Below are 557,420 nucleotides of genomic sequence, written 5' to 3' on the forward strand. Positions count from 1 at the left end.
CTACTGTACTACCCTTCGGTCCTACAGTGTAGATTTTGGTGTGATCAAAACATGATCACATGTTTCCTGTGCTTAATTGAATGTTTCTTTATCCCTTCTATTTCAGTAGCATAGTTTTTAATTATATCTGGAACACTTAATATTCAAATTACTTTTGTTATTGTTGGTTTGGGGGCCAGAACTGGAGCTTCTCAGGATACTCTTGGTTCTGTACTCAGGAATCACTGAGTGGGCTCAGGGGACCATATAGGGTGCCAGAGATGGAATTTGGGTTAGCTACTTGCAAGGCAACTGCCCTACCTGTTGTAGACTCTCTCCAGCCCCTCATTTGAAAATGTTATGTGTTATTAACAACCATTGATATGACCCAAAAACAAAAACAAAAAATAATTTTTAGGAATTGTTTTTTGGGGCCAGAGAGATAGCACAGTGGTAAGGCATTTGCCTTGCATGCAGAAGGATGGTGGTTTGAGTCCCGGCATTCCATATGGTACCCCGAGCCTGCTGGGGGCGATTTCTGAGTGTAGAGCCAGGAGTAGCCCCTGAGCACTACCGGGTGTGACCCAAAACCCAAAAAGAAAGGAATTTTTTTTTTTTTGAAAACCGGCTTTATTTAAAACTGTTTAAAATAGTTGTATAACCAAGATGCCCTTCAACAGATAAATGGCTAAAGAAACTATGGTACATATACACAATGGAATATTATGCAGCCGTCAGGAGAGATGAAGTCACGAAATTTTCCTATACATGGATGTACATGGAATCTATTATGCTGAGTGAAATTAGTCAGAGGGAGAGAGATAGACACAGATTAGTCTCACTCATCTATGGGTTTTAAGAAAAATAAAAGACATTTTTGCAATAATCCTCAGAGACAGAGAGGAGAGCTGGAAGGTCCAGCTCACAACATGAAGCTCACCACAAAGTGTGGTGAGTGCAGTTAGAGAAATAACTACACTGAGAACTATCATAACCATGTGAATAATGAGGGAAGTGGAAAGCCTGTCTAGAGTACAGGTGGGGGTGAGGTGGGGAGGAGAGAGATTTGGGACATTGGTGGTGGGAATGTTGCTGTGAAGGGGGGTGTTCTTTACATGACTGAAACCTAACTACAATCATATTTGTAATCAAGGTGTTTAAATAAAGATATTAATATAAAAATAAAGTAAATAAAATACATTGTTTGAGAAGTTAAAAAAAAGAAAAGGAAGAGACTAACTTTACCACACAAAAACAATAAAATAGTTGTATAGTTTTGAGATTTTGCTTGTAAAAAAAATGCGTGCCAAAATAAATACTCTTATATTTTTGATTCTTCTTTTGGGGGCCTCCATCAAGGGCTGTCCCCACTGGTGTTTTGAAGTCCATGAGTGGAAGATGAACCTAGAGCCCTGACATTGCCAATGCCAGGCCTGAGCTCCAGCCCTGAAGCTTTCTTTTTTTTTTTTTTGGATTTTGGGCCACACCCAGCGATGCTCAGGAGTCACTCCTGGCTGTCTGCTCAGAAATAGTTCCTGGCAGGCACGGGGGACCATATGGGACACCGGGATTCGAACCAACCACCTTTGGTCCTGGATCGGCTGCTTGCAAGGCAAACGCCGCTTTGCTATCTCTCCAGGCCCAGCCCTGAAGCTTTCACCCTGACTCTCCTCTACTTACTTTTTTTTGTTAAATTAGTTTTTGTTATTGTGGTATCATGTTTTATAATAGTATTGAAATACTGTTTTATGTTTTTGTGCTACCACACCTCTATTTTCTATCAATTTTCCTTCTTACTCTACCTCTCTCAGAGATAGCCATTTAGTAAAATATTTAGTTCATTTCATCTTTGTATATATGAATATATATTTTTACATATGTATATGGATATGCTTTTTAGCTTTGTCTGCTTCACATGATTGTTAGTGAATTAGATTGAGTGCTGTCACTCAGCATTTTAATACTGACAAGATCTAATTAGGTAATTGCTGAAGACTTAACATCTGAGTACATTTTGAGAATTTTCACTATAATTCTTATGTTAGTAATTGTTATTTCTATTACCTGTGTTCTAGCATTTTCTCTTGAATTTGTATTTTTGTGGTATCATTTCTCATAAAAATTTAGTTGGGAGTGTTTATTTGGTTTGCAATGAATTTAGATTCATTTGTTGTTAAACCAAAATGTCACAGAAAATTTAGTGATAATTTCCCTTCTGATTTAAATGAATTTTAAACAATAAATTTATATTAATATGTTTACATACACTGTTAGTGGCCACAGATAATGGTGGTGTCAGCTTTTGAATTATTCAGAATTAGCTAATCAAAGCATTAAAATTATCCTATAATCTTATGTATTTATCCTGGAATTCTGTTTTTTTTTGGGGGGGGTGTTTGGGCCATACCCAGTGGTGTCGGGTTACTCCTGGCTGTCTGCTCAGAAACAGCTCCTGGCAGGCACGGGGGACCATATGGGACACCGGGATTCGAACCAACCACCTTTGGTCCTGGATCGGCTGCTTGCAAGGCAAACACCGCTGTGCTATCTCTCTGGGCCCTGGAATTCTGTTTTAATGAATTTATTTATCTGACATTCTGGGAATTAATCTCAGATAAGTTATTTGTAAGTGTCTAGTTTTTCTCATTAACTTCTTTAGTTCTTTAAATCAAATCATTGTTTTCTTTGAAAAGCTTTCTCTTTAGACTTAGGAATGTTCTCTGTGTTAGAATGAATGGACAATGAAGTGAGAATTGTTATATGGCTCAGCCCTCTCAGTTTGCAAATAAAGAGATAGGTTCAGAAACCGCTTTCCTTTTTTATGGTGACATTGACATTGTCTCCTTTCACAGTTTAGTTAGCGACATGGAAATAGATGTCTAGAGACACACTTTAATGTATTTCCCCACTGACTGACCCCACCGTGTTTTCACTGAGCCACATAAACCATGCTTGTCATCTATCTAAGGGTAATCTGATTATGAAAGGAAATGATACTTGATTATATCTGGAAGTATAGCATGTAACAAACAGTTTGACTACAGAAGACTGTTAACAAATGTCTGTAATATTTGCCAGACTTCTAATTTTTTGTCTTCAAACTTTGATTTCTTAGAATTTATTGTTATTCACAATGGAATCATCACGAACTACAAAGACTTGAAAAAGTTTTTGGTAAGTAAAAAGACATCAGGGTTATTTTTCATAAAAATTTTTTAAAAAGTTTCTCCTACTTCCCTTTTTTACTGTTGCTGTGCTTCTGAAGACTTGGGGTTTCTCACATCCTTGACTATGTGCTCCCTGGGGATCGCACTTGTGTCATTCTACTTGTAGACTTGACTGTGGTGTGTTCACTGCATCATTAGTTGTAGGGCTTGCACACAAGCCACTGTACTTTGAGAATATTGCCCCCTCTCGCCCTTTTTTTTAAAATTTTTTAATTTTTTTGGTTTTTGGGTCACACCCAGCAGTGCTCAGGGGTTACTCCTGGCTCTATGCTCAGAAATCGCTCCTGGCAGGCTCAGAGGACTATATGGGATCCTGAGATTTGAACCGCCGACCTTCTGCATGCAAGGCAAACGCCCTATGTCCATGCTATCTCTCCACCCCCCCTCCCTTTCTTAGTGCAAAGGAATAAATCCACAGCCAAGATATGTTCCATACCACTGAATCACATCTTCAGCTCCCTGATGATTTGTGGGGAAGATTTGATGAGAAGGAGACTTTGAAGGGCCATACCCAAATGTGCTGAGGGATCACTTTTGGTGGTGCTTGGGGACCAAATAAAGTTTCAGGGTTCAATCTTGGGTCTGCTCTATGCAAGCCACATATTTTAACCACTGTATGATCTCTCTGACCCACCTTTATATTTTTTGTTTGTTTGTTTTTTGATCACATGGGTTATTTTTGGCTCTGCACATAGAAATCAATCCTGGCAGACTCAGGGAACCATATGGGATGCCAGGATCGAACCTGGGCCAGCTAAGTGCAAGGCAAACGCCCTACCTACTCTGCTATCACTCTGGCACTTTATTTATTTATGGAAAATTTTATTTTAGGCACTGGGATTTTCAATACTGATAATGACAGGGCTTTATATATTAAACATCCAAACTACACCCTCCACCAGAGTGTCAACTTTCTTTTATCATTGTCCCAGTGTTTCCACTACTCCAACCCCATCCTCTCCTAACCCCTCTGTGATCCACCCTTACAATGTAAATTTGCCAGAATTTCAAATAGAATTTGGAGGGCTGGGAGGTATATTGGTTAGGGTGCATTTTAGGTCTGGGTTTATGCCCTGTGCATCACTGGATGCAGTCCTAGAGGCTCCGCACTACTATCAGGATGGCCTGGTTATCCCTGTTTAATGGGTTTTGGTGTAAGGGCCTGTGTGCCCAATAATTGTCAGCCCCGGGTCCTCCTTAGCACCACTTGGAACTTCCCCTCCCCTCTTCAAAAAAGAATTAGAATTTTGGGAGAACATCTTTTGCATTGTGAGAAACCTTGTTTGCAAATTTATAAGAGATTTTTGGGTGTTGGAGAAATAGAATACAGGGTTTCAGCTGCTTACCTTGCATGTGGCCAGTCTCACTCGATCCCTCGATTCCCAGTGCCCCTTAAGCTCTGCTAGAGTGATTCCTTCAAGCACTGAGCTGGGAATAGTTATCTCTGAAAACTGCAAAGTGTAGCTTCAAGCCAAAACAAGTAAAAAAGGGGGCCGGAGAGATAGCACAGCGGTGCTTGCCTTGCAAGCAGCCAATCCAGGACCCAAGGTGGTTGGTTAGAATCCCGGCATACCATACGGTCCCCCGTGCCTGCCAGGAGCTATTTCTGAGCAGAGCCAGGAGTAACCTCTGAGCACCACCGGGTGTGGCTCAAAAACCAAAAAACAAGTGAAAAAGGTTCTAGGAGAGCGGAGATGTGTCTTAGTTGTTAGAGCCTTGTGTGTGTGAGTTGCTCTCTTGAGTGTGACCCTCATGTCCCTTCAGTATCACTACCACAAGAAAAACAGGGACCATGTACCAAAAAAAAAAAAAAGGAAAACAGGAAGGTGCTGTGCATAAGTTGCTCTGTGCCTTACAGTAATGCTGGGCACAATGATGTTCGTGAAGCCTGGTTCTCAGGCTTTCCGGGTGCACCTTCTGTAGTGAGGAGCTGAAGCCTCATATAATCACCACTAGTGTGACTCATAGTCTCCATTTGTGTCGCTATAACTGAGGAACCATTTTAAAATGGTCACATATAACTAATGGCTATTGCATAGAACAAAACATTATCCTAAGAATCATGTGTAACAGAATTAGTGTTTTGTGTTACATACTTTAATTATCTTAAAGCTTAGTGAATGTATGGCATGCTGTTTACATAGTTATAAAATATTCTCAGTCATACCTATTTTGGAGTAACTATAATAAGGTGGTGATCTTCTTTTCTCACAGTGGGTAATGGAAAATGCTGATCCAGAATACTAAATATTGGTTAGAGAAAAAATTTCAAAACTGTGGATGATGTAGGTACAGTGGTGCTGCCATTCGTGTTCTTGTTGGACAGTGATCTCACCTCCCATCACCTCACCTGTGCTCCTGTATCACCTCCAGTCCACTTACTCTTTTGAGGAAGAAAATGCTGGAGAAAAATGTGAATGTAACAAATATTTCCTTTTTTCCTTCTGATTACAGGAAAGCAAAGGTTATGACTTTGAATCTGAAACAGACACAGAGACCATCGCCAAACTTGTTAAATACATGTATGACAATCGGGAAAGTCAAGATATCAGTTTCACGACCTTGGTGGAGAGAGTTATCCAACAATTGGTATTAAACTGTTCTTTCAAAGCTAGTTATTGCCAGCAATAACCAACATAAGCTTTTAAGTAATTTCAACGAGCAAAAGCCATGCTAATTTCTTAGTTTGGGCATTCATTTCTTATTTATACAACTCAGCTTGAATATACCTTTGAAATCCTATAATCTGATAATCTGATTTAGTCATTTTTTTTACACACATAAAATTCCTCCTTTATTTTATTGCTGTTTTGTGTTATGAGGATTCAAAACAATCTACTGGGGCTTGGCCTACAACTCAGAGAAATGGAACACATGTCTCGCATATGTGAGACCTCTGAGTTTGATCCCTAGACCTACATTTCCTCATCTCTGTTCAACACCAAGGTGTTGGGCATGGCAGGGGTGGGCCAGTCCCACTGAGCACTTTTGGTATCCAAAAGGCATAAACCCAAAGGTACCACACATAAGCATGTATACCTTGTATCTCACTGGGGACTTATCTCTTTCTGCCTGCTTACCATGTATTCTTTCTACCAACTTAGCATGGGCGTAACTTGAGTGTATTATTATAAGATAATGTCTGTGTGTCTTTGAGCACTATAGTTTGAGCGCCATGGTTTTTCTATGTGGGTGCTTTATGTTGACCTTGTATTGATATAGAAAAGTATTTCCCAGCCTCAGAAAAAGTGGTGATGTCATTAATATTCGGGTCACATTCAGTGGTGCTCAGAGGCTACACCTGGCTCTGTGCTCAAGACTCTCCTTGGCTTTCAGAGGATCACATGGTGACAGGGATCTAATGGGGTAAGCTACTTGCAAGGCAAGCATCTTTATTCCTGTATTCTCTCTCTCTGGCTCCAAAAAAGCGATATGCTTTTAACAGATTGATCCCATCCTAATTGTTCTCAGAAGATACATGACATCAGAGATCCACAGAAGTCCAATGCATAATAATTCCACACCCTTCACCCTACACCCAGAATTCTAGCTTTTCCAATTCAAAGTTCTTTGCTACTTTTCTCTGGCAAGGCCAGAGAAGGTCCTCACCTTCCAGCCACATTATATGCTGCAAAGGAGGAATCAGTGAATTGGAGGAAATAAGGGCTATTCCTTCTCTACACTGAGCAATGTGGAGTCAGAGTAATGTCCACCCTCAACTTCTTGTTTCTGTTCATTTATAATCTGATTTATACTTTATGTGCAGTTTTTTTGTTTGGAGCCCACACTAGCAGTACTCTTTTTGGTGCTACTCTGGTTTGGTGCTTGGAAATTGATCCTAGTGGTCCTGGGGATCACAGGGTGCGTGGCACAAAGCATGTGTTCTTTCTCTTTGAGCTATTTCCCTGGCTCCCCTTTGTTCACTTCTTATTTCTTTAGTTCCCCGTACCGGAGGACGTTGGGTTGGTGGTGTGGCATTGTGTTTATGTCAGTAATTGTAACTGTATCTATATCAAGTTCATAAAAGAATGGAAGTGTGTAAAGCACAATCAGTAGTCATGTAAAACCACAGCAGGTAAGACTTTTGCCTTGCTTGTGGCTGACCTGGGTTGGATCCCGGGCATGTCATAATTCTTCTGAGCCCTATCAGAATTGATCCCTAAGCATAGAGCTAGAAGTGAACCCTGTGCTCCACTAGTGTGACTCAGACCCCGCATCCCCCCAAAAGAAAAAAAAAAACCCACAAAAACAGTCCAGTAAAATGACTGGACCAAGAGAATCGGTTTTAGATACTGCACTTGGTATCTTTTCTATTTCTATCGATTTTACAAACATATAGACTGGAGATAATCTATATCTATTGAGAATCGTTGTTAGCATGTCGGAGTAAATTTTAAAATAGCCAATTTTGGGAGTTATCTAATAAACATATTTTAAAAGTCGGTTAGATTAAAAATCAATATTGAGTTCCATAGTTCTAGTGTGTATATATATAATGTAGATTTTTTTATGAATTAGCATAAGAGAGCAGCAGATGAACAAAATAATTTCTGCTGAGGCCAATAGGTTTTGGTAATTTGATAATTGATTGTAATAAAATACTGCTAATGCATTTTTTTCCCCCTTATGTAGGAAGGTGCTTTTGCGCTTGTATTTAAAAGTGTTCATTTTCCTGGTCAAGCAGTTGGCACAAGGTACATATAAATTTGATTGTGAGTAATAATCGTATGCATTTTGAAACATTTGAATTGCAAGTTTGTTGTCTCTTCACTATTAAGAACTCTTCACTGTAGAGATTCTGTCCTTTCTAGAGATATTTGCATTGAATGCATTTATTTGAACATGCTCCTCCTTGTCTTTTTTTACCACTCTTTCATTTAATAGAATTCTCTAATAAAGCAAATGCATTTTGACATTTGTGTGGTGGAAAACCATGTTTGTGTTGTGAATAGGCTATTAAATATTTTCTAATTCCATGTCCAAAACATATTTTGGCTTCATCTACTTTATTATTATTATTAAAAGTGTTTACTCTAGTAGGATTCTAGATAATTGTACCAGTACTACTTTTGCTAGAATAGTAAGTCTAATCATGAACTGCCTTTTTTTTTTTTTTTTTAATAATGTAGAATTGGAGCAATAATAGCACAGTTGGTAAGGAGTTTGCCTTACATGTGGCCGATCTGAGTTCAAGCCCCGGCATGCCATATGGTTCTCTTGAGCCTGCCAGGAGTAATTTCTGAACACAGACTCAAGAGTAATCCCTGAGCACTGCTGGGTGTGGCCCAAAAAGAAAATAGAAAAAGCAAAAATAAAGAGGTAGCATTTTTTTTTTCAGAGTAGTTAGGACCCCTAGGATTTGATAAGAGAGAACTACTTAATTTTTATAATTATTATTATTTGTGTGTGAATGTCTGCTTTTTGTGCCAGACCTGGCTGTGCTAAGCTTTGTGCTCAGGGCCACTTCTTGAGGTGCTCAGTAGACCATTTGGCATGCCAGGGAGTGACCTGTGATAACCTCATGTAAAGCAAGCCACTTTTCCGCTGCTATACTATCTCTCCAGCCTCCAGGAGAGCTATTTTAATATGTCAGTGTAGCCTAGGTGAAGGGGATCTGTGTTTAATTCAAAGGACTCATTTGGCCTTTAAAAAGGAGAAACATTCTAAATGCCTTGTTGAGAACAAGAGTTAGTTGGTCATTTTTTTTCTGTAACAGGCCTATGTAAATAAGCTTTTTCAGGGTCAGATGGCATCTTACATTCAAGTCCTTAGCACAGCTATAAAAAATAATAGTGTAAAAGGATGGAAATAGCTGTGTTCCAATAAAAAAACAAATAACTGCCCTGCAGCAGATTGTTTTTGTCATTAAAAATCTAGAGCTTGGAGAATTTAAATGCTTGAATTATGTTCTGTCATCAAATTACAAGTATGTATTTATTTCCTATAAAGATGCTTTAATCTTTTTAATTTTGTACTAATAGACGAGGTAGCCCTCTGTTGATTGGTGTACGAAGTGAACATAAACTCTCTACTGATCACATCCCAATTCTCTACAGAACAGGTAAAAGAAAACGATTCCTATGTCATGTCCTGGGGCAATGTGTAACTAGAGTCCATTCAATTTTCTAAAGTATATTTTTCTTAAATTGCAATCAGTTCCCCTTTGGTCACAGCCATTCATCTATGTAGTGTGTCTGGATATGAAAACTATTTGTTTTGTCATTTTTCTGACGATTAGAATTTTCTTCTGTTGTATATCCTTAGCTAGGACACAGATTGGATCAAAATTCACACGGTGGGGATCACAGGGAGAAAGAGGTGGGAAACGCATTGCATGGAGGGGGAGGAATCTGTTCTCTTTTGTTCATTCTTTACTAATTCTGTTCTTGGAGTGATTGAATGTGCTGGGCTTCTCTAAACACGTGCTTTTTTATGGGGAAACATAATTTTGACATTTTTCTAATTTGCAGAGTATTTTTGTCTGTCTGCTTTTGGCATTTAGAAAATGGCATTTAATCATTTGTTTCCTTAAAATAATTCAAATTTGATAAAATAGTTGAAAATTATAACCATTTTTTCTGTTTTAAATGAAAACCATCTAGGTGGGATATATTGTTATAAGTAAGATGCTAGGCTATTAAGGACTATATTCAGTGGTTTTATTTTTTAATAATTTAGCCTAACTTTTAACTGAAATAATTTTGAATGATCGTTATTTTTTTGTATGATATTTTATGTTTAGGTTTATATTTAATATCTTGATTAGCTTTGTTTGCATTTAGAGCTATTGTTTTTTTAAAAGGTTTATTTGTATTTTCTAACTTATCTAAAGTTTACTAGGACTTTTAGCGCTACAAACTTTGGGTCATTTTATTGTTATAATTAGAATAAAACAAAACAATGTGCTATTTTCATTTACTTAAAGCAATCCATGTAATAGGGAGTGATAAATTCAGGAAATTGAAACCTTTATTTTTAATGCATAATTCTTGGTGTCTTGAAAATAAAATCAAATCAGTTGTAATAAGCAGTATTTACCTGTAGGCGGTGGCTGGTGTTAACTGTTTTATCTAGAGCAGAAAGTTATTTCCTTTATTCATTAGTACTGATCTTTTTTTTTTTTAATTTCTTTTTATTTATTTATTTTTTGGGGTTTTGGGTCACACCCGGAAGTGCACTGGGGTTACTCCTGGCTCTATGCTCAGAAATCGCTCCTGGCAGGCTCAGGGGACCATATGGGATGCCGGGATTCGAACCACTGACCTTCTGCATGCAAGGCCTTACCTCCATGTTATCTCTCCGGCCCCTAGTACTGATCTTTTAATTATTTTTTATGCATCTGGTGGCAACATCCTGCACAGTTTAGGGGTTACTTCTAGCTCTGTACTCAAGAGGATCTTGGGAGACTATTTGGGATGCCAGGGATTGAAGAAGGTTGGCTGTGTGAAGACCTTACCCATTGTACTCTCTTCCCAGCCCCTGATTTTTGAATTTCTTATGTTCCTCCTTTCTTCCTCTTTTCAGAAGAAAAAATAGTCTAACAATGAGAGTACAAAATTAGGAACCAAAGTTCCAGATTTCTGTTAATGAGTCTCTTTATAATTTTATGACCTATATGCCATGTGTTTTAGGTTAGGCTACTTTTAGAAACAGTTGGAAAACATCGGTTTAGGTCTTAGGTTATCATGAGCTCTCCAGTTTCTCTTACTGGTAGTAGGTAGTTCCTGCATTCCTAAGTAGTTGAGCTGAAGTGGTGTCGCCTCTTGTGGGACAGGAGACAGAAAGGAAGAGCCCTGACAGACTCTCATGTGTTTGTTCTTTTCTCCAGATGTTCCCACTGACCAAATAGAGTGAGATGAAAATAACTTTGATCTACTTAAATTGGATGAGGTTCATATATATGGATTTTATAGATTATTAGAGCCACATAGGCGTCAAGTATTATTGTTCTTTTTTTTTTGTTTGTTTTTGTTTTTGTTTTGTTTTTGGGCCACACCTGGCAGTGCTCAGGAGTTACTCCTGGCTGTCTGTTCAGAAACAGCTCCTGGCAGGCACAGGGGACCATATGGGACACCGGGATTCGAACCAACCACCTTAGGTCCTGGATCGGCTGCTTGCAAGGCAAACACCGCTGTGCTATCTCTCTGGGCCCAGTATTATTGTTTTTTTTTTTTTTTTTTTTTTTTTTATTTAAAGTAGACCATAGTGGAGGTCAGAGCAATAATACAGCAGGTTGGGAGCTTGCCTTGCTTGTGGCCGACCCCGGTTTTGTTCCCAGCATTGAATATAATCCCAAGCTGCCAGATGTGATTCCTGAGGACAGAACCAGGAGTTAGTCCTGAGTGTGGCTCCCCCCAAAACAAACCAAAACAAAAATAATAGACCTATTGATACCTCAGGTTCTTCTAAATCATGGTAATCATGGTAATTGAATATACTTTGTTACTTGAAGAATGAAATGACTGATATTTAGAGAAAGAATGACCCAAGTGGGTCATTTTCTAAAACAAAGCTGTTTGTTACTAAGGCCCGGAGAGATAGCTCAGTGGCGTTTGCCTTGCAAGCAGCCGATCCAGGACCAAAGGTGGTTGGTTCGAATCCCGGTGTCCCATATGGTCCCCCGTACCTGCCAGGAGCTATTTCTGAGCAGACAGCCAGAAGTAACCCCTGAGCACTGCCGGGTGTGACCCAAAAACCAAAAAAAAAAAAAAAAAAATCTATAGGTGTTGGGCCATTCATTGAATATGGTGTTTCTCAACCTTTTTGTTTTTTGTTTTTTTTTGAGCCACACCCGTTTGATGGTCAGGGGTTACTCCTGGCTAAGCGCTCAGAAATTGCCCCTGGCTTGGGGGGACCATATGGGACGCCGGGGGATCGAACTGTGGTTCTTCCTTGGCTAGCGCTTGCAAGGCAGACACCTTACCTCTAGCTCCACCTCACCGGTCCCAACCTTTTTTTTTTTTTTGAGGCCCCCTTCAGACCCTGTTTTCTTCCTGTAACCCCCATGAACTACTGGTTTTTTTTCCCTAGTCTCAAGCTGTGCCTCCTGTTTTATGTGATCTCACCTGAGACCACCTTGGAATATCATGGGGACCTATAGGGTCCATTTGGGAATCAGATGAGAAATGTTGCTTTAACATACATTTTTAGTTCATTGGTATTTACATAAAATTATGAGTTTTGTCAAATTAAGTTATATAGTCGCAGCTACTATCAATGTATAGATTCCAGCTTCCAACCTTCCCAGCTCCCTCTCTGTCCCTTTGTAGTAAACCCTGGTAAATACTGATTTGCTTTGTCTTTCTATAATATCCCCTTTTATGGACATGTATTTAAGAGAATAGATACAATATTAAGTTCTTACAAGTATATTAATTTTTTTTGGGGGGGGTCACACCTGGCAGCACTCAGGGGTTACTCCTGGCTCCATGCTCAGAAATCGCTCCTGGCAGGCACAGGGGACCATATGGGATGCTGGGATTCGAACCACTGTTCTTTTGCATGAAAGGCAAATGCCTTATCTCCATGCTATCTCTCCAGCCCCTAGTATATTAATTTTTATGTTTTTTGGTTTAGGACCATATTTGGTAGTGTTCAGGACTTACTCCTAGCTTTAGCTCAGGGTGCTCAGGAGACCCTTTGGGGTATTAGGGATAGAACCCAGACCATGTGCATGCAAGGCCCTACTCCTGTACTATTTCTCAGGCTTCTGACCTCCTAAATTTTTCTTTATTGTTGTGGGGCCACTTCTAACAGTGTTGGTGAAGTTTAATTTATGCAATGCGGTGGTTGAACCCAGGGACTCATATATACATGCCGTATCATCTACCACTTGAACCATATCCCCAGCCTTATATTGCAACTTTGACTTTGCCAATGAGCAAAAAAAAAAAAGGAAGGCAGAGGAAGGCAGGAATCTTATCAGTGAAGACCTATTTGAAATGTTGGAATTCTGGTGTTAAATATATAGCATTACAAAAGGACCATACTTTATCCTGACTAAAAAGAAATATGTGAAAAGCTAATTTTAAGGAAGGAGAAGTTCTTGACTTATAATAGTACGTTGTCAACCCAGTGATGTACTGTATCTTGTTTTTGTTTTTGAGGCCATAGTTGGTGGTGCTTAGGGTTAATTCCTGTCTCTGCACTCAGGGCTGTCTCCGATAGACTCACTGGACCATATGGGATGCCAGAGTTTGAACCGGGCTTGGCCACGTGCAAGACAAGGCAACCCACTGTTATATTGCTCCAGCCCCATATCTTAGTTTTTAAATCAGAGTTAGTGTGGGCAAAGTTTGATATGCTAATTTGCTTTAACTTTAAACAAGAGAAGTTACGTTAGGAGATAATAAGTATGCCACTAGTCTTCATTTTTCATGTATAATTTTAATATCTTGAATGTAATTTTTATAAGTTTAGGTACACAAATGTATATGTCTTAATTTCAGGAAGTTTTGTAAAAAGCTAAGACTGTACATACATTTACTGTACATGTAAGTCTGTGTATACATTTGATTAACAAAAATGATTAATCAGCTCAATGAATGAATTACAGACCCTTTATCTGGGGAAGAAATATCTGGAAAATGATGATGTGCACTAGTATCTGCCACGCTCTCTTCAATAGTTGCTGTTTCACTCTTCACTATTTGTCTATTATTTTCATTGGCTTATTGCATGAAATAAGGTGATCTTGGCATTTTTAATTGCTAAACTTATTTTTGTTGCTATTTTTGTGGTTGGTTTTGTGGAAAATCATATTATTTATATGCTGGCCATGAATTCCTCTCTACATTTGCCAATTTGTGTTAATTTTATGCTCTAGGGAAAGACAAGAAAGGAAGCTGCAATCTCTCCCGTGTGGACAGCACAACTTGCCTTTTTCCGGTTGAAGAAAAAGCAGTGGAATATTACTTTGCTTCTGATGCAAGGTGAACATCCTTAAGTGGTTCAAAGGAATTTTGTCTTTTCTTTTTTTTTTTTTTTTTTTTTTTTTTTTTTTTGGTTTTTGGGCCACACCCGGCGGTGCTCAGGGGTGACTCCTGGCTGTCTGCTCAGAAATAGCTCCTGGCAGGCACGGGGGACCATATGGGACACCGGGATTCGAACCAACCACTTTTGGTCCTGGATCAGCTGCTTGCAAGGCAAACGCCATTGTGCTATCTTTCCGGGCCCGAATTTTGTCTTTTCATTCCTGGTGGTGTTTGGGGACCATATGGCATTCTAGGAATCAAAGCTGGGGTTGGCTACATGTAAGGCAAGTGCCCTACTTGCTACACTATCTCGCCAGCCCCAGTTCTGTATCAATCCCATCTTGTATAGAAGAATTTTGTTGAGGAAAGATATTTTGGTGACCTTTTTAGAACTGTAGTTGTAAGAACTCTTTTTTGTCAGGTCACATAGTTCAGTTTACCAAGATGTTGAAGTTCGTTCCTATATATTTACCTCGAATTCTTTCATTAATATTTTTCCTCCTCTTTTATGAGTTTGTTTGTAGAGAGAAGAGATGTTAGATCAGAGAGAAGAATGGTGCAGTCACTCTCCTGTCCCATAGATTGCAGTCTAGTTGCCAAACTAATGTTACTTTACTTTTTTATTTTTTTGGACCTGGTGTGCCCAAGGTTTACTCCTGGCTCTGTACTCAGGGATCAATCCTCGTCTGGCTTGGGGGAATATAAATGGGTTCCTTGGTTGGCCATGTGTAAGGCAAGCACCCGACCTACTCTACTATCTCTTTAGCCCCACATAGCTTTACTCTAAATATAGAAACTTTAATTCAAGATGAATTTGTGATATAATTACCTTTTTTATTATTGTTCTGTTTTTTGTTTTTTTTTTTGGTGTGTGTGTGGGGGTCATACCATTCCATTGAAGTTCTTAGGGAACCACAATTACTTTTTTTTTTATTTGCCTTTTTTGGGCTATACCTGGTGACACTCAGGAGTTACTCCTGGCTGTGTGGTCAGAAATCACTCCCAGCTTGGGGTACCATATGGGATGCTGGGAGATCAAACCAAGGTCTGTCCTAGACTAGCGCAAGCAAGGCAAACACCCTACCGCTTGTGCCACTGCTCTGGCTCTAAGACAATCACTTTTATAAAGAAAATAATACATGACCGAGACACTTGAGATTAAATGCAATGCAATGGTTTAATGCACTTACCAATAAAATACCAATAAGTGAGGGCCGGAGAGATAGCACAGCAGTAGGGTGTTTGCCTTGCACACAGCTGATCCAGGATAGATAGTGGTTCGAATACAGGCATCTTATATGGTCCCCTGTGCCTGCCAGGAGTGATTTCTGAGTGCAGAGCCAGGAGTAAGCCCTGAACACTGACGGGTGTGACCCAACGCAAACAAACAAAAAATACAATAATGAGGATAACATTGAATCCCACGAAGGTAAGAAGATCTAAAAGTAAAGAAATGATATGGTTTGTGACTTAAAAAAACATAATACTTTTTTGTAAAACAAGCTTTGCTGTTTTTAAAGTTTTACAGGCAGGTAGTCAGTGCTAACTTGAGTTTTTGCTACCGTTAAATAAGTTACACTGTTGTGGCTGAGTGTGTCGGGATTAAGGTCCAGGCCTGCACACAGCCTCGCCCCCTTTGATGACCACCACCATTTGGTTCCCTGAGCATATGCTAGTAACGTTCTAGAGACCAAGTAGTTCCCAGCACTGAGAGCCAGGCAGCACTGCATTTTATGGTTCTTGACTGAATCATCAACCAGGAGAAGTCCCCAACACTACTTGGGAGGCTTCCTCAAAACAACTGAAAAAGAAAATTGGTTCGAGTTGGTAGTTGACCTAAATTAACTAGAGCTTGTTAAGATAGCCTCTATCTACTGTACTTTACATTGAACAGTGAACAAAGCCTTGTTGATAAATAATGGGAAGGAAGAAGAAAAATGACATGTCCCTTGGAATGTTTCTTTCTGGAGATTTGAATCAGTCACACAAGGATAGAAATCCACTTGTGACAAGAGCCATAAATGCCAATAACAGGGTAACTTACCTTCTCTGGGTAAATTTTTAAGTATTTAGTTATTTAATTATATGAGACTTGGGGTCATTCCTGGTAGCACTCAGAGCTTCTGTCTCTGGCCACCTGGATTTTTTTTATTTTTGGTAGGCTACAGCTGAAGGTATTGGGAAGACCTCCCAGGTGCTGGGGATTGTACCCTGGAAACTTGACCTCTAAAATATCTTTCTAGGCCTTCCAAAGAACTTGTAATTAGAATTGTAGTATTGTCTTTTTGATACCCATTTTGGCAGTGGAAGGTATTGAATGTAGCTGGGTAAGTTAGAGTCACTGCAATGACTTGAGCTGGTGGACATGCAAGCTTTGGGAAATACTTTGAAGGTTATAAAACTTTTGGAGGATTTGGGGACCAGTGCAATAATACAGCGGATAGGGCACTTATCTTGCGTGCAGCCAAACCAGTTTCAATCCCTGACATCCCATATGGTCTCCTGAGCCTGCAAGAGTGATTTTTGAGCACAGAGCCAGGAATAACACCTGAGCACTACTGGGTATGGCCCCAAAACAAAAACCATTTGCTCCTCCAAGTCCATAAGGAGTAATTCCTGAGTGCAGAGCCAGAAATAATCCTTGAGCATTGCCAGGTGCAGCCCAAAAAGCAAAACAACAACAACAACAACAACAACAACAAATAAAATAACAAAAAGATACTTTGGAGGATTTGGTGAAAGAATGAGGAGGAAATAGCTAAACTTTCTCATTTGTTCTAATCTAAGGCTATTGAGAGTACCGTGCCAAGAGTTTTTGGCTCATTGTCTCCAGTAACCATCCTCCCACCTTCCCCTCGTAGGGATATTATTTATCACTTAGTTATCAGAGATGGTGCAGAATCAGAGTTTGTCTTTGAATTAGGCCCATGTGTCTGATGATGGTTTTATTTATAATACTCATATTAATCATTCACTGTGTTATCTCCTTTACCCCCTTTTAGTGCTGTCATAGAACATACCAATCGGGTCATCTTCCTAGAAGACGACGATGTAGCAGCAGTGGTCGATGGCCGTCTTTCCATCCACAGAATTAAGCGCACTGCGGGAGACCACCCTGGACGAGCTGTGCAGACCCTCCAGATGGAGCTGCAGCAAATCATGAAGGGTGAGAGACTTTGCCCTGCATGGGGCTAGAAGACACTCTGCTTCCTGTCTCAAAGTGGGCATCTGAAAACGTTACTGAAAGGCTCAGTCCAGAAATTGGAAGGATCCACTGGAGATCTGCTGAACTGATATCAGTTCTGCTTTGAACAGATATATAGGGTTTTTTTTGTTGTTGTTGTTTCTAAGAACAAAAAGATGAGAAATGTGAAAAATGGATCACTGAAATCATATTTGATATTTACATTTCTGTTTTGAGGGATTTTTTTATACCTGGTAGTATTCAAGGGGCTGTTGCTTCCTTGGTACTCAGGAGCAACCCCTGGTGGTTCTTGGGAGATCAGATATGGACCTGGGATTTGAACCCAATGTTATGATTGTTGCAGTTGCCTTCCTTACCTCCTGGACTATGTCTCTGGCTCAGTATTTGATATTATTTTATAGGCCTGGTTTATATTTCTCTTGTTAGTCCCTTTTTTCCTATACTAGAGTTTTCTCATATATGATATGGGGATAATAGAACCTTCATTAAGATTGAAGAGAGTCAGAGAGACCACGCAGTAATTATCTGATATAAACACCCATTTTTTTTAAAAAAAAAATTATCAGGAGTCAGAGAGATAGTACAGCAAGTAGAGAACTGCCTTGTGTGCCAGCCCACTCAAGTTAGATCCTTGGCATCATATATGGTTTTCTTAGCCCCACCAGGAGTGATCCCTGATCACAGAACCAGGAATAAGCCTGAGCATAGCCAGGTGTGGCCCAAATCACTCCCTAAAAAAATCTGCTTTGAGGATTAAAATAGTATATGCCAAGCCCTTGAAATAGTGTCTGACATATTTGATGAGCCTTATAGAATATTTGCTGTTTTTATTCTTCCCCCCCTTTTTAGTTTTGTTTTTGGGTTACACCCAGCGGTGCTCAGGGGTTACTCCTGGCTCTGCACTCAGAAATTATTACTGGCAGACATGGGGGACCATATAGGATGCCGGATTCGAACCACTGTCCTTCCTGATTGGCAGCTTGCAAGGCAGATGCCCTATCACTGTGCTATCTCTTCAGCCCTATTCTTTTCCCTTCTTAGCTGCTGGATGTTAATGTTTTTTTTTTTTTTTTTATGTCTTTTAGTTTTTGGGTCACCTTGGTGAGGCTTTGAGCTTACTCCTTGCTCGAATCATAGTGTGTCAGGAATTGAGCCCAGATTGGCTTGTATACAAGGCAAGCATTCAACCCACTGTGATATACCTCCGGTACTTCATGTTCTATCTTTGCTATTTTAATTCTCTGTACAATTGCCTTGAGATGGCTGCCATTCTTACTTTATAGATTAGGAAATTTTTTTTTAGAGCCATTTGGATAGAATGATAATATGAACCTAGGTCTGACTCCAAAATTTAAGCTTTCCCACCACCCTGCATAGCTCTGTGCATTTTAACTTTAAAAGTTAATTTGTTTCTTTTTCTTTTTTAGTTGCTCATTTTTCTTTACAAAGCATAAAATATCGGGGCCAGAGAGATAACACAGTGGTAGGGCATTTGCCTTAGACGCTGAAGGATGGTGGTTCAAATCCCGGCATCCCATATGGTCCCCCGAGCCTGCCAGGAGCGATTGCTGAGCATAGAGCCAGGAGTAACCCCTGAGTGCTGCCGGGTGTGACCCCAAAACTAAAACAAACAAACAAACAAACAAAAAAGGATAAAATATCATAAATATTATTATCTGTTACATAACTTTTTGCCTCATCTCTTATGCAAAGATTCTGTTAAAGGGGATAGAAGTTGATTTATGAATTAATTTCTTGTTCTTTGGCGGATCATCAATTTTTTTAAATGATTTTAATCATTGTCTTCATACTATTGCTTTTATTTAGGCAACTTCAGTTCATTTATGCAAAAGGAAATTTTTGAGCAGCCAGAGTCAGTTGTGAACACAATGAGAGGAAGAGTCAACTTTGACGACTATACTGGTAATTACTTGTCTACTCTGCCATGGTTTCAGTGTCCTGGGTGGGTTTTTGTTGGAGATTGATTGTCCTTTGTGTGCTCGGTGGCCTACCATCAGCACGGCATAGTCATTTTCTAAAAGGCCTTTCCTATTAGGTGTACGGAGTGTATCTACAAAAGTCACATGTGAAGAAACAGAAACTTACTTGTAGTTATCACGGATTAAGGAGACAGATTTTCAGTTTGGGAAAGTGAAAATTCTGGAGGTGAATGGTAGCACAGAGCATGTGCTTACTGCCTCTTAAGATGATGAAGATCATTGCCACTATGTACCTTAAATACTACTGTGAAAGATTTGTTATTAAATCTTTGGTCACAATAAAAATTATTATATTAAAAAAAAGATGATTATGATGGAAACTTCTTTTGCCACTTTTTCATGATTGTGTTAAAAAGGGAATGATAAGTAATGGTTGCCAGGAACTGAGGAGGTAGATCCTTTTGGGATCTGGGGTTTTTTTTTGGCATAACAAAAATGTTCTGGGATTAGACTATACTGAGCGATAGTTGCACAATTTGGAAAATGCTAAAAAGTGCAGAATCATATTCTTTAAAAAGTCATGTTCAGTACAGTACTGACATGTTTTTTTTTTTTTTCAAAAGATGAAAAGGACACTGGGAATTATTGCCAGCCATGGGACTAAAGGTTTCCTTCCTTGAGCACCTGCTGTGAATTCTGAGAAGTCTGAGATCTGGGTGCTTTCCTGTGTCTGCTCTGTCTAGGTTTTCTCTCTCAGGTTACAAATGGATCAAGCTCAAAATGCCCCAGAGCTGTTCTGACTCTTAGCTGGTTACTTTATCTGACAGTGGGTTCTGTTCTGGGTAGTTGGAGTAGAGGTGAAAATTTGGTCTTCATTTTTGGAAGTTCTTCCTAGAGTCTGTTTAAGCTGTGTACCATACTAAGAATAACATTCTGGGGTCCAAAGTCATGATCTGTTGTTGCTAAGTCTAAGTTTCTGGAACATGACTTTCTTCATCATGACCATTGTAATAATAACAGCTCAGTGAACAAGCTTTGGGCTAAAGCTTTGGTCTCAGTGTTCTGAATTAGTTTAGTTTTGTGGTGTTGTTGTTTTGTTTTGGGCTCTCACCTGGATGTACTCAGGGGTTATTCCTGGATTTGCCCTCAGAAATTACTTTTGACAGGCTCAGGGGACCATATGTCAGGGATCAAATTCAGGTTAGCTCCATGCAAGCGAACTTCCCGACACACTGTGCTATCCTTCTGCTCCCTGAATTAGTTTTTGAGAAATAGTAACTAATGTGCTAAAGGCTTTGCCTGGTTATATGTGTCATAAGTAGTGTTAAATGTCTTCTCCTTTATGCCATATGTTGCTAACGGATAGAAGATGATTTCTCCAAAATGATGCCACCTATTATGATGTTAGTAGCAGCAGGCTTTTAGCAGGAAAGATTTGTTGAAGACTGAGTGTTATTATGACTTGAGTGTCATTGTGCAGAGCATGTAAAATATAAATATTGTGCCTTCTAAACATGAAGGTTTTAGGAAAATTATCTCAGTCTCCTTCTTGAGTCCAACATGAGGATGAATGTGTAACCAACTATATAAATAAAATAAAATAAATGACATTAGAAACACTTTAATGTTGATATGTTTAAAGTGAAATGTTGAATTTAGAGAAAGTCAGTGTCAGTTCAGTCATGTCAGAAGGCTTCAGAAAGAGGCAGGTGTGAGCTTTAAGGGCTTGGACTATCTAATAGGTGAAGATGAAATGGGAGTGTTACAGGTAAAACAGCATTAGTGCAGAGGAGATAGACAACTGGTAGTAATGGGAGAATTGGCAGTAAAGGCCTTTCTTTCTTTCTTTTTTTTTTTTTTAGTAAAGGCCTTTCAAGGTACTCATGGAGATAGGTCAGGAAGAAAATTCATTTGAAGAGAATAAGACAAACTTAGAAGCTTAAGCTTTTAAAAAACAGTTTGGGGCTGGAGTGATAGTATTGCCGATAGAATCTTACATGTGCCTGACCCAGATTCGATCCTCAGGATTCCATGTGATCTCCAGATTCCCACTAGGAGTGATGCCTGAACATAGAGCCAGGAGTAAGTCCTGAGAACTACTGGGTCTGACCCAAAGTTAAAGCAAAACAAAACAAAACACAACACATAGTCAAAGAACCCACTTTTGTTTATGTTACATTCCTTTTTTTTTTTTTTTTTTTTTTTTTTTTTTTAGTTTTTGGGTCACACCGGCGGTGCTCAGGAGTTACTCCTGACTGTCTGCTCAGAAATAGCTCCTGGCAGGCACGGGGGACCATATGGGACACCGGGATTCGAACCAACCACCTTTGGTCCTGGATTGGCTGCTTGCAAGGCAAGCGCCGCTGTGCCATCTCTCCGGGCCCTTATGTTACATTCTACAATATAAACAGAATAGTCATTTGATCTTATTGCTGTTGAGAAAAGGATATGAGGGATTTGTTAGAGGTCTTGCTGGAGGTCACATGGCTCTCGTCACAGGCAACCTCTTCTTTTCTCTGGTTCCTCAGTGTGTCCAGTGCTTCCGGGTTCCAGTGTTTTTGGTCCAACCTGGGGGATTCCTTCTGGTACTCCTCCAGACCTCTCAGCTGGCAGGGAATTTGCTAGGGCTCATTTCAGAGAAATAGTCATGATCAGGAAACCTCATCCTCTTCCCTTCTTGCTCTTCTTGGTGGTCATCAGCAACACACATCTCTCTGAGACTTAGTTTCCCTTTATTAGACATATCTATAGACTTATTTGCATTGATGGTTATTGGTTTTTAGGTCACACCTGACAGTGCTCAGAGGTTACTTCTGGCTCTCTGCTCAGCAATTACTTGAGGCAGTGCTTGGAAGACCATATGGGATGCCGGTCAGCCATGTGTGAAGCAAACACCTTACCTGCTATACTATTGCTCCAGTCCTCAACTGAGGGAGCCTTTAATTAATTAATTCACTAATTAATTAATTAGTTTATTTTGGGGGGGGTTGGGTCACACCCAGCAGCACTCAGGGGTATTCAGAAATTGCTCCTGGCAGGCTCGGGGGACCATATGGGATACTGGGATTTGAACCTGGGTCTGTCCAGGTTGGCTGCATGCAAGGCAAAAATCCTACTTCTATGCTATCACTGTGCCCTCAGGGAGCCTTTATAGGGAAGACATAAAAGCAATCAAACAAGAAAGAAAGAAAGCAGTAAATGCTACAGGTGTTGTACATGTTGAGATTGAATGAAATTGGTTACAAATTTGGGGGTCTAGTTGTGTCCTTTCTAATTTACTCTTAAAAACTGTAGAGAACTTTGATTTCTAGAGAAACCTGCACTCTCAAGAAAGGTGGTGGTGTTTCCAGGGCATATTGGATACTCATGAAAAGTGATTTAGTATTTCATGTGTTTTTTGCTAAATGGTTGTATGTTCATGTTTTGCTGTGTTTTGTTTTCAGTGAATTTGGGTGGCTTAAAGGATCACATCAAGGAGATCCAGAGGTGTCGGCGCTTGATACTTATTGCTTGTGGAACAAGTTATCATGCTGGTGTAGCAGTAAGTGTTGGTTTGTTTCTTTATTCTGCTGGAAATAGAACCTGGGATCTGACATGTGCAGCACTGAGCCACATCTGTGCTCCAGTAAATGCTTTTTAAATGTTTCATTGTGCTATGTTGGATGTCAGAAGATAGCTGCAGACAAATAATGTCTCCAGGAACGCAGCATGCGATGCTATCTATCCACTGTTAAGACATCATGCGATCTTTTCATATTATGGTCACAAGAACCAGGCAAGTTGGAGGGAGGAATTTTAATAACTGTGTAGAAATGACCTTAGTACAGATTTCAGGTAGACCTTCTCAAATTGACCTAATCAAAGGTCAAGATGGGGTGTTTGTACTACGAACAGCCTGCTTCTAGAAGAGCATTGTTGAGTTATGCTTAATTAAAAACTTCTGACTTTCAGAGTAAGAGGAATACTGTTAGGGTGGAAGTTCACTGTACTCTGAACAGCAGCATGTACTTTTATCTTTTATTTATTTAATTTTTGGCTTCTGGGTCATGCCAGAAGACTTTTTTTTTTTTTTAGTTTTTGGGTCATACCCGGCAGCGCTCACAGGTTACTTCTGGCTCGGGGGACCATATGGGATGCCGGGATTCGAATTGCTGTCCTTCTGCACACAAGGCAAATGCCTTACCTCCATGCTATCTCTCCGACCCCACCAGAAGGACTTCTGGCTCTGCTCTCACCACCATTTCTGGTGGTGCTAAAGGGACCAAACTGGGGATCAAACTGGGCTCTGCCGTGTGCAAGCACCTTAACCCCTGTCCGATTTCTTTAGTCCCAAAATAAGCTTTTTCTTAAGCAGACTTTTAGAAGTATATTAACCTTTTCTTAGAAGTGGTACTATTTATGATTATATTTTTGAAGTATTAAATTTTATTGGGTGTTTATGCACTATTATTTTATTTGAGAGTTCTGAGTGACTTAAGTATTATATAGATTGCCATTTAAAGATAACAAAAATTGAGAAGTTAAAAAAATAGTGTGCAGGCTTATTCAGAACAGTGCTTTATCCACTTACCAAGGCATGTGTTTGAATATATTTATCATGAAACCATATGCACTGGTCCTTATCTAAATAGATTTGTAAGCAAAATAATAATAATAGCATTTTTCTTGAGTGGTGACTTCTGTGATTTTTTTTGTTTTTTGTTTTTTGTTTTTTTTTTTTTTTGGGGGGTCAGACCCAGCAGCGCTCAGGGGTTACTTCTGGTTCTACGCTCAGAAATCACTCCTGGCAGGCTCGGGGGACCAATATGGGATGCCGGGATTTGAACTATTGTCCTTCTGCATGCAAGGCAAGCGCCCTACTCCATGCTATCTCTCCGGCCCACCTCTGTAATTTTTTTATGCTTTAATCTGTTATTCTTAGTTTTTTTTCTAATAGTACGTGTGGTATTAGTCATTATAGTCAGAAAAATTGGAAACTGCATTAATTTCCAAGAAGCACATGAGAGAGTCTTTAGAGTGGAGTGATTTTTCTTTGCAGACCCGCCAGGTTCTGGAAGAGCTGACAGAACTGCCTGTCATGGTGGAGCTGGCCAGTGACTTCCTGGATAGAAATACCCCTGTTTTTCGAGACGATGTTTGCTTCTTCATTAGTCAGTCAGGTAAGCCGAATTTAGCTTTTTCAGTTTTTACTTTTGGCTCAGGTGACCGTATGGGGTTCTTGGGACTGAGCCCCGGGGTGGCTGTGTGCAAGGTAAGTGCTTTAACTGTTCTACCTGAAATACTGGGTATGTTCATTTGAAAGACTTGAAGGAAAAGAGTTACTCTTTCTCTTAATTCTTCTGTCCCATGACAAAATTGATGTCTGAACATTAGGTGGCTGTAACAGTCAATTTGGCAAGTAGAAGGATGTTTTAATATTGCATAATGGTGAATGAATACAAATACATTTGGCCCGAATATTCAGAGAAGGAAAAGAGATTTTAAACATCCAGATTCTATTATGAAAAGTATTACAAATTGACTTGTTTTTGTATTTTGTTTTGTGGCCACACCCTATGGTGCTCAGCATTTATTCCTGGCTCTGTACTCAGGAGGGTTCAGGTGCCCATATGGGGTATCCGAGATCAAACCTAAGTTGACTACATGCAAGGCAAGCACCTTGCCTACTATACTATCTCTCTGACTCAGTGACAAATTAATTTGAAGTTCATGTTTTATATTTATGTAGAACAAATACTATTGAAAATATCTGTTTGTGTGCATGTGTTTCAATAGTTATATTGAAAAAACCAGGCATGGGGCTGGCGAGGTGGCGCTAGAGGTAAGGTGTCTGCCTTGCAAGCCCTAGCCAAGGAAGGACTGAGGTTTGATTCTCCTGGCATCCCAGATGGTCCCCCAAGCCAGGGGCGATTTCTGAGCACTTAGCCAGGAGTAACCCCTGAGCATCAAATGGGGGTGGCCCAAAACAAAACAAAACAAACAAACAAACAAACAAAAAAACCAGGCATGTTGTCCTTCCTGTGTGCTGCATTTATTTGTCTTCTTTTGTACATAGGTGAGACGGCAGATACCCTGATGGGCCTTCGGTACTGTAAGGAGAGAGGAGCCCTAACAGTTGGAATCACGAACACTGTTGGAAGTTCCATATCACGGGAGACAGATTGTGGGGTTCATATTAATGCCGGCCCTGAGATTGGTGTGGCCAGTACCAAGGTAAATTCTCCTTCTCTAGAATGAGTGAATCATAGTGATGGGGAAAGGCTGATCTGTATCTTATTGTTCTTTTGTTAGTATTTGGAGAACCTGGATAGTATACTAAGCATTATCATTCTAAGACTAAAGGATCAACAACAGATACACACTGGTCACCTCTTCCTGCCTTCATTTTAAATATTTAAAAAGAACATATGGATGTGTATATACATCCATTTTGCAAGGGTTTCTGTTGTCTCCATTCATCACTTACACTCCTGCTGGAAGGAGTGACACATGGTCAATATGCTCCTTTTAGCAAGTATAATAGGGTATGAGGAAATTAACAAATTTGGGGTTGGAGCAATGGTGCAGCGGTAGAGTGTTTGCCTTGCATGCGGCTGACCCAGGACGGACCTCAGTTCTATCCCCCAACACCCCATATGGTCCACTGAGCCGGGAGCGATTTCTGAGTGCAGAGCCAGGAGTAACCCCTGAACATCAGCAGGTGTGGCCCCAAAACAAAAACAAAAAAGGAAATTAACAAATTATAATCATCCAGTTTAATTCCAAAAAATTTTTTTTTGCTCAAACCGCCACTTAGCCACTGCCAGGAGTAAACTCTGAGCACAATCAGGTGTGGCCTTAAATCAACAATAACAAAACAATAAAATTTCAAAATGTTTTAAGTTGGGATGGGCATATAAGTGCTTCTGAAATTGGGAAATTTATACATTTAATACAAATAATAAAATAGGAATCTTAGAAAAATTGAAGTTTGAAAGGTTTTCTGTCTCCACAGATGTATTTACTCTTTTGTTTTATTTTGTTTTGGGCCACACCTGGTGGCGGCTGTGCTCAGGGTTTACTCCTGGCAGGCTCGGGACCATATGAGGATCAAACCTGGGTCTGTCCTGGGTTAGCCGCATGCAAGGCAGATGCCCTACCGCTGTGCTATCACTCTGGCCCCTGTATTTACTTTTTTATGATTTCAAATTTTCAGTTTATTACTGTCTATTTTCCTGTTGATGTCAGATATTTTTTTGATGATTGTTGAGTGTGCTCAGGAGGGACAGATTTGAGATAAAAGGCAAAGTGAAAGGTGATGTTAATATGTATATACCTACCTTCGAATGTTTTTTCTTTTGAGTAACTTCAGAATTTTTTTTTTTTGTTAAAACCTCTGAGGTTTTATTTTTCATTTTGACTAGCTAACAGAAAATGTTAGCCTGAGTTTTCTCCATGTAGTAAGCCATATAAGGTGTTTCGGCCTGGATTTTCATTCTGGGTCCGAGTTAGTAGCTACTTTCAGGGGTAGCTTGTTCTTGGTCTTGAAGAGTGTCCAGACAGACCTTAGTCATGAATTAAAATCCCAAAGCCTTTCATTTCTACCACTTGGAGAAACAAGGGATTCCCTCATATCATGGAAAACATGGTCTGAGGACATGCTTGGGTGCTGCTGACCGTCCTCTTTTTGTTGAACAGTGAGTTAGCCTGGAAAATAGTTATCTTTTGTAGCTGTCCCTTTTTTCCTTTTCATGGCATTAGGGATTTCATAAGAATCCTTTTCACCTTATGAAAAATTTCATAAGCTTTTCATAATAAACATTATGCATTTCAGAAAACATGAGGTATTTTGGTTATTTTTGTTATCTATAAATAAAGGCTATGTTCTTTGTTCAAGACTCAGTTAAAAGGAAGTAGTGGTAGATTTTTCTTAGTTCAGTTTGCTTTCTAACAAAAGATGAATAGCTATATATATACTTAGAAAACCAGAGGGAGTTAGTTATATTATTTTATATTAAATGAAAAATGCCATCTTCTTAAATAGAGTCTACAGTGAATTCTTCTGCCTTTGTGTGATGTTTTAGGCTTATACCAGTCAGTTTGTGTCCCTTGTGATGTTCGCTCTCATGATGTGTGATGACAGGATCTCCATGCAAGAGAGACGCAAAGAGATCATGCTTGGGCTGAAGCGGCTGCCTGGTATAAAGATACTCTGGTTGTATTGTTGGGGGGAGTGGGTCATGGGACACTTCTCTTCTTATCCTTCAAGTATTGTGCATTGCTTTCCAGTAAGGTCTTCAGTTATAGCATCTGTTCTATTTACTGTACTTTTTTTTTCATAGTATTTTTTTTTTGCTTATTTTACTGCCTTTTATTTTCTCTCTACCCACTGCCCTCCCACCCACCCCCCCTTTTTTTTTAAAGGGGTGTGTATATAGAGTTTGGACCATACTGAGTTATGTTCATGTCTTACTCCTGGATCTATACTCAGGGATCACTTCCTGGAAGTGCTGAAGGGACCACATGGAATGCTAGGAATTAAATCTGGATTAGTTGCTTGAAAAGCAAATGGCCTACCTGCTCTACTTGTTCTGGCCTAACTATTACTACTTGTGAATATTAAAAAAAAATTCTCTAGTGGAGAGATATGGTACAGAGGGCTGCATGATGTACATGCTTTGCAGATGAGAGCCCTGATTTTGATTTGTGGCACCATTTATCAACTTTTGAGTACTGAGGTTAGAGTAGTCCCTCAGGGATTACCATGTATGACCTAAACCCACTCCCCACACCAAGATGGTTTATTCTAGTAGCGAAGAGCCCACTTGAGTACTGGTGCTTGGGGAGGCCTGAATTTGATCCCTGACATACTTACCCCCCTGAACACTACCAGTATAATCCTGTGGCCCCAAGAACCAGCAGGCACCAACACTGAACTGTTAGGTTTGCACTGCCAGGCTGTGCATCTTGGGAATGGTTCTGGGCTCACCAGCACTGCTTGGTGAGGCTCCTATAAAAATTAGAATAAATAATGTTTTTAAATATATGGGCTTTTTATGTTTGTTTTGTTTTTGGGCAATACCCAGTTTCTCTCAGGGGTTACTCCTGGCTGTGCACCCATAAACCACTACTGGAGGCTAGAGAGATAGCACTGTGGTAGGGCGTTTGCTTTGCATGCAGCTGACGCATAATGGACCCGGTATGATTTCCAACATCCATATGGTCCTCTGAGCCTGCTAGGAGTGATTTCTCAGTACAGAGCCAGGAGTTACCCCTGAGCATTGCTGGTGTGGTCCAAAAAACAAAAAACAAAAACAAAAAAGAAGTCGCTACTGGCAGGCTTGGGGCACCACAGGCTTGGGGCACCATATGGGATGCTGGGATTAAATCCAGTAGGTCCTGTACAAGGGAAATGCCCTACCCACTGTGCTATTGCTCCCACCCCAAATTATATGTTTTTATATTGTAATTTATTACAAAAGCTTCATGTGTACAGCATTATAATTCTACATCTGTCTATAGCAGTGTTCCACGACCTTTTTCTGACTAGTTCCTGCCTTGTTCTTTACTGTAACACTCCCCCTCTCTCTACGTCAGATTGTCCACTGGCCACCATTTCCATAATTCTTACTTGTGAACCCTTGAATATCCTGTATAGCTCCTGGTTGCAAATACTCATCTGGACTCTATCTGTCATCATATCAGTAGTTTAGTTTCTATTCATCAGCATTCAGGTGACCCCTTTGCCTGTTTCACCCACTCACTCAAATTGTTTCCTAACAGATTTGATTAAGGAAGTACTGAGCATGGATGACGAAATTCAGAAACTAGCAACAGAGCTTTACCATCAGAAGTCAGTCCTGATAATGGGACGGGGCTATCATTATGCCACTTGTCTTGAAGGGGCACTAGTAAGTTTTCTCACCTTTAATCTCAATCTCTTGGCTTTGAAGTTTTGGAAAGAGTTTTTATGTTTTCTGTTTTCTGATATGTTTGCCTTGAGAAAGTCCAACAGTATTCTAATTGAAAGTGAAACTCAGGGGCAGGAAAGATAGCACAGAGGTAGGGCATTTGTATTGCATGCAGAAGGAAGGTGGTTCGAATCCCGGCATCCCATATGGTCCCGCAAGCCTGTCAGGAGCATAGAGCCAGGAGTAACCCCTGAGCGCTACTGGATGTGACCTCCCCAAAAAAGAAAAAGAAAGTGAAAATCAAAGGATACACTTATTTTTTTATTTGTTTCTGTTTTGGGGCCACATATGGCAGTGGGGCCACATATGGCAGTGCCAAGGGCTTACTCCTGGTTCTGTGCTCAGAAACTACTTCTGGTAGGCTCGGGGAATCATACGGTTTGCTAGGGATTGAACCTGGGTTGGCCATGTGTAAGGCAAACATTCTACCTACTATCGCTCTGGTTCCTAAAGAATACCTTTTAATAACTTGAATTTGTCACAAAATGGGTTAATTTGTTATCTGCAATAAGTTCTCAGTGTGAAATTTAATTAAGATCAAACATGAAGCAAGTTGGAAAATAATTACAAAGAAATAATCTTCAAAAAATTTGTGTTTTTGTTTTGTTTTGAAGGTTATTTCTTTGTAATTATTTTCCAACTTGCTTCACCAAGTGGCTCTCGGGGGTTACTCCTGAGAAGCTTTGGGGACCATATGGGATGCTGTGAATCGAACCTGGGTCCAATCTTGGCTCGGCTGTGTGTAAGGCAAGTGCCTTACTGCTATGCTATCTCTCTGGCCATCCTTATGTGGAATATATAAATGGGATATATAACTTCTAGTTACTTGTTTATAAAAAATTTGTGTAGGCTTCTGGCTACATTTACAGACCAGTTGTCCTTTCATACTTCTGAATAATTCGTGACTTCAGATATCAGATGTTTTGTGTTTTGTTTACTTAAAAATGGGTTTTAAAGGAGATCAAAAATTTTTTTTTTCTGTTAGAAAATCAAAGAGATCACTTACATGCATTCTGAAGGCATCCTTGCTGGAGAATTAAAGCATGGTCCTCTTGCTTTGGTGGACAAGTTGATGCCTGTCATCATGATCATCATGAGAGATCACACTTACGCCAAGTGCCAGAATGCCTTCCAGCAGGTGGTTGCTCGGCAGGTAAGTAAGGGACTGCTGTGAGCACACTTTGGGACTTTTAATAGTGTGGAGCCATGGAAGCATATATAAATTTCATGACATTTATTTCATGAAACATACCATAAACATTTCATGTGCCAAGTTGGTGCCTGTACTTACATTATGTTGTGCTTCCAGTATGCTGAGTTTATATGTGAGCAATCTGAGACATGAGTTTGACAAGACCCAGCTTTAAGTATCTTAAATCCAAACAAATTCAAAGATTTTGTTCTGCTAATTTTCTACTCCTCAATTAGTATGTCCTGCTCCTTTATTTTGTGTTTGTTTTTTTGTTGGGGGAGGTCACACCTGGCATCGTTCAGGAGCCACTTCTGGCTCAAAATTCAGAAATCGCTCCTGGCAGGCTCAGGGGACCACATGGAATGCCGGGATTCGAGCCACCATCCTTTTGCATGCAAGACAAATGCCCTACCTCCATGCTATCTCTCCAGCCCTCCCTGCTCATTTTTAATCAAGAAACATTGGGGGGGAGGGGGGCCATGTGCAGCTTTTGGGAGCTACTCTTGGCTCAGCACTCAGGTTGCTGCCAGTATTCCTCAGCAGACCATGTGGTGTGAGTGATTGGATCTGGGGGACCAGTGTGCAAAGCAGGTACTCTAGTCCTTTGAGTTATATCCCTGGCAACCCCCAAAATATGTATTTTGTTTCGGTGGTTTGTTTTGTTTCGGGGTCACATCCATGGTACTCGGGCTTTACTCTTGACGCTGCACTCAGAAATCATTCCTGGTGAGCTTGGGGGACGATATGAGATGTTGGGGATTGAATCAGCATCAGTGGCATGCACTAAGTGACTAACTTCTCCCTGTACTGTCTTTGTGGCCCCTCCAATTTAATAATTTAATGCTTATATTTCAGTTGCTAGCTAATATATGGATTTTCTATGTGGTGTGTGCTTTGTTTAACATTGTCTTCAAATAATTTGACTCTACATATAAATTCTAAAAGATTGCAGGCACATTGTAAAGTCATACATACATGTTCCAGACAGGCAGTCTTAATCTGATGCAAAAGTTAGAGTAATCTACCAACCTCTGTGAGCCTAACAGTAACACAGAATGTTCAACCAGCACCAACCCCAGCCCAGTAAATCCTTAGACACTGACTTTAGTAATACCATGGAGAGACAGAAAATCCTATCAGATTGACTTATTGATCTAAGTGCTTCCATTTGCTTCATGGTGTAACAAGTAATATAAAGTAAATTTGTTTGTGCCTGTACATGGAGGCAGGCTATGGTGGAAGGTGTGGGAGATTGGGGACACTGGTAAGGAGAGGTCGGTCACACTGGTGGTGGGATTGGTGTTTGAACATTTAATGCCTGACATGACTATTAAATGAACCACTTGGTAAATAATAAAAATATTTATAAATAAAAATATTGTAACACTGGGTGTTTCTCAGTTGTGTGATTTTATTTTAGTTTTCACATTTATTTGCTTATTTATTTATTTAGTTAGTTTTTGGCCCACACCTGCTGCTGCTCAGGACTTACTCCTGGCAGGTCTCAGGCAACCATGTGAGATGTAGAGTTGCTGTAGGCAAGACAAATGCCCTGCCTGCTGTACTGTCACTCTGGCCCCAGTTGTGTCATTTTAATTGTGTTTTTGTATGTGTAATTTTCTTTCCCAGGGACGTCCAGTGGTCATTTGTGATAAGGAAGATACTGAGACCATTATGAACACAAAAAGAACAATCAAGGTGCCCCACTCAGTAGACTGCTTGCAGGGTATTCTCAGCGTGATTCCGTTACAGCTGCTGGCTTTTCACCTTGCTGTGCTGAGAGGCTATGATGTAAGTGAGGCACATGGCAGGATCTTGTGCTTACTTCTTACCCCCATGTATCTGACATATTTTTCTTCTAAAAGTTTTGGTTTGGTTTTGTCATGTTTTTGTCTCCTGGGCCCCAACCAGTGCTTGGGTCTAATTCCTTTATTCCTGGCTCTTTACCTAGAAATCCCCTCTGGCAAGGTGGCATGGGGGTTCACTTGAGAGACCATATGTATTTATGTATTGCCCAGGATTGAACCTGGTTCTGCCACATGCAAGGCAAGTCCCTTTCTCATGCTACTATTACTCTGGACCCTCCTAGATTTGTAACAACGTTGGAGGAATCTACAAGAAATCTTTTATATTTACATGGTCCAGTGGATAGGTCAGATAATAACATTTCTTGTCCATAGAACCGGAAAGAATCTTGGAGGTTTCCTTTAGGACTGTGGCTCTCCTTGATGAATCTCCCATCTATTTTTTTAGTGCTTCTTAAAGGGTAGTTGTCAGTAGTTCTGTAATGCTTGGGGCTGCTACATCATTACATTTTTTTTCTTTTTTTGGTCACACCTGGTGACGCTCAGGGGTTATTCCTGGCTATGTGCTCAGAAATCACTTTTGGTTTGGGGGACCACATGGGATGCCAGAGATAGAACCCAGGTTCGTCCTGAGTCAGCCACATGCAAGGCAAATGCCCTTCTGCTGCGCTATCTTGCCAGCCCCATATTGCATAGTTTTTAGCATTGCTACCCATCCACTGATCATTGTGACAACCAAAATCTCCTGCTTTTGAACATTTTTTGCATCCCTTGAGCAAACTATCACCCTGACAGATACCACAGGAACTTTGTGTGCTAGACCTGCCTTTTTTGAGGATTCTTCTGTCTCATTGATTTCAAATTTTTCAAGATAATGTATTGTATTTACTCGTCTAATTCTTTGTGGTCTTTAATATCTTCCTAGTAAGCATAGTGTTTTCTAGTTTGTATAAACAAAAATAATTTGCTAATAGAGACTCCTTTGTCTACTCTAAATCTGTATAATCTCTCTAATTTTGCTCTTTTCTTTCTTTTGCAGGTTGATTTCCCCCGGAATCTTGCCAAATCCGTGACTGTAGAATAAGAAGCACCTGATAATGGAATCATTAAGCAACACAAGACACCTTTTATATTTAAAGCCTTGATTTAAAATGTCACCCCTTTTAAGCCATTTTTTAGCAAATATTTATATATCAGTTTTAGTTATTCCATACGATTTGTGATTTTTTTTTGTTGTGAAATTACCTCATATTTTTTCAGTAATTTGTTGGGCAGATTGAATAATGAAATATATGTTGAAATCCATATCAGAGAGATTTAGCTCTCGTTTTCTTGAAAGAATGCTGGGTGTTGGATGTTTGGGGTCCTTACTTTAAACTGAGAGGATTTTATGTGCTTAAAATAATTAGGACTTGCTTTACCATGTTTATGTCAAACCAGTGAAAGAGGAATGCATTTAATTGGAATGTCCAAAATGAGCTGGAGCTGGTAGTGAATTGTGCCCAATCTGTATGGACATTTAATTAAGGCTTTGCTAAGTTATATATAAAGAGAAGATATTGTGATTTATTTGGAAATTTGTCTTTTGTTTTTCGATCAAGCTACAACCTTAAAATTGGAAAATGTTTGATAGGGTTTATATCTAAGTTGGTAGGCCTGTATCTCAAATTTATCACCTGTTATTTGTAAGTCAAGGTAACATAGGAAGCTAAGTAGTTCTCCAGCCCTTAGCAGAACATAATTGCACAATCTCAGAGCACAAACTTTAAATCTGAGCTGCTTTGAACAACTGACAATATGATTATCAGTTTGAAAATGGGATGCATACATTTAGGATATCCCATTTTTGTTTTTTATCTCCTGGAAATGGTTTCTCTTTCCTTGAATTTGTAGGTTTAGAAAAACAAACCATCTGTTGAATGATATATTTTATCTTGTCTTCTCTAACCACTACATAATTATTATCAGATATTTCAAATTAATACTGATATATTCAGGATTCTTTTAAACCTCTCTCCAAGGAAGACTTTTCTGCATTTAATCTGAACTTTATTTCACTGGCTTGTATAAAATTAGTCCTTTGATGCCAGTTCTAAAGCTCTTGGCATTTTTTTGAAAATTTGCAAGCTTTTTGAATATCTCTATATGTATATGGTGATTAAGGCTTAGAAAAAGCTACATGCTTCACTCTATTTGTGAAGGATTTCATCAGATTTAGTCTCTGTCGCTTTGTAGGTGTTTTTCTCTACATTTTTTGGTGTCCTATCCCTGAAACATAGCTAGAAATTTTAGAGAAGTTACGGGTAAATTCCTTCATTCCATACTGCCATGTCTTCAGTTGAGTATCAGAAGTAAAGAATTAAAGTTCAGATTAAAATGCTTAGAATACTGCTTTGATACCTAATAAATTTTGAGTAATAAGGTTTTCACAAAATTTTTCCCCCCTTTGCCTGATAGTGGACATTTAGGACAGCCTTTTCAGGTTTTCATCAAGTCCTTTTCTTATTTATTTTGATTTTTTTGCGGGGTTTTGTGACACATCCAGCAGCACTCAGGGGGTTACTCCTGGCTTTGTGCTCAGAAATCTCTCCTGGCAGGCTCGGGGTACCATATGGGATGCTGGGAATCAAACCCAGGTCCGTCCCGGGTTGACCGTGTGCAAGGCAAACGTCCAACTCTTCAGCCCCAAGTTCTTCTCTTTTAAAATGTTTTTTTTCTTAAATTATAAAGCTATGATATTAAGCATAATTAAGATCAGCCTTTTTTCTTTTTTTCTATTTTCCACATTTGCACTTCTAGTGCACTGAATATTTTCAAATACCTGTTGTAAGTAAAGTGTATAATTTTGTTCAAGAAAGAATAGGTACATTTTGAGGCAGTTTGGAAGGACTTCAGATGGACACTAGAAGCTCAGTCATTGAAAACAATAGGGACCAGAGTGATAGCACAGAGGTATGACATTTGCCTTAGACACAACCCACCAGGGTTTGATTCCTGGCATTCCATATATGGTCCCTCAAGCCTGCCAGGAGTAATTTCTGGGCACAGCCAGGGAGTAAACCCTGAGCACTGGCGGGTATTCCAAACAAAAAATAATATTATAGGGTACTATTTACATCCTACATGTAGGTACTATAGTATTTATCTGTTTTGTTTCTAAGATTATTTTTGTAGTCTTAGTTATGGTGTGTATAGTGATTTTTTTGTTTATTACTTTATCATCTTATGCAATGATTTTAATGGGTTGTAATATCTTTTAATGTTTAAAGTTTGAATCAGTATTCTAAGTGAAAACTAATATGAAGTCAATCATTACATGTTTTTCTCATGTCTATCTCAAGCAAGGATAAATTCTAAACCAAAAATCCAGATATTATTAAGGACAAAGGAGCGATATTTTCCCAACATGATTTCACTTCCTTTCCCCTCTTTTCTTGCTTCCTTTCCCACTTAATGTGATTTCTTTTACATACTTCTATAAATTATAATAAAGGAAAATATTCAATATTGAGGCAAACCACTACCAAATATGTATGATTAGTTAAAGCCAATGGAATGTAGAACAATTTTTCAAAAAAAAGATACTCTACAAGGGAACTTGATATTAAAAGTTCTTTCTTGTAGTAATACTTAAATTTAAATTTGCTTAGATATACTTTCTGGACCCAGACTGTGAGCTCTTATTTAGATGGGGGTTGGGGTGCCTATTAACATTCAACAAAGAGCTCAGAATGATGGTCACTTTGGATGAAACCAGGCAGCTTCTGTGCCTTTTTAAAAATTTCTGGGCTCTCGTGAGAAGAAGAAAATGGCATTAACAGTGGTCAATCTACGTAAACTCCTGTTATGGCATATTGCTCTGCTAAGAACTGCACCAATACATCTTAATTAAAGCCAGGGCCATTGTCCCCCATAGAAGTCCCTAGGCTAAGAGAGAGCCAGTACAATAGTGGTATTGAACTGGATTTTAGTGAACTCATTTGGTCACTACGATAATAAACTCAAGTTTTGAATCTTATCATGTTCATAAGAAGTGAGAAGTGCATCTTTTTTTTTTTTTTTTTTTGTGGATTTTGGGTCACACCCGGCAGTGCTCAGGGGTTATTCCTGGCTCCAGGCTCAGAAATTGCTCCTGGCAGGCATGGGGGACCATATGGGATGCCGGGATTCGAGCCGATGACCTCCTGCATGAAAGGCAAACGCCTTACCTCCATGCTATCTCTCCGGCCCCGAGAAGTGCATCTTTTAAGGTCAGCTCTTGTCATGGCATGTACATCCATATGTATATCTGTAGTTCTCTTAGGAAGAACAGTTATTAAATGCAATGGTTGAAACCAGTCTAGCATCAGTACTGCTGCTACTCAGAGGGAACAGGCACAGGATGACTGGAGATGGGGCTGCTAGTGAGGGGAGCCCAGACAGGTCTTCTCCCTTATGTTGCTTAGCTGTTCTGACATGATACTGTCTAATCCTTTGGAATATGGTCTCTTGGTCTGAGTTCATTATGAAGATAGTAGAAAGGATCTATTTTTGTTTTAATTTAAATTTTTTCTTTTAGCTCTTAGGTACTGTTTCTTCGATTCTTGTTTCTGTTACTCTTCAAAGTGAAAACAGCTGCTTTAAGAAACATCTTAAGTCGTTTGGGCTTAGTCTTTTATCTCTTAAAAACATTAGAATATATTATAGCAATAAAAAGGCCCAGAGCTATTGTTTGCTACAATATAAGAGATCTTTCTTAATAAAAAAAAAGCACAATGTCATTTAAAAGTGTTTATTGAAAAGAATTCATATTTCTCAATCAACTATGAAGTGCAGAGACAGGGAAGGGAACAGTTCAAGATGGCACTTTGGTCTTCGAGCTACATACCTAGTTGTACATACCTAGTATGTATGAACTTGAACACCAGCAAGACTGTTTTACCCAGGCTTTAGATCACTTTACTTTTTTTTACCGATAGCCTGAAGTTTTACAAAGCAATTTCCCCCACATTTAAAAATCGTAATGAATATTTTCCCTACCGTGATGGATATCTTAAATCTGTGACATAACGTATTAACTGGTAATATTCAAACCAATAATCTCCAGAGTTAAAAATGAAAACCATAGTAACTGTCAAGATTGTAAAGTTATGCAAAAGCAACTTGTAAGTCTACAATAGCTTGACATAAAGATTAGTGGACTACACATAAATAATGGGTAGTGCAAATATTTTAGGAAACTCTCCAATTACATTTCTTGTTGTACTAGCTTTCATATGAATTTAGGAGTTATCCTATTATCTTTATAAATTTTCTGTGCTTGAATTTTTATAAAATTGAACTTTTGTTATTTCAGTTAGACTTTTCTTAAAATGGACATTTTAGAATCACCCTTGCTTTATTTCATTTTTGTGTGTTCTTTAAAGTGAATGTTTAGTTTGCTGAGCCAGTTAATCATTTCTTCTTCATATCGTTAGCCTTGTGACTTTAATCCTGAACTGTGAAATTACCAAAAGCTTGCTAAAAATTGCATTTTAAAGCAATTTGCCAATATTTGAAGTATATACATGTTTGTAGTTGTGATTGTATTGTACCAAGAATGTAGATTATGTTTATTGTCGTTGTTGGTAAGTTTTTTTTGATGCTAAAAGTTGATTCACTACTATGACTTTTATAAACAAGAAATGATTTCATAAATAGAAACAAAAGCCACATGTCTCCTTTCCAACTTCCTGATTCTTTTGAAAGGATGAGAGTTTAAACAAAAAGCTTTGCTTTTTTATGTATGACATCATGTTCCATGGATATTAAGCAGCCTCAAGTTTCTGGTATTTTCACAATGTGTTGCCTTCTAGCAGTCTTCCAGAGCATAAGACGATAAACAATTTTGTTTAATATTGAATCAATAGTTGTAAAAGAAGGCTCTTAAAGGATGGGAACGAGATAAGCATGTACCTCAAATCTGTAGTATCCGGTAGCCTGTTAATTATAAACAAAGATTCCTTTTATAGGCTCCTTTATAAACAGCAAGCTAGTGTGTCTGTGCTCAATGCTTGCAGCCCTTGCTCTGTTTTGCACGATACGGTTATGCCAGGGTAGCTGCAGTGAATAAGTCTGCTGTTTGGCTTATGAATAGAACTGAGTGAATGGGCTCTCTCTTCCTCTCTCCAGCAAAAGCCTGGAACCTCATGCCAGTGTGGGTCGTTTTCCCACTGCCACACTTTGGACATGCAATTTCACTTGACTCTTGATGAATACTTTTCTTTAAACAAGTCCATTGATTAGTTATTTACTGAGTACATATTAAAGGCTAAGAAATATTTTCCTAAAAATTTAAGGGATCACTGTCTTGGAGTGGCATTTAAGAATTGTTTTTTTTTTTTGGGGGGGGGGGAGGTGGGGTGGGGTGGGGTGGAGAGGGCAGAGCAATAGTACAGCAAGTAGGTTTTTGTCTTACAAACCTGGATTTGGTCCCCAGCACCAAATATGGTGGTCTGAGCCTGCCAGGAGTGACACTTGAGTACAGAGCGGGAAGTAAGCCCCGAACATCTCTGGGTGTCTCCCTAAAACAAATAAAAGTTTTTTTTCTTACATGAGGGAAGAAGTAGGATTACATTTTTATCATTAATTGGGAGGTAAATCCATTAATAGAATGAGGGCTGGTAAGATGTCAAAGGGGCAGAGTACATGCTGAGCTTTGAAAGACCTCTTGATTTAATCCCTTGCCACTGCACTGCAGAATTCTTCCCTAACACCACCAAGATTAAATTAAATGGTAAGGGAACTTGGTTTCTTTAAATCAAATTTTACTGAATTTATCATTGGTAAAGAATAGCATAAAATTTAAGGAGTACAGTTTCACGTCACTTCATGTATGAAAGAAAAGGCTTATTTCTATACCTGCCACCAAAGTTCCACTGTCATTTCATCACCCAGAAATATATAGGAACTTGATTCCCTTACTAATTACACATTCTGGAATTTTCCACTTACCCTTCCCAGGAAGCATTAAGATAAAATCATTATTCTTTGTTTTGGGTTATAAGTTTACAAGATTATTTCCAATATAGAAAAGGCACATCTGTGAGTTATTTTTCAGTGTTTCAAATCCCAAGGTTCCCTTAGTATTTTCTCATCGTGATACTAGTAGCCATATTTTCCTTTTTGTGTTTCAAGAGATTTTAGAATATGAAGTATGGATGTATAATAGAAAATGTGAGATTTAAAAAAAATGGAGCCTGTAAGCAGGAAATGCTTTCTGGATAGAATCCATCAGCCATTTGCTTCCCATTCATCTAACACTGTTCTCTTTATATAAAATTAAAGACTTGTTTATTTCCGTTTTTCATAGAGACTGCACTGTAAGATTGAAATGAAATTGACATGCTTGCTTTATTTGCTTTTAATTTATGCTGTACAATGAGTGATTTAGAACACCAAACAATTCAGAACTGCCAAATGAGGCTCTTAAGAAACTCACAGCTGTTGTATAACTTCAGGTCTCTTTAAGGGTTAAGTTTTGCTTCAATCACTCAGCTTTGTTTTGAAAGAGAGACAAATGTGTGAGGAGAAACATTGCCTGAATCTTAAAGTATGTAATTAAAATAGAGAATTCCAGAAATGTTGTAGTTAAAGGGCCAAGTGATCTCTGGGTTCTTACCCAATACGTTCTTAATTTTTGATACCCAAGAGTTAAAACTCATGAATTTTAGATCAACAATATCTAGGCTGCCTCTAAACCAGTGGTTCCCAACTTTATTTTACCTACTGATCTCTTTTCAGAAAAAAAAAAAAAAAAGACAAACTCCCTCTCACCCTTTGAATTCTACCTTTAAACAAACAGAAGTCACCCCACAGGATGGGAAAGCAGGTCTAGAAGGATCAGGATCACTGTAGTTTCGGTGTAGACCCTTTCAGGTGTCACTTAAGAAGAAAAGTCAGTGGCAGTATTTAGGTTTTCACTTTGGCAAGTTTTGGGTGAGGCGAGCTCATTAAAAGGCTTTGTGTTTGAATAATACTCTACATGGAATAGAGAATGTTTGAGACAATAAAGGTTTTAAGTTTTCAGGCAGGTGGAACTTCCTGCCTGAATGTTCCGTTCACATTTTTTTCTCGTAGACGCAAATGTAATCACGCCAGTGTAATTTATGGGGGCTCCTTTGGGTTTCTTTCTATTTTGTAAATAGAATTGATTTGAAATGCCACACTTATTTGTCCTATTACTTTTTGCTTTCTTAATTTTGTATTTATCATTTGAATAAAATGTAAGCCAACATTGATTCATATTCATTTGCCTTCACTGCTGCTTCTCTAGAATCTCAGAAATGGTGGGAAATCATTGTAGCTTTTCTATTTTGTACTCTTGTTCTTGGAACCATGTTCTAAAGTTTAAAGTGTTTCTTTGACAGAAAGTAATTTAAATTTTTTATATATATACTATTTTAATCTTTTGATGTGGGAAAATAAGCTGAAAACAGAAATTACTGACAGCTTTAGTAACCTAAGTGCTTTGAATGGCTAGTTCGAGTGGACAGATTAGTAGAAGTTTGCCAGTTTCTGTTCTTCCCATGATATTACATAGGATAATGATAAGTGACCAGAGTTTCCCACAACAAAAGAGAAGCTTCTGGCTTGCCAGGTACATTGGTCTTTTCAACATCAAAAGGTCTTTTTCAACCTTCCCCAAGCCTGATAATCCCACAAGAGTGGTTCTCCACTTCTTTTTGCTTAATATGTTGAGACTAATTAAGAGCAGTTTCGAGAAAATTGACAATCACCCTATGATTTTATTTTTAATTTTTTTAAAAAATAATATCTTTATTTAAACACTGGTTACAAATATGATTGTAGTTGGATTTCAGTCATAAATAGAACCCCCCCCCCCCCGCTTCACCAGTGCCACATTCCCATCACCAGTGTACCTCATCTCACTCCTCCCCCATCCTGCCTACACCCTCTGATATTAATTGCTGGAGAGATAGTATAGGAATTAAGGCACTTGCCATACATCCTGTGGACCTTGATTGGAATCCCAGCACTGCATATGGTCCACTGAATACCACAAGGAGTCAGTCGCTCCTGAACACACCCAGTTGTGACTCAAATCCCACCCTCAATAGGAAAGTTTAAAGGAGGAGGGAAATGGGGAGCATTGGTTGTGGGAAGGTTGCACTGTTGAAGGGGTGTGTGTGTGTTCATTTGTTTATAACTGAAACCCAACCACAAAAATGTTTGTAATCATGGTCCTTAAAGTTTATTTTTGTTTGTTTTTTGTTTTGTTTTTGGGTCACACCCAGCAATGCTCAGGAGTTACTCCTAGCTCTGTGCTCAGAAATCACTCCTAGCTGGCTCGGAGGACCATATGGAATGCCGGGATTCGAACCAGGGTCCGTCCTGATTTGCCTGCATGCAAGGCAAACACCTTACCACTATGCTATCTATCTGGCCCCTAAATAAAGACATATTAAAAACACACAAAAGTCATTCATGGAATGGAGGAAACTAAAATAAATACTTTTTAAGTTAAGGAAGCCATTCTGGCTTGTTAGTGCCCAAATAGGATACTGTAACACTCAAATTATTATTTAAAGGGACAAACCTTCCACAGACTTCAGCAGCTAGTTCTTTCCCTCTCTTACTGTCTTCCCAGTGATCTATAGGTACATAGATCATATGAGATGGGCCTGCACACAAGTGAACTTCATAAAAGTATCACGTACATACATGTACATAGAGATACATTTCTGTGTTGAAGCACAGTGCCTGTCATAATAATTGCTTAATGAAATACTTGCAGACTAAATTCTACTACAAATAGAAATTTTCTCTCAGCACATTTATTTGATGAGTTAGAGCAGTGTTTATTAAACTTTTTCACTCGCAACATCTTTCATGCTTGAGAAATAAGGCAAGCACTGCCAGAAATACTTGGGATTCGTTATGTCGTTGATTTTGAACATTAGCTTTTACTTGTGCATTCAGAGACTGTTTGCTGTTGCCAAATTTTTCATGACCTTCCACATTCTGTAATGTGACCCCCTATGGGATTGTGACCCACAGTTTTAAGCAAGTAAGAGTTGAGGCCAAAAAAATCATAAATCATGGTTGACATTTCCAGTAGGAAGCGATCTAACATGGGAAGTGGATTTGAATAAGTGATAGATATTCTGGGAGGATTACAGGCCAGGAAAACCACTAAAACTGCCAGTGTACAAACCGCAGGGAACCAGGACTTGCTCATCTGAAATGTCTTTTTTTTTTTTTTTTGGTTTTTCGGGCCACACCCGTTAGATGCTCAGGGGTTACTCCTGGCTACGCGCTCAGAAATTGCCCCTAGCTTAGGGGGACCATATGGGACGCCGGGGGATCGAACCGTGGTCCTTTCCTTGGCTAGCGCTTGCAAGGCAGACACCTTACCTGTAGCGCCACCTCGCCGGCCCCTCATCTGAAATGTCTTAACATCAGGGCAGGTGACTTTCGGAACCCTGCTTGCAAGCTCTAGGCCAGAGGTCATCAAACTTAAATGGGGCCAGTTCACTGTCCCTTGGATCCTTGGAGGGCTGGGCTATAGTTTTAGAAAAAGCTCTGAACAAAATCCTATACACAGTGCACATATTTTGAAGTTTAAAAAAAAATCAAACACCAGTATTTCTTTTTTGTCTTTTTATTTTCTTCTTTTAAACACCAGTATTTCAATGGGAACTATGGACCTGATTTTGGCGGGCCGAGTTTGAAGACTGCTGCCGTAGTTTTGAAAACGGGAGGAGTTGTTGAGAGAGAGAGCAGAGCAAAGGAGGCGTCCCAGTCAGTGTGGCGCACATCCATACGTGCACTGCAGGCCTAAGATAAGTTGACAGCTAAGCAGGACAGGCAGCAGTGGCAAAATATATCTGGCAGGCCAGATAAATGTCCTCAGTAAGTAGCATGTGGCCCGAGAGACATGTAGTTTGAAGATCCCAGTTCTAGGCAAACCTCACAGCTATCTAAGCTAATTAGCCCATTGGTAATGGAGTAGGTTTTTCCTAACCCAATAGGAATACTTAATTTTGCTTTTCTTCTTCCTTAAAAATAGCTTACTAATAGGCTCTTGTTGGTGAATAAATATGGTATCTCTATGGATGGGTATCTAGTAAAATGAAGGACTCAATAATGGGAATGTGTTTTCAGCATTGTCCAACATCATTATGCAGTAGATCTTGGAGATTTATCATTTGCTTTTGCATTCAGAAACATAATTCTTTGTTGTTGTTGTTGGTTTTTTTTTTTTTTTTTTGGTTTTTGGCCACACCCAGCGATGCTCAGGGGTTACTCCTGGCTGTCTGCTCAGAAATAGCTCCTGGCAGGCACGGGGGACCATATGGGACACCGGGATTCGAACCAATCACCTTTGGTCCTGGATCGGCTGCTTGCAAGGCACACGCAGCTGTGCTATCTCTCCGGGCCCAGAAACATAATTCTTTGTTGACCATATTATCTATGCATATACCTTTTATATCCAGATGGTTCCAGCCCATTAAGCCATCTATTGGCCTCTGGAGTCTGTTTAACTAAATATACATAATGGATACAAAAGTTGTGCATATGTTTACATTTCTAAAGCATAAAAAGAATACTGTGTTCCAACTGGTAACTATTTGTTCAACACTGTACCATCACACAGAGTGCCTTTGTCAGTGTCCCAACCCCCTTCCAACCCCCCAAACTCTAAGTAATCTCAGTTTTAATAGTAGTTCCAATGTAAGTTAATAATAAAAGTTCCAATTTCAATTACTTTGGCCAGTTATTATTTCCTTACGTTTCTATTCATCCTGCATATGAGTGTCTTTTTAATTTAATTTATTTTATTAAAAGAGCATGTATTTAATCACATAATGGACAAAGTTGATCATAATACATTTATTTCCAGATAAGTGAGAACAAATTGTTAAAAAAAAAAAGAATAGAAAGATTTAAAAAAGTACAGAGACAAGCAAATTTGTGAAAATTATTGTATCTCCAATGAGGTCATTGTTCATTGTCTTTAAGTCATTATTAGTAAGCTCTTATTGCTAGCTGACTATTCTGTTACTTCATTTGTCTGTACATTAAGTGACTTCAGTTACTCATTGTCAACTGGTGTGTCCCTATGGAGACGACAGTATTAAACCAAGGAAGTTGTTGCACAGCCGTGAATGTGACTGTGCAGTCCAGGAATTCAAACCACTATTGCTGATACTGTGACTTTTGTAGTTATGGTTATAGCTGCCAATTATGGAAATTTGAGACAGCAGTGCGGTGTGTGTGTGTGTGTGTGTGTGTGTGTGTGTGTGTGTGTGTGTGTTGTATACGAAAACATTTCCATAAGATTATTCTTTGCCTGTTGTCCCACCTTGACCTTCCAGATGGGGGCGCTGTTGAGAGCTGAATAAATAGTTTGGGAGTGAGGTGTTCAGGGTCTTTTGGCAGAGTTTACTGGCTGGCCCCAGGTGTTTTTTGGAGCTGGTTGTAGGCTGACAAAGGACTCTCTGCACCCAAACTTTTTACCCCTTTACCCTCCTGTCTGTGTGGATTATTTGCTGCGGATAAATATTACCAAGATCTCCCCCCAAAAGGGGAGAAGGGAATGGAAATCAATTTCTCATTCTGGGAGCTCTTCGAGGATACACAAATAACCAACAAAGGAGTATACAGGACCCAACATGTGTGTATGCCCACACTCACTTAAAAAAAAGTCCTGATGATATCAGCCCAAATACCAGCATACCTGGAATTTGGTCAGATTGGTATCTCTGCAGAAAGTTGTAGAGGAGTGGTGAATCAGGACCATAGACCAAGCAGTAGTCCTGGGTGATGGAGGCAGCCTGCTGCATAGCTTCATCAGGCTGAGGGTTGGCTGCTCTCTCCTCCCAAGTTTGCCAGCTTTTGGCTTCATGGCTGGTGTACCCATGACTTTACATGGCTTGGTTTACATATCTTTCAAGAAAAGGGTGAGTTTGTGGAGATAGCCTGCTACAAACATGGTGGCTTGAGATTATTTTTTCTTTTAGAGGAGGTGGTGACGCCTACACATAGAGATTAAGAAAGCTAAAATTCACAAAATTGTGATGATAAGGTGACAAAATTTTTAAAAAACTTATTTTTGACAGGTATTTAAAAATTTAAAATAATATGAATAATTTTATGCTAACACAAAATTGTTCATGATATATTCTTCCCTCCCACACACCCTCCCCTGCCTGCCTCTGGGTCAGACATTTTACTTCACTCTTTTCTTACTTTGACACTGATTTGCATTATTGTTAATGAAGGGATGCCATGCATGCCACTTTATCCCTTTCCAGCATTTAATAAGGTGCTGGAAGCGAAGAGGGCATCAAGGAGGGTGGGAGGGAAACCAGGGACATTGGTGGGGGGAAATGCACACTGGGGAAGGTTGGACATTGTATGATTGAAACTCAATCATAAACAATTTTATCTGTGGAAAAATATTATGAACAACATTTTTTTTTTTTGGTTTTTGGGCCACACCCGGTGGTGCTCAAGGGGTGACTCCTGGCTGTCTGCTCAGAAATAACTTCTGGCAGGCACAGGGGACCATATGGGACACCGGGATTCGAACCAGCGACCTTTGGTCCTGGATTGGCTGCTTGCTATCTCTCTGGGCCCATATGAACAACATTTTAACCAGTGTTTAAACATACAAAAATGATATAGGATACAAAATTTTAAAATGTAGGGGCCAGAGAGAGAGCATGGAGGTAGGGCATGTGCCTTACATGCAGAAGGACGGTGGTTCGAATCCCGGCATGCCACATTGTCCCCCGAGCCTGCCAGGAGTGACTTCTGATTGTAGAGCCAGGAGTAATCCCTGAGTGCTACTGGGTATGATCCTCCACTCCAAATAGATGTAAATATATAAAATATAGGATATAGGTCCAGTTTGAGAAACACCACCTTTAGATTTCATAGCTTCAATGTACATTGCACAATGCCCGGTAGAGGACATGTAAGCCATACTTCTCTTGCCCTGGAGGGAAAAGATTCTTATCATCAGCTCTGTAACGGTTCACATCTACATGCTTGGATGGCCTAGTTAAGTTTACTGCTTAAACAATGGGGTGGGAAGGGAACACTTTTTACTCTGCCACTCTGAATCCAAGAGAAATGAAAGAGCAAAAGGACCGATCATTCACAGTTGCTCCCATATTTACATTACTTTGAAGAAGTAATAATGTAAAAGACTTAATGCAGGGGTTGTTTGGCCTTTGCGTTCTCTCTCTTTTTTAAACTTTACTTATTGATTGATTGGCTGGTTTTTAGGCCACACCAGGAGCGCTCAGGAGTCACTTCTGGTTTCTGTACTCAGAAATTGCCTCTGGCAGGCTGGGGGACCATATGGGATGCTGGGAATCAAACTGGATCCCTCCCGGGTCGTCCACATGCAAGGCAAATGCCCTACCGCTGTGCTCTCTCTCTGGCTTCACCTTCCCATTCTCTCTTCTTTTTTTGGGAGGGGACACACCCAGTGACGCTCAGGGGTTATTCCTGGCTATGAGCTCAGAAATCGCTCCTGGCTTGGGGGATATCATATGGGATGCCAGGGGATCGAACCCCTTGTGCCACTTCTGACCCCTTGCGTTCTCTTGATGTGATGTTGGAGCACAACACCCCAGGAGAAGCGAATGTGCCTGTATTGCCAAATTATTTTTGGTTCCTGCCTACCCTGTCTTGAGTTGGATTTGTGTGAGCTGAAACCTGAGCTGGGGTTGAAAAAAAATAATGAATTTTAGCCTTGAGGCTCTTCATCAAATATTTCCCAAGAGAATATCTTTAAGGATGTCTAATGCTGTCTGTACCTCATGTAATCTATGAAACATATGGAAAATAATACTTGTCAGAAATGGGAATAGGAAGTAGATAATAGGATATTACTTATTCTCTATAACAAGCCAAGTTGAAAACAAAAGAGAATGAAATTTGACCAAACAATAACTTTAACTTGATTTACTGCTGCTTTGCTATATCTCTACAGTCTTGGTAAGTCATCTAGCTATTTGCCCATTACCTCTTTCTAAAGGACATTTTAGGCAAAAGCCTTTCCTGATGTACAGTCATAACCCATGCTTTATACAGTTGAAAATCAGAAAACTTTTGATTGCCTTTAATTTCCCTTCTTTTCTATTATTAATGTGCCCGTCCTTCAGAGAACTGGAATGTAAGATGCAATGTGGCAGCTATTAAGAAGTGGGAAAAGCTGTCGGAAAACCATCTGAGGTCAATTTACTCCTCTCAGTTCCGCATAAGCCATTTCCCAGTGCTTGGGCCTTGTCACCCACGCAGAGTGTGGCTGCCACAGCGACGTTCTCCAGTGGTTTCTCTCACTGTCGGATCCCCTCTTGGGCATCTATCTCAATGTGTGAGTTGGGCCCCAAGAGGCCTACATAAGTGAGGGCATGAATAGTCTGTTGAAGATCAGATGGGATAGCTTTGACTTTATCTGCACTACAGCAGGAAATCCCTGTAGGAGCCAGGGCCTCTGTTTGGATGAGGACTTGGCTATGAGGCTGGCTCAAGGGCCTACTTCTGCCCAAGCTTCCAGAGAGACAGTGAGCACTGCAGACTGGCTTAGGGCATTTTGTAAGTGAGGGATCTTCTCATTACCATATGCCCTACCTTCTGAGGAACTCCAAACAGGACATGCAGCCCCTCATCCTGTCCATCATTTTGGTGATAAGCTGAATAATGCTCAGCAGGGCACAGTTTAAAATACACTGTTAAATGCATTCCCTAAAATATATGGGAATAGTTCTCAGGAGGCTCTTGGCTGCTGTGAGCAGATAGGAGAAAAAGCCAGAGTGATACGGGTTCTTTCTGGTCCTTGTGGACACTGTTCAGACAAAAAAAATTGGGTTACATAGAAAAGGAAAAGTGCACTGTAGTTGGCAAATGCAATGTGGCTTTGTTAGAGTGTATGTGAAGAACCAACTTTCATTTAGAAGCTTCAACATTCTTTCCAGCTGGTTCTCTAACCCTTTTAAAATGTCATTTTCTGGGCCTGGCAATCAAACAGACAAATCATGGAATTTTGGCAGGAGACTTTTTTTTTCTTTTTAAATATCCATCGAGCAAGTGAAAAAGGAGGTGGGATCTGGCTGGGAGAGCATTGGGTTGTGGGGCAAACCAAGCCGAGTCGCCATGGTGGCCCTCTGCTGTTTATATCAACAAAGGCTTTTCCCGACAAACATGCTTCATAGTTAATAATCCTCAATCCACATGGGCCTCTTCTTTTCCATAGAAGCTAGTTCATGTCCCGGAGTTGGAGAGAAAATGATTTCTGTGTTGGGGTTGTTTTTGGGCACCCGGGACTCTTCACAATGACGTGGGAATTCCTGACACTTTGGTGTGCAGGGTGAGAGGGAACCTCCTATCTGGAAATGGGAAACAGTTTTCATGGAGCTGGAGTCTTCTAGGTCCACAGAAGTATATGGCTGCCATTAAAGCATCATGACTTACAGTTTCTATGATTAATGTTGGAGGCATAGTATTATGGCACCATGCCCACCCCTGGATACCAGTATCCCTCAAACTCTGTCTTGGTTTCTCCTTGCTATTCTAGGCTGCCATTAGATTTGCCTACAAAAGCTGGAGGAAACTTCACTTTCCTGCAACTCCTGCTTCCCTCATAGTCCTGCAGCCCCCCCCCCCCCCCACAGACACCTGCCCCACTACCAGGGCCATTGACATTTCAAAGCTGTTGCAATGTAAGAAAATTCTGGTAATGGGCAAGGAAATTCTCTACTTTCTTCAACATGAAAATGCTTATTGGCTCCTGTGGCTGAAGGGCCCAGTCTCAGGAATTGTTGGGTGCAGTTCATGAGGTCACAGATATTGGTATATGTGGCACTGTCTGTTTCCCTCACTGTTTCTAGTAGACCCAGACCTAGAGATGGCAGTGTGTGAGGTAGGAAAATTTGAAGCATTCTTTCAAGGCACCCTTTTCTGAGGATGAAGATGTGATTCAACACCCCCCCCCCGAACTTGGATAAGGCCCTTTGAGTTTTCTGCCCTGAGAACCCCCACACAGGACAAGAATGGCCTAGGTTGGAGGTCCTCCGATCTCCTCTCCGCTGGCCTTACAGCTCTCTGCTGAAGGTCTCCCATGCCACCAGGGGGCGCTTAGCTTCCATGTCTCACCGCCAGCACTTGCCTTTTCTGTTGATGCCCCAGATAATGATCCCTTGATGAATAAAGGGATTTGAGTTAAGGGGTCCAAGTGTGAAGCATGGATGGAGACATCGCCAAGATCACTGGACCATCAATCTCAGTGTCCATCCATTCACATCATTCCCCCAATTTAGGGCCCCTTTCATGTGTCTGCTGTCCCTGCCTTTTTTTTTTTTTTTTGGTTTTTGGGTCACACCTGGCGGTTCTCAGGAGTTATTCCTGGCTCTGTACTCAGAAGTCGCTCCTGGCAGGCTTGGGGGACCATATGGGATGCTGGGATTCGAACCAGGGTCCGTCCTGTGTTGGCTGCATGCAAGGCAAAAGCCTTACTGCTGTGCTATCCCTCTGGCCCTCCTCTGATTTTTTGATAGTTCTCAAGCCTCTGCTCACTCGTGTCATCTGCCAGGCCTGAAGCATATGACCATCTGTTGTTCATCTTCAGGGACATTCTTGCTTCCATGACCTCTTCCCTGGTTAACCCAAAACACAGCTCTATGGGGGGGGGGGGTGCTAGGCTGAGTTGCTGCAGTCTGTGGGATGGACCACAGCTGCCTCCCCTCTCCGCCTCTACTTCCACTTGCTCCTTCTCTTTCTTTGTCTGGTCTTTGCTGGGACCTGATCAGCGTTGCTCAGAGACACTCTAGTCATTCTTGACCAATTGGGTCTGATAGTTCAGTATTCATGCCCAGTGCTAGGAACTACCAGGGCTCCATGGTGCTGCGTGGGGGCATGGTGTTGGGATTAGACTGAGGGGTGCTATCTGGGCAGAACCTGTGACTGACCTTGCCAGCTGTCTCTGCAACCCCTCTCTGTCTCTCCTGTCCCCCCTTTTCTGTTCCTTCTCCAGGTTTGTCTGCTTCCCCATGAATATCAAAGTCTTCACTATCCCTTGTGCTTCTGTGACAGAAGACTGAAAGGGCACAGAGACCTCCCAGTCCCAAAGCTGGCTAGTGAAACTGGGGGGCTAGGATCTTCGTGACCCTGTTCTCTGCCTTTCTAGTTAAAATGAAAAAAAATTATTAAAGTACTATGATCTATAAAGTTATTCAGAACCGAGTTTTATTTTATTTTTGACTTTTGGCTTTTGGGCCAGACCTGGGCTATGCAGGGATTACCCTTGACTCTGCACTCAGGATCACATCTGGTGGTGCTCATAGGACCCTATGGGATGGTGGGGATTGAACCCCGCTTGGCCGCGTGCAGGGCTTATGCGCTACCTGCTGTACCGTTTCTGACCCTATAGTTGATTTTTAGACATACAATGTTCAGTACCAATCTTATCACCAGTGTCAACTTCCCTCTACTAGTGTTTCCAGGTCCCTTTCCTACCGTCTCACCTCCAGCCTGCCATCCTGACAGGAACCTTCTTAAATTCCAGTTAAATTGAACTTTAGCTTGTTAAAGTTCTGGTCTCATGATTTCAGAGTTGTTGACTCCAGTTTCCATGACACTATTTCCCCTTAACTATCCGATTTCCTTAACTCTCTATCCTTAACACCACCTATGCACAAGAGTCCCTTTAATGCTTCCATTGTTTCTCATCTGTCCTTCTCCTCCCCTCCACTCAGTTTCTTTTCTTCTCCTCCCTATACTTTAGGGCCAAGGGTGATCTAAGCAGTCCCCACACTCTTTAAATAATTCCTGCCTTTCTGTTTATGCAACTAGGACTTTCTCTGTCAATAATAACTGAAAGCACTGCTAATTTCAATACAAAAACAAAGACTAGATAGTATACAGGGTTTACAGCACTTGCCTTCCTGATGTCCTTGGTTTGAATCCCGGCACCCTAACCCTGAGCAAACTCTATCAGAAGACACACCTGAGCTCAGAGCCAGGAGTAGCCCCTGAGCACCACTGAGTGTGGCTCAATGCCTTTCATCTATCCAGTCACTTAATAATAATAATAATAATAATGTTTAAAAGGCATATTTTATTTATTGGGCCACACCCAGTGGTACTCAGGGCTTACTCCTGGCTTTGAGCTCAGGAACCACTTTTAGTGGGCTCAGATTTCAAGAAAAAAGTTTTAGTTTTTTGTTTGTTTGGGGGCCCCTTCTGCCATGGCTCAGGGAAAGAACCAGGGTTGGTCACATGCAAGGCAAGTTCCTAATTACATTCTGTCTCTCTAGTCTCCAGGTCTCCTCTTGAGTCTCATTTGGGAGAATCCCTTGGGAGAGGGCAGTGGAGTAAGACTCCCTACGAAAAGAGAAAGTGCAGATTTTAGCAGCTTGATCTCTAGAGACAAGTGTGCCAGGGTAAGAGCCAGCCTGGGAGTCTAGGGCAGTAGCACACATCTGGGTCCTCGGCTTGGCCACGGTGGAGCTAAGATAAAAAGAGAACTGGATAGATGAAAGGCATTGGATGGACCGTGATTTGATCCCCTAAGCCAGGAGCGATTTCTGAGCGCAGAGCCAGGAGTAACCCCTGAGCGTCATTGGGTGTGGCCCAAAATAATTAAAAAAATAAAAGAGTACTGGGAAGAGCAATAAGCAGAGAAACAGTCACTGTTGCAGGGTGTACTTGCCTCCCAGGGATATTTTGAACTAGTTGGTTGGCATTTGAGGATTCACACTACCCATACTTCTGCAAGAGAGCTTGAACCACTATTTGTGCTATACTCTGATTCTCTTCTACCTCACCCCTACCCCCCCCAGGTTGGGGTGACCTGGAAGAAGCAGAGGGTGTCAGTATCAAGAGAGCAACAAAGCCGTCAGAATTATTTTTTGCAGGTTTTTTTTAATTTTTTTATTCTGTTAATATTTTCATATTTAATTTTTATGTCTTTATTTAAACAGTGATTACAAACATGTTTGTAGTTGGGTTTCATTCACAGAAAGAACACCCCCTTCACCAGTGCAATATTCCCAGCACCAATGCACCCCATCTCCCTCCACTCACATCCCCTGCCTGTATTCGACACAGGCATTCTACTTCTCTCACTCATTAACATTGTCATGATAGTTGTTAGTGTTGTAACTGCACTCACCCCTCCTTGAGGTGAGCTTCATATCGTGAGCCAGTCCTTCTGGACCTCATCTCTGGGCAATATTACAATAATGTCTTTTTATTTTCTTTTAAAACCCATGGACAAGTGAGACTATTCTGTGTCTATCTCTCTCCCTCTGACTTATTTCACTCAACACACTAGATTCCATGTACATCCACGTATAGGAAAATTTCATGATTTCATCTCTCCTGATGGCTGCATAATATTCCATTGTGCATATGTACCACAGTTTCTTTAGCCATTCATCTGTTGAAGAGCATCTTGGTTGTTTCCAGAGTCTTGCTATTGTAAATAGTGCTGTGATGAATATAGGCGTGAGGAAGGGATTTTTGTATTGTATTTTTGTATTCCTAGGATATATCCCTAGGAATGGGATAGCTGGATCATATGGAAACTCAATTTCCAGTGTTTTGAGGAATCCCCATATTGTTTTCCATAAAGGCTGGACTAGATGGCATTCCCACCAGCAGTGAATGAGAGTTCCTTTCTCCCCACATCCCCACCAGCACTTACTGTTGTTCTTTGTGACGTGTGCCATCTAAAGGCAAGAGCGACTGGATAAAAACCGTTGCGGTGTCCGGCAGTGGCCACCAGGGGGCAGTGCCTCCCCGGTCTCGGCGAGAACAGGCGCGTCCCCGCGGAGGCCGAGTAAAAGGAAGGAAGCAGGAGAAAAGCTTTGCATCCCGCTGGGAGGCCCTTTGTCCTAGTTTATTTTGTCTTTCTTTCTCTGCGGGACCTTCTGCGCCTGCAAGGACGGGACACGCGAATTTCCCTGGGGGGGAAGGTTGGGGAGGGGTGTGCATCCCTAGTGCAGCGGGGAGCGGGCAGGGGCACGGGTGGCCGCAAGGGGGCGCCCGCGGACACCAGGAGACGTGGCCCTGGGGACCAATTGTCTCTGGGGCCACCAGGCATCGTGGTGCCCGGGCAAGCTTGGCATTGCTCGGGCCTGTCCTTGTTCCCGCCCGCCACCTGCTCAGAACTCCCCTATGAGTGCTCCAACAGGGAAATAGTCCCTGCAGGCCCCATCCTGCCCTCTGTCCAGGCTGGGCCTGGGCCCAAAAAGGTGTTGCCAGCAAGGGCAGCAGCCTGTTCCTTTTGTCCTGCAGATTCCTGCGGCTTCCTTCTGCCCCATCACTGGATCCTGGAAGTGACTGCGAAGCTTGGGGGTACTGAGTCTGGAGTTCAGTCAGCAAGTAGGGTTCCAGGCTGCTAAGCGATGCACCTCGGAGAGGGTGCTAAATAGGGTGCTGGATTCATTCATATACAAGCATGCCAACAGCCTTTGATTTACCTACTTTTTGGTAACAGCGTGAGTTCACTATTTATTTTTTTATTTTTAATTTGGGGGTGGCTCCTAAGCAATGTTCAGGAGACTTGGAGGCTCCACTGGCAATTCTCTGCTAACTGGACTGTTGGTTCAATGCAGCTCTTCTGGCCCTGCATTGTTAGGGTGTCCCCCCACCCCCTGCCACCCTGACTGTTGGGGGCCTCCAGGGTCAAATCTAGAGATGCTTAAGGAACCATGTGGTGATGGGTCTAAAACCCAGACCTGTCAGGCATATGCCCTAACTACTATACTCTCTCCTAGTGCCCTATGCCCACCATTTAATTTTTCCATAGGAGGTCGAGGGAATAGTGTGAAAAGAAAATTCAGGAAGCTGAACTCCTCCCTGATATATATCTCTCTCTCTAGTTCTCTCTCTATTTCTCTCTCTATTTCTCTCTCTATTTCTCTCTCTATTTCTCTCTCTATTTCTCTCTCTCTCTCTCTCTCTCTCTCACACACACACACACACACACACACACACACACACACACACACACACACACACACACACACACGAGTCCTGCCCTCCAGCTAGGAGCTTACATGATATTTGATCACAAATTGCAACTTTCCAGGACTTTGCAACTCAGGTGTTGAAAGCAAGAAAGTGAATTTATCTGCAAATATCTTCTTAAAATGTATTCTCTCACGCTTCTTTCCTTCTTGGCTTCTACCTTCTTGGCACAAGAAATAGAACTGAGGCCAGGCAGGCTGGAGGGATATTCTGAATTGGCTGCTCAGTGGGGACCAGAAGAAGATTGATGAACCGCCAAAAGAAGGATCCAGGCAGCCCTGGGGTCCAGACTGAGATGCGAGCAGGCAGGCACCCTTGTCTCCAGGTATGGCTAGAATGAGAGTCCAAAGTGGGTTGGATTTCTACCTGGATTCCGAAGTTGAATTCGGTTACTCACAAATAATTCTGAATTCTTTAGTGTCTAGCCAGGCCCCCTTGCTGTTGTTTCTTGCTCCCTATGCATAAAGCCTGATGGAAACTAGGAGGGAAGTGGGGGTCTGCGTACTAGTTTATTGGCCATCTCCAGGGTGGGGTTCAAGGCGCAGCTTGTCAGGAGTCTGGAGAGCCTGGGGGCAGGGGGTGACTGACCAAAAAGAACCTGCTGACGCACCAGCCACCATCACAGGCACAGGTGCAAACATGTAATCTGTGCCTCAGCCTGAAACCCCCACCCCTGTGTCACATGGATAGCTCTGGGGCTCCACCAACTAACTTCCCACCACTTCCCAGCTCCCAGCCTGGCTCGCAGGACCCTCCCTGCCCTGATTCCCCCAGTCTCTCAGTCCCACCTGCCAAGTGTGTTCTCTCCAGCTGGGGAAGGGCTGCTGCCCTCATCTATTCCCACACTGCCCTGGAGGTGAGCATTGAAGAGAAGCCCTAGGGTACAGCAGAGAGCAGAGAGTGTGGTCTGTGTCTTGGGGATCCACCCCATCCCCAGAAGGGGCAATTCCTAGACACAGGCCCATCCTAGAGAGCAGCCCCTTTGCCCCGAGCTCATGTCCCTCAAAAGAGGGCTCCATCCTGCTGCCACTAGGTAGGTGCTCAAACAGGGAGGGCAGGGATCTGAGATCCCCCTGGAGACAAAAGTTTCCTCCCCAAACCCAGAAGAAATGCCCTTTGTAGGGGCTAGGGCCAGGTGCTCTCATTTCCAGAGCTTCTATGTCTTTTCCCAGCTGGGCTGTCATCCAGTCACTTAGGGGAGCCTGCCACAGACCAGAAGGTGGCCTCACTGTGGGTTCCATGCTGGCCTTATATAGGCCCTGAGAAGGACTTGGGGACATCGACCTCCAGCCCCTCAGCATCAGGAGAGCTGGTGGGGCACAGTCTTGCTGCACTCTGAGCAGTTTCTCTAAAGTTCCACTTGACAGTGGGGGCCTGTATCCATCACCCTGTATGTGGCTGGGCACCTTGGTCCATGGCACATCTGTGGTACATCTGAGCTGAAGGAAGTTCCAGGTTTGTCTGCACCTAGAACTCCACACAGAGGCCACGCTCATCACTGTCTCCTGGCCCCGCACTAGTCTCTGAAACTCCTCATCCTTCAACAATCCAGCCCTACAGTGCCCCTCCATTCTCTTTGATGGGGAGAAAGGAGACCTACTGCCTGCCTCAACACCCTCAGTTTCTTTCTTCCCTCACTCCAGGACTCAGGGCCTCTGGGAGGACTCGTGTCTGGCTTGCTCTTCCTCCTTCTCCCTCACTTTTCGCTGCTGAAAGTCAGGCTAGGAGCTAAGCTGCCTGGGGCAGGCTCATGAGGCAGGAACTGAGGGGGCCTACTTCAGCATAGGAGAAACTCCTCCTCATTTACACTCATGAGGTACAGAATCTCCACAGTTACCACGTCAACAAGCATGAGTCTCTCCTTCCCCAAGGGGGGCACAGGCCTGGTGTGAGAGATTTTCATGCTCATCTACATGGAACTCTGCTAATTTGCATCTGTACTGGCTAAGCTAGGCTGCTGTGACAAAGAGGCTGAGAGAGGAGTTTCTACACTTCCACACCTGGTCCAGAGCTAGGTGGGCAGCTGGAGCAGATAGAAAGTTTAGTATTCCAAGCTGATGATTATGCCAACATTTACAGGTGGCCTAGGATGTCTGCAGGAGTTCAGGGTGGCTGCTGCCATTTCCAAGAAAGAGGAACTAGATGGGTTCACAGCATGTGATTTTTATTTTCAAATAATTTTTAATATTTTTTATTTAGAGAAGTGTGATTCTAAGTTATTGATAGTTAAAATTTTAGACATATAATATTTCAATATCAATCCTACCACCAACTGTGTTCCCAAACTCCATCCCCACTCAACTCCCTACATCAACCTCACCTGCCACCTTGACAGGTTGCAGTTTAGATCTCATATTTTCAGAGTTGTTGAGTTTGTGTTTTTTATGTAGAGCTAGCCCAGTCTCCCACATCTCCATTATAGCCGAGGCTCTGGCATGACCCCAATGACCTCTATACTTCCCTTTCTCAGCATCTTTCTCCCATCTCTTGGTTTCTTTTCTTCTCTTTCCTTTCCTTCCCTAAGCACTGGGGTCAAGGGTGATCTAGGCATCCCCCCCTTTACAACATTACATTTCCTCATCTAGTTATTCTATATACCACAGATAAGCGAGATCATCCTGTGTTTGTATTTTTTTCAAACAATTCCAACAAGGTTGCAGCAAATTGCATGGGTTTATCATTCCTTGCAGCTGCATGGCATTCTATTGTGCATACACACACACACACACACACACACACACACACACACACACACACATATTGCATCATCAGACTGCATTCATCTGTAGTTGGACACCTAATTTGGTTCCATATTTAAGCTATCGAACTAAGTGCAACAATGAATAATGGCATGTAACATTAGGTTTTAAGGAAATGACTTCTGAATCTCACACCTAACTTTAATGGGCTCTAACAGCCAGGTTGATTGGAGACATAGATTGCATTGGTGAACACATGTTCAGTGGTAGCTGGAGGGTTCTGCCACTGACCTGAAGGAGACAGCAAAGACAGTGTGACACTTTCCTGGATGAGCAGCTTTCTCCTCTCTGTTGGTTCCAGTTATGAGGACAGTGTTTTTTACCTTCATGAAGATGCCCTTGGATCTTGGCTAAAACTGGGTTCATGTCCCTTTCTTATCAGTCTCTCTCCTTGATTCTAACTCTACGGCCAAAAGATGTGCTTCTTCCTGATTAATTGGGTTCCATAGTCATGTTTGTGTTACATTCATGGTCTCCAGGTGTTTCTTCAGCTTCTACATGTCCATGTTATTGATGTCGTACTCTTTTTTTCTTCGTTCACTTGCATCCTGGCTTCATATTCTCCACAGTTATATAGACATTTCTAGTTAGTCTCTGCCCTGAATGACTCTTCAGTTACATCCTATTGCTTTTCAGAAATTTACACAGTTCTTCTCCCTTTTATTATTTTCTCTTCCTACTTTTTCCACATTAATCTGGGCAAAACTTATCCTGTGATAAATAAGCTCCTGTAGTGTTTGGCTTTATTTAACAGTAATCAAATAAATGTTGAATGACACAGCAAAGTATCCATTTTTCTTAGGTAACCAGAAACTTAGGTTTTCTGTGGAATCTTTTCCCCCCTGGTTCAAGATGGCAGCCACATTTTCTGGAATTCCATTCATACTCCAGAAAAGAGGCAAAGGAAGATAATGAAAACAAAGGGCATGGACCAGAGCAATAACACAGAGGATAGGGCATTTGCCTTGCACAGGGTGACCTATATTTGATCTCTGGCATCCCATGTGATCCCCCTGAGTCTGCTAGGAGTAACCCCTGAGCACCTCTGGGTGTAACTCTCCTCCCCCCCCCCCAAAAAAAAAAAGGCAAAGGAAGGCACTGGTCAAACTTATCACAGGTTTTTATTTTTTAATTTTTGACATTGAGCCTTTGGCAAGTACAGACTTAATAGGTATGAAAATATGATCATATATACCACTATATATGTTTATATAAATGTGTGCATGCCTGCATCAATATTCCTCCCTTTTCCATTTGTTTTCATTATCCCCTCTTTTATTTATTTATTTATTAATTTTTTATTTTTAATTATGAGAACAAAGATGCAAAGAAAGAGGACAAAGTAAAGTTACAGTGGAAGGACAATCACCCATAAACAGAATTCTCAGTAGTCCCATTGCTGATATCTTAACTTTGAACTTTCAGCCAAAGAACATTAAGAAAAATAAAACAGAACCCATGTACAATTACTTTGTCCCTCAAGTCCCCAGATTGTAGTACATAATATTTCTTAGCAGCACACAAAGCAATCTAAAGACACAAAACTTATGTAACTCCTTAAACATTGAAGGCAAAGTACTTTTTTACATTTCCACGCACATGCATATTAGTTTAAGTTAACCTCAAAAGTTTAAGTGGGTTGTTTTTCTTAAGGATTAGAGTCAAAGGAGCACAGTAAAAACGGCGTTAGAGTGGCAATTATTGTTTGCATAGGCCCACCAAAATATGAGGGACATGGAAAGGAAAAACCTTGGCCTAAATACAAGGAGACCCTACCCCTGAAGTTTCCTGGCATAAGACCAATTCTAGGCTCCAGGCAAACTAGGTTGTCCAATCCAGATCATTGTCTGTAGTGCCAATACACTTTTATTTTTCACACAGTTTTTGTTGTTGGTATCATGTTTCTGTATTAAAGATCCTGGAATCTGCATATCTTACATTGCAGTCAGGATGGTGCAGAGCGTCTTCTCGTTTCACCTCACAATTAAAGGGCAATGCAGAGAACCCTGTCCTGTAAGCAGGTCGTTGTTGTTGTCAAGTCTTCTTAGTGTCAAGGGAAGTCTCTTTTGAGCAGGTTGATGTCAGAGCAGTGGTAGGGTCTTCCCTGGTAGAGGATTGCTTCCAGGTGTTGTTATAAAAAACCTTGGATGTTTCGTAGATAGCTTCCCTGGTTCAGGGGTGAATGGAGGATGCCCATTCTTCTGAGGCCTGTGCCAGGTCATTATATCAATATTCAGGGCATAAGGTCTCATTGCACTACAAGATTTGTGTGTTCTGATATCTATTAGATAAAAACTTATTTGTATGTATAGTATTTTCCCATTTTAATGTGCCTATGCAAACAAGGAACAATGCCACGTGGCATTATTGGCACATATGGGGACTATAAGAACAAGTCCAACAATCCCCATGACATGGTTCAATCATAAGCATTAAACTGAGGGACTCTTCCACCAAAATTCCTTATTGAACAGCTCACAAAGAGAAGACAAGATAAAAAGTGGGTAGAATCGTCAAGGTAAAAGAATATTTAGAAAGTGTTATAGCTGTTAAAGAAAATACACATAAATATTCAAAAGACATATGTGTCCATTTTATGTCTTTTGAAATAGTTGGGGGTTGTTAAATCCAATGCACGACTTTGGTCTGTGATTAGGACTGTGTAGTACTGAAGTTAAAAAGGGTAAATGTGGGGTACTGATGGTTGGGGGTGAGAGAGTTAAGGAGTAATAATGAGCTTTGTAGGGGTGTGCAAAAGGGCAGAATCTGTTGGGGCAGGAGGTTGGTCTTGGTGCCTAACAAATTAAAGAACTGAGGGTAAAGAGGGTTAATTAAGGGGAAGATAACGAATACGGATTGGGAGATGAGGGAGTAGAAGGGGCTCTGGTGTGGGGGAGGGGAAATATATCACAGGGGCTATATACATTGTATAGATGAATTGTTTATGGATTAGGCTTGGCAGTCAGAGAGGACCACTGTATAGGAAGTCACGTCTACATATACACTGATTTTAGAGACCTATTTGAATATTATCCTCCAAATCTGGGGAATTCCATATTTTTTCCTAGAAAAAGTCGAGAATTAAGAATATTTTTGGGTGTTGTTAAAAAGAATATGCACCCGCGCGCTTTTGAAAATAAATACTAGTAAGAAAAGAACTCCTGGATGGGGTCCAGTATGCATAGGGGAAGAATTTCTCTCCCCCATGCTCCCCACATAGCCCGATTTACCAGGCATGGCCCTGAAGACCAGTCTGGCATGGGGGGGGATCTCAGTCCCCTGGACTAAGTGGTCAGCCCAGGGGGCCTATGGCTAGCTGTCCTGCCCAGAGCCCCCAACATACCAGCTGAAGAGAAACAGAAGAACTGGCATGTGGAGTCTTCTGGGTGTAGTGCCTGCCGCTGTAGTTTGTGTATGCATAGGAGAGGAATTTCTCTCCCCCACCCTCCCCCCAGGGCCCGATTTACCAGGCGTGGCCCTGAAGCCCTGTCTGGCATGGGGGGGTCTCAGTCCTCTGGACTAAGTGGTCAGCCCAGGGGGCCTAAGGCTAGCTGTCCTTCCCAGAGCCCCCAACATACCAGCTGAAGAGACACAGAAGAACTGGCATGCTTATCTCAGGTTTTATGAGACTAGAGGTTCCCTCATTCCTCCATGTACTCCTATTTTACAACCATCTTCCATGATGTCACTTTGCTGCAAGAAAGGCATGAGGAGTGAATCATTAATTGGATACCATGAAGACCTGGATGAACTGGGTATTTGTAAGAGAAGAAAAAAGTGAATAACAGGAGGTAAAGGGACAGTGGTTGTGTTACGTGTCTATGACTTTAGTGCCTACCCACTGGCAAATCAAAAATTGATATCTTCTAGGTGTATTTTATATCTTCGAGGTTCACCTGCACCCCAGTCAGAGATGATACTCTCTGTTCTCTCCCTTGTGGAGAAGCCTGTGTTCTCTCTTGTAACACATAATTTTCTCTTTCTGTAGTTTAAGAGAGCACTCATTAGACACATGTGCTTGAAATATGTTATGATTCTGTGCTCTTCCTGTATGTCTCTGGGTTCCATATTTTCTTGTCCTCCTCTACAAGAATAGCTAGTTTGCAGAATTGTATATATTATAAAATATTAATTACTCAGAGAATATTTTTTTGATGGGGGTCACATTCAGAAGTGCTCAGGGGCTACTCTTGGCTCTGTGCTCAGAAATCACTCCTATTAGGGCTTGGAGACCATATGGAATGCCAAGGATTGAAGCTATATAAGCTGCATGCAAAACGAATATCTTACCCACTGATGAGAATTTCTGAGAGAGGAGAAAAGTGGACATAGGCCTAATCATCTGGATGACCCTGCAGAGTGTGTTTAGCATACAGTGTGAGTTGGAATGGTTGCCACAAGAAGGGCTTTAAACAGGAGAGAAACAATCAGGCTTGTATTTTGGAATGAAGATGGTGCCTAAGATAGAATGAAAATTCATCCTCTGCAAGGCAGGAGAGAATTTCTAGCTCTAGTGCTTGGAAAAACTTCTCAGTACGACCTTTCTATGGTGGCATTAATGAGCCACTCTGCCCTCTTTGGCTAGGTACCTTTCATTTCCACTTGGCATGTGCCATCTGTAATGCCACAGGCCACAGTGGACCCCAAATGGCATGCAGGCCATTGGGCCATGCATAGTTCCTGGAGGCAAGTGTAATGCTTTCTGATATAGACAAGAGTGTTGCCAGATTGGACAGATACCTTCAAACATTATGGGTGAGAGTTAAAATCCCTAAATGAGGGATAGCTCAAAGGACTGGAGTGCATTTTTTTGGGGGGAAGCATACCCCTCAGCACTCAGGGGTTACTCCAGGCCTGGCACTCAGAAAGTGCTCCTGGCAGGCTCAGGGGACCATATGGGTCAATCACATGCAAGGCAAAGGCCCTACAGCTATTACTCAGGCCCCTGGAGTGCATCTTTGATATTGAGGGTCCAAGTTTGATGCTCAGCACTGCATGATTCTGTACTACCAGAGAGTAGCCCAATGGGAACACTAAGGAGAAACCTCCAGCCCCACCATACTGCCACCTCACTAACAAAATGGCAACAAACCTGAGCAGTCTCCCTTTGGTGAGCCAGCCACAACACTATCCTGTACTGACTTCCTTGTCCTCAGCCATAAATTCCTTTCTTAGCCTTTCTTAGCCTTCTACAAACCCCATCCCAGTAAACTTAAGATAAAGAGTTCTGGCCTCTTGTAAATTTCTATTTTTCAAGAACCCAAAGAACTTGCATATTATAATATGAGCTCAAAGAACTACCTGGGCTAACTATCATCATACTACCCTCTCATGGCCCCACATATGCCATGTCTATATACCCACAATTACATGCACATGTGTTCAGGCAGAGGAAGTCACACACTTACATGTGCACACAATTTCTCTATCACACACACACAAATCCACATGCACCAGAGTTTTTAACCTCTTTTGCCTGCCTCTGAGTTCACCGACTTGTGTGGCTTCAGGACTTGACCACCCATCCACCCACTTTCTTCCATACCAGGCACATTACAGACATGACTGTAGAAAGTCTGACTTGAATTTTGAAAGAGCACAGTAGTTGGGTTTATGGAAAGTTCTGAGTGTTCATAGAGAAATAGAGAATTTCATGATAGAAAAATGCTTGGGTTAAGCAGTCTTTTTCATTTTAAACCTTCAACACTCTGAGCAGAGATATCAAACCTCCACCTTTGATATCCAGGCAGGTTCTTCATAAAAGAGGGTATAGTATCTACACACTTTCTTGGGTATGAAGGTGATGGGATTTCAGTGATAACCTACTCTGCTCCCCTACACTTCCCACCTTCTCAGCCTCCACCTTCTCAGCCCAATACCATCACATGAACCTCTTCACTTTCCAGTGTGTTATTATCATCCAGATTCCTGTGATAGAGAAACCACAGTCCATCTGCCTTGCAAGCACTAGCCAAGAAAGGACTGCAGTTTGATCCCCTGGCGTCCCATATGGTCTCCCCAAGCCAGGGATGATTTCTGAGTGCTTAGCCAGGAGTAACCCCTGAGCATCAAATGGGTGTGGCCCGAAAAAACAAACAAACAAACAAACAAACAAAAAGTAATGTTAGACTTACTCTTCTTACATGCCATTTTCACTCAGAAAAGGTTTCATAGGAATGCTTACTTTTAGTCTGGTGGGAATGTCTGTGCCATAAACTAGCATTTTCATATTTTATTTTGTGTAAATGGTCACTTGGGTATCTTAAAATGCAGGTTCTGATTTAATAGGTCAGTGTAGACTAGAGCCAGACTCTGAGTTTCTGATTCTACCAGGAATCTTCAAAACTGCTGGGTTTAGACCATTTAGAAAGAATGTTAAAAAGTGAAAAAAGTCCAAGTTGCCTGCTTTTGAGGAAGAGAGAGAACACTCAACTCTCTAAGGGAGATGTCAATGAGGTTTTTCTGAATGTGTGATGTTGGAGGTACTCAAATTTTTTTTTGTTTTTGTGTTTTTTTTTTTTCGGACCACACCTGTTTGATGCTCAGGGTTACTCCTGGCTAAGCGCTCAGAAATTGCCCCTGGCTTGAGGCGACCATATGGGACGCTGGGGGATCGAACCAAGGTCCTTCCTTGGCTAGCGCTTGCCAGACAGACACCTTACCTCTAGCGCCACCTTGCCGGCCCTGTAGGTACTCAATTTTATATCAGGGAAACTGTATGGTGAGGACAATGAAATAGTGGGGTTAGAATTCATGAAAGGAGAGGTCAGTGAGAGGTGAAAACTGAAGATGCAGATTGGAGGTTATAATGGATTAATGGAGTATACCATATTATATAATGGATTAGATAATGCACATTAGAGGTGATAATAGATGCCTCACAGAAAAACTAGGGAGATTGGGAGTAGTTAGAGAGAAAGTTGGTGTTGAGGAAGGAGGTTTTAGGTTGTAATCGTGTGGATCACATTACAGCACACAAGAAGTTGTAGTCAAAGAGGGAGTGACTAAAGATGAGGAGGGAGGAGATGAGAGACCAGGTATACCAGAGGTTCTGTTTTTAGGATCAACACAGGACGTGGAAGGCTCTGCTTTGTGAGGGAGGAGACAAAATGAAAAAGATGAAAGAGAAAAAGGGACTGAAACTCGAAATCTGTGAAGAATCAAGAGGGACAATAGACTCTTCTTACGGTTTAAAAAGACTTTTTTTTATGGATAGAGAAGACAAATATGCACGTAAAAGCAAAGGGGTAAGAAGTTCAGAAAAAGCTTCCAGTAATATCACTATAAATGCGAGGTTGTTAAGTATATGGAAGTCTTTATAATATTTCTCTTCAATATTAGTTTCCCTGCCTGCTTTCCCACCTATGACCTTCCAGGTGGAGAGCAATATTCAGATCCTAATAAATAGGTGTCGAACTAGGAGGACTGGGTCTTTTGGGCAGTGAGTTGGCGGAGCTGCTAGCAAGCTGACAAAGGATTCTGAGTCCAATCTTCTTGCCTTTTTACCCTCCTGTCTGTGTGGATTATTTGCCATGGATAAATATTGCCAGGATCGCTTCCCAATTCCAAGGGATAAGAGAATGGGAATCTCTTTCCCGCTCTGGGAGCTCTGAAAATCCATCATCAACCAGTCTAAGAGAAAATTAACTCTACAAGAGGTAATAGCCAAGAAGCGTTTTACACATTCTGTGGCCCTTAGTTTCTCTCAAACTTGTGGCTACCCTCCAAATACTTCTCTTTCTTCACTCACTGCAACAGCATCCAGCACTAGGTGCCTTGTGATTGTGAAGACTTGTTTTGAAGCTTGGAAACACCTCGTTTCTCCTTCTTCCCTTCCAACGTTTTCTCTGGCTATAAGCTGAAGCAGTCCTTATGCAGCTGGTTGGCTCTGGGTGACTGTAAGTGGACAGTGCAACCCTCTTTGTCTATGAGAGTCTGTGTGCATCTCACTTGGGATCACCTCAATACTTCAATGACTAGCTTTTGCTTGGCCTGGCATAATAGAGCCAGCATCTGCTCTCTGGCCTCTCATGTGAATGGAAGAATTTGGCTCATTCCAATCAATTGATTGGTTTCCTCTGTGTTAAGTATCCACTCAGGTTTGAGTCAGGACTTGCCAAGGTGCATAGTTTAGCATTACAAAGACAGGTCCACAAATTCACTTTTTTTTTTTGCAGCAATTGTGAATGGTGCCCAAATAACTTAATTTTTAGGGGCATTTTTTGGACACACATAGTGGTGTTTATAGATTACTCCCGATAGTGCTTACAGAACCATAGGTAGGGACCAAAACAGGTACATTGGTGCAAGACCAAGTGCCTTAATATCTGTAATATCAATTGACAGCCTTAAGTGACTTTCTAGAAGTGGCTATAGTGAAATAAACAGCCTTAAAAGAGTTTACTGTATTTGGGCTGGGATCAGTGTGGATGAAATTGTCTTATGAAAATTCTTGTGGTTATTTTTCTGGGATGCTCTATTGTTCCTAAGGGATAAGAATTAGCTAACGGTCCAAAGATATGTCACCAGGAGGAAGAACTTCTTAATAGGAAATAAGTGAATTTTCTCATTTTTTAAAATTTTCTTATGATTCTAGCAAGTGTGTGTGTATGTGTGTGTGTGTGTGTGTGTGTGTGCGTGTGTGAGCGCGCGCATGCGTTTGCATGTGCCTACATCCAAAGGCAGAAGTGGTAAAATATGAACCTGCTCACCACACAGAGAAGCCTTGCCAAGTCTTTGAGCCCAAAGGAGAGACTCCAGAGCTTTGCTCTAAGGCACAGTTGGTGAGGTTTGGAAAGAACTTGGAATTGGAGCTGAAAGATCTTGTTTGAGGCCACATTAATTTTAGAGAAATCTTTAGCTCACTGAAATTAGAATTGTTAAGTGATAACTTCTCTGGCTGACTAATATCTGCCTAATATTAGTATCTGCCCCTAATTAATAACTGCTATTCAGGTGGACAACATGCGTCACTCAAACTTTTCCTTTGAGCCAGTTGTTGTGAGTAGGATCATGAACCCTGAAGAACAAGATCGAAGGAAACAGCACAAAGGAATGAGGTTAGGAAGCTTAGAGGACCAGAATTTTATGAAGGAGAGTTCTACACATAATATCTGATTACTCTTAAGCCTGTTGTACATAGATGTGGTGCTTTCTACACTATCCCCTCCTCTTTTGTTGGTTTGTTTTTGAATCACAGCCTGAGGCTCTCAACAGCTACTACTGGCTCTGTGCTCAGAAATTACTCCTGGCAAGCATGGGGGACCATATGGGATGCTGGGATTTGAACCACTGTCTGTCCTGAATTGGCTGCATGCAAGGCAAACTTCCTACTGCTGTGTTATCTCTCCGGTCCCTGTCTCCTTTTTAGATATAATAGTTAACAGCATTATAGAATTTTAGAGATACAACACCTGGCCCTGAAACATGGTCTGTGTGGACAAAAGTGTCACTTTGGGATGATGTTTTTAAGGGCTTTGTGTCTCTCAAGACCTTAAAAAGATGGACCCCTTTTCTTATGACTCTGGTTTTCTGAGATGCTCGCTGATTTTCCTCTTGTTTGCTCATGCCTGTCCTGTTGGGGAGAGACCATCTCAAGCACTGTCAAAGTGCCCATTTAGACCTTTCAACCTGCTGACCATGAAGATCTATGTTTCCTTGGCTAATTTATCCGAATCTGAAAACAAACACAAACCCCAAACCTCAATTTAGAAAAACCTACTTTCCAAAGCAACAACAACAATAATAGTAACAACAAAGAGACACCTCCCCACCCACCATGGTCTTTTTCTCAAGGGGACAGGTTCCATTCAGTCTCACATGCATTTCAGTGTAAAAGATTCCTGACTTCATGTCTTCCCCCGGTCCTTGGGAGGATGATCTCAGCCTCTGGAATTGGCAGTGAAGGAACATTCCGATTTTGTTTAAGCATAGAACAGAAAGGTGGTTGTTAAGCAGAAACTGTCCAGTCAGTCACCAGACAAGCCCGATTCTTTGTTCCAAAAAAGGTTCTGACACAATTTTGGAGACTTTACTGTAGACAGGATCTTTCCTCATCCCTTCAGGCATCTGGTTCCTGTGTCTGTCCCTAAGAGGTTTTAGGGTTTTCAAGGGCCTGTATGGAGAAAAGGGCACTTGAAGGGAGTGAACAACTGTGGAACCCCTCCTACAGCAAGCACAGAGACACGTGGGATGAAACAAAAACCAAATTAATCCAGTTGCTGGAACTGAAGAGGGAATGGAAAAACAGCCGGAAGTGGTGAGCGGAGTCGGAGCCAGCCAGGGGTGTGGGGGTGACTTAACAGGCAGGGGGAAGGGCCCTGCAGAGATGAGAGTGAGGGCTTTGGGCCAGGGCCATTCAGACGCCCAAGTCAGAAAACACAAAGGTGGGGCAGTTTCAGGGCTGACTGAAACACAAAAGAAAGACTAGGAAAAAAAAAATCTAACTTTTGACTGAAAAAATGCCCAGGAAGTTCAAAGTTGTCTGCACTTTGGGTGAAAAAAATGAAAGATTTAAAAATTAAAACAACAACAACAACAACAACAACAGCACCTTTTAAGTGATAGGTGAAATGTGAAAAATAATATAAGAAAAAAAGATACCCCAAATTTAGGAAATTTGGAGATTAAGTGTGCACTGCATTGTCCGTAAAATGGGCTCTGTAATGTTAAGAAAAAGACCAGGGCCAGGAGAGATAGCACAGTGGCGTTTGCCTTGCAAGCATCCGATCCAGGACCAAAGGTGGTTGGTTCGAATCCCGGTGTCCCATATGGTCCCCCGTGCCTGCCAGGAGCTATTTCTGAGCAGACAGCCAGGAGTAACCCCTGAGCAACGCCGGTGTGGCCCAAAAACAAAAACAAAAACAAAACAAAACAAAACAAAAAAAGACCAATCCTGACTGTAACAGTGCTGGGACACACTGAAACAGACGGAAAAGTCTCACCAGTCACATGTGAAATGAAACAATCAAATGGTTAAAATTTTAAGATCACCACAAAGAGTGATGAGTGCAGTTAGAGAAATAACTGCATTCAGAACTATTATAACAATGTGAATGAGTCAGGGAGGGACTACAGAGCATGAAAACCAGCTTAGCTTTGCAAAAGCCGGCTCCCTGTGTATGACACCAGGCGGGGAAAATCCGCAAAAGTACACCGGCCCAGTGGGGCCCAACTGTGAAAAACTGTGAGTGTGACCTGTCTATGTCTGTCTACTGTCCTCTTGCATGAAACTCTTGCGAGTGGGGCAAAAAGAGGCTCCAGAAACCTCGCTCGCCCAGACGCCATTTTCAGGGAGGGACTACAGAGCATGAAAACCGGCTTAGCTTTGCAAAAGCCGTCCCTGTGTGTGACACCAGGCGGGGAAAATCCGCGAAAGTACACCGGCCCAGTGGGGCCCAACTGTGAAAAACTGTGAGTGTGACCTGTCTATGTCTGTCTACTGTCCTCTTGCGTGAAACTCTTGCGAGTGGGGCAAAAAGAGGCTCCAGAAACCTCGCTCGACCAGACGCCATTTTCAGGGAGGGACTACAGAGCATGAAAACCGGCTTAGCTTTGCAAAAGCCGGCTCCCTGTGTGTGACACCAGGCGGGGAAAATCCGTGAAAGTACACCAGCCCAGTGGGGCCCAACTGTGAAAAACTGTGAGTGTGACCTGTCTATGTCTGTCTACTGTCCTCTTGCGTGAAACTCTTGCGAGTGGGGCAAAAAGAGGCTCCAGCGGAGCACGGCCGCTCCGCTTCGCTACGCGGCCATGTACTCTTTCTAAGGAAAGAACTCCATTGCAACAAGAAGGAAAAATCACACTAAGAACGGCGCTATACCACAGAAGCAAACATTTCTCTCCGGACTGTCTTCTCTGTTGCATGCTTGGGCCTAAGATTTGACCCAGTGTGAGGCTTCATCCACGGAGGACTCCCCTCCCTTAGAGGCAAGTCAGCCCATCCAGAAAGGGAGGAGCCAGAGGAGTGTGCTGCCTGCATCATATAGACAATGAATACCACCACAACACGTAGAAAAACCCACAATACAAGTGTGACAATGGGGAAACAACGCAGGCCAGCATCAGACATAGAGAATGAAGATGACAATTCTGAGGACCAGATAATGACCAACCAACTAATCAACCTCTCAGATAAGGACTTTAGACTAGCAATATGGAAGATGCTCAACGGACTCCAAGAAACCATGGATCGAGTTGAACAGAACACTAATAAGAACCAAGAAAATATGAAGACAGAAATCACAAAACTCCAAACTGAAATAACATGTCAACTAACAGGACTGAAAAAGTCAGTAAACGAAGTGAATGACAAAATGGATAAGCTCTGGGACAGGGTATCAGAAGCTGAGAATAGACTTGGTGCTGTGGAAGATGAGATACATAACAATTCCATACAGCAGGAGAGATTGGACAAAAAACTTAAAGCAAATGAGCAGACAATGGAAAAATTAGTCAAAGAATGGGAACAGATGAAAATAGAAGTCTATGATAAGATCAACAGAAACAACTTAAGAATCATTGGAGTCCCAGAGACCCAGGAAGAAAATTTCCAGGAAGAATCAACGGTCAAGAACATCATTAAAGAGAAACTTCCAGAGCTAAAGAATATATGTGATCAAATCCTGCATGCCCGAAGAGTACCAACCAAAAGAGACCCCAGAAAAACCACCCCAAGACACATCCTAGTCACAATGACAAATCCCACAGATAGAGACAGAATTCTGAAAACAGCAAGATCAAAAGGGGAAATCACGTTCAAGTAAGCTTCCCTGAGATTTACAGCAAACCTGTCACCAGAAACACTCAATGCCAGAAAGCAGTGGTGGGATATTGTGACAAGACTGAATGAAATGAATGCTTCACCCAGAATACTATACACAGCAAAACTCACTTTCCGGTTTGACGGAAGAATACATGGTTTCACAGACAAAAAACAGCTCAGAAACTTCACAGACACAAAACCAGTCTTAAGAGAAAAACTGAAAGACCTAATCTAAGACAAGACTACCCAAAAGACACACCAAATTTTGAAAAAAAGATGGCGTTAAATCCCAGGACAATTCTTTCTCTCAACGTCAATGGACTAAATGCACCAGTTAAGAGACACAGAGTGGCTAAATGGATAAAAAAACTCAATCCAACCTTCTGCTGCCTACAAGAAACGCACCTGAATAGTCAGAACAAGCATAGACTCAAAATAAAAGGCTGGAGAAAAATTATCCAAGCAAACAACACCCATAAAAAAGCTGGAGTGGCCATACTAATATCAGATAATGCAAACTTTATACTCAGGAAGGTTGTAAGGGACAAAGACGGACATTTTATATTAATCAAGGGGTACGTAGAGCAGGAAGAATTCACTCTCCTAAACATATATGCACCGAATGAGGGGCCAGCAAAATATTTAATACAACTGTTGACAAATTTGAAAAATAATATCAACAACAACACAATAATTGTGGGGGACCTTAACACGGCTTTGTCAACACTGGATAGGTCAACCAGACTGAAACCCAACAAGAATATACTAGACCTGAGGAGAGAAATGGAAGAAAGAGGCCTAGTGGATATATATAGGACACTCCATCCCCAGAAACCTGGATACACATTCTTCTCCAATGTACATGGGACATTCTCCAGGATAGACTACATGCTGGCACATAAAACATACCTCCATAAGATCAAGAGGATAGAAATTTTGCAGACTACCTTCGCTGACCACAAGGCTCTGAAATTATTTGTGAACTCCAAAGGGACTCAGAAGAAACACTTTAACACCTGGAAGTTAAACAGCCTCATGCTCAATAACCAGTGGGTCCGAGATGAAATCAAGGAGGAAATAAAAAGGTTCCTGGAAACAAATGACAATAAAGACACAAACTATCAGAACTTATGGGACACAGCAAAAGCAGTACTGAGAGGAAAATTTATAGCTTTGCAAGCACACATCAGGAAGGAAGAAGGAGCTTACCTGAGTAGCTTAATGACACAGCTAATAGAACTAGAAAATGCTCAACAAAAGGACCCAAGAATAGGAAGACAGAAGGAAATAACAAAGCTGAGAGCAGAAATCAACGAAGTGGAAACTCAAAAAACAATCCGAAAGATCAACGAAAGCAGAAGTTGGTTCTTTGAAAAAATAAACAAGATTGATAGACCACTGGCAAACCTAACAAAGAAAGAGAGAGAGAGAAACTTGATAACTCGTATCAGGAATGAAAAAGGAGAGATCACTACTGATATGACAGAGATTCAAAGGGTAATCAGAAACTACTTTGAAAAACTCTACGCCACTAAAAATGAGAACCTGGAAGAAATGGATAAATTCTTGGACTCTTATAATCTTCCACGGTTGAAGGAAGAGGATGTAGCATATCTAAACACCCCCATCACCATTGATGAAATTAAAACAGTAATCAAATGTCTGCCGAAAAACAAAAGCCCAGGTCCAGATGGATTCACTAATGAATTCTATCAAACTTTCCAAGAGGAACTACTGCTAATCTTGGCAAGACTCTTTCATGAAATTGAACAAACAGAAACACTTCCAAATAGCTTTTATGAAGCCAACATCACCTTGATACCTAAACCAGACAGAGACACTACAAAAAAAGAAAATTACAGACCAATATCACTGATGAATGCAGATGCAAAGATCCTCAACAAAATCCTGGCAAATAGGATTCAATGCCTCGTTAAAAAGATCATCCACTACGATCAAGTAGGTTTCATCCCAGGAATGCAAGGCTGGTTTAACATCCGTAAATCTATCAACATAATACACAACATCAATAACAAGAAAAATAAAAACCACATGATCATATCAATAGATGCAGAGAAAGCATTTGATAAGGTCCAACACCCATTCTTGATCAAAACTCTCAGCAAGATGGGAATGGAGAGTACCTTTCTCAATATAGTGAAGGCCATCTACCACAAGCCAGTGGCAAATATTATCCTCAATGGAGAAAAACTGAAAGCCTTCTCTCTAAATTCTGGCACAAGATAAGGCTGTCCTCTCTCACCATTCCTATTCAACATAGCACTGGAAGTACTTGCTATAGTGATTAGGCAAGAAAAGGATATCAAGGGAATCCAGATAGGAAAGGAAGAAGTCAAGCTCTCACTGTTTGCAGATGACATGATACTCTACTTAGAAAACCCTAAAGACTCTATCAAAAAGCTTCTAGAAACAATAGACTCATATAGCAAGGTGGCAGGCTACAAAATTAACACACAAAACTCAATGGCCTTTCTATACACCAATAGTAATAAGGATGAAATGGACATTAAGAAAACAACCCCATTCACAATAGTGCCACACAAACTCAAATATCTTGGAATCAACTTGACTAAATATGTGAAGGACCTATACAAAGAAAACTATAAAACTCTGCTCCAAGAAATAAGAGAGGACACACGGAAATGGAAATGCATACCCTGCTCATGGATTGGCAGGATTAACATCATCAAAATGGCAATACTCCCCAAGGCATTATACAGATTTAATGCCATCCCTCTAAAGATACCCATGACATTCTTCAAAGAAGTGGATCAGACACTTTTGAAATTCATTTGGAACAATAAACACCCTCGAATAGCTAAAGCAATCATTGGGAAAAAGAATATGGGAGGAATTACTTTCCCCAACTTTAAACTGTACTACAAAGCAACAGTTATCAAAACAGCATGGTATTGGAATAAGGATAGGTCCTCAGATCAGTGGAATAGGCTTCAATACTCAGAAAATGTTCCCCAGACATACAACCACCTAATTTTTGATAAAGGAGCAGGAAATCCTAAATGGAGCAGGGAAAGCCTCTTCAACAAGTGGTGTTGGCACAATTGGATAGCCACTTGCAAAAAATTGAACTTAGACCCCAGCTAACATCATGTACGAATGTAAAATCCAAATGGATTAAAGACCTCGATATCAGCCCCAAAACCATAAGATATATAGAACAGCACATAGGCAAAACACTCCAGGACATTACAGGCATCTTCAAGGAGGAAACTGCACTCTCCAAGCAAGTGAAAGCAGAGATTAACAGATGGGAATATATTAAGCTGAGAAGCTTCTGCACCTCAAAGGAAATAGTGCCCAGGATACAAGAGCCACCCACTGAGTGGGAGAAACTATTCACCCAATACCCATCAGATAAGGGGCTAATCTCCAAAATATACAAGGCACTGACAGAACTTTACAAGAAAAAAACATCTAACCCCATCAAAAAATGGGGAGAAGAAATGAACAGACACTTTGACAAAGAAGAAATACACATGGCCAAAAGACACATGAAAAAATGCTCCACATCACTAATCATCAGGGAAATGCAAATCAAAACAACGATGAGATACCACCTCACACCCCAGAGAATGGCACACATCACAAAGAATGAGAATAAACAGTGTTGGCGGGGATGTGGAGAGAAAGGAACTCTTATCCACTGCTGGTGGGAATGCCGTCTAGTTCAACCTTTATGGAAAGCGATATGGAGATTCCTCCAAAAACTGGAAATCGAGCTCCCATACGATCCAGATATACCACTCCTAGGAATATACCCTAAGAACACAAAAATACAATACAAAAACCTCTTCCTTACACCTATATTCATTGCAGCACTATTTACCATAGCAAGACTCTGGAAACAACCAAGTTGCCCTTCAACAGACGAATGGCTAAATAAACTGTGGTACATATACACAATGGAATATTATGCAGCTGTCAGGAGAGATGAAGTCATGAAATTTTCCTATACATGGATGTACACGGAATCTATTATGCTGAGTGAAATAAGTCAGAGAGAGAGAGAGAAAAACGCAGAATGGTCTCATTCATCTATGGGTTTTAAGAAAAATGAAAGACACCCTTGTAATAATAATTTTCAGACACAAAAGAGAAAAGAGCTGGAAGTTCCAGCTCACCTCAGGAAGCTCACCACAAAGAGTGATGAGTTTAGTTAGGGAAATAACTACATTTTGAACTGTCCTAATAATGAGAATGTATGAGGAAAATGGAGAGCCTGTCTAGAGTACAGGCGGGGGTCGGGTGGGGCGAAGGGAGACTTGGGACATTGGTGATGGGAATGTTGCACTGGTGATGGGTGGTGTTCTTTACATGACTGAAACCCAAACACAATCATGTATGTAATTAAGGTGTTTAAATAAATAAAAAAAAAAGATAAAAAAAAAACAAAAAAACAATGTGAATGAATGAATGAGGGAAGTAGAGTACAGGTGGGGGTGGAGTGGGGAGGAGGGAGATTTGGGACATTGGTGATGGAAATGTTGCACTGGTGATGGGTGGTGTTCTTTACATGACTGAAACCTAATCAATCATTTTTTGAAATCAAGGTGTTTAAATAAAGATATTAATAAGAAAAGAAAAAGAAATTAAACCATAGTAAAACAACTTAATAAACAAAATGCTTTCTATATTTTACTGCATGAATTGTGAATGATGTAAAACACTAATTTAGTTATAAAAATCTGAATTTTTACATTAAAATTTAACCCAAAATTATTATAATAAAAAAGCTCTTCCTTGGTGAAAAAAAAAAGAAAATTTAAGATCAGTTGAAGATATGTTTTCAATACTTACCTGGCAGGGGCGATTCCATGATCACGAAGGTGTTTTCCCCAGGGTGAGGCTCGCCCATTGCACTCTGGGTGTGCTGACCCCTGTAATTTCCCCAAATGTGGGAAACTTGACTGTGTAATTTATGGTAGTGGGGGACTGCGTGCGCGCTATCCCCCAAGGGAAAAAAAAGAAATATGTTTTCAATAAAAAATAAAATATTGTAACTGGTGAAAAAAATCTACCACGAAAAAGTGTGATCAGGGAGATAGTTTAGCTGTTAAGGAGCATGTATTGGGCATGTATTGGGACTGAGTTTGAACCCTGGCACCATATGGTTTCTTTCCATGCAGACCAGGGAACATTATCTTTGAGCCCTAGCCATGAATCTTTGCCCCATTGGCCTATTTTCATAAGTGGATCTTGGGCCTGCTGAGTGATCCTGGGAGGCCTCCCACCACTCCCAGCCCCATCAACCACTCTCTCTCTCTCTCTCTCTCTCTCTCTCTCTCTCTCTCTCTCTCTCTCTCTCTCTCTCTCTCTCTCTCACACACACACACACACACACACACAGTCTGTTCTATTCAGATTTGAGAAATAAACTAACTGAGGAAAACAAATCACTACTAACCAACCTATTAACCCTGTTATCAACAAATGAACAAATCAACAAAAGTAAACCCAGTAACACACTCTCTGTCAACCTCTCCCAAATACCAAAGTCCAAAAAACTCCAGCTATATTGTAAAGCTATTGTAAAGAGAAAACGGGAGCAGATCTATCCCTATTCTGGTCTGGTATATTTTAACCCCCTAAACTATACACATGCTTTCCATATTCATGTTAAATATGCCTATTTGAACTATGTTTATCATATGATGATATAATGCAGATGCAAAACTTTATTGCCTAAGATACAAATAATAATCTCTCCACTATGATAATGGAAGAGACTGGAAATATTGCACCAATAGGTGAGCAATCCTACAGTTTATTCAGTGAGAGGATAGATGGGGAATGGAAATAGAGTCATACATAGGTGGAAGAAAGGGAGAGAAATGTTTTGTATACATGTACAATTCCAGCATATATAGTAGTTAGATACAAGACATGCCTGATGATCAGGCACCACTAATGTCACAAATCTACATTTGTGTTTCCTCTTCCATCAGCTCAAGCACAAGACTTCCTTTTCTACACACCTTCATCTATTTCTCTGTCATTTGATAATTCTAACAGATAGGAAGTGACATGGATACTGATGTAGATAAGGAGTGTGGTTTGATTTACATTTCTTTGGTGACAAGTAGCATTGAATATTTCCCTTTTATTTTCTATTGCTCTTATTGTGATGGGGGGGGGGGGAATCACACATATGCTTGAAGTGTCATATACACTCTTGGCTCTGTGCTCAGGAATCATTCCTGAGCTGAAGGGACTATATATAGTGCTAAGGATTGAACCTAGGTCAACCATATGAAAGCTTACGTCTTAACCCCTGTACTATTTCTCTGGACCACATATACATATCTATTTCAACATCATAGCTTAGCCTAATTTACCTTAAATGTGCTCAGAACAACTTACATTAGACTAAAGTTGGGCATAATCATTGAACATAAAGCCTATTTTAAAAATGAAGCGCTGGAAATATTATATGCTTTATTGAATACTATTCTGGAGATGTAAACTAGTCTACATTGCTTGCTTTCCCTTGTATCCAAGTGACTGACAGAGAATGGTGGCTGGCTGCTGTTCCGCAGCTTTACTAGAATGTTGTATTATATCTCACGAGTCTGTGGAAAAAAAGCTCATAATTTGAAGTAAGCCTTATAGTGAAAATATTGCGTTGGCACAGTGTAAAGTTGAGAATTGTAAGTCAAATAATTTATGATGGTAGCTTGAAATCAGGAAGTATTATGTCTACAGTTTTGTTCTTTTTAAAATTGTTTTGTCTATTTTGGGTCTTTGTGGTTCCATAGGAATTTTAGGATTTTTTTCAATTTATGTAAAAAAAACACCATTGAAATTTTGATAGGAACTGTATTGGCTCTAGAGTTAGTGTTTGGTATCGTGGACATTTTCATAATTTTCCCCAAATCATTAATATATCTTTACATGTATTTTTATGTGTTCTTTGGTTTCCTTATGAAAGTCCTAGCAAATTTTTTCACTGACCTTTGACTTCCCCTAATTTTGACCTTTGACTTCCCCTAATTTTGTTTTGTTTTTGGGCCACACATGGCAATACTCAGGGCTTACTTCTGGCTCTGCACTCAGAAATTACTCATAGTGGTGCTTGAGGGGCATATGGGATGTCGGGGACTGAATCTGGGTCAGCTCTGTGAATGGCAAAGGCTCAACCCACTGTATTATCAATCAGTTCCCTCTGTAAAATTTATGCATCAGGCCTGAGATGTGGCTTAGGGATAGAGCACCTGTGTTGCATGCATGAGGCTGTGAATTTGATCTTGGTGCTGGACCACATTTGTTGAGTTTGACCCCAGCACTGCTGGTGTGTTTCTCCATTCTATGAATGTTTGACTTCCCAGTGTGTGCAAACTTCACAACCAAGAATGAGACCCTTGGAAACTACAACAAAAGGAAAGGGGTAAAAGCCAAATTCATACTTTAATATTTATCTTATGGGAGCAATTATCACTGAGATTGTTTATTTCAGACATTTTTTTGGTGAGGGGATGCACACTCAGTGACGCTCAGGGGTTACTCCTGTCTATGAGCTCAGAAATCTCTCCTGGCTTGGGGACCATATGGGACGCTGGGGATTGAACTGAGGTCCATCCTGGATCACCCGAGTGCAAGGCAAACGTCATATTGCTGTGCTATATCTCTGGCCCCTATTTCAGACATTCTCTATGTTGGTTTTGAATCTTGGCATTTATTGAAGTTGTTGATTGATCTAAAAGTTTTCTGGTAGGACTTTTTTTCTTTAGGTCATTTGTATATGAGATCATATTATCTACAGGGATTATTTTAATGTTTCTTTTTCCTTATTTGGATTTCTTTTATTACTTGTTGTTGACCAGTTACCCTTGCTAGGGTTTCAGATTATGTATTGGATAGGAGTGGTGAGAGCTGGCAGCCTTGCTTTGTTCTTGATCTTAGAGGAAAAGATTTTCTTTGAGTTTTGGGTTTATTCCTGGTGCTCAGGTCTTATTCCTGGCTCTACTCTCAGGGACCACTTTTTATGAGGCTCTAAAGACCATATAGGACTCCTGGAATTGAACCTGGGTCAACTGCATTGCAAGGTAAATGCCTTACCTGTTGTACTCTGGTCTGAGGAAAAGATTAAAACATTTTCTAAAATTTTTAATATATTTTTTATTTAAACACCTTGATTACATACATGATTGTGTTGTTTGGGTTTCAGTCATGTAAAGAACACCACCCATCACCAGTGCAACATTCTCATCACCAATGTCCCAAGTCTCCCTGCTCCCCACCCAACCCCCGCCTGTACTCTAGACAGGCTTTCTATTTCCTTCATACATTCTCATTATTAGGATAGTTCAAAATGTAGTTATTTCTCTAACAAAACTCATCTCTGTTTGTGGTGAGCTTCATGAGGTGAGCTGTAACTTCCAGCACTTCTCTCTTTTGTGTCTGAAAATTATTATTGCAAGAATGTCTTTCATTTTTCTTAAAACCCATAGATGAGTGAGACCATTCTGCGTTTCTCTCTCTCTGACTTATTTCACTCAGCATAATAGATTCCATGTACATCCATGTATAGGAAAATTTCATGACTTTATCTCTCCTGACAGATGCATAATATTCCATTTTGTATATGTACCACAGTTTCTTTAGCCATTCGTCGGTTGGAGGGTATCTTGGCTGTTTCCAGAGTCTTGCTATGGTAAATAGTGCTGCAATGAATATAGGTGTAAGGAAGGGGTTTTTGTGTTGTATTTTTTGTTCCTAGGGTATATTCCTAGGAGTGGTATAGCTGGATCATATGGGAGCTCTATTTCCAGTTTTTGGAGGAATCTCCATATCGCTTTCCATAAAGGTTGAACTAGACGGCATTCCCACCAGCAGTGGATAAGAGTTCCTTTCTCTCCACATCCCCGCCAACACTGTTTATTCTCATTCTTTGTGGTGTGTGCCATTCTCTGTGGTGTGAGGTGGTATCTCATCATTGTTCTGATTTGCATCTCCCTGATGATTAGTGACGAGGAGCATTTTTTCATGTGCCTTTTGGTCATTTGTATTTCTTTTTTATCAAAGCGTCTTTCATTTCTTCTCCCCATTTGTTGATGGGATTAGCTGTTTTTTTCTTGTAAAGTTCTGTCAGTGCCTTGTATGTTTTGGAGATTAGCCCCTTATCTGATGGGTATTGGGTGAATAGTTTCTCCCACTCAGTGGGTGGCTCTTGCATCCTGGGCACTATTTCCTTTGAGGAGCAGAAGCTTCTCAGCTTAATATATGCCCATCTGTTAATCTCTGCTTTCACTTGTTCGGAGAGTGCAGTTTCCTCCTTGAAGATTCTTGTAGTCTCAATGTCCTGGAATGTTTTGCCTATGTGTTGTTCTAAATATCTTATGGTTTTGGGGCTGATATCGAGGTCTTTAATCCATTTGGATTTTACCTTCATACATGAGGTTAACTGGGGGTCTAAGTTCAATTTTTTTTGCAAGTGGCTAGCCAGTTGTGCCAACACCACTTGTTGAAGAGGCTTTCTTTTCTCTATTTAGGATTTTTTGCTCCTTTATCAAAAATTAGGTGATTGTATGTCTGGGGAACATTTTCTGAGTATTCAAGCCTATTCCACTGATCTAAGGGCCTGTATTTATTCCAATACCATGCTGTTTTGATAACTATCACTTTGTAGTAAAGTTTAAAGTTGGGGAAAGTAATTCCTCCCATATTCTTTTTCCCAATGATTGCTTTAGCTATTCGAGGGTGTTTATTGTTCCAAATGAATTTCAAAAGTGCCTGATCCACTTCTTTGAAGAATGTCATGGGTATCTTTAGAGGGATCACATTAAATCTATACAATGCTTTGGGGAGTATTGCCATTTTGATGATGTTAATCCTGCCAATCCATGAGCAGGGTATGTGCTTCCATTTCTGCATGTCCTCTCTTATTTCTTGGAGCAGAGTTTTATAGTTTTTTTTGTATAGGTCCTTCATATTTTTAGTGAAGTTGATTCTAAGATATTTGAGTTTGTGTGGCACTATTGTGAATGGGGTTCTTTTCTTAATGTCCATTTCTTCCTTATTACTATTGGTGTATAGGAAGGCCATTAGTTTTTTTGTGTTAATTTTGTAGCCTGCCACCTTGCTATATGAGTCTATTGTTTCTAGAAGTTTTTTGGTAGAGTCTTTAGGGTTTTCTAAGTAGAGTATCATGTCATCTGCAAACAGCGAGAGCTTGACTGTTTCCTTTCCTATCTGGATTCCCTTGCTATCTTTTTCTTGCCTAATCACTATAGCAAGTACTTCCAGTGCTATGTTGAATAGGAGTGGTGAGAGAGGACAGCCTTGTCTTGTGCCAGAATTTAGAGGGAAAGCTTTTAGTTTTTCTCCATTGAGGATAATATTTGCCACTAGCTTGTCATAGATGGCCTTACATATATTGAAAAAGGTTCCTTTCATTCCCATATTGCTGAGGGTTGTGATCAAGAATGGGTGTTGGACCTTATCAAATGCTTTCTCTGCATATATTGATATGATCATATGATTTTTCTTTTTCTTTTTGTTGATGTTGTGTATTATGTTGATAGATTTATGGATGTTAAACCAGCCTTGCATTCCTGGGATGAAACCTACTTGGTCATAGTGGATGATCTTCTTAATGAGGTATTGAATCCTATTTGCCAGGATTTCATTGAGGATCTTTGCATCTGCATTCATCAGCGATATTGGTCTGTAATTTTCTTATTTGGTAGCATCTCTGCCTGGTTTATGTATCAAGGTGATGTTGACTTCATATAAGCTATTTGGAAGTGTTCCTGTTTTTTCGATTTCATGAAAGAGTCTTGCCAGGATTGGTAGAAGTTCCTCTTGAAAGGTTTGAAAGAATTCATTAGTAAATACATCTGGGCCTGGACTTTTGTTTTTGGGCAGACATTTGATTACTGTCTTAATTTCCTCAGTAGTGATGGGGTTGTTTAGATATGCTACATCCTCTTCATTCAACTGTGGAAGATTATAAGAGTCCAAGAATTTATCCATTTCTTTCAGGTTCTCATTTTTAGTGGCATAGTTTCTCAAAGTAGTTTCTGATTACCCTTTGAATCTCTGCCATATCAGTAGTGATCTCTCCTTTTTCATTTCTAATACGAGATATCAAGTTTCTCTCTCTCTCCTTGTTGTTAGTTTTGTCAGTGGTCTATCAATCTTGTTTATTTTTTTCAAAGAACCAACTTCTGCTTTTGTTGATCTTTCGGATTGTTTTCTGGATTTCCACTTCATTGATTTCTGCTCTCAGCTTTGTTATTTCCTTCTGTCTCCCTATTTTTGGTTCCTTTTGTTGAGTACTTTCTAATTCTATGAGTTGCGTCATTAAGCTCTTCAGGTATGTCCCTTCTTCTTTCTTGATGTGTGCTTGCAAAGCTATAAATTTTCCTCTCAGTACTGCATTTGCTGTGTCCCATAAATTCTGATAGTTTTGTCTCTATTGTCATTTGTTTCCAGGAATATTTTGATTTCCTCTTTAATTTTATCTTGGACCCACTGGTTATTAAGTATTAGGCTTTTTAACTTCCAGGTATTTAAGTTTTTCTTCTGTGTCCTTTTGTAGTTCACAAATAATTTCAGAGCCTTTTGGTCAGTGAAGGTAGCCTGCAAAATTTCTATCCTCTTGATATTGTGGAGGTATGTTTTATGTGCTAGCATGTAGTCTATCCTGGAGAATGTCCCATGTACATTAGAGAAGAGTGTGTATCTATGTTTCTGGGGCTGGACTGTCCTATATATATCTACTAGGCCTCTTTATTCCATTTCTCTTTTTAGGACTAGAACATTCTTGTTGGGTTTCAGTTTGCTTGACCTATAAAGTGTTGACAATGCTGTGTTGAGGTCTCCCACAATTATTGTGTTGTTATTGATAGTATTTTTCATATTTGTCAACAATTGTATTAAATATTTTGTTGGCCCATCATTCGGTGCATATATGTTTAGGAGAGTGATTTCTTCCTGCTGTACAAATCCCTTGATTAATACAAAATGTCCATCTTTGTCCCTTATAACTTTCCTGAGTATAAAGTTTGCATCATCTGATATTAGTATGGGCACTCCAGCTTTTTTATGGGTGTTGTTTGCTTGTATGATTTTCCTCCAGCTTTTTATTTTGAGTCTATGCTTGTTCTGACTATTCAGGTGCGTTTCTTGTGGGCAGAAGGTTGGGTTGAGTTTTTTGATCCATTTAGCCAATCTGTGTCTCTTAACTGGTGCATTTAGTCCATTGACATTGTGAGAAAGAATTGTCCTGGCATTTAGTGCCATTTTTCTATCAACGTTTGGTGTCTCTGTTGGTCAGTCTTGTCATAAATTAGGTCTGTCAGTTTGTTTTTCTTTTAAGACTGGTTTTGATTCTATAAAGTTTTTGAGCTGTTGTTTGTCTGTGAAACCATGTATTCTTCCTTCAAACCTGAAAGTGAGTTTTGCTCGGTGCAGTATTCTAGGCAAAGTATTTATTTCATTGAGTTTTGTCACTATGTCCCACCACTGCCTTCTGGCCTTGAGTGTTTCCTGTGATAGGTCTGCGGTAAATCTCAAGGATGTTCCCTTGAATGTAATTTCTTTTTTTGATCTTGCTACTTTCAGAATTTTGTCTCTATTTATGGGGTTCGTCATTGTGACTAGGATGTGTCTTGGGGTGTTTTTTCTGGGGTCTCTTTTAGTTGGTACTCTTCGGGCATGCAGGATTTGGTCTCCTGTATTCTTTAGCTCTGGTAGTTTCTCTTTAATGATGTTCTTGATCGTTAATTCTTCCTGGAGATTTTCTTCCTGGAGATTTTCTTCCTGGGTCTCTGGGACTCCAATGATTCTTAAGTTGTTTCTGTTGAGCTTATCATAAACTTCTATTTTCATCTGTTCCCATTCTTTGAGTAATTTTTCCATTGTTTGATCATTTGCTTTAAGGCTTTTTTCCAGACTCTTCTGCTGTATGGAGTTGTTATTTTTCTCATCTTCCAATGTACTAATTCTATCCTCAGCCGCTGTTAACCCGTGGGAAAGCTCTCCATGTTTTTCTTCAATTCATCTACTGAGTTTTTCAGACCTGTTATTTGATCTGAAATTTCAGTTTGGTGTTTTCTCATTTTTATCTTCATATTCTCTTGGTTCTTTTTAGTGTTTTCTTCTATACTTTCTTTGAGTTCTTTGAACATCTTCCATATTTCGACTCTAAACTCCTTATCTGAAAGACTGACTAGTAGGTTGGTCATGTTCTGGTCATCTGAGTTGCCGTCTTCATTCTCTATGTCTGGCGCTGGCCTGCATTGTTTCCCCATTGTCATACTTGTATTGTGGGTTTTTCTACGTGTTGTGGTTGTATTCATTGGCTAAATGATGTGCGCGACTGCGTAGTGAATTGGAACAGCCGTGCTCCTCTGGCTCCTCCCTTTCTGGGCGGGTAAACTCACCTCCAGGGAAGGCTTGCTGTCTGCTGATGAGCCACACACAGGATGAAATCAGGCCGAGAATGCAGCACATCACAGAGGACAGGCAGATAGGGGTGCTGGCATCTGAGTTCCAGCAGAGTTTAGCGGCTTCCCCTTTCTGGGCGTGTAAACTCACCTCCAGGGAAGGCTAGCCGTCCACAGATGAGCCACACACAGGATGAAATCAGGCCGAGAATGCAGCACAGCACAGAAGACAGGAAAATAGGGGTGCTGGCCTAAAATATTTTTTTGAGGGAGGCTCATCTGATGGTACTCAGGAATTACTCCTGGCTATGTATTCAGGGATCTCAGGATCGCTCCTCGTGAGACTTGGGGGCATATGTGGGGTACCGAGGTTCAAACTTGGGTCAGCTATATGCAGGTAAGTACCCTACCCTCTTATTATTGTTCTAGCCAAGATTTATTTAGATTTTATTTATTTTATTTCTTTGTTTGTTTGTTTGTTTTGTTTTAGGGTCATACCGGCAGCGCTTAGGGATTACTTCTGGCTCTAGACTCAGAAATTGCTCCTGGCAGGCTCGGCATCCCATTTGGGATGCCGGGACTCGAACCACCATTCTTTTGCATGCAAGGCAAATGCCCTACCTCCATGCTAACTCTCTGGCCCTAGATTTTATTTATTTTGAGTTCTGTGGTTTATAAACAGTTATTAATAGGGTTTTATACATGAACAATTCTGGCATCACCCTTCATGAAAATTTGTAATTTCATTTTTTCTTACAAACAAGTAGTGGTTAATTGTTTACATGCACGGTAGTTTCTTTATTCAGTCATATAATCTTGGACATTTGGATTGTTTCCAGTTTTTGACTATTGTGTATAGTGCTGCAATGGACATAGAAGTGCAAATGTTCTTTTAGAATAGTTCTTTTGACACATGAGATGACCGATGTAAAATTTCTGGGTCATATGAAAGCTCAAGTCCTAGGTTTTTTTTGTTTTTTGTCTTTTTTTTTTTAGAAATGTTCATATTGTTTTTCAAAAAGATTGGATCAGCTGACATTCCAACAAGTAATGAATGCAGGGTCAGAGAAAAATCTTTTAATCTTCTTCCATTGCTGATTATATATAGTTTGAGAGTCTATCATATGATTTTATTATACTGAGATATGTTCCTTCAACTCTCAATTATTTTTATCATGTAAGTATTGTATGTTGCATTTTGATTAATTTTTTTTATTGAAATGATCATATGATCTAGTCTGAAGTTTTCTTTTCTTGTAGCACTCTTATCTGTATTTGGTATTAAGTAAAGTTGACCTCATAAAAGATTTTGTCATTACTCCTTTCTTTAAACTGTTTAGTATAGTTTAATGGAAACCATCTGGCTCTAGGTTTTTCTTTGTGTGGAGGATTTTAGATTAGTGATTCAATCTTAGTCATTGGACTATTCAGATTTTCTATTTCTTTAATTTCATTCAATTTAATCCTAGAAGACTATATTCTTTCTATTAACTTTGAGTTTCATTTGCTATTCTTTTTCTAATTCTTTGAGGCAGAAGATATTTTTTTTAATTTGAAGTCTTTCTTTTTGGTTTTTGTTTTTTGGGCCATACCTACTGATGCTCAGGGGCTATTCCTGCCTCTGTGTTCAGAAATCTCTCCTGGCTTGGGATGATGGGGGATTGAATCATGGTCGATGGTCAGCTGCGTGCAAGGCAAATGTCCTACCGCTGTGCCACCGTTCCGACCTCTTCTTTTTTTTTTTTCCTTAATATGATTTTTTATTAGTAAAATTTTTTCTCTTAGGATTACTTTTGCTACATTCTGTTTTTTTTTTTGTTTTTTTGGTTTTGGGGCCACACCCGGTGATGCTCAGGGGTTACTCCTGGCTGTCTGCTCAGAAATAGCTCCTGGCAGGCACGGGGGACCATATGGGACACCGGGATTCGAATCAACCACCTTTGGTCCTGGATCGGCTGTTTGCAAAGCAAACACCGCTGTGCTATCTCTCCAGGCCCTACTTTTGCTACATTCTATAAGATTTAGTGTATTTCATTTTTGACATTTTTATTAATTTATTAAGCTAAAGTCACTAGAAATCTTTACATGAAATTTCTCCTCGTATCCATGTCAACACTGGTTGTCCTTGTTCTTTGTGATATGTGCCACTCTCTCTGGTGTGCGAAGAACAATACCTCATTGTTGTTTTGATTCATATCTCCATTATTATTAGTGATGTGGAACATTTTTTCATAAGCCTTTGGCCATCTGTATCTCCTCTTTGAGAGAATGTCTGTTCATTTCTTCATCCCATTTTTGTATGGGGCTAGATTTTTTTTCTTGCTGAGTTCTTTTAGTTCCTTGCATATCTTAGATATTAACCCTTTATCATATAGGTCAGGGGTCTTCAAACTACGACCCGCGGGCCACATATTGTATTTATTCCCATTTTTTTTCTTCACTTCTAAATAAGATATATGCAGTGTGCATAGAAATTTGTTCATAATTTTTGTTTTTACTATAATCTGGCCCTCCAACAGTCTGAAAGACAGTGAACATGCCCCCTATTTAAAAAGTTTGAGGACCCCTGATATAGGTATTGGGTGAATAATTTCTTTCATTTTGTAGATAGTCTTTGTATCCTAGTCACCATTTCCTTTGAGATGCAGAAACTTCTTATTCTAATGTAATCTCATTTATTTATCTTTGTTTTCACTTTCTTGGCCAGTGTTGTTTCTTACTTACTTGAAAATGTCTTTGGCTTCAATGTTATGGAGTTTTCTGCCTACATTTCCTTTATGTACCTTATGGTTACTGATATCAAGGTTTTTAATCCATTTTGATCTGACTTTTGTGCATGGTGTTAGAAATCTGAATCTGCCTTTTTTTTTTTTTTTGCATGCAGCTGTCTAGTTTTCTCTTGTTGACAAGGCTTTCCTTGACTCACATGTATTCCTTCCTCTTTTATTAAAGATCTGTGGAGCCATCTCAGAATATTCAAGTTTATTCTATTGATCTGAGTGTCTATCTTTATGGTGCTTAGGGCTTTCCTGGCTCTGCGCTCAGAAATTTCTCCTGGCAGGCTCAGGGCACCATATGGGATGTTGGGGATTGAACGGGGTCCCTCCTAGGTCAGTCAAATGCAAGACAAATGCCCTACCACTGTGCTAACACTCCAGCTCCTACCACGCTGCTTTAATGACTACTACTTTATAGTACAGTTTAATGTTAGGGAAAGTGATTCCTCCCATCTTTTTTCCCAAATGATAACTTTAACTATTCATGAATATTTATTGTTCCATACAAATCTCAAGAGTGTTTAATCAACTTCTTTGAAAAAATGTTGGGCCCGGAGAGATAGCACAGCAGCGTTTGCCTTGCAAGCAGCTGATCCAGGACCAAAGGTGGTTGGTTCGAATCCCGGTGTCTCATTTGGTTCCCCGTGTCTGCCAGGAGCTATTCCTGAGCAGACAGCCAGGAATAATCCCTGAGCAATGCCAGGTGTGGCCCAAAAACCAAAAAAAAAAAAAAAAAAAAAAAAAGAAAAAAAAAGAAAAAGAAAAAAAAAAAAGAAAAATGTCATGGGTATCTTTATTGGGATTGCATTAAATCTGTACAATGCTTTTGGAAATATTGTCACTTTAATAATGTTATTCTTAGTAGTCTATAAGCAGGATATATGTTTTCATTTCCCTGTGTTCTCTTTTATTTCCTGATGTAGTGTTTTGTTGTTTTCTTTGTAGAGGTCTTTCACCTCTTATAGCTCTATGAATTTCTTTAAATGAGCAATCTTGAGCTGAGCTTCACTGAATGTGCCCCCTAAGCCCAAGCACCATTGTTTTTTTGGGGGGGGTGGGGGAGGGAACATGAATGACCACTCCCAGTAAAACTTGGAGCTCTGTGCAGACCAGAGGTTTCAATGCTCAGTTAGCAATGCAGTGCTATTTAGGCCTGGAGTTGTTAGAGGCTTTCTGAGACACATTTGTGGTATGTGGGTGCACTCCAGGACTACAATAAGTAGAAATGGAAGGCATGTGGTGCTGTAGATCAACTCATATCCTAATACATAGAAAAGTATAGAAAGTTTGCACTCCTGCTCTTTTGAGTTATTGCCTCAGCCTACCCACTTACAAAACAAGAAAAAAAAAAGAAAAAGAAAAAGAAAGAATACAGAAAAATTTGACTAAAGGATGAGAATGCGGTAGACCTAAATTTAACTCCCTACTCTGCATCTCCCTACCTTAGCACCTCCAAGAAGTTCCCTGTACTGATAGATTTGATCTCCAAGCTAACAGAGCAACTTTAAAACCTTAATGGATAGATAACAGATTTCCATGTCTTTGGGGTGAGTTACTGGAAGATTATTATGATCTTCAGTGATGTTGCTTTTCCTTGATCTTAATGTTTTTTCGAGTCTTGCATTGTCCTGTTCACATCTATAGCAATATGCTCCTCTCCTCTGATCTGTATTGAGTAAACTCTCCAGGATATGAAACTTGTGCTCTTTACTCCACAAGCATGCTGGAACCTCTTAACTGTAGCCCAGAATTCCACAAAGACATTTTCATTTTTGAAAGATTGTTGAAGACTGTATTTTCCAGTCGTTCTTGGACCATGGCCAGGAGGACTAAAGCCAGTTCAGACTACTGTAGGATTCACAGCTGGGACGAAGGTCTGCTTGTCTATATCCCAACAGATGATGAAACTCTTCTTGAGTTTCTTGGCCGGTGGGGGTAGGATCCAACATTTCCCACATGAATTCAGGTTGCTTAACATAATTTTAAAAGTTCAACTTTAGGGCTATTGTGATAGTACAGCAGATAAGATAACTTGATTTGCTTGTGGCTGATATAGATTCAATCCATGCCACCCTATATGGTTTCTCAAGCATTGGCAGAAAAGATCCCTGAATACACAGCCAGGAGTAAGATTTGAGTATATCTCGGTGTGGACCCAACACTCCCCACCAATTAAACTTTAATCAAATTTACTAATATTTGCTATATTGTTTGTGCCTTTGTCTCTTGTTTAAGAACTTTTATTAGATGTCTACCATAAAGATAGGCAGTGGGGAGGCTGGGAGGGAAACTGGGGGCATTGATGATGGGAAATGTACACTAAAGAAGGAATGGATGTTGGACATTGTATAATTGAAACTCAAACATTAACTTTTTTTTTTTTTTGGATCACATCTGGCAGCGCTCAGGGGTTACTCCTGACTCTACACTCAGAAATTACTCCTGGTAGGCTCAGAGGACCCTATGGGATGCTGGGATTTGAACCACTGCCCTTCTGCATGCAAGGTAAATGCCCTACCTCTGTACTATCTCTTCGGCCCCAAACATGAACAACTTTTTAACTGCATCTCACAGTAATTCAATTAAAATGTTATTTATAAAAGAACTTTCATTAGAATTTCATTATATCCTGTAATGGAAGGATTTATCTCATACTCAATTCTCACCATTTACTTTTAGTGACATATTTGAGTTTTAGTTTATATTACTAGTAATGTTCTTTGGCCATCCCTGGTTCTCTTCAAATACATGTAAACTATTACTTTGGCCTGCAGAGAGTCAGGCAGCTACAGGGCTTGCCAAATCATTTTATTTCAGGGATGAAGCCTTCTTGACCTGGCTCCTCATAATTCTTTGAAAAAAAAAATCACAATATAGAAATTAATCTTGGCTAAGATTTTTCTAAGAAAAGCTTATTGAAATTCTTTTCTTAAATACCATTAAGAGAGATTGTTAATTAGTAAAGAGATATGGCTTAATATGGGATTCAGATTAAAATATAACTATTTTGAAATTCTGATTGTCACAAATTTTGAATTTTGGTTTTTCATCAATTATATCTAAATATCTAAAATATCTAAAGGGAACAATTTGTGATGGGTATTATATATAATTAGAGATGAAACTATAATAATAAAATTTATATAAACAACATGGTATAGGATGCATTCTGGAATCATTATTGGAGGGAGGTCGACACTGGTGGTGGGAATGGCCCTGATTCACTGTATATCTGAAATTCAACTATGAAAGACTTTGTAGATCACAATGGTTTCAATAAAAAAAAAGCAATGATGGCTAAATTTTTTGAGCACTTAATATGTGTTCAACACAGAGTCAAATGTTTTAAATGAATGATCTCATTGGATCCGTAGACCAAGCCTATAGAGTTAAGAACCATATTGTGAGGCTGAGAGCTAGGAAAGGGGTTAAGGCATTTGCCTTGCATACAATGGATCCTGGTTCCTTCCTGGTTCTACATGGCTCCATAAGCACCACCAGGAGTCATTACTGAGCACGGAGCCAGAGCCAGGAATAGCCGCTGAGACAGCATGATGTATTTAAAGAGCCCCTCTCCCCACAGAAGAGAACCACTACTTTGATAATAGAGGGTTAAAATAAAGGCCTTGGTTTAGTTTTAGCAAACAGTGTTTGAGCTCAATTACTAACTAGATGGCCCTAAGCTTATGAAGTTTTGTTTTCTGATCACTACAGTGGAAAGGGTATATATATTATATATATTTATTCTGGTTCCTATTACAAAATATCACAAGTGGAGTGTATAAATAGAAATTGTTCCATAGTTCTATATACTAGAAACCTCCCATCAGGTTGTCAGGATGGTCAAGCTCCCTCTAAAGACACCATGAAAGACTCTGTTTTAGTTTCTCTGGTACCATCTGGCATCCTTGGTTTGTGGTATTGTAACTCTAACTTTCACATGACATTTTCTCTGAGTCCAAACCCTTTTTACAAGAATATCACCCATATTAGACTAGTTTTCATCATACTTCAGTAAGGTCTCACCTCAACTCAGTTTTGTCTATAAAATATATACTATTTCCAAATGAATCATATTCGTTTTTTTTTTTTTTTTTTTTGGTTTTTGGGTCACACCCGGCGTTGCTCAGGGGTTACTCCTGGCTGTCTGCTCAGAAATAGCTCCTGGCAGGCACGGGGGACCATGTGGGACACCGGGATTTGAACCAACCACCTTTGGTCCTGGATGGGCTGCTTGCAAGGCAAACGCCGCTGTGCTATCTCTCCGGGCCCCAAATGAATCATATTCTAAGGCACTGCAGGAAATTATGATGGAATTTATTTATTTTGTTTGTTTTTTTTGGGGGGGGGGCTACACAGGGGTTACTCTTGGCTCTGTGCTCAGGAATTCCTTCTGGCAGTGCTGATGGGACTATCTGGGATGCAACTTGTGTCAGTACGCACAAGGCAAATGCCTTAAACACTCCTGCCCCTCTTCATTTTTAATAGTAAATATTTTTGAATTACAAGTCTTTCACAGTTATAGTTAAGGTACATAGCAACAGTGAATTAGGGCAATTCCCACCACTAGTGTTGAACACCCTCCACCTCTGTTCTTTAATATTTATTATTATTATTATTATTATTATTATTATTATTATTTTGGTTTTTGGGCCACAGCCACGGACTCTCAGGGGTTACTCCTGGTTATGCACTCAGAAATCGCTCCTGGCTTGGGGGAACATATGGGTTGCCTGGGGATCGAACCTCGGTAGATTAGCGTGTGTTAGCCCATCCCCCATTCTTCCTGTTTAACCTTACCTGCTAGTAAGACCTGCCCATTTCTGGGAGGGGTCTTTGGGAGGTATCAAAGGGTTTTACCTCAGGGGGATGAAGAGGATTGATGGGAGAGGATTTGGAGGAAAGACAGAGGAAGAAGAAGCAGGAGGAGAGGTTGATTGCAGGGCTGATTATGAATCTGGCTTGAAAGGTTATGATAGGCCACACGTGTGGTGGATAGGGCCTTGAATAAAGCTGATTGATGTCTCCTGAAATCTGACTGCCTCTGAATTTTTTCCCCTCCGCTATCCTTAACCTGCAGACCTGCCGGCTGAAGGGAGTTGCAGACACATGGCCTAGGTTGGAGGAGAAAGACCTCTCACTCTCTATCACCACCCATCACCATCCAGCCCCATCCAGGGCTGTTATTCAACAGTACGTGCAAGGCAAACACCCTATTGCTTGCTCCACTGCTCTGGTCTCTGATCAGGCTTTTTTTTTTTTTTTTGGTGTTTGGGCCACACCCAGTGATACTCAGGGGGAACGTGGTTCAATCCCCTGCATCCTATATGGTCCCCCAAGCCTGCCGTTTTTGATGAAATGTTGGATTATATTTGCTAGTATTTTGATGAGGATCCTTGCATCTGTGTTCATCAAGAATATCAGCCTATAGAGTTGACTGATACTCGTTGGGTCTTTAGAATTACCATCTTCATTCACTAAGCATGGTGAGGTTTCTATGTTGTTCTCCCATTGTGACATTTGCAGTGTGGTAATGTTTTTCGAAAACTGTGTTGTGGTGGGACTAGAGTAAAGAGTAGCTGTTGGAAGATCCCTCCCCTAGTCCTCCTACTTCTCTTTCTCTCAGGGCATACTGACCTGGGGTGAAAATGACTTCTGTGTCAAAAAAAATGCATGTTGCAGGTCTTTCTGTCGGCTTAATTTCTTGTGGCAGAATAAAACCATTCTATGTCTATCCCTCTCCCTCTGACTCATTTAGCTTAGCATAATATTCTCCATATCTACTCATGTATAAACAGATTTATTGTTCTTGATAGAAGATTGACAGTCAAAATATCTATAATATCTGAGATATATGAGAAATATTAAAAATAGTTAGCAGAAGTGGTTAATTTGGTTTAAGGAAAGAAACTATAGATCTGTAGAGATAGTACGGAAAATAAGTAACTTACCTTGCACATGGCCAAATGGTGTTGGATCCCATCGCCCCATATGGTCCTCAGAATACTTCCCAGAGAGCTGGATAAAAATATTGCACTAACTTAAAGTGATTACCTGAAGAAGTAAGAAAGTCTGCAGTCGAGGGGTCAAGAAAGTTCTTTCTTAAAAGTGTTTCTTAATCTCTTCTTTTGTGAACAGTGTTATTGAGAAATATTTCAGATACACTTTCAGTATATTTATAGAGTTGTGAAACAATAACCTCTACCTAATTTAATCATTTCCTTTGTCCCAAACAGAAATTTCAGAGAGCTGCTTCAATAACAAGAGCTATTGCCTTCATCCAACTGTTATAAAGTATATCAGCTTAATCTACATTTTTAAAGGAAGGGAAACAACAGTGAAATGTGGTTGTTCTGAGGAAGTAGAGTCAGGGAAGGGATCAGAGAAGGGAGGTGTTCATTGCTTGTTCTAATGTCAACCATGTTCCTGTGCTGCTTTCATTCTATCATTTTATTTAAGATTATAGCAATTCCTTAAACCAGGTTGTCTCAAACTCGCAGCCTGCAGGCCGCAAACGGCCCTCTGTACAACATTTTGTGGCCCTGCCCTAGAGGAATCTTTTTGTTTTGTTTTGTTTTGTTTTAGTTGTTTGGGTCACACCCCCAATGTTTAAGGTTTACTACTGACTTTGCACTCAAGGATCACCCCGACTTTGCCTCCTGCGGCCCACAGGTAAATTGAGTTTGAGACCCCTTCTTTAAACACAGTCAGAGACTTAACGTTTGAAGTAATATTTGCAAAGGCCCTTTAGAAGCCTTTTAAAATAAGAATTATTCTCCTTCAGAGACCCAACCCAGTTGAATCAGAAAGGAGTGTCTTGGTGATTGTGGGCAGCATGACACCTGCAGGAGTTAAGTCAAAGCTTGGAAGACAGGGCAGTCCTCACAAAAGAGTTGCTTTATGAAAGTTCCTGGGGCAAGGGGCCTGTGGAAACCAATCTTTGTTGAGAATAAATTACAGATAATTCTCAAAACACTGAAAAGAGACACAGGCCAGGGTTGTTACCATGAAGGTGAGCATGCAGAATCCGGGAAAGAAGGGAAATTATTATCCAACCACCAAAATCTTCTCTCTCAAAATATCAGTATGTTCTCCTGGAAACAAGGTCCTATTTGATTTTTTCATTTATCTTTTTTTTCTAGTGTTGTTTATAATATAGCTATTTAAGATGTTAAATATTCAAACAACAATCCCACCTTTCTTCGCCAGTGTCCTCAATCTCCCACCCACCACTATAACCTGTATTCATGCAAGCAAAAACAAAATTCATATTACAATAATGTCCTTTATTTTTCTTAAAACCCATAAACGAGTGAGAGAATTCTGTGTCTATCTCTCTCCCCCGACTTATCTCAATCAGCATAATAGTTTCCATGTTTATACATATATAGAAAAACTTCATGATTTCATTTCTTTTGATGGCTACATAGTATTCCATTGTATAGTTTACCACAGTTTCTTTTTTTTTCCTTTTTTTTTTTTTTTGATTTTTCGGGCCACACCTGTGTGATGCTCAGGGGTTACTCTTGGCTAAGCGCTCAGAAATTGCCTCTGGCTTGGGGGGACCATATGGGACGCCAGGGGATCAAACCGTGGTCCTTTCTTGGCTAGCGCTTGCAAGGCAGACACCTTACCTCTAGCGCCACCTCGCTGGTCCCATAACACAGTTTCTTTAGCCACTCATCTGTTGTCGGGCATCTGGGTTATTTCCCGATTCTGTCTATTTAAAATAGTGCTGCAATAATATAGGTGTGCAGAAGGCATTTTGTATTGTGTTCTTAGGGTATATCCCTAGGAATGGTATAGCTGGATCAATGGAAGCTCAATGTCCAGTTCTTTTTTAGGAATTTCCATATTATTTTCATAAAGGCTGGTCTAGCTGGCATTCCCATCAGCAATAAATGAGAGTTCTTTTCTCCTCACATCTTCACCAGCACTGAGTGTTCTTATACTTTGTGATGTGTGCCAGTCTCTGTGGCATAGATGGTACCTCATTGTTATTTTGATTTAATCTCCCATATGATAAGTGATGTGAAGCAGTTTTTTTTATGTGTCCATTGTCTATTTTTAGTTCTTCTTTGAGGAATTGTCTGTTTATTTCTTCTCCCCATATTTTTATGGGGTTAGATGTTTTTTCTGGTTAAGTTCTGTCAGTACCTTCTATATCTTAGATATTAGCCCCTTATCTGATGGGTAGTGAGTGAATAGTTTCTCCCATTTTGTGGGTGGGTTTTGTATCCTAGTCACTATTTCATTTGAGGTGCAGAAGCTTCTCAGTTTAATATAGTCCCATTGGTTTATCTCCTCTTCCACTTGTTTGAAGAGTGATGTTTCCTCTTTAAAGATGCCTTTAGTCTCAGTTTCAAAGAGTGTTTTACCTACGTGTTGTTCTATATACCTTATTTATTTGGGTTTGATATTAAGGTCTTTAATCCATTTGTTTTTGACCTTTGTGCATGGTATTAGGTGGAGGTCTGATTTTGCTTTCTTTTTGCATATGGCTGACCAGTTGTCTTGACACCACTTGTTTGTGGGTTTTTTTTTTTTTTTTTGGTTTTTCAGGCCACACCCGTTTGATGCTCAGGGGTTACTCCCGGCTAAGCGCTCAGAAATTGCCCCTGGCTTGGGGGGACCATATGGGATGCTGGGGGGTCGAACTGCGGTCCTTCCTTGGCTAGCACTTGCAAGGCAGACATCTTACCTCTAGTGCCACCTTGCTGGCCCCCAACACCATTGTTGAAGAAGCTTTCTTTGCTCCATTTTGTATTTCTTTATCAAAAATAAAAGACATTATTATAATGCCCAGAGACAATAAAGATGAGGGCTGAAAGGTTTATCTGATGATTTGAAGCTTACCATAAAGGGTGGTGAGAGCAGTTAAAGAGATAACTACAAAAAACTATCGTGACAATGATGATTGAGAGAAGTACAATACCTGTCTCAAATACAGGCAGAGGATGGGGGAGGAGAGAGATATGGGGGAAATTGGTGGTGGGAATGTTGCACAGGTTAAGGGGGCCTGTTCTTTTTATGACTGAAGCCCAACTATAAACATGTTTGCAATTTTGAAGAATAAAGTTTTTTTTTGTTTTGTTTTGTTTTTTTAAAGAATGGTTCTTGGCTCGAGGGCGGGGGGGGAAGACAACAAACAAACTAACAAACTTCATATTGCTTGTTACAAAAAAAAAGGCAAGTAAAACTATCAAAACTTAGATCAACACAAGTTAATTTGAAATGACGGTTATCCTAAGAACACAAGAACACAATACAAAAACCACTTCCTCACACCTATATTTGTTGCAGCACTATTCACAATAGCCAGGCTCTGGAAATAATAAGGATGCCCTTCAACAGACGAATGGCTAAAGAAACTATGGTACATATACACAATGGAACATTATGCAGTCGTCAGGAGAGATGAAGTCATGAAATTTTCCTATACATGGATGTACATGGAATCTATCATGCTGAGTGAAATAAGTCAGAGGGAGAGAGAGAGAGAGAGAGAGAGAGAGAGAGAGAGAGAGAGAGAGAGAGAGAGAGAGAGAGAGAGAGAGAGAGAGAGAGAGAGAGAGGGAGAGACGCAGAATAGTCTCACTCATCTATGGGTTTTAAGAAAAATAAAAGTCATTTTTGTAACAATCCTCAGAGGGCTGGAACTTCCAGCTCACTTCATGAAGCTCACCACAAAGACTGGTGAGTGCAGTTATAGAAATAACTACACAGAGGACTACCATAATCATGTGAATGAATGAGGGAACTGGAAAGCCTGTCTAGAGTACAGGTGGGGGTTTGGGTGGGATGGAGGGAGATTTGGGACATTGGTGGTGGGAATGTTGCACTGGTGAAGGGGGTGTTCTTTACATGACTGAAACCTAATCACAATCATATGTGTAATCAAGATGTTTAAATAAAGAAAAAAAAGTTTCAAAAAAAATGATGGTTATATCTCTCCATGATGTTACTAAAATAAATGTCTAAGGATTTAGTGGGTAATTGAGCCTTTTGTATTACAGTGCTGATTTACTGAGGTTGGTAGATAGTTATGTAAGTTTCCCATCAGATTTCCTGAGATAGTAGGCTGACACTACTATAAGATACTGAAGTGTTGCTGCCACTGCAAAGTCCATGATTTATAGCTCTAAAGCAAATATGGTGACTTGGAAGTTTGATAAGGTTAAGTCATAGAGCTTGGCTGTTTCTTTTGAAGGGTGTAAGGGGTGGCGTTGGGCTGCTGTAATTCATACAGAAAAGGGAATTTGCACACCCCTTTCTGAAAATTCCACAAAGGTATCAATCAGAATTATACTACTTCATCTCTTTTAAAAAATAATAAAAGGCCCTGAATTGGAACCAGGTTTGGGAAATAGAATGAAGTTTGGGAAATGACTTTTTTTTTTTTAATTCTGAGGGAATAAACTTCAGTCAAATCAGTAAAATGTGCTTCTCATCTGTCTGATGAGAGAAGTGGCCATTATTTTACCACTAAAAACGATGGGACATGTGAGGGTTTACCTTCCAAAATCTCCAGGAATCCTTATCTCCACCATTAATAGTTGCACTAAGAACCCCACTGAGAAAAGAAACAATCCTGTTTCCTCATTGCCTAATGACATCTGAATTTACAGTAAAATCTCTCTTCCTGGATTCCTGTAGAAATTATTACATGTGGGAAGAGTTTTCCAGTCAGACTCAGGAAGTGAGTTTCATGAGGGTTTTTGATTGAGAGATGAGCCACACCACCCTGAAATTTAGGAGAAATTTGAAGACATGGACTTGCTGCCAGAGTAGTGACCTATTCTCAATTTGTCTCAAAGCAGGACCAAGATTTCTCATGTGAACCCATGTGTACCTCATGCCCCTGTCACAACACTGACAAAGGGGACAGCTTTTGGTATCTATTATAAAACATATGCACCCCCTAAGTTCATTTCATTGGCTTTTAAAAATATTCACATTAACTAATGTTTCAGTGATATTAGTTAATTTTACAGATAAGAACTGAGACACAGAAGTAGTACATTATTTAGAAAAATGTATACCAAAGTAGGGACAAACCTTATCATCCTTTCTCCAGAGTCCAAGCTTTTTATACTTCCAATATTATCATTAACTTTTTGAATTTTAAAAAACCAGGACAATGGAATGAGAGCCGGTTATGAGAATGTACCAGGGAAAGGGTAAGTTTTGATTTGGAGGGAAAGACAAGAGCCAAAGAGAGATCTCATTAGGAGGTTAACCCTAGAAAGAAGACCTTTTAAGTGGATCAAAGAACAAAAAGGAAAATATGGCATAAATGACATGGTTCATAAATAAGCAATAGGAAAATTAAATGAAAAGTAAAATGATGTAATGATTTCTGGCTTATTTTATTTTTTTATGCTTTGGCTTTGGGTTTTGATTTTGGAGACAGAATCAGTAGTGTTCAGGGAACTGTGTGGTTCCAAGAATTGGACCCAAAGCTTCCACAGGCAAAACATGTGCTTCAGCATTTTAAGAGATCCGCATGGCCCTTATTTTCCTTTAATTTTATTTCAATCATGAATAGTTTCTTTACATTAAATACGTGACCTGAATTTAAAAAAATATACAGGACACAATATAATATGAATAAATAAAATATGAATTTATCCTTCTCTTTATATGATGAAAACACATGGTACAGAGGTTTTGGAATCAGACATATCTGAGTTCAAATCCTAGTTCTGGTGTTTATTGGCTATAGATCATAAGGAAAGTCATCCCATCTCTCTGAATATGTTTCTCCAATTAACTCACAGTAATCTGACTATTTTCTATGTGGCAATATTCTGCATCACTATATATATTTTCTATCTTTATGACAAACTTTTCATGTATATTGTCATAATAGATACACATATTAAGTGTTATGTGCTAAAGATTCAATGAAATAAATGCCTCACTAAGAATACTTCACCCAGCCAGACTCTTATTAGGCTTGAAAAAGGAGACACAGCTTCACAGATAAACTTATAAAGTTCAGGAACTTTATAGACTCAAAACCAACCTTAAAAGAAGAACTGAAAGGGGTATTTTAAGGCAAGACAATCACCACAAAGACACCAACATAGCAGAAAATTCCATATCTCTGAATATTAATGGAAAAGATGCACCATTTAAGAAACACAGAGTGATAAAATGTATAAGAAATTTGAATCTGACAGTCTGCTGTCTTCAAGAAACACATTTGAATAGTCAAATACAGACTCAAATTCAAAGGTTGTAATATAATCCTTTAAGCAACTAACTCTCTCAAAAAGGCTGGGGTGGTCATATTGATATTAGATGACAAAAATCAGGCTCAAAAACTTTTAAGAGACAGAAACGGTCATTTTTAAAAATCTTTTTTTTTAATTTATTTAAACACCTTGATTACATACATGATTGTGTTTGGGTTTCAGTCATGTAAAGAACACCACCCATCACCAGTGCAACATTCCCATCACCAATGTCCCAAGTCTTCCTCCTCCCCACCCGACCCCCGCCTGTACTCTAGACAGGCTCTCCATTTTCCTCACACATTCTCATTATTAGGACAGTTCAAAATGTAGTTATTTCTCTAACTAAACTCATCACTCTTTGTGGTGAGCTTCCTGAGGTAAGCTGGAACTTCAGCTCTTTTCTCTTTTGTGTCTGAAAATTATTATTACAAGGGTGTCTTTCATTTTTCTTAAAACCCATAGATGAGTGAGACCATTCTGCGTTTCTCTCTCTCTCTCTGACTTATTTCACTCAGCATAATAGATTCCGTGTACATCCATGTATAGGAAAATTTCATGACTTCATCTCTCCTGACAGCTGCATAATATTCCATTGTGTATATGTACCACAGTTTCTTTAGCCATTTGTCTGTTGAAGGGCATCTTGGTTGTTTCCATAGTCTTGCTATGGTAAATAGTGCTGCAATGAATATAGGTGTAAGGAAAGGGTTTTTGTATTGTATTTTTGTGTTCCTAGGGTATATTCCTAGGAGTGGTATATCTGGATCGTATGGGAGCTCGATTTCCAGTTTTTGGAGGAATCTCCATATCGCTTTCCATAAAGATTGAACTAGACGGCATTCCCACCAGCAGTGGATAAGAGTTCCTTATTTACTGATTTACTGATAAGGCACATATGCCTGGATTTACTGATAAGGATTTACTGATAAGGCACATATGCCTGAAACTACAAGCTACATAAAGAGGTCCATTTCCCTAATATATTTGCTAGTGATCATCAGGTCAGTAATCTGGGCTATTCAGTAGTCAGCCTCCATCTTATTCTTTCCAGCTCTGTGCATCAGGCACTTGGTATTTCTGGATGGTCCAATAACTGAACATATATATCTAGCTAAAATCTTTATGTAGTTCCTACGTATAAAGCATAAAATTACAATATTTTACTAAAAATAAAGACTAAATATGCCAATGTAGTATGTAAAGGAGGATGCTACAAATTTTGTTGAATTGAGTTCAAAATATGGAAGAAATAGTAAGAGTAACCTTACTTCTATATTTTGTACAATTTAAATGGGAGCTTAAAATTGTTCTATCTTTTAAAAGTTTTTGTTCAATAAAGAAAAAGTTTAACAAAGAAAAAAAAAAGAGTTCCTTTCTCTCCACATCCCCGCCAACACTGTTTATTCTCATTCTTTGTGATGTGTGCCATTCTCTGGGGTGTGAGGTGGTATCTCATCGTTGTTTTGATTTGCATCTCCCTGATGATTAGTGATGTGGAGCATTTTTTCATGTGTCTTTTGGCCATGTGTATTTCTTCTTTGTCAAAGTGTCTGTTCATTTCTTCTCCCCATTTTTTGATGGGGTTAGATGTTTTTTTCTTGTAAAGTTCTGTCAGTGCCTTGTATATTTTGGAGATTAGCCCCTTATCTGATGGGTATTGGGTGAATAGTTTCTCCCACTCAGTGGGTGGCTCTTGTATCCTGGGCACTATTTCCTTTGAGGTGCAGAAGCTTCTCAGCTTAATATATTCCCATCTGTTAATCTCTGCTTTCACTTGCTTGGAGAGTGCAGTTTCCTCCTTGAAGATGCCTGTAATGTCCTGGAGTGTTTTGCCTATGTGCTGTTCTATATATCTTATGGTTTTGGGGCTGATATCGAGGTCTTTAATCCATTTGGATTTTACATTCGTACATGATGTTAGCTGGGGGTCTAAGTTCAATTTTTTGCAAGTGGCTATCCAATTGTGCCAACACCACTTGTTGAAGAGGCTTTCCCTGCTCCATTTAGGATTTCCTGCTCCTTTATCAAAAATTAGGTGGTTGTATGTCTGGGGAACATTTTCTGAGTATTCAAGCCTATTCCACTGATCTGAGGACCTATCCTTATTCCAATACCATGCTGTTTTGATAACTGTTGCTTTGTAGTACAGTTTAAAGTTGGGGAAAGTAATTCCTCCCATATTTTTTTCCCCAATGATTGCTTTAGCTATTCGAGGGTGTTTATTGTTCCAAATGAATTTCAAAAGTGTCTGATCCACTTCTTTGAAGAATGTCATGGGTATTTTTAGAGGGATGGCATTAAATCTGTATAATGCCTTGGGGAGTATTGCCATTTTGATGATGTTAATCCTGCCAATCCATGAGCAGGGTATGCGTTTCCATTTCCGTGTGTCCTCTCTTATTTCTTGGAGCAGAGTTTTATAGTTTTCTTTGTATAGGTCCTTCACATATTTAGTCAAGTTGATTCCAAGATATTTGAGTTTGTTTGGCACTATTGTGAATGGGGTTGTTTTCTTAATGTCCATTTCATCCTTATTACTATTGGTGTATAGAAAGGCCATTGATTTTTGTGTGTTAATTTTGTAGCCTGCCACCTTGCTATATGAGTCTATTGTTTCTAGAAGCTTTTTGATAGAGTCTTTAGGGTTTTCTAAGTAGAGTATCATGTCATCTGCAAACAGTGAGAGCTTGACTTCTTCCTTTCCTATCTGGATTCCCTTGATATCCTTTTCTTGCCTAATCGCTATAGCGAGTACTTCCAGTGCTATGTTGAATAGGAGTGGTGAGAGAGGACAGCCTTGTCTTGTGCCAGAATTTAGAGGGAAGGCTTTCAGTTTTTCTCCATTGAGGATAATATTTGCCACTGGCTTGTGGTAGATGGCCTTCACTATATTGAGAAAGGTTCCCTCCATTCCCATCTTGCTGAGAGTTTTGATCAAGAATGGGTGTTGGATCTTATCAAATGCTTTCTCTGCATCTATTGATATGATCATGTGGTTTTTATTTTTCTTGTTATTGATGTTGTGTATTATATTGATAGATTTACGGATGTTAAACCAGCCTTGCATTCCTGTGATGAAACCTACTTGATCGTAGTGGATGATCTTTTTAACGAGGCATTGAATCCTATTTGCCAGGATTTTGTTGAGGATCTTTGTATCTGCATTCATCAGCGATATTGGTCTGTAATTTTCTTTTTTTGTAGCGTCTCTGTCTGGTTTAGGTATCAAGGTGATGTTGGCTTCATAAAAGCTATTTGGAAGTGTTTCTGTTTGTTCAATTTCATGAAAGAGTCTTGCCAAGATTGGCAGTAGTTCCTCTTGGAAAGTTTGATAGAATTCATTAGTGAATCCATCTGGATCTGGGCTTTTGTTTTTTGGCAGACATTTGATTACTGTTTTAATTTCATCAATGGTGATGGTGGTGTTTAGATATGCTACATCCTCTTGTTTATTAAAAATAAACAAGTGAAATCTAGGGTCTTCACATACATAATTTCCAAGCATTAAAATATTTTACATAGTTACATGTAAATATATATAGCTATATGTAACTACATGTAACTATATGTAGTTCTCAACAAACATGTACATGATCTGTATACAAAAATCTATACAATCATAATAAAAAGAATTCCAGAAAAACATAGCATAATACATTATAAAATATTTTCCTAGTTTTTTTTTTGTGTGTGTGTTTTTTGGGTCACACCTGGCAGTGCTCAGGGGTTATTCCTGGCTCTAGGCTCAGAAATTGCTCCTGGCAGGCACGGGGGACCATATGGGACACCGGAATTCGAACTGATGACCTCCTGCATGAAAGGCAAACGCCTTACCTCCATGCTATCTCTCCGGCCCCTATTTTGCTAATTTTTAATGGGGCTGATTGATTTTTCTCTTGTACAATTTTACAAGTGCTTTATATATCTTTTGTCATGGTTTATTTTGCTGTGTAGGGACTTCTTGATGTAGCATCATATGTAAAATTTATTGGGTTATTGGACGATTTATATTTATGACCTTAACTTTCATTCTTTGCCTATATATTCATTTAAAAGCTAAAAATCCATAACTTTTTTTTTGTTTTGTTTTTTGGTCATACCTGGCAGTGCTCAGGGGCTACTACTGACTCTACTCTCAAAAATTGCTCCTGGCAGGCACCTGGAGGTTCATATATGATGCCAGGTTTCGAACCACTGCCCTTCTGCATGCAAGGCAAACATCTATCTCTATGCTATCTCCCCAAATCCATAACTTTTATCAGAAGTATGTAATAGCTTTCATTACAGATCACTGGAGCATTCTGATTACATTTTATTTCTTTTATTTCTCCCTGGAACTTTAAATTGTTTTTTAAACTCTTCATTTTCACCCTGAATTAAAAGCTGAAATTCTTTCAAACAATTTAATGATACTATCATAAGGATAGAACATTCTTTTCCTTTATTTTTATTCTGCACAAGCACTAGTTTTTCATGTTCCAATCTTGACCAAGTCCCCTTTTCTTTTGGAACAACTATTTTCCTGTAGCTTTAACCTTTGTAGTTGAATCTGCTGTTTTCATGATCTCGTGTCTTCCTTTTCTGTTGGATACTCTTATTTTTCTGGAGTAGATCCTCAAGTCTATTTATAAAAAGGTAGTAAAGTTTTGTTCCTTGAAGTTCTGGAAAGGTCTTGTCTTAATTTTATACTTACTAGATAGCTTGGCAAAATATATAATTCAAAGGAAAAACAATTTTTTCCCCTTCAGAACCTCTTTTCAGTATTTTCTGGACTTCAATTGCTGATGCAGCCTGATATTAGTTATTTTGGTTCTTGTTTGCCTGCAAAAATTTTTTTCTCCCTTCTGGAATCCTTTAAAATTTCCCCTTTTATTCTTGGTGGTTAAAAATATTCCACAGTTGGGGCCGGCGAGGTGGCGCTAGAGGTAAGGTGTCTGCCTTGCAAGTGCTAGCCAAGGATCAGGACAGCGGTTCAATCCCCCGGCGTCCCATATGGTCCCCCCCACCAAGCCAGGGGCAATTTCTGAGTGCTTAGCCAGGAGTAACCCCTGAGCATCAAACGGGTGTGGCCCAAAACAACAACAACAACAAAAAATTCCACAGTAATTTCAGGATTTTATATTTAATCATCTGAGTGTAGGTGCCACCACTTCCACAGTGATAAAAATAAAAGATAACTAATGTATAAATGATAGAAAAGAGCAAAGGAGCATCAACTGACCAACGTCATTGGAATTGGAGGTTTAATCTGTAGATCTGAGTTTAGCATGTGGGATTGGAAGCAGAGAAGGGCCCTTGGAATACTGGCAGAAGGAAGTGAGCACTCTGATCATGGGTGTGGTGTTGGAATGATGTATGCATGAAAATATAATTAAGGATTATTTGTATTTGTTGTATATCCCAGTGCTTCAATAAAATGGTAAAAAAAATAAAAATTGCACAATATATAGCTTTTTTCCTCCTGTGTGTAGGACAAATGATAGGTCCTTTTATGAGAAGACTTAAGTTTTAAGTATGGAATTTGGGATATTGTTTATTCTTCTATTTTTCTCTTCCCTTCCTTTTGTGGCAGTGGTTGTTGCAACAGTGTACCTGGGATGTCTGCACACACTGGATTGCAGCATTCACACACTAGTGACTGAGAGCTGGGAAGTCCTCTAAAAGGACTTGGGAGATCGTATGACAGTGCTGGGGATTGTACTCTGTGAGGTATTGAAGGGAATCAAACTCATGGCCTCATGCATGCAGGTCAGAAACTCAATCACTTGAACCACATTTTCAGCCCTTCTAACTTTAGATTTTTCCATGCTCTTTTTTCACTTCTTCTGGGATGTCTACAAGACAACTATATTGATCCTCTAAGTCTCTCTTTGACTTGTTTTTATTTCATGTTTTCCTTTTCTTTGTTAGATTTTTTTAAACTTTATTTTCCTATCACTCTCATGACTTCAAAATATATTCTTAAACTAAACAATTTATAGTCTTGTTATTATATTTGTGCTATCTCAATCTTTAGGAATACTAATTCAATGTCTTCTAATTAAGATTAAACAAGGTGTTTTAGTGATTTGTATCTTTGAATTATTTATTTTTTAATTTTAACTTATTAATTTTATCAATTAATCTTTTATCTATTTTCATTATACCTTTATTTAAACACTGTGATTACAAACATGACTATAGTTGGGTTTCAGTCCCAAAAAGAACACTCCCCCCTTCACCAGTGCAACATTCTCACCACCAATACCCCCATCTCCCTCCACCCACACCCCCTGCCTGTATTCGAGACAGACATTCTACATTGCCAGGTATGGTTCCCAAATTTTAAAAAAAAGTTGAAGAAATGATATCTATGTTTCTCTGATTGCTTCATCTATTTGGGGAGCTTTATGCTTCCCTAAAAATTCTAGGAATGTTTGTCCTAGTTTCTTGAAGATCTCCATAGGAATTTTGGTGACAATTTCATTAGATTTGTATAATGCTTTGGGTAGGATGGCCTTTTATCATTATTAATTCTTCTAATTAGTGAAATTGGGATATATTTTAATTTCCTGTGGTTTTGTTATTTGTTTTAATAGTGACTTAAAAGTTTTCAATGGTTGAGTTTCTTTGTTTGTTTGTTTGTTTGTTTAGTTTTTGAGTCACATTCATGAGTTACTCCTGCATTACCTGCATTCATGAGTTATTATCTGCATTCATGAGTTTGTGAATTACTCCTGGTTCTCTGTACTTAGAAATTACTCCTGGCAGGCTTGGGAGACCACATGAGATGCTGGGCATCTAATCCTACTTGCCTCATGCAAGGCAAAAGCCATACCCAATGTGCTATCCCTCTCACCAACAATGGTTGAGTCTTCTAATTTCTTTGTTAAAAGTTAACTCCTGGGTACTTAATTTTCTTTTGGGGGAGTGGGATTGGCTACCTGGTGGCACTCAGAGATTGTACCAGATTCTATGCGGAGGGGCCACAGTTATTGGCACTCAGAGGACCACATGCAGTGCAGACATTTGAACCAAGATTGCTGCTGCAGCCATATACTAGATAAATGCCTTAATGTTTGTTTTATCTCTTATCTTTTATTTTGATGCAATTATAAATGAGGTTATTTCTCTGATTCATTTCTATTATAATTTTTATAAAATAGAAACATAACCTAGTTTTGTATGCCATTGCTGCATTAGTGTATTGTTTTGAATGTTATTTTTGTGAGTCTTTAGAGTTCCCTATTATTATTATTATTATTATTATTATTATTATTATTATTATTATTATTATTATTGTATAGTCTACAGATAGTGATTGCTCTATTTCTGTTCCTATTTTGATATCTTTTGAAGTTCCTTTTTAATCTTTTTCTTACCTGATTTATATGACTAAGACTTTCAATATTTTATGAATAATAGTTCAATCCCTCACCTTACCCCTCATCTCTAACACTGGAACACTGGTCTTCCTTAGTTAACAATCTCTCTGGGGCTATTCAAAACAGAGGCATTCCTATTTAGCTATGGCACCCTTCATGAGCCCTAAGTGATATTGTATCCTTAGCTCCTTTCATCTTGACCAATCAATTACTTATTCAGTGCTTTTGGTTTTTAAAAAAATTTCAAAATCCATTGTGTAAGGATGGATATTTGTACTTTATTCTGATGGACCCTCTCATTTTTAATGAGATTGTACAAAGGAATAATGACTAGTATTGTGTTATTTTGAGGTGGGAACTCTCAATAATTTCAGTAGGTTTAATATTTAATAGTTTCAATAGGCAAGACCGAACTTTTAGCTATTAAAGCATTTTACTCACTTCCACCCAATCTAGCTCTAGAACAGCTATAATTTGGAGTATTATAGAAATAATGAGAAAAAGGGCTGATTATTCATCTTTCTGAGATCCAAGTTAATGAGCATCTACCATGTATGTGGTTTTAGATTATGTGTTGGAGGAATAAAGGAGACAAACCACAGTAACTTTTGTGTTGGGGAGCATGATACAGTAGAAAGTAAAGAATAAGTCTTTATAGTAAGTACCTTTTTTGGGGGGGGCATACTCAGTGGTGCTTAGGGGTTATGCCTTGCTCTGTGCTCAGAAATTGCTTCTGGCAGGCACAGGGGGCCATATAGGATGCCCAGATTTGAACCACCTTCGGTCCTGGGTTGGCCGCTTGCAAGGCAAATGCCCTACCACTGCTATCTCTCTGGCCCCCATAGAATGTACTTTTATAACATTATGATATTACAGGTAATAGATGCATTAGGACAGACAGAAAATCATTGAAGATTTCAAAAAGGTGTAATATTAAATTTAAGAGCTTTTCAGAGTGACAAGGGAGAGGGAGAACATTCTAGGTAGGAGGATGAGAACATTCTAGAAGGATGACTCGAGTACATATGGGAGTCATGACATATTTTGGTTCTTTCAGGAAATATGCAATAATTTTATATAAACAAACAAAGCATATATAACCGTGGAGGAGTGATTTGGAAGCAATACCAGAATATTAGCAATGGCACTTAACATGTCTCACATCTATAAATACTGATCCCATTTACATTTAAGTATGTGATCTTAAGTTTCTTAAGTTACAAAAATTAGGGGAATTCAAATTTGATACATGGAAATTTGCTTCTATTTTTGTTTAGGGGTTAGATGATCAAGGGTTTGTTAAGCAGTTTGAGCTTGTCTCTGTAAGCAGAATTTCAGAAGTAAGAGTGCATGGTCAGTACTGCACAACTGTAACTTATATAATAACTGGAACTGGAATTCTGGAGTCAGCATTTGGAAGGATGTTAGACCTGAGTCAGGAAGCCCAAAGAGAAAGTAAAGTAAGTTGCTCTATGTCTAATAATGTAGATGTGAGCCCCTGAATATAGGGCTTCAGTGGAAGAAGTTATTAAACAGGACAGCTATGTCAGAGAGAGAGAATCAATATAACATGGTTATTAAGTATGGAAGGTTAGAAAAGATGTGGTTGGCTTGCTGTAGAAGATAAGAAGGTCTGTGAGATGGGAGAAATAGAGCACGAGTTAGTGTTGAACATGGTGCAACTGAGGTGACGGTACAATACCCAGGAGTCATGTCTAGAAAAGGTTGGGAATATGAATGTGGGGGTAGCAGAAAGGACTTCTGTGTTCGGGATATAAATTTCGGAGTTGTTGACTTCTAAGGTATATTGAATTTATAGGAGTAGATCTGAAGACAAGATATGAAATGAAAGGAGAGTCAAGATCTGTGTCTCAGGATTTATACCTCCCAGCATTGATGTGGGACAGCCAGAAAATTTAGGTGAGTCAGAAATGTTAGGAAGACTTCAGAATTGCTTTTGGATAGGGGGGATTTAAGGGGAGGTTAGGAGCCTGATGGCAAGAAGTGATAGAAAGTCAGTGATGAGGCATTTCCCCCAAAGTGAGACTCCTGGGGAAATAGGACATTGGTAATAGGGAGGATAGCAACAGAAATATTAGAGTGAAGAGAGGATGTGTGGTTGACTGATGAGTTACTGAGGGCAGCACTGAAGATGGATAGGAGACTTTCTTCTCTTAGCTGTTTCTGGTCTCTTGTCTTCACCGGCAGGTTGCCTTTCACTATAGTTGATGCACACCTCACCTACAGCGTTAAATCTGGCTTCCAGAAATGCTGATGAGTAAGAATTAATGTTAATGTTTACATTCACATATTTGGCTTCCCAACCTGAAAAGCCAAAGCAAGCACAGAGGATTACAAAGCCAAACTTTTCTCTCTGTTTTAACTGGACCTTTAGGACTTAACTTCATTCCTTCAATCTGTTTCAGGCCAAAGGAAACTGTACTCTCTTGCCTCTCATTTTAGAGGGGAGCATCGTGCATACAGGCCCTTTGTCCATTGACCTATCTGGACTACCACCTATCTTGATGTCTAACTATTCCTGAGACCGCCTGCTCAGCCCATGCAAGTATACTCATGGGTTTCTGAGAGTCTTCTGAAATGCTCACGGTAACTCATTTAGTATGTGTTTTTAGTCATTTTTGCAATTAGACGAAAGGGAAGATCAAAATCACACAAATGTTAAATGAAAAAAGCAAAATTAATTGCATTAACTTTTTTTTTCACATTTAAGCTCCTGTGTTTATTTATTTATTTTTTCTTTATTTAAACATCTTGCTATAAATACTTAAATGAATAGAAATATGAAAAAATTGAGCATGTTAAATGTTAATGTATTTAAGGGAATTACTGTCAATATATCTTTAAGGGGTGATGATGCCCCCCATAGTGGCGATTGGACTGGGACATGCTCCCCTATAACAGACAATTGCCTTATTATAAAAGGTAAAGTCTGGCAATTGGGGGAGGGGGGAGGCAGAAAAAGTACCGGAAAAATACTGGCTTGGCTGGGTCTGATAGAGCATCAGCACAATGCAACTTGCTCTGCCTTTATCTCTCTCTTTTCCTCTCTCTTAAGCCCCCTGGAGCTACAGGCCTCCTCCTTCCTCCCAGCTCTCTAGTTGGTGATCTCTCTCTCTCTCTCTCTCTCTCTCTCTCTCTCTCTCTCTCTCTCTCTCTCTCTCTCTCTCTCTCTCTCTCTCTCTCTCTCTCTCTCTCTCTCTCTCTCTCTCTCTCTCTCTCTCTCTCTCTCTCTCTCTCTCTCTCTCTCTCTCTAGCTTACACCCCCCCCAGCAACTTCAGAAGATACATAGTAATAAAAGGTAATGTTATTTCTATTCCCCCCCCCACCCCCCACCCCCCACCCCCCCTTTTGTGCCTCCTCAGGCTGCTTATGCTACTGTTTCGGTTGGTTACATTTGAGGTCCTGGGGTGGGCCCTGGCATTATACTGTTCTGTATCTACTGATATTTTATAAGATTCTAATAGTAAGTCATTTTTGCATTCTGTTTAAAAAATCTTAATCGAGGTATGGTGACTTACATGATTGTCAATGACGCATACATCGTTCCAACACCATGACCACCAGAGCACCCACTCCCCTCCACCAAGATCCCAGATGCTCTTCCTATTCATCTCCGACTCCCCAAAAATAAGTTCTGTGAACCAACTCTACAGTTTTGTTGTCTTTGGACATTTGTTGTAAAATAAATTCCACAAGTTGTGAGACTACTCACACACCATATTTCTAACCCGAGGCAGACAGTTCTAAAGTAGGGATGTGGTAAAAGACTAATAAACCAAGCCTGTCAGGAGAGAGTCAAGGAGAATCAGTTCACTTCACTCACCTCATGGTATCTCTGAGCACACAAAGCCAAATATTGACCTTTCTTTATTTAGTCAATACCAATTTGCCAGGAGGGGCAAGATCGAGAGAGAAACAAAAGTACCTATCCAGGCGGGCTTTTGCCTCTCAAAGGGAGAGGTTTATGGAAAAGAGGAAGAAGTGGGATTTACGTTGTTTTGGGTTAATAGCTGTATGTCATCTTACAATTTGTTTTACCTTACTCTGCATCTTTAAATACCACATATGAGAGATAATTCTTTACTTGTCCGTTCCTTCAGAACCATTTCACTTAACATAAAGCCCTCTAGATCCATCTGTGTAGCAGAAAATTGCATGCTTTAGTTTTTTTTTATAATGTGATAGTATTTCATTGTATATATACTGTACTGCATCATCATTTTAATATAAGATATAATATAAATTTATATTATTTATATTTATAGTATATTTATATTAGATCTTATAAAATATAATATAAAATAAACTTGAAACTGTCTCTTTAGAAGTAACCATTGTTTGGAGTTGACTTTATTACCTTGTGAATGTTTATTATATTAAAATACAGTTTGATGTCTTTGAGTGTTTCATAAATGTTATCACATGACACTTGTTTTACTTTTTTCATGATATTTATTTAAAGATTATAGACAATGCGGCTTTCCATATTGCTTTGTGTTGTCAGCCTTTGAGAGCTCTGACATGAAGAGATTATGGCTTCTCAAAAAAAAAAAAGATGGTATCATACCATTTTCTTCCATTTCACTTTATTTTGACTCTTTAGCTCTTACTTTTTGACTTTTAGGTCAATTTTATTATTTCCTTAGATATTATTATAAGGCTTGTTATTGAAAGTTTGTCTGGTGAAGTCTTTCCTATAAATTCTATATAGTAAAAATATGATCTATATTTTCCTTAATGCAGAGGTAGAGTAGAAAATTGGGGAAAATGTGAGTCAACAGAGAAATCAGAGGAGATAGGAACATCTCAACAATGTTTAAAACTGTTTTAGATTTCTTTCTATTCATATTTTTTATTTGCTGTCTCCCACTTGGTACAAATAACTCTCCTGGTATTCCATCCAATAGGGAGTAGAATATTTGGGTTTTATTATAAGCTATTTTTCAGGTTTTGTCTAATATTATCCAGGAACCAAAGGCTATTAAATAAAAAGCTTACATCTATATCAATGATCAAGTTTTCAACTTCTAGAATAGTTAAATCCAATGTTTTCTGGCAAATTACATAATGTTCAGAATTTTCTGAAATAGGGGCTGGCGAGGTGGCGCTAGAGGTAAGGTGTCTGCCTTGCAAGCGCTAGCCAAGGAAGGATCGAGGTTCGATCCCCCGGCATCCCATATGGTCCCCCAAGCCAGGGGCAATTTCTGAGCGCTTAGCCAGGAGTAACCCCTGAGCATCAAATGAGTATGGCCCAAAAAACCAAAAACAAAAAAAATAGAATTTTCTGAAGTAATGAACTTATTTTCTTTCCATGGTAGACAGTAGAGTAACAGTTAGAAACTAACCAAGTGAGGCTATTAATTATTTGAAAGATGGTTAATGTGACTAGGGACTGATTTTTAGAATGTTATTGACTTTTTAAATAATTTAAATCAGGACAGTCTCAGAAAGTCTACAATACAATATTAGACAACACAGTTATACAAAATTTACTTCAATATATATTACAGACTTTTAAAATCTTTAATAAATAGAATTTCACATTAAATTGCAACTGACTTATTTGCTTTTTCTTTTCCAAAATCTATAGTTATTATAAGAACCTAGTTAATATAGGTTACTGTGTATAGTATATGATTTCTCTAAAGGTTTCTGTTAATTGCTCTTTATTGTCAACAGATCCTTGTGGATTGTGAATGGGTGCCTAGTATTAGTGATACATCTGTGGCTACTTCATCATTGACTTAGATGATTCACTTCACAACATCAGCCCCTAGCTCTACTGATTCCTATTTGATCTTTATCATCTACATAACACAGTATAGGTCTCAGTATCGGTGTTGTTTTTTTTATTTATTTCCATGGACTCTACCAGTATCTATTATGTTGCTAACTTTTCCCAGATGTGATGTGAATGTTGGTTATTTTTACATTCTGGCTCTTTTTCATTTAACAGTTTCCAATTGTGTCTTGATCAATTAATTTTTTTGAAGAGAGGATTTGTTCTTTCTCCCAGCTGTGCTTAAGGCTTACTTTGTTTCTGTGCTGAGGGGTCTCTATAGGCTCAGAGGATCAGAGGGCATGTTGGGGGTTAAACTTGGGTTAGTAGTGTGCAAGGCAAGCATCTTAGCCACTGTACTATCTGTCTCTTTGGCACCACATTGAGCAATGTCTTACTCCCTGATTTTACTAAAATAAGTTTTACTATATATAATTTTACTAAATATATAAATATTTACTAAATATATTTATCTCATATATCTTGTGTCTCAACAACCCTCATATCAGCCATTTCTTCAAGGAAAAGTTTTAATTGTGATGATCATATGTTAAAAGAGTAAAAAGGAGACAAAAGTAGGAGCTGAAATCTTGTGTCAGTGCATGAATAAACCAGAAAAATACTCTACCATGCAGATAGGGCTAACAGGGAAGAGGGTTAGGGATAGGTTGCAAAGATGAGGCACATGCCTTGCATGAGTGAGGTGTTGCTAGAAAAAAGAGAAAAGAAACAGAAATATAAATAGAAATGTAGCATGACTTTTTTGCTGGGTTAAGGAAGAAATTTTTCTCTCGAGAATTCTTAACCACAAGTTGGCATGCACTTAAGTTTGTAACCAAAATTTACATTACCTGCATGATTCTAAATACCTTTAAATCATACTTTAGTTTAAAATAGTTCTGAATTGATAATTATTCCAGATATTCAAAAAAAAGCAAACATAAATCCTCCTTTGACAAATGCAATTGCCACACAAACCTCAAAGTTTTCCATGAATAAAGTTCTGAGGAATGTGTGCTTGGGCTCAAAATCAAGAAGCATTTAAAGTGAACAAAAAGCACCAGAAACAAAAAATACTGTATCAGATCATCAAAGTTTTTAGATACAGGAACTATTGAATACAAAATATAAATAAGCATGTTTAGTAAATTTAAAGAAAGAAAATTGATTTAAAACTTAGGTATGTTGATTTATTAAAGATAAATGTGCATACTTAAAACCAAAAATTAAAAATGAAAGATAAATATAAAAAAACTAAAACTTATAGGGACAATTTGAAGAGAAAACTAGATATAATTGATAAATCCATAAGTAGCCCAATAGATCTAAAAGAGGTTATTCAGAATTTATAATAAAGCCAAAGAGATAGAAAATGGGAAATGTAGGGTACGAGATATGAAATATTAAAAAATATGGGTAATCAGGTCTAATAGAAGGAGGTCTAACATGTCAAGTTGTAGTATCTACTCAAAAATGCTCAGGTCACAGGTATTGTGGAGGATTGAACTTGGGTCCTTGGTATGGAAGGCTCCTGAACACCTCATTTAAACAAACCTTGACTGTATAAAGTAATGTCTAATTTGTTGTATAAAATCATAAACAAATACATATAAAATGCTGAACAAAAGAAAGTTTGGAAGGAGATGAGTCAAGTTGACTGTGCCTTCATTGACTTTATTCTTAAAGGCTGATCACCTGTTAAAGACAACTGGATTTGAACAATATACTTTTTTTTGGGGGGGGGCTTTTGGGACACACCCAGTGGCGCTCAAGGGTTACTCCTGGCTATGTGCTCAGAAATCACTCTTGGCAGGCTTGGGGGATCATATGGGATGCTGGGGATATAACCTGGGTCCGTCCCATGTCAGCCACGTGCAAGGCAGACGTCTACCTTGTGCTATCTCTTTGGCCCAGAACAGTATACATTTTTAAATATATATTTTTTCATACAGATTAATCTAGAGTCTCAAATTATGGAGGTGTGCTCTACCACTGAGCCACCTTCCTAGCCTCAATGAATAGACTTTAAATATTTTGAGTTTTGTATTGTTTACAAAAGGAGGTATACAAATGGTTCAACATTAACTATTAAGTCTGTGGAGGGAAGCCAGTAAAATGGCTAAATAATATGCCTCTTACTCAGGTTAAACCCTCAACAATAATTTATCTTCTATTCATGGAAAAATATATGTCTGTGGGGGGTGTGAAATATAGTACCATATGCCAAGGGTGCTGGGAGAAGACATGTTCATCCATATCATCAAGTAATAGTTTTGACTATCATCAAGTAATAGTCATATGGACCTCGGTATCAGCTCTTCCCAGATTGGGATTTCTTTTGTGAGAGCAAGTAAGAGCAGGTGAATAAGAATTCAGTTTCCATTATATTGCTGGTGGATTTGGGGGGGGGGGTGGAGAGAAAAGAAACCAGACTCCCGACAAAAACTAAGAATATATATGCTCACACATATCTAAAGGAAAAAAAGTTTCTTTAAAGAAAAAAAGATTAAATAAAAGATGTAATTAAAGGAATAAAGTGGGGTCAGGAGAGATAGCATGGAGATCAGATGTCTGTCCTTCCTGTAGAAGGGCGGTGGCTCAGAACCTGGCATCCCATATGTGCCCGCCAGGGATGTTCTCCAAGCATAGAGCCAGGAGCACCCTCCGAGCACTGCCAGGAGTGACCCAAAAGAAGCAAAAGCAAATCAAATCAAATAAAAAAACAAAACAAGACAAAACAAACCAACAAAAGAAACTAACAAGAATAAAAAAGAAAAGAAAAAAGAAAAAAACAAAGAAAAAGGGGAGAAAGTGATACAGGAGATAACTGCATTTGGGGAGAAACAGGATAAGAGGTAGTGTTATATAGGTCTATACTTATGATGAAAGAATAGGGTTCCCCCTTGTCTTTTGAGATTTCCTTGTGAGGTGTGGGGTCCAGGCAGGGAGGTCTTGGGTAGAGTTCTTGCAGTGGGGGTCCTTTGGAGCTAGTTCTGGTATCAAGCCACAGTCCACATTAGGGAGAGGCGATTAGGAGGGCCACACTGCATGAGTCTGTCGGGGTATTAGTTATATTTTCTTGCTGGGAACGAGGTGAGAGCTTGAGTGGCTGTCTCTTCACTTGGGTAGTGGGTACTGGTTTGTTGTGGTAGGAGGTCTTTCTTGGTGCCTAGTAAATTAAGAGCTGAGGGTGAAGAGTTAGAGTGTGGTGGGGATATCGGGGGTGAAATTGAGGGGTGAAGGAATAGTCGGATTTCTGGAGGAGGGAGAGTGGATAGTATATGGGAGGGGTTACATAGGGTATAGGTATGAGTTGTTTGTGGTTTAGGTTTGTCCCTTAAGGAGAATTCCTGTCTCTGTGTGCTCCTGCACACATATAAACATATAGAAGTTAGCTTAGGTGTATATTAATATAGAGAAGTGTGGAATGCAAGAGGTGCACTGAGTACTAAGTATAGTACTTGTAAGGAAAGGAAACATTTAATAGATCAGCTTTTGGGTATGTATAGGTTTCGTGTCTTGAATACTGACCATTATGTTAGTGAGGTCTATCTATATAGGTGTTTACCCTTTTCAGTTTTGTCCACAGCACCTTATATGTCCACATTCCTTTCCTATAGAGGAGGTAACCATGTGGTTTTTATTTGACATAGATTGAGTTGATGATAGTGAGGAGGAGAAGGTGGAAGAAGAGGGAGACAAGAAGAAAAAATAGAAAAAACAAAACAAAACAAACCAACAATCAAACACCAAAAACAACAAAAATACGAAGTAATGAGAAGAGAGGCTATAAGAGCAAGGGCATGTTAGTTTGGTTGAAAGCGTTTGATGCTTGGGCCCTGTGGTAAAAATCTGTAGGTCTGGGGCCGGGCGGTGGCGCTAAAGGTAAGGTGCCTGCCTTGCCTGCGCTAACCTTGGACGGACCGCGGTTCGATCCCCCGGTGTCCCATATGGTCCCCCAAGCCAGGAGCAACTTCTGAGCACATAGCCAGGAGTAACCCCTGAGCGTTACTGGGTGTGGCCCAAAAACCAAAAAAAAAAAAAAAAAAAAAAATCTGTAGGTCTCTGTTGTTGCTTTGGTGATCTGGCTGGTCCTGTGCTTCAGGTCCTAAAAGAAGGCATAATCTAGAGATAAAGGGTATGTTAAAGAGTTTTATCTGGCCATTTTCATGCTTCAAGCAGAGTATGGTGCCTCGTGTGACTGAGCACCAAGGTACCACCATAGGATGTTCACACTTTGTATCCAGGAACCCCTATGGACAGAAAAACTGAGAGGTTATTTTAAATGTGGTAAGATTAAGGCATTCAAATATCATGTTTTGAAGTGTTTCCCTTGGACTCAGTAAGTTCCCGTCATAATCTTTACCTGTAATCCTGTATAAGATCCCTAGTAAATTATTATGGGCCTTTGTAGTAAAACGATAATTACATACGTGTTCTCTCTATGCTGCTGTTTCTGTTGTAGCTCGTTTCTTTATGATATAATGTGTAGTCGGGCTTTGTGTTGTTTCTCTCCCCTTTGTTTTGGGCTATACTCCCCAATATATGGTGATTATTACTGTGTTTGAGGTTCCTATCCTGTTACACTCTGTTATTTAATCGTGGGGTATTGGATGTATATCTGGTGTATATTCTAGGTACTTCAGAATAGTGCTATCATTCTGTGTTTATCTTTGGTCTTCTGGCTTGCTTCATTTAACATAATATGTTCTAGGTCCATACACGTTGCTGCAAAGTCTGTGATTGTATCATTTCTGACTGCCATGTACCACCAACAATATAATGTAGCACCACTTCCTCCTGCAAAGACATATTAAACAAAGGGGAAATTGTACGTATAAAAACAAGCTCTTATCTACTAGGGATAAGAACTCATACTTGTTTACAACACAGGGACATCTCCCACCCTGAATGTATGTCATGTGGAAACAACTTAGGCTCCAGGGAACTAGACACTGACCGTTCAACCTTAACTCCTGGATCCCAGACATAGATAGGACAGAGTTCTCCACAACAGCTCCAGGAACCAAATCCCCTCCAGGGCATTTACAATGCTGCTCTGACACCAACATGAGCCAGTTCTAAATTGATAACCTGACAATGAGGAAATGGGAACAACTTGATCTAAGAGCAAGTTGTCCTTCCTCATCAGCTATCGATAAGACAAAATCAGAAAACATGTCACCCTTTGATCTGTGCAAAAGCCAAGATCACTATATATAGACGACTGGTTGTTGCAACCAAGACTGGACAGTACGCATCCAGGGACCACCACCACCACCAACAGCAGCAGCAAAAAGCTCTAGCCTAGCTTTTGGTATACGATCTGTTCAACAAACAAGAGCTCCAATTTCAGAAGTCTGACTGAGACAACCGCAACTGAACAGGTCTTCTGGAAACATAACGAAAGACTTTATCCCAGGCTCTGTTCTAGGAGCAACATAACTACCAAGAACACCAACTACAGAAGATGGATTAAAACAACACTGAAGAAGCATAACTGCTAGAACCACAAAGAAAGACTTCATAAACTCCATTCCCTGAGCTGCACAGCTACCAAGATCTCTAGAAACAGAGGTCTGATTTTACCATCCAAGACAAAGCAGAAGTCTTCCATACACCACGAAAGCAGCAAGGGGAGAATAAATTATCATACAAGGATCTAGAGTTAATCCCATGACAGTATACTTCAGGGGTGGAGAAACCCTGTATCTCCTAGGTCAAGGGAATTCCCTCTACAATATCCCCAATAGTTACTGTGCCTATGCAGGGGGATAAAGAAAAGGAGAAAAAAAAAAAAGCACAAAACAATCATTTTTCCACATGTTTATTTATCGATTGATCGATTTTTTTGACGTCTTTATTTTGGTGTGGAGACTACGGTTGATGTCTCCAATATTATTTTATTTTATTTTGTCTTCTCTTTCTCTTTCCTTTTGCACTCAAGCATGATTTGATTTTAGAACCGAGACTATTGTGTGGTGCTGTCTTTATTGCTGTAGTGCTCACCGGTTATTTAATTCGATATTTTTTTTCTGTATTGTTGTGGTATCTCAATTACCTTTTTCACGTCCTCTCTCAAACTGAGGTTGGAAGCCTCTAGAGGGACTCTGCCCATTTTCAGCATATTTGACTTTTGACTTCTTTATTTTTCCCTCTTATTTTGTACCTCAATCTATAGCTTTTCTTTCCTTCAAACAAAACCACATATCTCGATTTTTCTAGCCCTGCCTCTTAAATAGAGGGGGAAACAAGGGAGGGTTCCAGGACCAAACAGATATGTGATCACTAATAGTAAGCCAGACAAAGAGGAGTCCACCTACTCTAGCAGCCCAGGGGGTGATGGTGGGGTATATGGGTTGTAGAAAGGGAGCTAGAATGGGGGGGAGGACATAGTTGGTGATGGGTATTCCCCTGATTCAATGTTAATATATACCTAAAATACTACAGTGAAATATATGTAAGCCATTATGGAAAAAAATTGTGTTTTTAATCAGAAACTTTTATTGACTTACATGTATTATTATATCAATTATATTATATGTTATGTTATGTCACTATATTATGTTATGTTAGTTTACCTCATTATGTTAATCAATTTTGTCTCTTGAATAAATTCTTACAATAATAAAAAAAAAGAATTCAGTTTCCCAGCTATGCAGGATGTTGCAAAGAGATCTGTCCACTTGAGGAAAGAGTCAGGATTAGGGGTTGTGGAGAAGTTAGGAGAGGTAGACAGGATCTTACAAGGAAGTGGATCATCTCACATGCCTTGTACTGGAGCAGGACTCTATTAGAAGCTACCAATGAACTGTTGGAGATGTCTGACACATAGACCTCCTGATTTAGCACTCTTAGTACTTTGTAAAACTATTCCTACAAACCTCTCCATCCCAGGGCCAGCTCCCAGGGCCAGCTTAATGTATCAAGATTTGTAAGTGACTTCTGAGTACATGCAGAAAGCCTTACCATATCTACAGGCTAGGAAAAGATCACAAAATTCAGCTTTAGTATTCCCTCGGGGAAGCAAAAAAGGGGCTGCTGTCAACACTCAGCCTGGAACTTTGTAGCACTGAGAGAAGGCATACTAGATTTGTAATTCTGCCAGAGAAAGCAATCACCGAGGGGCAAATGTACCCATAGAGGGTCTAAGAAAGCCTTAAAATTTAACAGGCAGGTGGGGCCAGAGTGGTGGTGCTAGAGGTAAGGTGTCTGCCTTTTAAGCGCTAGCCTAGGACGGATAGCAGTTCGATCCCCTGGCGTCCCATATGGTCCCCCCCAAGCCAGGAGCAATTTCTGACCGCATAGCCAGGAGTAACCCCTGAGCGTCAATGGGTGTGGCCCCCCAAAAACAAAACAACAACAACAACAACAAAAATTTAACAGGCAGGTGTAAGGTAATTATCTTCAGTCAAAAAGATCAGGAGGAGGTGACCACAGAAGTAAAGAAAGTGGTGTAAGACCTTAAGGAATAAGAATTCCCAAGAAAATCTGACACCACCAGATATGGTAATCTTTCATTAACTAGCCCTACATAAATGCAAGTACAGTGATACAATGGAAGATTACTTGGCAATGAAAGGAAATGATTTATATACAGTGGAAGCTTCGATTCATACTGCTAAGTGAAAAAGTCTATCTCCAATGGTAAGATTCCAGTTATTTAGTATGCTAGAAAAAGCAAAACTAGTAGACAGTGAAAATACAAGAGATTTCAAGGGAGAGGAGGAGGAATAATGAGGCAAAGCATGAGACGTTTAGGTAAGGCGCAGAATACAGTGTGGTATATGTTGGCTACATGTGTATTTGTCAAAGACCTATAGAACCGAGCTGTTCCAAGGAGTGAACATTAATGTGATTTATGTATTTAATATTTACCAATAGGAACAAATGTACCACAAAGATCTATGCAAGATGCCAAAGAAAAACAGTGTGCAAGAAAGTAGTAAATGGGAACTGCACTATGTGTGAGCAGTACAGGTTTTTCTGTAAACCTAAAACCTTTCTAAAGTACTTAATAGTTTTATAAAAAGGAAGAAAATGGTAATCATTCAATCTGAGTCTAGAGGAAACAGCATCAGCATTAGCATTATTTAAGACTTAAATTAACAGTTAATACAGCTACAGCTGGCAAGATGAGGTGAGAAGACCCTCTTATGGATTCAACAAAGCCTTTTCACGAAGTTGTGAAATATTAAAATACAAACCCACAAATAAATAGCTGCTTTGTTTATGAATGTGCAAAAGTAATGAGCATCACAACAGCTTGATTCCTGATTCTGGATTCGCTTTTCTCTATGAGCCATGACACAATTGTTGAGTCTTGCTGTATGCATTCATGGAATGGCAGAAACTAAATCCTGTGACAGGACATTTGATAAACAAACGAGGCAATTTGGAGCTAATTCTTCTAGTCACTGCCAGGGCTGGCTCTGTTTTCCCTGTCTGGCATCTACCCTAAGTTCCTGGCATCTTTACTTATTTTTCCTCCCAGGCCAATTGCAAAAAAAAAGACAACTACAAAAGAAAAAAACCAAACCCCACAAAACTTGACCTCAGCTGACATAGAATGTGGTATGCATTGAGAAGTAATCCAGTAAACTGATGAAGTTACCGAATTTTCATAGGAATTCATTCAATACCACCCAGTGAGAGTCCACACTTTGAATATTTGCTTAAAGGCAGTGGAGGAAATAGGAGTTTGTTTATTAGCTCTGGTTCATGAAATAAAACATTCTCTGATACAGCTTCCATGTCTGCTGTTGATTTGCTTAAACATTTGGATATATTGGGGCTCTTTATCTGTTTACTCACTTAACTATTGATTAACTACTGTGTTAATGATGCCGGCATCATATGCACAGAATTATTACTGAGACACTGCAACAGTATGTTCTATTATCCTACTAGAATGTGTGGGGAAAGGACCTTTTTTCTCGTTTTATTCTTTTTTTTTTTTTTAAATATCTTTAAGCACCATGGTTATAAACATGTTCTCATTTTATTCTTGATTTAACTATAGAGATAAAACTCCTTTCCCCCTTTGATTCTTCTCTCCATCTTTGTCTTGCATTTCCCTGGGGATTGAGACATATCTGATTGTCAGGATTACAAGAACCTTCTAGTTGAAGGACTGTGTATCCAATAGTATGGGCACAATTACTATTAATTGGAAACCAGCAGACATTTATTTTTGCTTTCTCTTTTCTTTAATCCATCTGGAATCTATTTTTCTATGCTGTGGAGATGGAAATTTTACCTATTTTTTCAATATTTTTCTACTTTTTCCAATTAATCATTTATTCATAGATCTGTCCAGAAATCTTAGATCTGTTTTTGAGAATTGTTACATTAAATTACCACATGCTTTCTCTTCTTTTCTTTTCTAAGTAAAATATAGAACTAGCACTTGAAGTAATTTATCTTCTACTTCTTATTTTTTATTGAAACCATTGTGATTTACAAATTTCTTTATAATTGGGTTTCAGATGTACAATGTTTCAGGGCCAATCTCACCACCAGTGTTGACTTCCCTCCATCAATGTTCCCGGAGTGCATCCCATACAACCACCCCTTGTCCCCCAGCCTGCCAGTATAACAGGCCATTTTAGGTTTTGGTCCTTAAAGTTTGGATCTCATAATCACATTGTTGTTGCCTTTGGCTTGGATATTTAGTTATGTACTTTATTAACACCATCAATTTACCTGGGACCTTTTGGCCCCTGTCCCTCATCTCTTCATATTTGTGTTTCTCCTAATCCACTCAATTTCTTTCCTTCTCCTTTATATACTTTGGGGTCTTGAGTGTTCTTAACAATTCCATTTAAACCATTGCATTACTTCATGCAGTTATTTAGATACCATACATAAGTGATTATTCTGTATTTATTTTTATTCTTCTGGATTACTTTATTTAACATAATATCTTCTAGTTCCACCATGTTGCAGCAAATTGCATGATTGCATCATTCCTTACAGATATATAGTATTCCACTGTATATATGTACCACATCTTCATGATCCATTCATTGTTGTTGAATATCTAGGTTGATTCCAAGTCTTGGCAATTGTTTTGAGTCCTGTAATGAATAGCAGTGTGTTATCTATACTTTTGGAGCAGTAATTTTCTGTTCTGGGGATAGATACCCAACAGTAGGACTGCTGGGTTATATGACAGATTGATTCTCAGCTATAGAGGACCTTCCATACTGTTTTCCATAGGGGTTGAACCAGGTAATATTCCTGAGTGTTCCTTTCTCACCACATCCCTGCCAACACAAATTATTCCCAATATTTTTTGATATGTGATATCGTCACTGGTGTAAGATGATATTTTATTGTCTTGATTTGGGATTTCCTAATGATAAGAGATAATGATCATTTTTTCATGTGCCTTTGGCCATCCGTTGGTCATCCTCAGAGAAATGTCTGTTCATTTCCTCTCCCCAGTTTTTAATGGGGTTTTCAGGTTTTATGAGGTTAACATTTGTGAATACTTTGTATATCATAGATATCAACCCTTTATCTAATGTGTTGAGAGCAAATGTTTTTTCCCACTCAATTAGCTTTTAATTTTTAGCCCATGTTTCTTTTGCCATACAGAAACATTTTAGTTTGATGTAGTCCTATTTATTCAGAATTGATTCTGTAGCTTTTGCCTTTGGCATCCTATAATTGAAGACTTTTGAGGTCTAAATCTTGGAATGTTTTTCTCAATGAACTTTATAGATTTAAGTCTAATTTCAAGCTCTTTAATCCTTTGAAAAGTCTTTGAATTGACTTTTGTGTAAAGTGTGAGATATGAATCAATATTTATTCTCTTACATATGCTCATCCAATAGTCAACAGTTTGTTGAAGATACTGTCTTTATTCCATTTCATGTTCTTGGCTCCTTTGTCAAAGATTATTTGACCATATATTTGGGAATTTGTCACTGGATATTCTATTCTGACCCATTGATCTGAAAGTCTGTCTTTGTTCTAATTCCATGCTGTTTTGATCACTACAGCTTTGTAGTAGAACTTCAAGTTAGGTAATGAGATGCCACTCAGTTTCTTGTTTTTCAATATGAGTTTGGCTATCCTAGGTCTTTTATGTTTTCACACAAACTTTATTGTTTGTGAACAGTAACAAACTGATTGTTCTAAGTTCTTGAATAATGTTACCAGAATTTGGATAGGGATTGCATTGAATCTATATTGTAGTTTAGGTAAAATGGACATTTTGATAACATTGATTCTTCCAACCATGTGGATGAAATGGTTTTTCATTTTCTTAGGTCTTCTTCAATTTATTTCTTAGGTGTTTTGAAGTTTTTGTGGTAAAGGTCTCTCACCTCTTTTGTTAGGTTGAATCCTAGGTACTTGATTGTTTTTGACACTATTTTAAATGGGATAGACTTTTTGATTTCTTTCTCCTTTCAGTTATTATTTGTATAAGGAAATGAAACTGTCTTTTGCATATTAACTTTGTAGCCAGCTGTTTTGCTGTATTGATTTATTATTTCTAGGAGCTTTTTTTGGTGGATTCTTTAAGGTCTTCAATGTATATCATGTCATCTGCAAATTGAAATAGTTTGACATTATTTTTTTCAAATTGAATTTGTTTGATATCCTTCTCTTGCCTGATTGCTATTTCTTGGACTTCTAATACTTTGTTGACTAAGAGTGGAGACAATGGACATCTTTGTTTTGTGCCTGCCCTCATTGGAAATGCTTTCATTTTTTTTGCCATTCAGAATAACGTTGGCTATGTTTTTTTTTTATGGATAGTTGTTACCATCTTGAGGAAGTTTCATTTCACATTTATTTTGCTGAGGGTTTTAATTATAAATGGGCATTGGATCTTGTTAAAAGCTTTCTTTGCATTGATTGATATAATCATAGAATTTTTATTTTTCCTTTTAATGATATGGTATATGATCTTAATTGATTTGCATATATTGAGCCATACGTGTATCACAGGAATGAAATCCACTTGGTCACAATATATAATTTTTTTGATGTGCTGTTGGATTTGTGCTAAGGTTTTTTTTGGGGGGGGGAGGGGAGTCACACCAGGTGGTGCTCAAGAGTTACTCCTGACTCTGGGCTTATAAATCGTTCCTGACAGGCTTGGGGGACAATATGGGATGCCGGAATTTGAACCAATGGCTGCCTGGGTTGACTGTGTGCAAGGCAAATGCCCTACCACTGTGCTATCTCTCTGGCCCCTGGTCTAAGTTTTTGTTGAGGATTTTTGCATCAACATTCATCAGTGATTTTGGTCTATAGTTTTCTTTCTTGAAAGTATATCTGTCCGCTTTGGGAATCAGCATAATGTTAACTTCATAAAGGTATTAGGGAGAGGATTCCTGTTTCTTCAATATTTTGGAAGAGTTTAAAGATCAATAGTAGTAAGTCTTATCTAAATGTTTGATAAAACTCACCCATAAACTTATCTGGTCTTGGACTTTTATTCTTGGTGAGGTTGTTTTATATGTTTGATTTTGGGTCACACCCAGAAGCACTCAGGGGTTACTCCTGATTCTGTGCTCAGAAATTGCTCCTGACAGGTTCAGGGATCATATGGGATGCTATCTGAGCACTTTCTCTTTTTCCCTTGTGGGTCTTGCCAATGGTTTGTCTATCTTGTTTATTCTTTTGAAAAACCAGCTCCTGGTTTCATTAATTCTTTGTATTGTTTTTGCTGTTTCTATTTCATATGCTCTAGTGTTTATTATTATTCCTTTTCTAGTTTTATTATTTCTTTTCTTCTTGTCTTTGGGTTTCTTTATTGTTGGTTTTCCAGATATTTAAGGTGTACTTTTAGACTGTTGATTTTTATTTTTTTCTTCTTTCTTTATATAGGCCTGTATCTTTATGAGTTTTCCCCAGTTGCTGCTTTTGCTGAGTCCCATAGATCTTAGTAATTTGTTTCTTCATTATCACTAGTCTCAAGGAATCTATTTATTTCTTGATTTCCTCTTTGATCATTTATTATTAAGAAACTTGTTCAGTCTCCAGGTGTAAGAGGTTCTCTACATCCTCTTTTTACAATCAGTTTCTATCTCTGTAGCATTGTGGTCTTATATGATGCTTGGTATAACTTACAATTTTGAATTAGTATAAATTAGACTTATGTACTAAAATGTGATCTATCCTAGAGAATGATTATGTTTCAAGTGCACTTGAGAAGAATGTATATTCAGCTTTTTTTTTGGAGGGGGGCACACCCTGTGATGCTCAGGGGTTATTCCTGGCTATTAGCTCAGAAATCACTCATGCCTTGGGTTACCATATGAGACACCAGGGGATCGAACCTCGGTTCGTCTTAGGCAAGACAGAGCTTACCACTAATGCCACTGCTTTGACCCCTATATTCAGCTTTTTGAGGATGAAAGGACCTGTATAAATCTATTAGTCCATTAATCCATTAGCTCTTCTAGTTTCTCATTTAGGGCTCTTGTGTCCCTCCTAATGTCTGCTTAGTGGGTCTATCCAGTAGCAAGAGTAGCATGTTACTACTATTACAATTCCATCTATGTTTCTCTAGGTTTGTGAGCAAAAGCTTTAGTTACTTTTCTGACTTTACATTTGATGTGTATAGTTTGATCAGAGTTAGTACTTCGTCTATTGCTCCCCTGTTCAATAAGTAGTGTCCATCCTTATCTCTAATTACTTTCTTGAGGTTGAATGCAATTTGATTTGAATATGGCCACTTGTTTGTTTGTTTTCCAGTGGCTTGTATAATTATTTTCTATTCTTTTACCCCGAGTCTATGTCTATTTTGAGATTTTAACTGTGTTTCTTGCAAGCAACAAATGGTTGGGTTTTGTTTCCTGATCCAACTCTGCTCTGTGACTATTGATGAGAGAGTTTAGTTCATTGACATTTAAGAAAACTATTGACAGAAAGGCTATTGTGCCATTATAGTGTGTAGGGTATTACTGTTACAATTGGTTGTTTGGCTTATATAAGTGATCTTAGTTTAGTTCACTTAGATTCAGTTTGGTTACCTCAAAAGTTGCAAGTTCTTTTTGGTCTGAGAATTTTTTTAAACTTGATTTTTTTGGGGGGTACAGGGAAACAGGGCTTAGATCACTCAGGAAGTGTGTCCTTTAGTATTCCTGAGGTTGGTTTTGTGACTTTTTTCTTTTTCTTGGCACTGCCACTGCTCTTACTGCTTCAACCAACTTTTTCAGGGCTACTAAGTAGCTCCTCCTTGATGGAGAATTTCTGCTTTTTTTTTTGGAAACCTTGTTTTCATCTTATTCCAGATCACTAGCTAGTAACCTCTTCCTCTTGGGAAAACTTACAGTGACAGTAGACTCTTCAAAATCATCGTTATTAATTTGCTCTTCCTGGGAAATGCCCTTTTTTACTTGGGTTTGGAGGAGATAGAGTGTTCTTCATCCGTCCCTTTCTTTTGGGGCACCTCCTGTTGTTTTTCCTTCTTTTTGGGCCTTTCACTTGTCTCCTCCCCCTACTCAGGGGTGTTGGTTTCGGGGGTGCTGTTTTCTGAAGAGGCAAGGGTAGCAGCAGCCGAGTGTTTCTTTTTTCTTCTTTAAGTGTTTCTTCTCTTCTTTCTCTAGTTTCCTGGCAATCTTGGCAGCCACTTTCTCTGCCTCAACCATTGCCTCCCTCATGACATCCAGATTCTTCTGTGGGATCTCTCCTGTCTTGTCGAATGATAGCCACTCCTCAACTCACCAAACACACTTGTGGGCACCTCAGAGATGCAATTGATTCATGAGGCAATACTGTATTTGCTTCCCAGGTGTCAGGAGATGCGGCCTTTGTTTTTGGCAGCTACTTGACCAATGAAAATAGAGTGGAAAATGAGTTCATATTTTGGGGTGTTGCCTTTGTCTTCAAGGCTCTGAAAATATGCTGGGCCCTTGGAATCTGAGAATCACTCAGATACCAGGACTGGCCCATTGAAAACGCTTTTATCCTCTCTTCTCAGATAAATGAGAGGTTTGTTGGGCAGTGGATTTTAGGATGAAAAGTTCTTTCATTCAGTAAGTTGAATATGTCATTCCATTCTTTTCTTGCCTGGATCATTTCATATGGGAGATCTAATTTGATTCTCATGTTCTTTCTTTTATACTTAAGGTTTTTCTTTTTCCTTACTGCTCTAAGAAGTCCATCTCTCTTCTTGATTTTACAATTCAGGATTTTACAAGATTCAGGATTAACTAAAACTAATTATCTTTTGTAAATATTTTAAAAGCAAATATTAGAAAACCTATAAAATGCTGATTCCTTGATTTCTATTGCCATGGCTTTCATTGCTAGCTTTAGGTCCTCATCTATTGGGCCCATGCATTTTGGTGGGCTTAGGAACTTGCTAGGAGTACTCATTATATCCCCGGTTGCAAGTTTACCCATATTTCTTTGCATTTGGTGTTTTGGCTTGGAGTGTTCTGCCTTTGGATCTCAGCCCTCCTTTGCCACCTGTGGCTTGGGATTGGGTCCCTTCTCTGGAGTGAGGCCCTAGACATGTTTGATGGCTGCAGTCGCTGAGGTTTGGCTCCACCCTCAAGTCTCCTCCCTCACTTTACCAGCCAGAAGGTGTAGGTTCCCTCTGTTACAATTACCTTAGTTTTTTTCAAGTAATTGGTTATTTTGGTGGTTTTGATGAGGCAAACTAATTGATGAGGTAATTAATGCCTGCAAGGGTTTGTAATGAATTTTCTTGGAATTCTGTAGTTCTTACTTTGAGGAATAAGAATAATTTTCCATGATTGGAGAAAATGCCAATGGTAAAGAGTTCCTCCTTATCAAAACACAGGATGTGAAACAATTGCAACTGTCCATGTGTGAAACACAGACACTGACATTGTCCATGGGGTGTTTATTGCAGCCAATTGTTACTGAAATAGAGAAGGCAGGTGTAGTGGCATGTAGCAAGGACTTAAATACCTGTTTAAAGTAGGAAATAAAATCTCCTTTTCTAGGCAGAAATCTGGAATTCACAGCACTCGCTTTAAGTTTGAGAATATTCACAAAAATTTGAGGTCCAGCATATTTGTCATGATTTGGAAGAGAAGAATCAAGCAGGTGGTGTCTAGATTTTCTATCCTCTTAACATCTCCAGCTGTTGCAATGTTCTCAGTGCAGCTGTGTCCAGCAGTATGGGTATTGCTTTCAAAAATTAAATTTGATTCTCTGCTACATCCTATTGCCTCTTTTATCATGCTTGATGTCCTTAGCCAGCAAGACCTCTTAATAGAGTGCAGCTTGCAAACCCTAGTTTATCTTCAAGGTTATTTATTTCAGGATCCTAAATTGCTAGAAAGCTTGACTTGCCAGCTCTTTCTTACTGCTCATGCCAGGATTCACTCCTCTCACCTTCCTGTGCACCACTGTGAATAATAAATTTGAAGCTTGTATTTTACACCAGGCTTTTATGGGGGTGTGATGAGGGCAAAAAAAGTCATCTGCCAATGGTCAAGAGGCCCATGGGCAACACTAATTGGCCCTGCAGCTCAATGCAAGGACTTTGGATATGATTTTTACTGGGACCCTGTGGAGCAGGGATAACCAGGCCATTCTAGTGGTGCTGGGAGCCTTCAGGGCTATATTTGTTGATGCTTGGGAGACCATGTGGTAATGGAAATGAACCTAGATCCCATGCATGTGAGGAATGTACCCAAACCACTGTACTTGGTTCATATTTTCTTAAACTTTTCTTACATGCGATCTCTGCATCTAACAAATTTTTATGTGATCCCAGGTATATAGTGTATAAAATAGGTATACTATTCACACATTTTTGATAATAAACCATAAAGAAATTTATTTTAAACCAAATTTTTCAAATGTTCATGAGTCCATGTTGCATTATGACTTACAGTTTAAGAAGTTTTACAGCCTCTTTAAATGTCCTGTAAATAATTTTATGAGAACCACTAAGTGAAAAACATAAAATCATCCTGCATCATGATTAATGGGGTGGGACTTAAAAGGAGTGGAATGTAAAAGACTCGTGAATTAAAAAACTCACAAAGGTAGAGGATTGTATAGCTTTCATGGTTACATTTTTATTTATTTATTTATTTTTGTTTTTTGGGCCACAACCGGCAGTGCTCAGGGGGTATTTCTGATGATGCTGAATAAGTGCAATCTATTGAAATATTGAAATAAAAATTTGCTGTAGTTTTTATTAGTACATTGAGAAATGATATTTAAAACTAACTAAATATGTCAGTTTCAAAATATCAAAATTAAAATTGTTCTTTTTTAGGGCCAGAGAGATACCGAGGGGGTAAGGTGCTTGCCTTGTATGTGGCTGACCTGAGTTTGACCCCAAGCACTGTACTTGCTACCTCCCAAGCCCTCTCAGGAATGATTCCTTAGCACTGAGCCAGCACTGCAGGGTTTGGCCCAACACCTGAGACAGGACTAAGCACTTTCTGAGAATGCTCCTAAAACAAAACAAACAAAAGCATCACAGAAACCAATTTGTTGAGGTTTTAAGTGTGATAATTTAAACTTAAGAGTGGTGGTTCAAGACAATACAATTGTAACCAGAAAAAAAACCCCATCTATTTTATGCAAATTAACTCTACAGCTTTATTCCCAATGTCGGTAACTGTAAGCACAGCAACATACAAACATATAAATGAGTGGGCTTATCCTGATTACACTGTACTTAAGTGAGATTCCAGAGAAAAACAGATTTACTTGAAGACAGAAAATTGGACTTAGTACTGAATAATCGTGAATCAAATTTATAGTCAGCACCACTATATGACTTTATTTCAGTTACAAATGATTTCTTTTAACTTAATGCATTGAAGAACTACTTAAGGTGTTAAAATGATTTCAAATGTTGACTGGGGGCCAGAGTACAGTGGGCAGGGAGCTTGCCTTGCACACAGCAAAGCTGGATTTGATCCCCGGCACCCCGTATGGTCCCCCAGTCAGGAATGATTCCTGAGCACTGAACCAGGAATAAATCCTGGGGGTGGCCCTCCCCCAGTACAACAGAGAGAAAGTCACTTGGTAATGCAAGCAATACATATTTTTTTTAAATTAGTACACACAGTAAACATATTTTCCACTTGTAGTGCTTTCCTGGCTCTAATACATTTAAATCCAGCTGGAATTAATTTTGGCACAAGGATTGAGGTATAGATCCAACTTTTCCTTTCCAAATGGTTAGCCTGCTATCTCCAAACTATTTAATGATTACAGATTTAATTAAAAAGCATGCATGTGTTCTAAATATTTTTTTCAAAGGATGTTAATGAAGTCCTGAAAAAGACCAATGACATGACTTTCTCTTTGCAGATGGTTTTATTCCAATTAAGAAGAATTCAGGCCTTAAGGAAGACTTGTAAAGAAATTCAGAAACCAGTAAAAAAAAAAATACTATTATCTAGAAAGTGTAGACAGGCCATTTGAAAAGGACTGAAGAAGAGTCAAGTTATTTTAATCAGGATGAAAAAAATATTTTTAAGGTGTATATATAAATACAAGGGTGTTTGTTTCAGTGTTCTTATGATGCTGCCTAGTTTCCAGAGCAGCTGCAATCCTCTGGAGTCCTTGCTCTATGGATCCGTCACAGCCATGTTTCAGACACAGACAGACATGAGCCACATTGACATAGTCCTGAGTTTTCCTTTCCCTGTATTTCTGTGTTTCTTTGTCTTCACATTTAATTTTACTTTTTTCATTTAGCATGGATTACCTTTAACATTTAAAATATGTAACAAAAATATAGAATACATTGTAGCAAAAGAAGCAATACCAGTAATCAAGACAATTAAGAGTGTAGTGGAAGGTATAATATAATTCTGGAAATACAAATTAATTTGCAGAGACACGCTACCACAAACTAATTTTCAGAAACACACTATTAAATAATATAATAATAATAGTTGTTATTGTTAATTTATGGGCCACATGCGGTGGTGCTCTGGGACTATTCCTGGATTTGTGATTATGGTATTTTGGATTCTGGTGTTGCTCAGAGGATCATACAAAGTACTAGGGACAAAACTAGAATGTGCAGTGTCCTGACAAGTGACTTAGCTCCTATATGTCACATTAGGCCTATACTTAATTTTCTTTCTTTCTTTTTTGGTTTTTGAGCCACACCAGCAGTGCTCAGGGGTTACTCCTGGCTGTCTGCTCAGAAATAGCTCCTGGCAGGCACGGGGGACCATATGAGACACCGGGATTCGAACCAACCACCTTAGGTCCTGGATCAGCTGCTTGCAAGGCAAACACTGCTGTGCTATCTCTCTGGGCCCGTCTTTTTTTTTTAAAGCCAGTCAAATTGAGCAGTGGGGGTTTACACACACACACACACACACACACACACACACACACACACACACACACACACACACACACACTTACTTTTCATAAGAAAGAGACAACTAGTAAAAGTAGTGATTTTAGAAATTTATTATTTTTTTTAAAAAAGCAACTTCCAAGGTTTGTCACTGTACAATTTTATCCCATTCTTCTATAATATTGTACAGTGCTAACTGAATTTTTATAACAATGACTCAGGCATTGAAGATCCATAACTGTCTTTTGAATGATCACAGAAAGAAGAATTAGAAGAAAACTTTAATGTTATTAAAAGATCATATTCTAATCCTTTACAATTGATTATCCGAGTATGATAATATAGCAGAGCTCAGGTAACTAGAAAAGGCAACTCTAGGACACCTCATTTTCATCTGTTGTGCATTAACAGGCTTTGTACTACATATACCTTTATATAGTTGCAACCTAGTTCAACCCGTTTTACACAGCATAAACTATTTTTGTTGAGTTAGTACCAGGGTGAAACTGTTGCTCATAATCTTATTATCATTCCCAGCTCTTTAATGGATTGCCCTCATTTGACACAGTGTTTGCACTTCAGTCAGTATAGATGAGACTCAAGATCATCTCTGCCCATCTTAGTGATATTTACATTGAGGCTGCCTATGGCCAAATATTCATGACTATCACTTTACCCATCGGCTTTCTTTTTGACTTTAAAATAAGAGAGACCTTGTTTTTCACTGAAGTATGTGTCAAGTTTTAGGTCAGAAGTTTTTTGTAAGTTAGACCTAACAGAGAAGAGCAGGAAACTCAAGGTTCTCATTAATGCTGTGTATACAAGGGTCTCGTCTTTTCAGTAACTATTTGTACATTTAGAAAAGCAATAGTCATGAGAAAAACCAACAAGCACAGCTTGGGAGGATCACTGCCATGAAATATCATTGGCCTTATAATAATTTACTACAACTGTTCTTTTTATTCACACTCGGTAGAAAATGCTTCCATCTAACACATGGAATAAGAATATATACAACAAGAAAGTGGGCTTTATAAAAACACGTTTTGAGGAATCTAACAGAGAGATTGAAAAATAATTTTGTGCAATTTTCTGATCACAATCATATGTCTGCTGCCTTTTACAGGAAACTATACAAGTACTGATGGCTTTTAAAAAATCAGTTAAAGAATTTTCCAGTCTGTTAACAGCCTACTGTTAGAATATTACCTTGTTCATACAGGAATGTTTCTCTTCAACTGTAATTCTAAATGACTAGGAAAAACCTGATAAATCTGTTTCAAGGTCAAATCCTGCTAATTCTCTTTCCAATATTCATGTATTTTCAGTTCCCTATTTCATCAAAAGGTTCACCAAAACATCTTGGAAACTGTACTTGGTTACAATTGATGTGCTACTGAGATCCAGAATGTTACCTTCGCATCTGTTGCCCACCATCTTGTTGCAGAGCAATGGCAGCATCTTGGCTTGAACTTTCTATGGCTGCAAGAATCATGCAGCAGTGATGTGGGGTGGACCATTTTGTACTGCCAGCAGTCAAAACAGTTGCCATGGGCTCAGCACCTCTACTGTGAGCCTTGGGAATCCATTCTCCTATGGAATGGTTTTCTGGAGTCCAGCAATGTCACTGCAGGTAGCTGAGACATTCTGGTCCTGATTCATGAGAGTCTATATACTAAAAAAAGAAGCCTAGTGTTCTAAAGATAGAACTGGATGGGAGGTTGGGGAAGGAGGTTGCTTTCATAAGTCCTACAACCCATCTCTGATTTTAGCTCTATGAAAAGTCTGAGAGAATCTCTGGAGGTGGCAGGCTAGGAGGAATACTACGTGTCAGACATTCTAGGAGAAGTGTTGGCTTAATGTTGGCACTGCAGGTACATGTGATTCCCTTCTAGGGAACTCTGCTATATCTTTTTTTCCCTTACTATCTATATGCCTGAGGAATTCTGACCTTTTATGCCTGAGGGATTCTTCATTCTCCTATGCAGTCTGTTTGTTTCTACTTTTTTTTTTTTTTTTTAAGGAAAGGATGGCACATTAGGCTCATTTATCTTTTAAATCTAACTTTGGGACTAGGATTTGAGAGTAGAAGGGATTACTTGTCTTTTAAAAGTACTGTAATGGATGACCATGGATGTAAGAATTAGTGTTGATAAAAATGTAAACCAGTTCCTTATGTCTCTGTTCAATGCATTGGAAAGAATAAGGTTGGTTTGATAGATTCCTGAAGGATCTTTGGTGCTTATAGCTCAAAGCTTTAAATGTGGACTAGAAAAGATTCAATAACTCATGGAATTTAGAGAGATTTTAAGACCTAAGAAAAACTAAAGAGAGGTGAAAATTTTGAACAGTTTTGTGTAAAGTCCTTCAACAATGACCTATGTTTTTACCCCTGGGTGATGAAGCCTAATACCTATGAAGTGATTAAAGAGAATGCTGATGAGAACAGATTTAGAAAGACTTAGAGGAAAAGGTAGTGCTCAGTAGGGGTAACCACATGCATATTGAAGTTTCAGGCAGGAAAATTTTGTATATTTTCCTTGCTTGACAGCTGATTATGTGAATATGTTAAAATTCCAAAAAATATTTTTGCATCCACTACACATACATTTTTGGAAAGCTAATCAAAGAGCCTGGGAATAGGTTTTTTTTTTTTCATGTCAGGTACATTATCTTTCAGGTCTCATGTGCACACCTTTACCAAGAAAGAAAAAAACCAAAATAATGGAATTATATGGCAGGAGCATTTGATGAAAGTCACTCATATTTGATTTGAAAATGGGGTCAATCACTTTTTCATTCAAACTAAAGATAAAGCTTGATTTTAACATAAAGCATTAATAGGTTTTCTTCAACAATGCTATTTTCTATTTTGTTAGGGGATTGTATTGGATCAAAGCCAGCCACCTCTAGCCACTGATAGTCTGTGGGGTTTAGAAACTGAATGATGCTTTCATCAGTCCGTCCCACATCAATGCACACACCTGATTTCACTTACACAGCAACATGGCAACATACCTTTTTTCCATTTCTAAATACCCGCTCTCACCTTATTTGGAAAATGGGAGAGTTTAAAAGCAAAACAAGGAATGTTATTACTCTTCTGAAAATCAAAGAAGAGGCTTTTGGGTACCTGTCTTGATGTTGACTTTCTTTCCACATTGGGAATCTTAAGTTCCCCAGAGCTGTAGATAAAGGACTTATATCTCCCTGGGTAGATTCCTTTGTTCTTAGCCCAAGTTGAGGAGAGAAGACATTTTTTAGAAATCTAGCAATGTTATTTCCTAATCATCTCTGCATTTCACCCTCAGAGAAATGATGTTCTCATTGATCTCCACGAGACAATCCCATTTAGAACATCTCAGCAACTTCACACTCTCTTGAAACCTTCTGAAAGTAATGGTTGGTGGGCTGGCTAGAATTGAGGCTGTGGTTGTCTCACTTGTTTTCCATCATTTAAAAAATTCGATTTCCTTCTTCCGATCACATTCGTCAACGTGCTGGCATTACAAAACAAATTTTTAAAGTATGCGAATGTCATTGGGCTTTATCACTACCCATTTCCAAAGGGGAAGCCTCCTCTAACTACAAAGACTTGCTATAACACCACTGCAGAGCTTCCTCCCCAAAGTTTCTGGGAGCTCAGAGCTATGAACTTTGGGTTTTAGACAGAAGGCCTAGGAGGAGGTCTGGAGGGAGGCGGGGCCCTGTTGGGAGGTGGGGCCTGAGGAGGAGGGGGGAGAGTGGAAGGTGGGGATGGAATTGGTGGTGTGGGAGCACTAGGGGGTGGGGGAGGACAATGGGGTGCAGGGGATGGAGGAGTGTAGATTGGGGCAGGGGGAGGCGAGGTGGTGTGGTAGGCATTGTTGAGGGGGTACTTGGCTGGCTGGTTGTTCTTGACTCTGGTGAAGTTAATACAGCGCCCCTGGAAGAGAAACAGAGAGAAGACATGAGCTGAGGCTTGCTCCGTGGCCCTACATCAGGCAGGTGGGAAGCTTGGAGGGTGGTTAGGAAGAAATTGATTGAAGGCAGGCATTTTATTTATGAAAATGCTCTATTGGCATACAACAGAATCGGACAACAAATAAGTTGTGTTTTTCCTCCTATGTTTCCTGTGTTTCAAAGTCATTTGTTATAACTTTTCCCCCCTGTATTTTTACCTCTCTCTCAAGGTGCAGGAAGTGAAGTGACTGACATGAACTGCAAGCAAGGGTTCAAGATCTATATTGAGGTCATTGAAAACATTCTCCTCAACAAACTTGCCAGCTAGTATTATGATCAACAAGTTTTTTTCCATATCCCAGAGTAGAGAATTGAGTCTCAGAAAAGCCAAGACATTTCTCAAGGTTACAAAACTAGCAATAAAAGAATTGGGTCTTCAAAACCAAAATAGACTTCACTAGAGGCCGGAGTGGTGGCGCAGTGGTAGGGCGTTTGCCTTGCATGCCTTTGACTTAGGACTGACTTCGGTTTGATCCCCTGTTGTCTCATATGGTCCCCCAGGAGCGATTTCTGAGCTCATAGCCAGGAGTAACCCCTGAGCATCACTGGTGTGGCCCAAAAAAACCAACAACAGCAATAACAACAACAAATAAACTTCACTGCCTCTATACATTCCACTACAGCATGATGTTTTCTAAGTAGTGATCCCCAAATTTATAAGTGAAGGACACTAATTGCAATAGATTTCAATTACACTTCGGGAGGCAGTGAGCTCATGGCTATTTTGCCCCCATATTGACATTTGCAGGTGTTGAAATATAACTGCTTTGTCTTGAATGTGACAGATTGGAAGGATTCTCAGAGGTTCTCTTGGGTTTTCTTCCTCTGATTTCCTTTTACCCTCAATTATTGATCTGGACAGAGGAAAAATAAAGGAGATCTTCCTCCCAATGTGGCCTCCCCCTCCATACTCTGCCCTCCCTGAAATCTGGGTGTGAGCAATGGTCCTGACTTTGTGCTAGTAAAGGTGCTCTTCTTCCAAATGCTGCTCACTTGCTCAGAAAGTTTTGAGTTTGAAAAAAAAAATACAAGAGACAACACATGTTGAGCATGTGCTTTGCAAATAAACCATGAGAAACTAAGGCTTGGCCCTCAGCACTTGATTCTGGCAGTACCACTAGGAGTGATCCCAAGCACCGAGCAGGGATTAGACCCTCATTACCACTGACTGGATGTAACACAAAAACCAAAAGAGGAAAGAAGGAAAAAAAGAAGGAAAGGAAGGAGGGAGGGAGAAAAGAAAGGAAATAGGGAAAGATGGAAAAGTAAGGGAAGCAGAATGGAAGGCAAAAAGGAAGGAAAGAAAGAAGAAAGAGTAAGGGAGGGAGGGTGGAAGGAAAGGGGAAAGAAGAAATTGTTTTTTGTTTGTTTTGGGGACACAACCAGCATCGCTCAGGGGTTACTCCTGACTCTGTGCTCAGAAATCACTCCTGCATGCTCAGGAGACCATATAGAGTACTGGAAATAGAATCTGGGTCCTTCCCAGGTTGGTGGCTTGCAAGGCAAACGCCCTACCATTGTGCCATCGCTCAGACCCAGAAGAAATAAATTTTGAGAACATTTGGTGGCAAAGTAGGCAACTTCCATGGATTCTTTTTTCATATTTTTTTGGCTTGAACAATACAGAACAAACACTTGTTTTTCAGTCTCCAGAAATTCTAGAATTCAAAGCCTGGTCTAAGTAGCCCAAGGAGTGTCCTCTCTGTTCTCCACAGGACTACCATCCCATTCCCCAACAGAAAGCTCCAACCTCAACAGACACTTTGGAGCCTTTCCCTGGGCCTCCAGTGAAAGGAATACTGGACTTTTCAACTCACAGGGCTTTCCATCTGGACCTTATTCCTTGTTGTCCATTTAAGAAATTCCCATCTAGATTGGTGGTGGGAAATTCACACTGGTGAAGGGTATTGTACATTATATGACTGAAATGCAATCATGAACAAGTTTGTTACAATGAAACTAAACAAGCAACTGTATTATGAATAACCTTGTAAACCAAGGCACTTAATAAAAGTAATAAAAAAACCCACTCTACTTTTCTTGTCTGGGTCAGATAGTGGCCACTTGGTGGTCTCTGGCCTCCTTCCAAACTCTTTATACTTATAGGGTCTTTTATTTTTCTTATCTGAGGCCCACAGACTCTCTTCTCGAGGTGGGGCACCCCTTTCTGAGTCTTCTCTCCTTCGTTTTTTGTTTCTCCTTCTGCTCATTAAACTATATGCAGCATGGGGGCCAGGGTATAGATTTTATTCATTTTTTATTTTATTTTTTGTTTTTTTTGGGTCACACCCGGCTGTGCCAGGGGTTACTCCTGGCTGTCTGCTCAGAAATAGCTCCTGGCAGGCACGGGGGACCATATGGGACACTGGGATTCGAACCAACCACCTTTGATCCTGGATTGGCTGCTTGCAAGGCAAATGCCACTGTGCTATCTCTCCGGGCCCTATAGATTTTATTTTTACTGGCTTCACTTTCTAGAAGGACCATCCTCCCAGGGTGTCAAGTCTCAGTGGAATATGCCCAAAGAGTCCAGCTTTTGCTTTTCTAGACCCTTGGAAGATAGGCATGGGAGGTAATGAAGAGTATAAAGGTGGTGGTGGTCGTTGTTGTTGTTGTGTGTGTGTGTGTGGTTGTATCTGTTTTTCGTAGTTGCTAGTTTTGGTTTTTGTATTTCTGTTGGTATTGCTTTGTTGTTATTGTTTTTTGTTTTGTTTTTTACCTTTTTCTTCTCTTTTCCCCTTTGTTCTAAATTGATATTTATAACACCGAGAGGGACTCCTCATAGTTTTTTATTCTTTTCCTTTTCCTATATCTCCAACAGAACCACATTACTTGAATCATCTTGTTCAGTCTCATAAACTGAGAGGGAAAAATGGATGGTACCAGGTCCAGACAGTCGCATGAATATTTAGTGGAAATAAAAAATTATCAGACCTGAACATCAAACCCAAAGTCAATGACAACAGAAGTGATACCCAATCTACAACAAGCTGTACAAGTGGGGACCAGTTACACTAGTGTTCTTGGGGGTAAAGGAGGGAGATATGGGATGCTTCTGAGAACAGAGTGGTGGGAAGGCCCCTGATTCATTGTCACTATGTAACTTAAATATTACTGTGAAAGATTTGTAATTCACTTTGGCCACAATAAAAATTAATTAAAAAAAGAGTATAAGGGTATAGAATTTAAGACCTATAGACAAGAGAGATTGCTAGTGTGTGATTTGAGACCTGAACTTGTAAGAAGAGCCTCCTTGAGACATATATTTATGAAGGATGCTGGGCCAGAGACATCTTTTCTCATGGGCACAGATCTCACTTCTTTCAAGTCCCTTTCCCCCCACATCTTCCCCTGATGGATTCCTTCTCCTTGATTCCTTCATTAGTTATTTTTTTTTTAAGTTACAGTATATATCACACAGTGAAGCCACACTTTGACTAATACTTTGGTTTTGTCTTAAGTTACTTCCCTGACTAGATGAAAAGTTTCTAGAAGGTAAGAGCCTTGTCTTGTCCTTTGGTTTTTGGATACTTTCATGGTAGGAAGATTACTTATCAAAACTGAATAGTTTGGAAACACTTGAAAAACTATAGGGATTTGCACAACATTGGTAACAAAGGCTAGAAAATTCATTTATATGACAAAGCATTAGAAAGAGAGAGAGAGAGTCCTGGCAAGAAGGGCTTAATTAAAGCTTAATTGCACTGCAATTGATATAGAAAGCTCAATGTCATATTTCATAATAGCATCCCATTTTCTTTGAACTTTAAGCTAATGAGCTTAAATCAGGACTTAAGTTATAGGTTCAGATTGGGGTCCACTAACTGTAGGAAAAACTTACTATCCTCACTTTGCACTGTTTAGAACTTCGGGATCTCATTCAAATTTTATAAAATCAGTTGATTTTTGTAACCCAGTATTATAAGTTTTTCAGTTATCTAAGCAACCCTATTTTTCAGTCTAAGTCTTAGTTACAGTTTATCTGCAATTCTGGTTCAAACTCTTTCTTTTAAGGTGTCAGAATCCTGATAACCATCTGTGATAAATTCCTGTCATGGACAACTTAGAGTTGGGATTTACTGTACACATTATGCACTCTTTCCTAGACATGCTAACTCAGACCAAGAGACACAAGTGAGTCATTTCCTTTAAACATGAAGAAAATTCTAAGGCTGGGCTGTCTGGTGCCAAGTTCCCATGTGTTTGTTTTCTATTTCCCGAATATTGACCACTTACGATTCTCCCTCCTACAGATATCAGCGAGGGTGGGCTGTGTGTGTGTGCTCATCTCTTTACTTATTTCACATAATTATAACATTTTTACTAGAGATTTCTTTTGTGGAGGGGAAATCAGGAGTTCCCAGTCTTCATCTGCCAATACTTTTTTGCTTAGGCTAGATTGGGATCATCATAGATCTTTTTAGAGATATGAAAAGATGCCTAGAATGAAAGACCTCTCTCCAGTCAGCTGTAGATGGAGGAATCTGGGTAGAAGTTGGAGGAAAGGCCTTTCTGAAGCTTCCAGCTGCCTCCAGGGCCTCTCAGCCAAAGCCACTGAAGATTGGGTGGGGTAGAGAAAGACAGAGTGCCCCATTCCTTGGCTGAGGGATTGTACCTTGTGCCTCAAGGCTCCTGTTTCAGAAAACTGAGCTGTGATTTTAGGGATCCCTTGGTCACCAGAGTCATATTCAATGTTCCCCCTTGCCCCCCAGAGAGGAGGAGCCAGAGGGAGGTGATTGCTCACAGCTTCTGTCTTGCTTCTGCTGTGACACTCCACTCGCTGCTGGGTGAAATAGTGTGGAGATACATCACCTGCAGTCATGATGGTGATTCATAGAATTCACCAACGAGGTATTGGTGAAGACCTTGGAATAGTGCTGGCAAATGATGTTTGGTAAGCAAAGTTGGGTCTAGATGAGAAAACAATAATGATCAAGAGGAAAGGAAGGCTGCAGCGAGATCAAGTTTTCTGGCTCCTGGTTTATTTAGTGCCTTGGAAATGAATAGAAAATTAGAGCCTCTCCATGCTAATCTGGCTTCTAATCAAAAAATGGAGCATGGAATAGGTGACCGGAGTTGCCCTAAGAGCCCGCCCACTCTCTTGTGCCATCTTTCTCTCCTTCTACTTCAATGGAACTCTGACAATTTATTCATACAAGACCTCCCACTGTGCTTTGTGCACCAATTCACTGACCATGCATTTGTGCATACTTATAGTCCTGGGAAAAGGTGCAGACTCCGAATAAATACTTCCCTGGGGTCGGGAATAGTAATGCGCAATTAGGACTTCAGGGAGTGGTGTGGCTGCAAATTAAGTTCTTAAACCTGGAGCCAGAGAAGCCAATACAAACACTATAACACTTAGACCATATAATTGGCCTAAAGATCAGTTTACACGACATCACTTTTTGCTTGCAAGAGGATAATATAAAGGCCAGATGTTCTCAATGTCATATGCGCCAGCAAATCTGCACCAGTGTTTGGTTAAAGGTTGCTAGGACGATTGGAGATCTTTGCTGTACCCTTGTCTTTGTTAGGCAGCTTAATTCTTTGCAGTATTGTTTTTTGGGTGGTTTGATTCAGATCCAAGTTGGAGCTTTGACCTCAGTTTACTTCAGCTTGCTCATTTATAAAGCATAATTGTTATCCCCACCACCACCACTAGCAATGAAATGCTCTAGTCCAATTCTATGATAAATATGCAGTAATATCTCCTGTTAGTGATGGCTTAGCAAGAAGTGAGGTGACTTTCCTTCCAAGTTGGAAAATGCCATTTTGATTTGACCTAATCTAATGGTGTTGGGAGGATTATTAGAAATGTCCAAGCATACCATTCCTTTTAATTTATGGTCAAAACTTAATGGGCTAAGCATTATGTCTTCATTGTTCAGAAAGGAGACTGAGGACTCAAATTAACTTAAATAAGAAAGATACCTAAGATAACAGTCAGGGGCTGGAGAGCTACTACAGGGGTAAGGTGCTTGGCTTGCATGACAGCTGATCTGAGTTTGACCCCCAGCACAATGACCCCTGAGCACTGTCAGGAATGTTCCCTGAACATGGGGCAAGGAGTTAGCTCTAAGCACAGCCAGATGTAGCCCTTCCCACCTTCACCAAAAAAGAGAAAGATTACACGATCAAAACAATTTCTTGAAATTGATCAAAACAATTATCTGCTTGTTTGAACAGATAATTTTTTCAAGAGGACATCGAATAGTGAATAGGTATATGAAGAAGGGTCCGTTATCAAATTATCAGGGAATTTCAAGTCAAAATAACAATAAAATATCACTTTACACCAGCCAGAATGATCTAAATCAAAGTGTTTGGAAACATTAAATTCTGGCAGGGATTCTCTGTTGGTGGGATTACTGCTTGGTTTAGCCTTTTTGGAAAACTGTGAAGGCTTCTTGAACATTCAAGGTTATAATTTCTATATGACCCTACAAATTTACTCCTGGGCATAAAGATCACAAAACAATCTATTCAAAAGGACATATGCACATCTGTGATCATTGCTGCATTATTTACAATAGTGAAGATCTGGAAACAACCCAAGTGTCCAACAGCAGATGAGTAAATAAAGATATTGTGGTATAAAAAAAGATGTTGTGGTATATATGCACAATGGAATTATTACTCAACTGTGAGAAAAGATGAAACTTGGATGGAACTGGTTGTAAGTTGTGCTAAGTGACAGAATTAGAAATGACAAAGACAAATACCAGATGAGCTCACTTACTTGTTGAGTATGAAGAAACAAAGCAATTAGACAATCCCTAATATAAACAACCCCAAGATACAATCAATAAACACTGAAGGTCCTGGGGAGTGGTGAGGGAAGAAGGAACTGGGGAAAATGGTGGAAAATACCAGAATATCAGTGATAGACATGGTATAGCAGCACTGTAATTATACAACAATAATAGTGATATTATTGTAAAAAAAAAACAAAAAAAAAAACAAAAAAATGTAACCAAACAAAAAAACCCAAAGACTCAACCTCCCAAATCAGTTCTGTGGCTTTTTTCTATCTAATCCTAAGTATTAGATGAAAAGTACAAACAATTTCTTAGAACTCATGTTGATGGTATCACACAATGTTGTGTTTGGCCATAGCCTATCAATTCTTGGCATAGTTGTCAAGAGATCTTTCTAGACCATGAGTCTGGTCAATTCACAATATCCACTGCTCAAAATCCCTTAGTGGCTCTGCATCATCCTAAAAATAACATTCCAATGCCTTTAGTAGTCTGTGCAGCCTGTGGAAAACTGGTCTTTACTTACATTTCTCATTTTCTCTTGCCTTTTTTCTTCCTATCTATTCTGCAAACCTACATATATTTGTTGGATGGAAGAACATAAAGGTCCACATGACACTCCTTAGTATAAACACATCTCCCTCCAGGGGAGGTTGAGTATCTCTGATGCAGCATTCTATTAAATTTTTTTCTTGTTATAATTTAGGTAAAATAGTTACAACAGTGTATGTTGTGAAGTACAAAGTTACTGCACCTTCACCATTGCCAAAATATTCAACACTCTCCAACCATTGATTTTGTGTCACTTCTCGCATCTCACATTTCTTCCCTCTACTGCCTGGTAATCTCAATTTTGTAATGGGCCAGTGTTCTTAAGATCTTTCTAGCCGCACTAATTTAAGTCTAAGTTCCTGATCAACCTACACTTAATATTCCTAAGGTGGTGCAAACCTTCTTAGAAAGCTCATAGAAATTTGAGTTTCCAGAGAAACAAAAGTCCATGAAAGCCTGTGGGAGAAGATTAGGTCTTAGTCATGCTCTCACGGTTTCTTGGGCATCTTTCAGGCACTTGAAGGAGGGATGACAAGAATCTTCAATGTTCTTCTTTCTACATTTGAAATGCTGACACATTACCTTTAAAAATTTGGTTTCTGGGCCCGGAGAGATAGCACAGCGCCGTTTGTCTTGCAAGCAGCCGATCCAGAACCAAAGGTGGTTGGTTCAAATCCCGGTGTCCCATATGTTCCCCCGTGCCTGCCAGGAGCTGTTTCTGAGCAGACAGCCAAGAGTAACCCCTGAGCACCGTCGGGCATGGCCCAAAAACCAAAAACCAAAACCAAAACCAAAACCAAAACAAAAATTTGGTTTCTGAATGACTTGTCAAAGGAAATTATCCCTTAACAAAAAAATCCCTTATTTATTGCAGGTGCTACATTTTGAAATAATCACATATGCACCATCAGCATGAAAGATCTTGCTGTTCAGGGTGGACTTCTTTCCATTTGAAATGTAGACTTGCATTGATAGGCCATGGAGAAATAAGTCAGGAAACTGAGACAGTAGTCAACTGTGAGGGACAGGGGTGAGGTGGGCACAGAACTCTACCTTAAGTCCTGCCTCTAATATAGATACAGTGAAAACTTGAGTAAGTCACTTTCTCTCTATAGATTTAAGCTACTTCATCTGAAAATAAAGTTATTGTGCTAGGCTATACAATATCCAAGGGTTTTTCAACCCCAATATTCTATGATTCATCAAAATTCTAAGTCAATGCTTTGGAACCAGTCACTTAGATGCTTTCAATTCTTTGGGAGCAGCCAGTTTATATGTCTTTTTAATACTTAATTTGGATCAGTTTTTGTATTGCATATTTTTCCAGTTGGTCATAATATTGATAACTATTAAATCAAAAATTAAAAAAATTTCTCATCTTCTCTCTTGTGACTGTGGTCAGGATTCATGCTTGCCTGTGAATTATGTACTTGGGTTTATGGACTGACAGGGGAGATGCAAGAAGAGCCGAGGGCTGATTGTGTGCAAAAGACTAGCCAGTGGTGAGCTCATATGTGTTGAGTGTTATTAAACATCTGTTTGGGTAGCAGGCACACTGCAAGGAGAGGGATCTGGCTTTCCAAGATGGTTAAAAATGTGCCAGGGCTCCCACAATTAAACTAAATAGTTTCCAATGAATAGAGGTCATTTAAGGAAATTTAATTTCACAGAAAGAATATAAAATAATCAGATGAAGACTGACATTTATGCCAAATTTCTTCTAACAAACACCTTTTTCTCACTGGCCTGGTTCTCCCAATCATTGTCTTGTTTGAAGCTTGCAGGTAATTCTCAAATTACAACTGGATTGTATTAGCGAGCCAAGTTTCCCCCCCCCCCTTTTTTTCTTTCTTTAAGTCAATTGTTTAGAGCTGAGGGAACATAGTTTCTCACTTTAGTCACATTTGTAAAAGGAGTTGGTCTTCAGGGAGGACCACAAAAGTTCATTGGTGTACTAAAAGCAATTGATGTAATCCTGCTTAAGTTGGTACTATTGTGATAAATGTACACATTTGCAGAAAACTGATGAGTGACTGTAATAGAAGGTTATATAGTGCTTTCTTCCCCATCTAATATTTTTGTTGTAATTTATGCTTCTTATTTTTTGACACATACTTTTTGAGTGTGAACTTGTGTGTAGATGGTATAGAACAATCAAAACTAGTTTGTGTCTCATGAAGAATGCAGTTCACAAATGCTCAGAGACTGCAGGTAACGTGATTCTACAAACAAATGGAACTTGTTGGGCTAGAGATGGATACCTAACCTGAGCTAGGTGAGTCAAGTTCTCTCTTCTGGGAGTCTGGAGTTATCACAGAATTACAAGAAATCAGTTAAAAAATCAGTTATTGAGGAAATGAAAGTGGGAAGTGGGAAAGTGTAATTTGCCAGGACAATAAGAAGTAGAGTTGGAAGAAATAGATTCTGTCTCTTAAAGATGCTTCACTCTTCCCCATCCTAACTCTCACTCATCATTTATAACTTAGAATCACTAAGCAAATAAGCCTTCTTGTTTTCAGGCTATATGGCCTGATAATGGGTATGTAAAACATACATATATTATAATTATAATAATAAATATAACATATTATATATACAGACACATTAAAAGTTGTCTTCCTGCTAAAACTTTACAACATAACCCACCTCTTCTAGGAAAACCTCCAAGTTCCTCACTGTGAATTGGCTCCTGCACTATTTGCATCCCTACCATCTCATTTCCTCCTTTCTGTGAATCCTACACTTTACTTTTGTTCTATCATAGGCATTAGAATTATCATATTGAGTTTTTTTTTTTAAACAGCAACCGTACACAGGTCTTATATGGGGATAAGGAGAAAGTGACGCAGAAATATGTCATTGTTTCCTTTCTTATTTCTCAAAGTCAGACCTAGTACAAAGGGAAGGGTGTTGTGAGTGATGATGCCAGAGTCCTCAATTCTCTTTTAACCACCTCAAACCTGCCTTGTCCATAAATCTCCTCTAATAGCTTCCTTCTATGTGCTGGAAAAGGATCCAAGGTCAATCTTTCCAGTTATTTGATTCATTTTGCTGACACACACACTGGCATGCTCTCCATAATAATTTTTTAGATGCCAAAACTGAGGGCAAGATGAAAGTAAGAAGGAAATTTTTGGTAACAAGAGGAAATTAGGAAAATGAAAGGGTAGAAATAAAAATAGTGATGTTTGGTGGGACACGTGCAAACTTGGGGTTTAAGAACTATTCCTGAGATAAGGCTTACTCATTAAGAAACTTCTCTTTTTTAAAGCCTAATAAAAATCAGACATTTTATTTGTAGAAAATAAGAAGGAGGAGAGAAGAATGTTAAATTTTACAATTAATAATAATGTACTTAATTTTATAGATTACTCATACTCCTAAAATAGTGCATACATACATTTAAATAATGGTCTCAACCAACATAAAATATTTATAAATTATGCTGCAGTCAATGCTTCCTTGCTATTTTCAATATTCTTTGCAATGTTTGCATGATCTATCATATCACAAAGAGCCTGATGCAGTTTATTATTAGGGATTAAGAGTCCAATTTACCAGTACTTCTATCTTAACGTTTCTGAAAGTAATAACTAGAAAGTTCTAGAATCAATTCTGTCTTTGAATTGAGAGAATTTTTATCTTTATCTTTTTATATATTCTGTATTTCAAATAACATTTTTTTTTTTTTTTGGTTTTTGGCCACACCCGGCAGTGCTCAGGGGTTACTCCTGGCTGTCTGCTCAGAAATAGCTCCTGGCAGGCACGGGGGACCATATGGGACACCGGGATTCGAACCATCCACCTTAGGTCCTGGATCGGCTGCTTGCAAGGCAAACACCGTTGTGCTATCTCTCCAGGCCCATAACATTTTTTTTGTATGTATTCAATGCATGAGAAAATTTTCTCCCAATCTGGACATTATTTTAGAGTACAGTTTTGGGTGACTAATATACATATGTATATACATGTGTGTATGTATATACTAATATATATATTGGCACAGATATTGACTTAGATGTTGCACCTTTTTAAATCCATTTCCATAATTTATTCTACTTAGAAAATAATTTATTACATGTAAGCTTTTGTTTTAATAGCGGCCACACACATCGTGCTGAAGAAAGGGTGTTGGGTTAACCCTGGAGGTGTCCCTGCCGACAGTGTGATCCTGGTAGTGTGATGCTCAAGTCCAAAGGGGATCAGAGGCCACCAGGCCCACACTTGGCAGTGCTTGGAGCTCATCTGGTGCTGGGGATCGAATTCAGGGTCTTGCAAGTGCTAGGCATAAGCTCTCTTCCTGGTCTCTCACTAAAATTATTTAAGCATCAGCGTAAGTTTGTACTTTGCAGGAAATTTTCATAGTTAAACAAATCTATTTGTAACAGGACATTTTTGTGGTGGTAACTGAAACAAAGATTGTTTTATATGTAAACCTGGGCGAGACAGGCTCAGGATAGTCTGAGCTATCTGCTCTTACTCTGTTCTTACTCCCCCACCTATTGGTGGTCTCTGCACTCAATAAAAACAGTCCTGGCAGGCAGCCCACTCTTGATATGCAGTAGAAGATTGTCAAACTACTCGTGTTTCATTCTTAGGCAGTCTGGATTATTTCATGAGCGACCTTGCTTTAGATTCATTCACCTGGGGTTGGAGATTTAGAGTCTGGAGTGATTTAACACTTTTTTTTTTGTATTTTAGATGTTATTCTTGTTTGCATTTTATAACATTTGTTTTTCAAAACTTTCCCGGGGGGTGGGATGTCACACCTGATGGTGCTCAGGATTATTTCTGGCTCTGCACTCAGGAATTGCTCCTGGAATGCTCAAAGGATCATAGCGATTGAACCTGGATCAGCTGCATGCAAAGCAAAGTGCCCTACCTGCTTTACTATCACTCTCGCTCTGTTATAATAGTTTGAACTTCTAAATGTATAGTAAAATGGGCATCTCCAAATAATATTTTTTAGGGGAGAGAAACCTCCTAAGTAGTAGTGTTCAGGAGGTCCAAGCCTTCACCTGCAATTCCTGTCCAACCAGGTCCTGCTTGAGGTTATAAAACTAAATACTAAAGTCTTGCTTTTGCTTAATTATTATAGTTTATTCCTCTAACCATAGCTTTCTTGGCTTCATACTTATTTCTATATTTTAAAGAAATGCTTATTTCATTTATTTCATATTTTCTGGCTAGATAACAAAGAATTAAGGCTATATATTTTTCTAAGTCTCATAAGCTTTCATCATTCTAAATGTCATTAGTTTTTAGAATCCTAGTAATTAAAATTTTGCTCTTTGGTTTAGGGGCCACACCTCGCAGTTTTCAGCAGACCAATGTAGTGCCAGAATTGAACTGGCCAAGTGTAAAGCAAGTCCTTATCCTTGTATTATCTCTTTGGCCCTTGTTTTCCTTTTATTTATCAATCAATCAAGAATTTATGAATGTTTTTAATTTTTTTCATTATATTTTGTTCAACTTTCCTTCACCAGGGACTCCAGGTATAGGCAGTCAGGGTCACCACCCCTTAGAGCACTGTAGGATGGGACATTGAACTCACAATACCATAACCATCAATCCAATGCTTTTAGCCATCGAGTTGTCTTGCTGTCTCTCCACATCCAAAGTACTTTAGAAAAACCTCTAATGCTTTATTTCTTAGTTCCAATTATTCTGTTTATTATTTTATTATCATGCTGTAGGAAAATGTGATGAGTAAAACGATAGTTTCTAGGCCTAGCGGATGATAACATAATGGGTTTGGGTGAATGCTTTGTAGAGAGAGGTTCAAGGTTTAATCCCTAGCATGACATGGTCTCCTGAGCACTGCTGAATGTGGTCCTGGTGGCTCCCCAAATTTTTTCTGAGATTATGACTCAGTCAGGCTTAAGCACAAAACCTTAAGGCATGCACAGCAGAGTCATGTATCAGCAGGAATGTTTCCTGGGCCACCTAAACAAGAATAGGAATTTCTATTCTTCATGCCATGGGCCTCCATGTAAAAAGGCCTCCACTTCTGTGGAGAAAGGCCAATTTGTTAAGTTCTCCCTTTTGCTCTCCTTCAATCTGACCCTAATTCACTAAGGCTTCCTACTGTATAGATCACTTGAGAAGGAAAGGTGAGAATGTAAGTTATTGTGGCTACTTTTGCTTTCCCCTCCCAAAATTATACATTCTGGATTTGTCTGATTTTTTTTTTTTTTTTTTGGGCCTCACCAGCTGTGCTCAGGGCTTACTCCTGACTCTACATTCCTGGAATCCCATATGGTTTACTGAGCCTCCCAGGAGCAATTTCTGAGTGCAGAGCCAGGAGTAACCCCTGAGTGCTGCTGGGTGTGGTCTCAAAACAAAAACAAAACAAAACAAAAGCCACAGATAACTGGATACATAAACTATGGTAGGGACCAGAGCAATAGTATAGTGGGTAGGATGCTTGCCTTGAATGTGGTCATCTAGGTTTGATTCCTGGCATCCCATATGGTTCCCCAAGCTCAGCATGAGGGATTACTGAGTGCATAACTAAGAGAAACCCCTGAGTATCACCAGGTGTGGTTCAAAAAACCACCAACCAACCAACTCTCCCAAACTATGGTATATGTACACAATAGAATACTACTTGGCTATATGAAAATACAAAAGCATGCAATATTCTGCTGTGTTGATGGAAATGCAGAGCATCATGCTGAGTGAAGCTAACTGAGAAGAGAGGGGCAGACACAGAATGATTTCTCATATGTGGAATATAAAGCAGCACAGCAAGGAAATAAAAAATGCTCAAAGGGAACAGCACTTGCTATCTGGTCGATAGCACTTTGTTTGGGGGCTGGAGTGATAATACTGAAGGTAAGGTGCATGTGGCTAATCAGATTTGATCTCTGCACCCCATCTAGTCCCCTGAATATTTTTAGGAGTGATCCTGAGTACAGAGTGAGGAGGAAGCCCTGAATACTTTCAGGTATGGACTCCACCCCATAAAAAACAAACAGTTTTGTGGGAGGCAGTGATTAGGATGAACAGAGAGAAGTAAATACTTTGGTGGAGAGTGTAGTGTTGGAACATTGTACCCATAAAGCCCTGCCAATAACATTATTGTAAATCAAGGCACTTAAATAAAAAGTACATCTGATAGCAAAGGAATGAATATGGTTGAAACCATTTTGGCATTGCTTCTCCTCACCTTGCATGTTAATCTCCAAACTTCACTACAAAGTGAGAAAGTAGGCTTTATAATTTTGTTTTAAAGGTTATGAAATGTACCCTTCTCTGAGGCTTGAGAAATCTTACATGATAGCACCAGGGTCCATGTGTAAGTTGCCTTGAGTTGGAAACTGGCTTCCTCTTCCCTTAGTGTTGCTTCCTGTAAGCTGTGTCCCTTGGCATTTCTCCAGTCTCATTCAAGACAATGGGTGGGGAACACCTGGGAGGCCCTCCCACAGAGATCAGCTCTGGAAAAATTTCAGGCTGGCAATACAAATAAACTCTGGGAGTCCAGAAATTTGGTGGGAAAAAGAGTGACCTCATACTTAGTTAGAGCAATCTTTGTTCAGTCTTCAAAAGCCATGCAGATGGGTTTGGGGTACTAGCGGTTTGGCCCATTCCCTTCTTTGCTTCCATGGCCACCAAATAGCTTCTAATTTCCTAAGGAAGCAGATTCTTGAGGCTAATCTATGTGGCTGAGATGGAGGCAAAGGTGGAGACCACCACCATTCTGGACAGTTTGCTCTACTTTTCGGGGCTTTTAGCTGTGAAGGAAAAGGTAAAAACAAACAAACAAACAAACAAAAAAACAAACCCAAACCAACAAACCACCACCACCAAAAAAACACAAAGGTTGGCACAAGAGTGATACTAATCCTCTGTGGTCACTGCAACTTCAACCTCACTCTTCCTCTTTCCTATATTTTCTTTCTTGGCTCCACTCCTCTCCTCCCCTGGGTGTTAATGTTTATGTTTCTGAGTGAGCTGAGCAGAAATCCCAAATTTCTTTGTCTTGAGACATCCTCTTCCTACCCATTATGCCCTCAGCAAGCCAGTCTTCCACCTTGTGTGTTCATCACAGCACATGGAATGCACTTTTTTGTAGGAGTTTTTCATTCTTTATTTAAAATCCTTCCTCACCATCTGGTGATCTGAGGTCACTCCTCCTCCTCCTGTATCTGGCCCCTGCTCTGCTATTGTCTTGACTCGAATATTAGAGTTGCTTATTAAATGGCCTCTTTCTTGGGTTGCTTGCTGATTACTGTTGTCACAGAAAATGGTTATAATTTTCAGTGGAGACTGTTGAAACAACACTGATTCTATTAGCTTGGAAATACCACGAGGAAGACATCACTGTCCACTCAAGGCCACTGGAAGAATATTGGATGCTGACTGTTTGGGCTTTCCATGTATTTTTTACTTTTAAGGGTTTAAATCTTAGTTTAGTCTGCCAGAAAACATTACCTCACCATACTCTGTCACTAGGTTAAGAAAAAATTTATGAACTAAATGAAGATTGAATTTCATACTCAGAGTCCAGAAATCTTAGGGGACCACTAGACAGAAAAAAATGAAGATCAGAGGATTGTTAATGATGAATGAGGACTTTGAAAATTGGTGTCCTGAGAGACCTGGGCACAGAAAGGAAGGTGCTGCTGAAGGGAATAGGAGCAAAGTGGTTAGGGCATAGCCACTGTGTTTTGTGATTTAGGCTTACATCTTCTTACTTGGGCTTTGTTGTAACAGGCTGGAACATTTTTCTACCCACCAGGGAGTCTAGCTCACACATCTGAGATGCAATTCTACAATTATCTCTTATAGTTTGCATCTGTTTTCTTCTCTTCAATAACCACCCCTCTCAAAAATATGAAGGAGAAAGTAAAATCGCATTGTCAAAGGTTGACCACTGATAGTATTTTGGAAAGAGATGTTTATTTTCTGATGTACAATACATCCCACCCCTTTCCTTTTTCCTAGAGGTGAAAGCTCAGTCTAGAAAACTAAATGGATTCATTGACAAACTTTCTTTAATAAATTGTGCTATGATGAAAATTGAGACCCTACTGAAAGCCTTTTACTACAATTTTAGGTACCCTTTTTAATTATTTTTTAAAACTTTATTCATTGATTGATTGGTTTTTGGGCCATATCTGGCAGCACTCAGGGGTTACTCTTGGTTCTGCATCCAGAAATTGCCCCTGGCAGGCTGGGGGCCATATGGGATGCTGGGAATCAAACCGGGTTCCTCCCGGGTCAGCTGCATGCAAGGCAAATGCCCTACTACTGTGCTTTTTCTCCAGCCCACTCTTTTTAATTCTTATTCAAATTCAAAATTGAATCGTGATATAAATATCAGATGGGACATATCTAATGAATTTAAAAGAAATAATCTTTCATATTGGTATAAGGGCTAATACATCCCCTGAACTCTGATATCTCCCTTTTATAATTTACTATATGGCACTTTTTGAAATTAGAGATAGAGTTAGAGATACTTTTTGAAAGATACCCTTCAGGGAGTCTTGATGGGAGATATCCATCTATAGGAGCAGTAGCCACTAAGTTCTGGTTTTTAATAATTGGACAGTGTCTATGTAGCTCCTGGTCACTAATTGTAATGTGAATGGTCATTTCAGACTGTGTACTATGACAAAAAATATCCTGTATATATTTTTCTTCTTTTTGTGTATAAAGGAATACTGCTTTATTTTTTTCTATGACATTGCTCCATTCTCTACATGCTATTTTATTTCATAGGACTTTTTATCATGACATGTCTTATGAGCTGCATTCTTTGGACATACCAAATAAAATCACCCTTTGTACTGGCAGCACTCAGGGGTTACTTCTGGCTCTATGCTCAGAAATCGCTCCTGGCAGGCTCAGGGGACCATATGGGATGCTGGGATTTGAACCACCAACCTTCCGCATGCAAGGCAAATGCATTATCTCCATGCTATCTCTCCAACCCCATTGCTGAATTCTTTTAGAGCCACAGAACAAATGAGATCTCAGGTTGTTGGCCTGTGGGGGCCTTTCAGGGTTCATGTGTTCCATACTTTAGTTTTGCAATTAGCTAGGATTAAGCTGTCAAAACATTTTTAACCAGAGGGAAGCAAGTGGATGTTGCCTTTACATGTGACATGAAAAGACAGTGTGTATTCATGCTGAAATGAATGATATAATTCATTTGTCAATTCAATGAGTGACCAAATAATAATTTCATTCTCAAAAGTAGACGAAACTGAATTAAGATATGGAATGCAACTTTGGAAATGCTATTTTAAACTAATTAAGCATAATACACAAGCATATACTGAAAGAAAAAATATTATGATTTCTTTTTTTTTTTTTTTTTGGTTTTTGGGCCACACCCGGTGACGCTCAGGGGTTACTCCTGGCTATGCGCTCAGAAGTCGCTCCTGGCTTGGGGGACCATATGGGACGCCGGGGGATCGAACTGCGGTCCGTCCTAGGCTAGCGCAGGCAAGGCAGGCACCTTACCTCCAGCGCCACCGCCCGGCCCCAATATTATGATTTCTAATTGTTGGGGACGAAGAGAAAGCATGGAGGTAAGGCATTTGCCTTATATTCAGAAGGACGGTGGTTCAAATCCTGGCATCCCATATGGTCTCCCGAGCCTGCCAGGAGCGATTTTGAGCATTGAGCCAGGAGTGCCTCCTGAGCACTGCCGGGTATGACCCAAACCCCTCCCCCCCCCAAAAAAAAAAAAGATTCCTTATTGTTACACAGTATAACAGTATAAGAGATCTTTTAGGTTCTCTGTGCAAAATGCAATTTTCCCAGTGACACAGACCTAGAGATTTCAAGGCAGTGACTTGTTCTGTCAACAAAATATGGGGAAATGCTCTATCTGTATAGAAGCATTTCTTATTCTGGGCATGAGAGGGTCTTTATGTGAATGAGGAACCCTCTTTGAAGAGAACTGAAATGAGTTAATGTTGCCCTGTGGCTTTCTAGGTCCAGTAGAATCTCAGAGACTCTGCAGGAGTTCCAAGTGAGGGGAGGTAGCAGGAATTACTGCTCTCTTATATAATCAGAAAAAGGAAGTCACAAGAAGAAGATAAGGGTACAACACCAAGGTTTCCTGTAGAACCATAAGACTGTCTTGGCTCCCTGTCTGGCTATCTCTGTTAAATATTTTGAACTTTTCAATAGAAAGAACTGTCAACAATATAAATGTCAAGCAAAGCAGACTTCAAGTTAGCTAGCCTTCCATTTCTTTAGGTCTTGTCACTAACTCTTAGAGTTTAATAAAATGCAAAAAATGTAGTGCCTGTAGTTTGAGATAGCTTCCCTCCAGTGTAATTCTTTTACAGTGTACTCCTTGGGGGTTATTGAAGCAAAGTCTGTTTAAATATACAAGAAGGGTCAAAATGCTCTGAAAAGGTTAACAGAAAAAAGGAACTTATTTTTTTGGTTAACAGTATTTATTATTATTATTATTATTTTTTAAATAATTTTTATTGTGACCAATGTGAATTACAAGTCTTTCACAGTAGGAACTTCTTTTTTATAATGAATGATTTCAATGGAGAAATTTTATTTTTTCTACTATTAATATACTATGATATTTTTATTATTAATTAATTTTAATAATTTCTTTTAGCATCATGGTTACAAACATGTTTGTATTTGGGGTTCAGCCATAAAATGCATACCTCTTTTCACCAGTGCAAATTTCCTCACTGATAGAGGAGAGAAATGGGAGACATGGGTGAAGAGGAACTTCTTCTTTTTTTTTTTTTTTGTTTTTGGGCCACACCTGACGGTGCTCAGGGGTTACTCCTGGCTATCTGCTCAGAAATAGCTCCTGGCAGGCACAGGGGACCATATGGGACTCCAGGATTCAAACCATCCACCTTAGGTCCTGGATCGGCTGTTTGCAAGGCAAACACCGCTGTGCTATCTCTCCGGCCCTGAAGAGGAACTTCTTAACAGTGACAATTGAAGTGAGTTAGTTCAGAGGTGCCAGCTTGAGGTGGTTTTTGCCTCCCAGGTAGACAGAGTCGAGGGACACTTTTCACCACATCTATTGGTGACTTTGGCTGACTGAAGGGAGACCAGCATGCTGAAAAGAACTGGACAGGCTAAATTAATAGACAAAATCAAGTGAGAAGGCCTTCAGGAGTAAAAGCTGAGTCTAGCAAGAAATTAAAGATGGTGGAACGCCCAACAGAAAATGAATGGATCAAAATTTGTGATATATACAATACACACACACACACATACATACACACACAGAATGGAATGCTAATCAGTTCCAAGAAATTTGCAATTTGTACCAATATGGATATCCTGCTGAGAAAAGTCAGACAGAAGAAAATATAGATACAGAATGTTCTCTTTCATGTGTGGGTCTTGAAGGTATAAACAAGGTAGCAGCAAACAAAGGTCCAAAAAGAGCAACACAATGGAATAATTAATTCTTACAATAGAGAGGTGGTAGAAACTTGAGAGGGAAGGATATTGGGGTTCTTGGGAGAGGGATGTGGGTACATTGGTGATGGGTGTGGTACTGGAATTATGTTCATGAAAACCCATCCTTAACAGCATTATAAGCTACAGAAAGTCAACTAACAATTTTTTAAGAAAGAAATATTTAAATTTTCCTATACATGGAATCTATTATGCTGAGTGAAATAAGTCAGAGAGAGAGAGGGAGAGAGAGAGAGAGAAACACAGAATGGTCTCACTCATCTATGGGTTTTAAGAAAAAAGAAAAAAAAAGAAAAAAAAGAAAAATGAAAGACATTCTTGCACTAATAATTTTCAGACACAAAAGAGAAAAGAGCTGGAAGTTCCAGCTCACATCATGAAGCTCACCACAAAGAGTGATGAGTTTAGTTAGAGAAATAACTACGTTCTGAACTGTCCTAGTAATGAGAATGTATGAGGGAAATAGAAAGCCTGTCTAGAGTACAGGCGGGGATTGGGTGGGGAAGAGGGAGATTTGGGACATTGATGATGGGAATGTTGCACTGGTGATGGGTGATGTTCTTTACATGACTGAAACCCAAACACAATCATGTATGTAATAAAGTTATTTAAATAAAAAAATTAAAAAATATTTGCCATGCAGGGGGACTAAATAAAATGCCAATTTACATTGACATGAAAATATATACATAATTCACAATAAAATAAAAAGACTTAAAAAAAAAAAGAAACTCGACTTCTAGAGTTTTTGTTGTTGTTGTTGTTGAGGAATATCCATATTGTTTTCCAAAAAGCCAGGACCAGTCAGCATTCCCATCAGCAATGAATGAGACTTCTTTTCTTCCTGCATCAACGTCAGCATTGGTTTTTATGTTCTTTTTGATGTGTGCCAGTCTCTGTGGTATAAGATAATATCTTATTGTTGTTTTGATTTGCATCTACCTGATGATTAATGATGTGGAGCATTTTTTATATGCCTTTTGGCTATCTGTATTTCTTCTTTGAGGAAATGTATGTTCATGTCTTCTTCCCATTTTTGGATGGGGTTAGATGTTTTATTTCTTGTTAAGCTCTACTGGTGCCTTATATATCTTAGATATTAACCCCTTATCAGATGGGTACTGGGTGAGTAGTTTCTCCCATTTTGTTGACAATATTTATATCCTAGTTGCTGTTTCCTTTAAGATACAGAAGTTTCTTGGTTTTATGTAGCCCCTTGCCTAACTCTGCAGCAGATACTTTTCTTCTCTCTCTCTTTCTCTTTCTCTCTTTCCTTTAGTGTCTAGAGTCTAGACACTATGGTCTGTGGTATTGTTACTGAAGGTATATTATGAATACCACTTTATTTCCTTTCAGCACACAGTTCTTGTCCATAGTGATCATTTTCAACTATCATTGTCATAATGGTCCTTTCTCTCCCCAACTGTACTCCCCCTTAATTTAGGGTAAATGTTCTACCATGAAATACACTCCTGGTCCTCATCTCTTTTTATAGATATTATTACCATACTACAGAAAATATTCTGCTTAGTGAAATAAATGTTTTGGTGGTCAACTTAATGCCATATATACAAGTAGATTCTTAATGATGCACACATAAAACTGATACAATGTTAGAATGCCCAGTTGCTTCAATAATGAAAATGGAGATAGATTCTGATATGAGAAACCCTTACCCAGATATAGGCTGGATAAAGAAGCTTTGGGGAGTTCAGACTACCTGTGAACATAGGGCAGCATGTGACCACTAAAGGGAGCAAATAGATTCTCAGGCCACACAAGGAGTCCAGTGCCACCATAGTGACCTGCCTACATTCTTCAGATCGAACCTATTGAGAAACTAGGAGCGTTACTAAGGAGAACTTTGGAGAGACTGGAAAATTCAGGAGAATGACTTGATCTTATAGCATAATACTTGTTGAAAGCGTGGATGCCAGACTTCTACTCCATAAAAACTGAATAAGGATTATCAAGAGAATCTATCACTTCAACATATGCTGAAGGATATATGATCAGAAAGATATGTGTTATGTAAAGAAAATAAATTAGTTAAATATTTACTATAGCACCTGGCAAATGGTAAAAGACCTAATTATTAGCAATGCAAAAAATGAGGGAGATGAATGAATAAAAATCCTAGACCTACTCTTATTTTGTTTAGGTTTGTTTTGGGGTCCCATCTGGCAGTACTCAGGTTTTAATCCTGACTCTGATGGTTCACGGAGACCATATCTGGTCAGGGATTAAGCCCAGGTTAGTTTATACAAGGCAAGGGCCATAACCCCTCTACTCTTTCTTTTTTTTTTTTTTTTTTTTTGTGGTTTTTGGGTCACTCCCGGCAGTGCTCAGGGGTTACTCCTGGCTCCATGCTCAGAAATTGCTCCTGGCAGGCACGGGGGACCATATGGGACGCTGGGATTCGAACCGATGACCTCTTGCATGAAAGGCAAACGCCTTACCTCCATGCTATCTCTCCAGCCCCCCCCCCTCTACTCTTTCTTGAGCCCCCAGGATCTACTCCTAGCCAGTTGGTTAAGGGAAGTTGATGATCTAATTTTCTGTTCCTTAATTGGGGTTTCTTTGACATATAACATGAGAAGAGTTTCTGGTGGCTAACACAAAGACACTGTATTTGTCTACTTAAAATAAGTCTAGTTCACTTTGTCATCACAAAATTTACACAAAGATTTTCTTTTTATGGTGAGAACTTGAACAATTTACTCTTTTAATAACTTTCATTATATGCAATGAAATAGAATTAACTATGTAATCATGTTCTAGATTACATAGCATAATTTATTACTTTTATAACCTGAAATTTGTACATTTTTATATAGGTATAAATTTATATATATGTAACATATATTTGTATATATATTTGATATAGATAGTATTTGCCTTTCTGTTATTTTTTGTTTGTTTTTGGGCCACACCTGGTGATGCTCAGGAGTTACTCCTAGCTCTGTGCTCAGCAAACACTCCTGGTAGTGCTCAGTTGCTCATATGGGAAGCTGGGACATTGAACCTGGGCCGAACATGTGCAGACAAATGCTCTCCACACTGTGCTATCACTCCATCCCCCGGCCTTTTTTTTTTTTTTTACCACTGTTTCTTTTTTTTTTTGTAAATATATTTTTATTTTAATCATAGTGGCTTACATATCGTTCACGGTAATATTTTAGGTACATATCAACATTGAATTAGGGGAATTCCCGTCACCGAATTGTCCTCCCTCTACCTCCGTTCCTGTCCTGCCTCCCATATCCTCCACCCTCACCCCCGGGGCTGCTAAAATGAGTGGTCCCCTCTGTGCCTACATTACTACTTAGTGATCTTAGAACTATTTGGTCATGGTACCTCCGTTATATCCCCCTCTAATTGGGAGGCGAGACTAGATAGTTCAAGTTATGTGGTTTTGTTTGAAGAAGAGAAAAGTAATAAAATGGGGTAAAAATCAAATACACCGAAAATGGGCGGAGTCCTTCTAGAGGCTCTCAATCTCAGTTTGAGAGATGAACCCCCAGCCTTTTTTATTTTACTTACAACAATGCCTCCAAGGTCCACCTAAGTTATTACAAATGGTAAAATTTCATTTTTGCCTGGTGAATCTCTAATATTGATCTATGGTATATTTTTCTTGTGGTAAGCATTGTGATTTTCACTAGATTTGAGGTTCTTAAATCAAAGAGATTTCTGAGTAATAAGATAAGCAAGTAAGTAAGTAGAGAGAAGTTTCCTGATTTCAATAGTCCTTTCTGCTTCTGATGTCCTAAGGCCCAGATATAATAATAGGGCCACTAAATAGCATCCCATCTAAAGATCCTGAGTAAAAAATTAGATGAATAAATTGTTATTTTGGGTTTTATTGGTTTAATTTATTTGTGTTTTAAATGTATTACATGAGAAATTAATAATCTGTACATTATAACCACTGGTAGAACTAAGAATGAGTTTCCTGATGTCAAAAGAGGGCAGCCATAATTGGATTGTTTTAATTGGACCTGAACCTTTCAGACCAAGTCTTTCCATTCCCATTTCTCCAGGTTTAAGGGTCCCCATCCCAATTAAGTGGTGGCCTAAATGGGGCAGTGATATTTAATAGGCTTTGGTTTTCTGTGAACCTTTCATCAATGCTGACAGAAGCCAGATCATTTCAGCTGCCTTTCACCTTCTGGTGCTGGGTTCTTGAGTGTTATAGTTTTTCTGCTGCTGTGATTTCTGATATCTGATGAAAGTTGTTCAAAATTAGGTGTTATATAACTATTATTCTTCCCTAAAGTGTTCGAGGCTTCTCAGACAGGCCCAAACAGGTGCTTTATGGAAAAATGACTTGGCATCCAAGAAGGTGCTTTATGGAAAAGTGACCTAGCAGGTATCCTCTACTTTAGGAGAACCTTCCTAAAAGGTTCTGTTCTAAACCTTCCTGCATCAATTAGAAAGAGGGTTTGAGGGGCTAGAGAGATAGCATTGAGGTAAGGCATTTGCCTTGCATGCAGAAGGACGGTGGTTTGAATCCTGGCATCCCATATGGTCCCCTGAGCCTGAGGAGCAATCTCTGAGCATAGAGCCAGGAGTAACCCCTGAGCACTGCCGAGAGTGACCCCCCCCCCAAAAAAAAAGAGGGCTTGAGTTCTCTGGAGCTTATAAGCACTTTGAATCCATGACTATGTCATATTTGAGTGATTACTTTTAGACAAACACAGCACACTCTCCTTATTGACTTTTTTGTTCTTCATATAAACATATAAAAAAGCATATCCAACTCCCCCTTTTTCAGAAAAGAAAACTTAAAATTGACCAACTGTCATTTATTACTATCTATTGCCTTTATCGGAGGCATTTTACCTACAAAGTAGCTTAAGAAATTGACCCATAATTTTCAAACTTACTGGAGCTAATTTCTTTCAGCTTAATTTTCATTGGCAAAGGCCTACAGAGACTCTTATAATGTTCCCATGAGAACTGGGACCAAGATTAGTAAAATATTAGGCTGCCACATTGGTTCATTGCAGGGGTTGCTCATCCAGCTTCTGAGTACCTTCTAGGTATTCAAGAAAAAGGGATCTCTTGTATTCTTCTCTCTGGAGGTTTGGGAGTCACTGGTAGATCTTGTCCACGAGTTAAGATCTTTTTTTATGCTCTCTAAATAGTAGGGTCTGGGCCTGAGAAGATTCTTTGACATGAGCTCAGAAAACTGAGAAACCATGTGAATAAAAGGGTATTTTTCTTATGATACTATTCTATGAATATCCAAGCTTTACAGGATGAGATGCTTTAAGGGATCAAACCCTCACACAAAGTGAGGCACTCTACAATTGAGCTACACTGGGCTCCACATTTGCTCCCTAGAGAAGGTATTCCTCTTAACACCTATAGCTACCTTTTCAGTTCTGAGAGGTTCACTAACTCAAATAACTCTGTAATTGGTAGGCTTGGTATTCAAGTCCAAGGCTTGATATTTGTAGTCCCCACTTTTATGTGCCCAGTGATCCTGAACCCAGAATTAGTGTATCTTATACAGAAATAATTACATTGAGTTGAATATGGTGTTCCTGGAGTAAGTAAATGGACTTTATCCTCTTTGATAAAGTCCAGAGGGTCAGAGGTGAAGGGGTCATTGCTGTGACCTGGACTCTGGCCAGCCTGAGGGATACATAGCTCTCAGGCACTCAGCACTTTTGGTGGGAACTGCTGACTGGAAGCTGGATGTCAGGTCTTGGCAGGAAGTTAAAACAGATCATTAAACAGATGTTTTATAAGCTCCAAAGACAGGAAACAGTGGTCATCTCTTTGAGCAAAGGTTTGCAGGGAGAAAACTGTGCCAAACCTCATTTAATTTCTGCAAATCTCACTAGATTTGTAAAGGGGGCTGACAGATGGAGTTTATCTGCATTTCAGCAAATCATTTCACACGGTGTCACTGCAGTATATTTAGAGAAAGGTGAACAGAGGTGGATTGGAGGTTTATCTGCTAATTTGCGGGTTCAGAGAAGGTTGGGCACAAAGCACCTGAGGAGTATTGATGTGACCATATTTTTCTGTGTACAAGCTGTCACAGCATGGGAGCCAATTTTGGTGAGAAAATTCAGGGAAAACTTAAGCAGCTTCAAGAAAGGAACTTTCTTGGAGGTAGCAAACACTGCAGGAGAGACAGAAGCTCTGGAGATAGGGGAATGAGATCTGCGCTTCTCTGGAGGAATGGGGGAGATGGGTCTGGTCCATTCTTTTACCCTTTGAAGGGCTGCCTGACCTGGCCAGGAGTGTGGAGAGCAAGGGTCTGCCACTGTTTGAACACAATGTGGGTCATCATCTTTTGAGATTGTGAAAGAGGAGGTTTAGAGACTATGGTGGCAAAATTCTGTGTGTGTGTGTGTGTGTTTGTGTGTGTGTGTGCGCGTGTGCGCATGCTCACACTTGCTCATACATCCAACTTGGTTTCTTGGCCCATGACCATCTGGAACAAAATCATCTCCACTTATCTGTTTCTCATATTGGGGTTCTGGCAAGATTTTCTTTAAAAAAAAGGAATGCTCCTTTTGGCCCCCAAATGTTTGAAAACCACAGACTTTTGATGATATCTTAGATTACTTTTAATTCTTAAAATTAAGGACTTTTAAAAAATTGCGTAGGCAGAGAGAGTGCTAACGGCAAGGTCTAAAACATATTGACTTAATTTTCCATTTCCCTTTTCCCTCTGGTATGTTCAGAGTCCCTGGAAAGTCTAGCAGTAGCCCTGCTATGTCCCTTGATTCTTTCTAGCACTAGAAACTATCCTCTGGTTAGTTTTCTGCAACAAATTCCCTGCTTAAGAATAAATGATGAGTAAAGATCATTTGTTTGGGGCATGTATTTTCTTTGCTATAAAAGACTCAAACTGAGAAAGAAATCTGACTAGTAAAGTTTTGAGCAGTGTGACTAAGGGAATAGTTTTAGGAAGGAGAGAGAGAGAGAGAGAGAGAGAGAGAGAGAGAGAGAGAGAGAGAGAGAGAGAGAGAGAGAGATATGTTTTGGGTCCTTCATGGTCCTGCCTAGATAAACTCTTTTCTTATCCACATTTTTTAGAGCACATATAACCAACACTCTACTAAACATTGGGGGTGGGGCGGGTGGGTATAAATGAATAAAAATAATCTCAGTCTTTAAGTCTAAACCTTACAGACTTGGGAGATTTTTAACTTTACTTAAAAGTAATTAGTAAATTCAGCAATTATTCATCGAGTGTCTATTATAAGTTGAGTTATAGTAGTGAATAAACCAAATGAAACTTTTGACTCTTTGGGCTATACAGTTAAATGTATATATAATAAAAATGAGTTGTTTGTGATAATGGGTAATTTTGACAAGACTTCTCTGATGAGGTGCCTAATCATCTAATACGGATTTTCTAAAGTGATATCATTAAATTAGATCTATGACATTTAAACTATCAGTTAAAAGATAGAAAAAGGGAGTAGCATATGTGTAAAGGCTCTTCGTAGAGAGTACTGAATGCTGAGAATGATATAAGTGCCTTTTGGCCTTTACATCTAGGGAGGAGAAGAAGACAGGAGATGTAGGGAAAGATTCTGTGGGCTTCCTTTCAAGATTAGTGAGTTAAAGTGTGTGTATGTGGGGGGGGGGCATTCCTGAAGAGCATAGAAATGAGTGTATAGAATGATTTTGTCTGAGACAGTAGGATTCTCTGGTGGCAGTTGAGGTCAGGTGCTTTTGATAGGTTGTGCCCAGTCACATGTTAAATCTCCTCTGGAGCAAATGTGGCCTGTGGAAGAAGGTCTAGTGTAGGCCATTTTGGATCCTCTACAAGTCTTCTAGTAGGATAGTAGGACTTCAGCAGCTAGAAGCTAGAGGTGAATGGTAGGCCCAGAGATTGTAGAAACAAATTCAAGCAAAATTGAGTAACAAAGAGATAACTGCTATGTCAGTTTGTGCCCCACAAGGGCAAAGATCCAAAAGTAAGCTCCAATGAGTACCAATCATGGGAAAAGGAAGTTGGATTAATGTAACTATGCTGGGTTCACCAGTACAATGCCAACTTTGATAGTCCCAGTTCAAGAAAGACACACCTTTTCTCTCACCTCTACTTATTCTACCTGGGAAGGTAGTCTACCTATAAGGAACAAGGATGCATTTAAGTTATGATGTCCTGGTTTGATCTCTCATATCATGTAACACAAACTGGGATTAAGACTGAAGAGAAGAGCAAAATGGAGAAACCAGGAAAGCCAACTCTAGAGCTACCAAACTAAGGGAGGAGGGAAGATTTAACTCTGGATCAGGTCAAACTCATCAATTTATTAGACTGGATTTCCTAAGAAATGAATGGATTTTATTTATTGACTGAGTGAGGTAATGTGTGTTGTATATGAAAATATTTCCAGATTATTCTTTGCCTGTTGTCCCATCTTGACCTTCCAGATGGGGGCGCTGTTGAGAGCAGAATAAATAGTTTGAGAGTGAGGTAGGTGTTCAGGATCTTTGCCAGAGTTGGCTGGCTGGCTCTAGGTGTGTTGTGGAGCTAGCAGCAGGCTGACAAAGGACTCTCTTCGCCCAACCTTTTACCCCTTAATGCTCCTGTCTGTGTGGATTATTTGCTGCAGATAAATATTACCAAGATCTCCCCGCAAAAGGGGAGAAGGGGATGGGAATCAATTTCTCATTCTGGGAGCTCTTTGCGGATATTCAAACAATCAACAAAGGAGTAAACGGGACCCAACAAATGGGGCAACAATGTGATTTATTGTGATTTACAAATTGTTAATGATTGTTTCCTATGTACTTAATTCCACCACACTCATCATCAGTGTACCCATCTCCCACCCCCATTTCCCAATGCCTCCCTTTCAAAAGTTCCCCACACTCCCAACTTAGTTGTGTGGATCAGGACTCCTGGGGTGCTATCTTTGGTACTTTGTTGTTATCTTGCTGTGTATCCTTAAGATCCACATAGGACAGAATCATTTTGTATCTGTCCTTTTCTTTTATTTATTTATTTTTTTTGAGAGGGGGGGCACATCCAGAGGAGCTCAGGGGTTACTCCTGGCTCTGTACTCAGAAATCATTCCTGGCCCGGGCACCCTATGGGATGCTGGGGATTGAACCCATATCCATCCTGGGTCAGCCATGTGCAAGGCAAATGCCTTACAGCTGTGCTAGCACTCAGTCCCCTGTCCTTTTCTTTTTGACTGACTTTACTCAGTTTAATATCATCTAGTTCCATCCGTGCCTAAAGACTGAATTTAGAGTATGCTTTGGAATCAGATCTGCCAATCACTTAAAAGTGGGTTGAATAACAGTGGGGCCTGTTTGATTGACCTGTTTGTATTTGGTCATAGTGGAAACATCTCTTAGTGAATAAAGTTAGAAGGGGTTGGGAGTAATAGAAGCCCACGTTTTACTTTGATCATGTCACAAGTCATTTTTTTTTTTTGCACATACCAGGTACTAGTACTTAGAAAGAAGTGCCCCGTTTTGCAGGAGCTGTAATGAAGGAACTAATCTAGCACATGGGGCAGGGTATGGGTGGTGTCCCTGAGTGGGGGTCCCCAATGGTGCTTCTCCTTATAGGCTTTAGAAATGCTCTGCCAGATAAGGCTCCTACACCCACTTTGCACACATATGTGGCTTTTTACTGCCTGTGAAGCTGGATGAAACTTTTGTGGTCACTGTCCTGGCTGAGCCCACCAAACAGAGGGACCTGTGGGAGCAGAGGAGGGACCAGAGGAGTTGGACCTCCTCCTTGTCTCCAGTAACCCTCTTGAGCCCATTATTGTCAGGTTCAGAACCCTAGCCATTCATGTCCTGTGGTAGCTGCCACCCGGTGCACCGCACTTAGCTCACAACTTGTAAAAGTCAGAGGAAGCAGTGACTGGGACCCAGGCCTCTTGGCACTCGGGTTCTTTCCAGGAGTCCAAATTGGAAGTCTATTTGAGGTGTTGCCCTGGCACTGCAATGGAATTTTACCCAAGCAGCAAAGATGTGCATCTGGGCATTTAACAGAGTGCTGGAGATGGGTTTAGAGAGCCAGCCAAACTGCCTCCATAGGATGAGCTTTTCCACAGTGGAACTCTGGCAAGTATATTGACCTTATGGAAACAAACTGAGTCCACAGAAATAGACTGGCATCTTACAGAAAATGGGCTCTTTGGGAAACTTTAACCTTGTATATGACATAAGTCATGCGGACGGGCAAATTTGAAATGTAGGGCAAAAGGTCTGGTCCCATTAAGAAAACAAGTTATTAAAAGATGTGGTGACCATTCCTGTGTGTTAGAGGCAGAAACAGTTCTGGGTATATTTCTTGGGTCTCCATCTCAGGCAGTTGGCCATTTGGTTCAGAGACTACAAGTTGTCTTCCCAAGAGAAGTAGAGATTTAAACCATATAGAGAGTGAGAACACAGAGATACAGTTGGGAAGCTTAAAACCCCACCTAAGCAGAATCTCTGATACCAGCAGTTTTAAGATTTTATAAATAAAATATAATAAAATTTATTTATATTTAGTACTGGCAACATATGTGTCATGCTGTTTAAGAAAGCAATACAGAAATAGGTGTTATGCTATTTTGTTAAGAGTGTAATCATAGGCAAATGATAGTAATAGTGCAAGAAGGTTAAGGGGTTGCTGTGGGTGCCTCTATTTATATATAGTTTGTCTAAATAGACCAAGTGCACTACAAATCAGCTCATGAACTTCACCATGAAGTCCATTTCCCTGGGGGCTACCTTGGCTCTGTGTAAAAGGACAATCTCATAGATTCTTCTTTTTCATCGAGGAGAGTTCTGTGGCCCTTTGCCACCTTTGCACTAGCCTCTACCTTCTCCTTCCCATTCTTTCTCTCTTCACTCTCTCTTGCTTCTCCCCCTCTCTCATCACCTGCTTGTTGCTCTCCTTTGGTACCATCCATGAATGAGAACAAAGAGACTCAAAGGGGCAGAAGCCAGCTGAAAAATGCTCTGTAGGTGTGGCAGGAAGCACTGTGACAATGGCTCTGAAACCAAAGTCTACAGGTGTTAGAGCAAAACTTTCCAGAGATGACATGACTTGTGCGGAGTGACTGTGAGAGGAGGGGAAGGGTCAGGAATCCTTGGGCTAGTACATGGAATGAACAGGTCTAGAAGCTGGAACATGTAAAGCACCCATGGGGGTAATGCCTCAGAGTGGGACAAATGTTGGTTCCACTAAGACTTGATGGTAAAGCTGCTTAATCTAGCTTTTCCCAGAGTGCCTTTCCCTGTTCATCATTCCAAAGGATGCATGACCTTAAAAACAGAACAGTCCTTTGCACCGCGTAAGACATCTATTTGTTTTTAGCCAAACGTATCTCAGATTATTAAAATATCTTTGTAGCCCTGCTCCAAAGAAAAATAACCTGCTAAACAGGAAATAAAAAAAGCCAAACAGAAAAAACCTGTAAAACAGAAAATAACCTATTAAACAAGAAAAAACCTGTTTAATATTAAGTGTATTTTCTAAACATATTAGCTGCTTTGGGGCAGCTGTGGAATAAGTGTTATGCCAAACACACCTTGTGTGGGCAGGGAGGGGGAGCCAGATGTTTTAGAAGGGGCCTAGCCCAATGCTATGAAGGGGTAAAAACAGCCTCCAGCCAGACAGGCGGGTGTGGACTGGGGTGCAGGCAGCCAAAAGCCTATGGCTGGGGTTAATTCCCTCCTTTTTTCCTGGGAAGAGCTGGCTGTGTGGGGACGTGAGAGGGTGTGTTCTCATGCCTCAGTCCTGACAGTGTTGACTGCCCTGGGGTATTGACGGAGGCTCAATGCACAGGCCAAGAAAATGTTTTCGCTGGCTGGAGGAGTTACATATCCATATGCATGCACATCTAAACTTCTGCTGACTGGCAGCTCTTTTTGATCTCATATCCTCCTTGCTTATCTTTGTTTAGCCAAAGTCCGAGCATCCTCTAAGGAAAAGCTGAAGCCACACCTCCTCGGGGCAGTCTTTTTGGATCAAGTGTGGCCTCTGGCTGACTTGACCTCTCAAACCCAGATCTCTCATTTTCTTCCTCTCAGCCACAAGCATGCCATCACTTTATGCCACACTTCTTGGTTCCTTCCCTGTCCTCTTTGCCCCTCCTCAGGAGTGCCTACTCAAGCTGGGCCCCATGGTTGAGGACACTTTTATAGATGACTAGCACCTGGGAAATAGCATGCTGCTGCTTTTGCAGTTTCCAAAGGTAACAGGGCAAGCAGATGTGCAAACAGTTCACTTTTCTGCTAGTCTTGAGAGAATCATTTCATGCTATTTCCATCAGGATGATTCTGGAACATGGCAAGACCTTGCTGTTTGCCATGAATAGGGTTTTAAAGGTCAGCAAGGACAAATAAGAGGCCAGTGGCTAGGCAGGACAGAAGTCATCAGCTTGATCTGGAGTTCCATTCAGCTTTCTGAGCATTAGTGAGAAACCACACTTAGAGGTACAGAGGGATTTCATTGTCCAAAGTAGAGAATGCTGGGAGGATGATAGCAGGAGGTAGAAGAGGTTGAGAAAATGAACATATCAAAGGAAGCTGAGGTTCATCAGATCTGATGCCCTCCTCACTAGACACTACCACTGTGTCTCACCCTGCACTACGGTCACCCCACTCTTACTTTCACCTGTGCCTCCCTTCAGTTTATTTCTCAAGGAAAAGGTTGGAAGGTTGGTAGAAGACTTGAGCCCAAAAATAAGACTTTGGCTTCTAAGTTAGGTCATGTCCCTCTGCTACTGACTCCATTCCACAATTTTCTGGTGTTAATCCAAAATATAATTTCTTACAGCCACTTTTGTTAAATGTAAAAAGAAACAGGTGTGTCTAATTTTAATAGTAACCTTATTTAACACAACATTTACAGACCATTATTTCATATAGTCCATATAAAAATTACTAAAAAGTTGTTACACATTCTTTTTTGTTTATAGTACACCAGACTTTTAAACTTAGAGCACTCGGCCTTTCTGTTTCAAGTGCAGTCAATAGTATGGGAGGGCCAGTTTCTGACTTTTTGGATGGTTTAATTCTAGGCCATATTTTGAGGTATCGGTATAAAAATGTATTTGTTTTTATTTTTGGGTCACATCTGGCAGTGCTCAGGGCTTACTCCTGGTTTTGTACTCAGGAATCATTCCTAAGGCATTCAGGGGACCATACAGGGTACAGGGATCAAACCTAGGTCCGTCATTTGCAAGGTAAATGCCCTACCCTCTGGAACATCCCTCCAGCCCCAGGGCCCTATTGTGATCTAAAATACATGTTACTACTTGTGGGGTGAAATGAAGAGGTCACAAATAATTTTTTAAATGTGATTCCGTTTCTAATATCACCAAGTTTTATGCTGTTATTCTGTTTAAAGAAGTAAGCCCTGGTCAGGCCAATAAACTCTTTTAAGACTAAATTTAAACTCCTGTTGTGATAATATTTTTATCCTCTGGTTTCTACAAGAATTTCAAATACATACAGATCTATATTTGAAAATTTATCTGTTTATCTACTATTTTTTAAAAGTAGTAGGAAGATAACGTTCAAAATAAAATTGTGTCCCTTGTCTTTAAACCTGTTGTTACCACGTTTCTTTAGGTATGTATAGTTTGTTTCATGGCTTAGAAAATTAGACAATCTTAATAATTAAATTGTGTCATAAGTTAGAGGTCTAGTAAACTAAACATGATATCAGTTGAATGGACTCAGAGAGAAGGAAGCAATTCAGAGCAATGTTATCCCAAAGATTATTTTCTTTTGACACAGGAATCTATCATACTTGTGGATTTACTGGACCTGGATTAGGTGTTCTAAACGACAGGCATCAAAGTCTAGATTAGCACTGGAACATTCCTTCTAGCACCAGAGTCACTGATCTAGAAGCACAGTTATGATTCTGGGTGATTGGATGACAGACATTATGCAGGGCAGAGGAAAGCTTTTGTAATTTCCCATCCAGGGAGATTATGTGATCTGATATGGGATGCAAACATGTGTGTTGTTGGCTTGATATTAATTATTTGTAAGGTCCAGTTTTTTTCAAAACTAACCTGTTTTGGTTCATTGGCATACTTTAGAGCACAGAGGATTTAGTGTGAAACAAGATCTTGCCACTGATAGGGTGCAGTGGGGACCATAAGATGCAAAGAGTTTTGTGTTTATTCCTGGCTTGGAGAGATGTTTCATATGCACGGGCACACAATTGGCCTCAGAGTTGCAGGTGCTTGGCCATCTTTGGACAACCCATGTGACAACCTTGAACATCTGTAACATGATGGAGACAGGGAGTCTATGGTTTGGTAAGCTTGTTTCCCCTGCCATTTCTTTCTCTTTGCCTCTAGTCTAAGAAATCCAAACCTGTACAGTCATAAGTGCTTACCATTTGTGAGAAAGAAGGTCTCACCTTCTACCTTGCAGAACAGCAGGGATAACTACTCAATGCACTTCCCTGTGGGTTTACATTGCTTAGTTCTACCACTGAAAGAATTGATTGATAAATTGTTTCCAAGTTTCCTGGATAGAAATAGTTTCCCACAAAAAACCCTCCATAATAAGCAGCAGAATATATGGATAACATTTTTCAAGATGTATTCTCAGTTAAAACTGGTGTCCAAATCAGAGTCACTCTGAAAAGTAGATATGCCAATAATTACTGATGTCTGGTTGTTGGATGCAAGGGCTACACTAATGGGGTAACCCAGTTTGAATGTTGGAGTGTGGAGGCAGAGGAAAGCACAGAGGTGCAGAAGGCTAGAGGATGGGCATTGCCAGAACTTATTAGATCATCATTGTGCATTCTATTATTCCCCACACATTTTTGGGGGGAGATCTTTGGGTCTCACCTCGCTATAAATAGAGCTTTCTATCTCAGTGCTCAAGAATCACTCCTGGCACACTCAGGGGACCATATTTGGTAACAGGAACTGAACTTGGGTCAATTGCATGCATAGCAAGTGTCCTACTTGCTGACTATGACAACAACCTCACATCACTGTGGATTCTAAATTTGACTTTGCTCTCTGACAGTATTAGCAAAGGACAAAAAAACCCCAAGACAGTAAACACATATCAGAAGAATGATATGTAAAGTAAAGCAAATAAAGTCCTAGTTGGTTTTCTTAATTAAACTTTCTATTTCTTAACAACTTTTTTTGTGCATTTTGGGCCACACCCAGAGACGCTCAGGGGTTATTTCTGGCTCTGAGCTCAGAAATCACTCCTGGCAGGCTTGGGGGACTATATGGAATGCCAGGGGTCAAACCTGAATCTGTCCTGGATCAGTACTGTGCAAGGCAAATGCCCTATAACTGTGCAATTGCTCTGGCCCCATAACTTATAAAAGTCAAATTTGACTATGACAGAAATATAAGAACCAATTATACAGCAGAATTTTATTATTTTAATAACACTTAGGCTGAATTTTTATTTGATCGTTGGCCTTATGAGGCTATGAATTCCCTCTATGAGAAAAGGCAGAGAATGAGTCAGTAGGAATGGTACAAAGCTTTAGAGACCTTACAAACCTCTGGTCATGAGTTCAATTCCTAGAGTCCACGTGCACTTCATTTAATCTGGTGATTCTGCTGTTTGAATTTGACAATTCTGCCTTCTACAATACTCAGTGACTTACATGATTTTTTGGCTGCACTGCAGGTAGGCAAGTGGAAGTTATATAAAAAGGATGTGACTTCTAGTGAGCCCCTAGCTAAAGAGATGTGTGTGCTTCATAGCCAAAAAGTGCCACCTGAGTGATATCTTGAGTGGGCATCACAACTAAAGGAGCATAGACTTCAGTGAACATGAGACCAAGTGTGCAAGCTACAACTTGATGGGCAACCTGGCAAGCAACAAATGTTTGGGCACCATAGCCAGCTATGTGCACAACTTCCAATCATCATAACCACCACCAACATCAACAACAACAACACTTAAAGGGAGAGGGGGAGGAGAAGGAATAAGAAATAAAAAACTTAAATAAACAATACTTTAAAAAGACAGAGCAGTTACTGGGATTTCTCTTTGCTACTACTAAAATACAGCTATTTTCCACCACTACTAAAAGTCACCTCAGACTTCTTTCTTCGTCTGAAAAAATATGATGGTTACCAGAGGCAAGGAATGGAAGAAGTGGGCAGAGGTGGTGGTTTTGATAGCATGATGTGTTGATGGATGTGGTATAATACACATCTAGGGATGAAAAGCATGCCCACCAAAATATTTAGTATTGTACACATCAATTACATCATTACACATCAGTAAAATTTGATTAAACAATAAAATGAGAACATTCAAGTAGATGATGGAATCCAATGTGTCAGTTATTCAAGAAACATTTGAAAAGGGCAAAGTATTGCTCTAGTAACTGCTTAGATGCTTCATGACAAAAAAGATTTTCTTTAAAAAGAACAAAGAGGTGGCAGAAAATATGAAACCACTGAATTTAAACCTATTAATTATTGCTTTCTAAATATTTTCAGTTCCACAGACTCAAAACCCAGGATTTAGGCCACAGAGAGTTTTCACTAGAGTGCTGCCAACTTGCAAAATATTAGTTCCTGGTGCATAGAGTTATTATGTTAGAAAGTTTTAAGATATATCTATCTCCAATGGAAAACAATCCACACCCCCAAAACAGAAAATACAGTTGCCTTCTACAAATAGAAGGTCATAGTCATTTATAAACAAAGGTGACCATGACAGAGTTGCAGAAAAAATGACAAGCTGCTGTGATAAAGAAATAAATTGAGCCATAGCCTCAATGGTGAGAAAGAAAACAAAAGAAAATAGGAGCTGAGTTTCCCTCCCCCAAATCTCTACAGGAGATGCAGAGAGTGAGAAGTCACAATAACCTGAAGTTAATATGGCACTAAAGTTTGTGACAATAGCTTTAATACAGGGGTAAGGAGTGACCACAGGGGAATGTGAAGGGGTTAAGAGGAGAGTCTTACAGAGACTTTACTTGAAAGGCTGAGTACCTGAAAGATGCCAGTAGAGGAAAGGGTGGAGAAGGAAGAGCCAGGAGGTGGTGTGTAACTTCTCTCTCTCACCCCCCCACAATATCAGCCTGGGCCTCCTTTGTCATCTCCTTTCTTGTCTGGATCTTCCCATAAGCTGATTCTTCCAATCTGGTCTATTCCTCACTTCTAAAGGAGAGTTTCTCCTTCAATTCTTATTAAATGGGGCCTTTCCTTAGTACCTAGTCTGCTAAGTTATGGTCTAGGACCCCCTGAAAACTTTGACACTCCACATCACAGTGCAATTAAATTGGTAATATTTCCAAATATACCTCTAAGAGAGACTCCACAAGAGACCCTTTCTCATTCATTCTAAATCCCTATTGCCTAGGTTGATGCCTGGTATAGAGCAGGAGCTCAGTATCCATTTGCTGGTTAAATGGGTGTGCTGTATCTTCCACACAGGATAAAGGAAGTCAAGGAGAGGTGAAATCAGGGAAGAAAAGCAAACAATTTAAAAAAAGCTAAGTAATTTGGGAGCATAGCTCTTTGAGCAGGAAGGCAGGCCAATGTGGAAAGCATCAGAGGTTACATCATGTTGGATAGGGTATAAAAATGGAAAGTTGTTGAGAGGTGGGAGAACATAGGAGGACATCAAGGAGATTTTCTGTAGTTGTGCCTGGTCCAAGTTTCACACCCAATTGCAATTCACACCCTCTTTCAGTCTATGGTCAGGACTCAAAGAGATACAGGTATTAACATACTGGTGGGTCTTAGTTTTACCCCCTCACTAGATTTGTGACTTTGAGCAGAACAGAACTTAATTCTACTTTCATCTTTATAATATGCAAGAAAGTGAGGATGAGGAGCAAATGAGAAAGTATAGTGAGGAATGCTTAGAACTTTCTACATTACTGTATTTCCTTACCTACAACTTGAAGAAACTGAAATTATGAAGAATACCTAGTCAATTTCTGTAACCAGGGACCAGGTTGAGGTGGGTTAGTCACAAAGTTTCTGAGAAAATATGGGTTGGCACAGAGATATTTTCTAGTTATTAGATATTCTCTGCACTGTGAATTCTGGAAAGCTTCCTTCTAGCTCAAATTTTGCTAAGATTCATTTTTAGGCCAGAATGAGATTTCAGCCAGCATGAGTTATGGTAATTCTCCAATGAAGTTGCCCACTGAGTGGTAGAAAGTCCCTGAAGACAATATCCTCAGTGGGAGTAACATGTCTATGGGAGTCAAAAGACTAGACATAAACATCACATTTGAGCAAAGTCACAAACTTTCTAAATTTTATATACTTGGGGGTGAAATTTTAATCCTCAAACCTACCCTCCACAATCTCAATTCTGCTTGTAAGGAAAATATGAAGTCAGAGAATTTGAATAGGGTTTTATTTACTATAAGCTATGTCTTGTTCTGCTTGCTTTTTTTTCAACTGGATACCAAGACTTGACCTTCTGTTGTTGCAGCTGTTTGGAAGATGAGGCAATTCTAAGATGAAAGTCCCAAGAGAGTCTATATGTTGATGGTAACAGTATTGAGAATGATGGTAGTGGAGGCTGATGATGTGTGAGTGTGTGGATGAAGTGAGAGTATCAGATTATGGATTTCAGTAAAGAAAAAAGAGAGGAAGAGCCCCTCACTACGTCAATTGTCCCCATATTATTTATTTAGTGAGATGTCCTCCTGTGTTGAAAGTGGATACAAAAAGATCTTGGGATAGTGTATTTTGCAGCATGAACTTGGGTCTGACTTCTCTGATAAAGTTAACTTTGCAAGCTTTGGGTACAGTTTGGTTTCTGCTGGACAGAGGGTGTCTTGAACTTTTTCTTTTTTAAATTCATAAAGTTAGCCAAGAATTCTAAGTACTCATGTCCCTCTCTAATGAGACAGAGAAGGAAAGATTTCCAAGGGTGAGAACTGAATAAATACCACTGAGAATACAAACATCCAAAGAAAGTGCTCTGCCAAAGCAAATCACACCCTCTAGGAACATTTCCTATAATTTTTTTTCCCTACTTTTGAAAAATGACGCACTCCTGCAAAAGTTTATTAAAGGTCAGGAGTCAATGGTCAGCAAATTGGACTTTTTCCTCTTCATCACTGAGTTTTCATCTGAATCTGTTGTCAGTCAATATAAAGGTCCATCTATTTTATATAAACTCTCCCCACCCTTAAAAAAACTGAAACTGTGAAATTGAAGAGCAAAGCAAATAAACAAAGCCAATAGAAAGTGCACTGCAAGAACATATTGATTTCCACATTAGAACTTCTGTTTATAGAAAATATGATCTTTTGATCATTGATAATATAAACCTGAGACTAAATGGAGAAGTTTTTAAAATATGTTGATAGGAATCTAAACTATTAAAATCAACTGTAGTTTTTAGGGCAGATGGACAGGGAGAACATGAACTCTAATTTATTTACACATGTCATTTTCTGTAATCCTCAAAACACTAAGGAGGGACAATTAGATAACTTTTAGGCACGAGGAACAGAAGAGCAGGGTGATTGAATAATTTAATTGAAGCCACAAGGCAGTGCTTAAATTTTAACATAAAGGTTTTTTTTTGGATGCTACAACTATTATTCTCTTTCTCCATCCATGCTGACCAATTTTAGACAGTGCTACCTTCTATCTTTTCATCATTTGTTATCATTTAAGTATAAGCTCATGATCCAAATTTGAACCAAGCAATAGCATATTGACTAATTAATGCCATTTTCAAGCTATTGTAACTGAGCTCTGGTAGAGGGATTTTTAATGTGACTATTTTGTAGGACAATAACTGCTGTGGTCAAACTTTATATGTTAAGAAAGAAAAATTACAATTCCATTATTTTTCTTTTCTTTTCTTTTCTTTTTTTTTTTTGGTTTTCGGGCCACACCCATTAGATGCTCAGGGGTTACTCCTGGCTACGCGCTCAGAAATCGCCCCTAGCTTGGGGGGACCATATGGGTGCCAGGGGATCAAACGTGGTCCTTTCCTTGGCTAGCGCTTGCAAGGCAGACACCTTACCTCTAGCACCACCTCGCCAGCCCTTATTTTTCAATGTTTCTTTTTTTTATTTAAACAAATTCATTACATACATGATTGTGTTTGGGTTTCAGTCATGTAAAGAACTCTACCCATCACCAGTGCAACATTCCCATCACCAATGTCCCAAATCTCCCTCCTCGCAACCCAATCCCCGCCTGTACTCTAGACAGGCTTTCTATTTCCCTCGTACATTCTCATTATTAGGATAGTTTGAAACTTAGTTACTTCTCTAACTAAACTCATCCCTGTTTGTGGTGAGCTTCATGAGGTGAGCTGTAACTTCCAGCTCTTTTCTCTTTTGTGTCTGAAAGTTATTATTGCAAGAATGTCTTTCATTTTTCTTAAAACCCATAGATGAATGAGACCATTCTGCATCTTTCTCTCTCTCTCTGACTTATTTCACTCAGTATAATAGATTCCATGTACATCCATGTATAGGAAAATTTCATGACTTCATCTCTCCTGACAGCTGCATAATATTCCATTGTGTATATGTACCACAGTTTCTTTAGCCATTCATCTGTTGAAGGGTATCTTGGCTGTTTCCAGAGTCTTGCTATGGTAAATAGTGCTGCAATGAATATAGGTGTAAGAAAGGGATTTTTTTGTATTGTATTTTTGTGTTCCTAGGGTATATTCCTAGGAGTGGTATAGCTGGATCATATGGGAGCTCGATTTCCAGTTTTTGGAGGAATCTCCATATTGCTTTCCATAAAGGTTGAACTAGACAGCATTCCCACTAGCAGTGGATAAGAGTTCCTTTCTCTCCACATCCCCACCAACACTGTTTGTTCTCATTCATTGTGATGTGTGCCAATCTCTGTGGTGTGAGGTGGTACCTCATAGTTGTTTTGATTTGCATCTCTCTGATGATCAGTGATGTGGAGCATTTTTTCATGTGTCTTTTGGCCATTTGTATTTCTTCTTTGTCAAAGTGTCTGTCCATTTCTTCTCCCCATTTTTTGATGAAATTAGATGTTTTTTTTTTTTTTTTGTAAATTTCTGTCAGTGCCTTGTATATTTTGGAGATTTGCCCCTTATCTGATGGGTATTGGGTGAATAGTTTCTCCCATTCAGTGGGGGGCTCTTGTATCCTGGGCGCTATTTCTTTTGAGGTGCAGAAGTTTCTCAGTTTAATATATTCCCATCTGTTATCTCTGCTTTCAGTTGCTTGGAGAGTGCATTTTCCTCTTTGAAGATGCCTTTAATCTCAATGTCCTGGAATGTTTTACCTACATGTTGTTCTATATATCTTATGGTTTTGGGTCTGATATCGAGGTCTTTAATCCATTTGGATTTAACCTTTGTACATGATGTTAGCTGGGGGTCTAAGTTCAATTTTTTGCAAGTGGCTAGCCAGTTGTGCTAACATCACTTGTTGAAGAAGCTTTCTTTGCTCCATTTAGGATTTCTTGCTCCTTTATCAAAAATTAGGTTATTGTATGTCTGGGGAACATTCTCTGAGTATTCAAGCCTATTCCACTGATCTGAGGGCCTGTCCTTATTCCAATACCATGCTGTTTTGATAACTATTGCTTTGTAGTAAAGTTTAAACTTGGGGAAAGTAATTCCTCCCATAGTCCTTTTCCCAATAATTGCTTTAGCTATTCTAGGGTGTTTATTGTTCCAAATGAATTTCAAAAGTGCCTGATCCACTTCTTTGAAAAATGTCATGGGTATCTTTAGAGGGATCGCATTAAATCTGTACAATGCTTTAGGGAGTATTGCCATTTTAATGATGTTAATCCTGGCAGTCCATGAGCAGGGTATGTGCTTCCATTTCCGCATGTCCTCTCTTATTTCTTGGAGCAGAATTTTATAGTTTTCTTTGTATAGGTCCTTCACATTTTTAGTCAAGTTGATTCTAAGATATTTGAGTTTGTGTGGCACTATTGTGAATGGGATTGTTTTCTTAATGTCCTTTTCTTCCTTATTACTATTGGTGTATAGAAAGGCCATTGATTTTTGTGTGTTAATTTTGTAGCCTGCCAACTTGCTATGTGAGTCTATTGTTTCTAGAAGCTTTTTCATAGAGACTTTAGGGTTTTCTAGGTAGAGTATCATGTCATCTTCAAACAGCAAGACCTTGACTTCATCCTTTCCTATCTGGATTCCCTTGATATCTTTTTCTTGCCTAATCGCTATAGCGAGTACTTCCAGTGTGATGTTGAATCGGAGTGGTGAGAGAGGACAGCCTTGTCTTGTGCCAGAATTTAGAGGAAAGGCTTTCAGTTTTTCTCCATTGAGGACAATATTTGCCTCTGGCTTGTGGTAGATGGCCTTAACTATATTGAGAATGGTTCCTTCCATTCCCATCTTGCTGAGAGTTTTGATCAAGAATGGGTGTTGGACCTTATCAAATGCTTTCTCTGCATCTATTGATATGATCATGTGATTTCTATTTTTCTTGTTGTTGATGTTGTATATTATGTTGATAGATTTACGGATGTTAAACCAGCCTTGCATTCCTGGGATGAAACCTACTTGATCGTAGTGGATGATTTTCTTAATGAGGCATTGAATCCTATTTGCCAGGATTTTGTTGAGGATCTTTGCATCTGTATTCATTAGTGATATTGTGTGGGTGTACCTATTTGAGACCCTGAGACCCACCCATTTCTGGGAGGGGTCTTGGGAACCGGATAGTAGGTGTAACCTTACCTGCGAGACCCTCCCATTCCTGGGAGGGGTCTTGGAAATGTTAGATAAGGCTTGGACCAAGGGAATTCGGGCTTTTGGCTCTTGGCCCTTTCTGTGCTGCTGTGCGCTCTGGCTTCTGGGTTTCTGTGTTCTGGTCTTTGACCAGCATGGAGCCCAAAGGGAAGATGGCTAACAGGAAATAAGATGCAGGGCTAGCAAAATATTGCTGTGCTTGAAAGGTTATGAATAGGCCACACACACGTGGTGGCTAGGGCTTGAATAAAGTTGTTGCTTCCTGACGCCTGACTGTGAGTGAGTGATTTCACCTGGGCCTGGGACTCGCCGACTGCATGGAGGTTGCAGAGCCACGTGGACTGGGATGGCACGGAGAGAAATCCACCGCCATCCAGCCCCATCGTTAATTATTTAATGCAACAATATTGGTCTGTAATTTTATTTTTTGGTAGCATCTCTGTCTGGTTTAGGTATCAAGGTGATGTTGGCTTCATAAAAGCTATTTGGAAGTGTTCCCGTTTCTTCGATTTCATGAAAGAGTCTTGCCAGGATTGGTAGAAGTTCCTCTTGAAAGGTTTGAAAGAATTCATTAGTAAATCCATCTGGGCCTGGGCTTTTGTTTTTGTTAATTTCCTCAATAGTGATGGGTGTGTTTAGATATGCTACATCCTCTTCCTTCATCCATGGAAGATTATGAGTCCAAAAATTTATCCATCTTTCAGGTTTTAATTTTTAGTGGCATAGAGTTTCTCAAAGTAGTTTCTGATTACCCTTTGGATCTCTAGCATATCAGTAGTGATCTCTCCTTTTTCATTCCTAATACGAGTTATCAAGTTTCTCTCTCTCTCTCTCTCTCTCTCTCTCTCTCTCTCTCTCTCTCTCTCTCTCTCTTTGTTAATTTTGCCCGTGGTCTATCAATCTTGTTTATTTTTTCAAAGAACCAACTTCTCCTTTCGTTGATCTTTTGGTTTGTTTTTCGGGTTTCCACTTCATTGATTTCTGCTCTCAGCTTTGTTATTTCCTTCTGTCTTCTTATTTTTGGTTCCTGTTGTTGAGTACTTTCTAATTCTATGAGCTGCATCATTAAGCTATTCAGGTATGCCCTTTCTTTTTTCCTGATGTGTGCTTGCAAAGTTATAAATTTTCCTCTCAGTGAGAGGATACTGCTTTTGCTGTATCCCATAGGTTCTGATAGTTTGTGTCTCCATTGTCATTTGTTTCTAGGAAGGTTTTGATTTCATCTCTGACCCACTGGTTATTCAATATTAGGCTGTTTAACTTCCAGGTATTAAAGTTTATCTTCTGTGTCCCTTTGTGTTTCACATATAATTTCAGGGCCTTGTGGTCAGCGAAGGTAGCCTGCAAAATTTCTATCCTCTTGATATTATGGAGGTATGTTTTATGTGCTAGCATGTAGTCTATCCTCGAGAATGTCCCATTTACATTAGAGAAGAATGTGTATCCGGGCTTCTGGGGGTGGAGTGTCCTGTATATATCTACTAGGCCTCTTTCTTCCATTTCTCTTTTCAGGTCTAGTATATTGTTGTTGGGTTTCAGTCTGGTTGACCTGTCAAGTGTTGACAATGCCATGTTGAGGTCTCCCACAATTATTGTGTTGTTATTGATATTATTTTTCAGATTTGTCAATAATTTTATTAAATATTTTGCTGGCTCCTTATTTGGTGCATATATGTTTAGGAGTGATTTCTTCCTGCTGTACATATCCCTTGATTAATACAAAATGTCCATCTTTGTTTCTTACAACTTTCCTAAGTATAAAGTTTGCATCATCTGATATTAGTATGGTCACTCCAGCATTTTTATGGGTGTTGTTTGCTTGGATGATTTTCCTCTAGCCTTTTATTTTGAGTCGATGTTTTTTCTGACTATTCAGGTGCATTTCTTGTAGGCAGGAGAAGGTTGGATTGAGTTTTTTGATCCATTTAGTCACTCTGTGTCTCTTAACTGGTGCATTTAGTCCATTGACATTGAGAGAAAGAATTGTCCTGAGAGTTAGTGCCATCCTTATATCGAAGTTTGGCGTGTTTGTTGGTCAGTCTTGTCTTAAAGTAGTCCATTTAGTTTTTTAAGAATGGTTTTAAGTCTGTAAAGTTTCTGAGCTGTTGTTTGTCTGTGAAACCATGTATTGTTCCTTCAAACCTGAAAGTGAGTTTTGCTGGGTGCAGTATTCTAGACAAAGTATTTATTTCATTGAGTTTTGTCACTATGTCCCACCACTGCCTTCTGGCCTTGAGTGTTTCTGGTGACAGGTCTGCAGTATATCTCAAGGATGTTCCCTTGAATGTAATTTCTCTTTTTGATCTTGCTGCTTTCAGAATTCTTTCTCTATCTGTGGGATTTGTCATTGCGAGTGGGATGTGTCTTGGGGTGTTTTTTCTGGGGTCTCTTTTAGTTGGTACTCTTCGGGCATGCAGGATTTGATCGCATGTATTCATTAGCTCTGGTAGTTTCTCTTTAGTGATGTTCTTGACCGTTGATTCTTCCTGGAGATTTTCTTCCTTGGTCTCTGGGACTTCAATGATTCTTAAGTTGTTTCTATTGAGCTTATCATAGACTTCTATTTTCATCTGTTCCCATTCTTTGAGTAATTTTTCCATTGTTTGATTGTTTGCTTTAAGGCTTTTTTTCCAATTTCTTCTGCTGTATGGAATTGTTATTTATCTCATCTTCCAGTGTACTAATTCTATCCTCAGCCGCTGTTAACCCGTGGGAAAACTCATCCATGTTTTTCTTCAATTCATCTACTGAGTTTTTCAGACCTGTCATTTGACCTGACATTTCAGTTTGGAGTTTTCTGATTTCTATCTTCATATTCTCTTGATTATTATTAGTGTTCTCTTCTATACTTTCTTTGAGTTCTTTGAACATCCTCCATATTGTGATTCTAAACTCCTTATCTGAGAGATTGACTAGTTGGTTGGTCATGTTCAAGTCATCAGAGTTGCCATCGTCATTCTCTATGTTTGGCGCTGGCCTGCATTGTTTCCCCATTGTCACACTTGTATTGTGGGTTTTTCTACGTGTTGTGGTTGTATTCATTGGTTAAATGATGTGCACGGCTGGAAAGTAAAGCGGAGCAGCCATGCTCCTCTGGCTCCACCCTTTCTGGGCTTGTAAACTCACCTCCAGGGAAGACTCCAGGGAAGACGAGCCATCCGCAGATGGGCCACACACAGGATAAAATCAGGTCAAAGATGGAGCACAGCACAGAAGACAGGCAGATGGGGTGCTGGCATCTGAGTTCCAGCAGAGTTCAGTGGCTTCTCCTTTCTGGGATTCTTAACTCACCTCCAGGGAAGGCTCCAGGGAAGCCAAGCCATCTGCAGATGAGCCACACAGAGGATGAAATCAGGCCAAAAATGGAGCACAGCACAGAAGACAGGCAGATAAGGGTGCTGGCATCTAAGTTCCAGCAGAGTTCAGCGGCTTGCCCTTTCTTGGCATGTAAGCTCACCTCCAGGGAAGGCTCCAGGGAAGGTGAGCCATCTGCAGATGAGCCACACACAGGATGAAATCAGGCCGAAAATGGTGCACAGCACAGAAGACAGGCAGATAGGGGTGCTGGCATCTGAGTTCCAGCAGAGTTCAGCAGCTTCCCTTTTCTGGGCTTGTAAAGTCAGCCATTTCTTACTCACTCACTTGCTTGCTGGGTAGCTTCAGAATGCAGTTTTATTGGGAGTTCACTTCCCAGGGCTCTGAGGAGAGCTGGAAGGATTCAGGAAAGTCAGAGGAACACAGGACAGGGTTCTCTTTAGGTCCTCAGCTTCCTCAGAAGAAGCACAGGAGGGCAGAGACTCTGCAGGTGAAGCAATCAGCACTTCACCTGGCAGTCCCCACAGTCAGCCATTTCTTACTTACTCACTCGTTTGCTGGGTAGCTTCAGAATGCGGTTTTTATGGGGGTTCACTTCCCAGGGCTCTGAGGAGAGCTTGAAGGATTCAGGAAAGACAGAGGAACACAGGACAGGGTTCTCTTTAGGTCCTCAGCTTCCTCAGAAGAAGCACAGCAGGGCGGAGACTTCGCAGGTGAAGCAATCAGCACTTCACCTGGCAGTCCCCAAAGTCAGCCATTTCTTACTCCCATTATTTTTATTTTTATTATTTTTGTTTTTTTTGGGCCACACCTGGTGACGCTCAGGGGTTACTCCTGGCTATGCACTCAGAAATCGCCCCTGGTTTATATGGGACAGGAGGCATTAAACTCTGGTTTGTTCTAGGTTAGTGTGTGCACAGCAAATGCCCTATCGCCTGCTCCGTCGCTCTGGTCCCTACAATTCTATTATTATGTTGTCATATTCAACTTTGCAGAACTTTGTAGAAAAGAGTATTTATTTTCTTTGCATTTATTATCTGGCACTATTGTGTTTAGTCCTGTTAAAGATTAATTACAAATTAAATGTAGACTTTTTAGTCTGTCCAGCAGGGTAAAAAAAATAATCTCATCTCTGTTCACCTTCTAGCCTTATAGATTATCAGTGATTCCCCTCACTCTAGTCTGACATACCACTTATATCCCTCTTGGCTCTGAGGGTTAACCATGGACATTTAGGGTTTCCCTTCTGTTCAACTAAATACCATTTTTAGAAATAATTGGTTTTTGGTTGCTGTAGTATATTGGGCCACATCTGGCTATGCTCAGATTTTACTCCTTGCCTGTGCCAGTTTTCACTCATGGTAGCACTTAGAGACCATATGCTATGTTGGGGATTGAATCCTGGTCAGTCTTGTTCAAGATAAGTACCCTATTAGATGTACTATTACTCCAGTTCCTCTAGAAATAAATTTTGGCTCCAAGGCCAGAGAGTTCCCTCCTGGGTTATTTCTCCCATGTCATTTGCTTAGTTCATCAAAGAGGATCATTAGAGTGGTGTGGAGACATCTCTTTTGTTCCCAATAAATTCCCTTCAGGGTCTTATTTTTCAACCAGCAGCCAGCACCAGAGCAAAGCTTATCAGAGAAGTGCTCTACATGTTGAATTTTTATCCGTTGAATGCAAAACAAGGTTGAGGAAATTCTTTGTGTACTATTACGTCTGGTGTAAAACTGAATTCAGGTATCATCTGTGCTCTGTACCAGCATGTGTCAGAGGGGAAAGTCAGCCTCTTCTGGATCTTGGTTTCTGCCCTGAGAGAAGGAAATAAGCCGGGTCTCCACACCCAGGTTTCTGTGAATGGTTCTGGGTTCTTGTAAAAATAAAAATTCAGCAAATATAATACTTTCTCTTCTTTTCCCTTTCAAGTTGTACTCTGGACTGCAGGATGCCAAAATCAAATCTTACTCTAAAGAATGTCCCCAGTGCTTAGATTAGAGAGGGGTTCTTCATGAAAGCAATAGATGTTCGATGAAAAATTTAGGAAAGGCAGCGAAGATAAAGAAAGAAGGTAGAGGTAATGCAAGGAATGGGAAGAGAGAAACAGAGATGATAGAAACAGTGCAAATACTTTCTCTGAATCTACTTAGGTCACAGAAAGTTAATCTGCTTTCAAAGAATTGGTGGCTGCCCTCCCACAAATGTCACCTGTCCAGTCACCTGTGCAGAACATTCTCACCTCTTTGACAATAGGGAGATCAGTGACCATGAAACTGGCCTTGATTTCTGACAGGAAGCAGCCAGGCAGGCAGTAGTCCCATGGCTGGAGTTGCTGGGATTTTATAACCAGCAGAGCCAGACTATGCTTTGCTAGATGAATGTCAAATATTATCCATAACATTTACATGAGTTTCCCTGGGTCTCTGATTGCAAGGAGGCCAGGCTTTGGATAGCAAGTTCAGAATGTGCCTTAGAATTTTGTTCTTGCAGAGAGTAATGGCATGTGCCAATCTCTCGATACTTGATCTCAGAGAAAGCAAAGGCACATACTATGAGAAGATCTATGCCCCCGAGGGTTCTTACCATAGCATGAAAAATGGGGAATTAGAATTTCAGTCCTGGTTGCCAGTGACTATCAGAGCAGCCAGGGAAGTTTTAAAATCCCAATACCTAGTCCTTGTTCCCCATCTTATATAGAACTTAATTCTATTGAAGTGGGTTCCTGGCACCAGTGTTTTATAATTACCCAATGAATGCTGGAGAGAGTTCAACAGATTACAGGAGGCCCTGGTTTAATACCCTGTACCTTAGAAGCATCATCAGAAGCAACTTCTTATCATAGTGCTGAGAGTAGTCCCTGAGTAGCCCCTAGGTGTGGTTTGTCCCTCTCTCCCACCCCCAAACCAAAACGAAACCTCTCAAGTTGCAATGACTGGGTTACATGAACTCTGATCTCTGAAGTTCCTTATGTTTATTTGTATTTAAAATTAGTAATCTAGGAGTACTTTGTACTGGTGAAGGATACAACTGGTTGGGATTAAGATTTAAGCTAGAGTAGTTGTTCCCTAACAGGATTGGTAGGTATCTCTAATGAAAAACAGGAAAGCAGTGTTTGAATGGTGAATTTAGTATAGAAATAGTTCTTTTTTATTTTTTTCCTCTTATTTTGTATCCCAATCTATTGCTTTTCTTTCCTTCCAACAAAACCACATACCTTGATTTATCTAGCTCTGCCTCTTAAATAGAGGGGGAAACAAGGGAGGGTTCCAGGACCAAACAGATATGTGATCACTAATAGAAAGCCAGACAAAGAGGGATCCACCTACTCTAGCAGCCCGGGGGGTGATGGTGGGGTATATGGGTTGTAGAAAGGGAACTGGAATGGGGGGAGGACATATTTGGTGATGGGTATTCCCCTGATTCAATGTTAATATGTACCTAAAATACTACTGTGAAAGATAATTAAGCCATTAAGGAAAAAATTTGTTTTTAATTAGAAACTTTCTTTGACTTACATGTATTATTATTATATTAATATATTATATGTTATGTTATGTTACTATATTATGTTATGTTAGTTTACCTCATTATGTTAATCAATTTTGTCTCTTGAATATTCTTACAATAAAAAAAAGAAAAAAAATAAATAGTGAATGGAATCCCAAGCTTTTAGGGGTAGAGCTGTGAGTGCAACTTCTCTCATTGATTCACATGACCAGAGTTATCACGACCGGAGTTATCAGTGGTCACCTGAAATCTTGCTGGAAGTGCTAATTCCCTGGTCCCACCTATGACTTGTTAAATCAAACTCTATAAAGTTAGGTTCAAGAACCTGCATGTTTTTATATTAAATTTCTTTATTTTAAGCATGATGATATACAGAGTTATTCATAATATAGTTATTTCTGTTACTCAATGTTCCAATACCAATGTAATATTCCTTCCACCACTGTTCTCAGCTTCACATTCTTCCTCAAACCTGCCCCTTGGCAGGTACAAATAATTTACATAACTTTGCTTGTTGCAACAATGGTAATAAAATTATCAAAAAAAACTTCATTACTAAAAATTTTAAAATTGTCATATCTTGCAATGGGGACTTTATGTCATTGTCTGAAGGTTCATTAAGTTGTTTCTTGCTAGTTGAGTGTTCATTGATGGTTTTGCTTGTTGGACTTATGTGGCTTCTATTATTTCACATTTAATTTTGTGTATTCCTACTGGGAAATCTATATTAAGATTTTGAAAGTGTCGTGCAGCTACCTGTTTTTTTTTTTTTGTCTTATTTATTTGTTTTTGGTCTATATGAGGCTTCTGTCTGGCTCTGTACTCAGTGATTAATACTGAAGGTGTTTGGGGGCTATATAGGGTTCTGAAGATTGAACCCAGGTAAACTGTATGTAAGGCAGTGCTTCTCAAATAGTGGGGAGCGCCCCCCTGGGGGGGCGCGAGGCTCCATAAAGGGAGGCGCGTTTGACCTTGGCAAACACTGTCATAACAAGCTAAACTCCCTGTTTATGTCTCTGTATGTATTTGGAGCTGAGAGTTGCTGTGTCCTGCTTCAAACCCCAGAAGCAAACAGAAGCCTCCAGTGTTGCACTCAGTTATAGTTAGGGGTGGTGGGGAGAGACTCATTGAACATGGGTCAGGTGCATCCTAGGCAAAGGCCCTTTACTGCTGTACTGTCTTTGGGCCTCAGCAGTGACTATTTTATGAGAACAGGGATGGATTTAAGTAAGGGATATATATATGGGGTGAACTTTAAGAATTTTATGCTCATTTTTGTGCCTAAGTCACATTTTACTATTTGCTTTGCTATTTAAGTTTTTTTTTTCTGGTACTTTCTCTTTTATGTTTAGGAAACCCAGGCATTTTCTGGAGGACTCACAGAAAAAATAGGGATGTGAGTGCACCCCAGGCAGAGAGAGGAAGATGGGAAGAGCAGAGGGAAAACATTCTTGTTTCCTGCTGCTGCCCATTCATGTTTTCCCTGACATGACACGGGACTTGGACAGCCAGGAGAAGGTGGGTGCCAATTCCAGGCAAGGGTGTGGCTCTAAGTTTAGAAATGACTCTAGGGTGGAGGCCGCCAGTTCTCAGCCCTTTCATCAGCTTCCTCGGCTGTTGGTGGGCTGGTGTCTGTGCGTAGAGCCTAGGGGGGGCTCATCAGGGCATGGGCTAGAGGAAAGGCTGGAGGGGAGGGAAAACTGGAACTGAGAAAAAAAAGTTGCCCAGTGTGTGAGGTCCACATGTGCCTGAAACCTTTCACATTGCAACTGCGAAAAGTAATCAGGTGACTTTGTTTTTGTTTCTGTTTTAGAAGAAAAACTTAGAACCTGTGACTGTTGTTCATGAGCACATGCCTGGATGTAGTAACTTCGCATTTATGGAAAATGTGGTCAGCTCCATAAATCACTGCAAAGGAATTCTTACACTCCTCTCTGCGCAAGCAGTGCAGGTCTTCTGTGATGTTTCCAAGGTTATGCAAAACAACACGGAATCCACGTGCCTATAAAAACCTCCCTCCTCTGAGTGCTCCTTGAGTTGCCACACGCAGCTCGACACTTTTGCTTTGAGTATGTTCTTTCTTGTGCATGTTCTTTCTCTCTTCTGCATGTGTATCAGTGTCTATGGTCACCTCCATAGCTTCAAGAATGCAATGCTCTGCTTCTACTTCTCCCATGAATCATAAAGTTATAGCAGGACATCTCTGAAGGAAACTCATTTAAAAGTAGGTAGAAAGATCAAATTTTGTGCTAAAAGGTGGCCGAATTCTAATTCTGAAACCTCCAAAATGCCAAAAACTATTATTTTGTTTTTAGGCAAATGGAGAGGTTCAAGTGGTATTGTGCTTCTCAAGAACATATGGAACATCTTCAAATGTTAATTCAGAATTTCAGTCTGAATTAGTAAATAAGGGATTTCATATAAGTGGGATTGTTTAGAGAAAATTCCGTCAGTTCTCTCTCCAGTATTGTTGGACTACACGATCAAGCTTCTTGGTTTTTACATATTCTTTTCTTCTACCTTTTCTTTTTCCTATACCTCTCTACTTCTGAGGCTGACTCCAGTTTAAGAATTTGTCCCATGCTCTTGCTTTTCTCAATTTACTCTGTCTCTCCTCCCTTCTACCCTCCTCTCTCCTCTCTTTCTTTCTCTCTCCTCTTTCCTCTTTCCTCTCTCCTCTCTCTCTCCTCCCTCATCTCCCCTTTCTCCTCTCTCTCTCATTATTTTTCAGACCACCATTTCCTTCCAGATCCACATCTCTCCAGTGTTTTGGTTTTAGAACCTGAGGATTTAATTAATAAAATAAAAAAAAAGAATTTGTTCCATAAAACTGGACAGTGGCAACTGGAAAATTAATAATTTTATTTATTAATTGATTGATTTTTGGGCCACATATGATGTTACTCAGGGTTTACTCCTGGCTCTGCACTTAGGGATCACTTCTGGTGGGGCTTAGGAGCCAATATGGGATACCTAGGACAAACCCAGATTGGCTGTGTGCAAGGAAAACCTTAACAACTCTGACCCTACAAGTCAATTATTTTGCATATATGTTTAACCACAATTCTTAAGCCTTGTGCTCAAGTCTTGCTTCCGCTTTGTACTCAGAAATCACTCCTAACAAGCTGGGGGGAGGGACCATATGTGGTGCGAGGGATGTTAACAATTTTAATAGACAATGAGTACTTTCAGTTTCTTTGAAAGAAATACTTATTTTGTAATTAAAAAAATAGAACAGCTGAACCCCAATTTAAATATTTTATTGTTTTTCTTCTTATTTTAGACGACTCTCATGTATGCTAAGATAATTTTTCAATTCTCCACAGAAACTAGATCATGAATGTATAAGCCCAAACATCCTCCAAGTACAAAGTATATAGCTGTTAACTGTAGTAGTCTACTTGAGGATTTGCTAAGGCAATGGGCTCTAGTGGAGTTTTTAGGCAGAGTAAATTTCAGATGCTAAGAGGGACAAGTTGATACTGCATTTGTATGGTTTATAGAATTTCTTTCATCACACTTGCCTGCTCTTCCTGTTACAATGTGGAACAGGAAGATTCTTTGGATAGTAACTTAGTCTCTAAAGTGATGTCCCATCCCCACCTTCCGCAGGTAGAGGGGAGAAGGGTCTGCCTTACAGGACTACTCTTACATCTGCCAGCAGTGTTGTAATGAAAAGTGGACAGATTAAATAGGGCCAAGCTGTGCTATATTCTGTACTTGTTAGCTGCATCATGATTCGGATTTTATATCACACTTCCACAGATAGTAGAAAAGCACAAATCAAATAGCCAATAGTATTTACTATTAATTGTTACTGTAAAAATACAAATACTGTACTAAATTCAAACATTACTGCCTCCAGGCAGCCACACTAAGTAGTTATTGTCATTTACTGTAGAAAAGGAACTTTGAAACAGGTTTAGTGTATGGACTTTTTCCAGCCTGGAAGGAAGATTCATACTCAGTTCTGTCTGATTTGAAAGAAACAGTAGTAAAATAGACACTATTCTTTTGGGGTTGTCACACCAGGCAAAGCTGAAGTTTCAATTCTAGCTCTTTGTTCAGGGATTACTCCTGATGGGGTTTGGAGCATCGAACCATATGTGGTTCTGGGAATTGAACCTAGGTGTGCCACATTCAAAGCAAAAACCTTATAAACCGTACTATCTCTTAGGCTCTAACTCTAGGAACATTTCTTCTACTTTTTTGGGCTAATATGCCTGATTTCCGGTGTAGCAGATGGAAGATGTAGGCTGCTGGTGATTGATGAACATCTAGTACCAAGATTAGCTCTAACATAATTTACAGAAGAAAGACCAGATCTAACCAGAAGATAGTAAAGGTGAGAATTCAGCAAACCTGAGTTAGTTTCTGGCTTTGTTACTACCTGAACCAGAACATGTCATTAAGCTTCTCTTGTTTTCTGGTTCCAGTTCTGTGCTCCCATACCCCCATCTCTTGGTTAGAAATACTTCATGTTGGGATCTCTCAGTTTTGAGGCAACTTCTCACCAGGACAGAAGATTATCCACCAACTTGGGCCTTAGTCCAATTATCCTGGGCCCAAGGGCCTCAGTGCCTGATGGAAGATGGTGGAGGTGGGTGGTTTTCTGTAGGTCCCATTATTTTGTCCAAGCTTATGACTCTGCCTCTTGCTGGCCACACTGGCAGCTGAGAAGCAACAGGCCTTTTTCTCAGCACTGCCCAAGATAAGAACCTGTCTCGTTTATTTATTGAGGAGCCCATCAAGTTATAAAATCAAGTCCTAGAAAATTAAACTTAACTTATAACTGTTAAAATTCTTTCTAAAAAGGAAAACAAAGTCTTATGTTCTGTCAGCACTAGAAATTTGAAAATTAGCATCTGACTTGTGATAACATGAAATAATAGCTGGAAGGATATATCTGGAGTTATTTTGCCGCTACAGAGACAGACAGATGAAAAAGAATGTGTGTGTATGTATGTATGTGTGAATGTGTGACAGAGTGAGTGAGTGAGTGAGTGAGAGAGAGAGAAAGAGAGAGAGAGAGAACTCATGAATCCTACCGTGTCTCCTGGCTGTGGACGCATCACGGACACACGATCATATCCTTTTCTTAGTAGGACCCACAAGGCATCAAGTTTACCCTGAAATAAAGCAAATTCACCAAGATTACATATGAAACAAGATCAGAGCTAGTACAGGCAGGTTGAGCATTTCATGCTGCTTCAGTCTTGTGAACAATTCATGTGAACAACAATGCAACAATGTTGTCTGACAATGTGGTTGTGACAGAATAAGGGACTTGAGTTCCTGAATTCAGGGCTCTTGGAGAAGAGACACATCGAAGGGCACTTGATGCTCACATAAGATGCACTGGAGATGAGAACAGTCCCACATTTACAAACACAGTCATGCTCTTGGCTTTCACACATCTGGGCATATGATCATAGTGCAAGTCAATCCTTTAAGTTTTGATTTTTCTTTCAGCTTGGTGTCCAGCATTCATAAATGACAAACACTGGTGAAAAAGATCAAAGCATATTACTAAACAAAGGTATCCTATTAAAGGCTCTTGGGAAGCAGATTTTGAGTTGTTCTCTAACTTCATGTGACAACAACTTGCTCAGGAAGACTGGGTCACAGGAACAATTTAGCAAAAAATCACAATCCCATTAGAGTTGTTGGTAATTGTCTGATTCTGAAACGACTGTCTTTCCTTCTCCAGGATGTAATAAATACCTTCATTCCAGTTTCCCTAAATTCAATGAATAGAGATTGGTTTCTGCCACTATACATTTATTTGACTTTGCTCTTGTTCTTACTGATGGCTGGTGACTCCACCAACAGGTAGAAGCCACTGTTACTTTGCTTTGTTCTTCACTGGCAGTGAAATCACCTTCGTTCTCCTAAATGTTGGCATATTGTTCTCTACAACCAATATATTACTTTCTGTCACCATAAAAGGATTTTGCAAAAGTGATGAAGTTAAGGATTATGAGATGGATCCGAGACTATCCTGGAATATTTGGGTAGGTCTAATATAACCATGTTTAATAAACAAGAGATGTAAAGGTTGCTTGGAGCTAGGGGAGATATGAGGACAATCTAAGTCAGAGAGACTGCGTGAGAATTCAATCCACTGCTTTGGCCTTTGGAGACACAAAGCTGCCATAAGCCAATGAGTGTGGGCACTGGAGTGCAACTTTCATCGAAGTTCCCAAAGGATGCAGCCTTGGCCTTATTGTGATTTAAATTCCATGAGATGGAACCATTTTGGGGGCTCTGAACTCTAAAACAAAGTAATTTGTTTTAAGTCAGGTTTATGATAATTTGTTTGAGCACCAATAAGAAATTACAAAAGCTCTTAATTATTCCTAGACATAGTATGTTTATTTGTTCATTGTTTCTCTGCTAGCTGACTTTATAAAATAGAGCTGTTTATCAAATTTAGGCACCATGACTTACAAAGCTACTGGTATTTGAGTTTCAGACATGAAATGTACCAACTTCAATCCCACTGGCAATGTCAGCATCCCTCCACCAATGTCCTTATGTTCCCTCCCATTCCCCTGTTGACTCTTTAGTAGACACATTTTTAAGGTTAATTAATGTAGTTTGGGTTCCATGCTTACAGTTATGTTGGCTTTAGTGATTTGGAAATATAAAGATTGGCCTTTGAATCACTAGCATATCTAAGATCTTTGACCATTGACCCCTTGCTTTGTTAAATGTTATGTGCCCAGATTTTAGGACTGTAACTAACTGAGAAAAAATGAGGCTAATAAAGACTCACAATTGACAACTGTCTCCAGTTGTGATTAAAGAGATGTGATTAGAATCTATATCTAATTTCAAAGTGTGTTTGAAAGCTTACATACTTCCTGTTACACCAATTGTAGAATCCTTTTGAATATGGTTAATTTAGAATATTTTAGAATAAGGTTATTAAATTGTGGATTGTAATCCTTTTAGTCCTTATGAAATCTTTTTTTGTGTGTCTATTAGGATTCCAGATTATTTTTTGGGGAGGGGTCACACTCAGTGGTATTTAGTGGTTATTCCTGGCTCTGTGTTCAGAAATTACTCCTGAATGCTCAGGGACCATATGGGATATTGGGGATCAAACTCAGGTCAAACTGAGTGCAAGACAAACTTACCCTATCTACTGTACTATCACTCTAGCCCCTGGGGGGGGGGATCTATTTTTATTAAATGAATTAAAGTGTGTGCGTGTAGGTTTGTACTCCTATGCTTTTAAAAACAAATACTGGGCCCATGTCTATTTTCTATTGGTGTCTCAGTCAGCAGGCATGTTTAAGAACACTGGTTTGGAAGATATCTACAAAGGTCATTGCTGGAAAAGCTGTGAAGTTTAGCAAATTGAAATGTCCTGATACAAGACATTTATTTATTTGTCTGTTCTGCCTGATGTGGTCTCCTGACCTCCTCCAGGATTGATCCCTGAGTACAGAGCAGGGGATGGCTTTTATTGAATTTATTATATAAGTATTTCGCTATCTAATTTTAAGTCCATAGGATAGACAGTATAATTATCTCCATTGTGAAGTGAGAAAAACAAGATAAAACAACTTATCCAAGACTGTAGAGTTTTTAAGGTGTGGACCCAGAATATGAATCAGACAGTCTGAACTCAGTCATTTTGTGCTTAATTATTATACTATGATCTGTTGCTACAAGGAGACATAATTTTACTGTGTTTTTTCTGTGACACAACTACGACATTTCTGCTCTTTTGCTTACATGTAGCTTTAAATATCTGCCGAATTAATTAACAGACTTCTTCAATAGATGATTTTTCTTTCAACTGATGTCAATTCTCTCATTTGTCAAAGAGTTGAGTGACTAGCACTGACAACACTGTGGGTGAACTGATTTACAAAAACAAAACAAAAACAAAAACTTGGAAGTACCACCCTGGTCTATGCCAAAAGGAAAAGAATAAGGGAAAAAATTGGAGAGGCAGAGATAAAAAGAGAGGCATTCATCCAGAAAATTCACCTAGTGTATTCCAAAATATAAATGTTTATCCTAAATAATCTGAAACGGAAATATTTAACTGATGATTGAAATGGTTAATGCAGAAAATTAAGCTGAACTCAGCAGCAGTTCTAACCAGAGTTCTCAAGTCACTTCAAAATATTTGTAGAAGCGTTAAGAAATACTTTACCAAAAGATATGAGAAACATTATGCTTAGCAAAGCAGAGCTGAACCCACAGGAGCCCAGACAACAATTGATAAAGGTTCAGAGTATATTGTTTTGTACCTGAATATAACCTACAAACAATTTTAGAACATGAAGTTTTCGAAATCATATTCTTTTGGGGAATAGGGCTAGGAGACAGGTAATGGGTTTGGACCATATCCAGCAGTGTAAAGTAATTAAAATAATTTGGGTTGTTATATAGAAAATGGAAAAAAAAACTATGATGCAGAGTCTAGGAATTCAGTAATATGGGCTTTACAACTAAATATATCTGCTCAACCTCTAGCTTAGTTTGTATGCCTCCATTTACATTCTTTCCTTCAAGCCTTTCATTTCTCTTTAATTTCCTTTAATTTCTCTTTAGTGTGCTTTTTTTCCTTCTACTATGATGTTTATGCTCTAAAGCAAGCTGAGGTTATAATACCTTGAATTCTGAGAAATCTTCCTCGGCCTCAGTGCTCTCAACTTTTATATAGTCCTTCTTATTTCTTCTTTTTGTTTGTTTTGTTTTTTTTGGGGGGGAGGGGCACACCCAGTGATACTCAGGGGTTTCTCCTGGCTATGTGCTCAGTGGCTTGGGGAGTCATATGGGATGCCAGGGATTGAATGAAGGTCTGTCCTGAATCAGCTGCATGCAAGGCAAATGCCTTACCACTGTGCTATTGCTCGGCTCTCCTTTCTTATTTCTGTTTAGTCCTCTCAGACTTGATTGCACTCCTTCATCTTCACTCAACACTGTTGTTAATTTTGGCTATTTTCTATTATCATCCACCATACTGAGTATATTCTTCTGAGAAGAATATATTTTTCATTTGTTTGTTTGTTTTTGGTTTTTTGGGCCACACCTACTCTCATGGGTCCAACTTCCACATATTTTCTTATAGCTCATAAATCCTACCTTCTACTTAACCCTCTTTTGAGCTCTGGGTCTAGGTAACCAAATTACTTACCAATCCTTAGCTGTAATGTTGCTGAGTAGGAAGTACTGAAAACCATTATAAATTGAATTATCTTTCCCCAAATCTTCTCCAGCATATCATAAACCATGCCATGCTTTGGTTCATGGCAACATTAACATCCAGATATAAAATTGGACACCAGAGAATGACTTTTAGCTCCATTCCCTGCACCACTACATCTTGAGGATGTTCTTTTTACAAAAACTCTTCTATTACCTTTTACAGTCTACCTTTTCCCTTTGTCTCCATGGTTACTGGTTTAATCAAGGCCTTCATTTTTTTTAAATTTAGATAATTTATTCTTTTATCAAAAACCACATATTTCAAACATATCATATAATACAAATAGTTTATTGTCACATATTAATATTTTGTGACAAGCGATATTTTATTTATTTAAGTGTTAGTGTCATAAACTATTTGTTTTTTTGTTTTTGTTTTTTGAGCCACACCTGGTGACACTCAGGGGTTATTCCTGACTATGCACTCAGAAATCGCTCCTGGCTTGGAGGACCAAGCCATGGGACACCTGGGGATCTAACCATGGTCTGTCCTAGGCTAGCATGGGCAAGGCAGATGCTTTACCACTTGTGCACTGCTCCGGTCCCATTATTTGTTATCTTTTACTATTTTCACCTCTGCCTTGATATTTATTAATTTGAGTATATGTTTACAATTGTTTCATTATTTTTTAAAATATCTTTATTTAAACACCTTGATTACAAATATGATTGTAGTTGGGTTTCAGTCATATAAAGAACATCCACTTTCACCAGTGCAACATTCCCATCACCAATGTCCCAAATCTCCCTCCTCCCCAACCCCCACCTGTATTTGAGACAGGCTTTCTACTGCCCTCATTCATGCACATTGTCATGATAGTTGTCAGTGTAGTTATTTTTCTAATGGCACTCATCACTCTTTGTGGTGACCTTCATGTCATGAGCTGGACCTTCCAGCCCTCATCTCTTTTGTCTCTGAGAATTATTGCAAATATGTCTTTTATTTTTCTTAAAACCCATAGATGAGTTGGACTATTTTGTGTCTATCTCTCTCCCTCTGACTAATATCACTCAGCATAATAGATTCCTCTTTTGTTACTCAACAATTTCTCTGTTGGCCTTTTATATTCAGGCTCCTTATCTTCTGAGACCCTTATCTAAAAATAGATATGAATGGATTCATTGCAGTGAATAAAATAGTTCAAGTAATATTTTACTACTGGTATCAATTTAGTCATTACTCAATCTTTAACTTTGCCTTGGTTTTTCAATTTGCAGAATGACAGTAATTCTAGTATATTCTTTCTGGAGTTCTGAGAAATGAAAGCATGAATACTTAGAAAACCTCTAGAACTATGCATGGCTTATGGCATGTGCTTTACCCAATGTGATCTTCTAGAAAAAGTGAGGGTCGTTTCATTTGTACCCTAAAAATGATCTGACTAGTCTATATAGCCAACTCCTTTTACTTCTGTGCTAGGTAGCATTTTATGGAAGAGCATAGACACTTGAATTTGTGTTTAAAGTTCTCTACTGTCACAAGAAAGTGTTTAACTAATGCTCTTGGAGGTTTGTTTAAATAAAAAATTGCACACCCTGTGGTACCAGAGCATGTGGTGCTAGAAATGGAACAGAATACTCATATTCCATGTGGGCCTTGATTTTAAAACTGTCAGCAGGAGTTAGTTATGAAGAAACAGTAGCTAATGCATTAACTAAAAACATTTCTTCGAACAGAAGAATCTTAAAGGATTCTTCCAACCAGTCCATGGGCTTTACCTAGACCCCAAGAAGAAAATTTTGAAGTGAATTTATGATTTATCTCAGATTTGAATGCCCATTACTTATAGGTCTTCCTATAGGTTGCATTTCAAGACTCTGTTTTCATTCCCCAGGAAAAATGTGTTCCTGTGAAACCAAGTCAGATATCCCCACCAGCATCACAACTCTGAAAGTGTGTGTTGCTAGTTCTTGTACAACACTGTTATAAACTATGTGAGTACACTTATATACAGATATTTTTTCTTCACACAGGTTCCTTAGTCATGGATTTAACCAACGTTGGATTTAAGTTGGCTGAACCAGTGATATGAACCTGAGGAGGAGGACTGACTCTATTGAACTTGGGCATTCTTGGATTTTGAAATAAGAATTTCCTGAAACCAAAGTCCCCCTGGATAATAAGGGAAGACTTGGAAGGAATCAAAAGTGACCTGTGAATTTTCAACTGCAAAGGGAGTTGGTGCCCCCAAACTTGAGTCACTGGAAGGTCAACATTTAAAAATAGTTTTCATTCACACTAAGTTAACACAATTTTGCCTATAAAATGAGTAATACATAATAAGTTCAGGCTCTCAAACTATACCTCAGTCTCAGACAATAACTTCCAATACACACAGACAACCGGAAGCTGTATATAAACTCTAGCTTTTGTTTCTTCCTGAACATGAGTTGGTGCAGAGATTGTTTATATGTCCCCCATTCAAAAGGCTCTGGTGCATGGGGTTTGTGGCTGGGCTTCCTGTTCTTTTTTACTTTTTTTTTAAAGTCAAAAACAGCTGGGTCTTCTCTTCTTGTTTGCCTGCCCTAATATATTAGAAGTCAGACAGAGGTTGAGAATTTTGAGGATAGCCCAATTTATGGGGCCATTAGAGATTAACACTTAAATTTATACACCTTAAAATAACATGGTAAATATAAGACTCATGCTTCCCCTGAGTGAATGAATGCATACAGCTGGAAATTCCTCCTCACATACACAAATCAAAGATTTAGTTTTGCCTTTTGTTCCTTTCTTCCTTTTAGTCTTTGTTTTAAAAAGTGTTTGGAGTCTTTTGGTAAAAAAAAAAAAATCATTGGAGAGGGAAAAAAAAAAGAGAAAATCTTGTTCTATGGCTGAGATTAGTTCCAGTTTTGGTGTGTTATATGGGGCTACTCATAGTTTAATCCAACATGGTTTAGTGGCCAAATGCTGCTTCATTGCAACGTGAAGTGATTAGGGTCAAGTATGATAGTTTGTCCTAAAGGATATGAACAGAAGATTATCCTCTGACAGGCTCTGCAAGTCACACAAGTAAAGCCCCTTTAGAGAGTAGCTAGACTTCATAGCTAGACTCTGGCTTTTGTTCTTGAGCTGTCATTTCTAGTCATGTGAAGGAGCTACTGGATAAAAAGAAAAATGGATTTTCTGAAGCTTGGAAGCTTCCAGTCAACCTGAAAACAGTTCTGTTTTTAATTTATCTGGTGGCCATACATCTGGGCATTACTTAACTTGTCTGAAATGGTCAGTCCCCAATTTAATGAGAAGCACGGGGTGCTGTAAATCTGAGGAGTGGAGCAGGAGGGGGTGAAAACCAAGCAAAAGGAAAATTGAGGCCAAATATTGAAAACTGTCTTGATCATGATTGTGGAATGAGGAAAGGGTGAAGTGTGACTGATGTGGTCAGTGCCTTTAATTAGCCTGCAGGATGGTAGAGAGAAGCCATTGGTGGACTAGCTGGCCATCAGTTCTCACTGGGTTTGCTGCACTTGCTTTGCCATTTCTCAAATCAAGTTTGTAGAATGCATGAAAAAAGTGAGTTCACCTCCCTATGCATCCACAAACTACAGAGTCAGGGCTGCACCCGGAAGACTCCACATACCAGTTCTTCTGTGTCCCTTCAGCTGGTATGTTGGGGGCTCTGGGCAGGGCAGCTAGCCATAGGCCCCCTGGGCTGATCACTTAGTCCAAGGGACTGAGATCTCCCCCCATGCTAGGCGGGTCTTCAGGGCCACGCCTGGTTAATCAGGTCCTGGGGGGGTGGGGAGGGAGAGAAATTCCTCCCTATGCATCCACAAACGGACCCCATTCAGGATTTCTCTTCTTACTATTATTCATTTTCAAAATAAAAAAAACCATATATACTTTTAACAACACTCAAAAATATTCTTAATTCTCGACTGTTTTAGGAAAAAAAGTGGAATTCCCTAGATTTGGAGGATAATATTCAAATAGGTCTCTAAAATCAGTGTATATGTAGATGTGACTTCCTATACCGTGGTCCTCTCTGACTGCCAAGCCTGACCATAAACAATTCATCTATACTATGTATATAACCCCTCTGATATATTTCCCCTTTTCCACACAGATCCCCTTCTACTCCCTCATATCCCAATCTGGATTGGGATTATTTTATCATTATCTTCCCCTTAATTAACCCTCTTCACCCTCAGTTCTTTAATTTGTTAGGCACCAAGACCGACCTCCTTCTTCAACAGATTCTGCCCTTGTGTATTTTCTTTCTATATAATAGCTATAACACTTTCTAAATATTCTTTTACTGTGACGATTCTATCCACTGTTTATCTTGTATTCTCTTTGTGAGTTTTTCAATAAGGAATTTTGGTGGAAGTGTCCCTCAGTTTAATGCTTATGATTGAACTATGTCATGGGGATTGTTGGACTTGTTCTTATGGCCCCATATGAGCGGACAATGCCACATGGCATTGTTCCTTGTTTGCATAGGCACATTAAAATGGGAAAATAGTATACATACAAATAAGTTCTTATCTATTAGAGATTGGAACACACAAATCTCGTAGTGCAATGGAGCCTTACACCCTGAACATTGATATAATGACCTGGCACAGGCCTCAGAAGAATGGGCATTCTCCAATCACCCCTGGATCAGGGAAGGTATCTACGAAACATCCAAGGTTTTTTATAACAACACCTGGAAGAAATCCTCTACCAGGAAGACACTACCAAGGCTCTGACATCCACCTTCTCAAAAGAGACTTCTCTTAACACTAAGAAGACTTGACAACAACAACGACCTGCTTACAGGACAGGGTTCTCTGCATTGCCCTTCAATTGTGAGGTGAAACGAGAGGACGTTCTGCACCATCCTGACTGCAATGTAGGATATGCAGATTCCAGGATCTTTAATACAGAAATATGATACCAACAACAGAGACTGTGTGAAAAATAAAAGTGTATTTTCACTACAGACAATGACCTGGATTGGACAAACTAGTTTGCCTGGAGCCTAGAGTTGGTCTTATGCCAGGAAACTTCAGGGGTAGGATCTCCTTGTATTTAGGCCAAAGCTTTTCCGTTCCATGTCCCTCATATTTTGGTGGATCTATGCAAACAATAATCACCACTCTAACACCGTTTTTACTGTGCTCCTTTGACTCTAATCCTTAAGAGAAACAAACCACTTAAACTTTTGAGGTTAACTTAAACTAATATGCATGTGCATGGAAATGTAAAAAAGTACTTTGCCCTCAATTTTTAAGGAGTTACATAAGTGTTATGTCGTTAGATTACTTTGTGTGCTGCTAAGATATATTATGTACTACAATCTGGGGACTTGAGGGACAAAGCAATTGTACATAGGTTTTATTTTATTTTTCTTAATGTTCTTTGGCTGAAAATTCAAAGTTAAGATATCAGCAATAGGACTACTGAGAATTCTGTTTCTGGGTGATTGTCCTTCCACTGTAACTTTACCTTGTCCTCTTTCTTTGCATCTTTGTTCTCATAATTAAAAATAAAAAATTAATATAAAAAAAAGAAAAAAAAAGTGAGTCCAGTGCAAAACATTTAGAGAGGCAGATGGTTCGGACTTCTTTCACTAGGGAGCTGGAAGTCCAACCAGTGCTTCCTAAAGTTTTGCAGGAAACAGCAATGTTCTTGTTGAATCTGGGGACAGTCAGTGGATGTATTACTCTCCGTGAGTTGTCTGTCCCTGCAGCTTCCTGAATTTCTCTCCCCCTTCCTCCCCCAGCTCACCATGCTCTCTACCTAGGAAGTTTAATATCTACTGAGGGTCACATTGGATCTCTTAGATCCAGCTGATCAAGGGCACCAGAAAGTGAGCGAAAAAGAGGAGGGAGAGATTTGAGTATTATTCCTTTACTTTCTGCATGCCTCTCAACAATAACTACATTCTCAAATGACAGGGATCTGGAAGCATTTTCTGTCAGAGAATAAATACGTTAAGTTTTCCAAACCAAGAGGCAAAACTCAAAACTACTATTAAGTCCTTTTTTAATCATTTAAGATAGAAAAAAAAAAAAAAACCTTGATGATGACCATGACAGGATATACTTTGCAGAAATGTAAAATTGCACCTTTAGTGCTTTTAAGCTGCTTAAACAAATATTACCTCAATTAAAAAATTAAGAATAAATAGGCTTTGTTTGAGGGACTCAGCGGCAGGGCCAAAATCAATGGCTGACCCCTCTTGATGGCTACAATGCCCCAGAGAAGCTATGATTGGCTTCAGTCCTCATATTGACCTGGCCCTTCAGGTCTAAGGGTGTTTCAGCTCCCAGAGTCTCACTGTATCCTGCATACAACTGTTTGTTCATACCTTTTAAATGTGCTTTTTATTTCCTTCAGGGATATGACAAATCTAGCTAGAAGATTCAGGAAAGGGAAGCAGAGTTCATGGGATTGCATGAGGCTGAATGTTTTGTTGAAATGCCTGGTGACTGTCTATAGGCCCCAAGAGCATAGGGCTCATCCTGGAGCAGATCTCCAGTTAAGAAATGTGAATATTGAAGTTCTGGGGCAAATCTGCCCTTCTTCTGGACAATCACATTATCATCACGACTTTTGATTTCTAATCTCAAACAGTTTTATTCTATTTCTTATTTTTTCACCTACATGATCCAGATACACATAAAATAACTTCTACTCTCATTAAAGAGATGGGAAGAAGAATGTCTCCTTTCTTGGTCAAAGAGTACAAAGTGATCAGTGTAGGCCACAGGAGATCTCAATGTGGTTTCCTAATTGGACATTATGACTCAGCCTGTTAACCAGAGATGGGGAGGTTCCATGTTGTGCTAGGTGCCATGCTGCTTACTGGTGGTTGAAGATGAGTTGGGAATAACTGTGCCCCAGGGGGCCAGTTGTGGTGGAGAGAAGACTCATAAACATGAGAGTAGGTCCTGCCTGTCTCCTGCCTACAGAGCTGGCTGAGTCAGCAGAAGCCAGGATAACTTTCCTAGCCAAGGGAGCAGGAATATGTTTTCATGACCCAGAGAGGGAGTCCTGCCAGCTGCCTCATGAATTCACCAGTGTCCCAGGTCTTTTCCATTTTGTTTTTTTTTTTTTGGGTGAATCTTTAACACTTAGATTCCCAGCTGCTTGTCAATAATTCAGTAGTCATGTTTGTGGTCAAAATGAACCCAGTTGTCACATGTGGGTCTCCTTATTGATCAATCACCAAGGTATGATCATAATCTTTGCCCTACTCCACTGCATCTGCTCTTATAGACCCTCCTATGACAGACTAGCTGGCACTTTTGTCTGGCACAATGTCTTATGTAGGCTTGTAAAACCCACAGAGTTGGTCTTTGACTCCAAAGTTGTAGAGATGATATCAATTGGAGCCCAGTATGTGCAAAAAACACCGAGGAGTTGCTGATTCTGGGGCTGGGACCACATTTTGAGAACCAGCAATTAAACACAATGACTAAGGAGGCAGAGCATCAGGGACTGAGGAGATAATTGGGAGTAATGCATATTGCATAGGGAGTTTGGATGTGAAATTTGGAATGGAAGGATGTGGGGGAAAAGGAGTTTCACTGGAGGGAAAAAGAGAGCACATTATGAGAGCCAGTGTACTCGTGAAAGCTATGTGTGACACTTATATTGCAGTTGAGACGTAAGCTCTTGGAGGTTGCATTTTTAAAGTTTATTCAAGTGATTCTAATATTCAGCTGGGCTGGTTCACTTCTGTGTAATGTTTGGCAGGACATAGTACAAGGATGGGGCACAACTGACTAAACTGATTCCGGTTCTGGTGCAATGCTTGAGAAGGTTTTGCAAATTCTAAATCTCATTGTGCAGATTTGTATTATTTTCATAAAACTTAAACCACCAAACTACCAGTTAATAAAAGAATAAAATACTCTCAAGCAGAATTCTTCCAGCAGAAGTAATGCTGTCAACATCTGAGATTACAGAAATGAAAAACTATCCATAATCAATGATGCCATATTACTCACAAGGTACAGATTCCTAAAAACGACATAATAGAAAAATTCTCTTTCTTCTTCATCTTGGAGCTTTGACTTGGCTCCTTCCTGTCTGCACATGTATGCACGCCACTGCATGTTCAGCATTAGAAAATAATTAGCAGCCAACAGCTGGTAGTCAAGCAAGTTACATTTTGCCCACATCTTTCCAGAGTTCAATTTATTGCCTGGGGAGACTTATCTTAAAAAAGAATCTCATTTTTTTAAAAGAGCAAATGAAAATGAAAATGCATTGCAATGATTTTGAGCATGAGCTAGCTCAGCTGGGAAAAGAGAACTCTCAATGAGGTTTCATGCCACTGTCTAATAATATTTTCCTTTGATTTTAGAGGAGTAGGGCTGCTCTGAAATTAGCAAATAACTCAAGGCAATATAGATATTATGTTTGTTGTCACTGGAAGGAAGGTAAGCTGTGTGTGCATGCGTGTGGTGGCAATGGGGATAAGAGCTGGCTCTGAAATGGAGTTTTTCCCTTAATGCCTTGGAGCCGGCCCAGTTCTGCTTGCAGCATGCACCAGTGTCTGGAGACATGAATTAGGGACTTGTGTTCCAAATCTGGGTAGAAGAGTACTTTGCTTATCTCAGGTTTTCCTGTATGCAGAATTATGTTAGCATCTTTCCTGTTACAATTTTCTAGTGCTCTCTGACAATTGGTAGAGTGAGATCTTATGGACGAGGTCAGAAGGTAAGAGTGGTGAATGGAACTGAGAGCCTGAAAATGCCTGAAGCACATGCTTTGCATTTGGAAGGCCTAAATTCAATCTCAATGCTGCCTGGTCTCCTCACTGAGAGAGACCCCTGAGCACTGCTGAGTATGGCTCTCTGATGGAGGAGGAAGAGAAGAGTACTCTCAGGATGCATTAGCTATCTCTCATGGTTTATATGTCCTAGTAAGCCAAAGAAGCTTATCATTTTTAGTTTTTGTTTTCATTTTCTGGGCAGGGCCTCCCATGTTATGCTGGGAAGGGGTGTTCAGGGTCACTCTTGGTGATACTCAGCCAACTGGGCTGAAGATTGCCAGAGAATTTGGTGCTTGTGACTTTGTTATCCAAAAGGACCACCCCAGTGGTGCTCAGTGGTCACCAGATTCCTCTTTTTAGGACTGGGGGACCTCCAAGAATTATATTCTAAATTTTTTGTGGAAACATGTGGTTCCATGAATAAAACCGATGTCTTTAGACATGCAAAACACATACCCCTGACTCCTTGCTATTTCCCTGACTTGAAAGAAGACTTTAAGCTCTGGTGATGTGTGGGAAGAAGAGATAGTAGAGAAAAGAGAGGTTTTTCACAGTTAGGAAAAAATGAGTTCTAGATCCATGACTAACACAACTGCCAGTGTGTCCTGATACTCTGGTGGGAAGTTTAGAGAAAGCAGAATGGATTTGTGCTATTGTTAGGAGAAGAGAAATAAGGTATCAGAATGAATTCAGCCATTTTAGTTAAATAGTGCTTACCAACAAGATTATGAATTGTTTGGGGGAATTTATAATAGTTCTCTAAAGACACTTTCTAAGCCACTTAACTCATTTTCTATCACTTTACTAGGGATATTGTAAAATGCCTAGTTCTTCACCTTGATAGTATGAACTTGAGGAAGTAACTACTTGTACTATCAAGTCCATGATTTTAGACATTTTATGACTCTTATTGAGTATGTGTTTCTATCAGGAGTGGAATCAATGCTTGAATAACAAAAGACATACCTTGATGGGAGAGTACCACTTCCGGGGTGAAGAGGGCCGACGCATGTTGTTGTTGAGATTTCGAGGCTCTGGGAATTCATACTCCTGTTCGGGCATCTTGACTCTTGCATTCTTTGCCTTTTCCAACTTGGCACCTTCTTCTGTGGAGCCCTTTTCTCCCCAACGGACCTAAAATAAATAACATAAGCCAAAAAGGCAAAATAAATAGAATGCATGAAATGGGATCACAATTACATATGTGATGGTACACTTGAGTGTTCTTCAACTCTCAAAGTTTTTTGGGTTTTGGGGAGAGGTTGGATAAAAGGAAAGGTGAACTGAAGGTATAGAAGCTCTATACTCTATACTGAAGCTCTAGGGGATTGGGTGAGCTATGGGGGGTGTGGTGCAGCTTATATATGTATGCAGGCCCAGATAAGAACATTAGATTCTCTGAGAAAAGAAATTACATGGGGAGACATGTAGCAGAGAGTGAACTATTCTGTTTATAGTGAACATAACATGGGTGTTACAGTTTGAAAGCTGTAATCTGATCATCTCACTTTGATCACTCATAACCCAGTAGATAAGATTTTCTAATTTGCTCCGATTTTTTATCATTGAGTAGACACCAAATAAATATGATAGCTCAATGGGTTAGAGAACATGCTCAACATGTGGGAGGCCTATATTAAATTCTAGTGGTCTCCTGGGAACTTCACTGAGTGACTCCTGAATACTACTAGATGCTTCTCCATAAAAAACATTATTATTTCCACCCAGTACCAGATCTCAAACCCAGAGCTTCATACAGGGAAGACTCTAAAACAGGGCCAATTTCCTGGCCCTTTTGCTGTCATATTACCTCCATCCTTTTAATGCCTCCAACACCTCGTCCACCATAATAAGAGGCATCGACTGTAGGCCACTTTTTCTTAGGGAGACCATCATCATCTTCTTCCTGCAGAGAGATTGTGACCCATGTAAAGAAGCCAAGACCATAGTCACCACGTATGTACCCACATGACCAAGTGCATGAGAGCACTCTGCTAGGTGAAACTGTGGCTCCATGCTTATTGTGGTTTTGATCAAATTGCATCACTGCAGAAGCTTCTTTTCCTTATTAGTAGTGAAGGGTAAGTATACTGCTCCTAGATAAGGGTGGGATGCAATGTAGAATTGTAGCCTATTAAAGCCCAATTACAGTCTGAGAATTTTAAATTTGTGTCTTCTTCCTGATTCCTTTAAACTCCAGAGGCCAACTTAACAATGATTCTCTTGGGGAACTAATAAACATCTCAACAATAGCAAGCCAAAAAGAAATCTAGATTTTTTTTCTGACACCTGATCATTTAGTAACTATCTCCATACGTGGAATTAATCTTGAATTCTTTCCTTCCTCCATTGCTTTTCTCCCACATCTCCAAAATTCCCAGAAATTTTCTTCGTTATTTCTTCTAAAAGATTCCATATTTGTGATTTTTTTCACCACCTCTGTAACTATCACCAAAATAGTAGTACCAAGTTCTTGTGAGTTTTTTTTTCTTCTATTGCTTGCCTTCTTTCTGTCTTGTAGCCTATTCACTTGCTGTTTCCTGGTTTAAGACTACATTTCCTGGGCTTTCTCATGGATTTTTCTTATCACTCCTAGGACAGCCCTTCACTGGACATCCTTCAAAAAATTTTTCAGGGGCCGGAGTGGTGGTGCAGTGGTAGGATGTTTGCTTTGCACACAGCTGACCTGGGACAGACCGTGGTTAGATTCCCCAGGCATCGCATATGGTCTCCCAAGCCAGGAACAATTTCTGAACGCATAGCCAAGAGTACCTTGAGCATTACTAAGTGTGGCCAAAAAACCAAAAGAAAAATGTTTTTTCATTCCACCAGGATATTTTATTTTTCATTAAGGTTGTTATCAGGCTTAATGTTTATTTATTTTCTGTCTCTCCAAGCTGGGATGTGAGTTCCACAGAAGCTTCTGTCACTGGTTGTATTTATACTCTTAGGTTTAAGAGTGGCATTTCAGAGATAGCAAATACTCAAGTATTATCTATTGGATTTACAGGTAAATCATATGAGATGACTTAAACTTATAACTCAGAATATGCAACTAAGCTCAGTGACAGAAAGTTTGTGCTTATGTAACTTACATAGAACTTGTATAGAAAAGAAAAGGATCATTAAAAAATTGCTTTTCGTCTTAAAACTGTAATTCTTCCTGCTGTGAGGAGAAAAAACCTACCATTTACAATTATCTATGGGTTAAGGAAGATGGTATGCCTTCCTTCCTAAGAAGATAAAGGGGTCTGTCTACAAAGTAGTAGTATGAACCAGAGGGGATGAAACTGCTCAGAAGAAGGCAACTTCCCAAGAGTTGTTCTGGTTGTATTTGGTGAGTTATCTGTATAGTTCCAGATATTTTGCCTTATCATCTAATTTTAGAAGGTTTGAGGTCAAACTAAGAATCATTACAGAGAGCATTACCTTTACAATCAAAGGCAGATATATATTATCAGGCCATTAGTAAAATATGGCCTCAGAAAGCCTAAGCATGGCCCAGGGCAATTTTCCCAAATAACTAATTTTAGAGTGTCTAAAACTGCACATAGCAGCACTGAATATGAAAGACAGAAAGAACAGAACTACTTCATTCAAGTGGAAACTGAATAGTTTCACTAATTTCCTAATTTTTTAAATAGCAGAAAAATAAAAATTAGAGATAATCTAATTGTTTTGTTTTGTTTGGGAGCCACAATTGGCAGAACTCAGGAGTTACTCTTGTCTTTGCATTCACAAACCATCCTGGTAGGCTCAGGGGACCATAGGTTCGAAGCTGGATGGGTCACATATAAGATTTACTATCTCTCAGCTGCATCTAATTTTTTTCTTTAATTGCAGAGAAGACAGATGGATCCAAAGAAATGAAGAGAGTACTAAAGTTGAAGTTCTCTGGTCTGGTTTTCTGATGGCTTGATAGATTACCCCCACACTGGCACATTAAATTGCCTTTCCTTTCAACTGCCCTGTCCAGCCCAGGACTTACTGTCAGCTCTAGGGCTCTATTCCAACCCTCCCTACACCCTGGAAAGGCCAGGACAGCTTCCTACATGTGTGTGAGGGTGGAGTCCTGCACGCCAAGTGCTGAGATTCGAGTCTGCCTCACATAATTCTGACCCACTAAATCTGTCATTTAATCTCTTCACCCAACTCATCTGCCAAACTTAAACAACCACAACAGCAAAAGACAACACAATGACCCAGGAATTGACCAACCAAGGCAGTCAAAATTTTCCTGCAGTTGTCAAGGCTCTGTTATGCATTCAAGAGCATAGTTTTGCAATCTTCAAAAGAGAAGAATCTTTGATGTGTCCTTCCATTTGATTAAAAATAGAGTTAAAAAAATCAATTCCCAGCAACTTCATAAAGAAAACCACTGGTGAAGGGGGGTATTTTGTTTATAACTGAAACCCAACTACAAACATGCTTGTAATCATGGTGCTTAAATAAAGATTTATTAAATAAAGAAAACCAGCAGCTATGGAAGTGAATGGCTATGTTTAATCATTAAATAAATTGATTAATTAAGTTAATGATTAATTAACGATTAATTATTCACGGAAGGGGAAGACTTGGGAGGTTCCTACCCTCCCTTTAAGGATGAAACAGAGAGAAGAAACTGCCAGTCTCAAGTGTTAGTAAAGCAGGAAGGAGAGGTGTGCAAGTAGGTAAGGAAGGGAGATGTTTAAGAAAAATTAAAGATATTTTGGCAATAATCCTCAGAGACAAAGAGAGGAGGGCTGAAAGGTCCAGCTCATGACATGAAGCTCACCACAAAGAGTGATGAGTGAAGTTAGAGAAATAACTACATTAAGAACTATCGTAACAATGTGAATGAATGAAGGAAGTAGAAAGCTTATCTAGAGTACAGATGGGGTGGGATGGAGAGAGGGAGATTTGGGACATAGGTGGTGGGAATGTTGCACCAGTGAAGGGGGGTGTTCTTTACATGACTGAAACCCAACTACAATCATATTTGTAATCAAGGTGTTTAAATAAAGATATTAATTTAAAAAAGGAAGGGAGATGCGTGGAACTGAGCTACCAGACAGAGTAGAGGCCAGAAGCTGCTAATAGGAATGACAAGGATAGTAGAAAAGAGGCTGCCTGATGTCCTGTTAGTAGTTGCTGATTAAAGTGTGTTGTACTCCACTTGCACATTTACTGTTTTTCATTTTTATTTATTTATTTTGGGGTTTACACAGTGTTGTAGGGTGGGTGGGGGACCAAGGCTACCCAGCAGTGCTTGGGAGCCCAAGTTCTGTCAGAGATTGAAGGCTCTGTGCATGCCAAACTTGCACTTCAGCCTTTTGGCTTGTCTGCCTGCTTTTACCCCTAATTTTAAATCTTTCAGGAAACATCTTATGCACTTACTATCTAGCTGTGGTACCTTGAGGGAATTTAGGAATTAGGTTCTTGCCACTGAGAAATTCTTAGGATAAATATGGTAATAAACCTGAATGACTCTTTCAAAATCAAGTGCTTCCTGAAATCAGATGCCAGTGTACATCACTGTCAGTGTTTACAGTATTTCCTTCTTCTTCTTCTTCTTCTCAAATATTAAAAAAAATCCATGGAAAGTGACTATTTAGAATCAAATCACCCAGTGAAAATCTTATTACTGGATTATCCCAGGAACTGCCAATTATTTGGAATAACTAGGTAATTACTGAGAAATTCTCACATCAATGAAAATTAAAATCTTAACTCAGGTTGTTAAAAACTGAAATTTCTTGCTTTTGTTGAGATTTTGACAAACAAGTTTTTAGTCATTTTATACAGGGATGCCAATGTGAGTTGCATGATCTATCAAAGTTATACATCTTTACAGTACATATGTTCATACTTTTTATTAGACAAGATGACTAAGAGTTTATTATAAAGTTGTACTCAGTCTTGAAGCCTAATTATTTAAATAATAGATCTTTCCATTAGAATATGATGTTTATAGAAACATCCAGATAAAAGTCTGGATGATTAATATATATATATATATATATATATATATATATATATGGATGATTAATATATATATGTGGGAGCTTTTGTCTTTAGTAGTTATTGACTATCAGTCGCTATTAAATTCTTTGGAAACGAATCAAAGGTGAATTAGTGAGATTCTGAACCTCAAGTAGCTAATGAGCTAATTTTATAAAGAAGAACCACTAAAATACTCATAAGAAGCAGTAAAGAAGGTATCCAAAAATTCTTTCTGATGGAAGGAATGCCAGTGTGTTTTATAGAGACAGTAATACACGAGCTGTGCTTTGAAGGGTTTGTGGGATTTGAACACAGGAAGATGCAGTGGAGAAGGTGGTCTAGATTCAGACTCGGATTTTCAGAGCAATGTATATACCATTTTGTATGGGCTAAGGCATGTTTTCTGTTTCTGGGGGACTTTTTTTGTGTCTTTTCTTTTTCCCTGCCAGACATATTAGAAAGGATATTAGAGTGATCTAACTCACAGGGCCAACACATATGCTAAGGTAATCAGTTCAGCCTGTAGTCTGTCCCCTGCCTGCCTGGAAGTAAATTTAGGTCTAACAAAACCCTTTGTATCTCAATCATCCCCAGGTTGTCATTTTGCTTCAGAAACCAGCTTGGCCTTCTTCAGGTGAAAACAGAGCCTTTTAGTAGATGCCAGATGAAACTGGAAAAATTTAGCTACTCTATTCTCTTGCTTTTAGCTTTCCTTTCTTGGTGGTTTGTTAGTCTGAACATTTTATTTCCCTTCAAAATTGTGCTCAGTTTAAACACTCATTGATCTTGTTGTTTACATAAAACCCTGTACTAGAAGCTGGAATCTGGGGCAAATCAGACCCTGCTTAATCTTCTACCTAGAGTGCCTTCATATAAGTATATATGAGTATATATCTATGTATACATATATATAAATATGTATACCAAGGTGACTTATATATAATACTGATATATACATATACTTCATTTACTTATACTTGGTATCTCTCTCTACATATACCTATATGTATATATCTATATACATACAGACACTATATATACACACATATATAGCTTCCACAGAACCTTTCAAAAGTAAAAGGAAATCCAACTTTAGAGGAAATAGTGAAGCTAATGAAGAAAGGAATATTCATTCAAGGACACAGAGAGTACTTCCTCAAGGGTACTCTTCCTATCCAATCTTTCTTTGGGAGGACAACTGACAGCTACACAAAATGGAAAGGGTCCAACTGAAAGTAGTGGAATTGCCTTCTCTCAGAAGAGACAAGGTTATTGTGGATGTAAAGGCTCTTTTTTCCACCTCTCTGCATAGCAATATAATTTCCCTCTTTGATTTTTGGGCAGGAAGAAAGTTGGCATTTCCAACAAGATGTGCTTTAATTGATTGCAGCTATTAAATCCTTTGACTTACATGCATTTAGTTCAGGCTATAAAAGCCACATGGAACTTTAAATTTAATCATTATTATTTCTGTATGTAGGAAACTTGACAGAGGCATTGGGAAAAGAAATAGTGAGGGGTGGGTCTTGGCTTGCACACAATAAACCGATGGATTTAAAACCCTATCAGAATCTTTTCTGTTCTGCTACATTTGCAGACCTGTATCTTGGCATTTAACTTGATGAATATTGCATCCTGAGAAGCCAAACAATCCCTGGAACTATCAGAGGACTTGGAAAGCCACTAACAATGCCCTGCTGACCTTGGATGATTTTTTTCACCACTGGCCTTTAATGCCTCCGCTGTATTCCATGCCAGACCATGCTCACACAGAACTGCATGCTGGCCAATTTAGTACTAGAGTCCAAAAATTTCCTTTTCAAAGGATGAGGATTTGAGATCAAGGTAAAGGTATTAGCATATTTTCCACTCCCTATCCATTCTTTTCATATTTTCATTATTATTATCTGCCAAATTGGGGGTAACAGTATGTGAAGTGAAAGAAAAATGGATTGCATCAGTATTCAAACAATTCAAATAGTTGGAACAATTGTTTAAATAAACTACCACTGACTGTTTGAAAAAGGTGGCCAATGGAGCTGGAGAGATAGTACAGTTTGTCTTGCACACAGCCAATGAAGCTTGATTCTCTGGATCTCATATGTTCTCCTAACTCCACAAAGACTGATCCTTAAGTTCAGAGCCAGGTGGAAGCCCTAAGCATTGCAGGATATGGGCCCAAACTAAACTGAAACAAAAACTTGTTCTGATTTATACACATAAGTCAGAAAGTTTCTGAAGAAAAAGGAGATTCCCTGAAGTGCCTTTTTCAGAGAAAATAATCAGTCCCCTGGAGCTATAAATAATTGTATTGGTAATAGCAGGAAGGAAAGTCTTTGGGGATATCACCTGGCTGCTAGGAGTGTTCATTTCATGTTCATTTTGAAAAAGGCAAAAGACTTTCTTCTACACAGCTTTTTATGGATTAGGAGACTGGGTATAATTTAGATCTGCTTGGCTGGTCCTGAATCTCAGGCCAGTTCAAACATCTTCCTTCTCCACCCTGCCACCTCATCCACAGAGCTGTCCATGTGCCTGTGACTTACCTCACTCTCTTCTACAGGGGGTGGAGGGACCTCCTTTATAATCTAAAAAGAGAGAGAAAAAAAGAACAAGTCAGTAGAAGTCTTCAGTGACTTACTTTCCAAGAGATGAGTTACTTGTATGGTTACGATTATCATAGTGAAGGGCTCAAGCAAGGTAGGCAAGTCCTGATGTAGTTCTGATGTTCTGATGTAGCTTTGGAAGCAGAAGAGCTCATTAGACCATGCTCCTGGCCCAGGATTCCATCCTTAGACTCAAGGTTCCCACTATATAGCTTTGTAAAAAGAAAACAATGCTGCTCAGATAACAGTCAGAAAACATATTTTCTCTTACCACAAATTTATTCCTTCATGTATTCATTCAGTCATTTCTATAACACATCATTTATCCATATATACTATAAATAAATGGCTTCACTTTTAAGAAAAGATTATATAAAAGAGAGGTCAGGATGGTTGTATAGAGATTAGTTAGGTTGTTGGCAGTTTCATTAAGTGTGGTTGATCCAAAGTGGCACTCATGGAATTAGGGTATAATAATGACCAATCCCAATGGAAGGCATAATAGAAGGAATAACAAAGAATTTCTTTTAGGTTTTTGTTATTGATAGATATAAAGATTTTCATAACAATATTCTAAGAGTATATCCTGTCTTCTCATCAGAATTGAAAGTCCATTACATATCTCTTGAAGTCTTAGGGTCAAGGGGGTATGGATCATTTAGTGCTCAGGTATAATTTAGAGAGAAAGCCATAGGCCAGGCATCAAGCTCTTCTTACAAAGCACAAACCTCTTTGATGCAAATGATGATTATTCTGGGACCTCATTCAGACTCCAATCCCAGTGCTATTCCTTGGGCTACCATTACTTAAGTTGCTCATAGTATCTTCTGGTGAGCCAGGCTACCAACTTGAGGTTTTTAACATCAGCCAGGAGACAGACTCCAATCATGTAAAAGAACTACACTCAATTAATTGAAGAGGCAGAATCTAAGGCCTCTAGGGGTTTCAAACCATTATTTTCATCTGCCTCCACTTCCTGGCCACTGTGGGAAACCTGGTGAGGGCTTCTGGAAAGCATAAGCTGTGATTTGGCTCACCCACTCAAAACTTGGCTTTCAGTTCCATAAGGAAATGTCTGGGGAGAGTCTTTACTGCCCAATGCTGATTTACCATCAACAGCATTGGGATGATTTTAAAACAGGAAATGTCTGAAAGTGGAGAGAGGGCAAGTTACTGAGGACAGCTTTCCAGAACTCTCTCTTTGTGGGCAGGGTTAGGGAGAGAGAGGAGAGAGAAAGAGAAAGACACACACACACACACACACACACACAACACACACACACACACAGATAGCAAGATGTTTGGGAATAGACACAGATGTCTTGACAGGAGTGCAACAGATAGTGTTGTAACTCAGGAAAGTACCCTGAGCTAAGTACAGTGGTTCTGTGCAGAATAGCTCTTGTCTTCAAAGTACCTCTTGTTCAGGACCAAAGAGGTTAATGTGCTTGCTTAACATATAGATGATCCTGGTTTGATTCCCAGTAAATGGTTCCTTGGCCATGTGTGACCCTCAACCTCCCAAACAAAAACAAAAAATGTAAAACAAAGTATCATTTCCTTGCTTGTTAAAAGGAAGTAGAGTCATTATCAAATGTGAACCTCAGACCCTCCTTTATCTGACTGAGGATTTGACAAGACCCACAACCTCTCTGAGCACCACTGCCCCCCCCTCTGTGAAATGAGCAAGAACATTAACTTTGCCACATGTGGATCCAGATGAGCAATCCTGGTCTCAAGACATCTGGTCTGGAGCTGGAGCACATTATCTGTTGTATGCTACTCTTCATCTCTTTCCCTTTCTTGATGTCTCTAGCTTTTTCATTTATGACACCTTCACTTGACCCTTGCACATATTCAGTATGGTGGCTTCAAGATGGAGTACCTAAAAGGCATGATTTTCATAAAATGAAAAGGTCTTCTGTAAAGAGTCTCATATCACTTAGTGTCCTTCCATTGATCTTTTAGCTATAATTAAAATATTGATTGCGGGGCCGGCGAGGTGGCGCTAGAGGTAAGGTGTCTGCCTTGCAAGCACTAGCCAAGGAAGGACCGAGGTTCGATCCCCTGGCGTCCCATATGGTCCCCCAAAGCCAGGGGCAATTTCTGAGCGCTTAGCCAGGAGTAACCCCTGAGCATCAAACGGGTGTGGCCCAAAAAACCAAAAAAATAAAAATATAAATAAAATAAAATAAAAACTTGGAGAAATTAAAAAAATATTGATTGCATAATTATTCACTTCCAGTCAGTATGACTAGGAAATTTTAATTTCCAGGTCAAATATAGGGTAGAATCTGCAATGTACTACCAAGCTTAGGATTGGTTTGGCATGTTTCCGGTCTTACAAAATTTAGGGAGATTTTGTTTGATTGTTGGTTGGATTTCAACTCCTTCTTCATTGCGAAGGACTGCTAGAAGACACAGAAGTTTACAAAATCCTTAATGAAATGTTTAAAATATAATTAATCAACAAACATATTTATAAATAAAACATGGTATACCAACATGGTAGCAGTGGAAATATATGTGATAACATTATTTTTATTTCTCCTCCAGAGATCAGCACTACTCCATTTACACCATCTTAGATTGGATATCAAAATAGGATCAAAAGGGGTTATTTACTTTTTAAATAATGAACTAATATAGTAAAGGGGGTAGAAAAAAAGTAAAAAAGATGGAAAATGAAATTTATAATTCTACTAGGATTTCCTTGTTAAGTCCTCTTCCAGTCCAATTTCAATTTAATTCCTCTCCAATTGATTCCAATATAACTTTTCTTCAATTTTATTAGATACACTGTATTCGTTGTATTAAATCCAAAATATTGATTGTATTAATCTTAGTTTAGAAAGACATAAGGACAGAACTGACAAAGACTCTGTAGGAAGAATAAAGGAAAGAAAACTTGTAAAAAGCCCAAGTAGAATCTTAATAAATCATTTTGGCATCTTATCAATGAATCAAAATAAATTCAAGTTTTTGTCTGCATTCTTATTTGACAGCTGAAAATGAAAATGATGGGAAGCTTGGAGGTAGACTTTGCATGATATGAATATAGTACAAATATGTCACTTTGGAACAATAGTTCACTTGTCTTATATGTGGCCAACCCAGTTTTGATCTCCGGAACTCCATGTGGTTCCCTGAGCCCTGTCAAGAGTGATCCCTGAGTATAGAGTCAGGAGTAAGCCCTATGAACTCCTGGGTGTGGTCCAAAAACAAAAACCAAATAAGCAAAAAAAAAAAAAAGATGTTATAGAGTAGATTCTATCTGATATATCAGAACCTTACTCTGGACTTCAATGAAGGCCAATTTTTGATTAGCCTATGAAGACATCCCTTTAAAATGATCTTTTAAATGTGAAGGCAAAATAAAACTCACATATTTAATTCATTTTGCTAGTTTGTTCCTTTAGCAGTATTCAAGATTTAATGTGTAAGTTTTACTACTTTTGGGGAGGAGCAGTTGTTAATGTTAGTTCTAAAGTTGTGCCAGGGAATTTAGTATGGTGTACAGAGTGCAATGTAGCCAACTTTTAACCCTGGTACCTCTTCTTCCCTGGATCACTAGACATTTAATTTAAGTTGGGAGTCAGGTAAACATGCTCTCTGGGAAGCAGAAGAATGTCTGTTTGGTCCATAATTTCCCACTCTGTCTCTACCTAACTGCACATTGTTCTCTTTTCCTCTCCAGTATCTTCTCTCTGTGACAGTAGTAGGCTATATAATACGTTGCATGAACTCATGTTAGTTTAATGCTTCTCTAATGGCATGAGAAGGGACAAAACAGTTGACTTCATTTTTCAGGTCCCTTTCTTCTTGTTCTTAGTGTCTCAGCATTCACCTTTTTTGCATGTATTGCATGAGGAGCAGCTCTTGAAACCTCTTCTCCCCTGAATGATATGTAGTTTTCTGGATGCAAAGAAGGCACTTCCTTGACACACTACCAATTCTAAAGGCTGAGCAAACTGTTAACAATATATTCTGTTCACAAAATTAGGTAGGTATCTTCTAATTTTGAATTAGATTACTATCAATGTTATCTGTTCTTAAAACACAGACTTTAGTACTGTGAAATTTTTCTTTGTGGTCTGAGATCTTGGCATTTCTAACAAGTTTCCCAATGATGCTTATGCTCTTGGTCCATGAACCACATGTTGAGAAGTACAAGCTAATTGGTTTCTAACAATTATTATTATTTTTTTTGATGAGCTACAGGGGTGGGTTTTGCTTTACATCAGACATTCCTATGAATGTATACTCTGAGAGTTGCAAATGATTAGTTAGAAACACCAATTTTGGAAAAGTTTCAGTGTAAAAATTCTGTATCCAATCCTATTATCATGAACTATGGGGTCTCTACTCCATGTGTCTCTGTATTGGAGAAAGACAGAGCACTGTTTCTGTTGAAAATGCTCATCCCTGTTTGAAGTCACTCTCTTCCAGCTCTGGTGAACTGGTATGGCCTGGATTCCTGAATCCAGTCTTGAAGAAATTCCTGCCAGATGGTCGCCTGAGAGTGAGAACACAGATAATATCTTTCACTGTCTGCACTGTTGGCAGTTAACTCACTAAATGGTGTTTGCTTCTCTTTCTCATTGGACTTTAGTTGCTAGAAATCATAAGCATACTTGGTTAGCTTTAAGTATCCTATGCTTGTTACTCAACTTTTCCTGGAATGAATGAGTATGCAGTCATATAAAGGTAAAGGTAATGAGAACATTTCTGATAATTTTAAACTCAACTTCCTTGGCTTATAACAAACATTTCTGTGACATAATACTCAAGTCTGGTATCTTAAACAGCCTTATAAATCTCTCTTTTATTCTTTGCAAAGAATCCCAACTTCTTCTTTTTGGTTTTTGGGACATACCCAGCAGTGCCCAGGGGTTACTCCTTGCTCTTCGCTCAGAAATTGCTCCTGGCAGGCTCGGGGGACCATATGGGATGCTGGGATTTGAACCGCTGTCCCTCCGCATGCAAGGCAAATGCCTTACTTCCATGCTATCTCTCCTGTCCCAAGAATCCCAACTTCTGAGAATGGCTACTCCAGAGAGATAGAGTCATGGTTATTATGCTGCTTTGCTGTACAAATTTCTGAAAATTTGAAAGGAATATATACAGTGTTTTTTGTGTGACAACATAGGTCTGTGATATGTAAAATTGTTCATATGTGGTAAATAAATTGGATAATAAAAATAACTAAATTATGAAATTGTGTTAGGTCAAAATTATTTTTTTCATGAAGGTCATACTATATTTTGGGATTTTTGTGTGTGGTAAATTTTGTGAACCAAGATATTAATCACTGAACTATGAGCTGATCACATTTAGTGCCACACTAAATGTAACTTCAGGTGCTGCCTGGGTGCCAACATTAATTGGCAAGAGAGATACAAAAGACACTCAGCTGCCTTCTCATTTCCATTTACCATAGTGCTATGCACAATGCTATGCACTCCTGAGCTTGCAAGCTTTTCTTCATGAAAGCATCTGATTTGGCATTCTCAATGCATTTGTGTCTCCTGGTTATAAGAATTCAGCAGCTGAATGAAAAAGGATTAAGCTTGTGGAGGAGAAGTTTGTGAGATCAGAGAACATGGGGTACCATACTCAACTTCTTAAGAGACCACACTAAAGAAGCACAGAAGGGAGCTCATGGGAGTAGCATCTGCTTTATAGGGAATTAGAAGCATGTGCCATGGGTCAGAGAAAAAGCTCTAAATGCTGAGAATGGCAGAAAAACCATTTTATAGCCTTTGGTCTTATTTGAAAGCACACAAATAGCTTTTTTTTTTTTTTTTGTAAATAAGAAAAAAAGAACCTGGCAAAACAACAAAAGCTGGGTTTCTATATTAAGCCAGTACAGAACGGATAGCAAGACAGTGAGTCACAGCTGTTCACCTCTCATGTTGTGACATTTCTTGCATATATTCCTCCTTTTTTCTGACTATAACTGTAAGCCATGGTGTCATACTTTATGCTCACAGCCACCAGGGTACTTTCTGAACTTACTTTATTTTTTTTTTAGAAATCAATGTTAAAGAAAAAAAAAGAATTCACTCCTGGACTTTGCTGAATGTACCATATGTGGTACTGAGTTTTAACCAGGGTCTGCTGCATTCAAGACAAGAAATATTTCTGCCACCTACTTTTATTTTTTAGTATATTTGATTTAAATAATTGTTTTGTTATGTTTTTTATTTGTTATAATTCCTTTTATTTCTCCCTATACTTTGTAATATGATCTGGAAATTTTATGTGTTCATGTAATTTAGAAAACATAATATATTAAAATATAATACAATATAATATAATATATAATATAGAATAAAATATTATAAATTATATTAATATAATATATTAAAAAAGAAATAAAGGTAAAGTGCTATATTTACTAGTCTATTTTAAGAATTGAAAATTCATATAGTGGTGGCACTTTCACTAAGTTTATTCTCAGTTTTAAAATTTATACTTTTTCAAGTATACTGTTAGGTGCCAGCGTGACAGTACAGTTGGCAGGGTGAGTGCCTGACACATGGCTGAGTGTAGCCCAAATTTAAAAGCAAAAACAGAATTAAGTATATTTTCAAAGTTTACTTCAAAGTATTAGGCTGCAAAGTTTTGACAGTTCTGTTCTAAACCTATTTCCTCTGAAAATTGGTTTTTTATTTTTATGGGATCAAAATTCCATATACACATGCTGAAGAAGAAATGATGGGATGTAGAGAGTTTCCAGGTACCTTTTACTTTACAGCTATTGCTAACTTTGGAGAGGGCAGAGGAAAGATGACTCACTTTCTCAACTGATTTCCGGTCTTTTAAGTTTCCCGTGTAAAATCCCAAGGAGTCTAAAAACAATATTTCTTAGGGTTTTAGTAATTTTAAATTTTGTGCTCTCCATTGTTTGCATTTCTTTGTGGGTATCTTATGAGGACTGAGTTGATGGGTTGACTGTCAAAAGGCTTTGAGATTTCTTTTGCAGATTCCTAAGTATTTCTGCACTGGGACTTTTTTCCCCTCAGCTTGCAATTTATAGAAACCAAGAAGCACACATCTGGACCCTGAGAAATTGTGTTTCTGAATTCTTAGGAACACACACACACATACTTCAAATCCATAGCATACCTTTTCACTTGACATCTCAGCTTCAGGCAATAGATTTATTATCCGCCCTCAATCTTTGTGGGTTAATAGGGGCAATAAACTAAATAAACTTGTTTTTTTTTTTGCAATCAAAAAGTTTTCCAAAGGACAGTTCCTTGTTTAGGGTTACCCAATCCTCTGATCTCCAGATCCTTCTTTATTTTGAAACTAGAATTGTCCTATATTTTCCTGTGGTCCTAGATAGGCATTTATAACAAGATTTATTATCTCTTTTTCCCCAAAGTTTTTTTATGTTTTCTTTTTTATTTTTGCCATATAGAATATTAGTTAAGAGTAACTGATTTTCTGCAAATGATTGTCTCTTGCATGCTCAGAGGGAGCAGCTCAAATAATTTTTCTCTTTAGATGACAAAAGTTTTGGAATCTTTGATTTAAAACATTGTATATTCTGGAACTTGTTGATTTCTTATAGCCAAGTTTCTAGCTGTCTCCCTGGCCTCCTAGGTTTGGTATGTCCAATGTCAGTTCTGTGCAATCTATCTATGTTACACACAGCTCTGGAGACCATGACAGAGTTCTGTGTACTGGCAAGAAAGATACTTTCAAAGTGCAGAACGAGAAGTTTCCAGATGGGAATGGGTGGAGGCTGGAAAGGGATCCAGAAATTATAATGAGTTGGGGACCAAGAAGCCTGGTTCAGAAGCTGCTTACATTTCTCAGGTTTTGCTAAATAATAAAGCCCTTTAGTGATATGAGATTTGGTTATCTACTTTTACAAATTTAATACTTAAAGATGTGAAGTTATTTAAAAACTATTTTTTATTTAATCTAAGAGCATCTAAAGTTCTTAATTTTTGTCCTTTGTAATTTCCTTGATTATTATTTGAAAACTATTTTTATTTAAGTTAAGACAAATAAAACCCCTTTTGTTATTTTTAATTGACCTTGGGAAATGTTTATGGGGCTTAATTCAACTATGCTCAAAATTCAGTATGATTCCTCAAGTAATTCTTTAAAAATGATTCATAAGATACCTACAAAGTCACTAAAAAAAAACCCAGAATTTTGTTTATATAGGGAGAAATTCCAAATGCATGTGTGTGATCCTCTGCCAAACATATTTAGAATAAGACTGTCATTACTTGACTAAAAGTATATAGTTTGATTGGAACTATATAAAACTATATATAAAAGTATATAATTTTATTTCTATATATATAAGTATATAGTTTGATTTCTGGAATGTGGTACTTTCTTTTTTATTCTTTTGTATTATGAAAAACCACATTATACTTAAATTTTCTGTTTTAACCAATTTTAAGTATACATACAACTCAGTAGTGTTAAGTATATTCACATTTTTATGCAACCATTATTTCATCTGAAAAAATATAGCAAGATTTTTTTATATTAAGGATTACTGATAACTAAACTCCTGACAAGGAGGGCATATTTCAAGGACTTTATTTAACAAACTATATAATTGTCTTTTGCTATAGAATAGTTATCTACTATACATATATATATATATATATATGTATATATATATATAAAAGAAAGATGTGTGAAGTGTGTTTGGTATGAAATATAAAAATAATAATGCACAGTTGGAGGGAGATTTGGGATATTGGTGGTGGGAATGTTGCACTGGTAAAGGGGGGTATTCTTTACATGACTGAAACCCAACTACAATATATTTGTAATCAAGATGTTTAAATAAAGATATTAATAAAAATAAAAATACACACAGTCATAAAACAAATATGTATCAGAGTTCCATTTGTGCTTGGGTTCCATCTCTGCCCATTTATCTTACTCTAGAAAATCTTCAATTTTCAATTTAGTTTGGAAACATATACATTGCACATGAGACATCATACTCTATTTTTGAGGATTCTTTCCTATGACTAGTTTATTCTTTTTGAGGATATCATAGTATAGTAAGAGACATATAATATGTGAGTAAATATTTGTGTTTCAATAAGAAATTTTTCTTTTCTTTTCTTTTTTTTTTTTTTTTGGGCCACACTGTTTGATGTTCAAGGGTTACTCCTAGCTAAGCGCTCAGAAATTGCTGCTGGCTTGGGGGGATCATATGGGACGCCGGGGGATCGAACCGTGGTCTTTCCTTGGCTAGTGCTTGCAAGGCAGATACCTTACCTCTAGCGCCACCTCACTGGCCCCAAGAAGTTTTTCTAATATATGTATAAATATGTGTTTGGAAGTCAGGTGAGGCCCCAACTAGTTTTGCTTAGGTGAAGAAAAGATAGTCATTGAGATGAAGGTTTGAGAACTATCTTGTATGAAAAATTGTTGGTAGAATAGATAGAAATGATAAAAAATTTTTTACATTTTTAGCAAAAGAAATTGTGTTAAAGAAATACATAGTCTGTTTAAAGAGTCCGAAAGAATAAAGTGCTGGAGATACCTTCTCCATCCATTTAGCTACTCAACAGACTGAAATTTGAGTAACAATATTGAACCAGGCTATATGATGCTGTGGGTTCCAAAATTTTATGTTAATTTTATGTTAATAAAGAAAAACCGACAAGGAAACATAATGTTGACATGGTCAGTACTAAAGGAGTTATGAATAGGGAAGAGAAAGTAAGAGATTGAGGTTAGAGAAATAGATTGTGACCAGATTGTGATTAATCTACATATATAATATCAAGGAATTTTCAGTTTAAGAATCACTGAAGAGTCAAGAGAAATTGAGTCAGGGGAGTAAATACCAAATGACCTGATTATATCAAGAGCAAGAATGATTAAAGGAAGCAGCAGCAATCACTGTGCAGTTTCTAGTTTAGTGCTCAGAGGATGAACAGTTTGGGGAATAATGTATTAGTTTGGTATGTGTTGAGAATAAGATGTCGGAATATAAGCTGTTCACTAGGTTCATGAGCCTATTAAAGGTCACTAATGGATGGACACATAAAATACCCATCAGCATATACATTATAGTGAAGGCAAGGAAATTGGGGAGATTATCCAAAAAACAAGTGTAGAGAAAGTTGCAGTCAATGCTGGACAAAAACAGACAACTAGAGAAATAACGATCATGAAGGAGACAGAGAATACCTGAACAGGGAAGCAGAAGAATCAGTAGAATCCAAGAGCAAAGAGAGATTAAAAGAAAGAGAGGGTGACTGCTCCTACTGTTTAGAGAACTCAAATAAAGAGAAATGAGTGGGGACCATTTTTCAGGAAATTTAAAATTGCAAAGGACAGGCTAGGGAAGAAATGGGGATGGAGGTCAATGGGTAGTGGACTCTGGCTACATGGGAGTTAGTGAGTGGGAAGAATAATGGACAGTAGGCAGAGAGCTTGAGAGGAATGGAGAAATAAAAAGTAGTCTGAAATATCTTAAAAGATCAGTGGAGGTAAATATATTTTTGGATTCAAGAACAAAGGAGGAAAGGAAAGAATGAAGATGCAATGAAAAGGGACAATTCAAGTTTAGGGGAAGGGGTTCAAGGAGAATATACACAAGTGTTGCTGGAGGTGGACAAGTTTCATTGAGCAAGAAGCACAGAAAGCTGTTTGCTGAGAGTGGTGGAGTCAAAGACAGGGCAAGGATATGCAGAGAATGAGTAAAGTTTGGGTTACTGTGGGAGGAAATCTGGACTTCCATAAGGATCAATGACAGGGACTTCAGTAGTGCAGTGCTCCCCATGAACATGCTCTGGCAAGTCTCTTGTGAAGAGACCAACATGTCAAAAGCAGGAGAAAAGAAGATTTATAACTATAAGGTTGGGCAATCATAGAGAGATAGGAGATGGGAGAGCAAGTCGGTTCATGAGAGTGACAAAGGGCTGATTAAGGAGTTAGTTAAATTGGCTAAGAAATTTGGTAAACTAAGAGACCTGGCCAGCATTTAATCTATACCTTATATATATATTTTATTTAGAGGGTCAGTATCTGTTGATAATTAGTATCTCTCAGTCCTTACTACCTGCTGCTATTTAAGAGTGATGTACTGGTCTTTGCTTGTGACATCAAGCTACTGATCATTTTGGGTGAAAGGGTAACATTAAGTTGAGAATAATTGTAAACTTGTGAGTTTTTCTAGAATAGTTCAGTGTCCTTTATTATCAAAATGTTATGGCCTTTGGTTCTTGACATAGTAGAGGTTTTCATAAAAACCAAGCTTTTAAGCCATTTTAATAAATTTTTATACAATCTTCTTTTCATATTTTCTTCACCTCCTCCTTTTAATGTTCAATTTAGAGACACAACAATGGTAGACTAAGTTGAAGAGTAGCAGAATGGCCACAGCACAGTTTTTTTGGTTCTGCTAATATCCCTCATGGAACTGAGGCAAGGCTTTATTTTCTTATAAATTATGAAGCTGCTAAATTACCTTTCTGAAAATACATGTAAGCTCAGGATTATTTTCCCCTTTCAGTGTGGTCTCTTTGTGCCAATAAATAAATGCAAGACTCATAGGAACCAAATGTTTACAGAGGTCTTGGTCTGGGGTTTGGCCCATTTGTTCCTCTCTCTCTTTCTTCTCTCTCTCTCTCTCTCTCTCTCTCTCTCTCTCTCTCTCTCTCTCTCTCTCCCTTTTTCTCCTCCTCCTTCTCTCTCTCTCCTGACACACACACACACACACACACACACACACACACACACCACTCATTGCTGATGCTCTGCTCTACTGGCAATAAGTTAGCCCATATTTCACCTCACTGAAGGACAGATGCCCAGACAGGAGTAGGATTCATTTGGTAAAGTACAAAGCAATGTGTAGTAGAATCACTTCAAATCACTAGATTTCTTTGTCCAGATGATGCCATAGCATGAACCATCAGGGTCACCTCAGTGATGCATAGGAAACACCACTGTACATAGTAGCACTTGGGGATTGAAATCATGCTGCCTGGCAGGATGTGCTCTAGGCCTTTGAACACTCTCATGGTAAATATTTTAATGATAATTACTTAAGAAAAATATTTTAAGTAATGCTATGTGCTAGGTACTAGTCAAAATAATATATAATATATTGCATATATATAAATTTATATACATATTTGCCCCATTAATCTTTGTTATCTACCTAGAAGCTCAGCATACTTATGGGCCTCCATAGGAAAATGAGGAAATCCATGCACAGAGAGATGGGACAATCTGATGGGACTCACACAGCTTGGTGAAGTGCTTCGCAACTTTTATTTTTGTTTGTTTCTAGCTGTCCCTACTCTGAGGTAACTGCTTTTGTTTTAGTTTATTTTTTTATTTTTCCCCCTTCTCTTCCCTTTGCTATTGTTACTACAATGACTGGGAGTCATACACATTTATTGTGCTCATTCACTTGGTGGAGATGGCCAGAGATTCTAAGCAGCAAAGCCCCTGGGATTGCATAGGGGTGTGGCTTCATGCTTTGCAAGGCAGGCGGCAGTCTACCAGGGAGCTAGCATGGGGCTCTGCTGATTTAAACATGAAAGGGATTTGGTGAACCCGGATGCTTACTCCCACTGAAGTCCTGGAGTCCTCTGCTTGTTGCCCTCCTCCCTCTAACACTTCCTTAAAAAGTTCAGTATGAGAAACTTCCTTCCCTTCTGAATCACAAGCACTGTGACTGACTCATGAGATTTTTTTTTTCTTGCCCACAGAAGAAAATGGTGGCACAGCTTGAACTATTTAATATAACATTAAACTCTTGGGGCCATGATGGTAAGAATCTGTTTAGAATCTTGGTGAAATCAGTTTGGTCTGGATTGCACCAGTGGAAAGAGCTTGTGTTTGTCTAGGTTCTTCCCTTTGCACACATGTTCTTGTCTGCTCCAAGCTTCTATTGGTGCATGAGCCTCTTTGTTTCTAGAAGTTCCTGCCATGTGGACTCACTTATTGGCCGAATTTAATATATGCCATTTGACTCCTTTTAAATAGCCACTCAGAGTCATTCCCCTACCCTTCAAGCTTAGTGGTCAATGAATCTTTGTTCTATTCACCCACAGGTGTATTGTATCCTCTAATACTATGTGATGAATATCAGTATTTCAGCAGTACATGACAACAGGCTGTTTCCTGGAGAGGCTCACTGGGTCCTACTGGGTTCTCTGTGGAAGAACTAAGAAACAGGGAATGCAGGAGAGAGGTGCTCAGATGACTCTCATGGTGGCATTCCACTGCACACACTGATCTTGCACAAAAGCAGATACAGGTTAGCACCAGAGACAAGGTGAACTAATGATGAATTTTTTTTTTTACTTTATTAGGCTATCACTTTGTCAGATAGAATTTGATAAATAGGCACCTATTATCTCAGATTCTAAGCAGTTTGAATGGTATTGACCAGAGCTAAGTGGTGGTTTTAACTAAGGATTAGAATTGAAAGGTCCTGACTGATCCTGAAGTTAATGTGCTTTAAACCAGTATTGGCTACACTGTATGGACAGTTCATAGGTTATAACTAAAAATATCTAAATAAGACAATACTAGTCTATGTTATTATTATATAAATTATATGATAGAAATCCTGTTATATAAATATAAATATATAACTTTGTACAGTAGTATTATATATTATTTTATGTAGTAATTATATATGATAGCAATTAAATAAAATCTGTTATATATTCTATAAACAATGCAAGGGTATCTTTTCAGCTTTTCCACAGGTCTTTATCTTACAGTACTATAATGTTTGTGTCTGCCTGGGCTATGAATAGTGGCCAGAAGCCCGAGATCGAGAAGGAGGGAAGCACTTACCACAGTGCAGCAGAGGGGCCAGAACCACCAGAGAAGAGCCAGTGCCAGGAGCAGGAAGAGGATCAGCAGTGCGATTGCCAGGATGGAGCCATCGGACTAAGGGGTAAGACAGAGAATGTGGTCAGCTGGGGTCAGGTCATATGCACAGTGCAGTGTCATTCCAGGTTCACCCCCATCACCAGTAGCCAAATTAAGGCCCCGAGAGCAGTGTCGTTTGCCAAGTACATGGCTGGGACTCTGCCCAGCATTCTGGCACTTTCAAGAAAAGCAGTTTCCTTTTTAGTGATGTTCTTTCCTTGAGTAATATTTTGTTTGTTTATTATTTTTGGTCACACCTGGCAATGCACAGGGTTTACTCTTGGCTCTGCATTCAAATACCTGAATTCAGAGCCAGGAATCTGCCTGGCAGGGCTTGGGGGATTTAACTGAAGGATATTGAACTTGAATTGACTGCATTCAAGGCAAGAACCCATACCCACTAACACTAGAGCAATATTCTTAAGAACCAGTTCTGCAGGAAACAAAGCAGGTGGCTGTCCCTAGAATGGAGAATGGAGGGACTGACCATAGTCATCTGTTTCCAGACACAGTCTCTCTCCCTTCTCTGACTTTCACTGTCCCTGCTCCTCCCCAGGCTGGAAACAGGACAGTTGCAAGGCAGATTCAGTCTTGAAATTGTGCACCTAGGTGCATATAACAGTTCATGAGGAGGCCATGGATGGCAAGGCAAGAATCTACTTTTCAGATGCAATAAAGGGCCAGTGGATTCTGGGTAGCAGAGAACCAAGTTATTGCTGAGCCCAAGTAGGAGGTCTATGGAGACTGAATCAGTTCAAGGGAAGCAAGAACCCAAGATGAATGAGGCCCCTTCCTAGAAAATCATGAAAATGGGCCTGATTGCCATTCAGTTTCAGTGAAAATCTCACTAGGTCACAAAAAACACAGATTTCAATCCTCTTTCCTTTCCGGTGATGGGATAGAAAAAGGTAAACACTTCAATGAAGGGAGGGGTACAGGGAGAGAAGGGGAAATTTGTCATTTGTATCACTGTTCTGTACACCTTTTCAGCCCAAGGAAACAATCAAGTACGTTTGTAAAGTAAATAATGATATGATAATAATAATAATAATAAAGAATATCAACCCAATGTTTAACAATAATACACTAGAGAACTAATAAAAGCACATTACAACACTAACATGCTAATAATTACAACATAGGCATTATGTATTCAAATAATATAAAATAAGCTGATAAATATTTATGTTATGAGTAAGTTCATGGCTATGTATGCATAGTAAGACAGAAGGAAAGAATGAGGGGTGTTTTTACTAATAGGAATAGCAGCTCTGCTAATAATTGATATGTGGTAAGCTTAAAATATTTTGTATTTTCTTTTATTTCTACCATCACATTTTATATTGTGAAAATAAATTGCTGATGTAATTCTTTGAAAAGCAGCCTTGGGAGAGAGGTCAGTGGGCCCAGGAATTCTCTCCCAGTCAGTGTACACAGATGGGCTTTTTAAACATAGACTCATGATTTTCTGGACTGACACCCATGATCTTCAGAGCTTGAGTCTTTTGGGGAGACTGATCACAGCATGATCCGATTTCTCTGTACCCCTCCCCACCCTGCCCCACATACAGAGGAAGGGGGTTGGGTTGCTGATCCAGGATAACACAGCAGTTAAGGGCAGAGCTGAGAGGTGACTCACTCCCACTAGGAGTGCTCAGCAGGGTCTACTGGAAGCTGTTTAAAGGCAACTCTTCCTCCCTGGAATGTCTTTGACCTAGAAGCCAGAGAACTAAACAACCAGGCCTCCACCAAGCCAGGGCTGAGGAATGTCAGATAGTCCCCGAGAGAGCTGTAGTCTTCTAAGTGCAGGTGCAGGGCTGGACAGTACAAGGGCGGTGGGTGGGGAGAGAGCAACGGGCCAGCAATAGCCATTGCCAAAGGTAAAGTGGATGCTTCTGGATGCTCTGTATTGTGTAGGAGCTAAATCTGAGTACAATGAGCTTAGTGAAACAAGAAAATTTCAGGTGCTAAGCACACTTATTAGTCAAGGACAGATCTCATGACCACTTAGCCTCTAGAATCCCTGCCCATAGCAGAGAGATGCTAAACTTGTCTGCCTCATTGTACTGGCATGAGGGTAAAATGAAGTGTATGGCATATATACAGACATAGAGGGGTGATGGGATTCAGAGTATCTCATCAAACTTTTAGCTGCATGATGCACCCCTGCTCTATATCTTCCCATGACAGGAAAAAGGGGGACACCTCAATCAGAAATCTGTTCAAAGTTGAGTGATTTTAGTTATAGAGAAGCAGTTTTAAATAGCTCTTTTACTTTGACCTGTAATTTAGTATTGGCTACCAACTAATTTACTCACACTATATGAAATCTCTCTCTCTCCCTCCTCCTCATTTTTGATGGAGACACTGAAGCTCAAAGACTGATAAATAGGAGGAAATGTTTTTCTTCCTTCTGGAGAGGGCGATTTTCAGTCAAGCAGGGAGGTGAAGCATCCAGCATTCAGAAGACTTCTGGATTGGGTAGATTTGCTAGATTCAGATAAAGCACTGTCTGGCTTTTCTCAAACCAGAGCTAAACATTGACCCTCATCAGATAGTATGTCTCTGAAAGTTGATGTTGAGACACTTGAAAATTCTCCTGGTACTACATATATTTGGAAGAAGGGTGGAAAAATTGCTGGAGATAATTCAACCTAAGAAACAAAGATAGGGAGATTTGAAACAGAAGAAAAAAGGGAAAACTATCCAAGAACTAACACCCCAAAGTGACCCCAGATCCAGAAAGATGTTTGCCAATGCGAGAGTGATCTTACTACCTAGGAAGGAAGAAGGGTAAAAAGAAGGATCAGATTGGAAAAGGGAACCAAGGAAGCCACTGTCGGTGCTTCATCTGAAGTGGATGCCAGTAAAACTCTGAGCAGCCCACCCACTTCACCCAGACCTGGCAATACAGCAGCACTGCCTGTATCTACAAGTAATATCATACCCCCCAGACACCAGTAGCCAGCAGGTGCTCCAGCAATATAAAAGAAGAAAGGTGGAAAAGGTGGTTGGTGATTAGGACACTTCTTGCAGGCTGTTTTGAAACTACTTAGAGACACTAGCAAGGTAATAAAGGAACAGCAGGAAGCAAAGAACTGTTTCTTTCTTTCTCATCTCCACATTTCCATCTGATGATTTTATTGTGCTTCAAAATAGAAAAACATCTTCAAACTGCCTAAGTCAAACGACCTATTTGTACCACCTTGCTTGCACAAATGACAGGAACTCACAATTTCACAATAATTGACATTTATCCACCTTGGTATGTGTTGTGTCTTTTCTCTTTGTATGGCGTTATTTTTTCTTTCCAGTTTTACAAACATCGCATGTTATCTATAGTTTCCTAGAATTCAAACAGAAACTATTTAGACTAGAGTCTGAAGATACTTGTTCTGTCAAGACACACTTGATAAAATTATGTTTTAGGAGACTCAAAGTAAATCTTCTCAGCATTCCAATATCTGCTTAGAAATATGTGACAATAGGTCCCTTTTTAACACAATGGTGTTCTTTATTACATGAATAGTTACAGAAAAACAAAATGTCAGTTAATTTGTCACAAATTCTCTCATGTAACACAAGATGTTAAATTTTTTCAGATAGATAATGTATGTGCTTATATTTATATATACCTACTATGTAAACATATATAGTCACACACATACATATAACTGGACTCATTTATTTCCCCAGCTGTATCTTTTTCAAATTGTGAAAACATACTGAGATTTGGCATCGTTAAGGAATCAAAGGAAAAACTATCGGTGTTACAAGTTCACCCGTAGAACTTGGAGTTCTAAAGGCAGATATGGGAAAGATTTGATGATCCCTCCCTATCAAAAGCAAGAACAAAGTGACTTTCTATATGCAGTGAAAATAAATTTCAGACAATTCAAAAGTAGGGAGTATATAAACTTTAACAGCTGTTTGGCCCTATTAATGGGTACTCAGACTAGTGAGGGGTAAGGTAGGACCATTCCCCTTCTCAAGTGATGAAGTATTTTTCAGTCTGGGGCGTCAGTGCTGCTCTCATCTTCCTGATTACAAGCCACCTTTCCACTAAACAGCATGTGATAGATACACTGTGAGGTGAGGCTCCATTACTAGTCACTGTCTGCTGTCCAAGATTGCATTTAGACTTTAGTATATTCTTGTGATCCTAATACTTCATCCTTGTTAATAAAGTGCTGCTGTTTGTCTTACTATAAAAACAAACAACTGGTGTTCTCAGTGGCAAGAGACTATGGGATTCCAACGAAGAGCAAAGTGTAGGTAGAGTATGTATGGGGGTGAGATCTTGGAGATCTCACCCTATGAAGATAATTCATACCTAGACTGATTTTTGAGATCTTCCAGCTATCATATGCAGCATTGAAGGTTCAGTTATATTTACACTTAGCAAATGTTATTGAAGATGTTTTGGGTCTCTGGTGCAAATCCTACTACTACCTCCTTCAGGCAGGAAACTCAGTGCTCCTTGTTGCAAGAGAGGTGAAATGAACAGGATTATGCACTCAGGGGCTGCATGCTTTTCCACAGCTGTATTCCCAGAACCTTCGATATGCCAGTCACAGAACAATGTAGTTTCAGTTATTTTCTTTTTCTTGGTTTTATGGCCACACTCAGTAGTGCTCAGATCTTATTCCTGGCTCTGTGCTCAGAGATCACTCCTACACAGGGGATCATGCAAAGTATAAAAACATGGTTTACACTCTGGTTTTCCACATGTAAGGCAAGCACCTTATCCCCTGTATGGTAAAGCCCAATAGATTCTATTCTTAAAACACAGTCTGGTGAAATAATAAGATGAAAATGGCAACAATTGTTATTAATATAACAAATTAGGAAATGTCGTTTTTCTGGGTTATCATGATTTCTTTATGCTAGCTAATTTAATTCCCATTAACATTCTAATAAGTTCAGTAATATTGCCAACCCTATCTCACCCCTGTTTCACATATAAGACCATTGTAGCAAGGACACAGGGAAAAAGTAAATCACACCCCTGAAGATTTACATCCTAAACAGAGTCCTGAGTAAGTCCTAAGCACAGCTGGGTGAAACCCCCCCTCAAACAAGACAGAAAACTAAAAGAAAGATAAATACAAAGCTCTGGGGTCAGGAAGATGCTCAGCACCGGAAGAAGAGAGTACAGAAAGAGGGGGGAGTGAGGTTCACTGTAAGAGACCACACAAGTCAAGCTGAGGAACTTGTCTTCTATTTTCAGTCAAGGGGCATCCTTGGAGAAGGTGGGTTCTGTTAATAAAATTTGCTTCCTGGGAAGCAAATACTGTTGACACAGTGTTTTTTTGACACTAGAGTATAAACAGGGGAAGGACTGGGAGCCAAGGCCCCAGGTGGAGGATTGCTGGAGATTCTGCACAATTCTTTTAGGGGCACCCCTCTGAAACTAGTGTTTCCATGAATATCTTCAGTAGTGGTTTTATTGATGATTGTTTACCAGGTACAGTTCACAAGTATTTCTTGTACAGTACTATACCTTCATTATCTCATTTAACTAAATGACCCTTGCTAAAACAGTACTATGTTGAGATGGTTAACCGTTTTTAGGGCTGGAGGTGTGTGTGTGTACATATATATAGAGAGAGAGAGAAAGGGAGAGAGAAGGAGAGAGAAAGAAGGGGGAGAGAGAGGGAAAGAGAGCAAGGAGCAAAGGGAGGACTGTGGCAGTGTGATTAAATGGGAAAGAAAGCACAAGTAGAACAAAAAAACCTATGCAGGTTGGGTGAGAGGAAATAATGTGATTTCTCCAAGAAATTTTTTAATGCTCCTCCCACCCCACATCATTTTGTCAAATGCTTAAATCTAATATGATCACATGAAAGCTGTGGATAACATTTAAATACAGAATATTGCTACAAAGGCAGGAGGCACTCATGTCTCTCCTTCCTTCCCCTTCCTTATTAGATTGATCTTCCTGAAGTTAGAATGACATGTGAGGCCAGATCCCTGCATTGCAGCTTTCTTGATTTCTCTCTTCACTACTCGCAAAATGAGCCTCTTTTAAGACAAGGAGGTATTGTTTTTAAGAGGAGGGCTTAGAAACCTGACTGATCCCAGTGTCTCTTGGTTGGTGATTTCCAACCTGGTTATGTTAGATTTTGGATGTAGGCATGCAGAGTAGGTCAGGGTCATGTCTGGGCCCGCAGGCAGCATAGTTGGAAGGAAGGATCACTGCAAACAGAGCACCAGGCTGGCTGGAATGCTCCTTCTGTTTTGTTTGTGTGTTGCCAAGGTAAAGGGGAACATTGATGAGAATAAGTGGGAGTCTAAGGAGAAGCTCTTCTTAAGGAAACTTTGTGAAAATTCCTCATGTAAAGGTTTGAAACTGGGATTGTTTTATCTGATGCTCACAGCACTGGGTTATGGTGAAACTTCAAAAAAAGATCCAGTTTGGCATGGGTGACTGTCTCAGAAAAGGAGGGGTATGCTCTTTTATTCCCTATACTGCCATGTTGATGCACCCCATGTGTACAGTCAGGGTGTCTCTCTACCCCCTTTACTTATTGAGACCCAAGCAAACAGCTTGAGGTGATTTGCTTTCCCCTTTTTAGGAGCATATTGGCCAAAGGGAATGAGCCTCTTCTCCATGCAAATAGATTTTTGAGGAACCCAGTGGTTAAGAATTGGGAGCAAAGGCTTCTCTCAGGAAAAAAAAAAAAAACTACAAATACAAAAATCTTAAGAACCCAGTGCCAGAATACAAGAGCCACATACTGAGTGGGAGAAACTATTCACCCAATACCCATCAGAAGAGGGGCTAATATCCAAAATATACAAGGCACTGACAAAACTTTACAAGAAAAAAAATCTCATCCAATCAAAAAATGGGGAGAAGAATCATCAGGGAGATGCAAATTAAAACAACTATGAGGTACCATCTCACACCACAGAGATTGGCACACCTCACAAAGAATGAGAATAAGCAGTGCTGGTGGGATGTGAAGAGAAAGGAACTCTTATCCACTGCTGGTGGGAATGCCATCTAATCCAACCTTAATGAAAAGCCGTATGGAGATTCCTCCAAAAACTTGAAATTGAGCTCCCATACAATCCAGCTATACCACTCCTAGGGATATACCCTAGGAACACAAAAATACAATTCAAAAATCCCTTTCTCACACCTATATTAATTGCAGCACTATTTACAATAGCCAGACTCTGGAAACAACCAAGATGCCCTTCAACAGATGAGTGGCTAAAGAAACTGTGGTACATATACACAATGGAATACTATGCAGTCGTCAGGAGAGATGAAGTCATAAAATTTTCCTATACATGGATGTACATGGAATCTATTATGTTGAGTAAAATAAGTCAGAGGGAGAGAGATATATGCAGAATAGTCTCACTCATCTATGGGTTTTAAGAAAAATAAAAGACATTCTTGCAATAATTTTCAGAGACAAAAGAGATGAGGACTGGAAGTTCCAGCTCACTACGTGAAGCTCACCACGAAGAGTGATGAGTGCAGTTAGAGAAATAACTACACTGAGAACTATTATAACAATGTGAATGAATGAGGGAAGTAGAAAGCCTGTCTAGAGTACAGGCGGGGGTGGGGTGGGAGATTTTGGGCATTGGTGATGAGAATGTTGCACTGGTGAAAGGGTGTGTTCTTTACATGACTGAAACCCAACAACAATCATGTTTGTAATCAAGGTGTTTAAATAAAGATATTAATTAAAAACTCTTAAGAACCTTTCCCAGAATCTTAGAAAGGCTAGAAGAGACTCATTCAGAGGATACCTGATGCCAAGGCATCAATTTCCAGGTAACTGCTCATTAAATTGTATAGTTCTAGGCTGATGTTTCTATTCTGCTTGCTGCCATAGTTAGCTTGAGTCCCCAATCCACAACAAAGAAGACCAAGACAAGAAAAGCCATCATTTTTTCGGGGGTAAGGGTGAGGCTCATTTATTTGATCTATGCTTGTTTTGACAGCAGCTCCCAATATGTTATTTTAGCTATTTTTCAGGATGCGTCTTGGTTATTTCAACCATTACTCATGAAGAAGAGAAATTTTTGCAAACTGATTCTTTTTTTTTTTTTTTTTGGTTTTTGGGCCACACCCGGCAGCACTCAGGGGTTACTCCTGGCCATCTTCTCAGAAATAGCTCCTGGCAGGCACGGGGGACCATATGGGACACCGGGATTTGAAACAACCACATTAGGTCCTGGATCAGCTGCTTGCAAGGCAAACACTGCTGTGCTCTCTCTCCTGCCCTGCAAACTGATTCTTAAGACTGAAGAAGAGACTCCATTTCTTTCCCATGGCAAGATATGTGTAATATGGAGGAATGAACTTCACATGAAGTTCAGTCACACTGAAAAGCTATTAACCAAACTTCCAAATATATGACATAAATATTGCCAATAATACTCAAGAACTTCTTGAATACTGGCAATGCTGTTTCCTGGATTTATTGGGTAAATGATGGTACCCAGGGCACTCCAAGACAGAATATAAATTTGCTATGTCATCAGTCTTTCTAGGGGATCCTCCTTTTCTCCTCTTTCTCCATCTCTTTCCTCTCCTAAATTTGTCTTTGAAGCATTGTTGGAAAGTAGTATAGGCAAAAGAGGCTCTTTGTTTGCATGGCATACTGGTAACTGGAGAAAGGTCTGAGAAACCTATTTAGTGAGAGGAAGATACCAGAAGTAAAGGAACTAGGAACTGGCAATGGATCCTGCCTTTTAGAAGATCATGGAACCAGAGTGTCTGTTTTTTTGTGGAGGGAGGCCAGTGGGCACTTCCTGTCTGTAGCTTCCCAGTTTGCTTGGCTTGCTTTGGAAGAAGCAAGTCCTGTGCTTTGCAGTGGAATTTAGATCCACTCCTAGCAGCTGTTTGAGCTCTGCCCAGACACACTGGTAGAGTATGGGCAAGCTTTCCTTTGAGAGATGACATGCAAGAACTGCTGAGAAGTTATGCCTGGGCAAGCCCCGGAGACCAAAAATTACCTCTCCGAATATATCCTGAATCTTATTTTTGGAAACTATCTCAGAGATTATGTACTTCTCTGTACACTCTGCACTGTATTTTTATTGGAATTGTACTTCCTTGGCATTGGAATGGTACTTTTATGACCAACTTTAGTCCAAACTCGGGCCATTTCACCACCTTGTAGGACTCTGTACCCAGTCTCTTAAGTATCAGCACATCCCATGAAGCCATCCTTTCCCCCACTCTCCACCTTTTGTGGAGGGAGACCTCAAGGCTTCTCCTGTGGCTACTCTATCAATTGATGCAGAGGGTTCAATGGGGCAGGATTGATAGCACAACAGGGAGGATGTTTGCTTGCATGTAGCTGGTTTGATCCCCAGCATACTATCTGGTCTTCCCACACCACCAGGAGTGACTTCTGAATGCAGAGACAGAAGTTACCTCTGAGCGTTGTTGGGTGTCCCTTCTCCCCCCAAAATTTCCCCAAACAATGCTCAATTCTGGCAATATGGTGCTGCTGGGACCTGGTAGTGCTGGAGACTGCGAGGCCATCTAGTTGTGATGAGGTCCAAGAGAACTATAGCCTGTGCTCAGGGGAGGAAGGGCCTGCCATGTCAAAGATTGAATTTGGGGCCTTGAGCATGTTCTCCTACCCTACCTGAGCTATCTTACACCCCATTTCCTCTATTCTTCATGGACAACTTACCATTTTAATGTTTTCAATGTAGATTTTAGTGGCATTGAATATTTACAGCTATGGACTCTCTTTTGGTCCATTCTTTACAGAAATCTCAGGACTATGTTATCTCATCTCTTACAAAAATCTTCACTCTGATCCTGGGTCTATCCCCATACTTCAGGTCAATATTAGTGTCTATTCAACTGTCCACTAAGTTCTAAATGATGGTTCAAACTCAACAGTTCAAATTGAGCTTACTGTTTTCCCTATTCAAATTTTCCTGTCTTCTCATTTAAAGGTACTGCTTATCTAAGTTGGAAACCAAGAAGTCCATCTTAGCTTTCTTTTTCTCCTTCCATCCTCAATATTATATACTCTTGTATACCATACACTTTTGACATCCTATCTATTCTGTGAATCTGCCTCTGTCTAGTCCATCCCTTCTGCCATGAAGGGGCATCAGAGTTTTATTCTTTCTTTTCTGGACAGATACATTTCTCCCTTCACTGAAATTCCACCACTATGCTTGCTAGGTTGATTTCCATTTTCCCCAATTGCATCCAGGTTCATCTATCTAAAAGTTTATCTTGATAGTTTTGCCTGACTATGAACTCTTTTTCATCTTTTTCTTGCCTGCAGGAGTTCTTACTTTTTCATTTAAATACCATGGTTACAAGGTTGTTCATAATACAGTTTTTTTCTCCCACAGATAAAGTTGTTCATGATTGAGTTAGTCATACAATGTACAACAACCTTCACCAGTGCACATTTCCCACCACCAATGTCCCTAGTTTCCCTTTCACCTTCCTGTCTCTGGGACTTACATTTTCCTTCTCTCTCTATCTTTCTCTCTCTTATTTTTCTCCCCTTGTTAGACACTTTGTTTTGCAGTAGAGTGCACATTTCCTACCAATGTCCTCAGTTTCCTTTCCCCTCCACTGCCTGCTTCTGGGGCAAGCATTTTACTTCTCTCTCTCTCTTTCCTTTGTTTGATACTGTGGCTTTCACTACTTCTAATTAAGGGGTACTATGTATATCACTTTATCTTCTTTCAGCACCCAGTTCTGGTCTAGAGTGGTCAGTTCCAACCATCACTGTCACCGTATACTGTTCACTACCTTAACTACATTCACCAATCTTTGTGGCAAGCTTCCTACTGGTTTTCCTAATCCTCATCTCTATCATCTCTGGGTATTATTATCATACTATCTATTATTTTTCTAATACACTATAAATGAGCGAGATTATTCTGTCTTTCTTCTCCCTCTTATTTATTTCACTCAGTATAATACTCTCCATATCCACCCATGGATAAGCAAATTTCATGACTTCATTTTTCCTAAAAACTGTGTAGTATTCCATCGTGTAGATGTACCTTAGTTTCTTAAACCACTCATTTGTTCTCAGGTATTTGGGTTGTTTCAAGATTCTGGCTATTGTGAATAATGATATGATAAACATAGGAATGCAGAGAGCTTTTATGCATGGCTTTTTTGGATTCCTATGGTAGTATATTCCTAAGTATTCTGTTAGTGTTCTTAACATTTAATATTTTGATGAAGATACCACACTCCTTTCTTCAGACAAGTATAATTTCACAAATTTACAACTTGTGATAACAATTCAGAGCATATCAACCTTCCCAAAATGATTTAGGGATCATCAGTGCAAGGGCCTGACAGTATGCTTTCCTAGGCTAGGAAGCTCCTATTTCTCCATGCTATTCTCTTCTACTCACTCTTTTCTTTGTACTTTGTCAACACTGAATGGAATATAGTTTTCTGAGCCTGTTTCACTATTCTCTTGTGCTTTTCTCCCCAAACACTCTTTCCTCCTTTTATTGCTTGCTAACAGGTTTGTATATTTCAAGTCTGAGCTTTAGTTATGAATACATCCAGGTACCACTGATGCCTTTCCAACAGAACATTAAATTCTTAGAAAACATATATGACCTTAATCATCTTTAGTGTATTGAATAGCTATTCATTTTATCAGAATGAGGAAAATGAGAGCTTAACAGAGCAGCACCTTCCACATTAGTAGTTACAATAGCTCTAGAAATAGAATTACCAAAAGCTGTTCACCTCTTTCTTCTAGTAGTCCTTTGCTCTCCATGGTTCCATCATTGGGAGAAGTTTGCTAAACTTACTGAAAAGAACTTTAGAGTCAAGTCAACTTTAGATTCAGGAAAAGATAATATAATTCCTGATTCTACTGCTTATCAGTGTTTGAACTTTAGGTCCAAATTCTCTTAGTCTTTTTTCTTTCTACATAAATGAAGTTGAAATAATTCCTACTATTCCAGATTGAATCCATTCTTATATAGTAGAGTAATGCAAAAATTTTGGCACAAGTCTATCTTTCAATGAATATGACTTCTCTTTTTATTCTCTGGTGTTATGCCTGAGTCATACTGTTTGGGATGTATCCAGGTTCATTCCACCTATGTAAAGGAATTTGCTTCATTCCTAAGAACAATAGGAAGATAAGATAAGATAAGATAAGAGCTATTGTGTTCGCTACTGTATACTGGGTGGTCCTGGGCTATATATTTGGGAAACTATAGGCCCTCAGATTATCATCTCAGAGTTAAAAAGGGAGAAACCCAAGTGGGCTTTCCAATGGCAAATTTAACAGATCTCATTAAATTTGATCAAACATTTGTGAAGGTAAAACATACTTCAACATTATAATTTATTTTTGTTCTGTGAGAGTTAACATGGGTCAGAAGTGGCAATAAAATAGATGAATACTAAAGATATTTGACTCTTAAATCCACAAAGTAGGGAGTATAGAAAAATATTACATGAGAATTATCTAAACCTCTGTGGAACTCTTTTTAAAATGAATAGCTATGAAGTAATGAGACTGTTCATGGAATAACACAGCAGAACTCCCCAGATACAACAAATTCTCTCCTAACCAGTGGCTTTGGATGCTGGAGATAGTCAATGATAGCCATTATTCAAACTATTCTAAAACTTCTCTTTTCTTCCTTGGAACTGTTTTGGAAACCAATTTGTAGACCACCAAAAAAAAAAAAAGGTATAAGTTCTTAATTTTTTTTTTTTAAACTCAGGAGACTATTAGATTGTTAACTTGCCATTCACCAGGTCACATTTCCTCAACTTTGGAGGGCTTTTTTTTGTTTGTTTTTGGTATATACCTGGAAGTACTCAGGTCAAGGCTTACTCCTGCACTCAGGAACTATTACTGGTGGGCTCAGGGACCAATTGGGATGCTAGGGACGGAACCTGGGTCAGCCTAGTGAAAGGCAAACACTGATGCCTTGGATGTGTGTACTGGATGATGATAAACCCACACCTCACAATGATGTCATTCAAATTTTGACCTCAAAGTTAAGACAATTTTAGAGCCAAGAGTTCAGAAGGCAGTTCTGGAATTATAATAGTATTCTTGGAAAAATATCTAGCTTTTAAAAATTAGTAAAAATGATGGAGTAGCAATAATCTGGAGGTATATTTTCTAATTTCCTATACATCTTATCACTTTTTGCTTTACATGAATAATATCAGGAGACTTAGGTGAGCTATCACTAATATATATATGAAAGGCTGCATACTTAGGTCTGAGGTTCTTCTCATGAATGGAAAACCATCTCAAGCTTTCTATATCATTTTGGTTCTCCTGGCTCCTGACCCAGGAAATATTATTCACATGTTTCACCATGATAAGCATGATGTAAGTAAATCTTGAGTTGATTCAGCACTTCTCTTTTTCTCCGTAAAATGCACAGTGTATGTGAATCCAAACCAGTTTTGAGGAATAATAAATACATAGTTCATATAATATGTAGATCATTGATTCTTAACCTAGTTCCTGTGAGTGGAATATTTAAATATAATTACAGAGAAAGTTGCTTAGTAATGTTTAAATACTAAGACCCAAGAAGAGAAAGAGCAATTCCTTCTTTATCACTTTTGCACCATTGGGTAGAGGGAATTATTTATGTAATGTGGCTATATATTTAATATATATGGTCAATTTGCTTAGTTGATTATCTATCATATGTTAGTCTGTTTCTGTTGTCCCTACAAGTAACCATGCTACTACAAACTGCTGGCTCTATTTTTAAATTATGAATTTTGAAAGTCATGACAAATACTTGGGTTCTTAATGAGAAAGATCTTTCTTTCCTTTCTTCCTTCCTTCCTCCTTCCTTCCTCCCTCCCTCCCTCCCTTCCTCCCTCCTTCCTTCCTCCCTCTCGCCCTTCCTTCCTCCCTCCCTCCCTCCCTCCCTCCCTTCCTTCCTTCCTTCCTTCCTTCCTTCCTTCCTTCCTTCCCTTCCTTCCTTCCTCCCTTCCTTCCTCCCTCACCTTCCTTCCTTCCTTCCTTCCTTCCTTCCTTCCTTCCTTCCTTCCTTCCTTCCTTCCTTCCTTCCTTCCTTCCTTCCTTCCTTCCTTCCTTCCCTTCCTTCCTTCCTCCCTCCCTCCCTTCCTTCCTCCTTCCTTCCTCCCTTCCTTCCTTCTTCCTTCCTCCCTCCCTCCCTCCTTCCCTCCCTCCCTCCTTCCTTCCTCCCTCCCTCCCTTCCTTCCTCCTTCCTTCCTCCCTTCCTTCCTTCTTCCTTCCTCCCTCCCTCCCTCCTTCCCTCCCTCCCTCCTTCCTTCTTCCTCCCTCCCTCCCTCCCTCCCTCCTTCCCTCCCTTCCTCCCTCCTTCCTCCCTCCTTCCTTCCTCCTTCCCTCCCTCCCTCCTTCCTCCTCCCTTCCTCCCTCCTTCCTTCCTTACTCCTTCCCTCCCTCCCTCCTTCCTCCTCCCTCCTTCTTTCCTTCCTCCTTCCCTCCCTCCCTCCTTCCTCCTCCCTCCCTCCTTCCTCCTTCCTCCCTCCCTCCTTCTTCCTCCCTCCCTCCCTCCCTTCCTTCCTCCTTTCTCCCTCCTTCCTTCTTCCTCCCTCCCTCCCTCCTTCTTCCTCCCTCCCTCCCTCCTTCTTCCTCCCTCCCTCCCTTCCTTCCTCCTTTCTCCCTCCCTCCCTCTTTCCCTTCCTTCCTTCCTTCCTCCCTCCCTCCTTCTTCCTCCCTCCCTCCCTCCCTTCCTTCCTCCTTTCTCCCTCCCTCCCTCTTTCCCTTCCTTCCTTTCTCCCTCCCTCCCTTCCTTCCTCCTTCCTCCCTTCCTCCCTCCTCCATCCTTCCTTCCTTCCTTCCTTCCTTCCTTCCTTCCTTCCTTCCTTCCTTCCTTCCTTCCTTCCTTCCTTCCTTCCTTCCTTCCTCCCTACCTTCCTCCCTCCCTCCCTCCCTCCCTCCCTTCCTTCCTTCCTTCCTTCCTTCCTTCCTTCCTTCCTTCCTTCCTTCCTTCCTTCCTTCCTTCCTTCCTTCCTTCCTTCTTCCTTCCTCCCTTCCTCCCTTCTTTTCTCCCTTCCTTCCTCCTTCCTTCCTTCCTTCCGCCCACCCTCCCTCCCTCCCTTCTCCCCTAGGACATTATGCAAGCATTTGTTCTATCACTTGAAATATACCCCCAGTACCCCCAAACCCCAAATAATTTTATGTTTAGTTTCTAATACATCAGCAGCAATAGTCACAGAAAGATGAATAAATTTAGCTTCAGATCCTAGAAGACAATGTCCTTATTCATCTAAAAAGTCAGAAATGGGGCACAGGTAGTTCTTTATGAGCAGCAGGGGTTACAAGCAGTTAAACTCTAAACCTTGAAATCTTTTATAGTTATAGATATAATATAAATCATAGTGCTTAGGCTCAGAGTAGAGAATTCAGAAAGGCTTGCCAAGGTGAGTGAGGCTTCCTGGAACTGAGCCAGCCAGTACTTGGCAAGTTTTGCAAGCAACAGTGAAATGTAGGTAGGTAGAGAAAAGAAATGGACATTCTAGGAAGAAAGTGAAATGTGAGGAAAGGCACAAAATTACAGACATAACTGTATTTAAAGTGAGAAAGTGTGAAATACAAATAAATGTTTGATTATCTTCAAATATTTTATTTATTAATCATCAGTGCATTCACAAATTAAAGATGGTAGGAAAAGATCGCCAGAGGCTGCTAGTTAACACTTTCTCATGAACAGCATTGTTAAATATTTCTTTTGGTTTTATACACAATCTCAAAAACAATGAATTTTATTAATACTTTTTAAAAATCTATGAGTTTGGGCAATGCAGAACATTGTAGAAGGATACTATTAGCTAAACTTTTGATATGTTCTTGGCCTCGTGAACGAAGCTCCTATGTGGGGCTGTGTGTTAAAAAATCTAGGACTAAAAAAAAAACTAGGACTATTTTAAGTGGTTACTTATTTAAATGGCTTTTTATTAAAAAAAAAAAAGCAAACTGGGCCAGAGAGATAGCATGGAGGTAGGGCATTTGCCTTGCATGCGAAGGATGGTGGTTCGAATCCTGGCATCCCATATGGTCCCCGAGCCTGCCAGGAGCGATTTCTGAGTGTAGAGTCAGGAGTAACTCCTGAGCGCTGCTGGGTGTGACCCAAAAACCAAAACCAAACAAACAAACAAAGCAAACAAAATAACCAGTTCACTGTTTAAGGCACTCACTAAAACAATATTATTTTTGCAGCTACAGTCAGGTATAATTTATGGCACTGCATGGCATTTCTTTTGGTGATAAGGAAATTTCCTTGGTGTCATAATGAGTAGATGAGAAGCTGATTATTTTGTGAAAAGGAAGGTGTGTCATACAGCATGAGAGTTGGACCTTTGGCAGGGAGTAGAGGGCAGAGTTGGCCAGCTTATTGGATGTGAAGACAGTATCTGTCACCTCAAACTGCAATAAATTTCAAATCAGAATATACATATAAAGCCCTGGGATTACTGATGATTTAGTATAATATGGATGTAAACTACCAGCCAGAACAATGTGCTCTGGGTTTGGCTGCAGTTTCCTCCAATTTTGTGATAGCATGGTGTATTGCTTTTGCAAATTGAAAGATCCTTTCAAGCTCCTCTTCTCTCTCTCTCTCTCTCTCTCTCTCTCTCTCTCTCTCTCTCTCTCTCTCTCTCTCTCTCTCTCTCTCTCCCTCTCCCTTCCTCTCTCCCCCTCCTTCTCCCTCTCCCTTCCTCTCTCCCCCTCCCTCTCCCTCTCCCTTCCTCTCTCCCCCACCCTCTCTCCCCCTCCCTCTCCCTCTCCCTTCCTCTCTCCCCCCTCCCATTTTCCAAACTGTTAATCTGTACTCCACACACCTTACCCCACCCCACACCTTCTTTTTTCAATTAAACTGAGAATGAAAGAAACGTACCCAGCTCATTAACCTCATTGAAGGTGCTTCTAATATATCCTGATACTCTGTCTCATCTTCTTTTCTACAATATTTCTTCCTTTTCCCTTCTATCCTGCTTGGCAGACACTTAATATTTTTGCTTTGATTTTTGGGCCACACCCAGTGACGCTCGGGGGTTACTCCTGGCTATACACTCAGAAATTACTCCTGGTTTGCAGGACTATATGGGATACCAGGGGATCAAACCGCGGTCCATCCTGGGTCAGCCATGTGCAAGGCAAACATCCTACCACTGTGTCATTGCTCTGGCCCTATTAGCACACACTTTTAATATGCTTTTCTTTTAATTAAAATTAAATTATTTTAATTAAAAAGCACACATCCTCCTATCAATCTGCCTCTCACAACTGGTTTTGATAATCCCAAATATTGGATCCAAAGACTCAGTCATTGGAGTAGCCCCAATAATCCATTAACAGGAATCAGTGGACACAGATCATATTCTAAAAGCTTGTGTATCTATGACACAAGTCATTATTCAAAGACTGCAAATTCTTATTTATAAACAAGTGAAAATGCATAATCATCTGATATCTAAGCACCCAGAAAGTTACATTGTTAAAACTAGCAAAAGAGGAGAATTCTAAGAGAGGATACACACGTAGAATTCTAAAAATTGAAGGGCATGAAAAGCAGAACGATAACTTTGAGGATAAATATAAGCCAAATCAGGGGCCAGACCAATAGTACAGCAGTAGGGTTTTTGCCTTGCATTCAGCCAACCTGGGTTTGATCCTTGGCATCCGATATGGTCCCCCAATTCTGCCAAGACTAATTTCTAAGTGCAGAGCCACTAGGTGTGGCTCCCAAAACAAAAAAAAAATATGACAAAAAAACTACTCCCTCAAATCATGGTGATTTTTCTAGGAGCAAACAGTCTTGAGAATTTCATTGTAATCTGGCAAAATTTAGTTCATGGTAAGGATGGTAGAGAGTAAAGCAAAGACATCATATATTTAGTTCAGTTGGTAAGTTTTTGCAGCAGCACTGCCTATATGGGCATCTGGACCAACCCCTATGCAGAAAGAACAAATCCTAAGACAGTATGATCATACCAGTCTATTTTCCTCCCACTGAACCCCTCCAACTACTATGTTATTTTTTATATTATTTTCTATCCAACTTTTACTTTTTTTGTTTGTTTGTTTTTTGGGTCACACCTGGCAGTGCTCAGGGGTTACTCCTGGCTCCACACTCAGCAATTGCTCCTGGCTGGCTCGGGGGACCATATGGGATGCCAGGATTCGAATCAATGATCTTCTGCATGAAAGGCAAATGCCTTACCTCCATGCTATCTCTCCGGCCCTAAACTTTTACTTTTCTGCTTTTGTTCTTTTAGTATGATTAGCTTGGCTAATAGACTTACTGTTTCTAAGATCTAAGCTACTAATAACCTATGAGTTTTGCTAACTGGCAGACCTATAATAGAGTTTTAAAATGTTTCCTCATTTCTCTGATATTTGAATTGTACATATACAAGACTTATATATCTTTTTGAAATATCCAAACATGTGAAGCTTTACAAAGTAAATATGCAGTGAGATATTCAGATATGCCATAACTATCAGTATAATGTGGCGGGTTATAAGGTTCTGTCCTCTTCCTGTCCTCTTCTTTTTTCCCAAAGAGAAAGACTATCACTTGAACTTTCTATTGTGCATGAAGATGTGTGGTGGAGAAAAGTGGTCGATGAATTTTATTCAGCATACTTTAATGATCTTTACTTTAGGACAATACATACTGATAGAACACACCTTTCAGAATTTAAGATGCATTCCTTATAGGATAATATTTTTATGAGCCATTAAGAAAGAAACACTGCCAATGAGACTATGATACATTATTGATATACTGAACATTCCAATTGTTGACTTTAAAATGTAAAAAAGTAACATGTTTTTCATTGCTCTATAATTGCATAGTGGTCTTTTTATGCAGCCAAAAAACTTCTTTGACCAAATCTAGAATACTGTGTCCACTAGATCATGTTTAATGATGTCATTCCAGCTGTGTATATTTTATCAATTCTTTTGGCTGCTATATCTAATAACTACTGAGAATTGTATTTAAATCTTGTGTTAAAGGATTTATCATTTTCTTTTCATAATTTTGTCAAGATATCTATGCTAAAGATAAATCAGAAGGAACAGCCTGAAATTTTTTTTTTTTTTTTTTGGTTTTTGGGTCACACCCAGCAGTGCTCAGGGGTCACTTCTGGCTGTCTGCTCAGAAATAGCTCCTGGCAGGCACGGGGGACCATATGGGACACCGGGATTCGAACCAATCACCTTTGGTCCTGGATCGGCTGCTTGCAAGGCAAACGCCGCTGTGCTATCTCTCCGGGCCCCAGCCTGAAATTTTATGTTAACTGTTTCTTTTGATGTTATGAAGCATTAATCTTTATAACATCATTATATTTTTACCATAAAACTTATGGTATTTGCCTGATACATTTTTTCCTCAGACTTTCATTTTCAAGGTTTTTTTGTATTCTTATATTTTATTGAAAACAGCAAAAGTGGGGTACTTTTAAAAATATAATCTGTTATTCTGTGGTTTTTAACTGCTGATTTTGGTTCATTACATTTATTTTGGTTATGGATTTATTATTTGAATTCAACTTTAATTTCTAAAAACAAATTTTACCATCTTACTTTGTGCTTATCTCACAATTTCCTAAAACATAGATTTAGAAAAATCCTTTTTTTACCCTGTCTCTCTTGTTACTCTCAAAACAAGGAAATTTCAAACTTAGGGCAAACATTCTTTAAAATGCTTCAAGATAAAAATATTGAAAGTCAATTGCACAGTTGTCCAAGAAAAGCAAATCAGCATGAATCCTCCAAAACATTTGAAATGATATTTTTATGCATACGAGGGTTATCAAAATAGAAATGTTGGCAAACTATTTTTATTTCATTTCATAAACAACATTTGAGCTCTGAACTCTGCATTCTGCTATTCTGTGGTCTTTTGCCTTTTATAATGACAGTAAAAGAACTCAGAGGGCATACAGTTAACATAATAATAATAATAAAAAGTACTAGGATATTATAAAAATGACCTTGAATTATGTACGACTCTATTGAGACCATGTAATAATAGATGAGAATTTGTGATGGGTATGTCAATTGCTTATAAAATAAAAGGAGTATTTTGAGGTTATTTGAAAACAAATTATTCTTATGAGGAACTTTCAAGAATCTATCTGAAATATAATCTCATATGTATTAGGTGGGAGTGGGCCAATTTGAATCACACTGAGAGAAGCTGTCTTCAGAGCCACCACCAAATGTTTTTCACATTTATTTTCAAATTGTAATAGTCAAGATCATTTTTATACTTATAGGACTGAGTGTTTCTTACTTCTGCCCTGGCATGCTTTTATTTCTACAATTACAGACTTCCAGTGCTTGGAAGAAGCCTTAAAAATTTTCTAATCTAATTGCCTATCCAATGCATAATGGCATTTAAAAAAGTCATGCCTATGCTGGAATGCAACGACAGCAGGGAGCTTTCTTGCACCTAAAGAAACTAATTAGAAAGAGGTTTTTAAAACTAGAGCCCCAAGCTTTTTTTTTTTTTTTTATCAGACTGCTCTATTCCCTGACCTACAGAATAAATGTGGATGCAACAGTAGTAGAACAGTCTTCAAATACTGCAAATGGGCAGTCTATTTCTTCATGTTTCTAAAGCCTAGAGTCCCAATTTTTAGATTATTTTATATTATCACTACATTTTGTAATGTAGTAGATTGCCACCTATTCATTTTTAATTTTATTATTTATTTTATTTATTTTGGATTTTGGGACACACCCAGTGACATTCAGGGGATTACTCCTGGTTCTGCACTCAGAAATTAGTCCTGGGGGCCAGAGTAATAGCACAGATGACAGAGCATTTACCTGGCACACGGTAGTCCCAGGCTTGATCCCCAGCATCATATATGGTCTCCTGAGCCCATCAGTACTATGATTCCTGAGCTCAGAGTCAGGAGTAACTCCCTGAACACCATTGAGGTGGTCCAAAAACCAAGAAGGAAAGAAGAAAAAAGGAAAGAAAGAAAGAAGGACGGAAGAAAGAAACAAAAAGGAAGAAAGGAAAGATGGAAGGAAGATAGGAAGGAAGAAAGAAAAAGAAAGAAGAAAGCAAGGAAGGAAGAAAGGAAGAAAGAAAGAAAAAGAAAAAGAAAGGAAAGATGAAATGAAGAACAGAAGGGAGAAAGAAAGAAGAAAGGAAGGAAGAAAGAAAAAGAAAGAAGAAAGAAAGAAGAAAGAAATTAGTCCTGGCAGACTTAAAGAAAGAAAAAAAGAAGAAAGAAAAAGAAAGAAAGAAAGAAAAAAAAGAAAGAAAGAAAGAAAGAAGAAAGAAAGAAGAAAGAAAGAAAGAAAAGAAAGAAAAAGAAAAAAAGAAAGAAAGAAAGAAAGAAAGAAAGAAAGAAAGAAAGAAGAAAGAAAGAAAGAAAAAGAAAGAAAGAAAGAAAGAAAGAAAGAAGAAAGAAAGAAAGAAAGAAAGAAAGAAAGAAGAAAGAAGTTAGTCTTGCTTAAGGGACTGTATGGGATGCCACGGATTGAAGCTGGGCCTGTGCCACATGCAGAAGCAAATGCTTTACTCATTGTGTTATTGCTCTGGTCCACTATTTGCTTTTTTAGGTTCTCTATTACACTTAATAACAGAATGGAGACTTTCCTTCTTCAAGTTGAAAGGTTTGAAAGGTTCCATCAATTCTTTAGTTTTATTTAAAAAAAATTTCCTCTCGGCCCGGAGAGATGCACAGTGCGTTTGCCTTGCAAGCAGCCGATCCAGGACCAAAGGTGGTTGGTTTCGAATCCCGGTGTCCCATATGGTCCCTCGTGCCTGCCAGGAGCTATTTCTGAGCAGACAGCAGGAGTAACCCCGGAGCACCGCTGGTGTGACCCAAAAAGTAAAAAAAAAAAAAAAATTCCTCTTACTCTTTTCTTTGGTGTGGGTATGATAATAGGGGTTGTACGCACTTGATGTGGTGCTCACGCTTTTTGATTGGGGTGTGCTGGAGACTGTTGTGGCATTGGGAATCACAGGTTGCAGTAGAAAGCAGTAATACCAGGGTCATATTCAACATATGGGATAGTACTACGGATTGAAACTGGCCTGATGCCTGTAGGGCATGTGCTCAACCACTGAGTTATTCCCAGGATCAGTTTCTGTTAAATCAACCAGCAAATTTAAATATTTTATATACGAGCCCAGATTTTGACCACATTGATGTGATCCCAAAGCTCATGCTTTCGCCCACTTTCCTCCCCCAACTCTTTCTACCTCCCTACTGTTTTGTTCAGAATACAAGGTATCTACAATTACAGCAACAAAAAAGAAAGGCCATCTTTTCCAAGAACTGACTTTGAAATGCTAGAATCAGTTATAATCCTAGGGATATGGACTGCTTCATTCTTGGCATGAAGTTTCCTTCAGCACAAAAAATGGAAAACTAAATAAATCCCTTTGCAAGTTACCATATATATAAAGCAGAGGCATCCAAATTAATGCTATTTTGTTAGTTGACAATCAGAAACTGGAATGATTACTGAAATATTACTTTAGACTTCCTTTGAATGGATCTTAGTGCCTCATCTACATTTATGTAATTCAAACCTTGTTAAAGGTTAGAGATTTTTCCTCTGATCCAGTCTTCCCCAGACCTTCCAGGTTATGTGAAAAGAGAGCTAGGAAAGTAAGGAGTGAGCTAGTTGTCAGAGTATGTCAGAGTATGTCATACAGAGTATGTCATACAGGAAGTGGAATGGCATGAAGGTGAAGTCATATGTATAGGAAAGTCAGGATGTGGGCCCATGCCCGCCCTCCTTGATTGACTTGTGGAAGAGACTTGTTTTTTCTATGGTTTGATTGGTTAGATAGTAAGAAATACTTTGAGCAGGGTCCCAGCTGGGGAAAAAAAGACAATAAGGGAATTTTTGGGGGGATGAACAAAACAAGAGTTCTTCCATATTATCATTGAATTTCTGGAATGATTTGTTTGGCTTTTTTTTGTTTGTTTTGTTTTTGGGTCACATCTGGCAGCGCTCAGGGGTTACTCCTGGCTCTATGCTCAGAAATTGCTCCTGGCAGGCTCAGGGGACCATATGGGATGCCGGGATTCGAACCACCAACCTTCTGCATGCAAGGCAAATGCCATATCTCCATACTATTTCTCCAGCCTCTGTTTGGCTCTTTTTGTAGGAAGGACTGAGCACTTTTTTGGATAACTGGATGTGGTTCATTAAGAATATTTTTCAATATTCAATGCTTATATCAATTTGCTTATCCAAAGTCTTGTAAAGGAACCAAAGTGAGAATATGGTGGGGAGGATGCTTGCCTTGCATGCTACCAACCTGTGCTTAATCCTTGACATCCCATATTGTTCCCAGAGCATGCCAAGAGTGGTCCCTGAGTATAGAGCCAGGAATAAGCCCTGAACGTAACTAGGTGTGGTCCAGAAAAAATAAAGTCTTGTGGAAGCTCCTAGTCTTTGTAACAGATAGAGGTATTTCTAGATACTTGTAAGATATTTGCCTCTAAATCCTAAAGTATATAAGAATTTCCTGCTGGGATGCATTTACTACCTCGGTTATTCCATTATTGGCATGTGGAGGGCAAGGAGAAGCTGGTTTTTTTTTTTTTTTTGAGTCTTTAACACTTTACCCCCAGTACTACAATAACACTCGTTGGTCCTCTGCTTTGACTCTATTTGACAAATATCTTTCCTTTCCTTAGTGAAGCAGCTCACAGGCTACTAGCTGCTGATATGAATGATCTAACCCCAAGAATAGTCTTGATATGGACTGTCTTGATGATCTTGGAAACAAAGCAGAAAAAAAATTTTATCCCAGATTTTTACTTTCCCTGAAGAATGCACAATAATCTTTTATTATATTGGAAGGTGAGATTACCACTCAGCACAGGCTGTTGGATTCATTCCTTACCAGGCTGGTAAAATTTAAGAAATGTTGGCAAGACAGCTATACCAGCTGTCTGCTTACCTAGATAACCACATGACTATAAAACCCAGCTGGATTTTTATTTTCCAGTTACTTCCACGCAATTAGTAATAGAATTGCTCTGATTTACAAAACAAATCTGGGGATCCATCTTAGATGTAACTGTACAGACAGACCTGGGGAGTGAGTGTCCCCTGCCTTCTCCTTGCAGTCTCTCTTTATATAGTCACTGGAGTCTTCATCTGCAGGGCCCAGAGCATGCCCTGTGCAGTGATTCCTAATCAAAAGAGAATGTGTGCCCTTGGTGCCAAATAATGGCATCCAGATTAGCTAAGATGCTAGAGCCTGAGTTTCTGGTATTCCAGAATGAGTTAAATTATGTCATAATTTTAAAGTTACACTTCACCATGCTGACCTAGCTTTTTCAGTCACTCAGGGGCCACTTAGTTTCCAGCCATAAGTTTTAGACCCACATGAAGGGAGGAGGTCTGCCTGGAATTTGATCTGGCTGGAGCCAGTGATGTTCTGAGTGGTCTTTGACTACCTCCCTACCTGAGATCACTGGCTATACTTTCTCAGATGACAGATTTGTCCCTCTTAAAAAAGGCTTTCTATGCTCTTTGGATGTAAATGATGGGTGGCTGGACATTCTCACTGGATGTCCCAAACAGTTCAGTGTCTCCTCATTGATTTACAAAAGTGTAAATATTTATATAAGTTAGGGGTACAATGTTATCACATCACACCCTCCAGTAAAGTGCCTATATCCCTCCACCAGTTTTCATTGGACCCTTATTTTCAATCATACACCCTATCTTCAATCTATGGTGTATTGTTTTAAAGGGACATTGTCTATTTTCTTGCATTGTTTTTCTATATAGCACATAAGGTGAGAACATTTGTATTTGTCTTTCTCCTTCTGACTTATTTCATTTAGCACAACCTCTTCAAGTCTATCAATGTTACAGCAAAACCCAAGATCTCAATTTTGTTATAGCAATAGTAACATTATAGTAACATTACATTGTATATTTATTTATTTATTTATTTATTTGGGTTTTGGGTCACACCTGGAGACGCTCAGGGGTTACTACTGGCTTGCATTCAGAAATTGCTCCTGGCTTGGGGGACCATATGGGATGCCGGTGGATTGAACTACAGTTCGTTCAAGGTTAGTGCATGCAAGGCAAGCACCCTACCATTTGCACCTCTGCTCTCTCTGTCTCCTACATTGTATATTTAAGCCAAAACTTTTTTTTTATCATTTCATCTGTTCTATTTTGATCCTGTTTCATTTTGACTCCCTTCTTCTCTTATTAACAAGTACCATTTTGGTTTCATTTTAATTTTAATTCTTTATTTTTTTCATCTACACACTACTAAGTGGTAGATGCAGGCATTGTGCCAGGTGATGAGTAGATTTGGTGAGCCAGACATTGCCTGCTTTTCCTCAAGAAGCTTATAGGCTACACTGAATGAGAGACAATCAATGCCTGTGCTTTCTTTTTCCAACTTTGTAGATTCTTCTAAACTTTCCTTTCTATGGCAGCTGAAGGCCTGCATTCTTCTGAGATACCAAAAGCTATAAAATGTTCAAAACAATATTGATGTCAACTGGGATCTCTCTTTCTGAAATGATGTATAAGATGCTTGTAGCTTACTGATTCTTGGTGTGAGAGAGACAAATTGAAAAATGAAAAGGTAGAGAGAAGGTTTTGGAGTTTTTGCTCAGTACAGCAAAAGGAAAAAAGATCTATACCATAGTTAGGGAGCTGGAGCATGTAGTACAATTGCAAGGCAAACACCAACCCAGGTTTGATCACTTGCCTGCTATATATGATTTCCTGAGTGCAGAACCAGGAATAATAACCCTGAGTATTGTCAGGTGTGGCCCCCTCAAAAAGAGAAAGAAAGAAAGAAAGAAAGAAAAAGAGAGAGAGAAAGAAAGAAAGAAAGAAGAAAGAAAGAAAGAAAGAAAGAAAAGAAAGAAAGAAAGAAAGAAAGAAAGAAAGAAAGAAAGAAAGAAAGAGAAAGAAAGAAAGAAAGAAAGGTAACGGCGATAATGGGTGAAATTTTTTCTTGTAGGAAATTCTTATTTTTATAGTAGACAGTAAGATATAAAGGAAGAAACATTAAACAGTGGGTTCTGATCTTAAAGTTCTGGATTTATTATATGGTTTGGGCATAAATCAAAGAGCAAATGATTTTTCTTAAAATGTATTGATAAAAATAAGCTTTTTGAGGACAAATAATGTCTAGTAAGCTTTAATGGTAAGAGTTCTGTGCCATTAAGATTTACCTGGCAAGTTAGTTAATATGTAAATTCAGGGCTCATCTCAAAGAAATTCAGCTTTAGGTTTTCAACCTTGGCTCTCTCAACATCTTTGGATGGATCAATTTCTGCAGTGGAGATCAGGGTAGGGATCTCCTGTCATTTTAGTTTTTCTCCAATATACTTGTATGTCTGTTGGGCTCAATATTTTATTTTGATTTTAAAAATGTTGATATAACTCTGGATACCCAGCAAGAGTTCAAGAAATAATTTTAAATAATTACCAGAGTCTTATAATTTTGATTGGAAAATTAAAGAATTTGAATTTGAGGTTACATTAATCAAAAGATATATATATATATATATATATATTTTTTTTTTTTTTTGGCCACACTCGGTGATGCCCAGGGGTTACTCCTGGCTATGCACTCAGAAGTTGCTCCTGGCTTGGGGGACCATATGGGATGCTGGAGATTGAAACGAGGTCTGTCCAGGGTCAGCCACGTGCAAGGCAAACTTGCTACTACTGCACTATTGCTTTGGCCCCAGAATATAGTCTTTCAATGAGAGTTAAAGTTCTAAAATGTGGTTGACTTATTTATCATTTTTTTTTCTTTGCCACATATGGCGAAGTTCAAAGTTACTCTTGGCTCTGAGCTCAGAAATTACCCCTAGAAGGCTGGAAGGCCATATGGGATGTCGAGGATTGAACTTGGGTCAGCCATATGTAAGTCAAATGCCCTACCTGCTGTGCAATTAATTGCTCCAGCCCCAATTTGCCTTATTCTTAAGATAACAAACTTTTTCTTAAGTTCCCATAGAGTTGTTACTAGAGGATAGGGAAATAATATTAGGCCAGCCATGAGATGTGTCAAGTCCTGGGGAGAACAAACTTTGGATGTGTTGTTCTTTTCTATAGTCACAGAACTCAACAAAATTTTCCATTTGTATAGGAATCTTTGAGCTCTTGGATGGAAAAATCTCTTTCCTGTTAAAACTTGATGGAATTTCTACTCCTGGCAGGGGCAATAGTTATTCAGTGTGGATCTTGAAAATCTGACAGAATTGTCCAAATGGGCACCAAATAAAGCAAGTAAAGAAAAAGTCTCACTACATATTTTATAATTATTTTTGTTTCCATGAACTGCCAGGCCATGACTGGCACTTAAAAGACTGACCATTCACTCATACTCAGGAATCATTTTGATCTAAAAATCTTGTCCTCCAAATGAAGAAGCAAATTCAAGTCCAAAATTATCTTGTAATCTGAACAATTACACAAGCCACCTGAATCTGTGTTGCCCACAAATGGTTTTGGACCTTAAATTTGAGCTTCTATGTAGGGACTTTCTCAGGACCTGTAGTTTTATGTCTAAATCTAGGTACAATTGCTGGGATAATGTGAATTATTTTGTTTGCTGCCTTCAAGCATGAAGAATTTATGGAATGATGAACATGTACTTCTCTGGATCGATCTTATCTCAAAAAAGTCCTTTTGTTATAAGACCACTCTGAAATGAGGAACCAATCTCTGATGAGAAATTTAATTTGACTCTTCAATAATTTGAGGCAAGGAGATTTTGCAGTTAGGACGTATGCCTACCATATATCTGATTCAAGTTCAATTCCCAGTTCAACTTGACCCCTTGGGCATCACTTGCTATGGCCCTGGAGACCCAGCAGTGGTCTCAGGTGGTGTAAGTATCCCTGGGCCTACAGAGACTGAGAAGCATCACATCCTCAGACCTTGCATTGAACCATTGGCCAAGAATCACTGGTGGATCATTAGGATTCCTCAGCATTGTTTGAGACACTACTATAAAATAATAAAAATAATATAAAATTTAATATGCTCATAAAATATAAATATAAAAATAATTTTAAAAATAATATTGTTATTTATTATTAATAAAATAATCTATAAATATTTTGTTTGATTTTTCTTTTGTACTGTTGTTATGTTTTTCTTCCTTTTTCCCTTTCTTCTCTCAAACTGATATTTATAGCCTCTAGAAGGACTCAGCCCATTTTTTGCTTGTTTGATTTTTGCCTCATTTTATTTTTTTCTTTTTTTCAAACAGACTTGAACCATCTTGTTCCGCCTCACAAATTGAGGGGGAAATAATGGAGGGTACCAAGACCAAACAGTTGTATGATCATTAAGTAGAAATAAAAAAATGATCAGACGTAAACACCAAATCCAAAGCCAACGACAACAGAATCGATACCCAATCTACAACACAGAGAGGACCACTTATTCTAGCAGCCTGGGGGGCAAAGGAGGGGGATATGGGATGCATGCTGGAAACAGGGGTGGAGGGAGGACAACATTGGTGGTGGGAATGCCCTCATTCAATGTCACTATGAACCTAAAATATTACTGTGAAAGATATGTAATCTACTTTGGTCAAAATAAAAATTATTATTATAAAGAAAGAAAAAGAAAAAATCCATAAAAATAATCTTCAATAATTTTGGCTAAGCTTTCATTACACTAGCAACTAAAATTCATTGAGCATTACAACCTATCAGGTCTTCTCCCATTCACTTTACATATTAATATTCACAATACTGCTAAGAGCAATGATAGTTGTAACTCTACAGGAATTGACTATATACATAGTCATGTCCCAAGTCACAGAACTCATTGACAGTCAAATGATTCCTGACTTGCTCCTTCCACCCAAAGTCTGCTCTTCCTTTTGTTTTCCTAAAGAATAGGGAACTTTATGCTGTCAGTTATGAAAGCAAAACCCAGCAGGGCAACTTTTGATTCATCTCCACACAAGTCCTATATCCAAATACCTTGGGAAAGTTGCTCAATTTGTCCTCAAAATATAACTTGGTATGACAACTTCTCTAATCTCCATTGTTCTCTCCTAAGAGGATTTTTTTTCCTGAAAATTTCTGTAAGCCTCTTATATATTTTTTGAGTGTCTTTTTAAATTTTTTTAGTAATATCTTTATTAAAGCACTGTGATTACAAACATGTTTGTAGTCGTGTTTCAGTTATAAAAAAAGAATTTCCCCCTTCAGCAGTGCAACCTTCCCACCACCAATGCCCCCATCTTCCTCCTCCCCAACCCCCTTCCTGTATTCAAGACAGGCATTCTACTTCTCTCATTCACCATCATTGTCATGATAGTTGTTATTGTAGTTATTTCTCTAACTGCACTCACCACACTTTGTAGAGGTTGGTCCTTCCAGCCCTCATCTCTATTGTGTCTGGGTATTATTAAAATAATGTCTTTTATTTTTCTTAAAGCCCATAGATGGGTGAGTCTATTTTGTGTCAATCTCCCTCTTTCTGACTCATTTCAGTTCATCCATGTATAGGAAAATTTCATAACTTCATTTTCCTGATGGCTGCATAGTATTCCATTGTGTATATGTAGCACAGTTTCTTTAGTCACTCATCTGTTGTTGGGCATCTGGGTTGTTTCCAGATTATGGCTATTGTAAATAGCCTACAATGAATATAGGTATACATATTTGTATTGTGTTTTTGTATTTGTTTTGTGTTTTGTATTGTGTTTTTGTGTTCTTAGGGTATGCTATAAGCCTCTTAACTGGTCACAATAGTCCTTCCGTATGTGTCTTTCCATTAGTTGTTTCAGAAACCAGAGTATTCTTCCAAACATCAGTTACATCATATCCCACCCCTGAGCAAAAAAGCACATGTTCTCGAAAGACTCCATCCTGTCCCTTCCTCATTATCTTCTCCCCACACTCACTCTTCTGGGGATGACTATCAGCTTTCTTGCTCTTCCTCATTATCTTCTCCCCACACTCACTCTTCTGGGGATGACTATCAGCTTTCTTGCTCTTCCTTGTGCACAGGAAGTGCTTCTGATCATGTAATCTAAGCACCAGGCCTCTGTTTGGTGCATCACCCCACCCCCAGCCTGTAGTCTCACAATAAATTTCAAAGCCTATACTCATATGCAAACTTCTCAGTGTATTTTTACTTAAAATTTCAACTTGAGCAGTATCAACTCCTCTCAGTCCTATTTTTTTACAATATAGATTACTTTTAAACATAGTGTATGCTTCATTTGTTATTATTAATTGTCAGCCATCTCTCTTCCTACCTCTCTCTCTTCAGTACAGAGAGATTGATGTAGCCTAAGCAAGCAGGACAATGTCTAGTATAATGTCTTGTGCAAGATTAGAAAACATATATTCAAACACACCAACTTTATTACTACATAAGATCTCCAATCTCAGAATGCTTATAATTTAGGGAGTCTTTCTTGAAGAATAGAGATGATATAAGGAGGTGTAAATCAGGGCTTAGTTGAACAAAGCATCTATAACATGCATTTGGAAAAGGGATATCGGTGGAGGCTGAGATAAGGAAAGAAGAGACTTTACCAAGAATATTTCCCCCCATTTTTTTAGTGCATTAGAAAGGATATCCCTTCTTCATTTAGATGCCAAACCCAACTTGTTGTCCCAGGTCTGCCATACTACAGGTATGGCTCCAAAAAGCACCTTTTCCACTCATTGCCTTCCTAATTCACTGTTTCTCTAGGTCTAGCGTATGGGTTCAACATAATGACACATACAGGCTCAATATTGAATCAGTCAAAAGCAGGGAGGAATCTATATTAGAGCTATTAGGATTGGAGTATTTTAATCAATTCTACAAGCTGGCAGGTTTAAAACAGGCCAATTTCAAAAAGAACTAGGCAAGGTTCACTTGAAGATATTTTGCTGCTTCTGTACACAGTTTAATATCTGGTTAACAGACTGAACATCCAACTAAGAGACATCTGAGACATCTTTCCCTGTTACTTGGTCAAGTAACATTTTCCCCATCTGTATCCATTTCCCTGGCTTAGTCTGACTTTAAAAAATCTGGTTTCCTCTTATCAAGATGAAAAGCATGTGGAGGAGAGGGGCTGGAGCAGTAACACAGTAGTAAGGCATTTGCTTTGCATGCAGCAAACACAGGATGGACCCCAGTTTGAATCCCAGCATCCCATATGGTCCCCAGAGCCTGCCAGGAGTGACTTCTGAGCACAGAGCCAGGAATAACTCCTCAGCTCCACCGGATGTGACTCAAAAAACAAACAAAACAATACAAAAAGCATGTGGAGGATGAGTGGCTTGGTGCTTTATGTAAGCACCTGGCATCATAATCACTTAGGAAGCAACTAATTTTCATCTTAGCTGTCCAGTATTAGTCTTAGAATGTTATTGCCTCTTGTTCACATGTGATAATGTTGAGGTCACAAACACCCATACCAAGGACATACTAGTGACTTATCTTTTAAAGATTACAAGGTAGCCATAGTATTTGTTCAAGTTGATCAAAAAATACTATAGTCTCTAGAATGAGCTAATGGAAAACATGCATTTGGTTGTAGAAACTGAATATATAGGTAAATATTATTTTGGAAGTGTTTTGGTCATAGGCTGAGGTCTATTCCCAGGCTAACCATGCTCTGATTTTCCTCTGGTACTGAGTTCTGAGGCTCTTCTAGTTGGCAGTAAATACCTAAGTCTAAGTCTAAGCTGGGGTCTTGGACCCACTGAGCTAGGGTTCACTCTACCATATTTGTTTCAGTAGTTTGGCATAAAACATGGGCATCACTATTTTCCCAAAGCTCTCACTGTGATTTTGTTGTATAGCTAGAAATGAAAACTGCTGATATGAAGAATCCAGATGTGGGGCACATGAAGGTCAGGCAGAGACAATGCAGTCCACTCTGGCCTCAAGATCCATGTGGCGTCAGGCTCCTTCCTCTCTCTCTTGTACTGTACATTTCCCATTTACTCCTCATAACTCCCAAATCACACAAACAAGCTGCAGTTTCTCCTACTCTAAATAAGAGAACCATCTTCTATTCATTTTTCTTCATTTATCAGCCCATTTTCCCAGTACAGAACTTCTGAAAAGTCTTTTTTCATATTCTACTAGTTCCTTTCTGTGCACTTCTCTCACTACAGCACAAACATTGTCTGACCATCTAGTCAGGATAGTGAGCTCAGGATTCACCTTCAGTAAGAGATATAAGGAACCTAGAAAAACCCACCAGAGATGCCAAATAGCACAGGGATAGGGTGTTTGCCTTGTTCACAGCCAATACAAAAAGACTGTGGTTCGAATCCCAGCATCCCATATAGTACTCTGTGCCTGCCAGGAGCAATTTCTGAGTGCAGAGCCAGAAGTAACTCCTGAACGCCACTGGGTGTGACCCAAAAATACAAAACACAAAACAAAAAAACCCACTAAAGGTCTTCCTGTTACATCCTAGGACTTAGCACATCCCTGACCCTGTTCATGGCTGCCCAAGAAGCTTCAGAATCAAGACTCAGTGAATAGAATGCAGAACTAGAAAACTTTCCGGGGAAATGATGACAACGAAGCTTCAGTAGAGGGAAAGGCGATGACTTACACAGTGTGTGGTAGTGATGATGACAGAACTGGAGATGAAAGAGAGGCCGTCATTCATGCTGACCTGGAGTGCAGCCTTCCTGCAATGACAAGATGACCACATATATGTGAGCTGTCTCTTTTGTAAATAATAGATGTTGGCTTGTCTTAGGACAAGCCTCCCCACCCTGACATCTTGGAAAGTTAGCAGGATGTATTTGTCTGGTGTAGCAAGGAAGTGTATTTAACTATTTTTTTCAATGTAGCAAATTGATTGCACTGACTGGGCATGGCCTGCTTCCATTTAATTTAATTGTCACATTTTAGTAGGATGAGTTATATTTTGGGGGACAGGGAAATACCCAATGCTCAGGGCTTACTGCTGGTTGTATGATCAAGGATTTTCCTGGTGGTGCTAGGGGATGGAGGTGAAGGGACCATATATAGCGCTGGGGATTTAATCAGGATTGTCCACATGCAAAGCAAGCTTTAACCTCTGCACTCTCCTATCAGCCATCATTTTATCAAATGATCAAGATAATGGGGATAAACTAGTCAAGCTATAAATGTAATATTCTGTTATCATTATTATTCTCAGCCATCTGTGGGATATCTTTGTTGATATCCAACAAACGCATAAGTATAGCAGTAGAACAACTTTCCTTTCACTTCCTACACCTTAAATGAGACTTGAAACATGAGCTTGTATTTTTTTTTTCACATTATAGCCTGGCAGCAGGGCATGCCTGTGGAACTAGGGGTGCCATATATATCAAACTTGAATGCTTTCTAATCTAAATAAATTATTGAAGTTAGAATTGAAACATTATTTTCTTCAAAACAATTCAACATTCAATATTCAATTTAAACATTTATGTTTGAGCCCTTGGTTTGAGCCTAGACTTCTGCCCTTAATGCTATGTGATCTATTTCAGTCAACATTCAATATTTAAAAATATTGGTTGACTGGTTATGTGGGGGGATGAAGTGAGTTATCTTGGTATCTGGCTCACACCTGATGTAAGCCTGGGGTAAGCCTCAGCACCATCACTGTTTCCTGGAAGAAACTAGAGAAAGGCCCCAACTTTTCCCTTTGTACTTTCTACCATTTCTCTTCTTTGACTGTAAAGTTCAGTTACTGGTGGAAACTTACATGCCAACTTCTTTCAAGATAGGTGCTGGACATAGCAAATAAGTGTCTTCCACAGTGAAGGGTTTCTCATCTGTAAGTATAAAGTTACTGAATTAAGAGCAAGGCAATTTTACAATGACAAATTCACTGACTTAAAGGAAAAAAAATCAATAAAGTTCTGGAAGATACTAGAAAAGATACTAGAAACAGAAAAATGTCTTGAGCTTTAAAATCCACTAGAGTGACCTCAAGGTCTTCTGCCTGAATCCTAGGGCCTCGACACATGTATTTAGTTGAGTTAACCAGTATGCAAACAAGGAGCAACTGAGTGGAAACTAGAAGATACTAAAATCATTCTTGGATTTAGTAAAAGGCCTACATCTAATTTGGGAGAGAAGCCACATTCATGGAAAAATTTCTGAGACAAAGCAGTGCTCATAATGGCTAAAGTAAATTATCTAAGTGTCCATCTTGGAGAAAAGATAAATAAAACGTGTCATAATTAAAATGGGATATTATTTGGCTGTAAAAAAGGAATTATTGCCATTTGTGATGTTAATGAAATAGGAGTCTATTATACCAAGGAAAATAAGTCATATAAAGTCAAACACTAGATAATTTGACTTGGTTTCAAGATATAATTTACATGGTGATAATTATTGGGAATATAATTTGCAGGGTAATCAAAAATTTTTTGTGTGTGTTTTGGGCCACACCCACTCAGGGGTTACTCCTGGCTATGTGCTCAGACATCGCTCCTGGCTTGGGGGACCATATGGGATGCTGGGGGATCGAACTTTGGTCTGTCCTAGGCTAGCTCGGGCAAGGCAGATGCCTTAATGCTTGCGCCACTGCTCTGACCCCTGATCAACGTTTTTGATAGCAAAGTTCACCTTTTCTTATATTGTTTATTCATTCATAAATTATTTTTGATGATTGTGGTTATCATTAATATTTTACTTTATTTTTATTAGCTTTTAGCCACCATAAGTTACAGTATTACAATATAGTTTATGTGATAAGTCACTTTCATATGGTGTGGGTTACTATTTACTACCTATTTCTTTACCTCTAGCTCCACTTAACAATTTTGTATGGAATGTCAAATGACAAAAACCCTCATTATTTGGGGGGAGGGAGAAGATCTTTATATCTCTTATATGATAATTTTTCAAGTATAATACTTGATTTGCATATTTTCTTTCAGTAGTTTGAAAATAACATATTACTTCCTTCCTGCCTCTGAAATTTCTAATTTTAAGTTCACAGACTTGTTGCAAAATGATTTTTTTGTCTTGCTTCTTTCAACATTTTGTCTTTTATTTGACACTTGATAATTCCATTATAATGTGTCTTAGATCTAGCTACTCTGATTGCAATTCATTTTAGAAATGTGAGCCTCAAGCATTTTTGTGTTCATTTCTCCTCCATGTTTAGAAAATTTTCATTCATTATTTCTTTAAATAAAGTTCTGAAATCTTTGCAAGAGACATGATATATAATGCATGCAATGTATTGACTGCATCCTATAAATTCTTTAGCATTTTTCACTTTTCCCATCATTTTTAGAATTAACCATTTCTAGAGAATGCAGTATGGCAGGAATAGTGAAAGTATGTCAGTAGATTTATGAAGCTCATATATAACTGTCATGTGATACAGGGAGTAAACTGGGCATTATTATTTCTAAGATGTTTTCCTGACTATGATCATCATAATAACAGATACATCTGGAAATGCTGCATAGCTGTGCTTTCTAAAATTTTTGCATATATTACATATTTTAATCTTCAACCTTCAGTGTCATTGGGGAAGGATATTATTTTTTCACAATAAAGGTAAAAATCAGATATAAAAAGATAAAAAAAATCGGGGCCCGGAGAGATAGCACAGCGGCGTTGGCGTTTGCCTTGCAAGCAGCCGATCCAGGACCAAAGGTGGTTGGTTCGAATCCCGGTGTCCCATATGGTCCCCCATGCCTGCCAGGAGCTATTTCTGAGCAGAAAGCCAGGAGTAACCCTTGAGCACCGCCGGGTGTGACCCAAAAACCAAAAAAAAAAAAAAAAAAAAAAAAAGATAAAAAAATTTGGCCAGTGTTACACAGGAGAGCAAGGATACATATCTAGCTGCATAGTCCCCAGGCTTACCTGTTGTGTTACTGATCCTACCCTAATCAATAATTGTGCCCCATCCTAGGGTGTGACCTGGTGAGAGTATATTGGATTATTCCTTACTTGGTATTCTGCTCCCACCCTAGGGTGGTACCTAATTCTTGTCTATAAAAGCAAGGGACTGAGGAAGGCTGAGGCTCATTCTAGGGCTGATTCTTCTTCAGCCTTATCCACTGAATAAAGCTGATATCTCCTGAAGCCTGACTACTTGTGAATTTTCTACCCACTGCTCTCCTGAACCCTCAGACCCACTGGCTGAACAGGGTGGCAAACGAGTGGTCCGAGCTGGAGGAGAAAGACCTCATTCTCCATCCCATCACTTTCCAGTCCCATCAAGACTGACTTGCAACACTTATCCACTAATTGATCTGATTCTTACAATACTGTATAAACCAAAGAAAGGCAGAAACCAAGTCTCATTTTCCAGATGCAAAATGGAGGCTTGAAAGGGGCAAGAGTGAGCTATGTTTGTGCTTCAAGTTAGAGGTAAAGATTTGAACTGATTATTTCTCTAACTGAAATAACTGCACCGAGGACTATCGTAACAATGTCAATACGTGAAGGAAGTAGAAATCCTGTCTCGAATACAGGTGTGGGGGAGAGAGGGACATTGGTGATGGGAATGTTGCACTGGTGAAGGGGGGTGTTCTTTTATGACTGAAATCCAACTACAATCATGTTTGTAAACACGGTGTTTAAATAAAGATATTTTAAAAAAAAGATTAGAACTGAATAAATCTAACAGGATTAGAACTGAATTCTATAATATTCTTTCCTTGACAAGAGAATCTCCATTCCAAGAAAGGCTGGTGTTAGAGATTACAGTGGACTCGAGTGGGTGTGGCTGACTAGAATCTGTATTTATTTTCTCTTGGCTGTGATTTATTCTGCTGCACATACACTTAGTGATACTAGTGTTTGAGAAATCAGCCTTGAGAACTATGAAGTACCACAGAGTGGCCACAGGACCCTATGAGTCTAAGCTTCACACTCTGGGAAAAGTAAGTAAGTTGAGGACAACGTTCCCATTTAGCAAGTGTAGGAAGATGCCAGGATACTACTTGGGTGTGGACCTGTTAGAGTTCACCCTCACTTCTGGGGCTCGGACAACATCACATTTCCCCCTCCACTCCAGCTGGGAAGGAGAGAGAATGGCCTTGGTCAATCTCGCTTTCCTCCACTTTCATGTTCTTTTCCTGCCTGGGAGACCAAATAGCTCTGGAACAAAGCAGAGGAAAACCTTACTGGGAGGACTAAGGAGACTGCTGAGGCCTGCTGTAGGCCTGCTCAGCACAACTGGCATTTTCTGCTCTGAGAAGATTGTTTGGTTTGGAGCTTATTTTCATTTTACCACAAAAATGAGTGACTTTTTCCCCCTTCTCTCTCTAAACAAAGGAGGACCATTTGGTTTCCATAACTCAGATCATATGACTCCTTCCTGGAACTTCTGCTTGGGAAGCCAGGCACAAAGGCTTCCTCGTCTGCTCCTTGGCAAGGCCGTGTTTGGCTCAGGAGCCATGCCAGCCTCACTGGCACCTCTGCCAGAGCCTGTGGTGCTGTGACGTTTATGGGGCCACAATCCACTCAGAGAATGACCTCTGCCTCTAGTTTGTCCACCAGGCAGCCATTTCACTGCTTGTTAGCACTGTGTGGGTGGGGAAATGGGGACAAGGAGTTGGACCAGTTGTTTGGCTTGTTTACAATTAGGGAGAAAATTAGAGAGAGGCAGAAGTTTATAACCAGAAGCTAAAAGACTTTTTAGATGAGCTGTACATACAAATTTCCTTCACTATTATCAAAGATATTTTAGAATTCAGTGCATATTCAAAACATGGTTAACCTCAGGGATTTATCAGCAAGAGCTTGATAATCAAGCTGAAGTTTGTTTTGTTTTGTTTTGTTTTTGGGCTACACTTGGTGGTGGTGCTCAGGAGTTACTCCTGGTTCTGCACTCAGCAATCACTCCTGGCAGATTCCAGGAATCATATGGGAGGCCTGGGATTGAACCTGGGTTAGTCGCGTAGAAGGCAAACACCCTGCCTGCTGTGCTATCGCTCCAGTCCCCAAGCTGAAGTTTTATTTAAATCAGAATTTGAGGATTAATGAGTGTTTCTCTGCCAAACTGTCAACCACAGAGGGCTGGGTTTTTCCTGAAACCAAGTACAGAGAATAAAATCAACTTTAAAATTAAATAGATCTTTAGGGCTGGAGCGGTGGCTCAGCCTTGCATGTGAATGACCTAAGACAGAACTCAGTTTGATCCCCTGGCATCCCATATGGTCCCCCAAGCCAGGAGCGATCTCTGAGCACATAGCCAAGAGTAACCCCTGAGCGTCACCCACCAGGTGTGGCCCCTAAAACAAACAAACAACGAAAAACAAAACAAAATTAAATAGATCCAGGCTCAAATTCCAGCTCTTATTAGTGCATGTTTGGGAATAAGCTTTTCTTTTGTAAGTAAAGCAGATGACACTATTGCATAGGGTTGTGTGGGAGTAAATAAAAGTGCTCCAAAGTGCAAAGTGGACTCCCTGGCATTTGATAGGTATTCAGTAAATGTATTCCAAGTGACCACAACCGCATTCATGATTTTAGATTAGCAATGTAATTTAGTGATATAAAATTATAAGATTTAGGGGCTGGGAATAGCCCAAAGGACTGGCATGCATGCTTTGCCTGTGGGAAACCTGCCAGGTTTTCCTGCAACACTGGGAGTGACCCTGAGGGCCAATTCAGAAGTAGATCCCAGTACTGCTGGTGACAGTCCCCAAACCAAAAACAACAACAACAACAACAACAACAAAACCCTACCAACAAAGGAATTAAAGTTTTAACTTTTTCTTAAGTTTAATTGCTTAATTTTTTTTATCAAAGAACATTTTAGACATTTAGTAATTCTTGTGAAAATAAAAAATTTTGGAGTGATTCACATATTTCTATTACTATATATTATAGTTATATTAATATTACATAGTTATATTATTGCTTACAATATATAATTTTACCTGTGGCCCTATATATCTAGAAAACTGAGAATGAGCTAATTGAGGTGGTGGTATACTACTAGCAAATGTCAGAGCTATAATTTCAACCTACTTTTGATTAAAGTGACTTACTCCAAGTCAACACTGATAGTTTTATGATAAAAATGGAAATAGACAAATGGTCAAAACTCTCCAGCAATAAGGCTGGCAAACAGCGAAAAGTATTGCTTCAAGGACAGAAAACTGGTTGAAATCCTTGCGATAAGGTTCAGGCAACTTCTGAGAAAACCTGAGCTACTGTGTTGAACCCATGTTCCAGATTCATAGACTCAAATGTAAATATTTCCAACTTGTAACTTTGGGTCAATATAATTTATTTTTTGGCTAAAATTCTTTAGCCAATTCAAACACCAATCAGTAAAATTTTAAGAGGGCTGATTAAATAAATACTTTCCAAATGTTGTCAACTTTTCTTGATGTAAATATTTATTTCTGACCATAAGAGAAAAAAAAAGCCACTCATAATCTTATCTGGAGAAAATGATTGAAGCTCTCCAAAAGCTCATGTGAGGTCAAATGCAGAGTTTACATTCCTACAGACAAAATAGTGGAGACTAAGGATTAACCGAGCTCATCCTGGTTTTGGTCCTCAGATCTCCTGGGCTCAGGAAGCATTTTCATGGACAGGAAAATATAATTAACTGTTCAATACCAAAGTATCAGTTGGCTTGGGAATTAGTTTTTGCATAAAGGGAGATAAAAATGGGCTAGAGTTAGGTTGGATATTTCTACCTTCTTATGGCCTTCACAAATAAATAAGGGTTTTTTTTAAGTTAAATAAAGGTATTTTTCAGATAAAATTTTTTTAGTTTATTAACTCTAAAATTATAGTTTGGTAATATGTTTATAAAAGTGTTTAAGTTTATAGTATTGATGTACAGAATTACTATCTTCATCCCTACCTTCAAAGTGTCAGGACCCTCCACCACTGTCCTTACCTCACCTCTAGTCCAACCTTCATTTGCTTCATCCCTCCCCCCAACTGTCTGTTAATAAATTTGTAATCCAAGGCCAAGGGCCTGTCATTGTTTGACACATTCTAAACTGTTGTGTCAGATTAGAGCCTGAAATAGTGCACAAAAATCAGAAATAAAATTATTTTCAGAAGATCTCCAAATGGTAAAATCCAAAGCATCTGGATTGAGCTTTCTAGAGTTCCAGCCAGAAATGGTTGGTTGATTAGCCAACTGCTTGCTGTGGTAGTTCATAAATATGTGTGTGTATTAGTGGTTTATGGGAATGCTAACTGGGACCCAATGAATAAAGTAAAAAGAAATAAATTTTTATTAGACATGCCTTATGTATTAGTCTCTAGTCTGGAAAAATTTCATTGAGATAAAGTGAGATAACAAGTCATCTATCTAAACATTCTTTTGATAGCAGACATTAAACTCTGCATCTGGGATTAAGGCAGACATTTTTGGAAGTGACTGAGATATTTCAACTTGGAAAGGCTGAACAGCGATTATGAGATCAAAACGCAGAAACAAGTACATAACAGAATGGAATGAGATGATGGTAAAGCATCAGTAGCTGGGACCACGTGGAAATAATTCTCATAATTTAGCAAGCCCACTACAATGTCACCTTGTATCAAATGCAGCCAGTGGGAATCTTTTAATGTAGAAGAATCACATTACCACTATTTTTTTCTCTTAGACACAACACATATGAATATTTTTCTTGGGATATTAAAGCAAATAGATTCAAGATAAAATGCATGGGTTAATAGATAACTAAGTTGTTCTCATGTTATAGATATATATGATAGATCTCTTATTTCTCTTTTCTCTGTTCTATGGAACAAATTGTAGGAGACCAGAGAACAATGAGCATGTTAAGAACCTGGAATTTCATCACAGCAATAGAGACCCACAGGCTGTGTATCCTGGAATTTTTATTATAAAAATGGCAATAATATTAATTTCATAGGCTGTTACAAACTTTAAGTACATCGTTAAATATTCAGCACTTAAAAATCACAGTACAGTTAGGTTCATTGCTGAGGTACTTGCAAAATGAGTATCTGATTGCATGTACAAACTGAGATCTTACAACTAATCAATAGAGCTGGTAGAGGTGTGCAAGAAGCAAGATTTCTGTCCAAATAGAATCTGTGGACATGTACAGGCAGTAATCCTCAAAGAACAGAAATTTTGCTCTCAGAGAACTACTGGCAAAATCTGAAACAGTTAGAGTTGTCAAATAGGGAAAAGGGTGTTATTGGTAGAGGCTATGGTGGTGCTAAATAACCTACAAAGCACAAGGCTACCTTGCCACCACAAAAAAAAAAAATGATTTAGCCCAGTAATATACTAGTACTGAGGTTTGCAATCTTGGTATTATTTCTACCATGGTTTTATATCTTTCTCTGAACTTAATTAGAGATATCTATAGATATTACTGAATAGATCACAGACCTTAGATTCTGGGAGATGTACAGAAAATGTATAGGTGTGATAAGATAATGGACAGAAAAGAGAGAGGGAGTAACATCTGGAGGGATAGTGGACTTCAAATCCTCTAATCAGGAGGAGAGTGTTTGAAGATAAATGCTTTTCCTCCAGGTAGACTTTGATGGTTCTAGGTTTTCCACGTGGAACATGGCATTTGAGCCACTTTCTGTTTTATATCCTAAGTGAGGCTCTTCAAGAGGGAGAACTTAGATTACTGCCAAGGTTCTTTCTGGGATGATGTGGGTTGGAGAGGTTGAGGGAAAATTGATCATGATGTCATCCATAGGGAGAAGAAGTAAAAAGTAAGGTTCCATAAATCCATTCCCAGAGGAGGGAAGAGCCCAAATCTAGCATCCCTACTGTTCCTTTTATGGAGGCTTACTTATTCACCGATACCCCACAAGGTGAAAGGAACCATTGTAGTTCTGGCACATCAGAACTGGTTCTTTGTATAGCTAGTCTGAATTTTGACTGTAAATTATTTTCTGTCTACATTTGTCCTTATTTTTTTTATTACTTTCAAGAGTAATACATAGTGCATAGTGTTCCAGAAATGTAAAGATGTACACTCAAAATAAATGAAAATCCTTGGTTATCCTAACTTCTAGTGATAAACATTTTTAGCGAATACGTTATTTCATAATTCTTTTCCATGCATATTATTTTTATGTTATTGGAATCATACATACAGATAATGTGACATTTGTTATTCTCTCTATCTGAAGTTGTTGGAATTATTTAGGTATTTCAAGAAAACTAGACGAAGGTATTAGGGCTCAGTGCTCTTGAAAAATATTTTCTCCTTTCAAACTAACACTAAAAAATTCTTGACTATTGACAAGAATAACGCTTTTATTTTTAAGCAAAGCATCAGCCTCTAAAAATTTTGTAAGCCCGAGGTAATAAAGTGCTGTAATCAAAATAGCTGTAATTCGCTATGAATAAAAGTATTATTAAAAGCTTTGTTTCTACTTTACAATTCAAGGTTCATGCACAAGCTATGTGTCTCCCGACACAGACTTTTGCAGCTGTGCACAATTAAGCTTAGAAGAATTTTATCTTTGGAATTGGAATTAAAAATAAATCTATCAAAAGAGCTAAAATATGACACTTATTCATGGGCATGAATTATGATAAACACTGACTTAAAGTATACAATCCCACAGACAGGGTCAGGCAGAGGTGGGAAGGTATGTATGATCCTATACACTTGATGATCAATGAATGTTATAAGCTTGAGTTCTATGAATATTGGGGGCCAGAGCTGAATTATACAGCCATAGAGGAGAGATCAACCAATAACTATTACTCTTACTTTTCCTAGATCTCAACAGCTCTCAGTCTTTCTTCTGAATGTTGAGCAAAAATATGTAGGATGTTAGTTTGAAAGGGATAAGACACTTAGTCTGCCTGGAGCTTCCAGAGGTATGGCCCCTTTCTATGTTAATCACTTTCTCTCTTATCTATCCTATGGAAGTGACAACAGAGCAATACTACATGATATTGTAAATTTATCATGTAATACACAATACAGCATAGAATAAGCAAGTCCAGACATATGGTGCTGAAGCAAGCAGGGGTACCCATTTTCTCTTTCAAGACACAATGGGGAAATAGCCTTTTTAGTGAACTCTCTGTCAACCACACTTCCAAGAAGCATATTTGTGTCAAAGTCCACAGGCAGCTCATAATGTTTGCCCAAAGGCACCACACACTTGATAGAACAAGGGAGAAGGATGAAGAACGACCATCTACTAGGCTCTGCTGCAGTGAAGTTTGGACAGTGTCAGCTTGTTGTGGGAAGCTCTCTTCCACCCAAATGAAAATCTTCACTCAGTTAACTCTAGGATAACTTCACCTTTATTTCTACACTATTCCAGATTATGGGGCTTCTTTTTTTTTTAAGCAAGCAAACCTGTAGTAAATTTCCACTTCCAGTCTTTCTATCTAGACCTACAAGATGAAAATAATGAAAGGCCATCATCTTGGCAAGAGCCACTTCAGAAACCATCAGGGAAAACTCCAAGTGCTCTCTGGAGGCAGAGGGAAAATGAATTGACACACAAAATATTTCTCAAGAAAAAGGAGCCCATTTGGGGAACAAGAAGAGGTGCATTAACTTTGACCATATGGCCTATATACTTTTATTTTTAGGACCCTTCTTTAAACCAGGGTTATTTTTGTGGATTATGGGTTCAAGTCTTTAGTCTAACATGCTCAGTGACTTTGGGCAAGTAACTCAACCTCTCTGAGCTAAAATTTTATGTTTGAAAATTGAGGTAGAGCTGTAGAGATCAGCATCTTTGAATTAGTCTCTGGGGCACATTAGAGACATTTGATCTATAGGGCTGAGGGCTTAAGGACTTGTGTGGATCTAAGCTTGAGAAGCAAAATAGAGAAGTGGTTGCATGCACCTGGAATAGACTACCTGTGGACTTCCATGTCTGCTCTCCTGGGTGGCTTTGATCACTTTATGAATTTCAATTTCCTAGTCAGAAAAGCATGATATAGGGGCCGGAGTGGTGGCACAAGTGGTAGGGCGTTTGCTTTGCATGTGCTAGCCTAGGACGGAACACAGTTCAATCCCCTGGTGTCCCATATGATCCCCCAAGCCAGGAGAGATTTCTGAGTACTTAGCCGGAGTAACCCCTGAGCATCACCGGTTGTGGCCAAAAAAAAAAAAAAAACCCACCAAAAAATGGGGGGTCAGAGCAGTAGCAGAGGAGGTAGTGTGTTTGCCCTGCATGCACTAACCTAGGATGTACCGTGGTTCAATCCCCTGACATTCCATATGGTCCCCCCAAGCCAGGAGCTATTTCTGAGTGCATAGCCAGGAGTAATCCCTGAGTGTCACCGGGTGTGGCTCAAAAACCAAAAAATAAGAAAAAAAAATGAAGAGCAGGATATAGATAACTTTTCACTGTGCTGGTGCTAGGATGAAATGATATAATGCAGACTGGGTGCAGGTATGTACTTAGCATTTGTAGTTGCTCTTAATTGAAATAAGCTGCCTGTGTTGGGCAACTTGATTGGTAATCATGAGACAAGCCACTCTGTAGTGTTCCTTCATTTTGAGTTGCACAAATTGACAATCCATCCTCTTTGAATGCCATCATGTTCTAGGGTGCATTCATATCACATGCTTTGTTGCTGTCTTGGGCCTTACCCAGCTGTGCTCAGTCTTTACTTCTGGCTCTGTGCTCAGGAATCACTCCTGGTAGGAGAGGTGTCATATGTTGTGGAAAGATAATAACCTCAGGTTAGTTGGGCTTGTGCAAATCAAGTGTCCTTTCAATCTGTACTATGACTCTGGTCCCCACACTCTCTTTGAGGCTTAGTTGCAACTGTGCTAAGGGGAAAGACACAACAGACTTTTGTTTGGATGCGTTATGAGTTTCTTGCTTCAGCACCCCTTTATGCAGCAATATTTTAATGATTTCTGTTGGTGTCCACAGTAGCCTTAGAGACCAGATGTTTCTAAGACAAAGTGGAAGTCCTTCTTGGAACTTAGAATTGCTCTCTTAACTAATGTAGAAGGAGAGAAAATATGTGTAAAGGTCTGGAGTCTTATCCTTTGAGTTTGAACAGAAACCAAACCAGACTCAAGTCTATTAAGTAAGACTGAAGATCAAAGGACTAGAGAGACAGTACAGCAGGGAAGGTGCTTGCCTTGCACGTGGCCAATCTGAGTTGGACAAGCATCTCCAGGAGTAATTCCTGGGTAGAAAGGAACACAACAACAACAACAACACAAAGTAAAGTTGGGAAGTATAATTTTGCACCAGAAATCTGTGTATACTGCGTATCATATATGTTGTATCATGAGTCTGATTTCTCATGTGGTCTCTAAGTCAAATGTTAGTGAGTTTGTTAAAAAATCATTAACATCAGGCCAGAACAGTGGCACAAGCAGTAAGGCGTCTACCTTGCTCATGCTAGCCTAGGATGGACCACAGTTCGATCTCCCGGCATCCCATATGGTCCCCCAAGCCAGGAGCGATTTCTGAGAGCATAGCCAGGAGTAACCCCTGAATGTCACTGGGTGTGGCCCAAAAACAAACAAACAAAAATAACTAACATCAGTTAGTAATCAGTTCTATAATCCTAGGATTTATAATATTAAATACTGTCCTTTCCCCTATTTTTTCTTTTATAAACCATATAAGCAATGGCAGGTAGGAAAAGGTAGAACAGAAGTGATACAAGGACAGTAGTGGAGGGTCTTGGGCATTTTGGTGTTTTGCACCACTAAATGCCATAGCTTTGTGTACCAAAAGTAGATAGTCACATCAATGAAACTATATATGTCAACTAAAACATTTAAAAAAATCAATCTTTTATAGTCATACAACATGTGTCTCCAAACAACACAGTAAATCTAGCTTGGTTTTATTACTGCACCAAGAAAACATCCATTTTTAATTTACTAGTCATTAAAAAAGATAATTTTTCAGCTCATACTCTAGTTTCTTCTATTAAATATTCTGATTTCTCTGCAAATGGATTTCCAATTGAAAATGGATCTGTTCTTGGCAGAATGCTCTGAATACTGGAGTTGGAAAAAGTACAGCCAGAATAACTAAAATGTGTGTGAAGATTTCCAATATACTTAGCCTGAAGTGAGTTCAGCCTGGTGATTGAAGAACCAATCAAATGTTAAACTTAAAATGTGTGCTAGATCCCAAAAGCCAGCAAGAGTTTTTAAATTAAAATTTAAATAACCATTGTAGTTGTTCTTAATTGCATAAGAGACTATTGCTTGCAGAAAATTTAGAAAACTGGCTGAAAAAAAAATAAAATAGCGATCTCACTTACAAGTAAATACTGTTAATATTTTTATGTTTCTTTTAAGTTTCTATTTCTCATCAGAAAATTTGTCTATAAAACAAACCATGATTTTATAACTTACTTTAATAAACTATGCCATTAGCATTACTTCAAATTGGTGATTCTTTATATTTTAAAATTTAATTAGCAGTGAAGAATAACATATAATGAATATCTATTGTTAAATATTTGTGTTATTCCCATCTATGCTGTTTAGTCATTTTGATTATCTTTTCTCTTTCCTCTCCTCTAATGCTTGTTTCTTTGTCTTCTTGTGCTATTACAAGTTTTATTATGATGGACACTTTGCAGTCTAATGTACAAATATTTCCTTCAGTGAAGTTGAAGTTAAAATTTTGGGTTAAAATTGAAAGCTTGATTCATTTAAAGAATTGCCTTCTAAAAGATTCAATCATCTACTGATGCAGGGAAGTTGACCCTGGTGATGGGATTAGTGCTGAATATATATAAAACTCAACTATCAATCACTTTAAATCATGCTGTATTTAATGAAGCAAAATCAATCACTTTAAATCATGTTTTATTTAATGAAGCAAAAATCATTATTAATAAGTAAAAAGATTCACTAATAATGCCAAATAATGAAGCACACTATTTTCACACAACTTTGTCTAATTAATAGGTTATTTCAACGTGGTGAAATAGGTGAAATAGTGATATAGCTGGATCATATGGGAGCTCAATTTCCAGTTTTTTGAGGAACCTCCATATTGTTTTCCATAAAGGCTGGAATAGATGCCATTCCCACCAGCAGTGAATGAGAGTTCCTTTCTCTCCAAATCCCCTCCAGCACTGATTGTTCTTGTTCTTTGTGATATGTGCCAGTCTCTGTGGTGTGAGACTTACCTCCAGATAAGAATATATTAAGCTGAGAAGCTTCTGCACCTTAAAGAAAATAGTGCTTAGAATACAAGAGCCACCCACTGAACGGGAGAAATTATTCACCGAATACCCATCAGATAAGGGGCTAATGTCCAAAATATACAAGGCACTGACAGAACTTCACAAGAAAAAAAATCTGATCCCATCAAAAAATGGGGAGAAGAAATGAACAGACACTTTTTCAAAGAAGAAATACAAATGGCCAAAAGACACATAAAAAAATGCTCCATATCATTAATCATCAGGGAGCTACTCATCATTTTAAAATTTTTATTTTATTATTATTTTTAATAATACATTTTTGTAGTTGGGTTTCAAGTCATAAAGTACACTTCCTTACATCATTTATACTGACATTATGTGCAAGATTATTAAGTGTCAAGATTATCTAGATACATTATGTGTCTGATTATTATTAGTTTGCTATCTATCTTTTAAATAGTTTTGTTTTCTTTTAGATTTTTGAGATATTCAGATGAATTAAAAAATAAGAGCTAAAAACTATCAAGTTTCATAAACTTGTATCACATCTCTGTTCAGTATTAGACTTAAAAATCTTTCCCTGCTGGAAAATAATGTAAATATTTGTTTTTGCCTCTTTCTAGAACTTTTATAATTACATGTTCACATTGAATACATATGAACACATATGGAATTTGTTTAGCTGGAAGGTGTGAGATAAAAATAAAACTCCATTGTTTTTCCAAGGGTTAGCTAGCTGGCTCAACACTGTATTTTGGATTATATACTTCAACTCACTGACTTGAAAGGTCACTTTATTTATACCAAATTTACATAAGTGTTTGGCTCGTTTACAGATTATGCTTTTTCTCTTCCAAAGCTCTGTTAACCTTTGTGGCACGAATCATACATTATTTCATTTACTGCAACATTTTCATAACTCTTAAAAATCAGCAAGGGCAAATTTCCACATTTTGCTTGGTTATGCTTAAAAATGTCTATACTTCCATATAAACTTTAGAATCATTTTGCTAATACAATGAGCTCCATAGAGAGTTTCACTGGGATTTAATTGAAATAAATATGAATGTGAAGACTTCAGAAATCTTTAAAATATTTGATTCTTTCTTTAGTAGTAATTGTTGCAAGTCAGCCCCTGAAGAGGTTGACTGATGGAGGGATGGAGGATGAGGTCTTTTCCCTCCAGCTCGGAGCATGGGTCAGCCACCCTGTCCAGCCGACGGTTCTGAGGTGAAACGGCGGGTAAACAGCTCGCAGACAATCAAGCTTGTGGAAATATTAGCTTTATTCGGTGGACAAGACTGAAGTCCCAAGCCTCAGCATCAGTTCCAGCCAAAAGCCCCTCGCCTTCCACAGACCCTTGTTTTTATCCCCCAGAATCAGGTACCACCCAATGATGGGATCAGATACCACCCAATGGTGGAAGCAGAATCAGATACCACCCTAGGGTGGGGGCAGAATGCTAGGTCACACCCTAGAGTAGGGCACAATCACCGAACAGGGTAGGGCCAGTAACATAATAATCCCCTAAAATATTTACATACACAACAGTAATGACCATGCTGAATAATTTAATACTAGCAGTCAATGCTGAGCCATTGCTGTGTACCAGTCTGCACTGAAGTTCTCATTGCTTCCAATTAAACCTATTACATGCCAACAAAGAAGCTAGCAAATTTATTTATTGCACTTAGATAAATGAGAGCAAGCAGTGTTGGAGGGGATGCGGAGAGAAAGGAACTCTTATCCACTGCTGGTGGGAATGCCGTCTAGTTCAACCTTTATGGAAAGCGATATGGAGATTCCTCCAAAAACTGGAAATCGAGCTCCCATACGATCCAGCTATACCACTCCTAGGAATATACCCTAGGAACACAAAAATACAATACAAAAACCCCTTCCTTACACCTATATTCATTGCAGCACTATTTACCATAGCAAGACTCTGGAAACAACCAAGATGCCCTTCAACAGACGAATGGCTAAAGAAACTGTGGTACATATACACAATGGAATATTATGCAGCTGTCAGGAGAGATGAAGTCATGAAATTTTCCTATACATGGATGTACACGGAATCTATTATGCTGAGTGAAATAAGTCAGAGAGAGAGAGAAAAACGCAGAATGGTCTCACTCATCTATGAGTTTTAAGAAAAATGAAAGACACCCTTGTAATAATAATTTTCAGACACAAAAGAGAAAAGAGCTGGAAGTTCCAGCTCACCTCAGGAAGCTCACCACAAAGAGTGATGAGTTTAGTTAGGGAAATAACTACATTTTGAACTGTCCTAATAACGAGAATGTATGAGGAAAATGGAGAGCCTGTCTAGAGTACAGGCGGGGGACGGGTGGGGAGAAGGGAGACTTGGGACATTGGTGATGGGAATGTTGCACTGGTGATGGGTGGTGTTCTTTACATGACTGAAACCCAAACACAATCATGTATGTAATTAAGGTGTTTAAATAAATTAAAAAAAAAGAAGAAGAAGTTAAATATGTTGCCAGATCACAGTTAGGAAAGGCACAGCCAGCTGGTTTGATTTCAGGCCAGTGCTAGAAGTCACTGTGGCCTCTTTAATTATTTGCATTTTCCTAAATTTTCTCTCAGTGTTTTGTAAATTTATACCTGTAGATCTTCACTAGTCTGGCTAAATTGTTCTTATTGGCTTTTACTAGTTGCTGCACTATTTGTCCTGTTTTGTTTGCTAATTATTTTTTTTAGCTGAATTCTGGCAAGTTCTTGATAGTAATAGGGCAGATATTTATTATTGCAATGGGGTTTGATGACTCTCTTATAAGTTTAGTAGTTTGTTGAGTTTTCATAATTTTCCAGAAAGAATCAACATTTAAAAGAAAGTACTGAGGGGGCCGGGAGGATAATATGGTTCTAAGGTCTTACATAGGGCCCCGTAGACACTGTCATGACTGATCCTTGAGCACAGAGCCAGGAGTAAGTACTGAACACTGCCAGGTGTGGCCCCCAACGCAATAAGTAAGTAAATAAGTATGTAAGTAAGTAAATAAATAAATAAGTGAAAGTACCAGGCATATAGTTGAGCGGTAGAACACTAATATTGCATGTGTAAGGCTCTGGTACCATCACAAACAAACAATCATAAATGTTAATTTAGTTGGCTTCCTTTCTGGTATTTCTGGCTCCTACTAGATTTCTTACATTATTTTAACTACATTTCTTGTCCAATACAATCCTAGACCATTTCCTTTTTGTTTGTTATACCTGAGCATTTTCCCTCTTTGCTTTAACAATCTACATGGTATAATTTTTAAAATAATGTCCTGTCAGGCATTTCTAGATCTATGATATTGGTTGCAGGTCAAGAAATGGGTTTCTGTTGAAGGGCATCTTGGTTGTTTCCAGAGTCTGGCTATTATAAATAGCGCTGCAATGAATATAGGTGTAAGGAAGGGATTTTTTGTATTGTATTTTTGTGTTCCTTGGGTATATTCCTAGGAGTGGTATAGCTGGATCGCATGGAAGCTCAATTTCCAGTTTGTGAAGGAATCTCCATATCGCTTTCATTAAAGGTTGTACTAGACGGCATTCCCACCAGCAGTGAAAAAGAGTTCCTTTCTCTCCACATCCCCGCCAGCACTGCTTGTTTTCCTTTTTTGTGATGTGTGCCAATCTCAGTGATGTGTGCCAATCACAGCCACTCACAGATGAGTGGCTAAAGAAACGGTGGTACATATACACAATGGAATACTATGCAGCTGTCAGGAGAGATGAAGTCATGAAATTTTCCTATACATGGATGTACATGGAATCTATTATGCTGAGTGAAGTAAGTCAGAGGAAGAGAGAAAGACGCAGAATGGTTTCACTCATCTATGGGCTTTAAGAAAAATGAAAGACATTTTTAACAGTATCTCAGAGACAAGAGAGATGAGGGCTGGTAGTTGCAGCTCATGACATGAAGCTCATCACATAGAGTGATGAATGCAGTTGGAGAGATGACTACACTGAAAACTATCATAACAATGTGAATGAATGAGGGAAGTAGAAAGCCTGTCTCGAGTACAGGTGTGGGAGGGTGGGGAGGAGGGAGATCTGGGAAATTGATGGTGGGAATGTTGCACTGTGAAGGGGGGTGTTCTTTACATGACTGTAATCATACAACTATAATCATAGTTGTAATCACGGTGTTTAAATAAAGATGATTATTAAAAAAAAGAAATGGACTTCGATTCCTAAGTGAGGGAAAAATGGGAGTTAACCTAAGTTTTTAAATTTCTGATTATTTTTGTCATCTAAGACTATATTTAAAAATTTCTACTTTTTAGTATAAATATGTTGATATTTTTTGTATAATTTCTTTGGGTGAGGGCACACCCAACAATGCTCAGGGCTTATATCTGGTTCTGTAACCAGGGATCATTCCATGTGGTCTTGGGGACCATATAAAATGTAGGGAATTGAACCTGAATCAGCTGCATGCAAGGCAAATACCCTACCTGTTGTTATTTCTCTGGCCCCTTATTCGTGTTTTAGGGCAATAAATTCTTCAGGGTACTTGGAGACATTTACAGCTGTGTATTATATGGACATATCTATAGTATATACACTTTAATTTCTTTATATTGATTAAAATCTTGGAAAGTCATGCTAGTATCTCCTACTAGCATGTTTTTCAATTTGTTCTTTGATTTTTATTCATTTATTTATTTTTTACCTAATCTACAGCATCATGTCTGACTCACTGGAAGTCATGGCACTTTAGTTTTTTTTTATTGCTATTTTAATTAGTCTTTTTTCAATTAATAATAGAATCTAAATGTTTTAATAGCAAGAACACCAAGAAAGTAAATATATACAATAAAAGATAAAATAATTTTAATTGTTTTTGTCACACTTGGTTGTGCTCAGTCTCATGCTTGAGAGGGTTAGGGTGATTCTGTGAGCCTGGGAATCAAATGGTACCAGAAATTGAATCTGGGCTTCCTGAATGCATGAGTGCAAAGCATGCACATATCCATTAAACTATCTCCCTAGTCCAAAAATAGTTCTTATTTATTTATGTGGTTTTTGGGCCATACCTGATGGTGTTCAGGGGGCATTATGTGATGCCAGGGATGGAACCTGCATGAGAAAACAACCATCCTCTAGCATACTATTACTCTGCCCTGCCCCCCCCAATAAGTAATATTTTAAATTGGATGTAGAGGCTAGAAGATAGAAATGAAAAAAATATAGAAAATTAACCTTTTTTTCCAGCTAAGACTCAATAGTGTTGCATTATAATGTTGAAAGAAAAATGGAGATTTGAATGTGCTGCACTTTGATATTTATGAACTTTGTTCTGTCCTCCATGACTTCCAGTTCAAATTACTACTAAACAGATAAATAGATGAGTAAATAAAAGACAAGTGTTTTCCCAAACTCCAATAGTCACTTTTGCCTCCCCTCTACATCAGTTATACTATTTTAAATAATCCTATGTTTGGGTTTAGGAGGGTGGTTTGTAGCATATAATATTCTTGAATCACTGCCTTTATCTTTCCAAAGTGTTGGAAGCAAATGTTGGAAGCACAATGTTGGAAGCAAAGTAAGATTTGTGGTTTAAGCTAAATTCCCACCCCTGGAGTCTATATTTATTGTTTTGAATAAAAATGAGGTGGAGCATCTGTGCAGGTATTTGCAAATATATGTTAGAAAAGGAAGGGAAGAGGGAGAATGGCTTATTTCCCAAGAAATAAAATTTTGTGGAGATGTTGGAAAGAAGACTTTCCAAAGGTAATTCATTACAAGCCCAAAATAAACTTGAAATTTTTATTATCTAAATACAGATGCCTCTGAATCTCTTAGGCAATGGGAACATCAAACCTACCCCCTCCATCTTCCCTCTAGGTTGGATGACTCACTTGTCTGGGATGTCTTTTTGGAAGGTGCTAATATCCTTAGATTCATCTTTGACTTGAGATTTTGGTTAAGAAGAAAGGGAAGGGGCCGGGAAGGTGGCGCTAGAGGTAAGGTGTCTGTCTTGCAAGCGCTAGCGTAGGACGGACTGTGGTTCGATCCCCCGGCGTCCCATATGGTCCCCCCAAGCCAGGGGCGATTTCTGAGCGCATAGCCAGGAGTAATCCCTGAGAGTCAAATGGGTGTGGCCCAAACCCCCCCACCCAAAAAAAAAGAAGAAAAGGAAGATGGACTTAAATGAAACCAAAATTGAAAAGGGTAAGAGGGATGAATTCTGTAAGGGTGGCACATCCTTATTTCACACTGAGACTACTTGGGGTTATTTCAGAATTGAAAAAAAATCTATTTTTTGGATACACCAGTACATTTCATATACTAAGAAAACTGAATATTTCAAATGTTTGGGATTATTCCAAAGATAGGGATTCCAGATGTTTGTCAGGAAGTCGTTGCTTACCTCTATTTAAATACTAAAGTGGATTTTAAGATGTTAAGGTGAAAAATGGCATACTAGCAGGGTGAGGAGTCGCATCTGGGGAACTTCAAGAGCAGGCAAAACATATGCAATAACCCTTTTGTTTCCTCCCTGGCTCTAATTCTTCTACTTTAGAAAACAAAAGTGGGGAGAACGACTCATTAATAAACAAATTCTCCCATCTTCCTTGCCCTTTCTTTCTTCCAGACTGTTGTAGCATTAAGATGCAAAGCCTGTAGAAAGCACAGAGCACCACCAGAAATGCAGTCTAGAATTCAATTATCATTGAAGATAGCGAGTGAATACAACATCTGTGTGATGGGGGCCAGATATTAAAACAAGCCAAGGCTCCCAGTCATCTGTCTTTACATAATCAGCCTCCCCAATCTTTCCTGGACAACTATAGGAATCAAACATGTCTCGAAACTTGTGTACTGCCAATGTCTCATGGAAGACCAATACTGTTATAATTTATTCTTCTCATAAAACACACACCATTTTACTTCTGTCTTTCTGTATTTGCTATTCTCCACGATGACAGTTTCTTGGAATCAGAATTCTCCAGACTGAACAAAATTCTCAAATCTACCTTTGCAAGTCAAACCACTAGGCTATTGATTTTTTTTTTTTCTGAATTAAGAAGTTGAGCCACTGATTTTTTTTCACTCTTACACTTCATAGGCCCTAATACTCTGTTAAGACGTGTCAGATTTGATCATCTCCAACCAAGAAGTGCTGTCACCAAACCTCTCTAGGAAGTGACTGAGTAGCATGCCTGCTACAGGCAGGAAAACAGCCTTACTGGATAGGAACAAGGCACAAGAAAGGGCTGGTTAGGCCCTTGCTGGAGACCTCTGAAGCAGGGAAAATCTTCTCCATAGAGATCTGCTTGAATATTCTGGAAGATGTGGCTGAAAATTTCCTTCCCTGAGTAGGCTTAAGATATCACTCTCCTCCCCCAGGTCCCCCAAGACTGTGGGAACTTACTGAGTGTGACTGAATCGTTGATCTTGAAGCTGCAGAGAACCCTGTCCACATTGCGGGCATGTCTGAAGCCATTTCCTCTCACAACCACTTGAAACGATTCTAAAATGAACAAGAATGGTTAGATTCTTTGATGTTGATCATGAATCTTGTTTCCCATGTATCCTGATTTAAAGCATTTGTTAATGACTCTGTCAAGCTGATACACTCAAACATCTGTGCAAATTAAAAACCAAGATCACCATATAGTTGTACCTTTCAGCATTCATCACCTCATGAGACATCCAAGAAGGCATGCAAGTTCTTGGAGTTCTCACTTTTTTTTCCTTAAAGTAATTACTTTACTTTACTTTTATTTTACTTTTTTTAATTGTGAACAAAGTGAACTACAAGTCTTTCACAGTAATATTTAAGGTACATAGTGACAATAAATCAGGGACATTCCCACCACCAGTGTTTCCTCCCTCCACTCATATTCCCAGCATGCATTCTATATCTCCCTCCCTTGCCTCACCTTTTTATTTTTGCACTTGATTCTCCCAATTACTACATCTAAGAAGTCCCAGAAATTAATTTTTTTTATTAAGGCACTAAGATCCTGCAATTTTTTTTAGAAACCATAATCCCTGTAGGCAGAGGTCATGTTTTTTGTTTTGTTTTTCTCCATAAATTCCAGTGTGTGTGTGTGTGTGTGTGTGTGTGTGTGTGTGTGTGTGTTTCAATGGAGTTCCCTGGAATAATTTCTTTAGCATTTAAGATATTTATATTAGTTTGAATGTCATTGCCTTAAGAAAATCTTAGTTTGTCTTGATCAATGTGGCTAGTGGCTTTGCATTATCTAGGTGGTTTTTTTTTGTTGTTGTTGTTTTCCTCTAGAAAAAATCTTTTTTAGATAAAAAATTGATTAATACTGCTAGAATCTAACTGGCTTCTGGGTACACAGCAGAAGTACCTAGAGTTAGAATAATAGAACTTAACAATGACTCTAAGTCTTGCTTATTGGTTGTTGTTGTTAACAACTAACTGTACTTAACAATGACTCCAAAACTTACTTCTTATTAGTTTCCAAGTGTTACTGGTCTGGATAGACATCGACTTCCTCAGTGTAGTTAGTTCCCCATCAATAGAAGATAACCCCCCAGGGTCTCTAATGCTGCATATTCACTTCACAGTGTTGCTTTCCATTAATATGTGATAATAAAGTTCTTATCAGAAAAAATATAACATTCTTTAACAGTAATCTCACCAAAGACAAAAATGAGTTAATTTGCTAAGTAATTAGGAGCATTTGCTTAACTTCAGTGATAACTTAATACTCCATTGTTGTCTATATTTTTCATTCTTATGAGTATAAACTTTAGATCCTGAGATAATATTGAGTGGCATAAACAAAATAGACTAAAAGAGCAAAAATGCATTATTTGTGAAAGTGGAATTTAAAATGTAAATTGCTATTCAAATGGAGATTATTTACATTCATTATTTATAATGAAATTAGAGAGCTAGCATTTGGGATTCTTCCAAATGCTAATATGTAAGTCATATTCATTTTAAAAAATAATTTAGAGATCATGTTGACTACCATAATGTAACTTGTGTTAATTGTTCTTTCATTCTGTGCAAATGAAACACTTATGTCATTGCCTTGCCCACTTATGTCATTTAAACCTGACCATAGACTCAGAAGGTAGAAATGAGAAAAACAAAGCTTAGTGAGATTAAGCAACCTGTCCCAGATCATACTGCTGTCAGAATCAAGACAGAAATCCAGTTAGTCAGACATTGAATGCTATGTTTTTGAAATTTAGCCACTATGTCATCCACTATTATAGGGATACTCATTGTCTTGTGATATATGACTAATTTTTGAGGTGATTTTTTTAAAAAGATAATTATTTGTATTTAAGATTTCCCCAGCTTTTTCTGGTTTGCAGAGCTTGCCCACAAGGGAAATAAGAAACTTAAGAAAAAGAGCCCAGAGGCACTGCATCAAGAGGGCATGTTAGAACAGAGAGCTTGTTGGAAGTGGAAAGGACTTTAACAATAAGGAATTTGAGATCTTGGCATTTTCAGTACTTGTCTAGGTCATATAAAGAGTAAGTAGCAAAAAAGAACTCATATCCATGGGTCCAGATTCTTAGTTTTGAACTATGTTAATGAAGGTGATGGGCAAATATTTATTCAGGATAAGTCCTAAGATTATTACAGTTTTGTGTATGCAAGTTGGCTGAGTGAGAAAAATAGAATTGTTAGTTTTCATGACGTTTGCCTGGCATACACTGATAATGTAGTTGGTTCAACAAGCATTTTATTGTGCCAAGCTTAGTGGAAGATTCTTATTACATCTTATTTACTTGATTAGATCTATAAAAAAATCTGTGTCTGTTTCTAGCTGGGAATGCCAAACAGCCCAAAATATACCACTGGACACATTTTTAATTGAGTTAAAAATGTTTTCTGCCTTTCTGCTGTGCCTATTTCTCTTGCATTCTCAAAGGGAGAGAAACCTCCAAACATAGATCATGTGCCAATTTCATCTCTAATGTCATGTTCTAGCACTACCACTTCAGAGACTGAGTCTTCTATAAAAGAGGTTCCCATGTGGCTGCTTGGCCTGACCTCAGGGTGTTTAAGTAGATATTCAGCAGGAATCTCTGATGTGAAAACCAAACAATTTAACTCCCAAACAATTTAACTCCCGGTGGCCTGGGGGAGAGGCAGAGAAATAATGCTGTGCAAAGTACATAGAGCAGAAATCAGCTGCAACCCTGCCTCGAAGTTTCCCTATGAGTGAGCACATTTGGTTTCTAGCAGAGTTCAAAAACTACCCCAGCAGTCTGACTGGAATGCCGGGTCTTCACACTTTAGAAGTTATGCAACAAAACTTGGTTAAAGCAATCCACCAGTCAGTGAGAATGAGGACAAAATCTACCTCTATTCGTCAATGAGACACGAAACCTACTTTCTGGGAAATTTGCACATAGGGTTACAGCTCTTACAAAAAGTGTCTTGGTTGCCCAGGTATAATTCAATAACAAAAGCACCTGCCTGGCAAGAGTGAGGTCTTGAGTTTGTTATGATCCACTGCCCACATGTATGGCTCTGGCAGTTCTGTTTGGACCCCCTGGGGTCGCAATGGAATGTCCCATCTCTGTCACACTACAGTTAGGTGCATGTGAGCACCTAAACCAAAGTATGTGAGTCCTGTCTAGCATATATGTGAGCCCCACAATTAGAGTGCAATCCTTGGTAAGTACTGCAACCAATTATGAATCAACCAAGTATGTGTATCTCCTGAGACTACTACAATCAGGTTGACCTCAATATCACAATAAAAGCAGCTGTAGGAGAAGGGAAGGAAAATTAAAAAGAATGTGACAAGGAAGTGAAGGGCTTTAGAGAGGTAATTATTTCAAAATAGTATCTAATCTAATCTTTTAAGATACATATTCTTTAAAATACTTTATTTTATGAAGTCAGAGAGGTAGCATGGAGGTAGGGCATTTGCCTTGCATGCAGAAGGATGGTGGTTCAAATCCCGGCATCTCATATGGTCCCCTGAGCTTGCCAGGAGCAATTTCTGAGCACAAAGCCAGGAGTAAGCCCTCAGCGCTGCTGGGTGTGACCCAAAAACCAAAAAAAAAAAAAATTTTTTTTTTATTTTATTAAATTTGGGTGGCAGAATGTTCTCAAATGTTACTTAGGAGCCCCAGAGGCCTCACTGGCAATTATCAGTCAACTGGGCCAGAGGGAACATATGAGTGTTCAAGGATGTATTGCTGCTCAAGCTATGCAGTGCCATATATGTCCTGGACAACCTGGCATTGAGTAGAGCTCCACCTTAGGGCAACACATTCTGCCAGGAATTGAACCCAAACTAGGCACAGTCTCTTAACTTTTGTATTATCTACCACCCCTTCTTTAAAGTATTTTAAATACGTGTTAGTTATATTCTCTTGTTACTCATTTTCAATTATGATTTATGTTTCTTAATGACAGAAAATTTATCACTTATGCAACACTGGAATTTTTTGTTTGTTTTTGAACCACAACCAGAAATCACTTGTGACTTTCCACTCAGGAATCACTCCTGGCAGACTTGGGGATCATATGGGATGCTGGAGATAGAACCCGGGTCAGTTGTATACAAGGCAAATGCCCTACCTGCTGTGCTATTGCTCTGGTCCAGCATTGAAATTTTTGACTATATCAGTCCAGGGCTGTTTTAGAAGAAGCACACTGATTCAACAAATAAACAACATATTTTGACATGGAAAGGGAATAAAGCAGGAAGACAAGGTGGTTCATTAGCCAGGTACCAGGTCTAATTCTGCTTTATTTTTGAGGCTTAATAAGATTAATGAATAAATGAGGTTCAAAATCATTGGTTATTAAAGAAATGAAAATTAAAAACCACAAGAATGTATTACTCCATACTTACTGAAAAACAACTAGAAGTTATTAACCAGTAAATGAAAATGCTCATACAATAATGTTGAATATGAAGAATGATTTCTTTCTAAAACTCTTTGACAGTTCCTCAGAAAGCTAAATATAAAGTCGTATTATAACCCAAAAATCCCATTCTATTAAACCAAGAGAATAAAAAGCATGAATTTAGAACCAAAATTTGTGTGTTCATAGAAGCTGAAGCATGTGCTACCATGGATGGATCTTGAACATATTCTGTTAAGTGAAAGAAGCTAATAAGAAAGGCTGCATATATGGTACATGATTCTAATGAGATGAAAAGTCCATATTAGCAGATCCATTAAGAGATGAAATAGATTGCCAGGGTTGGAGAAATGAACAGTGACTGCATAACAGGTATAGGATTTCTTTCTAAGGCAGCGAGAATATTGTACAACTAAATAGTAGTTTTCATAATAGTTTTATAAATAAATTAAAAATCTTGGGGCCAGAGAGATAGCATGGAGGTAAGGCGTTTGCCTTCCATGCAGAAGGTCAGTTGTTTAAATCCCGGCATCCCATATGGTTCCCTGAGCCTGCCAGGAGCGATTTCTGAGCATAGAGCAAGCCGTAACCCCTGAATGCTGCTGGGTGTGACCCCAAAACAAACAAACAAAAAACAAAAAATATAAAAAGCATTCTTTAAGGGGCCGGGCGGTGGCGCTAGAGGTAAGGTGCCTGCCTTAAGGTGCCTGCCTTGCCTGCGCTAGCCTTGGTCGGACGGCGGTTCGATCCCCCAGTGTCCCATATGGTCCCCCAAGCCAGGAGCGACTTCTGAGCGCATAGCCAGGAGTAACCCCTGAGCATCACCAGGTGTGGCCCAATAACCAAAAAGAAAGAAAGAAAAAAAAAAAGCATTCTTTAAAACTGTTGAAGATATTTCTTCTTGTAAATCAGTTTGAATTTGGTCTTCTCTTAGTGTGACATAAAATGTTTAAAATATGATATAGATATTGGTGTAATCTAGACTTCTAATGCTAAATTATTCTAGAGCTTTAAAAATTCAAAACTACTTATAACTACTTTAGTGAAGTATAAGTGGCACACTGTGACTTGCATGGAAGGTACAGAATTTGATATATTTTTTCCATGTGTACAATTATAGTTTTATGTTTTATGTAATCAATAATTTGATATGTTTTTACATATATACATTTTATGTAGTCAAAGGACAATATAAACCATCAAGATAGTGACAACATACCCTTTACAATCTCTTGTTCCTCTCTCTCTAAATTGTCAACTGATTTGGTATAATTTTATGTAAAAGTAATCATGCAATATTTTTGTCTGACCTCTTTTATACAATGTAATTATTTCAAAATTCACATACACAATTACATTAAGATTTATGCACAATATGTTGCTTTTCATTGCTGAGTATTATTCGTACTATAAATGATGAACATTTAAATTGTTTACAGTTTTTATTTTTGAAAATAGCATGGCTGTAAACATTTGTGTGCATTTCTTTAGTAAAGATTTTCTTTTTTCTTGGATAAAAGTTTAGAAGTAGAAGGGCCAGGTCATAAGGTAGATATGTGTTTAATTAAAAAAAAAAGAGTCAGGACTGTTTTTCTAAATGTTTGTGCCATTTTTACATTCCCACCAGACCTTTCCAAAAGAACTCTCATTAAATGAAAAGAAATATGCACCGAGACTTGAGCAACCTTGCAAAGTCGCAGAAGGTCCAGGCAAGAAAGATTAGAAAAACAATGTGACATAAAAAACCACTAGTAGGTGCTGCTTAAATGTGTCTCTTTTAAGCATTTAATTTCCAAGTGATAAAAATGAAACCTAAAACTACCTTCTTTGTATGATAACACTTTCAATTTTATTGCTAACATTGAGAAAGAGGGTAGTAAGAACAAAATAATGGCTTCTGAAAAGACAATGTGAAGAGCTAATTATAACCGCCTTCTATTTCTGGAGTAAGAAAACTACAAAAGTAGAGCAGTTGGCAGGTTGCACACTTGTCTTCAATTAGTTCCTTCCTGGAGAACTTGGCTTCAAACTTGAATAGTTCACAGTGTATTCTAAGTGGGACCAAAGGAAAACTGTGCTTAAGCAAGAGGGTGTATTTCCTAGAGAGATATGTAAACTAAGTAGGGACATCTAACAATGGGTCGATTCACTGGATTAAACAGAGGAATCTCAGCAAAATCATTTCATTAGGAAGTTTAAAAAAGTCTTTCTATTGAAAAGGAAACAGATTTACTTAAATACAATTTTATAGAAAACTTCACAGAAATTCTCTATAAAGGCTCTTTATTCAACAGTGACTTCCTATATATTTTTGAAAAAAAAACTGTATATACAGTAAATGCATGAAAATGTCATGTCACTGGCCTGGGCAATTGTATGATCATAGAGACTTGTGAGAAGTCTGATAAATTAGAAAGTTAAAAAAATGGGAAGAAGAAATGAACAGACACTTCGATAAAAAAGAAATACAAATGGCCAAAAGGCACATGAAAAAATGCTCCTCATCACTGATCATCAGGGAGATGCAAATCAAAACAATGATGAGATACCATCTCACACTGCAGAGATTGGCACACATCACAATGAGAACAATCAGTGCTGGTGGGGATGTGGAGAGAAAGGAACTCTTATCCATTGCTGGTGGGAATGCTGTCTAGTCCAACCTCTATGGAAAGCGATATGGAGATTCCTCCAAAAATTGGAAATTGAGGTCCCATTCGACCCAGCTATTCCACTCCTAGGGATATACCCTAAGAACACAAGAATACAATACAAAAACCCCTTACTCACACCTATATTTATTGCAGCACTATTCACAATAGCCAGGCTCTGGAAACAACCAAGATGCCCTTCAACAGTTGAATGTACATATACACAATGGAATATTATGCAGCCATCAGGAGAAATAAAGTCATAAAATTTTCCTATACATTAGGATGTACATGGAGTCTATTATGCTGAGTGAAATAAGTCAGAGGGAGAGAGAGAGAGAGAGACGCAGAATAGTCTCACTCATCTATGGGTTTTAAGAAAAATAAAAGTCATTTTTGCAACAATCCTTAGAGACAATGAGACGAGGGCTGGAACTTCCAGCTTACTTCATGAAGCTCACCACAGAGTGGTGAGTGCAGTTATAGAAATAACTACACTGAAGACTACTATAATCATGTGAATGTATGAGGGAAATGGAAAGCCTGTCTAGAGTACAGGTGGGGGTGGGGTGGGATGGAGGGAGATTTGGGACATTGGTGGTGGGAATGTTGCACTGGTGAAGGGGGGTGTTCTTTACATGACTGAAACCTAATTACAATCATATTTGTAATCAAATGTTTGATTAAAGAAAAAATATGGTCACAAAAAAAAAGAAAGATCACATACTTTGGTACAGGGAATCAAATCTGGTTTCAAACATTACATCATTTGAGGCATGACTAGGTAACTAGCCATATCTCTAATCCCTACATGCCTCTTTTATTCAAGTGGGAGGGAGCACACCCAGCAGTGCTTAGGAGTTACTTTGGCCTTGCACTAAGGAATCACTCATTAGTGGTGTTGGGGAGCATACAAGATGACTGGGATCAAATTCAGATCACACAAAGCCTGCTGTACTATTCCTTTAGTCTCTCTCCTACTTGCCTCTTTCAAAGGGAAGAAATCTAAAACATAACTATTTCACAATAAGCATAGTGTAAATAAGCACAGCGTTGCTAGGTTTGATTTTTACAAGATGAAATAAAAGTCTGAATATTTAGGTGAAATCAGATTTAAAATGTTAGCAGTAAACTTACTTGTAGTATGCTGTGGATTAGTAAGAATATATGTATAAAGCAGACAGGGCTTGTAGGCTGTCAGTTTATAATCTCTACTGTGAAAGAGTTCTGGAAAGGCTCTTTCCAAACAGTTTTACTAAAGATACTGAATGAAATACTTTATGGGGGGGGGGCAGAGTAGCTGTAGAGAGGATAGGGTGCTTGCCTTGTACAATGTAAACTTGGATTTGATCCTGTTGTCACAAATGGCGCCCCAGCCTGCTAGGAGTGAGTGATCCTTGAGAACAGAGACATAAATAAGCCTGAGTACTGCTAGGGCCCAAAATGAAACAAAGCAAAACAAACAAAATAAAATAAATACTTCTTGGTCAGATTAGATATTCTTTATGACCCATATTCATTAACACTTTCTATTAAAATGTAAAATAATTCCAGGAATATGCTTCCTCGACTACTAAAAAGGAATTATTCATTAATAAGTTAACTGACTTAAAATTGTCTTTAGAAATGGAAAGTTGTAAAGGAAACCCCAAGAGTTTTCTAGGATAGCACTTGGTCATTTTGATCCTGTTCACATAATTCTAGGAGTGGAGAGCTCATTCATCCACTTGATTGTTGAAAAGTGCTGGTTTCTAAAAAAGTTTCATGAGTGAAACCAAGTATACTCCCAGAATTGTTTCTAACTTGTGATGGTCTCCTGAAGCTATACCTAATATGTCTAGTAATTCCTTTTGGAGTGGGGGTTTGCCAAAAGTCTACAGATGCTCTTACAAATGTCTGAAATCTCGGTCTAAATCTCTGTGGTTACTTTAATCCTTTGTCATTCCACAAGCATCTCATAAAGGCCCCCACTGCTCTTGGAGCAGGTCTCTGCTATGGTTTTATTATTATTTTTTTGAACATATGATTGTCTCAGAGGGTAGATTATAAATTTCAAGGAAAGGAGAAGAGGTTTAAGAATTTTTTTACTCACCCTTTTAACAATTGATGAAAAAAAGAAAAGATAAAAAGAAAGGAGGTAGAAAGGAAAAAGAAAAGAATGAAAAAATAAAACAATAAAGGAAGAGGAAGAATGAAAGAAAAGAATCAGTGAATTAAGTTATCAACATTTTGTTTGTTTGTTTTGGGGTCATATCCAGAAGGTTTTCAGGGTGTATTTCTGGCTCTGTGCTCAGAAATTACTCTTGGAGAGTGCTCAGGGAACCGTATGTGCATGCAAAGCATGCACTAATCAGTGGTGCTCAATGTCATTCTTAAAATGATGAACTGGAAATGAACTAAACATAACATTAGCTACTTTGGCATGGATGGCTACTGATTGCTTACCTTTAGACTGTGTGTGTGTGTGTGTGTGTGTGTGTGTGTGTGTGTGTGTGTGTGTGTGTGTGTGTGTGAGAGAGAGAGAGAGAGAGAGAGAGAGAGAGAGAGATGGTCATTCTTATTTGTTATCATCCATACCTCCACCTTCAATGAACTGTAAAATTCCTCTAAATTGGCTGTTTAGAATCAAGTTCCACACTGCAATTGTTAAACACTATCCAGTGGATTGAAGCCAAGACATAAAGATCCATGTTGGATCTTGGTGTTTTTGGTCCACCCATGTAGCTCTCACTACCTCTCTCAGAGTTCAATTTGCTGGTGTTGCTGAGTTGGCGAAAGCCAGCTGAGATCATTTTCTTGGGGGATGCATTTGTCATCAGAGTGTCTTTAGTAGCTCACGCCTGGGTGGGGAACTCCAATGGGGCTACTCTGGGAGCCAAGACAAGAAAGTAATTCAGAGACTGGGATGGAGGACTGAGGAAAAGGTTTATGAGGAAATTGCATTCTAGCATCTTTATGGTAAGTTTGGCTCAGGTTCACTTCCCCTGGTACACTTCAGAAGAATGTGAATATGAAGTGATATGCATGATACCTTGTCAGTAAAAGTATTGTAAACTTTTCCTTAAAATGGAAAAAGAAGAAAAAGGGATAAAAGGGCCTGGCAGAGAGGCAGACTGGAGGCTGGGTGGGAAACTGGAGACGTTGGTGGGGGAAAGTGGATACTGGTGAAGGGATCAATGCTCAAACATTGTACCCTTGAAAGTCAGTCATAATAACTTTGTAACTTTGTATTCACAGTGACTCAAAAAATAAGTAAATATTTTATAAAGGAAATGTGAACAGTTATTTCCTTGTTGATGTTCTCCTCAAGCAAAGTCATCCCTAACTTTATTTCAGTAGAAAAACATAATGGCATATTTCTCAGCATCATGATTATCACACTGACTTTCAATCCTTATTAATATAATTGTGATCTTGATATTGCTAGGCCATATTCATTAAGTTTAATATATATAATATTTTTCAGATGAACATCTCAATATTACCCAAAGAAAAATTTGGCTTACTAATCTTTTTTTATATATATAAATCTTTATTTAAGCACCATGATTACAAGCATATTTGAAGTTGGGTTTCAGTCATAAACAGAATACCCCCCTTCACCAGTGCAACATTCCCACCACTAATGCCCTCCCTCCTCCCCCACCCCTACCTGTTTTTGAGACAGGCATTCTACTTCTCTCATTCTTTAACATGGTCATGCTAGTTGTTCGTGTAATTATTTCCCTAACAGTGTTCACCACTCTTTGTGGTGAGCTTCAAATTGTGAGCCGGTCCTTCAGGCCTTTCCAGTCCTTAACTTTATTGTCTCTGGGCCTTATTACAATAATGTCTTCAATTTTTCTTAAAACCCATAGAAGAGTGAGACTGTTCTGTGTCTATGTCTCTCCCTCTGACTAATTTAATAGATCTCTAATTCTGTTGTTCATTTTGTTTTGGCTTTGTTCTACTTAGGCTATTACCTATATACTCGGGTATAAGCCAAGTTTTTTGGCACAAAAACTTATACTCGATTCATATGCACCAAATCAAATGCACCTAGTCTCCAGTGCTTCAGCTCAGTCCATAGTCACGGCTGAGCTGAAGAGGTAGGCGGCTGAACTAAACTGGTTGCCACTGAACTGTTCAACTTACAATATTCTGCACTTTGTATGAGACCGACAGCAGTGATGATGATGTCTGCGAACTCAGTGATGATGACAATGTCTATGCTGATGCCCTCACATCAGATACAGCTGAAGCTCTCTTTGAACAAACAGATGAGGAGGAGGAGGAATCCAGTTTTGAAGGATTTTAACCTTTGTGATTTCGATCGATTACCTGTTAAGCTACGGTTTTCTGCACTTTATTTAAAGTTTTAAAGTTATTGTTACTAGTTTACAGTTTTTCTTTAGCAATAAATATTGAAAAACATTTAACCGACTGATCCCTCAATTATTGTAAATATTTTGGGTATATATTTTTATTTTTGAAATTTACCAGTGGCTGCTGCATTTTCCACCTCAGCTTATATTCAAGTCACTAAGTTTTCCCAGTTTTTAGGGAAAAATTAGGGGGGTCGGCTTATACACGAGTATATAGGTCATTTTACTTCGTTTTAATCCCAAAGTTGCAGGGCACAAAGTTAAAATTTTAAATTATTATTTATTTTGCCTTTAGGGCCACACCTTGTTGTGGTCAGAGCCTTCTCTTGGCTCTATGCTCAGGGATCATTCTTGGTTGGCTGGAGACACACTGTCAAGGCTGAACACTAGTCAGTATGTGCAAGGCAAGAACTCTATCTGAAAAACTACTACCCTAGCCTCGATAAATTATTTTTTTTTTTTTTTTTTTTTTTTTATATCCGAATACATTTTTTTTTAATTTTTTTTTTATTTAAACACCTTGATTACATACATGATTGTGTTTGGGTTTCAGTCATAAAAGGAACACCACCCATCACCAGTGCAACATTCCCATCACCCAAGTCCCAAATCACCCTCCTCCCCACCCAACCCCCGCCTGTACCCTAAACAGGCTCTACATTTCCCTCATACATTCTCAATATTAGGACAGTTCAAAATGTAGTTATTTCTCTAACTAAACTCATCACTCTTTGTGGTGAGCTTCCTGAGGTGAGCTGGAACTTCCAGCTCTTTTCTCTTTTGTGTCTGAAAATTATTATTACAAGGGTGTCTTTCATTTTTCTTAAAACCCATAGATGAGTGAGACCATTCTGCGTTTTTCTCTCTCTCTCTGACTTATTTCACTCAGCATAATAGATTCCATGTACATCCATGTATAGGAAAATTTCATGACTTCATCTCTCCTGACAGCTGCATAATATTCCATTGTGTATATGTACCACAGTTTCTTTAGCCATTCATCTGTTGAAGGGCATCTTGGTTGTTTCCAGAGTCTTGCTATGGTAAATAGAGCTGCAATGAATATAGGTGTAAGGAAGGGGTTTTTGTATTGTATTTTTGTGTTCCTAGGGTATATTCCTAGGAGTGGTATAGCTGGATCGTATGGGAGCTCGATTTCCAGTTTTTGGAGGAATCTCCATATAGCTTTCCATAAAGGTTGAACTAGACAGCATTCCCACCAGCAGTGGATAAGAGTTCCTTTCTCTCCACATCCCCGCCAACACTGTTTATTCTCATTCTTTGTGATGTGTGCCATTCTCTGGGGTGTGAGGTGGTATCTCATCGTTGTTTTGATTTGCATCTCCCTGATGATTAGTGATGTGGAACATTTTTTCATGTGTCTTTTGGCCATGCGTATTTCTTCTTTGTCAAAGTGTCTGTTCATTTCTTCTCCCCATTTTTTGATGGGGTTAGATGTTTTTTTCTTGTAAAGTTCTGTCAGTGCCTTGTATATTTTGGAGATTAGCCCCTTATCTGATGGGTATTGGGTGAATAGTTTCTCCCACTCAGTGGGTGGCTCTTGTATCCTGGGCACTATTTCCTTTGAGGTGCAGAAGCTTCTCAGCTTAATATATTCCCATCTGTTAATCTCTGCTTTCACTTGCTTGGAGAGTGCAGTTTCCTCCTTGAAGATGCCTGTAATGTCCTGGAGTGTTTTGCCTATGTGCTGTTCTATATATCTTATGGTTTTGGGGCTGATATCGAGGTCTTTAATCCATTTGGATTTTACCTTTGTACATGATGTTAGCTGGGGGTCTAAGTTTAATTTTTTGCAAGTGGCTATCCAATTGTGCCAACACCACTTGTTGAAGAGGCTTTCCCTGCTCCATTTAGGATTTCCTGCTCCTTTATCAAAAATTAGATGGTTGTATCTCTGGGGAACATTTTCTGAGTATTCAAGCCTATTCCACTGATCTGAGGACCTATCCTTATTCCAATACCATGCTGTTTTGATAACTGTTGCTTTGTAGTACAGTTTAAAGTTGGGAAAAGTAATTCCTCCCATATTCTTTTTCCCAATGATTGCTTTAGCTATTCGAGGGTGTTTATTGTTCCAAATGAATTTCAAAAGTGTCTGATCCACTTCTTTGAAGAATGTCATGGGTATCTTTAGAGGGATGGCATTAAATCTGTATAATGCCTTGGGGAGTATTGACATTTTGATGATGTTAATCCTGCCAATCCATGAGCAGGGTATGTGTTTCCATTTCCGTGTGTCCTCTCTTATTTCTTGGAGCAGAGTTTTATAGTTTTCTTTGTATAGGTCCTTCACATATTTAGTCAAGTTGATTCCAAGATATTTGAGTTTGTGTGGTACTATTGTGAATGGGGTTGTTTTCTTAATGTCCATTTCTTCTTTATTACTGTTGGTGTATAGAAAGGCCATTGATTTTTGTGTGTTAATTTTGTAGCCTGCCACCTTGCTATATGAGTCTATTGTTTCTAGAAGCTTTTTGATAGAGTCTTTAGGGTTTTCTAAGTAGAGTATCATGTCATCTGCAAACAGTGAGAGCTTGACTTCTTCCTTTCCTATCTGGATTCCCTTGATATCCTTTTCTTGCCTAATCGCTATAGCAAGTACTTCCAGTGCTATGTTGAATAGGAGTGGTGAGAGAGGACAGCCTTGTCTTGTGCCAGAATTTAGAGGGAAGGCTTTCAGTTTTTCTCCATTGAGGATAATATTTGCCACTGGCTTGTGGTAGATGGCCTTCACTATATTGAGAAAGGTTCCCTCCATTCCCATCTTGCTGAGAGTTTTGATCAAGAATGGGTGTTGGACCTTATCAAATGCTTTCTCTGCATCTATTGATATGATCATGTGGTTTTTATTTTTCTTCTTATTGATGTTGTGTATTATGTTGATAGATTTACGGATGTTAAACCAGCCTTGCATTCCTGGGATGAAACCTACTTGATCGTAGTGGATGATCTTCTTAATGAGGCATTGAATCCTATTTGCCAGGATTTTGTTGAGGATCTTTGCATCTGCATTCATCAGTGATATTGGTCTGTAATTTTCTTTTTTGGTAGCGTCTCTGTCTGGTTTAGGTATCAAGGTGATGTTGGCTTCATAAAAGCTATTTGGAAGTGTTTCTGTTTGTTCAATTTCATGAAAGAGTCTTGCCAAGATTGGCAGTAGTTCCTCTTGGAAAGTTTGATAGAATTCATTTGTGAATCCATCTGGACCTGGGCTTTTGTTTTTCGGCAGACATTTGATTACTGTTTTAATTTCATCAATGGTGATGGGGGTGTTTAGATATGCTACATCCTCTTCCTTCAACCGTGGAAGATTATAAGAGTCCAAGAATTTATCCATTTCTTCCAGGTTCTCATTTTTAGTGGCGTAGAGTTTTTCAAAGTAGTTTCTGATTACCCTTTGAATCTCTGTCATATCAGTAGTGATCTCTCCTTTTTCATTCCTGATACGAGTTATCAAGTTTCTCTCTCTCTCTTTCTTTGTTAGGTTTGCCAGTGGTCTATCAATCTTGTTTATTTTTTCAAAGAACCAACTTCTGCTTTCGTTGATCTTTCGGATTGTTTTTTGAGTTTCCACTTCGTTGATTTCTGCTCTCAGCTTTGTTATTTCCTTCTGTCTTCCTGTTCTTGGGTCCTTTTGTTGAGCATTTTCTAGTTCTATTAGCTGTGTCATTAAGCTACTCAGGTAAGCTCCTTCTTCCTTCCTGATGTGTGCTTGCAAAGCTATAAATTTTCCTCTCAGTACTGCTTTTGCTGTGTCCCATAAGTTCTGAGAGTTTGTGTCTTTATTGTCATTTGTTTCCAGGAACCTTTTTATTTCCTCCTTGATTTCATCTCGGACCCACTGGTTATTGAGCATGAGGCTGTTTAACTTCCAGGTGTTAAAGTGTTTCTTCTGAGTCCCTTTGGAGTTCACAAATAATTTCAGAGCCTTGTGGTCAGCGAAGGTAGTCTGCAAAATTTCTATCCTCTTGATCTTATGGAGGTATGTTTTATGTGCCAGCATGTAGTCTATCCTGGAGAATGTCCCATGTACATTGGAGAAGAATGTGTATCCAGGTTTCTGGGGATGGAGTGTCCTATATATATCCACTAGGCCTCTTTCTTCCATTTCTCTCCTCAGGTCTAGTATATTCTTGTTGGGTTTCAGTCTGGTTGACCTGTCCAGTGTTGACAAAGCCGTGTTTAGGTCCCCCACAATTATTGTGTTGTTGTTGATATTATTTTTCAGATTTGTCAGCAGTTGTATTAAATATTTTGCTGGCCCCTCATTCGGTGCATATATGTTTAGGAGAGTGAATTCTTCCTGCTCTACGTACCCCTTGATTAATATAAAATGTCCGTCTTTGTCCCTTACAACCTTCCTGAGTATAAAGTTTGCATTATCTGATATTAGTATGGCCACTCCAGCTTTTTTATGGGTGTTGTTTGCTTGGATAACTTTTCTCCAGCCTTTTATTTTGAGTCTATGTTTGTTCTGACTATTCAGGTGCGTTTCTTGTAGGCAGCAGAAGGTTGGATTGAGTTTTTTGATCCATTTAGCCACTCTGTGTCTCTTAACTGGTGCATTTAGTCCATTGACGTTGAGAGAAAGAATTGTCCTGGGATTTAACGCCATCTTTATTTCAAAATTTGGTGTGTCTTTTGGGTAGTCTTGTCTTAGATTAGGTCTTTCAGTTTTTCTCTTAAGACTGGTTTTGTGTCTGTGAAGTTTCTGAGCTGTTTTTTGTCTGTGAAACCATGTATTCTTCCATCAAACCGGAAAGTGAGTTTTGCTGGGTATAGTATTCTGGGTGAAGCATTCATTTCATTCAGTCTTGTCACAATATCCCACCACTGCTTTCTGGCATTGAGCGTTTCTGGTGACAGGTCTGCTGTAAATCTCAGGGAAGCTTGCTTGAACATGATTTCCCCTTTTGATCTTGCTGTTTTCAGAATTCTGTCTCTATCTGTGGGATTTGTCATTGTGACTAGGATGTGTCTTGGGGTGGTTTTTCTGGGGTCTCTTTTGGTTGGTACTCTTCGGGCATGCAGGATTTGATCACATATATTCTTTAGCTCTGGAAGTTTCTCTTTAATGATGTTCTTGACCATTGATTCTTCCTGGAAATTTTCTTCCTGGGTCTCTGGGACTCCAATGATTCTTAAGTTGTTTCTGTTGATCTTATCATAGACTTCTATTTTCGTCTGTTCCCATTCTTTGACTAATTTTTCCATTGTCTGCTCATTTGCTTTAAGTTTTTTGTCCAATCTCTCCTGCTGTATGGAATTGTTATGTATCTCATCTTCCACAGCACCAAGTCTATTCTCAGCTTCTGATACCCTGTCCCAGAGCTTATCCATTTTGTCATTCACTTCGTTTACTGAGTTTTTCAGGCCTGTTAGTTGACATGTTATTTCAGTTTGGAGTTTTGTCATTTCTGCCTTCATATTTTCTTGGTTCTTATTAGTGTTCTGTTCAACTCGATCCATGGTTTCTTGGAGTCTGTTGAGCACCTTCCATATTGCTAGTCTAAAGTCCTTATCTGAGAGGTTGATTAGTTGTTCAGTCATTATCTGGTCCTCAGAATTGTCATCTTCATTCTCTATGTCTGATGCTGGCCTGCGCTGTTTCCCCATTGTCACATTTGTATTGTGGGTTTTTCTACGTGTTGTAGTGGTATTCATTGTCTATATGATGTAGGCAGCACACTCCTCTGGCTCCTCCCTTTCTGGATGGGCTGACTTGCCTCTAAGGGAGGGGAGTCCTCCGTGGATGAAGCCTCACACTGGGTCAAATCTTAGGCCCGAGCATGTAACAGAGAAGACAGTCCAGAGAGAAATGTTTGCTTCTGTGATATAGCGCCGTTCTTAGTGTGATTTTTCCTTCTTGTTGCAATGGAGTTCTTTCCTTAGAAAGAGTGCACGGCCGCGTAGCGAAGCGGAGCGGCCGTGCTCCTCTGAGCCTCTTTTTGCCCCACTCGCAAGAGTTTCACGCAAGAGGACAGTAGACAGACATAGACAGGTCACACTCACAGTCTTTCACAGCTGAGCCCCACTGGGCCGGTGTACTTTCGCGGATTTTCCCCGCCTGGTGTCACACACAGGGAGCCAGCTTTTGCCGATAAATTATTTTTAATTCAAAGGAGCTGCATTAGGATACAAAGTTCAGGTCTGAAAAGTTTTGTCTTTTGCTACACTTAGGATTAGATGAAAGGTTTTTATAGGAGACAAATAGGTAAAAAAAAAATCAGTAAATTGTTCATGTAAAGAAGATATGAAGCAAGACATCCAGTCAAAATTTATTGATCAGTTATTAAATGGGAATACTTATGCTAGCCAGTTGAAAACAGGGAAAAAAGAGTACTTCTTTGTACTAAAAAAAATTATCACTAAGGGAGTGGAAGTAATATGTTAGAGAGTTAGCAGAAATTGTAATATTCTAGATTTTCTGGTTCACCAAAAGCTTGCAACATAGCTAGTGACATTATTAAGCTGCAATATGGGTTTTCTTTATGACTAAGATAATTGCAAAATTAAGAAATTCCCCTTTTTTTGTTTTTGTTTTTGGGTCATACCTGGCAGCACTCAGAAGTTACGCCTGGATCTACACTCAGAAATTGCTCCTGGCAGGCTGGGGGGACCATATGGGATGCTGGGATTCGAACCACTATCCTTCTGCATGCAAGGCAAACACCTTAACTCCATGCTATCTCTCCTGCCCCAGAAATTCCCCTTTTTACTGATTGTTTTAAAATTAAAATTAAACTTAAAATAAAAGGCCATTTATCTTAAGCTCAAATAACCAATTAGAGGCTCCTTGGAATAGATTGTCTGCCTTGTATGAAGGGTGGCTGGGATCAATCTCCAGTATTACATAAGGGTGTAAGTCCTGCCAGGACTGATTCCCTGAGCACAGAGCCAGGAGCACTGCAAGGTGTGGCTTTAAAAGAAGAGAAGAGGAAAGAAAAGAAAAAAAAAAAGAAAAACCAATGGATCCTCACTGCACAGACCTTGGAATTGGGTTTATGTAGTCATAAATTTGCAGGTAAGAGTTTTCCAGTCTTTTTTTGTAAAGATGTTTTCCTGGATCTGTCCCTGTGACAACCATATTTGTTCCTGCCATTTGAGTTATTAGGTAGCAACTATTTGTGATAATTCAGTACATAAAATTCCTAGAAATCATTTTGCTATTTTAAACTAAAGAAAGAAGTTGGAATAAAATCATCAAATAAGTATCTAGATTTATATAAAAATATGCCACAAAGCATTAAAATGTAGATAAATATTTTTAAAAGTCAGAAAGGTCTTCAATACTCAGTACCCTAGCAATATTGAATGGTATATGTTTTGTTACAAACTAATAACAGAAACTTTGTTTGGAGGAGATTAGAAAGTTTATATTAATAGATACTATCAAAAGTGAATGATTGAAGAGTTTTTGAAGCACAGAAAGCACGAGCATGAAGAGAGACTTTATTTTTGTATCTCCAGAATCTGATACAGTACCTAACATTCACCAGGTTAAATACTTTTTAAATGAATGGATAATTCTGAGTCTATCTTTCTCCCTCTGACTTATTTCACTTAGCATAATAGTTTCCATGTCCATACATGTATAGGAAAATCTCATGATTTCATTTTCCCTGATGGCTCCATAGTATTTCATTGTGCATATGTACCACAGTTTCTTTAGCCACTCATCTGTTGTCAGGCCTTTGTGTTGTTTCTGGATTCTGGCTATTATAATGAATATAGATGTGCAGAACGCACTTTTGTGTTGTGTTTTTGTGTTCCTAGGGTATATCCCTAGGAGTGGCATAGCTGGATCATTGGAAGCTCAATACAAAATAGTATCACTCATGTATAAGATTTAAGAAAAATAGGGCCGGGCGGTGGCGCTAGAGGTAAGGTGCCTGCCTTGCCTGCGCTAGCCTAGGACGGACCACGGTTCGATCCCTCGGTGTCCCATATGGTCCCCCAAGCCAGGAGCGACTTCTGAGCGCATAGCCAGGAGTAACCCCTGAGCGTCACCGGGTGTTGCCCAAAAACCAAAAAAAAAAAAAAAAAACCCCAAAAAAAACAAACACCAAAAAAACAAAAACAAACAAAAAAAGATTTAAGAAAAATAAAAGACATTATTGTAATCATACACAGAAACAATAGAGATGAGGGCTGGAAGGACAGGCTATGATATGAAGCTTACAAAAAAGAGTGGTGAGTGCAGTTAGAGAAATAACTACACTAAAATATTATGACAGTAGTGAGTGAGAGAAATAGAATGCGTGTTTTAAATACAGCCAGGGGGTGGGGAAGGAGGGAGGAGGTGGGAGGGAGATGAGGGGTACTAGTGAAGAGGCGTGTGTGCTTTTTATTTTTATAACTGAAACCCAACTACAAACATGTTTGTAATCATGGTGCTTAAATAAAGATATTTAAAAAATAAATGAATGAATAAAGACCTATGAAAATGGAATTATATGAAGAGTCAATACAGTTTAGGTTTTAGGCTTCCCACTACAATATAAGGACAATATCAATATCCTGATTTTGATTAGAAAGCTATCATGACTAATAGAGAGCTAATTTCTTATTTAGGTAAAGTTAGTATTAATGATAAAATTATAATGTCCCTTATCATTAATACTAAAAATCTTTATGAAGTTGTTCCATCAGTATTTTGGGAAAACTGGTAGATGAAACAATTAATATCTTTATATAACTTGTAGATAAAGGCCAGAAGCATCAGTTAAATAATTGAACCGATCAACATTTCAGAGTGATCTGTAATCATTGTTTTCTTCTGGTGTTTCTAGGACTACCTTGAGGTTGAAGGGTTAGACTCTCACTTCCATCCAGACAGTCTGTTCATGAAGTGTGGGAATCTAGTATTTCTGTAATTCCCTTGGAATTAGTTTCCAATAAAAGGTTGAATTTGGAAAGACTTTCAAACAACTGACATGTTTCTTTTTACCACCAAGAGCAAATGATTTATTAATATCTACTTCTCATTCAACCCTTTCCCTTCCTGTAACCTCTCCTCCCTAACCCACCTGCCTGCCATGACTGAAATATGTGATTTGAATTCATTATATCATTCTTCATGAGAGGGCAATTTCCACTTCATTTTAACTTACCTCCTGCACATATGGTCGATGGTTCTGCTGCTAGAATTTCAATGCATGACTTCTTCAAAATCTAAGGAAAAGAAAAAAAGAAGTCAAGGCTCAGTTTATTTTATTTGAACAGAGAAGGAGAGATTTTTCATTTAGCATCCAAGAAAGGAAGGCTCAGAGATATGATGCTGCAGTGGGTGGAATGGGCAGATGAGTGAAAACAACATTACTGCTTTCATTGATATCAAGCATTTAAAGAGCCAGTATTGTAGCTCATGTCCCAGGTGTCCCAAATATCATTCTTTGCTTTCTTTTTGGCAGATTCTTTCTGAGACTGATGTATCAGTCCTAGTTATGAAGAGATAATAGTTGAGGAAATGGGACTTGCACTTGAAAAGATAAATAGTAATGATAGGTTTTAGGTGGTCAGTTCTAGGCTTTTAGGGAAGATAGTAGAAGCTTTGAAGATTATGGGGACAATTGTTGAGGACTGATGCAGGGAAGGACTTTATAAAGGCAGTAAGTACTAAGGGTAGAACTAAAGGCAGTAAGTACTAAGGGTAGAACTAAATCAAATGTAGGAAGAAATTAGAAGGCTGCTGAAGTACAGGCATAGAAGGACATGAGCAAAGTTAGAGAAAAAAAAGAGACTTCTTTAGCTGGAACAAAAGGAGTTTGAAAATAGAAACAGAAGAGGCAAGAGATGGCCAACTCTTGAGAGGATCATTTTCAAATTTTATTTCAAAATTCAAAAATCATTTCAAAGTTTCAAGATTCTGTTTTTATTTAACAAATGTCTGAAGAGGCATTAAAGGAGAGGAATTTGAGAGTTATTTGTGTCTTACTTTTCAGGAGGATCTCTTAAATCATACTTAAATAGAAATGCATTCTTTTCTCCAAATAAAAGTCTGTAAGGTTAAATAGAGTCTTGTGGAAGCCCATGATTGCACAACAATAATGAAGGTTTCTTCTGGCCAAAACAGGACTTAAGGTTACCATTGGTTATGAATTTTTTTCCCTTGTTGAGTTATTGATTCTAAAGTTTCAATCAACTACTTTTAATATAGAACACTGTGTAAACTTTCCAAGTAAAAACAATACCTTTATTTAGAGTCTTATTGAATTTGAAAATTAAAATAGTTATGAGAACTGAAGGAAACCATGTGTATACTTATGAAAAAGACATTTATTAAAGCAATTAATGCTGAAGTTATAAAATTTAGTCTGTGAAAACAAGAAAGTGCCTTTTAGGGTAGGGAGACTCCCATTTTCTTATGTTTAATGTGTTTATTATATATTCTTCTTTGTTCCAGCTTGAGCAATATTATGTCGCAAGATGCAATAAAAATGTATATAGCAGAAAGGAGGAGAAATGGAACAAATGGGAAGTAAGAAGAAAATAAAATATAAAATGAGAATCACATAGCAAATGTGCTGAGAGAAGGTTATTCCCTTGTCAGGAATGGCTTGCAGATCTAATTCTAGGCTTTTTAGTAACAATGTGAAACATAGAAAATATTTATATAATTCTCAATCTGTCGAGTAAAACAAACTCAGTGTTTCAGAAGAGATCATATTTACCCATTCCAGAGAGAAATCTGAGTGTCCTCATAGAGAAGCATTGTGAAAGGAAATAAATAATACACTTAAACCAAATCAAATTTAATTATACTTTATATTAAAAATATTTACTGTTTTATAAGTATTGTTGCCTAAAGAGACAAAGTAGGAGAATAAAACTAATTTTATCAGATAAAAAAGAGAAACTGATGACAAATAATAAAACAAGCAAATAAAACAGTATCACATTCATTGAAATAGGTTCCCTCCCAAGCACAGAACTTAGTTAACTCTACCTGAAAATCCCAACAAATAGCAGTCTTAGGGAGACAATTTTACCATTGCTCTTTCACTACTTTTCCTCCCACCTTTTTTTTCTTTATTTAAACATCTTGATTACATATATGATTGGTCAACATTTGCCTTGTTTTCCTGGCTTTAGGCTTACATAGCCATCCCCACACCCACCAAATAAATGCTTGATCAGCAGCCTGAGGTCCTGAAAGTCCTCAAGTCCATTTCAGTTGAGATCATTACTCCTTACACACCCAACTCTGGGAACCTGATACAAATATCAAGCTCTGAAGTTCCCTTGGTTTTTGTTTTGCGTTGCTTTGCTTTGTTTATGGGGCACACCCAGTGATGCTCAGGGATTACTTCTGCCTCTGTCCTCAGGAATCCTGAAGGTGCTCTGGGAACCAGAGGTCAGCTGAACCCTGAACCCAGGTCAGCTGCATGTAAGGCAAGTGCTCTACCCACTGTACTATCTCACAGTGACAGAGTTTAGGATCCTAAGGATAGATCCTGGGTATCCATATTTTGCTGCTGCCATCTTTACTCCTTTTTCTTTTTTCCTGTGAGTAATATTTTAGTCTTTTAGTTTTGAATGTACTCAGCAATGTCCTATTCTGGGGCTTGCTTCAGGATGCTGGTGCATAAAGGCTCCTAGCCTAGATACCAACAGCCCTCATAGAACTATAATGATTGTCTATTTTCTCCTATCTAGTTTGTTACCCTGGGGTTCTTCTTGTTTGAAAGCCACCTAAGTTGGGTGCTGCTATGACTGAAGGAAGTAGACACCCCCTTCACCATGTTCTCAAGCCCCATGGAAGAAATAGAATTAATCCATATGGAGAAACATACTAAGAAGTGAAACAATACAAAGGTATTTTTAATGTTTTAAATAAAATTCCTCAGGCATTTGGAAGCTCTTAGTAAAGCATTTTATCATTAGCAATGAAAGATTTTAGAAACAGTCCAAAAATTCAAATTAAACCATTGGCTGTCTGGTTGTCCCAATTCCCCAAACTCCACCAAAAAACGTAATAAAATTTACACCCGTGCATGTTCTTAACTTTGAACTCATGTTTTTGAAGCACCTCTAATACTTAACTAGAGGCTGATAAAGGAAATCCTTGTGAATCCTTGACCACAAAGACACACTAGCCAGGTTTATCATAATAAACACATGCTGTATTATTCTCTCAAAGTGTCTGCAATTAGCTGATAAATCGAAGGATTGTAATGTCAGCCAAACACTGTGAGTCAATCCAATAAAAACACAGCTTTCCCAATCTTAACTTAAAACATCTGGAATGGGGAGCATTTAGGCCAATAGAGTAAAATTTATCAGTCAGGGAGATGGGCAGGGTTTGTTTGAGACTGTGGATTCTATTAAGTTGAATTGTCTGTTCTCAAAAAGTAGGAAGTCAGGACAGAGCTGAGTGGATCTGGGGGCTCTCTAGGTACTAGCTGCTCAGACTGCATGGTGATTAGTCTGTCTGAAGTGCAGCAGCCTGATCAATTTAGGTGCTGGAGAGGTGATGAGGCTGGGGAAGCAGAGGATTCCTCTCCCAACAAGGTAGTGGTAGCTCTTGGAGGTGTAAATAAAGCACAGAGTCCACTAGATGGCGTAAAAGAACATGAGTGTCAAAGGTGAGGGTATAATTGGCCTCTTGGAGACTGTGCTAAGACCTCCATATGTCTCAAAATAAGGAATTGGGTGAGCCAGAGAGATAGCACTGCAGGTAGGGCATTTGCCTTGCATATGGTTTGATCAGGTTCAATTCCTGGCATGCCATATGGTTCCCCAAGCTTGCATGATATGGCACAGAGAGAAACAAATAAAAGATGAGGAATTGGGTTCTGGGCCTAGTGCTATATTTCTTGGCCCTAGGGTCCCGACACTTTATAGGATAGCCTCTGTTCTATCCAAGTTGCAGCAACCTGTAAGATGACATCTTTTTTTTTTTATAGCTGCACAGTATTACAGTATTACAGTATGTACTTATACTAGAATTTCTTTATCCATTTACCTGTTGTTAGGCAATAGAATTGTATCCAGATTTTGGCTATTGTACTTATACTGCTATTTTTCTTTGGCAATGATGGTAGTACATCTTTGCTTTTATCTCATTACTCATTACAAAACTCATTCATAATTGTATTTGTGGGAAAATCTGTAAGACATTCTACTCTGGAATTGCCCATATTCCAACTTGAGTTGTATAGTTTCTTCCACTTTATAGAGAATCCCCATTATTATTATTATTATTATTATTATTATTGTTATTTTTGGTTTTTTTTGGGGGGTCACACCTGGGGGCACTCAGAGGTTACCCCTGGCTCTGCACTCAGAAGTCGCTCCTGGCAGGCATGGGTGACCATAAGAGATGTTGGGATTCAAACCACTGTCTGTCTGGTTTGGCTGTATGCAAGGCAAACACCCTATCACTGTGTTATTTCTCTGGCTTCTCTCTCATACTTCTTAAATAGAATTATTTTACTATAAAAAGTAAAACAGAATAATATATTTCTGCCACCTTTTGGGCAGATTTCAGAAAGAATCTATGTAGAAAAGTGTACTTGAGCATCATGAAGAACTCTACCATGCAATGTGTTGTACTAATGTGTTAACTTTTTGCATACCTCATTTCATTATCGGAGTAATGAAAGATATATAAACAAATTTTGACAAAAATAGTAACTATCTAATATCTTTAAATTGAAAATCCAGTCTAAGCTGCATTTAGTACAATAATAACTCCCCCAATTGCTCTGTCTGCTTCTCTAATAAACAACTAGTCTTTATTTACTTGGTTGTTTCCTGTTGAAAGATTTGTATGTGTATGTTAATGAAAGACCAGTCTGGTCTTTTGCTTCCAGATATTGTTCAGAACATGTTTCTTGGTTATTAGTCATAAGTGTATAATCTGGTTTTAATATACCTGGGACTTGAAAACATCTGGGCCAAGAATGGTTAATTTTATAATTCATCTATTAACCAATTATATGTGTTCAGTTTTCTAAGATGAAAACCTAGCAGTTTTCCTTAACCTCACTCTGTGTCATTTTTCAAATTGAACACAGATTTTGCCACTTAAGTCCTGCTGACTTTTTAAAAAAATATTATTTGACCCATCTGCATTTCAGTGTGACTTATTTTACTTCAGAGGACTTAATCATGGTTTATAATTATGCATGTTTTTATTATCTGGTATTTGTCTAGATTTCTCTTTAAACCATATGCTAATTCTGTGAAGTTGATGGCCAAATTTACATCATCCACTAGTATAATCATAATGTCTAACCTAAAACAAAGTAGGCACTAAATAAATACTAGCCAAACAAGAATAAATGGCACAGTTTCTGCATGACAAAACTGGTAAGAGAGTACATCATATGTTAGTCTTCCATTTGCCCCGTAAATGTAATCTTAGGGTCTTTTGAATACAAATCTGTATTCTGCATTTTGTAAGAACCACTGTTTTTATTAAGCTCTGTTGTATTTGGGAAGTAGCAGCCCAGGCAATTTGTTTCAATACCACATTTAATAATGGCTTATCTTTTAAAATAATAATGCAAAAGGAATATGTTTCATGTCTGCATCCATCTACTTTGTAAAAGGTACTGAGTTCTTGGGAAAAATTTTTGGAGATCTGGGTTTGAGGAAAGGTGCTCAGACTCAGAGAGGCCACATACACCGGTACAAATGATGGCAGAAAAAGGATGAATCTAGGTACTACTGCTTTTAGCAAAGGATTGATAGTTTAGCACATACAACTGGCTTACCCATGCCTTAGGATTGGCCATGATGTCCCCACAAATTTTATTTGGTGTTTAAAATAAATAAGATTTATTTATTTGTTTATTTATTTATTGTTTGTTTGTTTTTTGGGGGTCACACCCGGTGATGCTCTGGGGTTACTTCTAGCTATGAGTTTGGAAATTGCTCCTGGCTTGGGGGACCATATAGGATGCCGAGGGATCGAACTGAAGTCCTTTCTTGGTTAGCCACATGCAAGGCAAATGCCCTACCACTTGCACCACCACTCCAGCCCCTAACTAAGATTTTTAAAAGATAATCACCATTATTAACTAAATTCATTTTCATTTAAAAACCAATAGGTTCACCATGTATTATTAACCAAAGACATAATTTTATCAGTTCTACTGAATATGATTTAAAAATATAAGCTTGCTATCAAGCAGGCATTTATTTCATAGAATTCACATATGCTTTTATGCAACTTTCTAACAAGGAAATACTCTTAACATCCAAGTTTTCAAGTTGCTACCAAACTTTAGATAATATCCCCAGAACAGACAAAAGTTTTTTTTTGGGGGGGGAGCCTCAAATTAAATTAAATGAGTGCTGCTCTTCTTTTTTCTGTTAGATTCACACTTGTAAGAAGAGTGTTGTGCAGGATAGATAGGCAAAACTTTGAAATGAAGGGAATTATTTTTTTTCCTACTCAACTTCTGTGTGTCCTGTTTTCTGAAGGAAAGTTCTGATAGTTGTGAACATGGCTTGTTTGGTAAGATGAGCTGGTAAGTTCCTGCATATTGGCAAAGCCAGCGGCTCTCCTGAAGAGCTGAACCCTGCAGCATTTTATTAGATATTATACTAAATTCTGTTGTTTTTGCAAGAGCCTTAACAGATTCCTAGACATAGGAGAAGCCGTCAGAGAGGAATTAGGGGTGACCCAAGATTAACTGGACATACCGTTGTTCCAGCCTTCATAACCTTTCCAGTTAAGTGTTGGGCATTAAACAAATTATATTTGGATCTTTTAAATAAGCCAAATGAAAATTAATGGTTTAGTTAAAATGCCTGGCCATAATGTCTGTAAAGTCTGGGTCAGATTAATGACTGCTGAGGCAAATGATTTTTTTTAAAAAAGATTTTCTGCTCATTAGAGAAACTATAATTGATTCTATTTATGACTTCTATCCAAGCCTGTGAATGTGAATGGAGTCTCAAATGTCAGCTTTTATAGTCAGAAGCTTGGAAGAGAGGGTGGAGGAAGAAGTGAATGGTTTACAAGAAACAAAGCCACAGAACTGCCCCCTTGTCATGCATGCAGCAGGTCACAGATGCTGTGCAAGCCTCTGGGCTGTTTTAGTACGAATAAATTGGCCTAACATGGCATGAGACAACCTAGGAAATATAATCAGTTGAGTTGGCTCTGTAATTAATAACTGCGTTACTGACCCAGAGGAAGAACCAATAGCACTACCAAGTTCCGAGGGCCAAGCAAGTGGTTCCATCACTTGGTGCATCTAAGGTTCAAGGCAAGGAGTTTGTGGTGGAGGAGGGACCAGAACAGGCTCAGTGAAGACTGACACAGAATGTGAAATTAAACTGGTTTTGAGATAAGTGCCAGCAGTGGCAAAGGAGCAGGGAGTTTCCTTTATGCACAAATACACCAGAAACAAGAGTGAATCATTTCAATAAAGCTAAACATTTCCAGTGATATGGAAAGCAATAGAGATTTTTAACTGAAGAGAAAGCCTTAGTATTTCTCTAGTAGGGTCTTAAAGAGTAAGTGGGAGAAAAGGCCTAGAATCAGGCTTAACTGTTATTGCTTTGCTAAGGCTTGTGCCAGATTTTTTTGGGGGGGCATTTTTCCATCTTCTCAGGAGTGAAAGGGAGAAATCAACAATGAGATCTGGGTTTCTATAAATAAGATACACTTCTATATGCCATAGAATAGATTTGTTCCTTAGTTTGGCTGATCATACAATTTTCTTGACAACCAAGATGTTCATGTCAAAACTTAGAAGAAATCCTTGCAAGATAGTTGTGCTGTTCAATTGATCATAAATATAGAAGGCTCAATGTACTGATTCAGTCTAACATGAATAGGATGTCCAAAGCAGGCTTAAATATTTATTCTAGGGGAATAGCTTCCAGATAGAGATGACTTGATACTAGTAACTGAGTTCTCAAGACAGAGTGCTCAGTTCAGACATTCACCCTCAATTGCCCTGTAAGTGGGGAGAGCTTCAAAAAAAAATGAGCTGGCATCATGGTAACCTGGCCACAGAATAAAAACTACAGACATATCTTAATGTTACCTGAACCCAGCTATCATGCTTGCTCCCATTTTACTATCTGCAGCACTTTTGAAAAGGCAAAGACTCAGAGACTCTCTGAAACTTTGCTTCTTATTTTCACTTGAGGGCTGGCACTACATGCACCACTTGTAGGCAGTGGAAATTCCCCAAAGAAGCCACAGTCAAAGAAGGCAAAGAAGAGAATTTTTTTCCTTTCTAAGTGTTATTGGCTTAAAGAGCTATCTTCCCTTTAGACAACCTTCCCTAAGGCAAATTTTCAACCTTCCCAGTTTTGTCTTCACTTTTATCAACGGTGACCTGCAAAAGTAGGGACTTGTGTCCTCTGTGGTAGATTCCAGAACAAGTTCAGAATTGAAGATCTTCCTTTCAGTCTGTTGATAGCTTTTTATGGTGTTAAGATTTTATCTACTCAGTGGACTTTAAGATTTTCAGAGGACCTCTGAACCTTAGTGTCAAAGGGGAGACTTACCACCTTTCTATGCTTTCACTAGGTCAGGGCTCCAGATTTCTGAAGCTTGCCTCTTCTGGAACAATGTGAACTGAATCAAGTCATTTTACACTGGTTCTCAGTGCCTATTTCTCCAATAAAAGGATTTCTGGTCTACCCCCATCATTGAGTATGGCACTGTAATCATTCTCTTCCTGAGCAGCAATTTCAGATTTTTGTCTGTTCAGGATCAAGGGACTTTGCCTTGTGGACAGGTTAGTTAGCTGCCCTGTATTTATAGTAACCACTTCTGTTGGAACAGAATTAAATGGTGGTCATGAGAATTTGATTAAATGACTATATAGAATATTTGAACCTGTATCTAGCACAATAGAATATATGAAATAGGGGGATTTTAATACTTCTATTTTTCTTAGGAAATAGAGGTGGGTTCTAGAATCCAGAAACTGGTTTTTAATATAAATGTCTAACAACAAGTGAATGAATAAATTTGGTATATACACACATTGGAATACTATGCAACTATTAAAAGGATGAAATCTTGCAGCTTGATGCAACTTAGATACAACTAAATGTTTCATGTTAAGTCAAAGGGAGAAAGATGAATATCAGATGATCTCTTTCATCTGTGGTATATACATAGATAAAACCAAGGAATAGATAGTATTAAATGATGAAAAACCCTTGGCCTAGAGTACAGAACAGAGAATGCAAGTATGGTAAAAATTAGATCAGTGGGAATGATGAAGTGGAATTGATGTAACAAAGGGACTTTGGTTGTGGCTCTCAGACACTTTCATTGTGGTGAGTTAATTTTATATAAAAATATGTGGTCCAAACTATAATGACATTTTAAAAATGAGTCTTCTAGTACTGGAGAGATAGTATAGCAGGTATACTGCTTGTCTGTCACATAGACAACTTGAATTTGATCTCTAGTATGTGGGACCCCTGAGTCCACCAGGAGTAATTTTTGATTCCAGAGCCAGGAGTAACCCCTGAACACTGTCAGGTATGGTAAGTATGGCATTGTAAAAGAGTTTGCCAAAGGAAAGAGAGATGATGATGATGATGATGATGATGATGATGATGATGCTGCCTTGGGACACTGGTGGAAAGTTGTTGATACTGGAGCAGAGTGTGGTGCTGAAACATTATTTGCTTGAGATTCTATTATTAAAATTTATAGGAGCTAGAACAATAGCATAGAAAATAGGGTGTTTGCCTTGCATGATATTAACCCAGGATCGATATCTGGCATTACCATATGGGCCCTCAAGTCTGCTAGGAGTGGTTTTTGAATGCAAAGCCAGAAATTATCCCTGAGAGCTCCCAAGAATGACCCCCAAACCAACACATAAATAAATAAATAAAATATTGTGAATCACAGCGTCCAATTTAAATTTGGAGAAAAAATACTGTTATTAATCCTGTTTTCCCCTTAGTGCTGTGTCATCTGAACTGTATTTCTTCAATTGCAAAATCAAAATAAGAGTATTTCCTTCACAGGGTTGTTATGACCTTTCCATGGGTTAATATTAGATGGGATAAAAGTACAGTGTTTAGTCACTAAGTAAGTTATCTGCAGTTGTTGAGTTCTTTATATTTTCTCCCCATGTCCCACTGATGAGCGAATAAAATGGAAAATGAGGGAGAGCACTTTGAAATATAATACATTACATTAATCTGACACCAAGTGTTTCTTCCTTAGATAGGGTGTGGAACAATGGAAAAACTTATACCCCGGCTCAGATTAAAGGAGTAGTATCTGGCAACACACTGAAATCAAGACCTGGGTAATCAACCTCCGTAATCCGGTAGTGATTTTCCTTTTTTCAGGTACTCTTAGCTCAGGATTGAATATTGTGGAAAGAACTGAATCTCTGGAAACAAACCGGGGTTCAAATTCCCCTCTTTACCAATATGAGAAGCAGAATTCCTGTAACTCAGTTTCTTTATCTTTACAATGGGCATAAGAAAGCCTTCACAGAGAGGTTGTTCACAGAGGTTGTTGAATGCCAGGTACAGAGATGAAGTGTGATAAAGGCGTTTGTTTTTCAATGATCCTGAATGCATCTACTCACCAATTATGAGGAATATGGCTAAAGAATCATGATTCTAGATTCCCTGTAAGTAAATTATGGGTGCCTGGTGATCAGACTTTGTATCTGACTACAATCTCTCACCATCATTAGAGGAGAATATCAGGGCCTTCAAGGTTTCCATTTGATTTTCTCTCTGTTTCTTCAATTCATCTATTTGTTTACCTTAAATACTTACTGCTCTTCTTTCATCTTGCTCTGTTCTGTCATGTCCTGTGTTCTGCCAGGAAGGTTCTGTCCATACTTTCTGGTGAAGTCCCCCAGATTGCCTTTCAAAGAGGAGCTCTGCTGTTTCTTCAAAGGAGTTTGATTTTCTGTCGGCCCCTTACTCTTTTCAGTTATTGTTATTTGGGGGCCATACCTGGCTGAGCTCAGGGCTTACTTCTGGCTCTGGGCTCAGGGATCACAATCTCTCCTGTTAAGCTTGAGGACTCATAAGGGGTACTGGTGATAGAACTCGGATTGGGTGCAAGTGAAGTAAGTGCCTTTCCCAATATACTATTTCTCCTTATCCCACCTTCACTCTTTTATTTTTCTTTTTTGGTTTTTGGGTCACACCCAGCAGCACTCAGGGGTTGCTCCTGGCTCTACACTCAGAAATCGCTCCTGGCAGGCTCAGGGGACCATACGGGATGCCAGGATTCAAACCACCGATCTTTTGCATGCAAGGCAAATGTCTTACCTCCATGCTACCTCTCCAGACCCGTTGCCTTCACTCTTAAATCTCAGTAGCATGTTACTTCTTTTATTCTACTAATCACACTATAAAAACATGCATTTTCTGTGTATTTCCTATTCAGTAGGTTGTAGACTCTGCCAGTACAAGTGGCTCTGTGTGTATTATTTGTATCCGAATGGTCAGAGGCTGCCATCAAATGTTTTCTATGAAACTTAATGATCCAATAAACACTAACCTCTATGTCTTGACTTGGGATTTACATTAAAGGCCACTAAGGGCTGTGAGATTTACGAACCATTTGAGTTTATTGAGAGCTTGTTCTGCACTCTGATTTTGGATAATTAAGTCCAGTCCTATTTTATGAGAAAATCATCAGGATCAAAATAACATCCATGAGAACTAGCTGGAATAGATGCTTAAGATGGAAGGGTGAGCAGGGGGAAACATAAAAAAAAATAAAACCTGAGAATTTTCTTTTCATTAGCTAGAAAGAGAACTGAGTCTACTTTTTAAAAGTTGTTTGCCAATTCTTAGGCCATAATTATTCCTAACTGCCTTGAGAAAGATGAGCTCTGCTGTTCTCATCCTTGTTTCTCTGTTCAAGTAAATGAAATAACAACTGCCTTAAACATGAGTTTCTAGTATTGGAAGGATTAAAACCACTAACATAACTCCCAGATAAAAGCTCACAAAAATGCTATCATTCAGCTAAAAGTCTGGAAACTCAAGTTTCAAATTATTAGTTCCCTTTTTTTGAATTGATTTCACTAAAACTTCTTAATTCAATTCCTTTGAAATTGACTTCCATTTGAGGTTAGGGGAAAGATTTAAAAATATCAGGGTTCTGGGGCCAGTGTGGTGGCGCTAGAGGTAAGGTGTCTGCCTTGCCAGCGCTAGCCTAGGACGGACCACAGTTTGATTTCCCATATGGTCCCCCAAGCCAGCAGCGACTTCTGAGCGCATAGCTAGGAGTAACCCCTGAGCGTTACCGGGTGTGGCCCAAAAACCAAAAACCAAAAAAAAAAATCAGGGTTCTGTTGGTAAGGTTGAAATATTACATGATAGCATCAATTTAGAGAATACAAATATTCTCATTATTTGGATAGGAACCAGCTCTTGCATGATGCTAGACACATGGCTCATAAGAACATCTGAAAGAATTGTTCTTGCTAAGAATCTAGCTATTTGGGCAGTAATCCTGGAGTAGCCTCCTGACAGGACACTTGACTCTGGTTTTTCCCAGCTGGCCTCCGATAGACATTGCCATAGCCATCACTCCCTCCTTATGATGATCAAAATATTTCTGATCATAACCACTGAGTTAGAGTCAAAACTTCTGTAAAGCTATTATCAGTTCTATTATAATCTTATATCTAAATTTACTTTTCATTACTTCTATTTTATTTAAACTCTTCTATCAGACACATAGGTTTTGTTATTATTATTATAATCTTTTGAATATGCTTTGTTTACTTCTGACTTTAGACTGAGGTCATGTTATCTTTTCTCTGTTGCTATCCATCACTTTACATTTTAGGGATTCTTGTCTGCCCAGCTTCTCCAGAAGGCTCCAGTCCAGAATGACCTATCTCTCAGTCCCCAAAAGATTCATGACTAACTGCACTGCTTGCAGTTAATCATATGTTGCATTCTTTGGGTGCTATATATAGTCATTACAGTTATTGTCATCGATACTGTCAAGTATGCAATAATACTGATTCCAGAATTTTATAGATCAGGTGTCCTTTATATAAAAATTCATAATCAGGATGGATCCTCCTCTACTCTTTGAAGAACTTCTACTTTCTGGTTAATATCATTTAAATATCCTTATAAACAACCTCATCTTGAGTAAGTTAACTTTTCCATACATACTTAAAATAAGAATTCCCAGCCTGGGGAATTCACAATTCTGAATACATATATTAAAATTTTAAAAGTACCCCACAGCTAATTATTTTTTAAATGCAGATTTAAAAGGTGCAGGTTCCTGAGCTTCTTCCCTTGCTGACTGTAATAACAATCATAAACAAGATTTCCAGGTGTTTTCATTCACAATTCAAGGAAATGTAGGAAGAATTATATTAGTTCCCTCATATGATAGGAAACTATGGAAGAGAAAAAATCATGTACCTTGAGTACCTGAGAAGATATTAGTACTGCATTATATTCATTCTTATAGTTCTCAGATAAACTATGATGTGAAATGAATCTTATTATCAATTGCCTACCCCAAATAAATGCCATTAGAGACTAAGTTAACAGCCTCATACCTCACAAGTGCTTTACCATTAAGCAACATCCCTAGCCCTACCAATCTCATTTTATAAATTAAAAAGAAAGGAAAGAAGTGAGATAATCATGAGAGGATTTTAAATAATAAGCATGTAAATTCTGGAATTCCCAATTTTGACATTCTTATTCCTGACTGTGCTTTCTGCTTTGCAGAAATTCTTAGCAAACTTTGGGTGGTGAGAGAGGGAATATGGAGGCTCAGCTCTGAGATCTAGACCATTGAGGAAACTGGGCAGATTCTAAACCTCTGGATCAACACATTATTGACACCTAAGAGGACAGTGATCCTCTGAGCATTGAATGTGCATTCTGGGCTCCCTACCTGGAGCTGCTGCTGGAGGAATGATTGGCTGTCTAAAGGCCATCTAAAGATGAATCTCAAGGCAGAGACTGCATTACCTCTGACTTCATTACAGTGCAGTACAAACTGGTCTAAAGGACCAGCATCTTGTTGGATCATGGACTATGGACGGAAGAGCCAAAGAGAAGCCTGGAAGCCAATGTACTCTTCACCAACAGGAAAGAAGCAATGAAATAAGTGTGAACAACTGTTTCCTCCAGCCAATGCTGGGCTGGAAAGGAATGCCAGGGACTGTTCAAACCCTAGAACTATATTTTGCGATCTTTTTACATCTAAAGACTGGAGAAAATAGAAATGACACTTAAGCCAGAAATTAAAACAAAAAAATGTTTTCAACAGCACTTGTTGTTTAAATATAAATGAATGAGTCCTAATGTTGGTATGGTTCTGCCTTTCTCTGCTCAGCCTGGAGCTTGCAGCCCCTACATCCTGGCGGGTCTGAAGGTTGCAGGGTGATGTCAGAGAATCCACAAAGCACTCAGATGAAGTTTCAGGATAAATCCAGCTTTATTACAAGGCCCTAGCGACCATGTCCCACATGGCTTCTAAGCTAAGCAGCCTCTTCCCTACTGCGCATTTTCCATCCTCACTCTCCAGGCTCTCTCTTTACCCTTTCCCCCAACCATATGCTCTTCTATCCCAAACAACAGCCCCTCCCAGATGTGGGTGGGACTGACCATTCCGGTGACATTAGCATATGGCATTGGGGTAGGGGTAACAAGCTTATTATTATTTTAAGATATTCATTTTTTTAATCTAATCTGATAAAATTGAACTTTTATCCAGGCATGCTTTGTGCTAGGCAAATATAACTTTTTTATGTCCTGGCAGAAATTTTCTGTGGACTGGCATTGGCTGTTACAAAATATGTTTTTTTATTAAATATAATTTTTATTTTAATCATAGTGGCTTACATATCATTGACAGTAATATTTTAGGTACATACTAATATAAAATCAGGGGAATTCCCATCACCGAATTGTCCTCCCTCCACATCTGTTCCCGTCCTTCTTCCCATAACCTCTTCCCTTATCCCTGGGGCTGCTAGAATAAGTGGTCCCCTCTGTACCTAGCTTACTACTTAGTGGTCTTACACCTATTTGGTCTTGGTACCTCCCTTATTCCCCCGCCCCAATTGGGAGGCAGGACTAGATAGTTCAAGTTATGCGGTTTTAAAAAATTATGACTATTACTAGCAAATGTTAGGCTTGCATACTGATTTTTTGTTTTGTTTTGTTTTGTTTTTGGGCCACACCCAGTGGTGCTCAGGGGTTACTCCTGGCTGTCTGCTCAGAAATAGCTCCTGGCAGGCACGGGGGACCATATGGGACACCGGGATTCAAACCAACCACCTTTGGTCCTGGATCAGCTGCTTGCAAGGCAAACGCCGCTGTGCTATCTCTCCGGGCCTGCATACTGGTTTTTATGTCCCCAAATCATGTCAAAATGTGACTCCATTCCAGTTCAGAGACCCAGAGACTAAGTATAAAACAAACAAACACATAAACAAACAAAAAACCTGTTGAGATGATTTTCGTGGGTAGCCAACCAGACGAAAGTGATAGCCCAGAGATAAAGGCTGAGCCTGAGCTCAGTGATGATTGGGGAAGTCGAGGGTGTCCATCATTCACCAAAGCCCCCAGTTTGAGAATCTGGAGCACCTGAAATTTGGAGGTGCTTGCAGCCAAAGGAGGGTGTGGGGGTCTCCCAAGAAACCCAGAGGGCTTTTTCCCCCTGATTCTAGGCCTATCTAATAAGAGAGAGATGCAAAGGATGTGGTGTTGCTAGAGACCTGTGAGTCAAGCATTACCTTGGTCACCTGGGTGGTGCTAGGGGCTTCCAGAGTCACAGCCAGTAGTACTCATAGTCCTGTGTGCTCAAAGGACCAAGTGGTTATGGGAACTGAACCATGACCAGTTGCTTGCAAGACAAGAGCCTTTACCCCAATAATTTCTTTCTAGCCCCTCCCTTTCACTCTAATTTTCCAATGTAGGGTAGAATTGGCACAGAATGTAAGAAGAGGCTTGCGTTAGTGGCAGGAGAAAGTGAGAACTGGCAGAAAGAAAGATACAGAGGACCTTCCGTCCTTGCCAGCAGCAAAGCACTAGCTGCAGAAAGACAGACAGCACTGAGGTGTTTCCAGCAGCTGGGTGGAGGGTAGCCCACAGTCAGCCTAAGAGGAAATGTTGTACTCACTGAGTGGATGATGCCTTGCAGAGCCTGAAAGCCATCGTTGACAGGAAACACATGATCCTTACTGTCGGCAATCCGGGCCAGCTGAGAACACAACACAAATGCACACACACAGACACACACACACAGACACACACACACACACACACAAAATACACACAGAGTTTAGAAAAGTTCTGGATCTAGGGACTCCATCTATCTTAAAAATTCAGAAAAACTTGATGCTGTCAGTGAGGCTCAGATCCTCTCCAAGCCCACACTTGCCCTCTGGAATAATGAGTTTAGCAGTGACCTCTGTGAAGCCAGGACCTGGACGGTCAGCTTTGACATTTGTTTGTAATATTTTTTTCCCTTGGAATAGAGAGGATTGCTCTACTAGCTAAACATTTGGCCTGGGCTAATGTATGTCTGAATTTTTGTATTGTGGTGTGTCTGGAGATAGGCCATTGGAAAAAAGGAGCCAATGGCCTGCCCCCAAGCACCTAATTTTTTTTGAAGTCGCATCTTGTCTCTTTATATATATGTATATATACACATATATAATCTTTATTTAAGCACCATGATTACAAACATGATTGTAATTGGGTTTCAATCATAAACAGAACACCCCCCTTCACCAGAAGCACCTAAATTTTTGTTGGCAACTCTGCATTCAGACTCAAGTTTCCTTTTAAAGCAACTTTGTCAATATATTTAGGCTTTGGTTTTGAATGGGGACATCTACTTGCCCCCAAACTCAGAGGACATGACCCAGGTTTGGCTGCTCTTAATTTACAGAGCAGAGAACAAGAGGGAGCCGTTGATCTATGAGCTTCTATATTTCCCACTCCTTGTGGTTGCTGTGACTGCCACACTCCTCAACACTGCCAGAAGTTTTACTGATTGCAAAAGTAACATAGTCATTTCAAAATTATAGAAAACCCAGAGAATAAAATAAAATGTTACTGTCTTCATCTATTTCTCTTCTAACTTCTATCTCCTCTGTCCATTTGTCCTTCTGCCTGCCTATTTATCCATCCATCTATTCAAATGTCTGCCTATCTTTCCATCTACCCTTCTAGCTATACAGCTATTTTTTAAATTTCTATTATAAATTATAGTAAGATAATATAAGTTGTCTATATAAATATATACATCTATTTACTTAAAATGTGGACTCATACTATTTCCACTATTTTGTAACCCTATTTCACTCAACAATATTATAAACATTGTTTCACATTCCTAAACAAAGAAAATATTATGTTATATTGAGAAACAATTATTTGGATTATGAGCAATTTTTTTTTTTTTTTTGGTTTTTGGGCCACACCCGTTTGATGCTCAGGGGTTACTCCTGGCTATGCGCTCAGAAGTCGCTCCTGGCTTGGGGGGACCATATGGGACGCTGGGGGATCGAACCGAGGTCCTTCCTTGGCTAGCGCTTGCAAGGCAGACACCTTACCTCTAGCGCCACCTTCCCGGCCCTAGCAATTTTTAATAATTTGTTTATGAATGTTCCTGTACATACTTTTTGGCCATATGTCAAATTTTCTTTTGAAATGCACTGTATTTTTTTTGGGAGAAAAGTACTATCTGTCACTTATATAATAAAATAAAATTTGTTAACTTTAAAAAAATGCAAATGTATTTGGAAACACTGGCACTTTAACTAATCAAAAGTAAATCAAGAAACATACTGCCTGGGCTGGAGCAGTGGCACTAGCGGTAAGGAGCCTGTCTTGCCTACACCAGCCTAGGACAGACCAAGTTTCAATTCCCTCAGCGTCCCATATGATCCTCCAAGCCAGGAGCTATTTCTGGATATCTGAGCGCATAGCCAGGAGTAACCCCTGAGCATCATTGCTTGTGGCCCAAAAAGCAAAAAACAAACAAACAAACAAAAAAACCAGAATTTGTATTGAGGTAACATTCAGCAATTTTTTTTTTGGTTTTTGATTTTGGGGTCACACCTGGCACCGCTCAGGGGTTACTCGTGGTTCTATGCTCAGAAATTGCCCCTGGCAGGCACAGAGGACTATATGGGATGCCGGGATTCGAACCACCGTCCTTCTCCATGCTATTTCTCTGGCCCCTACATTCAGCAGTTGTTAGGGCTTAATTTCTAACTCTGTGAGCCCTAATTCAGAGATCACTCATGGTGGTACTCCAGAGACCATCTGATGTGCTGAGAATTGTTCGGGGGTTGGCTGAATGCAAGGCACGTGCCTTAACCACTGTATTTTCTTTCTAGCTCTTCTGCTTACTATTTCTGAAAAAATGATCTAAGCAGTACTTGTGATGCTGATCTGGAACTGCCCAAATGCCCATGCTTTTATCATTCACACGTATGAATGCTCCCAAACCTGAGAAATCCATCATACCTGAGTCTCATTGAAATCCTTTACACCAACACAGTAAACAATTGCACCAAGATCTCGGGATCTGTTAGCCTGTGATAGTGAAAAAGAAGACATTAGAATAATGCTACATAGTCATACTATATACATATAGTTATAAACTGATGTCAATTCAATATATAATTTTAAACAGTAAAATAATAATTTGGGGAGGGAAAGAAAGGTAAGACATTAAGGAGAAAAGCAGTAACAAATATATTTCTTTTATATTAGTCTTATTAACTTAAATGATAGCTAAAATATTAGTTTATATACTTATTGAAGATTTACTGTGTGCCAGAAACTTAATAAAAAGGACAAGATGCTCAATGAATAAACACCAGATTTCAATAGGATGCATAGGGAATATGAAAGTTATGCCTAACAGGATATGTAGAGAAATATTTTCAAAAGTAGTTGATGCAGTTGATGGGAGAGAAAAAAAGTATAGGCTAAAAGAACGAATCATATTAAATTCTGATCTCTAGTTTCCAGCTTCTGTGTTGCAGAATAAACATTAAAATAAAAATTCTAGGTAAATAACATAGGTACTTATTAAACCAATTCAAAATAAATACATAATATATAATACATCATTGATTACATAAATACATACATAGTTTAGATTTACTTTCTATTATTTTTCCCAATTAATATTCAAACTCATTTGTGACTTTCAATTTCAGAAAGGACAGAGACATATAGCTTTTCCCCTTCATGTCAGAAATATTTCTTGGTGCTTTGGGGACAAAATAACTCTCAGTCTGGCCACAGTCTTATCTGAACAAATTCTATGATTCTTCTCTAATTGGTTTTATATAGAATTATCAAAAATAAAAAGGCTTATTTTACTTATATATCATAAGCTTTATCTTTGATTTTTAAGAAAGCCTCCTTGGCATTAACATTCCAAATATTTTTCCAAGTTTATCTATGTCATACTTAAGATTCTTTTCTATTAACCTCTATTTTTAAATGTCTGGCACTGGCATTTATCTTATATTCTGTTATTTCCTTATTAGGGTTCTGATTTTACTTGAATGTTATTCACCATCCAAATAAGCCATTTTGCATTCCTATTGCAGTTTACACTTTTAATTATAGAAATAGATTATTTTCTAATACTCAGATGTCATATTTACCATGTATGTCCCCATTATGAACAATTCTTTCTATTAGAGTGGAAGTGATACACTTACCCACTATTTCATCATGTATTTTGTCAGAACAGGTTTCAAAAACCTTATCAGGACATGGTAAAGTCCATGAGAGAAACTACAATTATGTCACATCTGTGCCTCCAAGTACTAGCTAAATGCCCAGCATAGGGAAAACTCTCAAAAAATATTGATAGACTAAACTGGCAGGTCCAGTTATATCTGAAAGTAGAGTGTTTCTATTAAATATTCCATGTGCCAAGAACTGGTATAAGGTAAAGCAGGGATTTAACTTCTTTTTTTTTTTTTGGTTTTTGGGTCACACCTGGCAGTGCTCAGGGGTTATTCCTGGCTCCAGGCTCAGAAATTGCTCCTGGCAGGCACAGGGGACCATATGGGGCGCCGGGATTCGAACCGATGACCTCCTGCATGAAAGGCAAACGCCTTACCTCCATGCTATCTCTCCGGCCCCAGGGGATTTAACTTCTATAGAAAACAATTGAGCATTTTCAGACTCCAGTAAGTAGTTTACCAAATCAAATCGATTGACACTTAACCCCTCAATTTACACTAACATGAAGTAAAAACACGAGTGATAGGATAAATACACAGCCTGTAAAATGCAGTTCTGGGAAGGAGCTAACGAAATCACTTTCACTGTTGGGGTTGCATGTTACCACTAGAATGGCTGCTGCAAAACAAACCCGGATCACTAGTTTTTCTTTTATTCTTCTGTCATATAAACAAATTCTTTTTGATCACTTTCCATCATCAAAAGCAGGTAGTAACAGAAGTCTTTAGTAAAGTCAAGTTGACATCTGAACATCAAGAACATCTGAATGTCTAAAAAGCCAGGGGCACTTGCATACTTCTTGCTTGTAAAAGCTGGATTTAAAATAAGCAATATGGAGATTCCTCCAAAAACTGAAAATCGAGCTCCCATACGACCCAGCTATACCACTCCTAGGAATATACCCTAGGAACACAAAAATACAATACAAAAATCCCTTCCTTACACCTATATTTATTTCAGCACTATTTACCATAGCAAGACTCTGGAAACAGCCAAGATACCCTTCAATAGATGAATGGCTAAAGAAACTGTGGTACATATACACAATGGAATATTATGCAGCTGTCAGGAGAGATGAAGTCATGAAATTTTCCTATACATGGGTGTACATGGAATCTATTATGCTGAGTGAAATAAGTCAGAGAGAGAGAGAGAAAGACACAGAATGGTCTCACTCATCTATGGGTTTTAAGAAAAATGAAAGATATTCTTGCAATAATAACTTTCAGACATGAAAGAGAAAAGAGCTGGAAGTTACAGCTCACCTCATGAAGCTCACCACAAAGAGTGATGAGTTTAGTTAGAGAAATAACTATGTTTTGAACTATCCTAATAATGAGAATGGGTCTATTGATTCTATTGTCATTAGCTTTGAGTTGGGTATTTAAGACTGACTAAATGCTCATGAGACTACTTTGCCTCTGGTACCATCTACCATTTTTTTCTCTCAGTTTGTAGGGAGACAGAAATATGAGGCAGAACAAGATGATTCATGTTCTATGGTTCTGGTTTAAAAAAGAAAGCAGGCTGGAGTCCCCGTCTAGAAGCTATAAATATGAATTTATAAAAAGAAAAGAAAAGAGGAGGGCTGGTATGGCGAGTTTTTTTTTTTTAATGAATCTCTTTATACAACCCACCAAATTTTTTTAGAGAAAATTCTTTCATTTGCTTTTAGAAATAGTTCTTCAAAACATAAAAGGAAAAATGAAGTATTGAAGGAGAGCTTACATTAACACTAATTAATATTAACTTTGGTTCTTAGAATAAGTATCTCAGTGATAAATAAACTGACAAGATTAGTTCTTATATATTTCAAGTATTCTTTTCCCTTCCTCCTGATTTTTAGTAAGATAATAAGAAAGGGGCAATTGAGGCCAATATTTTTGCTTAAAAGTGAAATATAGTATTTCAAAGCTGCTAGATAAATAGAAAGCTTTCAATGAAAGCATGATAGGAATGTTTTATTCTTCAAGATGCAAAATTATATGTAAAATTTTGGAAGAAGTAAAATAAGTAAGGTAATATATGTAAGATTAAAGTTCATGGTAATTTTAACAATAAATGATGATGATTGTGACTTACATTTATTAGTTTACCCAGGCGTTTTGTTCTTTTTACTAAGGACATTGAACTTTTTGTCAGAGTAGAAGGACTACAGCCCATTAGAAAAGAAAGATGCTGTTGGGGCCTGAGCAGTGCCACAGAGCAGTAAGGTGTCTGCCTTTACTGTGCTATGCCTAGGACAGACCGCGGTTCGATTCCCCCAGCGTCCCATATGGTCCCCTAAGCCAGGAGTGATTTATGAGCGCATAACCAGGAGTCACCCCTGAACATTTACTGGGTGTGGCCCAAAATACCAAAAAAAATGCCTTAATGCATTTTGTGTCTAGATAGAGATCAGACCATCACTTACCTCCCTTTCTGAATAGAAAAAGAGATCTTCATGGAGCTCTCCATCAGTCAAAGCAATGATGACACTGGCTGTTCTGTATCCTGCTCAACACAACACAGAACCACTCAGTTCACAGTTCTGGAAGTTTATCTTTCTTATAAACTCAGCCACCCATGATCAACAGCATGAGATTAGCAATTTATGCTTTGATACAACACATAAAACTTATGTTTTGGTACAACTCCATTATGAAGAAGATTGTGCCTGCAAGAAACAGCTACCAGGGGAAGAGGCTGTGTGTCCAGCTTTCTCAGTCTTATCTCACTAGCCAAAGCTAGTGAAATGGGCACTGGACCAAGAGCTGAGAGTAACTCCAGTGAATCAGCTGTGTGTTTTTTCCTGAATCTATCACTGAGGCTACAGAGGCAATGAAACATCCCTGAGAGGTTCAGGGTTCTTCTCATTCCTGTGTGCCCTGCGCAGGGTTGGCAAACTGATTTACAAGCTGACTGGGAGTTATTTAAGCAATTGGAAAAAAAATACCAAAATTCTTTCTGTAATTTTTAGACTTTGAGTAATGTTAGTGAATCTATATTAAGAAGGGTTGATGTTGATATTGGCTCTATTCAATTTGCTGCATTTTAGAATGAAATAGGAAGTGATCATGTCTATAGGCCTGGGGAATATTCTCACTGTAATACTGGATTTCTTTTAAGCGATTTGCCTTATATTAAAAAATGTTGTCAGGGTTAGGGCTCAAATAGTAGAACACCATCAAGATTGACCCTGTGTTCTCAGAACACTGCTGGGAATACTTCCTCAAACAGGAAATGCTATCCATAAAGACCTTTAACATTAGTAACAAAAGCTAAAATTATAGTCATGATACAAACATTTATTTCTATGTATTAGACATTCTTCTCATGATATTTATACATCTTAAGTGAAACAAAATTTAAACCATTGAGTATCCTAATCTTTGAATCCAGTTACAGTAATAAAATAATTTGGAGCTTAGAGGACAAGAAAATGAAAATTCTCATAAAAAACCCTTAAGAATCCATCCAAGTTTTTAGTAATTTTATGAATTCAACATGTACAATTATTCATGGCCATTGCAGAGTATGGTTCAGAATTGGATTTTGATTTCTTTTATATAACTTCTCTTGGCAACAACACGATAGCAGAATTAGACTTGACACAAGTTCTTTCTGTGCATTCTTTCCTTGTGATGAAGTATGTGTCCAAGAATTACAGACAATATCCTCTAAGAATTACAAACAATATACAACATGAAAATCATTGAAGTTCTTTTTTAAAAAGAAATCCCAGAAATAGGTCATTATTTGACAATAGTAAATCATAACATAGTCTTACCTTGACTATTTTCATAATAAATCTGCTCACTGGCCTGAAAACACATGAAAGATCCATTAGATATCAAATTTTTATTGATCATTTCAAAACCATATTGTGCAGTGGGCTACCATATTGGTTCTAAGGCCATGACTCCATCTTGATTCTCTATATATAAAAAATGGGCTTCAGTCAAGTATCAATGGATAAAATTCCTCTATAGCAATAGATAGTATTCCTCTACAGTTACTGAATTTCAAGTATGTTTTTTTTTCAACTAAAGTTTAACATTTTACTTCTTAAAGATTGGAACCAGTGGGGCTGGAGTGATAAGGCGTCTGCCTTGCCTACACTAACCTAGGACTGACTGTTGTTTGATTTGTCAGCGTCCCATATGGTCCCCCAAGCCAGGAGTGATTTCTGAGCTCATAGCCAGGAGTAACCTCTGAGTGTCACTGGGTGTGGCCAAAGAGCCAAAAAATTGTTTGTTTTTTTTTTTTTTTTAAAAAGAGATTGGAACCAGTTTTCTTATGTTTGAAGTCATTAAATTTTGTCTTCATGCTGAAGCACTGGATAGAAAAGGTTTTCCTGGGGAATGGAGAGATCTTCTATGCAATATAGTTCATGATTTATGTACTAGCTAATAAACTTTTCTCAATGTCAGGGAAGAAAAAACAAAATTGATTTGTTCAGTTCTTTTGGGCAGTTGTCAGTGTAAGTGCTTAAAGGAATTGGTTCTTACTTTCTTGGCTATGGAGTGTTATATAATTCCCTTCATACACATGTCCACCTCACCATTTTTAGTTTGCTCTTTCCATAGTAGATATTATCTTGGGAGGTGGAAATCACCCTTTCTCAATCAATGCTCATGGGTTGTGGGGGTAAAAGGTACTGTCATTTACTATTGGGGAAATGTCTGGTCCTGCTTTTACTGAAAACAATATGAAACTTCTAAACAAACTAAAAATTGAGCTTCCATATGACCGAGCAATTCCACTTATTTATATAAACCCAAAGAGTCCCAAAAGTCTTTTTCAAAAAGACTGCAGTGCTATTCACTATAGTGAATATGCCAACATGTAGAAATACCCAAGCATCCAAGAAGAGATGACTAATTAGAGAAATTGTGATATATATACACAATGGAGTAATATTTAGCTCTAAGAAAAGATGAAATCATTCAATTTGCTGCTATATGGTGAGAACTAGAGAGTATCATGCAGAGTGAAGTCATTCAGAAAGAGAGAGAAATACAGAATGATCTCTTTCATATGTGTGTAGACAAAAAATAATAAGGAAATAATACAGAGGCAGTAGCATCAGACCATGAGAGTCAAGCTATCGACCCAATTTTAACAAGAGGGTGGAGAGGGTTAGGAGGGAATGTTGAGGCAATGATAATGTGATGCTGACTCTTTGGTGATGGGTATGGTATTAGAATATTATATGCTTAAAATTTTTATTACTTGTAATATTGAAAAACGAAGTACATACATAAAAATAAAATAAAATGTGAAAAACAAAGACAAGTAAAACACACACACAAACAAATAAAATTACCCTTTCAAATCCTTCATGCATATAAGTGTCTCCACCAGGCAGGACCTTCTGGAGTTCTTCGAGGCCCTGTCGGATCTGTTCCCTAAAATTCAGAAACATCTTGTGAGTCATTATGATCATTTTCTGCTTTACTTTTTAATGTGTTGGTTATTTTCTTCTTTTTTTGTGGAAATGGATATGCTGTCCCACAGTTCCCCAAAAGTATCTTACAGAGTCTTAATAATATAGTATTCATTCAAAGCTATAGGCAGGCTAAGTGGGTACTGAGTGACAGGACAGTTTTGCTGAATTCCTATTTCTGCTCTCTTTTCCATTCCCTTAATAAGACACTTTTCCTTTCACCTTGGACAGGTATCTAAAATGGCAATTGCTCCCTTCTGAGGGAACACTCAGTAATTTAGAAACTTTATATCAAGATATAAACAGCCCATCTTCACACTAATGTCGGAGAAATGCCAAGCTGGTGAAACTCTCAGGTATACACATCTTCAAACTGAAAACTCTGGGGCCCAATCAAAAGGTGGCAGGCAGACTACCCATCCTGCAGAAAGCCTGACAGCCACACTCACACCTCAAAGCTGCCATATAAATGGCCCAACTTCACCAATTCTAACTAATCTCAGAAGAGACACCAACCTGAAGAAACTTCCAGGTGTGCAGGTCTTTAGGCTGAAAATTCTGATGCCTTCTCAGAGTGGGTGTTGGTTACCTTCTCCCATCCCCTGTACTACTGGCAGTCCCAGCAGCTATAGCAACATCCCACAACTACTGTCATGTAATTGCCCCAGTTTCACAGCTTCATCACTAATCTTGGAAGACACTACAAGCCAAGCTGATGAAACTCACAGGTACATCAGGCTGAAAACTCAGGAGGGGGCCAGGTTGAGAATCTTCCCAATTCCACAGATCCTGGAGCATAAGGCCTCATACTTAGCTGTGCAACACCTTCGAAATCCACATTATTGACACCCCAGTATGAACACAACTTATTAGATGGAAAAGTAGCACAAAAATCCAATCCACTAAATTCAAGAAACAAAAAACAACAACACAGGAGACTCATAGTAAAAGCAGCTCAGTAAACCTCAGACAATGAATTTAAAAACACCATTGTAAATAATAACAATTTTCACAAATTTTCTATTACTGAACTGCTTTTTTGATAATTTTTGAAAATTTTTGATAAAATTTTGTTGTAACAAGCAATAATAAAATAATTTTGTGATTGTCAAGGGGCAGACTTGAGCAACAAAGAAACTAGGGACAATGCCGGACAGAAGGTCACACCAATGGTGGGACTGGTGTTGGAATATTGAATGTTCAAATCAGCTATATTATGAACAACTTTGTAAATCATGGTGCTTAAAGTTTAAAAAAAGGGGGGGGGGAGGAAGAAGACTTTATATCAAGATGTAAATGGCTCATGTGAACTTAAAAGAAACAGGAACTGAGAACCTGGGACAAAAATATCCTCAAGAATTTCTTGAAGAAAGGCATCTAGATCTGAATCTAATTCTGCCTTCCACTCTGTTGTGTCAAAGGAAACCATGTAGTCAGCCTTAGACATAAAATGTCCAGGCAAGCCAAGCTTTCCAGGACAACCAAGAGAGTTTTCTGTGGCATGACATCTTGTTTTCTTACACAGGTTGCTAAAGGAAGAGGCCAGAAAAAGGAAGTGGATTATGGCACTGAGAGAGGCTCTGGTGGGTAGAGGGTAACATGGATGGTTTGAGCTTTCTGGGTTTTAAGAGTTTCACATTCATGTCCCTGTTTTAACTTCATATTGGCTGAAAATGGCAAGAAAGTGTAATTTCAGGCCCGGAGAGATAGCACAGCGGCGTTTGCCTTGCAAGCAGCCGATCCAGGACCAAAAAGGTGGTTGGTTCGAATCCCGGTGTCCCATATGGTCCCCCGTGCCTGCCAGGAGCTATTTCTGAGCAGACAGCCAGGAGTAAGCCCTGAGCACTGCCGGGTGTGGCCCAAAAACCAAAAAAAAAAAAAAAAAAAAAAAAAGAAAGTGTAATTTCTAGAAAAAAGAGCAACCCACAAACAACCCTTTTCATAAATTATAAGCCTCTGAAAAAGTTGAAATGACCTTCTTCACACTGAGATCTCTTAAGTAGCAAATGGCAGAGATATAGAAACTGGCAATTTTCTTTTAGAGTAGGGAAAGAACTTAAAATATACACATTGAGCATAATTCACTACATACAGACCCAAATAAAAAAATTTCTGGTTTTCTCCTCACAAATAACAGCTCCAGATTATTTTACAAAATAAGAAACTTAGATTCCTAGCAGTGAAGTAGGACAGCAGAATCTTAAAGACTATCAGATCCAGAAACGGCATTTTCTTTCACTAGCAGCCTCCTACTACAGAACTGCAAGAAGAAAGTGTTTTCACTAACACTGCTACGAAGGAGCAAGGCAATTTCTAGTAATGTCTGAGTATTTACAGTGGGCCAATTTATGCTAATCACCACAGATTACTAATTTACTTACTCCTTATGACAGCTTTATGATTTATAAATTCTTATCTCCATTTCACAGATAACAAAACCGAGTCCTAGGAAGATTAAAGAAATTGTCCCAATTATTAAGCAGTTGAGATGGGATTCAATCCAGAGGCCCTGGTTTTTATTTTTATAATTTACAGTTTCTCAAATGTCTAAGTGAATGAATAACATTATTTATGAGTGTTTTGTGGCAATTACTTGGGTAGGAAGCCTAATACAAAATGAACTTTTCATTAGATCTGATGTATTAAGGTTGCTGAGGGTTAGACCACATCTGGGGCTGAAGAGATAAGTTAGTAAAGTGAATAGAGCACTTGCCTTTAGGAGAGATTCATGAGTGCAGAGCTAAGAGTAAGACCTGTGCACAATCAGTTGTGGCCCCCAAACAAACAAGAGAAAATAAGAGAATGGAATGGAACAGGAGTGGAGGGGAGAGAATAGGGGAGAGGAGAGGAGGAGGGGAAGTGAAGGGTGAGAAGGAGAGAAGAGAGGAGAGAGAAGAGGGGAGAAGGGAGGGAAGGGAAGGAAGGAGAGAAGAGAGGAGAGGGGAGAGAATGGGAGAAGGGAGGAAAGGGGAGTGGAGGGAAGGAAGGGGAAGGGGAGGAAAGGGGATGAGGAAAAGAGAGGGGAAAAGAAAGGAGGGGAGGGGAGGGAAAAAGGAGGGGAGAAGAAAGAAGGGGAGGGGAGGGAAAAAAGGGAGGGAAGGTAAAAGGAAGGGAGAAGAGGGAAAAGGAGGGAAGGAAAGGGGAGGGAGGGAAGGAGATGGGGAGAGAAGGGAAGAAGAAGATGAGGGGAGGGAAGGATAGGGGAACATAGGAGAAGGGAGGGAAGAGAGGAGAAGAAAGGAGAGGGGAGGAGAGGGGAGAGGAGGAGAGGAGACTATCTGACAAGGGCTCTACGAGTCTTCATCTGACCTGGGCTGCTGCAGTTTCTCTAGGGAACTATTTAAGACTAAGTTATTCAGACTTCGAGTATTTCTGGTTATATTCTCAGTGTCCAGATGTCAGGTCACGAAGCTAGGTGCCAGTATTAGAAACTAGAAGTCTTCCTTGACTTTCTACCAGACTCCGCTCTCTCCTTTTCTTCCTACCACATAAGCAATCATTCTATCCCATTGGCTGTGCTCTAAGCATATCATTATGAAACTGACTATTCTGAGATACCATGAGATTCTGCCAATTCCAAGTCTGAGTCACCGTCATCTCCTGCTCTAGCACGAGGACAGTCACGGGCTATTGTTTTACTCTTCCCTCTTCTATTAGTCTCTATATGGCCGCCAGAATCTCAAAATACAATTCAAAACAAGCTAGAAACTCACCTGCTCAATACCTTAGATTTGTGGGGGGAAGTGGAGAAGAGTTTGGCCACACCTGGAGATTCTCAGGGCCTACTCCCAATTCCTTTGCTCATGTTTTATTCCTAATAGTATTATTCGGATCAAGTGATGCTGGGAATTGAATTCAGGTCAATTGTATGCAGAGCTAGTACTTCAACCTCTATGCTGCTTCTCCAGCATACAATTTGAATATCAGTCAATAATTTTACTCGTAATGAAAATCCAGAATTCTGCCATGCCTTCCAGCAATTAAATAGGTTGGCTCATATGCTCCTCTACCAGCCTTATCTTGTACCATTCTGCCCTATTTTTTTTTTGTTTTTTTTTTGTTTTGTTTTTTTTTTTTTTTTGCTTTATCTCCAAGGATCTCCCCAAATTTATTCACCAACAGCTCCTTCACCTCTACAATCACTGTGCCTGGTGACTGGGCCTACTTTCTATCAACTCTTCACTGGGTCAAGTCTGGACCATCCCTCTATTGCCCACTTAAATGTCAATTTTTAAAAATGGCCTCATTTTAACCCCTTCAATTCAAATGAGGCCCCTCATTCTACTAGACTTAATCATGGCAACCCACAATTTCCCCTTCACAATCTTTAGGCATTGTATGGCTAGTAACATTATACTCTAACTAGTCTTTTTCTTTGGAGGGATGAGTGGTTGTCCATTTTCAGACTTTAAACTACACAAGAGAGAATCATGTCTGTTTTGGGTGCTATTAAAATTTCAGTGTTCGCTGCAGGGCCTAGAACATGACAGATATCCCCCAAATATTTGGCACAAAGGTAAAAGGGAATGGACTTCTGCACTGTCAATTACTCTATGGAAAGAAAGTTCTGGCTGTACTTGGCCATGGCAAGGGAAGCCAGGCTGGTGTTTACCTGGTTATTGAGCCTAGATCTGGGACTATGCAAAGATTATAAGTCATTTTTTCTGTATTTCTAGTCTAGTCTCTAGACTAGTCTCTTTATTTTTATTGATTTCTCCTTCCTTCCCTTCTTTGCTGTTATTGTAATGACCAGGAAGGGGTGGAGGGTTCCACTTTATTGTGGATCTTATGCTTTTGTTTTTATTCTTAAGGCTATATTGATTTAACTAGTGGTACTTTTTGTAGGGGCTAGTGGGTTGACATTAGCAGTTCGTTGGAAGAAGATAGTTTGGCCCCGAAGTCCAGCCTTTATTTCTTGAATGAAATAATAGCAATAATGCGACATAGCATTAAGGCTGAGATGTGAAAAAAAAATCAAGTATTGTTCCTGAGCATAGAGCTAGCACCATCAAACACTTTAGAATGCCTGGGAGGAGCTACATAAAAGGAGAAGAATTTAGCATAATTAGGTGGGAAGAGAATGAGTGTGAAAAATACCATCTTTTTCTTTGTTTCTGGACTAGTGAAGTTTGAGACAAACTGTGAACAATTATAATGTTACGCTATTATTAAATCAACCTTCTGTCCTTCCTTTCTCCCTATCTCCCACCCTTCCTTTCTTTCTTCCCTCCTTCCTTTCCTTCTTTCTTTCCTTCTTCCCTCTCTTTCTCCCTCTCTTCCTTCCTTTCTTCCTCACTCCCTTCCTTTTCCTTCCCTTCCTCACTCCTTTCTTCCCTTCCTTCCTCCCTCTCTTCCTTCCTCCCTCCCTCCCTTTCTTCCCCCTTCCTTCTTCCTCTCTTCCTTCCTCCTTCCCTCCTTTCTTTCTTTCCTTCTTCCTTCCCTCCTCCCTCCCTCCCCTTTTCCTTTCTTCCTCCCTTCCTCCCTTCATTCCTCTCTCCCTCTTCCCTTTCTCTCTTCCTACCTTCCTCCCTCCCTCCCTCCCTCTCTTCCTTCCTTCCTTTCTTCCTTCCTTCCTTCCTTCCTTCCTTCCTTCCTTCCTTCCTTCCTTCCTTCCTTCCTTCCTTCCTTCCTTCCTCCCTCCCTCCCTCCCTTCCTTCCTTCCTTCCTTCCTTCCTTCCTTCCTTCCTTCCTTCCTTCCTTCCTTCCTTCCTTCCTTCCTTCCTTCCTTCCTTCCTTCCTTCTTTCCTTCTTCTCTCTCTTCTTTCCTACTTTCCTCCCTCCCTCCCTCCCTCCCTCCCTCCCTCCCTCCCTCCCTCCCTTCCTTCCTTTCTTCCTTCTTTCATTTTTGGGCCACACTTTCCTTCCTACTTTCCTCCCTCCCTCCCTCCCTCCCTCCCTCCCTCCCTCCCTCCCTCCCTCCCTCCCTCCCTCCTTCCTTCCCTTCCTTCCTTCCTTCCTTCTTTCGTTTTTGGGCCACACCCAGCAGTGCTCAGGGGTTACTACTGGCTTGCACTCAGGAATCACTCCTGGTGGGCTCAGGGGACCACACAGGATGCAGGTAATTGGACATAGTTTGATTAAGTTCAAGGCAAGCACCTTACCTCCTGTACTATTTCTCTAGCCCCAGGATTAAGCCTTAAAAATTTACTATTCCAGTATTTCAAATCACAGTGCCTAAACAAAAACACAAATAAATAAAAAGGCATTTGGGTATATGGAAATATTCCTTCATTTCACTGTACTTTTATCTCTGCCAAATAAAGCCCGGGAGGTAGGATGTTTTCTCTAAGCCTGCTTCCTTTTCTTTTTTCTTTTCATTGTTTTGTTTTATTTTCATTTAACTTTTTGTGCCACACCAGCACTTCTCATGGCTTACTCCTAGCTCTACTCTCAGAGATCACTGATTGTAGGCTTGGAGGGACATATGGGGTGCCAGGGCTGAAACCAGGGTCATCTGCATACAAGGCAAACACCCTAACCACTGCTATCACTCCCACTCATTTCCTTTTCTTGAAGTTTTCTCTTATTGGTACCAGAACAAGCAAAGGATGTTTCAGAAAATATCCTTATTTTTGAAGCTTTGTGTCTGATAAAATTAAGTAGTTCCAGGCAGTGATCACACACTATCTCTACACCACTCTTAAATATAAAAAAAAAAAAAAATCGGGGGAGGGGACAAATCAAAGACTTTTGGTCCTATTTTCCTACTCCATATATTTTCTTTATGTGCTTATAGTGCCTAAGCCAATTAATAGAAGTTTTGTGGAAACTGTGGGTCCATTTGAATTCTGGGGCAACAGAACTATTAATCAGGGTCTATTTTTTATTCTCCATAAGAACATAAGACAACACATTGGGAGAAAAATCTTTTAGAGGGGGAAGTATATAATAAGAACCTCTCTAAGGACTTGGTCATTACCAATGAAATTTTATCTTCCTGGGAAATGAGAGAGGCTGGGAATCTGAAGAGAAACTCCTATTAGAGTCTCCTGTTTTCCTTGGTGGTTTCATAAGTCTGCCAGTGTTTCTTCTTAGTAGTTTACAGTGTTCAGGCCACATATATAGTGTTCCTTTTGCAACTCTGACAACACTTAACAATGAGCACAGAATAGGTAACTTGTTAAATAATAAATGATTGCAGTTGGGATATATGTATACATTCATTTACTTATTTACAAATAAATTATTGAACAAGCTCCATGCCCACAACACTAGGTTGGTTTGTAGGGGTAAAGGTAAGGGGAGAATACAAGATCCTGAGACTTACTGTTACCCTGGGAATTTTTTTCTCCACTTCATGAAGACTACTTTTTGGGCCTTCTATTTTCTTGTGATATTTGCTGACGGAAACATTTAAAGATGAATATGCCAAGAAGCACTTCTACAAATTTTCCTTCAAGTACCCTAGAGATGTTAGCACTGCAAAAATCCTTTGGGGTTAGGCAATGTCTACCACATTGCAAACTATAAAAACAACCCCTACTACCACCAAAATAATCCAACATCAGCTTTGGATTGTCAACTTCTTGCCCTCCTAGAAAAGGTCCTGTTGAATTGGACTTTGCTCAAATGTCTTGGCATTATTGGCATTAGAGACTCAACTTATATAGAAAACACACATTACTAATGTTGTTTGCACACTTCCAGATGTTCTTATGGCTCAGGATTGACCACAAAAATACACAAAGTGAATAGAAAGGAAGAACAGAAATTAATTAAAAGCATTTCATTGCTTCTTCTGGAGTCATGAAATTACACAACCAGCTATAATCATTTGTTTAGAATTACGACAAATATAGCCTCTTGAAGACTTTTACCTAAGAATACACCAAACATGACTGTCCTGTCAAATACATCAAATGTATTATAGATAATTTACATATTTATATGTAATTGTAGCAAACATATATAATTTATATAAAGTAACATACTATTTATTAATGTTCTTTATAACCTTTGAACTCACTTCTGTAAAGTTACTTATAATATTTCTTTATTATGATTAATATCTGTGGAATTAATAGTATAGTACCATTTTTCATTTTAATTTAGTAGTTAATTTACAGATCACAATACTCATCCTTTTTTTTGTTTGTTTTTTTCTGGGCCACAATCCTGGCTTGGGGACCATATGGAATGCCAGGGATCAAACCTGGGTTTACCACATGCAAAGCAACACCCTACCTGCTGTACTATTGCTTTGACCTCACAATATTTATCCTTAAAATAGGTTGCCATGAGTTAATATTGGCATATTTTATGAATGAAAAATTAGTATTATACTTTGATTTATTCTTTAATATTTTACTTCCATATAATTCTCATTTTCTCTGTGCTAGTATTGACATTTATATTCTATTTCCATATATATGATAAACTATTTATAGTGTTACTACTTCTGTCAAAAGCAATTTTCTTCTTATAAAATTAAGAAAGTATTTGTCAGGGGGCTGGAGAGATAGCACAGCGGAAAGGCATTAGCCTTTTCATTAGCTGATTCAAACAAATCGTAATTCGAATCCCGGCATCCCATATGGTCCCCCAAGCTTGCCAGGAGCGACTTCTGAGCGCAAACAGGAGTAAACCCTGTTCGCTGCCGCCGGGTGTGACCCAATCCCCCCCCCAAAAGAAAGTATTTGTCATGTTTGTTATTTTCCTTTTTAATTTTTGTACATCGTTTTTACACACAATATGATTTTTTACTGTCTTTGGCTTTATGTTTTGTAGTACAGAATTGATAGTGTTGATTATCAAGGAGTTTTTTCTCTGTTCTAAGGACAGTTTCACTAAATAAAAATTTTAAGTTGAATTATTATCTCTTTAAAGATATTGATATTTAATCTTCTGGATTACATAGTTTTTTTTCTGATTAGAAGTCAATTATATTTATTGTTGTTTCTCTGTAATGAATCTTTTTCCTTTCCCTTCTGGTTTGCTCTTTAGTCTGGTTTTTAGAAATCAAATCTGGGGGCCCAGAGAGATAGCACAGCAGTGTTTGCCTTGCAAGCAGCCGATCCAGGACCAAAGGTGGTTGGTTCGAATCCCGGTGTCCCATATGGTTCCCCGTGCCTGCCAGGAGCTATTTCTGAGCAGACTGCCACAAGTAACCCCTGAGCACCGCCCGGTGTGGCCCAAAAAAAAAAAAAAAAAAAAAAAAAAAAAAAAGAAATTCAAATCTGCTCTAGTTAGATGAGGTCTCTTTGCATTTGTCCTTCTTGAGTTTCCTTAAATTTGGGAGATGGAAAATTTACACTGGATAATATCTGGATAAACACTGGATAATATCCCACAAAAGACAGGATTTGGTTCAACCGAATATATTCCCCTCCCCACTCTTTTTATTTTCTCTCTTTTAATTTTATATTTTTATTGACTTGTTCAAGTGAAAATAGTTTATTGTTTTAGTTCCTCAGTCTTCACTTAGTTATCTGTAAGTTTTCTTTCTTTCAGATATCCCATGTTTTCTTTCACTATGTCTACCCTCTTTTATAAATTTTTTAACATGATTACAGGAGTTGCTTGAAAATTCCGGTGTATTAATTCTAATAACTGAGCCATCTATGATTTGATTCTTTTACCATGTTTGTTCTTGATTATGGGCCACATTTTTCTGCTTCCTCCTTGTCCCACCATTTTTTAATTTTAATTGCAAACATAGTATATAAATACATAGTAGAACTTCTGTATAATATTGATTAGTTTGATTTATTCATCATAGAGCATAAACTTTTCTTTTTTGTGATTTGAGGTTTTGGGGAGTTTATTTAGATTGTCCCGGGAATTACACTAAACTTGGGCTGGCTACCCCTCTAATTAGAGGATGTTCTCTATTATTAGTCCAACTTCCAGTCCTGCTCCTGATCTTGCCTTTGTGGTCTTTTAGGATTTGAGCTATGGGGGAAATAAGAAATAGATACAGAATGTTGGTTTAACCTTTGCATTCAACTTGGAGTCAGGAATATAAGCACCACAAGAACCCATGGTTTATGAGACTTCTATAATTTTTTTTTTGCCACTTGAATTATTTTTTATTTAAAAAAATTTAATATATTTAAGCACCATGGTTACAGACATGTTTGTAGTTGGGTTTCAGTCATAAAAAGTACACACCCTTCACCAGTGCAACTTTCCCACCACCAATACCCCACAATCCCTCTTCCCCCACCCCCTGCCTGAGACTTCTATAATTTTTAACATCTTTTTCTTTACCCCCTTTTCCCCCTAGATAGGGGAGCACATGACTGTGCTCGGGTCATCTCCTGGTGATACTGTTAGTACTTAGAGGACTACCAGCTATTAAATCAGGATCAAACATGCCCAATCCAAGCATCTGAATTCTATAATAATTCTCCAGCTACATCAACATCTATATGAAGAGATGTTGGTGATGGAGATAAAGATTCAGGTCAGAGATTTTTTGTTCTTTTTTGGAAACTCCTTTAGAGAAACCATTCCCTACTCACATTGTTTCTATGGTTCATCTGACTTTCCCTCATCCCTACAGTCTTCAGCCATGGCTGATTAACTTTTCCAATTGCCTGCACCCAGACTACACATTCAGCCCTAAGTGTAGAAGCTTCTGAAGATCTCTGCTCAACTATAAATGCTTGTTTCTCTTAAATGTCATGCTTCCTATGTGTTGACTGTTAGCTAGACTTTGGACTTTCCTCTGGACTTTTCTGGTTGACCATAGAAATGAAGTTTTTTTTTAAATCCTTTCCATCCTAAGTTGAAGTAAATATACTGCAAAGACTTTTTCTAAATGTGTTGAGTCAGGATAACAAATACTAGATGCTGATTATCAATATAATAATATATTCAAGTATCACTCATCCTAAAAAACATTCCTCAGTTACCCCTCATCTTCCTCTAATGTTGAAGATGGGTTTTCCCAGAAGTAATAGGGAGCAAATAGATCTACAGCCAGCAGTGCTTGGGGAGCCAAGAGATAGAAATCAAGACCCTTAGAGCTATCACCCCATTTTCTAATTTTTATCCATTGAGTAGCATTCCTTTTCATGATATCTTCTTGGAAGAATACTTGCTTCCCCATTTTTGTTTTTTCTGGTGTAAAGTTCTTCTCTTTGTGGTGGTTTGACTCTGGCTGTCTACTCCTGTTGACTGACTTGTGTCAATCAATCTGTGTGCACAGTGGGACATGGCAACTGATGGATAATCAAGTCCTTAGGACCTCAAATGCCAGTATGATTTTTCCTGGGAGATATTTATTTATATAGTGAAACCTTTTTCAAACTCTTACCATATGTGTAAAGTCTGAAATTGGATGTGTGTGTGTGTGGGGGGGTGGGGAGTCAAACTAAAAGAAACAGCATTTGATATGCGAATACAGTCACAATCTTTGTGTACCTGCCCTGCCTGGCTAGGAAATTACTCTTATTTAATTTTGCCAGAAAATGTAGTTTTCTTTTCTGGGAGAATCAGAGAAAAATAATTTTCAGAACATAGTTGAAGTATATTGTTCTGAAGGTTAAATAAACTCCTGAAATAACTTTGTTAACAACATTCCAGATTGCATTCTCTCAGTATCTGCTAGTTCCAGATTTTGAGCTTTCCAGTGTTCTTCAAAGCTAGAGGATTTATTCAACTTTAGCATGTCATTTTGAAGGGTAAAGATTTTACTTGTTTATTTGCTTTGGAGTCACACCCAGCAATGCTTGGAGGCTAATCTTGCCTTGATGCTTGGGGACTGTTTCTGGTGGTGCTTGAGGTCATGTGGTGCCCCAAAATGAACTTGGGCCTCCAGTATGCAAAGCACATGTAATAGCCCTCTGTGCTATCTCCTTGGCCCCAAACTTGATTTTTTCCCCTTTTCCCACAATGGATATATCATTATTGACCCCTCCATTATCTTTCTATTCTCATATATAGTGTTGTTTATGGTAAAAATTTTCAGAATTTTTCCAAGAATGGGTTTTGTGGTTTGGTTTGGGGTAGTTTTGGTAAGATGAAAAGGAAAATAAAATTATCTCTCATTTTAAAAAGTAAACCTTCAACTTTTAACCCATTTCCCCTAATCTATGTCCCTATTGTCTCTATTAAAATGGCTTCTGTTGAAGTTGTAAATGATTTAATTGCCAATCCATGGTTATTTGGACTCTACCCTCAGTTCTCTTGATTTCCATTAGACCACACTCTTTCCATTGCCTTTATTTTCTCTTTCTCATTATTCTATAAATGAGAAATTTATTTCTCTTCAATTAAGAATGTAGAGCTCTACGATTCAGGTAGATCAGCCATTTTTCTTTATAGTTACCCTGTTTGGCTCAATAATCTTATCCTCTTCAGGGTTTCAGTGTCATTGAAAAAGTGTGGTTTGGGAGAAAAATAGGCTTGATTCAATCCTTGTCCTGCCACTCACTTCCTCAGTAGGTCAGATAGTTCCTAGAACTTTACATTTCTCAGAAAATGAGTGAAAAGTTGGGACTATAATATCTACCAGATCCCTTTTAGCTCAGAGTGCTGCATTGAACTCTATGGAGACTAGAGTAAGAAGTAAGAAGTGGCAGAACATCTCTGAGAACAGGGAAGTCCACCCTTGGCAAGGAGGAGTAGCCTACAGTGGGAGAGTCAAGTAGAAATGAGTAACTGGAATTTACTGAAGGAGCTCATCTAGAAATGCCTAAATATTTCAGACTAACCTAATAATGAACAGGAGTTTTTGAACGCAGAATCACAGGGCAACATCACAAATTTGTGCAAATAAATACTACACAGCTCTACTTAGGTGAGTCACTCATAATGATACCCTGCCATTTGCTAAACAAGGGAGTTTGGAGAGTCATCATCTCAGAGAGCAAACTGGTAGTGGACAGCATTAGAATAGGTTAATGCTATACTAATAGTATTAGAATAGGCAAGTGTTTTCTGCTCAGGTCAGACCAGGTCTCCTTAGTGTAAGCTGATGGAAGCCATAGCTATTTTCAAAGATAAGCCTTCCCTGTCAGGTTACAGTAGCCTAGAATTAGAAGAAGGTCTATATCAGATAATCAGATCCACAAGTCTTTTGGGTACAGTATGTTTAATAAGAGTTGGATGAATCACGTAAGATGCCAGGAATTTAGGGGTCAGTGAGAATGTTTGTAAATAATAATGGTGTATTAATTACTATAGCTCCTTTGGAGAATAGCTAAATTATACCTAGTGAAGCTACATAATCACAACTCCAAGATCTTGCAATTCAACCCTTATTAACATATCCTAGACCAATTATTGCACCTCATTCTCCAGGAGATAAGTATAAAAACATTCCTTACAATTTGCTTATATTAACAAAACATTACAAGCAAAGTAGTTGGGGTAGTAGTGTAGTAGAACATTATTATAGTAGAATGTAATAGAATAGGCAATATAAGAAAAAATTAAAATGAATCAAACACAGTCACATAGAAAATGTCTAAAAAGCATGATGTAAAGCATAAAAAAGTAAGTTTGAGAAAAATACACAAAATGTGATTGCTTATTATAAAGTTTATACCGGCACCATGAAACCTGGATTCAAATCTAGATTTCAATATACAGTGAGGTGCCTTAGACACCAATATACTCGTTGGTATAAAGAAAGCATACAAAGACCAAATTCAGGGTAGAGATTATTCCAAATTTAGGGTGAGATTATGTCTGGGAGGGTCACCAGGGGGTAGAAAAACCTTGACATTCCATTTTATGAGACTTCATTATTTTTTCCTGAAATTTTATTAGCACTCAAACTACTTAATAATTTTTCAAAGTTTGATGGTAAGGAGAAGCAAAGGCAGAACGTACATTTTCTGGTGAGACATTCAGAGTCCAGCAATGGCAGTGCTATACCTGAGGTTCAGGACTTCATGCAGGATAGAGGCTTTAGGTTCTAAGGATGATGGACAGTCAAGTGCTGAGGCTGCAGGTCACCTAGTATTGAGCAATCATGGTGGTTTTGTTGAGCAATAGAAAACTGGTTGGTTTTGGCTGTCTCACTCTGGACATGGGAACTCTACCACTATTTGGTTCTTTTGACGCCTTCTGAAGTTTGTCCTGGCTGGCTTCATCCAGACTATAATGTTTCTGGATGCTGTTCTGTCAGTTTTTATTTTTTTTTGCCTCAAGAGAAATGGTAGGAAAGGAAGAAAGAAAGAAAGTAACATTTCCTGAATATCTGTGATGTGTGAGGGTCTGCTGGGCACTCTCAGAGTCCAGAGTAGAACTCAGCCTGGTTCCCTGATCAAATTCATATTTTCTCTATTATAGATATAATACTCAGACTTGTAGAATGCTGTACACAAAGACATGATAATTATTTTTGTTTTTTGAGTATCCATTGTACTTCAAATTTTGAGAAAAATTATCAAATATTTTGCCATCAGAACCAGGTGAAACACTGGCTTATTATGAATAGATTATAAATATATGTGAACATTTTTAAATGAAAGGGTGATCAAATGCTTTGCTTTTAACAAGCCAACTTCAAATAACACCATATAATAATAAGGGTATGCCTTAATTTTCTTCTTCTAAAAACAGAGGTACTCAAGAAACATGTGATCACATAATTGGACTAGATTACTCTAAAAAAATTGTATACACTGGGACCTTCTAAATGGGCTTGAGCTGATCTTTTTTTTTCACCATCGCGGTGACTCAGATATGCTCTTGGATAAACTCCTTTCGAGATATATCCTGTGCGTTCTAGAGTGAGAGAATCTTACTATAATCACTAACCAATGGAGGCAAGAACAATATCTGGCCTCATGCTTAAATTGACAGCCTACTTAAGTCCTCTCAGTAAAGAGAGAATGGCTAAATGTGACAAACCTCAGTGAAGATTGTGAGCCAAGGAGAGTTTTGGGACACATTGGGATGATCTGAGTACAGTACAGTGTGTGTATCCAGGAGGATTTGGAAGTATCCTTTAGCTGTTTGTCAACCTCCCCCCCCCCCAATAGCCACAACACTTGCTATGCTCTTATTATTGTTAATCTTCCTAATGATTCTATGAAGTGAAGGCTGCTATTATTATTACAGATGAAGAAACAGATGAGAAAGGAGAAAATTTTCTCATGGATCCAGATCCCAGAATATTCTTTTAACTTATATTCATGTCAATAGGAAAAAGAATAGATAAGTGCTCCCCTCTGTTTCTCCTAATTTCATTGTTAAAATTTGTACCTAAATGAACAAACCATGCCCTGGGACAAATCTGGGCTCTTTCAAGTACAAAAGTATACCGACTCATTTTGTTTCTTTTATTTTTAAATTTAGAAAAGGCTTTTAGAACTACGTCTCCTGGTAATGACAGCCTGTAATTATTCTGCTCCAGGAATCAAGCAATGTATTCAGAATATGTCATTTTCCCCTGTGATACTAATGGCAAAACCACATTCCCAACCCAAATCAAAAGAAGACTGAGAGAGAGCTGTGTGGTCCCAGGTTTCCACTGAGTAGTCTGTGCCAAGGGTTCTTAGCTTTCGCTCCAGTTCCTTAGAGTAGTAAGCAAGGTGCCTAAGCTCTTAACCCCTTCTGTGAAATGTTGATGGTACCCCTTCACCTTGCTGGAAGGAACATTTCCAACCTGAAGTTGAAAGGCCACAAAGATGAAGTGTGTAGTAAGCATCTGCTTTCAGAGGATATTTTCTTGAAGAAGTATATAGTTTGGTTTGCTGACTTCTATATTCATCCATTTTCAGACTAGATTCATTTTTGTTGTTGTTTTTGTTTATTTTGTGTGTTTACTTAAAACTGTATATAAAAGTAAAATTCTAGAAACCCACAGAACTAGTAAGTAAGAATATGGATACTGGCAGCATGAAGCCTGGATTCAAATCCAGATTTGAATATACAGCAGAAATGTTTAGGCTTTCTTTGCCATAATATCCTCAGCTATACATCACATGAATTAATAATACTATTCTAATAGAAACAAAAAAATACAACCAGTTTCTCCTATCATCCAATGTTTAACTGAACTAGCTGTAGGGTACTTACTTTCAGAGATGAGAAAATTATTCTAACTCGCTGATGTATATATAATGAACTATTAATAAAGACCACCTGATGAGTATGAGATGTTTCCAAATGCAGATAAGAAATAAAAGCCAACAGCATAGAACTGCTAACAGGGGTAACTTATGCCATGTACTAGAAAAATCACTAGATTAAAAATAATTTGTGAATTAAAAAAATCTATAAATGTGGGAAAATAATAAAGATCTCAAACTGGGTATGTAGCTTAGTGGGGAGTGGCTGCTTTGCATGTGTGAGACCTTCATTTCAATCCCCCACACTGCCAACAAAACCCAAACAAATAACTTTTCCTTAGTAGTAAAAATGAAGCTGGTTGGTTGGTTAAGACATAGTAGTTCTTGGGCCTGCGGTTGCTGTTATTTGTGCTTTTTAATTTTGAAAAGTTTAGAACTGAAATGTCCAGGCAAATATAGTGATCTGGTACTAGACAATTGAACTTTCCTCTTTCTTTCCAAAGTGCTATAGGAACACTAAATTAGAATAACTGGAGGACATAGTCTTCACAGCCAGAAAATAAGGTGAAGATGCTATACTCAGGCCAGACACTTAAAGGAGTTCTGAGAAGAGCACCAGCTAAGAGGAGGGAAAAGGTAGGAACACCAGGTTGAAAAGAAAAGCCCAAGGCTCCAGTAGCTGGAAGAGTAAATCACATGGTGGTCCTACACTTACATCTGGTCTCTGCTTTGACCTCCAATTTTCTCCGAAGCCTAAAAACAATGACTTTCTATCCATCCAAGTAAGATTCAGACTATACTTACACTTTACATTTTCAACAACCTTTTATACATTACCTGATAGCCTCTGTAATAAATATTTTAGATAGAATTTTTTTCAGAATGAAAGCTAAGAAGTGTTTGTGTGGCATAGTGTGTGTGTGTGGGGGGTGTGGGTGTGTGCGTGTGTGCGTGTGTGTGGTGGGGGAGGTGTGTCAGGAGGGAAATTGGGGACATCAGAGGTAGTGAAGAGATGGGGGTTGGGATATTGATATGAATGAAACTCAATTATAAAAATATTAAAAAGTAAGTAAAATGAAATTTGTTCAGCATTAAAATAGAATTGTCAAATGCCTGTGAGTAAATGTAACAGACACTTTATGAGACCATTCTGAAGAAAGTAACAAAACCTTAGTGAGGGACATAAAAGAGAAGTGATATAACCTGAAATAAAAAAATATTTAAGCAAAAATGGGACATTATGCTGCCCTGCTGCTCAGAATCACCTGGCGATCACTTGGCTTACTTACTCATAGATCACGTAAAGACAGAGATTGAATTTAGATATAGTCTGTAGCCCTTGCTTCTTATACAATTCAAACAAAATTCCTAAGAATGTTTTGTATATAAAGAATGCCCCATGTAGAAACACTCACTTAAAGACAAACTCTCGAACAAAGGTTTTCACTAGAGATCAGAAGTGAGGAAAAATGATCCTCTAGATCTTAAAACTGACTAAAACAATGTGGTCCTTTCATCCTACCTAATCTGTTATATAGATTCAATGGAATCCCTTTCTAAATTCAGACAACACTCTTCAATAATTTAGAACGGTTAGTGATAAAGTTTGTGTGGAATCATAAAAAAAAACCCAAAAAGCTGAAACTATATTGAAAAATAAAAAACTGGGAGACATCACATTACCTAACTCAAAGCTGCATTAAAAAGCCATAGTGCTCAAATCAGAATGGCACTGAAATAAAGACAGACATTGTAACCAATGGGTCAAAATAAAATATCCTATGACAAACCTCTATGTACATAGTCAGGTCATTTTTGACAATAAAGTTGAAAATATAAAATGGAATAAAGACAGCTCCACATTTCTTGTTAAGGAAGAGTGGATTTCCTTTCCATAATCTTGTTTCCAAATAATGAAACATTTTTATTTCAAATGAAACCAAGAAAGATTATCAAGGGAGATTTTAGGGAATCATATGCAGTATCTAACATTAAAAATTTTTATTATGGGCCCAGAGAGATAGCACAACAGCGTTTGCCTTGCAAGCAGCTGATCCAGGACCAAAGGTGGTTGGTTCGAACCCCCATGCCTGCCAGGAGCTATTTCTGAGCAAACAGCCAGGAGTAACCCCTGAGCACCGCCGGGTGTGGCCCAAACCCCCCCCCCAATTATTATAATAGTACTGAAATTAACTTTAGACCCTTATACTATAAAGAAAATGATAAAATTTATAATAATTTGCAAATAATGCTAAGAAAATTTTATGTTCACACAACTGGCTTTACAATATACTATATTATATAACACACAAGTCAAACTGAATCCATAATTCAGAAAAAGAAGACTAGGTTCTTTCACTTTAATCAGTTCTTTGACCTTAGCAAGTCATAACAACTCTCTGAATCATTGTTATCTAGATAATGGAAGAAACCAAAAGTACTATCTCATAGAGAAATAACTTGCCTCCATTTTCCCATAGGCTGCTAATGTTAAAATGTCAGCAAGTCACTATGCTTGCCAAAAAGGACCCATAGATTAGTTCAAGCATAAATTAAGTCCAATAGTCTATATTATACATCACTTCTAACAAAAATCGAACCTATTCTCTCTTTAGTATGGGGAAATAAAAGTAGTAAAGTGAAGATACAAAAGAATAGATTCAAAGTAGGCTCAGAGGATGACTAATTTCAATTCCCATAAACAGAAAACCTAGGTGTTCTAATAGTGTTTATAGTGTCTAATAATGCTTGCATGGTTAACTTATGCTCTCCCCAACTTCCCAGAGGCTATGTGCAAGAGCAAGTACACAAAATATCCATAATTGGAACCCAAGAAATAGCACAACAGGTAAGACATGTACATACATGTACCTGTAAGGTAAGACATGGCATGCATTCCACTGGATTCAACCCCTGGCATTACATACGATGCCCAGAATCCTTTCCAGTCCTCCACAGAAGACTTAGGATCTTTTTTTGGTTGTTCAAACACAAGGCAACTTGGCATTGTAGGAGAATGCGAAGAATAGGTAACAGAGGTATGTTCTCTGAGTAATAGATAATTGCATGAAGAATATTGTCTTACAAACTCCGAGCAAGACCAGAAGTCTTGCAGATAGTACCTATGCTAGAGACACTGTCTCAGAGTATTATTAAATACTTTTCTAATTTTGAAGAATAGACACACATGCTTCTTGGGCTTCATGATTCTCTCATTAAGAGATAGCAGTAAGGTATAGTGGAAAAAAATAGAGCCTACAGTCTGGGTCCTACTTGATTTCCTTAGAAACATGAGATGTCATCTGTTCACAAGGAATAATAAGTTCCTCTATTAAAATGAGGTCTCTGTACATCTCAAGTGGCATGTGTGCAAATAATATACAGATGAAAGCATAATAAGAAAGCACAAGAAGCTTCTTTATGATTCAAAGAAATCTTTTACCACAGACGGGAAACAAAAACAAAAAAAAGTATGTGATCTAACTAAGAAGTGTCAAGTCCAGAAAACCCAATTCTGTTTAGATCTTTTTCTTATTCTTGTACTTGCTTTTCCTAATTTTCTTTGTCTAACAGTCACACATGTTTCTCCATGATACTTCTCTCATATGGACCAATTTATATTCTACAAAATGTCATGAACCCAGGGAAACTGTCACCACCACTTTCAGCACCCACTTCTGTGGATAAATGTCATGTTCCTGGTAGGCTAGAATAAATGACATGTTTCTGTTAGATTTCATCCCTATGTGGTAAAACTCCACATGATATTTTTGTAGAGCTAGCTCTGATCTTATTACCTGATCCTATTACACCAACAACATTTCTCTACACCTGACTCATTTTATTTTATTTTGTGATACCATAAATCCTCTATTTCTATCCCCTTCTTGATAATTATTTATAATAGTATTTCAGATTCTTATTTCTCTCAAAGTGCACTTAAAGTTCTGAAAGTTTAAGCCACAAAGTAAATATTATTCAATAAAATATGCATAGTCTTGTAGTCTCCTGAACCCTGCCTGCCAAGAATGATCCCTGAGCTCAGAGTCAGGAGTAAGCCCTGCACACCACTGGGTATGGTCCAGAAATAAAACAAACAAACAAACAAACAAAAACCACACTCACAAAAAGAGGATTATGAAGAAGTAAAATGAAAAGGAGGAAGAGGAGGAGGAAAACATTAAGAAGGAGGAGAAGAAAGAGGAACAAAACAGGGAGAAGGAAGAAAAAAAGACACAAAGGAGGAGGAGAAAAATATGTAGAACAAGAAGAACAAGAGGAAGAATAAGAAGCATAAGAACAACAAGAAGAGAAAAATATATATTCCCACAACTTTTGCTTGATAAATGTTGTTCCCAGTTAGTCAATCAAATCTAAGATTTACCTTAGAATGATGCATTTAATCTATAAAATTTCACCAACATCAGAAAATTCTATCAAAGTCATCATAGAAAAATAAGCAGAAGGTTCAATATACAAAAATAAAAACTTCAGTGAAGAGATGGTGCCATTAGGTTAAAATATCCCACTGCTCAAGGTTAGATTTAGGTACAAACATCAGAATTACTCAAGTGAGCATCACATTGTTTTACGACATATATAGGAAATATTCTTACCTATCTTCTGTCAGCTTCATTAAAGTTGTTCCTCGGGTAGAGAAGACAATAAAGGACATTCTTAGTTGTGGGCTAGAAAGTAAAAGAAATTCAGTCAGGACAGGTAGTAGATTGAAATGCCATTTCCTTCCAGGCTTCCCATTTATTCTTCATTTTACATCAAGACTTTCAGTGATGAAGACCCACAACTCAGGAGTCTATGCAGACAGTGGCACACAAATTTAACCAGAAACAAATTTAACTAGAAATTTAACCAGGAAGCTAGAACAAAGGAAAGACTTGATTTGATGCTAGGGTGTTACATATAATACTTTACTACCTTTCAGCAACCTCCTCTTCCCATTTGACCGTCCACTTCCCTCCATCATGATTGTAGTATTCTCTTCCCTGTCCTATTCCTCCCTTTCCCTATGCTTCATGCTGGAGACTGCTTCTCATGTTCTTTTCAAAAACTATTTTTTCTCTGAAAGTAGCATCATCAACACTTAATTTATACTTATTTCCCAGAGGGTTATATTATAAAGACAGAATTTGAGGATGGGCCATAAGAAGTATAGCTGATGTGTTATACTCATCAATATCAGTGAACCAATTTGTATACTTTCTGTTAGACAATGGTTGTGAACTCTCGCCATAAAATCTATATTCTAGATGTTAGAGACATTCTCAACTAAAGATCAGACATGTTTCCCCATCTGTAAAATGTAATACTGCATCATAAGATGGCAATTTCCAGGGATTACTCTCTGGGTGACCAACAGGTATATCTTCAGAGCATCATATTCACAGTGCAGTAACTGCCCATACGTACTTTAGTTCCCAATATTATAATTCCTATTTCCTAGAATGTATCTCAAACATTAGAACCTTGCCCTCAATTATCCAACAAAGCAATTATTTCTTATCTGGCCTACTGTTTTTCTTCTCTAAAATTTATTTTTCACACTGAATCCAAAATTATTTTCCTAAAATATAAATCAGATCTTGCCACTTACCTACTATAAAACCTTAATGGCCTCAACTATTGCAAGATAAAATATATATTCATTTTCATGTGCCTGGATCATGGTAATCTTTGGACACCTCTAGTATGGTATTTAATACTCAGTGAATTGAATATTAAATTCTTGAAACAGACCTGGGTTTTTTATAACCACAAGATTTCTGCTAGGAATGTGGAGCCAGTTAGACACTATGTTCTAAATGACAATAATAACAATGACATATCATAGTAATAGAATAGTACCAAGTGCTATGAATCATTATGATTTTTAAGAATTTTCTGATTAAGGTGGTGCAATTTTATAAAAGGAATACTAATATTCATTACTACATTTACTGAGTTCCTGAAAGTTAAAGTCATTTTCCCAAGGTCACATGGTTGCAAAAGGGTGTTTGGGCTTAAAACAAAACATTCTGGTTCTAGGATTCTGAATCACTATATTAAACTGCCTCCCTAATATAGCCTAGCTCTTGAAAGAGTGATTTTGAAATATGGGAAATGTAGGTTTCCAAGAGTTAATTGGTATAAAAATTTGAGCTAGAGATATGATCTGGGAGTTCTTAGAATCCTGATGTAGATTGGATTATTCACAGAAAAAGGTAATAGTAAGAAGGGAAACGAGGAATTGGAGTGATAGTACAGCATGTAGGGCCTTTGTCTTGCACACAGTCAACATGGGTTTCATTCCCAGCACCCCGTTATGGTTGCCCAAGCCCACCAGGAGTAATTCCTAAAAGTCAGGAGTAATCTCAGAACATCGTTGGATGAAACTCCCATCCCCTCAAAAGGAGTGAGCACATCTAAAACCAATATGAACACTGAAGACCCTACTCTGTTCAATGGAATAAAAGGTGAGCCAGAAGCCAATAAGTGAGAATAATTTAAGGGAAAAGATGAAAGCCTGTTATCAGTACTACAAGGCACTCAGTGGATTTTTCCTCCAGATCATTCACTGACTTTGGTGAGAGCAAGCATGTAGAGTGTGGGGATAAAAGTCAGACAGTGGGTACAGAGTGATAAAAAGAAACAATGACATGGAACCAGCAAAATAGTCTCTATAGAAAGATATGGTCATCGATATCAGACCTGAAACCATAAAATATATAGAACAACACATAGGCAAAACACTCCAGGACATTGAGACTACAGGCATCTTCAAGGAGGAAACTGCACTCTCCAAGCAAGTGAAACCAGAGATTAACAGATGGGAATATATTAAGCTGAGAAGCTTCTGCACCTCAAAGGAAATAGGGCCCAAGATACAAGAGCACCCCACTGAGTGGGAGAAACTATTCACCCAATACCCATCAGATAAGGGGCAAATCTCCAAAATATACAAGGCACTGACAGAACTTTACAAGAAAAAAACATCTAATCCCATACAAAAATGGGGAGAAGAAATGGACAGACACTTTGACAAAGAAGAAATACAAATGGCCAAAAGACACATGAAAAAAATGCTCCACATCACTAATCATCAGAGAGATGCAAATCAAAATAACTATGAGGTACCACCTCACACTCCAGAGATTGGCACACATCACAAAGAATGAGAACAAGCAGTGTTGGCGGGGATGTGGAGAGAAAGAAACTCTTATCCACTGCTGGTGGGAATGCCGTCTAGTTAAACCTTTATGGAAAGCAATATGGAGATTTCTCCAAAAACTGGAAATTGAGCTCCCATAGGACCCAGCTATACCACTCCTAGAAATATACCCTAGGAACACAAAAATACAGTATAAAAATCCCTTCCTTACACCTATATTCATTGCAGCATTATTTACCATAGCAAGACTCTGGAAACAGCCAAGATACTCTTTAACAGATGAATGGCTAAAGAAACTGTGGTACATATACACAATGGAATATTATGCAGCTGTCAGGAGAGATGAAGTCATGAAATTTTCCTATACATGGATGTACATGTAATCTATTATGCTGAGTGAAATAAGTCAGAGAGAGAGAGAAAGATGCAGAATGGTCTCACTCATCTATGGGTTTTAAGAAAAATGAAAGATATTCTTGCAATAATAATTTTCAGACACAAAAGAGAGGAGGGCTGGAAGTTACAGCCCACCTCATGAAGCTCACCACAAACAGGTATGAGTTTAGTTAGAGAAATAATTACATTGTGAACTATCCTAACAATGAGAATGTACGAGGGACATAGAAAGCCTGTCTAGAGTACAGGTGGGGTTAGGGTGGGGAGGAGGGAGATTTGGGACATTGGAGATGGGAATGTTGCACTGTTGATGGGTGGTGTTTACATTGCTGAAACCTAAACACAATCATGTATGTAATCAAGTTGTTTAAATAAAATATATATTTTAAAAAAAGAAAGACATGATCAGGAGATTCATCTTGCTGTTATAGTTTTCGGACAAGGAAAACTAGATTAGCTTATTCCATCCTATTGAGATTGGAAGTAGAGTCAAGAGAAAGTTGTAGAAAAATATAAGGATAAAACAAAAACCTGGAAGAAATTGGAGATAATTAAATAAAACAAATTAAAATGGACCATTGGGCATAAAATGCAGAGAAATATCACAGGTAGTAGTTTTAAGGACATCTTTTAGGAGTAACATTGGCGTATGTGGAAATTATTTGTCTGCTATAGTCATTATTGTTTGGGTGAAATAGGGGGTGAGGTTCTTATTTGAGAATAATAAATATGAGGTATAGGTGGAGGCTTGAAGAAAATGGTGAGTTAGTTTACTACGTGGAGAATGAAAGGGAGTCAGAATGAAGAAAAATACAGGTCTTGAATTGCAAAGATTCCACTAAAACTAGAAGAAATAGCACAGCTAACTGGCATCCATTAATAATATAGAAAGAATGCCATCCACCTTGGAGAAGGTTTAAGACTGTCTAGACTGTCTACTGAAGTTAATAAATATAAATCATAAATGCCTTTTCAAAATTCATTCACTTGTCAAAAATGGTTGAGCATGTACTGTGTGTCAGGCATTATTATAGGCAAATGGGTTTCACAGTAACTGACTCCTGAAGTCTGCACTGAAGAAATGTCTTTGTAGATGTTACAGTAATGTGTAGTATTTACACAAGTTATTTATGTCCCCCCTTTAAGGGAGTCAAGTTTGAATTAAGCCATGCTGACTACTCTAGTCCTCATTTTCTTCATTTATAAAATAAGAAAATTGAATTAAATTGCTCCTTGATCTTTTCCCCATCTATAGATTGATTTAATTCTAAGATATTGCAGAGAATTAGTGAAGAAAAAGGGAAATAGAAGTGTTCAGTACCCAGTTTAAGCCAGGTGGTAGGTCATTTGATTTACACATTTTTTTAAAATAATCCTTACTACAAACTAGGCTTCAACAAGTAACTTACATCCTTAGACATGGAGTCAGATCCCCATCTGCTTAACTTCAAAGCCTTTTCCACTAGATTCCTCTTCTTCAGAGGGAAACACACATGAGAGGAGTGAGGAGAGACATGGAAGATATTATCCAATGCCTGGAGGCAAATTTATTTTAAATCACTCCATGGGGCAAAAGATGAGTGTACTTCACACCCAAAAAAGCAGTTGCCTTGTTCTAGCCAAGCCAGTTCCACAGACTCGCTCTTCTCAAATGAGACATAAACGTGAAAAATTATTACTACACCAGTCCATGCAGCAGGAAGCTGGCCATCATGGGAGGAAAGGGAGGGCCAAAGTCTCTCTCTGCTGAAGCCATGCTTGCTGCCTCCATCACTCAGAATCACTATTTTCCAGATGGCCCTGCCTCATCTGTAACCCTCTACAATTCTTTGCAGGGACACTGATCTGACCACACTTCAGGTATGCCATTTTCGGGACTGATATCACCAGAGCTTTTAGGAGAGTGTGTGGGCACTCTCCCCACATATCTTCCTTCTTCCCGGAGGCCTGACAGCTGAGTACAAGCCCCTAAAAGTCGTAGTATCATTAATAGTGCTTTGAATTTCTAGACAACTTCATTTATTTGATGTTGTCATCCCTAAAGGAACACCCCAGTTTAACAGAATGAACAGCTAACCCAACAAGAGCTTACTAACCCTTCTTCCATTGTATTAATGACTTCACTGGAGATACAATAATTTTCACAAATGTGCTTGCTACTGCACTTTTTCTTTTTTCTTTCTTTCTTTTCTTCTCTTCTATTTTCTTTTTTTATTTTTTCAGTAACTTTGCTTTCACTTATCTGGAAACAAATGTATTATGATCAACTATGCCAATTATCTGATACATTTTATTTGAATAAATAAATAAATGTTTAAAAAAGAATGTTTTGCAGGAAAGGGCATTTTGTAGGGTTTACATGTTTTAGTTTGGCCCCACACTCAGTAGTGCTCAGGCCTTACTTCTGGCTCTGGGCAGGTTCTCCTCTGTCAGTAATCAGAGCACCATGTGTGAAACTCAGAATTTCAACCAGGGTTGCCACAGCTATACATATATGCAAGAAACTTACCTTAACCCCTGTACTGTATTCTGTCCTACAAAAGGCGTTTGGATGAACAATAAAAGTAACTTCTTAGAAAACGAAACTTCAATGTCCACATTATTTACTTTAAAAGGTACCAGTTTCAGGGATGAAGGGAGAGTACAGAAGTTAAAATGCTAGACTTGCAGCTGGCTAATCACAGTATGAACTCCAGTATCATATATGGTATATCATATGAGAACTGCCCGGAGAGATCACTGAGCACAGAGCAAGGAGTAATCCTTAAATATGTCTGGGAGTGACCAAAATAAATAAATAAAAGGTATTAGTTTTTCATAAGTGTTATTCAAGTTGAGAAGTAGTAAAAGTTTTTTAGAGCAGACTTGGAAGTTATTCCTTTCAATTCTAAGTATTTTGTTCTAATATTATCCATAAATTTCTTTCCTTCTACTTCTTTCTCATACACTCCTTTCTGTCCTTTTTGTTCCTTTCTTCTAAGCTTAGATGCTTCCTGCTATCACTTCCAGTTTGGCTTTTTTTTTTTTTGCAAGCCATTAAGGATATTTCCTAACTTTCCCCCTTGTGCAGTAAGGTATATCGTATATCTTGTGACTAGTAAGTGAATTTAGAGGGAACATATTTACCTCCTTTGATATAAAATTTGTATTCTGAGATAAAGAATTTATTCAAAGAAAACATTTATGGAAAACTCAATGGAGGTATGTAGCAAGAAAGAAACTAAGTTGGAATTTATATCATCAACCAAATTTAGCAATGACTGATAACTGACTTCAAGCACGCCAATGAAACAATCATAGGTATATTATTCCTTGGAAGCTGTACTCCAGGAGGGCAAAACGAACAATTATTATTTATTTTTACTAGAGGAAACTTATTCTTTTTTTTGGGGGGAGGGGGTCACACCTGGCAGTGCTCAGGGATTACTCCTGCTCTATGCTCAGAAATTGCTCCTGGCAGGCTCGGGGGACCGTGTGGGATGCCGGGATTTGAACCACCATCCTTCTGCATGAAAAGCAAATGCCTTTCCTCCATGCTATCTCTCCGGCCCCCGAAAGCTTATTCTTAATTTAAACTTAGCACACCAATATTTATGAGTGATAATGTTAAAATGACACAGTCCTTATTTTGTAAGTTGAATATGCTCAGAAAATTCTACCTGATAGGGCACAAAAGCTAAGCAGACTAACCAACCATCATGGTTTTCCCAGGCCTGTGAGGCTAGTTCCCAGAATATGAGATTTTTACTGCTAAAATCAAGAAAATTCTAGGAAAACAAAGATGATTTTGATCACCTTACACATGAATTGGCTCAGCTAAAATGAGCCAATTGTCCAAGCATTGTTAAAGCAAATTACAATGACCCTTCTACAGGAATTTATTATTTGACAACAGAGTGAAAGTTAATTGGCTCTTAAATTAGGTTCTCCTGAATATGCAATGCCAAAGTTATTTTAATTTGTACCAAAGATTAAAACAAAGTCAACTTTCTTCTTCTTTTTTTTTTTTTTTTTTGGTTTTTGGTTTTTGGGTCACACCTGGCAGCGCTCAGGGTTTCTCCTGGCTCTATGCTCAGAAATCACTCCTGGCAGGCTCAGGGACCATATGGGAAACCAGGATTTGAACCACTGTCCTTCTGCATGTAAGGCAAACGCACTACCTCCATGCTATTTCTCCAGCCCCAAAAATCAACTTTCTAGTCCAAGATTTGAGAATTCATCTTTTTTCCCCCAAAATCATGCCCCAAGTTATCAGTAATCAGTGTAAGAGCAAACAAGAGTTAGTTTTATTCACAGTTGAGACATATACATCTGTTTCTCACCTGATGAATTTGTGAGCCAACTGTTCCACAAAGTAATATATTTCATTCCAGTGATGCAGTACACTTCCTGATCTGGAAAGACAAAAGCAAATTCTGCTTAATAGGGGATTAGTTTATTTTGTATTATTTTTCATACATATTATTTTCTATTCAACATATATATTAACTGGACTCGTGAAACTTAGAATGTTATTTGAAACCTTATTTAGACTAATTAGAGCTCTTAGAAATGGTGTAAAGAAATTTTTTCCATTCTACCTCTCAAACCTCTCCATCTTTACTCCAAATACACCTAAATTTTACTCCTTCATCTCTAGTCCTAAATCTGAACCCAAATATATTTATAAATAAATTTAAATCTTTAAGAGGTAGTTTAGTGCTATAAAGCATTTTTCCAATTGAGGAACAATTCTAATTCATATAAACACATATCCAATTCATTTAGTATAAATTAATAAAATCTAGATGCCCTAAAACAGACACACACAGACACACACACACACACACACACACAACACAGTCAAATCCTTCTTCTCAATGAAGAGTCTGATGTCATTTATAAACTCAAATGTAAAATCTTTAACTAGGTTAGGCAACCCATACTGGAAACAACCCTTAAAGTGTCAACAGAATAGTGAACTAAAAGTGATGGGGGAAAAAAGGATGTTGGAACAGTGATGGAGAGTGAGTGACAATGGTCATGGGGACAGTGAAGTAGCATTGGTTTTGTTTGTTTTGTTTGGTCTTGGAACCAAATCAGCAATGCTCAGGGCTTATTCCTGGAACTACACTCAGGTATCACTCCTGGTGGTGCTTGGGGGAAACATATGGGATACTGGGGATCAAACCTGGGTTGGCAGAGCTTGTACTGTATCATTGTACAATAGCTCAGATCCCCTGATATTATTGTCTATATAAAATAACAATATGGGAACTATACAAATCATGTTATCTCAAAAATAATTAAAATGCTAACAAAACAATCCAATGGATTATAAAATAACAAGTGAAGCTTATTTTAAGAATGTACTGGTATTTCAACTTTCAAGGATATGTGATATTCAGAATGGGAGAAACTTTTCACCCAATACCCATCAGAGAATAGGATAATATCTAAGATATACAAGGTACTGACAGAACTTAACAAGAAAAAAACCATCAAACCCCATCAAAAAATGGGGAGAAGAAATGAACAATTTCTCAAAGAAGAAATAAAAGTGGTCAAAAGGCACATGAGAAAATGCTCCACATCACTAATCATCAGGGAGATGCAAATCAAAACAACAATGAGGTACCATCTCGTGCCATAGAGACTGACACACATCACATAGAACAAGAACAATCAGTGCTGGTGAATATGTGGGGAGAAAGAAACTCTCATTCATTGCTGGTAGGAATGTCATCTAGTCCAGCCTTTATGGGAAACAATATGGAGATTCCTCAAAAAACTAGAAATTGAGTTTCCATATGATCCAGCTATAACACACATAGGAATATACCCTAGGAAAACAAAAATGTAATACAAAAATCCCTTCCTCACACCTATATTCATTGCAGTGCTATTTACAATAGCCAGACTCTAGAAACAACCAAGATACCCTTCAACAGATGAATGGCCAAAAAAGCTGTGGTACATATACACAATGGAATATTATGCAGCCGTCAGGAGAGATGATGTTATGAAGTTTTCCTATATGTGAATGTACATGGAAAATGTTATATTGAGTGAAATAAGCCATGGGATAAAGACACAGAATAATCTTACTGCTCTATGGGTTTTAAGAAAAAAAAAGACATTATTGTTATAATGCCCAGAGATGAGGGCCGGAAAGACCAGTTCACAATATGAGGCTTGATATAAAACTCACAATATGAAGTTAGAAAAATAACTACACTAACAACTACCATGACAACGTTAATGAATGAGAGAAGTAGAATGCCTGTCTCAAATACAGGTGGGGGGAGGAGAAAAATTGAGGGCATTGGTAGTGGGAATGTTGCACTGGTTAAGGGGGGGTGTTCTTTGTATGACTGAAACCCTACTACAATCATGTTTGTAATCACATTGTTTAAATACAAACATTATTAAAAAATTAAAAAAGGAAATGTGATATTAAATAAAAGTTATATAGCCTTTCATTGTATTTAAAAGGCATCTTCTTCCTGAAAAAGAAAAATAAAAGAAAACTTCTCCAAGAGATAGAAATCCTAGAATTTTAGATATAGAAGGGGACTGCTACAATTCCTCAGATTGGCTTCTTTTCATAGAAATCATTTGCTGCTACTTGAGTTTTGCTTACACGCACTTTCCACACTGCTTGTTCTCATTCTGTTGTGGTGATTTCATACTAGGTTTTTCTGGGTTAGGCCACTCTTTTCTGTAGCTATGTTGCCTGTTTCTTTTCAATTATAGACATGTTTCTGCTGAGCTTTGGATTTCCGCCTGTCATTCTAATACTTGTTGAGGCTATAGTTTACTCCTTCTACTCTGGCATTTTGGACTGCAACTATTTTCTATTGGTTTCAGATAACTTTGACTTTTATGCACTGATTTAACTAATTTTACCCTCCAAAGAGTTACTCACTGCTATTTTCCCTTTATTTCAGACTATTCCATAGAAAGTTAAGATGAATTGGTACAAAGCAGAGTTTACATTTTTCTTTTTATGCCTTAATATCTTTAAATTTTTTCATTCTGGTTAAGTGGAATCCAGCTCCCTGAGTAGAATTTCTTTGCCACTGTCTGTCTGACTTGAACATAAATGATGTGATAGGTTTTATGTGGTGATGTAATAAAAGACGATCCGAAGGATGTATCACTTTCCCTAAGTTAGTCTGTAACTTTGATTCTAGGAAAAGTGCTCAAAGGATGTTGAGAAACTCAGAATTGTCTTTAAAAACAAAATAAAATTAATGGTCTAAAAGTAAGCAAAAATTGTTATGAAAAAGAATAAGCTGGCATTAGCATGTCTTTATACATAAAAACACTTAATATTTATGATGGATGATATAAAAGTGAGTAAGTTTAAAAAAAAAAAAGAAACTCCCGAACCTCAACCTAGATCAGGTCTTGAAATCTACTGAATGAGATACTTTAAATTAGGGAGGGAGTCTAAAAGATATTTGATACTATATTTCTTTCTTTAGGCAGGGGTTCCAAGTCGTGCTCAGAGTGCCAAGGAAATATTTTGCCATCCAAGGTGAGCAGTTAAGTGGTAGTGGTATAGGTCCCCAGGGTCAAATGTGATGTACACTAGGACAGGTGAGAAGCATATGGTGACACATATTTAATTTAGGGTCTTGTTATTCACCCTTAACCTTTTGACTCCCTTCACTGATTTCTAAATGGAAAAAGTCAATTAGATGATTATTACAAACCAAATGTAAACGTAAAGGTATTTTGTTGTTGTTTTTGGGCCACACCTGGTGACACTCAGGGGTAAGTTACTCCTGGCTATGCGCTCCTGGCTTGGGGGACCATATGGGACTCCGAAGATTGAACCCAGGACCATCCTGGGCAGCCTAGTGCAAGGCAAACTTACTCTACCACTTGTGGTATAGCTTAATGATATTTTTAACAGTAACGCGAGGTCAGGGAGATATTATGGTGGTCCAGGCATTTTTCTTGCATGAAGCAGAGCTGTCTGAGTTCCATCTCCAGCACTAGACATAGTCCTTTTGCCCCACCAGGAGTGATTCCTGAGCACAGAATCAGAGGCGTGCCTTGAGCATTGTTTGGTCTGGCCACAAAAAGAGGAAGAGGAGAAGAAAGAAGGAAAGAAAGGGAGGAAAAGAAGAAAGGAAAGGAGGAGGAAAAGAAAGAAGGGAGGAAGAAAAGGATGGGAAGGGAGGAAGGAAGGGATGGAAGGAGAGAAAAAAGGAGGGAGAGAGAGGGAGGGAAGAAGGAAAAAAGGGAGGGAGAGAGGGAGAAGGAGGGAAGAAGGGGAAAAGGGAGGGAGAGGGCGGGAAGGAGGAAAGAAGAAAGGGATGGAGAGGGGTGGAGAAAGAAAGAAAAGAAATAAAGCAAGAGAAAGAAAGTAGGGAGGAGGGATGGAGGAAAGAAAGAAGGAAAGAAGAAAGGCAAAAAAGAAGAAACCCAATGTGAAAAATGGAACTTTGAGTACACTGAACTTATTACAGAAAGAGGCTGTTGTATTACCATGTTAATAAGGGCTTTTTCAACCAGAATCAAAAAGTAAAAAATTTTTTCAAAAAAGGAATAATTCTGGCTACTTAAAAATTTTAAAACTGTAAACAAAAAGATAGTAAAAACAAGTTGAAAGATAAACAAAGAACAATGTGTGCAGTATCTAGAAAGCAAAAGATTAGAATAAAGAATATGTAAATAGTGGATACCTGGTAAATATTTAAAATAAATAAAGTAGGGGTCGGGAAGGTGGCGCTAGAGGTAAGGTGTCTGCCTTGCAAGCGCTAGCGTAGGATGGACTGCGGATTGATCCCCCGGCGTCCCATAGGGCCCCCCCAAGCCAGGGGCGATTTCTGAGCGCATAGCCAGGAGTAACTCCTGAGCATCAAATGGGTGTGGCCCAAAAACCAAAAAAAAAAAGAAAATAAATAAATAAATAAAGTACCCAAATAGGCAATCCCTTAAAGTGTAAGTCTGTTTTTGAAAAAAGAAAATCAATTGTTCTAGTAAATACAAAAATTAAATTCAAAAATTGTGAAATACTAATATATCCTCTTTAGACTGGTGAAACTGAAATATAGCAATAGTTTATGGTTGATGAGAATATGGGCTAAATAGGAAAGTTCACAATGCTGGTAGGTAGCTATGAAAATAGACATCATCACTTTGAACAAACATTTGTATTCCATTTGCTTGAGACACACAATCCATATTAACACTGGCAGAGTGCTGTTCATTCTTTAGGATTCCGATCAGTCTTTGCCTATTGCCTTTAAGTCTTTAATCAACACAGAGAGGGACTATTGCCTGGGTCCTATGTTGTCTGGTCACTATTTCTATGTCAAAATTTGAAGACATTGTTGCAAGAAATCGAAGAAGAAGAAGAAATTAAAAGTTTCTTAACTTTAAATATCTATAGCCAAAAACAAAATAGCAATCTATAAAACTGGAGAAGATATTTGCAAATCATATAAAGAATAAGAAATTAACATCCAAAATATATAAACAACACACAAAACTCAACAACAAAATAAGCAATGAACAGAGAGGACCATGAAATAGCTCAAAGGGCTAGAATTTATGTTTTGCAAACAGAACCCCTAGTTTTGACCCTGGCTTCCTATGGTCTCCTAAGCATTTCTAGAAATAACTCCCAAATGCTGAGTTGGGAGTAACCACAAACACAGTTAGTTGAATGTGACCCATAAACAAAAAACAAATGGGTAGAGAACTAAAATATTTTACCAAAGTATCTATACAAATGGCCAACAGACAATTAAAGAATGTTCATTATCACTTATCATTAGGAAAATGCAAATCAAGTCATAATGTTTCTAAAAAAAAATCAAATGAACAATATAAAACCCAAGCTTTGAGATCAGAGGGATAGGAAAGAGAACAAGATGCTTGTCTTGCATGTGGCCCACCTGGGTTCCATCCCTAAAAACAAAGGCTCCACAAGCACTGCCAGAAGTAATCCCTAACAACTGCAACATGTATCCCAACTTCCTCCCCACTGCACCCAAAGTTTAAAAACATTATCAGTCAGTACCAGGACATAATCTAGAGAATTTTGTACAAAATGAAAATTCAGGACTTCTCATGCAAAATTAATTTAAAACTTCAAGATGGCAACTGCTGAGCTCAAGCTGATTGCTGGCCCTAGTGAAACTACAGGCCCTACATTCTTAAAGGTGACTTTTCTGGCCATTTTCTATTGGGATCCAAATATTTTCATAGTACAAGGGTCAGTAAACACTTTTCTGTGGAGGTCTAGACATGATCTATTTTAGGCTCTGAATCCTATGTATGGTCACTGTGGCAACTACTGTCAACTCTCCTGTAGATTACAAAGACAGCATTGATTATACAAGAACAGAATGGTGTAGTGGTGCTACAATAAAATTTTATTTACCAAACAGGCTGCAGGCTATAGTTCATTAACCTCAAAGACAGTCTTAGACAGACTTTCAGTTGTCCTCACTACAAGATAATATAAAAACCAGTCTTTTTTCTTGTTAGATGAAGTTTTAGTTACACTTCATGATTAATTTCCTGTTATTTATCACTGAGAATGTAGACTGGAAAAATTATGCCTCTGTGTGTGTATGTATGTATGTATGTATGTTTGTTTGTACATCCTTAATAACTTAATATTTTATTTTGATATGAAAGTTATTTTCTATTAGCTTAACATACATGTATTGAATCAACTTCATTCACTATTATTTGTACCTTCTATTTCCTCTGCATAATTAAATATGCCAAGATGCCTTTTCAGATTGTGAGAAAATAATTTTATTTTAACCTTAGAGTTCTGGAATATTGAAGAAGCACTCTTGCTTTCTTAAGATACATTTTTTTTATTTGGCATAGTATTCTTTTGCTAAGCTTAGTTTTATTTTAATATTTCAGGTTTAATAGTTTAATTCAAATTTACTTAGAAATTTGGCATAGGAATATGTTATCTTTTGTAGATATTTTAATTACTTTTATTTAGGACCATGGTTTACAATAGTTATGATAATAGTTTCAGGTAAACAATGTTCCCATTACACACCCACCACCAGTTGTCAGCTTCTCTCAACCAAGTCCCCTTTTTCCTCCCTCTCTATTCTCTTCCTTCATAGACTAGTTTGGCAGATATTTATTTTGATTTTACATTAGTTTTCTAAAATAAACTTGGAAACTAGCCATATTTTTATTTTCCTGTAAGAATTTAAATATTAAAATTTTCTGTTCCCTAAAGATTTGAGGAAAAATGTTATAAAACTAAGTGGTCTGGAAGCAAAGAAGATCCTCCCAAGAGAAAATTATTAGTCCCTTGCAAAAGTCCAGATTTTGACAATGAACTGTTACTACCACTTTAGTTCAAAATGTATGGATTTACATCCCTCATATGACCCTGGAGATGGTAGCCTTGAGGATCTTGAGGAATTTGTATATTAAAAGTAAATAACTTTTTGAGGGGTATATTTAAATATAAAGTGGCCTATTTTTGGTATCTCACATGAAAGATGTATAGTTTTTCTTTTGAGAGTCTACTATTTCAATTTTATTTTGCCATATGACTTAAAACATTAGTCTGATGTGCTAACTTCTGATGTCATTACTTCCATTTCTTTTTGTCATTAGTATGATGTCATTACTTCTGTTTCTTTTATACTATATCTATTTCATTTGGTTTAATTTCCATTTTGATATTACTATTTCAAGTGATATTTCCCCTAAGTATTTATTGATAAAATACACCTTGGGTTTTTATATGTATAATTATGCTGGGTTACGGAATTTATTTTGTCAGAATTTTTTTCTAGTGATGAAAAAATGCACTGTTCAATACCCATTCTACAACAAACTAGACAAAGGAGGCAAAGGAGGGGGGTATGGGATGCATGCTGGGAACAGGGTTGGTGGGAGGACAACACTGGTGATGAGAATGCCCTGAGTTCAATGCCGGTATGTACCTAAAATATTACTGTGAAATATTTGTAATCTACTTTGGTCACAATAAAAATTATTTTTAAAAATGCACTGTTCCTAACACCAAAATGCTAATATTGTCCCATAATTTACAACAGGGCTTCTTAAGCTTTTACACTCAACCCTTTTTGCCTGAGAAATTTTTTTACAATCCTGGGTAGGCAGATGGATAAAAGAGATATACAGATCACACATTTACAGGTGATAAATCACAAAGAAAATTTATTTTAAAACAAAATTGTAATAAGTTACACCCATAAGGGGTCATGACCAACAATTAAGCGTGGCCCGTAAGAAATTTCACTCGACAAACTGGGCATGACAGCCTCTAGATGAAGTAGTAGTTATCCTCACTTGTGATAATCAGTAAAACGAAAAGCTTGCAGTTCTGGAATATAAAGGTTGCTCTGACACTGCTTAGATCGCTTGGCTTCCAGTCTGAGCATCCGGAATCTTTCCCTGATCATCTGCTGCTCCGCCAGCTTCTCTATCTGCTTTCTTCTTAACCATTGCTTAAAGGCCCCTTTCCGGCCCTCAGTTTCTCTCAGAAAGCATAAGCATTCCTGCTGCTTTCGTAGTTCCTCGACCCTTTTCTCCTTCAGCTGCTCTTCGTGCTTTTTCTTAAGCCATAATTGAAAAGCTCGCTCTGGATCCCTACCTTCCTGCTTACTGCTCAGGTCTTCTTCAATTTGCTTGGCTCGTTCAAGAGCAATTCTTCTGGTTTCCAGGACCTGCTCTCTTTTCTTTTGCAGCCACGCTTTAAACACCAAATCGTTCTCTCTCTTCTTATCTTTCATTCCCTCTCCTTCCCTGAGTTGCTCCTGCTGGTCAGGAATCCCTTGCATCTTCCCTTCTCGGCCTAGCTTCCGTTTGGCCCTGCTCTCCTCTTTCTTCAACATATCACTCTTCTGTTCAGGCCGGTTTTGCAGTTCTTTGAGACCAGGGGACTCTCGGGATGCTTTAGTGACTGGTGAGACTTGAGCTGTCAGGGGCCTGGAACTAACTCTTGACAGATTCCTCTGCCTGGGCCTGGGGATGGCCGCAGAGCTGGGGCGAGGCTTGAAATTTCGAGGTGCTGCTGAGGCTTGAGACTGAGGCTCTCCAGAGGGTGAGTTGGCCATGGTGGGCATCTTGGCTGAGTGCTTCTCTTTGAGGGCACAGTTGGCAGGTAAAGGGGAAGGTGTGTTGGACACCTGCTGAGGAACATTTTCTGCAGCATCTAGGCCATCTGTAGTGGAAGGTGCAACCTTCTGACTTTTAATGTCTTGTAAATTCACAAGTTCAAACTTTCCATCTCTCTCCACAAGTACTTTGCCATCCTTGTTTGCTTCACCAGCCCCTTCATCAAGGGATAGGACCACTTCTCCTTCGTGTCCCAACTCATTGGAGAGACGTGACGGGGACAGATTTTTCAATGTATGGCTTTCAGGGTCCGAGTGACATTTTTGAGCTCCGGTGCCTTCTGATGGAAGGTCGTTCAGATCAGTTACTTGGTCCTTGGCCTGAAGTCTTGGTTCCCCGTGGTGATCCAGCGGTTGACTTTGGAGAAGCTTGTTGATCTCCAGGATTTTCTCCATGATGTATCTCCTTAGCTCCTCATCACTGTCCTCCCCCGGGTCTTTGGGGATGGCCAGCTTGGATTCCTGGACAGAGTGGTCACTCTCTGAGTCTGAGATGGGATCCACAGGTTGACTGCTCGGCACAGAAATGAAACTATTTTTTCTCGGGGACACCGAGTCCGACAGCCCAGAAGGCAGCTTGGTTGTGTTCTCCTCTAAGGCCCAGTCCGTTGTCCGTGTATTGCTATTGCTACAAGGCATCTCCCTGGCGCTGGCAAGGATCTTTTCTGTTCTACTAAGCAACAATTCCAGGTCGTTTTCAAAGTCATCTTCATACTCTCTGCTTTCCTTGGAATTGTTTTCTGTGTCTGTGTTCATTTTCAGGACAATGCTGTCTCAGCACCAGCGGGTGGGGTTCCAGAGATGGACCAGGGCCTACTCTCCTCTATCTAAGCTCTGGAAATGGGGCGAGGGAGACCCCATTACCGGCTGCCACCAAGGCCAGGACTGTGCTACCATAGCAACGGCGCAGTCACTAAGTTTCCTGCTTCCGGGCCTCTTGACTTATGGGATGGGAGGGGGGAATGACTAGAAGTATCAGATTTCACTCTGGACTCTAATTATGAAAGAATGTTTGTTGATCTGTTTTAACATTTAATAATAATTTAATAATAAGCAAACAATAATAACCACCTGACTTAATTTTTGCAAAAAGGGAAACACCCATACACACGAGGACATTTGTATTTCACATGGCATTTTATAATTTGACATAAATTGTGTAAATTTTGATGCTTAAAATTAATTAGGTGAAATATTTGGTAAGCCCTCTGAATATGTCAATCTTCAACTCAGGAAATAAAGCAGCTTTTAAAAACTACAACAAAAGAATAAAAACAAAGAACAAAAAATTAAAATGGGTTATTTTATCATTCTTATTCTCTCACAATAATGTTTGTAGGTTTATAGATTTCCCATTCCCAATTTTACACGACTATCTCATGTCTCATCATTTTCTATCTCTTTTTGTTCTCCTTTAGTTTTTGTAAGTTTCTTTATCTGAAAATGAATTTACTTTCCATAGTATTTAATGTAGTATCATTGCCCCAAATATATTTGAATATTAAAAAATAATCTTTTCTCTCTAAATGCTTATTTTTTAGTTTGTATATTTTTCGTAACAGATTGGTCTTGTTTCTTGTTGCAAAATAATTAACAATTTGCTGACAATACTAAATAAATAGATATGTTGGTTTAAGTGTTTGTATGGTCGCTGCTTTGATATAAAAATGATTACATTAAACCTCTTTCTCTGATTTGCTTTTAAGGTAATTCTTATAGAAATCTCCCTCTAACTTTTTCTTTGTTTTATGACTTTATTCTACTTAAAAATGTTCTGTGTTCATATGTTAATTCTTGGCTAGATATGACATTTCACTTTATAAATTTACCCTTTAAAAATCTCTATTATTTAATATTATAGAGTTTTTATAATAAACTGTGCTCCTCCTTTGCCCTTTATATTTAAAATTTTTGTTTATGTGAGTATCTTACATTAAACATTTTTCTAGGAAAATTATCTTAATTGAAGTTTTATAAAAATGTATTCAATGTTTTAGTCTTATTAAATTAGAAAAGTTCTTGCTTATGAAATCTTTGAATTTAATTTTGTATTTTCTTTAGTAAACCATATTATGCATAATACATATCCATTTTGTCATTATTTATTGTCTTCTTTCATCAGTTTTTTCTAATTTTTTATCCAAATTTAGAGTTTATTAAATAAGTCTGCCTTGTGAGTTCTGTTCTTCATTGTCCCTCAGATGACTTAAAACATTTCTATAAGAGAAGCATCAGGACAAGGGGAGGGGTTTTCCAGCCACACAGTCCCCTCAAAAAACTAAGGCAAATTGACAGACTGGCAGTGGGGTCCTCTTTGTGACACAGAAGAGACATTTTTACCCTAGTTCAGTGTACCCTGAAAAGACACAGCCACACATCACTTCCAGTTAATGAGCAATATGGCAGCACGTAAAATATACAACCACATTGCAAAGGTCACAAAGGGAAAGCAACACAAAACACATACTCAGTGAATGAGGATGGTAATTCTGAAGACCTAACAACTATCAGCCACTTATACAACTTCTTTGATAAAAACATTAGAGAAGAGAATTTGAGTATATTTAAGGAACTCAGAGAAATCCTGGAATGGACAACTAATAAGACTAAACATAATATGATAGTAGAAATGAAAAAACTTCAAACTGAAATGACAAAACTGAAAGACTTGGTAACAATTGCTGAGGATAAAATCAGTTAGCTCAAAGATGAGCTACATATTAACTTCATACAAGAGAAGAAATTTGAAAAAAAATGGAAACAATTTTCAATATGAGTGAACAGACAATAATGGACCTTTATAATAAATTCACAAAAAAATCACAATAAATTCACAAAAAAATAACAAAAGAATCATTGGGGTCCCAGAAAGAAAAGAAGAAAACTTATATGAAGAATCAACAGGAGCCGGAGTGGTGGTGCAAGAGATAAGCCTTACCCACAGTAGCCTAGGACAGACCGTGGTTTGATCCCCTGGCATCCCATATGGTCCCCCAAGCCAGGAGAGATTTCTGTGCCCATAGCCAGGAGTAAGTAAATCCTGAGTGTCACCAGGTGTGACCTAGGACACCAAAAAAAAAAAAAAAATCAACAAAGACATCATTGTTAAAAAGTTCTCAGAGCTGAATCACACACATTTACCCAAATCCCAGATACCCAAAGAGTATCAGCAAAAAATAAATAAATAAATAAATAAATAAAATAAAAACACCCAAGGCACATCCTAGTCAAAATGATGAAAACTATAGAGAGAATACTAAAAACAAAGTTATATGCAAAATAGCAATGTTAAGATTTGCGGCAGTTTTATTATGAGAAATCCTTCAAGCCCAAAAGTATAGTAAAAAAAAAAAAATACACCTCGGGGCCGGCGAGGTGGCGCTAGAGGTAAGGTGTCTGCCTTGCAAGCGCTAGCCAAGGAAGGACCACGGTTCGATCCCCAGGTGTCCCATATGGTCCCCCCAAGCAAGGGGCAATTTCTGAGCGCTTAGCCAGGAGTAACCCCTGAGCATCAAATGGGTGTGGCCAAAAAACCAAAAAACCAAAACCAAAAACAAAAAACAAAATACCTCAATGAGGGGCCAGAGATAGCATGGAGGTAAGGTGTTTGCCTTGCATGCAGAAGGATGGTGGTTTCAATCCCGGCATTCATGTGGTCCTCCGAGCCTGCCAGGAGTGATTTCTGAGCATAGAGCCAGAAGTAACCCCTGAGTGCTGCTGGATGTGACCCAAAAACCAAAAACAACAACAACAACAACAACAACAACAACAAAAACTCAATGAAATGAATGCTTCAACAAGAATACTTCATCCAGCCACAATTTCATTCAACTTTGATACACAGCTTCATGGATAAACAATAGCTCAGAAATTTTAGACTTAAAACCAATTTAAAAAAAAGAACTGAAGGGGGTACGTTAAGGCAAGAAAACCCCCACAAAACATACCAAACTTCTAAAAAAAAAAAGATGGCACAAAATTCCATGACAATAATCTCTCTCAATGTCAACAGACTAAAAAGGCACCAATTAAGAGGCAGAGAGGCAAAATGGATCAGAACATAAAATCCAACATTTTGCTACTTGCAAGAAGCACATTTGAATAGTGAAAGCAAACACTGACTCAAAATCAAAGGTTAAAAGACAATCCTTCAAGCAAACCACTTCCCCCAAAATGCTGGTGTGGCCATGCTAATATCAGACAACATAAACTTCAAGCTTAAAAGTTTATAAGAGACAGAAAGGGTCATATGTTAATATTCAAGGGAGATGTACATTAAGAAGAAATTACACTCCTCAATATATATGCACCCAATCAGGGACAAAAGAAATACATAAAACAACTGCTAGTAGGCTTGAGGAATGACTTCAATAGCAACACAATAGTAGTTGCAGACTTTATCACCACTCTGTCATTTCTTATTAAATTATCCATTAAAACTCATAAAGAATATACTAGTTTTGAAGGAAGAAATAGTTTCTCTCATTCTGTTGGTGGCTTTTATATCCTATGTACTATTTCCTTTGAGGCGCAGAAGTTTCCCAGCTTAATATAGTCCCATCTGTTTATCTCTGCTTCCTCTTGTTTGGAAAGTGTTTGGAAAGTGTTGTTTCCTCCTTGAAGATGCCTTTAGTCTCAGTGTCATGGACTGTTTTACCTACATGTTGTTCTATATACCTTATGGTTTGGGGTCTGATATCCAGGTCTTTAATCCATTTAGATTTGACCTTTGTGCATGGTGTTAGATGGAGGTCTGAGTTCACTTTTTTTGCAAGTGACTGACCAGTTGTCCCAAGTGACTAATCACTTTTTGAAGAGAATTTCTTTTCTTCATTTTGCATTTATTGTCCCTTTTTAAAAAATTAATGATTGTATGAATGGAGAACATTCTTTGAATGCTCAAGTTTATTCCACTGATCTTAGAGTCTGTTTTTATTCCAATATCATGCTGTTTTAATTACTATAGCTTTATAAAACAATTTAAAGTTGGGGAAAGTGAAATATTCACCCAATACCCATTCAATAAGGGGTTAATATTGAAAATATACAAGGTACTGAGAAAACTTAACAAGAAAAAAACATCTAACCCCATCAAAAAATGAGGAAAAAGACACATGAAAAAATGCTCCACATTACTAATCATAAGGAAGATGCAAATCAAAACAACAATGAGGTACCATCTCACCCAAGAGACAGGCACACATTACAAAAAACAAGAACAATAAGTGCTGGTGGGATGTGGAGAAAAAGGAACTCTCATTCACTGCTGGTGGGAATGCCATCTAGTTCAAGCTTTATGGACAACAATATGGAGATTCCTCAAAAAATTGGACATTGAGCTTCCATATGATCCAGCTCCTAGGGATATACCCTAGGAACACAAAAATACAATTCAAAAATCCCTTCTTCACACCTATGTAAATTGCAGCACAATTTACAATAACCAGACTCTGGAAAAAAACAAGATGCCCTTCAACAGATGAATGGCTAAAGAAATTGTGGTACATATGCACAATGGAATACTATGCAGCCGTTAGGAGAGATAAAGTCATGAAATTTTTCTATACATGATGTACATGAAATCTATTATGTTGAGTGAAATAAGCCAGAGGGAGATAGATTAACATAGAATAGTCTCACTCATCTATGGGTTTTAAGAAAAATAAAAGACAATGTTGTAATAATGCCCATAAACAATAAAGATGAGGGCTTGAAAGACTGGCTCATAATATAAAACTCACTATAAAGGGTAGTGAGTGCACTTAGAGAAATAACTACACTGACAACTACAGTGACAATGTTAATGAGTGAGAGAAGTAGAATGCCTGGCTTGTATACAGGTGAGGATGGTGGTGGAGGGAGATTGGGGACTTTGGTGATGGGAATGTTGCACTGGTGAAGGGGGATGTTCTTTTTATGACTGAAACCCAACTACAATCATGTTTGTGCTTGAATAAAGATATTTTTTAAAAAAGGAAAAACAAGAAATGGAAGAGAGGAGCTTAGTAGTCATATATGAGACTTTTCATCCCCCAAAGATTCTTCTTCAGTGCACTTGGGACATTCCTAAGTTAAATGGCCACATAATATAGCTCCATAAAAACAAGAGGATATAAATAGCTTCAAATATCACCTAAGACCATGAAAAGTGAGGTGAAATACAAGCAGAAATGGAGAGATAACTTTAACACCTAGACATTAAACAGCTTACCATTAAAAATCTGGTGGAAAAGAAAGGAAATTGAAAGATTTCTAGAAACAAATGAGAATGATCAGAATTTGTGAGACACAGAAGCGGTATTAAGAGGAAAACCTATAGCTTTGCAGGAAGGCGGAAGTGGCCTATAAAATAATGTCACAGCTTTAAAATTTGGAACGTGACCAACAAAATAAGCTGAAATCAGGCAGAAAAAAATGAAATGCATTAACGTAGAGTAGAAATTAATGAACTGGAAACCCAAATATAATCTTCAAATGTCTAAAAGCAAAAGTTAGTTCTTTGAAAAAATAAACTAGATAAACCATTAGCAAAACTCACAGAGAGAGAGTGAACCAAATAAAAAACCAAATCATAAATAAGATGCCAGAGCTCTAGCACAGAGGTACGGCATTTGCCTACCAAGCTACCCACAGAAACCAATCAGATTCAAGGCCTGGCATTCCATTTATATGCATGGAATGATTAAAATGACATGGAGTAATTAAAATGACAAGGAAAGATTACAATGAACAAGGAATGATGAAATTAATGTATGGATTGATGAAACAATGAAACAGCAACTGAAATCCTGGGAACAATGAGGAACTCTCAGGAACAGAGAGGATGAAATGAAAGTCCCCAAAACTTTTTTAAAAAAGAAACAAAAGAGGAGATGTCACAAAAGACACCATAAAAATTAAAAGGAAAATCAAAGAATACTTGGAGAATCTTTATGACAAAAGTGAGAGAACCTAGAAGAAACGGATAAATTCGTGGGTAACTATAACCTCCTAATGTTGAACAAAGATGACCTGGAATATCTGAGCAGATCTATCACTAGAGAAAATTGAAATGATAATCAAAAGGCTCCCCCCACCCAAAAAAAAAAAAAACCCCAGGCCCAGATAGATTCAGTAGTGAGTTCTTTCAAACCTTTAAAGACTATCTACTGCAAAAATTGTTCAGGTTCTTCCAGGAAATTAAAGGAGACATGCTCCCAAATAGTTTCTATAAAGTTAGCATCACCCTGATACAAAGAGCTGAGAGACATACCCCATACTCACAAAAAAAAAAAAAAAAGACAATTACAGGCTGATATCCTTGATAGGCTAGATATAAAGATCTTCAACAAAAATACTAGCAAGTAGAATCCAACAATTCATCAAAGTGGTCACACACTATGACCACATAAAATTCATTATAGGGATGCAAGGATGGTTTAACATACACACATCAAACATTGTATTACACCATTATCAAAAAATAGAAGAGTCATATGGTCATATAGTCAGAGAAAGCATTTGACAAGATACAGCACCCATTCATGGTAAAAACTCTTAATAAGATGAGAATTCAAGGAACTTCCCCCAATATAGTCAGTCATTTACCACAGCCCATGGCAAACATTATATTCAGTGTGAAAAACTAAAAGCCTTTTCTCTGACCAAAACAAAATAAAACAAAACAAAAGAATGTTGCCCATTCTTTTTTTGGGGGGAGGGCACACCCAATGATACTCAGGGGTTATTCCTGGCCATCCACTCAGAAATCGCTCTTGGCTTGGGCAACCATATGGGATGCCAGGGGATTAAACCGCAGTCCATCCTAAGTTAGCCGCTTGCAAGGAAAATGCCCTACCGCTGCGCCACTTTTTTGGCCCCAAGGTTGCTGCCCACTCTTGCCACTTCTATTTAATACAGTATTTGAAGTACTTGCAATAGCAATTAGGCTATATATATATATATATAAGCTCAAGAAAATCCAGATAGGAAAGAAAGAAGTCAAGCTCTCACTATTTGCAGATGACATGATATTTAGAAAATCTTCAAGACTACAAAAGAGCTAGCAAGAACACATTTGTATATTAAAGAGGCAATCTACAAAATAATATGCAAAAATCCATGGCATTTCTGTATACAAATAATGTAAATGAAGAAATAGATATTAGAAAAACAATCCCATTCATAATTGTGTCTCAGGAAATCAATTATCTAGGAATCAACTTAAATAATAAGGTGAACGACAAAGAAAACTACAAAACACTACTTTAAGGAATAAAAGAGAATGCAAGGAAATGGAAATTCATACCCTGCTCATAGATTAGGAGAATTAACATAATTAAAATGGTAATACTTCCCAAAGCACAGATTCAATGCAATCCCACTGACATGATATTTTTCAAAGAAATAAATAAAAACACTTCTGAAATTCAGATAGAATAATAAACTCCCACAAACAATCCTTGATAAAAAAGATTGGATACATCACTTTTCCCAATTTAAAAATGTACTATGAAGCAGCAATCCTTAAAACAGCATGGTATCAGAATAAAGACAGACTCTCAGATCAATGCTTCAGTATCCTGAGACTAACCTTTTGGTATATGATCAATTAATCTTTGATGAAGAGGCAAGAAATATGAAGTGGAGGAAGGAAAGCCTCATCAGTAAGTGATTTTGGGAAAACTGGTCAACGTCATCAGGTGTGGCCCACCCCCTGCCAAAACTCTGTGCAAAAGTCAAATCAAAATGTATTACAGACCTTCCAATCAGACTTGAAAGCATAAGGTTTATAGAACAAATGTAGGTACCTTACTCCATGACATTGAAATTAAAGGCATATTCAAGAATGAAATACTACTGTCCTAGCAAGTGAAAGTAAAGATACACAAATGGGACTACATTAAATCAAAAAAATTCTGCACCTCAAAGGAAAAGGTGACAAGGATACAAAGATTGCCCATGGAATGGGATAAACTATTCACCCAATATCCATCAGGAGGTAAAACTATTATGCTGAATGAAGTGAGTCAAAGGGTGAGAGACACAGAATAGTCTCACTCATCTGTGGTATTTAGGAAAAATAAAAGACAGTAAATTAATAATACCCAGAGACAATAGAGATGAGGGCTGGAAGGATTGAGTCACAATATGAAGCTCACTACAAAGAGTGATGAGTGCCGTTAGAGAAGTAACTACATTGACATCTATCAAAATGGTAGTGAGTACGAGATATAGAATGCCTGCCTTGAATACAGACAGGGTGATTGGAGGAGGGAGATGGGGTGTATTGGTGGTGGGAACATTGCACTGGTAAAGGGGGTGTTTTTTTATGACTGATACCCAACTATAAACATGTATGTAATCATGGTGCTTAAATAATGATATTATTTTAATTAAAAAAGAGTGAAGAGCAACCCTTAAACTGTTGGATATAAAATGCTCGTGATCTTAAAAGAATAAAAAAAGTATAGTAATATTATCCAAAGACAATGAGATGAGGGCCAGAAAGACCAGTCCATGGTAGGATGCTTGACACAAATAGTGCACTTATGGCATAGAAGGGGCCATTATGACAATGATAGGTTTATTTTTTTATCTTTCAAGTTTTTTAATTTTTATTTAAACCACTGTGTTTTACAAAGATATTCATAGTTGGGTTTCAGACATACAGTGTTTCAGAAGCAAATCCCACCACCACTGTCAATCTCCCTCCACCAGTGTTCCCATACCTTCACCTTTACTTCCAGCCTGCCAATATAATAGGCCCATTTTATATTCTGGTTCTTAAAGATTGGGTTTCATGTTTTCATTGTTATTGCCTCTGCCTTGGATATTTAGTTCTGTACTTTCTTAACACCAAAAATGTACGAGAGACTCCTTTCATATTACTGTTTTTTCTCCTTCATTTGTTGTCTTTGGTTTGCATATGTAGTTCGGTCCTTTTCTAACATTACCAATGCATCTGCTCTTGGCCTCTGACCCTATTCTTTCATATTTGTATTTCTCCTCTTCCACTCAGTTTCTTTCCTTCTCCTTACTATACTCTGGTGCTAAGAATGTTTGAAATAACTTCCATTTAGACCATTGTGCTTCTTCATGCAGTTATTCTAAATACCACATATAAGTGATATCATTGAGTATTTATCCATCTTCTTCCAGCTTCAATTAACATAATATCTTCCAGTTCCATCCATGTAGCTGCAAATTGCCTAATTGCGTCATTCCTAATAGCTATGTAGTATTCCATTGTATATATGTATCACATCTTGATCCTGGATGCTTCCTTAAGATTTTCTCTTTTTTTTTCTTTTCTCCTCCTATTTTTTGAGGGGGAAGCAGTTTTATTTATTTATTTTTTTGGGTTTTTGGGCCACACCCAGCGGTGCTCAGGGGTGACTCCTGGCTGTCTGCTCAGAAATAGCTCCTGGCAGGCACGGGGGACCATATGGGACACCGGGATTCGAACCAACCATCTATGGTCCTGGATCGGCTGCTTGCAAGGCAAACACCGCTGTGCTATCTCTTCGGGCCCTGAAGCAGTTTTAGATAATAGAGAAGATGTGAAGAAGCTAACTGTTGATGTTTAGGCTTTTTTTTTTTTTTTTCAAAAATCATGAACTTTTTTTCTTTTTCTAACTTCCTATCAAATACCTTAGCTTAGTACATTTTATGCATTTAAATGCCCTAAATCAGTACTTTGAAAAACATCCATGTCTTTATTCCTGATAAAACATATTTCTGATAAATATTGCCTTTCTCAATTTCACCACTTGCTGATTATATTTATTCATAAATTAGTTCTAATTGATAAAGCAAACTAATTTTTGAATACCTGACTGGCTCTTTTTTAAATCCATAAATGATAGCAATTTTTTTTTTTTTTTGGTTTCTGGGCCACACCTGGTGACGCTAAGGGGCTACTCTTGGTTCTGCGCTCAGAATCACTTTTGGCAAATTAGCCATGAATTGGGTCTGAGGTAATAAAGGCCTAAAATAAAGCATGATGAAGCAGAGTCTGGAGTAGAGCCAGGAGATTTATGGGGTGAGTACTGTCCATCTTGGGAAGAGCAAGATTACTTCCAATTCTTTGGTTTATTTAAGTGACTGGATTTATGGTGATGCTATTTACCAAGACATAACAATGTCTTGGGCCCTTCATCTTTTGCAAGGAAGAAATTTTGATGCATTATTTATGAGAAGACTGAAGTTTAGAGAAGTGAATTAATAATTCTATAGTGACAAAACTTGGTGAAATGTTAAGCTAGTATTTACACACATTAACTTTAAGATGGCTCAAACCCTTGTAGTTGGGCCTTGGTTTATTCCTTAGACACACTGGGAGCACATTTCATGCATTGAGTCTCAACAGAAAAGGTATCATGTAGCAAACATGATATCTTAGTATCAATATCCTAACCAACACCATGGTTTAGCACGTCATGACATATGACACACAGAGTAACACCTAGCAAAGTATGGTTGATCTGACCTTTTCTATTCCTTGTGTCATGCTGAACTTTGCCTACCACTATCTAAAATAAGAACTCTCCTTGGCAACCACTTCCTCACCTACATCCTTGCTATAACGAAGAAAAACCATAATTATGGGGCAACTTTTCTTGTCTTCCTGTTCATGGTATATTGTTGGAGGGAAATATTCACATCAGGGAACTATTCCAAAATACACATGTCTGCCATGTCCTTAATCTAGCCTCTCATTGAGAACCATTGGTTTAATTTTTCATTCCAAGCTCTACAGTTTCCACAGTTTCTATCAATAAAACTTTCTCATTTCTTGCTTTAGAGAAATGTGCCACCTGCTTAGATGGAGTCTATGGTTCTACACATCAGCTCCTTTGACATGACTTTATCTACCCTGAAATCCTTTAGTCAGTGGTTCTAGAAGTAAATGTAGAATTATTTATCTATTTACTGATTATTACAATGACTAGGAAGGCAAATAGTTTTACCAACTAAAGATTAGAAATGCTAAGCCTTATAAGAAAAAAATACATTACTCAATTTGACTCTAAGTAGATGAACTAGAGGGTATCATACTTAGTGAAGCCAGCCAGAATATGTGTTATGTATGTATATATCAAATATATACATCATATATATCATATATAGAATATTAAGAATCATGGCATAGGAATAATAAATGGATAAAGACAACAGAAATAGAGAATTTACATAACTGAGCTTACCAAGGTTGGATGGAGGAGGATGGGTGGGAGGGGACTCTGAGACAGTGGTGGATGAGAAACAGACACTTCAGTTGAGGGTGTGATATTAGAATGCTGTAAACATAAAACCCTATCATTGGGGCCAGAGAGATAGCACAGTGCTAGGGCATTTGCCTTGCAAGTGGCTGACCCAGTTTGATTCCTGGCCAGGAGTGATTCTGAGCTCAGATCCAGGAGTAACCCCTGAGCACCACCACACACGGCCCCCAAACCAAGCCAAACAAAACAAAAAACCACCACACCCTATCACTTATAGCACTATAAATTATAGTACTTCAAAAAATGTTTTAAATGCTGTCTATGACTGAAGAGGAAGTACAGTGGGTAAGGTGCTTAATTTGCATGTAACTGACCTGGGTTCAATCCCTGAGATCCCATATAGTTTCCATGCCTTACTAGAAGTGAGCAAAGAACCAGGAGTAAGCCCTGAGCATATCTGTATGTGAACCAAAAACAAAACAAACAAAATGCTAAGCCACCAGTAGTCGTGAAATGAAAGACAGTTTCCCTAAACTGACAATCTACACTAAGAAACACATTTGTTTGGGGCCCAGAAAACACTTCTTTTGTTGTAGTTGTTTTGTTATTGGGAGGGCACACACAGCAATGTTTTCAGATCATCCTGGCAGTGCTCAGGGGAATCATATGGGATGCCAGAGATATAACCTGGGTTAGGTACATGCTTGGCAAGTATCTTACTCACTGTATTATCGTTGTAGCCCCATAGCCCAGAAACTCTTTATTCAAGCTTACCCTCAGATTCTTTATTATGGACATCCCCAAACCCAAGCCATTGTAGTGTTATAGTGATTTGTCAAATGCTTGCCAAACTTTCAAATTCCCTCCTATCTACAAACGAGATGGAAACGTTAGCTTTTATGTACATTCCTGCAACATTTAAGGGACAGGGTTGTAAGTCTAAACCTCAATTCTACAAGTTTTACTATAGCTTAATTCCTCCCATATTTAATCTAAAGTATGGGAGGAATAGGGAAGGGAAGAAAAGAGTACTAATCATTACAGTCTTATGACAAACGCAAACTACAAAGTCTGGCAATAGCTCTTACCCCTCACTTAAAGCAAATTCTATTTCAGAAGTCTCTTTGACACTTCTCTCCTTTCTTACTTACTCAGCCTGAAGCATTTATGACTATAGATTTGCAACAGAACTTCAAATTGAGATATAACTGGCATCTCATTTTATTTTAGTGTACAACATAATTTAGTATTTATATATATAATATATATTCGAAATGATCGCTACAATAAACCTAGTTACTAGTCATCACCAATTTTAATTTTTTTTCTTCTGAAGATATTTTAAGACCTACTATTTAGCAACTTTCAAATATGAAAATAAAGTACTATTAACTACTAACATCAACCCATGCATCCACTGATGGATGAGCAATGAAGCACCTTTTTTTGTTTGTTTTTGGGCCACACCTGGCAGCGCTCAGGGATTACTCCTGGCTCTGTGCTCAAGGGTTACTCTTGGCTCTGCTTTCAGGGGTTAGTCAGTCTTGGCTCTGCGTTCAGAAATTGCTACTGGTAGGCTCCAAGGACCATATGGGATGCCAGAGATCAAACCCGAGTTAGCCGCATTCAAGCCAAATACCCTACCCAGCCCTTATAAAACACCTTAAGACATCAAACCATGTCCTGAACCCATGAAAAAAAAATACCTTATCTCTATTGTACATTCTTGGCACCTCTATCTAAGATGATTCGACAATATCCATATGGATCTATTTCTGGTTCTATTATCTAAGGATCTATTTTTGTGGCAATATAATACTGTATTACTACAGTTATATCATATAGTTTTATCAGGGAACATGGTGCCTCCAGCCTTTATACTTTCCATTTTAAAGACCTTTGTCTTTGTCTTTTGTTCTCTTCTTTTTTTCTTTTGCCTTTTTGCTTTTTTGTTTTTTTGGGCCACACCCTGTGAGGAGGTAATTTTCATCATCTTTTTTCTCATAGGTAAGGACAAAACCTTAATTCTCATCAATGGTTTGTGAGTAAAAAGATGAATGCTACTTTCAGCTGGAGCATTTCATTGCCAGTAAATTTCAGCATTTTTAGTTCCTTAAAAATTTAGTCCCTTTAGGGCACTGACAGAACTTTACAAGAAAAATACATCTCATCCCATAAAAAAAAATGGGGAGAAGAAATGAACAGACACTTTGATAAAAAAGAAATACAAATGGCCAAAAGGCACATGAAAAAATGCTCCTTGTCACTAATCATCAGGGAGATGCAAATCAAAACAACAATGAGATACCACTTCACACCACAGAGATTGGTACACATTACAAAGAATGAGAACAATCAGTGTTGGCAGCGATATGGAGAGAAAGGAACTCTTATCCACTGCTGGTGGGAATGCCATCTAGACCAACCTCTATGGAAAGCGATATGGAGATTCCTCCAAAATCTGGAAATTGAGCTTCCATTCAACCCAGCTATTCCACTCCTAGGGATATACCCTAAGAACACAAGAATACAATACAAAAACCCCTTCCTCACACCTATATTTATTGCAGCACTATTCACAATAGACAGGCTCTGGAAACAACCAAGATGCCCTTCAACAAATGAATGGCTAAAGAAACTGTGGTACATATACACAATGGAATATTATGCAGCTGTCAGGAGAGATGAAGTCATGAAATTTTCCTATACATGGATGTACATGGAATCTATCATGCTGAGTGAAATGTCAGAGGGAGAGAGAGAGAGAGAGAGAGAGAGAGAGAGAGAGAGAGAGAGAGAGAGAGAGAGAGAGAGAGAGAGAGATGTAGAATAGTCTCACTCTCTATGGGTTTTAAAAAAAATAAAAGTCATTTTTGTAACAATCCTCAGAGACAATGAGAGGAGGGCTGGAACACCAGCTCACTTCATGAAACTCACCACAAAGAGTGGTGAATACTCAATAGAAATAACTACACAGAGAACTACCATAATCATGTGAATGAATGAGGGAACTGGAAAGCCTGTCTGGAGTACAGGTAGGGGTGGGGTGGGATGGAGAGAAATTTGGGACATTGGTGGTGGGAATGTTGCACTGGTGAAGGGGGGGTTCTTTACATGACTGAAACCTAATAACAATCATTTATGTAATCAAGATGTTTAAATAAAGAAAAAAATATAAAAAACACAAACACACAAAAAAAATTTAGTCCCTTTAAAAACTTCAACATTTTTAGTAGTCATGATACTAGTAGGTATTATAAAAGATTCTCCATTAGTTTGGCTTCCAGAACAATATGAGCAGGGATACTACTGACTTCCCTATCCTACATAAATTGTAGGCAAAAAATAGCTTTTTTTTAAAAAAAATCTTTGTCATTTTCTGTCATTGACTTTTTGGGGGGCAGTTTGTCACCATAGCTCAACCTTCATTACCCTATCCAAATTGATTCTATATTGTTTTGTATGTTTAAAATTTTTTTGTGCATAGATAATGTTAGAGAGGCTTGAATTTGAGGTTGAATTTTGCCACTTAGTGATCTTGCCTAAGCTTTCTAAAACTGTTTCCTCCTGTGTCAAATGATAATCATGACTGACCTTAAATGGAAGTAAAATTAGGACAATACAACACTTACCACAGTATCTATGAGTGTATAAAATCAGTGTTGTGATTTCTTCCTATTGATCTGAAATGGATTTTACTTCTCTTTTCTCTAGATCTTACAGGAGTCTTTAGTTTTGGACATTATCTTCTAATGTTCTGTCTAAAAAGCAGATAGTTATGGTTGCTTGCTTATCATTTATATTTCTTATGGCATCCAGAAATTAGAGCTATTTCCTGCAATTCACATTTTGCTGCTTTACTCATATCTTTAATAGAGTATATACTTGTGATTCAAATGACAATCTATTTATGCCAAATCAACAAAAAGAATCAGCTCTACAGAAATGGCCTAGTTCTACAACTAATCTTGAAAAGAACGCCAAGCATCTGAGTCATCCCAGGTATACTAGTGTCTGAGTTCAGAACTCTGGGGCTTTCTTGGAATGGGTCAGATAGACTCCCCCAAGATACTCCCAAACCCAACCTCTAGAAGACCCAGCAGCTTCCCTTCCACCTGCATAATCAATATTCTCCAGCATCTAAGTGGCCCACCTGCACAACTAAATTTCATCAAGCCCTTCACCTACCAAATAGATCCAGCTCCACATTTCCTCAGCAAACCAGCAACACCTCCAAATTTCACAGTCCTTAGTGCCCAGTAAGAACACAGAAAATCTGATGTGAAAGTTACGTAGAAGACCACTAAGCTCAATGAGTAAAAACAATAATAAAGAAGGCTCAACTAGCATCAACCAGCTGAGCTAACCCTCAGACACTAACTTTAATAACAAAATTGTGAAATATAACAATTTGACTTTCACTGATCTACTTTTTGATAATTCCATGTACCATTTTGTCTTAACAAGCAACATAAAGTAAATTTGTTTGTGCCTGCTCCACAGAAGCAGGTTTAGGAGGAGAATGGGAAACTGTGGCATTGATGGGAAGGTCACATTAGTTGTGGGACTGATGTTGGAGCATTGAATTCCTGAGACAAATGTATTATGAAAACTTTTGTAAATTATGGTGTTATAATCAAAAAATAAAAGAATCAGTTCAGTTCTGCTACAATGAAGAAATCTAATGCCTTTTTTTTTTATTAAAAAACCTGCTATATCTGGTAAACAAATATGTTAGGAAATGGTCCAAATACCTACTTCATTTTTGTTGTCTAAAAAACAGTAAGAGAGAAAAGAAATCCAGGTTTTTGGCCACAAATCAAAAATAGACACACATTCTAAATTAGCATTAAGCAGATCCTGTTTGCATCTACATGACAGCCAAGTCTCTCTAAAAGATGCCAAAGTTTGCTCCCAGACCACTAGAGTCCTTCAGCATTTGGAGTTAATTACAGGTTATCTTAAAATGGTTGCCTTTCTCCAGCTCTCCTGGATACTATTCTCATCTTGACAGTGAGTTATACCAAGTCTCCACAGCTAAGGAAACTAGAGGTAATTACTTGGCTCATCCAAACAAAAGCACAAAAACAAAATAAAATACTTATTTTCTTTTTCTTTTCTTTTCTTTTTTTTTTTTTTTGGTGCCTATGTCAAACTTTTCAGTTATAGGCAGTTTTATCAACTATTACCGGGCTTGATAAGTTCACTACAAATCTGGAAACTAATTGAAGGAATGTTTAACGCTATAAAATCCATTGTAAAGGGAAGAAAATTAAAGGAAGAATGCTATATATATATATATATATATATATATATATATATATATATATATATATATACATATATGTATAAAGAGGGGACAAAATGGAAGAGGGGGAAGGGGAAAGGAGATGAAAAGAAGAAAGACATTCCTGATTCCAGAGAAATTAATTTTTCCCTCAGAATTATAGCATTTTTAAATTATCTTCAAATGAAATCTTTGTTTTCCTTACACAAAGCCAGTTTTACGTTTTTATTTCTTGATAATTTTCCAAAGTTTTCCCAAAAACATGCACATTTATGTGTTTTTTTTTTTGGTGTGTGTGTGTGTGTGTGGGTTTTTTTGGGTCACACCCGGCAGTGCTCAGGGGTTACTCCTGGCTCCATGCTCAGAAATTGCTCCTGGCAGGTATGGGGGACCATATGGGACACCGGGATTCGAACCATTGACCTTCTGCATGAAAGGGAAATGCCTTTACCTCCATGCTATCTCTCCGGCCCCACATCTATGTTTTTACAGAAGACCCTGAATTTCCTTTCTCATCAGATTCAATCTGAACAAATTATTTGTCAGACCTTTAAGTGCATCAAAGTCAGATGTCCTGAAACACAGTTTATAGTCTAAGATCAATCAGCCCTTCAAATTCTGAGTATCTCTTTGGGTATCAGGAAGATTTGGGATCCCTTAACCATCCAATCAAGTATATCTGACTTCACAATAGACTTGTTCCTCAGTTACATATGCTCTAATTATCTAGGACATATTTGATTACTGAAATTGATACAGACTTTGTTTTATTTTAATTTTTATTTGGTTTATGTTAGGGGCATACCCAGCAATGCTTATCCTGCCTCTGTATTCAGGGATCACTTAAAAATCACTTATTATGTTCGAGTTTGCATCAGAGTTGACCATGTGCAAAGTAAGTGCCTAATTCATTGAACTATCCCTTTGGCCCATGATGTAATAATTTTAATGTCCCGGGGCATTCCCACTTTCTCAAGTTATAGTTCAATGTTTTTCTTTAGAACCCAATGAACAGGCCGGTAATAAGTGGAGAAAGCTGGGATGGGGAATTAAAGGAGATTTTCCTAGGTCCTTTGGCCACAAAATCAAAAATTTTAACTGCATTCTCATTTGCAAATGAGGCCAGTAGTTTTTGCTCTAACTACCAAGGTTATCTTAAAGGCCTTCATGAAATAACAGAAGAATTGGAAGGCTTTAGTTAAGATTCTAAAGCAGGGGTCCTCAAAATATGGCCCGCTGAGGACATTTATTTGGCCTACTTGGTGCTTTTGCCACTGCTGCTGCCTGTCCTTCTTAGCTGTGACTCATCCTGGGATGTAAAGTGCATGTGTAGGATGGGCACTGCACTCTCTGACTCCCCTCCTTCTCTCTGTCTCTTGAATCCTCCTCTCAGTCTTGAATAGGGGTACTCAAACTATGGCCCATGAACCACCATTGTTCATAGTTCTTTTTTTTTTTTTTCTTACTTTTTCTTTTTTTGGTTTTGGCAGCGCTCAGGGTTTATTCCTGGCATTATGCTCAGAAATCACCCCTGGCAGGCATGGGGGACCATATGGGATGCTGGGATTTGAACCACCGTCCTTCTGCATAAAAGGCAAATGCCTTACCTCCATGCTATCTTTTCGGCCCCTGTTCATAGTTTCTTTTTAAACTATAGTTAGGTCTTCCAGCGAGCTGAGGGACAGTGAACTGGCCCCTTCTTTAAAGTGTTTGAAGACTCCTGGCTCTACAAAGCTGAAACTATTGGCTCATAGGACATTGAACTCTTCATTCTCAGTTTTCCCCCAGCAAATACTTCTCTTCTTTTCCATTAAATCCCAGTTCATTTCAGATTTAAGCAGGATGCATCTTTGGCTTAGAGGGAATCCAGATTATACATTTAATGGAATGTCATGTTTTCTCAACCAGGGGCAAAGACTTCATAATGATAACCTAGACTACCACAGTAACACAAAAAGGCATGATTTGTGGCTTTGGTGACGGAGTTGGTGGACCTAGCTTATAAAGCACTATACTGGTGGAATTTCATGTTCATCTCGTAATACACAGGAAAAGTAGATTTCTGGGAAGTCAATAGGGGACCTAAAAGTCAGATTTGGAAGACCTCTATCCACAGAAAAACAGTCAAGAAGTAATCACCTTGCACTCTTATAGGGCACATAACTCTAAGGTTACCACACCCAATTGACCAACCCACAGGCATCAATGTTTCTTTACTGTGATACAGAGCTCTTTCATTATTACAATATATATTTAGGCATCACATATCAATGTGTTTTTTTAGAGAACTATTTAGCTATTACCAATTATAGGGGGAGGGAGAGAGTAGATTTCCTTTCATGATGCTTGAAAAGTTAACTGCCCTAAAGGCTTCAAAAATAGAATGGTGAAATAGAGAGTAAGAGTTGTGAAGGACAGAATGGGCTGAAAGGTGACAACAGAACCAAATAGCATTATTTATAGGATCTCCCAAAATTGTAACATTTTACCCAGTAAATCCTAATATATGTAATGGACTTCCACAGGCTGACCATATACTTTACCTGCAGAAGAGCTCCAAACTCCCCTCTTTTATTTTTTCAGACACCACCAATATTCTCCTCTTTTCTTCAGTCTAGGGGACCCAATTTACCACTCACTCAGACTTACAATCCCAGAAATGACAGTGGTGGTGAGTTATAGAACCATTACTATGTGTTTACTCAATGGTCAACAGACATTTTTTTATAACATTAGACTGAGAATCTCAGCAACAGGAAAAGTAATTTTTTTTTCTGAGAAAATATATCTGGGTTCCTAGCTATCAACTTATAAAAGAAATTCTTAGAGCAGGGGTCCTCAAACTTTTTAAACAGGGGGTCAGTTCACTGTCCCTCAAACTGTTGGAGTGCCAGACTATAGTTTTAAAATAAAACCTATGAACTATAGTGGCCTGTGAGCCATAGTTTGAGGACCTCTACCCAAGACTGAGAGAACTGAGAGACAGAGAAAAGGAAGGGAGTTGGAGAGTTCAGTGCACTTCCCAACATGTGTACCATAAGCCTGGATGAGTTGGTAGGTAAGCAGGACAAACAGCAATGACAAAAACACCTGGTAGGCTGCATATGGCCTGTGGGCCATAGTTTGAGGACCTCTGTAGACCAAAGAATACTAGAAGTCCCAAAACAATCAAGTTGCATTCATTTACTTTCCAGTTTGCTATAATTGGGCGCTGAACAACACTGCCTTACTAGGACAGAAGATCAATCTTTAGGGACCACCAGAGGCTTTCTCTTATCACTGCTTTTGTCCTACCCCCCAACCTCTGGGCTCAACAATCACAAAAATTAACCTGGATTATGATGGCAAACTGGAGGTCTGCACACCAAATTCTACTACACAAAATTCTAACAAGTTTTTCATTGAGAAAAAATGTCCCTCTCTGTAAGCAATCTTTAAAGAAGTGGATAAAACTCTCCTGAAATTCATTTAAAACAATAAGTACCCACAAATATCTAGAGCAAACCCTAGGAAAAGGAACATGAGAGGCATTGCTTTCCCCAACTTTAAATTATATTACAAAGCAATAGTAATTAAAACAGCATGATACTGGAATAAAGACAGACCCTCAAATCAATAGAATAGACTTGAGTATTCAGAGAATGTTCCCCAGATATGCAGTCAACTAATCTTTGATAAAGGGGCAAAAATTGCAAAATGGAGCAAGAAAAACCTCTTCAGTAAGTGGTATTGGGACAACTGGTCAGTCACAAAAAAGTGAACACAGACCCCTAGCTAACACCATGCAAAAGGTCAAATCCAAAGGGATTAAAGACCTCAATATCAGACCCCAAACCATAAGGTATATATAACACATAGGTAAAACACTCCATGACATTGAGACAAAAGGCATCTGCCAGGAGGAAACACCACTGTATAAACAAGTGGAAGCAGAGATAAACAAATAGGACTACGTTAAGCTGAGAAGCTTCTGCGCCTCAAAGGAAATAGTGACTAAGATACAAAGGCCACCTACAGAATGGGAGAAACTATTCACCCAATACCCATAAGGAACTAGTATCTAAGATATACAAGGTACTGGCAGAACTTAACAAGAAAAAAACATCTAACCCCATCAAAAATGATGAAAAGAAATGAACAGACACTTCCTCAAAGAAGAAATACAAATGGGAAAAAAGCACATGAAGAAATGCTCCACATCACTAATTGTCAGGGAGATGCAAATCAAAACAACTATGAACTACCATCTCATGCCACAGAAACTGGCACACATCACAAAGAATAAGAACAATCAGTGCTGGCAGGGATGTGGGGAGAAAAGAACTCTCATTCACTGCTAGTGGGAATGCCATATAGTCTAGCCCTTATGGAAAACAATATGGAGAGTCCTCAAAAAATTGGAAATTGAGATTCCATATGATGCAGCTATACCACTTCTAGGGATATACCCTAGGAACACAAAAATGTAATACAAAAACACCTTCTGCACACCTATATTCATTGCAGTGCTATTTACAATAGTCAGAATCTGGAAACAACCAAGATGCCACACAACAGATGAATGGCTAAAGAAACTGTGATATGATACATATTACACAATGAAATATTAAACAGCTGTCAAGAGGGATGGAGTCATGAAACTTTCCTATACATAGATGGGCATGGAAACTATTATGCTCAGTGAAATAAGTCAGAGGGAGAGAGATAGACACAGAATAGTCTCACTCACTTATGGGTTTTAATAAAAATAAAACACACTATTATAATAATGCCCTGAGACAATAGAGATGAGAGCCTGAAAGGTCACCTCACAATATGAAGCTTACCACAAAGAGTGGTGAGTGCAGTTAAAGAAATAACCACACTAACAACTATCATGACAGTGTTAATGAGTGAGAGAAGAAGAATGCCTGTCTTGAATACAGGCAGAGGGGTGAAGGGAGGAGGGAGATGGGTAGCACTGGTGGTGGGAATGTTGCACTGGTGAAGGGGCATGTTCTTTTTATGACTGAAAACCAACTACAAACATGTTTGTAATCATGGTGCTTGAATAAAGATATTTAAAAAAAGAAAACTAAAGAAAGTCAGAAGAGAGTTTCCCACATATATTTCTCCCCCTCTGTCAACCCTATAATTTTGGGGTCTTCAAGTACTGCCAGGGTCCTATGTACAATTAGAAATTTACTCCAGACAAGAAGCTGAGTATTCTATATTATTTAGCTTGAAGTGCTTGTGTGCTTGGAGCTCAGCATACTGGAAAGACCCTCCTCTCCTTTCTCTTAAATGAATTTTTTTTTGTTTTTGGGGTCATGTTCGGCAGCACTCAGGGGCTAATCCTGGCTCTATGCTCAGAAATCACCCCTGGCAGGCTCGAGGGACCATATGGGATGCTGGGATTCGAACCACCATTCTTCTCCATGCAAGGCAAATGCCTTACTGCTGTGCTATCTCTCCAGTCCTTAAATGAATTTTTAAACCTTCAAAGGAACTCCTTTATTGTTGAATATCAAAACGTTCATTATAGAAAATCTTGAAAATTCAGAAAGGCTTAATTGTTTAACATGCCTATGTTCAAAGAGAAAAGTTTTATATATTTGGACAAATAAGGACACAAACTTATATATATTGAGTTTTCTTAGAGAGGAAGAATCATAATGCATAATTTGACAATTATATTTATTCTAAGAGTACATTATAATTAAAATTTTGTCCTAAATTATCTTAAGATATGCAAATATTCATATCAATTATGTATCTATCATGTATTAATAAATCCATAACACTCAATACTTAGATAATTTTCATCTTTATTATAATCAATAGAACAGCCACTAATATATATATGTCATTTTGTTTTAAATGTTTAATTTTTCATTCCCTCTAGAATTTTGGTATACTATATAAATATAGATCTAAGTACTTCTTTTCCTGTGTTATCAATGATTTGTCCAAGAATCATTTTTTAAAATAATAAATTATTTCTCCACTGATTGAACTTCTACAGCTTATATGTCCTTGGCTCTATTCTAAAAGTAGATTTTTCTATTCTTTTCACCTATTATTATTTGGCCTTTATAATCCAGTTCTTGTGTGTGTGTGTGTGTGTGTGTGTGTGTGTGTGTGTGTGTGTGTGTGTGTGTGTGGTTTTGGGGTCACACCCTGCAGCACTCAGGGGTTACTCCTGGCTCCATGCTCAGAAATTGCTCCTGGCAGGTAAGGGGACCATATGGGACTTCGGGATTTGAACCGATAACCTTCTGCATGAAAGGCAAACGCCTTACCTCCATGCCATCTCTCCGGCCCCAGTATAATCCAGTTCTTATTAATTGCCTTTTTGCCCCAACCAAAATTACATTATTAAAGTGTGACATATATAGGACAAACTTAGAAATATTATAAATTCCTCTCTACTGCTATTTAAAGAACATTAAACTATTTCTTAGTAAATTATCTAAGAAGAGCTATACGGAGGTACAAATATTGCACTACTTTTTTCTAAATATGGTTTTGGCTCTTTTTACCCATGTCCCCCTTCTGAGAGAAAACTAGAATCATTCATTTAAATCTCCTCTATTACCAAAATAAGTTTGGAGCTTTAAAAAGTTTAATTCAATTTAGATTTATTTGGAGGAAAATGGATGATTTCTGCAATATGGAGGCATACTGTTCAGGAACATGGGGAGGAGGATTGTCCATTTTGCCGAGCCTCCTAAAACATTCTTCCCTACTGAGATAGGGAAGGGGGGTACAGTAAAGAATACTGCTGACTGTCTTCGGACACTGACTTTGAGTCTCCGGGCTGGTGTCTCAAGCCACCAAAAGTAACAAAAGAAATTCCATTTCTTAGCATTGAAATGTTATTTTCAGTACACCTTCTCATAAATCTGCATGAAAGAGATCTCGTTTTTCTTCCAAAGAATCTGGAGTTCAAAACGGATTTTATGGAAAAATCAAAATCCATGGGCAACTGCAAAGCACATTTGGTGTCTAGCTGGCCAGCTTATTTTGCAGGACTCTTTTTTCCAACTCCCAAATACTTTCCAGTCTGTGAAATTCATCTCCCCACCACTGCAACAGCGAGCGCCCCTGGCACTGGGGAGCTGTGAGTTTTAAGGAGTGCGGGTCTTCTTCGGGGAGGGCTGTTTTTATGATCCAAACTGGTTTTTAATAGATTGCATGAAGCCTGCTTGAGTGACGCCGCGTGGCAAGTCTCAGGGGGATCTGGGGAGTGTTTAGTTTGCATTTCAGCTTTCCTCGGAGCCCAGTCTCCAAGCCTAAACTAAGTCTCTCCATTCCAGGAATGGAACCAGTGCTCCTGCATCTCCCTGGTAGCCCACCAACCAGTCAAATCTCCAGAATGTGACTTCACCCAGATGCAGCAGGGAGAGGGGAGGTAGCCACAGGCCAGAGGCAAGAGATACTTAACCCAAAGGGGGGCTTGGAGACAAAAGTCTTTGGGCTGTGACTCTGGGTCTGGCAACGGGAAAGAGGGTTCAGTACTGGCATCTACCAGACCTGGGTGAGGGCCAGGATGCCGCTGGTCCCCCTAACCCTGCACTGGAGAGGCCCACAACAAAGAAACCCAACCCCACACCCATTCAGTCCCGAACCTAAAAACTCAGCAAGTGGTGCCAAGGTTGGGAAATTCGGGTTCTGTTTTCCTAAACTGTCCAGTCAGCGCTCATCGTTTTTGGGAACAAAGGCGATGGGGTTCGGTCTGACCTCGATTTGGTTTTGAAAGGGAGCTGATTACTTAGAAATCAAAGGAAAAATCCAGCCTTTTTAGCAGCTGCTGCAAGTTTTGCACATCGGGCTTTAAAAGCAAATGGGAAGAACTCCGAATCCGAAAGGACCCTGCAGCATCCTGGCCCTCCCAGCTCGCTCCAGGGTCACACAGCAAGCGAGGGAGAGAAAAGTGGGTCACCGGGGTTAGCAGCGATGCCTCCCGGCGCTTGGGCAAGTCCTGGGGAGCCCCGAGACGAGGTCCCTCTACCGAAGCGCAAAGCTGCAGCCTCGGACACCTCCCGCGCTCCCTTTTGGTCCCTAGAGGGACCAAAGCCTGTCCCCAAGCCACCTCGCCCACATCACCCGGCCCGGGAAGAAAGCATCCTCGGTGCATTCGCCCAGCGTGCACTTACTTGTCCAAAATGAAGTACAGGTCGAATCCCCCGTAGCAGGCTGGACCCCCTTCCTCCCTGCGTCCCCCTTGTCCCGCGCAGATGAGCACCAAAGTGGCCAAAGAGAGACACTTGAAGCCAATGCCAAGGACTCTTTTCTGCTCCACGGTGGCCATGACCCCGCAGCCCAGGGAGAGAGAGAGAGGTTCGGTCCCCCTCTTCCCACGCTCCTGGAAAACTCGCCTGGGACCCTTAGGGAAGCGCCATCCGCGAGACCCTCCTCTCGGGCCCTGGGTCCCCCCTGGATCTCCCGAGACTCCCCGGAAGCAATTGTCTGGAGGAGTTCAAGGTTTTCCTGCTGGTTTCCGCTTCGATGAAGTTTCTAGGTTTCGGGTTTCAAGAATCCCAATATTGTGCACCTCTTTTTTTTTTTTTAAAGGGGCTACTGCTGACTCAGGACCGACCGGCCCGCCGCTCTCTGCAGATGGAGCTCAAGTTTTGCAATGGAAGCGGTTCCGTCCCCAGGCTCTTTGTCCCAGATTTTTAAATATTATGGGGTGGGTTTTCGAATTGTTCTTGGTTCGGGGGTGTGTTTTGCCTTTTCTCCCTCCTCTCTCTAAGCCGCTGCTGCTCTGGATGCGGGAAGAAAGCGCAAAGACTGTCACCTAGTGGTCAAAGGCGACGAAGGAACGCACTCTTAGGCACGGTCTTTGGCGGGAGTGTGTCCAGTTCTGGTTCTGTTTGAGCTTTCCTCCCCCCTACTCCCTTCTTTCCTCCTTTTCTCTCTTTTCTTCCTCTTTTGCTTCTTCACCATCCCTTGTTCTCACTCACTCCCAGCACTCGGCCTTTGGAGGCCGTTGTTGCCTGGTCTATTATAGTCTGCTACTAAGTATCACCAGCATTTTTAGTAAGTGATCTTAGGAAGATCTAGGAAGATCCCCGGAACTTCCTCCAGGCATCCTGGCTGAGCCTAGACCGGGAAGTTTTGTAAATGAGAAATTGTGCCAATGAGTGAAGAACAAGATTTTTTATGAATCTGAACTGTACCCAGAAAGCTTTCCATATGGTCCCAGGACGAGCTGACTGTGAACCAAGTGACCAGTCCTGAAGAGTGCCCTTAGCATGGAAAAAGCTAGCCTAGGCATTATAGTTCTCATCTTCACACATAGTTTCTGGGAGAAAGTCTTTCTAGCCTTAGAACTTTGACTTTCTTTTCTCACCGTCTTTAATTTAGCACAGAGACAAAAGTAAACAGTTTTTGACTAATATGGATCTTCCCGAACGTTTTAGATTGATCTCAAGTGAGGGGTCCACTTTTGTATGACTTCATGAAATAAATGGGGCTTTATTTTACTTTGTAAGAGTTAAAGTGAAATTATTTTTTATTTTTAATGAATATCTTTACTTAAGCACCATGATTATAAACGTGTCAGAAGTTGGGTTTCAGATATATAAAAGGACACCCCCTTCACCAGTGCTACATTCCCACCACCAGTGCTCTCCATCTACCTTGTCGTCCTCCATCCTCTGCCTGTATTCAAGACAGACATTCTATTTTTCTTACTCACTACCATTGTCATGATAGTTCTCATTTCTCTAGTAGTTATTTCTCTAACTGAACTTTGTGGTAAGCTTCATACCGTGAGCCAGATCTTCCATCCCTCATCTTTATTGTCTCTGTGTATTATTACGATAATATCTTTTATTTTTCTTAAATCCTATAGGAAACTATTCTGTCTCATTCTCTCCTGATTTATTTCACTTAACATAATAGTTTCCATTTCCATCGATATATATAGGAAAATTTCTTGACTTCATTTTTTCTGATGGCTGCATTGCATTCCACTATGTATATGTACTACAGCTTCTTTAGCCATTCATCTGTTGTTGGCCATCTAGGTTGTTTCCAGATTCTGACTATTGTGAATAGCACTGCAATGAATATAGGTGTGCAGACGGTATTTTTGTATTGTCTTTTTGTGTTCTTTTTGTGTTTCCTAGTAGTGGTATGCTGGATCAAATGGGATCTCAATTTCCAGTTTTTGAGGAATTTCCATATTGTTTTCTTAATGGGTAGACTAGATGGCATTCTCACTAGCAGTAAATGAGAATTTCTTTCTCCCCACATTCCTGTCAACACTGATTGTTCTTATTCTTTGTGATGTGTGCCAGTCTCTGTGGAGTGAGATGGTATCTCATTGCTGTTTTGATATGCACCTCCTTGATGAATAGTGATATGGAGCATTTTTTCATGTGCTTTTAGGCATTTCTATTTCTACTTTGAGGAAGTGTCTGTTCATTTCTTCTCCCCATTTTCTGATGGGGTTAGACCTTTTTTTTTTCTTCTTAAGTTCTGACAGTACCTTGTATATTTTAGATATTAGCCCCTTATCTTATGGGCATTGGGTGAATAGTTTCTCCCATTCTGTGGGTGGTCTTTATATTCTAGTCACTATTTCCTTTGAGTGCAGAAGCTTCTCAGTTTAATGTAGTCTCATCTGTTTATTTCCGCTTCCATAAATTTTATTTTATTTTATTTTTTGAAAATAATTTATTTTATTTAAGCATTTTATTTCATGGTTACAAAAATGTTCCTAGTTGAGTTTCATTTGTTGAAGGTACACCACTCTTCACCTGTGTAACTTTCCTGCCACCAATGTTCCCTATTTTCCTCCTCTTCACCCCCTGCCTATCTTTGGGACATGCATTCTATTTCTCTCTCTCATCAACATTGTCATGGTAGTCTTTCACTTGGGAAATCATTCCATAGTTATGCTTAATTTTTTTACTTTATTTTTAATTAATAGCTTTTATTTAAACACCTTGGTTACCAACATGATTGTGGTTGGCTTTCAGTCTTATAAGATGACACCCTCCATCACCAGTATAACATTCCCATCACCAATGTCCCAAATATCCCTCCTCCCCTCCCCACCCCCACCTGTACTCTAGACAGGCTTTCTATTTCCCTCATATATTCTCATTGTTAGGATAGTTCTCAATGTAGTTATTTCTCTAACTAAACTCATCACTCTTTGTGGTGAGGTCCTTGATGTGGACTGTAACGTCCAGCCCTCCTCTCTTTTTGTCTCTGAAAATTGTTGAGAAATGTCTTTCATTTTTCTTAAAACCCATAGATGAGTGAGACCATTCTCCATCTTTCTCTCTCTCTCTGACTTATTTCACTCTGCATAATAGATTTCATGTACACCCATGTATAGGAAAATTTCATGACTTCATCTCTCCTGACGGCTGCATAATATTCCATTGTGTATATGTTCCACAGTTTCTTTAGCCATTCATCTGTTGAAGGGCATTTTGGTTGTTTCCAGAATCTTGCTATGGTAAATAGTGCTGCAATAAATATAGGTGTAATGAAGGGGTTTTTGTATTGTATTTTTGTGTTCCTAGGGTTATTTCTAGGAGTGGTATAGCTGGATCATATGGGAGCTCAATTTCCAGTTTTTGGAGGAATCTCCATATTGCTCTTCAGAAAGGTTGAATTAGTCGGCATTTCCACCAGCAGTGGATAAGAGTTCCTTTCTCTCTGCATCCCCACCGACACTGCTTGTTCTCATTCTTTGTGATGTGTGCCAATCTCTGTGGTGTGTGGTGGTACCTCATAGTTGTTTTGATTTGCATCTCCCTGTTAATTATTTCTCCAGAAGCCCTCTACCCCTCCATTTATGAGTATCTTACACACCCCAGTGACCATCCATGAAGGCTTCCCTTGCTATATAGATCATAAAATCCAGTGTATTTGGAATGCTTTCTTTTTTTTTTTAGAAGATAGTTCTAGATCTTTTATTTTATTTTTAATATAATTTTATTTTAGTTATAGTGGCTTACATATCATTCACAGTAATATTCCAGGTACATATTAACATTGAATCAGGGGAATTCCCACCACCGAATTGTCCTCCCGCATCCGCTCCCATCCTGCCTCCCATTTTCTCCCCCCTCCCCCCCAGGGTCTGTTAGAATGTGTGGTCCCTTCTGTGTCTAGTTATTACTTAGTGGTCTTATAACTGGACTTGGTGCCTCCATTACTGCCCCCTCTAATTGGGAGGCGGGACTAGAAAGTTCAAGTTATGTGGTTTTGTTTGAGGAAGAGAAAAGTAATATAATGGGGTAAAAATCAACTACACCGACTATGAGCAGAGTCATTCTAGAGGCTCTCATCCTTGGTTTGAGAGACGAAGGGGAAAAAAAAAGAAGGTGAAACACCACAACAGTTCAAAAAGAGGAATCAAATAAGATATCCAGTGAGCACTGCAGCAATAAAAATATGCACCACATAATTACCATGGTCATGAGATAGAAAATATGACAAGGCGCTTAAAGGAGGAAGAGAAAAGATAAAAGAAAAGTAAATATATAAATAAAAAAATGGACAACTACTACAATATCCACCCCAAAACAAAGAAATCAGCAAAAACTAGATTAAAAAAAAAAGGATTATTTAGTGCTTTTTGTCTCTCCCCACCATCCCCACCCCCGCATAGGCACAGTAAATATCGGGGTCATCCGAAACTGGAATCCCCTTGGCCTAAGAGATACAGGGTTTCTCCACCCTTGGAATATATTGTCATGGGATTATCTATAGACTCCTTTCAAGTTCATTTACTCTCCCCTTTGTGATTTTGTGGCGTATTTTGCTCTGATCTGGATGATAAAAACAGACCTCTAAATCTAGAGGTCTCAGTCTGTGCACAGGTCAAGGAGTGGAACTTATGATGAAGTCTTTCTTGTGATTTTAGAAGTTCTGTTTCCTCGGTGTCATTTTAATCTGTCTTCTGTGGTTGGTGGTCTTGGTCCTTGCGCTGAACCTCGGATGGAGCCTGGGATATGATTTTTCGTTATGTTTCCAGAAGACCCATTCAGTTGCAATTGCCTCAGTTAGGTCTCTGGAATTAGAGATCATGATTGTTGTGCAGGACGTAGAACAAACCCTAGACTAGGGCTTTCTTGTTGGTTCTAGAATACATATTGCCCGGTCATGGTTCTATCAGCCAGTCATCTGTAGATCACGTTCTTGGCTTTTGCACAGCCCACAGTGTGATAAGTCTTCTGATTTTGTTTTATCATTAGTTGGTAAGGTAGGATAACCTTTCTTATGTCCATTTGTTCCCAATTTCCTCGTTGTCAGGATATCAAATTAGAACGGGCACATGTTGGAGTTCAAGTAGTATTCAGGATGTCCCAGATGGGATTTGGTTCCTGTAGCTATTGTGAAGAACTGTGTCATTTCTATGTCTGGGATTCAGGGTTTAAGTCTGGACGGTCGGTGTCTAATCTCCTAGAGTCTAAGATGGATCCACATGACATATTTTCAAGGTGGGAGATTCCCCTGTATAGTAAATAAGTATGAGTTCTTATCCCTAGTAGATAAGAGCTTGTTTATATACAGAATGTTTCTTAAACAATAATTTCATTATCAGGTGAGTTTGGGAGATTCATAAATAATTGTGCTCCAACTGATCCCCAAGTGTTCTTTATCTCCTGATATACACCTATTCAAACACATAGATACAGATTAAAACTGGATTTTCTGCAATTAGTAATGATGTTAAGTATGAATCTTAAAATTAGGTCATAAAAGATTGAGTAGTTCCCTCCTATCACTTGGATCTCTAACCCTACACAACCATGGCCACACCAGCAGACCTCACAAGCAGACTTATGAAGATAGCCATATTTTTGTAGCAAGAAACGAAATACCCTACTGAGAGCCAAGATCAATTTTGGCGCCATTACTGTGATATCTCATGAGACACTGACCTAAGCCAAACAACTCAGCTAGGTCAATCCCAGATTCTTGACCCATAGAAAGACAGTGATAATGCATATCTAATTAGTATTTTAGGCTACTAATTTATTGTACAGTAATGTACATTATACAACAATATACAATAACATATAGCTTGCAAGTACCTTTTGCCATGTTAAAACTTTGAAAATTTCTTAGGAAGATATTTTTAAATATATCCCTCCCACAAAATAGATATATATGTTTCCCATACATGTTCATGAAGTTTTTCCTTTCAAGTAATATCTACTGGTATACAAGTTTTAAAGGAACTACTACTCTTAGGAGAAAAAAAATTGGAAGGACAAAAAGAAGGTAAAAGAAGCATACCTTACTTTATTATACTTTTCTTTATTATACTCAAAGAGATTGTTCTTGTTAAAATGAAAGGTTTATGTTAACCATGCATTAAGCAAGCCTATCAACATCAGCCTGATATTAATTTATTTTTGATCATTTAGATGATGAGTATTTTTAGTAAAAAGTATTTCTACATAAAGGTATGTATACTTAGTTTTACATAAGCTATAGCACACTTAACAGACTACAGAAAATAAACAAAAATATCGTGACTAAATTTATTGCAGTGATCTGGAACCAAATCTCTGATAGCTTCAACATATGCCTAGATAACTTCAAATGTTCCTTTTTCATACCTTCTCCCTCTTCAAAGCATTAAAAAGCAATTCTGTTCTCACTGCAGCTCTCTGATTAGAAGGTAGGAATGTCTACAGAAATTAAATGTGTTAATGAAAGTAAGAAAACCAAAGAAGGAAGTGATTAAGAAAGGAGATGACTATGATATGAAAAAAATGTAATATACAGAGTATTTTAAATTTTTAACTTATTACTTTATTTAAACACATGATTAAAAACTTGTTCATGACTGTATTTCAGTCATACAAAGTTCACTATCTTCCCCAGTGCACATTTCCCACTACCAGTGTCCCTTCCCAGTTTCCCTCCCAACCTCATCCCTGCCTGCCTCTGAGGAAGATATTCTCTCTCTCCCCCCTCTCTCTCTCATTCTCTCTCTTTTTATCTCTGCTTTTTCTCCCCTATAGACACTGTGTAATTTGCATTATTCTTAACAAAGAGGCACCAGGCATATTGCTTTAACTCCCATCAGCAACCAGTTCTTCTCCAGCGTGATCACTTCCAACTATCATTATCATTATCAGAGTGGGCCCTTTTCTGTCCTAACTGCACTGCACCACTATTTGTGGCAAGCTTCTTACCATGGTTTGACCTTCCTGGCCCTTGTCTCTACTGTTACCCAGAGTGTTTTAATGAGGACACATACAGAGAAGGGAGATGCTGAAGAGGCATTATGAACATAATGGAAAACTATGTCTCTAAGAAAGAAAAGATGAAACCATGGGTAGAACCAAAGGACATCAGCTGAATGAAGTAAGTCAGAGGAAGGGCAGCTATATCTCACTCCTCTGAGGTATATAATGAGACAAACAAGGGAACACATAATATCAAATAATGACAAATGACAAACCCTTGATTCTGAATTTTATTACTGATTTCTAGACACTGAGGAAAAAATAGGGATTAATGACTGGACTAGAGGTGACAATATGGCAATGTGAGAGGTTCATGAGCAGTTGGGTAGTGGTGGGATGCAGGAATAGTTTTATATCAAAGCACCATATACTTTGTCATTAGTACAACCATCTAATAATAACAAAACTAATAATAAAATGAATTTTACTGTTCAATAAACAAATAGAATTTAAAAATATTTTAAGTGACTATAAAAAAGAAAATTATCTCATCATCATGCCCTAAGTACTTCTTAGGTTCTTTTTAGTTTGTACAACAGAGGACTATCTTGATAGCTTTGTAGCTAAAACAGTTTAGTAAGTTCATAAGGGACAGACTCAAAAGTTTTTGATAGATCTCTTGAAAGTTAGAAATACCTTTACCACCCTGTAACTCATAAGGCAAACATCATCTGGTAAAAACAGTCTTTATTTATTATCTTGAGGTTTTCTGCATCCTTGTATCACATAGTGTTGCTATTTGCAAAATAGCTAAGAGAGAAGTTTATCTCTCAGAGCAGGCTTCATACACTCACAAACCCTTTTTGATAGAGAAATATTTATGTTAGTCTAAATATATATAGTTAGGTAGACAAGTGAAACATTTACTAGTAAGAGGTCATAAAGGAAATATTTTAAGGACTTGAGTATAGTATAGTGGATAAGTACCCTTGCCTTGCATGTGGATGACCTGAATTTAGTTCCTATAACCACATATGATCCTCCAAACCCACACTATGAGTGATCCTGATCTCAGAATCAGAAGTGAGCCATGAGCAACACCAGGAGTGACCCAAAAACAAAAATAAAAAAAGTTTATTTTAAAACAAAACTTTTTGAAGTTATATAACCCATATGGTTTAAGAAACTAGGATCTGGAACAATATGATTTCTAAAGAGCTGAATTAGCTGGATAATGGTTCCTATTGAAAGGAAAAGCAAAAGTATGAGTAATAATTTTACACCAAGGGTCCCTGATGACAGGTTAGATCCTTCACAACCTTAGTCCAGGAATAGTAAATTTAGCCTTCTTGAATCGAGTACATAATTAATAATCCTTTATAATACTCAGTACAGTATAATTAGAAAGCCAATTTAATTTAAGCCTGGAATTTAATTTAAGGCAATTCCAGACACCCTAGTATCTTAACAGTCTCCAAAATGCCGAGGTAGAACTCATTCAACCCAGTCCTAACACAAAGCTGATAAATCGAGAACATCTTTTAAAATAGTCAGTTTCTGGACCGGAGTAATAGCGCAGCAGTAGAGCATTTGCCCTGCACACGGCTGACCCAGGATGAACGTAGTTTCGATCCCCAGTGTCCCATGTGATCCCCCAAGCCAGGAATGAATTCTGCGCACAGAGCCAGGAGTAATCCCTGAGCATCACCAGGTGTGGCCCATAACCCCCTCCCCAAATAAAATAAAATAGTCAGTTTCACCGGTCAATGTCAGGTCTGGGAAAGAACCTTTATAAAATTTACAGTCCAACCAGTTTAATCCAGGGGCCAATCCATCCACCATAATCCACACATCCATGCTCAGCATGAAGCTTAATTGCTAATTCATCCTTAACCCAATCCAACTAGAATCTAACCAAAGTTCAAAGGTAAGCTAGCTAAATCTTGTGAAGGCACAATGTTCAAGCCAGGAGAATAATCTATAACTCTTACAAGCAGATATTTAATAATCTATCTTAACTCTAGACATGAACACAACCATGCAAAAAATAATAAATAAACAAGTTAAACTTAATTTTATTTGAGGAAAAGATCAGACTATTTCAAGCAAGAAAGTATAAAGTGGATGGCCATGGTTTAGTTTACTGACAAATTCAGAATTTAGACATGACCAGTGGAAGACTATACAAAGCAACTCAAAGACAATATAAGAACAATTCAGTCTTCTATGCATCTGCTTAATTCTGGCAATGTAAGCATATTTAAGATCAGAATTTTACTTAGAGATCACAACTGAAGATACCCGAAGAAATCAGTTAAAACCTGTGAGATCCTAACTCCCTCAATATTTTTGTCAATGTTTTATTGTTTTAATAATAGATAATGTTTATTTTTAAGTTCTAAGCCCAAGAAACCAGCAGTTTTTATAGTATATGAACACATGTGTATATGTAAGGAAGCACAAAAGGGGTACAGTGAAGGCTGGAAGGGGGTGTGTGCCAAAAAAAGTTACTGTGGAAAAAACAATAAAAAATTTTCAAAAAGCATCTAGAATATCGTAAATACATATGAATTTCAGGGACATATATTATTTTGCTTTATAGTGGTAGTTAATTTTTTCTCCATTCTTTATATTCTTTTTCTTTTTTATATAAAATCTTTATTTAAGCACCATGATTACAAATATGATTATAGTTTGGTTTCAGTCATAGACAGAATATCCCCCTTCACCAGTGCAACATTCTCATTCTCTTTCTAATGTGAGGTGTTAAAATAGCTAATGTTAATTCCCATATATTTTGATTACAAGGCAGTATATAGGGTAATAACACGTCTTTATGGGTGGAGTTGAGCCATACCTGGCCATACTCAGGGGTTCCTTCTGGTTTTGCACTTAGGGGACCTTATGGGAATGATGGGAATCAAACACAGGTCAGCAGTGTGCAAGGCAAAAACACCCTCTCTGCTTTGCAATCACTCTGGTCTCATAGTAATACATCTTATCAAATTTCTTGTTTTATTTGGGAGAAACCAAAGTTCCACCATTCATTCATTAGATGCTCTGTAACACATATTCCTCATCTACAAAATGGGCATAATATTACCTAATTTATTGGGTTGGTGTGTGGTTTGATGAGAGAAATTTTATATGTTTATTCTCAAGAAGCACACAATTTTTCACTTTTATTGTTATTGGGGGAAATTATTTGTGAATTTAGTTTGGAGATGAAAAGAATAAGTCTAGACAAATAATCTTTGAGTATTTTATTTTTATTCAATCAGTGAAAACAAAGATGTTTTTCTACCACAGGAATTTATGTTATCAACCTAGAGAAAGGCAGAGATGATGATTTTAGCTCATCTAGTTTACTGGGAATAAGGTTTCTTAGGAAACACAGAAAACAAATAAAAAATATGCTTTGAGTTTATCAATGATCTATTGGCAGCATTGTTACTTTTGCAAACCAAGAATGCTAGATAACGAAACTCTTAAAAATATCTAAGTAAATGCTGATAATCTGTGATACTTCTTTCTGGTACTGTTTTCTGTAGTAAATGTTAGACTTGTTAATGCTTCTTCCTAATATTGATTTTTTGAACTCTGAAAATAAGAGTATAATTATTTTTTTACTTATTAACTTATTTATTCAAAAACAGTTTGGGGATATATGCTTCAGGACAGTTTATACTTCTCTAAAGATACAAGATCAACAGAACACTAATATTGCAGACTGTAATTTGGGGATACAATAGGTATAAATGAGTACTGGCACAACAGCAAAGTTAAGTATCTAAATAAAAAAGAAGCTCAATATGTCCATTTTCACCATTTAAAATATTGGGAGAAATAAGTCCAACACTAAATCTTCAGAGATGCTGGACCACAAATCTTTCATATGACTTTTTTTTTAAATGACTTCAGACATGACGCGTTAAGATGCTAAATAAGATCAGACATGACAAATGTCTGTTTCTAATAACAATAATATATTTCTTCTCTCTAAGATGATAAAGTCATGAGAAACAAGTCCAGGGAAAAAGACAAAAATATGGTCCACTTAAACTATCTCCAGTCTGGATGAAAGAAATCATCAGGATTCTTGTCTCTACATATTATCATTCATGAACCATCAGGATACATAGAGTTTCAGGCAAAGTTGTAGCTAGTCACAAGGTATACATTATCTCATAAGTCTGCCTCATTTGCTTTTTCTGTAATCAGTGCTTGGGCAGTAGTGAGACTAGTATTCTGACATAGATTTTCAGACTCTGCTTGAAATTTTGGGTCCAAGAAAAATGTCTAAAAATCAGAATCATCTTGAAATGTCAACTATTAAAGCAACTATTAAATAAAACAATTTTTTGTGATCAAAGGGTGGAAGTCCTACATTTATTGTGGAAAGAATTCTTTATTTCTTTGGAATGGGAATTATTTATGAAGCTAGAGGAGACTTCAGTCAAATTAGAGGGGTTAAAGGCATAAATGATGTCATTACTGAGCTCCTCTTCCCCAATCATATTTGTGATTAAGAGTTGAGGATTGACCTGCTATGAAATCTTAATCACAGACATAAATTTAGAAACTTGAAATGTGAGTTTAAGCCAAAAAAACAAGTCAATTAATAAATAAACACAGGAAGACCCCTGTAATAGTCCCTATGATATTTCTTATAGAGCTAGATCAATGGCAATAAGTTATTTTAACAGTTGTATGCAGAAATTTTTATCCTTTTTTCAAATCTGAGCGATGATTACTAGCTAGTATTCTTGGTTGGAGGTCTTTTCTGTTAAACATTTAGAATACACCATGTGGATTCCTACTGGCTTACAGAGCTTATAATGAGAAAAATCTATTGGTAGTCTTATGGGAGTTTCTTTAAAATAATACTTTGCTATTTTTCTACATTTTTTGTTTCTTATATTTTATATTTTATTTAATTACAGTGTATCTTAGTGTGCATCTGTTTTGTTTTATTTGGAAATCGTTGAGCTCTGTGGCTCTAAATGTCTGTTGCTTTCCTCACTTTGAGCAAGTTCTTAGCTATTATTTCTTCAAATAAAAATTTAATTTCTATCTTTTCTTCTGGAACTCCTATGACGCGATTCTTGTCCCCCTTGATGTCTCATACATTTATTAGTTGGTTTTCAATTCAAAATTCTTTATTTTTACTGTTTTATTTGCTGATCTCCTCTACCCTACCCTCAAGCTCATCCATATTTGAGTGTCATTCGATTAAATACCTCTCTTGAATTTTTTAACTAACCTACTATACTTTTTAACTCTAAATTATAGGCTTTTTTCTTACTCTCTCACTTTTTGTTGACATTTTTCACTGATCTCTTCACACTCGTGATTATCATTGCTTTGAAGTTTTTTTTTTTTCAGTAAGCTTATAGTATTTGGATTTCTTCTCAGGCTTTTATCTTGATCTATCAATATTTGTGAGTTTCTCAGTCTCTGTTATGTTTGATGCTATTCATTAGCCTGACCAGGGAGCTAAACTTGAGAAACAATTTGAAATTCATGGCTAAAATTACTAGGCATAGTTGTGACTTTGAGTTCTAGTTATCCTGGCATACATCCAAAACTTTGCAGTAGTGAGTTACCCCATAGCACCTGAAGTGCACGAAAGACAAGCAAGTTAGTGCAGTCAGCTTACTTTGTGACCAGGGATTCATGGTCTCAATTGCTAAGTACTGGTTCAGGATCTGTAATTACCTGGGCTGCAACTAAAGGTTCCAAGTCTGGAGTGCTTGACAGTTGCTAGACTGCTGCCTAGTACATCAGAATACAGCAATTCTACTGTGACTTTGATACTGGGATGCTTATTTCACATAGGAGTACAGATTGTGATAGTGACTAAGGAATCCATGAAGGACAGGTGAAAGGAGGCTAAAGCTTCAGTACCAACTGGTGATGAAGTATATACTGTGGGATTATCAAGAAGAATCTGACTGGTCATGGCCTGGCAAGAGAGAACAATATGCAGTAAACATCCTTTCCTAGCTGTAATATTTATCACCCTTTGCAGTCTATGCTTTGGGGTGGCTGTAGGAGTTTGTTCCATATTTAATCATTAACAGTTCTATACTGGCAGGGGTTAGGTTCTCCTTATCTGTCAGAAGAAAGTACTCTTGGCAACAATTTCTCAATCTAGTTGGTTTGGTTAATATCAGGGATGGGTGGAAAGTTCCTCTAGGATTAACCTCCATGACCTATTACTATGGAAAGTGGACTCTAATATAATAGCCAATAGTTTGGCTATCTACAACATTACAAGAAGTCACCAACATGATGCCTGTAAAAATACTCTTACACCTTACAGACTCTAGTTTTCCATATCAGTGTTATAAGTCTCTACATCTTAGAAACTTACAATGAAAAGTTCTACATCTTAGAAATTTACAAACCAAAAAATTGTAGATAGTTGCACCATGTTAGAATTTCAGTCTTGGCCAGGCTGCCTCTTTGTCTCCTGTGGCTCAGGAGTCCCTTGCTCTTTTCCTTTGGAGATTCCAGGTTTCTGTATTTTTTCTGTTGATTCAAGTAGGTTTTCTATGATCGCAGAAAGATGTAAACATAATCTCCTCATTCAGCCATCTTAGTACCACCCAGGTATGTGAGAATGTCTGTGTGTTTATGTATACATTTGTGTTGGATAATGTTTAAGTTGGTATCCAGTGCTGGGGAAGGAATCAATGAAATGTAGAAGTTAGTTGAGTCCAAGAAGAAAGTAGAGGAGGATAATGAAAATGAAGGATAAATATGGAGGAGAACAGAGAAGTGATGCTCTTGGAGTAGAATTTAGGAAAGTTGGATTCAGAGCAGAACAAGAAGAGTTAGTAAAGGCCAAGAAATATACAATTATGTAACAGCAATTATAATGAGACTTTCTGCAATTCTATTGTGACTTTGACACTGGGATGCTTATTTTTAAATGAAACTGAGATCAGAGAGGTCAAACAAAAATTTTTAAGTATGTGAACCTGGGCTGAAGAGGTAAGGTGCTACTTTGCATATAGTCTGAGCACCTTTGGGTAATACCCAACCCCATTGCTCCTTAAAATAAAATTTATATATCTTTAAGTGATAAAGCTGAGTTGTAGACCTGAATTTATTTACTTATTTTCTTTAATAAAAACATAAGTAACCTTTAGGATATTAGAAGAAGTTGTTTTATAGCTGCGAGGTCCAGGAATTCCAAGCTCTATTGCTGATAGTACTGCTTTTGTGAGGCATAATTTTGGCTGCCAGATTTCCCAGAAGTATGAAGGTAGGGAGTGTACCCACATTCATACCAAAAAAAGTTCTCGTGATATCAGCCCAAATAATGGAATACTGGAATTTTGGTCAGATTGGTGTTTCTGTAGAGAGCAGTTAGATAAAAGGTGAAATAGGGCCATTGGTGAAGCAGTGATTGTGGATGAAGGGTGCAGGTGTGGTTCAGTAGGGCAGGGACTTGGCCCATCTCTCCTGAGATTTCCAACTTTCAGCTGTGTGGCTAGTATACCTATAATTTTTCATGGCTTGATTTATATCTTTTTGAAAACAGAGTGAGTCTATGAAACTGGCTGGGTGCAGGTATGGTGACTGCATTTTTCCTAAATGTTTTTAAATGACTATCACAGTTAACAAATAGATGATGACTTATGTAAAAGCCTGAGATCCTGAATTCAAACCCTGGATTGATGCTTTCCTTTTTGTAAAATTGCTTCTGCAGGGCAGATGTGAAAAAAAAGAAAGAAAACAGGAAAGAGTTGCTTAAACAAAAGAGCTGTAATTTCATTAACTTTCCAAGAATGTTGATGGGTTTCTGAGGCCACTCCTCGTTCTGAAGAGTGAAGACTAGAAGGAAGGAAAGAAGTGAGAGATGTTGGCAGATCCAGCAGACTCTTGTTGGCACTGTCAGGCATGCTCTCAAGTCTCATTATGCCTGCCTGGCTTGTGTCCCTTGGAATTTGTGAAATTGAAGAGGTCAGTGCAACATTCTGCAGAGTCAGATTCTCAGGACCTTTTGAATACTGTAAGTGTTTTCGGGTAAAAGGCAAAGATTTTCTACTAGTTGAAATCCTACGGGTCATTTTAGTCCATCTAAGACTGAGACTTCTTTAATTAGGAGTCACAGAGAGAGGTACATGCAATCAGAATTATGAACAGTCTTTCCCCTTAAGCTCTGTAGTGTGGTAGATTGACCACTCAATCCCAATACTTTACTTTTCTCAAACCTATACCTTTTATTGTCTAATTTTGCAATACCTCTCGTCTGGAATGCTTCCTTGTTCTTAAATTTTGTCCTGGTGAAATGACACTTTAAAAACATTTAGTCATTGCAAAATTATAAAATTATTCATAATTGAGTTTCAGGCATACAACATTTCAACACCAATGCTTTTAGCAGTGTCCATGCCTACCACCCACCAGTCAGCTTCTACAAGAGGATTATATATATATATATATATATATATATATATATATATATATATATATATATATATATATAAACACATAACTTATATAAATCTATTTTTCTATAACATATATAAACTTATAACATGTAAGTATAGGTATATTTATATATAATATATGACATATATAACTGATACATATATGTTCATATATATAACTGATATACATATATTCTTATACTGTGGTTTACAGTACAGTACAGTTGCTGATAGGGTTTCATACATAATACTTTATTACCTTTGAGTACTACCTCTTCCTCCTGGTTTAACATTTCCCTCCACCATAGATGTTGCTCCCTCCTTCTTATCCCCCAGCCCCCACAAGTAAGTGCCAGCTCTCACGTTCTTTATTTCCATTGTCATTGGATATAGTTGTTATTCCACCATTATGTATCTTTATATCTAATATATGAAAGAGATTATTCTGTATTGATTTCTCTCCTTCGACTACCTCATTCATAATGATACTCTGCAGGTCTCTCCAAGTAGCAACAACTTTCACGGCTTTATCTTTTTTTAATGGCTAAGTAATGTTTCATTGTGTCTATACCATAGTTTCTTTATTCAGTCATTTATTCTTGGACACTTGGTTCATTTCCAGATCTTTAGTGCTGCAAAGAACATAGGGAGTAACTATTTTGGGCCTTTGAACTATATTCCAAGAGGTGGAGTTGTTAGGTCAAATGGAAACTCAATTTCTTGATTTTTTTTTTAGGGATGCTCATATTTTTCAGAAAGGCTGAGCAAATCAACAGTCTCATTACCAGTGAATGAGAATACATAACTTATTTTGACCTGTATAATGTGAAATAAACAGGTTTTAGAAATGTTGTTACATCATAAGAGACTGTATAATGGGACCACCCTCTTGGCACTTTTATTCTTATTATGAGAAGAATTTCTCCAAGGGAGAGACTGCCCCTCCCACCTGGATTTCCAAAAGAGACATGTGAAACATATTGGAATCGGCTGGTTTAATAACTCAAAACAAAGATGTTCAACTAAGCCTAAACTAAGCCAGCCAATTCCTGGTTGGCTCTCCACAAGTGAGCCAAAAAATGAATACTTATTATTGAAAGTTTCTGAAAGTCTGAGGTTGTTTGTAATAGTTGACTAATACAGTAGGCATTATTAGCTCCACTTCCCCCAAAGAGGCTCTGAATATTCAACAAAGGACCCCACTTTGTCTGATATATTAGTTTTAAAGATGATGGACTTATGTAGTGATGGACATAGAATAGGGAGTTATGTAGACTCTTTTTAAGGACTCTAAGCAGAAGGTACCTTCTTGTAATTCTTCCCTAGGGTTTTCTTAGAAATGACTGAGGGTCATTTGACCTTGAGGCTTATGTGGCTTTGGAGATGGGTTATAGTTTTGTGTTTCTTGAGAAATTTTCACTAAATAGATTAAGAGTGAAAAAGAATATTATAAATAAGTTCAAGCGTGAAAGGCAGAATAGTTAATCTGAATGCTTTGTTTGAAAGATTTAAAAGACACTGGTGATGGTCCCTTAGAGATAAAATTGCTCTTTGTATATCTCTTGTTTCTGTGCATGTATTCTCTCTGTTTCACTGTTTACTTTTCTTTCTCTATGTAATTAGGATTAGAGTATAACTATATTCTTCATCATGAGAATAAACAGAGCCCTTGGCATTCATCTAAGATATAGCTTTGGTTATTTATACAGATTAAAGCTTTCTCTTCTATATTCCATGTTTTATCTTAAAACATTATATTATGCAAGTAAATGTGTGAGAGCAAAAACACTGGACTCATAAAAAAATTAGATAAAGCTCAGTCCCAGTGCTCATTTGTTAATGGTTCTGTGGTTCTAAGAGAAATTTTACTTTACTCAATCTCAGTTCCGTAAGGTGTCATAATTCCTGTTCCAAATACTTAATGGAGCAAATGGATGGGAAAGAATACATCTCATCAAGTAGCTGGTGGATGAATAAATCTAAATATTTTTGTTCCTTAACTCCCATTAAGTGGTCACCTCTCAAATATTCAAAGATTATTAGCATCTACAGTTGTGTGATAGAAAGCATGGAAGAATTCCACTGAAAGACAGAAACTTTAAAGATTTGGGGACCTTTTGGGCCATTTTGAGGAAGTATATCCAGGATTTGAGCAAAAATAAAAACTTCTTTGAGAGTATATGAGTGGGCATGAACCCATTACCTAGGTTCCATGAAGTAAACAAAGAATGAAATGACACCTAAATACAGTCAAATATTTAAATTACCAATGACTTGGGAATGTATCTGTGGTAACCTGAATTCAGATGACAGTACCAGTATCATTAAATCAAGTTTCCATTTCTGATAGATAGATGCCAGGCAAGATATTTCAAAAATGGACCTAGAAAGAGAGCTACCACCTAAAAGTAGGGTAAGTTCAGTGCCCAACCATTTGACCAAATATGTACATTTCTAAAACTGAGGCCCCATGACCAATTCTGATCCTTATATAAAAAGCTGCCCCACACAGAATAGCAGAGAACAAATCATGGAACAAAGCCTGACTGTGTCAGTTGCTTATAGAATTAAAAGAATACAACGAATGCCATATTGGATGACCTTCAAACTCATTTCAATAAGATTACCAGTGTTTAAAAAACAAGTACATCTATTGGATCCCTAATTGGAGAATCCCATTCATTAGAAGACTCATCTAATTTCAGGCAATAAAATATAAAAGACACTCTGTCCTGTGTTTTGAGGCTTCCTCCTTAATACTCAAAAAAAAAAAAAAGACCAACAAAAGCAAAAACAAAACAAAACAAAAAACCCGAACATCCAAACCAAATAAATCATTTTATAAAATTATTGGAGAATTTTAATTGTCAAGTTGTCAAGTTTATATTTGAGTCATATAGAGGAGAGTGCTGCTTTGTTCAGTGGTGTTTACAGCACAGGCCATGAAAATTTGTTCTGTTTATACTTTTCTGAACCTGATATTTACTTTGTACCTTTTCAGATGGCACCAAAAATTTACAGGAATGCATGTAAGCTGTAGTAAGACAATGCTTTCTTTGTTTAGAAGTCGATTCAATTATTTGCCACTTGAGAAAAATTAGATCAACAATGCTGCTTGTGATAGTCTGCATTTCATAGTAATTTTATGTCCAGGTACAATATAAGTATTGCATTTTAATATTCTATTTTAAATATTTTATCTATAAAAATAGATGGTTACATTTAGTTTTCCGCCTTTGTTTTATAGTTTCCTCATTTCTTTGTGTAGTTATAACAGTTTTATTGTTGTCATTTTATATTTTAGTTCATGTAAGTTGCAATATAAAGTTTATCATTAGGAATTCAATATGTTCATTTAGTACATGCAATATGCATTGCATGATTTAAAAATACAAATAACTTTCATTTCACTATTTTATTTTTGTCATGAATCATAATTTTTGAATCATAATTATGGTGCTGTTTTATTATTAAAAGTGTGCTATATGTCCTTACCAATTTTTCCATATATCAGCTTTAGTTTAACATATCTTATTTCTAGATTTAAAGGCTATAACTATTCTTTAGAAAAAATCCTATCCAGTCACTTTAAAACTTGATATTGAGGGAACAGTGTGATAGCACAGCTGGTAGGACATTTGCCTTGCATGCAGTTGACCTGGGTTCGATCCGCAGCATTCAATATAATCCCCTAAAACTGCCAGAAGTGATTCTTGAGTTCAGAGTCAGGAGTAACCCCTGGCATGGCCACGTATGGCCCCCAAACAAACAAAAAATGCCCCCCAAAAAGCCCCACCAAACTTTATAGTGAAATAAATTTAAATTTATCAAAGAGCTGGCTAATAAGTCAACACGTATTCCTATGTGATGAAAATGCCACAGAAACCCAGCAGAACTGGATTTGGTGAGTTTTCAATTTGATAAACAGGTAGAGTTTGGGGGGAGGGTGGCTCTATCTAGAAAGGCACAGAAACTCTGAGCTCTTTCCTCTTACATTACCTTGCACAGTTACCTGTGGTATCAGACATTTGCTTGTTGGTGAGGAAAGCCTTCATACACATTCATGCTGTAATTGATCCAGGATTTCTTTTAGGTACAAGTCAGAATCAGATATAAAGAGATGCAGAGGGCATGGTATGGGAGTATCTCAAACACAAAACTTCCTTTGTTTTGTCTTCATAGTCAGGATCATCACCATTTTGTAGAGGATGACTTGGACATCGACTTCTGTGGACACAGTCGTGTGGAGTAATGCCAATCAGGGATGCTCACCCAAACTTCCACTTCTTAGTTTTTATTGACGAGTCATTGTCCATTTATGATCAATTAAGTCATTCACTATATGACTCCATCTCCAGCCCTTTCCTTTCCTAAGTTCAATTGAGATCACCTAACAAGTGAATAAAATATCTATGCTAAAGTCCCCCACTAGTCATTAATATCAACCACTAGGAATGATCCAAGGGCACTGAGTACCAGGAATAAAAAAGCCATTCATTTCATTTTAGAAATCACCTTCCAGGAACCTGGGGCAATAGTCAGCCAAATTGTTCATTATGCACTTGCTTACTTAATGCAAAATAGTACACACACATCCATCAACTTTCCATTTATGGTTCTACTTAATCCCTTAGGTTATTCTATCTTCTCATCTCCTCCTTAAAAGTTATTCACAATTTGCTGACTTTCTCTACTGCTGTATTAATATGCCATGAAAATAGGCAATCTATATGCTACCCCAATTCTCGGCTTTACCTAAAGAGCCTAGAAATAACTATTACAAGGGCAGTAACCAGTCATACTTCTTTGATTTTGATTTTTAAGCCACACCTTACAGTGCACAGGGCATAATATTGGCTCTTTGCTAAGGGTTACTCAAAGACAGGGGACCATATGTGATTTCTGGGATCTCACTGGTTGGACACATTTAGGGCAAGTGCTTTCTCTCTGTACTACTGTTCTGGTCCTCAAAATAGTTTTAAATAAACTAATATCTAATTAAAAAATAAGGAAATTGGGACCAGAGAGATAGCATGGAGGTAAGGTGTTTGCCTTGCATGCAGAAGGTCGGTGGTTCAAATCCTGGCACCCCATATGGTCCCCTGAGCCTGCCCGGAGCGATTTCTGAGCATAGAGCCAGTAGTAACTCCTGAACGCTGCCAGGTGTGACCTCAAAAACCAATAAATAAATAAATAATATAAGGAAATTACATAAACAAAGAGTTGGAAATGGGTTTTATTACTGGTTAAGTTGTTAGTTACAGAATCTGAGTTGTAACTTTTTTGGTCTGGTGTGAATCTCATGACTCAAGATAATACTAGGAATGAGAATGACTAATGCTCATGTAAGGTGTGACAGACTTTAACCTGTGCATGAATTTGTATTTATGGATAATCCTTATCTACCCCTTCCTTTCCCTTTGTTGTTTTGGTGTGCCAGGTGTTATACTCTTGCTTGTGGTACGTGCACACCTGTATTTGCACTAGGGATTGCCTTCTAGGTTAGCCAATCCCGAATGGTGGCTTAGGGATCACATCAGTAAAATTTTGGAATTTACTTGACAACATGGGTTGCTAGCAGGGAACAGCTCACATTTTAACACTTGCAGGGGTGGTATTGTACCTCTGATTCATGTGTCTGTGCCCCCTCTTGATATTCTTGAGTAGTTATTTCTAACGCTTGTATTATTTGGAAATTATGAAATTCAGTTAATAGATGTATGTATCTCTCAGAGAGAAAGTTTATTAAAAACAATAAATTTAGATTATGAGGTTATGATTTATGAGCAAATTTTGGACAGATCCGATTTCTAGGCTCTAACTAGTTATATCAAAAGTGCAATTGGGAGGAGACCAGCCAGATAATCTAAGGATGGGCAAAAGCTTATCTAAAATATTTTTGTCAACGTTTTCCTCCAAGTGAAGCTTGTAACAGGATATTAACTGCTTGTCTCTGGTGCCGCTTTGGATTATGAAGTCATAACACTTCTGATGATTGTGCAAGCTAGTTTAGAGTGTTTCTGAATCTCTTGACCCCAGCAGGCTGAGATGTGTATGCAAGCCATAGCTTAGTATGAATTGCTCATATTATGAAAATGGAGAAACAAAATTGCAAACTGCATGGCAGGCTAGCAAGCAGTGATTCAGAGTTTTGTGGGGAGCAGGGCTTGGCACTAGCATTGCTGAAGAACAGCAGCTCCTTTCTGCAGATTTCTCAGCCTCCTGGTGCTGAATGAATTCATTTTCACTTATATCTCTGGGAACATGGGTCAGAGGTCAGTCTAATGCTTGGAACACCGGGGTGGCGAGCAAGAGCTGACAGATCTCTGTCTTAGGTAGGCATGAAAGCACAGCCTTTTACTCATACATACATGCCCTCTTTTTGTCTTTATGAACCTAAAGACTCTTTTATACTTTTAGCATTTAAAAAATGAAATTAAGTTTTGAGGAAATAAAAGACCAAAAATAGGTCACAACTTTGAAGAATAGTGATACAATAAAGGTCTGTGGATACCTCTCCCCTGATCAAACTGGAAGTAGAGGGAGTATTACCACCACTTGGGTGTTTTCTATTTGTCTCTCTTCTCCCCCACAGAATGCATAATTATCCTGAATTTTGTGCTCTCATTCTCTTACTTTTAGTCATAGTTTTACCACATAGGCTTACTTTTCTCAGATATCCATGCTGTTTAGTTTTGCATGCATTTGCATCTTTTATGAAATTTTCCTTTGGGCTCACCTCTATTTTCCAGAGATTTATCCAATTACGTGCAGGACTGTGATTAATTTGGTTTTATTTTTATGATGTTTTAGTATTCTACTAAATAAACATAATATAATTTATTTATCTATTCCACTGCTGGCAAACATTTGGACAATTTCTACTGTTTTAGCTATTCCAAATAATGCTGTTTAAAAATGAATATGTTCTTGTTCATGCTTTTGATGTCCATATGCAAACATTTCTCTGGAACTCATGAACTTATAGAATTGGTAGGTCCTATGATGTTCCATCTTCAGTTTATTAAACTTGTATTATTTTCCAAAGCAATTGTATGCTTGTATTTTCTCTATTTTCTTGCTGCATCATGTTCTACAAACACTTGATATGAGGTTTTTTAATTTTCTAATAAGATGGGTATAAAATGATCCTTATAATGTTTTAAATGTTCCTTTTGTTTATTACCAGGAAGTTAAAGAACACTTTATGCCTAGATCACCTTTAAAGATTCCTCTGCTAGAAATCTACTTGTTTCCATTTAATTTTAAAAACTTTTGAATATTTTCTCGTTAATATGTGACATTAATCACACATCATTATATTATTTATAATAACTCTTGTCACTACCACCACAATGTGTGTGTGGGGGGAGTTGTTTATTTTTTGGCTGAGCATTGTGGCTCTATGTTCAGGAGCCATATGCAGTGCCAGTCCAGTAGAGTTGACTGTCTATTAGGCAGTACCCTAAATCCTTTGAGCTCTGTCTCTCCTTTTTTATTACTAGCATTATTTGTGTTTTACATTTTCTTAATTTATAAGAAAAAAATTTTGAGAAATTTATGTTTACATTTGAAAATTTTGAGCTCTAATTTATGTCTTATTGTAAAATCAATACATGGACATCATCAAGAGAATTATGTATTCTGCAATATTTCATATATAATTATTAAAATTAAGCTTGCTAACTTTTATGCCCTTAACTGATCACCTATAATGTATTGAAAGATCTGTATAAAATATTTAACTAAGTAATAAAATTATAGTCATGAAGTTCTTATAATTTTGAAAATTATATGTCCTGAGATATATAGCGTATATATTAAGACAACTGTGTGTATATATATATATATAATCTCTAATACATTATAGTAGAACTATTTACAATTTTCCTGCTGAACTTAACACCATATGCTATATACTGATATTATTGTTAAGTAGTTTATCTAAGGAAATAGAAATTACAAGTTCCCTAAATCAGCTACATTACATTGAAGCCAATTAAAGTGTCTTAAAATTTTATACTTTTCTATACATAGCAATAGGGAAATAGGTAAAATCTTGTTCTTTGGTGGTGTTTGGCCAGTTTTCACATTTCATGGCTTTAGGATATTTTGGAAACTCTGGCACTGTTTAGGTTTTATTTTTGTTGATATTAATAAATAAAATCCCCCAGAAGACATGGAATGATTTAAATAACTTCTTACAGGATTAGAAAAAGATGTATGGGTCTGTTTTTAGCAATGAAGTGTAGCTTTGTCTTCCAATGCAAAACATTTAGATCCCATTTCTCAGAAATTGTTCTTTTGTGGTGGAGACTTCAGTGCTGTATGTACCATGTCACTTAGTTTCTCCAGCCACTGATAACTGGAGGTTGTACACTAATGAATCAAGGAGGTTCATGGAAATTTAAACGTGCCAGACTGGGATTCAGAAGTATTAGAAATTAATTCTTGGTCACCATTGAGGGGCACCTAGGTGCTCTGCCTGGGAACTGCTTCCTCATAGGAAGCTCAGAGATTGAGGAGTCTTGGACCCAAAGAAGGGTGGGGCCAGAGGAGCGAGGCCAATCCACTTCTTAGCCATGCTCTTTCTAACTACTGAACCCCACCATAACACTTAGAAAAAAAAATCACACTACAAGTGTGATAATGGAGAAACTTCGTAGGCAAACACCATGCACAGAGAATGAAGACTATATCTCCAATGATCCAAGAAATACCAACCATCTGATTAATCTCTCAGATAAGGAGTTTAGAATAGAAATATGGAGGATCCTCATAGAAGTCAAAAAAAAAAAACTCAAGCTGAACAGAACGCAGAGATAGAAATCAGAAAACTTCAACCTGAAATAACAGGTCTGAAAAACACAATAGCTGAATTGAGAACCTCAATGGAAAGCCTCTCCAACAGGGTAACAGCAGCAAAGGGGAGAATCAGTGAACTAAAAAATGAAATGCAGAACAATTCCATACAGCAGAAGAGATTGGAATAAAACGTTGAGGCAAATGATCAGACAATTGAAAAAGTACTCAAAGAATGTGAACAGATGGAAATAGAAGTCTTTGAGAAACTCAACAGAAACAACATAAAAATCATTGGAGCCCCGGAGGCCCAGGAAGGAGATCCCCAGGAAGAGTCAACAGCCAAAGACATCATCACAGAGAAAATCCCAGAACTAAAGATTGCATGCAATCAAATCCTGCATGCTCAAAGAGTACCAGCTAAAAGAGACCAGAAGAAAAGCATCCAAGACACATCCTAGTCACAATGACGAATTCCACAGATAGAGATAGAATACTGAAAGCAGCAAGATCGAAAAAGGAAATTACATTTAAAGGAGCATCCTTAAGATTTACAGCAGACATGTCACAAGAAACTCTCAAGGCCAGAAGACAGTGGTGGGATATTGTGACAAGACTGAATAAAATGGATGCTTCATCTAGAAAACTGCACCCAGCCCTACTCACGTTCAGGTTTGAAGGAAGGATAGATAGCTTCACTGATAAGCAACAGATCAGAAACTTTACAGATGCAAAACCAGCCTTAAAAGAAAAGATGAAAGGTCTACTTTAAGACAAGACATATCAACAGGCACACCAAACTTATACTCAAAGATAATATTAACTCCCATGACAATCATCTCCCTTAATGTCAATGGACTAAATGCACCAATTAAGAGACACAGAGTAGCTAAATGAATCAAAAACATGAATCCAATCTTCTGCTTGCTGTATACAAGAAACATACCTGAACAGTAAGAAAAAACATAGACTCGAAATCAAAGGCTGGAGGAAAATCATCTAAGCACACAACACCTTAAAAAAGCCAGAGTGGTCATATTAATATCAGATGACACAAACTTTAGACTCAGAAAAGTGTAAGGGTTAAAGACAGACGGAACTAATCAAGGGATATGTGCAACAGGAATAAATTGCACTACTAAACATATATGCAACCAATGAGAGACCAGCAAAATATCTAATAAATTTTTTGACAAATTTGAAAGATGTTATCAATAATAACAAAATAATTTGAGAGATCTCAACACGGTCCTGTCAACATTTGATAGGTCAACCAGATTGAAACCCAACAAAAATATACTAGCCCTGAAAAGAGCAATGGAAGAAAGAGGCCTAGTAGATATATAGGACACTCCATCTCCAGAAACCTGAATACACAATCTTCTTCAATGTACATGGGTCATTCTCCAGGATAGACCACATGCTGGCACATAAAACACACCTACATAAAATTAAGAGGATAGAAATTTTGCAGGCTACCTTTGCTGACCACAGGTTCTGAAATTAGATGTGAACTACAAAGGAACACAGAAGAAAAACTTTAACAACTGGCAATTAAACTGCCTACTACTAAACAAACAGTGGGTCCGAGATGAAATCAAAGCGGAAATCAAAACTTCTTTGGAAACTAATGACAATAAAGACATAAACTATCAGAACCTATGGGACACAAAAAAAGCAGTACTGAGAAGAAAATGTATAGCTTTGCAAGCACACATCAGGAAGGAGGAAGGGGCATTCCAGAATATCTTAATAATGCAGCTTATAAAATAAGAAAATGATTGTAAAAAAAAAAGAAAATGATCAACAAAAGGAAGCAAAAATAGGGAGACAGAAGGAAATAACAAAGCTTAGAGCAGAAATCAGTGAAGTAGAAACCCAAAAACAGTCCAAAAGATCAACGAAAGCAGAAACTAGTTCTTTGATAAAATAAGCAAGATTGATAGACCACCGACAAAACTCACAAAGAAAGAGAGAAAAACTTGATAAACCTTATTAGAAATGAAAAGAAGGAAATCACTACAATTATTACAGAGATTCAAAGGGTAATCAGAGACTACTTTGAGAAACTCTATGCCACTAAACATGAGAACCTGGAAGAAATGGATAAGTTCTTGGACTCTTTATTAAAAAAACACCTAATCTCATCAAAAAATGGGGAGAAGAAATGAACAGACACTTTGTCAAAGAAGAAATACAAATGGCCAAAAGACACATGAAAAAATGTTCCACATCACTTATCATCAGGGGGAGATGTAAATCAAAACAAAAATGAGGTAGACTGGCACACATCACAAAGAACAAGAATAATCAGTGCTGGAGGGGATGTGGAGAGAAAGAAATTCTCATTCACTGCTGATGGGAATGCCATCTAGTCCAGTCTTTATGGTAAACAGTATGGAGATTCCTCAAAAACTGGAAATTGAGCTCCCATATGATTCAGCTATTCCACTACTAGGGATATACCCTAGGGACACAAAATACAATTCAAAATACCTTTCTCACACCAATATTCATTGCAGCACTATTTACAATAGCCAGACTTTGGAAACAACCAAGATGCCCTTCAACAGATGAATGGCTAAAGAAATTGTGGTACATATACACAATGGAATATTATGCAGCTGTCAGGAGAGATGAAGTCATGAAATTTTCCTATACATGGATGTACATGGAATCTATTATGCTGAGTGAAATAAGTCAGAGAGAGAGAGAAAAACGCAGAATGGTCTCACTCATCTATGGGTTTTAAGAAAAATGAAAGCATTATGCAGCTGTCAGAAGAGATGAAGTCATGAAAATTTTCTATACATGGATATACATGTAATCTATTATGCTGATAGAAATAAGTCAGAGGGAGAGAGACACAGAATAGTATCATTCACCTGTGGGTTTTAAGAACAATAAAAGACATTCTTATAATAATTCTCATAGACTAGTGCTAAAATGTCCAGCTCATGATATGAAGTTTACCACGAAGAGTGGTGAGTGCAGTTAGAGAAATATCTACACTGACAAGTAACATAATAATGTGAATGAATGAGGGAAGTAGAAAGCCTGTCTCAAATACAGGTGGGTGGGTAGGTAGGTGGGAGATTTGGGGCACTGGTGATAGGAATGTTGCACTGGTGAAGGTGGGTGTTCTTTATATGACTGAAACCCAACTACAATCATGTTTGTAATCAAATCATATAAATAAAGATATTAATAAAAATTGATTTCTGAATTGGAAAGGCATGTATATATGTAGGAGATGAGGCTATATTTTGTTACAGCTATCTTCTGCCATAAATAAAGAAACCCACCCTTTAAATAAAAAAAAGATGAATAGACTTTAGCAAGGAACAGAGGAGAGAGATTAATTATTTAGAGAGAGATTTAAGTTTTGAACTGAACATAGTTCTTGGTTCAGTCTCTTTTATACCCAACATGTTTTCATGCCCTGAGTTTAATTTTTATACTTTTAATATTCTTTCAATAACCTCTTTCCCTTTTCTAGATTAAAATATATTGAGTGGGTTTCTGCCCTTGCTTATCTTAAATGGTAATGTATACATTAACTACAGAGCAATCCTTATGATTCTTATGGCCAAAGTACTTGAAGGATTCCTATATAAAAAAGATGGTCCTGAATATAAGCTAATATTTGGGTTTAATATACGTTGACAACTTTCACATTACACATTCTGAACAGAAATCATAGGAAAATTTACTATGAAGTGAATTTAGTGATAAGCAGCTTTATTGAAATTTAAGTAAATTACATATAACCAGCAGAAAACATTTTAGAATGACATGATAAAAACCACTAAATCTCACTTTTTTGTGTGTGTAGAAGATTTTGACTCAAACCACAGTGACATGATTATTTTTTTCATTTTAACTGTGCTCCTCCACAGAAAGAAGTTCTCAGGATCCAGAGTATGTTAATATTGAGGCACCCTCCTGAGTGAACAAACAGGCTTGCTCCTAAGGGGGGGGGGGGAAATAAAGCTTACATCAATGTATTTCCAAGTACTTCTCCTCCTCCCCAGTACTTCTTTTTAAAAATGGGGAACTGCACAGATTTCAGAGTAAATGCAGAATTTTAGGATCTTAAATAGGTATTTGTCATTTTAAATTAATAAATTCAGAGAATAGTTCTGTTAGGTTGATCCTAAGTGGATATTTTCTCTGTATAACTTATCTTTTAAATGTCACAAAATATCAATAGATTCTATGAACATATATATCCCTTTCATTTAGTTGGTCATGCCTTTCTTTGAAAAAAAATTTGTATTAACTGCAGAGACAGTCATTAAAGATGGCACTGCAAAATGCTTAACTGCACAAAATCCAGGGCCAAATGCTTGAGATTGACCCAGGCAAGAAGTGTGTGACCTCTTACACTCTTAGTATGCTCATCTGGAAAATGACAATATATATAGAACCTATTCTAATGGAATAGATGAGGCACATCGAGTGGTGCCTGGAAAACAGCAAGCACTACTTGTTTGTCTTTATTATCATTTTCTGAGTAATTAATGTCTCCTGTGATCAAGCTCAAGGATGTTATGACAATTTCATCAGCAAAAACTTTGAGTTCACTGTAGGATGGCTACTCACCTTCAGTCTCCTCAGCCATGTAGATTGGGACTCCTTTGCACATGCCAGTGATGGCCTTTCCAAACCTGTCCACATCACTCACTTTTTCTGGATTGATGGAGTACATCAGACCCTTAGGAGGTGGGCCCCCTGGTCCTTCATCCTAAAGTCAAGTGTGGAATAAACAGGTAGAAAGAAAGAGAATGAAAGTCAATCCTAGTGATTCATTAAATGGCAGATGAGAAACCAGGTCAGTTGAGGGAATTTCTTGGTTATAGTTTTTCAATAACCAAAATGGGGAAGCACCAGTTCCATCTTAAATACCTCAAAATCTCTGCTGCCATGTATTTAGCTTCTTTGAAATATTAGCTACTTATAAATGTAAATGCCTGTATTTGAAGCCTCGTGTCTCATTTGTAATTTTATCTTTCTTAGATTGAACTATATAATAATCAGCATCTAAGAATGCAGTTCATTTTCTCTACATTATCATTTAGGAACAGAAGCTGAGGTAAATTCTATTTTAGTGTACGGGATGGTGTGGGAAGATGTTCCCTAGTAATGCTCAGGAATCCAAAGGGCCTGTCCAGAGATTCTCTGCCAACTGGACCAGATAATTGAATGATAGAGTCTATAGATATGAATCTACTACTCAGCAGTGCTGGGGGCTACCAGAGCCACATCAGCAATGATTTGGTGACCTCTAGGACAATATCCAGTGGTGCTAGGTGGGGCATGTTGTTCCAGGGATCAAAGTCAGGGCTTGTGTCACTGACCCCTAAGCTATTTCTTGGATCTCTCAGACATTTTATTTATTTAGTAAGTCTTCATTTAAAGGACTGTGATTAAAAAATTATTGACAGTTGGGTTTTAGGCAGATAATATTTAAATACCAGTCTCACTACCAGTGTCAACTCTTTACCCGTGTCCCCATACTCCATTTCCAAATTCCTCTCACCCCACCCTATCCCATGCCTGCCATCTTGACAGGCACATCACAAAGTTTGGTGATTTTAGATTAGATCTCTTATTTTCAGTGTTGAATTTGCAGTTGGTTTTACAGCTGTACCACTATTCCACATCACCAGTGTAACCAGATCCCCAAACTCCAATTCACTCATTATTTCCCTTTCTCCTCTTCTTTCTTTTGTGGTTTTCTTTCCCTTTCTATCCGTTTCCTTCTTAATCTCTGAAGCCAAGGTTGATATAGGCATCACTCCTTTACTATATTCCATTTTGTATACAGTTATTCTATATACCACAGATATGTAGATCATTTTGTGTTAAAACACTTTAAAGAAATATGAATATCTTCTTCTAAGTCAGTCTAACTAGAATTGTCAGATGAAGGACATCAAATTAAAGTTGAATGCCAGATAATGGCCTGCCATTTTGTAATATGAGCATATTCTGAATATTTCTTCGGATATACTTACACTAAAATATATCCACTATATGTTAAATTCAAAATTAATTGGTTATCCTCAGTTAAGTTTGAGGATAAACTAACACTAGAATATTCTAAAACTCCCCCCCCCCCAACTTTTGTGGGAAAATGTTCTTGAGGAGAGCTGAGGGCTTCCATTTTTCTATTAGCAGAACTTTATTTCTTTTATAGGAAAAGTTATGTCATTTAGAGGCAGGAGTGTGACAATTTCACCTAACCTCTGTCATTTAAGTATGGTAATAGCTGTTTCTCCAGATAATGATAAGTTCATCTTTTTATCTGTCCACTACAAAATACTGTAGTCAAGAGGAAATGATTGCAATCTTATGATTTATTGGTCATAAAAAAGCTTTCCTCAGGCAAAAGTAAAAGAATTAATTTTTACCTTATTTTTCTTGGACAATGCGTCCAGGGCTTGAAGAGAAGGCATAGCATCCCTGTTCATTCTGTGCACGATGCATGCCTTGTTTTTAAAGAGTCTAATAGCAGCAAAGTTCTGTAAAGATGGTTGAAAATGATAAGTAGATTATCTGAGGATCTTTCCTCTACAGAAATCAACTTTACCAGAAGAGAAAAACAGAAGTTCAAGATCAGGATGATCTTGAAGATGAGCACTGAATCAGGCATTGTTTTGCAATTACATCTATTGCAGTATTTAGTTGAACAGAATGCAAATTCTGAAGACAAAGACTTGAACTGGTTCAAGCATGGTGAGAGTCATGCTATAAATGTCTGCTTTATAGAAATGGACTTTAAATTGCTATCATATTTAATCTTCTTTGATCTTTAACAAGTAAAATAGAAATAAATATTTTAATTAGACTATGGAACAAACAAATTTTTTGGAAAAATATAACATTGTTATATACAGATATTGGAATTGCAGAATTGAAACTCCTCCCAGAGCAAACTTTCTTTGGTTCCCTTTCCAGTTAGCACTGTCATTACATTTCTTTGAACTTTTTAAAGTGGTAAGTAAAATGTTCATTTATGTATTTTTAAAAGGAAATTGAAGGTTAAATGAGTAGTAGTGCTAATAGTATATAGGTGTATCATGATTATTGAAGAAAAGTATCTTGATATTTGTCTAGTATAACCATATTCCTTAAACATAGTAGATTAGGGCCACTGTGAATTGGTTGGAACTGTAAATAACTGTGGGATTATTTAAACAGAGGGATTGAAGTAACATGAGCAAAATAGATACTAAAAATATCCTATGCGCAGTTAGAAATTATTTTACTTAAATATGGTTAGCAGACAATATTTCTGCAGTTATAACGAAAACATTTGTTAAAACAATGGAAATTAATATTGTCTACATACACTTTCATAATCCAAGATGGCATTCCAGGAGTCCCATCCATTGTTGTTGTCAATATTGGCCAGATTGTGTTCATGGTTTACACTCACTGACTGTTCACCATTTACATCTTCCTTGTTGTTTTCACCCACATCGATGTCCTGAAATTGATAAGAAATTGACAATGCTGCGATTTATAATTCCTCGCAAATTCATGTTGATGGCACACTTTAAACGTGCGAGATGAAGGGGAAAAGGGAACTTCCTTCACAGCTGGTGCTGCCTTTTGGGAAGACAATATAGACTTTCCTTAAAATGTTAGGAATTGAGCTTCCGTATGATGGAATAAATCCACTCCTAGAAATATGTCTAGGGACCCAAAGACAATATAGAAAAGACATTTGCATTCTTATGCTCATTACAGCATTAGTAACACTAGTCAAAATCAGGAAAAATTTTACACTAGCTAAAACCCAAGTGCCCAAGAACAGATAACTGGATAAAATAGGATGAAATATATGTGGATATACACACACAAAATGGAATATTACTTGGCCATAAAGAAAGATGAAGTCATGCAGTTTGCTATATGAATGGATCTGGAGAGTATCATGCTAAGTGAAAAGAGTAAGAGGGAGATAGACACATAAATTTCTCATTCATATGTTGCATATAAAGAAACCCAATAGAGAAATAATTGAGACCCAAATACAATAAAAAAAAGAAGTCAGGAGAACTGGTTCATAATAGAAAGCTTGTCTCTGGGGTAGTGGGAGCTGGGAAGGGGGAGGTGGATTAGATAGAGGAAGGGACCATAATGACAACAAAAAAGAGAATAAATATAAAAATAAAGAGAAGTAATCCCTCCTGACCAGTACTAATTGCTGTAAGGAGGTTACGTGACATGCATGATATATTAACAGTAGTAGTAGATATAGTAACAGCAGTTATTGTAAACTATCATACCTAAAAGTGGGAAAAAGGGAAAAATAAGAAAGAAAAAGTTCCTGTCATAGAGACAGGCATAGAGGGTAGGAGTGAAACAGGGGATATTGGTGGAGGAAAGTGCACACTGGTGAAGGGATTGGTGTTGGGACATTGTATGCATGAAATGTATATGAAATGTACATATGAAATTGTATGCATTAATAATTTTGTAATTCAAGGTGACTTAATAAAAATTGAAATAAAATGCGAGACTTACATATTCACCAAGAACAGGAGCCAGGAAGACACCAAGAAGTCCAACAAAGACAATCTGAAATCACAGATAACATTGACTTTTGTCACATGGCAAGATGGCATTTCTTCTTTCTAATCCAGGCTGATGAAAAGCATTTTCTAACTTTATCACTCTTTTGTACTTTGTGTTATCTTTTCTTCTTTGACTTTGTATGATTCTTCCCGCTTGGTTTTGGAGCCACACCTGGTGGTGCTCAAGGGTTACTCCTGACTCTGCATTCAGGAATTACTCCTGGCAGGCTCAGGAGACTATATGGGATGCTGGGTTTGAACCCTGGTTGGCCTCATGCAAGGTAAATTCTCTTCCCATTGTGCTGTTTCTCCAGCCCATGTATGATCTTTTTATTATTAGAAAGTTTTGATTATGATGGAAATTTGTAGGTTAATTACTTATAGCAATTGTATTAGTGTGAAGGTTTTTATGAAAAAGTTGACAAAGTGTCAATATTAGAAAAACAATTGAAAACAGCATATGCTATGTGAAAATCTGAGCATCACATATGAAAACCACTTTACTTTTCTTAGTTGATATGCCATACTTGCTTCTTAAATCTCCTAGTAGATAAAATAGTAGGAGTATTCTTTACTTAAAAAAATAAAGTAACTAATTAATAAGTATGTTGACAATAAGAAATCAGGGTTAGCGGGACTGTCAAATGTGGCTGAAGGAAGGGAAATCACTAACTGTCCCAGGACACCTGGCTTTGTCATTTGTATTTTAGATATATAATACTGTTTATCATGGCATAAAACTTTATGCAGTGTCCATTTCTGAACAACTGTATTTATTTATTTTGCCTGGGCCAAGATGATCTGAGAACTGAACTAATGATTCAAAGTAATTTTTTGTCTGAATTTTCTTATTGCTTAAGAGGATGGCAAAATTGGTCTCCTAAAATTTAGAAGTAGATAAAATTTAGAATAGTATCATGCAGTCCTTTCACATATGAAGACATTGAACTTAAGAAGTAAAGTGACTTAGGCAAGGTTGTGCTGTCCTTGTACCTCTTACTCAACAGAGAATTAGGAGAGAAACCAGTTCTGACCTATCTATATTCAAAGGTCCTTATTTTTTTTAAAGTTTCTGTTATTAGAACTTATTTCTAGGGTAATACTTTGCATTTTTATAAACCCCATTATGAATTGGAGTCTGCCCTTAGTATACTTTGTTGTTTAATCTTTGTTTATTATTGTGAGTGACAAAAAGCACATCAGTTACTTGGCAGAATTTTCAGCCTTTTATCTGAATCACAGTAAGATACAGTACTAGTTTAATACTTTTAGACTCTTTCATGAGTAAATGACTATGAATAAGAAAATGTTTCCTATTTGGAAATTTATTGCGCAGTAGATAATGTGACATTAATTCTATCATTCATTTGATTTGAAAATAAGCTTTTTATTTAGTCCAAACATAAGCAGAAGTCTTGGCCAATGAGGGTCTCAGGTATATGGAGAAAGTTTAGGTATTTTCTAGGTTTTATAAATTACAAGTTCTATGTGCATATTTGAATCAAGAGATCTGAGAAGTATTTTTTTATTAAAGACAATATCTATCATACTACTGCTGTAGTCTATCCCCAGGAAAAAATATCTCTATAGAGATGCTAACAAATGTCACAATTACATGAAAAACGTGAAATTTGTTGAACAGTTATTTTAATTATTAGGAGATTACCATAAGAAGCACATCAAAATGTTAGCTTAACTCAAAATGTTAATAGTCACTTAAATCAAGCAATAAGTCCAAAAGGAAAAAGCTACTCACTGCGAACTTCATCTTGGCTTCACCAAAGAAATGTAGTGAAGAAAACAAGCATGCTCTACTCATATTTGTACTTGTCTGGCTTTACTCAAAATAGGTGTGACCAGGTGGAGTCAAAGACTTATCTTTTTTTTTTTATTTCTCAGATCTGTGTCATTATTTATCACCTTAGAAAGGCACTTTGACAAGGAGCGGATTTGACTCACCATTTGTTGAAGATATCACAGCTAACTCAATATGATTTATGATAACTTCTGGTCCATTTGAAGCTGTGGGTGTATGTATTTTGATTATCAATATTAGTCAGGTTTAGAAAAAGAATAATCCCTAAAGTCAAACAAGACCACAGATGAACAACTGTAAGCAACCAGGCCTTGCAGATGGCAAATCCTTTATGACTGTGGAAATGGTTTCCTCTCTGTATCCTTTTACCTGACCTTCTATAATGGCATTACTTAGGTTCAATATGCTTAGGTTCAATATATTCTATTAGCTAGTGTTCTCCAACTATACCCTTTCTACAAATCAGAGCACACTGAATAATCTAATCATGAGCAAAGTAAAATGCCTCTGGGCTATCATCAAACCTTTCTTAAACTACATTCAGTTAGTTGCTAATTCTTGGCATTTTGTCTCAGAATGTCTCTCGTTTCTTGTCCATGATTTCTTTCACTCGGACTTTGACACCAGTTTTGTAATTGATTATTCTCATCCTCCAGATAAATTTCTCTATTTTCCCCAGAGAGTTTATTTTAACGTCATTGCTAAGTATTTTTCTTAAAGTGTGTTATTTAATAATAAATAAACGTGAATCTACCATGCTCATCAACTTTCACTGCCAGATTTAAGATAAATTTTATATTCATTAGAATGCATAGAAAGCTTTTAAAAATAAGATTTCTAATGCCCCCCCAGCTATAACTATCACTTGATGTCACATGCCTATTAATTCTGTGACATGAATATTCTCCCTCTTCCTGAAATATTAAGAATGTTTTCTTCTTTTATGGATTTGCATGTGATGTTCTCTCATCCTAGCTTTCCACCCTTTACTTTCTCTAATTGGAAACCGCTATTAATTTTTTTGAAGGTCTATTTCAAATATCAATGTCTCCATCACATCTTCTTCATATTATAAGGGGATTTTTTTCTCCTGGGGGTAAATAAATGAACCTATTTATTTTAAAATTTTTATTGAGTCCAATGTGAATTACAAGTCTTTCACAGTAATGTTTAAGGTACATAGTGAGAATGAATTAGGGCAATTCCCACCACCAGTGTTGACTTCCCTCCACCACTGTTCCCAACATGCATCCTATATCTACACTCTTAGCCCCCTGGACTGCTAATGTAACAGGTCTCTTTTGTGTATTGCTTGTTGTGGTTTGGGTCTCTTGATTTTACTGTAATTAACTTTGGGTTGGGTATTTAGGTCTGATCATTTTTTATATTCACTCAATGCTCATGAGACTGCTTTGCCCCTGGTACTATACACTTCTTTCCTCTCAGTTTGTAGGAATACATAGAAGTATGATGCAGAACAAGATGATTCATGTTCTATTGTTCTGATTTTAAAAAGGAAGGTGGGCAGGAGCCCCTGTCTAGAAGCTATAAATATGAATTTAAAAATAAAGAAAAAGAAAAAAAAGAGAGGCTGATATGACAAGTTTTTTATTTTTGTTTGTTTTTGCATAGGCACATCAAGTATTGGGGAAATTAGAAAGGAATTTCCCTTGACCTAAGAAATACAGGATGTCTCAAGCATACTGTCATGAGCCCTACTACAGAATTGAGACCTGTTCATTGTCAAACCCCAAAGTCTTTTTATATGGTGCTAGGAAATGCTTTGCTCAATCATGTATATCAGATTCAGTCCTCTGTAATTAAAGATCTTGTGAACCTATTTTCATTTACTTCTAGATTATGTAATTTTCAAAAATTATGCTAAAATAATAAATATTTTTAATAATGTCAGGAAGATTTAATGTTTACTCATTTGAGCAAGTGAGTAAATGTTCAAAAGAGTCTTAGAGATGACAGCTGTACTGTACATTTTTTTTCCTCCTCTTAAAGCTGAAATTGGTAAATTAATTTACCAACTAGAAGAAAACTTTTTTTTTTGGTTTTTGGGCCACACTTGGCAGCACTCAGGGGCTACTCCTGGCTCTACGCTCAGAAATCTTCCCAGGAAAGGCTCAGGGGACCATATGGGATGCCGGGATTTGAATCATCATCCTTCTGCATGCAAGGCAAACACCTTACCTCCATGTGATAGCCCCAGAAAACTTTATCTTATTAATAGTATATAAACTTCTCTTCTGAAAACTTTTGGTTCATGGTTGATCTTGTGAATTAAAAGCATAGAATGGTATCATTTAGTTATAAAGATTGACTATCAACACCTTATATATGTAGTATGAAGGTGATTTTGTTTATAGTTTCAAGGTGTTATGCATGAATTTCTATCAAATTTACTCTTTAGTTATAAAAAGATAATTGATCCTGGGGTGAGAAACAGATAAATGTGAGGAGGTCTTTATATACTTTATATATATTCTTTATATATTCTTTATTATATACTTTATATATATTCAGGAATTACCATTCACTGCCAAGACTGAGTGGACAAGATGGTGCCTTTAGGTCCAATGATATGGGTGCAGAGCCAGCATACATTTTGTATTCTTAATTTATGAAAATCCTAATTATGGTTATTTCTTTTTTGGACATGTGAAATGCTGACTCCTGACAGTTAATAAATTATCTATATTTCTATGCATTTCTTTATGTAGACAGATAGATACCTAAATAGATTGATAATAGATAGAAATATAGAATTCAAAGTCCATAATCCCTTCTTGTGACCTATAATTCATCTTATATGTACTAATAAATCCACAATAACATCTTTATGTAGTATTAATATTGCTTCATTCATATTTTAAAGTTTAATTAACCACTTTGGGGGGGTTTGTTATTATTGAGTTGTTTTTCCTAATGCACACTAACATTTCTGGGGGGATCTTCCTTAGGGAAATACTATATTGCCTTTGATGACACTCCATAGATCTGAAAATCCACTGGGAGAATTATAGGTTAGAATTAGGAGACAAAAGATTTAGATTTTATTCCACTTCTTTCTTTCAGTGAATCTTTTATGATTTTTTATTTTTAGTTTCTGGTGGTAAAGGGAATTTTTCTATACAATAATAAATATTGTAATAAATAAAATAATAAATAAATAAATAAATAAATAATCACAATGGATCCCAAAAAGCAGAAAAGACTTTTTATCTGTACTTTTTGAGATTATGTATTAATATATGTGCATGTGGGGGTGTACAGAGGAGGATCAGCTGTAATCTCAGCTCTGATCTCAACCAAGGCCTAAAGTCTTAGGGAAGCAATACCAACCTCTTAATCCCTTCCACCATTATTGTTATCTTTTGACATTTATTGTCTTCCCATGGAAGAAATATCACTCTAAATTTTGTCATCACCTCTATTAGCAGTGCATATCCCATATGCTCAACAAACACAGTAAACATTTAGGATGACATTAAAAGATATGCTCAGGAAAATATTAAAACACTCACTCTATTTAGATTTTTAGAGTCAGTTAGAGCATTCTGTGCTCTACTGGCTATGGTGCTGCCCCAGGGCCCAGAGGTTAGAGGGTGGTGAACCAGTCTAAGAGTAAATAGGCCTTCCCTAGCCACAGAGATTGATGCTGAGTTATGCCAACAACCAAACCCCTATCATCACCTTTATCTTTCTGTACACATAACCAAGCCCTCACCTTCCTCCACACCCTGTCTTTTCAAGTTGAAACACTCTGCCCAGAACAAATAAGGGATGAAGGGCATGTATAATATGTTCGATCTATTTCTGAAAATGTTCACACACATTTTTGAAAGTCATTCTAGAGTTTCCTACAGAATTTTTTTTCTGAATGAAATGTTGACTTACAGGACATTTTTCATCATTAAACCTCTTCATTCAAAACAATTTTCCCTCCTATACAGTATGTTAATGAACTGAGCTCTCGGCTATGAATCCCTTCAAACTTATTCTTTAAATTATGCCCTTCCTTTCTCATATTTAGGATTCAACAGGCCTTTAACCCACTTTATACAATACTGTACTTTATTTGTTTGAATGCAGGCTTTTTGGGGGGGACAGATTCTGTCTCAGAATTGTTGCCCTTAATGTTGTTCAGAGTATCCTGTGTAGTTTGATGTTTCTTGAAGTGGCTCCAAGTTAGACAATTCACTATATGGTCTTAACAAACAAATTTCTAGAGACTGTAGCTAGGAATTTCTATAATGGTTCTTGTGGTACAGCTCCCAGAGCTGGCAGTAGTGGAGTACTTTGGTTTTCTTTTCTTTCCTTTTTTTGTTTTGTTTTGTTTTTATTTTTGTTTGTTTTTTGGGCCACACCCATTGACGCTCAAAAGTTATTCCTGGCAATGTGCTCAGAAATAGCTCCTGGTTTGGGGGACCATATGGGACACTGGGGGATCGAACCACAGTCCATCCTAGGCTAGCGCTTGCAAGGCAGATGCCCTACCTCTAGTGCCACCGCTAGAGTACATTGGTGGATAGTGGAGTACTTTTCTGGTGGGTAAAGGAAATATGTAGTGGCGTACTTTGATCAAATTTTTTAAAATTTATTTTTAATTTTTTAATAATGTCTTTTTTAAGCATCAAGGTTACAAACCTGTTTGTTGTTGGGTTTCAGTCATAAAAAGTACACACCCTTCAGCAGTACAACCAACCTTCCCACCACCAATGCACCCATCTCCCTCCTCCTCAACCCCTTATCTGTCTTCATTGTTATTATAGTTGTTAGTGTAGTTATTTCTCTAACTGCATTAACCAATCTTTGTGGTAAGCTTTATATCATGAGCTGGTCTTTCCAGCCATCATCTGTATTGTTTCTGGGTACTATTAACATACTGTCTTTTATTTTTCTTAAATCCCACAGATGAGTGAGACTATTCTGGGTCTATTTCTCTCCCTCTTACTCACTTCACTCAGCATAATAGTTTCCATGTCCATCCATGTATAAGAAAATTTAATGACTTAAATTTTTCTGACAGCTGCATAGTATTTTATTGTGTATATGTACCATAGTTTCTTTAGCCACTCATCTGTTATTGGGCATTTGGCTTGTTGAGAGAGATAACTGTCATGGGGTTTAATGTCATCTGGTGTGTCTGTTGGTCTGTCTTATCTTTTTTTTTTTTTTTTTTTGGTTTTTGGGCCATACCCGTTTGACGCTCAGGGGTTACTCCTGGCTATGCGCTCAGAAATCGCCCCTGGCTTGGGGGGACCATATGGGATGCCGGGGGATTGAACCACAGTCCGTCCTACGCTAGCACTTGCAAAGCAGACATCTTACCTCTAGCGCCACCTTCCCGGCTCCAGGTCTGTCTTATCTTAATGTAGACCATTCAGTTTGTCTTTTAAGGCTAGTTTTGAATCTGTAAAGTTTTTAAGCTGTTGTTTATCTGTGATGCTATGTATGTTTCCTTCAAACCTGAAAGTGAGTATAGTTGGTTGAACTATTCTAGGTGAAGTACTCATTTCATTGAGTTTTGTCACTATATCCCATCACTGCCTTTGGGCTTGAGGGTTTCTTGTGACAGGTCTTCTGTAAATCTTAAGGATGTTCCTTTGAATGTAATTTTCATTTTTGATCTTGCTGCTTTCAGTATTCAATTCCTATCTGTGGTATTCATCATTGTGATGAGATGTGTCTTGGAGTGCTTTCCTTCTTATTTCTTTAGCTGGTACTCTTTGGACATGCAGGATTTGGTTGCATGCACTATGTAGCGCTGGGAGTTTCTCTTACTGATGTCTTTGACTGCTTATTCTTCATGTGTCTCTGAGACTCCAATGATTCTTATATTGTTTCTGTTGAGTTTATACAGAGACACAGTTGCATAAAGAAGCAGCCGCACAAGGTGGCAAGAACTAGATCTTTAAGATGAGGACACTAGCTTATACCATTTTTTACATTTTCATATTCACCTTTAGCATTTTAAAATATCTTGTGTAATTCAATCCCAAGCATCCCATATGATCCCCTGAGCCTGCCAGTAGTGATTTCTGAGTGCAGAACCAGAAATAACCCCTGAGTACCAGGTGTGGCCCAAAACCAAAACATAAAAATTCTAAAAATTATGCTTCCATATGACCTAGCAATACCACTTCTAGAGATAAAACAAAAAACACAATACAGAAAAGACCTCTGTATTCTTATATTTGCCATGGCACTATTTACAATAGCCAGAATCTGGAAACAACCAAAGTGCCTGAGAACAGAAGAGTGACCAAAGAAACTGTGGTGTACCTACACAGTGGAATACTGTGCAGCTATTAGAAAAAAAATGAAGTCATAAAATTTGATTATACATATATGAATAAGGAGAGTATTATGCTTACTGTAATGACTCAGATAAAGATGGAGAGATGTGGATATATATATAAAATAATATAGTCATAATATCTAGAGACAATATAGACAAGGGCCATATTGGCCAGTCCATGGTAGGAAGCTTGCCATAAGTAGTGGAGCAGTGCAATCAGGACAGAGAAGGAACAGCTATGATAATGATAATTGGATATGATTACTCTAGAGAAGACTTGGTACTGAGAGGAGGTAAATTGATATGCATGGTTCCCCTTCATTAACAATGGTGTAGACCACAGTGTCTAAAAGGGAAGAAAGAGAGAAATAGGAAGAGAAAGAACATGTCATCCCAGAAACAGACAAAGGGATGGTGGGAGGGATAATGGGGACATTGGCAGTGAAAAATATGCACTGGTGAAGAGTAGTGTACGTTGTATGACAAACTCAATCATGAACAACTTTGTAACTATGGTACTTAGAAAGTAATTAAAAAAAGAAAAAGAATTGTTGTAAGGGGAAAATGTAACATTTAATTTTAGGTATGTTGATATAGTATTTAATATTTAGATGTAGATTCATTGTTAAGTGTATGTATTTGTATGTGTGTGTAGGAGAGAGAGGCTCAGAAAGAGTATTATACTTCATAATAAAAAGTGTGAGTGAAAAATGGATTTTAAGTGTTTTAAAAAAGTATGTTAGAAAAAGAATAATTGGAATATTTCAAATACTTAAATAAATAAAAAAATTTCTATATGAATAAGGATGATAAAAATAAGCAAAACATGCAGATAAATCAGCACATGACTATAATGGGACAAATTAATATTTATCATAATTACACTGACAACAAATCAGCCACAGAAGATGTAGTATCTTTGAAGTGTTGAAAGGAAAGTAAGTGTATATCAATGATTATTTATTAAGAGGGAGAAAAAAATAAAGGCATTTTTGAACATAAAAATTGACATATAAAAGATCCTTATAATGCTATTAAAGATAGACTTCATCAAAAAAAAGAGAAAATAAAAAATTAGCCACAACATTGATAAAACATTTGGAAAAGCTTTGAGAGTCATTAGCAGTTATATTTGTGAAAATTATTGTATCACCAATAAAATCATTAATGCAATAGCTAAAGGTTTAGTATGCTTCCATTTATTTTTCTCCAGAGACGGGAAATACACTAAAACAAAAACAAACAAAAAATATGTGTGTGGCAATTGTCCTTTGTGTAGGCACAGTGACATATGGAAGAAATTGGAAATAAACACCTTTGGCCTAAAAACCAGGGAGAACTTACCCCTGAAGCACTTTGGCATAAGACCAACTCATGGCTTCAGGCATACTTGGTTGTTCAACCCTCTAGTCTTTCTCGGTGGTCAACTCTTCAGTCTCACAGTTGTTGCTGTCAGGTTTCTGTAGTTATAGATCTTGGTTTCTGTACAGGTCCTGTGTCAAAGACCTGGTGGTGTGTAGTATCTTCTGGTTCCTGTCTATCCATCAGTTAACACTGCAGAGAATCCTGCCCTAAAGGCAGACTATTGCTGTTGCCTGGTTGTCAGGGAGATATAAGAACTGTTTTTGGAGTAAGTCAGTGCCATGGTGGTAGTAGGACCTTCCCCAGTAGAATTTATGTTCCTGGTGCTGGTGTGGGAAACCATGTTTGTTTCTGTAGGTGGTATCCTTGGTTCAGGGGTGAATAGTCAATTTCAAATCAACTGGAGTCTAAGCCAAATCATTATGCCAAGTGTCTAGAGTGTAAGGTCCCACTGCAGTATAAAATTTTTTGTATTCCATCTCTATTAGATAAGAACTTATTTGCAACCATTAACTTTTCTCATCTTGATCTGCCTATGCAAAAAGGGACAGTGTCACAGGGAGTTGCTAGTGCATATGGAGGGCTGAAGTGTCAAGACCAACAGTCCCCAGAACATTTTGTTTACCTGAACTCTGAGGAGAGATTTTTCTACTAGTATACTGTAGTATACTACATATACTAGTATATATAGTGTAATATATCGTATACTAATAGAACTGTAATATTTTAAATTTAGTTTCAGTATGTGCCAAAAATTGAACTAATGACCTCATTATAAGAAAAACATATGATCTACCTCTGAGTACCATTCTGCTATTTTTTTAATGAGGTAACTGGATTAACAAGAGGTGCAAATGTTTATAAATTTTAAAGAGTATAATGTTAACACATCAGTCCCACATTCATTGAAATGCCTGAATCTTTTCACCATTATCCATAAGACCCTTTCCATTAACTCCCCACTGTGCTATTTAAGAAGTGAAAATAAAAATATACACAAAAATAACAGTTAGTGGATGTTTTCATTAACTGGATGGGTGAATCCATTATTATATTTTCTGTGTAATATTCACTATGATCAGTATCATGACGTAAACTTGAAATACCTCACAGTTTTTTTAATTACACTCCAATAAATTTGAAAATAAAAATTACAACATCATATAGAAAAGTTGAAAATAAAATATCAAAGATGTATGCTCTCCAAATAGTACCAAAAGAAAAGATGAGTTTTACATAGCAATGAAGTCTATATGCAGTGATGAACTGGTACATTCTAGTGTATTGGTCTGAGCTGCATAAAGCAAAGCCATTCATAAGTGTCACAGAAAAACAGAACACTTAACCAAGTGGCTAGCTTAGCCTCTGAATCTATTTCCTCCATGGTTTGGACAAAACTGAAAATAACTTTTCTTTTTTTTTTTTTTTTTTTTTTTGTGGTTTTTGGGTCACACCCGGCAGTGCTCAGGGGTTATTCCTGGCTCCAGGCTCAGAAATTGCTCCTGGCAGGCACGGGAGGACCATATATGGGACGCCGGGATTCGAACCGATGACCTCCTGCATGAGAGGCAAACGCCTTACCTCCATGCTATCTCTCCGGCCCCTGAAAATAACTTTTCAATCAGAGTCTTCATGTATGTTTAAAAGTTTACATGCCTGTGCCTTTTTTAGAACAACTTCAAAGTGTCCAAGGTATAGTGATCGCCAGCACAATACCTTCTACATTCATTCCACCCCTTAAGAGGAAACAAGAATTAAGCCATGAATCTTATTTGTAATAGTTTTAGGCATGATTATTGTAAAGGGAGCCGGAGAGATAGCACAGTGGTAAAGTGTTTGTGTGTGGCTGACTCGGAACAAACCTGGGTTCGATTCCCAGCATCCCAGATGGTCCCCATGTCTGCCAGGAGCTATTTCTGAGTGCAGATTCAGGAGTAACCCCTGAGCACTGCCAGGTTTGGCCCTCTAAAAATTATTGCAAAGTTCCTCTTTTGGTCAAGACACATTCTAAAAGCAGAAATATTCTTGTTAATGTCTCATTTCAGCAAAGGAAGGAATTCCCCAGTAATGTGTCAGATGATCACAGAATCAAATTTATGATAGGAATGTGGTCTCAATTGAGTTTGCTCTTAAGTACCAATTCTTGCCCTTATAAGCTGTGTAACAATAAGCATTTGCTAAACTTCTCTGCACCTTATTTACCCTCTATAATTGAGAATGATTACAATATGACTTGTAGGAGCTATTAAGAATAGCAAATGAATCAGGGCCGGGGAGATAGCACAGCGGGGTTTGCCTTGCAAGCAGCCGATCCAGGACCTAAGGTGGTTGGCTCGAGTCCCGGAGTCCCATATGGCCCCCTGTGCCTTCCAGGAGCTATTTCTGATCAGATAGCCAGGTGTAACCCCTGAGCACTGCCAGGTGTGTCCCCCAAAAAAAGAATAGCAAATGAATCAATATATATATATAGTCTTGTAATATATAGCATAGATATTCTTATTATCATTATTAGAACTGTAGAATCAGAATTCCTGGACACAAAAGGCAGAACTATTAATCTGTTGGCCTTTATATCAATTGATTCTGGAACTGTTTGGGATCTTTGGGATCATGAAAGAAAATTTGGAGGACTATTAAAAAACTTTAAATTATCTTGCTATCTATATATCTGAAAGATTTAATCAGTTAATTTTACATCTACTTAGCAACCAGTCAGAGCACAGAAATTCCAGTAAACTAGGCAGCCCATAAATTGACTAGAAGCTTGCTTTTTAGAAGTCACATTTAAAATTTGACCATTAGAAAGGTTTTTGTTTTGTTTGCTTGTTATTATTTCATTTGCTTGTTTTTGGAGTTACACTTAGCAATCTTCAGGATTAATTCCTGGCTCTACACTCAGGAATTCTTGTAGTGATTCTTGGATGAACATATGGGACCTGGTGAATGAATCTTGGGTCAGCCATGTGCAAGGCACATGTAAGACATACTATCAGATTCTTTAGCCCTAGGAAGTTATTCAGCTTCAGAAAAAAGACATAATTTATGTGATTTCTTAGCTTGCTGTGGTGATTTTGATACTGGATAATTTTTTTTAATTTACAGGTTCTCATTATTTTACTGTTCTTTCTTCTTAATTTATAATCTCACCATAATGCTAGTTTCCCTTCTTATGGGGGAATTAAAAATTATACAAAATAAGATATTCCATTTTTTAAAATTATAAATTTTCTTAATGCACCTCAAGATAGAGTTATACAATTCTTAGTTTTCACACAATTTGGGTTAAGACCATGTAAAAATTTGATTAACTAGGAAAACAGTGTTCCCTGACATTTGTTTCTTATAAATTTTCTTACAGGATTTGGTGTCACCTGTATGGAAGAGGAAATACAAAGTCATCAGACTGTATATTCTCAAAGCAGATTTGACCTTGCCTCTAGCATCTTTGGATAGAAGATGTTATCAAGTTGAGCAGGTATTGAAAGACAAGTGGGAGCCCAACTCTGCCTCAATGGAACACTGTACATCAGCAGGAGATATTAGGAATATGTCATATATATCTACAAGGTACTTGTGTATAGCAAGCATCTTGCAATATTTTTAAAGGGTGGAAGTTGAAATCTCAAGTGTGACCATAGGACAGATAAGCAGGGAATATTTACAAAGTGACCAAGATGTGGATTTTTTATTACTGACTAATGAACTTAATTGATACAGTGTTACATAGCTCATTCTTAATTCTGATAAAGGAGTTTGCTGGGGGTGTGTCTGAGATATGAGCATGGCCTTTTTCAAAGTGATCATTATGGAAAAATATTTCCCCACCTCAAAGCCAGTATAAAGGGTAGAAGCTGTGCGAGGCGATTCACTTGCTCCAGCGCCAACTTTTCTTCAGGCAAAATGAAAGTCCTTGTGAGTATTTCTTTATGCTTCTTCATAATCTTGTGCTGTGCTTTTAGAGAATGTTCCTATCTTATATGATTTGGATTTTAGGACTCTTAAGAAAAAACTATCTGATTCTTTGCTTCTGTGATTGAACGAATTATTAATTATGTCTTTAGCAGAAATAGTGTTGAATATTAAATTGTACATTTATTTGTCAATGACTGTTTTTAAAGATATTTATAAAATAAAATTAAGAGAAACAGAAAAGTAAAATATCTGTGTCAGAAGTAAGCAGGGGGAAGGATGATAGAGCAAGACAGAGAGAGAGAGAGACAGAGAGAGACAGAGAGAGAGACAGAGAGAGACAGAGACAGAAACAGAGAAAAGTAAAATATCTGTCCCAGAGGTAGGCAGTGGGGAGGGTGGAGGGAAACTGGGAACATTGGTGGTAGGAAAAATGCACTAGCGAAGAGTGGTGTATATTGTAAAACTGAACCTCAATAAAGAACAATTTTGTAACCACAGTGCTTAAATAAAAAGTGTAATACCCAATTATTAGTTTTAGAGAAATATAGGTATTTTAGTCATTTCATTTACTCATAAAAATAACTAATTTTAAAATAACACTATGATTATACATACAATGGTAAATCTCATCACCTAAGTGCATGCTAGACCCAATGCAAAACATAGTGTGTGGGGAAAAAAACATAGTGTGTGAATAATTTCATCTTCCCTTCAGTTATGAAGAGTGAAATAAAATCTCCCCATTATACAAAAAATATGAGATGTCAATAACACACTTTCCATAGGACATAAAACATGGCCAGATTAAAGAGCTCCACCTTCCAAGAGTCTCTTGATTTTACAAGACACAATTTTACATAAAATACAGACACATATCTGTGTAGTATTAACAGTGTTTTAAGTTGTGCTTTTGGGGCACTGTACAAGTCCAAAGTTCATTTTAATTGTACCATGAAGATGTGTTCAGTTCTTTACCAACTATTCAAATTAGGCTGATTAAGTAAAGCAGGTAGCTAATATGAAAGTTGTCCTAAAGTTAAAAAAAAAAAGTTTCCTATAAAAGTAGGCAGGTTGGATATATGCTAAGATATCTTTGTTAGATACTTTATTTTTACTCATCAAAAAATAAATGGGATGGGGAGGGATGAAAAAAGAAGGGGAAGTCTCACTGACAGTCCTTAAAAGCACCTGCTCTTCTTCCTCCAAGTTCTTAATAATAGTGTAGTTCACTGTGGTGCTTGGAAGAAAAATCAAAACCTCTATCAATATAAAATGATTTGACACTTTGAAAACAACAGATAAAATATCAGAACTGCCTCATTGTCAATCTCTCAGCTGGCTTGTCTGAGGTATCACTGAAATATAAATCATTGGAAAATATGAAAATGTTCCTTGATTTCAACCTTAAAGGCTAATCATGTCCTCAAGCATAGTATTTTCATAGTTTCCCTTAGAAAAGTATTATATATACTCACCTGAGTCATTTTTAAGTCTCTTTTATCTTCTAGTCTCAAAACAGTTAAATTTTTATTTTGAATTATTAATATAATTTAATTACTGTAACCCATGGTTGGTCTGAAGCTCACCTGAGGTGTGACCCATAGGGAGAAGAATACTTCCTTACTCACCTGTCCTAAATTATTCCATCATAGGATCACTATGTAGAAAGTTATGGTGTTGAAAAGGGTTGAGAATTGAAAATGGGTCTGACAAATAGCATCAATCCAATATGACCAATAAAGAAATGAACATTTGAAAACAGGTTGTTGACAAATAAGGATCATTATCCAATTTTCTAGTTCTAACTATTTGGAGATAGTCTGTTTTGTGATCCTCATGCCTACCTTCATGAATTACACTAAAGGAATTAAAGTCACTGGTCTATTTTTCAGGTGGCATTTCTGGTGGTACTGGCCGTCTTGGGCACACAGTCTCATGGATATGATGTAAGTTGATTTATTATGGACTTCATATCTTGAAGATGTTGGGAGGAAATTACAAGATAATTTGGAAACATGGAATGCACTTTATTATCAAAGGAAACAAGCTAGTTATTTTTTTCGACCATAATGCTTTAAAAATGGAGCTCATTGCTTTCAAATGTGGTCAGTCTAATTCATCCCATGATGCCATTACTTCTTTCCTTTGTGATACAGTATTATAAAAGAACTTTGAATTTTTATTTGAGTTTGAACTGTTTTTTGTAATTCTATTCTAAGTAACCCAATGGAGAGATTTCAGGTTTTGGCTTCTCATAGTAGGAGGAAATATTAATTTTAATTTTAATGGGGGTTACTTTTAGATGCCCTTAATTTTTGGGAAAACCATTATATCTTGTTGTCATTCTAGGTTTTTAACATCATCAGTCCAACCAACAATGGCAATGTTCAGGAAACAATGACAATTGATAATGAAAAAAATATCGCGGTGGTTAACATCCATGCAGGATCCTGCTCTTCTACTACAATTTTTGATTATAAGCACGTAAGCAATGAAGAAATAATTTTGCATCTTCAAAAATAGTCTCTTCAGGGCCCAGAGAGATAGCACAGCGGTGTTTGCCTTGCAAGCAGCCAATCCAGGACCAAAGGTGGTTGGTTCGAATCCCGGTGTCCCATATGGTCCCCCGTGCCTGCCAGGAGCTATTTCTGAGCAGACAGCCAGGAGTAACCCCTGAGCACCGCCGGGTGTGGCCCAAAAAACCAAAAAAAAAAAAAAAAAAAAAAAAAAAGTCTCTTCAAGGGCAAAGAGAACCATATAGTACATATTTGAATTCCAAGATCTAAAAGCGATTGAAGTTGCTTTTAACTTTTTAACTTTTTTGAAAGTTGAAATTTCTTGCTTCTGCTTTCCCTTTAAATAATCAATGTTTGGATTATAAAAGAAACAAAGTCATGTCTAAGGAAGATGATCAGGAAAATAAAAACTATGATAGAAAATGTGCAGGTGTGCCCGGAGAGATAGCACAGAGGTGTTTGCCTTGCAAGCAGCCGATCCAGGACCAAAGGTGGTTGGTTCAAATCCCTGTGTCCCATATGATTCCCCGTGCCTGCCAGGAGCTATTTCTGAGTAGACAGCCAGACGTAACCCCTGAGCACCGCCGGGTGTGACCAAAAACCAAAAAGAAAAAAGAAAATGTGCAGGTTTACTGGACATTTTCCAGTGGAGATTTGAAATGTAATGCTATTTTCTTCATCTAGGCTCAAAAATTGCCTAGAAAAGCCATCAAGCAATGCCTTAAACAAATGATCATAGTTTTAGAGGAATAAGTAAATGATCAAACATAGTTTTAGGGACTCTAAAACAAAAAATTTCTTCAGAAAAAATTGTGAAACAAAAAGTATTTAAAACCAAAGGTATCTAGGCCTACACAAAATTTAATATATATTCAATCTATTATACTTTAAAAAATCGTATCTTTTTATTTTGCAAGAAGAAACCTATCTTAACTAAAAATCATCAAACTATTTCAAGGTTAATTTGCTATTAATTATTAGTCCCAGAATCTGTTAAGAAAATTTATTTTGTTACTTCACCATATATACTTTTATTTGTTTCCCATTTATTCTCTGACACTAATTAGGAACCTACTTTTTTTTTTTTTTTTGGTTTTTCGGGCACACCCGTTTGATGCTCAGGGGTTACTCCTGGCTAAGCGCTCAGAACTTGCCCCGGCTTGGGGGGACCATATGGGATGCTGGGGGATCGAACCACGGTCCTTCCTTGACTAGCGCTTGCAAGGCAGACACCTTACCTCTAGTGCCACCTTGTAGGCCCCAGGAACCTACTTTTACCTCCATTGAACTATGTATGTACAGTTGTATGTATGTATGTATGTATGTATGTATATATGTAGGTTGTAGTTCAAATTAATGGGTGTCTGTACATGATTTTATTTTATTTTATTTTATTCATTTTCTTATTGAAATGTTCACATATACCCCACCCTTATTGATGGAAGTCCCAAAGAATTTTTGAAAATGTAGAGTATTTGGAAAATATTGTTTAAAAGGAAGTCGTTTTGAAATTGTTTTTCAGCAAATGTCAGGTAAATTCCAAGAGTTTAAGATATATGTATTGGAGAGGATATGGTTTAGGCGTCTCTGTCATCAGACTTAGCCCATTCTATTTTTGAATTATAGGAACTGGTAATTTACAAGAATTAAAAAACAGGAAGTAGAAAGACTTCGGTTGTACAATTATTTATTGTTGTATAATAATTCAGAATTCTAAAGAAAGTCTACCTTTGATTCCAAGTTCCTCACTACCTGTTAATCTTTCTGTCCCAACTTCCTCTAACTCTTCAGCTAGTTGGTTTTGAGATGAATAAAAGATGGAAAAAAGATGGAAAGGAGATTTCTGTATGGTGTGTTTAAGGCGAGACTACATTTTACTGTGATTATCTCCAATGGTAGACTCAAATCCTATAGCACAAAACAGAGGTGCAGATCATGGATTTTCATAATTTCAAAGAGATGAGATAAGTGAACAAGTAAAAATACCATGTAAAAGAAGGTGATAGACTAGAATCTATTGCAGATTGGAAATCAGTCAGATGCACTCACTCTGCACACATAAAACTTTCCTCGGGGCTCTCAGCTGACAACCTTAGTAAGTTCAGGCCCAAGAATTAGGAACTGGACTGTGACTGTGCTTTTGCTGTCTCAGGGCTACATTGCAACCAGGATGCTCTCACGAAGAGCCTGCTACATCATGAAATTGGACCATAAACGCATCCCTGCCCTGGACCAACTCAAACGCTACATCTACGAGAGGAAGGTAATTCTGGAATACTCATAAATACTCTGGTTAATGGGGAATTGAATAGGGTGAGAGTGGATTTCAGAATATTACAACTTATGGTGGATGCCTTTTAGGAGAGGAAAAGATCTATTAGATTGTTTCGTTTGTTTTTGGGCCACACCTGGTGACACTCAGGGGTTACTCCTGGCTATGCGCTCAGAAATAGCTCCTGGCTTGGGGGACCATATGGAACGCTGGGAATCAAACCGCAGTCAAATGCTCTACCACTTGAGCCACCACTCTGGCCCCTCAATGCATTTTTATAATGATCTAATAGTTTTCCTTCTCAGATCAAGGATTTGTGATTAATAGAAAAATTAGTAGAAAACTGTGTGACATAATCCTTCTTTTTTTTTTTTTTTTTTTTTTTTTTTTTTTTGGTTTTTGGGCCACACCCGTTTGACGCTCAGGGGTTACTCCTGGCTATGTGCTCAGAAATCGCCCCTGGCTTGGGGGGGACCATATGGGACGCCGGGGGATCGAACCGCGGTCCTTCCTTGGCTAGCGCTTGCAAGGCAGACACCTTACCTCCAGCGCCACCTACCCGGCCCCGACATAATCCTTCTTAATGAAAGAAACATGCAAAGCACAGTGTAGTGAGACTAACAAATACAGCAGGAGGCTTGAAGTTGGCTGTAATCCCCTTCCATGACTTTCTATATGGAACATCCTTGATGTGGGATCATCTCCTATTTCTTTCACTGTCTACAGTGAAAAGTGCTACTATGCAGAATGAATGCCAGAAAGAGATACTCTTTTAAATATATGTCATGTATTGAATGACAGTGAAATACATAATTTCAAAATTATTCATGATAAAGTTTCAAACTGTTTGAATCCACTTCCCTCTACCAATATTTCCAGCTTCCTTCCCACATCCAGCCTGCATCTCTGAATCCTCCGCTCTCTCCTGTTAGGCATTTTGATATAATACTGTTACTAACAATATCATATGACTTTACTTCCTTTTAGAACTCAGTCCTGGTCCAGAGCAGCCATTTCACTCTTTCATCGTCCACCCCCCCATCACAGTGCAAACCTCCTACTAAGACTTCCTTAATTTCTATTATCTTTGGGCATTAATTACTCCCCTATTCTGTTTCTTTATTTCCTATAAATAAGCACAATCATTCTGTCTGCACTTCTCTCTTTGACTTATTTCATTCAGCATGCTTTCCAGTTCTATCTACTTTTTTACTGGCCTTGTAGCATTCCATTGTGTACCTGTAGCATAGTATTTGTTTTCATGCACTTGGGTTGTTTTCAAATTCTGGCTACTATGACTTGTGCTGCAATGAATATTGGGATGCAGATGTTATTTTTTACATTGATGTTTTGGGGCCCTTAAAATATATTCCCAGGAATAGAATTTCTGGGTCACATGGAAGCTCAATTTCTAGTTTTCTGAGGAATGTCCACATTGTCTTTCAAAAAAGTTGGACTAGGCGACATTCCCACCAGCAGTAAATGAGGGCTCCTCTCTGGACCCCTCTTTGAATTGATCCCAACATTTGTGGTGGTTGTTCTTTGTGAAGAGTGCCTGTATCTTTGATGTGAGGTTATATCTCATTGTTTTGATTAGCACTTCCCTGATGATTTGTGATATATGGTATTTTCATATGCCTTTTGACCCTTTGCATTCTTCTTTGAGGAAGTTTATATTTATTTTATCTCACTATTTTTTTTATAAAGTTGGATTTTTTCTTTATGAAGTTCTACTAGTGCTTAATATATCTTTGAGATTAGCCTTTTATCAGATGAGTTGTGGGAAAATAATTTCTCCCAGTTTGTGGATTGTCTGCATACTTTTGTCTTCATTTTTTTTTGATGTGCAGAAGTTTTTTTGTTTAATGTAATACCATTTGCACTACATTGTACTACATTTGTAGAACATTGCTTGGTCAATGACATTTTGTTCTTAGAAGTAATATCTTAGACCCACAGCCACTCTCGATTTATTAATATCAAAAAGAAAAAAGAGACAATCTAGAATACAATAACCATATTTTGCTTAGTTTCATTTGCCATCCTCTCAAACTCTGTTATACTCTTCTAGGCTCTGAAAAACTTTTTCTCTGACAAATACACCTGGGTCAAGTACAACCCTCTACAGTCTTTCATCGCAAAAGTAGACTGGTTCCTCTTTGGATCTCCCATTAAACAGCTATGCAAGGATATCCCTCTATACAAGGGAGAAGTGGTTGAAAAACCAATGTCACGTGAGTATCAATACATCAATCTTTCATTCCAGTGTTTTCCAAAAGCTTTAGTAGAACAAACACTTGCTGTATTATGAAGCACAAATAAGCATAAAATGTGAATGATATATCTACCACCTATGGAAATTGTATAACCATTAGGGAAATGCAGAAATGAATAAAATATGCTTTCAGAGAATATACAACCTGGTGAAGTTGATGAAATGTTAGATAAAGATAAAGAAAAGGGTGCTTGTAGCCAGAGAAATAGTGCCTTGGGAAAGGCACTTGCTCTGCATGTGGCCATCTTGAATTTGGTCTCTTACCATCTCATATGGTCCTCTGAGAGCCACCAGATGTGATTATTGAGTGCAGAGTCAGGAGTAAGCTATAAGTATTGCTAGATGTGCCCCCATCCCAAAAAAATTGCCAAGAAAAAGAAAGCGATTGACTGTTACATATGAGACTTTAACATATAAGAAATTTGGATGGGAAAATATCCTCTTGGGGACAAAGAGGTAGTACAGAGTGTAGGGTGCTTGCTTTGCATGTAGCCAAGCCTGGATCAATCCTCAGCACTTTATATAGTGCCCTGAATGTGTCAAAAGTTAGCTCAGAGTCAAGAATATGCCCTGAGCACAACATGGTGTGGCCCCAAATCAAAACAAAACATAAAATACAAACCGAAATAAAACCATAAAATGAGGAAGGGGAGATCTTAAAATATTATTTTTATGAAAATGATAAGGAGGATCAGAGTGATATTACAGGGAGTAGGGTGTTTGGCTTGCAAATGGCCAACTAAATTTTGATCACTGGCATCCAAAATGGTCCACAAGCCTGCAAGAGAAATTTCTTTTTTTTTTAAATTTTTATTGAAACCATTGTGATTTACAAAGTTTTTCGTAAATAAATTTCAGTTATACAGTGACAGTAAATTAGGACCATTCCCACCTCCAGTGTTGACCTCCCTCCACCAAAGTTCCCAGAGTACATCCTATAGCTTCACTCTTAGCCTCCTGGCATGTCAGTGTAATAGGCCCATTTTAAGTTGTGATTGGTATAGTTTGGATCTCTTGATTCTATTATTTTTTACTTTGGCTTGGATATTTTGTTCTGTCCTTTTTTCTTATCTCTACCAAAGCACCTGAGACCACTTAGCCCTTGACCCCAATCCTTTTACAGAAAACTCCAGAAATATGAGATAACACAAAGCAATTCATGTCACAAGTTTCTATAAAAAAGGAGCCCCTAACTAGAAGATAAAAATAAAATTTAAAAAAGTGATGGCAGTTTTTATTTTATTTATTTATTGCATAAGCACAGAAAATGTTGGGGACATTAGAAAGAAAAAACCCTTGACCTAAAATGTAGGATGTGCTTACTCATGAAGCATCTTGGCATAAGAAAAACTACAGGTTCTGGCCATACTAATTGTCTAACCCTAACGTCTTTCTTCATGATCCCAGGAAAAGTTTTTCTTAATTACAGTTGTTGCAGTCAGGCTTCTATAATTAGAGATCTTGGTTTTTGCACAGAGCCTTTGTCAAAGCTGAGGTGTCACAGACTATTTATGATTTCATCTCACCATTAAGTGGCGAGGCAGGGAAACCTGCCCTGAAAGCAAGTTGTTGCTGTTTCTTAGTCATCAGGGTGTCATATGAGCCCACCCTGGAGCAAGTTAGTGCCAGGGCAGCATTAGGGCCTCCCTGGTGGAAGTTTGATTCCTGCTGTTGGTTCAGAAAATCATGCCAGTACCAAGGATGAAGGTTCAGGGTTGGAGGTCGATGTCTGATTAATTGAGACCTAAGTCAAGTCAATATATCAAATGTTCAGGGTGAAAGGCATCTGCCAGAAGTAATTCCTGAGTGTATCCCTTGTGTGCAGCCAGGTGTGTCCCAAAACATAAAAAGGACACACATTTAATAATGAAAAGAAAATGTTCTAAAGGTCTAAATTTAGAATGGAGAGTATAGTTAATAATGTGCAATTGTATATTTGAAAGTGACTAATAAATCTGCACTTTGGCCATACACAGATGTTACTTATGTACTTGTTGAGATGTTGGATGTTTTATTTGTCACTATCCTACAAATGTTCTCTCAAATCACTTTGTACATCACTTTGCATACTTTACATAAAAGTGTATTTTTAATTTATTGCTCAATGAAGTTAAAAATTCTCAGAATATTGGCTAGAATTGGTACAAGAAAAATAAGTACAAGTTACTGGCAGATAAAGATTTTATTTAAAAAATAACAAACCTACCCTGGTTCTCACAGGTGTCATGTCATTGCAGCCACTGTCAGTAATTTTAAATAAGTTTCTAAATATGGGCAATTGGAAGAGAGGTTTCACCACAAATGAGGACTATAGAAAAAAATTCCCCAGAGACACAGAGGAAGAGAAAAACAGATAACATGTACTGTACTTCTGCATTGCAGAAAAATATTTTAAGATACTCTTCTTTTAGTAAGATAATGAGTACTTCTAAGAAAGCTTGTTCAGAAATTTTTTTTTTTTTTTTTTTTTTTTTTATTTTTTATCTTTATTTAAACACCGTGATTACAAACATGATTATAGTTGTATGATTACAGTCATGTAAAGAGCACCCCCCCTTCACCGGTGTAACATTCCCACCACCAATTTCCCAGATCTCCCTCCTCCCCACCCCCCTACACCTGTACTCGAGACAGGCTTTCTACTTCCCTCATTCATTCACATTTTATGATAGTTTTCAGTGTAGTCATCTCTGCAACTGCACTCATCACTCTATGTGATGAGCTGCATGTCCTGAGCTGCACCTACCAGCCCTCATCTCTCTTGTCTCTGAGATATTGTTAAAAATGTCCTTCATTTTTCTTAAAGCCCATAGATGAGTGAAACCATTCTGCGTCTTTCTCTCTCCCTCTGACTTACTTCACTCAGCATAATAGATTCCATGTACATCCATGTATTGGAAAATTTCATGACTTCATCTCTCCTGATGGCTGCATAGTATTCCATTGTGTATATGTACCACAGTTTCTTCAGCCACTCATCTGTTGAAGGGCATCTTGGTTGTTTCCAGAGTCTGGCTATTGTAAATAGCGCTGCAATGAATATAGGAGTAAGGAAGGGTTTTTTGTATTGTATTTTTGTGTTTCTTGGGTATATTCCTAGGAGTGGTATAGCTGGATCGTATGGAAGCTCAATTTCCAGTTTGTGAAGGAATCTCCATATCGCTTTCCATAAAGGTTGTACTAGACGGCATTCCCACCAGCAGTGAAAAAGAGTTCCTTTCTCTCCACATCCCCGCCAGCACTGCTTGTTTTCCTTTCTTGTGATGTGTGCCAATCTCAGTGGCGTGAGGTGGTACCTCATAGTAGTTTTGATTTGCATCTCCCTGACGATTAGTGATGTTGAACATCTTTTCATGTGCCTTTTGGCCATTTGCCTTTCTTCTTTTTCAAAGTGTCTGTTCATTTCTTCTCCCCATTTTTTGATGGGGTTAGTTGTTTTTTTCTTGTATAGTTCTGTCAGTACCTTGTAAATTTTGGATATTAGCCCTTTATCTGATGTGTATTGGGTGAATAATTTCTCCCACTCAGTGGGTGGCCTTTGTATTCTGGGCGCTATTTCCTTTGAGATGCAGAAGCTTTTCAGCTTAATATAGTCCCATCTGTTTATCTCTGCTTCCACTTGCTTGGAAAGTGCTGTCTCCTCCTTAAAGATGCCTTTAGTCTCAATGTCCTGGAGTGTTTCACCTACATGTTGTTCTATATACCTTATAGTTTCAGTTCTGATATCAAGGTCTTTAATCCATTTGGATTTTACCTTTGTATATGGTGTTAGCTGGGGGTCTGAGTTCGCTTTTTTGCAAGTGGTTAACCAGTTGTGCCAACACCACTTGTTGAATAGGCTTTCCCTGCTCCATTTAGGATTTTTTGCTCCTTTATCAAAAACAAGGTGGTTATATGTCTGAGGAACCTTCTCTGAGTACTCAAGCCTATTCCACTGATCTGAGGGTCTGTTTTTATTCCAATACCATGCTGTTTTTTATAACTGTTGCTTTGTAATACAACTTAAAATTGGGGAAAGTAATGCCTCCCATATTCCTTTTCCCAAGGAGTGCTTTAGCTATTCGAGGTTGTTTGTTGTTCCAGATGAATTTCAGAAGTATTTGATCCACTTCTTTGAAAAATGTCATGGGTATCTTTAGAGGAATCGCGTTAAATCTGTACAATGCTTTTGGAAGTATTGCCATTTTAATGATGTTGATCCTGCCAATCCATGAGCATGGTATGTGTTTCCATTTCCGCGTGTCCTCTCTTATTTCTTGGAGCAGTGTTTTGTAGTTTTCTTTGTATAGATCCTTCACATCTTTAGTCAGGTTGACTCCAAGATATTTGAGTTTGTGTGGAACTAATGTGAATGGGATTGTTCTCTTAATGTCCATTTCTTCCCTATCATTATTCGTGTATAAAAAGGCCATTGATTTTTGTGTGTTAATTTTGTATCCTGCCACTTTGCTATACAAATCTATTATTTCTAGAAGCTTTTTGGTAGAGTCTTTAGGGTTTTCTAAGTAGAGTATCATGTCATCTGCAAACAGTGAGAGCTTGACTTCTTCCTTTCCTATCTGAATTCCCTTGATATCTTTTTCTTGCCTAATCGCTATAGCAAGTACTTCCAGTGCTATGTTGAATAGGAGTGGTGAGAGAGGACAGCCTTGTCTTGTACCAGAATTTAGAGGAAAGGATTTTAGTTTTTCTCCATTGAGGATAATATTTGCCACTGGCTTCTGGTAGATGGCTTTGACTATATTGAGAAAGGTTCCTTTTATTCCTATCTTGCTGAGAGTTTTAATCAAGAATGGGTGTTGAACCTTATCAAATGCTTTTTCTGCATCTATTGATATGACCATGTGATTTTTATTTTTGTTGTTGTTTATGTTGTGTATTATATTAATAGATTTACGGATGTTAAACCATCCTTGCATTCCTGGGATGAAACCTACTTGATCAAAGTGAATGATCTTCTTGATGAGGCACTGGATCCTGTTCGCCAGGATTTTGTTGAGGATCTTTGCATCTGTGTTCATCAGGGATATTGGTCTGTAATTTTCTTTTTTGGCAGCATCTCTATCAGGTTTTGGTATTAAGGTGATGTTGGCTTCATAAAAGCTATTTGGAAGTATTCCTGTTTTTTCGATTTCATAAAAGAGCCTGGCCAGAATTGGTAGTAGTTCCTCTTGAAAGGTTTGAAAGAATTCATTCGTGAATCCATCAGGGCCTGGGCTTTTGTTTTTGGGTAAATTTTTGATTACAGTTTTAATTTCCTCAATAGTGATGGGGGTGTTTAGATATGCTACCTCTTCTTTATTCAACCGTGGAAGGTTATATGAGTTCAGAAATTTATCCATTTCTTCCAGGTTCTCATATTTAGTGGCATAGAGTTTCTCAAAGTATTCTCTGAATACCCTTTGAATCTCTGCAGTATCTGTAGTGATCTCCCCCTTCTCATTTCTAATACGCGTTATCAAGTTTCTCTCTTTCTTTTGCTTTGTGAGTTTTGCCAATGGTCTATCAATCTTGTTTATTTTTTCAAAGAACCAACTTCTGCTTTCGTTGATCTTTCGGATTGTTTTTTGGGTTTCCACTTCGTTGATTTCTGCTCTCAGCTTTGTTATTTCCTTCTGTCTCCCTATTTTTGGGTCCTTTTGTTGAGCACTTTCTAGTTCTATTAGCTGTGTCATTAAGCTACTCAGGTAAGCTCCTTCTTCCTTCCTGATGTGTGCTTGCAAAGCTATAAATTTTCCTCTCAGTACTGCTTTTGCTGTGTCCCATAAGTTCTGATAGTTTGTGTCTTTATTGTCATTTGTTTCCAGGAACCTTTTGATTTCCTCCTTGATTTCATCTCGGACCCACTGGTTATTGAGTATGAGGCTGTTTAACTTCCAGGTGTTAAATTTTTTCTTCTGTGTCCCTTTGCAGTTCACATCTAACTTCAGAGCCTTGTGGTCAGCAAAGGCAGCCTGCAAAATGTCTATCTTTTTTATTTTATGGAGGTATGTTTTATGTGCCAGCACATGATCTATCCTGGAGAATGATCCATGTACATTGGAAAAGAATGTGTATCCAGGTTTCTGAGGATAGAGTGCCCTATATATATCTACTAGGCCTCTTTCATCCATTTCTTTTTGCAGGTCTAGTATATTTTTGTTGGGTTTCCATTTGGTTGACCTATCAAGTGTTGACAAGCCTGTGTTGAGGTCTCCCACAATTATTGTGTTATTATTGATATCCTTCTTCAGATTTGTCAACAATTGTATTAAATACTTTGCTGGACCCTCATTCGGTGCGTATATGTTTAGGAGAGTGATTTCTTCTTGCTGTACAAATCCCTTGATTAGTACATAATATCCATCTTTGTCCCTTACAATTTTTCTGAGTATAAAGTTTGTGTCATCTGATATTAGTATGGCCACCCCCGCTTTTTTAAGGGTGTTGTTTGCTTGAATGATTTTCCTCCAGCCTTTGATTTTGAGTCTATGTTTATTCTGACTATTCAGGTGTGTTTCTTGTAGACAGCAGAAGGTTGGCTTCAGTTTTTTGATCCATTTCGCCACTCTGTGCCTCTTAACTGGTGCATTTAGTCCATTGACATTGAGAGAAATAATTGTCATGGGATTTATTGCCATCTTTGTGTAGAAGTTTGGTGTGTTTTTTGTTCTGTCTTGTTTTTAGAGTAGATCTTTCAGTTTTTCTTTTAAGGCTGGTTTTGAGTCTGCAAAGATTTTGAGCTGTTGTTTATCTGTGAAGCCGTGTATACATCCGTCAAACCTGAAACTTAGTTTTGCTGGGTGCAATATTCTTGGCGAAGCATTTATTTCATTGAGTTTTGCCACTACGTCCCACCACTGCCTTCTGGCCTTGAGTGTTTCTGGTGACAGGTCTGCTGTAAATTTCAAGGATGCTCCGTGGAATGTAATTTCCCTTTTCGATCTTGCTGCTTGCAGTATTCTATCTCTATCGGTGGGTTTCATCATGGTGACTAGGATGTGTCTTGGGGTGTTTCTACTGGGGTCTTTTTTAGCTGGTACTCTTCGGGCATGCAGGATTTGGTCACATGTTTTCTTTAGCTCTGGTAGTTTCTCTGTGATGATGTTCTTAACCATTGATTCTTCCTGAAGATTTTCTTCTTGGGTCTCTGGAACTCCAATGATTCTGAAGTTGTTTCTGTTGAGCTTATCAAAGACTTCTATTTTCATCTTCTCATATTCTTTGAGTAAATTTTCCATTGTCTGATCATTTGATTTGAGGTTTTTTTCTAATCTCTTCTGCTGTGTAAAGTTGTTATGCATCTCATCTTCTAAAGCACTAATTCTATCCTCAGCTGCTGTTAACCTGTTGGAAAACTCATCCATTATGTTCTTCAATTCGTCTATTGAGTTTTTCAGACCTGTTATCTGATCTGATATTTCAGTTTGGAGTTTTCTGATTTCTGTCTTCATATTCTCTTGATTTTTATTAGTGCTCTGATTTATACTTTCTTTGATATCTGATAGCAACCTCCATATTTCGTCTCTAAACTCCATTTCTGAAAGACTGCTTAGGTAGTTGGTCGTTGTTGGGTCATCAGAGTTTCCATCTTCATTCTCTATGGTTGAAGTTGGTCTGCGTAGTCTCCCCATTGTCTCGCTTACGCTGTGGGTTTTTCTACGTGTTGTGGTGGTACTCATTGGCGAGGTGGAGTGCGCGGCCGCGAAGCGCAGCGGAGCGGCCGCGCTCCGGCCCCCAAACACTCACCTCAGCCGAGGCAAGCCGTCAGGGGATGCCTGGGGAGGCCCCCAAGTGTCTGCCAAGCAAAGAAACCAGCACAATCCACAACTCCAACAGAAAACTCACAGCCCCAGCGAGACACGCCTTGAAGAGATTAATGCTGAATCAGGTCAAAGTTCCCAGGTTGATGCAGGCTGGGGGAGGTCCCAAAATGTCTGCCGGGCCTAGGGGTCCAGCAGTCAGCCTGATCTGCAACTCCGGCCCCCAAACACTCACCTCAGCCGAGGCAAGCCGTCAGGGGATGCCTGGGGAGGCCCCCAAGTGTCTGCCAAGCAAAGAAACCAGCACAATCCACAACTCCAACAGAAAACTCACAGCCCCAGCGAGACACGCCTTGAAGAGATTAATGCTCAGCCGAGGCAAGCCGTCAGGGGATGCCTGGGGAGGCCCCCAAGTGTCTGCCAAGCAAAGAAACCAGCACAATCCACAACTCCAACAGAAAACTCACAGCCCCAGCGAGACACGCCTCAGCCGAGGCAAGCCGTCAGGGGATGCCTGGGGAGGCCCCCAAGTGTCTGCCAAGCAAAGAAACCAGCACAATCCACAACTCCAACAGAAAACTCACAGCCCCAGCGAGACACGCCTCAGCCGAGGCAAGCCGTCAGGGGATGCCTGGGGAGGCCCCCAAGTGTCTGCCAAGCAAAGAAACCAGCACAATCCACAACTCCAACAGAAAACTCACAGCCCCAGCGAGACACGCCTCAGCCGAGGCAAGCCGTCAGGGGATGCCTGGGGAGGCCCCCAAGTGTCTGCCAAGCAAAGAAACCAGCACAATCCACAACTCCAACAGAAAACTCACAGCCCCAGCGAGACACGCCTTGAAGAGATTAATGCTGAATCAGGTCAAAGTTCCCAGGTTGATGCAGGCTGGGGGAGGTCCCAAAATGTCTGCCGGGCCTAGGGGTCCAGCAGTCAGCCTGATCTGCAACTCCGGCCCCCAAACACTCACCTCAGCCGAGGCAAGCCGTCAGGGGATGCCTGGGGAGGCCCCCAAGTGTCTGCCAAGCAAAGAAACCAGCACAATCCACAACTCCAACAGAAAACTCACAGCCCCAGCGAGACACGCCTTGAAGAGATTAATGCTCAGCCGAGGCAAGCCGTCAGGGGATGCCTGGGGAGGCCCCCAAGTGTCTGCCAAGCAAAGAAACCAGCACAATCCACAACTCCAACAGAAAACTCACAGCCCCAGCGAGACACGCCTCAGCCGAGGCAAGCCGTCAGGGGATGCCTGGGGAGGCCCCCAAGTGTCTGCCAAGCAAAGAAACCAGCACAATCCACAACTCCAACAGAAAACTCACAGCCCCAGCGAGACACGCCTCAGCCGAGGCAAGCCGTCAGGGGATGCCTGGGGAGGCCCCCAAGTGTCTGCCAAGCAAAGAAACCAGCACAATCCACAACTCCAACAGAAAACTCACAGCCCCAGCGAGACACGCCTCAGCCGAGGCAAGCCGTCAGGGGATGCCTGGGGAGGCCCCCAAGTGTCTGCCAAGCAAAGAAACCAGCACAATCCACAACTCCAACAGAAAACTCACAGCCCCAGCGAGACACGCCTTGAAGAGATTAATGCTGAATCAGGTCAAAGTTCCCAGGTTGATGCAGGCTGGGGGAGGTCCCAAAATGTCTGCCGGGCCTAGGGGTCCAGCAGTCAGCCTGATCTGCAACTCCGGCCCCCAAACACTCACCTCAGCCGAGGCAAGCCGTCAGGGGATGCCTGGGGAGGCCCCCAAGTGTCTGCCAAGCAAAGAAACCAGCACAATCGTTCAGAAATTTTTAAGTCTTGTTTAAGATACTACATTACTCTCCTTTGAAATACAAGCAAATATAAAATAGCCTCTAGTCATGATATTTATAAAATACCGGTCTGATGCATCCTAGTAATATATTTACTAATCTATTTCTTTTATTTGTTTCAACCTTTTCAGATAAACCTGGTGCTGGAGGTTGTGCAAAGGCTGGGGTTCTGGGCATCCTTGGAATTTCCATCTGTGCAGACATTCACATATAGATATCAGCATGCTAATTGCCCCTTTTCAAAGAAAATACCCTTAGTTTCTAGCCAGCAGTCAAAATAAATTCGTTCTTAATGCCTCAATTAATTTCAAGTTTCAATAGTAAAATATAAATGCTATATTTACAGGTATCTGGGTGTTTGATTTTATTTGGTGTTTGATAGCAAAAGAAGCCAAATGATGGGGCTGGAGTGGTGGTGCAAGTGGTATGGCATTTGCCTTGCAAGCAGCAAACCTAAGACAGACCGTGATTCTATACCCCTCCTCCTATATGGTCCCCCAAGCCAGGAGCGATTTCTGAGCATATAACCCCTGATCACACTATGTGTGATCCAAAAACAAACAAACAAAAAAGCCAAATGATTTATATATAAATATATAGAAAGGAAGAAAAACCAGAATTTCAAGGGTCTAACATGTGAAATCCCAGTTCATACAGCTAGGCCACGAACAATTTGGTTAGCTGTGGATAAGTCTACATTTCATATATGCCCACTACATGAATTATTTATCTATCCATCCACATCCAGCATATTGAGACAACCTTGTTGAAAGGGGAGCTTGGTCTTCATTTAGGGGTGGCAAACAGGTGAGAATGTGTAAATCGTTAGAAAAATATTTTGACTGCTCAAATGAATGTCATCATCTCTATCTTCCCAGCTTAGAGGGAAATTCAGTGAACATCCTTTTGGAATTACCTTGTGGTTCTTCAAGCCAGTAGACACAATTTTAATAAATGTTATTATGCTATATTTTACCTGAGTGATAAGAGATATATGAATAAATAGTCATGCCTAGTAAAATGCAACAAACTGAAAACATGGACAAGAATAACAATTTGACTGGTGAATGCCATATTTCTAATATTTCAAATCAACTTCCTAAAGTGAGGAAATTAATGGGTTACTAGAATATTTGGTTTTCATATATAGGCTGTTCAACTGGTACAAGTTTAAGAGCAAGAAGGAACAAAGAGGAATTGCTCCTAACCCTAACATTGCATGTTTGCTTTTAAATAAGTATTAGAGAGTCTATTAAAAACATTATGTGCATTAGAATGAAAATACAAAAAAATTGAATAAAGACAAAATGATAATAGTCAATAAAGTGGTGTTTTTTGCTTAATAAAGCTAAAGGTTTATAGGAAGCAATTTAATGACAATGGTAGACTATATATAAATCTTGGCGAATAATGAGGATGTTCCAGTTGGAACCATGGTGTTTATAAGTTATAGAATCCAAGTTACATTAATTTAACAAGGAGTCCTAGAAATCACTGTCTCACTTTACCATAAAATGGCTAAAACTGGGCATTTGAAGATGGCAAGACAATTTTCCCCTATGTCTCAGCTCTCTTTCTCTTTCTATCTCAGCTCAGATTCTTATCCTAACTTTCCTCATAAGGATTGAGAAAATACCCCTCAGTAAGTCTGAATCTTACTAGCTTATTATCTGAGAGAAAAGGAGTCCTCTTAGTTCTAATTGTAAATCATTAAATTTTTTTTATGAGTGACAACTTTTTATGTCTTATCTCCACTGTAGTCAAAGCAGTAAAGTTGTTTTCTAACTTCTGCCCAAAACTTCGGATTCAGACTATAAACAGGTTGCCAGTGCTCAAAAGACCATCAATACTCTGGAGTAAATAGCAGACCTATAATTCCTGGTTTTGAAATGTATTAATTTTTAAAAAAAAAATCCTGTAAGGATCCTAACTGAATTACTTGCTTGACTTTGGAGGGGGGGGGCAGATCTGGTAGTGCATATGTGATTCCAAAGATTGAACTGGGATTGGCCACATGCAAAACAGTTATCTTAACCCCTGTCCTATCTCTCCAGTTGTTTGAATATTCATAATCTTGTGGTCCAGCACTTGTAGGGGGAAGAGTCATGATTGATAACAGCCTCGGAATCTACATTTTACAGCTATGCTATACTCATGGAGTTCTATGGCATGGCTTCTATTTCTAGAGTAGAACTTCGAGTTCCTCTCTTTCCTCTCTTTGCTTTCTTTACATCTGCTAATACTAAAGTTGTCATGTTGAGCACTTCTTAGGAACAGCAAGTGGAGTGTCTCAGATCCAGGCCAAAAAGAAGCAAGTCCAGAGAGAATCTATAATGAAGTTAAGACTTGAGAAATTACCTTCAAAAGGAGTCTTTTTTATGATTGGGAACAGAAGATGCCAACTATGTTTTCATTTATATTTGTCTCAAGATATTTTCCTTGAATATTTTGAATACTTCATTCCACTTTTTCCTGGACCTTAGCATTTCTGCTAAGGAATCATCCTATATCCTTGATAGATTACATAAGTATCCCTAACACCAATCCCAGTAGCCTTTATTATGTTTTTAATCATTGAGTTTTGGAAAATTTACCATTACATATCTTGGTATATATTTTTTACACTTAATAACTAGATATTCTATTAGTTCCCCCCAATTTGCATTTTTAGTTCTTTTCTCAGGCTTGGAAAGCTTCCAGCTATTATTTTTTAAATGAATTTTCTGCTTTATTCTCTTTGTGAAGTAACCAACATTCTTTTGTCACATCTCCCAATGAAGTCTGATAGACCCATGTGATAGTGTAGGGATTAAGGCACTTGCCTTGTCTAAAACTGACAGCAGTTCAATCCCTAGCACCATATATGGTTCTCTGATCACTACAAGGGGTGATCCCTGAGTCCAGAAGCAGGAGTAAGCCCCTGAGCACAGCCAGATGTAGCCCCCCCCACATACAAAAGGCAACCTTTTTTCTCTCTCATTTTCTATTTCAATAATTTTTATATTTTTTTCTTTGATCTTATTCACATACAATCTGTTCTTCTTTTTTATACTTTCTAGTGCATTTTATGTCATTAATTATTTCATCTCATTTATAGAATTTTTTAGTTCCAGAATCTCTTTGTTTCATTTTTATCTTTACTCTGTATGACAACTTACTTTCTGCTCATTCATTTTGAATTTATTGATTGCCCTTTGTCCTTTTTAATTTGTTTACATCTTGGAGTCTCTTTGTGACAGCAATGTCAGTTCTCTCTCCACGATCTTTCCTATCTTTTTTTTTTTTTTTTTTTTTTGGTTTTTCGGTCTACACCCGTTTGATTTTCAGGGGTTACTCCTGGCTAAGCGCTCAGAAATCGCCCCTGGCTTGGGGGGGGGGGGACACGGACCATATGGGACGCCGGGAGATCGAACCGCGGTCCTTCCTTGGCTAGCACTTGCAAGGCAGACACCTTACCTCTAGCGTCACCTTGCCGGCCCCGATCTTTCCTATCTTTTAAGTCTGGCTCCTGGAGAGATTCCAGTCTTTGTGATGCCACGTTGCTTTGAATTTTTAGTGTTGCTTGATAATATGTTCTTCTGTGTATCAAATACCTTTTCATTTTTTGTCAAGTTTTGTTTTCTTTGATTCTAATTTTAATGAGTTGACACCTTAATTTTTCCCAGTAGGTGGCGCTAGGCCTTTAATTTGGAGCGGTTGTATTGCTGCCTTTGTGTATGTCCTTAATTATGTCCCTGGGATTGGTGGGAACAGTCATGTATTTGAGTTTTCCCACTATATGGGGACAGGCAGGGAGTACAGGGAAGGTGGTTGCTGTAACTGTGGCTTGGTGAGGGCACAAATGGTGTGTGTGTGTATGACCCAATTGCTGTTCTTGTTATTTGGAGTCTAGAAGACTTGTTTTTCAGGTTACAGCTGATAGGGTCTAGGCAGTAGAAAACAGTAGTAGTCTTAGACCTAAAGTTTCTGGGAGGAAAACAGTCTCCCTGGAACAGCACCTTCAGCGATGGCTGAACAAGCATGCTGGGTGCGTGGGCTCTCATGAAGCTCCCCAAGAGTAAGAGAATATAAAAGGAGCGTGGAGGAGATGGAGCAACTGAGACTCTACACCTGGGATCAGGGCAACAAGTAGGCAGTATTCCCCACACTATCCTAGATGACTTCGGATCAGACAACTGTAATTTGGGTGAAGATTCAAGCAACAAGACAGGAACAGGCTCCCAGTATAAGGCCATGTTGGAAGCAGAGCATCTACATGGAAGATGACAGCCATATGGGCTCAAATATAGAAATCAAACGCTGGAGACCAGCCACTGCTGTGTGATGATATATTAGGGCTCCTGACACATCAGGGGCATAAAGCATATTATACTTCCATGCTGAGGGTGAAGTGCGCAAATTTCTATTTGTCTTGACCAGCTGGTTTGACCAAATTTCTCCTGCCTGTCCAACAAACCCTGTTAGAGGTCTCTTGAGCATTTGCTATCCAGTCACCTACTTTTAATGACTCAGGAAAGCTGGATGCAATATAGTTTAATCCAGGGGAGCTGATGCTATGGAGGATTTCAGGATCCCAGTCACCCAGACTGGTACTGCGTACCAGTGTGGTGTGCATGTTTATGCCATGCAAGCACTCTCACACACACTCGCAGAATTCAAACTCCAGCCTCTACCCACCTCATCCTCCACTGCATCCTACTCCTGCTCTATTTTAGTGCTCCTACCTTTGTGGCCATCTCTAGTCCCTGTCTCCAATGTGTACTCCTCATTTGTTCTTTTATTTATTTATTTGCTTATTTGTTTATTGTTTTTTGGGGAGCCACACCTGGCAGTGCTCATGGCTTACTCCTGGTTCTGCACTCAGAAATCACTCTTGACAGGCTTGGGCAGGCTCAGGGGACCATATGGGATGCTGGGGATTGAACCCAGGTAGTCTGTGTGAAAGGCAAATTACCTATTCGCTGTGCCATGGCTCTAGCCTTTCCTCATAAGACTCTTCTTATCTTTCTCAGGTAAGAAGAGTCAGGTAAATACTATGTGGTGTGGAACTGGCACTACAGGAACATCAGCTATAGCAATAGACCATTAAAGACCAGGTTCCTAATTCGTTTGTGACACAGAGAAATGAATGGAGGATACCACTAAGACATTTGGATCATTTCCAAGAGAGGTCTGAGAGGTATAATTTCAATTAGATCTCTCTTAAAGATTTTTTGGGTACATGTTGCATCCTATTTTCATAACCAATAACATCTTAGCATCAATTTATAAAAGACACCAAGCACTTCACCTGTAGCTAACTCTTGTGTGCTGTTTGTTAAAGAATTTCTGTTATTTGGGGCCTGGAGAGATAGCACAGTGACGTTTGCCTTGCAAGCAGCTGATCCAGGACCAAAGGTGGTTGGTTCAAATCCCGGTGTCCCATATGACCCCCCGTGCCTGCCAGGAGCCATTTCTGAGCAGACAGCCAGGAGTAACCCCTGAGCACCGCCTGGTGTGGCCCAAAAACCATAAAAAAAAAAGAATTTCTGTTATTTGATTTATTGTCAACACTCTCAGGGGATTCTTTAAGAGATGAAATCCCATAGGAGAGGCTTCTCTACCATTACACCATGCTGGGTGTACTTTGAATAGGGACTATATGTGGATAAGAGTAACTAAAATCTGGTGAGTGCAGAGCAGGCAGGATGCCTCTGAGTGAGGCAGGAAACTTTATTGTTTTAACTCAGAGAAAGAAAGTGCACCGGGTTTTCCAGATTACAAAACTAGATCTGGGGTTAAAAGGCAAAGGTGGAGGACTAAAATCAGCAATTTCACAACAGAGTAGAATGCTGTACCCTGAGCACATGTCAGTGTGCTTCATCCAGAAGGGTCCTTTCTCTTTGGAGCTTCAGAGCCCAGAGATCTCACCACAGATAGAGAGTCCCATAAAGGACAGAAGGTGGAGCTCGAAACAGGAATCAGGGTCAATTGCCAGGGCAGCACCTGTGAGAGAAAAGAGAAAGACTTCACAAAGACCACTTAACATAAGTGAGCACTGAAATCGCGAAATTGAATGAAGGTTTTATGAGCTGGACCAAATTCCATGTGGTGCTCTGGGCAGCTCTGCTAAAGCATTTACTGGTGAGGCCCATATGGCTGAAGTAGAAAACTTCTCACAAGCTAAAAAAGTGAAAACATATACTCTCTATTATTTCTGTCCTTTTTTGTTTGTGTTTGGACCATACCTAGTGGTGCTCAGTACTTATTCCTAGCTCTGCAGTCAAGGGTTATTCCTGATTGGGCTCAGAGGACTCTATGTGGTGTGTCAGGGTCAAACCTGAAAATGCCCTGTAGGCTGTACTATCTCAATGACCCCTATTTCTTACACTGAATTTAAAAAATGGGGGGAGGGGGATCTTTCAAGCTGTGCTAAAAGGATTCAGAGCTAATCTAGGTGATACTTAGCCAATAGGGTCAGATAGTTCAGTGCTAGGACCTAATGGTGTGGGCTGTGGGGATCTTCTGAAGATGATTTAAATAAAATTAAGATTTGAACACTCATTAGAATTTGCCAATAATCTAGAAATCATGTTGCACCAGTTGACTCACCCTCGTCTTGGATTTCTGGTTAAGTTATTGACACACCTTCTTTGTGTTGGTGGGCAAAGTAGGTGGGGACCTCTCTGCACATGTCCTTGATGGCCATTCCATACTGGGCAAGGTTCTTGACCCGAGTGGGCAACACAGTGTAGGTCAAACCACGAGTGGAAGGGGAATGTTTTATATCCTAGAAGTGGCATTAAAAATTGGTGAGACAGCATAGAATGGTGGAACAAGAATAGAAAAGAGGAATAAGTAAGAATTATGATTTATGGTCCTATTCCTTTCTCATAGATAGGCAAGTTGTGAGATTGTTTGCTGGGGATTCAAGTTATAGAAATTGTTGAACCCAAGTGTGGCCCTGCTTGAGATCTATAGCAACAATTTCTACTCTGACTACCTGGTGGTGCCAGAAAGAAACCCATGTACTGTGTGTATTGTGACACAATATTTTACTCAATGATGCCAACCTTCTATGCTTTTCTCATTTTGATGAAATGCAGAATAGTAATTGTAGTATAGTTTTACTTGTATACATCATGTGGCTGCAATTCTTCCACTCTTATAGGAAAAATATGAGATTCTTTAATTTTTTTTTTTGGTTTTTGGGTCACACTCGGCAGTGCTCAGGGATTACTTCTGGCTCTACACTCAGAAATTGCCCCTGGTAGGCTTGGGGGACCATCTGGGATGCCGGGATTTGAACCACCGACCTTCTGTATGCAAGGCAAGCACTTTAACTCCATGGTATCTTTCCAGCCCTGCTATTCTTTAATTTTGATGCAACTTAAAGTGTTTTCTTCCAAGCCAGCACTACCTACTGACCATAGACATCACTGCTGTCCAGTGAGCTGAGCAGGTGATAGCTGCATTTAATGACTAGCCCAGAGTTTCCTGCTGCTTTTCAAATTGTTTTATTTTGCTTATCTTTCAAGAAGCTGAAAAGAATAGAGACCAGCAGACTGAGTATCTATCTATCTATCTATCTATCTATCTATCTATCTATCTATCTATCTATCTATCTATCTATCTATCATCTATCTATCTATCTATCATCATATAGATATATTTGGAGGGTTGAGCCACATCTGGCGGTTCTCAGGGGTTACTCCTGGCTTTCACAAATCTCTCCTGGCAGGTTTGGGGAACCATATGGGATGCCAGGAATCGAACCTTGGTCTGTTCTGGGCAGGCTGCATGCAAGGCAAATACCTTACCGGTGTGCTATTTCTCCATACCCAGAAATAAATATTTTAACTATAACAAGTACACACATGTATATTTAGAGGTTGTAGTGGGACAGACAAAGGGTTTGTGATACATATTTTTCTTCTGTTCACTCAAATATTTATATTCAGTGATATATGCTAGACTAATAAGTAGTTTACATCCTTTTTAGAAGACATGAGTTATGCTGTTGAAAAATTTTTTATTAATGCAATTATGAGTTGCCTTAAGTGAGCAATCATTCACATATTGATATTTCACAAGATAAAAGAACAACCATAAACTAAGTTATTCTGTGTGTACAATGTGGATCTAGGAAGTTTGGATGCATATCTGGAAAACATCAAACTAGGAAATCACATACCTGCTTGTACAGGGCTTTCCTAAAGTCATCCAGAGTTGGAAAGGTATCTTGGTCCATCTTGGTCAGGACACAGGCCATCTTGCTAAACAGTTTAGTCACCAAAAGAGCCTTAAAGTACAGGGCAGAGCCAGGTCATTCATTTATGAGAGGAATCCCTAGGCCACTCTGCACACAACCAAAGAATGAGAAAAAGAGGAAAGGGGTGTTAGGGAAGAGGGAGAGGAGAGGCAGAGACAAAGTGCTTGAGAGGAGTCTGTCCCGGGACACCTAGTGTGTAGTTAGGAGGGGCCTTGCAGGCAGCAGGGGCTGGAGGGCAGAGTGTCAGAGTAAGGTCTATGGGCTTTTACTTGATCAATCCTCCTAGTAAAGCAGCTATTATTTTATACTTTTTTTTTTGCAGATAATGTAATGAGACACACAAAAACTGAGATATATCTCTAGTTATAGAGTTTGTTTGGGTGTGGGGGGTGATAAGTGAGAGGGGAAGAGATCAGATCCTGCCTCTTTCTCCTGGGTCTTAGGAGTCAGCAAGTTCAGGTCAGTTTTCTAAGAATAAAAAGAATACTTTATTGGCAATAAATGCATCAATATGTACGATCAAGGCCAAACATCTTTTATAGTACATACCAGTTGCCAGATACAGGGATTCTATAAGTGACTTATTTCAGAGGCCTTCTGGGGTCATGAAAAGTCAAACTCTCATAGGACCACAGGCTCCCAGTAGACCAGAGAATTCCTCTGACTGTCACTGACTTGAAAAAAAGTCCTTCTACTGCAGGAGATCTAGGCCCTTACCTAGAAATAGGAATTCCCATGGAGAGCCTAAAGCTAAGAAAAGCAAATGTAGACACTGTCCTTTTCTTTTTGGAAAGCTTAAGTTAAAGGTTGGAGTAAACAGGCTTTCTTTGGCATTATTACTAATGTTTTCCACATCTTACATTCTTGTAGTCCAAGATTCCATCCCATTCACTCAAAACATTGTTGTCTCTGATGCTGACTATACCCCGCAAGGCATTAACATGGATGCTCTGGGTCCCAACAGATCCATCCAAAGGATAATCACTGTCACTGGAGTTCTGTAGAAAATCAAGCAACAGTGAAAAGATAGTCCAAAGGAAGTTTCTACTGTGTTTGTGTTGCCGGTGATCAATACCAAGGCCTCTTTCTTGGCAAGCATGTATTCTGCCATTAAGCTATAATCCCTGAACTTTGTAGGTTGAAAAGAGAAGTCACCAAATGTTTGAGAAAGGTTGTCTTCCCTGGCCATTCTTAAAATAAAACTGCAATAGTAGATAGAGGCAAGGTGGACTCACTTTACCCTTACTTACTGTCAGAGCAAGCCATGGAGTCATGAGGAAGACCACAAGAATGGTAGATACAGTCTGAAATGGAAATACATTTTAGTGTATACTCCTGCTTTCTTAGTCTCATGACAGCTCAGAATTGAGAATACAACAGAATCCCAGGGCTGATCCTCATTAAAAGACCTTGTGCCTTTAGGTTCCAATGAGTTTCTGAGAACAGAACTGGGATATTTGAAACAGGAGGTGAGGCAAAACTTTACTCAAATTGTTTTGTTCTAACTTTCTGGTAATTCTGGGCTAACTATTAGCAAATGGCAATATGATTCAATGGTAAGAGCATGTGTCTGATTCAATCCTTAGCACCATGTATGTCTGCACACATATACACATGCATACATACATATATACACATTAGGCAACTTTGCCACTTGGTATGAACAGAGATAGGGACTATCCAAAGCCAAATCATAAATGACGTGATGTTTAGGTTTTCAGACAACCTTTTCTGAACCTCTGACTCTCTACTCAGATCTCCCCATTGTCCCTTTAAAACCTGATACTGTCCTGTTTTCCTCTAGATACTCTAACCTTGCCGAAATCACTTGGAATAGTCACACATTGCAATACACTTTATTCAATATTGATTTTACTCAAATATTACTATTTCATGAAATGTTTGCTTTATGTCATTTCTTCTGGGTGAAGTTTGCCTGGTCTAATGTAGGGGACCTTAGGCATCAGAGAATAAGCCCAAGAGACTCCAGAGGATAAAACAACAAGATAGAAAGTATAGTAATATACCTTTCCCACATTTTTTCATTTGTTATCTAGTATATTCATTCTCAATTAGCTCAAATGTACTTCAAACATAACTGAAATTGACAGAAAAAATCCCTTTTGCCTATATCTCCACAATATTTTATGCAATATTCCATGTGGAATGACATCTTAAAATGATATCAATTCCCTGTGATATATCGTAAGCGAGAAAAAACAGCTACTCTATGAACAATAATTAATGAAATGATCTTAATCAAGGACATGTGATAGATACCTATATAAATATTTTACTCTGAGAATAAGAGCTATATATTAAATGCATCGAAATTTAAAATAAGTGGCAATATCTAAGACAAGTAGAGAAGATAATTCTAAAATACATATATCTATTCAAACTCAAAAGATTCTAATCTATTTTTTTGGCAGGTGGGAATGAGGTTAGTCAATACTCAGGCTGTTCAGGGGTCAGTCAAGGTGGTACTTTCACTAATGGGGCTGGATGGTTCAATGCTAGAATAGAGGACAGAGCAATTGTTTGGATCAATGTACTGGAGATACCATGTCCGGGGTTTTCAGGACTACTCCCAGTCGTGTTCCAGGGTCCATGTAATGTCAGGGGCTGAACTAGGGTCCCACACATACAAATCATGCACACTTAACACCTGTACTATCTCTCTGACCTCAACCAAGAAATTTTGATTTTTTAAAGAATTTTGACCTTGTTATTTAAGAAAGACACATCATTCAAATAATACAAAAATATATTTGCTAACAAGTTGATGTGTTTGTTTTGTTTGTTTGATTTTCTCAAAATTTATATTTGACTATGTTTGGGTTAAGTTTGATGAGTTCATGGGTAGAAATAGAATAACTAATTCCTGGCTATTTGGGCTCTAAAAGCATAATCTCCCATATTTGAATAAAAATATACTTACAAGGTACTTCATATTGTTGCTCGTTCAGACTCCATGCAATTACATGCATAATAGAGTTTTTATGCCCATTTATTTTCTAAGTTTGGTATATATAGTTCTTGCATTTCCAACTGCTGACACGATAAAGAACTCTATGGTGGTTAGCTATATCAAAATACCATTCAAAGGGCAACATAGACAAGTTTATGCAAACACATTTATCACTTTTATGAAATATTTCTAAATATTTCCTCTTTAATACTTAACACTTGTTTCAAGCAAACATGGCAAATGAACAAATCTTTGTGGGTTGGCATGTCTGAATTTAACAGCTAGGTAAGAATTGTAAACAGTAGAGCCTGAAAAATGGTTCTGATACAAAATCAATGTGTTCACTGTTTCTACTACTTAATTTCAAGAAAGTTATTTACTAACAGTGGAGGAAGTTAAGAAATACCTTACAAAAAACCAAAGGAGATTGAAACTCTAGGATTAGATTGGTAGCAACCTCGGTGGCTCCTTCTCCAAACCAGAATCATGTGGTTGTCCCTGCATTACCCTCTGTTCAAGCTTGACCTCATTTTACCTCTTTAAGAATCCACCTCTTAATGACTTTCCAGACATTCTGTGCCCATTTATGTACCTGCTTCATGATTTGTCTTACTTCTTCCAGCTCTCATTTAAGTTTGGATTTTCAATAAAGACCATTTGGCCAATTATGGTACTTCTGAGACAAAGGGCAACCTTTGTACAATAAGAAGCTGTGCTTAGGGCATACTCCTGGATCTGTGCTCAGGGGCCACTCCTGGAAGTGCTTGGAGAACTGCATGCAGTGCCAGAGATTGAATTGCCAAGAGCCTTATCCCCTAAAATCTCTCTCCAGCCCACAATTTAGGCTTTTTTATCCATCACGTTATTTTTGTTTTTATCGCAAGCCCCCTTGACTGGCAATGATATTTTTACCTGGAAAAAAGGCCCAAAACCAAACCATTGTTTCCTTGCAGAGAACTTTTGTGTATTTATGAGCCTGAGCAGTGAAACAACCAAAGATAGTAAGATGGATAACACACTGGATGTTAAAAGAGGGATGTGAAGTAGATAAATTTAGAGACTACTAATCGCCCAGAAATCAGATAATATTACAATTATCTCTCTGTTGCTCCCAGTATTGGAAAACAACAGTACTTAAATAACACAATGAATGAATTTTGCTATGAGTAGGTAGAGCATAGTAAAAGAATGACATTCATTATTTTTTACATGAATATCCAGTTTTCCAATACATTTTTCTTTCTCCATTGTGTATTCTTGGCTTTCTTTGTTACCTGTGAATTTATATGCCCAGATTTTTCTTCTTTTTTATCTTTATTTTTAATTATGTGATCAATAATGCAAAGAAAGAGGACAAGATAAAGTTACAGTGGAAGGACAATCACCCAAAAACAGAGTTCTCAGAAGAAATCCCCCTGCTGACACCCCAATTTTGAACCTACAGTCAAAGAACATTAAGAAAAATAAAATAGAACCCATGTACAATTACTTTGTCCCTCAAGACCCCAGACTGTAGTACATTATAACATTTTTAGTGGTACACAAAGCAATTTAAAGCCATAAAATTTGTGTATATCCTTAAACTTGAAGGCATAGTAGTTTTTTACATTTCCATGCACATGCATATTAGTTTGTTAACCTCAAAAGTTTAAGTTGTTTTTTTTTAAGGTTTAGAGTCAAAGGAGCACAGTAAAAACGGTGTTAGAGTGGCAATTATCATTTGCATAGGCCCACCAAAGTATGGGGGACATGGAAAGGAAAAGCCTTGGTCTAAATACAAGGAGACCCTACCCCTGAAGTTTCCTGACACAAGACCAACTCTAGGCTCCAGGCAAACTAATTTGTCCAATCCAGGTCATTGTCCATAGTGCCAATACAGGTCTATTTTTCACACAGTCTGTTTTTTTTTTTGTTTGTTTTTTTTGCATATTTTGAAAGCCTTTTTATTTATCAGTTTTGGTCACATTTTTTTTCATGTTCTATGGTTCTGTTTTTTTTATTTAAACAACTTTATTACATACATGATTGTGTTTGGGTTTCACTCATGTAAAGAACACCACCCATCACCAGTGCAACATTCCCATCACCAATGTCGCAAATCTCCCTCCTCCCCACCCAACCCCTGCCTGTACTCTAGACAGGCTATTTCCCTTGTACATTCTCTTTATTAGGATAGTTCAAAACGTAGTTATTTCTCTAACTTAACTCATCCCTGTTTGTGGTGAGCTTCAAGAGGTGAGCTGTAACTTCCAGCTCTTTTCTCTGTTGTTGGTATCATGTTTCTGTATTGAAGATCCTGGAATCTGTGTATTCTACATTGAAGTCAAGATGGTGCGGAGCGTCCTCTAATTTCAACTCACAATTAAAGGGCAATGCAGAAAGCCCTGTCCAGTAAGCAGATCTTTGTTGTTGTTAAATCTTCTCAGTGTTAAGGGAAGACTCCTTTGAGTAGATCGATGTCAGCAGCATTAGGTTCTTCCCTGTAGAGGATTGCTTCCAGGTGATGTCATAGACAAACTTGGATGCTTCATAGTATATGCCTAGATTTTTAATTTTGTTCCACTGGCATATGCAAGTACTGTGCTATTTTGATTACTATAGCAGCAGATATACCTGGACATCTAAAGGTGTGATACCTTTGTTTTTTTTCTTCTTTCATGGCAATGCTTTAGATATTTGGGATCAAAGACCTGCAAGTAGTTTTATATTATATTAGTTTTATATTATATTTTATATTATATTAGTTTTATATTATAAAACTACTAAAAAAATACAGTAAAAGTATTTTGAATTCAACCTTGGCAGTGATTTCTTAGATAAACTAAAAGTACAGGTACAAATGCTAAATGAATTAAGTAGTAATATTGAGCTCTTTACAGTAAGAAAAACAATCAATGAATTGAAAATACAACCTTTGAATGGGAAAAGTTATATGCACCATATAAATAACAAGAAATGATTATTCAATATATGTAAAGAACTCATACAACTCAATATTAAAAAAACAGACAACTTTTGGCCAGAGCATTAGTACAAAAGTTAGGGTGCTTGCCTTACATGTTTCTAGGGATCCAGGTTTGATCCCTAGAATCCCATATGGTCCTCCAAGCACCTCCAGGTATAATTTCTAAGTGCAGAGCCAGAACTAACCCCTGGGCATTGTTATGTGTGGAATCAAACCAAAAATATAACAACAAAAAACCCAAACTAAAAAACAAACAAACAAACAAAAAAACACAAAATCCAACAACCCAATTAAAATGTAGGAAAAGAATCTAAACAGCTCTCTTTTCCAAAGAAACTATACAAATAACCAGCAGATAGAGGACAAGATATTCAATATCACAAATGAAAAGGAAAATACAAAATCAAATCCCCTGTGCAATATGACTTTGCATTAATTAGGATTCCAAAAGCAGTTGTATTGCAGAAGTACTGCTGGTTAGCAGAGGATCCAAATTGAATTTCCAGGCAAGGACCAAATAAAAAAAAAGATGCAAACAAAAGGGAGTCTAGAGTCAAGAGTTGTGAGAACAAGCCCTCAAGAAAGCAGGACCACAAAGTCCTGGCATGATAGAAATCGAACTTATGTATCCAATTCCAAGTCCTCCAGTGTCCTCCTGTAATCACACTCTTCACATGCTTGAAATTTCTGATGAGGAATAATGTATTAATAATGTAGACATATTCATATATCTGTGTCTTTTACTACATGAAGCTACTTTTAATCACTGTGCTGAAACTTTGTATAAACACTGATAGGTATATTTGCTAATCAAGAGATATATAGCTACATATTCAATGCCACATTTATTCTGCAACACCAACGGTCATGTGCACAAAAGTGTAATCTATATTAAACCACCAAGGAATGTCACTAAGGAATGAACACTGACCAGAAGAATTGGAAAGCACATTTAAAAAAAGATATTTAAATTTTGTTGTTTAATTTAATAACCATGAATTACAAAGTTGTTGATAGTTGAGTTTTAGGCATATAATACTTCAATACCAATCCCACTACTAGTGTCAACTCCTATCATCAGTGCTCCTAGACTTCAATTCAACAGTCAATGTAAGCAATGCCCAGAATTTCTTCATTACTAGCCTCATATAATCTTTTCCTTCTCCTTGTTCCTGACTTTGAAAGTTATGCTCTTTATTGTGCTAGTTATAGGATTTGTAGTCTAATCAGATTATTAAATTGCACATTTTTTGCCAATAGGACAGTAAACTTTCCACCATGTTGCACTGGTAAAGGGGAGTGTTCTATTTATGACTGAGACTCAACTACAATTATGCTTGTAATTATGGTACTTAATAAAGACTTTATTTAAAAAAAGACAGTAAATTACATAAGGTTGGAGGCTTGGTTTTGTTCTCTGTTGTGTCACTAGTCACTAATACAGAATATTTAGAGCAGCCCCCCACACGAAATAGGAACTCAAAACTAGATCTGTGAAGCATGAATGTTATGTTTGTCACCTCTGTTTCTCCTAGAAAACTTAATCTGGCACACAGTAGGCTTCAGAAAATATTTTCTGAATTTAATATAGAATCAGTTATTTAATAATATATTAAATTCAGGAGATATTACTTATAAAGGCCTGAACAGATTGTTTACAATTAAAAAACTCCCCTCTCTATAAACTTAGATTACAAGTGCACCGTAAAGTTGGTAGAAAGACTTCATTATTATTTTAATTAATGGTCTTGATGGAGGTGACAGAAAAAAGGAAAAGGAAAGCCAGGCATCTCCCTAGTCATTTGCCTTCTATCTTACATCCTGGAACTTCTGGCAGGAATAAGATTTCTTTGTCCGGATCCCTTGTCCTGCTCTGTGTTTGCTGAACATTATTTGATTTCACTAGAATCTACTTACCACCTGCTCTCCACCAAAAACTTCCTCTTCCTTGGTTGACTGTTCAAATTTAGTCTTGGGATCAGGTTTCTGCATACTTACTTTCCTGGAATGTTACTAATATTTGACTCAGTACTCCAACTTTGGGGAACTTAGTGGCCATCAAAACTGAGGTATATTTTTTAAAATAAGCAAAGCTTCGCTCATGCTCTGCATACTTGTATTTCTTATCTACCCTGAATCTTATAAAGAATATAGATAAAGTAATAATTAATCATAATTTTGGCTCACAAACTAACTTTTCTTTTGGGTATTCTTGTTTGGTTTGCTATGACTGACATCATAGGTGCTTCTTTCCATGGAGTCCAAAAGATAGTGTGTCTGCTCTGCCTCATCAACTTGTTTTGCATTCCTGTACTGTTATTTTTAGATTCATTTGTTTTCTAAGCCCTCCATTTATCCTTCTCTGCCCCCTTTACTACTGACCTTGGGATCATTTTCTCTCATCCACATCACTACCCTCCTTCCGATTAACATTCTGGAAACCAGTCTGCTTTTCTTTTTTATTTTTATTAATATATTTATTTAAACACCTTGATTACAAAAATGATTGTAGTTGGGTTTCAGTCATGTAAAAAACACCCCACTTCACCAGTGCAATATTAATGTCTGCTTTTCTAAGGCAGAGTGTCTGAGTCCCTTTCTTTTCCTCTTATCCCCCCACTTTCTGCCTTTGTTTCCCTAAATAATGTAAATCATCCTTTATTTTGTCTTCTCAAGGCCAAAGTCCTAAGCAGGAACCACTTAGCCTGCATTTTCGGAGCAGGTATGACTTTGTACCAAACATTTTCTTATTGTAACTTATTCATGTATCTCCTCTGACTACTTATTTCAATGCCTTCTCAATGTGCAATTGTTGTTTGCCTTTATTTCCCCCTAATATTTATTCCAGGACAATTGCTAGCCAGGTTCTTCTGGGGACCCTATCTTTTAAGGCAGCTGACACAATCTTTTACCAAATTAATTTTACAACAGGGCTTTTATTTAAACCTAGCTGCTTATCTAGGTTCATAAGTTGTGGGTGCATACAAGGATTTTCCCCCAGAGAGAAAACCATACCTTTTATCAAATTTTCCAGAAGAGTCTCATAAAAAAAGTTTGAAGTACTTCCTCAAAGATCTTTCACCCACTAAAAATATTAATTTTTCTTCTTTAATGTATTTTATCATCTCCTAGTTTATTTTATTTGTGAAAACTTCAGAAGAAAGAAGGATAGGAAGCAGTTGATTTTCTATGGTAAAACCTTTTGTAGGAGGTGGGAATAAAGGTAGTTGAACTCATTTCACAGTTGGGGAAAGTGGGTCCCAGAGAAAAAAAGAGACTTGGGACATAGAATCAGGAATAGAGATGAGATCATGTACACAAACTATGGACACTGCACTGCCCTTCATGAGGAAGGCTTTCTAAACCTCCTTCCAAGAATATCACCCTGGAGCCTTTAACCAAGTAACTAGATATCCTAGAAAAGCAAACCAAGAACTGCAACAAACCAGGTTAGTATGGAACTCCAGCATCAGGCCCCTGACTTAGCTTTTGAGAGTCAGTGTCCCAGAGACAGACACTCATCTATAGACCAGCTCCAGATGGTTCAGTTCATGCCCCATTAGACAAGTCCAAAAGAGAGCTGGCAGGTGGACTTCTGCACAGATTTTTTCTTCTTATCTCCAGGTTTCTATCTTCCCACTGAAAATCTATTCAGGGAGGAAAATACAGTTAGTGCTGAAGAGCTGACATATTTATATTGCTATCCTAACAATGCCCTGATCCTACTACTATAAGAAATTAGAGAAAGAAGAGAGGCAATGGGAGAAGGAGAAAGAGAGGGAGAAATAAAAAATGAAGGAGAGGGAATGAGAAAGTAGATGAAAAGAAAAAGGAAGAAAGAAGAGGGAGAATGAGAAAGGAGAGGACAGAGGAGAAGATAGAATGGAGAGGGAGAAGAGAAACAAAGAAGAGAAAATAGAGAAGGACAAAGAAAATAGAGGAAAGAGAAAAGAGGTGAGTTGGGAAGAGTAAGGAGAGAGAAGAAAGAGAGAAATGGGAGGAATTAATCATGGGAAAACTTGTTGCTTAAAACAAACATGAGATCTTCAAGTTATTCACTTCAAATGACCAATGTCCAGCATATGGCTCACTTACCTACACAAATGTGTAGAGAATGTTATATTCAAGTCAAAATTTTGATGAAGTTTAAATCATGTAGCTAACTTTAAGGACTTTACAAATAAGCAATATTATTGTGGGTGGATCTTAAAAGCTTTGACTCATAAAATGACATAATGGCAACATTAATGTTTCTGCACTTTGAGAATCATGATTCTGACAGAACTGTTATTTCCAAGAAGGGAATAAGAAGGTGCACAAGTCCAAGAGGCTCAAAGTTGCTAGGGCTGCAGGGCTGCAGGCTGCAGATCCCCAAGGCTGCCAGGGTCTGGTGCTGCAAGGCTCACAGGGGCTCATGGGGCCCAGCTGCCAGGTGTGCCCTCGTGCCCAGCCAGGGATTACGACTCGTAGTCACCACCCAGGACTGAGAGAGAAAGAGAGAGAAAGAGAAGAAATTACGTATACTTTTTATTCCTCCTGGTGTCTGAGGCCTACTGCTGCCACCCAAGGGATTCAGAGAGAGGGAGAGAGAGTTAGCTGGAAATTTACTGGCCAGAGGTGGCCGGGGGAGGCCTGGTTTCAAAGAAGAAAGAATTTGAAACAGTAATTAGGAAACTCCCAAGGAATAAAAGTCTAGATGGCTTTACAGGTGAATTCTATCAAACATTCAGAGAGGAAATACTATCATTCATCCTCATGCTCTTCCAAAACATTGAAAAGACAGGAATCATCCCTAATTTCTTTTAAGATGCTAATATCACACTCATTTCCAAAGCTGACAAAAACACCACCAAAAAAGAAAACTAAAAAAAAGAAAACTACAGACCAATATTACTCATGAACATGGATGCAAAAATCCTGAATAAATCTTTTTTTTAAATTTTTTTATTTAAACAACTTTATTACATACATGATTGTGTTGTTTGGGTTTCAGTCATGTAAAGAACACTACCCATCACCAGTGCAACATTCCCGTCACCAATGTCCCAAATCTCCCTCCTCCCCACCCAACCCCCGCCTGTACTCCAGACAGGCTTTCTATTTCCCTCGTACATTCTCATTATTAGGATAGTTCAAAACGTAGTTATTTCTCTAACTAAACTCATCCCTGTTTATGGTGAGCTTCATAAAGTGAGCTGTAACTTCCAGCTCTTTTCTCTTTTGTGTCTGAAAGTTATTATTGGAAGAATGTCTTTCATTTTTCTTAACACCCATAGATGAGTGAGACCATTCTGCTTCTCTCTCTCTCTCTCTCTCTCTCTCTCTCTCTCTCTCTCTCTCTCTCTCTCTCTCTGTGACTTATTTCACTCAGCATAATATATTCTATGTACATCCATGTATAGGAAAATTTTATGACTTCATCTCTCCTGACAGCTGCATAATATTCCATTGTGTATATATACCACAGTTTCTTTAGCCATTCATCTCTTGAAGGGTATCTTGGCTGTTTCTAGTCTTGCTATGGTAAATAGTGCTGCAATGAATATACGTGTAAGGAAGGGATTTTTGTATTGTATTTTTGTGTTCCTAGGGTATATTCCTAGGAGTGGTATAGCTGGGTCAAATGGGAGCTCGATTTCCAGTTTTTAGAGGAATCTCCATATTGCTTTCCATAAAGGTTGAACTAGATGGCATTCTCACCAGCAGTGGATAAGAGTTCCTTTCTCTCCACATCCCCTCCAACACTGCTTGTTCTCATTCTTTGTGATGTTTGCCAATTTCTGGGGTGTGAGGTGGTACCTCATAGTTGTTTTGATTTGCATCTCCCTTAGTGATGTGGAGCATTTTTTATGTGTCTTTTGGCCATTTGTATTTCTTCTTTGTCAAAGTGTCTGTCCATTTCTTCTCCCCATTTTTTAATGGAATTAGATGATTTTTTCTTGTAAATTTCTGTCAGTGCCTTGTGTATTTTGGAGATTAGCCCCTTGTCTGATGGGTGAATAGTTACTCCCACTCAGTGGGGGGGGGGTCTTGTATTCTGGGCGCTATTTCATTTGAGGTGCAGAAGCTTCTCAGTTTAATATATTCCCATCTGTTTATCTCTGCTTTCACTTGCTTGGAGAGTGCAGTTTCCTCTTTGAAGATGCCTTTAGTCTCAATGTCCTGGAGTGTTTTACCTACGTTTTGTTCTATATATCTTATGGTTTCAGGTCTGATATTGAGGTCTTTCATCCATTTGGATTTAACCTTCGTACATGATGTTAGCTGGGGGTCTAAGTTCAATTTATTGCAAGTGGCTAGCCAGTTGTGCCAACACCACTTGTTGAAGAGGCTTTCTTTGCTCCATTTAGGATTTCTTGCTCCTTTATCAAAAATTAGGTGATTGTATGTCTGGGGAATATTCTCTGAGTAGTCAAGCCTATTCCACTGATCTGAGGGCCTGTCTTTATTCCAATACCATGCTGTTGTAGTACAGTTTAAAGTTGGGGAAAGTAATTTCTCCCATATTCTTTTTCCCAATGATTGCTTTAGCTATGATAGGGTGATTATTGTTCCAAATGAATTTCAAAAGTGCCTGATCCACTTCTTTGAAGAATGTCATGGGTATCTTTAGAGGGATAGCATTAAATCTGTACAATGCTTTGGGGAGTATTGCCATTTTAATGATGTTAATCCTGCCAATCCATGAGCAGGGTATGTGCTTCCATTTCCGCGTGTCCTCTCTTATTTCTTGGAGCAAAGTTTTATAGTTTTCTTTGTATAGGTCCTTCACATTTTTAGTCAAGTTGATTCCAAGATATTTGAGTTTGTGTGGCACTATTGTGAATGGGATTGTTTTCTTAATGTCCATTTTTTTTATTACTATTGGTGTATAGAAAGGTCATTGATTTTTGTGTGTTAATTTTGAAGCCTGCCACATTGCTATATAAGTCTATTGTTTCTAGAAGCTTTTTCATAGAGACTTTAAGGTTTTCTAAGTAGAGTATCATGTCATCTGCAAACAGCAAAAGCTTGACTTCTTTCTTTCCTATCTGGATTCCCTTGATAGTTTTTTCTTGCCTAATTGCTATAGCAAGTACTTCCAGTGCTATGTTGAATAGGAGTGGTGAGAGAGGACAGCCTTGTCTTGTGCCAGAATTTAGAGGAAAGGCTTTCAGTTTTTCTCCATTGAGGACAATATTTGCCTCTGGATTGTGGTAGATGGCCTTAACTATATTGAGAAAGGTTCCTTCCATTCCCATCTTGCTGAGAGTTTTGATCAAGAATGGGTGTTGGACCTTATCAAATGCTTTCTCTGCATCTATTGATATGATCATGTGGTTTTTATTTTTCTTGCTGTTGATGTTGTGTATTATGTTGATAGATTTATGGATGTTAAACCAGCCTTGCATTCCGGGGATGAAACCTACTTGATCGTAATGGATGATCTTCTTAATGAGGCATTGAATCCTATTTGCCAGGATTTTGTTGAGGACCTTTACATCTATTCATCAGCGATATTGGTCTGTAATTTTCTTTTTTGGTAGCATCTCTGTCTGGTTTAGGTATCAAGGTGATGTTGGCTTCATAAAAGCTATTTGGAAGTGTTTCTGTTTTTTTTGATTTCATGAAAGAATCTTGCCAGGATTGGTAGAAGTTCCTCTTGAAAGGTTTGAAAGAATTCATTAGTAAATCCATCTGGGTCTGGGATTTTGTTTTTGGGCAGACATTTGATTACTGTCTTAATTTCCTCAATAGTGATGGGTGTGTTTAGATATGCTACATCCTCTTCATTCAACCATGGAAGATTATAAGAGTCCAAGAATTTATCCATTTCTTTCAGGTTCTCATTTTTAGTGGCATAGAGTTTCTCAAAGTAGTTTCTGATTACCCTTTGGATCTCTACCATATCAGTAGTGATCTCTCCTTTTTCATTCCTAATACGAGTTTTCAAGTTTCTCTCTCTCTCTTTGTTAGTTTTGCCAGTGGTCTATCAATCTTGTTTATTTTCTCAAAGAACCAACTTCTGCTCTCGTTGATCTTTTGGATTGTTTATCGGGTTTCCACTTCATTGATTTCTTCTCTCAGCTTTGTTATTTCCTTCTGTCTCCCTATTTTTGGGTCCTTTTGTTGAGTACTTTCTAATTCTATGAGCTGTGTCATTAAGCTATTCAGGTATGCCCATTCTTCTTTCCTGATGTGTGCTTGCAAAGCTATAAATTTTCCTCTCAGTACTGCTTTTGTTGTGTCCCATTCTGATAGTTTTTGTCTCCATTGTCATTATTTCTAGGAAGGTTTTTATTTCCTCTTTTATTTCATCTCAGACCCACTGGTTATTCAGTATTAGGCTGTTTAACTTCCAGGTATTAAAGTTTTTCTTCTGTGTCCCTTTGTAGTTCACATATAATTTCAGGGCTTTGTGGTCAGCGAAGGTAGCCTGCAAAATTTCTATCCTCTTGATATTATAGAGGTATGTTTTGTGTGCTAGCATGTAGTCTATCCTGGAGAATGTCCCATGTACATTAGAAAATAATGTGTATCAGGCTTCTGGGGGTCGAGTGCCCTGTATATATCTACTAGGCCTCTTTCTTCCATTTCTCTTTTCAGGTCTAGTATATTCTTGTTTGGTTTCAGTCTGGTTGGCCTGTCAAATGTTGACAATGCCATGTTGAGGTCTCCCACAATTATTTGTTGTTATTGATATTATTTTTCTGATTTGTCAACAATTGTATTAAATATTTTGCTGGCTCCTCATTCGGTGCATATATGTTTAGGAGAGTGATTTCTTCCTGCTCTATGTATCCCTTGATTAATACAAAATGTCCATCTTTGTCCCTTACAACTTTCCTAAGTATAAAGTTTGCCTCATCTGATATTAGTATGGCCACTCCAGCTTTTTTATGGGTGCTGTTTGCTTGGATGATTTTCCTCCAGCCTTTTATTTTGAGGCTATGTTTGTTCTGACTATTCAGGTGCGTTTCTTGTAGGCAGCAGAAGGTTGGATTGAGTTTTTTGATCCATTTAGCCACTCTGTGTCTCTTAACTGGTGCATTTAGTCCATTGACATTGAGAGAAAGAATTGTCCTGGGAGTGAGTTAGTGCCATCTTTATATCGAAGTTTGGTGTGTCTGTTGGTCAGTCTTGTCTTAAAGTAGGCTGTTCAGTTTTTCTTTTAAGAATGGTTTTGAGTCTGTAAAGTTTCTGAGCTGTTGTTTGTCTGTGAAACCATGTATTGTTCCTTCAAACCTGAAAGTGAGTTTTGCTGGGTGCAGTATTCTAGGTGAAGCATTTATTTCATTGAGTTTTTTCACTATGTCCACCACTGCCGTCTGGCCTTGAGTGTCTCTGGTGACAGGTCTGCAGTAAATCTCAAGGATGTTCCCTTGAATGTAATTTCTCTTTTCGATCTTGCTGCTTTCAGAATTCTGTCTCTATCTGTGGGATTCGTCATTTTGACTTGGATGTGCCTTGGGTATTTTTTCTGGGGTCTCTTTTAGTTGGTACTCTTCAGGCATGCAGGATTTGATTGTGTGTATTCATTAGCTCTGGTAGTTTCTCTTTAATGATGTTCTTGATCGTTGATTCTTCCTGGAGATTTTCTTCCAGGGTCTCTGGGACTTCAATGATTCTTAAGTTGTTTCTGTTGAGCTTATCATAGACTTCTATTTTCATCTGTTCTCATTCTTTGAATAATTTTTCCATTGTTTGATCATTTGCTTTAAGGCTTTTTTCCAATTTCTTCTGCTGTATGTAGTTGTTATTCATCTCATCTTCCAGTGTTCTAATTCTATCCTCAGCTGCTGTTAACCCATGGGAAAGCTCAACCATGTTTTTCTTCAATTCATCTAATGAGTTTTTCAGACCTGTTATTTGACCTGAAATTTCAGTTTGGAGTTTTCTGATTTCTATCTTCATATTCTCTTTATTCTTATTAGTGTTCTCTTCTATACTTTCTTTGAGTTCTTTGAACATCTTTCTTTTTGCAATTCTAAACTTCTTATCTGAGAGACTGACTAGTTGGTTGGTCATGTTCAAGTCATCAGAGTTGCCATCATTATTCTCTATGTCTGGTACTGGCCTGCATTGTTTTCCCATTGTCACACTTGTATTGTGGGTTTTTCTACGTGTTGTGGTTGTATTCATTGGCTAAATGATGTGCACAGCCAGGAAGCAAAGCGGAGATGAGCCACACACAGGATGAAATCAGGCCGAAAATGGAGCACAGCACAGAAAACAGGCAGGTAAGGGTGCTGGCATCTGAGTTCAAGCAGAGTTCAGTGGCTTCCCCTTTCTGGGCATGTAAGCTCACCTCCAGGGAAGGCTCTAAGAAAGGCAAACCATCCGCATATGAGCCACACACAGGATGAAATCAGGCCAAAAATGGAGCACAGCACAGAAGACAGGCAGATAGGGATGCTGGCATCTGAGTTCCAGAAGAGTTCCTCAATTCTGTCTCTCACTCTGAAGCAGGCAGGATCACTGGCAGGAACGCTGATGAAATCCAGTCTCAGGCAGCTGGAAACCGCATGACCCAAGATGGCTTCTGCGCCCTTCTGACTCCCAGCAGAAACCAGCAGGAATCAGTGTGTGTATATCCCGACCCACCTCTGAAACATTCAGGATCACCAGCAGGAACAATGATGAAATCCAGCCTCAGGCAGCTAAAAACAGCATAACTCAAGATGTTTTCTGCACCCTTCTGACCTTTGGCAGAAACCAGCAGGAATCAGTGTGTGTAAGTCCCGACCCACCTTTGAAGCAGGCAGGATCACAGGCAGGAACGTTGATGAAATCCAGTCTCAGGCAGCTGGAAACCGCATGGCCCAAGACGGCTTCTGTGCCCTTCCCTGAACAAAATCTAAGCAAACTGAATCCAACAACACATCAAAAAGATTATACACCATGCCCAAGTGGGTTTCATCCCATGGATGCAAGGATGGTTCAATATATGCAAATCAATCAATATACATCACATCAACAAAACGAAAGACAAAACCACATGATCATATCAGTTGATGGAGAGAAGGCATTTAACAAAATCCTACACCCACTCATTATGAAAACACTCAGAAAAATAGTGTTGGAAGGAACCTTCCTCAAGATAGTTATAGCTATATATAAAGCCAACAGCCAACATTATCCTTAATGATGAAAAACTGAGAGCATTTCCAGTAAGGTCAGGCACTAGGCAAGGCTGTCCACTGTTTCCACTCTTGTTCAGCATAGTTTTAGAAGTCATAGCAATAGAAATCAGACAAAAGAAGGGAATCAAAAGAATCCAAATAGGGAAAAAGGAAATCAAGCTATCTCTATTTGTAGATGATATGATGATATACATCAAAAACTCTAGAGTCCTCAGAAAGCTCCTAGAAACAATAAATCAATACAGCAAAGTGGCCGGCTATAAAGCCAATATACTTTATACAAGTAATGAAGCAGAAGAGAAAGAGATTAAGGAGTCCATTCCATTTAAAATAGTATCTAAAAATAGCAAGTACCTAGGAATCAACCTAACAAGAGAGTTGAAAGACCTATTTTTATCACACCATTAAGTAAGTGTTCCTTAGCTCCCATGTCCTGTCTGCATTAGTCAATCCCCTGTCTGTCTCTATAGAGTGAATTATTCTGCATTATTTTACATAGATCAAATCATATAACAACAGTCTTTTGTGTCTGAAATTTTTTCAATTAATATTCTTTATTAAAACTGTGGCATGATTACTCCATCTATTTAGAACAGTTTCCTAAGGACTCCTTGATTTGCTCCTTTATCTTTTAGGATAAAAACACAATTTCTGTTCTGCCTTCTCTAGAGATCCCATTATTGAAAATGACCAATGCATCCTAACATGCTCAGACCCTTTCCCTGCTTTCTTTTTCTTCTTAGCACTGGCCACACTCTAACATACTATGTAGATTACCTCTAATCAGACCTGTCTTTTCTACTAGAATGAATTCTTCATATTAGGCACTTTTGTCTGTTTTACTCCCATTTCTTCCCCAGTTCATAACACCCTGCAGAGCACCTAATAGGCATGCAGTAAATGATTGTGAATATAGTAGCGTAAGTGGTTTGAAGTCAGAGAATAGAATCGAGAGACAGCCTAGACCAATGAGAATCTGATGGAGAAATAGAGGGAGGAATAAGGAATTGAGGTCTCTGAGATGTGATTTGGGAGCTAATGCAGGGTCAATCTGGTGGGGAAGTAACCAGGGACTGAGAAGTTTCCTTGGTGTTGAAGGAAAAGTGCCAGATAAACCAGGAGGTTTAGTCTCTAAAGACAGCTTCCCTTCCAGGGGAGAAGATTGGGGTGCAGGCTTCATTGTAATAATGACCGGAGGTGGAGTCATTATTTTCTGTTGTCAGACAGGAAAGCCAGGAGGGTCTCAACAAAACCTCCTAACTGTAGGGAGAATGAGTTAGAGGCCAATCAGAGTGAATGATGGCATCTGTCCTCTCCTGCAATCAGGGTTTTGGGAAGAGTTTCTGGATTTTATGAGCTTCAAGTCAGATTCATTCCAGAGTTGAGGAGGCCAGAAAAGGCTGGCTCAATTTATTGCTGCTTGTCCCTTGGGGCTGGACAGAGTGGACAGATTAGGACCTACCTAATTTCTGTTAATATGAGCACTTAGTGTGAAGGGCTAAGTGGGTGAGATCGGAGTGGTTTCTTGATAAAGAAAGAGCTTGTCAAGGGGGATTTGGGAGCCATTTTCTACATGCGATCAATAGAGGTGTTAATCCTCAATCTAGATAACAGAATAATTCAATTACAGACTTTGGCTTCAAGCCCCACTGCCGATTAACTGACTGTCAAGGGCCCCAGCTGCTAGCAGACAGGCCACGTGAAGAAGAATGCCAGACTCGCAATATGGGCCCTGCCTGACATTCCAGCTCCTTTGAGGGTCCAGGGCAGTGCCCAGGAACACCGGGGTGGCCCTCCTGCTGCTCATACCCTGGGCGTAGGAGTCGAAGTACCATGCCCAAAGAGGTCTGGGCTTTTGCCAGCTCTTTAAGGCAGAAACTGTGGTTAAAGAATTGAGATTGGCAGACAAACAGCTCCACAGTGTCGTTTTTCTAAAAATACATTTTTAAACAGGATGAGAACATTAGTAAGCATCTTGAAAATAAAGTTGACCCTAACACTCTCACTAAGTTATGATTATTCTTGTGTATTTCCTCCTTCCTGCTATTTTCTCATGGGGCTTTATCTATTAACATAATTTCTATAAATAAATGTGTGCCTAAGTTTTCATAATTATGTATTTTAAAGAAGTTTCTAAGGAGGTTAAGGAAGAAGGTGAGAATATAGACAAATCCAGGAAACAAGAGGTTTGTTTTCTTATTATCTGAGTAATGTTGCAATGAATATTTATCTGTGTCAAAACACTTTTTTCCTTTTGTATCATTTATAGGAGAGGCTCCCAGAGCAGATCAAAGTCAAAACATTTGAAACATATTATAATTCATGATACAAGAAATTTGGAAACAAATGTCTCAAACTGTTTTCTAAAGCATTATGTTAATTTGGATTCCTAAATTTGAACAGCAATAAATACATGGGGCCTGAGAGATAGCATGGAGGTGGGGCCTTTTTCTTTCATGGTCATTGGTTCGAATCCCTGCATCCCATATGGTCCCCCGTGCCTGCCAGGAATGATTTCTGAACGTGGAGCCAGGAGTGACCCCTGAGCACTGCTGGGTGTGACCAAAAAACCAAAAAAAACCCAACAAACCTTTTTCAGTGATTTGGTTAAATAGTCATATTATCTGAAATTTGATTTCTTGAATTATTGATGAAAATAAATATTTTAATAAGTTTTTCTTTATCCTTTTATTGTTTATAATTTTTGTATGATATTTTTTCTATTTTTGCTTTATTCTTTATTTAAATATCTTGATTACAAATATGATTGTGATTAGGTTTCAGTCATGTAAAGAACACCCCCCCCCTTTACCAGTGCAACATTCCTACCACCAATGTCCCAAATCTCCCTCCATCCCACCCCACCCCCACCTGACCTCTAGACAGACTTTCCAGTTCCCTCATTCATTCATATGATTATGGTAGTTCTCAGTGTAGTTATTTTTTATAACTGCACTCACCACTCTTTTTGGTGAGCTTCATGAAGTGTGCTGGAAATTCCAGCCCTCTTCTCATTGTCTCTGAGGATTGTTGCAAAGATGACTTTTATTTTTCTTAAAACCCATAGATGAGTGAAACTATTCTGCATCTCTCTCTCTCCCTCTGATTTATTTCACTCAGAATGATAGACTCCATGTACATCTATGTGTAGGAAAATTTCATGACTTCATCTCTCCTGATAACTGCATAATATTCCACTGTGTATATGTACCACATTTTCTTTAGCCATTTATCTGTTGAAGAGAATCTTGGTTGTTTCCAGAGCCTGGCTATTGTAAATAGTGCTGCAATAAATATAGGTGTGAGGAAGGGGTTTTTGTATTGTATTCTTGTGTTCCTAGGGTATATCCCTAGGAGTGAAATAGCTGGGTCGAATGGGACCTCAATTTCCAGTTTTTGGAGGAATCTCCATATCATTTTTCATAGGTTGGACTAGATGGCATTCCCACCAGCACTGGATAAGAGTTCCTTTCTCTCCACATCCCCGCCAGCACTGATTGTTCTCATTCTTTGTGATGTGTGCCAATCTCTGTGGTGTGATATGGTATCTCATTGTTTTGATTTGCATCTCCCTGATGATAAGTGATGAGGAACATTTTTATGTGCCTTTTGGCCATTTGTATTTCTTTTTTATCAAAGTGTCTGTTCATTTCTCCTCCTCATTTTTTGATGGGATTAGATGTTTTTTTTCTTGTAAAGTTCTGTCAGTGCCTTGTATATTTTGGATATTAGCCCTTTATCTGATGGGTATTGGGTGAATAGTTTCTCCCATTTGGTGGGTGGCTCTTGTATCCTGGGCACTATTTTTTTTTGAGGTGCAGAAGCTTCTTAGCTTAATGTATTCCCATCTGTTTATCTCTGCTTCCACTTGTTTGGAAAGTGCAGTTTCCTCCTTGAAGATGACTTTAGTCTCAATGTCATGGAGTGTTTTACCTATGTAAAACATAGGTTGTTCTATATACCTTATGGTATCAGGTCTGATATCAAGGTCTTTAATCCATTTGAATTTTACCTTCGTACATGATGTTAACTGGGGGTCTATGTTTGCTTTTTTGCAAGTGGCTAACCAGTTCTGCCAGCACCACTTGTTGAAGAGGTTTTCCCTGCTCCACTTAGGATTTCTTGCTCTCTTGTCAAAAATTAGGTGATTGTATGTCTGGGGAACATTGCCTGAGAACTTAAGCCTATTCCACTTATCTGTCTTTATTCCAGTACCATACTATTTTGATAAATATTGCTTTGTAGTACAGTTTAAAGTTGGGGAAAGTAATGCCTCCCACTTTCCTTTTCCCTAGGAGTGCTTTAGCTATTCGAGGGTGTTTATTGTTCCAGGTGAACTTCATAGGTGTTTGATCCACTTCTTTAAAGAATGTCATGGATATCTTTAGAGGAATCACATTAAATCTGTACAATGATTTGGGGAGTATTGACATTTTAATTATGTTAATCCTGACAATCCATGAGCAGGGTATGTGTTTTCATTTCCGTGTGTCCTCTCTTATTTCTTGGAGCAGGGCTTTATAGTTTTCTTTGTATAGGTCCTTCACGTCTTTGGTCAAGTTGATTCCAAGATATTTGAGTTTGTTTGGCACTAATGTGAATGGGATTGCCTTCTTGACTTTCATCTCTTCCCTATCACTATTGGTGTATAAAAAGGCCATTGATTTCTGTGTGTTATTTTGTAGCCTGCCATCTTGCTATATGAGTCTATTGTTTCTAGAAGCTTTTTGGTAGAGTATCATGTCATCTGCAAACAGTGAGAGCTTGACTTCTTCCTTTCCTATCTGGATTCCCTTGATATCTTTTTCTTGCCTGATCTATATAGAAAGTACTTCCAGTACTATGTTGAAGAGGAGTGGTGAGAGTGGACAGCCTTGTCTTGTACCAGAATTTAGAGAAAAGGCTTTCAGTTTTTCTCCATTGAGGATAATATTTGTCATTGGCTTGTAGTAGATGGCTTTAACTAGATTGAGAAAGGTTCCTTCCATTCCCATCTTGCTGAGAGTTTTGATCAAGAATGGGTGTTGGATGTTATCAAATGCTTTCTCTGCATCTATTGATATGATCATGTGATTTTTATTTTTCTTGTTGTTGATGTTGTGTAAGATGTTGATAGATTTATAGATGTTAAACCATCCTTGCATTCCTGGGATGAAACCTACTTGGTCGTAGTGTATGATCTTCTTGATGATGCATTGGATCCTATTTGCCAGGATTTTGTTGAAGATCTTTGCATCTGCATTCATCAGGAATATTGGTCTGTAGTTTTCTTTTTTGGCAGCATCTCTGTCTGGTTTCGGTATCAAGGTGATGTTGGCTTCATAAAAGCTGTTTGGGAGTGTTCCTGTTTTTTGTTTGTTTGTTTGTTTGTTTTTTCAATTTCATGGAAGAGCTTGCCAGGATTGGTAGCACCTCCTCTTGAAAGGTTTGAAAGAATTCATTAGTAAATCCATCTGGGCCTGGGCTTTTATTTTTGGGTAGATGTTTGATTACAGTTTCAATTTTCTCAATAGTGATGGGGGTGTTTAGATATGCTATATCCTCCTTACTTAACTGTGGAAGGTTATAAGTGTCCAAGAATTTATCCATTTCTTCTAGGTTCTCATGCTTAGTAGCATAAAGTTTCTAAAAGTAGTCTCTGATTACCCTTTGGATCTCTGCATTATCTGTCGTGATCTCCCCCTTCTCATTTCTAGTATGGGTTATTAGGTTTCTCTCTCTCTTTCTTTGTGAGTTTTGCCAATGGTCTCTCAAACTTATTATTTTTTTTTCAAAGAACCAACTTCTGCTTTCGTTGATCTTTCAGATTGTTTTTCGGTTTTGCACTTCATTGATTTCTGCTTTAAGTTTTGTTATTTCCTTCTGTCTCCCTATTTTTGGTTCCTTTTGTTGGTCATTTCCTAATTTTATGAGCTGCGTCATTAAGTTATTCAGGTATGCCCCTTCTTCTTTCCTGATGTGTGCTTGTAAAGCTATAATTTTTCCTCTCAGGACTGCTTTTGCTGTGTCCCATAGATTATGGAAGTTTGTGTCTTCATTATCATTTGTTTCCAGGAAAGTTTTGATTTCCTTTTTGATTTCATCTCAGACCCACTGGTTGTTTAGTGGCAGGCTGTTTAATTTTCAATTTTAATGTTTTTCTTCTGTGTGGCTTTGTAGTTCATATCTAATTTCAGAACCTTGTGGTCAGCAAAGGCCGCCTGCAAGATTTCTATCCTCTTGATTTTATGAAGGTATGTTTTATGTGTCAGCATGTGGTCTATCCTGGAGAATGACCCATGTACATTGGAGAATAATGTGTATCCAGGTTTTTGGGGGCCGAGTTTCCCTATATATATCTATTAGGCCTCTTTCTTCCATTACTCTTTTCAGGGCTAGTATGTTTTTGTTGGGTTTCAGTGTAGTTGACCTATCAAATGTTTACAGGGCCGATTTGAGGTCTCCCACAATTGTTATGTTATTATTGATGTCTTCTTTCTGATTTGTCAGTAATTGTATTAGATACTTTTCTGGTCTCTCATTGAGTGCATATATGTTTAATAGTCTGATTTCTTCCTGTTGCACATATCCCTTGATTAGTACATAGTGTCCATCTTTGTCCCTTACAACTTTTTTGAGTATAAAGTTGATGTCATCAGATATTAATATGGCCACCCCAGCTTTTTCAATGGTTTTGTTTGCTTGGATAATTTTCCTCCAGCCTTTGATTTTGAGTCTATGTTCTAACTATTCAGGTGTGTTTCTTGTAGGCAGCAGAAGGTTGGATTCATCTTTTTGACCCATTTTGCGACTCTGTGTCTTTAAATTGATTAATTTAGTCCTTTGACTTTGAGGGAGATGATTGTCATAGGATTTAATGTCATCTTTGTAGATAAGTTTGCTGTGTTTGGTGGTTTCTCTTGTCTTAAAGTATACCTTCAAGTTTTTCCTTTAAAGCTGGTTTTTCATCTGTGAAGTTTCTGAGCTGTTTCTCCATGAAGCTATGTATTCTTCCTTCAAACCTGAACGTGAGTCGGGCTGGGTGCAGTATTCTCGGTGAGGCATTCATTTCATTCAGTCTTCTCACAATTTCCCACCACTGTCTTCTGGGCTTGAGAGTTTCTTGTGACATGTCTGCTTTAAGTCTTAGGGATTCTCCTTTGAATGTCATTTCCCTTTTGATCTTGCTGCTTTCAGTATTCTATCTCTATCTGTGGGATTTGTCATTGTATCGAGGATGTGTCTTGGGGTGTTTTTCTTTGGGTCTCTTTTAGCTGGTACTCTTTGGGCACGCAGGATTTGATTGCATGTAGTCATTAACTCTGGGAGTACCTCTTTGATAATGTCTTTGACAGTTGATTCTTCCTGGAGGTCTCCTACCTGGGCCTCTGGGACTCCAATGATTCTTATGTTGTTTTTGTTGAGTTTATCAAAGACTTCTATTTTCATCTGTTCACATTCCTTGAGTACTTTTTCCATTGCCTGATTGTTTGTCTTAAGGTTCTTTTCCAATTTCTTCTGCTGTGTTGAGTTTTTCTGCATCTCATCTTTCAGCACGCCAATTCTGTCCTCAGCTGCTACCCTGCTGGTGAGGCCATCCACTGAGTTTTTCAGTTCAGCTACCGTGTTTTTCAGATCTGTTATTTCAGTTTGGAGTTTTCTGATTTTTGTCTTTGTGTTCTGTTCAGATCAATTTATGCTTTCTTTGAGTTCTACAAACATCTTCCATATTACTATTCTAAACTCCTTATCTGAGAGGTTAATCAGATGGTTGGCATTTTTTAGGTCATCCGAGCTATCATCTTCATTCTCTGTGCATGGTGTTTGCCTGTGTGGTTTCCCCATTCTCACACTTGTAGTGTGATTTATTCTGCATGTTGTGGTGGGTTTCATTGGTTAGAGTGGCCATGCTCTGAGCCTCTGGGAGAGCTATTTTTCTGGCCCCCTTTCCCCACTCACAAGAGGTTTTAAAGGAGACAGGATAGTGGAAAAACACACACAGGCAACACTCACAGTCGGAAATCACTGGGTGGGCGTAGATTTTTCACAGCCTCCTGTTTTCTATTTCTAAAAAATAGGAATATCAACAGGATTATCTACTTAAAGTTTTTTTTAAATCATTTATGAGGAACAATGCAAAGCCTCGCCTATCCAATATAGCATAAGAAAATCAGCAACAATAGAAACAACCATTTAGAGTGAATAGGTCTTAACCCATTAGATATCAAGACAGACCTCCTGCCCCAATAAGGCATCACCAAACTCCCAAGTGAAAGGACACCCACTCAACCCCACATCTCGTCCCTGGCAAGAAATTACAATCAAAACTCCTGCTGACTCATGCTCTGTGGCTCTCCTTCTTATCCCCCCAAATGTGAACTGTTTCTTGATACCAGATTCAGCTCCAAAAGGACTCCCCAGTGCAAGAACTCTACCTGAGCCCTTTCTGCCACAAATCACTTCTCCAACTCAACAAGACGAGGGTGTGTGATGAAAATGCGCCCTGGATTCTACCCCCCCACAAAGAATATCTCAAAAGACAATGGGGAAACCCTATATTTTCTTTATAAGTTTAAGACCTCTATAATACTACCCCTTAACCTGTTTATTCCCAAATGTAAGGTAGTCTCCTGCATCACTTTGTTCTCTTAATTACTTTTTATAAAATCACTTTTATTTATTTTTTTCTTTATATATAATATTTATATATAATATATATTAAATATAACATATTTATATAATATATATTATATATAATATATTTATATAATATATATAAATATATGTAATATATTTGTAATATATATGTAATATATATAAATATATATTAAATATATATATACATATATATATGTGTGTGTGTGTGTGTGTACTTTTTGTCTTGTTTTTGTTTCTTCTCTTCCTTAATTTCACCTGTTTTGGTTCTGTTTGGTACAAAAACCTACAAGAAAATGTCTTGCCTGAGATAAAAGCTCAAGTCAAAACCAGGGCACAGAGATGATGGAGCCTGACATTCTCAGCCCCAAATACACCAGCAATATACTATAGCACCATTTCTTTTTGCAAAGGCATACTAAAAAAAGGGGGGGATTTTATGTATAGAAACAAGCTCTTATCTACTAGGAATAAGAACTTATACATTTTACAATACAAGGGCGCCTCCCACCTTAAACATATGTCATGTGGCTCAATTTAGACTCCATGTGATTAGACATTGACCATCCAACTCTGAACCCTAGATCTCAGACATAGAACTGACACAGTTCTCTGCAACAGCTCCAGGAACCAAACTCCCTCTGGGACATTCTTAATACTGCTCTGACACCAACAGGAGCTAAGTATCCTGACAATGAGGAAATGGCAACAACTTGATCTAAGAGCAGGTTGTCTTATCTCACCACCTAATGAAAATATGAAATCAGAATACACCACCTAACGAAAAGATGAAACCAGAATACATGTTATCCTTTGATCTGTGTAAAAGCCAAGATTGCTGTGACAACCATGACTAGGCAGAATTTATCCTGGTACCAATAAAAAAGACCCTAGTCTAGCCTTTGGCCTACAATCTGTACAACAACCAAGATATCTAATTCCAGAGGTCTGACTGAGACAACTACAACTGAGCAGAACTTCTGGAACCATAATGAAAGACTATCCTAGGCTTCAGCCTAGGATTGGTGCAAAAAAGCCCACCAACTACAGAAGACTGATTAAAACAACAGTGATAGAACAAAACTTCTAGAACTGTAAAGAAAGACTCCATCCTAGGCTCCCTCCTATTACCCATGCAAATATCAAGATCTCTAGTTACAAAGGCCTGATTTTATCATCCACAACTAAGCAAAAAGTTTCCAGGCACCCCAAAAGGACCTAAGGGAGAGTAAAAGAACATGTACGGAGCCTGGAGTTATTCCCTTGACAGTACCTGTATCTCTTAGGCCAAGGGAAAGAGAATTCCCTTTCTAATCTCTCCAATATTTATTGTGTCTATACAAAAAAAAAAGAGAAGCACAAATTAATTTTTTGTTATTGTTGTTGTTTGCTTGCTTTTTGTTTTGTTTTTATTTCAGAACCATGGTTGTTGCTTGGTTGCTTTCTTTATTGCTGTGCTGCTTTTTGTTCGATTTTTTGTGTTGTTATGTTTTTTTTTCATTTTCCCCTTTTTTTCTCTTAAATTGATATTTACAGTCTCTAGGAAGACTCTTCCCATTTTTTGCTTGTTTGATTTTTGCCCCTGCCCCTTTTTTTCCCTTCAAACAGAACCACATAACTTGAACCATCTTGTTCTACCTCAAAAATTGAGGGAGAAATAATGGAGGATACCAAGACCAAATAGTCATCTGAACATTGAATAGAAATAAAAAATGATCAGACTTAAACACCAAATCCAAAGCCAACAACAACAGAATCGATACCCAATCTACAACAAGCTAGATACAAAGGGGACCACATACACTAGCAGCCCCAGGGCAAATGAGGGGAATATGGGATGCATGCTGGGAACAGAGGTGGAGGGAGGACAACATTGGTGGTGGAATACCCCTGATTCAATGTCACTATGTACCTAAAATATTACTGTGAAAGATTTGTAATCCACTTTGGTTGAAATAAAAATTATTTTTTAAAAAAGAATCATTTATGAGAGTTAACCCAAAACAAAAGTAATATGAGCAACAAAAATCACATTTCATAAACTTTTAATGGTTTTGCCTTTAAACCTATTTATAAGATATAAATTTATATCTTCCTTGCCAATTGGAAGCATCTGATTTGGCTATACCAATTATTTATCCACTTATTTACTTTTTCAAGATAATGTAATAAATACATCACACACATAGACACATAGACACAACACCCATCCACTCCCACGCACCCTTATTGAATAAATCTCTCAAATGGGACAAATGGAATTGTTGTTTCCTACCACTGAAGCATAGATGTATTAATACCACACAGAGAAATAAAAAAAAATCCTGCCACAGAAATAAAATAGTAAATAAGTGGCATCACTACAGACCACTAGTACAAAGTTCCCCTCAAATCATGTCTTCACAGTGGCTTTGCATGGATCCCTTGGTGCTTTGGACCTAAACCATTTCACTTTGCTGAGTGACCCAAGGGATGGCAGCCATATACAGTAAAAGGCGATTTCAACATCTAGAAATACATGAAAATCAGCATGAATCTGAGAAACTTCAAATTCATAAAAACCAGTGGATTCCAAAAGCCTGGACTCTTTTCTGTCTCTCCCATCTTCCCTATCAGTTATGGGAAGCAATAACTTCCCATCAGGCTGTCAGCATTGGGAAGCCTCTTCCTGTGGACACTGCAGGGAACAGAAATGAAGACAGTACCTACTCTTAAGGAGTTCACACCGAAATGAAATCAAGGGAAAGGTTAGTATGCCCAGAAAATTGAGGGGTTGGGAAATAGAAAACTGAAAGACCTGAGACAGAACCATGACAATGGCAGAGTTGGGGTGGGGTGGGGTGGAACTGAGAAGGCACAGAGGTAGGAAGGCCAAGTTCATTCTTCAGGAATTCCTTACTCTGGTGGGTAGAAACAGAGGCCTGCAGGAGTAGGCTGTGTGGGTTTGAGCAGAAGGAATGGGGTGAAGGCTGGAGCTCACCAATCACCAAGTCAGTTCCCCCCACAGGCATTTCCCATAGAAACATCTCCATTTGACATGCTTCAAACCACAGTTCTCTCTCGTTATAAATCGACTTCAGAAGTGGAAGAAAAGAGATATAGAGGCTTTAAAGTTGTGTAGTGTATTTGTTTTGTTTTGAAGGTGCTTGGGACTTATTCCTGGCCCTACCCTCAGGGATCACTTTTGTTGATGCGCAGGGTGCCATATGAAGGTAGCCATTTTAGGGTGACAGAGATTGAAGGCAACTCTGCAACATGCAAGGCAAGTACTTTACTCACAGCGCTATCACTCTAGCCCCAATTCTGAGCGTTTCAACACTGATGCAAGTAGCAAGGTTACATTTCCAAGAAGAGGAGGAATAAAAATATGATTATAAACATCTTTGGAACATGCCATCTGTTGTATACATTATTTTCTTTTTTTAGGTAAGTATCTGCCTTGTATGAAGCTGATAGCAGTTCAAGTCTTTGGCACTGAACATGATTACTTGAGTACTACCAAGAGTGATCCCTAAGCATGGCTGAGTGTCCCCACCACCCCTTGCAAAATTTGTAGTTACACAAAAATATAATTCATTGAAAGGAAATTACTTTAACTCTGTAGATAAGACCTTCAGTTCTATTCTTTTCTCCATAGGTAACCACCATATTCTGTTTTGTAAGAATTCTACAGATCCTCTATACAAGTCTTATTCATGCATTTCTCTACCACACATCTTTAGAAAATCCAGTTTTGGGTCAGAGTGATACAATAGGTAGGGCACTTGTCTATAAACTGCAGCCTATCCAGGTTTGATTCCCAGAACCACATATGGTTCCCCAAGTCCTCCAGAAATAATCCCTGAATGCAGAGCAAGGAATAAGCCCTGGTATAGCTGAGTATGACCACTCCTACAAAATAAAATGAAAATTTGCATTTTTATGCTTTATACAAGTAGTATAATTCTATAGGCATTTTAACATAGTTTGTATTTAATCTGCTTAGAGATAATACTGTTAAGTTTTATATTTGTATTTCATATTAATAAAACATACTTTATTCTGTAATTCCTGTATTCACCAGCAGAAAGCGAGCATTCTTTTTTCAGATTTCTTTGGAAAGTTTTGGAAACCATTTTTATTTTTTGTTAATAAGATTTGTAAATATCGGGGCCAGAGCACCGTGAGCAGGGCATTTGCCTTGCACTTGGCTGACCCAGATTGGATCCCCGAAATTCTATATGGTTCCGTGACCCTGCCAGGAATGATTTCTGAGTGCAAAGCCAGGAGTAGCCCTTGAGAGTTACCGGGTGTGGCCCCGACCCCCCCAAAAAAGATTGGTAAATATGACATGCTAATACTTAATGCTAATAAAATTAAACTTTGCTTTTCCCTTATTTATGAATACTTATATCTTTTCTTTCTTTTTTTTCTTTTTAAATAAGCCTCAATTTTCCCTGCCATCATCCCATACAATCTCTTGAGTCTAATCCCCCAGCCTTTATGCCAGAAGTGATCCTTGAGTACAGAGCTGGGAATAAGCCCTAGGCATCACTGGTGCCCCTCACCCAGAAAAACCAAAACTCAAAAGAATCACAAAGACTCGGTTGTCTTACTACTGCCCTGTCCCCACTCACTAATAGCCATACTTATTTTTATGCTAAGTTCCTCCCTGACAAGCATTTTTTTAAATATATATGTGGCAGTGTCCACATATATAAAGTGAACCTATGTCTGCTTGGTACAGGTTTCTCATGACTTATTAAAAGCATATCAATATGAACATACTAAACTGGTCCCTGCACAATCATTTGTGCATATTTTTCTAAGAAGTTTATTTACTTATTACAGTTGCTTTATTATATGTGAACATGCATAAGTATATCACCTATTTTTATACATACAGATATACACAAATTCATACAAGTTGTGAAAATATTAGAGCATGAACACGAGATCATCTGGTATCAAATCTACCGTATTTGCCGGCATATAAGACAACTGGGCGTATAAGACGACCCCCTAATTTTGCATTTAAAACATAGGTTTAGGCCTATATTCGCTGTGTCAGACAGAACGTTCCTGTGCTGCAACTGTATGTACCACAGTGAGCCAAACACAACAAGCAAAGGTTCAAAGGTTAGATTGTAATAGACTTCCTCTCTGACTCTGGCCAATCTGAGCAGGGTTTTGACAGTGTAGATTCGGGTCCAGAACATTGTCTAATTTGCATGCATCAAAAGCCTGCTTGGATTGGCTGAGTTAGAGAAGCGGTCCAAGCAGCCTTGCAGTGATTGGTGCAGGATCGAGTTGGAAAATTCGTTTTGTGGCAATATTCAGACAATTTTCGTTTAGCGGCGTATTGAAACATTTTTCGGGATATACTCGGTGTATAAGACTACTTTTGAAACAAAAAAAAGTCAACCGAAATCGGGGGTCGTCTTATACACCGGAAAATAGGTAGGCATTGACACCTATAAGTCATTTGCTCTACAAATTGAACCACATCCCTAGCCTCTACCTCCTCCTCTTTTTTCTTGTCTTCTTTTATTTTCTTCTCTTCTTTTTCTCCTCTGTCTCTTTTTCTTTTTCCTCTTCTTCCTCCTCCTCTTCTTGTTTCGTCTTCTGTTTCTTCTTCATCTCTTCTTTTTCTTCTTCTTCTTCTTCTTCTTCTTCTTCTTCTTCTTCTTCTTCTTCTTCTTCTTCTTCTTCTTCTTCTTCTTCTTCTTCTTCTTCTTCTTCTTCTCTTCCCTTTCTTCTTTCCCTTCTTCTTGATCTTCTTCATTGTCTTCTTCCTCTTCTTCCTCTTTTCACTCTTCCTCCAACTCCTCTGATTATTATTCTCTTCCTGGGTCTCTGGACTCCAATGATTCTTATGTTTTTTCTGTTGAGTTTATCAAAGACTTCTATTTTCATCTGTTCACATTCTTGTCTGATCATTTGCTTTAATATTTTTCCAGTCTTTTCTGTTGTATGGAGTTGTTCTGCATCTCATCCTCTGGCGCACTGACCCTGTCGTCAACTGCTGTTACTCCATTGGTGAGGCTTTCCATTAAGGTTTATTTCATCTACCGAGTTTTTCAGACGTGCTATTTCAATATAAAGTTTTCTGATTTCTATCTTCATATCCTCTTGATTCTTAATTGTGTTACATTCAACTTGATCTATGCTTTCCTTGAGCTCCATGAATATCTTCCATATTTCTTCTCTAAACACCTTATCTGAGAGGATACCTAGCTAGTTGGTACTTTTAGGATCACCAGAGCTGCCATCTTCATACTCTATACATGGGATTGTCTTGCATTGTTTCCTCATTGCCACATTTATAGTGTGGTTTTTACTATGTGCTGTGGTGGAGCTCATGGATTTGAAGATACATATGGCCGCAGAGCAAAGCGGAGCTCTTCTCTGGCTTAAACACATATTGGGTGGGAACAGCTTACTGGATTTGGGCCCTGAAGAGATTGTGTTGGCTGGCATATTCTTGGCTGCCTTATGCAGAAAAGCAGTATATATTTTCTTAAACCTTTTGATCATTTGTCTTCTTCCCATAAGTTACTTATTTTTATACCTCTTTAATTTAATTCCTATTTAATTGGGTTAATTAAGTTACTTTAAAATAAAAAAAATAAAGTTTCTTTATATATTTAGTATTCCTTTTTATAATCTTTTCTTTCAAATTTTAACTTACCTTTACAGTTTTGCTTATGGTCTTTTATTGCACACAATTTTATCATTTTGATATAAACAATTTTATCCATTGTTAGGCTTAGTTTTATTTGCCTTTTAAATTTTTTTTAAGTTTAAATTTAAAATTTTTAATTTTAAAAAAATTTTTTGGCCTGCCAAGAAATGCTCAGAAGTTCCACGGTGCCTCCCAGTGGTTGTCAGCCAACGAGGTTGGTCACTAAATTCAATGCCTTAGGATGCAGGGCTGCTCAGTCTCTGAGTACCAGGAATTTCCCAGATTATCGCTGCAGTGTTCAAGGCTCAGGAACCTCCCAGAATATACCCAGTGGTTCTCAGGGGATCCCAAGGCTGCACCTGGAGATGGCTTGCCGCAAGGCATGTGCCTTAACTCTGCACTAACCTCCCAGGTCCCTGTGGTTTAGTTTTTATTTTTGGTGAGTGTTGATATCTTTGTTTTATAAAAAAAATTTTTTATTAAGGCATTGTGATTTACAAAGTTGTCTGTAATTGAGTTTCATGCATATAATGTTCCAGCACCAACCTCACCTCTAATTAGGTCAACTTCCCTTCACCAAAGTCCAAGGTTCCCTCCCAAATCCCCACCCCATATCCCAGCTTGCATCTTGGCTTTTACGTTTGGATGTTGTAGTTTGGTCCTGGTTTAGATATATAGATCATGATATATATTGTATATATGATTATTTAGATATGTAGATTATGACATACCTTTATGCCACTGGGGGGCCAGAGCTGTGGCGCAGCTTTAGGGTGTTTGCCTTGCACACGACTTACCTAGAATGAACCACAGTTCGATCTTTCGGAGTCCCATATAGTCCACGAGCCAGGAGCGATTTCTGAGAGCATAGCCAGGAGAAACCCCTGAGCGTCACAGGCCCAAAAAGCAAAAAAGCAAAAAAAAAAAAAAAAAAAAAATCTCGCTTTATGCCATATGCCACTGATGTGCTTGAGATCTCGGGCTTAGCTTTTTTAAAAATTTGGAAAAAAAACAAGACTTTCTAATTATGTTTTGGAAGTTCAAACATATATATATAATAGAAGATTATGTATAGATGTATATATAATATGTTTATATATAAAGATGTATATATAACAGATGATTAAGTTTTATGAATGTGTGACTTATATTTTAATGGGTACACACTAGTTTCTACATTGTTTTAAAAATGTATTTTAAATACCTTTTTATGCTTCTTTCCTATAGATATATGTATATGCTTATTGATTTTCTATTGGGCTACATAATATGGCTTTTCTCCCTTCTTAATTCTTTTTTTCAAATTTGTTTTGACTATTCTTGTACATTAGGTCTTCAACATGAATTAATAATTATTCTATCCAGAGCTTTTAATTGGCAATACTTTAAATTTGTCAAATAACTTGGAAACAATTAATAATTTTACTTTTTATGTTTGTCTTTTATTTCCCTTCTGGCCTGTCTGCAATTCACAAGGTAGCCACAAGGTGGGGATAAGAGCAAAGAAGGTGAAATTCAGCCCTGGCTAGGGCTTCCAGAGGGACAGGGCAGTCAGAAACTGTGCTGGACAGCATGCTGTTGCAATTATCTGCACATATTATTTTACAATTAATTATTTGGAAGAGCTTACAGTGACTTTGTTAACAGTATCACACTTTGTTTAAAGACTTAAGCAAAATTTACTGGGAATATTATTGATTTTCCATTGTTTTATATAGATGAACAGGATGAGCTCAGAGAGGATATATAGAAGAATCCGGGACCCACATGTTCTTATGTAATTGGCTCATTCCAGGGAAGTGCACTCCAGATCTCCAGATGGCAGACTTTCTTTCTTGACGTTATCCTAAAGGAATGAAAAACACATGGAAACTAAACTCCAAAGCAACAGCCAGAGGATGTTGGCTGGACCATCATTCCCATGTTCAAAACAGTGTCAATATCTCATGTCTAGCTTTGTGTCTCTCATCTCCAAGCACAGATTTAGTTATTCCCTCATTTGCACATGGACCTCCACACCCTGCCCTGTTTGGCATATTTCACATCTATCTTTTTTCTAATTTCAACATTGTCACTTGCATTTCGCCTCTATATAGGTTATCAATAGTAATAATCTAATGATTTAATGAGGCTACAAATGCAGATTGATGCTCAGCCTACCTTTGGAGGGCTGATGCACCAGATTATGAGACAAGAGGATCTGGGCAGGGTTTTGGTCACCATCTCTTCTCTGAGATCTTAGTGAGTAGATTAGATCTGAATAGAAAGGGTGGTAAGACTCACGGGTGAGACTACCCAAATTTGAGGCAGAGACAAGTTTTATGGTTTCAAGAGATCAGGTCAAATTTCATAGGGCAATAAAATCTCAGCCATGCTTAACCACAGCCTGTGCTTTTAGGCTTGTTAACTCTGGCAATCTTCAGCCAGGGCTTGGACCTGAGGACTGAGGACCTGTGCTGTTTTGACTTTGTTTCTGGCTTTCGAATACTACTTTTCGTGTAGCTCATGATGAATGCTTTATGTGTTGTTCAGGAAAATAATACCCTTGTACCTGAGCAGCTGACTTGGTTGTCAGTTTAGTACTCCAGTTCTTTCAGTTTCATATATCTTACAGGGTTGAAAAACCTGGTTTGACTCTGCTGTAAGGTCTCCCAGGATCCAGTCTTTCACCTCCCCAAACCCCTATATTGTTTCTTTCCATAGACTCCCTGTTTTGTAATTTTTCTCTCAATGGGGGTAGAGGGGATGCACTTTACCCTTTCTGAACATCTTCCCTGCCCACCCTGGGCTTGGCCCCCTGCACTTCTGGACATCTGTTCATAGACTGACTTGGTTCTGCTTGGTCACACACAAAGAGCTATTCAAGTTCTCTCCAAGGTTCACAGCACATCCCTGACACTGGGGAAATGAATAAAATGAGCAGCCATTGGGATAAGTGACAGCACAAGAAAGCCTATCTGTTGTCCATCCCTAAGGATTTGCTGGGAAGAGAACACTTTCCTGGAATCTGCTTTCTAAGACTTACTGAGTCATTGTGGAAACCTTCTGTAGTGTGTGCGAGAGAGAGAGAGAGAGAGAGAGAGAGAGAGAGAGAGAGAGAGAGAGAGAGAGAGAGAGAGAGAGAGAGAGAGAGAGAGAGAGCGAGAGAGAGAGAGAGAAGAGAGAGAGAGAGATTTGGAAAGTCAATTTTAGTTCCACCCTTTTCCTGCTGATTATCATACCCAGATCAAGAGACTTATTTCAATTTACTCATTGCATTGAGAAAGAAACAGAACCAAATCTAGTTACTTTTGGTTGGGGCATCTAATGAAAATAATTAAGCAGGGCACTGAGCAATGTAAAATGTTATCATCTCTCATGTCTTTGTTAATAATTAATCATTCTTTAGATACTTTTTATTTTTCAAAGTAAATTATAAAATTGATCAAATAAATTAACTTGCTAATTTGGTGATCTCTTTTCACAAGAATGATATATTAATTTGCCAATGCAAATAAGAATGTGAGCAGAACAGAATACACTAATTTTGTCCAAAGAGGAACGCCAGTTGTTATTGAGTCCAATTTATTTTTAATGTAAACAGTTGCAATTAAAGGTTCTAAATAGAGGGAAACGAATGCTACTTTTCCAACCCATGCTGATGCCCTTTATTTTAATTGTATTATCTACAAACCATTGCATACTTATGTAATACATAAGTCATTAAATACTACTACAGTATAACCAACAAAATCAGAAATTAATGTAGGAACACTGTACCTATTTAATCTCCATATGATGACCTCTTTCCTAATACTAATCATGTGTCATCCAGTCCCCTTTTACCAAGTGTTCCATTAGGGGTACTTTACAAGAGGCCAATTTAGAATCCTGAGTGGTATTTAGTTGTCTTTGTCATTGTCTCTTTAGATCTCTGTGGTTTGGAACAATTTCACAGTTTTTCCTTCCTCAGCACAGTTGAAGTCAATAGATCAGTGATTTTATAGAATAGTCTCAATTGACATTTATTTTCATGTCTCCTAAGGTTATATCCAGGTTATACATTGCCAGCAGAAATAACATTAAAGTGATGTATTCTTTTAATTTTCCTTCAGTAATCTCACTGGCAATGATTTTGTTTTGTTATGTTATCATAAACATAAACATAATAAAATGTTTATGTACTATCTCTGTGGGACCAGAGAAATAATACAGTGGATGGGCACTTGCCTTGCAGGCAGCTGACTTGGGCTCAATCTCAGGCACACCTCAATCTCATAGGGTTCCCCAATCTCATCAGGAGTGACCCCTGGGTGCAAAATCAAGAATAAGACCTCAGCATCACTGGGTATAAATCAAAAACATACTAAATAGTTATGTTACTGATGATGCTTATTATGACCAAATTTTATCAACTTGATAAAGTTGACTTCTGCTAAGCTTTTCTAGTGTGATCATGATTTTTTCTTTTAAACTTAAGGACTTTATTGAGATACTTGGGGATTATGTAAATGTTTCTTTTCTATGGATTAATTAATTAATTTATATTAGATGCATTTTGGCTTTCAATCTTCTGGGAGGGTGCCCCTGATGGAACTCAGAGCTACTCCCTGCTTTGTGTTCAGGAATGATTTCTTTTTTTTTTTTTCCAGGAATGATTTCTTATAGTGCTAAGGAAATCATGAGATCAAAGGGATCAATTCTTGGCCCTCCAAATACAAAGGATGTGGCTAAGCAATTTTTCTTGTACATGGTCTCCTATTTTATTCAATACATTGTAATCTAGCCAGATCATCATTTATTTATTGATCTGGAAGGAACATTTCACATTAGATTCGATTCCCTTGTTCTTTTTTTTTTTTGATTTATCAATTTTATTTTTCTTGAAGCTACACCATGTTAAAATACTGAACATTTATTGATTCTTTTAAGAAATTTTAAGTGTCCTTCTGGGAATCCACCCTGGGATGTAGATGTAACTACCTGCAAGACCCCATCCATTCCTGGGAAGGGTCTTGGGAAGGTTAGATAAGGCCTTGGACCCAAGGGATTAGGATCTTTTGCCAGCATGGAGAGGTAGCAGAAGCAGAGATGGCTGAGACACAAGTACAATGCAGGGCTGAATAGATTTACAGCATAAATAGATTTATGATATAGGCCACACACATGATGGCCAGGGTAATAAAGATGTTATCTCTCATGAAGCCTGTCTGAGTGAGTCTGATTCCCTCCGTGACACCTGAAGATGATGACCTGCCATTTAATGGGGGATGGAGCCACTTGGCCATGGCCTAAGGACAAAGGCCTCCATCTCCACCATCCAAGCCCATCATAAGGGCTGTTTTACTACGTTCTTCCAGATTTTTCTTCTATTATTTTTCTTACATAGTGTGGCCATAACAATTTATGTACAAATATCTCCTTTTATACATATCCTTCCTTATACATATATGTGAAACTTAAGATTTTTATGACTTACAAGTTTCTAATTTATCTAATTTCCTCATGTACAATTATGTTTTATTGTATTTCTTTTTTTGAAGGTTTTATTCCTTTATTTATTTTTTAATATAAATCTTTAAGCACCATGATTACAAGCATGTTTGTAGTTGGGTTTCAATTATAAACAGGACACTCCCTCAACATTTCCACCACCAATGACCCCCTTCCTCCCCCACCCCACCTGTATTCACGACTGGCATTCTACTTCTCTCATTCTTTAATGATGTCATGTTATTTGTTAGTGTAGTTATTTCCCTAACAGAGTTCACCACTCTTTGTGGTGAGCTTCAAATTGTGAACCAGTCTTTCCAGCCCTTCCAGTACTTAGCTGTATTGTCTCTGGGCCTTATTACAGTCTTTAATTTTTCTTAAAACCCATAGATGAGTGTGACTATTCTGAGCCCATCTCTCTCCCTTTGAATTATTTCACTTAACATATAAGATTCCATGTACACCTACATATAGGAAAATTTTATGACTTCATCTCTTCTGACTGCTGCATCATAGTCCATTGTGTATATGTATCAGTTTCTTTAGCCCTTCATCTGTTGAAGGGCATCTTGGTTGTTTCCAGAGTCTGACTATTGTAATTAGTGCTGTAATGAATATCTGTGTAAGGAAGGGATTTTTGAATTGTATTTTTGTGTTCCTAGGGTATGTCCCTAGGAGTGGTATAGTTGGATCATATGAGAGATCTATTTCCAGTTCTTGGAGGAATCTCCATATTGTTTTCCATAAAGGCTGGACTAGACAGCATTCCCACCAGCAGTGAATGAGATCCTTTCTCTCCACATCCCCGCCAGCACTGATCGTTCTTGGTCTTTGTGATGTGTGCCTGTCTCTGTGGTGTGAGATGGTACCCTATTGTAGTTTTGATTTGCATCTCCCTGATGATTAGTGATGTGGAGTATTTTTTCATGTGTCTTTTGTCACAATGACAAATCCCACAGATACGATAGAATACTAAATACAGCAAGATCAAAAAGAGAAATTACATTCAAGGGAGCATCCTAGAGATTTACAATAGATCTATCACGAGACACCCTCAAGACCAGAAGCAGTGGTGGGACACAGTGACTAAACTCAATGAAATAAATGCTTCTCCTAGAATAGTGCATTGAGCCAGACTCACTTTCAGGTTTGAAGGAAGTATACATAGCTTCACGAATAAACAACAACTCAGAAGCTTTGCAGATTCAAAACCAGCCTTAAAAGAAAAACTGAAAGGTCTATTCTAAGTCAAGACTGACCAACAGACACATGAAACTTTTACATAGAGATGGCATTAAATCTCATGATAATTATCTCTCTCAATATCAATTAACTAAATGCACTAGTTAAGAGACACAGAGTGGCTAAATGAATAAAAAAAAATGAATCCAACCTTATGCTGCCTACAAGAAACACACCTGAATATTCAGAACAAACATAGACTTAAAATCAAAGGCTGGAGAAAAATCATCCAAGAAAACAACACCCTTAGAAAGCTAGAGTGGCCATACTCATATCAGATGACACAGATTTTAGACTCAGAAAAGTTGTAAGGGAAAAGATGGGCATTTTGTACTAATCAAGGATATGTACAACAGGAAGAAATCACACTCCTAAACATATACACACCCAATGAGGAATCAGCCAAGTATTTAATACAATTGTTGACAAATCTTAAAAAAATATCAATAACACAATAAATGTGGGAGACCGCAACAATGCTCTGTCACCCCTTGATAGGACAACCAGACTGAAACCCAACAAAAATATACTAGCTCTGAAAAGAGAAATGGAAGAAAGTGGACTAGTATATATATATATATATATATATAGTACACCATACCCCAAAACCTGGATATACATTCTTCTCCAATGCACATGGGTCATTCTCCAGGATAGACCACATGCTAGCCCATATAACATATCTCCATAAAATCAAGAGGATACAAATTATGCAGACTACCTTTTCTGACCACAAGGCACTGAAATGAGATGTAAACTACAAAGGGACACAGAAGAAAAGCTTTAACAACTGGAAATTAAACAGCTTACTACTGAACAACCAGTGGATCAGAGATGAAATCAAAGAGAAATCAAAACATTCTTGGAAACAAATGACAATAAAGACACAAATTATCAGAATTTATGGATTGGCAGGATCAACATCATTAAAATGGCAATACTTCCAAAAGCATTGTACAGATTTAACGCGATTCCTCTAAAGATACCCATGACATTTTTCAAAGAAGTGGATCAAATACTTCTGAAATTCATCTGGAACAACAAACAACCTCGAATAGCTAAAGCACTCCTTGGGAAAAGGAATATGGGAGGCATTACTTTCCCCAATTTTAAGTTGTATTACAAAGCAACAGTTATAAAAACAGCATGGTATTGGAATAAAAACAGACCCTCAGATCAGTGGAATAGGCTTGAGTACTCAGAGAAGGTTCCTCAGACATATAACCACCTTGTTTTTGATAAAGGAGCAAAAAATCCTAAATGGAGCAGGGAAAGCCTATTCAACAAGTGGTGTTGGCACAACTGGTTAACCACTTGCAAAAAAGCGAACTCAGACCCCCAGCTAACACCATATACAAAGGTAAAATCCAAATGGATTAAAGACCTTGATATCAGAACTGAAACTATAAGGTATATAGAACAACATGTAGGTGAAACACTCCAGGACATTGAGACTAAAGGCATCTTTAAGGAGGAGACAGCACTTTCCAAGCAAGTGGAAGCAGAGATAAACAGATGGGACTATATTAAGCTGAAAAGCTTCTGCATCTCAAAGGAAATAGTGCCCAGAATACAAAGGCCACCCACTGAGTGGGAGAAATTATTCACCCAATACACATCAGATAAAGGGCTAATATCCAAAATTTACAAGGTACTGACAGAACTATACAAGAAAAAAACAACTAACCCCATCAAAAAATGGGGAGAAGAAATGAACAGACACTTTGAAAAAGAAGAAAGGCAAATGGCCAAAAGGCACATGAAAAGATGTTCAACATCACTAATCGTCAGGGAGATGCAAATCAAAACTACTATGAGGTACCACCTCACGCCACTGAGATTGGCACACATCACAAGAAAGGAAAACAAGCAGTGCTGGCGGGGATGTGGAGAGAAAGGATCTCTTTTTCACTGCTGGTGGGAATGCCGTCTAGTACAACCTTTATGGAAAGCGATATGGAGATTCCTTCACAAACTGGAAATTGAGCTTCCATACGATCCAGCTATACCACTCCTAGGAATATACCCAAGAAACACAAATATACAATACAAAAAACCCTTCCTTACTCCTATATTCATTGCAGCGCTATTTACAATAGCCAGACCCTCAGCTTGCTCATTCATTTCCAGCCCCACCCCCCACTCCACACTCACTGATTCTTGTACCCTGAACTGCATGATCACTTATTAGGCCATGCAATAGCTCTACCCATTGCACCACATATGGCATATACCTATAGCTCCTATCACTGGTTGATGGCTAGTCAGAAAGAAAAGAGCAATATTCAATTTAAACCTCCAGAAGCTTGCTTCCATTGGGGGAAACTACAAAGATTTACCTTCTGAAGATAGCAGACACCATGAGAAAGTTGTGTAGGAGCCCATTAGCTCATTAACAAGTGAAGATAATAGTAGAGAAGATCCAACCAGTATCAACCAACCAACTCTATAACCCCTCAAATGATGATTATAGAGACATCCTGAAGATGTTCATTTTATCATTTGCCCACACATTAAACTTTTCATTTTACTTACTCACTGTGAATTACAAAAACTATTCATAATTGGATTTCAGATATATAATATTTCAACACTGATACTTTACCAGTGTCCATTTTCCTCAACAATGCAACCCCCTCATTTACCTCTCACTCACCAGTTTGCCTCTCTGAGAGGCTTTTTTTATTTCTTATAACTTTTGACACTGTGGGTTATAGTATTGGCTGCTGATAGAATTTCATGCATGGCACATTACTACCTTTCAGCCTCCCCTCTTGCCTGTTGAACACTTTCCCCCACCACGTATATACATATGTGCATTCTTTTCATGATGTAAATGATCCTTTCAAGAGTGAAAAGTTTAGTCTAATTTTTTTGTTTTTACCTACATGTTATTTTAAGGTTATGTTGTAATGTTGCTGAATTAAGAACTCTAGCAATTCCTTAACCAAATATAATATCTGAGAATTACATCTGGCAATTAATGATAGGACCCTTCATTTATGATTATTCACAGAGATGTTTATGAGGAAGCGTTATATAACAGTGAACTATTTTATTGAAGGGCATTGTATATATATATATGTATATTACATAATGTGATATATATAATATAGTTCATGATTTAATAAAGGCATATTTTCTGTGGCATAATTTAGAAAGCTTATATCATAGCTAGATAAGCCTCTGATCTTCAGTAATAAAATATTGTATAAGTTGTTTTGGCAGGGCTGTGGAGCTACTCAACACTTGGCTGGCTGGAAGACACAGGGCTAAGATGGTGCAGTGTGATTCAAGGACCACCAGGGCTACACTCCAGGGTGCTTGGGTCCCCCAGAATGGGATTGAGACATACATTGCAGGGCATTGAACTTAAATCATGCTAGAGATTTTATTTGAAATTGGTTTTCCTAATGGAATCATTTCTTTTTAATCGTTGCTGAAATCGCTTCGATGTACTAATTTCACAGATATTTTCAGATTTCCTATCAATCTGGACTTCAAGTTTCAGATTGTTTTTTATAATCTCGAATTCCATAGAAGCTATTTTCCTGTTTGGTTTATGTCTGTATGCCTAGCATTGCAAACGGTTGATTGTTTGGTTTTACAGACAGAGTCATACCGGGCTGAAGCTCTATCCTGCTGGGAGTAAAGCTTGACTACCCTTAGGCCTTCCTAGAATCAGACTTGAAACAGCACAAAGCCTTCTGTTCCTGATTCATGTTGTCTACCTACCCTGCCAGGGGCTTGACGTTCAGATGGCATTTGTGAGGGAAGGGCTTAATAAATACTGGACTCCCTACTGCTCAGAGCACTTCTTCCCAAGTATCAACTGTCTTTTAAAACAACTTGTTCAGCGGGGAACCACAAGCAGATCGTACTGCCGAGAAGTCATGCTTATGAAGCACTGCTGGTTCACTGAAAGCACTTCCATCTATCCCCGGCCCTCATAAAAAGCCCCGATTCCACGATAAGGAGAGGAAGTGACTGCCGCAGGAATTTGATCCGTGATAACCCGTTCTGCCACTCTTTGCAGACTGTGTGTGCATCTGCAATGTATGACCGCTTGTCGCACGGAGCAGCAGCCGCTGCAACTTCTAAAGGAATGTGTGTCCAATGTTTGGTGCTGAAAGGCTGGAAGAGAAGCAGAGCTCTGAATGTGTCAGAGCGGATGATTCCGGGTGATGGAAGGGGTGCCATCCCCCGGTAGGCAGGGAATGATGGGTGCTTCTGCTGAACGATTTTAATTTTGGGTGGGTGAGGAAGCCACACCTGGCGGTGCTCAGGGATTGTTTCTGCCTCTGCTCTGTGAGTTCACTCCTGGGGGCTTCAAGGAATCATACAGAGTGTTTGGGGATCAAACCTTGGTCATCCCTGCAAATACCTTAGCCATTATACTCTTTGTCTGGACCCCAATTTTAATTTTTTTTCTGTAAGCAATAGAAAACTTCTCTTTTAACACTCCATATCTATTTCCCTTTTATATCAACCACATTTCTTAGGACTGAATTTTAAATAAAGTTGAAGTAAACAGCCCCCAGTTATTCATCGCCTAAAACGGAAATAGCCTTTTTTCTTAGTCTAGAAAAGTGCAGTCAAAGGAATCCAGAATTTTCAGATGAGCTGTGTGTGGGAGGGGAGGTGGAAAGCAATTTTTCACCAAAAAGAAAAAGAAAGTTTTGATGGAGGTGTTAGTCTTGGGGGAAGAAGGTAGAAATATGACTAGTACCTTAATCCTAACATCTGTTCATGAGAGATAATTTTCCCTGTTTTGTTTGTCACAAAAATCACTGATTTGAAGGGAAGTTGTTCCTCTATGATGGTGCTATTTCCTAAACTTAAACTGGTAAATAAAAATCATACATAGTTGATACTAAAGTTTTTTAGATGATGTATCAGTTTGATCTTATATTTATAACCAAGGAAATTATGATATTTCAACAAATAGGATTATATTTTATATATGTGAATTTATTATTTGAATATTATTAATACTCTTCTGTATTAAATAATCTCCTGTTACTAACTAAAGTACTTAATTTAGTGCTTAATTAAGTCTTGATTTAATAATCTTAAAAATTATACACCTGCACCCCAAATCTTTGGGCAGGGTTTTTTCCCTTATTTTACACCATTAAAAATAACAGTGCCTGGGCCAAAGATATAGTGCAATGGGCAGGGTGTTTGCCTTGTATATGGGAGACCCAGATTCAATTCCAGCACCTTATATGTTCCCCTGGTCACTGCCAGAAGTGATCCCTGAATACCACAGGGTATGACCCAGAAACCAATTTCACTAAATCAGTTCCCATAAAAAACATAGCTCACATAAAGTTTAACCATTCAAAAATGACTATTCAAATGACTATAATAGATAAAAGGAAGTATTTGTAGTAAATAATGGTAGTGTGTACATAGAATCCACATACTTGAGTATAAAATAATGTATAGAAATGATTTTGTTTAGTTCCACACCAATTCCACAATGTAGTACTCTGATCATTTATTTTATAGATAACTAGACATAGTCTCATCTCAGAGTCTCAGAAAGAATCAGTAACCAGTTTAAGTTTATATAACCAGTGATCAGCCTTATAGAAAACATAAAAAGTTTGTGTGATAGAAAAAGAATATTTATTTAAACTTTTGTATTTTAAAAACACATGGAAGGGATTGCAACAAAAGTAATGGTGCAAAGACATTCTAATCTAAGTGTCCAGCTTTGTTTAATAAAAGTCAGTGGGTTGAGAAGGGAATGATTACCACTAATTTAAAAAAAATCAAAGTACAAAATTCTTTACATCTTTATTTTGTATTAAAAGGGTATAAATCAAACTCTTCTCATGCTTTAACTTTACCACCCCATTGAGCTCCTTATGGAGATTTTGCTTCAAGGGTTCTAATAGACATGACGTAATTCCTTTAGATAATAATCTCTGATTATAGTCAAGAATCTTTAACATGCTGGACATATCTCATTTACAAATTAAAGCCTTCTCTTTCCTATGAGTTACAAATAGATCAAATATTTAATCATAATACAGGTAAGAGAGAAGATACATGCTCATGAATTTAGCTTATTGAATAGCAATAATAGAGTAGAAAGCATATGAGCTAAGAATATTTTCTGTGCTGTCTTATAAATAAGTACAGTCAGAATTCTATTGCATCTGTGGTTCAGGCTGTATTTGGACAGAGGCAATCTGTCTGGTAGACTACCTCTGAGTTTACTAACAACAATCACTAAGTGATAAAACATTAATGTGTGAGCCACATGACTCCATCTTGTGATGAATACATTTTCCAAATGTTCTCTCACTGTAATCCACTACTCATAAGTTTTTTTACTTGCAAAATGTGTGCTGGCAATGCCCCACAGCTATTTCAGAATACTGATATCTATCGATGCTCTCTGTGCAATGGAATGATACAAGTCGTTCTCATAAATCCTTGGTACCAAAGGGCAATGCCAACTTCTTCCAAGGCATTTTGGGAAGAGCATCATGAAGATGCCCATAAAAGCCATCAGACACTTCCTGCTGCATGATCGAAACATTCAGTAAGAGGAGAGATAGAGAAGCATGTGACAGTGGGATGAGCATGTGCAGGAAAACTAAAATTAGTTGCCAATCTGAGATCCTCTTTATGCTTTCTCTGGAATGACTGTCATTACCCGTATTTTCCCCCATACATGGTCCATTCTGAAATCATTACCTTTCAGGGGTCTAAATGTTAACTGTTCTGAAAAGGTACTGAAATTCTTATGATAAATGAATGTATTTCAAACAGATACTCTGAGGAATCTTATCACACTGCCAGAAAGGCAGCCAGGGAAAAACCAATCATATATTGATGAAAGGCCACATTCTATCTAGCCTTGCAATGCCAAGTCTCAAATACACAGGAGCATATTTTCAGGTTGATATCTTATTCCATTTACGTATTTCCATCTTAACTTGGAGCTCTTCACTCTTTTCTGAGTTGTTTTAAGCAGCTCTTCTCACCCACAAGGTCAGAGATCAGGCTGTAAAAAGGCAAATGGAAAACATAAGGCAGAGCCAGTTCAGAGACCAGCAATTGCCACAGGTTCAAATGAAAGGCAAGAATTTCCCTTCAAATTCTCTCTGAGAAAGGAGGCCACTTGTTTTTAAAGACGTACAAAAACCATGTTACAATGACTGCAGATGTCACCTTCTTTTAAACAGTAAAGTACTGCATAGGGAAAACATCAGCCTAAAAGCATCAATTGGGAAAAAAAAAAGGAAAGAAATTGACCCCATAGCTTGATTATTCTAGAAGTATGTTTCCAAATATCCGCCACAGTGACAAGAGTGAGAAAATATTTTTAAAGATCGGTTTGAAAAGCAACAAAATAGTTGATTATCTTCTGTAGATCAGATTTATATTCCTCAGGATTGTTAAGATCCTATAAGCCAAATTATTCAAATGCATACTTGTGCTTGGAATGGGTTTTCCAGTAAAAGGCTAACTTTGCAGACATCTTATAGGTGAAATTGGTTAAATATAGAAGATGTGTTAATTGGCTTAAAATGACTCAACTGATGACATTAATGTTGAAGATTACCTTTCTTTCTTTAGGGTTACTCCAAGTTATTCTCAGGCTCCATCTGACCCTTTGTTCAGGAATAACTCTTGGTGAGGCTCAAGATTGCAGAGGATAGACCCTGGGGCAGCCACATGCAAGGCAAGTGCCTCAGTTGCTGTACTATCATTCTGATGCTGATGTTGAAGATTCTTATTCATGAAAAGTCTATAAAATGTGAAGTATAAGTTACTCTAAATGTACATGTTTTTGTTTTTATAAGTTTATATTTTATTTTATATGTTCTTTTATCACTAGCATTATAATGAATTTATATATTTTGAAAAATATTAGTTGAAATAATAAAACAAATATTTGATGATTTTATCTACATCCTTAAAAGTATTGAAGATACTTTTCTGTTTCCTTTCTTAACCTTTTACTGAGAGTGGGCACTACCTTCTATTGAGTGAACATAGAAACAAGAAATATTTTTAGATTTACATAAAGAGAAGTCAGAAATTACATATACAAAATATATTTAATGACTTTGTGCTTGGTTTTGCTGAAACTAAGAATGATAATTCTTGAGATACTGTCAGTAAACATCCCATAGAGTATTAAAATTTGTAGTATCTGAAATTATTAAAACAATTGATCAAACTAGACTACTAAACTTCAGAACTATTCTGAAACTATCCAGCTTATTTTTTATTTTAAAAGTAGTTTACTGGGGCTGGAGAGATAGCAGGGAGGTAGGGTGTTTGCCTTGAATGCAGAAGGACAGTGATTCGAATCCTGGTGTTCCATATGGTCCCCCGAGCCTGCCAGGAGCAATTTCTGAGCATAGAGCCAGGAGTAACCCCTGAGTACTGCCGGGTGTGACCCAAAACCAAAAAAAAAAAATGTAATTTCCTATTTTCAAACTCATTTGAGCCTGGCTCTCTAAAATTTAACTATTAGAGCTCAGTATTGATTTTCATAACCTTTAAAAAATGTCTTTGAAGTATTCTCAACAAAGGTCCCTCCCACCATCTAGGCTAGATGGTTTAATGCCAGAAAATGCAGCTGCTGCTCAGTCCTATGGCACCAGGGGCCACCAGGGACAAAACCAAAGGTGGTTGACAAAACTTAGAGGTTGAAGTCCTCTAGGATGACACTAGGCAGTTCTGGTGGGGGAAGGGAATGTAGTGGTAAAGAAGGAACTGAGTCTTAGGCATGCAAAGTGTGCCTATCTCTTTCAGTGATTTAAAGAGATTATTTTTAAAAATTCGATTTGTTTACTTATTTTAATGTCATACAAAGTATATTTAACTTTTGTTTTGTTTTGTTTTGGGGCCACACCCGGCGATGCTCAGGGGTTACTCCTGGCTGTCTGCTTAGAAATAGCTTCTGGCAGGCATGGGGGACCATATGGGACACCGGGATTCGAACCAACCACCTTTGGTCCTGGATCGGCTGCTTGCAAGGCAAACGCCACTGTGCTATCTCTCCGGGCCTGTATATTTAATTTTTAATGTATGTGATCTCATAACTATATTTCCACAGTTACAAAGTTTTTTTATAATTGAGTTTCAGTCATATAATATCCAACAACCTTTACCAATGAAATTTCCTACCACCAATGTCCCCAATTCCCCCCTGTCCCCAGCTTCCTTCATCTGTGGTAGACTTTTCTCTCTTCCCCTCTTTTTTTCTCTCTCTCTCTCTCTCTCTCTCTCTCTCTCTCTCTCTCTCTCTCTCTCTCTCTCTCTCTCCCTCTTTTCCCCTTTAGACAGGGATTTCTGTAGAAAGTCTTCAAATTGGGGATTTTTGGTTTCTCAAATTACACAATAGGATAATTTTTTTCTGCTCTACTTACTTCACAAATTTCTTTTCTTTTCTTTTCTTTTTTTTTGGTGCTTGGGAGTTACACGTAGCTTTGTACTCAGAAATTACCCCTGGCAGGCTCAGGGTCCATCTGGGACACTGGGAATCGAACCACCGTCCATCCTGGGTTGGCAGCATGCAAGACAAACAATGCCCTACCATGGTGCTACCTCTCTGGCCCCACTTCACAAAATTCTTTTTGTGAAGGTCTGATGATACAGATGTGAACTGAGAGTAAGTCAAGTTTTCTCTTATTAAGTAGACACACATTTAAAAATCAATAACAAATAAAGCAATAATTTAGGAAACTAAGAAAAATAGAAAGAGGTGAGAGATGGAATAAGGAGGGAAAAAGAGGGAAGAAAGAGAAAGAGAGAGAAGACCACAAATAAGTCATTTCTTAGCCCACATCCTAATGGTTGTGGGACTTTTTGCTCCTTTCTCTTTAATTTTATCTCTATGATTTGTTTGTTTCATTCTCACCCATCAACCTGTTCCTATAAGAACATGGAAAAAAGAATTTCAGATTTCTTTTGGATGACACACTGCATTTTCCCCTCAATTCATTATTTTTTTTTAGATGCAGCTAATGGAGGCTGAATTGGAATTCTAGTTGTGACAGCTATACTAGTCATCTACAGAATCTGGCCTTTACAATTTATAAAATATTCTCATTAAGTTAGAATTATCTGTGTATTACTTTATTTATTTAACATATCTTAAGTAGTTCATACAATAGATTTAATTACAAGTTGAGCTTAAAAGAAGATAGAGAACATATTAGTCTTTAAAATAAAATTAAATCAAAACAGAGAAAAACAAAGGATTTCAGTCTGAAGCTGAATAAATTGTTACACGCACAATAACGAGTACAGAACTGAGTCATTATGCTAATATGAAACTTTAGTATTCTTATTTTATAGATGGCAAAAGGAGGAGTTGAGGATTAGGAAAATTGCCAATCAGAGCAACAGCTGCCATCACCATCACAACCACCACCACTACCACAACCACCACCACTACCACCACCACCGCCGCCCTCTCCATTTCTATCTCAGCTCTGCACTCCTTTCACTCATCAGGCCATTTTGCCTTTTAATTCTTGAGGAAAATTGAGGCTATTAATCATGAGATTTCTCAATGTCTTCTACCCACTCAAATAAGACTACACCGCTACCCATATATTCTTCTCTTCTTTCATACAAAGGTGCCCTCCACCCCGTGCTGTATCTTTCTTCTTCCAGTTGTGTTCTCCAGTCATCCTCTGATTTCACCAAAGTAGCATCTCTTAGATATACAAACCAGTGTTTTGGCAGATGACCAGAATTTGGAATTGATCAGGACTAGTATCGATCTTGGATCTTTTCTCTAACTCTCTGACTAGAATCCTCATCATGTTAACCTCTGGTTCACAGTGTTTGAGATAATGAAAAAAAAAACAGTGCTTGAAACATAATAGTTCTTAAATAAATGGTTATTTTTATTGTTATTATTATTAATATTATTGTTATTATTGCTCTTGTGGTGGTTTTTCTGGACAGGCCAATGCCACTGTGCACTACACAGTGTAGGTGCTTAATAAACATTTGTTCTTGTGGTGGTGGTGAATGATGAATTATTCACCATGATAAGTTGCCTCTGGCTGGAGCTCAAGATTCCTGGCTTCTGAAAGAACTGTCTGATATAATAACCACAAGTTCCAGAGAAAAACATCAATGTAGAAAATGCATACTATAGGAAAAATTCACTTTATTTCTATGAAGATTCTGCTGCCAACAATAAAGTCTACTGAAAGGCTAGATTGACTGAAGAAAAAAGTCCTTTCTCTGTCTATTTGCAGGTCCCAAGTCTAGAACTGAGGGCAGCATTGGTCTCATTTCTTTTCCCAAAGACCTTACTACATACTATTTCAAAAACTTGACAGAGAACAATAAGAAAAAGAAAGGATTAAGCGATTCTTCTATAGATCCAGAAAAGAAGAGAATGTCTTCTATCTAGAGGTGGCCCAGTTTCTTCTTAACTCAGCTCTTCAGCTACTTAGAGGTCCAGGATTTCCATAAATATACCCCTGATTAGAACTACCAGAACATTTAATTCAAGAAAATATAGTGAGATAGATGACTTCAGTATTTTCCAAAGAAAACCCTGGAAAGGGAGTCAACGAAATTGAAAAAAAAAAAAGGCAAAACAGTAATTTTGAAGAAAATTTGAGAAAGATTAATTAGAATCATGGTGTGTGTGTGATAGAGATAGATAGATAGATAGATAGATAGATAGATAGATAGAGAGAGAGAGAGAGAGAGAGAGAGAGAGAGAGAGAGAGAGTTTGGGGATTGTGGGATTATTCACAGTGGTGTTCAGAGATCAAGTCCCTGCCTTGTTCATGTAAGGTTTTACGTGCACCTTTGTATAAAATTGTCTCTTCAAACCATAAGTTAGAGTCTTTGGAACATCTTTAGGCTTCATTCTCTGTATAGTACTATAATAAAGCCAAAGCAGATAAATATGTGATAGGGTCATATTACAGTACATTCCTTTATAGATCTATTGCGCATGTACTATGTGTCAAACATCGCACTAGGTTCCAGGAAAAAGTGAATAGAATATAGCCTCTGTCCCCGAGTTGTCCTCGATATTCTAGAAGACAGACATTCTAGCCTTATCTCAAGGAAGCTGATATAACTTAGAAGTATGTCAACCATGCAACAAAGAATGACCATTCCTCTGCCTTGAATAACAGCTTGGGAACACATATTTTAAAATTATTTTTACTACAGATTTGGTCCTTCTGTTTTAACCACAGAGTTCATTCATGTGTTTCATCTTAGCTCAGTCAATGATTATTGTGTGGAGAGAGTGGTAGAATAAGGCAATGGCAGAAATTTCTTTAAGGTAACTCCCACATTTTTCTTTACTCAGCTATCCAAATTCTCTTAGCTGTCATGTTCGCTATTTAAAGAATTCTGTTGTTATCCCTCACTGGATTTCCTTTTAAGTATTTCTTCAAATCCCAACTGCAAAAAAAGAAAAATTCTTAGGTATAATTGACCAATGAGCTCTACACACATAAGCTGAATAAAGAAAAAAAAGCAACACTAGTAAAACTTTGAAGGGCACGTGAATTGCCACATACATGACCTAAGACTCCAAACAAATTTTATCAAAACAAATTTTTTACTTGCTCTCTTTTCACTTATGTGTTCACAAGGCTTTGTAAGGACTCCTTATGCAGTATTGCTGTCTTATGGCATCACACAACAAGACTAGATCTTGACTTTTGTTTTCTAACCTTTATTCATTGAGAGGAATAAAGAAAAAGGATCTTGGGGACTAACAATACTTTTTTTTTCTTTTTGGGCCACGCCCAGTGACACTCGGGTTACTTCTGGCTATGTGCTCAGAATTGCTCCTGACTTGGGGGGACCATATGGGACACCCGGAGATCGAACTGCGGTTCATCCTGGATCAGCTGCATACAAGGCAAAACCCTACCACTTGTACCACTGCCCCAGCCCCACTAACAATACCTTTTAAGGCAAAAGTGACCATCACTTTTTTGTTTAGAGGCCACAATACTGATTCTATAAGTACCTGCCATATAGCAACACTACCTACAATAGAAGATCATACAAGGCTTCAAATATCTTTTTTTTCTTATCTATGCATGGTATTTAATGAAGAAGGGTCACATGTAGAGTCTGATGTCATGAAGAAATGTATGATGCTCAGCAACAGTTCTGTCATAACACACTTAGGCAATCACTGTGATATGGAAGACCTTCTCCAAGAAGTCCTCTGGTATGCAACCTTTGAACTTGTCAAGTGAAAGTAGTCAGGAAAGTGGCTCCCCACTGATAATGTAGGTCTCTGATATTTCTCTCTACGTCCTTCTCTTTCAGAGTGTCTTAAAACTAGTAGTGATGACTTTTATGTACTTTAGAAATTTGAATGTTAGAAATTCTCATCCATAAGACTTGACTCAATGCATCATGAAACTGGAGGGCCAAAGGGTTACTTTTTAACATTGGATGTGGTTATTTAGTCTCAGGATATGGTGGACCTTTATTGACTGATTCAGCTAAGATGAATTTCTTTTAAACAACCATTACTCTTTTCCTTTCAGGTGTTCATCATCTTGTCACAATCACTTTCTGAATTCTTTATGTCATATATGTGTGGGGCTTGGTTTAACCTTGAGCAACATAGAGAAAGTCCTAATGGTGGCTTCAGAAGATAATTCTATTTGTTCTTTCAAAATGGCTAAAGGTTCTAAATTCTACAGACAAGGCAACCGTATTTTCTTAATTAAAGAGGACTAACAGCTTCAAAAGAAACATTTTATCTATTTTTTTCTAGGGAACTAGGGCAGAACATTTACAATTGGAATTATTCTAGGACATATGAAAACATTAGAATATTGTTTCAACCTTTGGGAAAACACATTAATAGCCAATATGGAGAATCACACCGCTTTATGTTCAAGTCCTTAGAGGAATCATATAATCAGGGTTTTATATAAACTTCTGCCTACCTTCCTATAATTGACTATAGTAACTATGTAGACAAATACCGGGGGGGGGGGTTTATATAAACTTTATATAAACTTCTGCCTACCTTCCTATAATTGACTATAGTAACTATGTAGACAAATACCGGGGGGGAATGGAATGAGTAGGAGTTTGAGTCAAAGTCTTTATAGTCTTTATAGTTCAACTTCACTTGTAAAATAAAGAGGGGTCATGCCAACTGTCAGAGTTAAAGTCATTATATGATGGTAGAATGGTTGACACTGAGTGTCAATCTGTAGGATTCTATAGGTTTTCTTATCCCCTGTTGAATATTAATATGTTTGGAAAACCCAGGAGACAAATTCTTGACTCCTGATAGAACTAGACTTTTTGTTTTGTTTTTGGGTCACACCCGGCAGTGCTCAGGGGTTACTCCTGGCTCTGTGTTCAGAAATCACTCCTGGCAGGCTGGGAGGACCATAGGGGTGCCGGGATTTGAACCACCATCCTTCTGCCTGCAAGACAAAATCTCTCTGGCCCCTAGAACTAGACTTTTAAAAAAATCCTTAAATTTGCTCATTTTCTTCACTAACATAATAGCACTTATATGACTCTCTTTGCTTTTCCTCTGAGTTGCTTTCCAGATCAGAGTGTCTGTGAGGCGTGAATGGCAGCTTATCTTATTGAGAGTGTGGAATAAACCCTTAGCAGCCTCTGGTGTTAAAGGGCTTGACTTATCTCGTGTGGTGGCAGAGTGCCCTGGCTGGATTTGCGTCTTTGTCTTTGCACTCTATGGTTGCTTAGCAAAGCTGTCAAACACCTCTCGTGACTCTAGCATGCTGATGAGTAGCTGCTCCACTCCTAGGATATCCTCTGTCAGTGCCCATTTCATTTTTAGACATTGCAATTTAAGAAGTAAACAGGAAAATATTACTTTGGATAAATATAATCTTCTTCAATGTATAGAGCTTATCTTAATCAGTGAATAAATGTGTTTTTGAGAGGAGGGAAGTATAACCAATTATTTCAGATGTGAATGAAGGTTCTAGTGCAGCTCAGGGCCAGGCATGTTCCACACCAAATTCTGATGGCACTGCTGTTTATGATGTTAGTGGCACAACCAAGTATGAAATCCCTCAGTTACCACTGTCACAACAAATCTGAAAAATCTTAACCAGGTAGCAAAACTAGTGCAATATTTCTGAAGTACAATCAAGTTAATGGTCACTGTAAGGACCTGGAGCTTAGAGATTTTGGTTAGAGATTTTGGTTTTTGCACAGGTCTTAGGATGAAGCCCAGGATAAAGTATTTCTTTGTGGTCCCAGGAAAAGTTCTGCTTAGTTGCAGTTGTTGTAGACATCCTAGGACAGAGCATCTTCTGATGAGAAATCTATTTTTTTTTGTAATTTTCTACATGTGTGGCTTCCATTAAACTGTCTGAACATACCTTTCATACCTTTGACTCTGGAAAGCAGTGATTTATTTTCAGTTTACTTTAAACAAATAGCAATTCCAAATGACTGAGATCCAAATTAATTATGTCAGTGCAAAATAAAAAGATATGCTGTTCCCTGAAAAATAAGAAAAAGGCAAGGAATAGGGAAGTATCTGGATGATTTAGAGACAGGAGAGCTTCTAGAAAAAAAAATCATGAAAATCAAGAGACTGCAAGTAATGTCAAAAAGTGTCCAGCATAGAAGAGGGAAGAAGCTTATTTGCCTTGTTTCCAGGTAACAATCTCATTCTCCTTCATAATCTCACCAACACAATTATGGGCTTTAGAATCTTGAACTTCAAGATGTATTGCACATTGGAATTATGTATTGGTATTTTTATAGTCATTTTCCTATTTCTTTTCTATCTATCAACTAAAATTGAAAATATTTATGTTAAAGAAACATGTCCAAATATTTAACCCTATGGTTTCTTTAACACTGAGAACCTGCTCAGGAGCTTATGGTGTCTCAGGTACATGCCTTAATCTTGAGACTATCAACAACCTGACTTTGCAAGGTGCAAGGGCCATCTGTGCCTCTGACCTTTGGAAGCATCCCGTCAAAGTTCTAAGTACTGCCACTTATTCTGCTGTCCTGTGGCAGTTACATGCACATGCCTGCCATTCAGAGATTTGGAGTGTGCGTTGACATCTCTGTGTGTGGAAAGATAAACGGGTGCTGGTTTTGATGCAGGACGTGATACAAAGGCCTTCCTGGTATGGCTGTCTAAACCCTCTCTTAGACAGTATGGTAATAATACCCAGAGACAATAGAGATGAGGGCTGGAAGGACCAGCCTATGATATGAAGCTTACCACAAAGATTGGTGAGTGCAGTTAGACAAATAACTACACCTATAATGACAATGGTAGTGAGCAAGAGAAATCGAATGCCTGTCTTAAAGACAGGTAGGGGAGGTTGGGGAGGGCTGGAAGAGGAAAATGGGGGGCATTCATTGGCAGAAAGGTTGCACTGGTGAAGGGGGCTGGACGTTTTATGACTGAAACTCAACTACCAACATGTTTGTAACTATGGTGCTTTAATAAAGATATTAAAAAAATGTGTAACCTTCAGGATAGCCAATGACTCTTGGATTCATTTTGGCATTCCAGGTATACATCTATTCTTAGCCTACAATTGCCTTTTTAATGGAGGTAGAGAACTTTAAGTGAAAGAGTGGTATTAAACAAAATAACAGTTTTGGGGAAGAATTTCCTTTCACAATACCATCCTGCATATGGCAATTCCAAAATTCTGTAAAAGTTGCATTTGAGGAGGGGAATGAGTCAGAAAATGATCAATACCTTAGAGAGTCTAGAGAAAGAAGGAAAGTAGAGTATACTGTCACTACCTCTTCAGATAACTATAGGAGAATTTAGGAAACTTAGAATATTCCAGGGAAGCAAATACCTGAACACAGTCTTCTTAAGACAGTGCAAGGGATAAAGGGATAAAGCAGCCTTTAAGGCTGCCTACATGATTCCTTGACTTCACCATGCTGTGCCTTCTATTAATTTGGGTGAGAAAGTGAGATGAGTATTTTATTTCCCAGACATATAGTACTAACCATTGCTTTTCATGTCAAGGCATTTGATATTTTCATTTGCCTCATAATGACTACCAAACTTTTACTGGAGCCACTTGTTGGTCATCTTGATTTACCTCTAAAAGATGGATTTGGATACTGTACATCTTAGTTCTTTGTTGAGTGACAGGCTGTAAATAACTGCCTGTCTGCAGATTCCCTGGTAAGGACTGATCTGTGGCTCTATTATTGTCATGAGGCAGCCTCACTGCCCATGTCCCAATTTCAGGGAATTCCAGTTATGATGCCTTAATTCCAGTTAAGATAACTTTTTCCCCAGATGAGTTAAAATACCTGGGTCAATTCCTGATCCTGTCAACGTATCTCTGTGATCTCTGACAATTTATTGGACTTTACTAACCATATATGTAAAAGTCAATTAAGAGTTGAATGTCAAGTTCTCAGTATGATGTCTGTTAGTAGGAGACCACTTACTTAATTTTAATAATTATAGTAATTATACATCCACCTTAGTTTTTGGAAGTCATTCTAGTCAGATCAAATCTGTTAAAAGAAGGGTGGTGAACATAGTTATTTTTTGTTTCATTTTTTGGGGGGTCACACCCGGCAGTGCTCAGGGGTTACTCCTGGCTTTATGCTCAGAAATTGCTCCTGGCAGGCTTGGGGGAACACATGGGATGCAGAAATTTGAACCATCGACTTTCTGCACACAAGGCAAATGCCTTACTTCCATGCTATCTCTCCGGCCCCTGAACATGAATTTTCACTTTATTGATTTTTAGTACATAAATGTGTAGGAACTAAGGTAACTTTATTGTTATCTATTAACAAATTAATTTGAAAATGTTGAATATTTAATCTACAAAAAGCATTTATGCAGTATAAAAGTTGTCATTTGAATTTGTGTAAATAGTCATTGATACATATTATGTTAATCCTTAATATCTATGTTATATATGTGTGAAATTGAATCACATAAAAGCAGAATTTTGGCAATTCTGCCAAAAGGAAGTGAATTAAAAGGAAGAGAAACAGAGCCTTTGCTAGGAGAAAATTGTCCTATCTCCTAGTCAGTGTCAGAATGTGGAAATGTTTACAAAATGCTCATTAAAAGAAAAAGGGATTGCAAGATAGAAACAAAATCTGTTGCACAAGTTTACACTAGAAAGATAAGAAAGGCTGGGCCCCTATGAAGGATCCTGCTATCCAATTACTGCAACCTGACTTTGGGGGGGGGGGGAGGAAGAGTGGTTGGGGGAGGGAGAGAGAAGGAAAAGTTTCCAAACTTGTCTCCAGTGACACGAGACATCTACACTCCACAAGATAAAACTGCCACTTTGAGCCCAGGAGAGCTAAACCTTCCCTGGTTGGCCTGGGAGCTCAAGCAGTCATGGGCGCTCTGATCCTTAAGCTTTGTGCTCTTCTCTGCCTGGGGGCTCACTGGGTTTCTGGCAGCCCCATTATGAGCCTGGAGCAGTCTCCTCTGGAAGAAGACATGCCCCTTTTCGATGATGTCTTCTCAGAGCAAGATGGGGTTGACTTTAGCACTCTTCTTCAAAGCATGAAGAATGAGTTTCTCAAGACATTGAACCTGTCTGACATCCCGATGCAGGATGCAGGCAAGGTTGATCCACCAGAGTACATGCTGGAACTCTACAACAGATTTGCAACAGACCGCTCCTCCATGCCATCTGCCAACATCATTAGAAGTTTCAAGAATGAAGGTAAGCTTGTATTTAAACGGATGAAATCTGGCTGTGATATTTGTTTTTATCAAAAAAGTAATAAATAAAATCATAGGGCATGGAAATAATAGAGATAGGGAAATGATATTTTCTTAAGGGTGTGTGTAAAACAGATATACCTGAGAAATATATGTATTGCGTTGTACCATTTTAGTCATTTCTAAATAGTATTAAAAGGTATTAAACGTATCTTTAAATCAAAAGTCCTAAAGAGTTTATCATTTTACATCCATTTTAAATTAGCTCTTTATCATTTTAAAATTTAAATAGAAAATAAAATAAAAAATTAATGTTGGATTACTGCTATGCTTTTATTGCTCTCCAGTTAATGCTATTTTCACTTGACGTTACTGATGGCAAAATATGTTCACTTCAGCTTAGAATGAAAACTGACCAAAACACAGAAAACTGTGACTGTGGTTCCCTCAAACTTTAAATAAGTTTCTGTTTCGTGATCAAATTTAAGAAATGTTCAGGGGCCAGAGTGGTAGCGCTAGAGGTAAGGCGCCTGCCTTGCAAGTGCTAGCCTAGGACGGACCGTGGTTCGATCCCCTGGAGTCCCTTATGGTCCCCCCAAACCAGGAGCGATTTCTGAGCGCTCAGCCAGGAGTACCCCTGAGCATCAATGGGTGTGGCCCCCGCAAAAACAAAACAAAACAAAAAAAGAAATGTTCAGATAGGATGTAAACGTTTTAGAGATGCTTTATAAAGTCATGGTGTGCTTGGTGTGACACATACATACTTGAAGCGCTGATTTTGGCTTCCAGAAAAATGCACATGACCTAATTAATGATTCAATTAATTATATGTGCCTATGATAAGTAATTTTGAAGCTTTAATTATTTGTATTAAAAGAGTATTTTCTACTCCTTTCTCTACATCCTCATCCTCCTAGATCTTTAAATTCAGTAACTGAATATAAAGATACAGGTTAATCTTTTGCTTAAGGTGGTGTTAATGGGCCAAACTTTTCTTTTACACACACACACACTCGCTTGCACACACACACACACACACACACACACACACACACACACACACACACACACACACACACACACACAGTAATAGCTGTGGTTCCAAAAGACATTCCAAAAGACATGTGGTACAAAAGACATTTTAGATCAAGGTTGTGGTCGATTGTTCTTAAAGTAAAAAGTAGTGCCAAATAAATAACAGAGGCTGGAGAGATAGTACATCTCATAGGGCGTTTGCCTTGCAAGTGGCTGACCCAGGACGGGCATTGGTTCGAATCTCAGCATCCCATATGGTCCCGCGTGCCTTCCAGGAGTGATTTCTGAGCACAGAGCCAGGAATAAGCCCTGAGTACTGCCGGGTGTGGCCCAAAACCCAAAAATAAATAAATAAATAAATAAATAAATAAAATAACAGCCCAGGATTTGAAATTTTGATAGTGGATTGACTTAGTTATGAATAATTATCTTAATTCAATTGAACCTGAATTTTCTCACCTGTGAATTTCAAGTAATATAGCTACATCACTCAACTGAGTGATTCAAAAGAGGCCAGGTTAGAAAGCACTCCCATTTTCTATTAAGTGCTTCATAAAACTACTAATTATAAAACCACTAGTTAATTTCTTGAATGCTGGCATTGGCGGAAATGTTGAGTATTTCTCAGAATAGGTATTTCTCAGACCTTGAGATACTGCTTACCTTAAAAATTTAGTTGACCATACAAATTTATTATATTTACTGACATTGGATATTTCAGTTAATAGCATTTAGTAATAACATGAAATTACATATTTCTTTTGGAGGTGAGTTTGAATTGAAAATGAACAGCTTCCTTCCAGGAAAATGCCCTCTTGTTTTTGAGGCAAGCTTTCAGTGCTTGCCTCAGAGGGTAGGGAAATGTTTATATCTTCCAGGAAAAAAACGTATCACTAATTTTTTTATTTTTCAAATCTGTTGTGGGTGGAGTAATAGGATCCTGGTCAGGAAGTGGAGCTTACAAAACCTGTTACAGGCAGTCAGAAAGGGCAGCAGCAGAACTCTTAATTGACAATTCAGATGCCCACACCTCTCGTGGGGCTGGGTGGAAATGTGAAAATACAAGGATCTTAATCTTCAACTACGCTCACCCTGTTGGCTGCTTTTACCTCTCTGATGACTGTGAGGGTTCGTTCACATCCTTTAATGAGAAAGGCCCCCAAAGTAACTATTGTGAAAATAAGTGCCACACCCTGGTAGAAAACACATGATTTTAATTCCTACCACTATTCTAACTGAGGTGCACTTTCTTTTACTTTTTTTCTTTTCTTTTTTTTCTGCATCACATTTGGTAGTGCTCAGGGTATATTCTTGGCTCTATGATCAAGGATCACTTCTAGTGAGCTCAGGGGGCCATATGGGGTGCCAGGGATCAAATACAGGTCTATCACAAGTAAGGCAAGTATTATTGTTCTGGCACCATAGGTTTAGTTTTTTGTGTTGTAAATTAAACAGAATGGCAGTACTTTCTTAAGTAATTGATCAGTTAATTTATCAATACTTTCTTAATTAATTGTCATTAAGATCACAGTTAAGAATTCTTGTAAGAATTAAATAAGAAAATATGGCAGAACATCTCATACATGAAATGAAATCAACTAGCATTAGCTGCTTTGCTCTAAAATGTAGCTTCTATATCATTGTTCTATAGCATTTGCATATGTCATCATGTATGTTGAACTTTTCAACAGTCTTATTGACTTATCAAAATAAAGTGCATTTAAATATTGAAGTACAAAATTATATGTGTAAAGTATTTTTAAATAAGAGAAATATTAAACCCAATATTTAAGTACTTAAATATTTAAATATATATGACAGGAACTTATAAATATCAACATCTACTAAAAATATCATCACAATTGAGATAGTGAACATCTCTAACACCACCCAAACTCAGCTTTTACTTTTTGTAATTCCTTTCTTCTTATACTTTGTTTTTGATGTATCCCCTGGTTGGAGAAACCAGACTAAGCCTTCCTATATTTTTGTCTTGTATTGTTCTCTGTACAAGAGGAATCAAATAGTTTTTATTTATATAAGATGGGTCACAGCTCCCAAGCCTATTATATTAAGTACAAATGTTATACCCATAAGTAAATTTGACCTGACACCCAAAATAATCATCTAATCAATATTTTAAGTGCTTCCTTTTAAGGAGCTTATGTACAGTGAGTAGAGTGTTTGTCTCACATGTACTTACCTAGGTTTGATCCTCAACATCCTATATAGTCCCCCAAGAGTAATTCCTGACTGTAGAGCAGGAATAACCCTTGAGCACTATAGGGCGTGTCCCTCAAATGAAAAGAAACAAAAACACCCAAACATCATGCTAGTTTAAATACATAAAAGAAAAGTTAAGTGTGATATAGATCAACATGGTGACAATCTAGTTGGGAAGATCCAGTCACAGGAAGGGAATTGAGTTTGCTTTAAATTGCATGCAGCTGGGGTCTCTTTGCAGAGCATGGTCTCCCAGACCCTGCAATGTTGGGTATGACCCAACTCCTGCAAAGAAAAACAACAAATGAAGAGGGAAGGGAATGTGACTTAACGGAAAACCTCATATCCTTGCATGCAGGACAGCTGGGTTCAGTCCCCATCACCAGAAAACAAACAAACAAACAAAAACCACTGAAATACAAAGATATAAATGGAAAAGGAAAGATAAATAGGATATGTATTTAAGTGATACTAAAAGGAATAAACTTCCTGATAAGGAGATGAGGAAACGAGATTTCCATAGGGAGAAGTCACAGTTAGATTTGTAAGGGCAAAGCATTTTCTGTAGAGAGGAAGACCACATCCAAGGTGTTTGGAAAAATGGTGAAGAGAGCATTCAACCTTCAATGGAGGAATTTAAGGACCAGGAGATAGTACAGCAGTTAGGATGCATGTCTAGCATGAACCTGATACAGCTTTAAAGGCCTCCAACACCTCAGGGTGTCCCTGAGTTGTCAGAACAACATCACATCCTTTAGCTATTACATTAAATCTACAACTCTCTTGGCCCAGAATCTCTCTTGAGTGTCCCTAATTCACTCCCAGATTCATATGGGAAGCACCCTAAAAAATACAAATAAATCAGATGGTTTATTATTTATTTAATTCTCAACAAATATCAATTGCATCACACTGCAGAGGATAAATGGTAGCTATGATTGATTGAATTAAGAAACAAAGTGTGACTATAGCTGGTTTTGAGGCCAATGTCCAAGAATTTAGATTTATTCAACTTCATATGAATCACATGAAATCATTGCTATGTAAATATATTTTTGTTAATGTAGATTGAAAAAACTCCATATATCTCTCAATTCCCAATCTGAACTCTCTTGTTAGAAGTATAATAAATAATTATATTTGGAGTAAGTCCAAACAGAATTATATGTACAAAGTATTTTTAAGTAAGAGAAATATTAAACACAACCTGGAGCATATGCCCACTTAAATAATGAATTAATATACATGTATACATTGGGAAAGTGCTGTCAAAGACTCTATAGAACTTCTGGATAGATCATTTCTAGCATCTGTGATGTCATGAAACCCATTGATGCTGAATTTCCTTTAAGTTTCCTTATAGGTGCATATATAAATTACCTTGGAAAAGTGTACAGGATCTTTGGATTCCTGCAAATTTCTCAGGTAGAAAGATAACATGAAAAATTTGCAGGAGTGTTTTTTTTTTGGGGGGGGGACACACCCAGTGATGCTCAGGGGCTACTCTAGGCTATGTGCTCAGAAATATCTCCTGGCTTGGGGGGACAATATGGGATGCTGGGGGATCAAACCTCGATCCATCCTAGGCTAGCATGAGCAAGGCAGACACCTTATCGCTTGTGCCACCGCTCTTGCCCCTTGCAGGAGTGTTTTTAAGGCTAAAAGTCTTTTGCAATTTTGTTTCATAAATATTCTTTGGTCATTATTCTGTGTCAAAATCCCCACCAGGAGTAGGGTTCTAAGTTTTATAAGTAAAGCAAAATATCTACTAGGTATAATTTTCAAACAATTCTCCTTGTATAGGACAGCATGTACAGTATTCAGTTGTTGTGACTTCATTGGTATATGGTTATCTTGTTTACTTCATCAGGTGTTAGTGTCTAAGTCAGACATCAGCAGCCTTTTACTTTAGTTTTGGGTCATATCCTGCAGTGCTCTATATTTAGGTATACTGTCAGTGCTTAGGGAGTCTATCTGTGGTGCTGAGGATTGAACTGGGGTTGTCCATATGCAAGGCAAATGTCCTACCTCTCTACCATTTCTCTGGCCCTGAGGTTAGTAACCTAATTCAGCACAAGTCCAGATACATAGTACATATGCTTTCTATTGTGACTATTTAACTTTTAAATTGTCATAAATATTCATAAATAATACTGAAACAACTGGATAAAGTTAGGTTCAGTAATTATTTTTAAAATAAAGGATATAGAGTTTATCCATTCCTGTTCTACACAATTTCTTCAGAAAGGCGAGAGCCCAGCTAGCTATCTAGTAATCTCCACCTATTATAAATGTGTTAAAAATACTAAAAGCCTGTATCTTTGAAATCTTTCTAGAAAAGAACTACTACTTCATTCCCATTTGAAAAGTCTTATTGGTTAGAAAAATTGAGGGTAATCTTGAATTACCTAAATTGAATGATCTCCCAGGTACCTCTCAGTCTATTTCTGTTTGACTGATGTACTACTCAAGCAAGACTGGTTGCATTTCCTTGTTTTCATAAGGCAGTCATTCTTTACTTTAGCCTTGGATCCTTAATTAAATTTTTCATTCAACCATGACATTATATTTAAGAAAATGCTAACTTTATTTTTTAATGTATTGCTATTTTTCTCCTCGTTCTCCTAGCTTACAAATAAGCACATATTTTTCTATAATATTCACTGAACTTTTTTTTTTGCATTCCCCTTTCAGATTTGTTTTCCCAACCAGACAGTTTTAATGGACTCCGAAAATACCCTCTTCTCTTCAATGTGTCTATACCTCACCATGAAGATGTCATCATGGCTGAACTCAGGTTGTACACACTGGTGCAGAGAGATCGCATGATATTTGAAGGAGTGGACAGAAAAGTTACCATTTTTGAAATACTAGAAAGCAAAGAGGACAACGAAGAGGAAAGAAACATGCTTGTTTTGGTGTCTGAAGAAATCTATGGAACTAATAGCGAGTGGGAGACTTTTGATGTCACAGAGGCCATCAGACGTTGGCAAAAGTCAGGCCCGTCCACCCACCAACTGGAGGTCCATATTCAGAGCAGAAATGATGAAACTGAAGATACTGGCAAGGGACAGCTAGAAATAGACACCAGTGCCCAGAACAAGCATGTTCCTCTGATTGTAGTGTTTTCGGATGACCAAAGTGGTGATAAGGAGCAGAAAGAGGAGCTGAATGAAATGATTTCACATGAACAATTTTTGGAAATGGACAACCTAGGCCTGGATGATTTTTCTAGTGGACCTGGTGAAGAGGCGCTTCTGCAGATGAGGTCAAACATCATTTATGACTCCACCGCCCGCATCAGAAGGAATGCCAAGGGAAATTACTGCAAGAGGACACCCCTCTACATTGACTTCAAGGAGATTGGCTGGGACTCTTGGATCATTGCACCCCCTGGATATGAAGCCTATGAATGTCGCGGTGTTTGCAACTACCCACTAGCCGAGCATCTCACACCCACAAAGCATGCAATTATCCAAGCCTTGGTTCACCTCAAGAATTCCCAGAAGGCTTCCAAAGCCTGCTGTGTGCCCACCAAACTGGAACCCATCTCTATACTCTATTTAGATAACGGTGTCGTTACCTACAAGTTTAAATATGAAGGCATGGCAGTCTCTGAATGTGGCTGTAGATAGAAGTTCTGTGGCTTATTTAATAACTGTAAATGTGTATATTTTGTGTTTCTATTTAATAAGATTATTTAATAAGGTGTACAGATCATAGATGCTTGCCATCTTTGGGAACATGACAGGCCAGTTTGTTATAGGAAATACAAACGCTATAATCTTGTCCCTTCCTTTCTGTTTTTATTTTGGACTTGCTATTTCTAGGAAGTATATTCTCACAGCAGTGGTAAACTCTTACTGCCTGTCCTTTATGTCCAGTTGAAAACAATGACCCAAAGACAGAAATGCAATGTCAAGAGATAGATATTTATGTATATAAATGTGTACATAGATGAACTTGGTTCTAGAGAGACAGATTATACTCACACATACTCAATCAAATGTGTATATATATATTAAAAGTTAATAACATGGTTTTCTCAGTCATATCTTCTCAAATTAGGATTTATATTTAATGGTCAAGACCATTTGCACCAGGAATGTAGTCATCCAAAAGTGTTAGATTCCTTAATACTATTGGAAATTAAGTGTAACTTTTATCCATTGAATTTCTGCCATAGCTCAGAGCCAGAGGGCCTGGAAAAGGATGCTGCATGTCTGAAGGGAGGGGTTATTTCAATACAAAACCCAAATGACTTCAAGAAGCAGCCACCTTAAGGCATGATGGCAAAATGAAACCATGAGAGATCAATGTGCTCTAGAGGGCAGCTCCTGGTCAAGGAGGAAAATAGAGAGGATGGCTGACAGCATCTATTCCTGAGTTACTAAGACAACAGGGTCGCTGTGTTAGTTTTAGTGTGGCAGAAGGTAGAGGAAGTGGAAGGGAGTCTGGAAAGGGAGGTGGAAAAACATAGCTGGTACTCTTTGATGTGTTTGGAAAACAAGTTCTAATTGAAAAAGTAAATCCTTTAGACAAAATAAAATTGGCAAGCATCGAGAGAGAAAAATCGGAAAGGATCTGTACATTGAATTTGTTGCTTCTTAGTGTTTCTCGCCAATTCCAAATTTTCTGGTGTCTGTATCTCTGCTTTTGATCTATGCCATCATTTCTCTCTTTCTTTTTTGCCTTAGTGCCGAATGTCCTCTTTCTAGCCTGTGTCTTCTGTATTTTGGGGCCTTCCTTACTCCTGTTCCAGCCTGAAGGGATACTGTGTCAGCATGTGTTCTCTTAGTCAAAGAAATTAGTGTTCTAACTTCTAATCACCCCCACCCCATACTTAGTTCATCCTTTAAACATAGTTTTGTTCTTGAAGAATATTTAGGAATAATAAAAAGACAACCAGTTTTGAATGGATAAACTTAAATACAAAAATTAACAGCTCTACAATTGCATTTGACAACCAGATTTCCCCCTCAATAACAGTTTGCAGTTTCCTTCCTTTCCTTCTCTGCAGTTGTATCCTTTGGAATAGACTAAGAAACAAGAGTGGTCTTATGGATGTGGCAGTATCCAGCAGGTTGGAAGGACATGGAGACTGTCTCTGGTCTCCCCACCATGCTCTTTGATCATATATATTTGTATATGTAATATACATATATATGCATGTATGCATATATGCATATATATGAATATATACATATATCTCACTATCATGGGAAGAAACAGCATGTGAAATTCTCAAGCTATTCTGATACCTTCCAGCAGGCAACTCAGATAGTTCACACTAGGATCAGAACTGGAGTTTCCAGAGTATTGTTCCCTTTCCCATCAAAATCTTTCCTCAGAGTGCTGATACTACTTATTCACCCTGGCACCATCAGTTTTCCTTTTGCAGATCTCTTTTAGTTATGAGTTCATATTGTATTAGAACATAGAGGCAAGGGAAGTAATTTTTAAGAATATTTTGCTCATTTTTTGGACCTTTGTTCTATTTATTCTTTGCACACTTGTCCAGAGGGCAAATTCTAGACGAATCCATTGCCTTAGAGAGTCTATCTTGACCATCAATGAGTAAGCAGTATTTGACCATTGGAGATGGCTTGGAAACTCAGAATCATTTATTTATAAACTAACTTCCATTTAAAATGTTGTGTATATTTGTGTGTATGTATATTGTGTGTATGTACCAGTGTCTCACTGGTTCTTGATAGCCATGCTTAGAGACTTCCGGGATTTGAGGTACTTTCTTTACATCCATGGTATATGCTGTATTCTATAGTACTTCACATATAAAGGACACTGTAACAGCCATAGAATAGAACCTCTGATAAACAGGATTATTCTGGTGTATATAAAAATCAAGCAAGTAATCTTGATATGTAAAATATATCATAGTGGTTGCTGATAAATATTTAACAGTTTTCAATATGGGGAATAGCATTGCTTTGTGGATTTTAATGGTGCAGTTACTCCTATTTTAGGGTTGAGATAAATAGCTTGAGAAATTTTAAGAACAGTGGTATCTGAGGAACCATGTATGTGCACTCCTCCCACTGCTTATATTGAATACTGACAGGGTAATACAACTTGTTCCCCACCATGCCTTCTATCACTATGCAGGTTTCTGGAGAAGCCTGGTTATGAGCATTAGCATGCATTGTTATGATTTTCTTCCTGGTGGAAAGAGCTATATAATGGCCATTCAAATGTTGCAATTTTGTCTGCTTTCTTTTAATCAAAAATAGAAAGACATAAACCAGATTATATCAAACCTCAAGCACACTTTATTCATATCCCCTTTACATTTTTAGATGTCCTGAAATGCTCAGATCCTTAGAAAAATAGAATGCCTAATAGCATTTCTGCACACATACTCCAGCTACATCCCATGGCAGTCTTTTTCACACTTTATGGCAGAATCCTCATTACAGAAATTGATAAGCCTTTATGACTCAAACAGAATTTTGGGAGAGGGAGTTGACAGCCCATGCCAGAATATTCACTTAAGCATTTTTAGGCTACTTACTATTTATTGATGGATATATTTATTTTTGTACTATAGTGTAGATTTTCAAATATTTTATTTTTATGTTTGTGACTATCTCTTGAATGATATAGTTGTATGTGTTTCTAAAAATAATTTCCTAAGTAGGGCTTCTTTACAATATATGATCTATATTTTCATCTCTCAGTCAGGAGTCTTGTTGTAAGCGTACCATAGTTTTGCATCTTGTTGTCATTCAGGCATATTGGGAGTCCCTTAACATACTTGCTTATTTGTAAATAATAGAGTTTTCAAGGAATTATGGGTGTTCCAGAAAATATGTAACCAATAATGTGACATGCAGTTTCATGAGCTGATATTGTCATTTTACTTGGAGAGGCAAAGGTTGGCTGGCTGTGAGAGCCTATGTACTCAGTGAGTGGAGATAATACTTGATGAAATCTTTTCATTCTCTGAAGTAGGGGCTTACCTCTGACCTTGATCCATTGACTTCACAGATATGCTAGTTCAAGGACTTCACTCAATGTATCTCTTTATTATTGAACTCATTATTCCATCCATGTAGAATATGTAAACCAAATTATTCCAGAATTATCTCAAAAAACTCAATTTTCTCTTTATATAATTGTTGGCCTACTAAATTTAACAGTAAATATTTTACCAGAATGTTAGTACATGTTTTTGGTATTCCTTGAGATCTATATCCTTCAAGCAACAAATATTTTCATATAAGTGCTTAGTCATTTGCAGTGGTGGTGAAAGGGAACTTACTATGACTTGTTGCATTGTCTTGTTCTTAACAAGTACATTTGATTTCACACATTAGATGAAAGTACAATGGATCATACTGCAGCAAAATAAAAAAAGAGCATTATCAGATATGGAAATAGAATTGGAAGCTAAAAACTTCATTAATAAACTGCTGTGACAAGTATGTTTCTCTTATGTTCTGTGAAACTTGGCCTGATGGCCATGGGGAGAAGGACACACCTTGCCTACTTCATGAATTTTGTAAATCTGGGGACACATTAAATACCACCTTCTAGCAGGATTAACTCCTGTGTTTCTATAAAACTTGCTCAATATCTATGTCCAAATTCATGCATATCAAAGGGAAGATGGAAGGAAACTATTCTACACTGTATTCATAAACTAAATGTGTATATTCAGAATCATCTTGTTAAATAAAATGGAAAAATATTTTGACAATATTTAGTTGCAGTTTATGTTTTATGGGAATAAATCCCTTTTGTTGCATTATTCCACAAGCTTGATTTTGTCTTCACTCTTAAATTTCTCAGTGTATTCAGATATGATAAAAATTTCCTGTCATGTAAGTGGCTTGACCAGACATCTGTTGTTTTTAGCTTCTAAGTAATCTCACCAGAGAGGGATATTCTGTTGATACATGGTTATTATTTTATATAACTTACCATGAATTCCACTAATCCTAGGAATATACAAAGAAAGTGAAATTAGTTCTTTTTGTTAATAGCTGGAAAGTTTTACTTATTTGAATTTAGAATGAAGAATAATAAGGGACAATTACTTTGTGGATATATTTAGTCTAAATTTCACTCATTGGTTATTGAACTTCATTGAATCTCAGGCGAAGAAGAGATGAATACCAGTTAATTTTGGCCCCAATATGGCACTTCCATATTTTCTTTGCTATTAGAAAAAAATGAAATTCATTACTTTCTTAAGGACACCCATTGAATATTTTAGAAGACTTACTGAAGTTTTCTTAGTTTGTCTACTAATTTTAGTTTTTATGCACTCAGTCACTGCAGGAAAAAAACAAAGGTATAAGAATTCTTTCCTACTTGGAACTGAAGTCTTTTCTAGCTTTCCAGTTTATAACTCTTGGTCTGCATTTACCATCTCATCTATATTCTTAACAGCTTCTTTGGGTTGTAAATAGCAAATAGCTCTTCTGAGCAGAACCACCCAATTCTCCACTTCTATATTAATCTGTGTATTTGAACACATGGCCAGACAGAGACCTCCCATTTACATGGAAACAGATGGAAAGCCTACACTTGGACTTCATCTATCTTCTGAGGAAACAGACTGGTGAACAGACAAACCCTACTACCTGCTCTTGCAATAAGTTTATTTTATCACAATGTGACATTTGTAAAGCTCAGAGATAGTCCAAGATTGATAAAACTGCTTCAATCAAACAACCATCCTGTCCTCTGTTGGAACAATCCTCTAGTGTCCTAGCTAACAGGCCATATGTAGCAAATATGACAGTAGGGAGCACAGCTCTTATTGTTAGGCAAGACCAAGTTGCAATCAGGGAGAAAAGGGAGCCTAGAATCTAAGATGTAATTTAGACCAGAGAAGATGGAAAACAGCCAAACACCTTCCTTAGAACTGGCATCTTGGCACCTTCACAGTGTAGTGCATGAATCTTTTCTCCACAGGTGGTCTAGCCTCAGCAAAGTCTTATTCTGGGACTTTCCTGCTTTACTTTACTTTACTGCTCAGCCTGCTATAACTCTGAGGATATGAAACCATATATATAGTAAATAAAATTATAAAAGATGAAGTGAAAAAAACTATTTTCAGAACTAATATTACAGTAGATTGATTTTTGTTTGGGGGTCACCTCCAACAGTTCTCAGGAAATATTCCCAGTTCTGTTGAAGGTCACTCCCAATGATGCATGAGAATCTATACATTCTATAATATATTGCAGTTGAGAATTAAGTTCAATTGATCTTTGTGGTGCTGTGAGAAAAAAAAATTCCAGGAGTTGGGCTGAATGTGACACTAGTCACATGGACCAAACCCACTTTCATACAAAGTGAGTATTTGTAAATAAGAGACCTATTTTGGAGAAGGCGAGAGCTTGTTAACTTGGGTGGTTATAAATGGATTATATGATTATCTCTGATCCACTCTCCTGAACTGTCAGTTTACAAGAACCAGTTCCTGCCCTCTCTTAACCTTCCTCCAAGCAGTCACACAGTTCCAAAGTGCTCATCTTTCACAAGGAGAAAACTCAGAAATGCACAGACATTGGTTTTTAATTTTACTCTTAAATGTGCTTCTGACAATCTTATAACAAATATAGATTAGAATGCTCAGACTAAAGGAGATTTTTGGTGGGAATCATTATGCAGCATTGTCAAATTAGGAGGCAACAGAAAAATTTCACTCATGGGGTCTGGTGCTTACTTTCTTGCATGGTGTGAGAAAGGTTTTTTAGAAAATCCAGTTCTAACTCTTTATTGGTATTCCTGTCTAAAATAACTGCTCTGAGGTATGAAGAGATATTAAATGGGCCCATTTGAGTAATATCTTACAAAGTCACTAGACATTATTCTAAAAATATCAGTAAAATGCAATGAAAGACTGAAGCACTTACAGATGAAAGGACACAAAAGAGTTAGGACCATTAAAATGTGAGATACCGCATGGAATTCTAAGTCCTTAAGAAATGTGTAGAAATGATAACTTTTTTATAATTTGACTACTGTTCATTTTGTTTTATCAAGTGAGCATTCTCATTGAAAATGACATGACACCCTCATTTAAAATGGTTTTATATGCGATCACTGTTCTTTTTTCTGGTTATGAGGGGTTGGTTACATAGGATGGGATGGAATCAAAGTTTCTACCCAATACAATGTCTAATAAGTAAGTAGGCAGCATTAAAGATGAGATGCTTGCCTAGAAAGTATACTCAACAAAAGGAAGAGAGAAAAAATACTCTTGTTCATCAGTGTGGTAAATTGCTGGTAATGTATGAGCTTCAGCAAAAACATTTTCCTGAAATAACCAAACTCAATACTCTATTCCCTGAAAAGAAGCATGCTTTTCAGGCAATAAACCATCTGTTTTAAGTGTTTAGAAAACAGATCTCCAATCACTGTAATTTAAACTTCCTTATACTTCAGTTCAATGTTTGATAAGAAAAGAGTGCTAACAGGATGGGAATTGAGTTACTATATTAAGAAACCCAGGCAGGACAAAAACCAGCCAGTCCCTTGCAGTTATTTGTTTATACTCCAGACCCATCTGTTTTAATTAATATAATATTTACATGAGACCAACTCCTGTTACATTTTTTCTTGCAGTTTCCACATGTTTTTTTTCTAATTTTCTGTTTTCTGGCTTCTTTAATATTCCTACAAAAACACAATTGAGAGGGGCCAAAAGTGATAGCACAGCGGTAGGGCATTTGCCTTGCATGCGGCTGACCCAGGTTGGACCCGGGTTCGATCCCCGGTCTCCCATATGGTTCCCTAAGCCAGGAGCCATTTCTGAATGCGTAGCCAGGAGTCACCCCTGAGCGTAACCGGGTATGGCCCAGAAACAAAACAAAACAAAATTCCACAATTGAGAATTTGCCTGAATGGAGTCACACTGTAGCATCATGGCTCCTAAGGGTCAATTCCACCTGCTTGGTGCATTTTGGAACAGTTGCCAAATTACTAAGTAAAGCACAGGATGTACAGCTATATGTGAATTGAATATAAACAATGGATTCATATATGTATATCTCAAATTGTGTAGGAGATGCACTTATTCTAAAAGAGCCTATTTTTCAGAAATATAAATTTAATTAGTTTTCTTGTCTTTATTTGTTCAATCTGGCTGCCTTAGTTGGATATTGTTCAGAAATTTACATAAATGGAATGAGCAAGTATAAAATTAAATACTTCACAGTTGGAAATGATCACTCTGGATAAAAAAAGTACTGAAAGGAAGATGTGTGATATGCATGATGGGATGGCTGTAGGAATATTGCATGACTCAAGGACAATTTACAACAACTTTTTATTGTTGTGTATCTCACAGTTATTCAATTAAAACAGCGGGAAAATGGAAATAATTCTCCCTTTCATTTCCAAAATAGTATCCAGAGGGCCACAGGGTTCAAGCCAGCAAAGTTTATGGTAAAAAGCTTTAATATTTGAGGTTGAAGCCACTTTGTCTGTTACCTGTTAACCTGTTGAGCTTTATTCCCTTAGAAATCTTCCAATATTTTTTTCATATTGACTTTGTCTAGTGTAGATTTTGTTCTTGTAAATAAAAAGCTATTGCTGGAGTTAGGGATAGACATTTAAAAACATGTCATTCTGAGAACTATTACTTATTATTCAAAATGTTATATCAAATTATATAGTTAATTAACTGTGTACAAGAATACTATTTCCACACAGTTTCCAATGTTCAGTACTATGACTTTTCTTAATGGATGCTGCTGTAATTTAGTTATGTTACCTCAAAAATTTATATTTAGACCCTTTCCATACACCCAGTCTCCAGAGTATGTCACTTTATTTAGAAATAGGATAAGCAAAGATGTAGTTAGGTTAAAATAAGGTCATCTTGGTGAGCCCTAATCCAATATAATTTGGGACCTCATAAAAATGGGAAATTCCACAGAGGCAAATGTGCACTCAGAGAAAATACTATGGGGAAGATAAAGTTAGAGATCAATCAGCATAAATCTTCAAGCCAAGGAGCAATTGAAACACAGCAAATGCAAGAGGCTAGGTGAGAGGCAAAAGCAGATTCTTTCAGAGTCTAAAAAAAAACATAGTTTGGCAACAACCCCATCTTAAAATTTAAGTTGTTCAGGCTTATCAGTATGTAATACTTTATTGTAACAAAGCAAAGATATTAATGCAAATACAAAGAACAAAAATTTTTATTAAATATGATTAGATTTGCAGAAGGCATTTTTGTGGTGTGTGTGTGTGTGTGTGTGTGTGTTCCTAGGGTATATACCTAGGTGTGGTATAGCTGGATCATATGGGAGCTCAATTTCCAGTTTCATTTTAAGGAATCTCCATATTGTTTTCCATAAAGGCTGGACTAGATGACATTCCCACCAGCAGTGAATGGGAGTTCCTTTCTCCCCACATCCCCATCAGCATGATTATTCTAGTTAATTTGTGATGTGTGCCAGTCTCTGTGGTGTTGAGATGATAAGTCAGTGTTTTGATTTGCATCTTCCTAATGATTAGTGATGTGGTGCATTTTTTTTCTTTTTTTTTTTTTTTTTTTTGGTTTTTCAGGCCACACCCATTTGATGCTCAGGGGTTACTCCTGGCTAAGCGCTCAGAAATTGCCCCTGGCTTGGGGGACCATATGGGACGCCGGGGGATTGAACCGTGGTCCTTCCTTGGCTAGTGCTTGTAAGGCAGTGACCTTACCTCTAGCGCCACCTCGCCGGCCCCGCATTTTTTTTCTTATGCCTTTTGGCCATCTATATTTCTTCTTTGAGGAAATTTCTGTTCATTTCTTTTTCTCCTTTTTGTATGGGGTTAGATATATTTTCTTCTTTCTAGGTTCTATCAGTACCTTGTATTACTTAGATGTTAGCCCCTTATCTGGTATTGAGTGAAGAGTTTCTCCCATTCTGTGAGTGGCTTAGTTTCATTGCAGCATTATTTACAATAGCCAGAATCTAGAAATAACCCAGATGTCCAACAACAGGTGAGTATCTAAAGAAACTGTGGTACATATACACAATGGAATACTATGCATCTGTCAGGAAAAATGCAGTCATGAAATTTTCCTATACATGTATAAACATGGAAACTATTATGCTGAATAAAATAAGTCAGAGGGAGAGAGATAGACACAGAATAGTCTCACTAATCTGTGGGATTTAAGAAAAATAAAAGACAGTATGTTAATAATACCCAGAGACAATAGAGATGAGGGCTGGAAGGAGCAGCTCACGATGTGAAGCTTATCACTAAGAGTGGTGAGTGCAGTTAGAGAAATAACTACACTAACTATCATAACAATGATAGTGAGTAAGAGATATAGAATGCCTGTCTCAAATACAGGCAGGGGGTGGTAGAGGAAGGAGATGGGGTGGTAGGAAGGTTGCACTGGTGAAGGTGGGGTATTCTTTTTTTGACTAAAATATAACTATATATTATATTTATAACTATAAACACATGTTTGTAATCATGGTGCTTAAATAAAGATATTATTTTAAAAAAAGAAGATACACATAAAATTCTGCCAAAAATTACATGTTTGTCCTGGGTCACCAAGTATGTGGCCATTTGTTCTGGCAGGCTTAGGTAATAAGCACAGCCTGCATCAACAATTGCTGGGAGAAAGGAGAGGAAGAAAAGGAGAGGAAGAGATAAGAGAAATAATAAAATAAATGTGTTTAGATTTATTATTTAATGATTAGTGACTAAGCATGAGCTCATACAATTGCTTTTGCCTTTTTTCTATATGGATCTCATAGATAGGTCCAAACTCAGTGGCTGACATGGTAGGTATAAGCGCTATTAACTGAACTATCTCTTTTGGTCCCCATGTATTTCTTGCTTACTCTATTTTATTACTAGGGTTTTACTATCTTTTACTTATTTTTTTTTATTGTTTATGTGGTCCAAAGACAGACAGACTGTTATTTTGTCCACTAGAACTAGAGAGGGTTTTTTTTGTTGTTGTTGTTGTTGTTGTTCACTACCTAAAACCAATTTACACTGAAAGAAGTATAAAGCTTTTTTTTCTTTTGTGAGTTCTTTAAAAGTAAAATTCCAAATTTATAATTGCCTCACACCCTATACTTGCCTCTATCTGTGCTCTGAAGCCTCCTCTTACCCTTATTCATGCAATGCCCTGGGAGGTAGAAATCCACCATGTTTCTCTGGGCTAGAGTGCCCCATTAAGACTTCAAGCAGTCTTCCTATGCACTTCAATTGCCCATCACCTTGTAACATGACACCTCGAAACTAACTAGGGTCATTAACTGTCATTTCCCTTGTTTATGAATCTTGGGGTTGTTTTGGCTCAGAGAGGAGATTTTCCCTTGATATTTAACAGTTAGATTGTATAATGGTTGTGTCATCTTCAAGAATTCCTTTTGCAGTGTGACAACTGGCTTGAAGCTCTGTAGGTCTTTCACTTTTTCTCTGTACTCTTCCATGGCTAATTTGGGAAAATCAGATTTGTTATATGAAGGCAGGAGGTATTCACAGTGCCTGTTCCAAGAACAAGATCAAGTCTGTCATTTAGACTCAGTCATGCACAGAATCTCCTCTGTCACATTATATTTGGTAAGAGTAAGTCACTAATGCCAATTCATAATCAAAGGGATGGGAATTTCTATTTTTTCAAAGAAAAAATAAAATTTTCCCTAATAAAATTTCAAGTATCTCTAAAATATTTTTAGAGTGTGTCTAAGAAATCTTCAAGGTGATTTTTTTTTTTTTGTGACCTGCCTGAATCATAGGTGAGTTCCTTGCCTTACTTAACCTTGAAAAAGAAAACCAACCCCTTTAGTCTTTCATTTTAGCTGGTCACTAGCCACTTTTTTAACCTTAAGTTTCATGGAGAGGGGGCATACTTAGGCTTGATTCCTTGATGCCTCTCCCCAAATACAAGAAACATAAAATGTTCCTTATCGCTGATAAGTGATAATGTTCTTTATCACTAATAAAAGGTTTATTTATTTATTTTTGATTATTGGGCTGCTCTTAGCAGCTCTTAGGAATTATTTCTGACTCTGCTCTCAGAAATTGCTCCTGGCAGGCTCAGGGGACCATATGTGATGCAGGATATCAAACCTGGATTGGCCCCAGATAGGCTGCATGCAAGGTAAACACCCTACCATGGTGCTATTACTCTGGCCCCCAAAGCACTCTTTCTGTATGTCTCTTAGTCATTTTTATTTCTGGGGAAGCATCTGTTCATCTCCAGTTTTTGATTATGTTACTTATTTATTGTTGAGTTTTCTCAATGCCTCATGTTTCTTGAGTATTAGTGCTTTGTCAGATTATGGTGAGTGAATATTTTTTACTGCTCAGTAGAATTTTTAAAATTATAGTTATCAGGGGCCGGGCAGTGGCGCTGGAGGTAAGGTGCCTGCCTTGCCTGCGCTAGCCTAGGACGGACCGCGGTTCGATCCCCCGGCGTCCCATATGGTCCCCCAAGAAGCCAGGAGCAACTTCTGAGCGCATAGCCAGGAGTAACCCCTGAGCGTCACAGGGTGTGGCCCAAAAACCAAAAAAAAAAAAATTATAGTTATCATTTTTTTCATGGTGCAAAAACATTCTAGTTTTATGTAATACATATTTGTTATTTTTTCTGTTTTCTTTGTCAATAAAGTCATGAAAATACTACTTAAAAGTCTATAATGTAGGGGCCAAAGCAGTGGCACAAGGGGTAAGGCGTCTGCCTTGCCTGTGCTAGCCTAGGATGAATCAATCCCCTGGTGTCCCATTATGATTCCCCAAGCCAGGAGCAATTTCTGAGTGCAGAGCCAGGAGTAACCCCTAAGTGTCATCAGGTGTGCCCCCCCACACACACAAAAACAAAAACAAAAGTCTATAATGTAGAAAGTTCTCAAGTTCTCCCTATGTTTTCTTTGATGCATTTTATAGGTTTGTACCTAATATAAAGGAAAATGACACATTTTGAGGTAAATTTTGTGTATGGTATGAATTAGGGGTCCAGATAAAATTTTTGCATGCAACTAGTCATAATTTGCCACCATTTGTTGAAAAGGCCTTCCTTGCTCAAATTCACAAACTTAGCAAGGTTTTCATAAATTAGCTTTCTGACAACTACGCATTTATCTCAAGGTTCTCAATTTTATTCCATTGAACTGAACATCTGCCTTTTGTAGGTAATACTTTGTCTGTAAGATAATTGACCAGATTTTTATTTTGAGCCTATATTTATTATGATTTCTGTGCCTCTTGTAAATAGCAGAAGGCTGTGCCCAGATTTCTGATCTATCTTTTCTCTGTCATTTAATGTGTTGTTTTGCAGTTTGAACTTGACAACATTTCAAAGGGCATTCTTTTCTGCCTATATGGCCTTATCACATTTATTTGATATTAAGGCTCAATATAAATTTTATGCTCTTTGGAAAAATGAAACAGAAAAATTAACTTATCATAAGTAATTTATTTAATCAGTGGACAATTTAACAACAAGGACAGTTATCAGAATTCTCTATATTATGATTCAGCCTTATAAGATAATGGTATTTTTAGTGAAGTTTTATCTGACAATTTGCTTCAGTGCCAGCTAGTTTTTCATGATCATTTAAACCAACAAGAAAATAAACACATCAAAAAGTCTAGAACCTACTAGACTGTATTCTGAATTTTCTAAATGTTCATTAATTTATTTGAATGAAAGACTTATGTTAAAATAAATACTGCTAAGCTATTATTTAGCAAGTAGGGATCTACAAAATGTGGTTGAATGCCTTACAACCACATTAGGTTGAGGACTTGCAAAGTGAGAAGCAAAGTGCTTTTGAGACAGCCCAGAACATAGTGTCGAAAAGTTACTTGTGGAGTTAAGTAAAGGTTGAAGGCAGTGTGGATTCACACTGCAAGTACAGTAACCACACCCCACGATCCATCACCTTTTGATTTGTTGTTTTTGCCATGACAACTGATTATCTTTGGTAGATGTTTTTGGATCCACAATTGACATGTGAGGAAGTGATTTTTCTTATCCGGCTTGACAAATAAAAAACAAATATAAAAATGTAGCAACAGAGCAAAAAATTTCTATATGAAGGAAAATAAGGGATTGTTATAATTGCTCTTTTCACAATCTCACAAATAATGCTAAAAGTTATTATTAGAGAATGGTAATAGTTAATAGGAACTACACTATTCATAAATAAGCTGCAAATTTGAGCCCTTTAAAGTTATTACTAGAGCCGTTATTAGTGCAATAATTTAAATGGATAATATAAAGATCAAATTGGACTCTGGAGATGAAACTGTAAGCTCCAGTCTACAACTTGGGAACCCAGCCCCCTTAGATGCACTGCTGCTATTCCCCTCAAACAAAGAATTATACAAATGACTAGGTAAATAAAAAGCTGGGGCAGCCATACTCAAATCAGACCAAATTGTATTTAACCTCCAGAAAATAATTAGAAATGGATGGACACTTTTTATTGATCGGGTGAACACTAGACAAGAAATACTAAATATAATCAATACTCACTCAACCAACTGTTGGGTCAGAAAACTTTGCTCACAAACATAGCAAAACACACCGATACAAATATGATAGTAAGGGGAGGTTTTTATCACCACTGGATTAATACACTAGGCAGAATATCAGTAAGGACATAAGAGACCTAAATGAGAATCTGGGAGAGCTAGGACTAATGGATTTATCTCAGGCCTTCCATCCTCAGAATAAAGGGGCTAGGGCGATAGTACAGTGGGTAGGGCAATTGCCTTGTACATGGCCAACCCAGATTTGATCCCTGGCACCCTCTATGGTCCCCAAGCACTGCCAGAATTATTCAGGAGTAATTCCTGAGTGCAGAGCCAGGAGTAACCCCTAAGCACTGCTGCGTCTGGCCAGAAAACCAACAAAAACCATCACAAGCAAGGAAATTGAATAAGAATTAAGAATCTCCCCAAGAATAAAAATCCAGGCTCGGGGCCAGAGCGATGGCTCAGTGGTAGGGCATTTGCCTTGCACGCTGCTGGCCTTGGACAGACGGCAGTTCAATTACCCTGCGTCCCATATGGTCCCCCAAGCCAGGAGCGATTTCTGAGCGCAGGAGTAACCCCTGAGCGTCACTGAGTGTGACTCAAAAATAAAAACAAAACAAAACAAAAAATCCAGGCTCAAATGTGTTTGTGGGAGTTTTATTAAACATTCAGAGAATTACTGCCATCTCTTCCAAAAAACTGAAGAGATAGGAATCCTCCTTAATATCTCCTATTGAGTAAATATTAACTGATACCTAAAGATAGACCAGATACTGCCAAGAGAGAAAATTACAGAGCAATCTTACTGATGAACATTGATGCAAAATATCCTCAACAAATTTTTAGTAAATTGTCTGCCTGGACTTGATTTTTAGTTTTGCCGTTCACTATGTCTTGTATTAGAAAGTTACTTAACCTCTCTAGGTCCAAGTTTTATCTTTTGTCAAGTGGGAAGAATAAAAGGCACATACTAACCAGATGCTCTAAGGATTGAACGCTTTAACACAAATGATGTATTGAATCAGTGCATGCCAATTAGTCAAACAGCATAGCTAATCAAAGGCAAGAAACCCCACTCTTTCCACTAAAAAAATTATACATTTATAAGAAAATTATACATTTATAAGAAAATGTGACCTTCTATAGGAAGGATAATTTTCTCACTTTCTTTTTACAAGCTGAACATGATAAAGATGATTTTTATCTTGTTTCTAAGTGTTCTGTCCAAAGGTGTTGCATTATAATCTGAGATGAACAACTTTAACTCTGCTACTGGCATTCACAGAATTCCAAACAAAAAAACAAAAACAAAACACTCCTCATATCCATTTAAAAGAAAAGCAAATAAATTTCCTAATACTCAATAGGGTTGGCACACCAGATTCTTGGGATATTGGACACACACGTATTTAAATAATGCTGATCTAAAGCTGTCTTACTGGCAATGAAAGTTTCACAGAAAAATAGGATTCCCAAGTTTTTGAACTTCAGAATGACCTCTGAAAATAAAATTCCACCTTTAAAAAAAAGACCATCTTGGGGGCTAATAAAAAAATAAAATAAAGAGACCATCCTGGACAGGACTTTTGCATAGTAATTGTTTGTAAAGAGTGCTGTCTCTTTTCTATTTGGGAATTCACACAAAAGTTGTATCTTCTTCCATTCTCCCTCCAAAAAAAGAAGCTGTTGGTTTATTTTTGTTCGTTCTGCTCTTTTAGACCCCAACAAATGTTCACTTTCACATCAACAGATAAATTAGGTCTTTGGGAGATTAGAATGCAAAGGCACCTCGGTCTTGGGTTAATTGTGAACCTAGCTGTGACTTGACTTATGGCTGACTCATGGAGTTCCAAGGGGAAAATTCTGACAGATGTGTATATTCCATCACATGGCAAAGATAAGGAGAAGGTGACCTCATGGCAAAGCTTCTGTAAGTTTATGAGTTGGAATATACATTTTCTAGTGAGACGGCTTCATTAGTATTTCTTATTTTTTTCTTAATGGACACAGACACCTAGCCACGTTTTTCTCAAAGGTCAATTTATCTCAAGGATAAATTTATACTCGTGTAAAACAGTATTGCCATAATAAAATATTTTAATGCACAAAATATCATTATTAAAACTAAATAAAATGATTTTACATACTTGATACTTTACATACTTCATACATACTACTTGAAAGAGAATTGGCAACCTGATTCTCAGATCTACTCTTTCTCTATATAATTTTTTATGTATGTAGAACTGGCATTGGCTTCAGAATTAATCTAATTCAAAGATATCTTTGGATATGAAATCTAAAGAAAGCAAGGCTTGATAAACTTCCTGATTTTGAAATCACTTTCATAGAAAATTTGGATTGAAAATTACCATGTGCTTCCTGTATTTTTGTAGTTGTGTGTTCACGGTCAACAGGACAGGATGCACTTCATGCATGTTCCTATAGTTTCAGTTTATCTTCAAGACAACACTTAAAGCAGTTTTTGTATTATTTGTATTACAATAAGTCCCCAGAATAATCTAACTCAGCAGCTAACTGAGTGATACTTATAGAATGAATGAATATATAAATACTGAAATAAAATGACATCTCATCAAGACTTTGAATTAATGAATTTGGTTTAATTCAGCAGACAATGACTTAAGAGATAAAACAGTGGGATTTGGAAAGGGGGGTAGGACATACCTTGCTATGTTTAGGATTTACCCATGGCTCTGTACTCAGGGAGCACTCTGGGTGGTGCTCAAGGCCACATGTGGTGCTAAAGTTCTTACCAGGGTCAGATATATAAAGACAAGTGCTGGGAATAGTGAAATTATTAACTAACCAATTAGAATTTTTAAAATTGGTGGGGTGGGGTGGAGAAGGGGCATGGTCATACCCACTGGTGCTCAGGGCATATTCTCTTGGACCTCCCAGTGGGAATATTTCAGAAAATTATAAAGAGGCTAAAATAAGACAGGTTGAAGAAGTAATTGTATTGAAGCTATGTGCCTCATTAGAAAATATATCTATAGAGTATGACAGTCCAATGTATTTTAAAATGAGATGAATAAGAAAATGTCTTTCTTTATTTTTCTGTCTGGGAAATAATTCTTCCCTTTCACATAGGTGCTTCAAAATATTACGCAAAAATTACAAAGGGCTTTGTACATAATAATAAAAAATATATAACATATAACCAAGGTAATTAAAGGAGCACATAGGTGCCCCAAAATACTATGCAAAATTACAAAGGGCTTTGTACATAATAATCAAAAATATCTAACATATAACCAACATAATTAAAATGTATTTATCTATAATTTTGTATTTGCTTGGATTATTTTTGTAGGGTGTGAATTCCTGGCTTTGCTCTGAGTTTACTTTTGGCTTTGTACTCAGGGACTGCACTCCTGGCAATACTCAGAGAACCATATGTGGTGCTGGGGACATAACCCAGGTAGTTTCCTGGCACACAACCTAAGTAAGCTGTGTCCTACCCACTTTACTACTTGCTATACTGCTCTCTATACTACTATTGCTTGTATATTATTTAACATTTAGACAGAAAATATCTACAGGCTATTTTAGTAGTGGGATGAGATACCCCTATATCAGGACCTCACAGTTCTTTCCGAGCACTGATTCCTCCTTTAAAACTCCTCATTTGGACAACAATGAGGTACTATCTCATGCCTCAGAAATTGGCACACATCACAAAGAATAAGAACAATCAGTGCTGGTGGGGATGTGTGGAGAAGAAGCTCTCATTCACTACTGGTGAGAATGCTGTCTAGTCCAGCCTTTATGAAAAACAATATAGAGATTCCTCAAAAACTGGAAATTGATCTCCCATATGATCCAGCTATACCACTCCTAGGAATATACCCTAAGAACACAAAAACACAATACAAAAATGCCTTCTGTACACGTATATTCATTGCAGCTCTATTTACTAGAAAGAATCTGGAAACAACCAAGATGCCCTTCAACAGATGAATGACTAAAGAAACTGTGGTACATATACACAATAGAATACTATGCAGCTGTCGCTGTCAGAAAAAATGAAGTTATGAAATTTTCCTATACATGGATGGACATGGAAATAATTATGCTGAATAAAATAAATCAGAAGGAGAAAGACAAAGAATAATCTCACTTATCTATGGGATTAAAGAAAAGACATAATTATAATAATACACAGAGACAATAGAGATGAGGGGCTGGAAGGTCTGGCCCATGGTATGAAGCTTACCACAAAGTTCAGTTAGAGAAATAACTACACTGACAATGGTAGTGAGTGAGAGAAATAAAACGTCTGTCTTGAATACAGGCAGTGGGTGTGGGTAGAGGGAAATGAAGGCATTGGTGGTGGGAATGCTGCACTGGTGAATGAGGTATCCTTTGTATAACTGAAACACAACTACAAACATGTTTTTAACCACGGTGCTTAAATAAAGATATTATTTAAAAAATAAGTAAAGTGAGAATCTTTACCCTAAATAAATAAATAAACCCCATTTGGAACTCTCATTTGCATCTTAGTCATTTCATTCCTGGTCCTAACAAAGCTGGAGCTGTAGCAGAGTTGTCACCCTACACTTGACACACCAGCCCAGCACCATGATTTCTATAGGATAATGTATCACCACCTACTTTTCTTATTTTGGGGGCAAGACCCATTCAGAAAATACTGTTTTTTCAACCATTCTTTTGGCAAAATTAAATACTGCTTGCCACTATGGGCTAGAGAATACCCAAGTTTTTTTCATTTATTTTGTTTTCTGCTCTGTGGTTGTAGAAGGTGAACTAAGAAGAGGCCCCAAGATCATTTGTGTTACTGCCCCCACCATTTTACTTCAACACAAACCCTCCTCCCCAAGCAATTAAGTCTCCACTTAAATTAAGTGCTCTGGCTCTGAGAAGTCCGTGAACTCCCAGATGACCACATAACCCCTTTAAGTAGCTTATGTAGAAAAAGAGAAACCCAGATTCTGTGATCATAGTTCTTAAAATTCCCATTTCCTCAGAATTGCAGCATGTGGAACCCACAAAAATATAGGGCTTAATAACCTTTACTTCTCAACCACCTGATTTCAATTTTAGTCATTACTAAAAGTTTTTCTGTCTAGGAACCAAGTTTTCTTCCAAGAGTTACTTATAGATTTCCAACATTGTTAGCATGGGACCTAGTCTAAATTCAAAACTTTGAACTTCTAACTATTGTAGTGCATAAATGGGCTAGTCATGAAGTCACTTTTGCTATCATTAAGTGAAGAACCTATGGAAACCTCATGGATTCTTGTATCATGTACACACAAAATTTTGACAAGTAATTAAAATGTTTTATCATTATTAGTTTAATTATTAAGGGGGCTGTTTATAGAGCATACTAATAAAGCACTTGTTTTGCATGTGTAAAGCAAAGGAACAGGGAGAGAGGGAGAAAGAGAATAAAACAGATCTTATTATTTTTCTTCAAGATTCTTTTTGCCATCTAGAGCCCATTAATCAACCAAATATCACCTGATCCATCTAACTTCCATATTGTCACTAATGAAACTCTCAAAGGTGCCAATTTATTAAGTAGTTTATACTTAAACAACTTAGTGAATGTCATGCTTTAATCATTTAGCAGCTGTTTGGGGGGAAATGCCATATATCAGAAGAAAAGCAGCATGATTTCTTATTTAACTTGTAATAAGCCACAATTGCCAGTGGAGTTAAGTGCCTCTTACTAGATGACACCTAATTTCTCAGACCTTGAAATCAGATTGAAAATTTCCATTCTCTACTATAACATGAAATTTTTGTGAGAAACTGACATTTGGTCACAGCAACAATCAACATTCAGATTAAAGATTTGTTGTCATTGAAAGAAAGGCAAGTGTTCTAATGTTGATATCATGGACTACCTCAAGCTAGAAAGTTTGTTCTGTGTTCATGGATGTTGAAGATCTCTGTTTCCCTCTAAAGCACAAAATATTGTCGTCCCCTTGTGTTTTTTTCTGTGAATCCCAAGACAACATTAACTGAACACAAGGACCTCTGCTAAAACTATGGGCCTAATGCATCAGTACATGGACATCACCATCTTTGTCCCATGAGTCTTACAAAGTAGTGATAAGTTTATTCATCAAATAATTTTATCTGAAGTTGCCTTAATCTAAGCTATAATGAATAGAGTGAAGTAAAACCATTGAAATCAAGTAGAAATAAAATCTTGTTACAAAACCGAGTTCCCAGACCTGAGAACTTTATCCTCATTTTGTTCTCAGCAGGTACTTCTTTTGGCAATAAATCCACAGTTATAGATTACAGAATCCTGCCTAAACAATGGCTGGAATGTGGAAAAAGCTGGAATGAGCAAAATTGGTTTCTTACTACTACTTGTATTTCCCAAGGACTTCATTTGAACGAGGCTTGCTGTAAGTTCTCAGCCAGAGAAGATGTCGGGACTTTGGGATAGATGCCTTTTGTACAGGTCCCAGGCAAGATGTAGCTTATGACATGGAAACAGGTGATCTGACCTTCCAGTCTTCTGTTCTATGGATCCTAATCCTCATCTCTAGATAAGTGCTTTTAAACTCACAATGGAAGAAAGTCTATAGAGTCAGGGAAAGTACCCAGATTTGTAGTGCCAAACTGAGAAAAAAAAAAAAAAAAAAAAAAAAAAAAACACCAACATAGGAGGGCTGGAACGATAGCACAGTGGTAGGGCATTTGCCTTGCACGCCACTGATCCAGGATGGACCTTGGTTCTATCTCGTGAGTCCTATATGTTCCCCCAAGCCAGGAGTGATTTCTAAGAGCATAGCCAAGAGTAAGCCCGAGCATCACCGGGTGTAACCCAAAAACCAAACCAATCAACCAACCAACCAAACCAAATTCATAGTAGTGGAGAAATTTGATCTCGACCTGTCACCTGGTGGTTCCAGGGCCCATCAAAACATGCTCATTTTATAGTCTAGCCAAGCCGATTCAGTTTGATAGGGGCATGAATTAAGAGTTCCCTCTAGTGGTAGGAGTGAGACACAAGCCTTTCTAAATACCCATTTCTGTTTCTTTCCTTAATCATGCTGAGTTTCACGTTAAATACAGCATGGGGCCTGAGCGATAGCACAGCTGTTAAGGGCTTTTGCCTGGCACGTTCAGATTCAGGTTCAATCCCTGGTATCCCGTATGGTCCCAGGAGCCTTCCAGGAGTAATTTCAGAGCGCAAAGCCAGAAGTAACCCCTGAATGCCGCCGAGTATGGCTACCCCTCAAAAAAATTAAACAGCCAGTTTTGCCTCACAATAATCATAAGCATACAACTATCCTGTTTCCTTTGCTTTGCCTCTGTTGGGACAATGGTTTTAGATTGGAACAGTGACTTCTTTTTTCTACAGTGCCCAGAAAACAATGATCTAAATGGGAATGGAATGAAACTGGGAGGTCTTTTAAGCAACAAGACAGCTCTATCCTCTCTGAGGCTTGAATTCAGGACCTTCAGATTATGAAACTGACAAGCTGCTTGCTGCTCTAAGAAGGCCATCTGAAACTGGAATATTTTTTAATCCTACTAGCATGTTTTATTTGGGCAGAGGGCAAAAATGTGAAAGGCTATACTTTTCCTCAAATAGGAGAAAAGGTTAAATTTTATATCAGAGACAGAGACTTGGTCAGCAGATTCCAACTTGTGTGTGGCTTTTAGGTCATAACTTCAACTCTAAGAGGGTCTTGAGTTATGTGGCAACTCTAAAGGACAATTTGGGAATCATTGAAACAACCAATCATGATAAGGAAATCTTTTTCCATTACAGTGACTTTTCTGGTGATATTGATAGCTGGAACTTGATTGAGTACAGCTTGTTTAAAGGCAAAAGCAACAAAGTCAGTGCAGAAAAAGTGAACAAAACACACTTAGTGGATGGTATTACTGAGAAAATTGACACCATCATCATTTACCATCTGGTAAAGTCATTTATACCTTGAGGAGTGTAGAACCAACACAGACTGAGTACTAAGGAATGGTTGAGATCATGGAAGGAGAAGATATGAAAGGTGAAATCTATCCATTTGGCATAGTTGGAATGGTCATTGAAGGAGACTGCCTCAGAAAGGGGAGAGTGTCAAGTTTTAGTGTGTTCTGGGCCACAATGCAGACTATGGCCTACAATATCATACCCCTTCATGGGAATATAGTAGAGCATAATAAAAACAACAAAGAAATGTGTTATAAGCATCCTTACTGCTTCTCCTTTATTCTGATTTTTATACCTTCCAGGAGTTTAAGTTTTTGATGTTTTTATAAACCATTGCCTATTTTTTTTTTGCCTTGGATATGACCTCAAAATTAAACAAAACATTTAAACTTTCTCTAGGTCAGAGACACAATATAGTGTGCAGAGAGAGTACTTGCCTTGTACACAGTTGACTTAGGTTCAATTGACAACACAATGTAGGATTGTCAACCCCACCAGTAACGATTCCTGCCTATTTTATTCTCAATAAACTTTATAGATTCAGGTCTGATTTCCAGATCTTTGATCCATTTTGAGTTGACTTTTGTATAAGGAGTGAGATATGGGTCGATTTTCACTTTCGTGCATATGAGTTTCCAGTTGTACCAACACCATTTGTTGAATAGGCTTTCTTTGTTCCATTTCATATTCTTGCCTCTTTTATCAAATATTAGCTGGCTATATATCTGGGGGTTTATGTCTGGGAATTCTGTTCTAATCCACTGGTCTGAGGTCCTGTCTCTGTTCCAGTACCATGCTGTTTTTATTACTATGGCTTTATAGTATAGTTTCAAGTTAGGTAAGGAGATACCTCCCAACTTCTCATTTTTCAGAATGTATTTAGCTATCCTGGGTCTTTTATGGTTCCAAATGAATTTTATAATTGATTGTTCTATTTCTTTAAAGAATTGTGTCTGGATTTGGATAGGGATTGCATTAAATCTATATAGCAGTTTGGGTAAAATAGTCATTTTGACTATGTTAATTCTACCTATCCATGAGGATGGGATGTTCTTCCATTTCTTTAGATCGTCTTCAATTTCTTTCTGAAGTGTTTTGAAGTTTCCCTGGTATAGATCTTTCACTTCTCTTGTAAGGTTGATTCCTAGGTATTTGATATTTTTTGATACTATCTTAAATGGAATTGTATTTTTAATCTCTCTCTCCTCAACTTCATTGTTTGTATATAAAAACACTACTGTCTTTTGTGTATTGACTTTGTATCCAGCCACTTTACTGTATTGGTTGATTGTTTCTAGGAGTTTTTCTGTGGATTCTTTAGGGTTTTTGATGTATATCATCATATCATCAGCAAATAGAGCTAGCTTGTGTTCCTCTTTCCCTACTTGAATTCCTTTGATTCCCTTCTCTTGTCGGATTGCTATTGCTAGGACTTCTAAGGTTATATTGAATAAGAGTGGAGAGAGTGGACAGCCTTGCCTAGTTCCTGACCTTAGTGGGAATGCTTCTAGCTTCTCGCCATTAAGTATAATGTTGGCTGTAGGCTTTTCATAAATTGCTGTAACTATCTTAAGGAAGGTGCCTTCTAACCCTATTTTGCTGAGTGTCTTTAACATGAACGGGTGTTGGATTTTGTCAAACGCCTTCTCTGCATCGATTGATATGATCATGTGGTTTTTGTCCTTCATGTTGTTGATGTGGTGTATAATGTTTATTGATTTGCGTATGTTGAACCAACCTTGCATTCCTGGTATGAATCCCACTTGATTGTGATGTATGATCTTTTTGATGAGGTGTTGGATTCGGTTTGCTAAGATTTTGTTAAGTATCTTTGCATCAATGTTCATTAGTGAGATTGGTCTGTAGTTTTCTTTTTTGGTGGTGTCTTTGCCTTCTTTAGGAATGAGTGTGATATTAGCCTCATAAAAGGAGTTGGGGAGGATTCCTGTTTTTTCTATGGTTTTGAAAAGCCTATGGAACAGTGGTAATAAGTCTTCTTGAAATGTTTGATAGAATTCACCTGTAAATCCATCTGGGCCTGGGCATTTGTTCTTAGGGAGTCTTTTAATTACGTCTTCAATTTGAGTACCAAAACCCATTGAGTTATCAAGTGCAGAAATAAAGATCAGTCAAGCTGGTGCCATTGACTAACCATATCTACAAAGCACACCATTAACCCACTATGTTCAAGTTGGGAGGTGTTCAATGAAGTATTCTGAATACCTCCCCCTTCATCGTTCCCAAAATCTGTAATAATTTTATTGAGCTATAACACCATTTTTATCACCTTTCTCTTGTTATATTTAAAGGAACTAAATAAATATAAGAAAACCATTTTAAAATTATGCACAGTTGCAGCCTGGGAAACTAAGGTGGCAGCTTATAGTATCAATTTCAGGAGTTTCATTTGATGCATTTAACAGCAACTTAAGTAATTGCAAAACTCACTTTGCCTGTGTAAATGAAAAATATAGACTGTTATTTGTTGGCCTTATTTTTGAATTTCTGCACTTGATATTTAGTGTATACTTTACCTTCATTTCTTCTGACAAAATGTTCTGCCTTAGCACTCAGTTGCATTCTCCTTTTCTATCCTGTTCAGCCGCGAACCATATAATGGTAGACTATATAACCTTTAAAATTTATGGAAATTTGTATAGATAACTCATTTCCTTAAGTTGATGACCAAAATGTTAACAGTGTTATTTTTCCATCATTTATAATCTTGCCACAGTCTACTTACAAAGTTTGGTTGGATTCAGTAAAATTACCTTCCAAAACAGGTTGTTGTTGTTTTAAAAATTATTATTATTATTATTATTATTATTATTATTATTATTATTATTATTATTATTATTTGTCCCTGAGATTGGCAGGGTAGTTGGTAACTTTAGTACAATTCATTTGCATGGTACATAATTTTATGCAAATAAGGTTCCAGCAATGTGATAATTTAAAATGTATTTAAAAAAAACTAAAACAAAATGTCAAATGCACAAACCTGCTGCTGCTTAGACTACTGAAGCTTTTAGAACCCAGTTTATTTTACTAATTAAAAAAATTGTTCTTGAAAGAAATAAAAGAACTAAATACAGCCTACCTGGGTTTGATTCCCAACATCCCATAATGTTCTCCCAAGCCCTCTAGGAGTAATTACTGAGTGAAGAGCCAGGAGAAAATTCTGAGTGCTGCTAGCTGTGGCCAAAAATAATTATCTTTGCCTTTCTTGGGACATTTCTCCAAACTCTGATAATCTCCACAAACCTTCAGGGAACAATGATAGATGCCTCCTTGCCTGAATGAATATGGACTGTTCCCTCACTGCATCTCCCCAAAATTTTTCATACTAGAAGAGAAATTTAAACTCAACTCATTTGGGGCCAGGGAAGATGATTTAAGGCTGAATACCTGGGAAGTGCTCCCGTGGGGACAGAAAGCAGACATGTAAATTTCATTCACACACACACACACACACACATACACACACACACTCACACACACATGATGAGGTCATGCCTGCCTTCCATAGCAAGGAGATAGAGAAGTAGCACTGCTGAGAAATCAGGATTGAGTGGATTAGGAAGCTTTTCAGAAAGATTGAGAAAAGTGGTCTCCTCCCCTCCACTCCTTCCTTAATGAATTTTCTCCTAAGTCCTGTCTTTTCTCAGCTTCAAAGTGGAGATGTTGGGGGCCCAGAAGGAAGAAGCTGAGGAGGAGCACAGACAGCAAACAACAGAACCTCTAATTCGGGCTCAACGATGATTTGTGGTCACAACATTCGATCCATGTTTGTGGTGACTGTATGATGGGCTAATGTTCATAGTGATAAAAAACATATTGTCTCACATATCTCCTTAAAACAAGGCAGGAAGTGTAAGTTCAGGAATTTAAAGTTTTAGATCAGATTAAATACTATTTCATCCAACTGTGCTAATAATATACTATTTTTGAAAGAATACATGACCCAATAAATAATCTGAGGATATGCCTTATAATACAAGTTAAAGGCAGATTTCCTTAGGCCACCCTATTCCTTTCTCACAGCGTCTGGGGGGAGGCCATAATTGTAGTTGAATGTGGAAGAGGGAATCAGGTAGATCTATCTGTCATATTTAGTTGTGGCATGGGCCAAGTTTACCTGTTTGTAAATCATGTTTAACAATTCTGACTTCATATTTAAATTGACTGGCAGGGTTTTTTGTTTTAGAAGTATTAGACTTCGCCTCACCTTCAGAATCTGATTCAGTTGATGTGGGATGTGAACATCAGAAATTCTTGATAAGCTTATAATGTGATTCTATTGCACAGCCAAGGCTGAGAAATACTATCTTAAAGTAGCATCTGTGATACAAAACAAGTGAAAATGGATTCATGTTCAGGAAATCTTGGTTGTGATTGAGAGCCAAGTCCAGCAGAATATTTTGGAAACCCTTGGTAGACTTAGTATTGAGTTTCATATCATGGTTGCACAGGGAAAAACTATTGGGTAGAAGCTAGTAAGAATCTCAAGAGTCCATAAAGATTAGGTAATAGTAATTCTCTGGGGTTGCCCTACAACATCTGCATGAGAGCACAGGAAGTCTTTGTTCCTTGACTTCAGCGTCCCTATCTATTAATTTAACATCTTAGTTTAGACCAGTGCTTCTCAATTATTTTCTGTCATGCCCCCTAGGAAGAAGAAATCATTTTTCACGCACCCCCGCGTGACTGTAAATAGTATCTTTATTAAAAAAAAACTTTAACCTGCAAAACAAAAATATATAAAATAATTTGAGCTGATTTTTTAATCAGAGGCGATGCCTGGGTTAATGGCTACAATGAGGACGTTTTGCAATGCATAGCTTTTCCAAGTGGGGTTTAAAGCAGTACACAGCAACTCTCAGTTCCAGAGACATACAGAGACATAAACATGGGGCTTAGCTTGTTATGACAGTGTTTGCCGAGGTCAAACGCACCCCCCCTTTACAGAGCTGCATGCCCCCCCGGGGGGGGGCTTACCCCACTATTTGAGAAGTCCTGTTTAGACCAACTAGACTAGACGTTGTTCTTGGCTGCTTTTCTGTGTGCTAGTTTTCAAGTCTCAGAGAAAAGACCAAGTAATAGTGCATTTGCATGTTGGCTTTCTCTGTTCACTTTACAAAATATAATACAGATGGTGTTTTTTATTGTATCCTCTTCTATTCCCTTTGTCATTGTTGGTGCTGCTGTTTGTGACTATCATGCATACATGCCTTCCTGTGATGCTTGCCCATTTTCACCTGTGGGGTTTGCCAAGGACCACACATCAGGTTATGTTGCTTGATCAATCAGCTATGGAGCTCACTGAGTTTTGCACTCCTTTATTGCAGTGTTTTCACATGTGCTTTGCTGGGCTGTGACCTTGTGATCTTGGGTTGTCTATTTACGCCAGGGGTCTTCAAAGTTTTTAGAGTGGGGGCCGGATTATGGTCCCTTAGAGAGCTGGAGGGCCGGACTATATGAGCTACTAATTCCTACTCACACTGCACATATCTTATATAAATAAAATGAAAATCATTTATAAATAAACAGATCATGCACCAGTATTTCAATGGGAACTGTGGACCTGCTTTTGGCTAATGAGATGGTCAATGTCCGGTTTCACATTTGTCACTGCCAGCCGTAACAAGTGATGCAAGTGGGCATCAGTTAATCTTGATCTGGTTGGAGATTTCAGATGTTTCATTCTTGAAAAAGTCTGTTCACAGGCATAAGTGCAACCAAAGATGGTTCCATTTTGAGTGCATGGTTCCTGATATTTGGATATGTCTCAGAGGGGAGAGATGCATAGAAATTCAAAAGGTTACTTGACTTAAATGCGTCTTTCAGAGAGTCACAATTCTGCAGTTCAGCCAGTTCCATTTGGTAAATTGTAAGGACATTTTCAATCTCAACAGAAAATGGGTTACGAAAAAGCTGTATGTCCTGTTCATGGAGATGAAGCTCTTTGAATCTAAATTGAAACTCCTTTTGCAACAATTCTAGTGAAGCCAGGCATGCTTCCTTTGGGAATGCAACCAATGGTTTGTCCGCTGACAGGTTTTGAGTTGTTGGGAGATGACTGAAGTTTTCCTCCTGTACTTGTTTGATGAGAAGGCCTAATTTTACTTCAAATGCTTTCACATGTGATGCCATATTACAGATGAGCTTCCCCTTGCCTTGAAGTTGCAGATTGAAACTGTTGAGTAGCTCTGGTATATTTGTCAGAAAGGCAAGGTGCCATTTCCATTCTGCATCATTGAGCTCAGGTACTTCTTGGTTTTTTGAAAGTAGAAAAGCTGTAATCTGCGGAAGTAAGTCATAGAAACATTTTGAAACGCTCCCTCTACTCAGCCAACGGACTTCTGTGTGGTACAGAACATCTTCATGGGCAACATTTACCTCAAATAGAAATTCCTGAAATTGTCTGTGGTTTAGTGCATGAGTTCTAATGTAATTAACACAAGATACCACAATTTTCATAACAGAGTCCCACTTCAGTGATTTACAACACAGCGCTTGTTGGTGGATGAGGCAGTGTATGGCAATTGGATGAGGATGGTTATGTTTGTCCATTTCTTGTGTAATGTGAGCAATTACTCCTCTCTTAGACCCCACCATGCTAGGAGCACCATCAATTGTTACACTGACTAGTTTAACCCAGTCCAGCTCCAAACCATTCACAGTTTGGCAAACATTTTCAAATATATCCACTCCTGTGGTTGTACCTTTGATACTTTGCAGTGCAGCAAGCTCTTCTGTGACTTCAAAATACTCATTTGCCCCACGCATATAAATGAGAAGTTGGGCAGAATCATGAACATCATTGCTTTCGTCAAGTGCCAAGGAAAAATAGCAAAGTTTCTTTGCAGAGTTTTGCAAATGGTGCAGCAAATTTTCTCTCATTTCTTCAATCCTTTGTGTCATTGTAACTAACTCCTGAAAGGCTCACTGTACTAAATAAATTGGCATTCTCTGGACACATCTCTTTGGCAACAGAAATAAGGCATTCTTTAACAAATTCTCCCGCCACAAGTGGTTTGCCATTGCATGCTATTAGCTTGGCAACTTGAAAACTTGCCCGCAGTGAGGAAGTATTTCACAAAAGTATTTTGCTGAGTCGTCAGTGTATGTTTCAGTTATAATATTTTATCTTTTCTCACTTCTCCAACCAAACAATCATATTTATCTTTATGTTGAGTTTGATAGTGGTGTCGCAAATTGTATTCTTTGAACACAGCAACTATATTCTGGCATATCAGACACACAGCTTTTTCTTTGTACTGCATAAAAAAGTAATCATAAGTCCACTGTTCTTTCAATATCCTACACTCACCGTCGATTTTTCTTTTTCTTGACATCATTGTTTCCTAGGGATTCCAAACTGATATTAGTGAAATACAAATATGTGTGTATATATACACACAGTGTATGAACCCCCATTAGTCCCTGATGTGAACACTTACCCCTTGCAGGCTTTTCTAAGCAGACCAGCTCAGTCCCTGATAGTTCAGTTATATCTCCCTATATAATGTCCAAATTGATATGTTTGGAATCAGCATGTGAACACTGAAAAGGAATTGCAAAATGCATATAAAATTTTCAATGTAGCCCCTTTAAAATGCTTCAGCATCGAACCCCTAATTTTCCACATGGGCAATTCAGCACCGAACCCCTAACCCCCACTGCCCACCCCCTAACTTTGATTTCAGCACTGAATGCCTCACCACCCCCAAAGGGGAATTTTCATATGAGTCACCCACAGCCCAATTGGGCAGAACCCCCCATCTGGCAAAAATTTATTTCTATGGCACTTTTGACTGACCTTTGGCAGTGGAGGGAGTGGAGGAAAACCTCACTGACAGAAAGGCACATCACACAGACACCACGTTGCCTGGGCGTGGAGCAGGCGCCTTTTTACATCATATAGTCACCCACATGTGTTACTCCTCACCACGCGGCATCTGGCGCCCTCCAGTGATGTCATCAGCAAAGTGCACGCCAAGCGCCAGGCGCAAGGGCGCATCAGTGTTCCTCTCAACACCGCCCTCACGCCCACCCTCCCAGCACACAACATGCTGTGAGTGGAGGCAGTTGACGTCATCCCTGAGAAACTGTGACACTGAGTGTATATGCTGGCAGGTATCTTGGCAATCAAACAGCGCTCACTGCTTGTGGGCCAGATCAGACTCCTCTGCGGGCTGCATGTGGTCCATGGGCCGTAGTTTGAAGACCCCTGATTTACACCTAGTCAATGTTCGAAGATAGGAACCCTCCAATCTCTGTTTTCTCTCCTGCTAGCAGATGCCTGCCTGTGCTTATTGAGGATCCCAGGATCTAGAGCCTTGAGACTCCTTCCATACTGCTTTCTCTCACAGACAGATGTGTTCATGCAATTATTGTAAAGGCAGTCCTTTGTCCTTTGTATTTCAAAAGTATTCTCTAAGTGACTTAGAATACTTAGAGTGACAGGGCCTGACCACTGATGGTATCTGCAAAAGAAGCAGTGGAATGTGGAATTTTACATGAGGCTAGTGCATGTACATCCTCCTGTCTTAAGTCTGTGAACTCAAACAATGGCAGCTATACCATGATGCTCCTTGTCCTCTCATCTCTTGGAGCCTTGGCTGATTCCTTGGAGTTTTCTGCTGCATGCTTTTGAGTGGGTGGGCCTGAAGCAGGTTTAGAGAGCTGATCAAAACAAGAAGATGCTTGTTGTTGCAGAAGGTACACAGAATGCTACAGTCTACCTCTTCAAGTCTCAGATTATGATCAAAATTCACTGGAGAGAACTGCTATGGTCTAGATGTTGTCTTCCAACTTCCACCCCATCACCAATTCATATACAGAAAACCTAACTACTAGAGATGATGTTTTTAGATGTGGACTTTGGGAGTTTCAAAGTCATAATTACAACACCACCATGCATGAAATTAGTGATTTATAAGATTCCTTCCCCCAAGAGTCCCTCTTCTTTTTTTAATACAATAAGAGGAATATCTGCTTACCCTGATCTTGTACTGATGGCCTCTAGAATAGCAGAAATCTATTTCCATTGTTTAGAAATCATAGTTTGAATTTTTTTTAGCAACACAAAAAAGACTAGCATAGGACTTATTCAAGCTGGTCTTCTAATACAAAATGTCCTGTTCAGATCTGTTTTAAACTTAAAAGAAAAGAACCCTGATGTGTGCCAGTCTTCAGGGTGTTAAGGAAATAAAATTTTGGTAGAGAAGAGGAGGAAAGTGTTAAAGGAACATATTAAAAAACTTTCAGAAGTTTTTAGAATTAGGGCCTAAGAAGATAAGTTGTAGGTAAGGACTGGAAAAAGGAAGGTTTAGTGAAATTCTCCCCATGGACAAACTTTGAAAGTGAAGTTGGAGTTTATGAAAGCACCTTTTATATGAGCAAATAAGGTACCATTTTGTGGGTTCTAATTTCTGGTTTCAGAGATTTTACATCCAGGGATATTACACCGTGTCACTGCATGTAACATGGATGTCTCCATTATCAAGGCAAGCACACTCCAGATGTGTCTATTGGCTTTCCTGGTGAAGTGCCTGATTTCCTCCAAGAAATAATTCAGCCAGAAGGCCCGTCAGTGGAAGTCAATCATAACCCCTGAGTGGATTACTGGCTATATTTCTGAGATGGCTGTGACATTATGTTTCTCTTTTCTTTTATTTGACTTTGTCTCCCTTGCAAAACTACAGTTTCCCTGCAGTCAAAAGAAATTTCAGTACCAAAGAAAGCTGCTAAAAGTTCCCTGCTGGCTAAGTACATTTGCAACTCAAAGTCCAACCAGCTACCATATTTTCTGGTGTATAAGATGACTGGGTGTATAAGATGACCCCCTATTTTTGCAGTTAAAACATAGGTTTAGGCCTATATTCGCTGTATCAGACAGAACGTTCCTGTGCTGCAACTGTATGTACCACAGTGAGCCAATCACAACAAGCAAAGGTTCAAAGGTTATACTGTCATAGACTTCCTCTCTGACTCTGGCCAATCTGAGCAGGCTTTTTACAGTATAGATTCTGGTCCAGAACATTGTCTAATTTGCATGCATAGAAAGTTTGCTTGGATTGGCTGAGTTAGAGAGGCGGTCCAAGCAGCCTTGCAGTGATTGGTACAGGATCAAGTTGGAAAATTTGTTTTGTGACAATATTCAGACAATTTTTATTTAGCGGCATATTGAAACATTTTTCAGGATATACTCTGTGTATAAGACGACCCCCGATTTTTGGTTGACTTTTTTTTTTGTTTCAAAAGTCGTCTTATATGCCAGAAAATAGGGCACCTCTCTTTCTGTCTGCCTATTTACTTCCAAAGGCCAAGTCAAAACGTAACATCTTCAAGACAATGGTCTTCTCTCCTTGAGTTTGAGCACCACAGCAAATGACTTTGCCTCAGGGACTCTCCCTGTCACTTTGAATACCTGCTAACAAACAGGTTTGGCCAGTGTAGAATTAGGCTATTTTACTAGGTATAATTCTGTACCCCTTTCATAAGTTTTATCTATTTATATTACCAGATCATAGGAAGTGGGTCTTAGCCCCTAGCTAGAAAACTTTCCCCTCAGGTTAAGGATATTTGTTTATTAGGAAAAAAACCAGGATTCCTGCTATCCCTTAAATTACATCAGTTATGACACCTAGGGCCAGGAACTACTTTGATATGTAAGAAATTAGCCTTCCTTCAGCTCCTAACTGAAACCTATTTTATTCTAAGATTACAAACCACCTAATGCTATGTATATTTGTTTTAAAAATCTAATAATGTACATTGATAGTTCCTGTACTTTGAAAGAAACAAAGATGGGCATTCCTTTCATGATATGAGTGTCTCTTACCCTTTATATTACTCCCTTGCCTAAAGATTAAATTTGTCGCACTCCTGCCAGAAGTGTGTTGACCCCACATACACTGTGTGTGGTATTATTATTTCATATTTTATATTCGACTGCTCGTGTTACCCGTTTCCCTCGTGAAGGACTCCGTCCCACTAGAATTGCTGAGATGCAAGATGCCTACAGCAACACCGCCCAGTATTCTGAGACACAAAGGATAAGAATATAAGTCTTTATATTTTGGACACTTCTTAGAGTTGTTGCAGCCTGGGATCCTGGACAATCTGTCACTCATGCTCTTCTTATACAGAAGAAAACACAGAAGCATGAAGCAAGGGAGGCAAGCCAGGTTCCCTCTTGCAGGGGTCCTCAAACTTTTTAAACAGGGGGCCAGTTCACTGTCCCTCAGACCACTGGAGGGTCTGACTATAGTAAAAACAAAACTTATGAACGAATTCTTATGCACACTGCATATATCTTATTTTGCAATGAAGAAACAAAACCGATACAAATACAATATGTGGCCCGTGGGCCATAGTTTGAGGACCACTGCGTCTTGAGCATAAAGGGCAGTTGATCTTCATCTTCTAGTGAGTAGTAAACTAGTAAACTAGAGTGGTTTCTCTGTTATCTGTTAGTACTGTGGAAGGGATCCAACAAGATGCATCCCTGACCAAGAGAGATGGGGATTCAAACATGGCCTCCTACTTAGCCTAAGATAATCTACCCAGACCCTGCAAGATCTGACAATGTGCACCTCTAATTAGATGCCAATGCCTCTTCTTTGTAGCTGCCAACAAATACTGCCTTTAAAGCCAGTTCTTTCCAAATGCAAAACTGTTTCAGCTCACAGAGTTATGTGAGGAATTCAGAATAAATACAGGGACACGGGCCTAGCAAAACTACAGATATTAGATGTTCAAGAAGTGTTTCTGGGTGTGCCACTTTTTCATTAACAAGACAAATAAACGTCAATAAATCAAACATTTTATTGCTTGACTTAATAATGTTCCCAATCAATTTCCCCTGCCATTTTCAGCAAGTTGTCCACTATGAGAATGTTGTAGTTGTTTTCCCAGTCTTCCATTATTCTGGTGTTAAGGAGATTGGGGAGGAGAGAAGACAGGAACTTGAACATTCTATCCTTTATTGTACTTTTCACATGATTAAAAATACACCATCGCCATTGACATAGGAAAATAAGCCAAGTGAAGAAAAATCAAGGGAGAGAACAAGGAACACAAACATATCATAAAGGAGACACATTATGCAGAGAAAAACTAAACTCTGACTGTGGTAATCATTGATATCAAGTCACCAGTTAAGTCATATGACTTCAAGAATTCTTGTCCATATGTAGAGGCTAGGAGATGAAATACACAAAACCAAGAGATGTATTAGTTTTAATATCCTACCTGCTGGGATATCATGCCAGTGTCTCCAGTGAAAGAGCATTTGTGGGTCACTTCAGTAGTGAGGTGCTAGGGATTAAACTTGGAGCTCCCACATGCATAGCATGTACTGAAGCTCCATTGACTCCTTGAGAACATATTTTTATATTTATTTTTATCTCTTCATTATTCACATCCTGTGTGTGTTATGATTGATTATATAGCAGTGCTATATACAGTCCCATAATTGACAAATAAATATGTCTCTATCAAAGGATGTGGTATTTTTTGCCTGCTGTGAAACATAGAAAGATTAAGATCATCTTAGTAAATGACAGAAGTCATAAAATCATCCTCCATTCCTACCTAACAAGACCTGGAGTCCACTGAGAGCCTACCAATCTGGTTTGATGCAGCTGGAGCCAGTTGTCTGGTGGTCATTAGGGACTTATGTTCCTTTCTACTGAGATCATTTGCATTTGGTAAAACAGAAAACCATTAGTATCATTATTATTCATGATTATTACTATTAGACATGCCTATCCAGGAAGTCACATCAAAGCATAAAGGACTAGATTCCCTGTCCTGCATAGCAATTATGCCCAAGAAGAGGGGAGCATTTTCTCCAAGGAAGTGTCACTGTTTACTTAGTCTCTCAGTACCAATACAAGTGTTTTTTTATTTCCTTCTTTGCTTTAATTGAATGTAATTTTCTTATTAGTTCAACTTTCATAAATAAAGTTTATGGCTTGTTTGTCTTATTCTAATAATATATTTGAGTTCTTTCTGCAGCCTCCATACACATGGCACATGGCAGGAGAGCACTAAAGCATTGAATGTCGTTTTCTGTTCCAGTCTTTAGAGATACTCTG

The 557,420-nt window shown here is 38.3% G+C and overlaps 6 protein-coding genes and 1 non-coding gene across 8 annotated transcripts in view; 4 read left to right on the forward strand and 3 right to left on the reverse strand.

The window, feature by feature from the left end:
• Positions 1-33,840, forward strand: part of GFPT1 (glutamine--fructose-6-phosphate transaminase 1) — a 51,851-nt gene extending 18,011 nt beyond the window's left edge. The window contains exons 5-20 of one of the 2 annotated variants that reach the window (XM_049785049.1): positions 3,095-3,153; positions 5,661-5,795; positions 7,839-7,900; positions 9,188-9,267; positions 9,471-9,524; positions 14,032-14,137; positions 17,182-17,345; positions 19,212-19,307; positions 22,768-22,865; positions 24,363-24,483; positions 25,380-25,537; positions 27,388-27,502; positions 29,087-29,214; positions 30,260-30,427; positions 32,096-32,257; positions 33,311-33,840. In XM_049785049.1, coding sequence (XP_049641006.1) covers positions 3,095-3,153; positions 5,661-5,795; positions 7,839-7,900; positions 9,188-9,267; positions 9,471-9,524; positions 14,032-14,137; positions 17,182-17,345; positions 19,212-19,307; positions 22,768-22,865; positions 24,363-24,483; positions 25,380-25,537; positions 27,388-27,502; positions 29,087-29,214; positions 30,260-30,427; positions 32,096-32,257; positions 33,311-33,355 — 1,751 coding nt within the window. In that variant the 3' untranslated portion in view covers positions 33,356-33,840. The remainder of the gene's footprint in view (positions 1-3,094; positions 3,154-5,660; positions 5,796-7,838; positions 7,901-9,187; positions 9,268-9,470; positions 9,525-14,031; positions 14,138-17,181; positions 17,346-19,211; positions 19,308-22,767; positions 22,866-24,362; positions 24,484-25,379; positions 25,538-27,387; positions 27,503-29,086; positions 29,215-30,259; positions 30,428-32,095; positions 32,258-33,310) is intronic. The other variant, XM_049785048.1, reaches the window with a different exon arrangement.
• Positions 33,841-74,653: 40,813 nt separating this feature from the next.
• LOC126025352 (U1 spliceosomal RNA) lies at positions 74,654-74,817 on the forward strand. Its single transcript, XR_007501363.1, has one exon. It is a non-coding gene; the product is annotated as a U1 spliceosomal RNA (small nuclear RNA).
• Positions 74,818-134,388: 59,571 nt separating this feature from the next.
• ANTXR1 (ANTXR cell adhesion molecule 1) lies at positions 134,389-386,917 on the reverse strand. Its single transcript, XM_049785145.1, has 18 exons — positions 386,740-386,917; positions 352,298-352,369; positions 345,031-345,102; positions 324,324-324,405; positions 322,785-322,818; positions 321,429-321,508; positions 317,771-317,839; positions 315,411-315,491; positions 299,431-299,491; positions 278,830-278,928; positions 258,069-258,138; positions 256,938-257,016; positions 224,304-224,399; positions 210,420-210,461; positions 203,702-203,797; positions 202,858-203,025; positions 188,995-189,075; positions 134,389-134,649 (listed from the first exon to the last, which is right to left on the reverse strand). The coding sequence occupies exons 1-18, from the start codon at positions 386,892-386,894 to the stop codon at positions 134,389-134,391; spliced, it is 1,698 nt and encodes a 565-aa protein (XP_049641102.1). The 5' UTR covers positions 386,895-386,917.
• Positions 386,918-414,879: 27,962 nt separating this feature from the next.
• Positions 414,880-421,412, reverse strand: GKN1 (gastrokine 1). Its single transcript, XM_049784576.1, has 6 exons — positions 421,350-421,412; positions 419,544-419,597; positions 418,363-418,500; positions 417,422-417,532; positions 415,611-415,752; positions 414,880-414,974 (listed from the first exon to the last, which is right to left on the reverse strand). The coding sequence occupies exons 1-6, from the start codon at positions 421,410-421,412 to the stop codon at positions 414,880-414,882; spliced, it is 603 nt and encodes a 200-aa protein (XP_049640533.1).
• Positions 421,413-432,981: 11,569 nt separating this feature from the next.
• On the forward strand, positions 432,982-449,822 carry GKN2 (gastrokine 2). The gene is made up of 6 exons (XM_049785124.1): positions 432,982-432,993; positions 434,886-434,939; positions 435,343-435,477; positions 437,662-437,772; positions 439,853-440,015; positions 449,740-449,822. Exons 1-6 carry the CDS (start codon positions 432,982-432,984, stop codon positions 449,820-449,822), a joined length of 558 nt encoding a protein of 185 aa, XP_049641081.1.
• Positions 449,823-455,498: 5,676 nt separating this feature from the next.
• On the reverse strand, positions 455,499-465,787 carry LOC126024127 (gastrokine-3-like). Its single transcript, XM_049784577.1, has 5 exons — positions 465,713-465,787; positions 458,720-458,857; positions 457,782-457,889; positions 456,236-456,377; positions 455,499-455,593 (listed from the first exon to the last, which is right to left on the reverse strand). Exons 1-5 carry the CDS (start codon positions 465,785-465,787, stop codon positions 455,499-455,501), a joined length of 558 nt encoding a protein of 185 aa, XP_049640534.1.
• A 49,495-nt stretch (positions 465,788-515,282) lies between these two features.
• BMP10 (bone morphogenetic protein 10) lies at positions 515,283-522,508 on the forward strand. The gene is made up of 2 exons (XM_049785064.1): positions 515,283-515,616; positions 521,568-522,508. The coding sequence occupies exons 1-2, from the start codon at positions 515,283-515,285 to the stop codon at positions 522,506-522,508; spliced, it is 1,275 nt and encodes a 424-aa protein (XP_049641021.1).
• Positions 522,509-557,420: the final 34,912 nt, after the last annotated feature.

The sequence above is a fragment of the Suncus etruscus genome, chromosome 12, assembly GCF_024139225.1.
Source record: "Suncus etruscus isolate mSunEtr1 chromosome 12, mSunEtr1.pri.cur, whole genome shotgun sequence".
NCBI lineage: Eukaryota > Metazoa > Chordata > Mammalia > Eulipotyphla > Soricidae > Suncus > Suncus etruscus.

What these genes read in the sequence shown, in the direction of transcription:
- ANTXR1 (XM_049785145.1), bottom strand. Translation starts at nt 386,894, where the DNA reads ATGGCCACCGTGGAGCAGAAAAGAGTCCTTGGCATTGGCTTCAAGTGT. An exon ending in TTGGCTCACAAATTCATCAG is followed by an intron (nt 345,103 to 352,297) that starts GTGAGAAACAGA and finishes TTTACTTTCTAG; the next exon opens with CCCACAACTAAGAATGTCCT. An exon ending in AGGATTTCAATGAGACTCAG is followed by an intron (nt 315,492 to 317,770) that starts GTATGATGGATT and finishes TTGTGTTCTCAG; the next exon opens with CTGGCCCGGATTGCCGACAG.
- GKN1 (XM_049784576.1), bottom strand. Translation starts at nt 421,412, where the DNA reads ATGAGTAGAGCATGCTTGTTTTCTTCACTACATTTCTTTGGTGAAGCC. An exon ending in AAGCCAAGATGAAGTTCGCA is followed by an intron (nt 419,598 to 421,349) that starts GTGAGTAGCTTT and finishes CTGTGATTTCAG; the next exon opens with ATTGTCTTTGTTGGACTTCT. An exon ending in CATTGTCCAAGAAAAATAAG is followed by an intron (nt 415,753 to 417,421) that starts GTAAAAATTAAT and finishes ACTTGACTTTAG; the next exon opens with GATGAAGGACCAGGGGGCCC.
- GKN2 (XM_049785124.1), top strand. An exon ending in CACAGTCTCATGGATATGAT is followed by an intron (nt 434,940 to 435,342) that starts GTAAGTTGATTT and finishes TTGTCATTCTAG; the next exon opens with GTTTTTAACATCATCAGTCC. An exon ending in GCTACATCTACGAGAGGAAG is followed by an intron (nt 437,773 to 439,852) that starts GTAATTCTGGAA and finishes ATACTCTTCTAG; the next exon opens with GCTCTGAAAAACTTTTTCTC.
- LOC126024127 (XM_049784577.1), bottom strand. Translation starts at nt 465,787, where the DNA reads ATGCAGAAACCTGATCCCAAGACTAAATTTGAACAGTCAACCAAGGAA. An exon ending in GGAAAGCCCTGTACAAGCAG is followed by an intron (nt 456,378 to 457,781) that starts GTATGTGATTTC and finishes TGCCACTTCTAG; the next exon opens with GATATAAAACATTCCCCTTC. An exon ending in TGCCCACCAACACAAAGAAG is followed by an intron (nt 455,594 to 456,235) that starts GTGTGTCAATAA and finishes TTTCTCTCACAG; the next exon opens with GTGCTGCCCTGGCAATTGAC.
- BMP10 (XM_049785064.1), top strand. Translation starts at nt 515,283, where the DNA reads ATGGGCGCTCTGATCCTTAAGCTTTGTGCTCTTCTCTGCCTGGGGGCT. An exon ending in TAGAAGTTTCAAGAATGAAG is followed by an intron (nt 515,617 to 521,567) that starts GTAAGCTTGTAT and finishes TTCCCCTTTCAG; the next exon opens with ATTTGTTTTCCCAACCAGAC.